Consider the following 538,018-nt stretch of genomic DNA (forward strand, 5'->3'; position numbering starts at 1 on the left):
CACTTCAAAGACCTACAGAATATGGCATTTAAGATGTTTTAATAACATATGGCTTTTAATGACAATGAGACACATCTGTTCCTGGCAGCATCAATTTACTTCAAAAAAGGTTGATGGGCATTGAGGAACCTTCAAATGGAGTTTGCTTTTGTTTTGGCAAAGTAAGCCAATGGGCAAGAAATTACCCTTGCCTTGACTGCTGACAGTATGCTGTCCAAACTGGACAAGGAGGGCAAAAAAGAAAATGACTGCCAAACTTTACTAAGACAAGTTAGGGCAGTCCTTGAAAATTCCTGCTTCACAGAAGTCTGTCAGATATGCTGAAGATGGATGCCTCAGTGTTGCAGAGGAAACTTGGGTGACTGTCCAGACAGCCAGCTATCTCTGTCATTTCTGTAGTTTTGTAAGTTGTTTGCTCTGCACTTCCTGTTTACTCAGGTAATATTATATCCTTCTCAGGTCTCTGACTGGGTTGAATACAAGATATAGTTACAGTTTTCCATGTTACCAAATTAAAAAAATACTTATAAAAAAGTATAAAGTGTATAAAGTTGAGAGACATAAAAGCTTAAATTGTTTATCTAAGAAAATGTTTTGAGGTCTAAAAAGATAGTTTTAGGATGGTAATACAAATTATGATAGAAAATAGTTTAAACTTTAAACTCACCAAGATAAGACAGAAAATAGAGTATTTTCTCCAAATATGCCAAATACAAATGGACTTGATATTGTGAATGTAATTCTTACCTCATAATTGTTCTTATTGTATATAGTTTTACTGTGTTAGAGTTAAAAACTTTCTTTTTTAGTTAGACAAAATGGGGGAAATGTTGTAAGACATTTGATTACACTGTGTAAAGATGTGTCACTGTGATTGTTTAATAAAAACCTAAATAGCCAATAGTTAGGCAGGGAGAATAGGTGGGACTTCTAGGCAAAGAGAGGAACTGGGGATGAAACTAGGCACAGAGCTGATATCAGGAGATCCAGAACAAGTTGGAGGTACAGAATGAAAGAAAGGTAAAAAGCCACATGGTAAACTATAGATTAATAAAATCAGGTTAATGTAAGTTGTAAGAGCCACTGGGACAAGCCTAAGCTAAGGCTGAGCTTTTGTAATTAGTAATAAGTCTCCCAGTCATTATTTGTGAGCTGGCAGACCAAAGAAAAATCCATCCATAAGAGGTGGGGGTTTAAGTTCAAAGGGTCTGTTTACCAATGTGTGGATACAGGGGAACTGAAAGAATAGTGCATTAACCCAGAGAGCAGCAGATGGGAAGGAGACTTCAATAGAATGGTTAGCCCAGTGCCATCTTAATAAATGTCCTGGCCTTACTCTCTCTTCCTTCACAATAAATTCTATGTCAGTTCACCTACTCATGGAAGGCAATGCGATGGTATGCTTCATGGACACTGGGAAGGAAGTAGAGAAGAGTGAAAATGTAGAGAGAGAAGCTGGCACAAGGAGACTGATTTTCCGTTCCTTTGCATCTTCCTCCCATCCATGGTCCCTACCCCATGCACCCATAGCAACTAGCACAGCACTCACAGCAGAACACCAATAATATTAGGTAGCTCAGTATTTTTTAGACTCGGTCATTTTAAATGATTATCAGTATTTCTTATAGATTTTGTCTTCCTCATTTTCCTAGAGAACCTTAACTGTACCTTAATCAAATGTTACCTCTGTGACTACTATGTCCCTTTCTCATTTTCTTCTCATCCTTCTTCACAAATAAAAATAGAAGCAGCAGAAACAACAGTAGCAGCAAGAACACAACAAAAACATAACCATCTAAGCCAGTCAACTCCACTATACCAGAAGTCTCAAAAAAAATCATCAAAACTCTACAGTAGCCATCTCAGCTGACTATAGTGGTTACATTTTCTCTATTTCTCCTAATACTGCTTTTTTAGCCTCTACTTCATATTAAGATTGTGGATACTTGCTAGTGTCCTTTCAGCTTCCTTACTGTGCTAGAACTTCTAGCCTACCTTACATGTTTCTTATAGGTAAGCATTATAGCTTCTGAAGTCCACAATAAACTTCTACCATTATATGATTATATTTATTTCCCAAACACGACTGCCAAATATAGAGGTGTGGATTTTTGAAGAGTTGCTAACAAGTTGTAATGTTTTGATTAAATGACTAACTTAAAATATTTCTATAAAATTACTCATACTTCTGTTGGGTGCTCTATGGCTTGCTTTCGGCAGGCAGAACTCCCACTTAACATGAGGCTCCATTTTTGATCCACTTATCAAAGCATCACTGAGTGCTTCACCCTCTGTAGCTGGAGCCGTAGAAACCGATGCAGTTTGGTGTTCTAGAAAAGCAATTCTGTGAGTTTGGGGTCTCTGAGTCAGTGTTGACTTAAAGGAAAAGACACAAGAATTTCATGCGGCTTTATTAGTTTGAACTTAAAACTTACTTAATTTCAAAATATGCATGTTTAACCTGATTAAAAATTCTTTGTCATATATTTTTATATATCTTTTCTGAATGATTCACATCAAAATTTCTTCTTCCACCAATCTTCGGCACAAATTAGTGTTCATTAAGTATTATTTTTTTCTGGGTGAAGAATGATATAACATTTAACAAGAAGTCTGTAATTACCATGTCACACATTTGAAGCTACAAATAGGGCAATCCTATAAAGCATATTCAAACTGTCTGTAGCTTACTTTATAATTTCAGAGTGAGGCAAAGGTTGTAGTGCCAAACAAGAGTACTGAACAAAATGCACTAATCATCTTGGAAAAGAATTTATTTTTCTGATCTTTGTGAAACCAGTACTCAGAGTTCCTCATGATTCCATCTCAGTGAATCTCCAACTTTCTAATTAATCTTCACTCAGAGGAAAGGAGGAAAAACAAAGTAAATACATATCGTATTAAATTTGAATTATTCTTTCAGGGTCATTTATATTTCAAACTCTATAGGATTTACATGTATCTCAGGAATCTTTGAAAATGTTAGACACCTTAAACTATTGACTATGAATAGCTGCAAATGTGATTTAAATATTAGGTGTCTATAAAAACCTATCACAAGGCTGCTTGTAAACAATCTTTAGTTGTATATATTTAATACTGCAGATTACCTATTATATTGGGCCAAAGGTATCCAAATTAGATTATAGTCAGTAAAGCAAGATCCATGAAGCCCTTAAAACATGATTCTAATCTTTTGTGGATGAAAGTATTCAATGAAACTTCAAACAGTCTTTAGAGCATGGGCTATCACTTCACTGCAATTTGTGTGTGTGTGTGTGTGTGTGTGTGTGTGTGTGTGTGTGTGTGTGCTCCTTGCCCCTCCAAACAAAGCTGATAATATACTAAACAAAAGTTTTAGAAAAATACTGTATATTAAAACAAAACAAAATGAAAGGTATCAAAAGAAACAAATACAAAATAAAAAATAAATACATGTACATGTATTTTTTTTCTTCTGTCATGGCAATGGTTCATTGTTCAAAAATACTTGCAAGTATGAAAACCTGAAGTCATAGCCTGTAACAGTCAGCATAATTGTTAAAAAACCATCTAAAGGAAGGCTTAGGTAGTATTTATATAGGCATAGTGGTCTAGCCCAGACCTGGGGGCTGTTTCTTTCAGACTTTATTCCAGGTTGGTGGAGGAAGAGGAAGACAATTTAAGAACTCGTCAGTTAAATAATTTAGTTCAATTAAATAATTTAGCTCAATTAAAATCACTTTTCTGACCACTGATAATTGATAAAATTAAAGTGATTTTCTTTATGAAATACTGACATTGATGGCTATGATTCATTTGATAACAATTCACGTTCATCATCTTGTAAAAATCTAATTAGAGTTCACAAACTGCTTAAATCCCAGTGGAGCTATTTACTATTTTTATTTAGAGTCAACATTTTTGTCCATTTTTCTCTTTTATAAAAGTAGCCGCTAAACATATCTACTGAGTATTTTGAATCTGTTCTTCTTTTAGTCTTTTAAGGTCCATGGAGATTAGAACTTCAGAACTTGAGATTAGAGATCTTTGATCCGTGATGCAAATTTGATTTCCTTCCATTCCAGAAGTCCTTGATTTTTTAATTTTATTTTTTACGTGTGTGGTGTGTGTGTGTATGTGTGTGTGTGTGTGTGTGTGTGTGTGTGTGTGTGTGTGTGTGTGTGTGGCAGTGGAGGGGGCGGGGTACATGAGTACCACAGCCTATGTGTGGAGATCTAAGGACAATTTGGAATGGTTGGTTCTTTTTTTCTACCATTTGAGGGCTGGGGATCAAACTCAAGTCATCAGGATTGGCAACAAGTGCTTTTACCCACTGAGCCATTTTGCTGGCCTCCTTTGAATCTTAAAAGAGATCTAGAGAGCTTGCTTGACTTTTACAGTGTGGTCAGAGTACCTGCTTTCTCAAGTTCTTCTGTGTTACCTCACAAGGTTATGTGGTATTTATCACCTTTCCATATACCAAGGTTCCAAGAGGGCGGTAGGAAACATTTCTTTGAAGTATTCTAGAGTGCACTTTGAGTCCACAAAAGTGTTTCCTTTTTTCTTGAGATACTGAGGGTTTTAAAGTGACAGAATGGATCTCTTTGAGCAGCGAATCAACATCATCTACTTCATAGCATGCCTACATCTTTGAAAAAAAAATTGCCAGGGATAATTTTCTTATTTGTTCTCTGAACTGAACTAAAAACAATGAAAAAGTGGGCTAATCAAATTGGTAATGTATTAAAAATTTGGCTAATGAATGATTTTTGGGGATTTGGGGGTAGGTAAAAATCAACACATAATATTTGTTAATCGCAATATAAACATTTATATACACATTAAGACAAAAGGAACAGCAGCATCCTTCCATAGAAATTTTGAAACACTACAAATGTGTGTATATTGTCCAATTTAGTTGCTATCGCCACATGTGGTTTCTGAGAACTTAAAATATGGCTGTATGAATTTTTCATGAAATTAATTTACAATTAAATTTTAATAGCACATGGCTAGTAGCAAACAACTCGGGAGAGTGTGGGACACTCCTGTCACCTTAGAAGTTCTCACTGGCTCTGTCAGTGAATCCCACTCTGTGGCCACTGCCCATCACAGGAAAATGTCGGGTTTCCTTGAACTTGGACTTCATCTAAGTCAATATGCACATTTGCACTCGGCCTCTTTTGTTGGACATAATGATTCTGAGATGTATTCGTGTTGTTTTGTGTATCAATAGTCTTTTCAACTGTTCAGTTGCATTACAATGTGTGACTCTATCACAATTTGTTTATGCATCCTTTAGCTGATAGACATCTGACATTTGGATTGTTTCCAGATATTTGGGTTTAATGGTGCAAATACTGTACTTGATGTTCTGAATTAATTGAAGAGCTGTATGCATATATAAATTTTACTTGGTCTTGAGCAATGGTAGTCAATTCACGATTCTATTATCATCTTTATGCACTGGAGTGAAAGTCTAATTTCATGATATACTTATATAATAGACAGACTTCAGGCTGGCTGAATAATCAGCTGATTTGTAGAATTTAATGAAAACACAATTAGAAAGATGAATTGACCAAAATAGATAGTTACTGCACTGTTTTCTAAATCAAAGCATGTTTTCTGTGGGGTGCTCCGGGAGATAGTTAGAAATTATGTCCGTATTTATTCGCTTTGGTGCTTGAGGACTGTAAGCCACTGTGTAGTGTTTGAGTATCTTCGACTTATATCACTCTTGTCATTGTTGGTAATTATCACAGATCCACAGAATTCCAGATTCAGAAAAGTCACTCAGTAATCTAGACTCACTAGCAGCTTGAACCCCATATAGCAAAAAGGAAACATTTATGTCACATATGAGATCAAGATTCTGTTGTGTGTCTCAACTGAAGAGAACAGGAAGTCAAATGGAAGATTTTAAAACAGGTGTGATTTCTGCTTTACAAAGGATTTACTACTATTTTAATGGTAAGCTGCTACAGCATATATTTTCAAAACTCTCCTACACAATTTTTTGGAAGAAATGCCATGGCATATCAGTAGTTTATCTTTGCATACACATTTTTCTCTTTCTCTCGAATTAATATTGAAGTTCTCTATTAGTTCTTGAATATGCAGTAGGAGTCCATAGGAGAAAATATCCTAGCAGATGATGCTGAAAGGGAAGTTTACCTTTAAGGATATGCTATAGCACTTGGTAAAGTATAGACAGAGGGAATCAAGTTGCTTTTCCTCAAGTGTTTCAGACACAACTGTGTTTGCCCATGGCTCTCCCAGTCACTACAGTCTTAGAGCAGAAACAAAGTTCAAAGAAAACAACGATTAAAATTCACAAAAAAACTAACTTCGAATTGTACGCACAGGAGGTATGCCTGCCTCATATTTAGAATTCAGAAAAAAAAATGTTGTATTGATAGTTTATTGAAATGTCAAGGAATGTAAGATACCTTTCTTGAGCTCAGATTATATTTTTCATTATAAAAGCAATAGTTGTTAAAGTTCTGCTGGGTCTTTCCTAAGACTCCCTAACAAGTTATTTCTGAAATATATGTATGATACATACGAAGATACAACCACACAGCTTTAAAGATGATCTGAAAAGAGTTCCTGTCAGAACTGACTATTGAGAAGCAAAAGGATTTGCTTAATGTGTGTGTGTATATATTGTGTAACACAATATATACACACACACATATATATACATGTATACAAACATATAATCTATCAGTCTATGTTTTGAATTCTATAGCTTGCATTGTAGCTTGGCTATTTGAGCTAGTATAATGGTAACACTGAAATTAAATTTTAACCTTACTACAATTAGAAGACATACATCTAATTCTTATAAAAGGAAAAATATCCTAACTGTAAGAATTCATGTAAATAAAAGTATGCATTCTGAAAGTAAAATGATGGTACCAGAAGCTAGGAATAAAGAAGTCCCTAAATTGCCTGAAACTGATGTTACAATGTTCTGAGCGCAAAGGTCACACTTTTCCTAAAGGACACTGCCTCAAAGTATCTATTTATACCCTTGAGACAGTTTTGCAGAAGCTTCATTATGTGGTTTCCTTTCGTGAAGATTAAAAGCAGTAAATTAAAAGGGTGGGGAGGATAACAGAACTCTGCTCACAGAGAGCAGTGAGAAGCAACAGCTGAGTGGGGAAACAGGCACACTAGCAGACAATAGGGCTGCAGCAGCAAAGCTGTTCAGAGCCTGGGAGTGTCATCCAGCAGTCCTAACCAGCACCCTAGCAGAGGACTTGAGCTGTAAATGTTGCAAAAGGAGCATTCTAAATGTGAAGAGTTTTAACTGCTGTTAGTCATCATGGCGTCATTTTTGTCCACCACCACAGTGGATCATGGCCTCTTTTAACTTTAGCCCATGATGGTTTTCACTGTTAACTACTGTATCGTAACTTACAATCAAGACTACAAATCATTACGAAACTATCAAAGCCTTCAGTATTACCCTTAAATCTATTGTTCTAATAGTTGGTTCCTAGAATGTCTTTACCTAGTATTTCATGGCACAGAGAGGCAAGATAAAAATGACGGCTCGTTTTCCCTAAAATGAGAATATTATGTATCCAATAAAACAGGTGTCAGGATTAAATGAGATGATGTATGTAAAACACTTAGCACAAGGTCTGGGGCACAGAAAAAGAGCTCAGTCTTATTTTAACAGTGAACTCATGCCGGCCCAAATCCCTTATTTGCAGGTGCAAAAATTAAGCCTCAAGAGAACTGACTTCTTAAGGCTCTACTTCCAATATGTTATTGTCTTGGATAAGCTGCTTAGCTGCAAATGTTGGAGCTTTGGGGTATTGGCGAAACCCGAGGGCACGTGCCTGCTGGACTCCAGTGTGAGGAGAATTGGACGAATAAGCTTGAACCAGGAGGTATTAGAGGCTGTGCCTTATCAACCGTAGTTGGAGGTACCAGGTTGTGTGTTAATAATGTTCTTCATGGACGGGAGCCATTCCTGTCTCAAAAAACGGTCAGACACAGCTCAGGACCCTTAGCCGAGGCTGTAAAGCAACCTGATACCAGCAATAGGGTACGGGGTCTAGCTCCAATCCATCCCGTCAACTCTTGACGGGGGGTTGAGCATCTTAAGGGTTACCCAAGCGTTTCTCCCGGAGGTCGAGCCCACCCCCGTATGGACCCTCAATGCCCGGGAAGCACAAATCCCCTTCTCCTCAGCACTTCCTCCCGGTCCTGCAGGGTGATAACTTGGCCTCTCGGTTCGCAAGGAGGGCTCCGCCGCGTCGAGCCGGACGGGCCAAACGGTTCGCGCACCCAGGCTCTCGCTCCCTAAGATGGCGGCGAAGGCACCGCTCACGCCCCGCCGCCCGCGCTCCCGGAGCTGCGGCCTCAGGAGGCGCGAGAAGGCGAGCGCGAGGCCGGTGGAGGGGAGAGCACGGCCAAGACTCCGGAGGCCCGCGCCGGCCGCAGAGTCTGGCGAGGCAAAAACGACCGGGGAACACCACCGGCGATCTCGGAGAGGAGGGGGGGTGGAGAGGAAAAAAAAAAAAAAAAAAAAAATCTGGAGGTGGGGGGGGGAAGGGGGCGGAGCGTAGCACATCCGGGCCCTTCTCCGGGCCCGCCCCGGAAATGACGTCGGGCAGGGGCGGAGCCCGCGCTTCAAAGTGGGGTCTGCCCCCGCAGTAGCGCGCGTCTCACACCGTGTTGGGGCCGTCGTCACTCCCCCTCCCTGGCTTCGCGGTTTCCCTCGCGGGGCTGCGGGGCTGCTGGGCGCTGGGCTGGCTGCAGAGGCAGGCGGGGCTCGTTTCCCGGAGCGTAGCCTTCGCCCCTAGCGCCTCGGCTTTCCCCGGCTTCCCGGCGTCCGCACTAGCGTTCCTCGAGCCTGACTCGCACTGACCCCGGGCCCGCCAAGTCTAAGCGTACCTCGGGGACCCGACGTCGGAATCCCGACCGCGGCCCCCGCCCGGGCTCCGAGCTGTCAGTCACGGCGCCGAACCCGCTTCTTCCGGCGCTCTCGGGCCCGCCCTCTCCCCTCCTCCCTCCCCCGCCCCTCCCCGCGCGAGTGTCTCCCTCTCCCTCGCTCCCTCTCTCTCTCTCCCTCTCTCTCTCTTTTGTGAGTTATAGCAACCGTTGCCTTGTGAATCAAGCGCCATAGTCACCGTAGTCCTGGCGACTGTTACCCATCAACAACAACTACTCCTCTCCTCCTCCTCCTCCTCCTCCTCCTCTTCCTCCTCCTCCTCCTCCCCACCACCACCATCTCCATCACCCACCAACAACACCACAATAATCCACAGCCAAGGTGAATATTCTTCGGTCTCTACATGTGTGTGGGAGCGTGTGTGTCCGTGCGTGTGTTCGTGGGTGCGAGCGAGCGTGCCTGTGGCGGGGTCTCCCTCCTGACACCGGCTGCGGCCGCTTGAGGGGCTCGGTCCCCGGGGCTTGTTTACAATGGACCCGCGCGCGGCGGGCTCGGGGGTGTGGGCTCCGCGCGCCCGCCCGCCCGCCCGCCCGCCCGGCCGGCCGGCCTCGGCGCTCTGGGATGGAGCGGGAGCCGGGGCTGCGGGGCGAGCGGGCTAGGCTAGGAAGGCGCCGCTGTCCGTCGCGGGTGTTGGAGCGTCCCCCCCCAGGTCTGCGGGCACTCCGGAGGAGGGGCAGGTGGAGAGAAGAAGGGGCTTGCTTTCTCCCTCGCTCTTTCTTTAATTCGCTGCTTTGCAAAGCTGCCTGGTGGCTGCTGCTGTCCAAATCGAAATAGACAGCAGTGAGCAGGGCGGGGGGGGGGGACGACCCCAAAAGGTGCTGTGCTGTTGTTGTTGTTGTTCACTTGCGGGGCCTTGTTGGGGGGTTTTGTTATTTTTATCCTCGTAGCTCGGTGAACTTTTCCCGCAGCCCGCTCCTTTCCTTTTGGCCCCTCTTTGCCTGCCGCTAAACGGGCTGCACTTCTTTGACCATCACCGGCCTCACGGGCTTCTTTTCTTCTTTTAAAACTGTATTTTTCTTTGTGCTGCAAACAGTCTTAATATCCATTCAGCAGTCTTCCCTCCCCCCTCCCCCCTTTGCACACACATTGAAACCAGGGGCCTCTGCTGCTCTGAGAGATTTTTTTTTAAGTCTCTCTGTCTCTCTGCCCTCTCCTCTTCCCTCTCTCTGTCTCTCCTCTCTCTTCTCTCTCTCTCTCTCTCTCTCTCTCTCTCTCTCTCTCTCACTCTCTTTCTCCCCCTTCCCCTTTTCGGCGTGTGTGTGTGTGTGTGTGTGTGTGTGTGTGTGCGCGTGTGTGCGTGTGTGCGCGCGCTTGTGATTTAAACCGGATGCAGGGCATCTGTGCTACTTGGGTTAGTGGTTCCTGACAGCGCTTTATCCTTCATGTGGAGATGGGAGGGGTAGTCCTGAGGTTCTGTTTCACTTTGATGCACCTCCCTCCCCACAGGAGAGTGTTAACAATTTTCATTGTGGTTTTGAGACTTTGTCTGTGATGCACAGGGAAGGGACACAAGGAAGCTTTGTGAGAACTCAGTTCACAACGCTGTTTGTGACAGTTATGATACTTTGAGAGTTTTTTTCCCTCCCATCTTCATCTCTGTTCCTTTCCCTTGGAGAGTTGAAATTGAAGTCAAGTTGTTCATAAAGAATGTATGAAGCTTCTCAACTTGAAACGTGTGTATATTTCACTTTCTTTGTGGCTGTTAAGATCTAGGCATGTATGTACTTAACATATTCTTTTTGTTGACTTTCTGGTTTTCTTTGGACAACGATTTAAACCTGCTCAGAAGAAAAAACTTCCTTTTAAAATATTTCTTTGGAGAAAATAGTTGCCCCTGTAGATCTGAATACTTACCAGTTCTTAAGTAGTGTCATCTTGATTGAAGCTAACCGGGTTTTACAGATCCTTTAATTTTGCTCATTTTCAGCCTAACAATCAATAGTTTATCAACAACAAAAAAATTTGATAATGACTATGAGCTAAAACAAATAAAATGTACTATTATAGTTGCACATATGAAATTTCCAATTCAGATTTTTAAAGTGCTAATTTAAATAACCTTTTTAACAGCAAACATTTATTGATTTAACTGACAGAGAAGCCTGTGAATAATGTGACAGTATTAATTATTCTTGAGATTGTCAATGAAGAGTTTGGGTAATTATAATGCCATTAAGGCTAATATTTTGTAAAATAAGAGTTGGGGTGGTTGAAAAAAAACGTACTTTTTAATTCATTTCCGTATGATTGTTATTTTAAATGAAGGTGATATTCGATTATGAAAGAAGTCTGTTTGGATCTCTCAATAGTTACTCATCCCTTCTCCAACCTGTCTTCCATGCACATCTCAAATACTAACTTGTATTTTTTTTCCTTTCCTTTTCTTTCTTCTTTTTCCTTTTCCCCCCACCTCCTGTTCAGATGAGTGTCAAATGTCTGAACACTTTTGGATGGTGAAGCTCCTGGGTCTGAACTTAAAAAGACTTTTGCTGTCTTGGGACAGTTTTAGATCTGATGCCATTTATATAAGTTTCAGCTAAATAGATTGTATATGCTAAAATGTCTTTGCTTAATATTTTTATTTGCAATGTCCAAGAATGTTTCAGAGACATTTCACTCATCAAGTATGTGTCAGTTTTCCCCAGATTTAGTTTTGGATTATATTAAATAGCCTGTCCATTTGAAACAACTCTTTGTGATCTGAGAGTTGATATTAGAGATACTTTGGCTTCTGATAAGATAAAATTAGTTTTATGGATTGGTTAACTTAGAATTTAATAATTGATCTTTAAAATTAGATACAAAGTTAAATAACATTTAGTTCAATTTTTTTTTCCACAGTATTTTCCTAGGAGAGAGTATACTATGCATTGGCATTCTTTGTTTTCAGTTTTTTGGACTAACAAATCTGTGAAAATGATCATACTTTGAAACTAAACATATTAAATAGTAACATTTTGAGTAGCTGAGTGTGATTCAGAGTGTGCCACAATGTCTATCTCAGTCGTTTTTAATTAAACCTTATCTATTATACAGTTCTGTTAAATTGTATAGGGAATAGGCATAGTGCATTTATATATGTCTAATAAATTAATGCATTCCTAGAAACTTTCTGTCATTTCACACTGCTTTCTTGGCATGAGGTATTTACGCCTAATTTCTAAAATACTGTATTTTTAATCCAGTATTCAAATACTCTTGTATTTTATGGAGGTACTCACAAACTTTATAGTTTATAAGTGAGATAGTGAGATATTCTTTAACTTTACTCAAACAATCTTTAAAAAACAAAAAACAAAAAACTCTAAGTTAATTGGGGCACTTCTTTTTTTAACACTGAATAGTAAAAATTTTCATGTCATACATGCGTAAAAGGATGGATCATAGTAACAGATATGTGGGAATAGTTAATTTTTTTTCCTGAATACTCTAGTAGCACTGTGACTTTGTGATCCTCATGATGAGAATATATGACAAGAAATGAGAATAAGAAATAAGTCGTTTTATATTATGAAGTTTGCTAATTTGTTTTTATGCTGAGCATTTGGCTAAATATTCTTTACTCACTTGCAGTTACATTAAAAATAATTTTCCTTACTGAATTATTTGCCTTAGCTCTTTAAATCTTTAGGTATGTATTCCCAGTTGTCATCACAAAATAGGTGTTAAATTCTTTTCTGTTCACAGGTGCATAGTGTTCCCTTAGTTTGGAAACCAGGATGAAGTGGATATGACTAAATGTAACTTGTTAGAGGCAGATGGCTGCTGTAAGCAGGTGGCAGTCTCACTTTTTCCTGCATTGTTGTGGAACTTGCAGTGGGCCACAAAGGGCTGTCCAAAGCAGGTGGCCTCATGTGGAGTTTGTTATATCATGCTTTAGTTAATTATTTTCTCAGGGAGAGGGTTCTTTTTATATGTAAAAATTGAGCACTACTAGTCTTTGAAGTGCTCTAGATTTGTAACCGAACTCATTAGCTTTTATTTGTATTACTGTATTTTCAAACTGTGGAAATCATAGATTTATTTGCTTAACACCTTTCTATCTATCCATCCTTATAAATAATGATAAACTGACTTTGAATTCAGAAAAATATATAGCAACAGTTTATATTTTCAAGTCAAATTTATCTATAGCAAAAAACAGGGGGGTTTGAGTAAAATGAAATTTAGCTTACATAACCATTAAAATTTTGCCATTCCTTCGAGAATCGTATTGATAGCATTATCTTAATTTAAGTTATATAATTGAAAAAATGTATTATTTTGGTTGGTTCAGTATTTTAAAACTAAAACAAATTTTCTGACCACAATTGCTACAAATTTTATAGTGATAATTTAAAAGTGAAAATTTTTTTTATTTAAACATGTTAAATATATGTACCTGAAGAAATTCAGAAAGTATCACCCTATTGATCGCTAAGGTTTATTTTTGACTTATGATTTTATCCTTTTACTTGTGGGAATTTTATATATCTTATAATGGATACACCAGAGGGTGCTGTGCTGTTTGCAATATAAGATTATTTTCACTAAAATGTGAATTGATTAGAACAGTTCTGTAAAGAAAATTTTAGCCACTTATGCATTTAAGCATCTGGCTTACTTCTATGAAGTTTAGCATTTAATATACCGCTTTCTTGGCAGTTTTTTTTTTTTTTTTTGGAAACCTGCCTGTACAGAGAGTATGTGTAACACATTAGAATCAGTAATGAGCTATAGAAATGAACCCTGAGAGCATAGCCTTGGCAGTTTAATGTTAGCATTTAGTCCTATGGTTGTATACATTGGTCATATTATGAGGATACTTCAGTCTTACGCCCTGGAACTTGAGTTACCAATGCTTGTGAACCCTCATGTGGTTGCTGGGAACTGAACCTGTGTTCTTTGCAAGAGCAGCAAGTGCTCTTAATGCTGAGCTATCCCTCCCACCCTGAGATTTTGTTTTTAAGTGTCATTTTCCATCTTTTGAGTGGCATCTTCTCTGACTGAATATACTTTTACACAGTATATACTAAGTGGCAATCTTTAAAACAGTAGTATTTTCTTCAGGAAAGCTTGGAATAGTATAGTTACATTGTACAAACTTCAGTCTGGGTAATGATACACCACTGTCCCAACTCAGCTATAGTATTTAATTGTGATATTTTTAAAAAGTAACTATAAGCTGTAACAATTTGTGTGCAGGAACACCTTGATCCCAGAACTTCAAAAGAGAGTGGCATTCCTCCCCCGCCCCCATATTGGTCTTACTACAGTAGTTTAGTAATTTTCTTTAAACTACAATAATTTAGTCATTTTTCTTTAAATGATAAAGTCCTATGTAGTTTGTCATTTTATGCCACTGAGGTTTGAAATGTATTTGTGGATGTATTACAACTCTTTGTATTTGAAGTCGTACATTTCATATCAAAGTATATGTAATGAAAGTTGAGGGAATAACTTGTATTAGAGCATTAATAAGTGGATGGAACATCATGTTATAGACTAAGTGCACAGGCTTTAGAGTCAGAGTTCAGTTAATCTCATTAACTGTGTGACTTTGGACAAGTTAGTTGCTTTCACTTAGATTATTGCCTGACATCTGTGCAGTGTCAAAGATATAAATTCATGTATGTTGGTCAGTTTGAGAATCCATGCTTAGTGTTTATTGGGTGTTTCAGTTAAGAGATATTGAGAAGATATTTCTTCCAATCTTTTTGCTACCTAAGAATCATTTTGATCTAACCTTCCCTTGCCATAGGACTTGAGTTTTGAAATATTTTTCTACTAATCTACTGTCATTAAATACTTACTCTCCTTTCCTCATTTGAAAAATTAAAACAAAGATATGAAGCCATCATTCAGAGACTCAGATTACCATTTAATAATCAGTTTTTTTTTAACCATACTAAATTAAAAGTATGCTATTCCAAAGCTATGTCTCAGTTTTGTTCCATAGGCCTATAACAGACTCTTTTTACTGTGTTTACATAACTTTTCTGGCCTAAAGATTTTTGTGTAGAACTAATGATATATTTCATTCTCTCTTACTCTTCTATTGTTTATTTCATTGTTCCATTTATATTTTCTCTTCACATGTTACATATTAAAGTATTTGAAAATATCTGGATCTCTCTTCATCAACTTCATGCTGCATTCAATCTTTACTATGTAGTGACAGTGAACAGTCTAGACAGTTCTAAAACATGAATTCATTAGCAGTTATTCTCCAATCTTTTTTTTTTTTTTTTTTTTTTTCTTTTTTTTTTGGTTTTTCGAGACAGGGTTTCTCTGTGTAGCTTTGCGCCTTTCCTGGAACTCGCTTTGGAGACCAGGCTGGCCTCGAACTCACAGAGATCCGCCTGGCTCTGCCTCCCGAGTGCTGGGATTAAAGGCGTGCGCCACCACCGCCCGGCTATTCTCCAATCTTATAATGTGCTGCCTAACACCTCTACTAAGGGGGATGCATGAGTTTACCACTGATACTCTTGTTTAGCATTGATGACTAGTTTACTAACTGCTACTTATGTAGTAAAGTAACTTTGGAACATAACCCAGGATAACTTAAATATGAAATATTACACAAGAAAATGCTATCTTTTCTCTTTAGATGTTAAAAAGTTTCAAGTAACGTTTTTAAGTTGGCTGCCACATGTAACGGTGCTGTCCGATAGTTATATTGAATAACTGTATTTCGTTTTTCTGAGCAATTTGACTAGTAGTAAAGTATTTTTCTCACTTTAGAGTTATTTAAATTGTCCCAAATCTTAAACTGGATATAGGATTTATTTGTTCTCTCTGTGTATTCCAGGCCAGCCTTAAACTCATGATCCTCCTGCCTCAGTCTTGTGGGTGTGGGGATTACCTGTGCCTTGCCACTGTGCCCAGTTCACATGTGATAGATTTTCAAAGGAGCCTTGAAGAAGGCTAGGAAATGTGACTTAAAAATGAATATACTGTACTACTTCCAAATGTCTGTTTTCTTCTTGACGATTTTTACCTTCTTGAACAGAAATGTAACATTATTTTATGAGTGATGTGATCTGAGTGTTGTTTTTATTTAAAAGATTTCTTACCCTGGGTGTGGTGGCACATGCCTTTAATCCCAAGTACTCAGGAAGCAGAGGCAGGTGGATCTCTGTGAGTTCAAGGTCAGCCTGGTCTACAAAGCCTAAATTGAATTCAGGACAGTCAGGGCTGCTATACAGAGAAACACTGTTTTGGTGGTGGGGAAATGTTTTCTTCTGGGTGTGTTTTGGCCTCTGGCAAAGTACTTAAGGGTTAAATGTTCCGGCTAATCCAAAATTAATATGTTTGTATGTTTACCAATACCTGTGATGACTCTTAACGCCAATATTCTTTCTTTTATAGAAAGCAGTTATAGCCAGCCAATACTACTTGTCTTTGTTTTATAGTGCCTGGTCAGGGATTCCCAGGGGTTCTTATATTTCCTGCTTAGGCAAAATGTTAAGTATGGGATAATAGAAGCTTAACCAGGAACATTAAAACAGTGAGACAACAGGCCTGAGTAAAAGTGAGAGGCCACAGATACATTCAGCAATGATAGAGAAGAAAGGAAAGAATGTTACTAGACTCAGAAGCAAAGCACTCCAAGAGTGTGACCAGATGAGCGTGAAGAAGAGGACAAAGGTACCCAGTTTGCTGCTGACTGAAAGTGCAGGCTAGTTACATAAAATATGTGAGTTCAGTTTCTTCAGCTGTAAGATAAACAGTAAGACTATGTGATCTCCAAGTCTTTGTAACCTATGAATCCATGTCAAGATTAGCCTGGGAAGAGGGAGCATGCCAGTGACATGGAACCAGGAATTGGCATGTGATTTATCTATGGCTTCGAAATCTAGCATGCTACTACTACTTACTTGTTTCTGTCTCTCCCTCCCCCTCCCTCCCCCCTCCCTCCCCCCTCCCTCCCCCCTCCCTCCCCCCTCCCTCCCCCCCCTCCCCTCCCTCCCTCCCTTCTCTCTCTCTCTCTCTCTCTTTCTCTCTCTCTCTCTCTCTCTCTCTCTCTCTCTCTCTCTCTTCTCTCTCTCTCTCTCTCTCTCTCTCTCTCTCTCTCGGAGAGCAACAAAGAAAACCCAGAACCCAGTGCCCAGTGATAATGCAATGGCTATGCCTATAGCAAGGTCTCAGAGTTCTACCATTTTGGTAATTTCTTTAGAGTGGTGGCCAAGTACTCTGATTTCCTCACCCACATAGGAGTGAGCTGAGCCTCACAGCTTGAGCTCCTGCTGGAACTAGCTTCTCTAAGTATGTGTGCCAGACAAGTGTCTGACAGTTGGGGCTCCTGTTGCTCACCAGTGAGATATTTAAAACAGGACATAATTTCCCCAGTGTGTGGATAGACAGAGGACAGGGTGGGAGGGTGTGGGGAGAGGCAGGCGCTAAGGCAGGAAACATTTTTGTACTTAGGAAAGAGCATATATTCTGCTGTATCACAACTCTAACCAGCTTATATAGGGAAGTGTCTGGAAGATAAATTGTAATTTTTATTATTTAAAAGTTGTTTTGATATTTCAGTTGGTTAATATAAGCAGATTAAAGTTTCTAGATCTCATTTGGATTTGTATGCTTAATAACATTTGTTTATATTTCATATAAGTATTATTCCTAAAATGGATGTGACATTCTGTCCTCTGAGTTTGTACAGTGTATTTTACTGTGCCAATCAGTTTAGAGACTCCGTGCTTGTAGGGTTTCTTCAATCTGTGTACAGTGGCCCATGCCTGCAATCCAAACCCCTAGGAAGTTGAGGCAGGAGGATTGCAAGTTGGAGGATAGGGCTGCAAAGGGAGCCTGTCTTGAAAAATTTCTTTGCTTTCATGCTGTAACTGTGGAAGAATGGGAATGGATGCTAAACGGGAAGAAGAAACATGCACATTTAGAGATCATATCTCATTTCTCTTGTTAAATACCGGTAACTTGTATATTTCCCATATTTTACTGCATTACGAAGCCCTGGTTGGGGTAGATGTTGTAGGGGGTCAGAGTCTGGGGAGGTGGAGGTCAGAAGTGGCTACAGCAGTATGGTTTCTCTAGGATCTTGTTCCTCTTCTGCTGCAGCATTGTGCAGAGTACATATACTTCTTAAGGATAAATATTTTATTACTTTACTAAAATGTTTATTGCATTTCATTAAATTATTTCATTTATCTTCAAGATAAAGTATCTGAATTTTTTTTTCATTAGTACATTATTAGATTAAAAAAATTCTTTTTCAAGAGCCAGCATTGTGCTTTAGGAATGTTCATGTGTGATTCTTTTTTTTTTTTTTTTAAAGCATAAACTGGCATTGAACTCTTGAACATTCTGCCTCAGCCTCCCAAGTGCTGGGATTAAAGGTGTGATGTGCCATCACACCTGTTTGTAAGTTATTTTTAATCTATGTCTTTATACTTTCCTTTGTTTAGATGTATTTGTGGATATATCTTTGACAATGAAATGTAACCTTTTCCTCTGCTTCTACTGTACTGACATTTTTAAGGAGCCAAAGAGTCTATAACATCAGACTTCTACTTATTAGCTTCTGATTATGTCTGATGAAAATTTTGATGAGTTTTGATAAAGTGTCATCCTTAGGGTTATTAATAAAGACAAACTATTATACTAGCAATCTGGACATCTCCTTTACAACTTTAAATGTATAAATAAAAAATTTTGATTTTTGTGATTATGTGTCATATGTCTAAATGTCCTGTCTTACAAAATTACATTTTTAAGATGTTTGTAAAGATGGAATTTAGCTCAGATAATCTTTTATGTGTGTCTATAGCATGTCGGCGCACATTTTGTTGAGGGCTGTAGAAGGTTGTCAGTGTTGTTCTCTCCTTCTGTCGTCTGCTTTGTTATCATGGTGGAGTCACACTCGGAACTGCCCATCACCATGCTGTTCTCTCGAGGCAGAGGATTTAGGGGATATGTTAGGTTCTCCAGGTGACCTCTGTGTGAGGTTCACAAGTTTTTATTAATGCTTCCCATTGTGTGGTGATTTTGTTAGAGGTTACTTTGGCTGATGGCTACATGTGCCAGAGTAGATAAAGACAAAAAGTACAGTTCATTTCAGTTAAACTAGGGCTTGACATTATGTTGCTGGATTAACATTCCACCATTCTGTGCTTCAGAAGTTTGCTGAGTGTTAGAAGTTTTGAAACTTTTAGATAATATTGAATGAGTGACTGATAATGTGGCTTTATCTCTGAGCAGAGGCCTGGGCCATCCACCTTCCAAGTGAGGAGTGATTCTTTTATCTTTGAATTTAGAAAGAGAATATTTTGATTAATTTTAGCTTTGCATGAATATTTTATTTTGTTTGGAGATTAAAGAAATGCAAGTGATCATGGACTGGAGATGATGATCAGAGTAACAGGTGAGAGGAGGCTAGTGTTTTGATCCTGATACCCAGCTCACCTTTTTTTCCTGTAACCCTACTATTAGCAGTAAAGTAAGATTTCTTTTGTACACAGTCTAAGTCTTTTCATAAAGTTGTGCTTAGGTCAATTTCCATTGCTGTCTAGAATTTCCCTTGGATACATAATATAAAAACTTTGGAAGTTATAGTTTACCCTATGGTTTAAAAACATTTGAAATGATGCCCATAGGTGGCACCCCATGCCCAGAACACCACTTTGTTCTGTAGAAATGGAGTAAAAATGAGAGTAAGTGGGAGTGGGATTGTGTAATTGGAAACACTAAAATATAGACGGAGAGGAAAAGAGGTGTCATTTCAGGGGCTGTATGTGATTCCCAGTTTGCCATATATAGCAAATCTAATAATGCCACTAGTATTTGATTGTAAAACATTCTCTCAGAATGTAAGACATACTTAGATATTTCAGTATGTAAGTTTTTAATCTTTATCAGTTGTTTAATAAAGGATTTATATAAGTTGAGTATTTGGTGCCATTACTATTTCAGTTAATTTAGGAATTGTGAACTACTTTAGATTTCTATTAAGATGTATTTTGAAAAGAAAATAAAGAAATGGAATGTTAGATACAAAATTGCATTTCTCCAGTTACACAAATATAGTTTTAATGTTTCAAATTATAGAAGGCTACAAAATGATGAATAATGCTTGGGCATATGACAGGATAAAAAATGGTAGGAGGTAATGAAAAAATGAATGAAATTAGTAGGAAAATTATAATTAAAGATTAAACAAAGGTAGGTGAATAAATCACTGTGAATAGTGAAATAATCAGTTGAATGAGGTTTCTACAGATAGATATGTCTATAGTTATAGACTGAATTTTTTAACTAGTAGGGGAACGTGAGGAAGGGACTGGACCCTTAGGTGTTTTTTTTTTTTTTTTTTTGTGTGTGTGTGTGTGTGTGTGTGTGTGTGTGTGTGTGTGTGTGTTACCTACCACATTTAAATTTTTTTCACAAATATTTACAATAAGGCTTTGATACCTTGATTTTTTTGTTGTATAAAATTTAACTATTTCTAGAAGTCATGTATAGAAAAGGAGCAGCTTACGATGTTGTATCAACACCTTGTTTTTATTATTATAAAAGAAATACAATATTAGTATACAAAATAATCAAAATTCACATCTTCAATTGGAATCTCTGGTTATCTTATATTTAAAATTGTACATTTGGGAAGCTAGTATATTGTATATGTACTATAAATATTCTTAAGATGTTTATGTTTTGGAATATGTCAAAGATATCAAAGTAGAAGTATGTAATGAACCTTGTGTACTTATCATATAGACTTCACAATTACAATCGTCTGTGTTATTAAAGCTGTGTAATAATAGTGTACCTTGGTGCATGCCTGTAGTCCCAGCTACACTGGAGGTTGAAGTGGGAGGCTCACTTGAGCTCAGTAAATTAAAAGTACATAATTGAAAGACTTTATACTAAAAGTAACTCCAGCCCCTTCTTATCCTGTGGTGCTTTGAAGAAGGTTACAATTTAAGAAAAGTTTCAGTGGAGATTTGAAACAATGACATAATATGGAGATAAGTATTTTAACACGATTGACCTTCATATTGCTTCTTCCAAGAACATTAAATTAGGAAATTTATTTTTGCTTGCTGTTAAGTTAAGCTGTTAGATTAAGTCATTTGTTTAGTAATTCCAGGCTTTTCTACTTGAAATTTGATTTAGTTAAAAGGGAGTGAGTCCTGCCGGGCGTTGGTGGCACACGCCTTTAATCCCAGCACTCGGGAGGCAGAGCCAGGCGGATCTCTGTGAGTTCGAGGCCAGCCTGGACTACCAAGTGAGTTCCAGGAAAGGCGCAAAGCTACACAGAGAAACCCTGTCTCGAAAAAACCAAAACAAAACAAAAACAACAACAACAAAAAAAAAAAAAAAAAAAAAAAAGGGAGTGAGTCCAAGGAAAGAAGCCCTTGTTTTAAGGGTAGAGCAAAGTCTTGAGATAAACCTTTCAGATATGATGGAGTTCCTATCTGATCTGTCATTATTCCAACTTGTTTTGGAAAGGTTTGAATAAAATAGTTAAGAGCCATTTGTAAGTTGTCAAGGAAAGAGAAACAACTGCCTTCTGGAATTTTCAGTTCAATGGGACTAGATGTGTCACTCAATTGTGATGTCAATTAGTAGGTCGTTTGCCCAGCATGCGCAAAAACCTGGGATCCATCCCCAGCACTGTGTAATTGATGGGTGCTGGCAAATGCTTGTAATCCTACACTGGGGAGGTAGAGGCAGGGGATCGGAAGTTTGATGTCATTCTCAACTACATAGTGAATCCAAGCCCATCTGAGATATATGCTAGTCTGTTTGGAAATCTGAAGTTAGCTACTCAGTGCCAGGTTTTAAGTTATTTTTGATACATCATGAAGGAAGTGACATCTAGAAGATGATGTACTAACCAGTGATATCATTCAAAACAGTTTAATGTTTTCTGAATGCAGTATCTTCATATACAGCATGGGCTTATTTTTTCATTTATTTATATATTTTTTTATTTGACTGAGGTAATATAGTCATGAAAGAAACGTTTTTCCTTGTTAAAGTCTAGAGCAAAAGCAAACAAAAAGCTGCTTCCCATTCCTAATCACTTTTCTTTTGGAATATATTCTGTGATGGAATAACATGTATTACAGATTGTAATTATTGACATTTGAATGAACAACACAAAATGTAGACATGAATCTTTTTATTTAAAAGCTGATTTTTTTAGTATCAAATGATCAAATCAAGAGGCAAATACATTTATTGAATAAGGTTTGATATTTGATATTTGATACATAATAACTTTAATTGCTAAACCTTTGTGATCTAAAGATTTTAGTGGAAACATCTATGTCTTAAAGTATTTTGTAGCATCTTTTAAAATATATTTATTACATAATAAGTAGCCAGGCTGCATAATACAGTGATACAAAATAACTAAAGCTATGTTGTGGTTACATGATCTTGTTTTATAACTAAATTTCCATAAAGAAAAGTTTAAATAGCTAGGACTAGAGATAGAATTCATGGGTAGAATATCTGCCTTGTGTGCTCAAAGACCTGAGTTTGAATCCCCCAAATCAGACACACAGAAAGAAATGAAATGGTGCATAAGCTGGCTTTTTGGAATCTAGGGCCTATGCTGAGACACTTTGCTCAGCCTTGGTGTAGGGAGGAGGGGACTGGACCTGCCTCAACTGAATGTACCAGGCTGGGCTGACTCCCCAGGGGAGACCTTGCCTTGGAGGAGGTGGGAATGGGGGGTGGATTGGGGGGAAAGGCTGGGGGTGGGAGGAGGGAGGACAAGGGAATCCTTGGCTGATATGTAAAATTAAATTAATTATAAAATAAAAATATTTAAACAATAAAAAAAAAATTGAATGAGCCAAATACTTTCAACAAAATGAAAAATGTAACTCAGCAAACAACTGATCATGTATTACAATCTTAATTATTTCATTATGAAACTAATGCAATACCAACTTAAGCATTAGTTTTAGTAACTTTCTGTGCATTTAGAAACCGTGTACAGAAAGCATAATTTTATTTGGTTTTCATTATTTTACATTGAAGAAATGCAATAAAGCATAGGAAGGAAATTTTATTCTGATTAACCTTTACAAGTCTCTCTCTCTTAAATATGATTGTCCCTGGGATATAATATAATTTAAAATGCAGGTGTTTCTAACATGAGAATAATACTGATAGACATTTATCCTATTTTGGAGTAACCACCTAACAGCAAACAGGTGTAATTTGGAGGAATTTCTGTGTCTTCATATATAAAGAGGAACATTAGCCACAAAATTTTTTTAAGTGTTTTATAACTTGACAAAATTTTGTCTTGAACCTCAAATGCCGTATGATGAATGCCTTATTTCTTTTATGCTCAACTTGAGTCCCTGTCTTAGCTCAGCTATTGTACTGTCATTTTCCTCAGGTGAAGAAGCAAGGGGGGCTATAGTGAAGACAAGAGATGAATGGGTCTCAATACAGTTGCACGTGTTTTCAAATGACATACATATGCCAGTTCCACTAGAGACATAATTAGGATATCTTCATCTTAACATCAGAGGGCTTACATTTCATGTGCACTTTGGAGGTTATCTAGATGAACCCCTTCCCTGTCTCCCACTTGCTTTAGCGATAAGAAAGCTGAGGGTAAATGATTTGTATGATGAACCTCATACACTTCACTCTGATGCATTTCATATAACAAGTCCAAAACTTTCCTTACAGGCAAACACCACAAGTGTGATGCTTTTAAAATTCTGTTCTTCTTTTAGTTTATAATTTCCCTATTTTTCATTTTATAATTCTACATTCTAAATTCAAGTACTTTTTAAAAAAATTACCAACTGTAAGCTTGGGTATAAGAATCATTTCATTGTTCGTTTTGTAGTTATTTAGAAGTAAAGTTAATAACCTTTAAAACACTTTTAAGGTTGTGCAATAAATGAAAATACAGTATTGAAAACTACACTTTTGTCCCTGTCATTTGTCAAGTTTTTAGTATGAAATTCTCAGGCTTGGTGTGTTGTTTTCACTTTTGCCAATGAAGATGGAGCCTAGGATCTCATCCACTTAGCATCCGCTCTGCCACAAGTTAACCCCCTGCTCTTCTCCTGACTCAACTCTTTCTGAGGACTAGTATGAAAATCAGTTTGTTAATTTAAAAAATGGAAATGCTTATTCTTATGGGTTACTCAGTAGTGAAGCCAAAGTGAACTAATTGACACTTGATAGAGTTGACGCAAGCTGAGACTTGCCAAGCTGGGCTTTAAAGGTGTTGCAGTACTCTTAAATATGAATGAGCACACCAAAAGAATGAATATGTGAATAGACTGCCCTTAACTCCTTAGCAACGGGAAGCAACACATTCAGCCATGCTATTATATCATGTTTAATTTTGTAACTTGAGTTTTTGGAAGAATATTTTGTTTACCAATTAATAATATGAGACTAGTATGGCTGGAATAAGTAATTACCAAGACCTTTGAATTACTGCCCATTCCTCCCTGATGTAGAATTAGTAGTAAATCTTTGACCTCAAGCTTGAACTGAGTTTGCTCTCCTTTTGGTGATAAAGGTGCATAATTTGCCTGTTAGTTCTATGAAGCAGTCCATGTAAGATTTACCAAGAAGGTTGACAAGTGAACTCCCCAGCACAACCTGATTTCTCTGCAGTCTAATTTGTGGCACCAAATCTGAAAGATACATTTATATAAAGCAAGAGCAGGCTTCCTATGGGGGAAAACCATTTGTCATTTGCTCTTAACAAGGTAAATCCCCATAGACAGACCTTCTTGTAAAACTGTTCCCTTTGGATTTATTCTCAACTTCAATATAAAAGGAGATATGGTAAACAAAGGTATGATGAAATATTAGTTAGCTCTTGCATTTTTGTTGGAAAGTTCCCAATTCTTACTCTCTGAGGTTTAAAACTACAATTTCATATGAATTAAGTGGGACTCAGAATAGAGTGCACAGTATTGCTTTGTGCTTAGCTGATGACCTTGTTTGGTGGAAAGTGGTCAGAACAATTTATGTTTACATTTAAATGTGTCTTTGGTGATAGTATATTTACTGGGCCATATAATGGAAAATAGAAGTGTTAAAAGTATAATTCAGATGAAGAGAGTGTCAAATCCTTTCAGGCAGTGAATTCAAATCTGAATATAGAGAATAAGTTAATAGAGTACGTACTAGACTGTTGAATCTATTGTGCATACAGAGGGAGAGTCTAAACAGGAAATGTGCTCTTATACCATGAATTTATGCCCTGAATTATATTTGTTTGCTTCAACTGATATATATTCACACTAGTGTATATTTATATTAATGTGTCTTTTAACAGTTTTTCTTTATTTTTAAAAATAAAGGTTTATATTTCTCTGGGTCAGAATCTTTTAGAGCAGTGGTTCTCAACCTTCCTAGTGCTGTGAGCCTTTAAAACTGTTCCTCGCCGGGCGGTGGTGGCGCACGCCTTTAATCCCAGCACTCGGGAGGCAGAGCCAGGCGGATCTCTGTGAGTTCGAGGCCAGCCTGGTCTACAGAGCGAGATCCAGGAAAGGCGCAAAGCTACACAGAGAAACCCTGTCTCGAAAAACCAAAAAAAAAAAAAAAAAAAAAAAAACAAACAAACAAAAAAAACTGTTCCTCATGTTGTGACCCCCAACCATAACATTATTTCATAACTGTAATTTTGCTACTATATGAATTGTAATGTAAATATCTGATATGCAGGGTATCTGATATGTGACCAGGTCACGACACACAGATTGAGAACCACAGTTTTAAGATTCCTCCCTGCCTATTTACCAGAATAATTAAAAAGTATTTATTCCATTCTACATTTTGCCACAAAACTGCTTTGCCTGGAGGTTGTAGTCTCAGATGCATTTCATACACTTTACTATTCTGCTCTGCAGTTCCATATCTCCAGCCAGCCTGGCTTAACTGCACTAGGAACTGATTAAGAACATGAATCTTGAAATGAGCACACCTGGGTTAGAATTCCAGCGTCCACTACTGACCAGGAGTTTAACCCTTGGGCAGACTTCTTCAGGTCTGAAATAGAACTGACAGTTTAGCCTTGGAAGATTGTTTGGAAGGCCCCATTGTATGATGCATATAAAATCACTGTGCTTGACATAGCAGTGAGCAAGTAAGGGTGAGTTGCTAGCACTGCTCAGCATGGTCTCCTAAATTGTGCCTTGCTGGTTCTGTTCTCTTAACATTTTGTTCTCGGTCTTTATTTTCCTAGAGTGCATTTCCCAAATTAAATTTCTCTTATGTAAGGTTAAGAGTGATCTCCAACTTAATGGACTCACTTATAACAAACTTGTTTTCCAGGGTACCAATTAGGAATTGTGTTTTATAGTTTTGTTTATAAATGTTTGACATTTTCAAATTGTAAGCTTCTTGAGGGCAAAGATTATGTATTTGATTATGTATATAAATTCAGTATCAGAACTAGTGTTCTTTGCAAAAAGAAATCAATCATTAATTTGTTGATTAAGCCTCAGATTGCATTCTGTAATCAACTATTTTATCTCTTATTATATCCAAAAAGTTTAATTACCATTAGAACAGTACATTTTTACAAGTATTGTTGCATATATTTACTTCCTTTTATGCAAAATACATTAATGGCATAAATGAACTAATTTTGGCGTTTTATTAAATGCAGTACTACTTAGTTAACAGTAGATTTGGGTTGACTTTAAGTCTCTTTTATCTTTTCAAATGGCATTTTATTCTCTTACTCTATATGCACATATGAATTCCATCTGCCTATAGGTTTTCTGTAGCATCTTGGCAACGTAGTATTAGCAGTTGTTGAATGCTTCATCAAATCTGGTTGTAGTAGGTGCATGTATTTCTAATTCTGCTTACCATATGAGAGATTGGGGAAATTTGGGGATTTTGCCTTTTGGGAAGCTACATTGAATACTCTACACTTCTTGTGTTTCTCTCTTTGCTGCCCATCTTGACTGTGTCCACTGGGATGTTAAACTGTAGAAGCAACAGGGCTTGAGTGCAATTGTCATGAATGGGATAACTGCTGAACTCAGAATGGAGTTCTTAGAGTAGTCACACCTGGGACACAGCTGTGGCATTTAAAGTAAGATTGTATTATGGAAAGTTATCTGCCATGAAACCTACACAGAGTATAAATTGAGAGCAATCTTTGTTTTATTTGAAGCTGGAATTTAAAAGCTCCCCCCGCTTTTTGGTCAGTATATTTTCATCATGTACCGTCACTTTAGGTGATAATTTTGGTGAGTTACTATTCTCTGTGAAGTGATTCGAACTCCTAATTTGAGGAGGAACTCAAAGTTATATAACAGATTTTAAAGTATAATTCATTTTCATTATTACTTATTTGTGAATGTGAATGGTGTTTGTGAGGTGCCATGTGTGCTTGTGTGCATGTGTGTGTGCGCGCACATGTGGAGACCCAAAGTTGAGTATGGGTGTTGGGTGTCTTTTTCAATTGCTTTTCCACTTCTTTGTAGAAGCAGTGTCTCTCACTTTACCTAGCGCTCTAATGATGGCAACCGGCCAGCCCAAGTTAGCCAGTTCTCCCCTGGGATCCCCGCCTCTGCCTCTCCACTGGAATTGCAGGCAGAGCATGTCTGCCTGTAGTTTACATGAATTTTGAGATTCTAACTCTAGCCAGGCACTTGTAAAGCAAGTGCTTTACCCTCTGAACTGTCGCTCTAGCCTCTTTACTTTTATTTTTTAAAAATTAAAAATGTGTGTGTAAAATGTGCATTTGTGTGCGGGTGTGGGTGCATGTGTTGTAGTGCGTTTGAAGGTAAGAGAACAACCTCTGGGGTTATTCCTGAGACACCTTCTACCTTTTGTTTGAGACAGGGTCTCATTGGCCTGGCCTTTGCCAGGGTAGGTGAGCATCTAGGATTTTGCCATCACTGGGATTGTCAGTGTGCACTACTGTGTCCTATGGTTTACATGGGTTCTGCAGATCCAGACTCTGGTCCTCCAGCTCACTCACTGACTCATTTCTCGACCCTCATTTCCACTCTTTACATCCACGCATTTATTGAGCAATTGACACAGAATGAACCAAGAAGTGAACTGCTGTAGATACAGTCGTGAGCAAAATGGATTAGGCCTCTACCCTGGAAGAGCTATCCAACAACTGAAGGAAAAGGAGAAAGACAATCAAGGGAAATGGATTATAGTAGTAGGTTCTGAATGCTATGGAGAGGAATCAGCTAAGGAGGGCGAGTAGAGACAGATGAGGGGGTGGAGAACCGTCTGTGTTAAACAGGGCAGAGCAGACTTTGCAGACCTTTGAACAAAGACGCTACAGAGGCGAGTCTTCGGGTGTTTCTTCAAATGTGACTGACTGTGTGTTAGACTATTCATGAATGATTGACTGATGTTAGCCTTTTTGCTATATTAGCAGTTCTATTTTTTTCTCCCATTTCTGCTCATGGCATATTCTGCTTTTTGGATTGGACCTTTGTTTTAAATTTTTATATGTCTTTCTCTGAAAAAAAAATTTGTCTGTGGTTATTGACTAGAAATACAGATTTTTAAAGAAGCACTTGAGAGAATTGGAAAATAAACCCTCCAGGCATCCAAGTTCAAGATTGATTCTTCTGAAAAACCTGTAACTATTGCTAAAATGTATTCTAAATACTTGAACAGAACTCATGTGCAAAGAAGAAAATATAAAAATTGTAATTAATAGACTTGGCCAGACTGCAGCTTGATTGGTTGTTCTCTCAATTTGCTTATGTGTAGCTTTAACTTGGAAAAAAAAATCTTTATGATGGATTCTATGTTAAAAGTACCACTCCTGTCCTAAAATTTTAATATCATTGTTTGTATGGTATAGGCACCGTAGCTCATCTTTAATTACATTCATGAGTTAAATTTATTTATAGAACTTTGGATATGCCAATAAAGGAAGGATTATTTAGATAAATAAAAGTTACTGATGAAGGCATATTGTCTTGAATTTTGTTATTTTGACTAATGATTGTCATTTTGATATTTTAAGTGTAGAATTTTCAGTGTGCTCATGTCAAAATCATATTTTCCTTTTCAACTCGCTGCAAAATATTCAGCATTATTTGCCATTGTGAAATACACAGCTTCATGTTTGAGGCAATTTTTGTTGCACATGGTACATATTTTTAATATGAGGTAGATATGTATTTTATAGCATTTAAATAAAAATTAGTGAAATTTTTGTGCAACATTAAATCACAATTTTTCTCTGAACTGTAATTATATATGAAATATTAAATTTTTGTTACATTTTTATTTGTGGTGTGTATGTGCCTACTAATGTACATGCCACTGCATGCTGTGGAGGTCAAAGGACAACTTGAGAGAATAGGTCATTTTCTTCTACCATGTGTGTCCTGGTGAAATAATTTGAAGAAGCAAACTGAGGAAACATTGTTTTATGTGAAAGGAAACCTTGGGTTCAGTTCTCACCACTGTCAGAAGAAAGGAGAAACCTTGTATGTATGTCCCTCAGAATGTCTTTTTTCTTTTATAGTTGCAAAGGTATAATTAGTACTGAGAGGAATTGTCTGTCACCTTCAAGTCGTTGGTCACCCATCTTGATTATGTGATGTGTCAAAGGCAGATAGTTCTCTATTTAAAAACAGTTATGAAAATAAAATCTATTTAGAACTTAGTTCTATTTAACATTTACTGATGATATTTATAGGAAGTAAAATTAGAAAGGTAGGTATTTGAGTATGAAATATGATAGGGTGAAAAATCCAGGATTTATAAGAGAAGGCAGAATTGCATAGCTCAGCATGTTTCCTAAACCTTCATGGCTTAGTTTCTTTTAAGGCACTTCACACAGCAGCTGGATAGCCTCAAGGAGGCAAAGACCAGGGAGTACCAGAAAACACTCTCCAGAAAGACTTAAAATGTTGCATATATACCTTCACTTAATTTTTTAATCCCATTGTCTTTTAATTAATTTTACTTAACAAGAGCCTAAATTTCAAAATATCGTGCACCTAATTTAGAATTTTACTTTTATTAGATCATTTTTTTTTCCTGAGCAGATTGGAACAGTGTAATATATTTGTCAAATAATTGACCAAGTGTTAAATAACTACTTTGGAACTTAATACATTTACCAATACATGCTCTGTGAATAATATGTTCCTAAGTCAAATGTGGCTTTAATAACTATTGGTTACTATGTATGTATGTCTGTAATGTATGTATTTTATTGTTTTGATCTTAACTATGGAACCAGCATTGAAATTGCTTCAGAAATATTTTCAAATTGACAGTGTCTTCAGCTTTAGAATTAAATTAAAAATTTGTTAGGCATGAGCATTAGAAAGTATTACAGTTTTTTTTTTTTGGAAATTAACTGGAATCTGTACTTAGTTTTTATATCATGTGTCTACTGACATCCCTGAATCCTGAAAATGAGGATTTCTGAGTTGTTGCACCTTTATTAGGAAGTAAGAATGACACAAGAAATATAAAATTATTGAATGTAGGCTTTTCTATTTGTTTCCTTTCGCTTCACCTCTGTAAAGTGAATGTCCATGTATCTTTCCACCAGTCCTCTCCTCAGTATTCTTTCTAGTGTGTGTTGTCTCTGTCACACTTTCCTGGCTGACTTTGCTTATTTGTTCTGCTTTCAGGTTGGCTTTATTTACAAATGTCAGTTCTAAATCTTAGCCCATCCTCTCCTTGGTTCAGGCAGAGTTCTTTGGTCAGACTTTCCATTTCAGTCTCCTTGAGCTCTCCTTTTGGAATCACTGTCTTTGTTTTGGGATGGTTGTTCCACAGTCTCCTGTTTGTTGCTTCTGGATACTCTGACTTCGTTTCCTTTCCTCTGCTCCTGTGGTGTGTAATGAGAAGAAATGAAAGTAATTCTGGGAGCTACCCGTGCTCTTTGAAAGTGAGTAAGGTAGGTGTTGACAGATGGCAGTGTTGCCAGCTCTAATGTCAGGAGAAGGGCTAAAGTTTGTGATGAATATGGAGAAAGTGCCCCTCGCAAGTTTTCCAAATTTATTTTTAAGCTTCAAAAATTGCAGGAAATATTAATTTAACCAGAGTGTCATTGGGAAATTCTGGATACATTTTTAAAAGTTGGGTTGTTGTTACTTATCTTTTCCTGTACAGTCTTTGGTATTTTATGATACTACACCTTTATCTTTTTCTCCCACTACTTTATGAAAAAGGGCCTAATGTGTGTAAATATGTAAGTCAGTGCAGTTTCTTCTTTTAAAGGTGGCATTAGGGCTTCCCTACTCTATACTACTTCTCAGTGTGCTTCACACAATGGTTTAGCAGAATTTTATTGACAGAATCCATGAGTCCCTTGACTAACATAAATTTATTTATAAATTTAAATAAAATAATGTTGTCTAATACTGTGAAATTTGTGTGTATAACTTATTCAGCATTAATCTTAAAAGTATAGAAATGTTGTGATAGGATACCATAGATTCTTGAATTATGTAAAGACATTACGGATCAACTGAGACGAATAGAGAAATAAAAATGTTTTTCCAGTAAAGTGAAATATAAAATTTTTTTTTTATAATTTCATTGTTACTACTTTTGTAACTATTGACTTGCTAAGTTTACTTTTCTATTGTTGGCCTTATAATAGATTTTGAAAAATCAAACTTGGCACTGTTCTACAGCCCCACCCCCATCAAAACTTGCTGAGTTCATTTATATATATTATACCCTTTTAGGGGACTGTACAGAAAGAAAAACCTGGGGTGGTAGATGGTATAATTGAAATGTAGATCATAATCTCTGTTTGTTTTACCAAATTAGTTAGGGGTTCTGAAGATACATTTTGAATATTTGTGTATATTTAGCATTTCATCTCTTTGTTAGAAATCTCTCAGTGTGACTTGTTTTTAATAGGATGTGTCTTGAATTGTGGGCCAATCACTCTTGAAAAGTATTAAGCCCTTTAAACACACTGGTCAGCCCCGCAGAGAGAAGCCTACAGGTTTATTAGCACTGCTTGGCCTGAAAGCACAGCATACCCTTTTAGGTTGCACAGCAACAGACTCCTAGCAACCATAATAGATTGAATTTCTAAGAGTGACTGGGCCGGATGTAATAATAAAGCAAGAGGTACAAACAGTTGTCATGGTTTTCTTTTCACAGCAAGCTAGTTTGATTTAGGGAAGCTTAGCTTTTCAAAAATGAGCAAACTTCTAATAAAACTATTACTGTTTGTGCATAGGACTTTTGATATTACTATAGCAATAGTGATACCAAAATTTAAGAGTCATAGATTAATAATATGCTCATAATAAAACAAAAGTTACAAGAATTACTATCTAAAGTTTTCAGGAGAAAGTTTTTAAAAGGACATTATCATAAACTTAAATTAGAATCAGAGTCAGATAATCCTAATAATCCTTTTAAAAATAAAAATATCACGATATTCATGCTTTCTCTCTTTTTGACATTCTATTTTTATTTTTGCTGCAGTTCCCTGTCCTTTTATGTTGTGATGTAATTGAACATTCATATGAAACTGATCATTTTACAAATTTCAAAATATTAAAAAAAAAAACCCAGCTTATTTGAACTGCTTTGAGGTTATAAACCAATTGAAGCAGAATTTACAAATGAAACAATAAAGAAGTTTTTAATCTTTCACAGTGATAGGAAAAGCACTGTGGTTTGTCTACAGATGTAATGCTCTAACTTCTCAGCATTCTTTCTTTTTAGTCATTAGTGTGTGTTTACTAATGGTGCTGTGAAAAGGAACTTAATTCGAATACATTCACAGTCTGAAGAAGGATACTTCCATCAAGAAAGAGTCTCATATAGCTGTTGGCGTTGAGAGTAGAACTCCAGCCTTTGACAGCAGTAAGCTGTAAATATACACACATGCTAATACCCGTGATTTGTTCATCTTTTGTGTCAGCATTTGGAAAAGATTGTTAAAGTGGCAGTTGTAGTAAAGACTAGCAATTACAGTAAAGAGCAGAAATTAGGTATTTGTGACCTATTATATTTCATTAAAAGACTTCCTTATTAAAATGGCACTGCTTACTCTGATTACTTGACAGCTGCCCAAAGCAGATTAGAAAATACACAGTTTCAGCTAAAGGTAAAATCAACCTCTTAAGCAAGCTTACAGCTTAGAATAAATGGTATAGGATAAGCCATTTTTAAACAATAAATTTGCTTTTGGGAGAAATGTTTATCAGTGGCTAAATAGTATGCTCCCTTAGCATCCCACTGAGATGTCTTACAATGAGCATCTGAGATCACATTAGTTTTCTACTAGACAATTTGCTTTGAGGGATATAGATCTAGGGAGCAGTATGGCTTCAAGTAAGCATTCTCCCCCTCCACGCCCCCAAGCACAACTCAAACTTTAGAAGCCCCATCACTAGGTTATTTATGTAATATTCTAAGTGTTCTTTATTTCAAGCCAGTTAGCCATTTTAATAAGGAAGTTTTTTTAATGAAATATAATAGGTGACACATACCTAATTTCTATTCTTTATTGTTATTGCTAGTCTTTACTACAACTGCCACTTTAACAATCTTCCAAATGCTGACACATAAAAAAATGAACAAATCAGGGGTATTATCATGTGTGTATATTTACAGGTTATTGCTGTCGAAGGCTGGAGTTCTCTCAAGTGAGAGTAGTGAGTTCAATACTTGAACTTTAAGCATCCCATTCACAATAATGAATTGTTTGCTTTTTCTAGACAAAATTTTCATCTTCTGTGGCTCTTGTTAGCTTCAGTAATATTTCTGTTTGGAAAACACACAGTATACCTACCAATTCCTGTTTCTTTATCTGTATCTTCTACACCATCAAGTATGGGACAATCACTGTGTAGAAAATTCTGTGAATACCAAATTACACTTCATTGTTGAAGACACAAACACTGGCTTAGTATGAAATTGATGTATGCAAAATTGGCTTGTCAGAATTCACAATATTAATAGAAAGCTGTTGTATGTGTATGGAACTGTGTAATTTCCACAAAGATCCAAACTAAGTTATGTGAAACACCCAGGATTAATTCTGTTATGTACAAGTTGAGTTTTCAGCTTAATAAATATGTGGCCCAAGTTGGAAGAGTTTTGCTACCTTATAGAATTCAAAGAGTGTTGCTAGAGTTTTCCTGCCTGGCCCACAGTCAGGACAAATCTCTCTCACCCGCCAGTCCCAAGCCGCTTAAACCCGATCAAATAAACACAGAGACTTATATTGGTTTCAAACTGTATGGCCGTGGCAGGCTTCTTGCTAACTGTTCTTACAGCTTAAATTAATCCATTTCCATTAATCTATACCTTGCCACATGGCTCATGGCTTACCGGCATCTTCACATGTGACTTGTCATGGTGGCGGCTGGCAGTGTCTCTCTGACTCAGCCTTCCACTTCCCAGATCTATTCTCCTCCTTGTCCCGCCTATACTTCCTGCCTGACCACGGGCCAATCAGTGATTTATTTATTGACCAATCAGCAACACATTTGACATACAGACCATCCCACAGCAAAAGAGAAGAACGTGAGGCCTAGTTTCTTTTTAATAAAAAACTTGAATTTAAGCCCCAGTTTGTTGTTTGGTAGCTAATTACATAAATACATATTCCTTTGATTCCAAGTTTTTAAAAATGTAAAAATGGGGATGCCATGTACTGTAGAGAGCTATAAAATGAAAGATAAGTAAAAGATAAATGAACTAAGAATAGAAAGAACTTATGTCTATCTAAATTTGAAAAGTGATAATATTCTTTTTTTAAATACAAATTTTGTACTATTTATTTTATGTGTATGGGTGTTTCACCTGCGTCTATGTCTGTGCACCATGTATATGCAGTGCCTGTGGAAGCCAGAAGAAGGTGTTGAATCCCTGGGACAGGAATTATAGACATTTGTGAGCCACTCACTATGTGTTTTTTCAGAGATTAATATGGACCCTCTGGAAGAGCAGTCAGTGCTCTTAACCACTGATCCATCTTCCAGTACTGATATTGTCATTTGTATTGTGTCTCATCACTGTCATGTAAGATGTAAGGAAAGTATTTCAGGAAAGAGCAATTGCTGAAAATAATACCACAGACCTAGAGTTCATAAAAAAAAAAAACAACATTGTTTTCAAAAAGATGTGTGATATATTAATTCATTTCAGTACTGGTTAGTAGTGAAAAATTAATGTATAAAGTGACCTCTCTTGTCTACATCTTGGGTCCACATTTTTAAAAATTATAAGAACTGGAAAGTGAATGCTAACATGTTAAATGTTAACCTATCCACAATTTTGATAGAATTTCAAAGGACAGAGCATACTTCTGTTATTTTGGTAAATAGGTACAATGAAGCCTCTCTGTACATATGTAAATATGTATAGTGAGCCTCTCTGCAACATTGTTTTTCCATATGAAAACTAAGTGAAGATGGGCCTACACTGGCTAGGTTTAGCATCTTATGTTGAGGTAAGAGAATTGACAGTGATCAGAATTGCTGTTAAGAATTAAAGTGGCATTGGAGGCATAGTAAATGGATTGGTTACCTTTGGTACTGTTTGGTCTAGTTTAAAGAATGTTCAACTTTTTCTTTTTTTTTTTTTTTTTTTTTTTTTTTTTGGTTTTTCGAGACAGGGTTTCTCTGTGTAGCTTTGCGCCTTTTCCTGGGACTCACTTGGTAGCCCAGGCTGGCCTCGAACTCACAGAGATCCGCCTGGCTCTGCCTCCCGAGTGCTGGGATTAAAGGCGTGCGCCACCACCGCCCGGCCAACTTTTTCTTATAGTTAATTTAATAAAAATCATTTATGTTTTTCTATATTCTATTGTTAATACCATATTTTGTTGTAAATGTGATGAAGGTATTTGATTAAATGAGAAGGTAGTATATTCAAAAGAATACAAATGGCTTGAAATATAATAGAAGTAGTTAATGGGAATTAAACTAGTTATAAGCAGTGACTATCTGACTTCATATTTTTGAGGGATATAATTCCTGCCTGTGTTTAAGGAACAGCAAAGGTCTTGGATTTGCCCATCAAGTGAGAAGAATACATGGATAAGGCAAACTTACCCTGGAGCCAGGGCAAACAACACTTAATTTAGGAAGTACTGTCTGCAGTAGAACCACTAGCCATTACTTGTGGTTTCTGTAGACCACAAGTAATTTTTTTTCTCAAGAACAATTTGTATGCTTATATTGTTGAACTCTTTAATTACATTTTAAAGAATGAAGCACTGTTAAAAATACTAAATTCAGAATGTTTTATAATTGGAAACTTTAAAAATTAATGTTTTATTTAAAACTTTTCATGTAACATATTTTGATAATATTCTTTTCACTTCCCCAACTCCTCCCATATCTATCCTACCTCCTTACCCATCTAACTTATGTTTGTGTGTACATGCTCTCTCTCTCAAAAATACCAAAAGAAAAAGCATTACCCTACACAAAAACAAAACAAAACAAAAACCATGGAATCTGTCTTGTGTTGGCCTTCCATGGAGTATGGGATATATTTGGTGTCACTGCATTGGAGAAAACTGATTTTCCTTTCCTAGCAGGTAACAGTTGCAAATAAGCTCTTGGTTAGGGGTGGGAATTTGTGTCCACTTTCCTTTCTCCGTGCTAGAATTTTGCCTAGTTTGAACCTGTATAGGACTTGTGCATGCTATCACAGTCTCTGTGAGTTCATATGTTTTTCAGTCCTGTTGTATCGTGAAGATACTGTTTCCTTGGAGTTATCCACCAACTCTGGCTCTTATGCATAGATAAAATGTAGTTATATGCCTGTATAATTAGTAATTATGTTGTTTAAAGTCATTGTGAAACATATACTCACTTCATTTATAATATATACAATAAAGTTCATTTCAGAAAACAGTCACAGTGTAACAGGCAAATCTGATAATAGAGTTTAAATTGTCTAGTTCTTCTTGAGAAAGTGGAATTATTAATTAGTATAGATTATTTCATTTTGCTGAATCTGACTTGTAATCCTCTAGATACACACAGACACCTGTGATTATTTTGTGAGCCTTGTCTTTAGTTAGTCCTAAATATGTGTATTTAGATTTGCTGCCTGTTCATATAGACTCAGCTGTGCCTGTTTGCTTTGTTATTTTTCCAAGTTTAGTGGACCAATATAAAAATTTATGGCAACTGTCACTTAATGTCACTTCTACCTTTAAGGAAAATGAAAACAAAACTAAATCATGCTAGAAAACTCTGTTGTTGTTTATAGTTGATTATAAGATTTACATTATGCTAAACTGGCCTGTGATATCATGGAACAAATATAGGTCCGCAAAAATAGTCTGAAGAGGTGTAAACAGATACATAAGTGTGTGTTGTACTGTCCCTGTCACTGTAAGTTGATTCTATTAGAAGTAAAGATCAGTGGTTTCAAAATAACCTTTTCTGTTTTTCTACCATGAACCAGAAAATCCTTTTAAAAACAAAACTGAAAGAGTACATTACACACACCTTTAATCCCAGCTCTCAGAAGGTAGGAGCAGGGTGATCTTTGTGAGTCTGAGGCCATCCTAGTCTACATAGTAAGACCCTAGCTCAAAAGTTTTTTGTTTTGTTTTTTCATAAAATTGCATATTATGTATATTTTACTAATGTTTTCAGCTTTATGGCCTGTTCATGTCTGCTTTGCTTCCTTATTTCCAAGAAATAATATTTATTTTATGATTTGAACTAATAATGTATTATCTGTTAATGTAGCTGGAGCTATCTTCAGTCCCGCTTGGGCTGGCAGCCACTCAGACTCAAATAAACACACAGACGCTTATATTATTTAAACTGTTTGGCCTAATGGCTCAGGCTTCTTGCTATCTAGTTCTTATATCTTAAATTAAACCATTTCTATTAATCTATATGTTGCCATGTGGCTCGTGGCTTACTGGTACTTTACATCTTGCTTTTCATGGCTGCGGCTGGTAGCGTCTCCTCACTCAGCCTTCCTGTTCCCAGAATTCTCCTCTCTCTTTGTCCCACCTATACTTTCTGCCTGGCTATTGTCCAGTCAGCACTTTATTTAACTAATCAGAGCAACACATTCACAGCACAGAGAACATCCCACAGCATGTTAATCTTTTATCATTTTTCTTTTTTTTCCCCTGGAGATGAGGACCAAACCCAGGGCCTTGTGCTTGCTAGACAAGTGCTCTACCACTGAGCTAAATCCCCAACCCCTCATTTTTATTTCTTTAAATACAGAAAGTTAGCAGAATGATTTTCAGAATTGTTCTTTCCTCTTCACATTGTAAAGTACACATTAAAGAAATCTCCTTTTCTTATTTTTTCTCGTTTATATATTTTTCTGATAATTAAAACATTTTTACTCTTTGAATTCCAATTCATTAAAACATATTCCCATTTGTTCTCTGTAAAATCAAGACCAGTATCCTTTTTGACTTAATTAGATATTTTAAAAAATAGAAATTTTAGTTATACAAAGAGTACTTTTAAATAATTGAGACATATAGTGGTATTTATCAAGTGCAGTAATTTAAAATAACAGTTTCAAGATATTTGAAAGAATTTTTAGGTTAATCTAATTGTTCTTTGAATATGTTTGAGCTCTTGGTATTTCTGGAGTTTTATAAAAAGAATATGTTGAGTTTGGTTGAAAGACTAGGTGCAACTTGGTCACATGTCCTCTATGTTCCTGTGTAACATAGAGAAACACAGAGTAGACTACTTCAATCTGTCACATATAGGATATCATGTGTGAAAATTTTCAAAAGTGTATATTTAAAATTTTGGAATATGCTTTTCTTGGTGGTTGGCAGTGAATATGGTGATGGGCTTTATTTCACAACTATATGTACTAGCGACATCATTAGATTGTGTTATGTAATTCTTTTAAATGCTTCAGGAAACCTGTTTGTCCGTGGTGCTATGGAAACTATAAGAGAACTTCTCTCTGCTGTCTATCACCTAGCCCCTCTGTCACCTCCAGCTGTCTCAGGTAGGAATAAAGGCATGCTGTATTGAAAAGTCATATAGCTATCACTCAGAGTTTGTAGGAAAACAATGAGAAAGCAGCCACACCCTTATATGTGAGATAATCAAGTACTTTTCAAGCTTAGAGCAGTTTGGGACCAAAAATAGAAGGTATAGTCTTTTCTCATTGCTTTGGTACCCATGTGTCACCCTCCATGATGTCTGGATTGGGTATCCTAAAATGGTAGCCAAATAATTGTACATACCCTCTGCATTTCTATACTAGTTAAGTTACCAGATGTTGTGCACATATCAGAATCTACTTAAAGGTAGACAAATAGCAGTCACTTTCTGAAATTTCAGACAATGACATGATGGCACTTGGACCAATGGATACTGACTAGTTGGTGAGTAATTGGCTAACATGTTTCTGATGATGTCATAATTCCTCCACTCAATAATGGGTTTGTTACTACAGCTTGCTTATGTGAACCTTTGCTTTCATTGCAAACAGTTCTTTAAAGAGAGCCTTTCCTTTGGCATTCAGAAACATGAAACGAGCTGGGAGGGATGTGTGGTGGTTGGGGTATAGGCTCAGTGTCTGAGCACTTAGAAGCTGTTCATCATTGGTCTCTGAGATGGTATTTGCATTCAGCTGTTTTCTTACCTTTCCAAATGGTTGAAATTCAATTGCCAGTCCTTTGAAGTGGATAAAACATTTTTCCATTTCTTTTTTTAAATGAAACATAAACAATTAAAGTTGGTATTTTCAAGTAATTATATGGTTTACCTTTTAGTAGGTGATCTAATGATCTAATAATTAAATGTGTCTTAATGATTTTAATGTAGTTTACATTTCCCCTATGGTGCTGGCTATTGAAGCATGCATGCTAGGCAAATGCTTTGAGCTATACTCTGAGCAAATTCTCTGACCTAATATGCTTGCTTTTGCTGTGATGTGGATCAGACCTAGTGTCTCTCATGGGCTAAGCAAGTGGCCCATCTCTGAGCTGTACTACCAGTTCAATTAGTCTTTAAAATCTACCCTTTCAGGTTTATTTCATAGTCTTATGAACATATATATCCAGTGGAAGATGTGTTGATAAGGTAGAATCTATCAAAGTTCTGGGTTAAGTAGCTTTTCTTACAGGGTGGGGGGTGGGGTGGGGAAATCTTCAGTTTCTGTAGGAAAATAAATGTACAGACTGCTAATTGGGGAACAAGACCAAAGAGAAATAAGAACTATCTCCTCATCTCAGAGTTAAAGAGACACCAACACTATACCCCACTCCCGTGTGTGTGTGTGTACCTGTATGTGTGAGAAGGAGAAAGAGGAGAGAGAAACTGTGTGTGTGTGAGAAGGAGAGAGGGAGAGGGAGAGGGGGAGAGAGAAAGAATGTCTCCATGTCTTTGTATGTGTGTGTGTGAGAGAGAGAGAGAGAGAGAGGGAGGGAAGGAGGAGAAAGAGAATGTTAGACAGAATCAGAGACAGACATACAGACAGCGAGACAAGAAGAGCTTTGTCTCTGCCTCCCAAATACTGGTATTGCTGGGATTACAGTTGTATATTCTGATGCTATAGCCTCCATTTCAAACTTTGTTTCTGTAAATGTCCTTCAGAGGTTGCATCAAAATTTCCCTGGTGCATTTCTCAAAATTTTATCATGGATATAAGGTTACAATGAGGTTTTCAGAATGGTGATTAATTTTGTGTCTAAGCCCTCACAACATGATTTGAAACATAACTATGCATTTATGTGTAGGAGTTATAATTTAAAAGCTATAATTTTATCAAAGTATATTTGAAGTACCAGCTCTTTCTTTCAGATAGTTTCCTAGGAAATATTGCAATTTTCTTGTATTTTTCAAACCATTAAGGTTGTTAATCCAATCAATCTGATACTCATTTTACTTCCTGATTTTCATAATTGAGAGTATCTGACTATAGACATTGCATGTTTAATAATTATACAAACTTAGGTGAATTTGTAAAAAGGGTCTTCACAGTATACTGTTAAAAGTGATTGCAGAATATTTTTAGAGATAACATAAAGGAAATAGACCAGTGAGTGTGCTGGCAGAACTTTTCCTCTGGAAAGTAGTGGAGGAAGCATCTTTAAGTCATCCCAGGGGAAGCAGCAGAGAACCATCTCACGTGTCTTTCTCCTTACACCATTTTTCCTTTTACTCTGATATTTAGAGCTTCTTTAGTTGTGGTAGCATTAATCTCCTCTGTTGTATGTGAGACAAATAAAGTTATTGGAAAGGGGGGATGGAGGAAAGGAAGCAAGTTTGTATATAGGTCAGCAATTATAATGTAGCTCATTTACATAGTAGGCCATAATTTACAAGAGTTTTTTGTCTGTCTGTTTGTGTGTGTGTGTGTGTGTGTGTGTGTGTGTGTGTGTGTGTGTGTGTGTATGCTATTTGTAAGAACTTGCCATGGTTGGTCAGTTTATGGTGTAGCCATTGTCTCCTTGACCTAAATGGGGAAGCATTGACAGGTGAAGAAACACAATTCAAGTAATGCAGTTCTTAAGTCGATGATATAGCTATGGATTGTGATATGACTCTGCTTCCTTCTTCAATCAAAGATTTGTAGAGTCTTTCATATGTAAGTTTCAAGTTGGATTTTCATGGTATACAAACATTTAATTCTTACTGCATTGTAATCTATGAAGTTTCTTATCTACAAAGGAAGAAATCTTAAAATCAATGATTTTTCAAAACTGTCATGAAATTTAATGAGTTAATTGTGAACACAAATTCAAGTTAAACATAGCTATTTAGACTCAAATTTAATTCAATTGCTTAGACTCCATTCATTCATTGTACAAATTGAATATGTGTCTGGAGTTTATGTTCTAAGAAGGCAGTGACATCTGTTTTTCTGAAAGTAGTTAATGAGCTTTTAGTTTAGTATGCTAAGCTAAACATCCCTAGGTGGTACTATTCTGTGATTTTTTTTTCCTCCAGTCTGTTCTGGACATGGAGTGTTTGGGAGGGCTCCCAAAATGACAGCAAAATGCTCTTGATAGGAGGGAGCAAATATTTGCACCACAGGCATGGCTTCTTAATGTGGGTGACTCAAATTTGTACTCCAAGTTATTTGCATTTCTCTTTTTATTGTTATGATCTGTTTTCTAAAATCAATATAGTGCCGTAATGCTATGGAGAAAAAAGAATTAATTTCCTTGAAAACCAGACCTATGTAGAACAACCTTAAGTTATAGAAAAGGCAGTTTTATTTTGTCAGAAAGACGACCCTCCTTAAAAAGTCTCTAAGCTCTGGAGTAGGCAGACAGATGTTTCAGATATTCCCACTATGTCTTCAAGACTAAAAAGATTAGTTATTCAGCTAAATAATGTGTTTTCTTTAAGTCTCTGCCAGCTTACAGTTCTTGTTTAATCATACTGCTAATTACTTGGAAAAAATGATGCTGGATTCTTTTTGTGCTCATGCTTGAGAATGATATGTGCAATTTATGGGGATGTGTGAATTATTTTCTTAGGTATTAGTTAGGGTTTTCTATTGCTGTGAAGAGACACCATGACCATGGCAACTCTTAAAAAGAAAACATTTAATTGAGGTGGTGGCTTAAAGTTTCAGAGGTTCAGTCCATTATCATCATGACAGGGAGCATGACAGTGTGCAGGCAGACATGGAGCTGGCTACATCTTGACAAGAGTCAGTGGAATTTGGCTGACTGTCACACTGAGAAAAGCTTGAGAAAAAGAGACCCCCAAAGCCTATCCCCACAGTGACACATTTCTCCAATAAGGGCACACCTTCTAATAGTGCCACTCCCTTTGGGGACCATTGTCTTTCAAACCACTATAAGTACATTAACATTAAAAACTGTGAGTACATTTGAGATTTGGTACTAAAATTCCTTTATTAGGTAAAAGAAACTTCATGTTGGGGCTGGAGAGATGCTACTCTTACAGAGGACCCAAGTTCAGTTCCAGCACCCATATGGCAGCTCTCAACTGTCTATAACTCCTGTTCCGGGAGATCCAACTCCCAGTGTTGTCCTCCTTGGCGCCAGGCATGCATGTGGTGCACATATATGCAGACAAACATTTTTAAAGTCTTAAAAAACAAAATCCATGATATGACATTTTTTTTTTTATTAAATACTTGATAAAGAATACAGGAGGGAGCTGGGCGGTGGTGGCGCAGGCCTTTAATTCCAGCACTCGGGAGGCAGAGGCAGGCGGATCTCTGTGAGTTCGAGGCCAGCCTGGGCTACCAAGTGAGTTCCAGGATAGCCAGGACTACACAGAGAAACCCTGTCTCGAAAAACCAAAAAAAAAAAGAAGAAGACAGGAGGGACCAAAACTGAGTCAAGAATGAGCCTGAAGCAATGCTCCCGTCAACTATTGTGGACAGTCTTTCATCTTATGTGCTAACTAGTTAACATTTCAGAACATTGATCTTTACTAGATACTAGGTGTCAGGCACTGAAGTAAGTATCTCATCAAACTCCTATAATCTTCACATTAACTCTCCAAATGAGATGGGTCCTGAGATTTTAGATTCCTTACTGTTCACTTTTCATATTCAAATGACCTGAAAATCTCCATGTTCCACTCAGTTCCAGGTACACTAATCTGTTTGTCAAACCTGAAGTAAATAAGATGACACTACTTAATGGTCTTTACCTATAATTGAAACATTGATTTATTCCTCCTCAGAAACACCAATATGCATTATTATGGGTTGTCCCAGGAGTACAGATATGTTGAATATTGCTTTCTAAAATTCATCAAATTCAGTCATGAGACATCTGGGTAAAGCTTTAGAACAAGTTACAAATCTATTCATCATGTCATTTTGAGCAGATTGGTCCTAGAAAATATTAGGTAAGTGGTTAAATATATAAATAGCATGTTAAGATGTTAAGTAATTTACTGAGTTAAGTACATGGCAAAGTAAAACTCAAAAAAAATGTAACATTTCTACTTTAAGCCTATCTTATGTTAACTGGTGATTTTGCCACCCAATTGCCGGGGAAGGAAGGGTACCAGTATGTATGTCTTGAATTGATTGGCACAGTTGGTGATCTCTAGTAGAGAAGGCATATACTTGGATATTTCTAAAGGAAGATTCCCTTCTAATTTGTGTTTATATGTGGAGCTTTGTGCTTTTCTTCTGTGTTTGGTAAACATGTTTCTGATCATAAATTCTCCCTAAGAAAGTAGAGCCCAGATACAAGAGTTTAACTCTACTAGCGATGGAAAGCTATGATTTGTCTGCTATTGCTCTTTTACCTGCATCTGAATCTTCACCATAAATTACTTATTTTACTTTATTCCCTGAAAAATTATTTAGTGCCGCTGTGTAGTGGACTAGAAACATAACATTGAATCACGGTCCCTACCTCAGTAGGCATACTTTACCTTTATAAGCATGACAGTTCTTGAAAAGTACCATATGTTGCAGCATCTTTGGTCCAAAATGACCTAAAAACCACTCACCTTTCCCCACTGTTGTGGCAACCAAAATGACTGATTATTTGCAAAAGATCCCTATTAGGCGTGGCATAGTGGTATGTCAGTTCAGTACTGATTTAGTCTTGGTGTTGTCTATTCCCTATCCAACTTAACTGATTTTAAGGGATTATTTTATTAGAATCCTGGCTTAATGTAAAACATGGAGAAAGTATAAAAGTTACAAAGGAGAAATGAGAAACAATAAAGTCAAGCCTTCTGCGCAGAGATTAGTGCATGTCTTCAAGATCTCTGAGTGTGTATGCTCACATTCCTGCTCCTGGATGTACCTCTGCTCACAAGTGAAATGTGTGCTTCATGAAAATTGGCCCATACGGTTTGGTTTTCATTAAGAGTATTGAATCATCTATCACATGAAAACCAGAATGCTTACCTAATATGGCTTAGTAACTGTGCATTTAAATGATCAATTCTTTAGTTTTAGAACTGAGCTGATAACATTACTATCAACATTTGTATATATATATCTAAACTCATAATGAGTTCTGGGGTATAACAGGATTATTTTTTACACCTGTCTGTGTCTTTTGTTCATTAGTTCAACAAAAATACATATTTTTTAAGTCTGACACTCCTCTTGAATAATTTTTCTATGACAGTGAATTAATTTTTCTATCCTTTTTGGCATTGTATGACTATATCAGTTTACTGAAGCAATTCTCTACATATATAGATGGTATCCTATGTAATTTTGGTACTAATTATTAATTGTATGCCAAGTTTACGCACCTAATTATTTCTTTAATAAGAATTCTTAATAATAGAATTACTTCATAAAAGGTAAGTACTTGGGAATATTTTTATCAATTGAAAAATAACTCTCTAGCAAACTTATGTCACTTTTTATTTCCAATAATCATACTTTAATGTTATACTTCTTTGCTAGTTCTCTGATACTAGGTGTGATCAATCTTTTTATTTAAAAATTTGCACATCACTTGAAAAATATCATGGGCTTGTATTTCTTTGACTAATGACAAATAACTTTATAAGGCATACCATATCTGCTGTGATTTGATGGTCTCCCAAAGTCAAAACGTGATTGACAATAGACCTAATATTTATGTCCTGTCAGAAATGGGATAGTTATGAGAATGTGTTATAATAAAAGTGATCTGGACCCTGACTGTGTTGCTTGCTTCTTACAGTCCTTCCTTTCTGCTTTCTGCCTTGGGGGTGACTTGGGAAGAGGTCTAGAGCCTGTGAGGGACATCCGTGTTCATCCCTCTCCACCTTGGACTCCTTGTCCACAGAACCATCATTAGTAATGATATTTTTTTTTTTTTTTTTTTTTTTTTTGGTTTTTTCGAGACAGGGTTTCTCTGTGTAGCTTTGCGCCTTTCCTGGAACTCGCTTTGGAGACCAGGCTGGCCTCGAACTCACAGAGATCCGCCTGGCTCTGCCTCCCGAGTGCTGGGATTAAAGGCGTGCGCCACCACCGCCCGGATATTTTTAAATTACAATAATTAGTCAATTTAGTGAGTGTGTTTGAGTGTGTGAACACACATGCATGGACCATACTGCGGATATACAGGTGAGAGGACAACCTGCAGGAGTGGAAGTCAGCTCTGTCCTCTTTGAGCCATCCCACAGGCCAGAAATACTTCTTTTTATAAATCACCCAGTTTTTAATAGTCTGTGATATTACCAAATATAGTAAGACAGTATTTCTTTCATTGGTTTTACTTTTCCATTTATACCTTTAGTACATTGTCCTTTGGGCAGTTTTTTTTTCCTTCTCCTCTTAAATTTCAAGATTTCTTAATTATATAGATTCATTCATTTTGCACTTCTTTGTCACTGATTACTTTCAAGCTAGAATGTCATTAAAACTCGTTTTTTAAACACTTAAAAAATGTTGTACCTAGAGATGTGACTCAGTACTAGAACATGCGCTTACTGTGCAGAGAAGGCCCTTGGTTTGATCTCAAGGACACACATATACAGGAACACAAATTTGCTATGCTCTTTTGTGGTTTTTGTTCTGATGACTTCTTTGCATGTAAATGTGTAAGTTTATTGTTGTTCCCAGCTGGTGTTCCTATATTATAACATGACTGTTAGGACTTATGAAAACCATGGGATAAAGGTTAGTTGTAAGTATGTTTATTGACATTATTATTATTTATCATTTTATTTTATTTTATTTTTTTGAGACAGGGTCACACTCTGTATCCCTGGCTGGCATGGACCCCTCACTGTGTAGCTTAAGCTGCTCTAAAATTTTCAGTTTTTCTGCCTTGGCCTCTCAAGTGCTGAGTTGACAGGCATTTGCCACCACACCCAGCAAAGTTAGATGTTTAAAAGAGGGAAGAATGCTTTGAAATGGGAATCCATTTTATAGATGTATAAGGTGACACACTGCAGTGATGTAGATCTGTCGCTCTGTGCCTCAGTTTCTCTTTCTGTTGCTTTTCAGGACCAGGGGGCCCCGTGGCACTCTCAGCTCAGGTGTGTTCCTTTGAAGCTGAGCCTTTCGTGGGTGCAGTCTGCCTTCAGGGTTTCCTTCTTATTGTCCCACTGCTGAGCAGGGTTTCTTTAATGATGCTGATGTCTGTAAAGAGCTACAGATGCTTTGCCATTAATTTGTTTTTGTTCTGTTTGGTGCTCTCTTTGACTGCACATTTGAATGAGGGCAGTGAGCAATAACCGTGCCACAGTCTCAGTGTTGTTGCTCAATTTTCTCCATCAAACAAATTAGGTCGTCAGTTTTGAATTCAGCTTCACTTAGGTTCTGGGGACACTGGCAGACTGCCACCAGGATTTTTCAACAAAATATAACCCAATTGGCCACTATCCCAGATCCTAGTAGTGTCCTTGTTCGCCTCTGAAACTTTATGTGCCAGGCCTCACAGTCAACATGTTTGTTTGCATTCTTGTCTTCAAAACTCCCACTACAGTGGCCCACTTAAGCTCTGCTTATGGCATTCTAGGGCTTTTTCCCCCCCAAAGTCCCAAACTCTTCTACATTTCCCCCATAAACCATGTCTGGAGGCTTCAGACTCACCCTGGTGAAGTTTATCAGGGCAACAGCCCCACTTGTCATAATTTCTGTCTGAGTTACTCTTCTGTTGCTGTGATGAAATACCTTGAAAGAGTCATTTAAGGGAAAAAGAGTTTATTTTAGCTTACAGTCCAGAGGGATATGGTCCATCATGGACTCGGGATTGGAACTCATGCTGGCAGGAGCAATGGGCTGGTTAGTCATATTGTATCCGTGCCCAGGAAGCTGAGGGTGAACCTCGAGTGTGTTTTATAAAACATTAAGTCCCTTCCAGTGACCAGCTTCAACAATGAGGCTCCACCTCCTGGCCACACTTTCCGGAAAAGCACTTCCAGCTGGGGATCAAAAGTTTAAACAAGAGCCTATGGGGAACATTACACATTCAAACCACAACACTGTGATTACAGTTATAGTAGATGCATGTAAGAATATGGTTATAAAAAAATAACAACTGGGTGAAATTTAGTTTGAAGTTATCTTGCATTTGAGACATATAATCTTACCTTTGCTTTTTAGTGTAGTGGACAAATATTTATAAGGTCTAGTATATTTTAAAGATTATTGATGGCTTTCCCACTTACTAGTTGATATATAATTGGACAAGAAATTATAGTATTCTTGATTATCTGTAGTAAAATTTGGTGTAATTTTAGCCGATAATGTATAATATTTGCATGAGATAATTATGATTATAACTTATTGTTACAATGGAGCATATCTAGACTTATTGAACTTAGTATGATCTCAGGTAAATAATACTGTAATATATTTTAAAACAGTTTGTGGCTTTTAAAACATTTCCTTATTTGTTTATACCACATTCCTGTAAAATAGAGCACATATAATTTTGCCTACTGAATAAATGAAGAGCTGATATATGTATGGATAGATTAATTGACTTGTTCAAGGTTGTTCAGCTTATGAGTGATTTATTGAGTTTCACTTGACCCTCACTGTGAGAAGGAACAGAGCATAGACTCTGACTATAATTTTTGGTCTTCATTCAACTTTGCCAATTCAAGAGTTTCTTATATTTGATTCCATTCAGATCACATGAACATTTGCCTTAATATTGCAGTAATTGGTTGCATTGGTGGTATTCAGAGCTCTTGCACAGTCCTTTTCTTTTTCCATTTAAGCTTTAATAAATATGAAAATGAATATCTCACAAACACAATGTAGAATTAAAAGCTGCTTTAGTCTAATTTCTTTAGGGTGGGCTGGCAGCTTCAGTGTTTGTGTTTTTAGGAGACTGAGTTTTGTAACAGATCTCATTAGCCTTCTAGAAAGCCCATGTAGAAAACTGGCCAAATGGACAGGGAGAGGCTTGAGAAGTATCTGGAGAGTGAAACCTAGCTATTTACCTAGTCTCTTCGTTTTGCCTGTGTCTCACCTGCAAGCAAGAAGCAGTCATAAGGTCACTTGTAAGATAGAAGGCCTCTCTGAGCTATGTCCAATAGTGGAACTATGGAATATAAAATGAGAATTATCCTAAGCCAGTTAGTCTTGATTTAGTTTGTTGTACAACAGAAAAAAATACCCAACAACATTCTTGAACAGGTGTTGAATTTTTTTGGCCTCCTTGATAGTTTTGGTCTTAATGTGACTTATATAAGCATAATGTTAAATAGAAATATTATTTTCCACAAGTTCTTTATTTGATTTCAACTCCACATGATTGACTAAACTTGTGTAAATCTGAAGTAAACCCTATTCTGTATTGAGTCTCTCCAGAGGAATCTTGGGAGGGATAGCTGCTGTGAAGAGACTTAGGGATGTCTTCCCTCTGGGTTCTCTGTTGTCTCTTGTAGGGCTGTCTACTATGTTTAGGTCTATTTTCTTTTCTTTGACTTCCTCACTCTAATTTCTGTGGGGTTTTGTTGTTGTTGTTGTTGTTGTTTTATAAATTCCTTTCTGTCACAGTTGAATTGGATTTGCCACGTAAGGTAAGATGAACAGCTTTTCTTTGTCATGGAGTCTTTTCTTTATAGAAAGGAATTGGAATGCTGTCAGTGAGCAAAGACCCCAAACCACATTGATTTTAATAAAAAAAAAAGGTTCATTGTGCTAAGTCTTTGCATATAGGCTTATTTTTACTCCCTTGGAGAACAATGTTCTCTCTCTCTCTTTCTCTCTCTCTCTTTCTCTCTCTCTCTCTCTCTCTCTCTCTCTCTCTCTCTCTCTCTCTCTCTCTCTCTCGGTTTGGATTCTGATAATTGACAAATCTGGAGAATACACTAAAAAATATGACTGCTCAAGAGAAAATGATGGAACCTTTGAAAGACAGTGAGGTCTGTGTAACTTAATGATATTCCTATCTCCCCCCTGCTCTATCCTAGTGGTATAGCTAAAATTTGGCAACTGAGCAAGTTTGAATAAGGGGGAAGGAGAGAATGAGAATATGAATGAATGTGAATCTTTCTGCCTTTGGAACTCCATTAAATATAACCTCTGTCCCAAGAGCATAGTCAGTGTCTTGTCTGAACTTGCAGCTCCCTGGGAAAACTGTTCAGAGAGCACTTGGCTAGTTGGTTGACTTGAACTGTGCTTGGAGAAAGAGAAAGCTCATTTTCCAGGGCATTACAGAGACAATAGCCAACCCTTGGCAAGATCTCTACTGCATAAGGCTGTAACTTCATTTGGTACAAACCAGAGCCTGGTTAGGAATTTTAAAGGAAGTCCTGGAGAACTAGCCAGTCATAGCATGTTAGAAAGCTCTGACATGTTCCTTGATATCGAAAAGTCTGCTTAATACATATGGTTGTGATACTGGACTAGGAAAGATCTGAACATGTCACCTCTGACTGATCTTGAGGCTCTGTGTCATTAGGAAGTGAAAGCAAGGGTTTATAAGCCCTTGAAAGCTGGAGTTGGCACTTCATAAAGATACTGTTGACAAAGGATGGAACATGCATAACTGAGGCACTTGAAATGATCTGAGCAGTCAATGAACACTATTATATTTACACAAGTGTGACCACTAGTAAGCCTTGCTTAGAAATTGAAATCAGGAATTTAAAAAGAAAAGTTAACAGAAAAGTTGGTGGCCATTCATAGGTAATAGAATCTATAAAAGTGCTAAGTTAGCACAATTTGAAAAATTGCAGATACATTGGGAGGAAAATGGAAGATTCATACATCCGTGCACTAAAATATGCTATACAAAATGTCCAGTTTCCAACCAAATATTTAAACTTCAAAGAAATAGAAAATATGTCAGGGAATTTATCAAGTTGGTGAAAGAATTCACCCTTTAGATCAGAAGAAGTAAAGAGTTTAATACACTGCTAGAGCAGTAGCGTGGCAATAATTAAAGAACTGTTTGCATATGCTAGTTAGATTCAGGGGATGAGTCCTGTGTGGGTGGGTGAGCCATTTTGCTGCAGTTTCTATCCATGTACTTTCCATCATTCAAATGAAGGTGGCTTTGTGGTATCCAGTTAATTTTGGTTTGTCACACCATTCTGCTTTGGTTGGATTGGAGTTTTCTGGACTTTCAGGTACGGGTTTTTTGTCACAGAAAATAATACATACACAGGAAAAAATGAAACAGCTAAACAAAAACTGCCAACAGAAAACTTTGCTAGTCAATATTTATTTTAATTAATTGATTTTGATTTCTTGAAACAGGGTCTCCCTATGTATCCTTAGCTGGCTTGGACCTCACTGGGTAGACCAGGCTGGACTGGAACTTAGGACGATCTCCCTATTTCTGCCTCTGGAGTGCTGGAATTGTAGGTGTGCTTTACTATGCCCAGATCTGGCATCTAGATACTATATTTAAAAGGTTTGTAAAGTTAGCTGTTATGTGAACCACAAAGAACTTAGTGAAGCATGTCTAAAGGACTTAAATGAAAGAAAATGGTGTTTCATCAAGAGAGAAAACAATGATATAAATTTTAAAAATAGTCACCCAAGTATTCTGGAGTTTAAAAGCAAAGGTGTTCTCAAAGGGGCACAACGGCATAGATAAGCTGACAGGGCAAGCAGCCAACTGGGAGCTGTGCTGACAGGGACCATCTAGTGTGAGGAGAAACTTACCCCCAAACAGAAAACAGCGAGAAAAAACTCGAGACACCATCTCGTGTACTACCATAGGCATAAACAGAGCTCTAGAAGAAGAGAAAGGCAAGAATATTTAAAGGAATAATTACAGAAAATTTCCCAAGCAAGTTGAAATGTATTAATTTACATATTCAGGAAGTTCAATATAATCTGAATGGAATAAATACCAAGCTACACATGTCTAGATACACATTTACTTTTATGAAAGTGAGTGGCAGGAAAGCCTTGAAAGCAGCAGGGAAAAGTGACTTCCCTCACATGGGGTCCTCAGTAAGACTAACAGCTGACTTACAGTAAAGTTAGAAGACATTTACAGCATTGAATGGAAATGACTGTCAGCTAGGAGCTTTGTGTCCAGCTAAACTCTAAAAAAAAATGGAAGACATATTGGGCGGTGGTGGCATACACCTTTAATCTAAGCACTGGGGAGGCAGAAACGGGATCTCTATAAGTTCGAGGCCAGCCTGGTCTACAGAGTGAGTTCTAGGACAGTTAGGGCTGTAACAGAGAAACTGTGTCTCAAAAAAATAAAATAAATAAAAAAACAAAACAAAACCAAAAACAAAAAAAGAACAAAAAAAAAAGACACTTCCAAATAAGCAAAAACTAGAAGAGTTTGTCACTAAGAGACCTCTCTAAGTAATTGTAAAGAGACCCAATGGTTCAAATAACAGACCACAAGATGTCACATGAAATAAAGGGCAATTGTAAAGGTGACAATAGATTTATCAAAGACAGGTAAAAAATACATGAAATGTAATTTTCTTTCTAATTTTCTCCAAACTACAGCTAGCTAATGCAAAAATTATAAAATTGTGTTCATAATTTAAAAAATTTTCTTTAACACACAAACAGTTTAGGAAAAATACTAATTGTAATCCTCAGGGAGACCACTAGGAAAATGAATAAAAGAAAATATAGTAAAAGAAACAACATAGGTATGTGAAAATATACCCGAAAGTATTTAACACAGTAAAGGAGGATTTGTAATTGAAGATACTATATAGCTCAGTCATATTCTCATAAATGAAGATAGTAGTCATACAGGACATTTAGATTTATAGACATGATGTGTAATTTCCCTGTAATTTTAAAAATCTTTATTTTAAATTATGCTTGGTGTGTGTGGGATACAGGATATGTGCAGATGAGTGCAGGTTCCCATGAATACCAGAAGAGAGCGCTAGGTCCCCTGGAACTGTAGTGAACAGGTCATTGTGACACATGTAAGTGCTTGGACTCAAATTCAGATCCTGGGAAAGAGCAGTATGTGCTTTTAAGTGCTGAGCCATATTTCCAGTGCTCTCCACCCTAATTAAGATAAATTAGGAAGCAGAAATTTGTAGGGAAATGGAATTATTTACAGTTTTGTCAATCCTAGAAAGTTTTTATTTCTCTGTTTTCCCTGAAACAATGTCATGGTTTTTTGGAAAAGATGAGACCACATCCAGGAAGCGTGCGTGTTAGTTACTCTGTCAGAACTGTGAATCTCTTCCTTTGTGTGGATCTTCTGTGGCTGGCAGTAGGGCTTTAGATTCCCCCTTCTGCAGCAGGGGCGCAGGGAGAAATTTTAATTCTTTGGATTTGTTGTGTCGGTACACTCTATAGTGGAGGCGGGGAAAACATGCATCTTTCTTTGGGCTGTCTCCACTCCTTTCAAGGCTTCAGCATATGGTTATGGTAATGTTAATATATGAATTCATATTAAATAATATGCTCAGATAATTGTTGAAGAGAAATGCTACTTATGGAACATATTGGTTCATAGAGCAGTAGTTTGTCAGATACTTCTCAATAGATTTTAAAAATATGACACAAAATGTATAGTGACTGCATATGTTTGTACCCACAAGTCCTGGAAAACTTCATTTTCTCCGAATCTTCATTACAGTTGTTCTTTTCTGGTGCTCCGATAGCACCCACCTTAGCCATTATTCAGATGATTAGTGTAATGCTACAAATTAGCAGTCCTTTCCTTCTTTCCCCCCTAAGGAACATAGTTATTTTAAGTGGCTTCCTACAGTTTTTGCAAATATTTTGTTTCCTGATCCAAAAGTAGAATATTGGAGCTGGGCTGGTGTTCTAAACATGCTAGAATGAATGTGTAAGACTGAACATGTAGATTTCTTCATAGTTTAACAGCTATGGCCCTCATATGGAATTTATGAGGTAGTACCTGAAGACATCACTAGGCAAAGAGTTGCTGTTTTGTCTATGCCTTTAGCTTCATTAATGGTGATTTGCATCACTGAAATCTCTTTTCTGCTTCCTTTTCAAGCATTCCACAAATGCCCCATCTGTGAGGCTTCACTCAGTACATAACTGATGTACTGCTTCTGTGCTCTCTGAACCTGGTAATCTCCATTTCATGCTCTATGTCTTCCTTTGAATGTTTTCTTAATGGGTTTCATGCTCCAAGTATGATTGTGTTCTCAAAAATTTGCTGTAGAATTTTGGTAGACTTGCTATGATCCAGTGTTCTATAGGTTAGGAACCTCTCTAACCATTTAATTAGTTCAGCTTATAGGTGGTATTTATGATGTTTGCATTGAAGGTCATGATTGTAACTGTGTAGTTTTTGGGAGTATTTAAGTTTGGTCATTTAAAAATTTGTCAAACCTTTACATTCATTGGCCCTCTAGTATGATGAGGTTTCCAGCTTGTTCTGTACTATCTCAAGGATTGTACTATAATGTTATGTAGTTGGAGGAGAGTTAAGAAGGGAAAAGTGCATTTGGAGTAATGACTGTGCCACTTGTTGGCTGATCTGCTTTGAGATGCGTTTCTTATTCTGAGTGAAACCTGACCTATAAGCTGGAGATGGTAATACTTATCATTTTGACTTTTATTTCAAAGACTTCATTAATATTATGAATCTGTGTTTGGGGAGAGCCTTTTATTTGATTGATCCTGAGAACTGTATTGTCTTTTGCATGCTAAAGTGTTCTACCACAGAGCTCTGTCCTTTGTTTAGTGTGGGACATCTTGTGAAATCAGTGTTCTTCAGGAATGTTCAAGGGAAAGGGACTTTCAAACTGTGGCTGCACTCTCATGGTTTGTACTTGACAAGGGATTGGCTCTGATATTCCCTCTCCTAATTTGAACATTAAGTAGAAAAATCAGATACTATATTACAAAAATGAAACATACATTCCCACTAGCATTTCAAAGTATAAATGAACTATTTTGATTGGGACCAAGGACCTTTTCTTGAACTATAGTTCCAGAAAGATGTGCTTATAAGAAATTTTGTTTCTTGAATCTATACAGAGAAGGTAAGAATAAAGCAAGATTCCCAAGGCTTAGGAGCAAATACTACTATATTGACTGAACATACATGTGAGCATTTGCGATCAGAAATGAGATGCAAACTTAAAAGAGACTATGGGCTTTGAATTTCCCTGCTGCAGGTCAGTGTGGTTAGAGAGGAAGTGGTGGGTGTGAATTCACACAGCATGCTGGGTAGATGAAGGATAATCAGCCACTCTTCTTCTTTCTGTTTAGGTGTGTGCATTTCTTTGATTCATTTATCCAGTTCAATGTATGTATTTTAGAGATTTGTTAGTAGCCATTAGGTTCCAGAGTTTGAAATTTGTTTTTAATCTCAGGTCTCCCTGGACAGTATCATTGAGGAATTAGAGAACGCAGCAGTTCCTGGGAGAAGTGTTACATCAGCAACCAGGGGGCTTTGTAGCAGCTAACAGTTTACAGAAGGAAAAGATGAAAAATCCTTTCCTAGCCCAAGAGTCCAGGCTTCTCACAACTGCTTTGGTATTGGGGAAACAGTTGTGTATGGGTATCCTGTCTGTTAAAGTTTAAGAAAAGTATTGGCCACCCCTGGGATCTATAAATTGGCCTGGACTCTGTCTGGCCTATTGAATTGAAAACATTGCTTTTTTTGCCAACAAGAAGATTGTTGGATGGAATTTTCATAGACCTGATTTTCTCTCTTCCTAAAAGTTTTGTTGTTTGTTGTTTTTATCAGGTATAGACTCCAAACCCATATAATTGGTATGTAAGCACAAACCATAATTCTGTATTTGAATTCTATTTTGCTCTTTGAAGAAGTGTCCATAACAGTAATAAAAATTTTTAATGTCCAGCATGTCAGATTGGCAAGTTGGCTCAGCAGGTAAAGGTGCTTTCTACCAAGCCTGACACCCTAAGTTTGGTGTTTGGAACCCATGTCATAGAAGGAGAGCGCAGACTCCTGCAGGTTGTCCTCTGACCTCCCTACACATTCATTGTGTTCTAGTTTCGTCTTGTTTCTCTGATAAAGCACTCTGACTTAAAGCAGTTTAGGGGAGGAAAGGATTTGGCTTACACTCCTAGGACACACTCCATCAACCAGGGAAGTCGGCAGGGACTCAAGCTAGTAACGTGAAGTAGAAACCATGGAGGAGTGCTGCTTGCTGCCTGGCTCTTTGGCTCTCTGGCTCATGTTTAGCTATCTAGCTTACACTGTTCAGGACCACCTGTCTGGGGATGGTACCACCCACAGTGGGCTGGGCTTCCTGTATCAGTTAAAATTTAGTTCACTGGAGACATGCCTAAGGCCAGTCTGACTGAGTCAATTCCTCAATCAAGGCTTTCTTAGATGACTCGGGTGTGTCAGATTGACAATACAAAATAACAAGGACATGGACATACACACATACATGCACAATAAGTAGACAAATGTAAACATTTAATGGCATACAAAACTAAGGAAAATTATAATGGAATTATATTGAAATTTATAATTATATTTTAAATGGTAACAATGAGGTAATTACATACATGTATCTATATGCTCTGTGTGTCTGTGTGTGTCTGTACCTGTCCATCAGGGTACTGTTATTTAAATTTTATAGATGGGAACATTGAATTAAGAAATCTGATGACATGCCTCAGGTCATTTAAAGATGGTGAAGCTTGGATTTGAACTGTGGTCTGTTTATCACTGAAGACCAACCTTTTAAATACTATTTTACAATTTTACACATTAATATCCGGTGCTTTAGTGTTCCTGGCTTGCTTTCAAAACCTTCCCTCTTCCTGTCAATTCCAGAGATAACATTCAATAACTTGACAACAGTGACCTTTCTAAACAAATATAGTGTGTTACAGAACCAGATGGCCCAAGATTATATTTTATTTTTCTGGCTCAAAATAAATTGCCTGTTCTCTGCTTGATAAAGTCCAAAGGAAAAAAAAGATGCTTCTGTGTCCCAGGACCTCATCAGGCCTCATGGCCAGCCAGTGCCCTTTATCATGAGCCAGTCAGAACCGCAGAGCCCATGGCCTTATACCACAGTTTAGAGTCTAATGAAAGGACAAGAAGCAGGGTTTACTACATTTATTCTGGCCTTTAGTAATCATTATGGATTTGGTAGGAAGGTTTGAGGAATTGACAGATAATCCTGTGGTTTTGTTAAGTTGATGTGAGCAAGGGGATGGCAGATTTATAATTTAATAAACCTGTGTGTTATACATCTATTTGGTGTCTTTCTTTTGGGATCTTGGGAGGATTTTTCTAATGATCACCAATTTCATTCTTATTTTAAAAATTATTTTTTATTGTGTGTGCACAGAATGTTTATTTGCATGCATAAGAGAGTATGTGTATAGAGGTCAGAGGATAACTTCATGGGCTCTGTTCTTTCCTTTTACCTTTACATGGGTTCAGGGGCTTGAACTTAGGTCAGTAGGCTTGCATGAGAAGGGCCTTTACCAGCTCGACCATTTTACCATCACAGAAACTTCATTCTTTACCATTTAAAATGTAAATGGGAATTTTCTTAGCAATGTTACACAAACATACTTAGACCACCTTATGTGTCCACTGTAAAAATTATTTTCTATCATACATAATCATAAACACAGCATCTCTCCAAGCTCAGTTGCTCTTAGAGAATTTCTGACTGAGAGAGATCAGGTTATGTAGGGTAAGTGTAGAAATGATGAAAAGAGTTGAAGAAGCCACACTTACCATCACCCAGAATGCATGATGAAAAAACATGCTGGCCTTGGAATTAGGAGACCTGTGTTTAAGACTTGGCCTTGCCATCTGTAAGGACCATTGAACATGTAATGCGACTGTTCAAGATCTTAGTTTTGTCATTTGAAAATAAGACTTGAATAATAATTACCTTGTTACATTGCCAGGTTATTCCGAGGCAAAGTTAAGGACGTGATAAATTTAGCATGATATTACTGTTGTGTGCTGTTTATATAGTAGTGTTTAATGTATGATAAGTGTCCCAAATGTCTGTTGTACTAATGGTCAATGAAACTAAATAGTATGCCCAACTTTCATAACTGCTGCCTCAAAGGACTATCACATCTGTTCTTTTGGAATGCAAACATAGTTGTTGCTACTTCAGTACACAGAAAGTTGAATACACATATCCACAAAAAAATTTGATGAATTGAAACTAGAAATTAGCTTTATATCCTCTTTTGAGACTCATTCTTTTGCCTGCATTATTCTTCCTCAGCACCCTACCTTCCCCTCGCTTGGTCTCCTTTCTAAATGTTATGCTGTGTCCTCACATCTGTTACACGTACATGTTATAGACTAATTCCGCAAATGAGGGAGAGCATGTGGTTTTCTTCTTTCTGAGTTTGGATCACTTATAAGTTCCAGGTCCATCTATTTTTCTGAAAATTTCTTTCTTTTTTTTTTTTTTTTTTGGTTTTTGTTTTTTTTTTGGTTTTTCGAGACAGGGTTTCTCTGTGTAGCTTTGTGCCTTTCCTGGAACTCACTTGGTAGTCCAGGCTGGCCTTGAACTCACAGAGATCCGCCTGGCTCTGCCTCCCGAGTGCTGGGATTAAAGGCGTGCGCCACCACCGCCCGGCTGAAAATTTCTTTTTTATAGCTGAACAATATTCTATAGTATATATGTATAATTTCATTATGTGTCTTTTGGTGGATGTCTAGGCTGTTACAATTTCATTGCTATTGTGCATAGAGCAGCAATTCATAAATCTCTATGGTAGGATATGGAGTTATTTGGGTATATGTTTTCTGTTTTTTAAAGATTCGTTTATTTTTATTTATATATATGTGCTTTGCCTGAATGTATGTAAGTGTCCTACATGTATGCCTGGTGCTTGTTGAGGCCAGAAGAGGGTGTTGGACCCCCAAGACCTGGACTTACATGCAGTTGTAAGCACCAATGTTTGCACTGGGAACCAAATCTGAGTGACCTCTCCAAGAGCAGAAAGTGCTCTTATCTCCAGGTGATGCTTTTTAAAGTAAGCTACTTTTTTTGTTTGTGCACACCCATGTGCATGTGTGTGCATGCTTATGCATATCCACAGAGTGTGAGCTTGCTTGCACTAGATACTTTTAGAGCCCAGGAATTGTTTTTCTTCCAAAATTTTAGTACTGGGAATTAAACTCAGATGGTCAAGCTTGGAAGAAACCATTTTTACACATTGAGCCCTCTTGCTAGCCCTGCCAAGTGTTTTTCTTAATAAGAGGAAAGTTAGATTTGATGCTACATGGCTGTAGTATGATTATGCACAAGGCTGAGGCAGGAGTGTGAGGTCAAGGCCAGTCTAGCCTACTTAGTAAGTCCCAGGCTGGCTTGAGCAACGTAATGAGAATTTATCAAAACCCAACTAGAAAAGAAGAATTAGTAAACTGATTTATCTCCTTCTTCATATTGCCATTAAGGGAACTTGAAATCAAAACTTATTTCAAGCATTCATGTGGGTCCTTATTCTTCACATATTTCTATTTAACTTCCCAACTTTGATTGTCTATTCTAATTTATGTTTCTTTAACCCTACTTTGTGTATATTTCTATTTTTACAACTTTTCTCATTGTTTTTCATAATTTGTTACCTTCAAACCTATATAGAATGAGGGCAGGCTTATACACATTATATAAACAAATGACTTTAAAGGATTGTATAGCCCATGCTACAAGCTTTGTCCTGTATTTCAGAGAGTTCTTGGTTAAAGCATTAAGCTGAACTATAATTTTAATCTCTAATTCTCAAATAAAAAAAGTCCCCCAAACTGCAGTATCTCCCTGTCATAATAGAATAGTAATATTGTAATCTTAAAAGTCCCAGAAGTCTCATAATAAAAGGTAAGTTTTATGAAGTGATTAATTCCCAAAGTTATATTTGTATGTTTTTAATTATTAAAAATATCATCACTGTCCTGCCTTCTCTTTACATAGGTATTGCTGAAGCAGCATTATGTTTAATAAACTCTACCATACATGGAATGTTGTGAGGACAGGGTGACTCCTAAAAGACATGATGTGCTGGGGTCATGACCTATACTTACAGAGTACTTTTAGCTAACTGGTCTTGGGGGAAATATGGAAACAGTTCATGTGCATACACTAAAACAAAAACCAGAAAGGTGTTTGGGATGTAGCTCAATGGTAGAGTACTTGCTTACCATGGACAAAGTTGGCTTAACCTAAGCACCACAAAGTGGGGTAAGGGACGGACACTTTGACCAAAGATTTTTGTGTTTTGTACCAATTTATAATCTGTTGTTAGGGGTTTTTACTCTTTTGGGGGGCCTGCCACCCATCTCCCAAATAAATTCACATACAGAGGCTTATTATTACTTATGAATACCCAGCCTTTTTTCGCTTGTTTTTTGCCAGCTTTCCTTAACTTATCCCATTTATCTTTTGTCTTTGGGCTTTTCCTTTTCTATTCCTGCATACCTTTCTTTGTGGCTTTCTGGGTGGCTGGCCCCTGGAGTTGTCCTCCTTCTCTGGATCCTAGATTTCAGATCTTTCCTCCCAGTTCCCTCCTGCTATCCTCTCTGCCTGCCAGCCCTGCCTATCCTTTCCCCTGCCTTGCTATTGGCCAGTTCTTTATTAAACCATCAGGTGTTTTAGACAGGTACACTAACACAGCTTCACAGAGTTAAACAAATGCAACATAAACAAAACTAACACACCTTAAAATAATATTCTACTACGTTTCCCTCCTTTTATCTAAATAAAAATGAAAAGGCTTTAATTTAAACATAGTAAGATTATATATAATAACAATTATCAAGGTAAGGATTATAGTCATAATAGTGTGCCCATTTGTAATTAGCATATTCAGAGAAAATAATGCACTATTTGCCCTATCTTAGTGAATTCATAATTTTATACTTAATTTACTTTCTATCATAACTAAGGAAAATGGCAACTATAACTATTTAGTCTTCAACTCTGTCAAATCCAGAAGAGTGCATTATTATCTAACAACAAAGACATTTGGCTGCCTGGACAGTCACCCAAAGTTCCTCTCCTATGTTGGGGCATCCATCTTCTGCCTAGAGGCCCAGAGAATCTGGCAAACAGTTTCTTTGCCTAGTGACTAATCTTGCACAATGAAAGCAAACTCCATAAGGAGTTTCTTTAATGTCCATCATGTTCTCTGAAGTAAATTAGTGCTGCCAGGTTCAGATGTGTCTCATTGTCATGAGAAACTTTAATAAAACATTTTAAATGCCATATTCTATAGGTTTTTGAAAGATTTGAAGACCATCTATGTAAAATATTTCTCTATATGATCTGGAAGGCATACCTAACATATCTACAATTTTGATTGTTATTAATGAGTAGCCACTAACCTGTTTCCTGATTGCCTTTTATAGTTTATAATAACAGCTTTCAAAACTAGAGCTTCACTCTGCATTTCCAAATGAACTGCATAGGTACAATACCTTAAACAAAAATAGAAACATATATACAACATGTAACAAAAATACCTTAAATTGTTATCAATATACAAAAATCCTTTAAGAGTAGAAACACATATACAGTGTAACAAAAACTTTAAATTTGTATCAATATATTATACTCCCCTAAATGATAACAAACATCCATAACCCACCAATTAACCAACCACCCACATCCCCTAATTGTTGGGAATGTAGGCATAGTTTTCTTCATATTACTGCTGTCTGAGGACAAAGTATCTTTAGAGTCCCAGAGAGAAAATTTTAGATAATGACCAAGTCCTGGGAAGACCAACAGTAACCTTTGCTGATAGATATCACCTGTCAAGATTCAGGAGGTCTAGCCTGATCAAACCTGATCCATATTTACCCTAAAGGAATCCACAGCCTCTCATCTCCTGTGGGAACAAAACTCCAAAGCATTTTTGATTTCCATTTGACAAGTATATTTTTTGACTTTTCTAAAGTTAAGGCATTTCTACAATATCCAGATTGGTTTAATTTAGCAGACCAGTTCCCAATCCCATGTATCCTAGCAGCTGTCTTTTGTTTCTCAACAATCAAATTCAAAATCGACACATACAGGATCCAGACTACCTGTGTATTTTCCATCTTATGTGGCTTTTTTTTCTTTTATATTACTTTTACTCTCTCTTTAAAGACTATTTTTGAACAACTTACTTCTTTCTACCACTGTCCATACCCCTTTTCTTGCTTTCTTAAGCGTACACAGATTGTAAAACACACTGGAACCTGTTTTGAGGTTTGTTTTCCCCACCTGGACTCCATTACTGCATATCTCTAGTCTTTTTTGACCGTGTGAGCAAACCTTTAAACTGCTAACCTACACCTGGATTCTTCATGTGCAGCTGTCAACTGACCCTGCCCACTTTTCGGCTTGTGAAAGCCAAGCATGAAACGCACGGCCAGACGGAGGTTTGTCTGACCAGGAACTGTATTCAACCTTCCTAGAGCTCAGAATGCCAATGCTTGCACTGCAGCAGGCATTTTTACTTCGTTTTTGTTCCTACTTAACATACTAGCTGCTCAGGGGCTCAGTGACCAGCAGAAACTGTCCGGCTGAAACTCTTAAAGGAGCCACATACTCTTTTTTGTTTGTTCGGCTTTCTCAGTCTCTAGATGGATATTCGAGAGCCCCAAGTTGGTACACCATTATGTTGTTGGCTGGTCTTTGGTCTATTTTTTTTTGAGGGGGGGCGCCACCCAGCTCCCAAGTAAATCACACATGGAGGCTTATTAATTATGAATGCCTGGCCTTAGCTTGGCTTAGTTTTTTGCCAGCTTTCCTTAACTTATTCCAACTATCTTTTGCCTCTGGACCTTTCCCGTTCTCTAACTTCTGTAAATCTTACTCTTACTCTGTGGCTTGCTGGATGGCTGACCCCTGAAGTCCTCCTCCTTCTCTGGCTGCTTGATCCTTTTCCCACAGATTTCTCCCTCTATATATCCTCTCTGCCTGCCAGCCCCGCCTATCCTTTCTCCTTCCTTGCTATTGGCCAGTTCCTTATTAAACTATCAGGTGTTTTACACAGGCATGGTAACACAGCTTCACAGAATTAAACAAATGCAGCATAAACAGAAGTAACATACCTTAAAATAATATTCTACTACAATAATCTTCAGAGTACTCACAAATTCCGAGAGCCATTTTAAAACTGCTAAAAGGTGAGGGGGGGAAGGGCAGATGGGTCATATCAGGCCTCCTTCTCTTACGTCAGGCTCTCCTCTTAGGAATTGTTAGGAAGTTCACACAGCTTCACTGTAGACTCAAGTTTTCCTTCGTCCCTCAGCTTCTCTATCCCAACTAAGCTCACAGACTTGTATTAAGTATAAAACTGCTTGGTCTATGGCTCAGGCTTCTTGCTAGCTAGCTCTTTTATTTAAATTTACCCTTTTCTATTCATCTATGTATTGCCGTGTGGCTGTGTGTTATCAGTATGCTGGCATGTTGCTCCTTAGGTGGCAGGCTGGCATCTTCCCGACCCCACCCTTCTTCTCCCTGTCCCTCTGCTTGGTTTTCCTGCCTGCCTCTTATCCTGCCTTACCATAGGCCACAGCACCTTTATTAACCAATGGGAGCAACACATATTCACAGTATACAGAAAGACCATCCCACAGGAGCTTCACAGTTCCAGCTTCCTGCCTGCTGTCATATTTGCCACCCATGTCATCATCGGCAGAGACCTTTAGGAATGCTAAATTACGTGAAGGACTGGAACTCATACTTTACCTTTCAGTTCCTGTCTGTACTTGAGCTGTGTTAATGTGATCCTCTGATGCCAGTGCCAGCATTTTCACATTGTGAGACTGGAAGAACACTTTCCACACAGCAACTCATCCATACCCCTGAAGTTGACCAAGTCACCTGCACTTCCTTAAAGGATTTCTCGCCGGGCGGTGGTGGCACACGCCTTCAATCCCAGCACTTGGGAGGCAGAGCCAGGTGGATCTCTGTGAGTTCGAGGCTAGCCTGGTCTACAGAGCGAGATCCAGGACAGGCACCAAAACTACCCAGAGAAACCCTGTCTCGAAAAACAAAAACAAAACAAACAAACAAACAAACAAACAACCCAAAGGATTTCTCCATGGGGTTAAAATTGATACAGATGAAGTTAGAAGGATGGACAGCGATAGACTGACTGTACATGCGTAAGTTCTATATAACTGAGAATGGTGATAGAGCTCTTGCTGTTTGCCAGGGGGAACATGTCATTATGATTGTCTCAGGAGTTTTATTGACTCCGAACTTTGTTGACCTTGAACTCGAACATTGTCTCTGGTTTGGAGTGGTGTATCTTGGTATCAGTAAAGGTCATATCATCATCCTTGCTGCCCACAGCTATGGTCTGCCCATTTTAGACTCCGGCAGATATTAATGCTCTCTCCTTTGAAGTTCTCTGTCTGTGCATTTTGTAGTCCTCATATCCCAGATGGGAATGCCTTTATCTCCAGATGAAGTGACAAAGGGGTCAGGGTTACTTGGAAACCAACAAAACTGATTCACACTCTCTTCACATCCTCTGTAGCTGTTATCTTTGACCAAAAGTCTTTCCCCAGCAAGAAGACCCAGCAAGTAGTCTTGTCAAAGAATCCCTAGGCTGAGTGAAACCCACCCTAGCTCCAGGCCACATCCACTTTGGCACTGTGGGCCAGGAACTTGTCCATCTCTGTGGCTTCAGAAGAACTCCATTGTCCACAGTGAACCGATTCTCCTTGAGCACCAGGGCCCATAAAGCTGGGGCTTTTTTGGCTTATTGCTAAAGACTGCAGCATTTCTGTGGACACTGCCATGCTGAACTCCTGAACCTATGTACCTGAACCTGAACTCCTGAACCTGTACCCTATGAAGCTTGTCACCGAATATCTTAACAAACTATGTGAGTTGTAGAATTCTAAAGTGTTAGTTATCTTCTCTCATTTTAAGACTCAGATTGCTTTTTAGTGTTTTGTTTGTTTTTTCTATTGTGCTTGTAGAAATGGAGAATAACACTCATGAGAACTGTGAAGATGTTAGAGCTCTGGTGGTAGTACATGGCTGTGGTCGTATTCTTGGAAGTTGAGATGAGATTTTGATGCTGTCAGTTCCCAGTTTGTACCAATGGAAACTGGCTTAGTGTTTGGTGTGTTGTGACCATTTAGCTCCATCTTTCCTTATCTGCTCATGTCTAGTCCTTAACAGGATTGACGTTCTATTTTCACATATGATACTTTGGATCTAGGTTTTATTATGTTTTTATGATATACTGATGAATTCTTGACATGTACCCCTCTTTTCTAGCAGATATATCTGAGATAGGAGAATACAATGGTGCTTTGTCAAGACTGCAGAGGGGGCCTGTGAGAAAAGTCACAGTATTAACATTCTAGGTCAGCTGTAGCTCCCAGTGTATCCTCTGGAGCTGGGTTAGGGTTCTGAATAGAGAGCTGTAATTTTAAAACTATAATCTTGATGAATGTCAACTTTTTGCCTACATTGTTGATTTTGTACATTAGATTATATCTTTGTTAATTCCCTTGTAATTAAGAGTTTTATGTGTTTTAATATTTACTAGAAAATAAAAGGACTTTTAATGTGGAATTATAAATTCTATCAAATGTGTTCCTATGAGAAGAGTTCTTGTGAAAAAATAACCAAAAGTAGTATTCAATCAATGAACATTCTCAGCAAAATCAAAATCAAAGAACGTTTATATTCATAATTATGAACAATCACCTTGTGTACAGTGTAGAATACAGTGTTGGAGAGTCCATGGACTTTTTAATATTATTATTTAGTTTGTGTGTGTGTGATGGGGCGTGGGAGGAGGATATATGTGGCTCTCACAAGACTGCTTTTCTGAGTTGGTTCTCACCTTCCTTGCTGAGGTGAGACCTTTCCTGATGTTTCTGTTGCTCTCCTGCATGCTCCAGGCTAGCTATCCATGAGCTTGAGGTGACTGTCCTGTCTCTGCCTCCCCTCTCGCTGTAGGAGTGTTGGGTTACAGATACAGGCCAGCACATGCAGCTTTTCCATTGGTTGCATTTGGGTAGCAAGCTTGAAGAGTTGCACCTCTACCTATTGAGCCATCTTTCTAGTCCCAGTGATATCGTTTTTCTGTTGACTCTCTCTTGACTTGTTAAAAAACATCTTTTCTTCATTTGATGTCCTGGAATCCAATTTGCTCTTTAAGTTTGAAAAAAAAAAAAAAACCCTCAAAACTAATTAGTTATTTGCTTGCATTCTAATGGGACTAGACTAGGAATGGAAGATTGGTGGGTAGACTGAAGTATGAACACAGGAGTCCATAAGTCTGGGATTTTCTGCAGCAGTTCAATGTTGGAATCTATTTTCCTTTTTTTCTCTTTTTGCTAAATAAAGGAACAGAATTTCTCTCTTGGCGGTCAATAGTCTGGGCTTTCATTTGGATGCTTTTTATATGAATTATATGGAGATACCTTACATCTGTCTAAATTTTTACATCTACTAATTACAAAATGAATAGCACAAAAATGGCAGGCAGTTTTTCTAAAATATTAAATGAATTAGTTATAATACAAGTGTGTAGTTCTGATTTTCTACCGTGTTTTTACTTTGTCCTTCAAAATGGTTGATGTTTTCTAATGAAATTATGTGGTTTTTTTTTTTTTTGCAAAAGAGAAAACAATCAGGCAAAAATATGAGAAATGTTTTCAATTGTCCAAGGCTAATACTGACTTAAATAGGTCTAGGTTTTCATGGTTGACAGCTGCAGATAATTAGCTTTTTCTTCTTTAACAAAGAAAGCAAAGGGAGCTGCAGGTAGTCATTGCCGGCTCTGTCGTCATCCCACTAATGTCTGTATTTACCTTCTGCAGCTCCCTGAGTTGAGTCAGTGCTGAGCTGCCTGCAATCCACACAACAGGGGTGACAAGCGAAAGCTGAAGCACACGTTTGTGTGGCAGGAGGATGCAGTGATTGACAGCACAGTTTCTCTCTAAGAAACAGCAGTGCCGCGGAGCTCAAGAGCCAGACACTTAATTCTTAAAACCACAGAGCACATTCATGAAGTGGATTTGGGAAAGGAATCGTTACTTGGTGTATTTGGGTGTCACTGTTCCCTTAGTTCTAGATAAAGGGCTCAGGTGGACACTATCACCTGATTGATGCATATGAAGAATTTCAGATATATTAGAGTTGTAGCTTTAGACTGTTCCAAATTCTAGATCTAGTTTTGATTTTATACTCAATAACTGAAAGTTTTCTTCACCTGCAGGAACAGAAGAAAATCTATTCAATGAAGGATTTTAGTGCTATAAATTGAGCTATTCTCCAGTGAAAATACCCATTTTCCAATGTCTTAAAGATTTTTGGAAAGATAGTCACATGTGGTTGGTGGTTTCTTTGCGTAACAGTAGCTGAGTAGTCGTATTTGAAAATCCTCAGAACTGTCTGCGGTTTTTAGTTGCTGTGACATATGCCTAGGAGATGCAGGTAAAAGGATTGCTGATGAATAAATTTCTATGATGAGGCCTGGATGTTGGCCTTCATAGTTTATCATGGCAGTGCTTTTTATCTTCTTGGGCACTCTGTGTGTCTGTGGTAGGAAGGGAAACTGATGTCCCTGTGCACTGGCAGCCTCTACTGGCCCGTCTGGAACCATAGCATTGATCCTGGTCTTTCTGTTCTTATTGTCAGGATTGTATTCTGTATCAGCTTTTTTGTTTGTTTGTTTTGTGGGTTTTCTTTTCTTTTTCTTTCTTTTTTCTTCTTCTCTTTCTTTTTTTTTGAGACAGGGGTTTCTCTGTGTAACAGGTGTGGCTGTCCTGCACCTCACTTTGTAGCTAGGCTGGGCTTGAACTCACAGAGGTCCGCCCGCTTCTGACTCCTGAGTGCTAGGATTAATGAATGGCCTGTGCCACCACCTGCCTGCCAGTACTGTTTTTCTTAAATCTCATGTTTGTCTTTAGAAGATTGCTTCATCTGTTGAGTATTTCATTTATAGCTATTAAAAAAGGCTACTTTTCTAACATTTTCTTTAAAAAAAAACATCATAAATGGGTGGATATTTTATAACCTTGGTAAGAAGTCATGATTATAACTCTGCTTGTGAAATATTTCTAATAAGTAAGGCAGATTCATATTCATAAAGTTTAAAATACTTTCTCCATTGAAAGTCTGTCTGTGCAATCCAGAGATTAGTCATTGACTTGTGATTGACAACTAGCTCTGATCCCCTGAAGGAAAGCTTTGATTCAGTGATAAATTTGATTAAACAAACATTTAATATGTTGGATTTACAGGAACCAGTTACTTTCGGTGTTTTCAGGAAGTGAGATAAATGCTTACTGTGTTTTAGGAATGTGGATAACTGAGAGATAGAGGGAAGTGGTTTTAGAGTTCCAGTCTGGATAGCTACAGGAAACTGTAAATAAAAATCTAAGATGGCAGCAAGTTTTAGATTCTTTAATTTTTTTAAAACCAGAGACTCCTATGCTATTTAACCTAATAACTTTTCATTTATAGAGTAATTCGATTATAATAAATAATTCCCCTAAGAAATTGGGTTTACCTTTTGTTATTTAATTTTGTCAGGTACCTTGTTAGTCTCTATTTAATTCTGAATGTCTTTGCATTTCCATTAAAGATCCTGATAAAGTCTTTTTATATAAGACTCTTATTTCTTTGAACTACCACCCATTTCTTTTATATTAGAGTAGCATGCTGGTTTTCCATTCTTCATGTTTTCTGACTTCTAATTCAGAGCACATAACTTGGCTATATACATTTCATAAAGCATTGCTTTTATTACATCACGCATTGAGAAAAACAAAACAAACACCCAATAACTTAACTTGTTTGCTTCAGAAAAAGAAAAAAAAGTTGAGTGGTATGTCAATGGAGGTGGGGAATACTGGGCCAGGATTAAGAAAATGTAGAATTCATTCCTGTTTCTGCTTATATAGCCATAATAATCATACTCCCGCTGCTCTTGTTCCCCACTATGTAAAGAGTATTTATTGTAAAAATTATTTGTTGTTTTGCAGAATTGCTATTAGCTATGTAGAACTCTCTTAGTTTTTCTGCTACAGACTAAAACACCAAAGCTTTAAATTTAGGATGTCTTTTAAAACAGCACCATGCCTTACTGCTCTTGGTATATAATAAAAGCTACTTCATGTGTCTTATATTTAAAACCTTTCCTTCTTTTCCATAGTCTTCCAGTTGAAGTTTGCCATTTTCATCTTTCCACTGAAAACTGTTGTTCCCATTTTTCTCTTCTATGTAGTCCTCTTGCTTTTTGCTCTGCTAAGCATGTGCTTGTGCTGGTTTTTTTTTTTTTTTTTTTTTTTTTTTTTTTTTGTCACCTTGACACAAGTGAAGGTCAACTGGGACTGAAGAACCTCAGCTGAGAAAGTGACCCTATCAGATTGCCCACTAGGCAAGTCAATTTTAACAACTAAAATATTCTACTCAAAATTGCGCTGGGGGTGTGCGCAGCATTCTCGATTGATGCTTGCTATGGGAGAGCCTAGCTTACTGAGGTCAGTGCCACACCTGGGCAGGTGATCTTGGGTTGTATAAGAAAGTAGACTGAGCAGTAAACAAGAGCAAGCCAGTAAGCAGCATCCCTCCAGCTCTCTGCTTCAGTCTGTCATGTCTTCCCTCAGTGGTGGACTGTGATGTGGAAGTGGAAGCCAACTAACCCAGTTCCTCTCTACATTGCTGTTGGTCAGGATGTTTTATTACAGTGACAGAAACCAAACTAAGGTGGCGTTTATCTTTCTCAAATTGAGTTGTTCAAAAGTAGTCAAGTAGTTTTTCCTTCTAATTTAATTTTGCTCCCTTCTGTAGCTAGAGTTTTCCTGCCTTGCCCACAGTCAGGACAAATCTCTGTCACCTGCCAGTCCCACAGTCGCTCAGACCCAACCAAGTAAACACAGAGACTTATATTGCTTACAAACTGTATGGCCATGGCAGGCTTCTTGCTAACTGTTCTTATATCTTAAATTAATCCATTTCTATAAATCTATACCTTGCCACATGGCTCGTGGCTTACCGGCATCTTCACATGCTGTTTGTCATGGCAGTGGCTGGCAGTGTCTCTGACTCAGCCTTCCACTTCCCAGAATTCTTCTCCTCCTTGTCCCGCCTATACTTCCTCCTGCCTGACTACTGGCCAATCAGTGTTTTATTTACTAACCAATCAGAGCAACACATTTGCCATACAGAACATCCCACAGCACCCTTCCCCCCCCCACCCCCACCCCCGCCATGACAGCAATGTCTTGCCACTCATTTGTACTGCACATGATGTCTTTTATTATCAATGAAAGGGTGCTATGCATACCTTCTCTTTGTAATGCAAGCTTTAGTTTCTGGAGAATAAGATAAATACTTTTGCTTTTGTAGTTACTACTTAAGGATGTATTTATTGAGTTTGTTGCATTTGCTGCAACATAAAATTTGAATAATTGTCAGAATCAGGGTATTAACCTGCTAATGAAACACATAAATCAGAACACTGAAGTATTCAAGTTTTAAGGCCTTTGAGGAAAGTCTTTGGAAAAGAATGGCCCAGGGATTTTTTTCATTGAAGCTATTATTTTATTGAAGTACTCTTTTAAAATGTACATACTTTGATTAGCAACCAGGCTCTTACCCTTGCCCGCATGGCTCATCATAAAGAAATACAAACGTAGTGTAGGAAGGTATTTCAGATTGTAGAGGTAAGAGAGAGACTTGTTTCACTGGTACAGACTTGAATTAGTTTTCCATTGGTGTTTTTACTTACTCAAATTGCAATTGTTTCTTCAATAGGTGAGTTGTCAGCCATTCCCACTAATGTATATGTCTTCACCATGTATTTGATTGCTTTTAACTAGTTAGTTGAGAGAAGTTCTCATATGTAGCTCAGACTGACTTTAAACTCATAATTCTCCTGCCTCAACCTCCCAAGTGCTGGAATTTTCAAGTGTAATCCACTACAACCTTGTGTCTTTATTTTACTTGTTGATTTTATTGGTTATAATTATAGTGTAATTTACCAATGTTATATGTATATGAATTTTGACAAGTTTGTCATATCACATTGCCCCAATCAACATTGTCCCAGTCAACATGTGTTCTTATCTGAACATGGTTATATGTGTTTGCAGTCCCAGCTACTCAGGAGGCTGAGTGGAAGGACTGATTATTTGAACACATATAGTGAGTTTCTGTGTGGGGTGGGGAGAAGAGGAGATAGGACAAGGCATGTCATTTTCATTGCTTTCCAGAAGATCAATCCTAAGCCCCATCTCCTTGACCCTGATTACAGTTGTGCCCATTCTAGAAATTTCATACAGATGTAGGATTATTTACTTTTCTTTTGTAGTGCCAGGAATCCAGCCAAGGGCCTCATACATGCTTGGCATGAGCATTCTCCCACTGAGCCTAAGTATAGAAGCATGCAGTATGTAGTCTTTATACTTGTTTTCTTTAGCTCTTACCTGTACACAAATCAGTAGTTTGTTCCTTTTTATTTCTGGGTAGTAGTTCACTGTATGGAAATACCACAATTTGTTTATTCCTTGTAATGGTGATGGGAATTAGATTGTTTCCTGTTAATAATGTTATGAATAAAGGTGTGATGTAAATTCAATATAAATATTTATAGGGCCATATTTTTTTTTTACTTTCACCCAGATTAATTCATACAATGAAATATCTAAGTATTATGATAAGGGAACACTTAACTCTACAAGTAACTTCCAAAATGTTTCCCACAGTACCTGTACTATTTTGCATTGTCATGGGTACTATGTAGGTTGTAATCGATGTACATTCTTGCCAATTAAACACAATGGTGATTTACTACAGTGTTAATTTGTTATTTCCCTGAAATGACTGATGTCTTAATGGGATTTCATTTCTTTATTGTCTGTGCTTATTTCTACATATTTTGGACACATGTTCTTTTCTAGAATCATATTTTGAAAACTTCTCCCAGCCTCATATCCAAATCTTCGGACATGTTTTTATTTTTTTAAGTTGTATTTTGAAAGTATAAGAGTGTTTAATTTTGGTGAAATTCAACTTATTTATTTTTCCTTTGGGTTTTTATATTAAAATTTTTTAGTGTGTCATCCAATGTCATTTATATGGTGTCATTTTTTTCTAGAAGTTTATAATATTGTTTTTAGAAGTATTTTTTTGAGTTAACTATTATATATGATGTAAAGTAACATTATTGTATATAATATTATATGATATGGGCAGGTATTCAGTTGTTCCAGGACCATTTGTTGAAAAGTTTATGATTTCACCATTTAATTACATTGATATTGTCATTGAAAATTAAGTGACTGTATAAATACATGTGGGTCTATTTCTCTCCATTTTTGTCACTATCTCTGTATTTTTTAATTTATTTTAATTAATTTTTTCTTAATTCCTATGACTTTTGTACACCTAACATTAGGTAGTGTGTAAATGCCTCCATTTTATCTTGCATTTCAAGACTGTTTTTCTTACCTTGACCCTTTGCATTTTCATATATAAATTTGAAAGTTAATTAGGTAAGTTTCTTGTGGTAATAGGAATTCACCCAAGGGTCTCATATATGCCAGGCAATGCTCTACAGCTGAGTCATACCCATAGCCTCTTTTTATGCTTTATTTTTAGACAGAGTTACTAAGTTGTCCAGGCTGACCTTGAACTCATTTGGTAGCCCAAGCAGGCCTTCAAATGCTAATCCTCCTGCCTCACCTTCATGAGTAATTGATATTATATGTCTAATGCCACCAAGGCTAATTTATTATAAAAATTTGTAAGTCTACTAGTATTTCATTTATTATAGCTATGTTTCATTTTTCACAGGACTGCATATAATGACCCAGGAAAAGGATGTATTTATTGTTTACTTAGATATCTTTAGCTCTCTTGCTGTTGTTTTAAAGTCTTTAGTGTATAGTTACTACATTTCAATAAAGTCTATCCCTGTTGTGTTTGATGCACTGAATGATACATACTAATGGAACTATGGATGTAATTATGTGTACTCATGTTTTGTTTTCTCTTTTGTTTTGTATTCTGTATGTCAGCTTTTATGCCTGTACCATGCTATTTTTATTGCTGTAACTCTGTAATATAGCTTGAAATCTAGAATAATAGGCCTGTGTCATTGTTCTTTTTGTGCAGGATTTTTTTGGCTATCTATATTATTTTGTGATTCTCTGTGAATTTTAATATTTTTTTCTGTCTCTGAAGAATGTCATGTAGATTTTCATTGAGATTAGATTGAATCTGTAATTGCTTTTGATAGGATGGTCATTTTCACAATATTAACTCTACCAACCCATGAGAATGTGAGTTATTTCCGTCTTCTAATGTAATCCTCAATTTCTTTTTCAGAGATTTAAAGTTTTCATTGTAGAGATCATTCATTTCATTGATTAAGTTATCTCCTAGATATTTTTTCTTTGAGGCTGTTGTGAATGTGAATGTATCCATGATGTCTTTCTCAGTGTGGTTATTAATAGATAGAAACTACTGATTTTTGTAAGTGATATGTATATTTTGCTACTTTGCTGAAATGTTGATCATTCCTAGACATTTCTGGTGGAATTTTAAGGATCTCTTATATGTAACATCATACTATGTACAAATAGTGATAATTTGATTTTTTTCTCTATTTGTATCCCTTTAATTTCATTCTCTTGTCATTGTTCTAACTAGTGCATCAGGCACTATGTTGAAAATGAGTGGGGATAGTTCGACAGCTCTGCTTTGTCCTGACTGCATTAGGAGTGTTTCAATGTTTTGTTTTGTTTTCATTTAAGATGATGTTGACTGTGAGCTTGTCATTTATAGCCTTTATTATATTGAGGTGTGTTCCCTCCAGTCCTACTTTCTCTAGGAATTTTATCATGAAGACATGTTGAATCTTGTCAGGCCTTTTCTGCATCTGCTGTGATAATAATGTTTTTTCTTTTTTTATTTCTTTAAGCCCATTTACCTGGTTTATTACATTAATTAACTTACATATATTGAACCATCACATCTCTGGGATAAAGCCAACTTGATTATGGTGGATGATCTTTTTTTATATATGTTTGTATTTGTCATACAAGTATTTTAGTGAAGATTTTTTTCATCTGTATTCATTAGGAATATTGGCCTGTAATTTTTTTTTTTTGTTTTGTCTTTACCTGTCTTGTGTCTTAGAGTAATATTGGCTTTATAGAAGGAGTTTGGAAGTGCTGCTTCTGTTTCTATTTTTTTTTTTTTTTTTTTTTTGGTTTTTCGAGACAGGGTTTCTCTGTGTAGCTTTGCGCCTTTCCTGGAACTCGCTTTGGAGACCAGGCTGGCCTCGAACTCACAGAGATCCGCCTGGCTCTGCCTCCCGAGTGCTGGGATTAAAGGTGTGCGCCACCACCGCCCGGCTCTGTTTCTATTTTTAATTTTTAATAATTTAAGAAATATTGCTGGTAGATCTTTAAAAATCTTGTAGAATTTTTCTGTGAGTCTATCTAGATCTGGTCTACTTTTAGTCAGATGGATTTTCATGACTGTTTTGATCTCCTTATTTGTTTTCGGTCTGTATGTTTACGATGTTGATCTCCTTTGGCTACTTTTGGTGGTTTGCATTGATCTAAAAAACTTGTCTGGTTCTTTTAGATTTTCTAATTTAATGGAATTCAGGCTTATAAATATTCCCTTGTAATATTTGGAATGATTTTTTGTGTCTAATGTTTTCCTGTTCATCACTGATTCTGTTAATTTGGGTTGTCCCTTTTTTTTTGATCAACTTGTCCAAGGGTCTGTCCATCTTGTCTGTCTTCTCAAATAATCAGTTCTTAGTTTTCTGTTTCTCTTTCATTCCTTTCTGCTAGGGTTATTATTATTTCTTCTTATCTACTTAACATTTGTGTTTGGTTTGTTCTTGTTCATACATTTAGAAAATATATTCTTTTAGAGCTGGAAGAGCTTTGCTTCAGGGTTTTCTGGCTTTAAAAATTTCCATTGAGAAATTAGCAGTTATTCTGATTGATTTTCATCTATATATGACTTGTGGTTTTTCCCTTACAGCTTTCAGTTCTCTCTTTGTACTGTGTATGTAGTGTTTTAACTTTAGTATGCTGTAGAGAGTTTCTTTTCTAGCCTTGTCTCTTTGGAGTACTTCTGATATGATATGGATGTATCTTTTCTTAATTTGGGAAAGTTTTCTTCTGTGATCCTGTTGAAAGCCTAATCTATGCCATTGACTTGTGATTCTTCTCGTTCTTATATGCTTATGATTTGATAACTTGACATTTTCTTAGTTTCCCATAATACTTGCTTGTTCTTTCATCCACTTTAATTTTTTTTTCATATTCTTGCTTGTATGGTTCAATGCTTCTATTTTATCTCCAGATCTTGATATTCTATCTTCTACTTAATCCAATCTATCTGTGAGGCTTCCTCTGTATTTTCTAATTGAATTATTGAAGTTTTCAGTTTCATCTTCATTTCACTTTGACTTTTTTCTGTATTTCTATTATTTATTTATTTATTTTATTGAGTTGATTTCAAATCCTGAATTGTCTTCATCACTTCAGTCAGCTTAATCTGTGTGTTTTCTTGGACATCACCTAAGTGTTCATTATTATTCTCTTCATTGAGTTGTTTTTTATATCCTTTAAACTCTGAATTCTTTATTGAAGTTTATGATTGTTCTTTTAAATTCTTTGTCCTTGGGTTCATCTAGGTAATTCTCATTGAAGAACGTTTTTATAGGATCAGTGGATTTGGGGGGGGCATATTCTGTCTTGACTTCTCATATTGTTTGTTGTTTTGCATTGAGATTTGGACATCTTTTGTTTGTGTGTCTGATGTGAGATTATAGGTTACCTTTGTTGAGTGGCAGTTTGATTTGTTCTTGTTGTTGCCCAATCTTGGTTTATATTAGATCAGTTATGAAAAGTTAGTTGATCAGTCCTTCAGATACTCACTGTTAATTTTCAAGTATTGGCATGTGAGTAATTCCAGTTCACTGGCAAGTAAGAAGCATGGTGATGGGATAAAAGGTTGCACCTGCTTGGCCTGGTGTGCAATTGTGCTACCCAAGCTATACCTGGAAGTGTGAGGATCATAGGGTGGGCTGGGATTTGGGGCTCTCACCAGGATAGGTCTGCAGATAGGATATGTAACTAAGGCTAGGTCTAAGAGTCGGAGATAATATGGGCAGGTGAGGTTTTATGGACTCTACAGGTTGGGCTGGTGCATAGGATGTGTAACTCTAGCCAAGCATAGAGATTGGTAAAGGGGCAGGTGGAATAGAATCCACAGGAATCACTAGACTAGTCCAGTGTGAAAGATGTACAATCTGGGCTGCTTTGTGGTTTGGGAAGATGCAGGCAGATTAGGGCCTAGGGAATCCATTGAAGCACTGGATATAAGACCTGTGATAGGCTTGGAGGGTATGTATTGCACAGATGGGCTAGGCTCTGGCAGATTTTTCAGACTGGGCCAGTGCACACACAGGATGTGTGGCCCTGGTCAAGCCTGGAAGCTGGGAAAGGTGCAGGCAAGGTAGTGTCCATAGGACTCACCCAACTGGTCAGGAAGCACAGGATGAGCTCCAATGGTAAGTTTGGAGTTTGGGAAGGGGTTGATTGTTTATGTTATGGCATAACAAATTTAAAAGATTCCCCCTTGCCAGGCATGGTGGCTCACGCCTTTAAGCTCAATACTTGGGATACAGAGCTAGGTAGATCGCTGTGAGTAGGAGGCCAGTCTGGTCTACACAGTGAGTTCCAGGACAACCAGAGCTATGTAGATAGAACCTGTCTCAAAAACCAAAAGCTCTCAAACAACGCCCCAATTCTATTCACATTTTTATATAGCAACAAACAAACAAACAAACAAACAAAACAATCAAGCAACAAACATTTATTGGCTAGGATTTGCCTCGGTTAGTTGAGTGCTTGCCTACCATGCATAAGGCCGAGGTTTGACCCCTGACATCAGATAAACTGAGTATAGTGGTACATACCTGTAACTGCAGTACTTGGGAGGTAGAGGCAGAGGAGGACCAGAAGTTCAGGGTCTCTCTCAGCTACATAGCAAGTTTGAGGTCAGGGTGATACACTTCAGAAGAAACAGACAGCAACCAAAGTCTGTCACATTATAAACAAAACCGTTACATTTAAAACTAGTTTTAAATGATAATATTATTGAGAAGACTTGTAGATGTATTCCACTGTTTAGTCACAATTTGCCTTGACCTCTTGGGATGCCTTTTACATGTTGATATTAAGACTATTATATACACACCCAAAGTACATTTTGTAAAATTTTGGATAATGCTATTTATTGATTGAGATATTTGTTAATGGTCTTATGGAGAGTTGTAAATTTGGATTAAATGAAGAAATGATTAACTGTATTAGATAATAAACAAAGCATGCTGATGGGATGCAAATAATCTGTTGCTCTGTTGACATACTTAAATATTAGAAGTTCAGCTTTCCCAAGAGCCTTTAAACATTTGTTACTTACATTTTGTTTATTTCTTGTTGGGACTCTGATTCTTCTTAAGGAGAAGCTTAGCACCCCATAAAACTTACAGTATATTCTTGCTTTGATAAATATTGAATATCATTTATTAAAATAACAAACATCTAAAACTATGTGAAAATTTTAGATTACACAAAATGGGGTTTTATAAGGTGCTTAAATAGATCCTTTTTTCATTTTCCTTCTTATAATAGTCATGAACTTGAATTTTCTCTCCTGTATAAATTTGCTAATGTTCTCTTTGAAGTGGATACCACCTACATAATGATATAACGTGAATCAGTACCTGTAACTAAATCATAAAATGCATTGTTGATACTTTGCATGGCTACGTTTTGTGAAGTATCTCACGGCATGAGCTGCATTTGCATTTCTTTACTATATGGAATGACTTAAAAAGCCTGGGAACAAATTACCCTCCTAATGGCAGCCATGGGGCTACTACTATAATGTGTGTTTTAAATAAATAATAAAGGGGAAGAAATAAGAAAGAAATTGTAAATCTCAGCTGGGTGTTATAACTAAAAAGTATTGAATTTGATAAATTTTGATAACCTGTCATCTTATAACCTGTTGTCTTAAGGAAAAGTCATCTGTGAAAGCATTAAGTGCATTAAAGTCAGTCTGTGATGGGATTTGGAAAGACATGCATAGCTCCCTGTTGTATATACAGTACATGTAGACTCTTTGTTACAAAAGTGAATGATCACAAGCCTCCTTCCTTTCTCACTGTTGAAACAAACGTATATCCTTGGGAATTGTGAGCAGTTAGCTGTGCTTTGGAGCTTGTTTTGGTATGTGTGACTTGTAATTAAAATATCCTAATGGAGTTGGTGATGCAAAGTATTGCTTGAGAATTTTACCACGTTCCCTAATATTCTTCCTAAGTGTACCTTTGGGTAGGGAGCTCAGCGTAAGGTATACATGGAATGACTAAATGTTACATAAAACATTTTATCATGATTTTGGTTTATCAATTTCAAGTTTAATTGATGAGGAAAATAAAATTGAGCATTGAAAGTTATAGGTTGGGGTTTTCAAAAATGTTCTACCATGTTTATCTGATGAATCCATCAGATTTAGAGAAACTGGACAAGTATCAAGATGATGATTGAACAAAAGTATTTTTTTTATGTGACACTGACAGTAGATAGGTTAGTTTCGCCCAGTCATCTACTAAGGCATCAACAGTTTTCATCTGTAGTGAAATCATTGAATCCTCTGTTTAATTTGATTTGCATCTCATTATAAGAAAACTTTGAGTTTTGACATGTAGAATTGATATAATAAGATTTAGTTTTATAGTCCTCTCCTTTCTTGGTACGGTTTGGTTTGCTTTGCCTGTATTTTCCATCCTCTGGTTTATGGCACCCCTGGAACAAAGCTGGTAAACTTGTGCTTTCACACCAGGATACTAGAAGGCAAGAATGAGATCCCATTTGGTCTCTTACCATGTTTTAAAACTGACATGTTTTAATAAATTTTTCCTTCAATATTGTCAATATGTGGTCATTAAATAGTGATAAATGATGATGATGATGAGTAGATAACTGAATGGTGATGTTAACATCTCATGACAAGACTGGGAAAACAAAGGCCCCCCATCTGATTGCTGAAGTACAGACCCAAACCAGAAAAACAGAACCGAACACCTCATGTGTGTCAATGGCAAAGGAAGGTTAGAGAAATAAACAGCGATAGCTATGTTATATATTGCATTCTTACTTCTCTTGGTTATATTTTATTCTTGCATTTCTTCATCTGATGAAAAATATGTCTTCCCAATGGCGAGGGCCTAGTAATTGTACCAGTCTTGTTTTTTTTAGCCCTCTTTTCTGGTACTTTAATCAGTAGTGCCATGTGTGTCTTCCAGTTTCACAGATGTGATAGGGATAAAATCATGCCTGTTTATCTAAATGAAGACCCTTTAGTGAAATTCCTATGATTCTAAGACGAGACCCTCTTTCATAGGGTAACAGAGGCCTCCCAGCACACTTGTCCTACACTATCGATGAGGAAATTGTTTTTGAAGTTGTATGTGTGGGTGCAGTGAGAGTAAAACTCATATTAAGTACTCTGGCTCTCCATCCTACTGCAGTGCGAGTGACCTCTGATTTAGACTTTTATAAAGCTGTTTAGAATTGACTAAACTTCTGCAGTCATGCTAGGGAGACAACTTGAAAGAACTAAAGCAGTAGCCAGTCCACCCCTCTCTTCCTCCTCCCTCCCTTCCCCTTTCGGCACTTTTTTTTTTTTTTTTTTTTCAGAAAGCTATGTAGATAGTGTGCTGCTCTCATATGCCACGTCCCCTGTTCCTCCTGGTATTACAGGCTTCTTCAGCTATTACTTGGGGTGAACAAGCTGTATATTACCATACACCCATATTGTTCTCCAGAAGGATGTCACTGAACAGCCCACGCTCAAGGAATAGACAGAGACGTTGCACCTTCATACAGTAAAATGTATAAGTAAGTTATTTTAAAAACTTCCACAGAAGTGGTTTATGTCCTCTCTATTTGTTTATTAAATTATGTAAGTATACTTTTGTAGATTATTGAGTCATCACCCATTAATTCTTTAATGCTCAGTATTCCCATTTGCTCATTACGAGTTCTTTTGTCTTCTGTTTCTCACTCATATACCCTCATTATTTTGGTTTTTATTGAGGACTTTCTTTTTTTCTGATACTAGAGAATATTTCAAATGTCATGTGATCATTTCCTAACCCACTTCTAGAATCAGCCATCTTTCCAAGGAGCCCTGGTTCCTTTTACTGAAAACAAATACTGGAAGCCAAAAACCCAGTGCCAAATGTAATTGCAGCTCTCTAAATCCAAATGTTGAGCCATTGTTGCAGGTAATACTAAATTAGGTCATGGTAATAATTAAATTCTTCTGAAATGTAAAATTTGCCTTACTTAATTAAATGAAATAATAGTAAGATTTTTTTAATGAAAAAGTCCCAGAAATTTTATTACATCTTTCTTTTAATTTTGTTAATGTTAGTTTTATTATATATATCTTTTTGTGTATGTGTTCTTGAACAGAAAATCTGAGGCAAAAACTTAAAACATGGTGATTTGAAACATATTGAGATTAACTCTATGCTATTGGATAGACTTTATACTCTATTAGGAAAATTAACAGGCATGGACTTTGAAAAAAATATATATCTGTGGGATAATATTTTATTTTATATCACTAATCATTTTAAGTTTTATATTCAACAGAGGTTAGAGAACATTTTACTGAGCAAAGGGGGAAGTGATTAAAAAGAGAGAATGAATAACCTTTCAACATTTTAAAAGTACCTGGACAGTATACTTTTCTGAACATTATAATTGTTCTGAACATTATCTATATAGATTCTGCCTTCCAATGTTAGAATCGAGAGTTTGTTAACCTGGGTGGTTTTACACAGAGCAGATAACTTTTTAGAGGCTAGATAGAAACCTATGTGTTTGTATTTGTAATCTTGTAATAGCACTGAACAACTGTTAACATCATTCTTTGTTTTGAGATACTTTGTGAGCATGTTTTCTCTCTTACTCTTTGGCATACACCATTTCATCAAACTAACTGAATTTGTAAAGCTTATGAACACAGACAGTAAAGTTATAGAGTCCAGTGAATAAACATGAGTGAGAGAAACAAATCATTTTTTAAGAATCTGGTATTTTAATTGTCTTGATCTGTATTTTAAATTTATGTTACTTTAACTTTAAAGAGTATTTTTAAGTCAAGTATAAGTAGAAAGGTATTAATTAAACTGAGAGATTGCCACTATAATTGAAACACCACCAGCGAGGAAAAGAAGCAGTAGGTAAAAATGAAGTGGCAAGGAAACTGTGATGAATACATGGGAACATGTGAGCAGAGATGCCCAGAGAGCCCTGTAATGAGAACAGCTGGATGATGCAGAGTATCAGGGTGTGGAGAGAAGAAGAGAGGTATGGGTGTATTGAGACTGGTCAAGGTTATCAGAGAAAACATGGGGACCTGAGTGTGTCATTTGTGATTGTACAGAAATCTTGAAGCCAGTGCACCTAAAGTCTGAAACAGTGGCTTTCAGCAAAGCTTAAATTTTGTGTGCCCAGGGTATGTTAGCAGTGTGCACTGTCTCCTTCTTTCCAGTGTATTATGGCATTTAATTCTAACATCAACTCTTTGAGGAGTGGCTCTTAATTACTACAGATGTGCATCTAGGAATGGCACAGAGGCGTGGAGAACATGGTGCCAACATCTGAACAAATTAGAGATAAAACCAGGGTACCATGTTTAGTTTCAGAGTTGTTTGGCAGTCATGGCAGAGGAAATCAACTGGCTAAGCATAGGTGCAGACCTAATATTGTTAGGGGTTTCTGTATTTAGTTGTTTAGGGGAGGTTTACTATGGTGCTGTTAGGTTTACATAACTTATATTTAGTTGCAAATTTGGATTTTGAACATCAGCTGTGTCTCCCAGGCTGATGGAGAAGCATGCAGATGAGGCTGTTGAGTCATGTTCGCTATTAAACACTCATTTGAAACAGGATCCTTTGTCCAGATCCTGTAAGTGGTTTTTGGACTCTCCTTAGACCCTGACAAACTGGTTGTTAGAACATTAGTCCATTTGCAAAGGAAAAACAGGAATAACTAAAATCACTAAATTTTAAGATAATTAAAAAAAACAGCATGTTTACATTTGCAGAGTAAATCTCAAGAGCAAATTAATTATATGTCTGTAGTTCTTGAAGTTAAGTAGGTTAAGTGAGGGAAAAGCATGATTTAATCTTGCTTTATGGCTGGCCAAATCTCTAGGCTAGCCATTTTTTCCTTTTAATAAAAATCCTTATGGTTCCTGTCTTCCCATTAGCTCATAGTTGAGAGCTCTGTTAAGTTGTCTGTGAGATGGAGTGTATTAAGCTGGCCTGATTAAAATTGTTCACAAGAGATCAAGCAGACAAGGGACTTTTAGCATAATTAAAAAAGAACTGCCAGCCTTTAAAGATAAGATTTCAGAGATTTTTGAAATTTATATCTACCTGTAGGGAGTGTGTTTATGTAATTAGAATCTGGTTCTCTCAAGAAGCCTTCTTAATTCATGCATAGTATCTGTTTATGGAATATATTCTGCTTGTGCAGTACGTGGGAAAGCTGCTTAAAGGAGCCAGATCTTGAAAGATTGAAATGTCTCCCTTGAAAGATCACAATGTGATACATTAAAAAAATCATTTGCCTTCTATGTTAACCTGTTTATTTATGAAAGGAAACTCAGTAGTCAATTTCAAGATAGAGATAGAAGAATTAAAGCAAATTGCATGCCCTGTGTTCTGAGGCAAATGTGAGAACGGTATATCAGCTTTTGCGTGTTAGTCTCCTTTGGTTAGTGGGTTTTTGAGCCCAAGTTTTTATTTTTTGTCCATCAGTTCCCTAAGTTTGCATTACTGAGCTCTGAAGTTATTCAGTTATTCCCACTTTACTATCATGTTTCAGAAAATGTAATTATGTTTAACATGGTTTAAAGCTGTTCCTTCTCTTGTCCCTTGGAAGTCATGTCCCCTGCTGCTCACAGTGTGTGTGTCTTACTCCACAGGCTTTCCCCCACTTCCTTTGTGTTTTAAAAGGTGTTTTAGGTTTTCTTCAGAATGGAGCCCTTGTAGCATAAATCAAAATGTTGTTGCTATAACGAGACAGTATTTCAGAGTAAAATTATTAGAGTGTGAACATTTTTGGTCTGTTTCCACGTGTAAGGCATTGGCTTCACAGTGTGCGTCCATCATGAGGACAACTCCTTGGGGAAGGCCTCTCCTGCAGTGGAGAAGGTGCTCTGATGGATGCAGGTCACTTCCAAACACTTCTGGTGCATTGAAGTAATGGTTCTTTCGGCAGAGGATAGATTAATTTCGTACTTTCACCTACTCCTGTTTTACATGTCATTATACCTATTTTATAAACTATATTATAAAGCATCAGTGTGCAAAAAGAACCAAAGCTCTTTGCATGCCAGGCGTGGGCAAGAGAACAAGGTGATCATTGAAGGCCCTCAAACCAAAGTGCACTATTGATTACCCCAGCTATATTTGGGATGATCTCAGGAAACTATTGACATATACTTTGGCCAGGTGTAAGAATATTTTAATTTAAAATCACAAAGACCTGAAGAGGAAGGAGCCTAAAATTTCCAATGATGGGAGTTTTTTTTTTCTTCTTCTTCATTTTCTGATGTTTCATTATTCATCAGAGCAAAGTACTAAACAAGGTTGTGTCTTGAAAAAGGATGATCCACAGTTTTATTTGTAGGAGGAGGTCATGAAAAGGTTTCTCTCTGGTTTCTTCTTGACAAGCAATCAGAGGAGTTCACAGATCTGGTTTCTAACCATTTTAAAGACTTGAAAATTTTTGCATCAAATTACATATTGCTTTTACTTTTGATTAAATAAACTGCTTTAACAGATTGTACAATCACGTAGGCTAGGTAAAAATAGTTGCTTCAATTAAGACATACTGAGATGAAATCCTACAGAATTGATATGATATAGCTATGTTATAATTTTGCTAACTAGTTTATCTCTTCTATGTACTACATATTCACCTCTCCTTTAATTTTTTATAGGGGTTGGTATAGCTCTCATTTATCATGTACTGTAAAGAGTTAGCAGGCACTAAAAGAATTGAACATGAAACAGTAACAGTGTTTTTGAAGTAACAAATCATATGAGAGTCTGGAAATATTTCAGGGGAATAGTCATCAATTGGCCTTCATTTCTTCAGTGAACCAGGAAACATTGAAATAGCATAGGATTGTGAGACAGAAGGACTGACTGAGCAGTCTCTGTATGGTGATCTCCTTAATGTTCCTCAACCTGGTATCCATCTGTAAAATGGAGATAATAGTTATCTAGAAGTGTTATCAAGTTCATGTGTAAAATAGATTGCCTGCTTAAAGATCTAGACCTGCTATTCAATGTAATAATTGGTAGCTATCATTATTTTATTAAATTCTTATGTGCTTAACTTTGTGTGATAAATAACTGTTTTGTGTAAAAAATAAACTTTTCCATGTATTTTGATAATGTCATTGATGCAGTGTCCTTTGATGTCTGTTCTGTGGATATTAATTAACGTATGATGCTACATAAGACACATCGAGTCAGTATTTCTTCTGCTGTGTCCAAAGCTATCATGGCATTTCTGAGGCTTCTGGTTTACAAGTTCAAAGTAGTTTTACATTTTTCAGATTTTCTGAGTGAGTGGGTTTTTAGGCTTTTTAAAAAATATACTATAAAGTGCACCTGTTTAACGTGTAATTTGTTGGAGTTGATGCAGTATCTATTGGTGAAATCATGACTATAATCGAAATAGTGAATATACTGTTGCTCCCAAGTTTTCTTGGTCCCTTTGTAGTCCATTTCTTCTGTTTGTCCTTGTCGCAGACAGCCTGATTCTGCTCCCACTCCTGTAGTCCCTTATCTGTTTTTTTTTAATCACTAGATTTCTTTAAATTTCCTAGAGCTTTATAGAAATTAAATCACACATTATGTATTCATTATGCCTGGCGTCTTTCACACAACATAAGATTCATCCATGTTTTTGCTTGTAACATTATTTGTTTAAATGAAGAGTCATATTATATGACTATATTGAAGTTGTTTTATTCATTATCTGTTAGTAGCAACATGAGTATAAAATGATCAGTTATCCAATTATTAACTAATTGTTGAAAACTGCTATGACCATTAATATTTTTTGTTTGACTTTGAATAAGTGCCTAGAAGTAGTATGGTTAGATTGAATGTCAGGTCTCTATTTAAATTTGTAAGAAGCTCCTAAACTGCCTTTTAAATATATTAATTTTATATTTCAACCATCATCAGGAGAGAATTTCACTTCCTGTACATCCTTGCCAACACTTCCCAAGTCTTTTAAATTTTAGCCACGTGGGTAATGACTTCAGTTGGTGGTATTATGTTGAGTTCTTCCTTGTAGTTGATAATTTGGGGCATGTTTTCTTGTGCATTTTCTCCATCCCATCTGTGTATTTTCTCTGTGGGCTGTTCAAATATTTTACCAAATTTTAATCAGATTGTTACTTTTTAGTTTTGAGAGTTCTATATACATTATAAATATAATTCGTTTATTAGATATTATGCTTTCTAGATTCTGGTTTGCTTATTTATTTATTTTTGTTTAGGTTTTTCATTCCTATAAAGTACCTTTCAGAGAACCTAAGTTTTCCATTTGATACAACCAGATTTACCGATTTTTATCTCTTATGGGTTGTACTCTTGTAGCATTTTGCCAAACTAAACATCAAATGTAATTTCTTATATTCAGAAGGATTTGTAGCTTTGCTTTTTACGCATAAGTTTGTAACACATTATTATAATAAACTTTTTACTTTAGAATAATTTTAGACTTGAAAAGTTGCTAAGGTAGTACAAAGAGTTCCTGCATACCCCTCACCTACTTTCTCCTATTATTAACACCTTACATAATCATGGTGAATTTATCATAACTAAGCACTGGAATTGTACATTGCAATTAACTTCAGTCTTTATTTGGATTTCACCAGTGTTTCTTCTAAAGCTAGTCGTCTCATTTTGGATTCCACTTTGTCTTTAGTTCTAATGTTTTCATCATCTGCTCTGAATCATGGCAGTTTCTTTATCATTCATTCTGTGTTTTTCATGACTAGAGGTTTTGAGCTGTATTGACTATGCATTGGGTAGAATGTCCTTTAAGATGGCTTTGTGTGATGTTTTCTTCATAATCCAAATGAATTTTGAGATATGTTCTTTCACCTGGTGTAATGTTGTATGTCTGGAATGCCAATACTTGGGAGGTAGAAGCAACAGGATTTTGAGCCTAGCATGTATGATATAGTAAAAGTATAGTCCCCCACCTACCTGACAAAGTGCCCTTCTCATCATATTGTATTTGGGGCTGGCTGTGTTTGTACATGTGTGCATGCATTGCGTGTTTATGGGGGTGGAGCTTGAGAGAGTTGAGAGTTGTGGGGCAGGGAAATCAATATGCCTTGTCACTCTTGTTGTTTATACTTGATTACCTGAGTATAAAGTTAAATTATTTTTACCCTTTCTACATTATGTTCTTTGGAAGTAAGTCATTGAGCATAGCCTAGAAGTAAGGGGCATGAAGAGGAGGTAATTATGGCCTATATAGAGAAGTAACTACATAAATTTTTTGAAATTCTGTAAGAAAGATTAATCTCTTCTTCCTTAGTTATTTATTCATTATTTTACTGTGAAACCATATATATTTATTTTACACCATAGGTCATATTCATGTTCTATGGTAATCATTTGTTTTATTACTCAACTTGCCAGTGAGAGCCCTTTTAAATGGCTGCAGGGTTCTCTTGAATTACTAGCCTCTTTTAATTATTGATTTGAGGATTTCTTTTTATTTTGACATTATATGATAACTAAGGATTATTTTTCTTTTCCGTATTTTACTCTTTTAATCATTTTTTAAAGGATACTGGTCCTTGCTTCTTGAGCACATTCTTTACAAACCAGGGTCCACACACACTGTGGTTAACTGGTTTGCTGCTGCTGGTGCCGCATGTCTAGGTTCACTTGACAGAGTCAGAAAATACATGTAGCTCTTCTATACCAATATCTGTGCTTATTTCTGCAGCCATGCATTTGTGGTTTTGTTATTTAAATGTGAATGCATGCGTAAGTTTCCAATTCTAATTTGCTACAAGGGAATTTGTTTTATCATGATTGATTATCTGTGATGTCAATTTCTAATAGTGATAGAAATAGCCCCTATAATCCATTTTCTTTGGCTTTGAACCTCAGCATCATATATATCAGCTTCAGAATTGTTAATATATAGCATGAAGTCCTTTTTTGGTGATTAATTTTTGTATACCATGTAAGATACTATCAAAGTTTATTTTTGTACTACAGTATTTTCTTTTGAGAATTTCATGCATGTATATACTCAAATTTCATTTTTAAAAAATTGGATATCTAGTTCTCACATTATTTATTTAAAAGACTATCTTTACTCCACTGCCTTGTCTTTGTATCTTTTTTGAAAATTGGTTGCCCATTTTTGTGTGGGTCAGTTTTGGAGTTCTTTATTGTGTATTGTCTATCTTTGTAACATTGTTTTGATTATTGCTGACTTATAAAAAATCTTCAAATCAGGTTGTGGTAATCTTATTTTCTTTTTTGCTTTGAAGTTGTTTTGCTAGTCTAAGTTTTCAGTATTTCCAAGTGGAATTTGAAATTAGCATACCAATACCTATTCAACAAAGCTTGGCAATAGCCAGCTTGATGGCTCATGTCTGTAATCCCAGATGAGGTAAGAGGATCAGGAGTTGAAAATCATCTTTGGTTACACAGTGAATTGAGGCCTGCCTGAGCTACTTGAGATCTTGTCTCAGGAAACAGAATGAAAATCACAAATAAAAAAGCAAAAGATTTTGATTCAGTGAATTTTAAAAATTTCTTTTAATTTTGGTTATTTGTTGCTAGAGTTTTCCTGCCTGGCCCACAGTCAGGACAAATCTCTCTCACCCGCCAGTCCCAAGCTGCTCAAACCCGATCAAGTAAACACAGAGACTTATATTGGTTACAAACTGTATGGCCGTGGCAGGCTTCTTGCTAACTGTTCTTACAGCTTAAATTAATCCATTTCTATTAATCTATACCTTGCCACGTGGCTTGTGGCTTACCGGTACTTTACATCTTCCTTATCCTGATGGCGGCTGGCAGAGTCTCCCTTTTCCAGCTTCCTGTTCTCTCTCTCTCTCTCTCTCTCTCTCTCTCTCGTCTCCTCTCTGTTAGTCCCGCCTATACTTCCTGCCTGGCCACTGCCAATCAGTGATTTATTCATTGACCAATCAGCAACACATTTGACATACAGACCATCCCACAGCAGTTATTATATGAAATTACATCATTTTCCCCTTCCCTTTCCCCCCTCCAAACACCCCCATAAACCCTCCTTGATCTCTTTCAAATTCATGTCCTCTTTTTTCCTTAATTGTTATTCATTCATATAATATACTTGCTCATTTTTATAGCCTCAGTTGCCCTTTGTTTTACCTTCTTCCATATCTCTAATGGAACCCCTTTTACTTGCATGACCCCCATTCCACATATGCAAAAAATACCAGGGAATGTTTATCTGTCTGCTGTTGGCTTATTTCACTTAACATAATGATTTCTAGTTCTATTCATTTTCTGCAAACAGCATTTCACTTCATAAAGAACTGAAAGTCTTTTATGTATATACATCACATCATCTTTGTTTGATAATTTGTTGATGGGGAACCTAGATGGTTGTCATCACTTTGCTATTGTGAATAGGGCCCTGATAAACATGGGTACATAAGAATCTCTGTAAGTTCACCAGTTTTGAATCTTTTGGGTATATAAGCAGAAGCAGAATAGCTGGATTATCTAGTACCTATGGTTTTTTTTTTTTTTTTAAAGAACCTCCATACTGGTTTCCATAATTTCTGAACTTATTTGCATCCCTATCAACAATTGATAAATGTTTTTTACTAGGACATACCCAGCAGCATCTCCTTCTGTCCCCTTCTTGATAATAGCAATTCTGACAGAGGTGAGTATAGACAAATTTCTAAATGGTTTTATTAAATAAAAAACACGGAGCCAGAAATTTGGGTTAAAGCCTTAGAGAGATCAGGGAAATATGAAAACCACAAGCTAACCTCACCTCACCAACTCCACAGCTTCCAAGGAGTGGCGCCTTACCATCTACCCAGGCTTATATGCCTTGCTTTTTCTGCCCTCTCATTGGCTCTTAGCCCAGCTAACTTGCTTCCTCTTCGTACACAGCTCTGTCACTGTCTGTCTGTCTGTACAGACCTCCAGGTCTCTGTGGTTGGTACTGGGATTTAAGGGGTGTGTTACCATACTTGGCTCTGTTCCCTAGTGGCCTTGAACAGACAGAGATCCTGCCTGTTACAGGATTAAGAGCATGTGCTGCCTGACTTCTTTGTTTACTTAAAATGGCTGGCCCTTTCCCCCTGATCTCCAGGCAAGCTTTATTTATTAACGCACAAATAAAATATCACCACATGTGAGTTGGAATCTCAATAAAGTTTTCATGGGTATTCCCTGATTGCTAAGAATTTTGAGCATTTAAAGAATGAATTTATTGGTCATTTGTAGTTCACTTGAAAGGTGTCTGTTTAGTTCATTTGCCCAGTTGTTGATTGGATTAGATTATTTGCTTAAGGTATTTAATGTTTTGACTTTGTATTATTGATACTAGTCTATCTTTCCTATAGGCTGTATCTTTGCTTGGTTTTTTATTTCTTTTGTTGTTTTCAGAAGCTATTTTAAGTAGATGAAATCCCATTTGTCAAGTCATGCATTTATTTATATTACAAAGTCACTTCCTATGCCTGATCATGATGCATTTTTTGTTGTTGTACCCTTATCTCTTTGAGCATCAGCATAATACTGGCTTTCATAGAATGAATTATTTTATGGGATGGTCTGAGGAGTATAGACAGTTCTTTTTAAGCATATGGTAGAATGTAGAGTAAACATATCTATTCTGGGGTTTTAATTTTTTATTCATAAATAAATGTAATCTGAGGTTTTCAAGAAATTATTTTACATTGTCAAGCTTACTGGCATAGAGTTTTTCTAAAATAACTACATTATATATAGATTCTGTAGTCATACCGCCTTTCAGTTCTGAAATTGCTTATGTATATCTTTAATTTCTGATCTGTTTGTTTTAGAGGTTTAGGGATTTTACTGAAATTTTAAAAGAATCAATTGCACTTTCAGGTTTTTTTTCCTTCTATTCTATTTTTCTCATCCCTTAAATGCTATGATCCATTTTCTTTTTGGTTTATCTTAATTTGATTTGGTTTATTTTTTAGGGTACAGACTGAGGCCAATCAGACTTCCATTCCTAGTATAGGTATTTAATGCCACAAATTTCCCTATAAATACTGTTTCAGGGACATTTATTATGATAGGACATGTTTTCCTTTTTATTCATTTTAAAATACCTCTAATTCCACTTTTGACTTTTCTTTAACCTTTGGTAATTTAGAAATATATTTTTAGCTTGTGTATTTTGTGGTTTCCCAAAGACCTTTCTGTTACTGTATTTAACTTAGATAATTGTTAGTAGAGAACATGTTCTATATTGTTTAGTGTTCTAGACCTTTTTAAACTTGAGTCCTACTTTATGGTGACAGTAGTGTATATCTTAACCTTTCATTTTTCTTCCTGTATTCATGTTTTGAAGCTCAATATTTAGGTGCAAAATGATTTAGGATTATTTGATCTTGATAAATTAACAACTTCGTCATCATGAAATTATTCTCCTTATCTCTGGTAACAGCTCGTTCTATAGTGGCCTTTCTCTGATCCTGCTGTGGTGACTCAAAGTTTCTTTGACTGGGTTAGTGTGCTGTGTCTTTTTTTCATACTTTGGCTTTTAATGTTTGTGGGTTTATATGTAATACACATTTTAAAGCAGTGTGGTATGGCTTTTATTTCTAGGAGTCTGTTAATCTATGTCTTTAATTTAAATATTTTGATCATTCACATTTATTATAGTCATTTATTTGGGTATTCTGTTTTTGTCCTGTCCTGTCCTGTTTTTTTTTTTTTTTTTTTTTTTTTTACCAGTTTGCTTTTTTCCCCTTTAATCTTATTTTTGCTTATTTTTATTCTGTTTTTCTTCATAGTTGCTAGCCCTTTGAAACCTCCTGTGCTTTTTACCCTGAACTAGCTGCTGTTTCTCTCAACGTACATATGATATTTTGTGTCATTTGTCACTGCCTTAATGTCTGAGGAATGTTTTAAAATATTTTTGGCTAGGATATTTTAGGAATTATTTTTTTAATCTCCCTGCTAATTTTTTACTGGTCATAATATTTAGACATGAAAGATACGAATGTGGAAGTTGGTATCTAGTGATTGTTTTTTAGGGATTTCCTTCCATCTATTGCTTTGTGCCTGGAGGATTTGCTTAAGTAGCGTTGCCACAGAGGATTTTTCTTAAAGTAACTGTAGTTTCTATGAGATTTAGAAATCATGGTATTCTTGGTCGTTGTATGTTCTAAAGCTAGTTCTTAAACTTTCATAGCAGCAAATGTGCTGCATTCCTGTCATGCAGGTGCTTCCTTTTTGCCCAGGGGATCCAGACATTTGAATGCAGAGTGTTTAGGGCTGATTAGTAAGCTGGTGAATGACAGTGGAGTCTATAGTCTAGTCTCCATGAATATTAGGGAAGTGTGCCAACTAAAGCTGGCTTAATTCTGCAAACAGGAGCCTTTTGCAGAAGGATTCATGGTAATTAACCAACTCAAAGTGCAATATTTTCCTTTCATTAATTTGGCAGAAAACAGCTAAATATCTACAGCAAAACTGTTTTTGACATTTTCATTTTCTGCTTGGAAAATAATGGATATTTTGAATTGCACTATGAAAGAAACGGCTAGTATTTTTTTCATTTCCATTATAACTTCCTAAAAAAAGTAGATCACTCAATTAATAGGGTTTATTATTTTTTTTTAATTAAGTAGGATTAATTGGCAGCACAAGTGACCAGAATTGATTCACATTTTGAAGTGATAGGCTTGTAGGAGACTCTTAGAGAGTTTATTGACTCTGATCTATTTTGCTGTCTTCTTCCATGTATGTGTAAGTAGTAGGATGGCAGGAAGTATTTTCATATTCTGTTTTAAAATTCATATCTACTCTACACACTATACACCTTTTTCACTCTCTTCTATTTGTTTTGGGCTAAATAAATTATACATATTTATTTATATTAATCACTTCAGTCCAGTTGTTAATTTTTTTAACTTAAAAAATGTGCTTACTGCTAATCACTTAAGAATTATCTTGAATATTGTTGGAAGGGTCCATTCTTGGTAAAGTTTTCCTTACAGTAATTGTAGAAGTATTTGTTTCATGATATGTTAGTATTCATATAAATACTTTCATTTCAATATTTTTATTAATAATCTTTCATAATAGTCATACATTTACTGTGGTGGACCAGCCCCCACACTAATTTACCCCAAGAACTCTTAAGGATTGAGGAATAAGAGACTTAGTTAGAAGTAAAGAGGAAGAGAGACAGAGAGAAAACACAGGATAGACTCGGGTGTGCCTGGATCCTTATCCAAACTTTATTCCAAAGGTCATTTATAACAATGCCAAGGGGTGGAGCAAAAGACCTCCCCCTTGCTAGTTATAGTCACCTGGTACCCAGGCCTGTGGTCCAATCAACCTTTTATGCAGTGCTGCTGGGTACAGCCATTAGGAAACCTAGTGGGCTCCAACAATTTACTAAACTCTTTATTACATAATTCTTTCCCTTCTGCAATTTTGACACCTCTTGTGGTTGTAATTTTGCTTCTGTGTATAGTGAATATGTTTACTCAGAAAAGTATTCTTATTTTAACTTTTCTTTTGTTGTTTTTAACTGTCAGAAACCAATTTCAGTCTATCTCAAAATCTAAATGCAAAAGGCTCTAGAGATAACTACTGAAATCCCACAGAATAACATGTCTCCTGAAGGGCTTGGGATGTGCTCCCAATCACTTCAGTAGGAGCTTAGGAAATCCTTGTCTCATCAGTCATGCTTCCTTCTTCTTCACTCTTTGTAAATTTAATACTTAGTGCTTGCAGATACACCAGGCCATCACCCCACCAGTGGCAAGCATAGATAGAGAGAGCAGCATGGATGGGCAGAGCAGCATGGATGGAGAGAGCAGCATAGATGGAGGGAGCAGCATAGATGGAGAGAGCAGCATAGATGGAGAGAGCAGCATGGATGGAGAGAACAGCATAGATAGAGCAACATGGATGGAGGGAGCAGCATGGATGGAGAGAGCAGCGTGGATGGAGGGAGCAGCATGGATGGAGAGAGCAGCATGGATGGAGGGAGCAGCATGGATGGAGAGAGCAGCATGGATGGAGGGAACAGCATAGATGGAGGGAGCAGCATGGATGGAGAGAGCAGCATGGATGGAGAGAGCAGCATGGATGGAGGGAGCAGCATGGATGGAGAGAGCAGCATGGATGGAGAGAACAGCATAGATAGAGCAACATGTATGGAGGGAGCAGCATGGATGGAGAGAGCAGCATGGATGGAGAGAACAGCATAGATAGAGCAACATGTATGGAGGGAGCAGCATGGATGGAGGGAGCAACATGGATGGAGGGAGAAGCATGGATGGAGGGAGCAGCATGGATGGAGAGAGCAGCATGGATGGAGAGAACAGCATGGATAGAGCAACATGGATGAAGGGCGCAGCATGGGTGGAGAGAGCAGCATGGATGGAGAGAGCAGCATGGATGGAGAGAACAGCATAGATAGAGCAACATGGATGGAGGGCGCAGCATGGATGGAGAGAGCAGCATGGATGGAGAGAACAGCATAGATAGAGCAACATGGATGGAGGGAGCATCATGGATGGAGGGAGCAGCATGGATGGAGAGAGCAGCATGGATGGAGAGAACAGCATAGATAGAGCAACATGTATGGAGGGAGCAGCATGGATGGAGAGAGCAGCATGGATGGAGAGAGCAGCATGGATGGAGAGAACAACATAGATAGAGCAACATGTATGGAGGGAGCAGCATGGATGGAGAGAGCAGCATGGATGGAGAGAACAGCATAGATAGAGCAACATGTATGGAGGGAGCAGCATGGATGGAGGGAGCAACATGGATGGAGGGAGCAGCATGGATGGAGGGAGCAGCATGGATGGAGAGAGCAGCATGGATGGAGAGAACAGCATGGATAGAGCAACATGAATGAAGGGCGCAGCATGGGTGGAGAGAGCAGCATGGATGGAGAGAACAGCATGGATAGAGCAACATGGATGGAGGGCGCAGCATGGATGGAGAGAGCAGCATGGATGGAGAGAGCAGCATGGATGGAGAGAACAGCATAGATAGAGCAACATGGATGGAGGGAGCAGCATGGATGGAGGGAGCAGCATGGATGGAGAGAACAGCATAGATAGAGAGAGCAACATGGATGGACGGAGCAGCATAGATGGAGGGAGCAGCATAGATGGAGAGAGCAGCATAGATGGAGGGAGCAGCATGGAGGGAGGGAGCAGCATGGATGGAGGGAGCAGCATGGATGGAGAGAACAGCGTGGATGGAGGGAGCAACGTGGATGGAGGGAGCAGCATGGATGGAGGGAGCAGCATGGATGGAGGGAGCAGCATGGATGGAGGGCGCAGCATGGATAGGGAGCAGCATGGATGGAGAGAGCAGCATAGATGGAGGGAGCAGCATGGATGGAGAGAGCAGCATAGATAGAGCAGCATGGATGGAGGGAGCAACATGGATGGAGAGAACAGCATCGATGGAGAAAGCAACATGAACTGAGTGACCAGAGTTTAGTTCCAGTTGCAAGAATCCTTGAGAAGAGAATGTGGAGCATCTTGCATAACATTGTAACTGATTGTAAAAACATGCAGTAGTCAAAGGGCAGTGCCACAAAGTATAAGGTTGGCCGCTGCCCACTCAGTTAAGGGCAGTGTAAGTTGTTGGGAATGTGGTTCATTGGTAGAGTGTTTGTCTAGAATACAGGAAGCCCTGAGTTTGAAATCCAGTACTAGAGAAAAACAAGTATGGTGGCACAGTCCTGTAATTTTAGCACTCAGGAGGTTGAAGCAGGAGATTGAGAAACTGAAGGCCATCCTGTGTCAGATCAGCAATTTGGGGGGACAGGATGGTGGACTACTTGTTAAACTGGGTATATAAACATAAATAAGTTTATTCAGTCAACAAATGTGTTTAGAAACTATGCTATTGGCAGAGATTTAATGGTCAATATGGAAGTACAGTTTTAAACCTTGAGGAGCTTACACACTAGTAGGTCAGTGGAATTTTATTTTATTTATTTTTTATTTATTATTCTCCCATACAAAACATTCCAACCACAGCTTCTCCTCCCTTTACTTTTCGCAGTTCCCAGTTCCCAGCTGATTTCCCTACTTCCCCAGATCCACTCCTGCTTCCCCTGCGCCCCCCTCCCCACCCCACCACAGAAAAGATCAGGTCTCCCAGTGACAAGAATTTAACAGAGCACAACAAGATACAAGAAGACCAGGCACAAACCCTCAAATCAAGGCTATACAAGGGAACCCAGTAGGAAGAGAGGGGTCCCAAGAGCAGGCAAAAAGAGTCAGAGACACCCTCACCCCCGGTATCAGGAGTCTCCCAAAACATTAAGCCAACAACCATAACATGTATGCAGAGGACCTAGCACAGATCCATGCTGCTTCAGTCTCTGTGAGCCTTCATGAGTCCTGCTTTGGTGATTTCATGGGCCATGCTCTCTTTGGTGTTCTCTACTTCTCTGTCTCCCACAATTACTCTTCCCCCTCTTCCGCGGGGTTCCCTGAGCTCCAAGGGAAGGGAACCTGATGGAGACCTCCAACCTGGGCTCTCTCTCTGCCTAAGGTTTTGATGTGGGTCTCTTCATCTGCTCCCATCAGCTGAAGTCTCTCTGATGACCACTGGTTTAGGCACTGATCTTTGAGTATAGCATAACATCATTAGGAATCATTTCACTGTTTTGTTTTTTATTTTTATTTTTGCTAGTCCTGTTTGGTTCTAATGTAGGTTTCTGGGCTATCCAGCCCCTAGTTCCTGGCAATCCAGAAAGTGTCTGGAGCATGGGCTCCCTCTTGTGTCATGGACCTCAAATTAGACCAGTCATTGGTTGGCCACTCCCACAAGTTCTGGGCCACCATTACCCCAGCACATCTTGCAGGCAGGACAGATTGTAGGTCCCATCACTGACAGCCTTGCCTGGTTACAGAAGATGGAAGGTTAGACTCAGTATCTCCCATTACTAGGAGTCCTCGATGGCATCACCCTATCTTCATAGGTTCCAGGGAGTTTTGACTGCATTAGGTTTCCTCAGTGCCCCCTGCCATGACCTCCAATTCCATTCGTCTCTCCCCATACTCTCTCTCTCTTCATCCCCCACACCTGTTCCCTTCTATTCTCATCCCCACCCACCCCAAAGATAATCAATGTGGATGAACATAGAAGAGTAATTTGAATGATTTTTTTAATTCCTAAAAGTTATATATATATATATATATATATATATATATATATATATATATATATATATATATAGTGTGTGTGTGTGTCTTTTGAGTAATAGAAGAAAATGTGTAATGAATGTTAAAGGCACTCTTATTTTCAGTAAGCTTAATGTTAAGATGAGCCTTTGAATGATAAGCCCATACAGGATAACATCATAATGTTACAAGAAAGAACTTAGCACTTTATTCAAAGCTTTTCCCTTGTTTATTTATGTGTTCACTTACAGAAAAATTTATTTAGCACTTTATTATGTATTAGACAATTTTAACCATGGCTATCAAATAGATAGGAGACCTCTTCACATAGACTTTATCAAATTTCTGCTATCCAAAACATCCTGTGCTGAGGTTCAACTAAATAAAAAAAAAAGAGTTTGTTAAACCATGTGTATGCATATATGTCTCTGTGGGGAATGTGCACGTGAGAGCTGTTAGAAGAGGGTAGCAGGCATCCTGAAGCTCATGGTATAGGTGGTTGTGTGCTATCGTATGTGGGTTCTAGGAACTGAAGACAGGGCCTCTGCAAGAGAAGCATTTCCTTGTAACTGCTGAGTCATTTCCTCAGTTCTTTGAATTTTAGTCATGTGGGAGACTAGTGGAATTTCAAATTCTTAGACCTCACCTGATCCTATTGAATCAGAATCTCCATTAAGAGCACCATGTAATTAATGTGCATTTTGTAGATTGAGAAGCAGTGTTTTAGAGCAGAAGTGGTTTATGGTTTTGGGTTGGGAATTCAGCTGTTAGCTCATTATTTTAGACAAATGTTTGAAGAGTTATTCCTATGGACATGAGTGCCTGTATGTATATATGTGTACCATGTGCATGCCTGGTTCCCTTGGAACCAGAGAGGGCATCGGAGATCCTTGATCTGAACTTAGAGGTCGTTATAAGCCAGTATGTAGGTTTTGGGAAATGAACCCAGGTCCTCTGAGCAACTGCTCCTAACTGCTGAGACATCTTCTCAGCCCTCTTTGAAATTGTATTTTAAAAAATACTATTTGAAAATAGTATTTGAAAAAAAATAATTTTTGTTTACTGGGGATGGGGCTCAATGGAAGCATACATGCCTAGCAATCATGAGACCCTGGGTTTGATCCCTAGCACCTAAAAATATTTACTACTTAAAAACAAAAATTATATGTATGTATTAATGTGGATATGTTTAAGTAGTTATATGTGTGTATATAAATATGAATGTATATATATATATTCACACACATTGTTTAATGACCAACTTATAGCAAACGTGTATTTTCTCATCCATGTGTTACTCATCCCCATTTGTTTACAACTTATATGTGACTGCTTTCACAGCAGATAGGAATTATTTGCCTAGAGACATTTGTGTCCACAGAGCCTCAGGTACTTACTGTTTGGGCCTTTACTGCACTGTCGTGCTGCCCCCTGTAGAGCATAAACAGATGTCCCGGCATGCATGAAGAAATGGACTTGACCTTATTGATTATGAGCAGCTTTAAGGTCCAGTCAGTGTTTGAACTTCCCTGAAAAGTAGTGATGTAACACATTTTTACCTTCCCATATGTAATCCAAGTGAAATACTTGGAAGACTGGCATATAAAACATTGAAACATTGAAAAGAATGAGTCAAAGATGATATAGGTATGGTAGTGGAGATCAAGCTTATGAAATTTAAGAATATTATGACTATCATAATGAAATAAAAAATGGAAATAATATATACTTATCTTGCTTATTTTTAAAGAAAAAAATTTTTATAGACAGTTTCTCACTATATTTCCTAGTCTGGTAGCATCAAACTCATGTAGTCAAACAATTTTCCTGTCCCACCCAATCAATTAACTGGCACTGTAAGTGTCTGCTCCCACATTGAAATAATTTATTTTATTTTTTAAAATATCCCAGTTCTTCTCAGGCTACTTTGTCATTTAATATGGTAATTGTCTTTTGTGAATTGCAGTGGCTTATCTATTTACTTATATGTGTCCCTAGGAGACTAAACTTAGGCAAAGTCATTGGCCAATGAGAGTGTAGCAGGAGTGGAGCTGGAATGAAGACATAGTACTTCTGATTAAACTGACTACATTGTACATAAGCAAGGGCGTAGATTTATAGGTGGTTCATGGTTAGAGGCGTACAATCCTTGCAACATTTCAAGCTTACATCAGATCACTTTTTTCTTTGATGTGGTTGTAAACATTGTTGTCTCAATGTTCCTTTGTAAAAAAAAATTATTGGTCATTTAAAACACTGAGTATTTTTCTTTTTAAGAAGCTGTGGTGATTTGAAGCTAAGAAATCCCTCTTTGAGCAACATAGAATGATAAATAATTAAGAGAACCCGAAAAGATCTAAAAATCTAATTCAGCTAAGGTTGGGAACTTTGTGGGTTTTCAGAGTGATTATATCTTCTCTCTGCATGTGGCTGTGGTTGGAAGCTGTCACCTAGACAGGAACTTGTGGCTTTCTAGACTGCTTCAAACAGATTGAGGACTCCGAGATAACAAGTTCAGTGAAAGCATCTGGAGATGTATGGTTACCCAGAGTACTGCTTGCCCAATATTTTCCAAATGTTGGCTCACATGAGTACTTCAAAAGTGAATGAAGTTTCTGTGAGTACAAAAAGTGTGTGTGTGTGTGTGTGTGTGTGTGTGTGTGTGTGTGCACATGCGCATGCATGCACACACATGTGAAGCATTAAGGGTAGATTGTTTTCTTGGATAGTACCTATAGGAAAGAATGCCTACCTCTCCTAGTGGGAAATTCCTGGGGTCTCATATTCTAGAATCAGCCAGGTATAGTGAAAGCGTGAGGTTCCTAGTAACTCTGAGAACACTTACCAATTGTATCTACCTATGCAGACTACAAACACATAATTAGGTTTTATGGCTTTGATGGTGTATTATTAACATCAGATGTAATACTTAATTTTCAATTATTCTTCACACTTTAAGATAATTTAGAAGGTGTTATGGACCCGTAAAACAACTATGGTCCTAGGCCCTATGCCCTAGGCCTTAGGTATGTCTAAGCATTTGTTTGAATTAGTATATCTAATATCTGTCAGTTGAGAAATCTATGCTCAGCAAATATGTTTTTATTTGCGAGATTATCAATTTTATGAAAATGTTTTTAAAATATAAAGGTGCTTATCTTTATACTAATTTCTCATTTAAATCTCTCATGATTCCCTGGAGAGAGAGAGGTTTCTATAAATTTTAAATATAAATATAAAGACATTTATACTTAACAAGAGAACAAATCGATGCTAGAATTGGCAAGAGGAGAATTCTGAAAAATTGAATTATCTATTTTCGTTTGACTTGAATGAAAAATAGGAAGGTAGAGTTCAAGAAGGAAGGATGTGAAGGCAGATGGGCAGAAGCCTCTGATGGTATTTTACGTATGTCTTCTGGGTTATGAAAAGTTCTGTCAGCACTGACATGCTGAAAGTTCTATTGAAGACAGTTCTATTCATGTTAGAAACTACACGACTTACAATAAAAATTTTCATCATCATGATGATGATATTTAAAGTTTTAAGATTTTGGGTTTATTTTTGTTTTTGTTTTATAACCTTGGATCTGAACATATAGCAAGGCTGGCCCTGGAACCAGAAATGCTCTCTCCTCTGGCTTCTGAATGTTAGGATAAGGCTTGCAATGCCATGCCCAGCTAATATACAGTTTTAAAAAAGCATTTTATATGTATTTAACCCAGATTCAAAATATCCAAACTGGGTACTAGGAGAGAAGAGAGCTATGAATTGAAATAACAAGAAAAAGGACAGTTTAAAGCAGTGTGGAGAATAATTTCTGTTACTGGTATTGGAATCCCCTTGCCACAGAATTTCAAATTGTCCTAATTTTGAGGTACCTTCTTCAAGAGTTGGACAGGAAGTTGTATAGGAAGACATTTGTAAGAAAACCTCACATTTACTCTGGTTTTCTGTTTAACATCAATGTCCTGACTGTGTGACAAGGACTGAGCATGGTAGCAGAAACTGTGGAGTCTTCTAGCTGAGAAGGCAGAGATCAGATATTAGAGCTCTGAAGAGGGCTGAAGTCTGGAGTAAGAATGTGGAAAAAAAGAGATACACAAAACCAGGTTCTGAATTCTCACAGGTGTTTGCTTGAATTCTTTGACTGAGTGTTGGTCTGCATGTGTGCCATTGAGATTGGATGATCTTACTGGAGAATCTTCTAGGGCTCTGAGAATGGTTACATCTGTGTTGAAAGTTCCTAATGGACTTTGAAGCTCTGTACCAAGCACCATAGAGAGGATATTTGTAACATTCTAGCAATCCAGTTGAGAGTCATGTTTTTCATAATTTTATTGCAAGGACCCCTGCCTTAGTCTGTTTTTGCTACTATAAGAAAATACCCAAGGCTAAAATTCATAAGGAACTGAATTTTATTTAAATAAAGTTGTGTTTTCTGAAAAGTCTGAGATGTAGGTACCATCTGATTCAGTTGTCTGGTTAAGTCTATTCTTACCCACAAGATGGTACCTTGAATGCTCCTACTTCTGGAGGAGAAGGATTCTGTATCTTCACATGGCAGAAGATAGCAGGGACCTTCCTTATTTATGAATCCATTCTCATAAAGTCCATAATCAGAATCATGAGAGTCCTCATCAGTTGGTTGCCTATTAATCCCATCATATTGCCTTTTACCATTTTCAGCTCTGAAATTTGTAGGCCATCCATTCAAACCACAGCAGCATCCTGGTGTACAGCTCACTTTCTCTTTACCCTAAGAAAATTTAAACTAGGTATCAACAAAATTTGGAGGAGAGATAGATTTTAACCTGCCAAACTGGAAGAGTTTGATAAATACACTGGACCTTTCTCAAACCCATCCCAGCAACATACAAATCAGTTCTAATTGTTTAGCTGATGATTTTACTGGTTGAGAGCAAAGACTGTTACTCTCTAAAGGAACATAAATCGAATTTAAGTTACCTACATTTTATTACTACAATGTTCAATCTATGATTTAAAAAAAAAAACTATTCTAGAGATGTCAAAGGAAAGTGTAGCCTTTGGTAAGAGAAAAAGTAAATAGAAGTGAAGATCGACATGGCATTGATGTTGATCTTAGTGGACAAAAGTTCATGTGCAGACACCTATGCAAAGACTTAAAGCCAAAAACATTCAAGCACACAATAGGGTAATTGTGATATTAATAAAGGAGCAGGTAGAAAATCATAGGTGTAAAAATGAAATAATTAAAATAAGTGAAAAAATTCTAACTAGAATGAGCAATAATCAAAATGTTTTTGTTTTACCACCTCCAATAAGATATTAAGGAAAAGCTGATTTCATATACATCCTTCTGAAGAATGTAGGGATAAAAGCTTGCAGGAAATGAGCAGTGACTGATTCAGGGAACTGAATAGATACATCTGAAGTTTTGCAGTTATGTATAATAATTGAAGTTATAGCAAGAGAGGAACATACGGGGAATATAAAATAGTTAGGTTGAAAATGTACCATTTTAAGTAAGTAAGAAAATGTCAAGCCTAGCAAGCCCTGAGTATAACTTGACTATATATATATATATATAAAATATTAAACTTCCAAAAATAGCTAATAACCATTACAATGATAATGAAGAAAACAATATTTTGAGACAAGGTCTCACTATATAGCCTTGGCTGGCCTGGAACTATGTATGTAGAGTAGGGTGGCCTCAAATTTATATTAAGTACTGGGATTAAAGATATGTGCCACCTTGCCCAGCTTGAAGAAAATAGTAAGGGACTTTAAAGTATCAATGAAGAAGCTACCAACTCTCTCTAATTTATGTATTTAAAAATACTGCATGTGTTGGTTCATTTAAGAATAATTTTATAGTTCAGATTATAGGAAGCACCCATCAGATAAACCATACAGAACCATGTAGATATAAAATGGAAGTTGCTTTGGATCTCATGGCTCTTTACTGTTTGATCTCACTATGTTTTTATTTTATTTGTTTTTGATAGGCAATAGAGTATCATTTTAAAAAGTTTTCTTATGGGAGCATATTGCTAGTTTATATAACCATATTATAAATTATAATTTATTATTGTTGTTGAAGCAAGTTCTTGCTCTGTAGCCCAGTGAATTAAAATTTTTGGTGATTTTCTTATCTCTTATCACCCAGATGTTGTGATAACAGGCGTGGACCACTGTTTGTGACTAAGGCTATCACTCCATAAAATAAGCCTTTAAAGTCTGATCATTACATGTAATTTTTATGTTAAGTTTATCCTAAAATCTCTTTTATGGTATAAGTTCATGGTAAATTCAGCCTAAATTCAATATATAAATGTGTGTGTCTATATGTATATATTTGAAGCTATGCCAGTTATAGATGAGAAATGAATTGCAGAGTATAAAAATTGCTTCTACCTTCTGCTTCTGTATTATGAAACCTGAATATAGAATTTCTTTCTCAATTGATAAGACATTCAGTTATGTATTAGAATTTCTGATTTGTTGATGTTTATTATTCTTTCCAATATTTGAGGCAATTGTTGTGCTAAAGATTTTCAGGGATATACCTTGTATATTTAATTTTTTTCATTTAAATGGTATTTTAGAAAATGAATTTGAAGTAATTTTGCACCTAAAGTTCACCAAAAGACAGCCTCCTGTTTCTTTTTTATTCAGAGATTTTTATCAGAGGAATGTAGACTGGAATCTGCAATGGTTTTCAAAATCCCAAAGTGGTAAGTGAGACCAATTAAGTCTTTTCTTACCAATATTTAGTTGTAATTTTTCTCTCTAATTCTTTACTGAAATATTTAAAATGATGAGCGACATCAATCCCAGTGCTTACACATCTGATAACTTTAGAGTCTGGTATTAAAAGTTCTGTGTTCGTGTTCCTAATGGCTTTGATTGATTCAGTACCTGGAATTCGGTTCAAGAGTGAAAGGAAGTGGGTGGGCAGTAGGCTATCCTCATGACATTGTCCACATTGCCCCATCTTTTTTGAGATAAACAAACCACATCCCAAAATTAATGTGTGGCCTTAGTTGATCTCTTTAGATTGAGAAAAAGATGGCATTTCCTGTTTTTACCCTACCAGTTCAAGAATTAGAACCCACATTTATTTTGTAATCTGTAATCCAAGTGAAATGTTTTGATGACTGGCATATAAAATATTAAAAAGTTTAAAAGAGTGGGTCAAAATTTGAGACTAATATAGTTATGAGACAAGGAAGATTAGACCTATGAAAGTTAAGGATGTGACAATGTAATGAAATAAGAGAACTGGACTAATACATTTATTTATTTCCTTACATTATTGATTTGATTGAATTTGGGACTGATATTATCAAAATCGTTGATAGGAAGCAAAAACATTACAAGTTTGAAAAATCCTCATAAAAACTATCTAGGGCTGTGGATCTAGATCCCTGATAGAGGAGTTGCTTAGTGTGTCTTGGGTCAGCACACAGCACATGCATATATCCACAGACGAACAAACATAAGAAAAACAAAGATTTCATAAAGTTCAAATCAGTTTTCAAGCTGACACTTTAGGTTTATAGTAAATTTTTCTATGTGTGAAGTTTTGTTGCAAATAATAAAAAATAATAATTACAAAAATTTTGTATGCTTTCTGAGGCAAGAGTCTTGCTAAGTAGCCCTAGGTGGGTTAGTATTTATGATTTAGATCAAGCTATCCTTGAACAAAGTACAATTCTCTTGTCTCAAGTGCCTGAGTTTTGGGACTGTAGGCATGTACCACCATGCCCTGTTTAAAAGCAATAATTTTAGGCAACTGGAATTGATAAGTTGTATATCTGGTCTTCCAATGTGTATTGAGTTTATTCTAATGTAAATTTACAAAAAGCCTTTGGGGTTGAAAATGATTTTGTGATGTCTATATGAATGATCTTGAAGGAGATGACTTAAGCAAGATAACTCATAAATTTAACCCATTAACAAAACTTTATTTTAGTGCAAAACACTTGACTCAGAAGTTGAAAGATAGTGTGCCTTTGGGAATGGTCCAGCAATTTTGACTTTGTTTTAACATGCTCATATTAGACTTATTCTAGTCCTGATATATTTTTGACAACATTAAAGTAAATTATTTCCATATTTACTTGTACTAGGAGAGAGGGTATTTGACTCTGTATATTCAACAAATGGCTTAATATATATTTTGTTTCGATTAGTGTAGATAATATTTCAACTTCAGATCTGTTGTGTCTGGATTGTGTGTTCCCAGGAGACAAAGGTGAAGTTAATTTCTTTGTAGCTCTTTAAGCCTCAATGAGAAGAAGTAAAAAATAAATGTTAAGGCCGATTATTTGTGTGTATTGCATGTGCCATCACCTTTACCATCCCTCTGTAGCTTTTCATCTCTCCCAGAAGTCCTTACTTCCTCTCATTCCACCTCTAGTTATGTGACTTGTCCCTCCTGGCCTGTACAACAATGGCAAGGCCCAGTTGTCTAACGTGATCTTCATTGGAAGCAGAGCTTGCTGTACTCTTCTTTATCGACAGTTTGCTTTTGTTGTTAGGTAATATTGAAATTGCATCAGACAATAAAGCAGTTGACAGGTATCATGGTACACATCTGTAAATCCCAGGAATTTGAAATAGAGGCAGGAGGATCAGGAGTTTAGGTCTAGCTTGGGCTTCATAATTGGTTTGAGATCAGCTTAGGCTATAAGAGACCCTGTTTCAAAAACAACAAAAAAAAAAAAGAAAAGAAAAGAAAAGCAGAACAAAGAAAGAAAAATAATCATTATAAATTATATTTTATTTTCCAGTAAGGTAGAATTTTATAATTAGGTAGTTTATACCAAACAAGAACTTTGCCTTGGATATGTTATTTATAACAGCAATATGTTTTAATTAATAAATATTTATGAAATACTGATATGCAGTAAGCATGCAACTATAAAGTTAGTGGTTTGAGATGGTACATTTTACTTCGTGTTTTTTGCAGGAACATAATATAATGTAAGGGAATTTTAGAGGACATCTATCCCATCATCCTAACGTCCTCTCTAGCTAGCTTGGCAGGATGAATTAAGCCTGACATTGTAGTGACTGCTAAGAAGCTTTTGCTCTGTGTGTGAGAAACAGTAAATGTTCAAGACATGTGATTCAGTATTTGGTGCATGCTCTGATTAGAATAATTTTTGTCTTTGGTATATTTAGACAGAACAGTTATGCATTTATAGCTTCTACCCAGTAGAAACTTGTTTCTTTCCTCAGAAGGGAGCTTTTAGATACGCAGGGTCAGTGACACATGTCTCTATTTGATTATTTTGTCACCAGTACAAAGAGCAAGTGTTTCTCATGTATGATTGCATTGCCAGATATACTCACAGTTCACTTGGCCATCTTAGTTTGCACACAAGCTTAAAAGGTTCATAGATGTAGCTGCTGTAGCCTTGCTATGATCTGAATGGTACAGTAAATGCTGTAGATATACTGCCCTTTGTTGCAAATATGATACGTCTAAAGTTTTGTTTTAAAAGCCATTTGATGTGTGTGTGTGTGTGTGTGTGTGTGTGTGTGTGTGTGTGTTACAGAATACAGAAAAGATGCTATTTTAAACTATTTTATTCAGGTTTTAGAAGTTTATGTCCTTGTAGTCTCTATCACAACCAACATGCTGATTTTTTTATATTTTTAAGATAATATGTAAAGTAATGGATTTAATTACAGCATGTTCATATATACTTCATTCTTACTTGTTCCCCTCCCTCACTACTGTCCTGCATCCATCTTTCTAGCCAATAGTTTTTCCTTCTGCTTTCATATCACACATATTCTATTACTTTTTAATGAAAATGTGTTATATTTTGAAGATTTAAGCCATGAGTACTGTACATACATCATTTCTGTCTCACTCTCAAATTCATGACTTCTCTCTTCTTTGATTATTATTGTTACATGTATATATACATATGTATGTGTGCATATACACAATCGTTTTGTTCATTTAGTGTTGCTCATATGTCCATGTGTTTAAGGCCAAGTAGTTGGGGTTAGATGACCTATCAGGGGCTCATTCCTGGAGAAACTGATTTTCTCTCTCAGCAACAATAAATTACCTCTAGCTACTCATCTACAGGTGGGACTTTGTGAAACTTCCCTTATCCATGTTGACATGTCAAGTGGTGTTTTGTTATTAGGTCTTGTTTATGCAACCGTATTGCTATGGTCTCCTTTCTAGTTTAATTTCGTGATTGTCTCTCTCTCTCTCTCTCTCTCTCTATATATATATATATATATATGTGTGTGTGTGTGTGTGTGTGTGTGTGTGTGTGTGTGTGTGTATGTATATATGTATGTATGTATATGTACATGTATGTGTGTTACAGAATACAGAAAAGATGCCATTTTTAAACTATTTTATTCAGGTTTTTAAAGTTTATGTCCTTGTATACACACACACACACACACACACACACACACACACACATATATATATATATATATATATATATATATATATATATATCTCCTTCTTTTGTTCTGGGTTTAAATGTTCACCTACTGTCTTATCAGTAGGCTGTGTGAAAGCATCAAATATCCCATTCATATTTAACCAATGCTTCCACCGTGTTTTTCTGGCCTTCTCTTTTAAGTGCTAATTGCTGTGTTTGGTGTAGTTCTAGGGAAATGTATATGGCAGCATGTGATGAGCTCAGGACCCCTTGTGCTTCTGGTCATATGCATTTGCTTTCTCTGATGGTTTGTCTCCTTGCTGTCCTGTTTCACAGTGACGAACTTCCTCATATCTTATGAAGGGTTGTGGGTGAACTTTCAGTTATTAAATGTGCAGTTAACAAGACCTTCTACTTAGTACTCAAAACAGTTTATTAGAATAACCTAGCGTATTTAATATTCTATTCACAAATTCATTTATATGCATACTGATAAACCCTACTAAATAAATATGTTCCACATTTATTTTTATTTTTTAATACCAAATAAAAATGTTCAGGTGCTATATTGCTGGGTGCTGTTGTTTAGCCATTTAAAAACCAATTTAGAAATAAATTTTCTGTTTTGTAAGATGTACTATTTGAATGCGGCACATAGGAAGGAGTAGTTAAAGGCAGCAGGACAGAGCTAGCAGGAACTTCCATATTGCTTGAAATGCTGGATTGCTACATTTTTTGGTTGATCCAAAAACAGCCCATTAAATACAGATGTCTTCATTGACTCATTGTCCTCTCTTTGGAAAGAAAGTGTAACTCTTTGTTTTGACACTGACTTTCAAACTAGTTAAATAGCTTCCATTTTTCTGTGATTATACCCTATTTTTTTTTTTTTTTTTTTTTTGGTTTTTCAAGACAGGGTTTCTCTGTGTAGCTTTGCGCCTTTCCTGGAACTCACTTGGTAGCCCAGGCTGGCCTTGAACTCACAGAGATCCGCCTGGCTCTGCCTCCCGAGTGCTGGGATTAAAGGTGTGCGCCACCACCGCCCGGCTATACCCTATTTTGACTTAAACAATTCAAGCTACCTTTTGATCACAAGCTTCAAGTAATTATAGACTGATACTAATAGTGGTTGGTATTTCATTAGTTCTTACTTAGCATCAGACATATTTGTAAGCCAAAGGCAATGTCATGATTCTCAACTTGGTAGTTGAGAAAACTAAGGCTGTGATTGTTAAATATCTTCCTCATTCTCATGGCTACCAGCAGTGACCAGCCAGGGCATTGTTAAATATCTTCCTCATTCTCATGACTCCCAGCGGTGACCAGCCAGGGTATTGTTCAATACCTTCCTCATTCTCATGGCTGCCAGCGGTGACCAGCCAGGGTATTGTTCAATACCTTCCTCATTCTCATGGCTGCCAGCGGTGACCAGCCAGGGTATTGTTCAATACCTTCCTCATTCTCATGGCTGCCAGCGGTGACCAGCCAGGGTATTGTTCAATACCTTCCTCATTCTCATGGCTGCCAGCGGTGACCAGCCAGGGTATTGTTCAATACCTTCCTCATTCTCATGGCTGCCAGCGGTGACCAGCCAGGGTATTGTTCAATACCTTCCTCATTCTCATGGCTGCCAGCGGTGACCAGCCAGGGTATTGTTCAATACCTTCCTCATTCTCATGGCTACCAGCGGTGACTAGCCAGGGTATGAATCAAGACAATGGACAGAGAATTGGGCGCTTCTAACCTTGTGCTACTTGTGTGAATACAGACAACTGATGATGCACAGGTTTCTCCCATTAATTAGATTAAGGCTAACATGTGTACATCTGTATCTTCTTTTATTAGATGGAAATAAGAACATTCAGATATTAATATATAGCTCTTATAGCAGAGATGACTGATTTAAAAATATTTGCTGTTTTAAATCCTATTAAGCAAATTATACTCCTTCTAGAACTGATTTTTATATTTTGGTAAATATTTTGGTCTTACCTTTTAGAAATATCCCTAGAATTTTTCAAAATTTAATATTTTATTGATCATAAACCTTTTTTTATTTAAATTCATTCTTGAGTTTCCCACTAAACATTGAGTTAGTGAGTCATTTATTTGTGCTTTCTTTACTCATGTTTGTGGAAGGGGTTCTGCCTTTCACAAGTTATAGTACGTTATATATTCATTTTTATTCATTTTAAAGGAATTTTCAATTTCCCTTCTGATTTCTTCTTTGACTACCTGTTGATTAATTAGGGGTGTATATTTATTTTCCAAACAATCTAATTTTTGTTGTTGTTGGTACTGGGGGTAAAACTCAGGGCTTCACTCATGCTTGATTGGCATACTGTTGCTAGTTATAGTAGCAGCCATGCTACTCTCTTTTAACTTAATTTTGATATGATTAATTTTTTATGTTTTTTTTGACATTATGATCTGTATTGATAAATGTTCTGCCTGTTCTTAAAAAGGGAGTATATTTGGGTATTGTTGGATGGGGTGCCCTATCAAGGCAATTAGGTCAAGTTGGTTAATAGTGTTCAGTCTATCTATCTTTGCTTTTTTTCTTATTGATCAATTTTGGAGGAAAGTGTTAAAATCTCCACTTATGATAGAATGCATTACTATTTTCAAATCTCATGTTTTGCTGATAGTTACTACCTTGAGAACTACATTCTTATTTAAATGCAGCAATTTCTATGATCTGTTTTGTATCCTTTGCTTATTATCTCAGTGGTTAGTATAGACTGAATATATGCTTCTTTAACTTACCACAGTATTCCTTTATATGCTACACTACGTTGCATGTATAGTCTAGGAAAAGTGGTTCTCAATAGCACTTGGCAGTGGGGAACATTCATGTTTGCATACCTTTTAGGAATTTTGAAAAACACTACTCTCAGAAATTTTCCTACTGGCTTATTCCTTTTATAGGTATAAGGGTATCTCCTCTTTTGTTTTGTTTTCCCCGAATGAGATGCAGATTAAAATAACTTTAAATGGCAGAAATAGGCTAAACATAGCATACTGTAACAAATACTGGTATTGAAATCTGTTAGGTTTGTATTCAAATTCTAGCACTATCACCTGCAAGATTTGTAATGGATTCCCATTTTTCATACCTCCAACATGGATATGAATCACCCAAAACAATTCTTGTCTGTAGCTTGAGTTTTCCTGCCTGGCCCACAGTCAGGACAAATCTCTCTCACCTGCCAGCCCCACAGCCGCTCAAACTCGACCAAGTAAACACAGAGACTTATATTGATTACAAACTGTAAGGCCGTGGCAGGCTTCTTGCTAACTGTTCTTACAGCTTAAATTAATCCATTTCTATAAATCTATATTTTGCCACGTGGCTCGTAGCTTACGGGCATCTTCATATGCTGTTTCTCATCATGGCGGCTGACAGTGTCTCTCTGACTCAGTCTTCCACTTCTCAGCTTTATTCTCCTCCTTGTCCCGCCTATACTTCCTGCCTAGCCAATGGCCAAACAGTGTTTTATTTATTGACCAATCAGCAACACATTTGCCATACAGAACATCCCACAGCACTTGTCCTGCGTGTTTAAGCATTTGACTTCTATCTTGGTTATCATGATTCATTGAGCTAGCATTTATTTTTAAATACCTGATTAAAATGTTTGGCAGATTGTAGGATTTAATAGTGATTTGCCATGTAAAGAATCTAGAATTTACTGGCTGACTCTCAAGTTTGTGCTTTTTTTTCTTTTATTTCTTCAAACTTTGACCATTCCTTTCAACCTTGAGATAAGATCATTAATGTAGATGAGATTACTATGAGTGAACTTTATAATCCAAATATGTTCAACAGTTGGGAAGATATAGGTAGCAAGTAAGTTACAATAAGGCTAGTGACAGACACATTCAGGAATGTCACTGCTTTTATTATCTACAGAAGGAGAATTTGAGGATTAGCAGCAATGTACGATACTATGAGAAGGAAGGTATGATACAATGAGAAGGAAGGTCATCTTGTGTCTCTTTGTGTTGCATTCATAAAGAAGCAGTTCACATTATAAAACTGGAGTTTGGGTAAATGAAAATGACCTTGGACAATGGATCTAAAAGTCTTCACAATTTACAAGTGAACGTTAAGCTTCAAAATATTATTTCAGGGACACTGTGTGCATAGGACACAGAAGAGAAAGGGACAGTCCTGTAGTGGAGAAGACAAAAGAGGTAGCCAAGGGAGGCAATGCTTTTTAGATCTTGGCAACATTACTTGAATCTCATAGCAGTGTCTTGGATTAAGTGAGTTTGTATTTATTTGGAGTTGATGTAAATTTTATAAGTTTATCCTAAACAGATTAGAAACAGTTATGCCTATAAAATATTGGTGATAGCTAATGCAACTTTCACTTTTGTTAAGATAGTAAATATTGTCATTGGACCTTTCAAGTTAATGTAACTAATGAAAAATACACATCTGTGTTATTTTTAACAATTTCTTGCTGGCTCTGCAAGAACATGATTTTACTCTTAAGAATGCCTGTTTTATTCATGTTGCCAATTTCAAATATGAAACAAATTTTTTCTCATTAACTTTGAAATAAAGAAGCAAGAATATATATATCAGACAAGTATGCTAAGAGCATAGTTTTATAGTTTTATTTCTTTCCAAGTATGCCTTGGGAATGGAGGTTTTGGGAAAATACTTGATCTTGGAGAACTCAGTGTGCCCCATACAGAATAAGAGAATAGCACAGATTGTACAAGACTGTGCTAAAAATTAATGTGTAATTTTTGTGGCAGTTACATGGTGCTCAATAAATGGTAGTTTTTTGTTTAGATACAGATTTTAAGACAGGGTCACATTAGCCCAGTTTGGCCTGGAACTCCCTATGTAGCTGAGCATGACCTTGAACTTCAGATCCTCTTTCCTCCACCCTGAAGGCCCAGGAGATAGACTGGGTCTGTTTTGTTTGGGTGTAACTGGAAAGGTGAAGGGAAAAGACAGAGCTAATTGATGGCAAAAATTCTCTCCTGCACCTTTACTGTTTTCCAGGTCATCTAGGTGGAGGGAGTGATTGCTGTTTTTCTTTTCCTGATTTATTATCCTCCCTGGTCAAGATAGCATGCAAAAAAAAGGCATGTGGGTTTTCACTTACAGCCTTACTCCCAGTTGCTAAGGGGGCTGTGGCTCCAAGAACTTGACTTCATCCCTTCTGATTGTCCTGACTGGATGTGTCAAAGCAGTGAGATGCTGGCTGAGAGTCATGTTCAACAAGCATCTGTTCTTCCTCTTCAAAGCAAGAAGAAAGGGAAATGGGGGTAACTTCTAAAAAGAAATTATGCCAGGCTCTGCAGTAATTTTAGATATGTTTCTCCATGGAGATTCTAATTTGTTTTTTTTTTTTTGTAAGTTAATTCAAAACAAAGCATAATCTTAATACTGAGGGTAGGGTATTTAAAAGTAAATTTAAAGCATTCACTTTTGAGCTACATAGACAAATTATTAGCTATAATATGTTTCAAATTTTAAACATATTTATAAAACAAGTTTATTGAACATTCTTGGAGGAGAACATAAGCCACATCAATTATAATTGTTGAGTTTTAATAAAATTTTACAATATGACTCTTTAGATGACTTGGGTGTGCTATTAAAGAATTTTGTTTGATATGTGTAATACTGTGCCTTAACAAGTATTTTCATGTTTTCTTGGAAAGAAACTTAACATTTTGACAGTTTAGATGTAAAGAAAAAGTAATGTAACTGAAAAAATTGATGTTCCAATAAATATACACATTTTACAGACGTGTCTGTGTATTTCCTAAGTAAAGGTTTTTTTTTTTCCTTTGTTTTGGTTTGTAGATTTTGCTTTCTTACTGTCAAACTGGGAAAATTTTTATGCATTTAAAGTGAGATTTTTAGACTCATCAGTATAAAACACTTTAGAATCTTATTTCTAAATTATTCTTTATTTACATTGGTCTTTATTCCACTTATGTTAAATAACAAACAGATTTTCAACATTTGTATTAATGATTCATACCCAATTTGGGAGAAAAAATGAATTTATCTGTAGAATTTTCAGTACCAATGATGAAAAATTCAGAGATTTGCATTTTTCCTGGATATTCAGATGACTGTAAAATTCTTTCTCTATACAGATGTGCTTTTGTGAAGGTTGGTGCAGTTCAAGTTTACATGGCTCTTGGGTTTGGTTTGGTTTGGTTATTGACCAGGTTGTGTAGTTTCTGCAGATACTCTTGTGTTTACTGAGGCTGCCCCAGAGCGCTATAGGCTTCCCCAGTTGGCTCAGTTTGGAGCAGCAGCTTCAGAAATGCCAGTCTCCCCCAAATTATTTTTCGTTAACTTTTTACAAAAAAATGTTTACTTTCTAAAACTACTTTAGAGCACTCTCAAGAAGAAAAACAGTCAAGTGAATAAATAATTTTTTTCTTATTGATTTGTTAGAAGCTTTTGCTCCTTTGCCTTTCTACTGTTAATTACTGTTTATGGACTCGAAAACAAAAATAGAATCATCTTGGGGTCATGGTAAGAGCGAATTCTGCAACTCATAACATTACTCGTAACGTGATACAGTAGAACTTTCATTGTGGAGGTCCAAATAAATCCTAGTATAAGCCGTGACTCAGGGCCATTGCCTGAAGTACACGTTAAGCCCTGCTCTCTGAGCCTGTGTTTCTCTGAACATTGTTGAGTCCAGTAATATAAGACTAATTTTGACCTTTAGTGGTGTTGCTGTAGTGCAGTTCTGCTCCAGTGCTACCTGTACAAGCCAAGAATATACAATAAAGTGGATTTGAATTCATGATGATGGTGTTATTTTCAGACACTAAACATTTTTGTTCACGTGGCATGTGCGTATACATGACATTATAGTTTGCCTTTTTAAAATTAATAATTAAATTTAGCTTTGTGCTTTTGAGACAGATTCTCATATAGCCCAGGCTGGCCTTGAACTTATTATATAGTTAAAGATGAGCTTGCATTCCTGCTCCTCTTCATTCTCTTCCCAAGTAGAGAGGGCCATTTTACATGTTACCACCACTTAGGGCTTTTCCTGGATCTTTAATAGTGTTCAGATTGTGACTGAGGTCCTATAGTCAATGTGAAAATTAGTTGTCAGGATATGCCAAAAAAGCTTGAAGAATAAAATAAATGGTATAATTAAGCTGCATTAGTGATAGTTTATTTACACAGAGCAATTTAGAGGTGCAATCTTGTCACTACTGTTTATTTATATGGAGTCCTTTTATTTGGCTTGGACAGCAGAGAAAGTGATGGAATAAAGGGGGAAAGAGGAGGGATGACTAGTTATTCTCACAACTAAGAAAACTCTTGTTCTTTTAAGTGTAAGAATTTATTATTCAGTGATAAATAATTTTTATAATGAAAGGAAATGTGTTTTTCACAATTAACTATTTAGTTGTATTTAGGAAATATTTTTGTAAATCTAGATGTAAGAAAAATGACCACATGTAACTATGGCATAACCATTATATCTTACATGTTATTTTAGATATATAAATATTAGATTACTGTTGGGGTACAACAAGAGAATAGTTGATAATATCTTCATAATAAATATTACATGTACATCAAAATTTTTGTAAGGTGTTTGTTTCTATGTTGCTTAAAAATTTGTCAATATTGCTATGTATTTTAGGTCTGACAGCTCTTAAGCTAATAAAATCCAATAGAACATATCTGAATGATTAAAGAATTTAAGCAGTATGGATTGTTTCAGATTTACTCTCACACAATATAAATTTTAAATCTTTTAAAAATGAAAATTAAACATAATAAAAACATAGAAGCAACTTCAAAATAAAGATAGTTACTGCATGCTGTGGAGAGCCTGTAAATTGCCACACAAAACTGATTATCCTTCTGAGCATTTCATGCAGTTGACAGTGAAAAGTGCACCTTGTAAAAGCTGTTACACAAACCATTTCATTTAAAAGGTTTCCTTCTCACACCCTGAAATTACACTTACTTGCTTCAAGTGAAAATTCAGAATGTGTTTCCTGTTTATTTTGATTACAATTACTGATGTGTTGATTTTTGCTTCCTGGTGAACTAGAAATTAGTCTTTTGGGTTTTTTTTATTGCAATAAAAACACAATCTGTACTGTAAGTTACATTCAGAAATAGTGAACATAGATTACCGAGGACCTGGATAACACACAATAGAGAAAAGGGGCTGAGAAGCCCTCGGTATATACAATGTACAAACATTTAGTTGGCATTATCACACACATTTGCCTTGTTTGCTTTACTTAAATTTTTGTTAAATGCCCTGAACCAGTGAGAAAGACACTGGGAAACTTCTAGGTGTGCCTCTGATCGTGGGATTCTATTTTCCATGTGATATGAGTGTTTCTTTCACTGTGCAATAAGTGCTTGGGGCTCCTGGCAGCGTTCCCTGTTCTTTGTGACAGCCTTCTTCTTGTCGTTTCTAAGCCATGCTCTGTTAAAGCTGTTTTTTCACTGGGAACTGAAGTCCTGAGTTTTAATGCCAACTCTAATACCAACCAATGGGACCATTTTGAATATTGGTCTCAGACTCTTGAATTGGGAGCCTGAGCACTTCTTAACTCTAAGTGTTGCTATTGGGAAAGAGGTCAGTTATCTGATAATTGATTACCCTCCTAAACCAAAGAACATTTACTGAGTGATTCATTTACGAATGAATGTTCTTCCTGAAATAAATTTACTGAAACATAAATTCACTCACTATCCATTTTGTTTAATACCAACTAGTGTTATGCATCAATTTGCCTAATGACAAATTATTTAGTTCTTGAGGTGTGCTTATATTAAATCTGTTTAAAATTTATCACAAATCACTGTGTATAAAATCGTTGCAAAAGACTGGGCTTTTTAGTGGCAAGTATTAAGTTTCAATTTGGTGTTAATAGTTCTTTACATAGCCATTTCACCTTAGATATTTTATAATAGATTTATTTGTCAGTTCTTCTCAGTCATATGCTAAATTTATCATGTGTATTTGATAACTAAATGTAGTAACTTTAATACTTGCTAATCACTTAAAACAGAAGTTATGTTCAACTGAACTAAGTAAGAAAGGAATAAATTGAGGGTTGTAAAGAATTGAGTTGATAAAAGATGTTTTTAAAGGAATAAATCATTCACACTGTCACTTATGAACTTATAAGTATTCAAGAAGTTCATATATAATTTGATCAAAAACAAACATTCTCATTCCCAGAAGTTACTCTACTAAAAAATAATGTAATTCTCAGATACAGTCTGTATAGACATAGAGCAAGCTTGCAGTACATTTCATGATAAACCTTGGATTTATCAATTTAAAGCATCAAATAGCTCTTCCAAAGCTCATTAATGCTGGTTATTTAGTACAGATAACTGTTAATATCACACATAGTTTAAAGAAACATTGAGTGAATTGGTAAATTGTCATTTGACAAAATGAGTTCACATTTGACATTGTAAACCTAGCCTTCTCATTTCTTCATATCTCTGCCTGGCATGGGAAGAGACTGGGTGTGTGGCACAGTACCAGGCCCTTATGGTAGACCATCCCTGTCTTTGGAATAAGAGTTTTTTTTGTTCTGTTTTTGTATGTTTGTTTTGTTTGACTTTTTACCTCAGCCATATCCTGTAACTAGAATTTGAACCATGTCGAAGTTCTATGTCTGTGTATGTGTATTTGTGTGTTGATCGATGTATGAAACATAGCTACATGAAACAGATGGACTGTTGGCTAACCTAAAGAAGTTAAAAAGGCCTGGATGAGAACCAAAAGTTTCTTTGTACACTCCCATGTCTTACCACTACAATGAGTATGTTCTACATGAACATTTGAACAACTGAATGAATATAGCAAGTTGTGCAACAAGTTATTGGTATATGACAAGAAAAGATGGCCTTGTGCTTAAGTAGGAGCAGAGATGAAGTTGGATTAGAGGACCTCATTGTGGCATTGCAGTGCAGCTAGATATTCTAAACACTACTTTATTTACTTATTATTTATTGCTCTCTGTCCTTAAGACTTCTCAATTATTACCTTTAATTGCAATGCCATTTGATTTTGTATATTTAAGTATATTTCTCTGGCACTTGTGGGGAGGCAGTTTGTTACTAAGTAGAAAGGGAGCTACAGACTATGGTGCCAATGTTGAAGACTAACTGAGACTCTTCTTTCTTTTGGCACCTAAGAAACTGCAGTATCCTTCCTTTAGAAGAATTGAAGTGGGCACCTGAGAGCTCAGTGCTGAGATTTCAGCAAGAAATATAGTCCCCAAGCCCTGATTCAGATTCCAACTTTGTTTGGATTAGGACCCCAGCAGAAGATTATAGTAGCCACACAATTAAGCGTGTGTGTGTGTGTGTGTGTGTGTGTGTGTGTGTGTGTGTGTGTGTGTGTGTGTGTTTTGGGGGGCGGGCAGTCCTGGTGATCAAGGCTATGTCCTTGTCCAGCTAGACAGGTGCCTTACTACTGGACTCCTTTCTCCAACCCCGGATTTAGTTATTTTTATTAGTCTTAGCTGAGACATACAGAAAGAAAAGAATAGATAACCACCATGTTAAGTACTGTGAGCTGCTGGAATAGAAATGAAGACTTCAAGAGGGTAATAGATCATGGAAGATTATTAACTAGGTTAAGAACTCACAGCAGATGCAATTACTATAATGCAGGACTACATAACAGTTGATCTGTCAAACATTTACAGTGTCATATACTGAGCCTAGTACTACATATGGCTGGGCGATTAAAAAGGAAAGCAAGACAACACCTCTCTCAGACCTTAGGGATCATATATCACATTACATTCTAACTCTCTTCTTTCCTAGTCATACAACCTTGATGCTGATAGGATTATTTAAACACTGTGTGCTTTTTTCATCCATAGAAAAGGGGGAATAGTAACTGTATATTCCTCACAGGATTTCCAGAAAGATGAAAATAATTTACTTAAATTCTTTTTCTGTGATGTATTTATTTTAAGATTACTTGTACTTAAATTCTTTAGATAAAGTGTTAACTGACTAGTAACTCGAGTCTTCCTGGAATACCTTCTTCAGTAGAAAGTTTCAGTACTTACTAAGAAAACTTGGGAGAATAACAGTTGACTATTGCTAAACTCAAATAAATTTCAAGTCATCAATTAGTGCTGAAGTCAGACAATTGCTGTTAGGCTAATTACTTATTCTTAGCATTTCCTCTGTGAAAATCAAGGATCTGTGTCTGTCTAACAAAGGAAGTATAACAGGGCCACCTAAGATGATATCGGTAGAGCACTAGTTATGAAACTGCAATTCAGTGAACCATTTGTACTTTTTAAAACAGTAAGTGATATGTTAGAAGGTTTAGAGCAGTAGCAAAAAAGTTGATTTGCTCATTTAAATTTAGTTAATCCTGTTTCTTTATTTTAAAAATTAGATACAAAGTTTTTTGAAGCTTAAAATGGAGTTATAATAATTTATACAATTGAATAATAATTTAGCAATTGAAATTGAAGTCACATTAAAAATAAAAATACATTCTTAATGAATGCCACTATTGCAGATGGCTAGAGCAGACAATTATACTTTTACAGAATTTTAACTATTAAATACTTCTGAAAAGCATAGAACTGTTTCAGTGGGATCTTAAACTCACAGTCTTTGGAGAGTCATATTATATTTGTAGTCAATACATTTAATATCCTGGGTGTATTAGGCATTGTGGCATATTTGTAGGTGATGAGGTAATCATAGTCCATGTGCTCATGCAAAAGTTTATTCTTTCTGTGTCAAGATGAATGATGTACACTGTAGTACAATATGGTGACTGCTATATGTAGAATAATGCCACATTGCTACAGCAACTCCTGGGAGGACAACAGGCCCAGACTTGTTAAGAAGGGGAAAGAGTGATAGTTCTTTGGGAAGCATTAAGGAAGAAGAATTTATTCTAGCCCTAAAAGTTGAAGATGAGAGAAGTGAGGCGGAAAACAATATTTGAAGTGGAATCAACTGTTGTGGCACTGAGGGAACACCATGTAGCTAGAGTGGACGTGTAAACTGAAGCTGCGTTCTAAGGAGTCTCTGAATTCTTGGTAGGAAGTTTGCACTTTATCCTGAGAGTAGAACTCCAAGGATCTGTGTGGTGGGATGGAGATCTAAAAGCAGATTTCAGGGCTAATTAGAGCTAAATCACTATTGGAGTAGGTAGGTGATTTAAGTCAGGGAATATGAGAAAAGAAGTCTGTCTCTTATTTGTAAGGTACATATAGAGATACCAAAGGAACTAGGTGTCAAGGTAGTCAGTCTTGTCTGAAGGAATCAGTTGATCTTGAACTCGTTGAGAACAGACTATAACTTCCACATCCTGTAAGAGCAGTTATTGGCAGGAATTTAATTAGCATGATGAAAATTTAAGTTTCTCTTTGATGATTAAATGTTAAGATTTAGATGTGTAATGACATTATGCTTTTAAAAACAATTCAACAGGTAGTTGAAAATCTGGAACAACAATTCAGTAGGAGAATTCTTGACTATGCTTATTTTTAGGGGAGTTAATTACATACAGTTGATATAAATGGCTGAATCCTTTACAACCAAGTATTGGGAATATAGAACTTATATCCCAAACCCAAGGGGGGTGTGTGTGTGTGTGTGTGTGTGTGTGTGTGTGTGTGTGTGTGTGTGTGTGAGAGAGAGAGAGAGAGAGAGAGAGAGAGAGGGGTTCAGTGGGGAAGAAGTTAAACCTTTGAGGGAGAAAAGACTGGGCAGGCAGATTGGGATAACAGCAGAAATATAGAATGTCATGAAAGAACTTTTTGAGAGATAAGAGGTTGTGATTAATTCAGACTGAAAGGTAAGAAAAGCAATATAATTTGTAGAATGAGATGTTTCTCTTAACATCTTTAGAAACAAGGGTTCTCTGAGAGTGGCTAGAAACCAAATACCCAGGTATCCAGTAGAATCTACGTAAATGTAGATGATGACTTTAGGGCACTCTTGTGGACAAATTTGGTTAGGAAAAGAATTATGGGGTTAAGAATAGCTAATTATTAATGTATTTATAAAAGATGAAGAATTCTATCCCCTTAACTGTACTCCCCACAAAAGACCAGCAAAGTTTAGTGAGGAGAAGAGGGAGAGAGATGAAACTCCTTTGTGTGGATTTTCATTCTTACTTAAAGTGTTGTCTAACATGAAATTCTGTCCATCATGAAGAATTGAGTTGATTTTAAATGTCCACTTATTCCTGTTAGAGGTATTAAACATTTATAAAATGACATAAGAAATCACTTCTTGTTGTAGTACTATTTAAAAGGGAGTTTTAAAAGAAATTACTGTTTTGAAGCAAAGAAAATGCTTTAGACTAAGTTGTAAGCTCAGCCATATAGAGAGTGTATTGCCAGTCCTCCAAATGTTAGCCTCATGAGAACAGAATAACTGCAATTATTATAAATTTTACTTATTTAAATGTTTTCTATCTATATTTAAATATCTATTTAGACATTAAATATCTAAATGATATTTTGAAGTTGGCTAAATACTTCAATGTATTCCAAGTGCATTTCTGTAATGAAATGTTTTGTTTGATTACTAGCATTATGTTTTGCAGCAAATGTTTTAGTGTGTGCATGTGTGTGTGTGTGTGTGTGTGTGTGTGTATGTGTGTGTGTGTGTGTGTGTGTGTGTGTGTGAGAGAGAAAGAGAGAGAGAGAGAGAGAGAGAGAGAGAGAGAGAGAGAGAGAGAGAAATAGAGAGGTATTTTTTGGGGGGGTCCACCTACTCCACCCACTCATACTCGCTTTTTTTGCCAAAAATGTCAGTGATGAGAATCAGTTCTTTAAGATACTGTACATTTAAAATGGGAGATATTGTTCCCATGATTAGCACTGTTATTATACAGTATTCCTTTCCTTTTTTAGATGGTGTTGATTCCTTTGAGCCTGTCATTAGAATAGTTAGGAATTGTAAAAAGTCTGTTCTCTTCTTTATAAAAAGAAAAAGAGATGGGGAAAATTCTTGTGTGGGCAAGAACATTTAAGAGGAAAATTATCATTGGGGTGTGAAGAAAAGTAAGAATTCCTGTTCTTGCTTTATAGTCCCTATAAAAGGCAACCACAGTCTTCCTGTTTGGGGAGAGTACTATAGGCTTAATTCTCCAGTGGTTCTTTAAGTTTCTGTGCCTTTTAAGACAATGTTTGCCTTTCCTTTGTTGCCATCCTAAGATAGGGATGCCCTACTTGGCAAGCATGTTCTTGGTCATCAACCCAAAATATGAGATAGGATGGATCCTTGTCGTACATGGGAATAAACCACATACAGTGTGTGGAGTTTGTAGGAAGAATGCACACCCAATACCAGTGCCTGTTTTGAAATGAGATACTTGAGGACTGGGGATTTTTGCCTTGCATACATGAAGTCCTGGGTGTGATCCCCAGCACTACAAAAGCAGACAAGAAACCACTTTCTTGGTGAACTACAAACTTTGATGTGTATCTTCCAGGATTGCAATCCAGAACTTTGTTAGAGACATCTTTGCTCTTATCAGTTGTTATCAATGGGATCAGACATGAATTGCAGGTTTTAATTCTTGATTGGACATTAGGTTTGGGCAATAACATAAAAGGGGTTAATTCATCTTTGAAAGTGTATATGAATGTAGATTTCCTTCCTTCAGCACAAAATGGTAATTGTAGCTAGAGTTTTCCTGCCTGGCCCACAGTCAGGACAAATCTCTGACACCCGCCAGTCCCACAGCCATTTAGACCCATCCAAATAAACACAGAGACTTATATTGGTTACAAACTGTATGGCCGTGGCAGGCTTCTTGCTAACTGTTCTTACAGCTTAAATTAATCCATTTCTATTAATCTATACCTTGCCACGTGGCTTGTGGCTTACCGGTACTTTACATCTTCCTTGTCCTGATGGCGGCTGGCAGTGTCTCCCCCACCCAGCTTCCTGTTCTCTCAATTCTCCTCTCTGTTAGTCCCGCCTATACTTCCTGCCTGGCCACTGACCAATCAGTGATTTATTCATTGACCAATCAGCAACACATTTGACATACAGACCATCCCACAGCAGGTAATGATTATGCAACTAGCAAGATTGAATCTAGAGAGTCTCTTTAGAGATTATGTTTTGAAATACGGTCTCAGGCTGGTGTGTTATATACTATGTAGCTCTAACTGGCCTTAAATTTGAGGTTCTCCTGTCTTGGCCAGGTCCTCAGATTGCAGGCATACACCACTATGCCTGGCATCTGGCAATATTTTAAAAAAATAACATAGTCTATTAAAAGCATCTAGAGTGCTTCTTAAGAAGTGTTGGAGAGATTTGAGTTACTTAGCAGTAAAAAAGACAGAGGCAGAACTCTTGACGAGAAACTGAACAGATCAGAATCACTAAATTAATAGGTATTTTCCTGATGTGAAAAGCTATGTTGTATTACAGAATTTATGAGAGACTATTTTACATTGTTCCATGTTGAGATGGGTTCATTGTTCATTCTAAGGTGAGTTCATTGTTCCATAGTGAGGTAGGTTCATTGGTCCATGTTGAGGTAGGTTTCTAGGGTCTATGTTCCTTTTTGTTTGGATACATGTCTCTCCTATAGTCTAGGTGACCTAGAACTCACTCTGTAGAGCCAAGGATGACCTTGAACACCTGATTTTCTTGCCTCAACCTCTCAAACATTGGGTTTAGACATGTGCTACCATCCCATGCTCAACTCATATTGCTTTCACCAGCAATTCTAGGTCTAGCTTAAAACTACTCCAAGTATATTCATTGGTCTCTTGGAAGTTCCAATAACATTGTCCTCTACCATGAACATTTATAGTATATGCCTCAAGAACTTTTCCTTAAGCATGTCATTGTATATCTGAAAAAAATGCATTATGGGATTATCTACTAATTGAGAAGCTGATATTTATGCTTATGGTGCTGTGTCTATCTGTGTTATCTTTTATATATCTTTGTCATAATCTGTTGCAGGCACTGTGGCTGGGTTCTCGCTGGCCCTGATACCCAGGGGCAGTGGGTGGGAGGACGCTGAGGTACTGACATGGACTCCAGAAGGTTGCGAGCAAGCTTGTTTGTTAATCAGAAGGCTGGGGTATATATGTGGGGCTGTTGGTGGACTTTTGCTTCTAGCTGCCGTGGTGTTTCTTGGTTGGCCTTGGGTTACACGTCATCATTTTTCGGTTTGGGGCTTATGGGTCAGGTTTCCTGTGGCTAGAGTACTGCTTGTTGTGTGTGTCACAGCTCATTGTTTGCTTAAGGCGTGGCCCAGTGCTTCATTCGGCCTTCCCTGCCTCAATAATCTATTACTGGAATGTTAGAACTTTTGTTTTTGACAGTTGAGCTACTCACTTTCTTTCCTTCCTGTCATTGATTAATGCAAGTGTAAGGGATCAACAGTTATGCAGTATAGAACCCAAGATGCACCCCCAAAAATTCAGACTAGTATTTTTTAAACAAATTTCTGAAGATTATATATTTTAAAAAATATTTTTAGTTTTTGCACTGTATTTAGGTCATATTTGCTGTTCCCCAAACTCTAATTTCTCCAAGATCTGCTGTCCACCCCTCCTAATGTCAGTCCTTTTTTTTTCTTTCTTTTTAAAAATTAACCATTCAGTGTATTTGTGTAGCCCATATACTCGTGGGTGTGGGGCCCTCGACTGGAATGTTGTCAACCTACTGGGAGCCATACATGCACATAAAGCTGATGTTCTTTCCCTCAGCAGCCTTCAACTGTCAGTAGCTCTTTGGCTACACAGGAAGAAATATAAACCCCACCACCATATTGGAATGTTGACTGGCTTGATTGTATGTATACATGTTCTCTGCAGGTGTTCATACAACTGTGAGTTCATGAGTGCAACATTCCTGTCATGTCAAGAAGACACTGTTTTGTAGCTAGAGTTTTCCTGCCTGGCCCACAGTCAGGACAAATCTCTGTCACCCGCCAGTCCCAAAGCCCCTCAGACCCAACCAAGTAAACACAGAGACTTATATTGCTTACAAACTGTATGGCCGTACCAGGCTTCTTGCTAACTGTTCTTATAGCTTAAATTAATCCTTTTCCATTAATCTATACCTTGCCACATGGCTCGTGGCTTACCGGCATCTTCACATGCTGTTTGTCATCGTGGCGGCTGGCAGTGTCTCTCTGACTCAGCCTTCCACTTCCCAGCTTTATTCTCCTCCTTGTCCCGCCTATACTTCCTGCCTAGCCAATGGCCAATCAGTGTTTTATTTATTGACTAATCAGCAACACATTTGCCATACAGACCATCCCACAGCACTTCCCCCCCCCTTTTTTTTTTTCAAAAAGGAAGGTTTTAACCTTAACAAAGTAAAATTACATATAATTTGGGAATTTGGGCGTAGCTTCTCTTACTACTTCCTGCTGGAGGGGGGCGCTGTATCTTATGGGGACACAAAGAAAATTTTAGGATTATGGAGTAGTCCGTGAGGGTGTATCGTCTGAGCCAGTCGCCTTCAAACCATTCTGGATGTTGGATCATCTGGGCCATGGCGTCATCGGAGACCTTTCAGGGGGTCTTGGCTGGTCAAACCTGATGTATCTTAATCTGGAACAAATCCATAGCCTTTGGCTTTCTGTGGGAACAAAAGCAGAGTCTCCTTTCCAAAGCAACATATCCTTATATCCAAATTTTGAAGTCAAGGTATCTTTAAAATATACATATTGGCATAACTCAACAGTTTTTACAATCAAATGTTTTTCTGCAGTTAAAAATCCCAAAGATAACACAATCCAGATTCTCTGTGTAATATTCATCTTCACGTGGCTTATTTTTTATATTAATTTTACTGTCTCTTTAAAGACTATTTTTTAAAACTATGTATTTGTTTATATAACTATATATCACCTTTTTTGTCTCTTTCAAGCCTACGTATATTTTACACACATTGTGAATTATTACATCTGAATCTGTCTTATTGTGAATCTGTTGCTTTAAACTGCAGCAGCTGTGGCTGCTGGCTCCGCCCACCTCAGCTTCCCAACATGGCAGTGGTACGTTTTCCACCAGTTCTGGGAGCTATCATGGGTCTATGCTTTTATCCAAGCAGCGTGTAGCCCAGAAACCTCTTTTTTTTTTCTGTTGTTTTTTTTTGTTTGTTTTGTACTAGCAAAGGCTAAATCCACCATGCAGCTTAATGTGCCACTTGCAGAGGCCTCATTCCCACCATACTGCAGATGAAGCGCGCACGCTAGGAACCCACAAGTAGCTCAAACCAGTCGCTGCCGCTCATTTGAGAGAGACAATTAGGAAGCTGTTTTTAGCTCCGTTTTAGAATCTTTTTTCTTAGTTTTTAGGTGGAAACTCTTGCCACCACGTTGGACGCCATTTGTAGCTAGAATTTTCCTGCCTGGTCCACAGTCAGGACAAATCTCTGTCACCCGCCAGTCCCACAGCCCCTCAGACCCAACCAAGTAAACACAGAGACTTATATTGCTTACAAACTGTATGGCCGTACCAGGCTTCTTGTTAATTGTTCTTATAGCTTAAATTAATCCTTTTCCATTAATCTATACCTTGCCACATGGCTCGTGGCTTACCGGCATCTTCACATGCTGTTTGTCATCGTGGCAGCTGGCAGTGTCTCTCTGACTCAGCCTTCCACTTCCCAGCTTTATTCTCCTCCTTGTCCCGCCTATACTTCCTGCCTAGCCAATGGCCAATCAGTGTTTTATTTATTGACTAATCAGCAACACATTTGCCATACAGACCATCCCACAGCACTGTTTTGCTCTGGTTATCCCTAACCCATGGATCACCTCCTTCTACCATGGCCCCTCATCCTTTGGGGAAGTAATGTGATAGTCACAGTTATAGCTGAGTATTCCAAAGAGACTTAGTGTTTGCGCTCTGACCAGTGGTGTGTTTTTGTGTTGACTGTCATCCATTGCACAAAGAAGCATCTCTGGTGAGGTCTGATACCTACTAAATCTATGGGTATAGAGATAGGAATTTAAATGGCAGTTTGACACTATGTCCATTTAACAGAATTTTAGTAGATCACCCTTTTACATCACAGACAAGTGGGCCAAATTTACAGTACCAGGCATGCATGTTTTTCCTGTAGAGTGGGCCTCTGCAGGAAAGTGTTGGTCAACCCTATAACCTTCCCCTTTTGCCCCTTGGGCCTATCTTTCCACACTGTTCATGACTGGGGTTCACAGATAGGTGGAGTGCTAATGATTTTTCTCTTAGAATAGCCAGCATAGTACCTTCCAGTACTATGAAATCTGGCCAACAGAGTGGAAGCTTCCAGTTCAGTAGCACCTTGGTTTTGCCAAATCCTGTGACCAAAATGTGTAGTCTTCAGCAATCGAGACATATTTTCAAATTCTGGGTAGGGGGACAACTTAGAGCAGTGGCAACAGCCTATATTGTTCTAGGGTCCCTGGACAGCCCTGATGTGCTTTCCTAAATACAAACATTAAAGCCTTAGAGAAATTATAAAACACTGTTTTGATTGTGTCCATGAAACATGATACATGTTCAATTTTGTGCTATGTTTATGTGCTCAAATCTGTGGTTCTTTCTTTTAGGGCCCCAAATTTTGACTGGCCATTATTATCAAATTGAGATAGCCTTTTACTTGAATCCTATTTGTTAATAGTTCTGTGCTATTAATAATCATTAAATAATTAAACGTATTTAATCTCTTTAGACTTAATTTCCCTGTTCTGTAATTAGGAATATGTATTTCATGGATGGAATTGGAATTAAACATATACAAATCACTTGTGCCATTAGTGACGAACATAGGAACTTGTCCTAATATCTGAATTAATAGTGACAGTGAATTTGTGGTAAAATAATCAGTGTTCATTTTCTTTTGAATTGTAAGAGTTATTATCAATTTGATGGATTCAGGTTATTCTGAAGATTGGGCTGATTAATAGGGAAAATATATTACTTGGTCTCATAAATTTTTGTAGGAATCTCTGTATATTATGATATTTTGTTTCCAGAGACAAGAATAGAGTTGTCTTCCTTGGGGAGTTTGTTTATTGGTTTCCAGCTTTCCTCTCCCTGCCCCCACGCTGTTAGCTGGACACTGTATTTTTGTGTTGTTATTTGGCCTGTCGTCTAGACAAGACTGATCTGACTATTAATTCGTGAATACAAGTGAGAGGAAAAGCTGGAATGACACCTCTGCCTGATGACTGCTTCTCTTGATAACCACGAGCAAAACAAATGGCAAAATGATTTTCATATCATTTCATCACTTCGGTTTAGTGTTAATGGATGGTTTCATTTTACTTCTTAATTAGTCCTTTAAGATTAAAACTGTTAACAGATTTTTTTTTTGTATTTCAGTTTGAAAGAAGAAACAATCTTTTATAATCTTTTCTGAGTCATAGGAAGAATTAGGTAAATGAAAGCCTTTGTTGAAAAGTGAAAAAAGTTACCCAGGCAACCTGTGTATGCTACATGTGTGCTGATTAATCATCTCCAGCATTAATCACTGTCATTGATTATCACAGAAATCTGACTACAGATCAGTCTACACTATTATCATTCCTTCATCTTTTCTGAGGATGAAATTAGCAGAAAAGATTTACTATACACACTCCTAAGAATCACACCATGAAACTTAAATGAAGAAACAGGGCTCTCATCATATAGAAAGTCAATGAATTTTCTTCTTATATCCCTCAATTACATTATCTGTTGATGTGATAAGATTGCATTTTGCAATGCATAAACTTTCCCTAGAAATCTGTTTTTTTGGTTTTTTTTTTTTTTTTAAAGAGAAGGTTTTGGCTATGGCTGCAGTAAATAGTTTCTCCAATTACTTTTTTCTTGTGTACAGAAGTGAAAAATTAAGTCTTTTGTTTTGTCTGTGTAGATAAAATAATATGCTCAGTATATTTTGTTAAGGTTTAAAAAATTATGTGATTATTTAATGCATATTAAATGTGTATAATTAGACCAGTTCAAATATTCCTATTATTTTGTACTAAACCTTTTTTAAAATTAAAAGTTGAAATAATCTTTTAGTAGCCAACTCCAGAGTAATCAATGTAGATATTCACACTCATTTTCTGTTCAGGAATGTAAATGTTAACAATATTTTTCTGTAAAAGCAATGCTCACTTTAATTCCCTAATTTTATGTTTTTAAATTTTTAATTTTTATTCAGATGTATCTCTTCCCCCCACCCCTGTCTGTGTGTGTATGTCTCTCTCTCTCCCTCCCTCCCCTCTCTCTCTCTCTGCCTGTGCATCTCTCCATCCCTCCCTCTCTGTGTGCAGTGGGGGTGGGGCAGAAAAAGGTGTTGATGGATACCTTGGAGCTGGAGTTAAAGGGAATTGTGAACTGAACAATGTGGGTGCTGGGAACCAAAGTCTGGTCCTCTGAAAGAGCACTAAATATCTTAACCATTGAGCAATTTCTCCAGTCCCATTATACCCATAATTTTAGTTAATGGAGGAGTTAATGGAGGTTTAACTGAAGTTGAGTATTAGTAATGAAATTTTTATGTTTCAGAACCTTTATAATAGTTTCGGTTCTTTCTTCATGTAAAAATATACTAATGTCAAATTACTTGTTCTCTAGTTTAAAAATAATAATTTAAAATTATGAAATAGCATTTCTATGATCTTATGTTGAATCAGGCTTCTAAAATTCTTATCATTTATATTGAGTATAGCATATTTAGATATAGTTTATTTTGATCATAAAGTAACTATCATAATAATTTTGGTTAATTTGGTTTAAGCAGGAAGTGGAATTAGCATCTTGGTCTTTCTATGATAAGGTAAAAGAAGAAGCAATTTGAGAAACTGTAGATTTTTATCACATTCTTCACTCAGAAAACAAAAACTCGGTTTAATGGAATGAGAATGAGACATCTCAGGCTTCTTTGTGGGAAAGGAAGTATTTCGGGATGGAAGACCCCAGCAAGCATCAGGTGGACCCAGCCAGTTATAAACTTATAAAGTTCTGTTTCATAAGTGATTGACTAGGTCAGATTAGTAAACCAATTAATTTGGCATGTACATTGTATGTGATAAAAGGAATCCAACTGAGAATTTGAGTGTGTTAAATAGTTTTCAGGAAGTCCCCTATAGAACATTTAAATGCTTTGCAACTTGCAAGAAGGCATGTTTGTTCCAAACACACTTGATTTGCCTAGGTTTGCCCATCAGGTTGAAGAAATGCTAATTTGTTGCATTCAGCAGCTGGGTTTTGCAATATTCTTCTCCTCCTCCTAGGGCCTAATTAGCCTTCTTTCAAAATGTGGCCTATTTAGCCTTGGATTCTCATGACTCATCCAGAGCTGGCTGTACAAAGCAGAACCCTTAGCAGGCGGGTGTGTCCAACTGCTTAATTAGCCAGAATAAAAAGGTCCTTTGTCAAACAAGCATCTGTTGCTCATGACACACCTGACAGCCACATTAGGCAAGGATGACTAGACGGAAATTGTGCAGTCTCTCCTTGTAAGAATATACAATTCATTTACATGTGGGCCACATCGGAGGCAAACTGCAGGGGGTTATTTAGCTTATCAAAATAGATTAATGTGACTACACTTGTGATTGATAAACAAATATCACTTAACAGGCACTGAAGGGACAAAACTAACCAAATTACCCCTAGACATAAACAAAGCCTCAGAAACTTCTGCTGGTCAATGAGAATACATTATAAGCACCCAACTTTTATTCAGCTCCCTAAGGTGGCAGGCTCTGGACACTGCCCTCCTGGGACGAACTTCAATTTGCACAAATGTTGGGCATTCCCCAGAATACTTTTAGTATGTCAGTAGGTTAAAATAATCTATTTAACAAACTTTGATTAGAGGATTATACTCTCTCAATATGCTTTATGTTGTCGTTGTTCTGCGTTAAGATTAGGTCTTCAGAATTAGTGAACATAAAGTGGTTCTGGAAAAATATTTATTAGTTGGGAATTATTGCTTCAGTGGAGAAAATACTTCCATATCTTTAGGAACAGTGGTGGAATGGATCTGTCTCCATGATTGCTGGAAATGTACATTAAGAAAACATTATGAACCTCAAATTACTGTTCTGACTCCCAGTGTTCAGCTTTTTGTTTGGAAACTATACTGTCATGAGTCTGCATCACAGTACACCCAGTGGCTATAAGCATGGATTTTCAAGCCAGACAGACGTAGAATGAATTCAGATTCTTCTTCTTTCTGGCTGCATGCTTTTAACAATTTTTAAACTTCATCTATGTTTCAGTTTCCACACTTGTTAGATAAGGATAACATCTGCATCATGGACTTCCTCTGAGAATTAAATTAGCAATTAATTGTTAGTGCAGTTAGACTGGTTTCTAGCGTCAGGAAAAAACTTAGTAAATGATAGACCAAATTGTAGTTAGAGCCGTTCAAGCCTGGTTGTGGAAGTCATGAGTCTGTTAGAGAGAGAGTCTTCTCCAGGACTAATGGAGGTAGTGAAATTAGAGAAGAATGAAGCCGTTTCGTCAGAAGCTTAGAGAGAATGCTCAGGGTTTGAGAGCGCTGGCTGTTCTTGTAGAGGATGTTCCCAGCACCCACAACCATCCATAACTTCAGTTCCAGGGGATCCGAAATCCTCTTTGGACCTCTTTGAGAACCAGGTATATATTTGGTGCATATATAGATATACATACAAAGCATTCATACACATAAATCTCATAAATTTTTTAAAAAGCTAGTCAAATGAACAGAGATTAGAATTAGCAGAAAGTACTCTAGGGTTTGATTGATACTTGGGTACACTAGATTGGGCTCCTTATGCCAGTTTTGATGTAGTATAGACAGAGCTGGAGGCCAATTAGAAACTTCTCTCCTACTCTCTAGCTTTGAATTTTAAAACAATCATTTCTCCACACTTGTTTAGTTTACTCTTATTGAATAGTTGACATATTTTGCTTCCTTTATGGTTTCCTCATTCTAAAATTTTACCACTTTATGTTATTTTCATTATATTTACCTGTGCACTGTGTATTATTAAACTCAGAGCTTTCAATGTATCCTGCGAAGTTGAGAGCATGAACTTTATTCTGACATCAAACCATTCTTTTCTGTTTCCTATATGTGTGGTAGTGTGTAAGTGGTGAGTGATTTGACATCTCCAAACCTCAAACTACTCACCTATAAAATGAAGAACATTATAGTTTTATTTGTTAATGCAAAATATTGGCACATAGCTAGTCTTGGCAAAGCTTCCAGCTCGCTCTGTGCTAAACAGAGGGAGTGTTAGTGCAGGAGACTGTACTTTGGGAACCCACACTCTATTGGATGGAGTGGAGTAAGGAGGAGCACTCCTTGGCTACACATGACTTCTGTATCTGTACATCTAACAAAGGTCTACTGGTTACCCTGGCGCTGTGAGACTGAAAACCCACACAGTAGATGCTATCCAGTATGGTCCATTCCTTGTTCCTTCCACAAGCCTTCCATACACATTTAGCTCCTTTGTTATAGCACAAAATGTAATCAATACTCTGTGTATACTTAATAAATCAAAGGACCTGAAAGGTTTTTCCTTTCATTTTTGGATTGCTGTTTTTCTCCCTATTTGTCATAGAAGGAAAAAAATAAAAGGAAGAGATGTGGCTCCTAATTTATGTATTCTTCTCTTTTAAGAAAAAAGGTAATTTTGAAGGGGATGGCCAGTGCTGGAATCTAACCTAGGGATAATTAAGCACTCTTTCATTGCACTGTAGCCTAGCTTTGGCTTCCAAAATTTGGAGCATTAGTGTCTTCCATCACCCTAATCAAACAAGAATTTTGTATAGTAAATGATATCATTCTCATTTAGTCTTAGGCATCTCCATGGTTATAATGCTAGTCCCAATTTAACACGATTGTTACATTTAAATGAGCCACAATTTGTAATATTTCACATAAAATCTTGATTTTTCAGCTTCTTTTGAAAAATCACAACAGTTTTCTACAAGTTGGTCTCCCACATATCCAGAAAATCCTATCTATGTTAGCCTATCTATGTAAATGATGCCTTAGCTGAAGTCTACCTTTCACCCCTCTCTTCCTTCTTCAGTATAACCAAGGTCCCACAATTAAAAGTGAAAGCCAGGTTGTTTCATGGATTAATCTATTCATGAATAAATATATTTATGAAAAACACTCAGAAGAGCCCTTTACATCTCTTGAACAACCGGTGGCAGTTGTTACTTCTAGACTTTTGTATCTGATGAGATTTGTGTAGCTTTAGGACTTTGACCAAGAAAGCAATAAGAAAATTCACAGATCACCTACAGAAATGCCACTATAAAACTGTAGAGAAAATCACGCTGGTCAAAATGAAAAGCACAGCCCAGCTTTTCTCTTGCCAAGTTGTTAGACTCTCTGGGCTATAGATTTTGCTTTCTAAAATAAGAACATATTTGTTGTTTTTCAAGGTCCATTTCTAAACCTGAACAAGATGATAGTTGTGGAAAAGAATTAGATTGGTCACACTGTGACAAAGATGTTGAGTAGAATTAATTTTCTCCTCCAAAGAACTGAATGCTTGAGAATTTAATTTTCTTAAGGAACGTGAATGCCAGCTGTGCTATCTACTAGTTTAAACTGCAGTGTATTACTTTTCATAGGCTATCAAATGGTGTCTCCTACCTTTAGCCACATACCAGAAAATTCACATTTATTTTTTATTGAATTTGTAAGTAGCAAAAGAAGATATCACTGCAGAAGCCTAAGAAAATTAGAAAACATGATCCTGTGTCTGAATTTAGAGTATATCAGTATATATAATGTTTGAATAATAACTTTTAAATTTAGAAATGGTTTATTCTATATTCTGCTGCTTTATCGTCATCCTAATAGCCTTGAAAAGTGTCTAGAAAGTATGGTACATTACATTGTCATCTATTTTAGATTGTGTTCTGAGATTTATATCTTGACTATTTTAGATCATAGTTCATTAAAGGATTGAAATACTTTATAACAGTTGGGTCCAAGGACAATAACTTTCAGTGAAGTTCTGCCTCTTTCATTGAAGATCAGGAAGTACTAATAAGGATTTTTACAAAAGTAAACATTATTAATTTTATTAATATATTATTATTCTTTATTTAGTTAAACACTGATCAGAATGACTAATAGCATGTGTGAGTTACTGTGACAGTGCATTGGAGTCCGTGGTGTGATGTTCGGAAGTCTCGGTTTTTGATATGAGGAACACAAGCAATGAAGCTTATGCTGCAAGGCCAGCAGTGTAAACTGTTTTCCTCTGTTCCAGAGACCATCATGCAGACTTCAGAGACGGGTTCAGACACGGGGTCGACAGTGACTCTACAGACGTCTGTGGCTAGCCAAGCAGCAGTGCCTACACAGGTGGTACAGCAAGTGCCAGTCCAGCAGCAGGTAAGGACCTGTTGCTTCCAGAGCGCTGGTGCTCATTATGTTGTCTAACAGAGCTTACTTCAAAGAGGACTAGCAATTTACTTTCTTGCCTCCTGGAGGATGGAGATAGGCATAGTTCCCTTCTAGGTTAGCTCAGCAAGTGTTTCTTAAATATTTCCCAGGTGTGCCAGGTCCCTTCCTTGCTGGACTGTAGACCATGTTCCTCTTCTAAGAGCTTCTCCTAGCTCATAAAGGGAGGTGACTTTCCTGACCTGTCTACCTGTTTTCTCCCCTTTTCTTCCCACTGCTTACTAGAACTTCTAATATCTTTTATATGGAAATGTCACCAATGGTATTTTTTTTTACATAGGTTGAGAGTTGTATTTAATATTGAGAAGCATAATATACTTTATAGGCAAGGATTTTGCCTTTGTGGTGTTTCAGGAATTGCTGTGGCACTGGTTGGCTGTTAAATACTATTTAATGAAAATGAAATTATCTTAAAGGTCTGGAGATCTGACTCATCCCATTTAAAGAACTGCAAAAGAATTAATCACCAGATGCTTAGTACAGGTCTTATTCATGCTCAGGGAATTTGGCTTGTTTTGGAAAGATACTGACAAAAGTATTGCTGTTCATGCCAGTTAACAGTTCTGTATGTGGATTGTGAGCTCACTGGCATGTCACTTTTTCCAAATAATGGCAAGAACTTGCATATTTCAATATACTAGTTATGTTTACGTTTCTTTGTAATTTATTCATTCCTCCATCCATCCATCTATCCCTCCCTCCCTCTGTCTCTCCCTTCCTCCCTTCCCCTCTCTTTCTTTTTTTCACTACTACTAAAAAGGAACTTGTAGAACGAATATTAAAAGGTCTTACTAATAAAATCAAACCTGGGAGCCAGGTATTGGGGTGAATACTGGAAAATCAGAGAGACAGAACACAAACCACAACTGACCTCACCTGGCCAACTTCTCAGCTGATCCTGTATCCTTGAACTGGAAGCCTCTGTGTCCTCATCCAAATTGCTCTCAGCTGAACTGCTGCTCAAAAGCCTAAAAGCTTAACCAGCTCTAGTTCCTGGTTTTCACACCTTATATACCTTTCTGCTTTCTGCCTGGGATTAAAGGCGTGAGTCACCATGCCTGGCTGTTTCCAGTGTGGCTTTGAACTCACAGAGATCCAGGTGGATCTCTGCCTCCCAAGTGATAGGATTAAAGGCATGTGCGCCACCATTTTCTGGCCTCTATGTCTATCTAGTGGCTGTTCTGTTCTCTGACCCCAGATAAGTTTATTAGGATGCACAGTATATTGGAGGACACAGTATATCACCACAGGAACTTCTACCAATAGTGCCATAAAAGCCACTGGGATTACTGACACCATTACCAACTTCACAATTTAACACTCTTCAGAGAAATAGGGCTTGCTCCAAAGAGTAAGTAAAGACCAATTGAGGCACTGTTCTGCATTTCTATCTTTAAAGATTTAACACCAATCTGTTAATATTAAGCACTTGCTGAACAGGTGAGCTCTCTGGTTCAGTTTTGATCCTACCCATGGAAAAATGGCACTTCGAATGAGTATAGAATGTGCCAGAGGTTCCTAGTCCCAGAACATACCTACCCTCTTGAGATGGTGGCAGGTCTGCAGTCTGTTTCTGACCCTCTGCCCTTGTTCTTCCTCTCTTCCTGTCATCTTTCTTTTGTTTTACGTTTTCAGAGAAAGCTTTTCCTTTCATTAAACTTGTCTATTGTTCAAAGCTTACTACAGTTTATAAAGAATGTATGTAATGGGGGAAAAGAGCCAGATAATTCAGTGAGTTTGTTACTGAAATAAATGGAACAGAACTTAGCCTCCCTCTTTTTGCATGGACCATCCCTCAAAGGGAGATTTGTCTCTTACGATTTATTATTTTTATATACTTTCATGGATTTAAAAATAGCTTATTCTTACTACTTTGCTATGTCTTGAATTTTTTGTGTGTAGCATTATTATAACATGCTTCATTTGGGTACACGATATATGATTTCTCTCTCTCTCTCTCCCCACACACACACTTCCTATTCTTCATGCTACTAATATTTTGGTATGTATTTTCTTTGTTTTTACAGTACTGATGGTAGAACCCAGGCCTTAGTACTTTACCAACAATGTATGTCTGCAGCCTTCTTCTGGTATATTAGCATAACTCCTGTCTCTGGTCTACAAAACTTTTATTTAAAATACACGGCCTACTATATGCATTTTAATGTGGTAGAGCAATATCCATTGTTTATACTGTCTTGTAGAAATGCTGCTAACAGCAATGTAAACAAAGACTACCTTCCTTTCCTGTGAAACTCATACACTTTGTATAAACTTAATGATGTATTTGTAGCTAGAGTTTTCCTGCCTGGTCCACAGTCAGGACAAATCTCTGTTACCTGCCAGTCCCACAGCCACTCAGACCCAACCAAGTAAACACAGAGACTTATATGGCTTACAAACTGTATGGCCGTGGCAGGCTTCTTGCTAACTGTTCTTATATCTTAAATTAATCCATTTCTATAAATCTATACCTTGCCACGTGGCTTGTGGCTTACCAGCATCTTCACATGCTGCTTGTCATGGTGGCGGCTGGCAGTGTTTCCCTCAGCCTTCCACTTCCCAGAATTCTTCTCTCTCCTTGTCCCGCCTATACTTTCTGCCTGTCCACTGGCCAGTCAGTGTTTTATTTATACAGAACGATATCCACAGCATGTATTTTTTCTAGTTTGTGAGACTGATATACTCTAAAAAAAAAAAAAAAAAAAAAGATTAAAGCAGTCTGGAAAGATGGCTCAGTAGTTAAGAGCTCATATTTCTTTTGTAAGACCCAAGTTCAAGTCTCAACAACTACATTAAGTGCTGTTAACTAACCTTAAGCCTGTCACCAAAGGGATCAAGTACCTCTGCCTCCATGGGCACCAAGACTGTAGAGTATATCTCTTCCCTCACATACACATAATTAAAAGTTAAAGAAATCTTTAAAATATAGCTTGATATGTACAAGAAAAACACTTTTCTGACATCTGAGCCTCTGTATGGGGCCTAGGAGATGTTTTTATCTCTGAAAACTTGCAGAATGAATAAAATCCAATTTCCTGAAGCCTTATAGTGAAGTAGGTAGATTTTGACACATTGTGCTGGAACCTGGGTGGTCCTTTCTCCTCTCAACATCTGGGTCCTTGGTTTTTGGAAATCTTCTGGGTTTTTATTAATGACTGTCTTTCCTTTGTTTTCTTGTTTTGTTCTGACACACTTTCTTGACTGACTTTCATCTGTTTCATTTTAACTTGTTATTAATTTCTAATATACCACATTTTATTGAAAATTATTTATATTTACTCTTGTAACATTACATTTTATTTTGTGGTTCTTGTTTCCTCTCTCTCTGAAGGTATTAATCTTTTCATACAATTTATTTCAAGATAATCTGTTTTAAAGTAGTGTGTGATAATATATGCCTATAATCAGAACTGGGTTGGCTGAGGCATGAGAACCAGTTTGAGGCCAACCTAAGCTATGAAGTATAGGCTATTTCTAAAAGCCAAATTAATAATTAAAATTTAAAAGGTACTATAGAGTTTCTGCTTTTTAAAAAAAATTCTTTTGTTTTTGAGATTATAATATATTTATATTATTTTCCCCTTCCCTTTCTTTCCTCCAAACCCTCCTATGTATTCCTTCTTGATTTCTTTCAAATCCATGCCCTCTTTTTTGACTAATTATTGTTACATGTAGGTATTTATATTTATGTACATATATAATCTGAAATACATAAATACAACTCAGTCTATATAATGCTATTTGTATGTATGTTTTCATTGCTGACCATTTTTTATTGGATAACTAGTTGATATATTCTTCCCTGGGGAAGACTGTTTTTCCCACTCTCACCATTTCATAGTTGCTTGTAATTCTTTGTGTAGAGTTGAGGCCTTTTAATTTTTGATCTCTCCACTTTGGCATATCTATTGTCCTTAAGATTGGGCGGTCTTGCTTGTGAGACTTTATTGGGTATACCTTCTGACATTACTAGGAGACTGTGGGAGCCCGTTCTTGGGTTCCTTGTGGCTTTACCCAGCGGGTCCGCATAGAGGATGATTAGGACCATGAGCCTGAGTGCAGGTGTCTGGGATGGTCTGCACTTGGCTGTGCTGGGGGAGGAGGTCTTTTGCTCCACCCCTTGGCGTCTCTATAAAAACCCTGGGGCAGAGACAGTCAGGGCCTGTTGGAATAGGTTCCAGACCCTCTCGAGGCTATCCTTTATTTTCTATCTGTTTATCTCCGCGATATTCTCCACAATAAATCCTTCTATCTAATATTTCCTGCTGCTCGCACTCAAGAAAACTCTGGGGAACTGTGGGGGTGGTTGGGTAAACGCCCCACAGGAGACACAGCCTCACAGCAGACTCCTAGATCCTCTGGCTCTAACAATTTTTTCCACCCCCTCTTCTGCAATGTTCCCTGATCTTTAGGTTCGATGGATTGTTTTGTAGATGTATCCATTGGTACTGGGCTCTGCAATTCTGCATTTTGATTAGTTGTGGTTTTCTATAATGGTCTCTAACTGTTGTTTTCTATAATGATCTCTAACTGTTGCAAAGAGAAGTTTCCTTTATGAAGGGTAACTACTTATTTGTGTGTACAAAGACAAATATTTGGAATGTAGTTAGGGATTATGCTGCTTAATAAAGTGGTGGTTGTAGCTTCTCCTCCAAGATCCATGACTTCACTGTCCTTGGGTAGTTGGCTAATCATGATTTCCCTCCTTTTGATTGGGCGTTAAGTTCAATTAGAGAGATTTTGGTTATTGCTCAAGTATCTGTACCTTTACAAGGCACTCTTGCACCTTTTGTGCTATCAGACCATGCTGGTAATTATTGTGGTCTATTGGCATCATAACTAGGTAGGCGTATTAGTTGCTTTCTTCCTTTGGAAGCTGCTTGATGACATCTGGTAACGTGAAAGCTAGTTTTCAGAGATGGAGCTTTCAGATCAGTTCCAGCTCAGGGCCTCTGGGACTTATGTTTGAAGTGTGTGATATCTTCAGCAATAGAGGTTACCTCTACCTCTAGGGATGCGACCAAGGTCAAAAGCAATAAAAACAATAGCCTGTAGTGTTTGTGGAGTCTCTTGAACAACTCTACCAACAACTCAAAATAGGGTTGGTCAAAAATGCTTGATGTTTGGGTTTTTGTTAGATGGTCTTTGGCTCTTGGAGTGAACATTGCCAGTCCAGATAAGAAAATTTCATTTATAGTATTTATGTATATTTATATACAGAAATATAGGGTTGTAGTTGTCTTTGTTGTTGTTGTTGTTGTAAATTGTAGTATGTTTCCTTATAACTATTGAGACATCCTTACTGTTATTTTACCCTTACTGTTATTTAACCTTTTTCTTCTGTATTTTCTTCCCCTTCATAATTAGATACCCATTTTTCCCCGTTTCCCTGTTTGAATCACTTGTATCTTGTTATTCCTTTCTCCATCATTTCCTCACTCCCTTACTCTGGTAATGGTCCCTCTTTACTTTCCTGGTTTTGGCAGTTACTCCAGTATATGTCCCCACAGCTGAGGATCTGTAACTAGGAGCTTGTGATGAAAAAGAGCACGCCACATTTGTCTTTCTGGGTCTGGATTACCTCACTCCATATGACCTTTTCTAGTTCCATCCATTTATCTGCAAAATTCATGATTTTAGTTTTCTGTATGTCTGAATGGTATTACATAGTGTATATGTGCCATTTTTCATTATCCATTTGTTAGTTAAAGGACATGTGCATTGTTTCCATTTCCTAACCATTGTCATTAGCGTAGCAATGAACGTGGCTTAACAAGTATCCCTGGAGTAGACTGTTGAGTTCATTGGGTGTTTGCCAAGGAGTGTTAGAAGTGGGTCGTATGGTAGTTTTATTTTTAGCTTTTTGTGAATTCTCCACACGATTTCCATAGTGACTGCACCAGTTTGCAGGCCTGTCCACAGTGAATGAGGGAACAGTGAAGGAGGTCCCTTTTCCCAGTGTCCCCTCCAGCATTGTTGTCACTTGTTTTGTCGATCTTTGCTATTCTGATTGGGGTAAGACGAAATCTCAAAGTTGTTTTGATTTGTATAGCATTCATGTTAAAGTATTTGTTCAAATGTAGATAACCTTTGGGTGTTTTTCCATACTTAAAATGTGTGGAGCCAGGTGTGATCCCACCTCAAGGAATTGATGTGGGAAGATTATTTGTCTGAGGCACGTCTGGGTTGCACAGTGAGTTCCAGGCTAGCTTAGGCTTTCTTATCAGATCCTGTCTCAAAAAAAAAAAACAAAAACTTACACATAAGACCAAACAAAGAAAATGAGGACACAGGAAGCATTTGAATGCATTAGTGGTTCTTGTTGTCTTCAATTTGAGATCATCCCGCTGAAAGATACTTTAGAGTCTTCCCATGTTTACTAACTTTGTTTTTCCCTTTTGGCTAGCTGTGTGTTAACCAAAACCTCATCCAGCCTTCTGCATAGGGCTTAAATGAATACTTGGTTGAGTGTTGGCACTTGAGTAGCAGAAGACAAATTGGTTTTATTGCACTTAATCTTTAGCTTTCTTTTTCTAATCCTCAAGCCCAATATGGGATCGCAGATGATTAGTCTTCCTCAGTGTAGGTATTAGGCCAAAAACAAACAAACAAACAAATAAACCTTTAAACATTTCACCCAAGTTAGGGAACATCTTTGACTTGACTGCATGGAGTTGATAGGATTTTACTGCTTCTTAAATAGAATTGCTTTGTGTGTGTGTATACATTTAACAAAACAAGAGATGGTGGTACATGACTATACTCTCAGCACTTGGAAGTCTGAGTAGGTAAAAGGCCAGCCTATAGTACATAGCAAATTCAAGGCCAAGCAGTAGGACAGAACAAAATTTTGTCACATCTATCCCACTCAAAAGGAGACTGCTACCAGAAGTAGAAAGTCAACATTACCAGACATAACAGTTAAAACACACACACACACACACACACACACACACACACACACACACACACACATACACACACACACACACTTCATTCTTGTCCACAGAAAAAAATAGTCTCTTGTACACTTGGACCATTTTTTAGAAACCCTTGAGCTCTTCTGTGTGGCTCCTTCCGGCAGGCATATTTTTCTGTTCCTCAAGTGCTTTTCTCTGGGGTGTTCAAGGCAGGTGATGCCTTCCTTTTGCTTGTGCTAAGCAGAGAAGGTGAGAATTCTCATTTTCTTTTTGTCAACACTGTTTTATTTCACATAGTTGGCTAGTGTTAGATTTGCTTGGAAACACTTGTTATATCTTCCTACTGAGCTATTTGGAAGGATTTTATTTCTCCTTTGTAGTTTTTTTCCTTCCCTTCCTTTTTCTTAGTTCCTGTTCTCATTCTCTCCTGGCCTACTAGAAGAATTTCTTGTTTGAAGTTCCCTGAGGTTGTCCCTGTGGGATAGGGACATAACCATCCATAACTGATAATAATAGTACTGTAAAAAAAATTCCTGTTGTTCTAACATGCTGTAAAGTTTGAAAATTTCATGTTTTCTGAGTTTGCAAACTATATTAGAATGCTGTTGAATGCTTTTAGCTTTTGTAGCTTTTGTGTGTGTGTGTGTGTGTGTGTGTGTGTGTGTGTGTGTGTGTGTGTGTGTGTGACCCTGGTGGATATTGATGGATACTGAAATCAAAGTATTTAAGTTAAAGATAGTTAATTCTATTATACAACTTTTTAGTATAACTTGATTAGAATGATAACTTTTATAATACCAAACTTGTCTTTATAAAAATACTGCTTGGACTACTAGGTATTTGTAGAATTATGAAGAGATATGGACTCTTTGCCCTTAAATTATTTTTGTGCTACTTGTCATCTAATTGGAAGATTTGTTTAAGAGTATTTTTCATAGCTTGTTCTTCGCAGCGGTTGTTTTATGTCTGCCTCTAGGAGATCTTCTAATCCTCCTAGGCCTGACAGCATTAGACTTCTAGGAGAGGGAATGTGTCTTAACCACATCAGGTTCTTTTTTTTTTTCTTGTTTTCTGTGACAGGGTTTCTCTGTGTAGTTTTGGTGCCTGTTCTGGAACTCATTCTGTAGACCAGGCTAGCCTCAAACTAACAGAGATCTGCCTGGCTCTGCCTCCAGAGTGCTGGGGTTAAAGGTGTGCACCACCAGCCACATCAGGTTCTTTTCATGCTAGAACCATGACAAAAGACATAATTTCAGACCTTATTCTACTCCTGGATCCTAGATTTCCACAAATATTGCAGACATTGATGATGATCTTAAACCATCAGAAGTAAGAGTCACAAAGGGTTTTTTTTTTCCTCTCCCTTTCAAATTTCCCAGGTATCTTTGCAGCTGTAGTCCTCTAACTCTGTCTTACATTTTCTTTGGAGAAAGGCACATAAATACCTTTTTCTCCCCAAATCAGCCAGAATGTCATCTCTTTATTGTACCTTCTAGAGGGGTCCTGGGGTTGAGATGCTTAAAGTGAGTTCAAGAAATACATATATACATACATATGTATGTGTACAGGCTAGTCTGGATCACCTGTGCTAATATGCCTGTTAATGAGGTGTGTGATGGTAAAAAGAAATAGAGAAGAGTGAGTCAGCACATTGGGAAAATGAACAAATAATGGGATCCAGTGACCCTACGATCATACTTAGTGTATTGAAATTAGCTTTAGTTTTAAATAAAGAAATAATTAGGGCAAGGGCACAAGAATTGTGCGTAACTGACCAGCCCTGGTTAAGGTGTAGTTGACTTTATTCTATGAGGTAATCTGAGGAAGTCCCTATTACTTTAGGGGACTAATCTGGTTCCTATAATGGGATCATCTATAAGGGGTAGCCACACCTTCATAGGTGCTTGAGCTGATTAGGGGGTCCAGGCTTTGCTGTTTCTTAAATGCAAGGTGAAGCAGGTTTAGGACAGAGCCAAAGCCCTGTACTTACAGCCTTGAAGAATGATATGGGAGGTGTGGTGACACACACAAACCTTGAATAGTTAACTTTTTATGCAGAATTAAGACTCAAGCAGGGATCTTATTCAAGGTGACAGACAGGAAGACAGGAAATTAGGGCAGACATACCAGGCTTTCATCCTGCTTTTTGTTATCTTGTGGGTTCAAGTGAAGAGTCAATGCCTTTTAAGCAAAAATAGTTTCTAAGTACCTGTCGTATTAGAGCTTATCAAGGACATTTGCCCAAAGGGAATGATTTTTAAGCTAGGATTTGCAAAGATTTTAGGTGGACTAGAAAAAGGGGTTTCTGTTGTTATTTATTTTTATTTTTAAAAAGAAACTATAGGTGAGAAGCTTATAAAACAGGGTGCAATTAATAGTATTAGGATAAGGAGAAGAAAATGAGTTAAGAAAGGCAGAATCCCATTCCATATTGTACCATCAACGATCCAGCAGCCAGAGACATCAAGCTGCTCCTTGCGTTTTTAAAGATCTGTCTGGAGTTCTCAGACCTTGTTTTTTACTATATGCAATTGGTTGACATAGAAACAACATTCCTCTTGAGGAAAGGCAGAGGCCATGCTTCTCTGCTGTTAGTAGATCTAATCCTTGCAGATTTTGTAGCATTGCAATGGCCAGCAAGTCTATTTGGCCCTGGAGGGTGGGGATGGTCTGAGCCACTCTTTGGAGGTTCTGGATGAGCTGAGAGGCAAACTGATAGTATATTTGGGGAAGTAGTTAGTCCTGCTGTTCCAGGAGCTATACCACCGATTATACCCAGGACTGCAAGAAGGGGTAGGACCTGAACCACCATTTATCATGGTGTGCCACTACAAACTCTGTAGTGATGGGAACTGGCAAGCATTCTTCTCCAGGTACCACCCCTAATTTTTAGAAAATGAATACTAGGGCACAAGTTCTGGACCACCCAGTGGGTAGGCAGAGGTGAACTTGAGTGCTACAGAGGATTGAGGTGTTGTGAACATTTGGACATAGTGGCTGGGTGGTAGTGCTCAGGGTCAAGGTATTATTGCAGCCTGAGGAATCCAGTGTGCCCATGAAGTGTATCCCTAAGGAGTTAAAGCAGCCTGCGATACCAGAGAGAAATAAGGAGAGATAAGGGGTGGTAGTGATATTTGGCTCAGAGCAGTTAATGAGCAGTGAAAGAGTCTAATTAATGGTCCAATGAGTGAGGCCATGAATGGTGGTCATGAGGTTGACCCAGGAGGACACACAACTTGCATTTTCCAAAGCAGACAAGCAGAGTTTTATTCAGTAGCTAATATGCAGAAGTTAAGGTCTGAAAAAGAGATGGAGTGAACATGAGGACAGAGGTTGGGATCAGTGTTGTCCAAGAGGGGAGACATTAGGGAGGTAACAGCCTTTGATGGGTGTTGGATCACATCTTCTATTTTTCCTATACCAGATGTTGGGAGAGTGGGGCATATACTCACTGTTTTTTGATAATGCCTAATGGATGATGGTGATAAGTACCGTAGTAAAGCTTACTGGTGACACCCATTTTCTATTTGGGGTGCTAGGGGTCCTTAATTCAGAGATAAAAACACCCCCCATTCCACATAAAAGTCATATTACCCTCTTGAATATGCCTCATATGTCCTACAAGACTAATAAAGGCAGCCTTCATAAGTCTCTGGCCAATGTTGACAATAATCTGTAATTTGGTCACAGAGAAAGCAAGCAAAGGGGTCAGGTAGACGAGACTGATGTAGGTGTTAGAGGGGTAAGTATCTGCTGGCAACCCACTGTTTTCAAACTACAACTTCTGCTTGTGGAGTCAGCAATTCCCTCTCTAAGTGTTTAAGTTTGACCCTACAGTCAGGGAAACCCTGGGAGAAGTGAGAATTAAGTCCTAAGGAGTTGTTTCCCATCTGGGGGTCTCAGGATCCAGATTGGTATCTTGTAAGAGAGCCTTTATAAGGGTCTAGGAATTGAGATGGGTTTTCATGGTTGTTCTGGATGACCTCTTGGAATTTTACATAATTTACTGCTTTAAAGGTACCCTAAGGAGACTGGCCAGGAGGCAAGTTATAGAACATGCCTAACTAGAATGCTCTCAGGGGTATTTTAGTACCATTTATGATCCCAGTTAGGGACCACCTCAGCCTGAGTAGTGTTAGTTTGGTGGATTTCCTCTGCATGCACCCTAACCTGTTCCTAGACTTGCCTGCATTTCTCAGGGAGAAGGTTGCTGGTGAGAATCATGTGAATGTCATGAAAGGTGAGGTTGCAAAATTGGGTAATATATTGAAATTCTTTAATAAAACTGGAGGAATTAGCTTTATAAGACCCCAATATCTTTTCTATTTGAGAAAGTTTGTTTGGCTAGGAGGGGATATGTACCCTGATCAAGCCATCCACCCCAGCAACTTCCTGCAAAGGGAGAACCATGGCTGGGTTAGGCCAGGTAGGGGGAGGTAGAGGGGTCCCATGGCTGAGCAGGAGTGAGTAGTGGGAAGACTAAGGGCTGCCAATGAACTGAAAGTGGGCACCTGGAGAGTTAATTCGGGCAGCCTGTCACTGAGGAGGGAGAAGGGGAAACCGAAGGGTCAGAGGAAGAGAGGGAGCTGTGGGTTGAGGCCCATAGGTGGGGGGATAGTTAGCTGGATTGAAAGTAGTGGTTTGGGTTTCATAGTTAGGAACTGCTGGATGGGGCATCAGGAAGAACAGAGAGAGAGCTTAGAGTAAAGGTAAGAGAAAGCTTGGACATACAGAATCTTTTTCCGTTTCCCTGATCACCCACAGGAGTTGTAAAGATCCCGAGTAATATTGGGATCTACGGTGCCATTAGGTGACCATTTGGATTAGTTTAGATAAGGAATATTGAGGCTAAATTTGATTGCAAAAGCAAATCAGTTTGGAGCCCTTCAGGTTGGATGCAGGTAGAAAGGCTGGAGGTTTTCTAAGAGGCATCCCAAGGGGAAATGATAGGGTATAGATGACACTGTTCCCATGGATGAAAGTGGGGAGGAGGAAGGTCACAGCTGCCTGTAGTTAAGGAAGTCTCTAGGACTCAGAGAGGAGAGGACCCAACAATACCAAGCTATTTAGGGGTCTTCACCATACTCAAAAAGGATTAGGGATAACGGCCTGAGGAGACTTGGCACCTGGTACTAGAGCTTTCAACAAGGCTCCATGGCTTGCCAGAGTTGATGAAAAACTGAGCTCAGGAATGAGGTCTCATCTAAGGGAAAGGGACAGGAAACAGGACCACACAGTATCGTAAGAGTTACAAGGGAATAGAGATGCTATGGGATTACTGGCATGTCCAAGGAGGAGGTGGAAAGGGGAAGTGGGAGGAAAGGGTCTCAATAGCCCAGGCAGACCACAGGAAGCTGCAGGATTGCAGCTCTGAGGGTGGGGGATGGGTATGGCGAAGGCCAGCCATAAAGACCATGGCTGAGGCTACCTTCCACCTCCAAGAGTAGCAGAAGGGTGTTGTACACTCAATGGTCACTTCTTTGGACTTAGAGAAACATTTATACCCACTGAGGGGAAAACTTACTGAATTACCATTGGTGGATGGGATGCGGAGTGATAGGTGAGCTGGAAGGTAAGTCTGTTGTAGGTAGACTGGAGATGAGGGATAGGGTCCTGGTGTGGCTCATACCCCAAAGGGGAGCACAGGCACCAGGAGAGCCTACCTGAGTCGTGATATCAATGTAAAGGTTTTTCTTGCACAAGGGTATCTTGGCAATCAGGAACGAAGCAGTACCACAAAATCACACCATTCAACAAACCCCACACAAGAAATTTATTGGGAAAAAGAACAGAATGATGGCTGCCTCTGAATGGGAGGAGAGACAGCAGAGACTGGATAAAGGGAAAGGCTTTTATAGGGTTTTTGGAGCATGTTCCATGAGCTTAGTGGGAAAGAATCATGAGATAGGAAACGATGTTTGACTGTTACTGCAGAGTCATGGGGTTGGGGATTTCCAAGTCTCAGAGTTCCAGGTCATGTCAGGGATAGTGTGTTCTTCCCTTGGCACAGGTGCTTGGAGTCAAGTCAGGGTTAGGATGATCTTCTCTTGGCATGATTCCTCACAACTACCACAACAAAAGCTGCCATCTACTGAACATCCAGAAGGTGCTCCTTCCTTCTACTGAATACATGCTCCATTTCTAAACTTGAAACCACTGTGCAGAGTCGATGGCTTTAACCCCCTTTTACTAGCCAAACTGGGGCTCTAGAAACTGAAATCACTTACTTTGGGTAATAGTCATTTGGCCATGATAGCTTTTTTTGTGTTTGAGAAGTGTGCTCTGAAGATATTATTATAAAGTAAATCTGTGGAGTTGACAGTCAGTTCTTTGAAGATTGGGACACATCTGTATTGTCCATTTAGCAAATACTTGTTTTATGGAACCAGTAAATTCTTGTCAGGTAGTAGTAAGTTCCTCAATATGTAGTTATGTAGTAAATGATTAAAACATTGGGATGGTTCTGATGAAATCTTTTGTTGGAGGAGTGGAGGGACATGACAGGCTCCATCTGGTAGATTCCTCTTTCTCTGGATAGCAGCTCCTAGTGAGACTACGTAAGGATTTAGGACACATAGTTTGGGAACCATCTTCTTTCCTGAATCGTTTCTTTTTTGGTAGTCAGATGAATTGTTCAGCAAAATTATTCAAGCAAAATTATATATATATATATATATATATATATATATAAAATAAAAAATACAAGAAGGTTGGTTTCTTAGAACATTTGCATTATCTTTTTATCCATGAAAAATAATTATTTTGCCGTCCCTTTTACCCAAGAATAATTTTAGAAATGTGTATACCTTTTCATTTTATTCAAAACATACATTTAGGGCTAATCAGTATCACCTTGTCATTTCTGCCTAGTAGCTCAGTGCTGAATCCTGAGTTTGATAGTTAATAAGCCTCATAATAATAATAAGTTAATAAGCTGAAGAGCCTTGGATTTTTAAAGCCAACAGTTAAATTCAAGTCATCTGGCTTCAGAACTGGAGCTCTTAAGCTATACTCCAAACGATAAAGTAATCAGATGAATAACAAGATAAACTGTTAAGCAGGATAAACCCAATGATAGAGAAGGGCTAAACATGGCAGCCCTGTGGCAAAGAGCATGATATATTTTATATCAAGGATTAATTCTAGCTCTATCAATCTCAATGCATTTTGAACAATCCCCTCAGCCAAACTAATATAGTAAATGAGAACACCTGCAATATAAAGGATTATTTGATCAAGATAAGTGTCAAATAAAAAATAGGAACCTTGAATTTTCTGCACCCAATCCAAATACAGACCCTAGGAATGAGCATCAGTATATACAGAACATTTTAAAAACATCCATAATAAAATGTTAAGCCAAGGTAACTGGAGGAAGATACCTAAGATACTTTATTGAATTTATTTGAGGTGAGAAGACTCCTGGGACATTCATATTATAACTGCTATCAGTCATTGCCAGAGGGATATTCACAGATGTGTATAGTATTCTGACTTTGTGGGCTGTAATGCAGGCAGTGAATTGGAGTGCTAGGGAGCCAAGTGGGTGCTGCATGTGAACTGGACATCGGGATGGCCCAGGTGAGGGTATAAACAGCACACACAACGTTTACTCCGTACGGTTATTAAAAGAGTGGCTGCCGTTAGTCTCTCTACTGTGGCTTAACGACCCCAGTGATGCCAACTGAAAATCATCTCTGACAGCAGTGTCGGAAGTGTTGAAACTGCAAACTGAATATTATTTTGGTGCTGAAATATAGTTTTTTATTTTCTAGTCAAGTTTATCTTAGACGCTTTCATCAAGGCAGAGAGTTTTGACAGTCTCGCTCTCCTGCTGACACTAACTCCCCATCCCCTGTCCTCTGCTAACCAGTTACTTCAGGCTTCTTTAGCTCAACTATTTCCCATCACTTACTAATTCATGCTACTTCTTCTTAAGTTGGTGGTCTATTTTCTTTAACTACATTCTCAAGATTATACATTTATTAAAGAGATGTGGTACATAATTTAAATTACTGGCCATAAGTAAAACATCATACTTGGTTAATAATTTATCATTACTTCACTGAATTGAAATTTAAATGATTTGGGAATCTATAAATCACTGAAATTATTCTAAAAGTCATAGCATATCTGTATCAATTACTCAAGTAATAATGTATTTTAGAGCTATGTAAATGGAAACACTGATTTAATCCTCAGTACTTTGCTCTAATATAAATAAAGTATTAAAATTATAAAGTAGGAATTGAATATGCTGTTAATGAAATTGAATTATTTTATGTCTCTAAATTCATTTGCTTTATCTTATTAACTCCATTGGCAGTGGGAGGGTTCCTTTTGCTACTGTGAAAAACAGAACTATCTGACTTTTTAAAAAATCGAATCTGTGAAAGCTGTTACAAAGTATTGTCCTGATAGCAACTACTAAAATCACATTTCAGTCACATGCATACACAGTTGCAAATAAGCTGAGTGATTAATTCTGATAAGATTATCTCTTAAGTAGAGCAAAATAATTCAACTATTTTTGTCTAATTAAAAAATATTTATTCTATATTAAAATAGTCCTTCTTTGAATTCTGTCATTGTGTCTCAGAGTATTTATCTCATAATTATTAATAAATGACATTTTTTGAAACTTAAATTTTCATTTCACTTTTCTTAGGGGAGACATGCTATTTTTCACATGCATACACATACACACACATACACCAGAAATACACATAAAAACACTCACCAGAATGAGTTACTTATCTGGACATGAAAAATAAAACATTGCATCTCAGCTTTGCAATTGATTCAATACATGTATTTTATAGATAGTGGAGAAGTATCAGTTTACAGTTTACTTTTTTGGTTTTTATTAGCATATGCTAAACTGAAAAAAACAATAGGTTTATCACTATGACACTTCATATATGTATTGTCTTAGGGTTTCGATTGCTGTAAAAGACACCATGACCATGGCAACTCTTATAAAGAAAAATATAATTTGGGTAGCTCGCTTACAGTTCAGAGGTTCAGTCCATTATCATCATGGCTGGGAGCATGGCTGTGTGCAGACGTGGTGCTGTAGCTGAGAGTACTACATCTTGCAGGCAATAGGAAGTCGACTGAGACACTGGGTGGTATCTTGAGCATAGCAAACTGCAAATCATGCCCCCACAGTGACACACTTCCCTCTAACAAGGCCATACTCACTCCAACAAAGCCGCACCTCCTAATAGTGCCACTCCCTGTGATATTCTGGGAACCAGTTACCTTCCATCTACCACATGTGCATAGTATAATCTCATTGTGTTTAACCCACCTCATTGCCCCCATCAATCCTCTGTTGATCTGACTGTTTCCCTTCTTATTTTTAACATGTGTCTGGGATTTCTTCTCAGGCACTCATGGTTGTCAGCAGACACTTTGTACCGAGCTATCTCATCAGGTCCCAGTATATGAGCCATTTAATTCAAGAGTTAAGATCATTATCATTAACTGTTATGGCTGAAAGATATGTACTAAATTCTGTCATTTTGTTGTTTTTATGTTTCTTTCTTAATCCTCATTTGCTTCTGCATTCCTTTAGTAAGAGTTATTCTCTCCCATTTTCATATGGTGTTTATCTTGCCTTCTGTTTGTAAGAGTCTGTACTATACTGCTTACTTACATGCTGATTGGACAAAAGGATCATAAGGAAAGAAGGCTTATTCTGGCTGCTCTCCAAAGGTGTAGCCTACATTGGTGGGGAGATCATGAGCATCGGTGCTTGGTGTGGCTGTCACATTGCATTCATAGTCAAGAAGCAGAGCAAGATGAATGGTGCTGCTCAGGTCTCTTTCTTCTTTTTATTCTGTCAGTTCAAGACCTGAGACCGTGGAATAGTGCCACACACATTTATAGTGAGTCTTCATACCTCAGTTAACCTAATATAGAGAATTTCCCACAGACATGCTCAGCAGTTTGTTTTCACAGAAAGTCTAAATAGCATCAGGTTGACAGTCAAAATTAACCACTGCAGATTCCTTTATAATCTTTGGCTGGCCTGGCATAATGGTCATATGTTCCTTTGGTTTGTACTTATCATGGAAGGCACTTATTTATCCTTTGACTCCCCAAGCATAGTGTTGGTGGATAAAGTAAAGTGGCTTGGCAGTTACTTCAGTCCAGGGCTCCAAGGCTATTATCCCATGTCCTCTTAGTTTTCACGTATTGACTTCCTTCTTTTGAGAAATCTGCTGGTATTCTATTCTGTTTGTCTGCGTATTTGTCATGATGCCTCACTCAGACCTTCATTTTCTGTCTTGTCTGTATACTTTAGCTTTTTTAGCTCTAAAATAACAAGTAGAAATTATTTTTTTGGTCCTGTATGATTAGGGTCCCAAGAGTCTTCTCTGTGTCTCTATCTCCCAAGATTTGAGGACTTTTGTACTTTGTGAATATGATTTTCATGCCTTTAGCTCAGTGGTTCTCAACTTTCCTAATGCTGCGACCTTTAGAACAGCTCCTTATGTTGAGGTGACCCCCAAGCATAAAATTATGTCATTCCTATTTTATAACTGTGATTTTGCTGCTGCTACAAATTTTAATGTAAATATCTTATATGTGATCCCCTAAGGGGTCTCAACCCACAGGTTAAGAAACACTGCTTTAGTTTTTACCTCTCCTCTTTCTCCTATGCCCATGATTTGTAAGCTTAGTTTTTAAACATGTGTTCAAGCCCTGAATATCTGTCTTCCAGTAATACAGTTCGTTGGTTACGTCTTTTAACTGGACATTTTTGTATGACTTACTGAGCTTTTGTTGTGCCGACTTTTCCATTGTTTTCCCAGCACTTCATTTCCTTGTATTCTTTTCCAACTGACTTGTCTTTCTTGTTTCATCCCAACATTTATTTGTTTCCTTGTTGGTTTTGTTCATGTGTTTCAGTCTTGTTTAAAATCATTGATCATTCTTATAATAATTCTTTGGAGTCCTTTGCTATCATTAGGATCAGTTCCTTTGGAATTGTTCATTTTGAGGGGAATCATCTTACTTAGTTTTCTAATTTCTTGTGTGTCTGCACTGGAACTTAGGCATGTGGGCCCAAGTAGTTGGCTAGAAGGTTTAATTTCCTGTATTCATCAGGATATGGCTGGATTAGATCATGGCAAGAAGGAAGTGTATTTTCTCGAACTTAGAGTTAAGTTTGAACCCTGTAGCCACACCCACCCAGTTATTGCAAAGCACCAAGACTGATGATACCCATCACCACTTAGAAGGAAGAAAACTAACTATAGTAACAATCACAGCTTATAGAAAAACCAGTGATGGAATTATAGCAGTAAACAATTGGAAACAATTACCATCATATAATTCAATAACATTAGAAGACAAAGGAGTAAAGATACTGAGTAAAGTAAGAAAGCATTGATTCATAAGAATAGTCATAGGAAAAATCATATTACAGAAAATGCTGGAATTAAAGAGGAATTAAATAGAGAAAATGGAAAATAAATAAAAGAAAAAATGAAAAGAAGAAACAGAAAAAAACCCAGCTAAGGATGAAATAAACAGGAAAATAAAACAATGACAGAGATTTTAAGAGGCTTATTTATTTGTTCGTTTATTTATTGTGTATGCATATTTTGCCTGCACCTATGTTTGTGTACCTCAAACATGCCCTGTGCCCTCAGTCCTGAATAGGGTGCTACATTACAAGAACTAGAATTACAGACAGTTGGGAGCCACCATGTGGGTGCTGGGGACTGAACCCATGTGTTCTGCAGGGACAGCAAATGTTCTTAACCTCTAAGTTATGCCAGCACCAAAAGAAAAAATTGTTTGTTTTTGTAAAGAGGAGAAAAATAAAGAGAAGTAACAAGATAAACAGAACTGATTTAATTTAAGAAAAAAGAAAATTTCTAAAATGTTGAGAGTGGAAAAGGACAGAGGATTATTCTAACCTAGTGTGGTAGTACCCATCTCTAATTCCAGCAGAGACAGAAAGACCTCTCTAAGTTCAAGGCTAGCCTCCTCTACACAATGAGTCCTGAGCCAGCCAGGTCTAAATAGCAAGACTGTACAGGAAGCCAAACTCCTTAAAAACAAAAAAAGCAACCAAAAACAAAAAAATCCCCTTTAAATATTAAGATCCAGCTTATTATGATCCTGGTAATATAAATATGAAAGAAAAAGAAATAAGAAAATATATTTAAGAGTGTTAAAAATCATACGCAGATATTTAAACTGATCAGGTCTGGTAAGCCTAATACTCATAGAAGAACAAAAACTACAACACCAAGAACATTAGTGAGGGAAAAATAAATAAATAAATAAAGGAGGAGGTATACAAGATTACTGTCCTGAGGTTATCCGTGGTGCAGCAGCTGTGAAAGGCCGATACGCCACCACCTTGATCTTCTCTCTTGGGCACTTTGCCCTGAACTGCCTGGGTCCGTGTGCTGTTTGGCCTCCTCATCTTTACCCTGTTGTACACACCAGCAGGCAGTGGGCAGAGCTGCCTGTAATTGGTCTCTGACATCCTGCTCATCAGCAAGGCATGCAAAGGAAGGCAAGCTGTCCACGGGCTGCTCCCAGGGTCTTGTGCTTGCACACATCTAGTCTTGAGGCAGAGGAGCACAAGGAAAATGCTCCAGTCCAGATGCTGAGAACACCTGGCTTTCTACATGGGCGCTGACGGTTTGAACTCAGGTCCTAATGATTTGGAGACAAGCAATATTTAACTGTGGAGCCATGCCCCAACCCCTCTGTTAGTTTCTTAAATATTGCCTTGAGCCACCAGGTAGGCAAAGGGCTGAACTGGTAGAATTCCATAATGTGACCAGGAAAGTGTACTGTAATTTGTATCATTATTTACTTGTTGGCCTTAGAAAGGCTTTTGAAATTTGAGTAATTTGACATTGAAACCAGAACTCCATGTGCTCACTGGACAACTACTTGGGAATCTTTCTGGAATGAGCACTTCAACAGCAATGAGAGTGGAAGACGGAGGAGATGTCACCAGTCAACCAAAGCTAGGAAAGCTCCTGAAAGGTCTCAGTGGCCGGTCCATTCTGTCTTATCATTTTATGATCTAACCACGGGATGGGGTGAACAAGCAAGAGAGATTTTACAGAAGCATAAGTGGCAGTCAGCAGGTTGTTAAGGGCAATGACCCATTGTTTCAGCTATTTCACCGGGTCATTCTGTTTCAGGTATCAAGTGAAGTCATGCTTGGCAGATAGGCAGTACAAACAGTGCTTTCAGTAAATCACTAATCAAATCAGTAAATCGGTATCTAATAATTGATCTTTTCTAACTTACTCTACTTCATAATGTACTATAGATGTCACTTAAAACATCTGATCATTTGTAGTGTCTTAACAGGTTTCTTAGATGAATCTTGTATAAATATAATTGGTCAGTAGTCCAGCCTGAAATTAGTCATCAACAATTTGTGACTTCTATTTGGTCATTTGTTCTTTGCTCCAGAACAGAAAGGCTTGCTTCTGTTCGTGTAGAAGTTACTTCATCTAAATAAGTATTTGTCTGCCCAGCTTGCCGGTTTATGGCGATTCATCTTTGTATAACAATTGCTTGGAAGCAGTCCTAGTAGAATTTTAATTTCTACTATGTATTTTTATAGATGAGTAGAGCTATTAAATGGCTATAAAGAGAAATAAAATTCTTTATTGCTGTGATCCATATGTTTTTCTGGTTTAGAAGCAAATCTCCTCCAATCCTGGGATCAGGAAGTGAGACTTCCCAAGTATTGAGGAATGATTAGTCCACAAAGGGAGAACCCTCATGGAGATCATCATTTTCTTTTAAAAGGATGCCAAGGGATAACTCCCTAGCCTTTCCATCATGTGGAGACACAGCATGAAGTTACCATCTATGAACCAGAAATTGAGTTCCTATCAGTTACCAATTTTTGCATTATCTTGGACTTCCCATCTTTAGACCTCTTAAGAAATAAATTTCAGTTAATTTTAAGACACCCAATTTATATTTTAGCCCAAATGGACTAAGACCAGAATACCACAAGAACTAAATTTTTCCTTCTGTCGTCACTATTGTCTTTCCTGTATCTTTTTGCTTTGATATGCCATCTGCTTGAGTTATCTCTTTTCCAGGAAATCTTAAAGCTGTTTGTTGTGTTTCAAGTGTGTGCCTGCTTTCTCTTTTTTCAAGTCTGTACTCAGGCTTTAACTATATACCGGTTTGGGGGGTTGGTAGTAATAAAGAAGTCCATGTTATTCCTTCACTCCTGGAGCTTATTCACACATACAAAACTTATCTTTTCCTTCATTTAAATCTACCATTGTTTTTGAAGGAAAGCTACTTATATTGGAATGCAAGTGAAGGACAAGATATGAAGTTGGCTCTCCATGCAATCCTCATCTATAAAGCAGTGTTTATGAATGGGGAAAACATTAGTAAAAGAATTCTCTACTGCGAGCTTCCAGGCACTTTGACAGGCAAGTGGGAAACAGATGTTAGGTGATTAGGCTTTCTTAGTGAATGCCATTTAATTGAAACGTACTCTTGACACACCTCGGGGTACCATGACAACTAGGTAAATCATACCTTTTGCTTAATAAATCAATACTGTGACCAAAAGCAGCTTAGGGGGAGAAAAGCTTTATTTGATTTACATTTCCAGATCACAGTCCATTATTGAAGGAAGTCAGGACAGCAACTCAAGAACTTGAAGAGGAAACATGGAAGAACACTGCTTGTTGGATTGCAAGGACATTCTGGCTGGCACATTCTCTGGCTCATGAACAGCTGGTTTCCTTGTATAGCCCAAGCCCACCTTCCCAGGAGATGGTACTGCCATCCATCCTACATCAATTAACAATCAAAATAGTCCCTCACAGTCATACTCACAGACCAACCTGATAAAGACAATCACTCATTTGAGACTTCTCTTTCATATGATCTAGGCTACATGGAGTTGGCAGTTAATGCTAATGAGGACAAGTATGAAAAAAATCAAGAAAGTCAGTTAAGGAACAGAGATCCTATTCCATCTAATCAATCAGCATCTGGAGTAAATGTGTTGACTTGATATTTTAACAATCTTAATAAGTATTTAATCATTGTACATTGTTTTTTTCAACTTTATTCTTTTCATAGTTCAGCTATGTATCAGAAAATAATTCGGTGTTGCTTAAAGTAAGAAAAAAATCTAGAAATTTAACATATTATGGAATAAATTATTTTTCCCTTAAGATAGAAGGTCAATAGTGGGGAAGTTTATGCTAATGAGATTGAGATTGCTGGTTAATTCCTACCTTACCAAAGTATTGAGTTCTCCTATGAAAATTATAGTCACTGCATATATATGGATAAAATATTGAAATAGTGCTTCTTTATCATATATCCTGATCTCTTGTGAAATTGATTTTGAGTTTGATGGCTTGATCATATTATCATTTGTGATAAGTTTTTATCAGGTTTTTAATTAGTGAAGCTGAGATTTTTTTTTTGTCTTATGTACATGACATGTGGTGTCTGAATATCTGTGTCAGTTTGCTCTGAACCTGTAATAGTCAGATGTTTTGAGAAGAAGCCATCCCTCCATTTTAGCAAAGCCTTAAAACTTCACAGGCACTTCAGGGATTGGGTTTTCATGTGTTAGTCCTGATTAGGGAGCAGCAGGGAGAACACAAATGAAGGGGAGAATGTGTCCTGTCATGTCCCATGCCACATCCCCCGATCCCTCTTCCAGGAGTGATCCAAAAAGCCATGGACATGCCTAATTCTGGCAATAACTAATTGTTCTGCATCTTGTCTGGATGACTTTTCTCTTGAGGTGCTGGCTAATCTTTTGCCAACTTGACACCAGCTAGAGTTACCTGGGAAGAGGAACCTGAATACAGACAATATCTTCTTCCAAATTGCCCATAGACAATTTGGAATGTATGTAGGGCATTTTCTTCATTAATACTTGATGTGTGCTGGCCCAGCTATGGGGGTGGGAGTAGGTGAGGGGGTGCCACCCCTGGATAGGTGAACCTGAGTTTTATAAGAAAGCAGGCAAAGCCATGAGGAACAAGCCAGTGAGTAGCTTTCCACCATGGTTTCTGCCTCAGTTCCTGCCTCCAGGTTCCTGCTTTGAGCTTCTGCTCTGACTTCCCTTGGTGGTGGAGTGAGACCTAAGACTTGTCAGCTGAGACAAATCCTTTCCTCTCCAAGTTGCTTTTGGTCATGGTGTTTTATCACAGCAATAGCAGCCCTAAGATACTTTCTTCCTAAGAAATCTCAGCAAATTCTGTAGCTTCTGGCAACACTGTTATCTCCATTTCTATAGGTTATAGGTAAGTCTGGCTAGGCTGGACTGGTTTCTCTGTTGCATGTCTCTCACAATGAATTTCATCTGCCCCAATGGGCATTTGTTTTTTCAGAGTTCCCAGAGAACAAATCAGTCCAAAATCATTTAGGTTGCTGTCATATTTCTGCCTTTGTTTCAATTGTATGGCTGACTGTTTCTTTGCTGTCCATCTGCTGGGCTTCGCTTTGTGCTTCTGGAGCTCCCCACATTCCCTTCTTCTCATTCCATCTTCAGAGTAGAAATGAAGTCTTGTGGTGTACTGACCTACTTCCTCTTGAGCTACCAGTTAGACCAGCACTCATCTTCTTGAGGACTCCTGGAGACAGATCAGCCTGCTCCTTCATTTGTGTCAAATTGGCAGGTTGGAAGAATTAGGGTTTGTCATCTTTTGGAAAGAGAATTTTGACAACTCTGCCTTGTATAGCACTTTGAAATCTTCATAATAGCTCGTTCGTTACAGTGACCTAGGTGAAATGTCCAACTCACATATGCAAAGTTACATTAAGGAGTTATCAATTCTAATACTAAAAAGAAAGCTTTGTTGCAGAGAATATATAAGAAGAATTGTAGCTAGAGTTTTCCTGCCTGGCCCACAGTCAGGACAAATCTCTCTTACCTGCTAGTCCCACAGCTGCTCAGACGCAACCAAGTAAACACAGAGACTTGTATTGGTTACAAACTGTATGGCCGTGGCAGGCTTCTTGCTAACTGTTCTTACAGCTTAAATTAATCCATTTCCATTAATCTATACCTTGCCACGTGGCTCGTGGCTTACCGGCATCTTCATATGCTGTTTGTCGTCGTGGCGGCTGGCAGTGTCTCTCTGACTCAGCCTTCCACTTCCTAGCTTTATTCTCCTCTGTCCCGCCTATACTTCCTGCCTAGCCAATGGCCAATCAGTGTTTTATTTATTGACTAATTAGCAACACATTTGCCATACAGACCATCCCACAGCAAAGAATACTTTATTCCTAGATGGGAAGTTTATTTCTGTCCCAGATCAGTGTATTGTTTCAGTCTTATCAAACTGAAACTCTTCACAGTGTTTCCCTGAAAGAAGAACCTGCTGATTCTGAAGTTCTGGAAATGAATGTATATAAGAATATTTGACCAAAATGGAATAGTGGTGGAGGAAAGATGTGTTCTACCAAATCTATCGTAATAAGAATTGAGTGGTGGCCTAGAGAGGTAGTCTGACTTTAAAGTCATGCCTTGAAGTATAACAATCTGAGTTCCATGCCCAAAGTCCACAAACCCATGTAAAAATGCATGGAGGAGTGGGGGTGGTCCTCGCTTGCAATCTAGCACCAGGGAAGCAGATCTCTGGGCTTATTGGCCACTTAGTTAAACCTACTAGGAAAGTTCCAGACCAGTGAGAGAGGCTGGAGAGAGAACAGAGAGAGAGAGAGAGAGAGAGAGAGAGAGAGAGAGAGAGAGAGAGAGAGAGAGAGAGAGAGAGAGAGAGAGAGAATACGGATGAAAATAGTACTTGAGGAATGACACCCTGAATTGTACTCTGACTTCCACACAGATATGCACATATACCCATCAAACCTGAATAATACTATGCGCACACACACACACACACACACACACACACACACACACACACGAGTAATATCAGACAAGCAGTAAGTACATCCTTGTATAAATGTGAATTTTGTTTACTATGATCATTTTAAGATAAAAAGGATTAAATACCTGCTTAGAAAAAGCTGGAATGTTACTTTCTTTTGATAGCAACAAAAGGACTATAGAATTAATTAAGGTTAAAAAGAATAAAAGTAATAATGGCAAACTTGTAAGTCTGATCTTAGAAAAGGAAGATCAGCTTACATAGAATATAAACACCACTAGGCATCTAAGAACTAGTTTGCTATATTTTACCTAGTAACCATTGACATGCTGAGCATAATAATGTAATCTTATAATCCCATTATTAAGAAAGCTGATTAAGGGGGACTCAAGTTCAAGGCCAGCCTCAACATTATAAATAACAAAATGTGCTAGTAAACAACATAAATAAACCTAAAGGTAGAATGACATTGAATATATGGGAAGAAAATCTTTGTTTACAAGACCCTTCAAAATCAGTAATGGATGACAACTCAATGCTGTGTATTAGTGGACAAAGGATATGAATAGCTATTCACAAAACATGAAAACAAATGGCCAGTAAACATATTGAGAGACTGTATCAAGACACTGTTAAGCTAGCCTAGCCTGCTTTGTTTCCCAGGGTCTTCCTTTTTTGTTCCTTAGCCCTGGAATTGCAGTTATTACACCAAACACAACTTAAAATAAATGTATATTTTCACTTTAAAACAAGTAGGCTTTGTTTTGTTTTGCAGTGCTGGGGTGGAATTCATGGTCTCATATATGCTAGGCAAGTGCATTACCACTGAGCCATATCAACAATCCCTAGATTATTTCTCTATAGCACTTTATATAATAAAAAAGTAATTCAAATGCTCCCTAAAACTGAAATATTTAAATAATCTTTATATTATAGAATACTCTAAAGTCAATTATCAGTAGCTTTAGGTGGATGTATATCCAGTCACACATCTACACGCGCGCGCACGCGCACACACACACACACACACAAATGGCTCTAAGATGTATTATTGAGAAAAGAAAACCAAGTAGTAAAAACCCATCATATCTTTAGTTACTTAGATTTCCCCAAAATTTGGAAAAACACTGGAGGAAGACTAGGATACAAACACTTAAGCTTAATAACACATGTTCTTAACTCAGAATCCTCAGGAACCTACAGGAACCATCTCTTTTTCCCTGCACATAGACATCATTCCAAGAGATCCTGGATCCAGTGTGGAATTTGTATATAGGCATTCTCACCAGGAAATATATTATATATTCTAATTTTTAAAAAAATTGTACTTAGTGTGGATCTTTGTGGTGGTATTGTGTTCCCCAAAATATTGTGCACCCTAATAAACTTATCTGGGGTCAAAGAACAGAACAGCCACTAGATACAGAGACTAGAAAATGGTGGCACACACGCCTTTAATCCTAGCATTCCAGAGGCAGAAATCCCTCTGGATCTCTGTGAGTTCAAGGCCACTTTGGAAAAAGCCAGGCATGGTGACACACGCCTTTAATTCCAAGAAGTGAGCCTTTAATCCCAGGGAGTGATGGCAGAAAGCAGAAAGATATATAAGGCATGAAGAACAGAAACTAGAAGCTTTTAGCTGGTTAAGCTTTCAGGCTTTGGAGCAGCAGTTCAGCTGAGATTCATTCTGGATGAGGACTCAGAGGCTTCCAGTCTGAGGAAACAGGATCAGCTGAGGAACTGGCGAGGTGAGGTAGCTGTGGCTTGTTCTGCTTCTCTGATCTTCCAGCAGTCACCCCATACCTGGCCTCAGGTTTGATTTTATTAATAAGAACTTCTAAGATTCGTGATACAGATCTTACTAGTAATGTGCTCCTATGGTAAAATGTTATTCTTTGTGGAAAGCAATTACTGTATTTATATTTAATGAGAAAAAGTAAGCTTGTTTATGTACCATCCATTGTATTTTGTGATTCAGAATTGTGTAAACTAACTTCCCTGAGTTTCGTCTCTGCTCCCTGGACTTTCCTATTCCTTTAAACACTTCCCCTCTTTCTAGTGGCTTCTATGTTTTGCTGTTAGTACGTTTGAGGATATGATGGGTAGTAAGCATTTAGGAATATTTTGTGGAGTTGATTCTCCACCATTTGAATTCCCAGTTTCTTCTGTGGTCAGAAGGAGACTGAGTCCATTGGGAGTGTACTGCTTTATGGTTAGATCTGAAGCCCAAATGTAACGTCTTCAGGTTGCCCATAGCAACCACATAGTTTTAGCATGTAATCCTGTGCTTCAGTTTGTCTGCAGTCCTGCTGCAGAAGTGAGCTTTGTGGTGATTTTACTGGGTTGAATTGAAGAAGACTCACTTAAAGTCTACTTGAAGAAACTATCTAAAGACCTGAGATTTACTTCCAAACAGAAACTACACAATGTGTAAGTGGACAAGCCAGCCAATCTCAGGGCCACGGAGTGAATTTAAGTGTAAGGAAACAAATTCAAATTTCTATTACAATGAATTCTGTCATTTAAATAAGAGTCATGTCCCACTGTCCAATCATCCATCTTCTTTGTGAAGGGGCCACCACACTCAGGAGACTGAAGGTCTTATATTAGTTAACATTGACTGTCCTAAGATGAAGCCCATAGATGTTAACATTGTAGAGACATTTCTTTTCCTCAAAAAGTGCAGCAGGAGGTAATTAAAGTACCCCCCACCCCCGCGCCGAGTGTCCCGTGACTTCACCAAGCCTTGGTCACTGTCATCCTGTGCTCATGAATCAATACTCTTTACCTATAGTTAGTATGGTAGTCAATGATGGTAGGAGTATTCTTGGTAAGACATATGACAAAGCTTACAACAGAGTTTATATTACTTTTAACCAGGTGACAGAGAGAGAGAGAGAGAGAGAGAGAGAGAGAGAGAGAGAGAGAGAGAGAGAGAGAGAGAGAGAGTATTATTTCTATTTTTCTAACTCCCTACCTGTTAGACAAACCAGCTTTCCCTTTGTGCCTTTTCTTTTCTGGCATCTTGATCTGGCTTGCTCACACTGCCCTCTTGACATCTACACTTTTCTTTCCTCAGTTGCTTCATATCCCTCCGGGTTGCTAGTTTAGAAATCTTGGCTGAGGCCTTCTCTCTGGTCACAGGTGGCCTTTGGAGTAGCTGCTGCTGCACTGCTGGCTTTCTTCCCTGCTGTTACACCTGCTATGACCCCGATTCTTTCCCTCCCATTTCATGTTTGGTCAGTCGCATAGCAACCTCTCACCTTTTTAATCTGGCAGAGCTCTCTCATGTCTCTTGTAGACCTAGTAGAGTAATGTTAATACAGCTTTTTGTGTTTCTTAGGTTGAGCACTGAGAGCACTTGGTGCCAACTAAATGTATAAGGAATGCTCTTATGAGCAAGATAATTATCTTGACATAAAGAATTTTTTTACAAAGATACTAGAAAGCTTCTTAGCTGACTAATAAACGTAACAATTATACTGGTTTCATTTACCATTGAGAAGGATTTCTGCTTTGAAGTATGATTCATGTTCTTTTTCTTGAAACACATCCAAAATAACATATTGTGTAAATTTGTCCTCAAAATATACTAATTGATTCTGTTGAACTAACACATGTTCCTGTGGTGTGTAATTTGCTTTGATATTCATTTCTATTGTAAATAAGGCAAATCATGAAACATGTACATTAAATAAGCAAATAAGCTCAGAGTGCTACACTTTGAACGGTGATATGAGTGCTTCTGTTTATTTCAATATATATTCATGTGAGACAGGTGAGTTTCTCCACCACCTAGTCACTGTGAATATAAGTGCATTATTTCATATATTTACATTTTGGCAGTGTATTTTTGGTTAATGGACAGAATAACTCTCTAGTGTAGAATGTTGTTATAATGAGACCCTCATTACTGCCAACTTTCTAAGCTCTTAAAAGTTGATTCAAGGCCATTTTGAGTTTCATATGTTAGAACCACTTTTATTCAATGGATAGTCAATTATAATTGATTATGATTAACTATGTTAAATCCACCTTTATCCATCTCTTTTCTAATTCATATTTTGACCACTTAACTCTTTACAAAAATGAAAAAAATGGTGGCAAATGTTTATTTTTTGGGGGGAAGAATTTTTGGGAATTTATTTTGTGAAGCAAATAAAATGTAGATAATAAATAATAAATAAATAAAATTTCATATAGACTTTATTTAATCATTTCCTTTTCTAAAGACATGTGTGGGGGCAAGTAGCAACTGATGGGATGGGTTAGAGATTTCACAAGAGATGTGGGAAATAAAGCTGTTGGAAGTGGTGATGAACTATCCATAGGAAGTTATTTCCCCATCTCAATACTTACTTGAGTCTTCCTGCATTAAACTAATGAAAATTAAAATAGGAAATCAGTCTCTAATGTATAACCTCTTAACACAGATCCAAACATCACTTAGTGTTTAATAGAATATCAAGTAATATTTGAACAATTTTGAATCATAGTTGTCTTTGAAAGTGAAAATAGCATGCAATGTAAAAATTTCACCTCTCATCTTTAGTGCTACATTAAACAGCATTAAAATATATTCTTATCAGGAGAATGGAGAGATGGCTCATCAGTTAAAAACACTTGCAGTTTTTCCAGTAGATTTGAGTCTACTTCCTGACACTTACCACAAACAGCTCACAACTGCTTTTAACTCCAGCTCCAGCACTCTCTGTGGACACTTGCATGCAAATGGCATACACCCACACAGATATGTCTACATATATAAAAATATGTATTTTATAAGTAGTCTTACTTGTTTACTTTCGAATAATAAGTGTTTCTTAGTAACTTCTTTATTCTTCAATAAAAATTGATGCCCAAATGTAGAAGATAATATAAATTTTATAAATATTCATTGGCAATTTGTTTGCTAGGTACAGTGCATTATTTAACTATGAGTAATTATTAGATATTTACAGTGGGTTTAAGCTTTGGGGGGCTTTGGGCAAATATAATAATAATTTGCAAATAAAATGGAATGGGCTGAGTTCTCAATTTGCATTGTATTACTAGGTTTATTGGTCAGAATAAACAATCTTTGTGGCCTTAGCTTTTCCCTAGATTTCACTAACTGTGATGTTGGGTGGAGGGGAGCATATCAGTGGCTTTGTAATCTACCACCATTAAGAAAGAGCCCATGTTGGTTGGCACACTATAGTACCTGAAATTACAGCTTTAGGGAATCCTAGACAAGTTAGTAGGCACCACAGTCATATGTTAATGGAAGGGCTGCAAGTACCTCTTACCAGAGACAAGGAGAATGCCCTTTGTAGCAAGCAAGAACTTTCTTCTGGCCTCTGAGGATATGAGGACTTTTGTTTACATGTTTGACCTTGGGAAAAGGACTTTCTGGAGGGTGGGGGATGACACACAACTAGTCACTCCATTATAGAATATTGCAGTTTTTTTTGTATGTCTTAGTTCATCCAAATAGCTAAAGCTTAAAGTGAACAAAGAGGAAGCTAAACAGATATTACTATGAAACTGAGCAAACCTTAAGAATTTATAAAATCTTGATTATCAAATATACTTTATTTATCAAACAAATCTTATTTATTATTATTTAGCAAATATACCTTATCTATCAGGCATATGTTAGTTATCTAAATTTTCCAGCAGCTTGGTGTTAACTTGTGTGGGAGTAGGCAGTTACCATGCTGGTGGGGATATTTTCCAAAGACTTATTTTGTTTAAAGAGGCAGCCACTGTATACATCCTCATCCTCCACTGAAGACCACATAAAATTTCCCAAAGGAAAAGGCATAAGGGAACTCCCATAACACATAGCAAGAATCATTAAAAATGAAAGTAAAAGGGTGCTGGAGAATTGTGATCCACAATGTCAGAATGCTGGAACTTTGTCAAGTGATGCTGTTCAATAAATCTATAATGCTAGAGAGCCTTTGAAGTAAACAACAGCCCCTTTTTTTTTCTAGAGGTAAAAGGCTAAGTAGAAAAAGAATGAAAAAACTGTTACCAATTAAGGTGTGGGGACCTGAATGCACTCTGGGGAACACATTAGCATCTTTATTTGAACAGACACACACTACAAAGTCATTGGAACGATGAATTCCAGATGATATGATGGAACTGTTAATGCTTTGATACTTTTGATCTCTTGGGACTTGAGGATAAATATCAGTGGTTAGCATGGTTTGTGTCTTGTGAAGGATCCAAGTTTGGTCTCTATCACCCATGTAAGGAGACTTGCAACTACAACTACCACTCAGGGTTCAAAGTATTCTTCTGGCCTCAGTGAGCACCTGCACACAGACACGCATACACATAATTACTAGAAATAAATCTTAGTAATAATTTTCACCCCTTAGAAATGACAAATTGGGTCCAGTGAGACGGCTCAGTGAGTAAAGGTGCTTGACACTAAGCCTGACTATCTGAGTTTGAGTCCTAGAACCCACATAGTTGAAGTAAAATGACTCATGAAAATTGTTTTCCAAGCTCGATATGCCCCTCCCCCATAAATGAGTAAGTAAATAAGTAAATATATAAAAAAATAATCCTAGAATTGCTTTTCATAATTTGTGAGAGGATAAGAGGAAAGGGTAGATGATAGTTACTTTAAAAATGAGTGCATGAAATTTGTTAAGATACTTGGCAATATTTAAGTGTATAAATTTTTCTGTTATGGGGTTTTTATTGTAATATTTCACTTTTTTAGATTATAATATAATTACATTATTTCCTTACTTCCCTTTTTCCCCTACAACCCCTTCCATGTAACTCCCCCTTGCTGTCTTTCAAATTCATGACCTCTTTTTCTTTAATTGATATTAATTATGTATATGTGTGTATGTATTTCTAAATATATGAAATACAACCTGCTTAGCCCATAAAATGTTATTTGTATGTATATATGTTTTCAGGGATAAAGAGCTCATCCATCCTATACCAAATGGTCAGCCCAGAAAAATATACATATATACAAGTAACATTATACAGATGGAGACTGTTGATTTTAATTAAAAATAAATTTAGCTTTTGTTTAAAAATTAGAGTAGAATTTTATAAATCATCAAAATCAGTTGAAAAGCTTTCAGAATGTTAAGCATAAAACTGCGTGTCTATGTACACTGACAAGAAAATTGTAGAATTATTTGGGTAAGTGCTGTAGTTGATCTAAACACACAAGTTTCTTAACTTTAAAGTAGCATGAACCTAAGAGATTTTATCCCTGGCCATCTCCTGCTGATCAATGTTCTGGAGAAATCTGAGCTAAATCTAATGTAGTGTACTCTTTCTATGTCTGCCACTTACCATGGATCTAATACAATGGACCCTTTCTATGGTTATTGTTTACCATGGATCTAGTGTGGTGTACCCTTTTGATGTCTACCACTTAACATGTTCCTAATATTCATTTTTCAGGTGCAGCAGGTACAGACAGTTCAGCAGGTCCAACATGTCTACCCAGCTCAGGTGCAGTATGTGGAAGGAAGTGATACTGTCTATACCAATGGAGCAATGTAAGTTGGATGCTGAAGTTGGATTAATTCCTTCAATTCAGGGAACTACTGTTCTTTCTAGTACAGCCCTCTCTACTACTGGAATTGTTTGTGTGACTTTCGACATTTTTTTTTTGCTACAACAGAGTTATTTAAATTAAACTGATACTTAGAGCTCTGTCTGTATTTATTAGTAAATGCACCCATATTTTCTTCTCACTTAGCATTCTCAGAATGTTTAAAATTTTTGAAATTACATGTGCTTTAACAATTATCCCTAAATTGAGAAAAACTTGTATTTCTTGTTAGTGATGCATATGTTTTAATAATGCCTTACTATTTGTGATTTTTAAATGTTAAGTTGAGTATGTATGAGGTTTTTATTCATCTGTAAATTTGTAAAAAAAAAAATAGCAAAACATATATTTGGAATTTTGTAGACCTCTTCACAGTTAAATCTGTATGAGTAATGATCTTCCATGAATCTTATTTTCCTGCCTAAGTCTGCCCGCCCCCAACTATCTTGTCTCCTTTGCATCAACAGTAGTAGCAATTTGTAAATTTGTTGTCTTTTGCAGCCACTTTGGATTGCAAGTCAGTGTAATATTATAAATGAAGAAACTAAGAATTACTCCAAGTTGTCAGCAGTGATTTCAAGCTGGGCTTTTGTTAGTGAACAGTTTCTGAATGTGAACTGAAGGTGAACTTAGGTTCTTTCAGTGTCCTTGCTTCCGGTCCAGTAGTGTCTGTGGTTCTTTCATCCCTGGAGTGTGTGTGTTCCTGCGTGTGCTCCTTGAATCCCTACAGGGTGGGCACTTCTCACATCCCTGCAGAATGGATGCTTCTTGCATCTCTGCCGTGTGGCTGCTCCTCAAGATAACTCTGCTGTCTTGGCTTCTTTCTATGGTTGCTTCCACTGATCCCAATGATAGCACCTTGTGAGCTCTCAGAAGGCCTGGGTTTTACCCACTGTGGTAACTGTAAAAAGACAAGTATGCATGACAGAGTCCAGTTGAAGTTGTGTATCATGCTGTTTATGACCTGGATCATGATAGATAGTTGGAAGTGGAAAGAAAGCTCCTCTTTTGTCCATTTTTCTTTTTTTAGTTAGAAGACAAAGTCATGGTTTCGTTGTGGCATTTCAAACCTAGTTTGTTTTTGTTGGTACTCTTCCCTTACTTCCCTTATTCCTTTCCCTGTGTGACGACCTCCCCCACCCATACCTTTCCATATGTGATAGTCCCCTTGCTGTTTTAGTATCACGTGTGTCTTCCCTGCTTCAGAAATCTTTCTCTTTCTGTCCCCTTTCTAGTTTGATTATCTGTATACACTCTCACCTTCATAATTATACTCCTTCCCCCCCCCCTCTCCCACGCACGCAGAATCAGGGGCTGAAGAGAGGCTTTAGCAGTTAAGAGCCCTGGCTGCTCTCCCAGAGAATCAGGTTTGATTCCCAGCACCCATGTGGCAGCTCACAAACTTCTGTAACTTGCATTCCAGTGGATGACCTTTTCTGGCCTCTGTGATCACTAAGTATGCACAAGATACATGCAGTCAAAACATTCACATGCAGAGAATTTTTTAATTAAAAAAAAATGAAACTAGGATCTGCATAGGAGAGAGGGCATGCAATATTTTTCTAAGTGTAGGTTACCTTATTTGATATATTTCCAGATTCATCTGTTTTTCTGTAGGCTATGTAACTTTGTAACATAACATTCTTTATGGCTGCATAAAATACCATTGTGTATATTTACCACATTTTAATGAAATATATAAATTAATTCCACTTTCTTGCTTTTGCAAAAAAAAAAAAAGTGGTAAGATTGGTGTGTGTGTATCACTGGGGTCTTATATAGTGTTCTTTCTTTGGGTGTATGCCATGTAGTGGAATAGCTGGATCACATGGTATTTTTAGAATTTTTAGAAAATTCATTATTAATTTCTATAGTATCTCTTTCAGGTTACTCTGGCACTAGCAGTGATTTAAGGTTCTTCTTCTCTCATACTCTTTGCCATTTTTGATATATTTTGCTTTTTCAGTGTTAACCATATAGACTGATAGGAGAGGGAATCTCAGAGTAGCTTTGATTTGCATTTCTCTGGTGGTTGATAATATTGAAACACATAAAAAAATGTTTGTTGTCCATTTTTGTTTCTTCTTGGAAACGCTTATTTGGTTCATTAGATTATACATTGATTGGTAGTGTGCATTTGTACATGTGTGTGTGTTTAATTTTTGTAGTTCTTTATATGTTCTAGGTATTAGTCCCCTATCTGAAGTATAACTGGCAGAATTTTCTACCAATCTATAGGCTGTCTATTCACTCTCCTGACAGTTTCTTATGGCTTCCTAAATCCTTTTTAATTTCATGTAGTTGATTTTTATCAGTTCTTAGAGTTGTTTCCTTTGTTATTGGAGTCCTATTCAGATCCCATTTATTAATTCTTAGGGTTATGCCGAATACTGTTAGAGCCTTGCTCAGAAATATTTTGCCTATAACTGTCATTTGAAATATTACAGTTCCTTAGTAGTTTCAGGAAATTATCTGCTATTATTTCATTGAATTAATTGTCTATACCTTTTGACTTCCCCCCAGTTCCTTCTATCATGGATCACTAGGTCTCTTTAATGTAGTTAGGTTTTTCATATGTTTTGATCATCCTATTAATATTTAAAAATATATGTCTTAATGTGTAGCATGAGTCTTAAAAGTTATTATTAATAAAATCAAACCTGAGGCCAGTTATTGGGGTCAGTGCTGGTAGATCAGAGAGACAGAACAAGCCACAGCTATCTCACCTTGCCAATTCCTCAGCTGGTCCTGTTTCCTCAGACTGGAAGCTTCTGTGTCCTCATTCCAATGGCTCTCAGCTGAACTGCCGCTAGAAGCCTGAATGCTTAACCAGCCAAAATGCTTAACCAGCCAAATGCTTCTAGTTTCTGGTCCTCACGCCTTATAAACCTTTCTGCTTTCTACCACCACTCCTGGGATTAAAGGCTGCTTTCTGGGATTAAAGGCGTGAGTCACCATGCCTGGCTGTTTCCAATGCGGCCTTGAACTCACAGAGATCCAGAGGGATTTCTGTCTCTGGAATGCTAGGATTAAAGGTGTGTGCTAACATTTTCTAGCCTAAATATCTTGTGGCTTTTCTGTTCTCTGACCCCAGATAAGTTTATTAAGGTACACAATATTTTGGGGAACACAATACCACCACATTAATGTAGTGTTATCTTGACTTTGTCTTTTTCTTTGAAACTCATTTTTATGCTTAGTCTGTTCATAAAGCATTCTTTTGTAATTTTCCAATTTGATTTATTGGCTTATATTTCCACTGCTTCTGCTTGGTTCCTCCTCGGTACCTCAATTTCTTGGTTGAATATTTTTCTCCATATTTTGAAATTTTTACTCCAAGTTCCCAACTGTTTCATTCCCTGGTTACTTTCTTGTCTAGGTCCTGAATGGGTTTCCATATTTTGATCATCTGCTTACCTGAGTGACCTTTATGGCCACTGATCCTTTAAAAAAATATCTAAATTTTTCTCTGAAATTTTAACTGTCTTGGTGTCTTTGTTTTCTATTTTTGTGGAGCTGAGAGGTTGTGGGTGTGTTATGGAGACTGTCTCATTCTTAGTGTGTATTTCTTTGTATTTTGTGCATCTGTTGGGATGGTTGTGTATTCCCACCACTTTCCCCCTTTCCCTAATGTTTTGTTTTGTTTTATAAGAATCCTTCAGAAGGGTGGAAGGGTGGTGTTTACTGCAAACTATGGTCCCCACTTTTATTTGGTTGTGGGGAGTTATGGCTAGCTACCCCTAATGCCTTACTAGCAGTCTTGACATGACTTGCAATAGGGGACACTAGTGTCCCTGATCAGATCCAGAAATAGCAACACTGGGAACTCTTTAAGAAACAAATGAAATTTATAGATTTTTTTTCTAAAAGGTGAGGCTATCAATATTGTTAAGTAGAAAAATGTGAAAGAAATTGGGAAAGTAGTGTAAAGGGGGTGGAATATGAATGAGTAGAAATGCATGTGGGTTGAGCTGTGAGAGACAGACTAGAGCAGATGTGGAAATAGGAGAAGATTTTTGTAGTTAAAGAAAAGGAAGGGACAGTCTCTGTGGTCTTCTTTGTAAGATAGAAGTTCAAGTATACAGTTCAATAATTAAAGGAAAAATGCAAATAAAAAAGTAAAATTATGGAAGAAATTGAATAACCAACAATCAAAAAATAAACAGTAATGTAAAATAGCAGCTATTATGTATTTGGTTATTATGTTTCCTCATTATGAGGATGTAGCTTCTCCCCCGGGTTGTTATTGGGTTTTTTGGTTTTGGTTTTTTTTTCTTAGGTTTTTGGCAACAGGGTTTCTGTATGTGACAGCTCTGGATGTCCTGGAACCTGTTCTGTAGACCAGAATGGCCTGGAACTCAGCAATCTACCTGCCTCTGCCTCCCAAGTGCTGGGATTAAAGGTGTGCACCACCACCAAATAGCTGTGGGTTGTCGTTTGTATCAGTTTCTACAGTTTGGGAAGGGCAGAATCTCAGTAATTCAAGCAATTCAATGTGCCCCTGCAGATGAGAAGACTTTTCTGAGCTCAGATTGCTTTCTTTAAGAATCCTCAGGTCTGAAGGATTGGCAGCAGTAGTCAGTGCTGAGGCAGTTGGAGAACTATGTTTGTGGGGAGTTTAATGGTGTACACAGTGTGAGCTGGGCACTTGGTGCACCCTTAGTCCTTCTTCTAACTTTATTCATCCATTCACCCAGACTCAGTTTCTAATCCAGCATCTTACCCAGAATTCCACATGCTCTGTTGTTTATTACTTTAGTTACTGAGTCTGTCCATAATGCCCCTGCTTTAAGAACACCTTCATTACCTTAAAATAAACAGGTCTCCCCATGGCTTTCTTCCCTTCCCTCCCTCTCTCTGTACTTCCCACCTGCTCCAGGCATAGCAACTTTGACTACTTCCGGGAGGTACCTTTATGTCCCTGTGAGCTGTCTGCAGTTTTCCTACTGAAAGGCATCCTGCCACTTTCTTCCATCTTTCCAGCCCCTCCCTACCTCAGCCAGTCTAGAGTGAGCCTCCTCCTAGACCGTGTTTCACTCTCTCTTTTCTGCCACGAACGTTGCTTCTCCTCCTCCACAATCGGCTTACCTTCCTCCATAAAGGACAAGTGCACACTGTAATTTCATCTCTAGTGTTGTATAATGAATGTTCTATAGTGTTTCTGATGCTAAGAAGAAATCTCCTGGAATATGTACTTGCCACTTGGTTGTTATATTTGCATTTATTTAGATCATTTGTACTTAAAAAGTCAATAAATTTCTGTTATTCTAGTGGATATTCAACTCTGAATGGTTAATAGTGTATATAATTTCTCCTGTTTGTTATATAGGTTTAGGGCCTCCTAGAGCTTGATTTTAGAATTTTTATTATGAATTTAACTACTGTTGGCATTTATACCGATTGAAAAAAGATCCCTCTTACTTGGATTTTATTCTCACAGAGAAAATAAATGCCTTTGTAGATGCTGCTAGAGGCAGCTTACTTGTAGCCGTTGCTCCTGAAAGCCATTGATAGCTAGCTCCAGAAGCTGAGAATGGGGTTTGTATATTTCAGGTCTGTATGATAGAAGCTAGGTAGTCAAGGAAAAGGGCACTTGAGATAGCTGTTAAGAGAGTCTGCCATAGCAATTCCTCATTTGTCCTGGTTTAAAGTAGTGCAGACAAGTCAGCTTTACTACTTAGGAGGATGTGAATTTGTGTTTGAAATGGAGATAACTTCTCAGAAGTGCCTTTATGATTCAAACAAGAAATTGTTATAAACATTAACCTCTGCTGTTAAATGTTGTGCTTTGTTTACATTTTTCTGTCCTAAATTCTTCACATTGTCTTCTACATTTTAACTGGACTTCTAGATTTGTTTGTTTGTTTATGTGTGTGAGTATGCCACAGTATGTAGTAATTAAAATTAAAAAAAAAAAAAACAACTTGTGGGAGTAGAGTTTTCCTTCTAACATGTTGGTTTTTGGGAATTGAACTCAGGTTATCAAGCATGGTGCCATAAGCCTGGGCCTGCTAAGCCATCTTGTTGGCCCTCTTGTCCTTTCTTGTATATATTTAACTATCCCATGTAACAAATATTAGTTGAATGAATTTATGCATTTGTAAAACCTTAGAAAAATAGTATCTCTAAAGTTGATTCTTTAAAATTGTGGGACTATTTAAGTGCAGAAATGATTCCACAGAAACTGTCTAGTGCCAACACGTATTTTCTGTGGCCACTAGCTCAGTTGATTAGATCATGACTAATGAGGTCTAGGTCATGAGTTCACTTGCTACAAAGTCCAATTAGCTTAGATCTGGGCTGTGTGGTCCTAGATTGCATCTTCAATTCCACGTATCATGTCACAATGAACACTCTTGGTCAAGATAGAGAAGACATGCTTTTAAAACTCCTTGTTACCGGTGAGTTTACATTTTGAATAGGAGTTCTAACGTATTACTTCCATACTCAATAAGGAAATGTCATTATGTTCCTGTGAATTAGATTCAGGGTTTTAGTGAGTAGATAACTATGAATATTTTATTCTTGGGCATCAAAATAATTACTTTTTCAGCATAAGCTGTTTGAATCTTTTTTCTAATTTTTTACCTCCCATTAGACTGCATACAGTTGTGTATCAAATGCCCATCTTAGGACTCTTGTATTCTCTCTTTTTATTCAGAAAACTTCCATATATGTTAGGAAAGTGTGATCTCTATTCTTCTGTTGTATCACGCTGAATTAATAGGCAGCTAGTATTTGATCTCTGACTTAGACCTCAGAGTCCCACTTTCTGTGTGATAATAACCACTTTGCTAATGATCCTCCTAGGGGAGAGGGATTCTGGTCATTGTCATGAACTTTCAAGCACCCAGTACATGACCCTACAACCTGCACACGCTCAGTAAGTCTGGTTCTCTATGCCCATGTTACCAGCATTCTCATGTCATGTAGACATAATGCACAGGGTCTCACTCAAGAGGGGATGACAGCACTCACAGATGCGTGTAATCACTTATGAGAATGTGTAATCATCATAATTTGCTGAAACTAAAGTGTTTACCTGGTTCTTGCTGCGAATATTGACAATTACTGCTAGCAAAGCAGGCTTAACAGTGTGGGTTAGTAAGTAGGCATGTATTTCAATTGAACAATTGAGACTACTTTACAGTGCTGGGTGTTGGCACAGAATCGCTTTTTACTCAGGGGAAAAGGTAGCTCAATTCATTCTCTCCTGCTTATTTTATCCTTGTTCTTCAGGAACCTCAGTTGCATAATTTGTTTATTTCCTTGCAATGGTTGTCCCAAAGATATTTCCACAAAATTTAGGTCCTAGTTATCCCTATTTGTACAAATTCTTAAAGCTTGCATTTTCTAGTCATTTGTGTTCCGATGGTTAAACTGGCTGAGGACTATCATATACCACAAGGAGAGAATCTCCTGGTTAGTAAGAAAGCAGATTGTTAAAAATCAAATTATTTTTCTTCGTTATCACATCTTCTTTTGACTTTTACCCTCCCCTTCATTCCTACATCATGCTTGTCAGAGCAGAAAGAATGATGTAATCTATATGATGACAAAATTGAGATGTCTGTTTTCTAAGGATTTTTCTGTGTAAACCTTTAAGGGAAACGTGTCTATTGTTTAGAGGTGATCTAAACAATATGGAATGACGCCTTCTCCACTCTTCTTCTTTGAGAGTACATTTATCATCAACTTAAGTGTAAAATTTCTCAAGCCATGTTCCACAAAATATGAGTCCCTTAAAAGCATACTGTGGTTACATAGATGGAGAAAAACTTGGACCAGTCTTTGAGAGGATCCCAGTTCCTAATAGAGCTTTTGAGGTTTTTAAAAGTTTTGTTTTTTTTTTAAGTCCTATATTTAGGAAGAAAGAAAGTCAGGATTTAGGAAATAAACTCAGTATTTCCAAAACTTTTACACACTATATTTTGGGAGATAACACATTTGACATTTGTAATTTTTTCAAATTCCATAAGCATGTGAACAGAATGGAACTCAATTTTCTAAGAGTCGCCTCTTGAAAATCCTGTGGTTAGTACATTTTCTGAAGGCCTCCACTTCCTTCTCCCATATACTTCAAAAGATTAATAAGGATCCACTTCAGGCTATTCTTTCCTCAAGTGATACAGCTAAGTTTCAGAATTTGCAGGTGAAATTATGTTTTCTTATTATCTTTAAAATCCTCTTTCCTTAGAAGAAATGATTACATGGAGTTGCTGTAACTAAGGGTGAAGATGTTTCCTTCATTTGCCCTTCTACTGATGCATGGTCTAAGACATCTAGGAGCTGGTGTGGAAATCCACTTCCCATTTAGAGCTCACCAAGCATTGGTTCCATAGGAAACCTTGGAGAAAGAAATGACCACGTGTGAAAAGAGCTTGAATAGCTTCTAGCATTAGCTACATAAAACCTTCCCATCTCTTCAAAGATGAAAGACATTCAAATGTAGCTTCCTAGAATATCAAAGTTGGTAGGATTGAGGTAATTTATTTCCATCCCAATTACAGACAAATAAATGAAGCTCAGATAGGTAGAATTCACATTTTCTTACCTCCAACATGTGGTGCTCTTTTACTTACTCTTAACCTTTGGCAGTTTGTAGAAAACAAACAAAATGAACACAGAACACCCTTTTAAATGTGCATAAAACTGCCTCGAAAGTTGGCTATTTCCAGAATTTTCACTCAAGATGGATACCTGATAGGCCAGGAGCTTAAGTATTACTTGTGTGTGACTTTGGTTTGGCTGGGGCTCCAGGGACACCATCAAACAAGGTAATGCTTGCTTCTCAAAGATTAAAAGCCATGCAAGGATATCATGGACTACTTCTCGTATCAACCCAGTATTTGAAAGTCTCCTCCATTTTCCATTTAAATGTATGGTTTTTTGTCAAAATCAAATTCAGACAGTCCATACCCCTCTTTTTCTAATTGTATCCCTTTTTATAGTCACTTAGAAATGGCCTGTCTTAACCACTGTGTGCCTATGAAACAGCTAAGCCAATTGTACAGTTCCATGTGTGATACTCTGCAGCTTTCTCATGATCTCCAGTGCCTGCCTCCTTCTCTTGTTCTGTGGTCATGTTCTAGCTCCTGAATCATTTCCAGCTAGAAGAAAATGTGAAAACTAAAGTAACTTGCTTTCCACTGCCATATTTTCATAGCGAACTGAGGGTTATATAGATTTCATATATTTATTTGTGGAGGGTATATATATTTTTTTAGTTTGGATTACTTTCTGAAAACTATTATCTCTTTTTTGTGCTGTTTTTATTGAAAAAAATGTTTTCAAACATTATATTCTGATCACACTTTTCCCCTCCCCCCTATTTCTCCCAGATCCTCCCCACCTCCCTACCAACCCAACACCATACATTTTCTCTTTCTCTCTCCAGAAAAATCAAACAAAAAACAAGAAACACACACACACACACACACAAAACACACAAAAGCACAAAATCAGATACCAAAATATACAAGCAAAAGACTAATAAGACAGAAAATACCCAAGAAAGCACTATGAGACAGAAAGTCTAGAGAAATACCACTGAGTACTTTTTGTGTTGGCCATCTGCTCAAGGGCATGGGGCCTACACTGATGTTTGGTTAATATGCCCAGTGAAACTCCACTGGAGAGGACTCATTTTTCCTTTGCAAGTATATACTGATTGTAGATAGCTTCTTGGTTAGGGGTAGAAGCCTGTGTCCACTTCCCCTTCTCATTGCTGGGACCCCATCTAGCTTGAACTTGTAAAGGCCCATGAGTGTTGCCACAGTCTCTGTGAGCTCATACATGCATCAGTCCCGTTGTGTCTGGAAGACACTGTTTCTTTGGAGTCATCCGTCCCCTCTGGCTCTTACAATCTTCCTAAGTCCTCCTCCACATATGTGCCTGGCCCCTGAGGGGAGGGTTTGATGAAGACATCCCATTTAGTCCTGAGTGCTGCAAAGTCTTGCATTCTCTGAATATTGTCCAGTCTCTGTATTAGTTCCCATCTACTGCAAGAAGAAGCTTCTCTGAAGATGGTTGAGTGAGACACTGATCTATGGGTGTGGCAGAATGTCATTGGAGCCATGAAAACTCTTATCTTAACTATAATTGGTATTGTGAATTGCAAGTATTGTGATGGGTTAAACTTCCCCATTTAAATTTTAAAAGTCTTAGAAAGTTTCACACAGTTTCTCATGATTTAACTAAATATAAAAATGGTTATTGAAATTTACAAAGCTGGATGCTATGGCCAATAGAAATTGTCTTTAAAGTTATTGGCTATTCATGGTGCTCACAATGAATATGTAACTGGATTATGTTGAGATTATAGATAGAAGTGAAGCACAATTTCATGGGAATAGAGATATATGAGGGAATTGACAGTAAGTGTATTGGAAGCTGTATTTTAGCCATGCAAAAGAATGTTAGGGAAATATAGAGAATGTAATGTAATGGTTTTGAGGAATGACTGTGGTAAGCAAGGACACATAAAATCAATCTGAGATGAGGAACTTAAGCTGAACTTTTAAGGGTGATTAGGACAAAGGAAGAGGGTCAGGGGAAATAAGAAAGCTTTCCAAGCAAAGCAAGAAGGGTGGAGAAAATGATCTGTCCTAGAGGAAATTGATCAGCAAAATGGCCAATGTGATGTTACTGAAGAAAACATTTAAGAAAATGGCCATAACCAAGTCCTGAGATTGTGTGCAAACCAGCCCTGGTGCTTCCTATAAAGATTTGAGCATTTTTTGAAGGCAAGGGGAATTTTGAAGGCAAGAATCATGGCAAGATTTTTTAGCAAAATTTGGTTTCCACATTTATATTTTAGAAAAATTCCCATAGCACCAAAATTGGAGGCAATTGGAAGAGAGCCAGGTTTGAAGAAAGAAAACCAATCCGAATGTAACTATAATGAATAACATTGTGAATTAAGGATTATGAAAATGGAAAAGAGAGTTGTAGAATTGCATGGTTTATTTAGAAGAGAATTCTTAGGATTAACTGGCTCGTATCAGTGTAAGAGAAGCATTAGCATTAATTTCAAACCCTGGAGGTGGAAGAGCAGTTCTCTGCCCAGATGAACGGTGTAGAATAACAAGGACCTGTGAGGCTGTCCGCATAGCAGAGAACCCCATCCCCATTTTTTCCTTTTATTGAAAATAGATTGTTTTCTGATAGAATATATGCTGACTACAGGTTCCCTTCCCTCTACTTCTCTCGGTTCCTCTCTACTTCCTCTCCCCTTTCTGTCTCTCATTAGAAAAGAACAGACTTCTAAGAGATAACAGCCAAACATGGCAAAATAAAATATATTAAGATAAAACAAGAGCCATCATATTGAGACTGGACAAGGCAACTCAACAGGAGAAAAAGATCCCCAAAGAGCAGGCACAAGAATCAGAGACCCACTTGTTCATACACTCAGGAGTCCTGTAAAAAGTACTAAGCTGAAAGCTGTGATATATACAAGAAGACCTGGTGCAGGCCTACATAGGCCCTACACTTGCTGCTTCAGTCTCTCTGAGTTCATATGAGCCTTGCTCAGTTGATTCCGAGGGCCTTGTTCTCCTGGTATCCTCCATCCGTTCTGGCTTACACTCTTTCTGCCTCCTCTTCCACCAGGTTCCCTGAGCTCTGAGGGGAGAGATTTGATGGAGACATCCTATTTAGAGCTGTGTGTTCCAAGAAAACTCTCCCCCTACACTCTCTTTGCATAATGTCTGGCTGTGTGTCTCTTCATCTCTTCCCATCTGCTGCATGAGGAAGCTTCTCTGATGGTGACTGGATAAAGCACTGATCTATGAGTATAACAGAATATCATTAGGAGTCATTTTATTGATACTTTTGTTTAAGACCTGCAGTGTTTGCTTTTACTCTAAATCTCTGGGCTGTCTAGCCTCTGGTTCTTGTTCACCCAAGCAGTGTCAGATATGGGTTCAGTCTTATAAAGTGGATCTTAAGTCAAATAAGACATTGATTGGCTATTCCGACAAGTTCTATGCCTCCCTTGCCCTAGCAAATATTGCAGGCAGGAACAATTGTAGGACAAAGGTTTTGTGGCTGGATTTTTGTTTACATTTCTTTTTTTAGTAGTTTGCAGAATACTTTATTTACCACACCAAAGGCAGAACATAGAGATCAAGACCCTATGTTGGCACCAGCTCGACATCTCCATGTTCAATGAATTGTGTGGGTATTTAGAAATAAGTGTTGGCCATTGAAAATTCAGATATTAAAATTCTTATATTAGAACTAGAAAATAAAAAGTTTCCCAACTCTATGATAGCTTATCGTGAGCACACATATATCATGTAGTACATGGTAAAGGCCTGTGGTCTAAGTTAAAGTAACAAGAAAAGTAGAATCCACAAAACCTAGCCTATCAAACATGCAGGAAATATGGAGATTAGAAAAGGGGGTTGAGGGAAAACAACAAATATAGAGTGGAAATGAAATGCCACAGAAGGTAAAGTACCAGGCTAGTTGATACCCAACTGCCAGGCTTGGCCACATGTGGGAATCAACTTAGAGAATAGCAAGCTCTGGAAATGTTAGTTTATCATTTGAAATTTTAAAGATATAAGCAATTGAAGTGTTTGTGACTGTGCATTTTTATATTTCTGTAGTGTTGTAACTTCTTGTGAGCTTTTACACGTTAAAAAAAATTAAAGGCATCCCATAATGTAAGATGTCATCAACTGAAAATGAAAAATCAGATAAACTTAATCAGAACAGACAAAGAAGAAAAGGGCAACATGGGTGGTCAGCAGTGTCATCCTAGAAATAGGTCAAAAAGAGACAAGGGCTGAAGGAGCCTTTTAGCCTGGTATTTACATTTGGTCACAAGTGACCTTATTAAAAGTCACTTCACTGAAAGGCTAAGGGCAGAAGCTTGACCAGACTTTTGGGGAGATGGCAAGTGAGTATGTGAAGAACTGGCATGGTCTTTAACAAAGGGGAGCGCTACTACACAGGCATGGATAGTGTTTTAGCTCAAAACCTTTTTGGTGTTAAGCAAGGAATCCACAGAAGCCTGTTCAGATATGAAGAATGATCACCAGTTATCCATGGATGGGAAGTGGTACGAGAGGTTGGCTTGTCAGGTCCCTGGTCATGTTAGATTTTCATGTCAGTCTTTCTAACAGTAGGACATACATGAGCATTTAGATGCAAGGAAAGAATTTGTGAGCAGATTTCTTGCAGTGAACTGACCTGTTGATAAGCTGGAGATGAGCTCCTATGGAGGGTAAATACACTACAATACAGAATCAAGTTAAGGTTCTCCTTAAGAGAAAATGACATTTAATTTGGAGAAGAATCAGTCCATCTACTGGTGGGAATAATATTTAATAGAAAAATACAAAATTCACAAGTTTCAAAGGCTGGACATTAATGATATATTTTTAAAAATATTTGTCTTAAAGAGAACAATCATGGTATAAACAAGCTAGTAAATTTCTTCTTCTTTTTTTCCTTCTAAAGCCGAACAACAACTTATCCTTATACAGAAACACAGATGTACAGCCAAAACACTGGAGGAAATTACTTTGACACTCAAGGAAGTTCAGCACAGGTGACAACCGTGGTGTCCTCCCACAGTATGGTGGGTACTGGTGGTATTCAGATGGGCGTCACAGGAGGACAGCTCATCAGCAGCTCCGGAGGAACCTATCTGATTGGCAATTCAATGGAGAATTCTGGTCACTCAGTGACACACACAACTCGAGCCTCCCCAGCGACAGTAAGTGTTTGAGCTTTTATTTACATTGGCTTCGGTGGCTTGTAGTGTGCTGTTTTCCTCTATGCAGGGAAACAAATCACATAGACTGGAGTAGGGCAAACTGTGTTACGCAGTTTTCATATCCTGCCACTTTACAGGATGTAAGAGTTAGCATTATGAAGAACATTATTGACATGTATGTCCTAATTCAGTAAGTAGAAAGCTTTTTATCAGTAATAGAAAGTTAGATTTAGAGAAATGAATTTTCCCAATGTAACTACTGACTTTGCTGTATTTGGGGGCTCATGCTAGAATCTTAGCACATAGAGATTGAGGCAGAAGGATTGTTGTGAATTCAAGGCCAGGTGTATTATATACCACCTATATTATATTTTATTTAATACATTTAAAAAACTGGTCTGCTTTTACAATAGAAAACCACATGTACTTGTTTTATCAAATTTATATTAATGCTAGTATTTAATTTTTTTAAATAATTCTGTGGACTCCATTCCTCTCATCCTAGCTCATGAGAGGCAGGGGCAGAAGGATTTTGAGTTTGAGGCCAATCTGGGCTGTGTTGTGTGGCCCTGTCAGAAGATGTGTTGCTATGTACTATATTGCATTTGCCAGAGTCACATTGTATATATGAAAGAAAGATTCTGGGAAGCACTGGTAACAGGTGATTCATTCACAAGGAGAGACACTTGTGTTGGTGCTGTGAGCAAATGATACAGTGAAGACACATCTTCATATAGCACTTTTCAAGCTTTTAAATTTAAACATGCATTTTGACACAGAAGAATGACACATGTCAGTATGAGAGTATTAATTTGTTGAAATGACTTCAGAAATATAGGAAGTTATATACCATTTGATATCATCAAGGTGTAAATTCAACTATGTATAAAAGGGAGATTGATCACCTGATACAAAAGAGCAATGGAATTGACTTCTTACTTAATTCATATGAAGTAGTGGTGGTGAGGCCAGGGTTGTACTTCAGTAGCATCGTGACAGTGCTTAGTGTGTTCCAGGTCCCGAGTTCCACCTCTAACCCTGCAAAGAGGCGGGGAGTGTAGTGCTGGGCCTTCGAATTCAGTGTGTCCACACTTTTCTCATTGTGTCACCACGGCCTTTGTTCTTGAAACGGAATGAGGGAGTGGTGGATTGGGGAGAAAAGAACATCAGTAAGAGGCTTCTAGTCCTCACTTTATGGGTCTTCTCCAGGATGTTATGTGTACTTTGTATTACTCTTGTGTCTGTGTGGGACTGATTTGTCCAGGCTCTCATCATTATTAGTGACCTTTCCCTAATCAAAGTTTAGAACCCTCTATTTTTATTTAATTCAGTGTTTTTCTAACATCAGAACAGATGTTCTGAGTAGAATATTTTCTTGCATTTTTGTACATATTTTTGAAGTGCTTTTTATACGTTTTGGCTCTTATATGTATATGCTTTTAATAATCTTACACTTCTAAATTTTTCAGTCATACAAGTGTTTATACAGATTACAAAATAAAGAAAATTACCACTAATCAGCCATATCCTCTCATGCCATGTTACTCTATCAATAAAACAAAGTGCTGTTCTCAATAAGTTTTGATTTCATTCTAGCTTTTAAAATCATGACAATTGCCGGGCGGTGGTGGCGCACGCCTTTAATCCCAGCACTCGGGAGGCAGAGGCAGGCGGATCTCTGTGAGTTCGAGGCCAGCCTGGGCTACCAAGTGAGTTCCAGGAAAGGCGCAAAGCTACACAGAGAAACCCTGTCTTGAAAAACCAAAAAAAAAAAAAAAAACAAACAAACAAACAAAAAAAATCATGACAATTGCAAAAGAATTATGAAATATCATAGACAAAATAGTAAGTTTATATTCATCACCAAAGGAAAATGGTACTAATAGTTTATAACATACCTATTCTGATGCCATTCCCAGTGGTAGGGAAAGTATCCTGTATTTCTCAAGGCCTTGTGTGCTGTCTCCTTTTCACCTCACCGTGGACTCTCTCATGCTGACGCGCCTCCCTTATGACCTCATTCTTCCTACGTCACCTCTTGTAGCCATTCCCATTTGCCTTCACGACAGTTCTAGCTACCAAGTCTTCCCAGGAACAACTTGATGAATGTTTACTTAATTTGAAAGCTCTGTTGCTAAATTAACTAAACGTTGTACTTCAGGTCATTTATATATAGTTATAGATATTAAAAGGATTAATTTTATAGTTTTTTTTAAACTGTGGATGCCTTTGTTTTTCTTTATTTTTCATTTTTCAAGACAGGGTTTCTCCATGTAGTTTTGGTGCCTGTCCTGGATCGCTCTGTAGACCAGGCTGGCCTCGAACTCACAGAGATCCACCTGGCTCTGCCTCCCGAGTGCTGGGATTAAAGGCGCCACCACTGCCCAGCTATTTTTCTATACAGAGTATGCAAGATGATATTACTCCTAGAGCTTCCGCTATACAACTTTGGAATAATTTATTATTATATCATTTTGTCAAATAAATCCATAAATAACTGAGTTATAACAAGCAAGAATAGTTGGAACTATATTTGAAATACCAGTTTATTATAGATATAAATTTGCACTTAAAATATCCGTTTCTGTGGAGTTATGAGTCTGATGTGTTTTGGGTTGGGGTTGTTTTCTTTTTACATTAATACTTTTAACCAAAAACATATAAAAGTTGACTAAGGAGAAATTTTGGGTGTCTAGGCCCTCACTGAAACCATGTGATAGTTATGAGTTATCTAAACCTATCTATATACATCTGCTAGTGTTTACTATGTTTCTTTAATTTATTACCAAGCTATATATTTGATTTACATCCCACCTCAATAATGCTGAACATATTAGCTCAAATTACAGTATGATTTCTCTTATCACTTTACAGTTTGATTTTATTATAGCAAATTAGCAAAATTTAAGTGTTATTTACCTCTGAAACGTTCCCCTACTATTCTCCTCTTGCCAAATGCTGAAAATCAATACATTTCTTCATTGTTTTGATCACTAGAAATCAGCATGCTTTTAGTAGGTGCTTCTTGCTGTCATGCGTCTTTTTCTGTCCCCATAGAACCTTTAGGCATATCTGTGAATCCAGTGTCTGGCAGCCCGTCTTTCCACATCAGGCCATATGCTGTGTGCCATTTAAGTTAGTTTCTCCAACTGGTCTTGTTGTGCCTTTAACATGTAGCATAGCTAGTATAACCGAATATAGGAATCCCTGGTGTTTTAGCCAAAATGCCTGCGTGCAGAAAACAGAGTCACCTCTCTATAGCCACAGATTTCTCCTCCATAGATTCAACCAACTCACCGAAAATACTTGGGAAGAAATTGTGGTACATGTACATACTTTTTGCTTGTCATTCTCCCCCAAATGGTGTTGTATTTTAACTATTTTCATAGCATATTTATGTTGTGTTAGGTCTTATAAACAGTCTGGAGAAGATAGAGACAGTCTGGCATGCAAGATAGCTCAGCGGGTAAAGGTACATCTCACCAAGCCTGATGACCTGTATGCGTTCAGTCCTCAGGACTCACATAGAGAAAAGAGAAAATTGACTCTCAAAAGTTGCCCTCTTACCTCCACATGTGGACGAGCATGTGCATGCACACACACACACACACCTCATTTTTTTTTAAAAGAAAGTACACAAAAGTGTTCTGATAGGTTGTATACAACTAATACCATATCATAAATAAGGGATATCTGGTATGTGATGAACAGTCCTGGATTACAAGGGCCAACCATAGTCACATGGGCCATTTCTGAAGAGCAGAGGAGTGAGTGCAGCAGCATCATTAGTTCCCTTCATTCAGTTGACAGGAAACTAGTTCAGACAGCTCACCACCCCAACTCACTTCTGACAAGCAGTCTCCTGCCTTGGTCCTCAGAATAGCTTCATTGATGATGCTCTCATACAATCCACTTGTGTCTGTACAGAAATATTCAACATGTCTTAAGAAAAGCTTAATGTGCAAATAGCTTCTATGGCATGCCATTGAAGAAGGTTGATGATTTTACATAGATACCAAAGTGGAGAAAAATCAGATATCATCTCCTGGAATACTTTCCTCCTAGCGTAAAATATGTTTATCAGAAACAACTTTGCTCTACTTCAGTCATCTGGATTATTAGTAGAATAATCCAGATTTTTATTTCAAGTATAACTTACTTTAGCTTTATAACTTTAAATGAACAAAGCTTTATTAGAGTGATTTAATATTTCATATTTGGCTTGTTATAATGGCAATGAAATTTATATTATGATTATATTATGGTACAAATTATTAGTATTTGTATTTGATGACAATACTACTGTTCCTTTTACTTACTACATCATGTGGTCATTAAGAACCCATACTTTATAAACTATGTATGTATACATCTATATGAATATATATATATATTATAAAAATACATACATAAAAGACATTTTCTGCTGATACTAAGAATTTTAAGAAATAGTAATAGTTTTTTTTTGGATCACCACCAGATATGACTTCAGCTGAGTTGTAATGGGAATAAGTGTTTTAGATTCCATTCAGTTGAAATTAGGGATCTATTGTTGTTATTTCATAGACCTTAAGGTATGGGAGTTGGTTCTTGTCATGAGTCTGAACCTATCACACTCCTCCCTCTGACTGTGTCACTAGCTTTCCTTCATTTTATTTGAAATTCTTGGGGATTTTGGTAGCATCTACATTTATAGCATTTTAGAACTTTGAAAATTAAACAGTCTTCATTTGCAGAGCAAAACTTGTGAATGCAATGATATTTTTGTGCTCATAACAGCATGTTATATCTTATACTTTTCTAAACAGTAAATGGCAATATGATTTAAGAACCTTTTCTCACTCCTCTATTAAGTAATATTTGTATTTTGTATTCAGTTATTGTTTTGTTCTTCATAACTAAATAGTATTGCACTAGGTATTTTAAGACTGTGATATAAAGTTAATTTTAGGATCTATTTGTAATAATTATTATATACATTTAAAAGCTTTTGGTAAAATTAGATTCTGCCAAAAAGCACCCAGAGAATATGTTGAATGTAATATTTTATATCTCTTCTAATTAATGTAAAATGTAATATACCTTAATTATTTGGAGAAACTTCAGTGGCTATCTACTACTATATGTATAAAACTTAGCTTAATTTATATAATGTAGTGGAAATCTGATTCATTTTAGAATTGTAGGTGTTCTTATTTATTTTTCCTGTGCTTTAATTGTTCATGAATAAGTATTTTTTTTTTTTTTTTTTTTTTTTTTTTTTTTTTTTTTTTTTTTGGTTTTTCGAGACAGGGTTTCTCTGTGTAGCTTTGCGCCTTTCCTGGAACTCGCTTTGGAGACCAGGCTGGCCTCGAACTCACAGAGATCCGCCTGGCTCTGCCTCCCCAGTGCTGGGATTAAAGGCGTGCGCCACCACCGCCCGGCATGAATAAGTATTTTTAATTGCCCAGAAAACCATTTGCCTTCTCATTCCCTTGTGGATGTTGACGCAGTGGCCATTTGTTTTATTTCAAAATTTCTGTTAATTTTTATACGAATTATTCAACTGTTCTTAAATTGTACATTGAAAAGGTCAACTGCCATGCATGCTATGTCTGCCTCTCAGCCCTGATGACTTTTGTCTTCTCAGGAGCAGTCAGTGCTACCAACTCTTTAATTTTCAGTCAGAAATATCCCAATAAATACCTAAGTAGAATAGTTAATCAATTTTCACACAAATGAAAACAAAAATATTTTTCTTTTTTTGCCTCTAACGGTGACTTAGAGGACTTTTTATATCAATGTATAGATGGCTATTTATATTTATGAAAAATAGTTACGTTAAACATAGCTGATTTATCTATTTACTTTACCCAAGGAGAAATATTTGATATTCATCTTTGGGCTATAGCTTTACAACTATATAAAAAACAAAGTAGTCACATAACATTAAAATTTATTTGTCTTCTGTAAGGGTAAGCTGGGGAGAAGATAATTTTAAAGTTGGAAATATGTATAATTATAAGTTAAATTTCCTACTGTATAAAAATGATTTAGTGTTCCAGCTGGCTTAAGTGTTTAAGAAAACAGTACTCACATGAGCAGAAGCACACATGATCTCAGCATTTCTCTTTTGCTAAGACTAAACGGAGCCTTCAAGGGAAATGTTCAGATGGAATATCAGGAGTCTTCTGCTTCCAGCGCAGAATCATAATTGACTGACATAATTGACTCTGGGACCTCGTCTTAAAGTCTTAATTAAATAGGACTTTGACTGGCCTGTAGTCCCCATCACTTTCTCTGTGTTCCATCCAGCAGCTCCAGCCTTAAGCAGACAAGAACTAGAGACAGTAATTCTACATTTAAGGTTTAGGACAGTCCACTCCTAGAGATCTTGACAAACCAGAAGGTTAAGACAAATGGAATGATGGATCTCTAGTCTTCTGCCCAAACAGTATTTCCCTGAATTTTTAAAGAAGTTACAGTAATGACTAATTTATTTGAGAAGGGAGGTACTTCATATTGTAGCTGTATTTCAGAAAAATAAGTATATTGTAATATTTCAGAAATAGCTGCATTTTATTTCATATAAACTCTGAATTAAGATTATTAGTGCTGGTAGATAGGAAAGTAAGTTGTATCCCTCTTGGCTGGTTGTGTTTTTTTCTCTTGATATTCCTTCCATTTACAAATCAAACTTCAAATTTACTCGTTGAAATTACTATAAATTTTCAAATGAAAAACACTAACTTAATATTTCATTCATAGAAATTTGGTATATAGCTAAAGTGTGAAATATATTGGTGATATTTAAAACAAAGTTTTATATAACATCAAAGTCAATGTTAGACCCATAAAGTTTAATACTTCTCCCTGATTTAGTGGGGAAATGCAACACATGCATATGGATAATTGACCATTCTCTAGAAAGTGGGATTTTCTCATGTGCTCATGTTTATAAGTTCAGCTTCCACAACATGCAGTGTGACTGCATTTGGTGTGTGCATAGCTACAGTTGTGTTTACCAACCACAGAAGCGGCTCCTTCATTGTGTTGTATTTTGCTTCTGTAGCTAGGGTTCAACTCTAACTGAAGTAAATTTCGTAGGCTATAAGGTTTGTAATGCAGTCACAGATTGTAAAAAATAATTTTACACATTCATTTTCAGACTTTTGGGTGTAAGTTTTGTGAGTTTTCCATTTGACTTATAAGAAAGAAAGATATTTTCACTCTTCTCTTAATACACTTATTTTATAGTCAAGGTGGCCTCAGGCTATTGTTCCTCTGGCTTCAGAGCCCTGGATGCTAGGTTTACACACATACTACCACACACAGTTAATGTGATTTCTTTAATATGCTTTAAAATGTACAGGAAAGATTCAGTAAGCAAGAGATGGCAACAAAATATAAAAATGAAAGGGAAATTAAAAAACATCAGAATTTGAGCTGATGTGATGGTATCTGATAAATTATGGAGAATCAGATGAAACCATTTAAGAGATTCAGTGAGGTAGCTTCAAACTCTAGAGTCAATAGTACTAGATGTAAGCAATGTTAGCAAATATAATGGGAACAAAGTTATAATTTACAGTTAAAAAGCGACTGTCTCTGAGGTATTAAGGTTGACATTAACCCTTGATCCCATGTTTCAGATATTCTTCCATGATTAGACTGTTGGAAGTTTTAAGAATGAAATAAGGTCTAAATTTAATTAAAAACTTAAAACTATTTGTATCCAGAATTTTGTGTTGACAGTGAATGTTACATCTTTGTATTCATGTATTTGAATTTGAATTATCCTCTTATTCCATATTTGTAACATTTCACATGTGTGTTTATGTGTGTTCCGGAATTGAACTAAGGGCCACATGCATGATAAATTGTGCTCTACCACTGAACAATCCTACAGCTTCTCTCCGTGAACCACTGAATTATTTGTTTTAGCTGCTCTCTTCCGCAGTAATTGTAATGCCCTGGTGCTGTGTTTCCATAGAATATGTCAATGGCACTAGCTCCATCACTAAAAGCTTGTCCTTTAAAACAAGAGTTGAAATCCATAACCAACACATCAGACTACGGTTTTTGAAAGTATTTTTGGTTAGTTTTATCCTCTCATGTCATTTTTAAATTTGAAGGTTAATTTTTAAAAATTTTTATTTGATTAATTTTTGACTCACCAAAATCATGGTTGTCTTCTAGTAATTTTGCTAATGAAAGTTCAAAGTTGCCTTAAAAAAAGCACAAACCCATATAGTACTTAGACTTCAAAGTCTCTCTTTAAATAGAGCACTTGCCTGATTGTGCTGCTTCAGTAACAGTGACACTCTGACTCTGGCAAATGGGAAAAACTAACTTTGATTGCATTGTAGTGCAGTGTTCCTCCAATGTGAGTAGGTACTCCAGGGAGCATCATTGGACCCTATTCCCAGAGCTCTGACTTAGTGACTGTTGGCAAGGGGCCCAGAATTTGCCGTCCTAACAAATTAGAGTAATCACTGCTATTGCAGTGATTATATAGACTACATACAATAGTGAAGATCAGAACAAACTGGAAAGGGCTATGTCCATTTGCAAATATAAGCTTGATCTTAAACCCTGTCACTTAATGCTAACTCAGCAGAGTCCTAAAGGGTAATTCTAGCCCCTGGCTTCTCTAGTGGTTATATCATCATAAACTGATTATATCAGCCTCATAGATGGTGAAGCTGTAAGTTAACAGAGTAGTCACACCCAACAAAGACAATGCTTTCACCACCTAAATTTAAACACCAACTGTTATCAGAACACATCTGGTGTATATACATTTCTGATCCAAATGTTTTCTTCTTTTTCTCCTAAATACTTTCAGAAGAACTTCAGGTAATAATAATAAAATAGTATCACATTTCAGGTTGAACATGTGTCTTAGATAGAATTTCTATTGCTATGAAGACACACCATGATATGGTGACTCTTATAAAAGAAAACATTTAATTAGGGCTGGCCTACAGTTCAGAGTATTTAGTCCATTATCATCACGGTGGGTAGAATGCAATCAGACATAGTTCTAGAGAAAGAGCTGAGAGTTTTACATCTTGATCTTCAGGGAGCAGAAGTGAACTGACACACTGGGCATGGCTTGAGCATATATGAGACCTCAAGGCCTGCCTCCACAGTGACACACTTCCTCCAGCATGGTCATGCCTACTCAAACAAGGCCACAGCTCCAAATAATGCCACTCCCTATGGGTCAGGCATTCAAACACATTAGTCTATGGGGGCCATTCCTATTCAAACCACCACAACATGTGTTCATAAATTTTACAAATTCTCTGAAGTCACGAAACGATCAATGAATTAAAATTGGAAAGATTTCATTTATTACAGTGTTTGCAAGCCCTAAAATGTGTGTTTTCTAAATGCTTAGTTGTAATGGCCAGCAATGTTGTCACCCTTAATTATTTTCTGAACCAAGATGTAAAGTAGAACTGACTAGATGTGTTCTTGGCATTTTCAGGTTTTTTAAAGAGTTAAATCAACAGCCTATTTTGAATCCCTCTCAGTTAGGCTTCTTTTTCATATTATATCAACATTGCATATTGATTAACATTTTCCCTAAAGTTACAATTTTAAAAGCAATACTGTAGCCAGCGCCTTAGTTTCCTGGGTTGAAGATAGATAGTCCTTTGTGTATTTCTCAGGCCTCTTGAGGGGGGAAAAAAAGACTCCACATAGATCTTTAGAAAATACTCAGTCACTTGGCCTGAACTGATGATGATTTAACTACTTTGTTCAAGGCATTTGAAACTTTTCAGATTCCATGAGACATTGATATCCAGGACTGGGTTCACGAGTGCACGTCAGTGTGCCCTCATACTTGACTATCTTTGTGCCAATATGGATACACATATGACTGAAATCAAAGCTCCTTGAAGTGATACCTATATCATGTGCAGTGAGCTATGCTTGTTTTCTACTCTGTTTACTTTCTTTAAACACACTGCCACCCTGTGGGGCGTCCTCCACTCTGTGCCTGCAGCTTCTCTTAGCAGACATTCCTTGGTTCTGGCACCGCCACTCTTCTGATTGTCCATTGCAAGTTAAGCTTCATTTTTACATCTTTACCTCATGCTCTCTTGGGGCCTCTCTAAAGGGAGTCTGGCCCTGCCTTACATTTCCTAATTAATAGATAACTGTAACAGTGGTACAAGACTTGATGACTCCCTCAGTCTTACATCTTTCATGCCAGAAAAGCCACTCCCCTGTAGAAGATGCTACCATGTTCTGCTGCTGACTTTGGATGGAACTTTGCTACCTTGGACTACAGTTGTATCAACCTGTGTGCTGTCCCTAAGGAAACACTTCCCTAGGCAGATGACTTCTGTGGCTAGGGAGCCCCTTCAGTGGCGTTCTGAGTTTAGTCTTGCTCTTATCAAGTAAATTTACATTTTCATAAGTTCTAGCCTTTGATTGGTGGAGCCTTATCCTCAGGTCCCCTCTGCTATTGCCCCGCTGCTCAGTGGCTAATTCCTTTTTAACATTACAGCCTCTGTTTTAGCACATGCCTTGGCTGCAATTTTAAACTAGTTTGAGCTCTTGACAAACTGCACATTTAAAAAATATCTTTCTGCCCCTCCTTGTTGCTTTTTTGTGAGATTTATTTTTTTCTACTTTTGATTATGTGTATGTAGGTGGTCTATGTGTAGGTGTGTATGCACATGAGTTCAGGTTTCCATAGAGGCCAGAGAAAGTCAGCCCCTCCTGGAGCTAGACTTATTCATAATTTTGAGCTGCCTGATGTGGGCTCTGGGAACTGAACTCAGATCCTCTGCAAGAGCAGGATACACTCTTGAATTCTAAGCCATCTTTCCAGCCCCATCCAGCTCTTTCTCACTGTCAACATAGATGAGTATGGTGAATAATTACCAAGCTTCAAACTGAATTCTATCCTGCCTTAAAATTTCTTACTCAAATGCTGGGCGGTGGTGGCGCACGCCTTTAATCCCAGCACTCGGGAGGCAGAGCCAGGCGGATCTCTGTGAGTTCGAGGCCAGCCTGGACTACCAAGTGAGTTCCAGGAAAGGCGCAAAGCTACACAGAGAAACCCTGTCTCGAAAAACCAAAAAAAAAAAAAAAAAAAAAAAAAATTTCTTACTCAAAAAAGCCATTAGCTTTCAATTTAGCTCTGTTTAAGTTTTCTGTACTAAAGCAGAATAAAGTCAGATTCTTTCTCAGCATATAACCTGAATGGCCTCTAGTATAGTTCCCTATACAGTCCTTCCTCCCCTCTGAAATCTCAAGATCCAGGGCTCACCAATTCCCGTTTCTCTCAAGCATTCTTTTTTTCATTTGACTTAATTGTATTTTATGTGCATTGGTGTTTTGCCTGCATGTATGTCTGTGTGAGGGAGTCAGATTCCCTGAAACTGGAGTTTCAGACAGTTGTGAGCTGCCATGTGGGTGCTGGGAATTGATCCCGGGTCCTCTGGAAGAGCAGCCAGTACTCTTAACTGCTGAGCATCTCTCAGGCCCATCTTTCTCTCTCAAGCCCTCTTATCCTCCAGTTGCTGTTGAATAGCGCATTAAGCCTTACTTGCAGCATTTGAGAGCTTGAAAGGTAGCTCAAGGAAGGAGAGCTTTATTTTGACTCACAGTTCCTCTTGTCAGGACAGTTACAGGAACTTGAGGTAGCTGATCACATTGCATCCATAGTCAAGAAGCAAAGGGAGATGAACACCTACTCTCAACCCACTTTCTCCTTTTGATTCAGTCCATTACTTCAACCCATGAGGTGCTCCTGAGGTTAGAGTCTTCCAACCTCCATTATCTGATCTAGACGATCCCTCAAAGACATGCCCAGAGGCTAGCCTGATCTAGATAATTCCCTATAGACATGCCTAAGTGCTAACCTGATCTAGATCATCCCCTATAGACATGTCCAGAGGCTTGTCTTCTAGTTGGCTTTTAGATACTGTCAAGTTGACAATCAACATAAATTCACAAGTATAAAGAAAATTAGTTTGGATTTAGAGTGATAAGTCTTGGATTCCAAGCAAACTCAGTGCCCATGCAGTCTCAAGACTGTCCCTCAGTTCCAGAGAGCCTCAGTTTTCTTATATGAAAATAGATGTATTCTATGGAAATATGCCTATCTAATATGAAAATATGCCTATTGTATTTTATGAGGTGGTTGTGAAAATCAAATGAGAAAAAAAGGCTGAAAATACATCTAAGAGTCAAGAGAATATGCCTTGACTGATAAAGAAAATAATCATAAATAAGATATAATTGTTCAGTTGTTTATGTTATCACATTTACATAGATGTACATGAATGTGTATGTAAATACATGTCAGAGGGATCCTGTTTTTTGTCCTGTGTGAATTATAAAACACTTACCACCTCTTTGTTTTTGTTGTCTTGGCATTAACAATTGCTCCAAAATAAGTACTGTGTTCTATCCTCTCAGTTACTTACACCAGAAGCATTTGAGTATATTTTCCTGAATTTTTTTAGAGTTATTTGTTTGATTTTGTGTATATGAGTATTTTGCTTGAATATAGTCTATGCACCATGTGTGTGCATGGTGTACATCAATGTTAGAAGAGGGCATTAGATCCCTGGAAAATAGAATTATGGATGATCATGAGCTGTCTGGTGTGAATGCTGGGAACTGAACTCAAGTCTCCTGCAAGAGCAGGTTATGCTCTTAACTACTGGGCCAGCTCTCCAGCCCCATTTTACTGAAGATTTATAGGAACTGAAGACTTTTTATATTCTCTAGAACATAGTTGTGGGTCTTTTCATCGGGGCTGGTTGGCTACCAGCCCACGGGGGAGAAGCAGTGAGCAGGATTCTGAAGGCCTTGAGTCTGATGGAAAGAACTTCTGGGGGTCAGCTTCAGAAAGACAGCTCATGTTATTGTTTCAGGAGTAAGGTATATAATGGTCCTTAGGGTTGCAGGCGGGAAGGGCTCATTGGTCATGACACAGCACCTAATTATTTTATAGGCAGGAAGAAAAGGGGGGCACTTATATGCTGAGTCATACAGCATTTACAGGGAGCTCTGTGCACTTAGGTATGGTAGCAGCTCAGCAAAGTAAGAAGCCACCCCATTAGAGGCATTCTTCTGTTGAAGGCAGTGAGAGTGATAATTATAACACAGAATATAATTGTACTAGTGACACGTTACTTCTGTTTCGTTGACACAGTACTATTTTAGAAAATACATTATTGGCCTCTTTTTTGAGTATGAACAAAGAATAAAAATGTAGTTTTTTCTTAACATCCAAGCATCATTGGCCCCTCTTCTCTCTACTCTGGTCTTCTTTAACTCAGGACCTAGGTGGGACTTTCTCTGAAGTCCCTTTGGAGATATTGATTTGTTGTTGTTGTTGGAAGTAACGTAGTGTGGCTCTGCATGCTTGGAAACTGCCACCTTATTCACAACTCCAGGAAGGCAGTGTATTTTTGGTGATGAAAATGTTTTCAACCTGACTTTTGAGCTACATGTTTGTTATGCTCTCTCTCTTTCTTATTAGATGATAAATACTGTGTCCTCCACTTCCTTGAGGTGTTGTTGAATCTTTGTAGGAGCAATGCTGAATTTATTATATCTCCTGGATGGAAAGCACTTTATCTCCCTTACTTCTGATTGTCAAATCCCAATTCCTGAGAAATCAGAATATTTACTTACTGTTCTAGTCTCCTATAACATTTGCACATTTGATATATTTTTAAATGTGTTGTCCACCTTACAAAGTTCATGCATTTTTTTTCTTGAATTAAAAGAACCACATATAAGTATCCTTTTTGCCACATGGTCATTTCTACTACATTTGTGACTGTATAAAGCAAATTCTTGTTGCTATGACACACATTTGAGAGGAGAAAGAGAATGAAGGGAAATTTATTATAACTCACAGTTTGTGCCTGTGGTCACCTGGTCCCATGATGCCAGGAGCTTATGAATGAGTAAATTACCTCATGATGGCCAGGAAGCAGAAAGAATAGGCAATCAAAAACCATTTAGCACCTTCAAGAATGAACACTCAATTTCCTTCTTTACATTCTATCCCTTTACATTCCCACCACTTTTCAAAATACTTCTAGTAGCTAACAACCAAGAATTCAACACATGAGCCTCTGCAGACATTTCATATTCAAATTATTACATTCTGCCCCTGTTATCCAAAAGCTTATGACTACCTCATAATGTGAAATGCATTTACTCTATCCACAAAAGTCTCCAAAGTTAATAGTTCTAAGATTGCTCAAAAGTCCAAGTTTCAAGTCACTGAGGCTGAAGGCAAATTTGGAAATTAAAAAAAGTACTGCTGACTGCATGCAGTTGCATAAATAAGAGCGCAGACAAGAGGGACAGGACCCAAACACATCTGAAACCCAGCATGGCAGCGTAAGGCCCGTAGCTCCCATGTCCGTCAGCTTTGGCCTTTGTATGGTGATGTAAACTCCAAAGCACTTGGGTCGCCTTGACCCTGCAGCCTTACTGCTACTTGCCCTCATTACCTTTTTTTCTTTGTTAAAGGTATCTGTACTCATTGATGGAAGCTTTCTTCCAAAGACATTCCGTGTTCCTAGAGTATCATACTCTCAGGGGTCTCCGTTTCATCTTCTTCACCATCATTGCTTCACCAAGTCTGCCCCTTCAAGAGCTACCTGTAGAGATTCTGACCCTGCTACAGGTTTGTCTGGCTTCCCAGACCCCATTGAAATTTGGATAGAATCCTCCATGGCCTTGGAGCTCTTGTATTCTGTATGCCTGCAAAACTAGCATCATGTGGGCCTATCAGGGTCGGATGCCAGCCTGGGTCCCTTATCATCTGGCTACAGTAGCTTCAGAATGCCCAGTGGGCTGAATAAAAACCCAAGTTCCTTCCTAGGAAGTCCTGTGCAGCAAGGGCCACAGCAGTTGTTGCCTCAAGCCTTTCAAATGAGTTGAAACTGTCCTACTCTTGAGCCTTAGAATGGGTGGGGTCTAGCCAATTCCTTAGATGCCAACAAGTATCCTATTTTCCAGATGCAAAATACATAGCTTCTTTTGGTTTTTGTGTTTCAATTTTGTTGTTGCTGTTATTATTGTTGTTGTTGTTGGTGGTGGTGGTGGTGGTGGTGGTGGTGTGTTTGTGTGTGTGTGTGTGTGAGTATTGGTTTATATGTATGGTATATGCACACATGTGTTTTGAAATATGGGTGCCTTTTGTTCCCCCAGAGGCCAGAGAACGCCACTGGGTGTCCTGATCTATCACTCTCTTGCCTTATTCCTTGGAAACAGTTTCTCATTGAACCTGCAGCTAGCCTGGCAGCCAGCAAACCCAGCAATCCTCTGGTTTCCACTCATGATAGCAGTGGAGTTACAGGCAGCCGTGCAGCCATGCCTGGCTTTCTTTGTGAGTGTAGGTATTTGATCATGTATGGGAGAGTGTGTTTGAGCAGTCTACCTAACAGTGAATAGGAAAAAGAAAGAGATTGACTGTGTCAGTGGGAACTTTATCTGTCTCCCTCTTTTATTTCTCTGGACTCTCAACCTAGAGAAGGCCTGTTACATTTTGAGTCTGTTTTCCTCTTAGTTGTTCCTCCATAACAGCCTCACAGACACACGAGGTGCACTGTGCTATCATGGGTGCGTCTTAGTACAGTCTGTTAACAGTCAAGGTTTTCCATCATAGTGGCCGTTCAGTTTTCTACCCTGGAAGCCAATAAACCAGTGTAGCTTTTAACAGGTGCTCCAGGTTTCCTATGGTTCCTTTTCCCAATTGAGGAAAACCCACTTAAGTATTCAATGGTGTCATGTCTTTTGAGAATCTCATGTTTGATGAAGGAGGTAAGTGACACCTGTATTGCTTTAACGCCCCCCTTTCCCATTCCTCCAGGTACCCCAATGCCAAATACAATTTTTTGTAGAACTTCTCTTTTCTCACAAGTTGAGTCAATCACAATAAAACTAACAGTGAGGGGCTATGCCTGTGTTTTCTGCTGGGATCTAGGTTTCTCTGATTGTGGTCATTGTAAACTGCTCTCAGCTGCTTGCTCAGATAAGTTTGGTTCTCTAACTATGCCCTGCCTCTTTGTGTGTGTGTGTGTCATGCTACAAAGAAAATGTTCAGTTTTCCTGTAATGATGTGTCTAGAAATCTGGAATATGAATGTAGATAGTTTTCCATGTTACTCGAGCTTAAAGTTTCTATTCAATTCATAAACATTTGAAAGGTACATTTAGCCCCATGACTAACAAAACCCACTGTTCTAATCAAAACCCACTTCCTGCCTTTATTTGAAATTATCTTTCAAACATTCATACACTTTCCCTCAAAATATTAATGACTTTGTTTTTCTTGGTTTAACTCATAGGAGTGTATGTGTGTATGTGTGTGTGTGTGTATGTGTGTGTGTGTGTGTGTGTCTGTGTGTCTCTGTGTCTCTGTGTGTGTACACCACATGCTGCATTCATTTTCCTTTCTTTAATATGAGCACACCCTGTGCCATTTTGCTTCCTAACTTGCTTCATCTCTTGCTTCCTAGAATACACTTTCCTCATGTTTTTCACTAGGGAATATGTCTCTTTTAATATAAATTTTAAACTCAGAGAAAATTTAAACAGTGGAAAAAACGTGTACAGCTCTATAACTTTTTAAGTACAGTTTGTCTGAATGGAGGGTTCACAGCTTTGGTCATATTCTCAGAAGTTGTATTCTGAAGGATCAACACCCCCAAGACAGGCAGTGTATCTGTCCTGGTAGATGCAGTTGGATCTGTTTCCCCCCTGCCATTTTGCCACCTTCCTGGAGTGCCTTGTTAAATGGCTCGAGGAGACCATATATAGCTAGAAGGACTGGGAGTAGTCTTCAGCATACACGAAAAAATAAGACAAAACCAGAAAACAGGCTGAGTGGGGTGGCTCATTCCCTGAGCACCTGGCCTCGTAGGGCATCAGCTGGAAATCAGGCGCCGCCATTGTAGCCATGTCAGTAACACAAATAGTTCCCGCAGGAAACCAATTGCTGACAGATCTGACTGAAGCTGCTGCCTCAGAAGGATTGGTTCCTAAGTGGGATTCAGCTGTTAGAATTCTGGTAATTTTTACCTTTCATTTAAACCTATAAAGTCAAGAATTAGGGATTGTTTTATATTTGTTTATTAAACTGCAGTCTCACCTCAAAATTCCTACCCTCAGAAACTGTAGGCATTTTTGCAAAGTACAATTTTGAGCAAATTTTTCTTAGAAATGATTTATAATCACATGAATGTTTCAGCTATCATATGCTCTGTCTTTCCCTTTGAAAATAAGAGCACTTATTGATCCTTTTACGAGATAGAATACCAAGTTTTTTTAGTTTAGCATTTTGGCAAAAAATATTTGCTCCTTACATTCACATTGTGTATTCTAAAATGTGATAATTTTTAACATACACAATATCACTTTTTTCTGTTTACTTTTGAGTTTAATATTAACTTTGTTACCATCTCAGCTGCTGCAGGGAATAATTTAAAAGCCACTTTGCCTGGTTTCAGGATCTCAAAAATAGCTAACTATAGAATAAATTATTGTACATCTTTGTGAATTGATAAATGCTTACACTGAATTGTTGATGGATTCATAGTGTGAAAAATTAATGAAATTTGTCTTCTCAGATTGTATAATGATATTTTTAATTAGCTAGTTTTACTATAACTCAGTTTCCAAATGCATGCTCTTTAGTCCCTGGCTCAGTAGAATGTGCAGTAGTTCCCTGAACTGAAGGACAGCTGTCTTACATGTGAGGTCATCAAGAGTGCCTCGGGTTTGTCCCTGGAAGCTGTTGCTTAAGGAGACTTTTGTGATTGCCCATGGTGTGCTGGGGTTACACTGAATGTAACTGATTCTGTTCTTGTCCATTTTTTGTTGGCTCTGAGTTATTTTCTCTTCTCTTTTTTCTGCTGTTAATTCTAATATTTCTGCTTCATCATCATGTCCTAAAATATAATGTAGAGACCATAGTCACATCTGAATGCTCACCTGATCTTTCCCTTCCAAATTTTAATGCAAGAGTAAAAGAGCAATGAGTAGATTTACTAGCTTTTAGGCATAATTAAGGGTTTTTGTAACTTGCATTAAAATACTAATGCGTTTTAAACTCACATTTTGTTTTATGATTTTCATTTTGTGGCAGAACAGAACAAATGCTAAATATGCTTTAGAAGTGAGGCTATATAGAGAGGGGTCAATATCCCACATCTTGAGCTATGCAAGTAAAAAATATTTTCTTATAACTAGAACAATCTACCAGGGTTCTTGATCCTTGGATCTTCATACTGATTATAATTACAAAGTGTTCAGAAAGGTTTACTATTATAATTGAGCTTATTATTAATGTGCATATTATATTTCATTCTCTAGGGATGGGAAAGCTGGGGGAAACACATTTAGTGATAGCTCTTCATTAGCCATCATTGAAGAATGAATTAGACTTTAAGAATCGATCAAAAATTTCTGGTCAGCCTTTTATTACTATCTTGTCTTGAGCCCTTTTTTTAATGACATCTATTATCAGATTGAAATGGCGATTGAGACGCTGCAAAAGTCTGACGGTCTGTCCACTCACAGAAGCTCTCTTCTCAACAGCCATGTAAGTTGCCTCTTCATGTACACTAATCTCTTGCTTGTTCTGCATGTGTTGCTTGCCTCTAAGTGCTTGTTTTATTTATTTCCTTATTTATTTTGCTTCTTAACCTTCCTTTCTCAAGCTTCTTCAGACTCTAACCATTTAATGCCCATTTTACACAGTGGGATGTCTCAGAACAGAACCACAGTGTGCTGCTTACTGGGTGTTTGTGCTTTTTGTCTATACATACAAATTTGAAAATTAACGACAAGCCACCATGTATTTCTAAAATGTAATTAATAGTGTTTTTAAACATTTTAAAGATTTTTTTACCCACATATTTATTTCCTCTGAAGCAAAACTTTGTAATACACATCTTTACATCTGAGACATAGAAGCAACCTTGTCCACTGTGTGGCTGGTATCAGTCTTTAAGTGGATAAGTAGTCACTAAATGCCAAAAGCAGTGATAAACTATTTAAAATGTGTTCACTGGTAAGACTGTAAGGTAGGCAGGTCACAGTCACAGATGAACTCAGGTCCTAAACAATGAAGAGAAATGACAATGGGCCAAAAGTGAAGTTGTACGTAAGCCGTGAGTTGCTAATATCTGAGTCAAGCAGAGTGGCCTTACTGGTTTTGAAGCTTTTACGGTTACCAGGTACTCCATCACTGTAACACTGGTAAGTTGTGTGAAGTCAACATTTTCGTCATCTGTTCAAATTTGAGGAAACCAGTGAAAATGCTTGTTACGGTTATTTTTAGAAGGTCATTTCTGAATGTATGGGGATGTCAGTGGATCGATGACTTAAGTCTGTTATAGGTATGTGTGCTAGATTAAGATTAGTGACATTTGAGTAAGAATTAGATATTTCCTTCCAAAGTGATTGTTTTTTTTTTAATTTAGGGATAATTTATTGTGGTTTCTTAATTTGTCTTAATATTTTATGACTAAAAGTTTTAACATTAAGATCACTAAAACATAATAATTTTCAAAAAGGCTATAGTATTTTTAACAATCATATAATTTATGGAAAATATTTCACTGTGTTTTTTAAAAAATATTTGAACTTTGAACTATTTAAGATTTCTATTCTGGAATCCCAGTTCTTTTTGATGTTCTAATGTTTGTTTTTGGAGGAGGTGTTTTGACTCATTCCTTTTTCAAGAGAGGTTTCTTGGCAAACACAAACATGTTAGCCAATTTGCAGAAGGCCTATAATTTTGGTGAAAATTATAGATAGAAACTTTAAAATAAGAATATATATTTTGTCACCTCTATTTAAAAACAATTTGAACACAATTTTCCACTCTTTGTCCTTAAATATATCCTGCTTATTGGAATGAGTCTGTGGTTGTGTTAAAGGCTAGTTTACCATATGCTATTAGGATGCATTTGCCAGTTTGTATATTGGAAATAGCAAGTGAAAATGCTTATCACTTCCAGCCAGACGTGTGCAGGCATATAAGTATTTTTAAAAATAAATAGAAATTTGTAGTTGCTCTTTTGAAATTTTCAGATTTCTGAATTGTCTCTGAAAGCCAATTCTTATTTCACTCTTGAGATATGAAATATAGCATAATATGTTGTTTAAATTTAACTTCAATAACCCAACTTTATTGATATTTTCATGAACAATAATGTAGGTATAAGAACTTTTTAAAATATTTCTATTTGTTTGAAACTTTTGAAATATTTTGGGATATTTAAAAATCATTTTCTTTATTAGAACTTGTGAACTAAAATTCATTATCCTTGACGGTGTGAATGAAGCTGCTCAAACAACACAATTATGTAGTCTTCCCTGGTTTTGTGTTTCCACTGCATAGTGTAGCAAATCTTCCATCTGCTTAGCTATGTTTCATATGGAGGAAGGGTGGACACAAATGTTGCTCGTGTGCTGATAATCTTTGTTTCCTGGCTTCACTCATTTTTATTGCTTCTCTGAAGTGGTCAGGTTTGTTCAGAACTGTATGGGGAGTTCAGTCTTTAGAAACAAGAATGGTTCTGGAGATGGTTTATGAACAGGATCAGATGGTTTAGCAACAGGATCAGTGTTCTCCTGATGCCCATCTGGTTAGCTTCTCCTTGAATGCAGAAAACATTTACATTGTCCCTTAGGAAGTTCATAATGCTCCTGACTTTCATTGGATTTTCCCAAATAGCTGGAATAAACAAACAAATATGTAATAATACTTATAAAGTAAAATATAGAAATAAAAACAATTAAGAATAAATAAAATTCTGCTTAATACATGTCTTCTGGCTGGTGACTTCTTTCTTAAGGTGTTCCAAATTCTTCAGACTTCATTGGTGATTTTCTGTCACATAGACATTTGACAGTGGAACAATATTTTAAAAGATATTGCCCATATTTTAAATGTTAATGAACTATGTTACCGTTACCCATCACGAGAGTATAATATAGACTTATTTGATACTCATAGGGTTCTTTGAGGTAGTTGAGTTCACCTTTATGATGATTAGTTCTCTGAATTAACAGTTTCTACAAAAGGTCTATCTCTTTAGGAAGAAAATTAGGGATCATTATCTATGAGTCTATATTCAAACTTCTAAAAATGGATGTTAATAGTAACTTTTGAGCATAAAGGTGTTTTATTTTGTGATATGGTACAGAAATTATTTCCATATGCATTTAATTAACAGTAATTCAGAAAAATTATTACATGCAAATTAAGTAAATAATCCCTTTCTAATAGAATCCAACTTGACTCTTTCCTTTTCCCCTTCTTTCCACACATTTGATGATGAAGCAGTATTTTATTTTATACCCATTCTCTGAGTATATTCTTTTTTTAAAAGAGTACTTATTTTTACTGTTGACCTGAATGTTTTTATGTGTACCACATGCATTTCTGGTGCCCAGAGAGGCAATAGGAGGACAGTGGATCCCCTGGAACTGAAGACGGTTGTAAGCTGCCATGTGGGTGCTGGTAACTTAAACCTAGGTGCTCTGGAAGAGCAGCCAGCACTCTTAACCGCACTGTATTCCCAGCCCCTTCCAGTGTTTTTTAAAGAATATTTATGCTACCAATCCATATTCATTATTTTCAATATGCTGTTATCATCCACATTAAAATGCAAGTGAAATTTCTATGTTTGGTACACAATACTGTGTTCCAGATATGGCTGAGGAGAGTTATGCTGCATACAGTGCTTTAGTCTGTTTTTGTTAACCTGGTGGCATCATGTCAACATTAACACCATAGACAACCAATAAATATTAAAAGAATTAGGATTTTTATGGCTTGTATTCTAACACAACCCTAGTCCCTAGAGCAGTGCTGTTATGTAATAGTAAATGCATACTAAATATTACCTAGTGGATGAATATCAGAAACAATAGAATGGGACAGACCCTTTCTTTAATCTTCTAGGGTTCCTTCCCCAATCACGTGATTGCCTGTTAGGAACTCATACATAGACTTTTTGATTTCTCTTTTTGTCCCCAAACATTCAATCAATGTATATGTATTAGTAGAGGGTTCTCTCTTAATGGCATTCTAACTGAAGGAAGAATATGTGGTTCAGTTTATAATTTCCCACATACATCTTTAAGATTAAGAGTAACTTTTTCCTTCTAGTCCAATTCTTTAAAAGTTGTACTCCAAAGTGATATGATTCATCTCTTTGCATTTTAGAATGTGCTTTGATTTTAGTTTTATAAAATTATTTTCATATACTACTTTTATGTGTGTATTTTATTTTTAATTTATATTTATGTGAAGATGCTGTTAATAATTTTATACAACTGCCTAAGTCCAGAGATTATCTAATTCTTTTAGTTACAGACTTTAGCTTATTTTGTACTCTGAGCTGTAATTAATATATATTTTCATTTAGTATTTGTATTATATCCAATTTAGGATTTTTTATTGTAAATTTCAACATAAAATTATTGTGAAATTAATTACTACTAGCATTTGCATAGTGCACTTAAGCATGAGTTTCTTTTTATTTCCACTTAAAGTGTATGAAAACCTCTAGGCATTTATGTTTTCAGAATTTCCACAATCTAGCAGACAATTGATTCATAATTCTTACAAGCTTAAGCTACTGAAATGTATTCAGCTTAAAAAAAAATCTTGGATTTTAGTCATTCACCAACCACTGACTTGGCTGTGTTGTAAATAAAAATTAATATAGGCCTGTCAAATGTATAACATAGGTGCACTGAACTTAAGTGAATCCTAATTGATAATAATCCATCTGTAATATGCCAAATGTTACATTTAGATGTTAATTGGACAGAACATTATCTATTTTTATTTGTCAATTAATGTTTCCCCTTAGGAAAAATAGGAACCATTCATCCTCTGTAATCTGTTCTGATTAATACAGATTAAATTCAAAGTTGAAAGATGCAGTTATCTTGCTTTCTGCCCTTAGATTAGTATATTTTGGTTCATTATTAGAAAAATTAGGTTTCAAATATAAAGGTCAAAAGTTTCTATGTTATTTCACAAGCTTTAAATTTTGTAAATATAACCACTTCATAAAATAGTTTATTAAAAGAATAAAATAAGAGAAACAGATAGTTGCTTTCTAAACTTCTAAATGTTAAGGGTATTGAATTCTAATGTCCAACTGCATTCTGTTAAAGGGAAAACAGCAAGAAACAATGTACCTTATAAGAGTCACTGGCAGCATGTGGGACATAACATCTTTTACATTATAGTACAGAAATGTAACTGCTAAGTTTCTGTAATAATAAAAAATAATGCTACCTAGTCCTATACTTTAGACTTAATACTGATTTATAATTTCATCATGTGTCAAAATCAGAAAATTAAATAGTAGTATGTAGAATGTAGATTAAATATTCCAGCTGTGTCTCCAAGTCTGTTCTGGCATATTCTAGATGATGTATTGCTTCTCGAGTAAGTCTCTTGGATAATAACCGTAGATGGTATGGACTTCATGGCAGCAGACCAGCCCCTCTATCTTCAGGGTTTGTTTCTGTTGACCCTCTTCTTTCCTCCCACATAGTCTCCATGCTTCTGCGAGGAATAAAGTGCCTCCTTTTGATGAGATGGAGGTAGAAACAAATGTAGTTTGCTATTGTCAAGTCCTAAGTCACCAAGACACCTGTCCTGGAACTTATAAACCAAACACAGTTGTATGTTGTGCAGTATGCATGTGTATAATTATTTGTGTGCTCACATTGGTAAATTCGTATTTTTTTTAAAAAAAACTAATTTAAAAGTAAAACATTTGGAGAGATATAAACAATATAGGAAGAATATAAGTTTTCAAAACAGGCCAAAATTTTTACTTGTATGTAAAAGGATTAAATAGCTATTCTGAAACAAAGCTCAATTTTCTCTGAATTCTCCAACTGTGGTGTGGGTAACAGCATTTAGGATTCTAAGTAGTTTATACCACCTTTTGCTATAAGTAAAGAAGACATTTTGCCACAAGGAAAGATTTATTTTTTACATATATAAAAATTGTTACTAAAATTGGCTTGATTTAACTCTCACACCCAACCACTGTTGGAGTTGAAGCATTTTATGGTGACCTTTGATTCTTATGCTAGCTTCCACTTTTATTAAATACACTGTTTAAATTTATCAAATATTTATATTTGCTTTTTCAAAATCTTTTATAAAATGTTTTATCTCTAAGATATCATCCTTGGCTGTGAGAAATGAGTAAGCTCATGTACCCAGTTATTTTTTACTTCTAAGTAGTTAAGTGTTATAATGATACTAGTATACAACTATTGTAGTATTGTTTCATTTGTATTGATTTATATATTTGTATTGATCTACTTTTATTTTTATACTATAATTATAAAGTTCACATTTTAAAATCGACTACTCCATTTCTGGGGGGAAATGTCCTTTAAGATTTTCTATATAAGTATCTGTCACCTGCTCATTATAAAAGGAAAGAACATTGGATCATTTCACTCCTCTTTCTTAATCATGTTATTAAGCCTTTTATGGACACACACATACACATGTGCCCACACACACACACACACCACTTTACTACTTTTAACTTTAATGTGTTTTATGATGTATACTTGTGTATATGAGAAATTTATTATATCATTTGCAACTGCTTAAAATATTTTCACTTTATACAAAATCCTTCCAAGAGCTTTTTTTTTTATTTTTAGTATTTCCTTGTTAACCCTTGATATCAAGGGTCTGTGTTTCTATTTTTAACATGTTAAAAATACCCAGAGAAGGCCGTTGTGTCTTGCTCAAACTAGCTCTAACTAGGCTGTAGCTCAGCCATATGCAATATGGTTCACATGGCTACTTGAATTCCACTTGAAGTCTTTCAAATCCTGATCATTTTACTGAGGCGCATGGATGAAATATGAGCCAGGTTTGTATTGCTGTATTTTGTCTTTCTTTCTTGTGTTTTATATTTTTAAATTCTTGAAATTTAAAAAAGGAAAACCTCTAAAGAAGCATGCCAGTCCACTGCTCTAAGTAGAGTACTGACTTTGACCTCAGTGACTTAATGCATGTGTGAGTTCACCTCTGATGTTTTATATTAAACAGATGCCTATATAGAACATATGCTGTGTGTTATTTTCAATACACAACACTCATTTTTGAAAACTTTTCTCTGGAAAACTTTTTATTGATATGGAGGTTAAAAATAAACACTATGAAAAAAATTACTTTATGACCTGTAATACTTTTCTGTCACTATAAAAAGGAGAGCTAATTTGTGTAATCTTTTTAGTGTTTTATAGTGTTGAATTATTAATGACACAATACATATTTAAAGTTTGTATATTCCTATAGATATGTGTTCCATAGGGAACTAGAATTCTTCCTGAACAGGACATAATTTTATTTTTACAAGTATCTTACATACTTTGTGGTATATTTCAAAGCCATTAGTTATTGCAAGTTTGATGATATGTTTGCTATTTAATGATTATTTAGGGATGTTTGAAATTGAAATGCTATGGAAAATTCAGTTGTTATAGTTTAAAAATAATTGAAACATTTTGATAATTTTTATAAGAAATCTGAAAGTTCTGGTTCCAAGTTTCATCAAAAGTCTTAGATGACATACATAAACTTAATAGATAAAATAGAATAATTCTTTGATTTACATGAATGTCCAGATCCTCATCACTTTTAGCCTTTAAGTAAATACCTAGAAGACAGGTAGATCCACATTCATCTTTGAATTATTTTACTTCGATAATTCACACTTAATTACAATCTGGGTTCAATGTTTGCTCTTTACTATTCCATTAATACATTCCATGAAGATGGTTGAGACAAATAATATAAAACATTTGCTTGTTTAATGGCCTGTTGGTCTAGAGTAATTAGGAAATAAGAATTAGAAACCACACTCAGGCATAGAGACAATATGTAAACTTGGGGAAATCATCTCCATTTATGTCACTTTTTCTGTAAGGAAGTAAATGAAAAAGTTGAAATTTAGTAACATATATATGATATATATAGAGAGATATATATAGATATATATATGCAGAGATCTTTCTTGTACATTCCAAATTTAAACATTTTTCAAAAAATAAAGTACAATATAAAACTTTAAAATGTAAGCCTTAGGTAGAAAAAACATTATTTACTACTTAGCATGGTAATGTGCCTTCTAAAATTTTGAGGAAAAAAGACACCTCAACTTTGAGGTAGAAAATTGAGATGATTGTAAAAATTATTGCCTTTTGTTATATAGAAGTTATTTGTAACGTCTAGTGGGTGTACTTCTTTGGAAGGAAGAATGACTAAATTTTGCCTATTTGCAACATTTGTCCCAGTAGATAATAATGTTATTGTATTATCTAGTGGTATTTGGAGATAAGTAAATTGAAACTCTGTAAAAAAGAATAAAATCTTAATCTAAAACCTCATATAATTAAGCCTGCTGTTTACATATTGTAACAAACCAACACCAAAGATAAATTAGATACCATATTACCAGGCTGAGGATATATTAGCTGCTATGTTGCCAGGCTTAGTAGAATGTTTTGTTTTATAACAATTATAAATAATTTGTTTATATTATTCATTTTGACCAGTGAATGCTGTTATTTGAATTCTTTAAAGAAGTATATGTCTCCACAATTATAGTCAATATAGGGAAAATTATTATCTCTACTTATGCTTGAAAATTTGAAGATAAGATACTGTCTAAACTGGTAACTGCTGTGACATTTCCCAGAGCTTAGAAAGTCAGATTTAGCAGCTTCTGGATAATCCCCGTTTATCCTAAGAGTTAATGAAGTACTTCCAAGTATTTGTACATACTGTATCTTGCCGAAGTTTTGGCAAATTACGTGAATTCTCTGCTTATTCTCTCTTATCTTAACAGCTCCAGTGGCTGTTGGACAATTATGAGACAGCAGAAGGAGTGAGCCTTCCAAGAAGCACGCTGTACAATCACTACCTTCGACACTGTCAGGAACACAAACTGGACCCAGTCAACGCTGCCTCTTTTGGAAAACTAATAAGGTCCATTTTTATGGGGCTACGGACTAGGAGATTAGGAACTAGGTTAGTACTGACAGTCAACATAATAGTTCGTCTTTCTTTATCAAATTACAGCCATGTTGTACAGTGAACAGAAATGTACTTGATTTCAGAAAACATGAAAGAGATAAATATAGAATGAAGTCACTTTATAAAGTCCATAGGAAAAGGAACATTTTTATTCAGTGAATATCACCAGACTGGTTTTCAAACTGCATAGAAATGAGAAGGGCAGCCTGTTCGTACAAGATTTGCACATGATACTTTTGAACGTTGTTATATACCACTGTCATTGCTTTTTGAAAATAAACCTATTAAACATGAATAAAGTGACATAGTAAATGGGAAACTAAGCACTTCCTTATTGTTTTAAAATACATTTAATTATTTTTATGAAAACTATTTTACTAGAAGAATAAGTTCAGGTGGAGGTTTCCAGTTTATTCTGTAATTCTGTAAATTACAAATTAAAGGAATTTATCTGATAAACTTGTGAAATGTGCATATTTGAAGTCCTTGCTAAAGGCCCTGTTTTGCCTTTTACTAGCCTTCTAATCCTTCTCGTCATTTCTCTTGCACTTGATTGTGAAAATTTCCACCTTAGAGACCAGTGATGTGACGGAGGGACTTTCAGTCTCATGGGTTTCTTTCCTTCAGAAACAATGGATGTTGTTTTCTAAGCTAGTATGGTGAAAAGAAAATTTAGAATCTTGGAGCTTCGTTTTCTCTATGGTTTCTACAAATTGAAAACTAATACTTTAAGCAGTTAGGGAAAATATATGAATTGGTTGGCTTTCTAAATCATACAGGAATTATATATAAAACATTAAACTAGAGATGCTGCACTGTACATTGGGTGATAGATCTTTAGTGATAAGTCACTGCCTCAAAGGCTTACGGTACAAAGGTTTTTTTTTTTTTTCCTCTCTGTAATACCCTAGTAATTAACATCATTACGAGTTTATGCTGAAAGGATAAGTGAATGTTTTCAGAGAGAAAAGACTAATCTGCCCCTAACCATCTCCAGAAACGTGGCTCAGATTCCCCATAGCAAACACAGTTTAACATGGGAAATGCATACCCATGTGCTCTAGCCTCCTTTCTGTTACTGTGATAAACAGTGTGACCAAAAACAACTTAGGGAGGAAAGAGTTTAACTGGTTTACACTAACAAGTCTCAGTCCATCATTGAGAGAAGTCGGGACCAGGAACTAAAGGCAGAAACCTGGAGGCCGGAACCATGGAAAAATGCTTCTTGCTGGCTAACTCACAGGCTCTTGACTACCTGCCTTTGCATAGTACCACTTCACACTGATCTGGACATGCCTGTATCAATTAAAAGTTATCCGCCCAGAGACATGCCTACAGGGCCATCTGATCTAGTCAGTTTCTCACTGAGGGCTTTCTTCTCAGGTGACCCAAGTAGAAAATAAAAGCTAAGTAGGAAACCATTTCTGTAGTATAATTTTTATAGAATGTGATGCCTTTATATATAAAGAATCAAAGAAATGAAAAATTGTGATTTTTATACTAACTCTGAAGAAGTGGACATTCCTGGAGAAGCATGATTGGGCAAAGTGATGTGATCTAAAATTATAAATAGGATGAAGGGTGGCCCAGGAAGGCCCTTCATTCAGATTCCATGCTGTGTCCTCAGACAAAAAGATACTCCTTTCCTCTAGATGGAGGAAGGCCCCTCTGTCATGAGGGTCCTAAGACCTACTTACAAAGGAATATCAGCTACATTTTATCACCCACTTCACGGGATAAGAAGTGAGAGCATTTTTTCTACTCCAGCACCTGTTTCTGCTGTTTTCGCTAATATTGAGTACCATATTTTGGGATAGTATGCCCAGTACCTCATTACTGTGTTAGTTTTAGGAGAGTTTGGATGTATTTGAACTGTGAATTTTTTCTTTTGCTTGCTTTGAAGCAAATGTGCAACTTTCAAATTGCCAGAGGTTCAGTTCTTTCATAAATATATTCTTTTGGTACTTCAAAAGGTAGTATATTTTAAATTGCAGAATGTGATTGTCTATTCAGACTGAAGAAACTAGCTTTCATTCCTTTGAAAAGAAGAACTTTTGTTTCTCTTGTATTTCCTCTCCCCCAAACCAGGAAAATCATTATTTGGAGACCTAACCTAGTATTTCCTAGCTGATGGCTCAGTAGTTACACATATGGTGCCAATATTTTGAAACTCTAGGCTTTAGTCAACATTCTAATAGCTGTATTGTTGTACTGCTTTTGTTACTGAAAAGGATTTCAATGGATCCTATTTTGAGGCTCTATTCAAACCTTGAAACACATCTTTAAAATAGAAAGGGACAAAATTGGGGTTGTTTGGGTTTGTCAATGAGTAGAATCCATATTCCACAAGTACATTCTGCAGTATTGCTGTTTTTTACTTTCGATTCCCTACCCCCAAGAAGTCTGTCTCCTAATTCTTTTAACATTATGTGTGGTGTTCGCAATTGAGTTGTAAGGAAAACCTAAATGAATGAGGAGGGAATAAATGCTGTGGGTTGAGTTTAAACAAATAGCATGTTAGGAAGCTGGGGGAATGCTAATAGAGAATGCTGATGGTATTAGGGATGAAATCTCAGAGATCCTTCTGCTGTGGGAACTGACGGCAGCTTTTCACTCTTCCTCCAAGGAATGAAAGGAAAATCAGTGTAGATCAAGAGGCAGATTCAATCTCAAGGTTTTTTGTTTGTTTTTAAGTGAACAGTCTGTAGAAACATTATGTGCCAACAAGATTGTCTAGTGAAATTATCCAAACCTGACCAAACCCACTTTTGGCACTTACATAAACAAAAAACAAATAAAACCATTGCATTTCTACCAAAGGCAATGCAAAGGGTATGTTTTGATAGAACCCATCTCCAAATTACATCTGACTGAGGATGACTCTGGGTATACTTCTCTTCCCTGTCCATTCCCAGTGGGATAAAAAGACCTACCTCTCATTCCACCCCATCCTAGTTTGTAAGAAACCGCATCTCAGAAGAAAACTATCAATTTATTTTGTCCATTTTCCCATGATTAATGCCTCCTGCTTCCTACCCTCCCTTTTCTCCCTACAGCCTCTAGTTTGTATAGAACACCACCAGGTGTGTTGGGGGTAGGTTTTATTGTAGGTTTTTGCTCTAATCTCAGTGGGTTTTATAAATAAGATCTAATCTCTCAAGTGGAAGGTCTTTCTCTGCAGGCAATTAGGTTTTTACTTCTATTTCATTTTCTTGAAAGTGCAGGGATTTGATGGTTTTAATGTCTCTTCAAATGTATGGCTCATCTAATGTATGTTTGTTAGTCTTGGAAGTCAAATTCTCTATTTTCATTAAAAATATTTAATCCACACACCACTTAAATTTCTCTTTGTAAATGAAAGAAAAAATTGGAAAAGCACTCACTGACATATTGCTATATATAGACTTGTGAAAAACTAGTCTCTCTGCAAGAATTTACATATTTAAAATGTTAATTTTGCAAGAATTTGCAAGTTCCATTCAGGATAAAAATTGTCATTTCTAATATCAAGCATGGTATTTTTCATGAACACTAAGAAGTTCCAAAATTTTTATTCCAGAAGGACTTGACCATTTTTAGAGGGGAATGTCCCAATCTTTTATGGTATATCTTATTAGTAAATTACAGATATGAATCAATAAAATCAATGATAAAATGTATTTTAAAAGATACATGTTAAGTACCTTCCTTTTTCGGTTTCAAAACATTAAATAATAAACCATCATAGCATCTAACAATGATATTATACCATCATTTCTAAATTAAACACACAATTAATACAAGACTATAGAATAAAGATTTTTCTTTTCTCTGTGTGTTTATGGCAAGTTGCTGTCTAGTGTACCATGATTTGTGCTGTGGTTGGATTGTGATTGGCTCTTTTCCAACCATTACCCCTTCTAAATTAAAGTTCAAATATATATTAGAAAATAAATTAATATGAGTGGGACAAATATCAGATAAATATTGAAGTGAACACTTATAGGAAATGTTACCCTTGAGGTGATTGTTTTGGGATCTTACTTTGATTTTTGGAATGTCACTATAGAAATAATAGATATCCAGAAAAGAGAAATCATAAATGTGAAATGTTCGTATAATGTTTTAACCAAATTTTCCTTTGTGAAGTTAATGGTTAATATTAGTCTTACTGACTTTTCGTGTTTCTATATTTATTGTTCTTTTACGAAGAGGAAACTCCAAGTACCATTACTATGGGATTCGTGTGAAGCCAGATTCTCCTCTTAACCGTCTACAAGAAGACATGCAGTATATGGCTATGAGACAGCAACCCATGCAGCAGAAGCAAAGGTAGATCTGTGTTATCTCGTGTCAAAGCTACACATATCTTAACTCCATAGGTTTTCTTGTTTCGAACAAACAAGTGTACAGGACTGCTGCTACCATTGACATGCTTTCACTGGGAATAGTGTTGAAGTATCATTTGGAATTTCAGTGCTCCTTTTTTCAGTGTTTAAAAAATAACTTATCCTCCAAATTGTCGGGCCCCTTTAAAGTTAAATGTGATGTCCCAAACTACTGTCCATACAGGGAAGTGACATACAAAGAGTAAGGAGTACACCCAGGCAAATGGCACCTTTGGAGAAACTTAACTTTAGTGTTCATGAGACATGCTATTCTTAAATTTTTCAGATCATTTTTCAAGTATTATTTATTATATATTGCAAGCATGAGTGTGTATGAGCAAGAGACAATGCGTCTAGGCATGTCTGTGTGATGTATTTGTGAGGGTGGGTAGGTGGAGGTCAGAGAATAATTTTCAGCATTTGGTTCTCTTCTTCCACCATGAGTTCTGTCTGATAAGGTCATCAGGCATGCACAGCATGCAGCTTTACCTTGTGAGCCATTCTGCCCATCCCATCTAATTCTTTTTGATCAAGTCTAAGTTCTTGTAGGATCTTTGGGACTTCTTACATTTTCTTGGAATCTAATCTTCATGAACATAGAATTGTAGACATTAGAGATTTAATAGCTCATACATTCATGGATGGATGGCTGCATGGGTAGATGAATACATGGGTGGATGAATGAATGGGTGGATGCAGAGGTGGATGGATGATAGAATTATATTTCTTGGAATTAAAAAAAAAACAACTCTGTCTGGTCTATGCTCATAATCCTTGACAATCAAAGTATTAGCAGCCATGTTTTCAAATATCTCACAAAGGTTAAATGGAATATATATACCATTAGTTTTTAAACCAAGAGCCTTCCTGTCACTTATGACTCTGTCACAATTTATAGTAAATAAAAATTCAAGAAGTCTCTCTCTTTACTAGTGGAGCTTACCTATGCTCTGTAGTTGCAACTGTTCTTTCCAACTGAAGTGGTAGAAGTAACTAGGAGAAAGGTATGATTTTACTAGGTTCTTCATCAATCTAGTAGTTATTTGTGTAGGAAGATCTCATCCATACTGGTGTAGTACACAGTATGACTTCTAAGTCATAGAAAGACAATGTCACATAATAGATTTTCCTCTGGTCAGTAAACATGGATTGAAGTTCTACTGTGTGCTGGGCTCTAAATTCAAAGACAAGACAGTATCTACCTTTGAAAAGACAAAGAGTGTGAGGAATGAGGGGGGTAAAGTAGGGCAATATGTTGTGCAAAACTTCAGGTTTAATCAAAGAACTATAGAATACAGATTAATTGAACAAACTCTGGGAGAAGGAGGACTAGGAAACTTCATAGAGAATGTGCTATTTGAGTAGGGGCTAGGAGTGAGAAAAATAAGGACTACCTAGGCAGAAGAGAAGTGTTCACATAAGCACATGAGGTGGAGGTTGATGTTGTTGGCAGTGGTCCATGATTTGATTAAGTTACTATTGCAGAAGGAGAATTGAAAAGATGCTAAGGTGCTTAATAAGAGATAAAATTTACCTAGTAGGTTGAGGCATATAATAAAGGATTTAGGTTTACATGAAAGCAATGTTTGGTTTTGTGTGTGTGTAAAAAATAGCTTTAAAGCTATTTAAAGCTTTGAAGCAAAACAATGAAATTCTGGTTTTTTCTAGAGAGATGTCTTTTTTATTTGGTGCAAGACATATTTAATAGGAAGAGACTGGTGGTAAGGACTCTTGCTAAGTCATTTCAGCAAAGTCATAATTTTCAGTGTGTCCTAGCCTGGAGATGCAATTCAAGGCTGTCCATCATAGAAGAATTTTTAACCCACAGATTCTCAGTTTTGCTTTTAGTTGCCAGTTATTTTTAGCTGTAGATAGAAAAATGAATTTAAAAGGACTGAAAAAAATAACAAAATAAAAGATAGATTAGTACCATATGTGGTAGTGATAGTTTATATGTTATAATAAACTGTTACAATCTTAAGCCTTTTTTTGTTTTTCCACTTATTAAGAACATAATTTATAAAATTTGCTTTCTGATGTGATCTCTGTCCCAAAGTACAGCAGCAATACAGAGTGAGATAATGATGAAATCAAGAAATAACATACTCAAACATAAATATTAACAAAAGCCTGATAAATTGTACCTAGGGAAAGCCAGTTTTCCTGTCTTTTACCTATGATTTACCTTCCTGTGATTTACCTATGAGGAAATCTAGTAAATTCACATAAAATGCAAGCTTTCTAAAGACAGTCTTTATAAAAAGCAAAAACTATCTCTATTTTTCTTTTTTCCTTTTTTTTAAAAATTATGTTCCTATTGAACAGACTCCAGAGCTGTAAAGGTTAAGGAGCCATGAAAACCTTTGATATATGTCTCTAGGTGGTGATAATTGTTATAAGAAAAAGATACAATGTGAACATGTTTATGGAGATGTAAAATTCTTATTATATGAATAAAATCTGCCAATACCAATGTCTTGTGCTTTCTTATGAATGAAGAGCATTAGAATACCAAAGAAGTACTCAATTTATAGCTTTTTTTTTTTTTTTTTGAAACTGGGTCTCCCTATATAGTCTCAGCTGGTCTGAAACTTAACATGCAGCCCAGGCTGGTGTAACTAGAGTTTTCCTGCCTTGCCCAGAGTCAGGACAAATCTTTGTCACCCGCCAGTCCCACAGCTGCTCAGACCCAACCAAGTAAACACGGAGACTTCTATTGCTTACAAACTGTATGGCCATGGCAGACTTCTTGCTAACTGTTCTTATATCTTAAATTAATCCATTTCCATAAATCTATACCTTGCCACATGGCTCGTGGCTTACCGGCATCTTCACATGCTGCTTGTCATGGCGGCGGCTGGCAGTGACTCCTTCTGCCTTCCTGTTCTTTCTTTTCTCCTCTCTGTTAGTCCCGCCTATACTTCCTGCCTAGCCACTGGCCAATCAGTGTTTTATTTATTGACCAATCAGAGCAATTTGACATACAGATCATCCCACAGCAGGCTGGCTTAAAACTCACAGAGATCTTCTTGCCTCTGCTTCCTAAGTACTGGGATTAAAGGTGTGCACAACTCCTGGCTTCGCTCTTACTCTTCAAATGGCATCCTGATGAATGATGGCAGTGTTGTTGTTAAGTACGCAGACTTTGTACAGGGATACTCAAGGGGCTTCAGCTTGCTGAAGGAGCATATCCACTGTACACAATTTCTTTCCTTTTGTCTGGATGTAAGGGTCACATTAAGAGTATTTTTGAAAATGATGAAAAATAATTATTTTCATCATTTATTTGATAAGTTTTTCATGTCTGGATGATTCCAAGATTCGAATGAGTTTAATGAAATTAAAATTTATGTAAGAAAATGTACACTCATAAAACTACAAATGGTATGTGAAAGGTTTAAAATATAACAGGTAGTGGTATTTAATATTTCAACATATTCAGATTAAATACCTCATGATTCATTGATTGCATATGTAGTTCCATATCTTCTATGGTTTAAACTGCAGGTTGCACATGATTTTTGTAATTAGAAGTCAAGTATATGTGTTGAATGTTTTGATAATTTAAGTTTGGGCATTCAATTTTATACATCTGGTTTGAAAACTGGAGAGGGCAATAGAGATGATTTCCACTTCTGTGTAAATCAGATGCCTTTCAAGGCTACCATGTGGGACATAACCATGCATCAAGCAATAAAGTAAGAGTTCTGGTTGAGAAGCAGATATGACAGATATATTTTCCCATATTTGAAAGATGAATCTATCTTCAAACCATATATCTATAGTAAAGGGACAGACTAGATAGCCTCTTTGATGCAAAAGCAAGCATGGGGTGTAGCCACTGACATAAAAAGCATTGTAAGTAGTCAGAGTGTTCTGTTTCCTGGAGGCTTTCTCGGTACCATGATCTGTGGAATACAGTGAACGGACAGATGAACTAGACACTCCCATCAGCACATCTTTGCTATCACGCTAATGATCAGAGTTACAGTAACAAAGTACCATAAACTGCCTTTGAAAATAGTGTTAACTATGGTTAATCAAAAGCAGAAAAATGTGTAATGTGTAAAATACCTTCTGTTGAAAATAAACTTTACACTTAAATGAGGAAATCTCCAGTTTTTAAGGAAATTTACTCATATCCTAATTGCTTACCCTAATTTAGACAACACATAGGTCATCAAGCAGCAAAAGAAAGAGAGTAACAGTTTTAAGGTCTACAAACTATGTAAAAAATGTTTGTTGCTGTGTATCTTTAGCATTTAAAGAAATATATAGGAAACCTTGACATTTATATTTTAGCTGCTCTTCCATATCCTTGTTTCAGAACTGGTGGAAAGAAGCCACGTGCTTTTGACAGTGTGTCTGACCATGTCTGATTGCAGTAGCCACTCTCAAAATACAAAAATACATTTATGATTTATCAACAATCTCATGCAATTGTCAGTTGCTTACAAAATAAGCACATCACATGTAGAAGAGAGCATAGGATGACAGGAAGGTAGGAAGAAAAGATCACTCAGTTGCTAAGTAAATGATATCTGTGTAAGATAGACAACTCATCATATATCAACCTGATCAAGAACAGACCCTCTCATCTTCATTCTTGTATGAAATCTATCCTTGAAGACACAAGTAACCCAAACAAACAAAAAAATCCATACATTTACAAGAAAAGTTGAGAGCCAAGTATGGTGGTTCATGCCCCCCCCCCACTGTCTTCCTTCCACTCCCCAATGTCCCTTCCTTTCCCTCTCCCTTACACATGGAAACTTAAGCAAAAGAATTGCTCTAAACTCAAGCACAACCTCAGCTACATAGTGAGAGCTCTTCAGAAAGTACACACAGGGCAAAATCACAGTACAGTGAGTATGTTTTAACTAAGGGCGAAATGTGTCACATACCCTTTTGAATGGTCTCTTGCTAGCAAGAGGCGTCTAAAAGGAAGAGCCTTTATGATGGTGGAGGAAGATGAGAAAGGTCTGGTAGAAAGGGGACAGACAGCAAGACTCCTTTTACTTCTGATGTGAGGGAGGACATCCAAAGATGTTTGTCATTGGAGCTTTCTTAATGTCAGGAGCTTGGGACAGGTGAAACAAAAACTTTCTATTTAAACTAGAGGATAAAGTGACCACAGGCTGTCTTGGTACTCAGGCTGTTTTGGTACTTCTATTGATGTATGACATCATAACCACTAGCTTCAGTTTCTTCATTTTAAAATGGAAACGAACTTCAGAGATCATTTTATAGTTTTAGTGGAGAAATAAAAGATTTTATAGTTGGAAACACTCCAGTGTTACTCTTCTTCATGATATCGCTCTGTTATAAGCACTACAGAAAACTCTTTAAAAAATAGTCCTTTGCAGTTTTGGAGGAGTAGGCACACGCAAAATGTAGTGAGTGTGTCTTCTTTATGCTTCAAGGATAAACAAGGATAGTTTCCAGCTTTGATTCATGTTACTAGTTCATCATACTTTTCCTGGACCACAGATTCTCTGGGTTTATTACAGAGCTAAGCTTGGAGGACTGTGTCATTCCTCTGAGGTGGGTAACAGTGAAGTTATCATCAGTATGCCAATGGACGAGTTCATGATGTCATGATCACGTGTTCCACTGAAGTCAAGAGGATCATAAAGAACCACTCCTCAGGAATTCTTGAACTCAAGGAATGTACACAAAGTCTAATAAGTAGTCATAGTCACCACCTAGTACTGCTCTCAATGTTTGTTAAACTTTAAAATGAACCTCATTTTATATGATAAATCATCTGGCAATTATATTGTAATTTACTTACGAGAAACTAACCCTATTAATTGCGCTTTATACAAGAATCTCCCCAATTCATTTTTTTCCTAGACAGGGCCTCAGGTGCTTTTAGTTTTTGTTGACATCAGGTGGAGCAGGATTGTAATTCTCTAAATAAAGAAGAGATGGTGGGTATATTTTTAGTATCTGTGTAACAGAAAGGGCTAGCTGTAAATGAAAGAAGTGCCACACTCACATGTATGCAGCCATGGACACACATGCACAAAAACACACATACACAAATTGATACTAATGTTTGTACAAATCCCACTGTTCTAGGCTTCTAACTATAAGTTACTGATGCTAAGAGGGCTCAGTAAAAACTCCAAGAAATTAGGCTTGCTTTTTTCAACGTTACATCCTCAACACCTAGAAAACCACATTCTTCTAAAATATGAATGACCCACTTCATTCGTTCTCATTTGAGACAACTACCCCATTTGAACTTAATTTGTATTATTTCTTGCATTATTGCAAATGTAAAAGTAGTAGGTAGCCAAGTATTCTGAGTTACCAAGAAGAATAGAAATGAAATCCTATCTTTAGTCAGCAAGGTTGGTGTTATAAGTCATTTAAATATTTAGTGTGACTTCTAAGTCTCATTTACTCTTCTAAAAGTATGGATCTCTTCACATTCACTATTTTCTTCTGATTCATTCATGTTTATGTCACCTAGCTCATTTCCAATATCAATCTAAAAGCCCTCAGGCAATTTTTCCAAAGAGAATTATAAGAAACCAGTAGAAAAATCTAACCTCTTGCTATTATTGCTAGCTAGGCATTTTTTAATTTGTTCTTGCAAATTACTTTCATACTTTCAGAAATTATAAATACAAATAATTATTGCCTATTATAGTTCTTATGTTGACTTTTGCTTGGGAATTTTTCAGCAGCTTTGAAAGGACTTTTCCAAATGTTTCATTTGGTGTGTTGAAAACTCTTTCCAGTAATGATGACAATGTAATGCTCTCTGCCTTCCACTGGACTGCAAGGATGTCTGTGCTTGTGAGATTATTGACAGACTATTGCTTCTACAGTAGAGCACAGCTGTCCAAGCCCTAAATAACAGCTACAGCTAACCCCATGGGGGCAGATTCCTAACAATTTTCCAAGTTTTCTGTGTTAGTGACAGGTTTCAAGCATACACTCAGCTATTAAGACATCAGAGTGTCTTTCATTTCTTAATCATTAGCAATGTTCGCTCTGATTGCCCATGGAGTTGCAAGCTGTTAAAATGATCATTTGCTCCTTACTAATTTTGAAACCAAGAGCTGTTGCCTCCTTTAATAAAATGTCCGTCTCGCCTATGAACATGCATAACTCAATGCCCCTGAGTCTACTATGAGAAAAGTTAACCTAGAAGTAATTTGCAAAGTAAATGGGGTTACATGAGGGTATAGTTCTAAGTACTGAAGAGCTCATTATTTCAACAGGATTCAATATACAAGTTTGTTAGTGGTATGTTTTCAATCAATTTTCTCTACCTTTTACAATGTAGTATTTTTGGTGATTATTTAATGAAGAGAAAAGTGAGGTAAAAGATTCAAAATTCATCTTTTAATAATAAAAGGATAGTTGAATTTTCAACAGAATTAAGATAATGTAGAATTATTATGTTAGATCAATAAAATATTTAAAAAAATTTAGAATATTATGTTTATTATGTTTCACCTGGCTAAAACTGAGCCTGCACAGGACCATATCACATGTAGTACTCAATTAATGCTTGATAAATTGATCTAATATGTGTTACGATCAATTTATAGTATGATCTTGACCAATCATTTAAAGTTAGTGCATATTACAGGAAAAATTAAAATTTATGGATTTTTTGGGAAATATGTGCTGTCTAATGTTGGATATATTTCTACAACATGGGACTAAAGGTGTCTGTTTTGAGATAAGATGTTCCTGTGGACTAGGTCTGTACAAGCTACTTAGAAAATCTCTTAGAAGTAAAACTAGCTCCAAGCCCCATTCTCAAAGACTATTGAGTAGCTGATGCATAAGGCTAGGTTTTTGTGGGAACTTCCTAGATGTTGATGACAAAGCTTCAGAATGACCAATATATGTCATCCTTAGCCATCTCTTCTAGGAAGAATCAGCAATCACAAGTATTTGTCTAGTCTCTATTGAGTGTGACTGTCTTGGTCCTCCTGCTTTGGAAAAACCCAGGCAGCTGAGGTAATTGATGGGTATTTCCCTTAGAATCAAGAGAATGAACATCTGGTCTTCCTGAATCCCAAATTTCTGACTTTGAGGATTTCCTCTAAGCACTGACCCAACGCTAGACAGCAATACACTGTGAATATGCCGCTGTGAAGTCATTGCTTTAGACACAACAAGGGAAGCAAAAGTTAGTTCTATAGAGAGGCTCTTTCACACATCCATGCTCACACTAACCCTCTTGGCCATGAGCCATCCCATCCATTACTGGTGTCATTCTTCATGGCACAAACCTCTCCTGGAATTTGTCCCCAGACCTTTCAGCCTGGGGCACAGAGTTTCTGGCTTGCCTGGTCTCCATTACTATGAAAGAGAAGTATGTAAAGGACATCTTGTCTGTATTTCAACCCACTGTTTATTCTCCTATTGTTACTCTTATGATTATAATGAGAACACTCATTTCCCAATTCTAACTGTATTTTCTGGTTTTCTTCTTTTTTTTTCTATGTATTGACTCAAAGTATTTTTAGAATGTATATGTATATTACTTCTTTCCTCCCATAAGCTGTTTTCATGCATTTTCTGTCTTCTACATATATTGTATACCCCAAATTAGTACCTCCAACTCAATAACATTATTAGTATACAGTCAAGTGTTAATTGTAATTCATTGTGGTTTGACTGCATATTTTAAGAAGTGATATCCTTTTATTTTAGAGACCTCCACTGCTTATGGTACTGGTCAACTCTGTCTTCCTAAGGAAGCAAATAACTTTGCTTTTAGGTGGGAGGTTTGCTAAGCACTTTGTAAAGGTAGACTGTGATGTAGCGTGTGTCCTTGGAAAATGTGCAAGGGAAATAGCTATCATTTCCTTTCAGGTTGAATTCACTTGCCCTTCAAATTCATGTCTTTCGGACTGAATGCTGTGTAGAACAAAAGAGCATGATTAAGAATAGTTAGACAAAATCACAGTCCCTGCATAATCCACCATTAAAACTTAATAACTTTGAATCTCTAGGAAATATTGCCAGTTTAAATCATTCAAATTTATTTTCATCTAAGATAATGTACTTAACCATGAGCAACCATGTTTAAACAAATAGAGGATTTTATTTTTCACATGAATTTTTGTGTCTGAAAAAGTTCAGCTAAAATCATATTAAACCCTGAATGAGTGAATGAATGAGGAAACAAACAAAACTTTCCTGAGCATGAAACCATTCAAGTCTTATAGCACAAAATGGCAAGCCCACTCCTGCCCCGCACAGGTCCCAGGCCACCCGCTGAGAGACATTCCTAAACTCCTCTAACATGATCCATATGGAGGAGAGGCATCAGGAGTGACACTCTTGGAGCAGAAGGCTTTCCCACTAACTGAAAAACCAGGTCGTATTCCTTTTGATCACTGGAGAACAGCAACCAGTATTTTATGCTTGAGAAGGCTATCACTAAAGCTATAATGAGGATGATGTTTCCTGTTCCCTCTCTCATCCTCTGTCCTCTGACTTTCTTTTTCAGTGACTGAATCAGAGCATTACTTGGATGGTGTTGACTAGGTCCAATCACTATCTTTAGACAAAATTGAGACATCTTTAAGTTGTCCTTTTCAGGTGTTAGGGACATTGACATTAATAATGACCATATATCAGGGTGGTGAAAATGCTAAGTTCTTTTTTTTTTTTAAGTGCAGTTAGAAATAGGAGGATTGAAAGACAAACACTGTAATGTGAATGAAGATATTCTAGATAATTAACTTCATGATATTTAGTTTTTGCATTTTTTTTAATGTCTGAAATGAAGAAAAGTACATTTTGAAGAAAAGAAAAATATACTTACTGCATACTAGCCTGTGCTTGCTTGTCTGGGGAGATTTGCAGAGGCTGTTGGTGGTGGTCCTGGGCTGTACTGGTGCTGATGCCTGTGGTGGTGTAGTGGTGCTGCTGTTGATGATGGTGGTGTCAGTAATGGTGGTACTGCTGGTGGTGCTGGTGGTAAGGATGGGGTGGTGGTATGGTGATGTTTGTGCTGGTGGTACGGATACTGGTGGTGGTGGTGATGCTGGTGGTGATGGTGCTGGTGGTGATGTGGGTGCTGGTGGTGATGGTGATAGTGGTGAGGCAGTCGTGCTGATGCTTGTGGGATGTTGGTGGTTTGATGGTGGTGCCAATGTTTGTGGTCATGACGATGGTAGTGTTGCTGCTGGTGGTAAGGATGGTGTGGTGGTGTGGTGATGGTTGTGCTGGTGGTATGGTTCTGGTAAAGTAGTGATGTGATGATGGTTGTGACATTTGGCCTCTAAGAAGTCTGGTTTTTTTTTCCACTATAGTACATTTTCTCTATCTTAGTAGCAAAGAATGTATATAAAGTTTAGAACTAGGGCCTAAAAGCATATTGTTCTCTGACTTTGATTTCTTTTTGTGTGTATAATTTCTTTCCTGTTCTTGTGGGGAGCCAGGGCCTTGTGCTTGCTAGTCAAGTGCCCTAACACTGAGTTAAATCCCACTGAGTCCTCTTATCTCTAATTAGATAAACTAGGTTTGTAGATGAATTCTTATTTTGTTGCAAACTGAAGCTTCTGGCATTTATATTTGCAGCTGTTGATAAGAATCAAAGGAGATGAATGTGTTGAGATGCATAAGTGACTTTAGGAAATATGAAGAGCAGTATGATAAGATTTATAAATTGATCTTATTTTAAATATATTAACTGAAAGGCCCTCATTTCTTTGCAAACTCTTTGATCTTGGTTCAGAGTCAAGTTCCAGTGTATTTACATTTTTTACCATAAGCCAATGGCCACTGCAAGTTACTTTTACAATATGTACTGTGACGATAGGCATGAGCATCTTTGCCTCTGTTGTCCAAAGAAATGCCTCATAATTCTTTCGTTCTTACATCAATTTCTGGATATTTGCAAATGAATTTCTTTCTGATTGCTCTTCCCCTTTTTCTTTTTACAATTGGAAAAAAGTGTCTGTACATGATTTCATGAGAGTATCAAGAAGAAACATTTGGCAACTTTCTTGAGACATTGACAGAACTAGATTAAAACTGAACGCCATAAAAGTTTGGGTAGTACAATAAAGCAAGGAATAATTTGGTTTGTTTGTTTTTTCCCGTCTAATATTTTTAGGTACAAGCCTATGCAGAAAGTGGATGGGGTTGCAGATGGTTTCACAGGAAGTGGCCAACAGACAGGCACATCTGTTGAGCAAACTGTAATTGCCCAAAGTCAACATCATCAACAGTTTTTAGGTATGTTAAGGTGTAATGCATAGTTGCATAGTAGTTGCTATTAGGATTTTGCAGAGAACAATAGTAGTCTCTTCTCCAAGTAGAATGTCTTCAGATGTTAACTCCATATAAAGGGGGAGGTGATTTTGTGCTGAAACTATAACATTAAATGATAGTTCTAGTTCATCTTTATTCAAATATTAAGCTATATAGAATCTTGAATGCATCTGCCTTAAAAGGTCAGGGCTATGAAAGTGTTCTCAAGAGTTTATATTACAGTTGGCTTTTGTGATCAAAATCATGTTGTGTTTACTTGAGAAATAATGTCCAGTACCAAAGAATTCTCATTTCCTGTGTACAAAGTTACATATCCATAGTCTTAGATTAGAAAAATTATAAACATTTTAAATAATTTATTCTTTTAAATTGATTACAATGCTTCCTGTTTGAATATTTATGCTATAGCCAGAGAAGCAAAAGTGGTAGTTCAGTTGCTAGCTGTTCCATAGATGAATATGCATCGTCTCCAAACAGTGGGCCAATATGAAAAGATGCTATTGGGGTGTATGTGTACACACACAGGTGTGTGTTTATGTATCTGTGTGCATGTGTGTGTCTCTGTGTGTGTGTGCTTATGCGTATGTACATGTATGTGTCTGCGTGTATGTGCTTATGTGTGTGTGCATGGGTGTCTGCGTGTGTGTGCGTGTGTGTGTGTGTTTTTGTGTACTTGCCAATAGAAACAGCTGGAATAGACTTTCAAGTTAGAACACTCCTGAGCTTGACACTGCTATGGCAGCATTTCCTAAACCAAAGTGCCCATATGTAATCTTATGGACCATCGAGCTTGAAAACACTATAACTTTTTATTTTGTAGCTGTAGTTGAGTTGTAATATGCAAAAAATTTAAAAACAGGGATACACAGAGAAACCCTGTCTCAAAAAAAAATTAGGTTTCCTAGAACTTAGAAATTAATATTATTCTTCGTTTAATTTTGACTTTATGGTAAGGAACTCACCAAAGTACATTACTAATTGTCCAGGACTAATGAGAAAAAGAGAGAAAGAGAAAAAATGAGAGAGAGTGTGTGTGATGTATGAATTATAGTGTCATCAAGAGAGGGCAATAGCAAGTGTCATAGTCATTTGAATGCAGAAGTATATTTGGGCAGGTGGCCACCAAGAAGAGCAGATTGGTGTAGGTGTTATACTCAGAAGACTTATCTACAGCAATTGACACCATGTTCATGTGTGAGAGATGATTGGATTATAGGGTAGCATCATCCATCACATCAAATTAATGTTGTTAATTTAATGTTATTTTTTAACTTTTTGGCTTTTAGTTTTATAGCCTTCATTTTATGATTATGTAAAAGGTATGAACATAATGGATTTAAGGCTATGTTTATTTTTATGAGGTTGGATAGCACAATAATAAAAATAACTAAAATCACTACTGGCAAGCTCAGGTTGTTTTTCTTTTACTAAGAACCTATCCAGTGCCCAGTTTAATTAGAGTAAAGCTTAGTTTATTTGAAATTCACAAATACACTCCATTCATTCCTATGATACATGCTGATAATGTTACTAAGTCTGGCTAGAAAATATTAATTTGAAAGTTAGTGATCTTTGGCACTCTGATCTCCAAATTTTCTTTCCTTTTTAGTCTTCTGAAAATTTCCCTCATTAATCTGTAATTGACACCATCCACAATAGCTTTTTTCTGTTGTGTTGTCATGGTAACAGATGCATCTCGAGCACTTCCAGAGTTTGGAGAAGTTGAAATCTCTTCTCTGCCAGATGGTACTACCTTTGAGGATATCAAGTCACTGCAGAGTCTTTATCGAGAGCACTGTGAGGTAAGACCTTCAAACATAGTCTGAGCACATGCTACATTTTGCCACATAACTTGTTAAAAACAAAATAATAAAGATTTTTTCCCTAGAGAACAGAGAAGTTCTAGTTATTTTGAGCATTTCTTTGAACACTAATAAAAGCCTTCTTCTTGTCTCAGTGGAAAGTGAGGGAATGTGTGAAAGTGAGAATATATTTTATTCTCCATTTCTTAAACTGATCTTTGTATATTTTAGTATAGCAATTCTACTCTGGGTCTGTCTGTAGAACAAACTTACATATGAATAACAGATCAAATGTACAAGGGAGCTTATTGCATTATTCTTTTGATTTATGAGACTGCCTATAGTTTCAATATCTAATTGGGAGAGGGATTAAGTCTGCTATAATTTATAGGTTGGACTACTATACACTTATAGGACAGAAAACTCTAAATGTACTAAAAGGAAATGCACTCCAGGGTTTAATGTTAAAACAAAACAAAAAAAGATACAGAAAATTCGTGCAGCATGTTGACCTTTGAACTTGCATAAATGTCTTTCCACACGGAAAAGTAAAATGTTAGTAATATTTGTGTTGGTTTGAATCACTCATACTCTTGGGCATTTGAACATATGGCCCCAATTGTTGGTGCTGTTTAGGGAGGCCTAGGAAATCTGTCCTTATTAGAGGTAGTTTGTCACTGAGGTGGGCTTTGAGTATTTAAAGATTTGTACCATTTCAAGTTTGTTCGTTCTGCTTGGTGCCGGTGGTTCAAGATGTGAACCCCCCACTTTCTGCTCCTGCTTTCATACCTTTGGATAGCCATTATGGACTCTAATCATCTGAAACCACAATCCGAAATAAACTCTTCTATATGTTGCCTTGGTTATGGTGCATATCACATCAATAGAAAAATAGCTAATACAGAAATTGGTTCCAGAGAGTGGGGTATTACTGTGAAGAATCTGACAATTTTTTTCTGGAGGAATATGAAAGGCTTTGGAACTTTGCACTAGAAAAAATGGTTGAAAGCTGTAAATAGGGCTTAATGGGGCCTAATAGGATCTTGGAAGACAGTAGTGTTGAGAGATATGTGGACTCTTGAGGTCCAGCTAAAGGGGTTTCAGAGTAGAACAATATTAGTAATTGGACTATAGACTGTACCTGTGAAATTTGGGCAAAGAATTGGCTCCTTTCTGCCCATGCCCTGTGAACTTGCCTAAGAATAAATTTAAAAGTAATGAACTCATTTTTTTTTAGTAGAAGAGATTCAAGACAGCTTAATATCAACTCAATCTCTTATTTACTAGAAATCACTCTTAAGTAGGTCTATAATAAAAAAAATGGTTCAGAAAGAAATGCAAAATGTACAAAAATTAAAAGGACACTGATAAGTATAATGTTATTGCCAAGGCTTATACTATAAGAGAGACTGCAATTGTTAAGGAGATTAGGGCCATTAAGGATAGGTCAGATCTAGAGTCCAATAAAGGGAAGGTGCCCTCGAGTCAAGACCTTATCCAGCTAAGCTTCCAGCTTGTAAAGAAAGTATGTGTTTTCTTAGGCCTCGGGAAAGCAACTTCAATAAAAAGCTGCTGCTAATGTGGATCAAGGGGGCCAGGGTACATCCCGTGCAGACAGTTAAACTTCTCAGTGTTGTTCCTGTGGTGATGGCTTCAGAGCCCTGAAAGATATGGAGGTTGTAGAATCTTCCCTGTGGTTTCACAGGGCTACTGAGGCCAGGCAACATGTTACAGGGGAGTCCATGCCTAGAGGTTATGAGAGAGGAAGGAGCCCTGAAAGTTCACTGTATGAAGCTGTGTAAATGAACCCTGGGTTGTATTAGAGTCCCTAAGATGTTGGAGATGCCAGAGGCATGAGACACCTGAAGGAAAGCTTCACATGAGGCATGGAACCAGCCCAGAAGAGAGAGATGTATGTTACAGGCAGCAGAGTTTGAGAAACAGAGCCATCTAAGCCCTTTGACATCAGATATGACATTAGAAAATTTGATGTTTGCCCTGCTGTTTTTCAGTCTTGTTTTGGTTCAGTATTTCCTTGTTATTACCCTATTTTTTCCTTTTGGAACAGTAATATATATTCTGTGCCATTATTTGTTTAGATGTGTGTAATTTTTATTTTATAAGGGGTTACAGTTAAGAGATTGCCTTGATTCTCAGAAGAGACTCTGGACTTTTAAATAGTATTGTGACTGAAAATCTATGAGAAATTCCAAAGTTGAACTAAATGTATTTTGCTTTATGATGTAGCTCTGTTATTGTGAGGGCCAGAGAGTGGGATGTGTGGTTTCAGTGGGATGTCCCCTGTTGTCTTGGGCATTTGAATACTTGGTCCATAGTTGGTGGTGTTCTTTGTGGAAGCTTAGGAGGTGTGGTCTTCTTGAAGAATGTACATCACTGGAGGTGGGCCCTGAAAGTTTAAAGGCCCCCACCATTTTGAGTTTGTTCTCTCTGTTTTGTTCTTACAGTTCAAGGAGCCCTTCCATTCTTGCTCCTGTCACCGTGACTTTGCTCTGCTGTTATTGTCTCTAACCCTCCGGACCATAAACCCCAAATAAACTTTTCTTCTGTAAATTTCCTTGGTCATGGTGTTTTATCACAGAAGTGGAAGAGTAACTAGTGCAGTACCCTTGTAAAAACAAACAAACAAACAAACATGCAAACAAAATAAAAACAAAAACTGGAGGCCAAGTTCAGGAGAGAGAGTCAGTTTTTCAATGGACCCTTTTGAATACCACAAATGTATGTTTCTGCTTAAATATACTTAGTAAGAACTTTTGGTCTTCTTTTTAGGGATCCTTTATACTGATTTTAGAATTTAAGTAGCTTTATCTTGGGAGTATTCATGATTTGCATACAATTTAATGATTACCCAGTGATTTCTAGAGAATTCCTTTTGACTATTGACAGTGAAAAATGAAATAAGTTTCAGCTTAAAACATGTCAAGATTGTTTGAAGGTTTGGTTACTGAAGGTTTCTCTTGATGTTTAGACTCCTCCTCCTGCTCTTCTTCTTGTGTCAGAGTTGGTGTCATTCCCTAGGAGGGAGCATTCTCCATTCCAGTACATTAGTGCATCTTACATTCACCTGGTAGAAAGGAGAGAATACATTGCAGAGTTTTCTTAAGTAGTTTTAGAATTTAAGTAACTTTATCTCAGGAGTATTTGTGGTGTGCCTGCAAATTAAGGAGTAGCCTGTGATTTCTAGAGAAGTCCTCTTGCCTGTTGACAGCAAAGGATGAAATAAGAAATTTCATTTAAAGTATATATAGATTTTCCCATTGCTCCAGAAATAAGATGACTTGAGTGAACCCAAGTGCTTGTCAGAGATGCCAGGTTATTGACAGCCAAGGACAAGTCCTCTCTTTATCAACATCTTGCATGACAGAGTGTTCTTCAACCTATCTTACTCGTTTCCAGCACTTCTGCATTATATGACCCACTTAGCACTCACTTCCCTTTGACTCATTTGTTTTCCTGAGTATTGCAATACTTCTAAATTGTCATTGTACATGTGGAAAATTTTCTTTTAACACCTATCACATTTAGTGAAAATTCTTTAAACAATTCTTCATTTATCTGTATCCAGATAAAGCCTTCTGTAAGCAGCTTAGCTTGTACAAATATAATTCACATTTTTTGAGTGACTCATATTTATTCAGAGTATAAATTGGAGTATAATTATTTACATTGCTAAAGAGTGTACAGTGAGATCATTCTAAGCAACAGATGCCTCCAATAAGATTAAAATGGTCTTCACATTATAAAATTTTATGAAAATTCCAATTGTAATGAATAAATATACTTTATGTGAAGAGATGGAGAACTCATAATAGAATTAATCTGTGTAGTAAATGGCAGTCCACAAAATGAACCCCACTTGTTTCTAAGTTATCAATTCTCATGCCATCTCTCATGGAACAGAGTGGTATATTTAGAAATTTAAAATTCTGATTTTTTTGTTACATGTCAAAACATTTTAAATAAAGCTGCCTTGCTCTCAGATTCAATCTTGTAGTCATTTGCCATAAGCCAGTAGATTATAGATTATTTTAATTTCTATTTGCCTATATATTTGAAAATAAGTTGAAAAATAATAGTATTTTAGTCACTTACCAAGCTGCCTTAAATGAGGCTGGTGTGGGTGTCATTTTCAAAGTATTATTTGAGATTCATTTGAAGATACTGGATTTATGATGTGCTGAAGTTCTTGCCATATTTTACTTCATATTTTCTATAGTTTATACTTTTAAGGTAGGATTAGTCTCCTATTTGGAATTCTTTTCATGTATTTGTTAAGATATTTTTAAGTATCACTAGTTTTAGTCTTAGAGGTATGTTATGGCTCACACTGTAGAGACATCACTTAGAATGTGCCTAAGCTGCAGTTAAAGAAGCAGGTATCAGAACTTCTTCCCGAGAGGGTTTTGACTTCATATGAGATGAGGGACAACTATATTTGCTTTATTTTCAGAGCTTGCCTTCAGTATTTTTTAGTCTTACTGAAAAGTTTCACTAGCTGCCAACTTGCAGCATTCCCTGCTAGTTCTCAGAACACATCCTCCATCCACATGCTTAATGTCTGAATTAGCCATCAAGGTGTTCTCTGTCTCACGCTTCAGGCCTTGTCTATACATGTGGCACATACGCTAAAATTACAAAGTTACAGTTTACTTTTTCTAAAATACTCAGATGGACTCTAGGTTGTCTCCATTTTCTTGCCTTCTTTTATAGGTCTGTATGGGAATCTTCTCTCTTAGTTCTCAGTTATTGATGGAATCAAACCCATTATACTGACTTATACTACCTACACATCAACCTTTTGGCATTCAGCATAATCACAGTATTAAATTTTCTTTGGCTTCATGTTTGCTGTTATCAGAAGGCTCTACTATAAAGTGATTAGAGTGGCAGACTGAAATTAAATATGGTCATCAAAAGTTAGATATGGAAGTGACAGTTACTGACATCATCACAAAAGGAAAAAGAAACTTGTTACACCTGGAAAACGGTTCTAGAAACTAAATTTAAACTAAAAGGCAAGGCAAGGCAGGCCCCACAGTTAGAAAACAGTAATCTTAAACTAATCTATAAAAGGAATATACAAAAGTAAGATTGTCTGCCGGGCGGTGGTGGCGCACGCCTTTAATCCCAGCACTCGGGAGGCAGAGCCAGGCGGATCTCTGTGAGTTCGAGGCCAGCCTGGACTACCAAGTGAGTTCCAGGAAAGGCGCAAAGCTACACAGAGAAACCCTGTCTCGAAAAACCAAAAAAAAAAAAAAAAAAAAAAAAAAAAGTAAGATTGTATGCTGTAGTGGGGAATGCAAGTTATTATATGGCTATATGTGTATTTCTTTTCTTCCCAGAAAGGTATCAGTGTCTGGAGGCCTCTTGACTTCAGTTCATATGTTAACTCTGCCTGACTGAGACCCATAATCAGTACCCTTAGAAGATTAGATCAACCTTAACCCCATCTGCCACACTTGAACAACTTATCATTCGTTTTCAAGACAGGGTTTCTCTGTGTAGCTTTGGAGCCTGTCCTGGAACTCACTCTGTAGCCCAGGCTGGCCTCGAACTCACAGAGATCTGCCTGCCTCTGCCTCCCGAGTGCTGGGATTAAAGGCGTGTGCCACCACTGCCTGGCGCAACTTATCATTCTTAACCTCTCCCTTCTTGGATGGCCAGTGGTCATTCATCCAAGAACACAGATGTTGGAATGCTTTGTCCTTCCTGGTCAGGAGTATGTAGAATGCTGTGATGGTTGGTTTGAACTGTCAGCTTGCCAAGTTGTCTAGATTTACCCAGGAAGAGAGTCCCAATGAGGGATTGTTTAGATCAGGTTGGACTGTGGGAGTGTCTGTGTGGGAATGACCTTATTACATTAGATTTTAATAGCATCTTATTTAAACACAGAATGTGAAAAAGCACAACCTAACATGGAAGCAATATAAACAAACAAATAAATAAATAAATTACTCATGTTATGTCTTGACATTTAAAAACTAGAATATAAGCAGATTATTAATTTCCATTTCTTTTCCCATCTTTGAATGTTACATGTCAATAAAGGAAATATAATACATTAACTGTACCAGTTATTGTATCATCTCTTCTAAGTTTGAAATGAGCTTGTATTACCAAAAATGGAAAGAATAAGAAAATATTAACTTTTACTAATTATTTTTTCTATTTTCTAAGCTCAAAGTATAGTTGACATATTATGTAAGCAATAAACATAAAATTCAGTTGGTTACCTAATTAGTCTATATTAGTTTCTGTTCTATTGCTGTGATAAAACACCATGACCAGAAACACTTAGAGAAGAAAGAGTTTATTTGGGCTCATGGTCCCCAAGGGCTAAGAGTTTGTCATGGCAGGGAAACAATTTAGCAAGCAGGAGCAGGGCAGCAGAAACAAGAAGCTGAGGACTCACGTCTTGAATCATAAGCACAGAACACAGACAAAGAACTTGAAACAGCACACATCTTTAAAGTGTCAAAGCCCGCCTCCAGTGACATATATCCTCCAACAAGGCTACATCTCCTAAACATCCCCAAGTAGTGCCATCAATTGAGGAGCAAGTATCCAAATGCCCAAGACTATGAGGAACACAATATAAACCACCAAGCAGTCAGATATTTCAACATGGAAACAGTATAAACATTAGTGGCTAATGTTTGCACTTTTCTTTTGGAGTTGTTCAAATTCCATCTGTTTTTATTTCAACAAGAACACACTACATAGACAAATCATTACTACTTATTTTCATTTCTTTTGTTACTGAGCCACTGAAATATAGTGGTGTTAGTATTTCAGAATGTAAATGATTGAAGAAATTATTATTTGATTTTACATTGTTTTACTGTATTTTTGAAAGGCAATATATTATCACTTCAATATGTAATTAATATAATAGCTAGCTATTTAATTATTGTCTGTCCTTTGTGTTTTAACATGTCTTGAATATGCAGTGTACCTTTAGTACTTATAAGCTTTAGATGCTGTTTTGGAGTCACCAGATTTCCAAGGCAGGGTAGATACATGTGGCTGGTGTGAATCACTGCAAACAAGATAGCATTTGTGCAAAGGGTCAAATACATATGGGATGGTTTAGACCATGAAGGAATTGTAGCTGCCTTAGCAGAAACATCTGGTTGGTGGTAAAGTAAAAGAACAAGGGAAAGTAAAGGAAGTATTATGGTTTGGTCATTTTGTTTTTAGGCAATTTTGGACGTTGTTGTGAATCTTCAGTTTAGCCTGATAGAAAAATTATGGCAAACATTCTGGCGCTATTCTCCCTCTACTCCAACCGACGGCACTACCATTACTGAATCAAGGTCAGATTCAACGTGCTTTTCCGATTCATTTTCATGACTAAGTAGATGTCACAGATAATAAGTTAGAGATATGTATACCAGTTGTGAACCTTACCTGATAACATTGAGTAGATTGACCATCCTAGGAATAAACCACAGACTGCTCTTCTGAGATTTTAGTGTGTGTAGCTCCCATTTTATTGATTTGGGGGACTAGGGTAGATCTATGCCATGCTAGTGGATTACAATCCTATCTTATCTGTCTTTCAGACCATAAGAAAATATTAATGTACATAGGTAGTATCTCTGGGGGTGTGTTTGTATATATACATACATATATATCCAGCCATATGACACCAGTGCAATTATGGTATAGTTCTAACCTCAGTGATATTTGATAAACTATTTTTAAAGTCCATTTTCTGTTTTATCCTCATTTGCCATCTATTCATTTGCGACATTTATTCACACCAGCAATCTGAGTGAAATAGAAAGTCGACTTCCGAAAGCAAAGCTGATAACTCTGTGCAAACATGAGTCTATCCTGAAATGGATGTGTAACTGTGACCATGGGATGTACCAGGCTTTGGTGGAGATTCTCATCCCCGACGTCCTTAGACCCATTCCTAGTAAGTTAAATGGAGACAACTACGGATGCTTTTGTTCTCATACATACCACCCAAGAAATTCTGGGGATTGATGTTACAATCAGCAATGATCCTAGTTTCATTTAAATTTGTCAAATAAAAAACATGCAGCATATAGAATCTTGCATGAAAAGAGCCTGTGTGACACTATATGAAGGGGAAATGAACTGTTTTCTAGTCTTTTCATTATTATTATTTTTAAAAGTCAACCTACAGCTATGACACCCTCAATAAACTAATTGCAAGAACATTATTACTTCAGTCAACCGTACAAAATTATTCTACTCAAAGTCAAAGCCCTCTGCATATAGCCAAAAAATATCACAATCTCTACCTGCCAGCCATTCTCTTTCATGGTTGCTTAGGATTTGAAATGGATTGATTGTGGTTTCCAGTAGAGTGGAATTCCTTTATAAAAGCATTTACTCTGTCACATGTACCATCTTCAGAGCTCCTAATTCAGTTTCCAATAACACTGATGGTTAACTAGTGTTTTGAGAGAAGACTCTAATAACTGCACAAGCATTGTGCCCCACTATGAAGTGAATGGGAACTGTGTAAATCATTGTTTACTTTTTTCAGTAACCTTGTTGTAGCAAACAAAGCTTTCTCTGTAGTTGGTGGTGTAAATGCCACTACATATTGTTAGAGGCTGTTGGAACTACTTTGTACCTATACCTGGATGAGCCATACTAGTGACCTTAACTTTTAAAAGAAATGGGACTGTTTCCATCTGACATTTAAAGCAATCTTTTAGCTAGTGACATTGGAAGTATGTACTTTAAATATACTATTCACATTTATTTGTTACATTATTGTGGAAAACATAGAGTTTAGTAGAAGGAAAAATGAAGATATTAACATTTGTATGTTTATACTTATAAATACAAAAACACAAGGGAAGATATAAATTCTTTTATGTATTCATTACCCTAAAATAGATGCTTATACACATTTACATATTATGCCAATCAATGTACATTAATATATGGAGGAGAAAGTAAAAACAAAAGAAATCCCACTGGCATTATCTTAACACTTTATAAATTGCTAATGCGTTCCACTCTATCTACACCGGGTTACCTGACTAAAAAGATGATAAAAATTGATATTGTCACAGAAAATTTCACCATGTCAATTTCCACTGGTATTTGTTCCAGAATTTGTTCTTTTTTTTTTTTTTCTACTCTCCTGCTCCTTGTGCTGCGAGTGTTAATCTCTAGAGATATTTAAAAAGAAGTTGCATGGGCTAACTCATTAGCCTATGACATCTGGCTACCAACATGCAGTTTTTTCTCCTGAGACACAAGGAGGGTGTCAGGGAGCGCTCGCTTTTTCGAGGCAAGTCAGCAGCATCAATATTCATTCAACAATTCAGAAACCATGTGCTTTGGTCTTAGCATCATACAAATTTAGCAGTTCCCTCACTTAAATCATGCATCAGTGTTGGTTTACTTTAAGCCTTAGAATTTTAAGTATAGAATACACTTGCCCTTTGTCTTTTGAAAAATGTCATTAGAAAAAACAGTTAATACTGTCAAGTAGTTTGTCGCTACATTCACCAGAAAATGGAATCATTTTATTTCTCTAAAATTACAAGATACATTAATGTACTACTCTACAAAAGAAATTTGGGGAATTTAATTTCTATTTTACAATGAGGCTCAACAATGTAATGCTTAAAATATGGTGTGGATAGCTATTGCTGGGTTATGTGCTTTTTAATACTGATCTGGAGCAGGCTGAGGGAGCTCAGCTTTAGAATAGGTTTTTAAATATCAAACCATCCATTTATGAGTCTTTAGAAGCTGTCAGAGTCAGTCTGCACAATTTCGATTTTATATGAATCCCTACAGAGAGAACAAACTTAATTTTATTTTTAAAAATTGTATTTCTTGGCTACTAGTACTTCACTCTACCATTTTCTGTCCAGATGGGATTTCTTTTTTTAGCTAAAAAGTCTGCACATCGTACTAATTTAAAGTCAGCCTGAAACGCCTATATTCTAAAATACATTCCCCCGAAACATGGAAAAAGGAAATTAAGTGTGAATTACTGAATAAGATTTCAACTGGTACCACTTTAAATGGGCAACTGGGAATATAATAAAAGGTGGTCCAGAATATTATTTAGCATAAAAAGTAAATGCCTAAGCTTTTTAATATACACAGTGTACCTTTTCATATTATAATTTTCTTTCCATCAAGTTTGTCCAGATAAAATAGGGCATATATGAAATGCTTTAAAAATAACGTAAGAAGTTATTGGGGTCTTTTCAAATTAAATCATTATTATACTAAAGATAGAACAAAATGAGAAATATAGATTGCCAACTTGAACCTTGAACAAGATTTTACTGAGTTTCAAAACAAGGCTGTTAATTTTTTTCACTCCTTTCATTTCCATTCATGCCTGTACTCCATGATTCTAGTACATAACACAACAGAAAGATGTGTTTCTTTTTTTTTTTCTCTTTTGACTAAGATGGTATGCTTTGGAGATTTTGAAAGATTTCCTCTCAAGAAATTTCTAGTTAAGCCTCATTAAGAGTCTGCATTCTTTCCCAATCAATATTTAGGCAATTTTAGCCTCTACTATCCAGTTAAATAAGTTTTAAAAAAACTCAGTTGTTTTATTATTGGGGTGTTAAATTTTGTATCTTTTTGTAAGTAACTTGACTACACTAAATTTCCCTCTAAAACCTGTTTTGGCAAAAGTAGCAAGTAAAGACGGTCGGACCCACTTGAGCATAGAAAGGATAGCCCAAGACTTTGGTCCTGCTGTATGTTCTTGGGGGCAGCTGGCCAAAATAGAACTTCTTTCTCACAGTATATCACAGATCTGGGTATCTACCAGATGTATGGAACCTGTAGAGAGTAGTTTTGTGTTATGGGTGCTTTAAATATTCATTACACACCTAAATCTACTCCCCACAGTGTGTAGTCCTGGGCACAAAGGAATTAAAAGACCACTGACTGGAGGACACACAAGCCGACTTAGTGAGCAGCTCCCTTTTAACAAAGCTAACAATGATGACTGAAGATGTTTCTGGTCATTTCGTGACCACTATAAAGTTCTGTTATGAGACCTGTCCCCATTTCAGGCTTTAACAAATTAAGATTGGCTATTTTGATAATGTCTTAGTAACATTGCTCTCTGTGACAGCAATTTTATCACACTGATCTTTTAGCTCCTACATGTGAAATTGGAATAGGCATCTGAAAAGTTTACTCCGACAATTATTTTTCCTCTATTTTCAGCAAAGATAAATACTCCAATTCATAGGTTCTATGGTAAAACATTGAATAGAGAAAAACAAAACTTTGCACTGTGTTTCATTTTAACTAACAATGTAAAATGAGATTGTTTGAAACCAAAATGGAAATTCTTAGCCCTTGATCACAAAACTCTTCATGATGTTTTGTCCAAGGTACAAATCCCCATAACGTATATTCACAACTGGTATATGTTGCCATGAACAGAAAGATTTGAATGTTTGCATTTTCCAACAGGTGTCATCAGTGTCTGAGAACCAAATAGTTTTAAAAGCCAAAAAGATTACTTTTAGATGCTTTAAGAAATTAGAAATAATGTTACTTTTTAATCAATGAAGATAATATAAATTCTGCTCTGTGATATAAAAGTAGTATAAACATATATTTCCCTTGTTCCAGCATAAAAATTAATGGTCTTGGGTATCTTTATTGTTCTGCCTTTTTTTTTATTATTTAGGTGCCTTGACCCAAGCCATTCGAAATTTTGCAAAAAGCCTTGAAGGTTGGCTTTCAAATGCCATGAACAATATTCCACAGAGAATGATACAAACCAAGGTATGGTTATGTCCTTTGGTGGTGGTAGTGGGGCACACGTGTGCTTGCTTAAGAAACTCTCTCTTCAAGTAATTTTTTTCTCATAACAGATCTTCATATATAAGTAACCCAATATTGTGCAGAGCTAGCATATGGATGTTATAGTTCCGCTGTTCTTTATCCTCGAGGATCCTAGATTACACATTACCCCTTTCTAGCATGATACTTTAGGTTTATCTGTGAGCATATGCCCATGGCAAGATTGGATAGAGACTTTACTTTCGTTTTGTTGCTTAAATTCACACTTGTGGCTTTTGGATGTATCCACCATTAGACTCCAACAGTGTATCTTTTCCTTTGTTTGGGGTGCAATGTTACTCTGTTGAGGTTCCTGTAGCCAGAAAGTCTCTTTGGAGCCACAAGGAGCTCCAGTTCTTTCTACCTTGGTTTAAGCTTTGCACACTGGAGGCTGAGACAGGAGGACCATGAGTTCAGTCTAGCCTGGGCTATGTAAGGAGCTCAAGGAGAGCCCAAGTTACTTAGTAAGACCCAGAGGCTAGGAAAGTAGCACAGTGGTAACATGAATAAAGCCCTGGGTTCTAGTATGAAAATCACAAAAATAAAAGATTTTATTTGATTGTGACTGAAGAATCATTCCAATTTATAAAATCAGTTCTATTCCTAATAATACCTCAAATAGCTGAAATCACTCCCCTTCTCGGTGTCATCAAAGTGAGTGCCATAGCAGATTGCCTGCAACATTGGCCATTTTGCTGGTTTTCAGAAATAGTCTGCATATTTACCATTGCAGAATATAACTTGTGCTCTTCTGCTGTTGCTGATATGTAGTTGTGTTTCTGCTGAGTTCTCAGTCACTGAGACAGTTTACCCAGCTTAGGGAAGAGCTTCCTAGTCTGTGGTAATAGTACTAAAATGGATGTGTTCAAATCTTACCACCTAAACAACTTTCTGTGCAACCTGGCTCAAGGTATTTAACCTCTCTGATTCCTAACATGTTGACAGTTGAACAGTGTGAAATATATGAGACACTTAACCTGGTGCCTGGTATATAATATGTACTCAATGTATATAAACCACAAAAATGGAAAAACATTTTCTCTTCTAGGGTATGTGAGCTTGCTCAAATATTTCATATAGTCCTAATACATCTCACTTTTAAACGAGTCAACACATTATTCTACACAACCAGCTGATTCTTCAAATATATGCTTCCTATGTACCCATAAAAACTCAATATAATATGGTGTATTCCTATAAATATGCTAAGGCTTTTGGCATATTTTTAAAGACTGTGGTCATATCTACTGTGTATCTAACATTTCTATGAAAATTAGATATTTATTTAGAGGGTTTTTTTTCCATTATCTTTGATATCTTCCAACATAAGCTAACTCATTCAGTATCTCATTAAAAAAAAAAGTGTTCACCTGCCAGGGTGATAGAGCTCAGTGGTAGAGCACTTGACCAGCATGCCTGAAGTCCTAAGTCCAATCCATTAGTGTAGTGGAGGAGAAGAAAGAAAAGAAACAAGAAGTTTAAGTGAAGGGTACGTGAAATAACTGAATTTATTTCTAAACATGCAAACAGAGTTGAGAAAAACCAATGCTTAAGCATCCTGCAGCTAGCAATGAGAACTTCTCAGCAAATCTAGGTCTGAAATAGGTAAGGGATGAATGTGGTCGCTTTACTGAACCTCCTTCTGAGTTTCCCAGTGGTAGCCTTAGAAAAGAGAAGAGCATAGCTTGTGAGGAGTACACACTCTGACCGCCGCTGTCCAGTGCTTCTCTCGCCTAGCAATGCCCGTTCCTGATTGGTTCATCCAGCTAGAAGCTTGAGGGCAAAGGGGGCACTCATGTCACCCCTGCAGCCTTTCTGACCACCGAGGATGATGGAGATAGGGGATTTTCCAAGAGTAAATGGAAATTTCCCACATAGCCCACTTAAAGAAATGTAAATCCTAAAGAAAGAGTTCTGCTGCTTGTGCTCTGACAAATGTACTTGGGCAGACAAACTTTGAAGTCCCATGTTTCACCATCACATCTGCCCACTTGTAAACTCAAAGTCGTAATGGTGAGACTGAACAGCACGGCTCTGAAAGTATTTTTTGTTCAATTAACAACAATAAATCTGTACAGTTTGCTTTTCTAGATAAAAAGGAATGTTCTTACTTGCCTAGTTTCTAGTTGTCCTAAAAAGAGTAGGGGGTCATGAAAGCAAACATTTCCCTACTTTTTTAGACAATGTAATTTCTTGTTGTGGTTGTGTAATTAACTTCCAAGACTACCTTCATGATTGCTGCACTCAGAAAAGTGTGGGAGCTTGTTTTAGTGTTGCTTGCCCTCAATATATTCAAAACCAAATAATTCTTTAAGAATTTTAAATTTTAAATTCTATATAATTTATGAGTAAACTATTACCGAATGAATTTGAATGTATCTAAGAAAAGCTGTTAACTTTGAAGTATTTGAAGGTTGCAATAGTTTCTTCTATGAGAAAGCAGGCGGGGGCAGAAAAATGAAAAGACACTCCACCCCAGCCTGCTTGGGTTTCTGTAGGTTGCCGCTGTAAGTGCCTTTGCCCAGACTCTGCGAAGATACACATCGCTCAATCACCTGGCCCAGGCAGCCCGCGCCGTACTTCAGAACACTTCCCAGATTAACCAGATGCTCAGCGACCTCAACCGCGTTGACTTTGCCAATGTCCAGGTACTTTGCCTCCTTGCAAATCCTGTCTTTTAAAGAATGGTGTCAGTTATTCTAAACTAGGACCTGATGCATGCAGTGGCCTCCTCATGGTTCATAGTCTCCTCAAAGATGGGGTTTTACCCTGATCAGACTAAACTGAACCCCTTTGTTTTAGGGATAAAGTCAGCTAAGTTTTATGAACTAGTAGGCAACAGAATACATCCATGTTTGCTGAAAACTTAAAAGGATAATAAATATCAGAGTCACTGAAGTTAGGCAAAAAATTAGACTATTCTATATCTGTGAGAATTTGAACAACGACTTAAGTGCTCTCTATTTCATTTTCCCAGCTATAACTACTACCATAGGTTGTTTAAATAGTGGTCTGTACCCTGTCAAGCAGATACTTCTTTTATAACAGTAACCCACCTTGAAGAGCTAAGCACCTCTATTGCAAAGTACATTGCAGATACCTGAGAAAATTCTTTCACTTAAAGAATTAATTTGAAGTAAGTCTGGACAGTTTGGTTCAAATAAAAAAAATATTTTTTTTCTAACTCTAGTTGCTCTGTACTTTACACTTGGAAATGACTAATGTAGGTTCCTTATGGAAGTCTAACAAATACTTTATTTATGATTCTAAAATAACAAAGTTAGTTGTTACTATATAAAAATTATAACACCCCTGACATAAAATATAAGCTACAAAGTAAAAAAATGCATAATTCAACACAATCCAAATTTAAAACTTTTGGAGTTAACAAGAGACTACATGACAAAAAGTAAAAAGGCAATGCAAAGAATGTCAGAAGCTCATCTTGTAAATACTCCATACATAAAATAAAGAGCTACCCTGGAACCCATTAATAAAAAGCCACCTGATTTTAAAATGGCAAATAGACAAGTGCCCAATAAACACATGAAAGGATTCTCAGCATTGGCCACCAGGGAAACAGGAGTTAAAACCACAAGGAAATAGCACTAGATGCACACTAAAATGGATGTGATTGAAGACAGAAAATATCAGATTTGGTCCCTGGAGAACTGGAGAAATTAGCACTTCATGAACTGTTGAGGGGAATGCAAACTGCCATAACCACTAAGGCAGTCTGGCATCTCTTCAAAAAGACAAATATAGACTCATCATGTGACTGAGCAGCCCACTACTTGGCACATAGCCAAGAGAAAGGAACATGGCCATACAAGTTGACCAATTGTGTAAAGTGCTTGGACTGGAATGTTTGTGTGTTCTTGAGATTTTTTTAATATTTACTAGACTTTACCACATGATTATTCCTAAAGTCTGTACTCTAAAATGTTTCAAAACACAAAAGTTTTGAGCATACAACACTCTGTGTATACTTCAGATTTTGGATTTTCAGAGTAGAGATCCTCAATCTGTACTTCAATGTTCATAGCATTATTGTTCAAATTAGACAACCCAGGGGTCCTTACCTGATAACCGAACATGTGCTTTATCTGTACAGTGGACCGTTGCTGGGCAGTTGAAGGAACTTCTGAAGCCTTGATTGAGCCTCGGAAACATGTTAAATGAAGGGAAGTTGTTACATGCTTCCATTTATAGGAGATGCCTAGCTAGACGTTAGAGGCAGAATAGATTTCTGACTGGGTAGGACTAGGTAGGATATTGCAGAGAATGAGAGATAACAAATACAATGGGTACAGGACTTCCTTTTGAGAAGAAGTATACTTTAAGTAGGTAAATTGTACAGTGTGTCTTTTAAAATCATTACTCTATTTATAAGAAATTTATTCTCCACAACATGCTTTATTATTTATATTACATAATAATATTTGAGCTTCACTCATTTATAGTAGAATAAATCAGCTGTTTTCATTGTGGTTTTAGGAAATAAGCTCATGTTTCTGATTCTTAATTTTTCAGTCTCTTTTTCATATATCCAACCATCTACCTACCAGCGGTCTGTATACAAATAAACATACTCGTGTGCAATCGTATAACCTTTGCAAGAATGAACAGTCTTGGATTTATAAAATGGTCTGAGTATGTCAATAAGGTTACAAGGTTACAATAACTAATTTACCAAAATTATTAAGCAATCATATCACCTTAAAATCTATACTCTAATATTTACTTCAGATCTTCATTTTGAAAAGATGTTTAAAAGTACCTTAAGGAAAGTTGAGGTAAAACAATCTTGAAGTCAGAATAATAAGACAACTTCAGTTTCCAGTTGTTAATTCCAACTTGGTAACAGAAATTTTTGTAAAGAATTATTTATTTCAATATCTGAGAAAGTGTAAATTGTTCTTGTTTTAACGTTGATTTATCTGTCCTCAACCCTGGCTTCATGATTTTTGTACTGAATTGAATTTGTATACAAACGAACCCACTCACTGGTTAGAAACATCTCTCTTAAGGACATCATTGTATAAAAATAGTCAACTACACATCCACTTGCACAGCAACTTTGACTACTCTTGGTCTTCCTTTGTTGTCAACTGTCAAGTTTTTCTGTGCCCATCGTGACAGTCATTAGTACTGGAACCTGTATAATTCAGGATCAGTCCTCCAAATCATCTTTCCTTTCCTCAGAGGATCACAAATATAATGGTGAGCCATTCAGTTCAGCCTACACTTTCCTTCTGTACCTTCTAATGACTACCCAAACGGCACAGTTCCTTTTTACCTTACTTTCATCTTTATCTCTTCCAAGCTTTGACAGGCTTCTCTAGTGTGCCCAGCTTCCCATTCCTTCTTCATGACCTTTTCCTATCATTTGTAACTTGTCCCTGCCTCTTCTAAGATGAATCTCAGTAAGACTGACAAATAAAAGGATAAAACTCTTGCAATAAAGAAACTTTGGTTTGAAACAACTTCCAAGTGTTATTATTAGAGCATGCCAAGACCTTGGATGTTCTGTTTTTGTGTTAAATTGAATATGTCTACAAATGAGCCCACTTGCTGGTTAGTAACATCTCTCTTGAGGACATCTTTGTATATAGTCAACTACACATCTACTACTTATCTTACACAGCAACTTTAGCTACTCTTTGTCTTCCTTTGTATTGACATACTCAGACCATTTTATAAATCTAAGACTTCCTTCCATAAATCTCTTTGCACTGTTTCATCCTCTTCTCAACAAATGGTTTTGCATTTCAAGACTTTTTTTTCTATTGCAGTTTAGTTGGCTTTCTTTCTCATTTAACTGATAGTCTTAGGATGGTATTGTTTCTAAGTGTTCTGTGTAAATGGATGAGTTTTCATCTACATTATGAATTAGTAGGTTCGGATGGTCTTACCTATCATTGACTACTTGAGTTCTTTCCTGCCTGCCTGCCTGCCTTCCTGCTTTCCTACCTTCTTTCCTTTCCTTCCTTTTTTGTTTTTTGAGACACAGTTTCTCTGTGTAGCTCTTGCTGTCCTGGAACTCACTCTGTAACCCAGGCTGGCCTTGAACTCAGAGATCCGCCTGTCTCTGCCTCCTGAGTACTGGGATTAAAGGTGTGCACCACCACACCCGGATACTTGGGCTTCTTTATTGAAGATACAGTCTGATTTTGAACTTCCTTACTATGTACCGTGTTGGATATTATTTTTGTATAAGTTAAGAACACCTTCAGATGTTTGTTTTATGAAGTAAGCCATTGTTAGTGTGAACTCTGTAAGCTGTAGGGTGTGAAGAGTGGTTTATGGAGCTGTGCTCTTATTTCTCAAATTAGGTTTTAGATTATCATCTCATCTTGCCTAAAGTAATTTTCATGTAAATAGTGAGTTCGAATTGTTGATAAGAAGTGAAATTCAGTTTTGGTGCACGCCTTTAATCCCAGCACTCGGGAGGCAGAGCCAGGCGGATCTCTGTGAGTTCGAGGCCAGCCTGGGCTACAGAGTGAGTTCCAAGAAAGGTGCAAAGCTACACAGAGAAACCCTATCTTGAAAAACAAACAAACAAACAAACAAACAAACAAAAAAGTGAAATTCTTCTGTGTGTATCAGTACAATCCTTTTTCTAGAGCCAGCATAAACAAGAACAAGCTCCTTCACATGGAGCACAGAATCTTTCATTTGCACAAGACTCTAGAGCTCTAATGCTCCGAACAGTCCATCTATTTAACATCGCTCTACCATATACAGAGGAAGGGTCAAAAGAAAATTAAAACAAAACAAAAAAAAAGCTTAGATGTTGGGGCAGTGGGGGACCAAAACCCTCTCCTGGTTACTATTGTAATACTTAACTTACCTGGGTACTCAGGGATTCTTTAAGTTGATACAAAATTTCTGGGAACCATTTGCTACTATTAAAAGATCTTAACTGTTCTTATAAAAATCTATTATACAGAAATAAGTGAAAATATGAGCAAAATGTAGTTAACAACATAGCTAATTCAAACTTTATACTAGTAAGAATTTAGAACAAATGTTCAGCTGTATGAAATTGGTTATACAAATAATAACATATTCATGCAATGAAACAAGTTTATTAGTGAGCAATAAATATAGCTCCATATTCATCTATCTGGGAAAGTAGACAAATTATCATTGTTAAGCAGAATATTGAGTAGAATACATGATATTTATTATATTTATATTAAAACTATATATGTATATGCATGAATGACAAAATGTAAATTAGCATGAATAAAGGAGTAATGTAAATGTAAACAGAATACAAATAATATAGCACATATACTATGTTATATATGTTTAAAAAACTTAAAGTATCCTTCAATGTATACATGCATAGCCATGTATTGTAGCTATCTTGGACTTCTGCCCTCATATTCTTTTATTGTCTTTTTTATTGATATTTTTCTATAATTGTATTTAGTCTATTTAAACTATTTACAAGTAGTGTTTAAGAGGTAGCATCTAAAAACAAAGATAGAAGATGCTATCATCAGCTGAGATGTGGAAGAAAGTAGGTTTCCCTAGAAAAATAGAGTGATTGATGTGGATGCAGTTTGCCTTTGAAATGTCTCTAAGAATAAACGACCCTGATTGTGTAAAGTGTGTAGGGTCAGCAGAGATCCTAGAACTGGAAGGATGGGATTAGAGATATATTGATTTGAAATTGTCAATTTGAATCAACTTGACCTCTAAGATAACATAGAATTAAGGCTACAGACAGTGTTTTCATGAAAATATCAACATATTCTATGTTTTTGTATTGGAACTTTACAGACTTCAAAGAAAGTTCTCTTAAAAATTATCATAATGAATCCCACTTAAAAACTCTCAATTCTCATTTGTTCGATTTTGTGCATAGGAAACTGAAGCCCACACTGATCTAATTAATTGTTTTAACTTAGTTGGGCAAATTGGGACCTGAGCATGCCTTTTAATTGTCTGTCATAATATGTTGCCGAATAATTAAATTTTGATACTGAGAGAAGAGATTTCTATTCTTTTAACCTTAAAATACGGCACATCACTAGAAACATCATAGAACTTACACAATCACTGAAAAGTAACTTTCAAAGTTTCTATTTTCATTGTTGTTACAAAACTTGAAACTTCCCAACCAGAAGCAGAAGGGAAATTACAGTAATCAGGTTTCTTGGCAGGTAGCACGTCTACATTTTCTCAAAAGAGGTTTTGTTGTTGTTGTTGTTTTCAGTTCTGTGAATTAATTTGCATTTGTTGGTTTGCCTTGATAGCCCTTGAGATTTCTGTTCCCAATCTATAAACTCACACAGCATATGCTTCTACCTAGTACCATTCAGCGTTTGTTTTTGTTTTAATCTTTAGGGACCACTTTTGGCCAATTGAATCCATTTATTCCTCTGACTTACTCTAAGTCTTGTAAAATGGTTTTACAGTTTCATGTGATGGGTGGGGAAACTTAGAAGCAGTGTGGAAACAGGACAGGGCAGGCTACTGGTTCACACCTCTGGCTTCCTTACCATGCTAGTATCTCACAAGACCTCGCCACAGTAGAAAACCAAGTCACAGTTAAATACTGCTTCAGCAATGATCAAGGAGAAGTCCTAAGCCCTGAAGATGACAAAGGCATGGGTGCCTATTGTTCATGTCCGGTCCATGATTCATTCATGTCCCCCACTGAAGCTTTCTGTGCGACACCCTGCATGTGCCTTGTGCTGATTCTCAGTGAGAAACTGCCAAGTTGAATTTTTGTTTCTATCTGTGACCTGTCCCAGGAGCAGGCTTCCTGGGTGTGCCAGTGTGATGACAACATGGTTCAGAGACTAGAAACAGACTTCAAGATGACGCTTCAGCAGCAGAGCACACTGGAGCAGTGGGCAGCATGGCTGGACAATGTGATGATGCAGGCGCTGAAGCCCTATGAAGGAAGACCCAGCTTCCCTAAAGCCGCCAGGCAGTTTCTGCTCAAATGGTCTTTCTACAGGTAGCACCCCAAGATCACTAAGTTGTCTTCATGTTCTGCAAATGTGTGTGTGTGTGTGTGTGTGTGTGTGTGTGTGTGTGTGTGTGTGTGTGTGTATGCTACTCACATAAAAAAAGAAACAAGCTTAGATTTGGTGGAATATCCAACTCTATGACTATGATGCATAGAGACTAAGCAGGAAATTGATGAAAATGAACTATTTTGCTGGGAAAGGAGACCCTCTTGCTCAAAGCCAAGAAGTTTTCAGATAGTAATCTCTGAGAGTCCATCTAGAATAGCAGTTCTCAACCTGTGGGTTACTACCCCTTTGGGGTCTAAAGACTCTTTCACAGGTAGCCCTTAATACCATCAGAAAACACAGATATTTACATCTGATTCATAACTGTAGCAAAATTACAGTTATGAAGTTGCAACGGAAATAATTTTATGGTCAGGGGTCACCACAACATGAAGAACTGTATTAAAGAGTTGTGGCATTAGGAGGGTTGAGAACCACTGCTCTGGATGATGTTTTCAGCAATAGTCAGAAAGCGTGGCTGATCCTCCCTCTACTCCTACCTTATTGAGGTACCTTCTGGTGGGGTTATGACTATTATTCCTTTGTTCTCTTTTCAATGGCCCTCAAACTGTAGTCACTAGTCCATGACCTCACATCCACTTAGACTCATTATAAATGTGCATCAGTAGGCTACTTCCCAAGTCTACTTGTGTCAGAATCCATAGAGGAAAGGCCTATCAATCTGAGCTTTGAAATGCCCTGGGTAATTCCAGTTCACTCAGAACTACTTAGTTAATTTCTTAATTCTGTCAATTGTCAGAGAGCAGAATATATCAGAGAGCTATCAGAGAGCAGAATTTATATGTTCTTTTTAACTTTTGATTACTTCTGAGACCCAGTGACTCATTTTCTTCATGGTTAGGAGGTAGTAGTTAGGGGTCAGACACTTTGTGGTGATTATATTGCATGGTTAGTATCTAATAGGTAATAACATACATGTCTTATTGATAATGAATCTTTAGACTAAAATACTTCATATGGAAAAAATACATATTTTTGTAGACATAGAAGCACCCCTAAATAGAAAGGGCTTACTAATTATATGATACATAATGGCAAATTTGGAATGAGTTGTTGGCACCAAATCTACAACAGGATTTGAAAAGCACATTTATGAGCTATATTGATTAAGATTTGTGCCATATTTGTGTAGGATGGAATGGTCAGATGGATTCCAGCATGGAATCTATGTCAGGGACAAATTATACCTCTCAGGAGATACAGGTTTTAGGCCCAAGTCAGTGAGATCACCCTGAATAAAGAAACAAACAAACACTTGTATTTTTACTACAGGATCAAATGCCAATGTCAAAAATTTAAATTATCTAACTTGTCTTATGAAATAGGAGTCCATCTGTCATATAATTCAAAATTCTAATTTGGAAATATATGTTCTTCTTTTTGTTGTTGTTTTCGGTTTTTGGCTTTTTTGAGACAGAGTCTGTCTACATAGCCCTGAATTTCCTAGGACTCACTCTCGAGTAGACCAAGTTGACCTTGAGCTTGAGCTCACAGAAATCAACCTGGCTCTGCCTCCTGAGTGCTGGGATTAAAGGCAGAATATAGTTTCTTGATTGCTTGAGAGTCAATATTTCATTCATCTGAATTTTCACAGAAAATAATATAAGTGATATGTGTGCCCGTGACCAGTGGCTGGAACATCACTTACATTGCCTGACTCTTTCCAAATCTCACATGACCAAAGGCAGAGTGCCCAACCTCACACAGCAGTGAAAGACAGATGCCCAACCCCTTCCTATTGTGTTCTGTGGTAGTGGCTGCCTTGCCCTTACTTCTCTCTGTGGGTTCCCCCCCCCCCCCCCCCCGCATTTAGTTGACATCGTTTTAGAAATACACCCCTGGAGCCTTTGTCACCACAGAGATCTATTGCAGGAATTCTGAAAAGAAAGAAAATTACTTGCTTGTATTTCGTGTTCTCTGCAGATACACAAGCCCAGTAGATCATCACTCGCCCGCCCTCTGTCCTCCCTGAGTTGGGGATAATTGGCTTGATATTATTAGACACTATTATGGTTACTATTTTCATTTCAAAAAGATTTGAAGGCTTACAGTTGAGGGCCACAGAGGAAAGAGACATTTAAGCAGATGCATACTGCCTGCTGGTAGGCAGAGTAATATCTGAACCGTTTTTTACTGAGGCATGAGAACATGTTGAGTAATGAAAACTGATGCGTAAATCCTCAGAGAAGCAGAAGAAGAATTCTTACGTTTTTAGCATTGTAAATGTAAATTGTAAATTTGCAAGGGATATCATAAATTTGACAACCACATATACAGTTCCTTCTTGTTTAAAAGCCAGATATTTAATCCAGTGATTTCTAAACTTGTGTTTGCATTTACCTACCCAGACACATAGAAACAAACTGGCAGTCTCACAGCAGTTGACACATAGCTTCGGACACACTCCGCTCCATCTAGAGGTGTCTACTTAAACTAGCTTTCAATGGCTGGTGTCAATTTTGGAAAACCCAGAAATGAAAATTTTATATGGACTATTTCTTCTTCTCTGTGCTGTATGAATAAGACAAGACCACATTCTTGGTAACTGCAGTGAAGGTCATCAATCATTCCTGGTATATGTGGTGGGGAAGGAGTTGCTACAATTAAAACTAACTTTGCTCATTGTCTAAATTTCTAGAATTAGAACTATATTGTTCAGTGAGCTGACATTTTGATAAATACTGCCCCATTCCTTCTATAGAATCCTTAGGAACACTTGTAGAAACAGTAAAGTTTGTTCTCCCCCCCCCCCCCCCCCCCCCCCCCCCCCCCCGCCCTCCAGACTATAATACGGTCTCATAGTGCAATAGGTAACAGGTGTTCTCTTTAATTTGAATGTGTTTACTTTTGAATTAGGTTAATTTTATATTTGTGTCTTTGTTAGCTACCTGTCATTCCTGGAATGTATTTTAAATAGCTACCGTCTTTGTTCAGCAAGATGGATGGAGTTATAAGTGACTACTCTACCCTTGGATTACTTTTAAAGATTACTCACTTTGAGTTGAATGTTATTAGACATTTAATCATTATTTTACATTGGTTTGGGGGTTTTGTTTGTGTGTGTGTGTGTGTGTGTGTGTGTGTGTGTGTGTGTGTGCTTTAAATTTTTCCCATGGAAAAAGAAATATTTACTTTTAAAAAATTACTATTTTACATGCTTGTAAATTATTTTACAAGTGGATGATGATGTACCATTGAATTTTAGAGATTTGGCACATAAGTGAAGCTATTCTTCCATTTGTAATAATTCATTTATGCATTAGAGTTATAAACATTTGAGGAGTGTTTTAAGATATTTCATTGACACAAAGAAACCATTACCTGGAACTGTTTATTGTAATGAATATACTTTTAACTGTAGTATATTCAGTACTGTGGTAATGACCCAATTTGTTAAGATCCCACATATGTTAGGTACCCCAACCTTTATGGCTGGATCCTGGAAACCTTACTGGGAGTCATGGGAGCTTAAGAAAGACAGACCCAAGTAACTGAGAGGTGTGTTTGGGTGGACTGTACACTCAGATGCAGACATACCAGTAGCCCAGATACTCAGCATATTCTTTATATACATCCTGAAGGAGGAAGGGGTCTCTGTATGGGAGCAGTCTCAGGGAACATGAAGTTATCTGGGATGAGGAAGCTGTGCTTAGTATTCTTTGCACATACTATTTTTAGCTAAAGGTCAATAGTTAGCTAACATCTGTACTCAGACTACAGGAAGGCCTTGCCATTCCCTGAGCCTGACCCAGGAGGGTCTTGCTGTTTCCCCTGAATCAGAGACAAGGAAGGCCTTGCCATTCTCCTGAGCCTGAGGTAGCATTCTTGACGTGGCCATTCTCATGTCATGACTGCTCATTCTTACTGGAGTACACTTATCTACCTTATCCATGAGGGCTATATTCCAGCATCTCAGTAGATGCCTGAACCACCAATATTACTCAACCTAAGGTATAACGCCTTGACACCTTGATGTCAGCACTTATCACAAGTTATGACTGTACCTTTTGCAGTTTGAAGTGTGACAACAAACCTAGAATGGATTTATTTCCCTTTGTCTCAGTTGCACAGATAGAAGATACATTCTTACTATCAGTCACATCTCAGAATTCAATATTTTTTTCCCTAAAGGCAACAACCTTCACCTTCTTGCTTAAGGGGCCATTTTCTAGTAATTTGGTATACTCACTCCCCAACATCACTGTTCTTGCACTCTGGGACATTTATACAGCTTGGACTTGCTAGGCAGAAAGATGAGCTGCATCCCAGGTGGCAGGAGCCAGAAAGTAAATTTCATCACTCTGTGCAGAAGAACATGTGGTCTGAAACTTGTTGATTATTTCTGGAATTTTCATTTCATATTACTAGACCGCAATGCCTGAAACCAAGAAAACCAAAACCATAGATACAGGGAACGACTATGTGTTGTTTCATTTGACTCTTAGACTAACTTTTAAGCCTTAAAAATGGTTCTGTGGTTGTAGACAAGATTACAAAGGCCACCTGTAACTACACACATAGGAAGCTGAGGCAGGTAGATTGCTAGGATTTCAGTCTAAGCTACATAATGAGATGTGGGCCAGCCTGGATAAACAGTGAGGCCCTGGTTTGGTTTTTTGTGTGTATTTGTTTTAAGGCATATGATAAATAGGTCTAGTTAGACATCCAAGCTTTACTTTTTCTTCTGTTTGTACAATGATTTAAAAAAGTAAATGAGAAGTCTGCTGTCCATATAATGATCTTCATTCTTCTATAGACAAATTACAAATAGCATGGTTTGTTGTGTTATAAATAAACATAATAAATTATATTTGTTGCATTCTATTTATTTATAAGTTGTTTTTATATTCTTTTATATTTATTTATATTCATTTTTCCCTTAAAATAACTGTGTAAGTTAGCTAAGACTAAAAACACTGCTTTCATTTTCTCTAGAGAAAACAACCTCAGGGAAATTGCCTATTTGTGGTTAAGCGTCAAGTAGCACACAGCCAGCATCAGAACCCAGAGCTTCTGTCTTCAGCTGTCACACCTCGTGATCTGTCACTTGCCAAAGTGAATGTATAGAACCTGATGTGTTTAAATCTGTCTTTACAAGGTTGAAAAAATGAAGTGGAAAACAAAAGGAAAGCCCACTTACTATTCTTTTATTTGCCTGGAATTTTATAATTGGTCATTACAAAAATAAAGCTTTCATTTGTGACATTTTGCCTCTTCCTCCTGGGAATATAGTGACAGTTTTAGTATTTATCAGCCAAAAAGCTTTAGGAAAAGGCAAGTGAATAAAAACTGGTATAAAACATGCAAGCATAAATACATACATTGTTCTCAGTGTGAATCACAGATTCACAGCTATATTTGAAGTATAAAAGAAGCTTATTAGTTGATACATCTTTGGTAAAGCCACAGTTTTATTTGGACTTATTTATATTTTTAATATAAAAGTTTATTATTACTATTCTGTCAATATGGCTCATATTTGTATAATATATACATTAAATATTCGTGGTTTTTAAATTTAATCATTTCTTAATTCATCTATAATTCCCATCTCTAGTGGAGGGAAAATCACCTTAATTGAAATGAAAATCACCAAGAAACTGGAATCAATAAATTTACCTTTCAACAAAACGTGCTGGAATCCCACATATTCGCCTCCATTTAGACTGACGGTTCAGGGAACTTTGCTTCATATTTTTGTGTGAAATCGGGCAGAGAGTACACTCTAAAGATCATTGTCATTTAGAGATGACAAACTGTCACTCATCATCAAGAAGATGTTCAGTTTGAATTGATTTTCCTTATACCAGGGATGAGTCTCCAGCCTTTCTACAGCTGTTTCTGTTCAGTTGTGATCCTCTTGTGAGCACGATGGGAAAGGCAGACATACCTATAATAGTGCAGGGTCTTTTCTAATGAAGACCCACCTGGCTCTGGTGATGATCAGGCTCAAGCCTTAGTGAGAACAACCTCTTTCCCACCACTGAAATGAGTTGGGCCAACTGCTTTCAACAATGGAATTGTTCTATCGCAAGTTTTGTACTCTAAAGCCGTGTTTTCATGTAGTCTCCCGACTTAACTGCTTTTAGGAGTACTAATTATAACCTTGGTCACTAATTCCGGCTCATCTCTGCCCTTTCTCTTGAGCAGCTCCATGGTCATTCGGGACTTAACCCTGCGCAGTGCTGCTAGCTTCGGCTCCTTCCACCTGATCCGGCTACTCTATGATGAGTACATGTTCTACTTGGTAGAGCATCGTGTTGCTCAAGCAACAGGAGAGACACCCATAGCAGTGATGGGCGAGGTAAGAGGGGCTTCAAGAACTGAGTGGTACTGTTCAGTTTTTAATTACACTTCAAATTATGAATAAATGATCGACTAAAGCAGCGTCAGTCCCACAAGGAACTGGTTGTGTTTTTTAATCACAGAATTCTAAAGTTGAAGATTCTGTCATGTCAGTGGAATGTTTTGCTGCATTATATGTACCCACATTAAAAAAAAAGTTTTGAGAAACACAAGACTTTAAAAAAGAAGACCTATTGAGTAGGAGATAAGAAAGACCAATGCCTGTGATAAAGCTAAGGACCAAGGAAAACAAAACGAGTTAAATATGTAGTTTATGGGCCCTTCCCTAGTCTTCAGGAAGGAAATGGATGGTTTGGCTTCAGAAGGGCTGTGATGATGGCAATGATGACTGTGCTTTTTACCGTGCTGCAGGCATGGCTCTGCATCCTTTGCATATATGATAACACACTTAACTTATTACAGTCCTTTGAGATGAAGATCTCCTTTTCCCTGCTTTATCAGTGTGCATCGGAGGTTAATGCAGAGAACATGGGTACAGGAGAGTCAATGGTTCTGTAGCTAGTAAACACTGGAGACATTTTGCTAAACACGTAGTTTGATTTTCAAGCCCATGCCCGTGTCACTAACAGTGTGGGGGTGAGTTCTGTTTCTGGAATTTCTAGATAATAATAAAAATGGCTTATCCATACCCAGTGTCAGAAAGTGGTAATTCTTACAACAATATGAATGAGAATTAGTTAATATAATGAGCAATGGGTACAAATGTTGAAATAATTCAGTTCTGACTCATTTTATTATATTGAATTGAGGTACTTTTTTATACCTTAGTAAATTACACCAGGTCAGACATAAAATCACAAAATACCCAAAGCAGTGAAGATATTCATTTTTGACCTATGTGTATATGGTTAGGTTTTGGTTTTATTTGTTTGTTTGTTTTGAAACAAGAAAATAAGGGGAAATCACTCCGTGGGTAATACATTTGTTGTGCGAGGCTGAGGACCTGAGTTCAGATCTTCAGCACCCGTGTGAAAAGCTAGGCATAGTCATGTGCATGTGTTGTCACAGCACTGGGGTATTGGGGAACAGAGTCTTTGGGGGCTCACTAGCCAGCCAGTCTAGCTAATCAGTGAGCTCTAGGCCAGTGAGAAATCATGCCTCAAAAAATTAAGATAGACAGGTTAGTGGAAAACATCAGATGTTGACCTGGCCTACATAAACCCACAGACACACACACAGAGGAGGTGGGGGAGTTGTCAAAGATTAATACTGCTATTGCTGTTTAATAAACATAACAGTAAAAGAAATAAAATCATGAAAATACTTTAAGCACCTCTGTCAGTTCTACTGTAAACTGCAAGTATTCTAATATAAGTAAAATGTACATCAAATAGTCCATTTTAAAGTTTTTGTAAGTGTATGAGTGCTTTGCCTGTGTGTATGTCTGTGTACCACATGCATGCCTGGTGCCCATGGAAGCCAAAAGACAGTGTCAGATCCCCTGAGACTGGAGTTGTAGACAGCTGTGAGCTGTCATGTGAGTGCTGGAATGGAACCCAGGTCCTCTAGAAAAGCAACCATGCCCTTAATGGTCAAGTCATCTCTCCAGCCCTGAATGTCAGTTATTTTTAACATCATTTGTAATATTAATCTTTTTAGTTTTTTTTTTAAAAATGACTCCTTTGCAGTTTGCTGATGTGTACATTGTTGTATGATTGTGTTTAAATGATCCTGAAAAGATATGTGTAAGATGGAGCAAGAGCTGCTGTAGCTTTTAAATAATAGGCCATACAATCAGGGTTTGTCCTTTGCTGTAGCTGTATAGATGTCTTCTTATAAGACGCCCAGTTGGAATGGAAGATTTCTTGCCTTAGGGCTCAAGATTCTGAAATGGATGTGCTCTTTAGTGCATCGAACACTTTGCCATACATCTCTTGTCCTCTAGATCTTTACCAGAATGAACAGAATAATGTGAACATTAATTCTTATTGTCACCATGTGGCTTACCTTGCGTGGTCTTTGCTTCCCTTGCATGTCTAAAGAACAAAGGCATGAACCCATCGCACTTTAAAGGCTTAGCCACCTCCACGCATGAGCCTGCAGCCGATGGTAACTCAGCAAAATTCAAGTGAGATACACTCTCAACACTGCCACATAATCATTGTAATAGAAACTCTTAACTACATGAATAGGTTGCAAATGAATATGATAAATTATAGCATAATGCAAAGATATATTACTAAAATATAGGTATAACAATAAAACATAAATTAGCTTCTATAAAATCAGATCTCTAAATGTACATCTTAATCTGTTTGCTTACTGTACCCTTACCCAGCTTGTAAGAAAATCCTTTATACTATCTATATTAATACACCATTCAGTCCATAAAGAAAACCAAGGCTGATTTTCTCTATTCAGTCTCCCATAATACTATACTTCAGAAGCCTTTTAGCTAGCACACATTTTTGGTCTTAATCCTACTATCTTATCTAAAATTATTTTTATCTATGGAAAGGAGATGGGTAGTCAAGAAACAGAAAGCCTCCCTCTCCTCCACACTACTGCCACCACCTCCTGGGCTCCTCAGATATCCTAAATTTACCCTCTCTTTGCCCTTTGGAATTACCCTTCCCAATACCTTCTGGGCATGGTAGAGTATGCATGCCTGTCATCCCAGCACTAGGGAAGTAGAGGCAGGAAAAACAGAGGATCAAGGCCAGCCTAGTTTATATAACAAATTCAAGGCTAGCCTCTGCTGCATGAGACACTGTCTCAATAAATAATTAAGTCTCTGAGTGGGTATGTGCATGGATGTGCAGTGCATGAGGAGAGAGGCGCGTGTGTGTATGCGTGTGCGTGCGTGTGCGCGTGCGCATGTGTGTGTGTGTGTGTGTGTATGTGTGTGTGTGTGTGTGTGTGTGTGTGTAAAGAGAGGATTGGGTGAGGGGAACTGCCTTTGTTAGACACCAAATTTGCAAGTATCTTCACACAGAGTAGGAACACCATTTCCTGAAACTACAAACAACTGCTGTTTAATGATCATTAATAACATCATCATAAAAATCAACAATTGTTGATATTGAGAACTTATTTTATACTTAGCTGAATTATGATCTTGAGCTTCCTGCTTATATTTCTGTTTTGGTAGAGGTCACACTGATCCTGTCTGAGCATCATCTTTGCATGTCTGTCCTGACCCATCTCCAACCACTCAGTAAGCCTTCCCAATCTCAAATCACTCATTATGTAGTCAGTATTGTCTTATGTCTTATTCCCTACCTAAAGCTCCTCACTAGTTTACTCTTCTGTTAATTAAGGAAGAAATTTCACCCCTTGTACAAGAGGCATCCAAAACCCAGCCCTGGCTTCTCATCAGCCTCAGCCTCTCACTTCCCCTGCCCCTCTTAAAAGTATGCTAGCCTTCGTGCCTTTCCATCACTAGACTACTGCGTAAGTGCTTCTTTTTTCCTGAAGCCCTCAGAGCACCTTCCGCTGCCTATTCTAATTCCTACTTTATGGTTTAAATATCAGCTCCTCAGGGAGACCTAGTCCTCAGACTGTGTCATTCAAGCCTATTATCTTTAGTTTGGACTTTCACTTCTCATTCTAAAGCTTACCCAATAGTAATTGCATGGTTCTTCATATGATTTGTATAAATGAAAATTTGATGCCTGAAGATAACACAGAACTTTCAAGTCAAAGGAACTGAATTTGGGATGAGCCACATTTCTCTGTGTTGAAAACCAGACTTCTTCCTTCTAAAATTAGTTGACTCATTTTCTTAACAACTCTGTTACTATTTGACTATGACAGTAAACAAAATGGATTTTGACTCTCTCTTCAAGGAACTTGTATTGCAATAGGAGATACATATTTATTGAGCATTCTCTAACCACATAGCTACAAATTCTCAGTACTATAAAGAAAGGGTTTAGGGGATTAGGAGATGCTTGACGTGGGGAGCAGTTACTCTTGCCTGGGAAGGCCATAGAAGGCTTCCCCAAGGAAATAATATTAAGAGGAGAAATAAAATACTCTTAGAAGTTAGAGAATTTGGAGGCATGGTGTGAATCATCAGAGGCCCAATGAAAAGTGACATGGAACTACTGAGATGGAGACTGTGGTGGTTTGAAAGAAAACGATCCCCAACGGGAGTGGCACTACTAGGAGGTGTGGCTTTGTTGGAGTAGGTGTGGCCTTGGAGGAAGTGTGTCACTGGGGGGGTGGGCTTTGAGGTCTTCTATGCTCAAGCTATGCTCAGTGTGGCACACAATTCACTTCCTGTTTCCTGCGGATCAGGATGTAGAACTCTCAGCTCCTCTAGCACTACATCTGCTTGCATGCCACCATGTCCCTCCATGATGATAATGGACTAAACCTCTGAAACTGTAAGCCCTCACCCCCAATTAAATATTTTCCTTTATAAGAGCTGCTGTGGTCATGGTGTCCCTTCAGAGCAATAGAAACCCTAACTAAGACAGACATCATGGCCAGTGAGAAATTTTCATGGGAAATCTGAGGTTCAAGTAGCAGAAAGATGAGGTAAACACTGTCATGTTCCACAGTTGGGAGGACTGGGGCCACGAAGAAGCCAAAGATTTCAAGTGAGCCCACCCCACACCCCTGTAGTCATTGTGCTGGTACTGAAATTGTACACAGAATGGTTGAGTAGTTTTCCCAAAGTCACAAAGAAGGTACAGAATGTGCTTTGGATCACTCTTTGCTGCTGATGCGCTGCATTCATTACCTGCTCTAGGCTGGGTAGAATTGGAATGCAGGCACTTTAGAAGTCACAAGGGCAGCTATGTGAAGTACTAGTGATTTTGGTGGACATTTATTTTGTCTTTATTACTGCTTTTCTTGGGACAGGGAGGGAGATTCAGATCTCTAACTAGGTCGGAAAAAGGGAAAGCCTTTAAACTTAAAACAGTTAGTGTATCTTTTCACTCATAGTAGCTCAGTAAATAAATCTTAAAACTAATGTTGCCTTATTTGAGCAGGTGAGAGATCAACATGTTTTCAGTGAAACACAGTAAACAGACAAAATCTATTTTGAATGCACTAATATTCACCAGTAATGCAGCCATTTCAGTTGCTTCAGTGAGGACATATTAGTCTGCCAGAGAGAAGCTACCTCACAGTCCCTCTAAGTCTCTTCCACAATGGCAGCCATCTGCTACATTAACAATCCCTACTATGTCGTTTGAAGCATTTGTGATTGTAGACTTCCTTTTTTTCCCTGTCTGTTTTGTTGTTTGTTTGGTTGCTTTTTATTTTTGTTTTTGACTACATGACAGAAAACAGAATTTATTTACAGTCAGAATTCATGTAATTTTCAGATGTTTATATTAGTATTTTAAGTGTGCACATAGATTTTCTGACAGTGATGAGATTTTAAGAGTAGGTATAAGATAGACAAGTTACACCTGTCGCACACCTGTTAAACCTGGTAAATGAAAATTTCAAAAACCATAAAACATTCTATGCAATTCTTGACAAGCCAAATTGAGCAGAAAAATATCATTTTAAAAAAATTGTGGCCATTTAGAATCTGTTTGGAAGGCTGTGGTGTGTGTATCTTACATCTTAAATACATAGTTTACTAACATGAATATATACAATTCAGGTTATTTCATAAAATGATTCTTCATAGCAAGCATTTTATATTATATATTTGAATTATATTATATATTTTATTTGATAAAATAAATTTGACTTCTTTTTAATTATAACTATACCCAGATATTATTAGTTCTAAACCGTCTCTGTAGCCAACATTTCAAAAGAAAAAAATAGAAAATATGACCTAAGCATGGTGCCACATACCTGTAATGTGGGCATTTCAAGCCCGAGGCAAAGAATTTTGAGTTTGAGGCTAACCTGGGTTATAGTAATGAAATCTTGACTTGAAATCTAAAAATAGAAACAAAATGATTCTTTAATTGTCCAGTTCTGAACATAAATATGGAAAACAACCTATAATAATACTATCTGGAGAAAATATTTCCTGGATTCATCAAAGTTAATATATTCAGAATGAAAGGGAGAGAAAAAACTAAAAACCAAAGAGGAATAGTCAAAATTCAGCAGACAAACTTTGGGGTAATCGTGAAGTTAAAGGCTACCCTTTGGAGGAAGTACAGCCGTGCACATAAACATGGAAGCTTAACCTAAAATCAACCAAAGGCTAATGGTGCCAGTGAGTAGGAGTCTAGGGCAGTTAGAGTATACTGAATGTGGTATACTAGGCCTGTAGAACAGCAGACTTGTGTAAAGCGTATTTTAAAAACAGGAACTGTATTACAAGTTGAGGTTTTTGAAGGAAAAAGCAACTATCTGAATAGCCGTAACAGAAGATGTATGGAATCTTGTCAAAAGCTATGTTGTTATTTGTAATAAAGCTTACTATCCCTAGCTAACATTTTAATTAAAGTCAGATCCTGTCACTTTGCTAGGTGTTTTAGATTCACGTTTATTAGTACTCCAAAAAGATATATTAGTGTCACCTTTCACCATGAAGGCCAATGGGAGTGGAAAGTCACCAGCCAGAAATGGCAGTTGCTAAAACTAAATGGACAGAATGCTTCAGTCACACACCAATAACCAATGCTCATAACACCCACTTAAATTTGTCATCATATAAATTGCTTGCATGTATGGTGATATTTTATTTGTACTGAAATGTGGCTTTATTTGTATGTTAATAAATAAAGTTGCCTGGGGGTCAGAGCTAATAGCAAGCCATAGCAGAGCTGGGCATTCGTGGTGCACACCTTTAATCCCAGCACTTGGTAGGCAGAGCTAGGTAGATCTCTGTGTGGTCAAGGATACAGCCAGCATTGGAGACACATGCCTTTAATCTCAATACCAACCATAAAAAATCTGGGGGTCTGTACAAACAGGCAGTGACAAGGAGGTCATGTGGTTGGGTTTACAACCAATGAGAAGGCAGAACAGAAAGTCTATATATAAAGACAAACACACAGGAAGTAGGTCTCTCTTGGCTGAAGAGGCTAGCTGCAGCAGGCAGGTAAGGCTCTTAGCTCTGATCTCTTGGCTTTCTTCTTTGCATTGGTTCTGTGTTTCTTATTTAATAAGATGGTTGGTTACATCTACATGCATGGGCTTTCATCTCTGCATTGGCTCTGTGTTTCTTATTTAACAAGACAGTTACATCTACACTTGCATATTTTTTCCAGATAGGAACTATGTTATTAACCTTATATCCATAGCATACAATGCCCAAACATAAATGTGTGTGCATGCTTATTCTCTCTCATAACATGTAAACCAAATGCCTAGTATGTAATATCTTATCATTTTGTTCCAAGCCTTCTTTCTTGGGTTTTTATAGATGTCTCTTGGTCATCCTGCTACCCTATCCTTCACTTTTTCTTAGATATTTAGAATATGCAAACTAAATGGCAGTATTGGTTTAAGAAATATGCAATTGGAAGGTCAGATGTATTAGAAAACAACAAATTATACCTTTTAGCTCCTTCACACACACCAGATCTAAATGAAATTTATTTCAAAATTTGTAGTTTGGTTTCAGCTCCAAGTCTGCTTTCCTATATTAGCATAAGTTCAGACAGCCTGAAAGTAAATAATGAATGCGACACCCTGGATTAGCCATGGAAGAAGCCCTTCCTGTGTACCACCATCTACCAGAGTCCTGGGATTGGCTCTTTAAAAACTCTTCCATTGCCTCCTGCCTTTCTCCAAGCTGGCCATTCTGTTAGTCTTCTCTTGGCATATGATAATATTGCCTATTTATTACAGCACAGAGAAGGGTTTAAGTTTGATCACACCACGAGTCCAGGTGTAATCACCAACCTCCCTCAGGATCTTCTCCATCAACCCACTTCCTCTGTTGAGTTCCCTTCCCTGCTGGCTAGTAGCTACAACCACTCCATCCCCTCTGTGAGCATAAAGAGAATCCCACAATAAGTATTGGAAACTAATCACTGAGGGAAATACAAAGGAATAACAGAAGGACAGACTGCCAAATCACAGGACTTCTTGTTGGCTCTCATGGTTCATATATGAGATTTCCTTACTCAAGGAAGTAGAGTCCCCAGGCCAAGTATACCTTCTAGAATATTTCAGAGATCCTCTCCAAGGTGTTAGGTGTTTGTTTAGGTGCTTACATCTGGATATCCTGAAGTGGGGGGAAAGAACAAAAACAGAAATTCAAGATTACTTAAAACACCTCAACAACTGAAATAGTCACTGTAGACCCGAGAGACATCTGCAGCAGTCAGTATCTGTCACTGGGTTGTTTAGAGAACTTTTTGGCCTGTGGCTGCTTGGAGAAAGCAAGCTAAGGTTCCTGAACATAGATTAAGCATGACAGTGCCACCTACTGGCTTGTTTGCCATACTTCATGATCCTGGGCCTACCCCAAGTGACCCTGAAAAGTTGACTTCATTGTACTGTGGCTCTCTGTTGTAGAGAAGGTGGTAGTTGCTGATCCCACTAATAAAGACGAACTGCCCTTGTTCAGTGTGGGAAAGGTCTTGGTGTTATTTATTTCTTCCGTTTTGTGACAGGAACTTGCTTTATGGCCTCCAATTCATGGCAATCCTCCTGCCTCCGCCTTCTGAGCATGATGATTATAGATGTATACCTGATTTAGAATGGGAAAGTTCCTTTCTTAAGGAAACTACTCTTTTCTCCTTTTCTTCATGCCATTGTTTTACTAAAATACAGCACGCAAAATGTCAGGAAAGATGGTCTCCACAAGAATATGAACCAAGAACAAAGCTGCTGGAAGCTCTACAAATCTAACTCAAATTTATCTTGAAGAGACCATGTTTCCAATCCTGTTCAATCTCATTGTATCCATGTGTAACTATTGCCTGTGGGGTGGTTTGAATGAAAATGGCCCCATGGGCTCCTAGTGAGAGGCATTATTTGAAAGGATTGGGATGTGTGGCCTCATTGGAGTAGGTGTAGCCTTATTGGAGAAAGTGTGTCATTTGAGTGGGCTTTGAGGTTTCAAATGCTCAAGCCAGGCCCAGTGGCTCTCTTTCTTCCTGCTGCCTGTGGATCCAGATGTAGAACTCTCAGGGGCCTCTCTAGCACCATGTCTGCCCGCATGCCGCCATGCTTCTCGCCATGATGATAAGGGACTAAGGCTCTAAATTGTAAGCCAGCCCCAATTAAAGTTTTCCTTTGTAAGAGTTGCCGTAGTTATAGTGTCTCTTCACAGCAATAAAACCCTAAGACAGATAGTTATAATCAAGCTCCAGTTCTTCTCTCCTGTAATAAATTAAAGCCGTTCTTTGCTATTAGATATTGCATATGGCTTCAGTGGGAACCAATCAGGTCAGGAGCAGGGAGGGTTCTTTCTCTTCTATACATGGTCTTTTTTTAAATTTGCATAAAGTGTGTTCTTCCACCCTCAACCTAACATGTGCAGGACCAGGGGTTTCATATGTCTAAATATTTGAGATGTTGTGAACCAACTATAAAAAAAAATCTGTTCCATTCATCTACCTTTAACAGATATATCTTGATAACTAAGGACATGTGGCATACATTTAACTTTCTGTCTATTCCAATGTCTGTGCCAGAAAACAGAGACAAAGCTGCAGCCGGCCTCTACCCTTGCACACCTCTCCTCTAGTCCACTCACTTGTGAACACCTCAGGCTAGCATTCAGGATTTTTCTGCACCTTGCAAATGAATTGGCTGCCCCCGCCCCAAACATGCACACACATACACTCACACTTATCTCTGAAGAGATTCACAGGCCTGGGAAGGAACTCAGGACCATTGGGTGGGGAATTCTGAGATTCCAGAAAACAGCAGTGTGACAGAAAGGTAGGCTGGAGAGGGAAACAGGCTCCAAAAGGAAGCCTGGAATTCGGCAGGGGGAGGGGACAACCCAGGGAAAGGCAAACCAGGATGCTCACTCCACTGGGCTCAGAACAGCAGACTGTCCCCTGCTCTGGCCTTGGCTTGATGATGGTGGTGAACATTCCTGTGTTTCAAACTACTCTTCCAAAGCAGCTGTGGCCTGCATTGCCTTACACTTCACTACCTGCATGCTCTCTAGTGACAGTTTTTTAGAGATTTTGAAACAGTGTGAAGATAAGTATGCTGATATATCTGCAGGGAACAAAGAGCCTGAACAGTCAGAGCTGCATCTTAAATATGCTGCAGTTTGTGGGGCCATATATGCACATTGCCAGGGCATCGGGCCAACCCTAAAGAGCAGGGCCATGAGCAGTGACAGAGTGAAAGCTGCCATTGTACGGAGCAAACTGACAGAAAGCGTGATCTTTTTTTCCAGTTTCAGTGAACACTATTAGAAAATATATGGAAAAGTATACACATAGGAGAAAGCAACCAAGGAACTCAGTACTTTTCCAAGTAAACACCAGTATTCCCTGCAGAATAAAGTTAGAAATTACTTGTCAGCAACCTCCCACTTCCCAGTTGTGAAACCTTGTACCAATGCTAATTGCAAAATGGTTTGATGACCCCTGTTCTCATTTGGGAGATACTTAAGGAAAATAATGCTCATAACACCTTAAAAATTCTAATTTTAAACTATACCTTTCCTCCATAGAAAGCATCGGAAATAGTTGCCACTACCTAACCTTAGCCTTGGTTAACAAAGCACAAACCATTGACCATTGTTGAGCATTATGTGACTTGTAAAATCCAGAATGTTAACAGAATGCTGGAAAGATTATGATTGACTCAGGAAGTTCTAAATCTGCATGTGAACAGTCTCACTACCTCCATGTGGGAATTCCTTTACTTACTTCTCAGAGTGGAAGTAAAAAAAATTAGCCAACACTCATCTGAGCCGCTCATCATTTCTGGTTGTATGATCTCTACTTTCCCTGCAAACACTCAGTATATGTGTGTCCAGTCCCTGTACAAGCCACCCTTTCTCATGATGTTTGTTTACATAAAAATCTTAATCAACGTTAAAAAAAAAATCACTTCCAGCCCCAACCCTACATGGAATGTATCATTTCAGAACCTCAAGCCAAAGCCTAACAGACTAGAATTTCTACAGCCCTCTTCAGTTGAGAGATATCCGCTTTGAAATCATCTTCTAATGGTTATAGAATGAAAGTTTAGGGTTCTATCCATGGTAACAGGAAACTGGGCATGAAGGCAGTCTGGCTTTGTCTCTGTACTAGACCTTTGGGTAAATGTATATGTTTAATCTTGGTGACAAAGCTGTTTAACTCATGGATAAGGAGGTCAGTAGCTTAAACGGTGTAAGTGGCCTCGAGTCCCATAGTTGTAGTGGCGGAGTTGCGGTGTAAAGCCAGTCAAGCTGGTCTGTACCCTGCGTGTTCTTGTTCTGCTGTGCTCGTCACTTTAAACTGGAGAGTTCAAAGGTTATATTTATTCTTGCTTGAGTCTTAGTTTTATCATCAGTAAAACAAGCCCAGTATTTATGGGAATATTGTGAGGGTTAAATTAGGTAAGGTGAAGATGGAGTCATGTTGTGAGGAGTAGGGTACAGCCTTGTCCTCCAGACAGGCTCATGAGTACCACCCCCACATGACCAGCTGCAGCAGCAACGACCTTAAAAAGCTTGCTTGTGTAGCACTACTCTGGGATGCTGTGAGGTCTACACTGTCAGAGCCCAGCAGCCAGATGCCCAGTGCTGGCATTGTGAGGTAGATAGGATAGAGAGAGAGGCAGACAGACACATAGTAAACACTTACTTCCATTCCCATCCCTTTTTGCATACGTTTATAAATATTGAAATTCTATGCATTGCCCAAGATTGTATTTGATTGTCTTTCATTAAGATTTAATTGATTATGTACTTATAATCTCAAGCAATAATTTGTATAATTAGACCATCACTTTTTGGACCAACAAAGGTGAACTCAGGCCCTAAAATAAACAGAAAAGATAACAAAGCATAATGCAGGCTTTAATAATACTGTATTGTAACAGAAAAATAGCCCACAGACTTTGAATACTGAATCAAATAATCCATAGAATTACAAAGAATCCAGCAGCATTCTTTGGTATGTAGCCAAAGTGATAATCAGAGGCAAATTAATTCAGAGATTTGAAAAACACAACTAACTAAGTAGACTGGGAAAATAAGTCAATTAGAAAGAAAACACCAGAGTTAGGGAGGAGCATCGATACAATGAGGTCTAGACAGTCATAGCTAAGCTTGAGTTCAATGTTGACTAATAGGAATGATTGAAAGGTTTCCCACATGATTGTAAAATGGCAGGAGTAAGGAGAGGAGTCAGTACAGATTCTGCAAACTAAATGACAGAGTGGCATGGGAGCATATACCTATAATCTCAGCACTTGGAAGGTAGAGGCAGGAGGCAGAAAGTTCAAGGCCAACTTCAGATAAATAGTGAGTTCAAGACTAACCTGGGCTGCATGAGATTCTTTCTCACAATGAACAAGAAAAGACAAAGGTATCTTGTTCCAATGAGCAAGTAGAAACCATGTTTAGAGAATTTCATAGTTAATCCCAGTACCCAGGAGGGAGAGGCAGGTGGATTCTGAGTTCGAGGTCAGCCTGATTTAAGTAGTGAGTTCCAGGACAGCCAGGGCTACATAGAGAGACCCTGTCTCAAAAAACAAAAACAAACAACAACAAAACAAATGGGGGTGGCAGAGACTTTTATAATGAATGTGCTTTTGGTGCCTATTAGATTTTGATCCCCAATAGCTAGCCAGATATGCATATATATGTATACATCCACATTATCTTCCCATATGTGTGTATGTGAAGTTGCAGCTACTTGGAGCACTAGCCTGCACCATAGGCCAACATGCCCTCATCCTGAGTCTATGTAGACATCCCCTACCACAGCTGACACTCATGGAGGAAGAAGCTTCTAGCTGGAGCTTTCCTCACCCCATGGCCTGTCAGCTGCTGACGTTCAAGGTCAGTTAGTGGGAATGCTTACCAGGCCTGTGCTAACACCAGGTTTGGATTCTGCTGTATATATGGCCTGGGTATCTGACAGTATCCTCTGTACAGGGTAGACCTCATGGAACCATGCAATGGTGCTCACAAACCAGGCTATCCTATCCCTTACTGTGTGGCTGCAATGTTAGAGTTGCTCTCTAGGCCTTCATTGGATGAGGAACTTAAAGGTGCTCTCGTCTTCGAACCCATAAATTTTAACATTCTCAATTTCAGTTTCTACTTCACTCTCTGGACTGACTACCTTGAGTAACTGACAGTTCTCACCTCTGTGATCCTAGTAAACTTCTTAGTTACATGAAGCCTCTGCATCCTGCAAAGAACTACTCTTCAACTACTTGGTTGCTATCAGGCTCCTACTCTAGGCTTCTCAGAGACCCACTGAGGAGTGCCCTGGGCATGCTGTCCTGCTTCCCACTTGTGCTTTGTAGCCATTGTTGCTCCCACTGTGAGCTGCCAGGCTGCCAGGCTGCCAGCTGCACTGCTTAGATATTCTCTTGGGCTTCTGTGCCTCTCAGGGGGATTCAGTATTGGGATCTCTGGTTAGGATCTACAGGAAATGGTTTCTCAGACAAGAAGTCTTTCTCTTCAAACACAACAGAGCTAGTAGAGGCGGCTTCTGCCTGTCATCCATGCAATGCCTGTCTGTAATCCATGCTGGTTCTGACTTTACAGAACTTCCTGTTCATCTGGTTGACATGATTTTAATTCCTGTGTGTAATGAATGCCATGCACTTTCTACAAGAGCTCTTTTTAAATCCCTTCATTTATACATTTATATTCCTTAGTGAAATGTGAGATCTCTTTATCCCCTTTCACTGACCCTCCCCCCAAATCTGTTTCTCCCTCATGGCTTTAAGATGAAAATACCTGACCTCAAATGTAACATCACATATGTTCTATGTGGTGGTAGTCAAATCAACTCCCTGTTTTCCATAGTTATGGGACGAATCCAGTTCCTCTGCCTTGACAAATTCCTAAGTTTTGTCTGGGAGGCTGAAATGAAGGAATAAGTGCATGTGTTTGGTAAGCATTTATGTACTCTTCACTGTGTGTATCGGGCACCACACTAAGGTTTGGAATGAATTGGTGACAGGACACAGTCCTCATGCTGTGGCACCAGTGTTACAGTTAGAACACAAACTAGATGAGCAGACACATTCAGCACTGCAGGTTCCTGCAGAAGACCCTGTGAAGCAAGTGACTGGTCCAGTGACTGGGAGCAGTGGGGAATGAGGAACTTCAGATAGAGCTGGGAAAGACTTCTTCAAGAAAGTGCATTGAGAAAGTGACCCCGAGGCCACACTAAGAAATGCACTCTGTACGTGCTCTCACGTCAATATATAGTAGCTCCTCTCTGCTCCGGTCCTTCCTACAGCAGGAAAACTCTACAAAAGGAGCTTCACCAGTTTCTGGAACTAGAGCTTTACAAAACCTGGGCTTTTTCAGGAGGCCCCCCGCCCTGTTAATTTCTATCCATGCCTTGTATGGCTCCCTTCTCTTCTGGTCTGATGCAGGTCCATGTCATCTGCCCGCTCTCCATGCTTCTCTTCTCGGTGCCTCTCATGCCTTTCTACTGCTTATTTGATCAGCTGCTCGAACCTTAAGCCCATGCAGTTGATTTCCAGTTCTCGTTTTGACCCCTGAGGTTTCTTGGGCTGCCTCATTTTCCTGCTAGCCTTCATACCAGAAGCAACTTCTTGCAGGTACTTCCATAAGAGCAGTTTCCAAATTGATCTGACTGATACTGGTTTGGGGCAGTGTTCAATTGTAGTAAGTGCTCATTAAATGTTGAATAAATGAACAGATAGACTGACTCTGAATCTTACCCCAGCCTAACTATAGGTTTGAAATTAATTCCCCCTATTATTTATCGTGTGTGTGTGTGTGTGTGTGTGTGTGTGTGTGTGTGTGTGTGTGTGCACGCATACATGTATATTCTTCTCACATGTGAAATCCATATTAAAAAAAGCTCTCCTTAGGCTAGTAAAATACCTTCACTTCTTCATTGGATTCTGTGATTTCTCATTTATTGTCTTCATTTGCTGTGTGTGTAGAATTTTGTCATTAATCCCAGAGATATGTAAGGGCATGGGTAGTGTCTTTGCTGCTCTTTGTACATCATCTAGCACAGGGCCTTTTGAAAAGCACTTGGTGTGTGTGAATGCTATTTTGCTAATGATTGTAACAAGAGGTGGTTTCAGGTTTTGGGGGTTTTATTTTCAGTGTTATGAATAGTCAAACACATCCAAGTTAAGCAGAAACATTCTAAAGAAAACCTTTGCATATAGTATCAAATGACTTTAAGGTTATTTTAATTAACAAATACAATATCATTTGAACCACCATAATCCAAAAATTAAAAATATTTCAAAATATGACATTTTTGAGTGCCACTATAAAACTACAAGTGTCAACCACCCCTAACTTCATGTGATGGGTTACACTCAAAAATCATGTACATTAAAATACTGTCTAAGATTGCCATCAGACTAGGTATATAAATTATATATGAAACAAATGAATTTTACGTTTACATTTAGGTCCCATCCATAATCATCATATGTTTGCAAATATTCTAACAGTTGAAAAAATTCAGAAATTTGAAACCCTTTTGCTCCCAAGCATTTAGATCAGGGATACACAACCTGTCCTCACCTTTGTATAAGCAGATTGTGCTTAGAGTCATGACTGCCAGTTTATTTCAAGAACTGGATCCCATGAGTTATTAAATGAAAATCCAAATGTGCTTTCAATCAGAAATAATATAACGATCCTCAGTTTTGAACATTCTCTGTCTACCGTCCCAAATGTTTAACTAAGACCCAAGGTGGATAAAAAAAAATTCCTGGAATATTTGTTGCTTATTTTAAATTCTGTGATTCAAAATCATATATAATTTATGGTTTGAATTTTATTTAAGTGTACACAGGGTTTGGACCCATGTACTTGGGATTCTCTTCAAATAACAATTTAGCAGCTAGGATTTTGTTGCCCAGTCAGATTCAGCTGTGAAGTAGTAGGATGGCATCTCCAGCAAATGGAGGAGGAGTTACAAGTTGAGGAGGCCCCTTCCCTTAGAAGCAGACACCTGGAAAAGCTACGCATTTATTCCAATAAAGTCGCTTACAGTGGCTTAGCCATGAGGTAGAATGCCTCTCCTTAATCTTCTGTTGTAACGCTAAGAACCATAAGGAGTAAAAGGATGTATTATTATAATATCCTGAACTGTGGCAAAGATGAATTTGATTAGAATATGGAACTCTTTATAAGAAAATAAGAATGTCCAAGACCAAGTGTAGTGAACAAAAATATGGAGTCATAATTGGAAGTGAGATGGCAGTATGAACTTTCTGGAATTATGCATAAACTTACTCTGAAAGTGACTGTCAAAGAGGAATATTCCAGAACCCTTACCTTGGAATAAATGTATAAGCTCCTGAGGTAGCTACTGTGGAAGGTAATGTTTGTTTAGGTGGAAAAAGAAACAACATGTACATGTTTGCAAAATAAGATCAGTTTTATTACTTTATAGACATACCTTGTAGATGAAAAATATACTCCTATCATGGAACTCTTTATAAGCAAACTTCCGAATGTAAGTAGAATTTCTGTCTCATCCTTTTTAAGTCTGTTGAGAAATCTGAATTTCTAATAACTACTTTGAAAAAAAATACTGTGGAATCCTTTCTAAAAGCAGATGCTTTGCGTTTCACTTCACTTCTTTTGGATTAGCTTTGTACCTCTGCTAGTCAGTTTTTTATTTAGTGTATCTATCTTTGTTCCCCCTGAGAGACTCAAAATGTACTTTCTTGCTGTTAAATTATCATCAAGCTATTGAGCCAAAGTAGAAAGGAACATCTATGCCCATGGCTATTAATTGTTCCACAGTGCTGAGAACTCTTGTTCACGTTGCCTGTAGCAAATGCCTTTCCTTTTTTAAAAAATGGGGCCTTCGTACCTTGGTAAATAAGAGCATTAATTAATTTAGAGAAGGTTCAAATTTTAAAATGTGAGATAAAGAATATTTCATCTCTGGAGCTCGCATTATATTCATCCCTCTCACTGCTGAGGTGTCCCCACGACCAATACACCATGCTCCAGCCTTAAGGAAGGCCCCAGCCGGACTCACTGGCCGAGCAGGGGGAGAGGAGCTGGTGTATACTGCTTGATGGGGGCTTTTCCAAATCCATTTCATCACACCCATCACCATCCAGGTCAACCAGGCCCGTTTCTTCATTGCTGAATTGAAATAAAAGTAAAACGGAGCATGGAAGCCAAAGAAAATTGTTATCCTCTCTCAGAGAGGTGAAGGCAGCTCGAGCACGACATATTTTAAACTTCAAATTTGACACATTGGATTGGAAAATTGTGTGGCCTTTCTAGTTAGAGATCAAAATGGTCAGCAGTTCACACTTTTAAAAAGTCATGGAGTGGTGTTTTTACCACAGACTGATAGAGTGTTCTTTTATTCTGTCAAGTAGTAACTATTGCACAACTGTCTGTTATTCTGCAGTTCGGTGATTTAAATGCTGTGTCTCCTGGAAATCTGGATAAAGGTAAGAACTGAAAACTTTGAAGGACTTTTTGACTGAGATCCTGTGAGAGGAAGCAGCGTGACTGTACAGCACTCTGATCCTCTGGATGTAGCAAGCAGACCCGGGTGACAGCAGGAGCCAGCTGTCCTTGGCATCCCTCATGATGTTGCTGTTTGTTTCTTCCATCCATGTGTCTTCTTCATGTGATGTGTATTGGATGCAGAAAAGTGAATTTCAATGCAGTCCCAAACGTCTTTAAACTTTCTCACAGAAGTTCAATATAAATAACAATTATTGACCTTGACCAAAATCCTGGAAGAAAATTCTAATATTGGACCAGAGGTTTTTATTCAAGGCCAGGCAAGGAAAAGATCCCTTAGCTTACCCATCTACTAGTCAGTTAACTTTTCAATGGAAAAGAACAGTGATGTTTACTGTAAAGCCACAGTAGTGGTTCAGTTGAGAAGGATAAAGAGATCAACGCTGGCATTGTCAATCGAGTGTGTGCTGCTGCGTATGCACGATGTGCACTCCTGAAGAGCCTAATGGTCAATAAGACAATGCAATAAAAGAATAGGAGGGTCAAAGGTGGGTTGAGTGAGACTAGAACACACAATTCCTACCCGACTTTATAAGAACAAATTATGAAAATGATGATGCAGTTTTAAATCGTAACATGTCTTTCAGTAAAACAACACCACAGTAAATATAGCCATCTTCTTGCTTGGAACTTGAGGAACTGTTATAGTTATTGGATTTTCTAGGGAGAACTACAGCCATACCTTCTAACCAGAGCCTCTAGAGAAACTAAGGCCAAAGGAAGGGCTTGGGAGTCTACAAAGAGATAAAGAGATGCAGCACTCTTTTCCCAAGTGTGCTGCCCGTGGTTTCCAGTGTGCCCCTCTGTGTCTGTTGAGCAGAAAGCATTATGCTAGAGCCATGTTTCTATCATCACCATGTTTGGATATCCCTCTCTGACAAGTTGCTATTACTACTGTTCTTGGCTTAATTTCCATTTTAGTACCAGAGCAGGTAAATTAGAAAGTTAGACTCTCCCAGCATGTTATTGCTTCGGAGGTACAACCTGTGGAATTGCAGTAGTAACTAACCTTCAGGAAAATAGGTGGGTGGTTACTTCCCTCCAGTCTTCATGAAGTGGAGAAGGAAAGAATTTGGTCAACCCCAAGAGCACCTCACTGTAGCTTTTGTGTAACTGAACTCAAGTGGGTTCACAGAAAGGAGCACAGATGTCTATAGAGTTCAGTGTTGTCCTGAGGAGCTGGAGAAAGGAAGGGCTTGCTTCTTTCCAGATTGCGCTGTTGCCAAGCCTAAGGAGCCCTGTCACTCAGAGAAGACAGACCCAATCAGACGGATCGAGAACTGTTGAGTGTGCTCAGACTGTTCTCTCAGGGGTATTTCTATCTACAAGATGGATAACAGGACCCTCCACTCTTCCCATCCCTGGCCTGCTCACATGGAGTTTGCCCTCTTGCTACTGCTTGCTATATGGTTTTGATTGTTTTTCACTTTGGAGAGTGGAGGCATGAAATTGTGATCTGCCATCACCTTTTTGAAGGGGTACAGCTGGTTCTATTTACCCCTAACCCTGGGACTTCCCCAGGCTACAAATGGAACATGAAGTTTTGTGGGGTTTTTTCCACAAAATGAGTTATATCAATGTAATAAAATTTGGGAGCAAAAGTGAATGTTTTATATATTTAATTTCCAGAAATGAATTGCAAGTATTTACAGTATTCATGCTGCCAGCAAAGAAGTCCTTTGTGCATTTTTTTAAATCTCACATTACCACTTCATTATTTAGCTTTTTCTTAGCATATGAATTAAGAATTTATTCAATTGGTGTTAGCTGTCTGTAGAGCAATAGTTACACAGTGGTAATATCATGAGTCATAGTGCAGTAAGGTTTTCTGTGGAACAGCACAGGCCTCATCTACATTAAGTCAGCATAGACAAAACATAGTCTAAATTTTTGTGTGCCCTCCCCCAAGACCAGTTTAATATGCCAAAGTAACTACTTTATGATGTCACAAATTATGCCATTATTCAATACAGAAATTTTATATAAAATTCCAAACATCCGAAAGAATTGTGGCTGTCTCACTGTAGCACTGAGGGGAAGAAAATCCCAGGAGAGGAAAGCCTCTAAGCTTCCTCCCCTAGGGAAAGCTGAGGTTTCTGAGGGAGCCGGTATGCTCAGATGACTCTGACGTGTGTGTTGATGTTTTCCGGTGGTATGTGTTTGTGCAGATGAAGGCAGTGAAGTAGAAAGTGAGATGGATGAAGACCTGGATGATTCTTCTGAGCCTCAGGCCAAAAGAGAGAAAACAGAGCTGAACCAGGCCTTCCCTGTCGGCTGCATGCCGCCAGTCCTGGAGAGTGGTGTGCAGCCCAGCCTCCTGAGCCCCATCCACAGTGAGCACATCGTCACGAGCACTCAGACCATCAGGCAGTGCAGCGCCACGGGCAACACCTACACCGCAGTCTAACGGCAGCAGGAAAACCGTTTTTCCAGCGCCTTTAACCCACTGATACTGGGCTTAAGCTGAAAGTCTAACAAGCCTGAAGGTTGACTGTTGTCAAAAGTCTATCTGTGCTGAACATTACCTTTTTGGAGTTGTGGAATGGAATGGGTGTATGTATTTTTCCAGGTCTTTTTTTTTTTAACACAAATTATTTGCCTTTTAATAATGAGTTTCTCCCCCGCTCCCCTTAGTTTCAGGTGTCAAGAAGGATTTTTACAACATATAATGTCATTGTTTTTGTTTTCTCATAATTAAAAAGTAATTTACATTTTGTAGCTTAAAATATTTTATTGTTGATTGTTAGTCTTGGTGTATGATTTTATGTGTAAGTTTTTTAATTAGATGCACTTCTGTGAAATATCAAAAGAAATGAATTTCTTTGATTTACACTGGAGGCATGCCCATTTGGCAGCAGATGCATCAAATTTGCTTCTGAAAGGTGCTTTTCATTGGACAGAACCATAAGACACTATTTTGATAACATTTTGGAGTACAGAGAGAATACAGAGCGTTTTTATTATAGTGCTAGAGGGTTGGGAAGGTCATCTATTTTTCTCTGAAGAATATTGAGCTGTGCATTTATCAGTTCAGGGTAAATGACAGAATGGCAAGAGATTATGCTAATATGTACATAATTTGTGCACATAACTATTACACCATGTTAACAATGCGAGCTTCCGTTAGGCATCGACTTTTAACTATGACTCGCATACCAGTTCCTCTGTTTAAAGACTACTGATTCTGTATTGGGACCACTGCACAGATGCATTCTGCTCTTAAGTGGGGCTGTTATAGTTAGATACTGAAGCTGAAAAATGACTTGACTTTTTTTTTTAAGTGTACATGCTACTTATACTGAGCTGGACATACAGGAAACCATTCCATTTGGATGACTTTCTTTTATTCCAGGTCTTTTTTCTAATAGTAGTTCAATATGCTGCTATTATAAAAGAAAATGTATAGAATGCAAGGAATGTAGCGCCCTGCATATTGTTATTTCCTGGTTTCTAAAGTACATGGATTTCAATTTTACACAGAACCTGAAGGCAGGGTGACTGGCACACCTCACTGTTGCTGACCCCGATTCTATAGGATTTGGCTAGGTGGCTGGATGGACCATTGCCATTGAAGAATGTACATCAGGGATCATCGTACCTCGGCTATTACATGGTGCCTTAAAACAGAACTGAGCTAAGGTTTAGTAAGGTTTATTTTGTTCGTGTGAATAACTCTTCAATCCATTTGGTAAAGTGTGCCTGTCATGCTCAGATTCCTGAAGTAAGGACAGGTCACATGTTCTTCAAGGGGAATTTAGGGGGAAATGAAGCAAAACAAAGAGACAAAAACTTCAGTTTCTCTCTGAGTGACTGTGAGTGGACTTGTCTATGTTTTATCCTTGGAGCTGAATATCACTTGATTATAAATCAGATTGCTAAGGGTGTGGACTAACAGGCTAGTTTTCATACAAACATTTTACATAAAGATCGTATGTTGTAGACCATTCTTATCTAGTTACAATTCTGGAAAGCTAACAAAAAAAGCAGGTACTTATTGAAGTGCATCTTTTCAGTCTAAATGTCTGTCTGTGTGTCAGGTGTCTCTGTATAAACACACACACACACACACACACACACACACACACACACACACACACACACACACACACGGGAATTCACCCATGCATGCATGCACACACATGGAGCAGGAGTCTGCTACAGTCAGAAGTGAGATCCTAAAGAGCACAGGCTCATCACATTTTATTTTGCATGAAAAGCCAAGGTTCTTTTAAGAACTCAACCATCAACAACAACAAAACAGGACACATCCTTTCGTTTAACTAACTATAAAAGTAAATCAGTGAAAGTCAGTAAATAACAAAATCAATAAAGCCAAAAAAGGAAAGGAAAGCACAAGATGATGTATAGATCACTACTGAGGCCTATATCAAACTGAAGACTTCATCTTTCCAGTTATGTTGGGTGAGGGGTATGGTTGAGGAGATGAGGCTGCACCACTCTGGAAAGTTAAAGATACCAAATGGCTTATCAGGAAACACAGTGTATTGAAACTGTTATTGCCTGATTGATTGTCTCAAACTTCTGAAGATCAATAGCATTTCTGAAGTAAAATTAAAATGTCATAAATATAATTTTTAGTGGATTCTGATTTTATATCGAACAATTTACTTGAGTCTTCACTGGCATCCAAGCATCACTTCATTTACTGCAGATCCCCAAAGGCAATGAATTTGCAACCCCCTCCCCTGCATAATCCATCATACGCTACAAAAGACCATGGATCTACTTCATTGTGAGTTAGAAAATGTTTACACATAAAATTTAAATCATAACATAACTCTCTTCATTTTAACTATCCCTCCTGAGGTCTTTCAGTCTCCTGTCTCTACTGGTCATCCTTGGATGACATCATGTCTGTATTGGACCAAATGTATTTACTGGTTTCACTGTGTTTATTGGTTGATTTTGAATGTATTTGTATCACTGTTTTATTTAACCTAATGTCGGGGATACTCGTATCATGAAAGGAATCTGCTGACAATGGACAGATGTAGATTCGTGAGAGTGAGGGACTGAGTGGCCCTCCAGAATTCAACATTTCTACCAGTTGTTCATGGTTTGTTCTAAATTAGGACAGAGTAGAACGTAATGAGCATTATTACGGTTGGAACTGACTCTAAAATATTCTGGAATCTTATATAAATATTTAGGAAGATTAATCCTTTTACACCAGTGTAGATAGGTCTAACCAATACATACAACAGAATACCTATGGCTTATGACACTTCTAATTATTTGTAGTACACACTTACACACACATCAATTTTGGATTTGAATTGTGAAATATATTAGAAAACAAAAATAGTAATTAAATGCAGGCATAAATTAGAATAATCTAATTTGTTGTAGTCATTTAACATTTTGTTTCCATTTTCCATTCACTGAAACTGGCTTTTCTAAGTATCAGCCACTACAATGAGACTTCATTGTAGACTGATTGACACAAATACTCATTTTAAGGACTTCTGGTATTTCTTGGCATTGTAATCAAATGCTAGTCTTGAAATACACGAGTATGAACCAAGTGCTACACTTCCAGTGAGGAGAAGGGGAGAGAGGTGCATGAGCTATTGGTATATTTCAGAAAAGATATTTCCATGTAATACAAGTGAGTATCATAGGTATAGTTTAATATCAGTAAATACTTTGAGAATTATAGCCAAGAGATTTGCGCTTCCAAAACCAGTGAACAATGGGTAGAATGGGTGAACTTTCTCCTGGGAACACAGGGCCCAGTTTTTGATTTTTTTTCCTTTGGATATCAAGTTACTAATAACTTCAGGATTTGTATCCAAATCATGTTTGGATTGACTGTATGAGTCTTACTGCCTTTTCAGAAATCTGCGTTCCTTTTTGTGATTTTCCTTGTACTGTATAGCACGGTTCATGCACCTCTCTTTAGATGGTGTACTTTAAAAACAGAAGTAAAATACACAAATGGTTTTCTCGCTGCATACCTAAAGTTAGTAGTGTGCAACATTAACTGCCTTTGATTTGTAGTAGATGTTCAAAAATGAACATGTTCTTGCAGAATGCTGTAGTTGTCAGTCAGAGGTGAGCACAGCTTCCATGCTGTCATCGTGGGCCTTTTTACATGGACACACTCTCTAGAAGTGTTTAATGCATTTTCAGTTTTTAAAAGATTATTATTATTATTATTATTTGAAATGTCTAAAATAATGCTGTGCTTGAAACATCTGTTTTAAAAAAGTGTGTCACTGTGATGGACACAGTAGGAAGTGAAAAACTTGACTAGTCACATTTGTACACGAGGTAAGGCAGTGGTTATATATAACAGATTGACTTTGTCATAACCTCCCCCTCCCCAAATTCTTTTGAGCAAACCAAACTATCCAGAAACGAAAATCAGAAGTCTTCTGATCTCTGTGGATCACATCAGAGTATGGGGGAGGAGGGCTGGCATGCAGTGTTGTTGAACATCGGGCTGTGACTGGATCAGAGCAACCTCCATGTACATGGTAGACAAACCCATTAACAGAACCCTAGTATTTCTGCGAGTCTGGTGATTTTAAAAGACTGGAATTGAAGCATTAATTCAGTGCTTAGTTCTGGTCCTAGAAAAGCCCTTTGCTGTAATGCCTTGTATTAACCCTTTGAGCATTGTAAGATATACAATGGGGGATGAAAGCCTTTCAGATCATTTATTTAGACTTAAAAAAGTAAAATAGCCTCTATATCCAAATGTCTAACTAATTACACTGTTTTTTAAAGGGGGGTCAGAAAAGAAAGTGTCTCCATGCCGAACACTTGCATTTTATATACAACTCTTAATTTTACTTCAAGAGGGCTTAATATATTTATTCCCAAATATTCACTGCCATCTAAGTAAGTGTACTGTTTACAGAAGAGAAAATCAACTTTTCTAGCATCACATGACTCTCTAGAAAAGGAGGACACATACGTGGGCCTGTGCAGGCCTATGTTGTAACTGATTTCTGCACACTGGAGGTACCTGATTGCCTTTAAAAGGTATGATAAAATAAGGGTTACATTTCTTCTTTTCTCCCAAAACAAAAGATCTCATTTATTTAGCTTTAGAAAATACAAGTGTAAGTGAAGCCTTAGGAAGAAATGAGTTCCACTGAACACAGCTGAACTCGGGACATTTAGGCTCTTTGGAGTTGCATCTATCATAAAATATTGTTTGGAAATTCATACGGGGCATAATTTTACCTATGCTCCAAAATGGTAATACTAACAAGACAGAGAGAGACAGAGTGTCGAGCAAGGCACTCACTTGCTCTAAGCTCTTCTGTCAGGAGCTGCTGTGACTGCTGCTTCAGATATCTCTGAATGTCATTCTGCTTACAACATTGCTGATTTCTTGGAGGGAATTTCTGGACAGTTGATCTGGTCCTCCCCTGTGTGACAGAACACAGAGCGGTGTTGTCTACAGATGTGCCTGCGCCGCCCTCGCTGGGCACACACAGGAGCGTAACCTATTCCGATGTCTGCTGGGCATCCGTAGCATAGTGCAAGTGTCCGCACGTTGCTTTTTAGGCAGTTGAGGAAGTCAGACCATGCAAATGACTCATGTGTTAACATGCAATACTCAAAGGGTTTTACTTTAGCTCTCCTCTTTTGAATCTTCATGATGATTTACTGTAAATGCTTCTCAGTTTGCATGCCTTGCCCATTGCTGCTAGTGATTTTATGTGCCAGTAGACCTGAGTTTAGTTTACCAATTTTACTTAAATAGTAAAAGCCGCTTACAAAGTGACTGCCTAGGATTGATTCTCCTTTTGTTTAAAGGGATTGGTGATACGTCTTTTTAAAAGAAATGTTTTGTCTCTTCTATTTGGTTCTGATATTTGAATCTTTTCCCCCTCTTTCCTTTGTTTTCTTTCCTTCTTTTTTTTTTCTTTTACATAAAGTATGACGTTGGGATTGGAAGCCCTGAGTAATGAAATATTTGGTAAGAATCATTTATGTAGCTCAATAATGATGATAACAAATCTCTGTGAGAAGTTTGATTCTGGGGAGGAAAGCAAAAATAAAACTCTGATTGACTTTTGATGACCAAGTAAATTTTCCTGGAATAAATTATCATTTCTGAACAAATGATTGCCTTGTTTTAGCCTACCATACTCAATTTTATATGATCTGATAAGGAAGGTATTAAATTTTATTCGTTTAAAAACATCTTTTGTACCGAAGCAGACTCTTTTCTCTGCTCATCTCCATCATCAATTTGGACCTGTGGTGGTGACCAATGAGTTGTTTCCAGAAACTTACGTGAGTGCCTTGAGAACACTTGGGAATTTGTGCCTGAGGTGGTAAACTTTTAATTAGGTTAATTGTAGCGCTTACCAATCAGTAACTCCACTATCACTCAGGGCTTTCGTACCTTCTAGGTAAAACTTCTTTCATTGTGTTTTTTTTAAATACCGTATTTTTTTTAAGTGCCATCATTTAAATTTCACTTAGTAAGTGGCAGATTACATTCTTCAGTCCCACAAGCACACAACATAGGAACACTAGGAGATATTTGAGCATTTATTTTACAATCGACTGAATATATTATGTAAATGAGGTAAGCAACTTTTGTAGAGATTGTATGTGTGAGATAATGTAATGTTCTTTTCCAGTTTTTGGACTACAGTTGAATAAACTTTTTAATTATTTAAAAACATCTTTACCGAATAACATGTGATGGTTTTTTGTATAATGTATTTGATTTTGTAAATACGTATTTCCTGATGTGATTTTTGTGAGAAACGCTAAATCTTTTAGTATACCATGTCCTCTCAAGATTGGCGGGAGCTAAATACTAGTTTGTGGGCGATTTGTATTGTGTACTGTACAATAACTGGGGAACTTTTATAATTATAAAAATATATATTAACTTTTAGTGTGTTGTTTAAACAAATGACTGGAACATACTAAAGATATTAGTAGGATTTTTTCTGAATATTTCAGACTTGAACTCAGGCTAGCTTTCTTGTGTTTTTCAAAACAAAATGGTGTCTTGTCTTTTAAAAATCAATAAATTTGTTTCCTTGTTACAAACATTTGAAATGGCTTGTTTTTCCCCCTCAAATCCTTGTCAGGGAACTTGTATCACACCCCTCCTCTAGAGGGGACTCTCTGTGCCATTCATTAGCTTAGAAACAAAATGAAGTTGTTTTCCTTCTTTGTGTCAAATGAAATTGGCAATATTTACACATGAACAGCACAAAAAGAGAAAACAAAATTATAGGCCCAGCAGGGTACAAATCTTACCCTCAAAGAAAATTAGTGATTGAGTGCTGTTTGATTTAGAAGCTGTCAACATTCCCATTGTAAATCCAGATTTCTGGATGTTCGTAATGTGTTTGTTTTATGTCATTTCACATTGATATCTGGCATTCAAGTTCCTTGCTTAAATTGAAATAGCTTATTAAAATTCATTTTAATGCACTTAAGAAGATACCCCTGCCCATTTTTTTCTTTGAATATGTACAGAAAAAAATTCTTGGATGCATATTTGTGGGAGTGATGAATGAAAATCCTGTAGTCACTATCATAAGAAAGGTTAAAAATTAGTATTTTTTTTTACCTTTCTAGCACTGAATTGTTTTCAGATCATAGTATCTATAGTCTTCTAAAGTGGGGAATAGCCAACTTTGAGGATTTCCTTAAAAAAGAAATAAAAAGGAGATACTTGTTATCAACTGTAGTCGATAGTAAAGTTTTGACATTTTAGTTCATTGCAAGTCCAGACTACTACACTCTGTGTGTGTGTGTGTGTGCGTGTGTGTGTGTGTGTGTGTGTGTGTGTGTGTGTGTGCGCGCGCGTGCGCGTGCACACTCAAGTGCCTATACATGTGTATGTATATACATGGCTGTGTGGGTCCCTGTACATACCAGAACATATTTTACTGCCAGACCCTCTTGTCACCAATCTTTCAACCTTGTTTTGCTCAGACCCCTGACTGTTAGCCACTTATTCACAATTTTGCCTGACAATCAGGTCACCATTCCATGCAAGGACTACAAAGAGACAACTAACTCATAAACCTGTGACCTCTTGGGGGAACCTCCAGCAGCACTCTCTTCCCAGACCACTTCCTGAGTCAGAGCTGTAAAGGAACATGAACCAAAAGCTAGCCTCAACTGCTTGCCCATAGACTAGTGAATGACAAACAAGTCATTCCTCCCTAGTTTCTCAATTCGTGGGGGCAGATGTGGGTATGAGCCCCAGCTCCAAATCCACATTACCTGCATGAGAGTGCAGTATTTGCGAGGTGTGTGGCTGGCGCCTCTCACGTGGATACTGTGCTTGGACCTGTTTTTATTACTAACTGTGCAACAACAGTCCTGAAAAGTGGGCTTGTCTTGTCATTTCCAGGTAGAAATATCACTATATTAGAGCTCGGTCAACTTACCTGGGGTCATATTTATCCATGATCAAGTAAGTTGTGCCAACAGAATCTATCCTTGATCTTAATTTCTTTTTAATATCCTCAAAAGAACTCTTGATGGCAGCGCAGAATTTATTTTCTCATCCGCTCATTTTTAAATTTCCAGGAGGTAAAATTATTTCCTCTAGCTGCACAGATGCTCCTGAGATTTTTTTTCTTTATGCATTCAAAAAATAGCCATTGACTCGCCAAGAGTTTCTTTAAAACTTCCAGCTACTCCAACAACATTTGGGGATAGAGTGTCTCCGTTTCTTTCTGCAGACTATTTTTAGAATCAGCTCATGTGTCTTTGCAATTGTCTTGCCTCTAAACTCAGATTGTCTGCACCTCACAAAACACACAGCTTTGTTAGCAGTTCTGCATTATAAGGCTCTGGGCGGTGGGACAGTGTGATAAGCTTATGCAGTACTGCAGAGCATAGAGTGCTTGTGTAGGGGAAGGGGACAGTTATTTATGTTAGTTTTTTTTTTTAATTTGTTAACAGAAATTTTTAAATACCCATACCAGAAGATCTCACAGTATATCCACCTCTGTAAAATGTGGATTTCTGATATTTATAGAAAAATCAGATAACCTGCCAATAGTGATCTCGAGCAACTAGGTTTGTGTCCTCACTGCCTCGATACACTTGCTGATTGTAATTGCTACGTTTTCTTCACTCTGGCACCTGCCTCACCCTTCAGGCATGGAGGTTTGGGCTCATTCCTCACCTTCTGTGGGGGTTGGCACTTCTTTGCTAGATGTGATTTGTTGTTTGTTCAGCTGAGGACGGAAGAGTGGTCCTCACTATGGGAGAGCAGGAGTGTGATCTCAGTGCCTGTCATGGTCTCAGGTAATGTCAGGGCATCCACAGTGGCTGATGTGGGATGAGAAAGAGCCCTGTGCTGTGTGCTTTGAGCTGCACAGTTAAGGGAAGCCCCAGCCCTCCCCCAGGGTGCTCAGGCAGTGGCTTTTCTGTCTATAAGCATCTGTTGAGTGGGAGAAGACCATCCTTCCCCCGACACCTGTTTCAGTCTGTAGCAATTAAAATCAATGCCTTTTAATGTTTCATTTCAGGTCTAACCAGGATTTCCTGTCTAAAGGCAGGAATATAGGAAGTTTTGAAAGAATTGGTCTCCCATACCTAATAATTCTACCCCTAGAGAAAGACAACCTCTGAGGGTAGCAGCCTGATGAGATTGCCTTGGACAAGTCTATTATTACTCCAGTTGTTCAAATCCCGTGTACCTCAGCTAGCTACACTGGAGCGATTCACAGAGAGGCACTGGTTATTTAACTTAGGGTTTTTCACAAGTCTGGCAATCGCTTCCGACAGCTGGTTCTTCACTTACACATGTGATGAAGAGGAAGAAGACCAGTGCCTTGTTAATGCCTTCCTGTTGCTTCATTCAAGGAGGAAAGCAGGTGTCAGTATTGTATGTGACAGAGTTAAAAACGGTCCCATGAAAACAAAGATCTCAAAGAGAAGACTACTGGCTTGGAAGTGGACAACTTTTTTTTCTTTTCCTTTTTTTCTTTTCTTTTTTTTTTTTTAATTGAGTCTTTTCATGCAAGGTCCAAAGAGTCTAAAAGAAAATATTTCAGAAACGCTACCAAAGAGGTAGTGCCTGTCCTTATGGAAGACCTATAGAGATGTCAACAGGCTTGACTTCTTAGAAATGGGATTACCATTCAAAAGTCTCCTTTTATATCTGATCTAGTGACAGAGGATGTTGACGTTGATGAAAAACAACATGGACAAAGTTGAGGGACAAGATTCAGACTGAAGTCTATGGAATCCTGAGCAGATTTCCAAGGAGACTTTCAGAAAAGAGTTCATCACGAGAATTATGTCTAAGCGATCGAGGCAAAAGAATATTATATGTCCCTACCATGTGTTCATTCTGATGTTCCAGAGAGGAAAGGATTACCAGCTGGTCCGAGCATCTCTCCTCCAGCTAATGTGTTGGCCCTTGGTTAACTGCCAGTGTTACCATCCACATAGTGCTATCATGTACCAAATACTGATTGAAGAATGTTCCAGAGAATGTTGTATTTAGCTACAAAATTGTTTTGTGTATAACTTACAGCCCGTAAGATTTATCCACACTCCAGAGGGGACTTAGATGATAAACAGTATTTAGGTTGAAGGACTCCCAGCACAGTAGACCTCTATGCTGACTAAACCAGGTTTGCATCAGCTTATTGCCAGCTCTAAGAGAGAGCATCCCAGGCTTGATGGGCAAATGAGGAGCTGTGTCTGTGTTGTCTCCTCAGAGATGAAGATGTATTATGTTCCCCAGATAAAAGGAAAAGCTTGATAATGGAAAAACTTAAAAGAAAATGCTGCATTCAAGTAAAATAAGTTCAGAAAAGCAAAAGGAGAAAATATAGGGGAAAATTTAAAATACAGGGTATGAAAAATTAATGATAAATCTTGTAAGCAATGCATGAGGTGTGACAACACTGACTGAGAAAAATATAGTTAGATAAACCTCAAATATAATGTGTGAAAAATTAAACTGATAGGTTCTACTTCAGAAATAAGTTCTTGGATGCTGAAGAGATGGCTCAGGGGTTAAGAGCAACAGATGCTCTTCCAGAGGACCTGGGTTCAATTCCTAGCACCCACTTGGCAGTTCACAACCATTCAGAACTCTAGTCAGTCCTAGGGGATCCAATGCCACCTCCTGGCCTCTGAAAGTGCTATGCACAGACAACCATTGCAAGCAAGATGTCCATACACATGAAATAAATAAACTTAATTTTTTTTCTCTTGAAAGACATTGCTAAGAGACAAATACCAACTAGAAGTCAGTTTTCCTTCAGCTTTGGCTTGTATTCTGAGATGACAGAATTCAAGAATGTCCCATAAACTGTTGTATTTGCCAAAAGATTGTTCATCATGCAACTTGTAAAGTGTGAAATTTAGCTATACTGTAAAGAGCACTTCTCAAACTGTGGGTCACAACCCCTTTGACAAACCTCTCTCTCCAAAAATATTTACATTATGATTCATAACAGTAGCACAATTACAGTTATGAAGTAGCAACAAAAAATAATTTTATGGTTGGGCATCACCACAACATGAGGAACTGCATTAAAAGGGTTGCAGCATTAGAAAGGTGGAGAAGCATTGCTATAGAATGAGATTGCATTGAATGGTAAACACAGTATTTAAGTTGAAGTGGCCTACACACCCTAGCTTTCCTATGCAGATGAACCTGGTTTTGTATCAGCTTATTGCTACATTTATTCTGGAAAAAATCTTTTCTAATATATTTATTCAGCAGAAAGCTAGAAGATAGAGATAATGGTTCTCTCTAGGGAAGAAGGCACTTGATCCTTAATAATGCCCCTAAGGGGAGATTTTAAGTGGGAATAGGGGAGTGGAAAGTGTATGTTAGCCAAAACTAAGGATATATAAAGAGGTCTTATGGAAATGCACTAGTTGGTAAGCTAATTTTAAAACATGCTATACAAAAAAGACAGTTGAATGTAAGTACCCTGCATGTGTGGGCAATTCTCCCAGAAGATACTAGTTATTAAATGAAAATCTCAGTACTGGATGCAGGAATACCTCACTATCAGTTACTGGTCAGGGAGGCACCAGAAAACACAGGCTATTGCCACTCCATTTTCACAGGATTGAGGTTTCCTAATCTTGACATTTCTCATCTGTGACATTTAACACAGCCAGCATAGGCAGCTCCTGCTTGGGTTCCATACTTCCTTGGTCTTTGGCATGGGAGATGGGAGACACAACATTGTGGAGACAGATATGAACGTAAATCTTCTGCCATTTCTGTGTATTACAGTCCCTTTCTGTGACCTCAGAACCCCTATTCACCCACCCATGGCAGGCTCACTAGTATCAGATATTCCACAGTTATTAACACCACAAGAAATTATTGACAAATACACACATGCACCATGTCATACTTTGGCCAATGACAAACCACAAATATAATGATTGTCCTGCATATTATATTGTTTGATGGTATAGTAGACATTGTCTTTGTGTAGGTGACTCCATGATATTGTCACAAGGATGAGATAATCTATAGACATATTTCACAGAAATCTAATTTTTTTAGGTTAGAATTAAAGGTAATGAGTTTCATTATGACATTCACATGAATGTAAGTATAAGTCACTGTAATTTATTTCATTCATCCCTCTATCTAGTGCCCTCTCTCACATTCTCCCTTCTGGCTGCCTTTCACAGTACTTCCTAATGATTGTCTGAATTTCATTAAAACCTGTAATAAACACCCACACACACACTTTCACCTCTCATTTTATTAATTTGTGTCTTCTCTTTCTTTTGGTTTATTTGGCTAGGGGGTTGCCATCTTTTTTTCCTTTTTTAAGGAAACAACTCTTGGATGTATATTTTTTTATTTTTCATTTCATTAATTTCTACTCTCATCTTTGTTATTTCTTGCACTCCGCAGTTTCTGAGCTAGGATTGTGATTGTTTCCTAGGACCTTGAAATATATCATTCCATTACTCATTTGAGATTTTGCTACCTTTTTAAATGTAAGCATTCAGTTATAAACTTTCTTCTGAGAGTTGCCCCAGCTATATGTCAAGAGTTCTAGTAAGCTCTGCTTTTTTCTTTTAAAAAGTAATTTTTGTTTAATCTAATATTTCATACATTTATACAATGTACTTTGATCACATTCATCCACCACTTCATCCTCTAACTCCTCCTATTTCCCCCATCCTCCCTCCCTCCCAACTTCATGTCCCCTTACTTATTGTTGTTATTACTAACCCCCTGAATCCAATTAGTGCTGCAAGTTATATATCTGAATCCAGGGAGGCTGTGTACGACTTGTGGGCTCTTGTCTCCCCTGTGGCTCGTTCTGTTGCTGAGTCTAGCCTGGACAAGTATCTGAGGTCTCTGGAACTCTTCACTGAATAGTTGTCCTTCTTCATGTAGCAAGAGCCTCTGCTGGTGACACTTACCATCAGCAGTATACTTACCCTGAGAGTCCCCAGATTGTACCTCCCAGGGTGGCTAATGTTTAGCTGGGATATGTGCATTGGGGGTGTCAGACTTAACCACAGTACTGAGATCAATGTAGGCAGAAGACCCATCTTCCTTCTTCCAAGACCTCCTGAGTATTAATCACTCATACAGCTGTGAGTGTCATATTCTTCCCTAGAACTTCAAAGTTCCTAAGTTCAACAACAATGAATACCAGAATTTGATCCCCCACAATGATCTCCAGGTTCCTGCTGTCAAATCCAAGGGTTATTCTCAGTTGATCAAATCTGATTCCAGCCACTGAGGCAGAGCTCTCTCTTCTTGTGTTCCAGCCTGAGCTCAGCCTCCTGCTGCATGAGCCTTCTGCCCCGTGCAGGCCCATCACTCCCGCTTTCCATAGCGTTGTCTCTGGACCTTCCCTTGCCCTGAGACTGCAGACTGAACAGAAGCCCCTAGGCCAGGTGTCCCCTAACCTTCAGGCTTCCAAGTTAGCTGTATTGTAAACAATGGGTTCAGATTTGCACCCGCACTGGCCCTCTGCGCTCTGAGTCACATAGCACAGCCATTGGGATTTCTGCCCCCTGTTGACCCATGCACCAGAGGAAACACTGTCTCACCCAAACTCCTAACCAGTTTTGAGGCTTGTAAGGGCCATGGGCTTGCCTGGAGATTAGAACCATGCATCTTTGATATGGCTTACTTTTCAAAAGTGGCTTCTGTTTCATCTCCCCCTAGGCAGGGAGCTTTGTGGCTGTGACTGTGTTCATCTCACATCTACATTTTCCTTTTTTTAAAAATCTGGTCTTTTTGTAGGCTTCCTTCTCTTTCTTTTGTGTATTGCTAAAGCTTTTCTCTCTTAGTTAGCTTTGCCTGTCAACCAGACAGAGCCTAGGGTGAGCTGACAGAGGGACTGCCTGAATTACATTGGCCTGGTCATGTCTATGGGAGGTTGTTCTGATTGTTGATTGATGTAGGAAGACCCAGCCCACTATGGGAAGCACCATCCCTAGGCAGGTGGTCTTGGGCTATATAAGGAAGCTAGCTAAGCATGGGGCTGTAATCAGCATTCCATCATGGATTCTGCTTCAAGTTCCTGCTTAAGTTCTTGCCCTCTGACCTGGAAGCATAATCCAAGTAAAATCTTCCCTCCTCTAATTTGCTTTTCATCAAACTATTTTGTCATAGTCACAAAAAAGAAACTTGAACATCTTCTTTTCTACCTCTCTCTCTTTGGAATAGAGTGTTTTTTTTTTTTCTTATTCCGACTGTCTCCCTCGCAGACTCACCCAGGCTCACATAGAGCCCCTTTAGTATGCATCTTATTGGGAAATCTGGAAGCCTAGAGTTATTTTATTTATTTGTTTGTTTGTTTGTTTGTTTTTAGTTTGATACAGGGCCTCACTATATATCCCCAACTGGCCTTAAACTCACTCTGTAGACCAAGCTGGCCTCAAATTCTGCATGCCTCTGCCTCCTAAGTGCTGGAATTAAAGTCATGTGTCTCCATACCCCAGCCTTGGGATATTTATTTATTTATTTATTTTTTAGGTTGGCAAGGCAATTTTTTTTCTTTTTTTTAATTAAGAAAATTTTTTCATTCATTTTACACACCAATCAAAGATCCCCCTCTTCCCTCCTCCCACCCTTCCAGCCTCCGCCTTGCAACCTCCCACTCCCCCCCACAAGAAGGCAAGGCCTCCCATGGGGAGGCACATCCAGTAGAGGCAAGTCCAAGCCCTTCCCCCTGCCTCAAGGCTGCACGAGTAGTTGTCCCATCACAGGTAGTGGGCTCCAATAAGCCCCATCATGCACCAGGAATGGATTCTGATCCTACCACCAGGGGGCCCCCCAAGCAGATCAAGCTGCACAACTGTCTCGCCATGCAGAGGGCCTAATCCAGTCCCATGCAGGCTCCACAGCCATTGACCCAACTTTCATGAGTTCCCACTAGTTTGGTTTGGTTATGTGTCTCCATACCCCAGCCTTGGGATATTTATTCCTAAAAGAAGATAAACTCATGATGAAGCCAAGTAAACTGTAGTGAGGTGTGTATTTGACTTGGTTACCCACCACCTCCAGAATCAGGAGAGTTTTTCTCTGAGAGGATCAAAAACCATGACAATTCTTTTTGCCAGCACTAGGCTGATGTTACACATATGCGTCGAGCAAGGGTGTGGACAACCTCGAAGGATGAGGAAAAGTGTTTTATGGAGATGATTTCTGAGTGCTGACTTCCTAGTAGCTGTTGTAAAAGCCCCACATATTAACTTACTTAACTATCTAATGACCCTATGGAATTATTTTTTATGTGAATTCCTGTTTGGAACGAGGCTGAACATCTAACATCTGTCAAGTGCTGTTTTAACTGTTATGGGCACTGCTGAGTGCCTGAGATAGATAGAATGATGGCAAAAACTTGAGAATGTTGGCATTCTGGAAATAGTTATCTAAAGGTCGTTCTTGGTGCCAGATGCTTCTGTGAGGTTGTCATTGCTGGTTTATCTGTGCCAAGGACAAAGAACATTGCCGTGGGAAGCAAGTGTTTCTGAATGATCTTGTGGGGACACTCACTGGTACAACTGGTGGTATTGTTTTGGAAAACAGGTCTGTTTTTTCAGTCCACTTACATGTCTTTCATTTCTGTTATCCCAGTGGGGCTGTGGTTTTTAAAATATGGTGTGTGTGTGTGTGTGTGTGTGTGTGTGTGTGTGTGTGTGTGTGTGTGTGATGACTGGTACGTACGTACGTATGAGTCAGGGTGCATGGATGCCAAGGTGGAGGTCAGAAGATAGCTTTTAGGAGTCAGTTCTTTCCTTCTGCCATGGGTTCTGGGGATTAAAGGGGTTTTCTGGCTCTCACAGCAAGTGCTGAGCCACCACACCACCTCAAAGTACTTTCTAAGTTCAGTCTCGTCATTTCTAAAAACAGGACACTAGGAAGACCCGCAATATAAGGGTGGTTCGGAAATCAAATGAGATGATTCCTGTGCTTAGCAAAACACACATCCACACAACAACAACAGAAAGCTTGGGCGGACACTGCGGGGGCTGTACTCACATGATCTGTCTTCTCTTCAACGCACACACATAAAGTCTTTGCCCTACCCTAACTCCGCTCCCACCCTCCCACTCTTACAATGAAGAAGAAAGGGATTACCTCTTCTGGCAGCCACCTTCTTGCTAGGGATCCTACGGAAGACCTGTCTTCCCTCCTCTATAGCAAGGGCTTGGACTGATTGGTCCTTTGGCACATCCTCTGTTTCTGGGAGTCTATACTTCTCTGACTTCTATTAAATATAATGGTTCCTCACGAACAGGATCCTTTGGAGCAGGATTCGTCTTTATTTAGAACTTTCAAGCATGACCACATCTTATCAGAGCCTTTAAAAAGCTCTTTCCTGCAATCAGCCTGCTCCCTACTTCTGCCTCACCTTTTCACAGGCTTTCCTCATACTACACAAAGTGGTAATCGGCTCCTGGACAGAGAAGCGACACTGATTTAGAAAGTCAGATGGACACTTAGGGATGATCACTTCTGAGCCTGGGATGTGAGGCTGCAGGCCAACTGCACAGGTGCATGAGTGAACAGAAGCCACGCACAGTGCCCAGGGCAGCTCCCTGATGAGCCTGGTGGCTACAGCCAGGAGCACTTGATCTCAAGGAAGAACAAGGGGTCTGAAGGCTGGGCAGAACCTAGGCTAGTCCTTATTTGGGAGGTCAACTTGAAAACCAGTCCTACACAGAGTCCCTGTGCCAGTATTTGGGACTAACTGACACAGTGGAGAAAGCAATCCCCCTCCCCCAAAACAAAACAAACAAAAAACAAGAAAAAGTATAGGCAGGGAAATTGTATAATTTTGCATAATCATTTGCGTATAACTTCATTCCCTCATAAACATTAAATACAAAGAGCCATTCAAGGATGCTTTTGGGGTCCACAGAACACATATCTTGTCTTATCCAAGTACACGCTCCTCTCCTTCCATGTCCATATATCTATAAACCGAAGATGAATTAAGAGGACTGACAATTATTCTTAGCTTAATTCACTGCAACTTAACTGTCAGAAAATGATGGAGAATGGAAACAAAATGGACAGACTCTTCTCTGAGTCATATCCAGGGTAAAAATTAAAAAAAAACCCATGAAATTAGAAACATGCACTTCCCATAAGAATGACTCCGCATTGTGTTCTACAGATACTGTGAAACAATTCCACACAACTTTTATGTGCTGCCCATTCAACCTATAAGATAATTTGCTTTTGTTTGGAGGATTGACAAGTACCTTGGGAGCTATAGAAGACTTATTCACTAGGTTTGTTACGATGGATGAATGATGAAAAGAGCTGATTGCTAAACACCTCATTTGTTAGACACCATTCTTGGGTTTCGTGACCCTGAGTCCTGGAGAGATACCATTCTCAAGTGGACTGTCTTCTTTGTCTCTTCAACCATAAATTCTGGCTTTGTGTTTAGTGGTAGTATCTCTGTAAATGTGGTCAGCTGCAGCCTAGTTCTCTTCTTTATCTCCGTGGCTTGAGAGGAGCATTTATCCTAAAACTATGAGTCTGTTTCCCCTTCCTCTCCCTCTCTACCTTGAGAACAGTGCTGTAGAAGCTGTGTGTACAGCTGCCCTGATCTCTCCTCCCAGATAAATGCAGCTGCTGGCCAGAATTTAGTCCCAATGTTAACACACCACACACACACACACACCCCACATTACACACACATACACACATACCACACACCATACACACACACACAAACCCCACATTACACACACATACACACATACCACACACCATACACACACACACACTACACACACACACACACCAAATCACACACATACACACAACACCACACACCATACACACACACATACACACACCATATCACACACACTCACCACACCACACACATACACACACACACACACACACACACACACACACACACACACACACAGTGCCACTGCTTTCTTACACACCTATTTTTTTTAGAATTTGCGCAGAATCCCTTCTGCCTGTTGTGTATGATGGTTCCTACAGGGATCATTGCCCAGCCTAAAGGAATTTTTGCTAATGAAAAAACATTATGTTCTAAATCACTTTTAAATTGCAGCTTATGCAAAATGCTGTGTGTTTACTGTGAAGGTCCAAGAAATATGGGCAACTAGAAGAGCGAAACAATTGTGGGGGATGCTCCTATTGAGAGAGAGCAATTAAAGACTCCTCTGTGCCTCTCCCTGTGCACACAGACATGCAAACCCACCGGTGCTGGACTCTATTAGCTCCTGGCTACTTTGCATGTGATCGTAGGTCTCTATTATCTCTATATTAATGAGGACGTATTTTAGAGGGCTTCTTGCCTGCATTTTTCACTTAATACTTCTACTAGATTATTTTCTCCTACTTTTAGTCTTCTTCCACAAACATCACTGTTAAAATTCAGCATTGGCATAGGAAGTCTGAGTTAGTAGGTAATAAGTGAGCCAATATTTGTTCTGTGATTAGTAGTTAAACTCCACGCATGTGTCATGAATATTTTATGTGAATTAAAAAAAATTTTTTTGTTGATTTTTTGTTTTGAGACAAGGTTTTTCTGTGTAGCCCTGACTGTCCTGGAACTTCGTCTGTAGACCAGGCTGGCATCAAACTCAGAGATCCATCTGCCCCTGCTTTCTGAGTGCTGGGATTAAAGGCATGTGCCATCACCACTCAGCAAAAATATTTTTAGTTGAAATAGAATCACATCACTCTCCCTTATCCTTTTCCTCCCTCCAGCCCCTCCCAGCTACACTGCCACAAACCCCTCCCATGTCATCACAACAACTCTCAGGTTCATAGCCTTTACTTTTATTATTATTGTTAGATATGTATGCATGTATATGCACAAGAACATAGTACACATACATCGTATATATACACATACATACATACATACACACATATATAAAACCTGCTGAGTACATTTTTTCGTTGGATATGGTTTCAGGGTTGATCATGTTACACTGGCTAACCAATAAGATATCTCATCCCCAGGAGAGACTAATTTTCTTTCTCCCAGCAGTCATTAGTTCCCTCTAGTTCTTTGTCTGGGTGTGGTACGCCATGACATTTCCCCCCTTCCATGTTAACACATTCATTGAATCTTTTAAAATCTAAGAACTAGCCTGGTGACATACCTGTAATCCCACTGCCTGAGGCTGAGGGTTCAAACCTTGAGTTTGAAGCCAGGCTTGGCTATGTAGCGAGTTACAGAGTAGCCTGGTCTACAGAGTGAGGCTTATGTCGAGAAAAAACAAAACAAACAAAACCTAAAAATGTATATTAAAAGAAAAAAAATATAAGAACCAAACTTAGAGACACTGAGACACTGTTCCCAATAGCTTGGACATATTTTCTTCCCTGCCCACATGTACATAGCTCTTACCTCATACCTCTCCTCCTGCTCATTTATCCCACAGTCCTTTTTATGCCCTAATGTGTCAAGCATTTATTTGTTTATTCTGCCTGTTTCCTCCTCTCCCCAAGAAGCTTCAGTGGGACAGGGCTTTAGGGAACGGAGACCAATGCAGGACACACAGTAGGACCTCAACTTGTAAATTAACAAGTGAGTCTGTGCACATATCTCTCAGGAGGCTGAGGCAAAAGGATCTATCTCTTGGTCCCAGAGTTAAAAGCCAGCCTGGGCAATGTAATACGGCCCTTCTCAGAGAGTGGAAGAAACTCACTTTCTCTATGCACAAGAACTCAGAAATGCCAAATGGGGTCACAGCAAGGGAATACCATTGGCAAGCTATGAAGAGAAATAGAATTGTATCTAGAAACAGAATTAGTGGCAATACATGTCTGTGCCTCTTGTCTATCGATCACAATATCATAAACTTATGGTATACTCTCCGGAGTGCATGGGAGAAAATAATCCTAGTATCAGTCTTCTCTGACAGCCAGAATAAAAGTGTCTTGGACTTCAATACAACACCAACTTTGTTTCCGAATCTTCAGCACTGATGGTTGTGGTGGAATCTAATTGCGAAGCTGGGAAAGGGCCCTGAATGCAGTTTGGTTTAATGCCTTGATTTCCTCTCATGTAGAAACTGAGGGTCAGATATGATCAACATTTACCCAGGAAGATGCAGAAAATAAGTGAGCAAGTCGGGGCCACCCTGTACCTCATTTTACAGAAAAGGAAACTGAGGCTTAATTGGTGCTTCTGCGTCTTTTTAAGTGATGGCATACACAGGTAATTATTATGTGGTGTCAGATAGGGCTGCTCTCAGCCTGGTCACAGCATGCATGGTACCCCAGCACCCTGGCATATGCCCTCTGAAACTCTGGGTCAAAGTAGACAGCATCCCTGAGCCACCTAACAGGAGGCACAGCTTTGGTTTGCATTGAGCTGGGTCTGAGCCACTGCTGTATTCATGGGCTTCTGTGCCAGCGGACCCTACTCAGCATCTGGCAACTTCCAAGCAGGGACCAGACTCTGCTCCACTTTGTGGCTAAGCCTGGTTGGAATAGTCATCTATCAGGAAAAGCTCCCTGAGTTCAGAGAAAGGCTTCAGAACATTGATGCTTCTCTGAGAAGTCAGTACAAATAAGGCTATGGAAAAGACATATACTGTTGTGGCTGATGCTGTTCCCTCCAATTCCTACCTCCTGCCATGTTCCTTAAGTGATGTCATAAATATGGGTCCTGGTTCAAATGACTAATGTCATTATTAGAAGAGGGACACTTAAGCTGGGCACAGGTACAAACCTCTCAGGAAGCTGAGGCAGGAGGATCGCTTGAGTCCAGGAGTTCAAAGCCAGTCTGGGCAATTTAACACTTCCCTGTCTCAGAGAACGCAAGAGATCTCATATTCTCTATGTACAGGAACCTAGGAAACGTCAAAGATGGTCACAGCAACAGGATACCATGACAGACCACTAAGAGAGCCCTTACCAGAAACCAAATGGGTTAGGATATTTACCATGGACTTCTAGTCTCGGGAGCTGTGAGAAAATAACCCTCCTGTTTGAGTGATCTGTTCTCTGGCTGTTGGTTATAATAATCTATCATTCAGGTTAAAACTGTATTTGTTAGGAGTAAACTTTGTCTAACTAGAGCAATTGAGATAAAGCTACTACAGAATGCCTCCTGAGTCTGCAGCATCTCCATCCAGATATGCAGCTAACTTTTGTGATTAAGACAAAAGCATGAATGACTATGGATGTTTCATTTTTTGTCAACAAAGGACCAGACCTGATAATATTTACAAACCAGAAAGACTCTCTTCCCAAAGTATCCAGAATCTCTTTCAAAAGCAGAGGCAAGCCAGCACACACTTAAATGGTAGGCTCCTCCTCCCTGACGTGAGAAACAGTGACAATAAAAGTCTTCAGTAACTGGGCACATGCACAGAGCATTCGTTCTGAGGTACCGCTGCCATTACGGTGAAATGGTAAGTGTGAACAACCAACTTCCCAACACTGGCTAGGCAAGGGCTGCGCAATAATGGAGCATCTATGCAATCAGTAGGAAGCTACTGAGGAAATGATTAATGTTCATAATAATCAAATGTCAGTGGTGATTTTTGAAATGAATTTTAGTACCGTATCTGCAGATGTGCAGAAACTGGGTGTGAAGTATATATTCAAAATGTTAACAAGGACTGAACGTGGTTGCAGTCTGTGACGTTCCTTCGCCTTGTTTCGTTTTATGTAGCATCCTCTTCTCCACAGTGCCTGTGCAGTACAATCATTAAAAGGTAAACAAAACTGAATAAATCCACCTACTTAATCCAGCCCACTTACACTCAACAGAAAAACCAAGCTACTCCTGTAAAGCTTTGTTCTTCCAGTACCTTTGGCAATCTGACCAGGGGGCTTACACCTTGTCAATATTGTGTTTCTCCAATGTTTGTATCTATTTCTTCCTCTACCAGCTTCCTAGTTGAGCAGCCCCAGAAATTTCAGTCATTCTGACAATTCTTTGTTCCTGCTCCACTGTATTTTGAGTTAATGAGTTTTCTCAATGTGGTTATAATTGCTCCGCAGTTCTCTGGAGACCCTACCTTGCTGGCTGTTTAGTTCAGAGTTTCTCAGTTGCATGCACAAGGCTGTGAAGAGTTGAGAGGAGGTAGCTGGAAGCCTGAGGCATTGATTCAGGAGGTGGTGACAGACACACTTGTGACTATGTCAACTGTACTAATAGGCTGTTGGGGGAAAACAGACTGGAGTTTGTGAAGACTGTATACACCTAGAGCATTCAGAAGAGTGAGAGCCCCTGCAGGTGTGGACCGGATGGAAAACCATGGATACAGAGACTTTTGAATGGGACAGTTCTGCCCACAATTAGCAGGGGCAACCAGAGAAAATGAGAGGAGAGGGATTTGATATGATGTAAAGTGATAAAGACTCTTTTCAGTGTGTGCACAGTAGCCTTCTAGTTTTCTTTTTATTGCTGTGAGAAAGACTGTGATCTAATGCCCCTTGAGGAGGAAAAGGATTATTTGGCTTCTGCATCCTGGGTCATAGTCCATTCTTGAGAGATGTCAGGCCAGGAACTCAGGCAGGAACTTCCAAGCAGGAACTGAAGCAGAGATCTTGGATGAATGCTGCTTAGTGGCTTGTTCAGCCTACTCTTTTATATAACCTAGGACCACCTGCCCAGGGGTAGCACTGCCCACAGTGGGCTGCCCCCCCCATCAATCATAAATCAAGACAATGCCCCTCACCCACAGACTTGCCTACAGGCCGATCTGATGGAGGCATTGCCTCAAGTGAAGTTTCTTCTTCCCTGTTACCAGTTTTTGTCAAATTGACAAAAAAATTAACCAACACAAGCTGAAAATCATATCAAAGAGCAGGTTTAATGAGGAATGGGTGGGATGGGATTTGGAGTCCAAGGTATATGTTTTTGTTGTTGTTGTCTTGTGTGTGTGGTTTATGGGCATGGGCATATTTGTGTGTGTGTGTGTGTGTGTGTGTGTGTGTGTGTGTGTGTACATGTGTCAGGAGGGTCAGGAATCCATGTGGGTGTCTTCTTCTGTAGTGCCCCACCTTTTTTTTTTTTCTGAAATGGGATTTGGCACTGAATCTAGAGCTTACTGGTTTGGCAAGACTCACTGGCCAGCAGAGCCCAAAGATCTACCTGTCTCTGTTCCTTCCCAAAGCTGGTGTAGCAGCATGGGCTTCCATACCCAGCTTTTTAACATGGATGCTGGGGGTTGGAGCTCAGTCTTCATGCTTGCCTGGTAAGCACATTATCAACTGAGCCATATCCCAAGCCAGATTTCTCTCTTTATGCATATTGACCTTCTGGTGCCTTCTGGCTTATTGCTGCCCATGGATGAGTCTTAGTTTCCTTCTCTAGAAAGACAGGAGACAACCCTCTGACAGGTGTGAGCATCAGATTAGGTAACCCGTATTCATATCCAGAACCTGTGGCTGCTAAAGGGTACCATTCAAATTCCTGGGAGTTCATGCCTTTCAGTGTGAGTGCCGTCCACCTTTACCCCAAATGAGTGTCATACCTGCTTCCACTTAGGCTGAGGCTCCCCACGCTGATTTGTCACTGACCCAGCATGACAGACAACTGTGGTGAATGCTGCCCTTTGGACTCCCTCCAAGGTGCCCCAAGTACATGTTGACTTTTGGGTTTTAAAGCTTCCTGTGGAATTCAGGTATTGAGAGCTGCTGCTAGTGAAAGTCCATGAGAGTATACAGCAGTGATAGCTAGAGTTCAGAAGGTCAACCTATCAGAACAAAGGGTTCTGTTAGAGGAAACCATCACACAAGGTGTTATGGAATTACTGCCTTTTGAATGGACTGGCTGTCTCTTGTAAACTTCTTGTGCATAAACAACTATAATTCTCCCCAATTTACCATGCATCTCCATATTAGGGTACATGTAATCTCACGATTCCATCTCAATCTTGGGCACAACTTTCCCTATACATTTGGGGTAATTGGATAACTGTCCCCAGCTGTGTTTATTTTTCATTAACATATATCTGGCTAGGTCCATTCTCCAGACAAAAGTATTTCAGCAAAGATACCTTTTTCCAAGGACAAAACTGCACATAGATAAACATTAGCTCATCTCACTCACAGATAAAGAAAAGAACCACTAACAATTAAATCCTCAACCCCCCTACATTCACCCCAGGTTATTTACACAAGACCCTAACTTAAGAGATTTACAGCTCACATTCCTGGGATGAAGATTTAGCCATTTGCTAGATACTGAGTTAAAGCAGTTACTTCCCACTGACCCAAGGAGATTGCCTCCAGGCCAGGCAGGCAATAGGTGCCAAGCTTCTTTCTTGTGCAAATTAGGTTTGTATTCCTCCTCAGCCAGGTGCTATTCCTAGATTTTCTCCTCAGCAATTACTCTGAGTGAAAGTGCTTTTACTAACCAAATACTACAAGCTCTGACATAGGTTGCTTTGCCTCCTAGCATATGTCCCCCTCCCTATCAGAAAGCAGCTGCAGCCAGGATGAGCAGGAAAAGTGGCGCCAAAGACAGTTTACCTTCTTGTGACTTACTGACCCCTAAAATTGTACCTCGCCATTTCTAGATTATAGTTTGAGCACATAAATTCCCTAATGATCATAGCCTTTAGTTGACCCTACCAGAGAACTCCCCTTTAGTCACTCCCCTTTTGGGTTGTAATTGGAAGCTGACAATTATTGCTTTATGTGTGTGGGTCCTTATCACCTCTCTCTCTGCGACCCTGAAAACTTCAAGCCTTCCATTGCTTTACCAAAGAATTACTGTGTGGGTATATGTACCGGTTCTCTGAGAGCACTGGGAGAACAGGATTGATGGAGAAGAACAAAGATGAGGACGGAGATGGAAAGAAGTAGGTTGAATGATGAGAGAACAGCAGGAGGGACTGAGGGCAGGAGGGACCGAGAGCAGGAGGGACTGAGAGCAGGAGGGACCGAGAGCAGGAGGGACCGAGAGCAGGAGGGACTGACAGCAGGAGGGACTGAGAGCAGGAGAGACGGAGAGCAGGAGGGACTGAGAGCAGGAGGGACCGAGAGCAGGAGGGACCCAGAGGAGCTAAGTAAGAGAGCAGAAAAGAAACTGTGCGGATAGAATCGCCATAGAAGAATAAAGTGAATGGACTAAAGAACTCAATGCGCTTAAATTCATTGAATATCCCTCAGATTAGAATCCTCAGTTGGTTGGTAGACTCTTCTGCGGACCCTGGGAGCAAACAATATAGGCTGGACCTATTATTGTTTGAATTATTCAGGCATGGTCTGTCTAAGACAGCAGTGGGGATACATTCAGGTTAGACATGCACCAGAAGTTTCTGTGTGCTACTGAAGCATAGGATGATTTTGTGACTAAATGGGCAGTCGAGGAGATATTTCAAATCAGACGACTGTATTAAAATGATCCCCCAGGAATTCCATGCTGGGAGAAAAGAAAGGCTGGGCACCACACAGCTCACATGACTACAGTGAACACATACCTAACTCCTGGTTTTTGTTTCATCTTTTCTTTGGAATTATAACACTGCTGCTGAGGGAATGGAGGAGAAACTAGGAACCTTTCCATTCCTGTTTTGTTAAACTGCAAATAAATTCATTTTCCGTTATCAGTCTGTCTAACTGAAGAGGCTATGGGCTTGTAAACCTACATCATCCCTGTTAACAGCCACTGATTAGGAGAATACACAGCCCATTTCAACATCCCAGAAGAAAAGATTTGGAATGTTTTCACTGTAAAGATAATAAATGTTTGAGGAGACAGACAAGTTGAACACAGATACGCCATGTGTTAAATGCAACACAATGTATGCATTTATTAAAACATCCCATCACCCACAAATACTTATAATTTTTAAAGTTTTATGTATCGGTTATTGTAGATGAATGTCTAAACGGTCTTTAAAGAATAAAAAACACAGGGCCAAATATAGGGGTGAAAGCCTTAGAGATCAGGGAAATATTGATAGCCACCAACCAACCTTACCTCTTCAGCTCTGCAGCTCCTAAAAGTGCTGTTTCCTGTCTACCTATGTCTTTATTACCTTGCTGTTCTGCCCTCTCATTGGCTCTTAGCCCAGCTACCTCACTTCCTTGTTACTGCCTGTCTGTACAGACCTCCAGGTCTCTATGGTTGGTACTGGGATGAAAGGAGTGTGTCACCACACTTGGCTCTGTTCCCTAGTGTGTCCTTGAACACACAGAGACTCTGCCTGCCAAGTGATTGGATTAAGGGTGTTTGCTACCACTGCCTGACTTTTGTGTTAATGGCTTGCTATTTCCTCTGATCTCCAGGCAAACTTTATTAACACACAAATAAAATACCACCACATTTCAGCAAAAATACAATATCACCACAGGTTATTTTTAAAATGGGGAGGGCTCCTCTACACTCTATATTCAAAGCCTCCTAGGGCCTCTTGAGCCACTAACCTCTCATCAGCTAAATAAAGAGTTCCAGCATAGTTAACCAAATTTGCTGTGAAGATTGTGTACATAAAAAATCCCTCTTTTTTTTTTTTTTTTTTTTTTTGAGACAGGGTGCTGTGGGATGGTCTGTATGTCAAATGTGTTGCTCTGATTGGTCAGTAAATAAAACACTAATTGGCCAGTAGCCAGACAGGAAGTATAGGTGGGACTCACAGAGAGGAGAATTGAGAGAACAGGAAGGCAGAGAGAAACACTGCCAGCCGTGCCATGACAAGCAGCATGTGAAGATGCCAGTAAGCCACGAGCCACGTGGCAAGGTATAGATTTATAGAAATGGATTCATTTAAGATGTAAGAACTAGATAGCTAGAAGCCTGAGCCATTAGGCCAAACAGTTTAAATAATATAAGCGTCTGTGTGTTTATTTTGTAAGTGGGCTGTTGGACTGCCGGGGCTTGGCGGAACTGGAGAGAAGACTCTCCAGCTACAACAGGGTTTCCCTGTGTAGCTTGGAGCCTGTCCTGGAACTTGCACAGTAGACAAGGCTGTCTTAGAACTCACAGAGATCCACCTGCCTCTGCCATTTAAGTGCTGGAATTAAAGGTGTGTGCCACCACCCACTGCCCGCCGTCAAATCCCTCTTGTATAGAGATAGGTCAATAAGAATAACAGTGGTTATTCCATGCCTAAGGCCCGGGTGTATGTGGTCTTTCAGCATGGCTCTCTCCTTTCCCAAACATAAACCTGTCATTGTGAGGTTCTGAGAACCTCACAGACAAGACTGACTATACATTCCTTTTTAGCAAATTGAGTCTGACTCCCTTGTTCAACCCTTGTGGCCTATGGCTTCAACTTGCCAGATGTAATCCTACATAGCCTCCACACTGCCTCTGAGGAGCCACTCTATTATTTCATTTCTGAAAGAGGAAAGAAAGAAAGAAAGAAAGAAAGAAAAAGAAAGAAAGAAAGAAAGAAAGAAAGAAAGAAAGAAGAAGAGAGGGAGGAAGGGATGGAGGGAGGGAGGGAGGGAGGGAGAGAGGGAGGGAGGGAGGAAGGAAGGAAGGAAGGAAGGGAAAAAGTTCCTAGAATTGTTTTCAGAAGCCACCAAAATTGAATATATGTGGCTGTTGCAAAGGCTCTTGAGGATGATTTTCTCTCGAGAAGCCCTCGGTCAAGCTTAGGTGTGTTTCCTAATCTCCTTTTATTAATTCCTGTACTGAGATCTCTGCTGAAACCTTTTCTTAATAAACTCCAACTCGCTTCCCACCCGTTCATTCTGAAATTCTTTCCTGCTGTGAAGTCAAGAATCCCAGCTTCACCTGAGTGAAGGGCCCTGAAGAAAAGTCCTCAGGCTGCTGTGCACACAGCATGGAGCAGGATCTCCAGCCTCTCCTCCCACTGCTTCTTCAGAGATAGTGACATATTCTCTCCCTGCCCCCACCTGGTCCTTCTAGAGAGTTCTAGCCAAAGACAGGAGCTGGGTTGGGTTTTGGTGTGTGTGTGTGTGTGTGTGTGTGTGTGTGTGTGTGTGTGTGTGTGAGTGAGAGAGAGAGAAAGAGAGAGAGAGAGAAAGAGAGAGAATGTGTGTGTGTGTGTGTGTGTGTGTGTGTGTGTGTGTGTGTGTGTGTGTGTGTGTTCTTTTTAGACATGGCTCTCTTACCTTTGATGACTGGAATTAGAGCATGCACCACCACACTACTATGCCCAGTGCTAGGGCTCAAACCCAGTGCTTCCTGCATGCCAGGCAAGACACTCTCTCCAGCACTATTCTTTACATTCCTTTACTCACCATATCATGAGTATTGTTCTTGTTAACCAGGGCCATGCCATGTTTTAGAGCTCCTCTGCTTTGGTTGAACTATGGAAATTCCTTTAACTACAGTCATTCAGTTTCCAGAATGAAAGTTTCTTCTCTAGATTCTTGACTGCCCTGGTCCAGCAAAGATGGATGTTTATGAATCCCCCTGACAGTCTTTAACTGGATACTGCTTACCCCAGCAATGGTCAACTGCTAGTCAAAAAAGGAAACCCTTTGGCCCCTTGTCCCTTTCTGCCCCGTAACTACCCCAGCTTGTAGGAGAGTGGTGGGTTCTGATTCTTATAGAGTCCCACCCCTTGCACGTTTCCTTCCCAAATGAAGAAGGCCAGCCTCCGTGGCAAGTCAGATGCCCCTCATCTGTCTTTCCTTCTCATTTACTGATTTTCTCACTGATGTTTTTAGTACTGTAGAGCACATTTCTTCCCCCTCTTGGTGTGTGTGTGTGTGTGTGTGTGTGTGTGTGTGTGTGTGTGTGTGTGTGTGTGTGTTGCGGTTATAGGCATGTGTGTGTCCACATTCAACTTTTATCTGGGCCCTTAATTCTCAACTCAGGCCCTTATGCTTGCACAGCAAGCTCTTGCTCACTAATCCATCTCTTCAGGCCATTCTCTCCTTTTCCACAGTTATATTATACTCCACAGTACAGATGTATCGAATGCAATCAACTTGCTTAAGTTGTTTGCAATCTCTTTAGGAGTGAATACCTTATCTACACATGCCTTCATTTGTGTTTATTGAGCTGTCTCAAAAGACATCTGCGTTAGCACTGATGGCTCATGGGTTACCATGAGTTTGAGACCAGCCTGATGGTGGCAGTGACTTGAACGTGGAGACAAGGTGGCATTTGCCTATAATCCTAAACCTCAGAAAACTTAGGAGAATATCAAGTTTGAAGGCAGCTTCAAGACCCTGTCACAAACAAGCAAGCAAATAAACAAACATGAGTTGAACTCAAGAAATAAGAATAAAATTCTTTTCGAAATTTGGGAAAAGATAGGTTGATCATGAAATCAAGGAGCCACCAGAACTGTTTACAAGCATCACCATATCTGAATAATAATTAAAGAACTCCATATATTAGTAAATCAACACAGAACATGATTTCCTGAGCAGACTGGTAGATGACAGCCTTTCTCTGCTGAAGTCAGTCACTGAGGTACCCTCACTCGATTAAACTTGTCTTTAGGTCTGTGGAGGGGCCCCAAAAATAGCTTGACCACACAGCAGCCATGACAGGCTTAGGGGCCTAGACATGGCTTCTGAGACAGGCTTACTGGCAGGCAACACCCATACCCAGGAAAAGCCTTAAGCTGAAACCACCCAGGGTTCCACCCAGGGGTAAGGAAATACCTAACATTCCAACCATAAGGTGGCCAGATGTCCTTGAGTCTAGCACACAACTATTTTTGTTTTACAGATACCCCTAGACAATTGTCAGCCAATCAGGGCCCTGAACCCTGGAAATCCCCTCACCCCAACCTCTGCTATGATAAAGATCCCACCCTGCCTGAGCTCAGGGCTCTCTGCTCTCACCGCTGCCTGGGACAGAAAGAGGGATGGAGCCCCGGAGCTTGAAATAAAGGCTCTTTGCTTTTACATACGGGATTCAGTCTCCGTGGTGGTCTTTGGGTGATCCCTGCGATCTGGGCATAACAGGTCCCTACATCTCGGTGCAGGCGCGGTGAGGGAACTGGCCTTCACTGACGGTCACAGCACTTCTGATCATCTGCCAGCTGAACTAAAGGCTTTCAGAACAGCCAAAGAGATCAGCAGCCTGTTCCAGAAGAGTAGGCTCTGTAAGCACAGAAGCCCCTTTCACTGGAACGGACCCACTTTGTCTTTATTCTAGTCTCATTCTTTGATATCAGAAGTGCTGTAAAACTAACCAAATTCCGAGCTCCGCTTGTGCACGTTCATCTGTTTCTTACCTATAGGCTACAGGCTCACTTGCTGGGGCATGTTGGTCTCTGGGGTGGATTGAAGGGGCTTGATGATAATGCTTTGCTTTCACTTAGTTTGCACCTGATCTTGTGGCCTTCTCACGGAGGTCCATCTGCAGTCTGCTGAGTAAAAGGATGTGAAGGTTCTGAAATTTGGTTGCTGCTCTCCTCTGAAGTGGTTTGTTTTCCTTCCACAGATGGTGATTGTGGTGGTTGCTCTTCAGTCCTTAACCAATGCAGTGCAGAAAATGGGGTTATAAAATGAAAAACAAACTCTTTGCTTTTGTTTCATATTTTGCAAACTGAATAAACTTGAGCGTATAATATTTTTAACCACATGTGTGCATATGTGCATGCATGCGTACTTGCGTGTGTGTGTGTGTGTGTGTGTGCGTGTGTGTGTGTGTGTGTGTGTGTGTGTGTGTGTGTGTGTGTGTGTGTGTATAGGTATATGCCCTGTGGGCCAGAGGCATAGGAGCCCCAGGAGCTAGAATAACAAGCAGTTCTAAGCCATGTGGATGATAGGAACCAAACTCGGGTCCTCTGCAAGAGCAGTGTGCTCTCTTAGCCACTGCGCCGCCTCTCTAGCCCGAACATCTGATCTTATATTTCTTTCTAGTGTGTGAATGGATGACATTTATTCTGAGGAAAATGACCTTCCAGGATGCTTCTTTCTTTTAATTATGGTAATGAGAACTAAAAAAATTTTCAAATTTTACATTGTAATTGATCTACCAATAAATGTGCTATTTGGCATTGACTGATTGTCATTTATAAATGTGCTAATTGCCATTTCAATTTTTCAGAAAACAAGTTCAATGTTACTTGAGAAAAGCTCTAGATTGTTTTACTGCAGAGGAGGCCTGCTTAGATGGTACTATGGGGGAGGAGCCTCCCTGCCCTGACTCCTGTTAAGCCCATGTAAGACAAAGTGCTTTTCTATTTTTAAAGGGCAGAGGCTGTTGCTGCTCTGGAGAGAGCCCCTCTTAGCAGGTACCTCAGGAAGATAATTGGCAGGTGCTCCTGAAGGCTGATGCTAAGCACAGAGCATCACTCACTCTAAAAGACCTCAGGAGGCCCAGACTCAGCACACCTGCAGGGATCTTACTGTACAAGTGACAGTTTGGGCCATTTCTACTGAGGGCCCATGGTTATGTTTGTTCCTTGTTACAGAAGGAATGAAAATATCATCAATAAAACTATTTGTGTGGTTTTTATTACTACTAGATACTTTTAAAATGTGCTAACTATTACGATGTCTTCCTTAATTTTACCTAATTATGCTTGTTTGGGAAATAGAAACGGGCTTTAAATTAGCCCAAATAAATAAAGTGAAGACAATAGTCTAGGTCATTTTCTCTATTATCATTTCTCTATTTGTTTTATTGTTGTTGTTTGTTACTGTTCCCCCTTTGTAACATGGGGATACTTAAGGCATACAAAGGTGGGAAGGTATTGTGAAAGAAGAAAAAGATAAGGGTCTGTAGCATGACTCTTAAATGGTCTTATTAATAAGAATAAACCTGGAGCCAGATATTGGGGTCAATGCTGGAAGATCAGAGAAGCAGAACAAGCCACAGCTTCCTCACCTCGACAGTTCCTCAGCTGATCCTGTTTCTTGAGACTGGAAGCTTCTGAGTCCTCATCCAGAATGGATCTCAGCTAAACTGTTGCTCAAAAGCCTAAAAACTTAACCAGCCTAGTTCCTGGTCCTCATGCCTTATATACCTTTCTGCTTTCTGCCATCACTTCCTGGGATTAAAGGTGTGAGTTACCATGCCTGGCTGTTTCCAGTGTGGCTTTAAACTCACAGAGATCCGGATGCATCTCTGTCTCCCAAGTGATAGGATTAAAGGTGTGAGTGCCACCATTTTCTGGCCTCTGTATCTAGCGGCTGTTCTGTTCTCTGACCCCAGATAAGTTTCTTAGGGTGCACAATATTTTGGGGAACATAATACCACCACAAGGGTCTACCCTTGTAGTAGTCTCTTTGCATTATAATAACTGAAATTTATGTGGATTTAGCCTGTCCTAGGAATCCTCTTCTTAATAGTGATGAATTGAACAGAGTTATACAGCATGAGCAGAAAATGCTGCTCTCAGAAAACATGGGTTAATGAATGAGAACCTCAATGACAAACACAGGCTTCTGTCCTAGGAGTTATTGTTCAGGGAGGCCCCCAGAGACACCCCAAAACAAGACAGTCTTTTGCCATAACTCTCACTTGCCCATCATAACAAGAGGCTCAAGACCCGACTACTGAAGACAGAGCACACTTCGGGTGCAGCATAGAGAAGTGTCTTGAACTGACCGGGAAACTATCCCCCTGCTGTCTGGCTTCCATAGCAGGCTGTTGAGGGTGGGGTGACGACATCAACGGTCTGAACCAGTGCTGGATCCTGCAGAGCACAGCGAAGACCTGCCAAACAAGCTGTGGCCACGGCTACAGTGGTAACAAAAGTGTTCATGCAAATAACCAAGTACTCTTGTGGTTGGATTTGAGGCCTGCACCTCAGGAGGGAACTCGTGTCTGGTACTGAAAACGGTCAAACCCACAGCTAGGGATGTCATGGGCCTTAGGAGAGAACCTATAGATGATGTCTTACTGAATAGTCTTGTTGTCAAACTCCTCCTAACTATTTCTGCTTATATTCATAGAGTGTTGCTCTCAACCTTGATCACAGAAGCTTCTTATCGCAGAGGGTGGTGGTTAATGTTGACTCATATATGTTCAAACTGTTGAGAGTTCATGGCTGTGAGTGGACAGTCACAGATGGAACATCTATATCAATTCCCTCCCTGCTGCCCAGGGTTCAAGGAACATTTCTGAAGAGGGGACTGAAAGAATGGAAGAGCTGGAGGATGAGGAGGATACTGTGAAAGGCTGGCTTCTAGATATGGTGTGGCTATCACACACAGGAGCTCACAGCTCACACAATTGCCTACAAGACTCCCTCAACATCATGAGCGTTAAAAATTCCAGGACTCAGGGGAAAGGCTCCAGACACCTCCCCCTAGCTGAAGAGCTAATGACAGTGGATGGATGGCTGCTGAGGGACAGTCACTTTTCTTTGAGGGGGTGTGGACATTGGTAGGTTGCCAGTGCCCTACTGGATGACCCAACATGTGCATATGGACAGGACTAATTAGACTTTGTGGACTCAAAAAAAAAAAGACAAAAAATTGGGCAGGTGGTGAGAGGTATGTTGTGGGTGCAGGGAGCTAGATGGAGGAAACGGGGGATGAATATTACCAAGACAAATTGTATACATATATGAAGTTTAAAAAATGAAAAAGTAATGGTAGAAGCACATGAAACTGCAGATGTAGCTTTATTCTGGAAGCTTCTGATGTGAGTGCAGCATGTGCCAAATGGCACAGGCTCAGCAGCTTTAGCTCTGATCACAAAACTTAGGAACACTATCTACACTGGACTCCTTTGCATTGAGGTGAATGTAAAAACTGCGTTAAGATTACATTTTACTTCTGTAATTAGCATGTGCATATATGTTCCTTATGTAACTTCTATCCCAGAAACTGAAATGGTTACTTCTTTCAAGGAAATACATATTGCCTGTACCTCGAACCAAGAGTATGGTGCCTATTTATGTGATTCTTATTTTTAACTTGGACAGTCACATTTACATACTAATAATGTCCTCATACCAAAACGCATTGTATTCCTTGAAAGGTAAGTCGTGATGTTCTGTGCACATGACAGTGTTCTTGGCAACCTAAAGGAGCCATCCCCTACTTTCTTCTGTCAAGGTCAAAGTTAACAAATCTGGTGGGCTTGATAGAAGTCATGGAACTGCAAGCCTGTGTTTGTGACTACTAACATTGTCCTTTACTTATATTTCTCATCAAGCCACAGAAGTTAAAAAAAAAAAATCTGTGGCAAAAAATTATAAAATAAATATCAGATTCTTAACACTAAGTGCTGCCCTGAGCGCAGCAGTGCTGAAGCATTTCTCTTTGTCTAGTAGGATCTGGCTGTGAAACACAAGACACGTCCGTCTCAGCAGCTGTGTAAGGCTAGAGGCCCCCACAGCCCTTCATCAAGGCTCTGTGGCCACTGGGCCAGGTTCTGGTGCGGGCGCCTGGTGCTCAGTGATTATAAATGCTGCAGGAAGGAGGATGCCGCACAACCGGCTACATCTCTGGGGAATGCACAGAGGAAAGCTGGGTAGGAACTGTTAGAACAAGTGGGTGGTGCTCACATATCTCTAGCTTTCATGCCAAAGTAAAACAGGGAGTTGTAAAATAGGAGAGAAGGTTCAGAGTCTGTCGGGAGGGACTGGCTTGCTTTAGGGGTGAGGATTTCGGCACGTAAATGGAGAAAACACTCAGACTATAGTGGTTATGATCCACTCACATGTGGTTCACTTGGATCTGCTGCTGTTTGGACGAATGCAGGCTGACCTTACATGCAGTCCCTTCCTTGTTCAGAAAGGAGTTGCTTTGTGTGCCGCCCCCCGCCCCGCCCCACATCCGAACAGCAGCAGCAGAAGGAGCACCAAAGACGATGACAGAAGTTAGAAATGACAGTTCTTGGGGCTAAAGAGATGGCTTACTTGTTAACAGTATTTGCTGCTCTTCTAGACGACGTGAGTTTGTCTCCCAGCACCCAAGTCAGGCCTTTCACAACTGCCTATAACTCCAGCTCCAGGGGATCTGATGCCGTATTGTGGCCACCGTGGGCACCTGTACATGGAGCACCTACGTGTGTGAGCAAGCACACACATCCACACCCCAAAGAAAAGGGAAAAGTCTTGGACCCTGTATCAGGCATGTTGAGTCAGAATTGCTATGGATGATTCAGCACCTTCCATTTTAACACTCTCTTCAGATGGTTCATTAGTGTGATTAATCTTAACTGGCCTTGGACTAGTGTTGAACTGGCTTATGGGTAAATCTGCAGTATGTGATACTTTCAAAGGGGCTGATGCAGAACATGAATGAATATTAACTACTTTCTACACATATAGGGTATTTATACAAGGAAGTATAAAGATTGAGTAATACAACAACATTCGTTTCATAGGATACATTGACAGGATATAGATAGTGACTATATGCTGAAGTGGTCTCCCTTTTTGGTACCTGTAATAGTTAGTCTTGCCAACTTGATGGGATTTCAGATGCTTGGAAACCAACCTCTAGGCATATCTGTGAGGGAGTTTCTAGATCAGGTTGATTGCAATGGAAAAACCCACCCTCACTGTGGGCAGCATCATTCTGTTGGGTGAGGATGCTGGACAGAATGAAAAGGAGATGTGAGCTGAGCACCGGTGTCCATCATTCTGCTTTTTTGACTGAGGATGCAATCAATGTGACCAGAGGCCTCAGGCTCCTGCTGCCATGACGAACTGTACCATCAAACTGTGAGCCAAAAGAAACATCTCTCCCTGACGTTGCTACTGTCAGGCATCATGTTTCACCGATGAGAAAAGAACTAAGTCAGAACCTGTATTTTCTTTTTTCTATGATCTCTAATAAATCAAGCAATCAAAGCTGTAAGGATTTACATCATCAGCCTGCGATGGCCTAAAAAGCGGGTGGGCCCTCTGTGTGTCCCTCTCTTTCCTTTCCACTCCTTCCTTTCGTCTGTCCTCTCTCTCCCTCTCTCTCCCTCTCTCTCTCTCTCTCTCTCTCTCTCTCTCTCTCTCTCTCTCTCTCTCTCTCTCCCTCCCTCTCCCTCTCTCTCTCTCTCTCTCTCTCTCTCTCTCTCTCTCTCTCTCTCTCTCTCCCTCTCCCTCCCCCCAATAAAGCTCTAAAAAGGTAAGCATGGCTTATGATTTTTCCGATCAGCACTCTCCTCTGCTGGCATGGCCGCCGTGGGCAGTGGCCAGCCACGAGCAGCGGGCCGTTTAACCAACAAAAGCCCCTCTAGATTATGGCCTGTTGAAGATCAAATAAATTAGTCACCAAGCTTACTATGACTCTCTTACAATTTCTGCGCAGAGGGGAAGAAATGAGCCTCGTGAAACCTCTTGCATAGATTACGTATAAACTTATTACCTCTCTCAAGAACTCAAGTCCGATACTCAGGGACATAGATCTTTGCTGGAGGCAGTCTCACTCTGGGTTCAAATGTAGATTGACAGGTTAATAAAAATCACATTCATTTTCCAAAATGCCCCTCTGAAACTCCATCCTTTTTTTCTTCTTCTTCTTCTTCTTCTTCTTCTTCTTCTTCTTCTTCTTCTTCTTCTTCTTCTTCTTCTTCTTCAATTTTCCAGCTTGTTTTCCTCATCCTTAAAAAAAAAATTGTTTCTACCTCCATGCAAATAAACCTGGAAATCGATCTGCCGTTCATTTATTTGGTAGATTTACAAAGCACGTCAATGTGCCTGTGGGCATGAATATAGTATAAGTCACAAGGCGTACACATGGCAGTACAGCAGAAGCACAAATAAGTAGAAGCTCAGAATCACATGCTTCACATGGAATGAGTCTTCTTTCTGTTATTAGGAGAAACTGAGTAAGGTTCCATATTCATTTCTTATACATTTGACATTCACACTGGTTTTTTCTTTCACTGAATAAAAGGGACTTTATGCAAAGATTAACTGGCTGATGTAAAACAGAAGTCACGATTGTGCAGTGGCCGCAGGGACGGCCTTCAGGTGAAGGAGGTGCCTCTTTCAAGCTCATCTTCTTATTTCACCACATTCGCTTCTGTGACTAAGGATGCCAAGGACAGCTGCTATGCAATGAGCCATTATGCAGCGAGTGTCATTCAATTTACATCATAATCTTCTGGAGTTTTCAAGAGTTCCCTGTGAAAACTTCCATACATGCAAACTATTAATGGCCCCAGTACCCACACAGGGATCTGTCCTCTCTAGGGCCCTAGCATATTCCTCAATGTGGTTTTGGTCCATGCCTTGCGCTCCAACCCAGTGGGAATTTCCTGCTGCTTCTCCCTTGGAACCTTCCTTCACATCTATAATCCTGGACACAGTCTTTGAGGAAAAAAGTCTTCTGCTCTGAAAGTCAGGCCTCATCTCTCTCTCTCTCTCTCTCTCTCTCTCTCTCTCTCTCTCTCTCTCTCTCTCTCTCTCTTATTTTTGGCAGAGCAGGGGCAGAGTGTGGTGGTGCACACTGTTAATCCCAGCACTTGGAAAGCAGAGGCAGGCAGATTTCTGTGAGTTTGAGGCCATCTTGGTCTATATTAAGAGTTCCAGGCCAGCCAGGGTTGTATAGTAAGACCCTGTCTCAAACCAAGCAGCAAACAAATGGAACCCAGTTGTATCACATTTAAATGGGCCCAGTGATTCTAAATAGTATGATTTGTATGATATTTACCAGTAGTAATTAAAATGTGTGAATGAGGTTTTCTTTGTGTGTGTGTGTGTGTGTGTGTGTGTGTGTGTGTGTGTGTGTGTATGCGTGTGTGCAGATACATGCATGTGCAGAGAGATATGGTATGTGCATACATATAGATCCTAAAGTACAACCTTGGGTATCATTCCTTCAGGCTCCATCTACCTTTCTTCCTTCCTTTCTTCCTCCCTTTTTCCCTCCCTTCCTCCCTCCCTCCCTCCTCTCTCTCTCTCTCTCTCTCTCTCTCTCTCTCTCTCTCTCTCTCTCTCTCTCCCTTGGCAGGGTTTCTCAATTCCTGGAGCTCACTAAACAAGCTAAGCTGGCTGACCAGTGAGCTGCAGAGATCCTCCTGTCTGCCTGCCAAATGCTAGGAATAGAGCACGTACTACCATGTGCCACCATGTACTACCATGTACCACCCTGTACCACCATGTGCCATCATGTACCACCATGTACCAGCATGTACCAGCATGTACCACCATGTACCACCATGTACCAGCATGCCTGGCTTTGTCTGTGTAGTCTGAGAACTGAACTCAAGTCCTCACGCTTGCCTGGCAGATGCAGACTGAGGTGTCTCTCTAGACCAGAAACTCCCCCCCTGCCCACATATATAGTTTATTAGTCTAATTCTTTTTTCCCTTTTTTTAAATTAAGAGACTTTCTATTCATTTTACATATCAACCACAGATTCCCCTGCCCTCCCTCCTCCCACCCGAAGCTTTTGTTTTTAATACTCATAAATCATATGTATTCTTCATCTTCAACCTAGACTGATTTTAGATTTTGAACCACTAGAACTGTGGGACGACAAAACTCTTTTTAAAAAACAAAGTTAATCAGCTTCAGGTATTTCATTATAGCAAACAAAACCACCACCACCGCCAACAACAACAACCACCAAAAGATTAATGTATCCCCAAACCTGTGGATGTGACCATATTTGGAAAAAGCATCTTGGCATATGGAATTATGTCAAGGATCTTAGGATAAGATCCTCCTTTGTGCTTAGGTGGGCTCTAGACAGATGTCCCAATGAGATCCAGAAGAGCAGAAGATTATAGCTGGAAGAGGAGGACGCAGGGAGGCAGAGAGCAAAGACATGCAGCAGAGAAGTCCAGCAGCGTGGAAAGCCATGGAAATGCTGGAGAGGACTGAAGACTCTCCCAGAACATCTGGAGAGAGCCAGATCCTGCTAGCAGCTGCTGGCTGTCCATGAGTGGGTATGCTTTGGTTTAAAGCCACCACGTTTGTGGTGTTTTTGTGATGAAAGTTCTTGGAAGCCAAAGCACCCATTTCAAGAAACAATAAGTGGAATACAATAAGCCAGTTTTCTCATCAACGAATAACAGCAACATTACCTTAACGAATTGTAAAGAATGTTCTTTGAGAGACCTCAAAAGACCTTCCTTCCAGATGAGTCTGTCCTGATTGAGCTCTAAGCCTCCCTGGTAGGAGTGGAGGGACAGGGACATTTGGGGGAAGCCAGCACAGGTTCCAGTCACCTGTGTTGTTCTGGGTCTTGAGAGGTCACAGTAACCACACACTGGAGGTGCCAGTGGAGGCCTGGAACTGTATTAGTGAGGAGCCCACAGCCATATAAGCAGATCTGACTATGTTGAGTCACATTTGGTGAATTGATCTGGGAGACTGGGAGGCCCAGGGACTGGAAGACACCACCTATGGAGGCTGTGTAAGCTGGCTAGTCATGGGGGAGCCACCCTTTGGGGTTAAGGCTGAAACTCTGAACTTATTTTGAGAGATTCTTTAGTAGTTGCAGACTGCAGTTGCTCCAAAATAGAGTTGAATCCTGTAGTAGCTCCGGTGCAGCTCTGCCCGTGGAATCCTGTAGTAGCTCCGGTGCAGCTCTGCCCGTGGAATCCTCTAGTAGCTCCGGTGCAGCCCCGCCTGTGAAGCTGCCAATAGCATCTCTCGTGTGGGAAATATGGAACTGCGTTTGCATTAACAGATCAATGCGGAAGCTCATTTAATGTGGTTTCCTATTTAGACACTTCATTTATTCTATTGCTGGTTCGTGCATCGCACTAACATGCTGTAACTCGTGCCTGAGCAACCTTCTCTAGCACAGGGGTTCCCCACCCGGGTACCACAGTCCCGCATGTAGGAATGTCAGTGAGCTCTTATGTACTATATAGAGACACTTTCAACAACAGATCCACCAATGAACAGCACCAACATGTAGTGACCTGCACAAAAGAGGCTTTGGAAAGAACATTCCCTTACCCTTCGGAGAACCATAAACGAAAGGCAGAAAGCACTTTCATTCATCTCTGGAGACACAAGCCTCAGGCAACTCAAAAAATTTTCACCTTCCTTATTTCTACAAATGACCAAGATAGTGCCACTAATCTTGATTTGGGGACCTAGAAACACATTTTAACTAGTAGACAACTTTGCAAATGTGGAATCTGCCAATAATGAAAATTTGATTAGCTTGTTAGGCTGCATGAGATGCAGAAAGGATCGATCACATTCTCTTAGTTTGGGAGTGGTCTCCCTAGCTGTGTGAGGTCACAAGCCTAAGCACCTGAGGCCTAAACGTCAGCAGTCTGTCTAGACTGTGGATGCGAACCTTCAAATCCATGACCCCGTTTTTTCTTTTTTTTTGGGGGGGGGGGTACCGAAATTCTTAAAAATATGGAACGATTCACAAATTTGCGTGTCATCCTTGCGCAGGGGCCTTGCTAATCTTCTTATTAACTTGTTCACTTTAGCTATTTGTTACAGCATCAGAAAGCTAACGGAAACATTAAAATGATGGGCTTATGGGTTTTTTTTCCTTTTATTGAAAATAGATTGATTATAGTTTCTCCTCCCTCTACTCGTCCAAGTTCCCCCCTCCCCTCCAGATCGACTCCCTTTCTGTCTCTCATTAGAAAAGAACAGGCTTCTAAGAGGTAACAACCAAATATAACACAAATAAAATATAATGAGATAAAGCAAAAACTATAATATCACAGTTGGACCCAGAGGACAACAAGAGGAAATGAGTCCCAAGAGCAGGCACCAGAGTCAGAGGAGGCCCGCTTGTTCTCACACTTGGGAGGGATGAGCTTATGTTTGGATGTACTTTTTCCATTTTTCATTGTTTGTTTTTCTTTTTTATCCATTCCTTTTTGTTCTTTTGAGACATAATATGCCTATGTAGCTCAGGCTAGCCCAGAACTCAAAATCTTCCTAGCTTGACCTTCCAAGTGATGAGATAATAATGTGTACCAACATGCCTGGCACATTTTTTTTCTAACTAAAAAAGACATTACTTTACTTTTAAAAAATCTACACAAGTTGAGGAAATAATTGTTTGATTGAGGTATAGACTTTTTTGGTGCTACCATAAGGCATATGATTGATACGTTGCTGAATAAAATTTATGTGCCTTATGGGCAATACAAATGGGACTTTATGGTTTAAAAAATAGGACATGGGTAGGTTGGGAAGTGGGGATGAATCTGGGAGGAGTAGAGGGGGGTAAATAATCAAAAGACACTATGAAATTCTCAAAGAACTAATAAAAATGAGGGGAAAGGTAGGAGGATGGAGTAGGAAGGCTCTCGTCTGAGTTTCTGCAGCCACATCTTTGCTGGAAGGCAGGGCCTGTGACAGAGGAAGGAGGTGTCATGCACTGGAGGTTCTAGCCGATCTTCCAGCTGTTGAACTGCAGTTTGGCAACTCACTGGGCTGTCCCCAAGGAAAACAGGAGATACAGAGGAACCCAAGCTTATCCCACTCCACACCCAGTTCACCTCCCTCCCCATCCTCCTGCCTTGTCTGCTGATATCGTCTTCGAAGCTGGGGCTAATCTGGGTGGGTATGTTGCCAGTAGCTCCTGGAAATGACATCAGCCCAAGGTCCCTCTCTAGATTATCTGGAGAAAAGAAGGGTGAGAAATCTCTCAAGGCTTGGGACATGGGCAGCTTCATGGAGAAGGTCAGTGCTTTTGATATTAGTCAGGTTGAGAATCCCTTATCCAAAATCCTTGGGAATAGAAGGGATTCAAGTTGCAATTTTGTGGATATGGACAAAATAAGATAATTTGGGAATGAAACCTGTGTAGAAATGCAAATAACTTATGCTTCCTATGTAAATGCCTATGTAAACATATCTTGAAATTAATTCTATACAATATTTATACAATATTTTTAGCATACCTATGTTTTAGCTAACAGTCTTCCTATGAGGTCAGGTATGGGATTTTGCACTAGTGGTGCTATGTAGATGCTCAAAATTTTTCTGGCAGGAGCACTTTGTATCTATGGATCTGGAATGCTCAGCCCATCCTAGGAATCACATCAGGAGGCAGGGGGGATATCTTGAGGCTTATTCTTTCTAGAGGAATAGTGTGAGGAGCAGATGAAGTCCAGAATGTGTCTTGTTGACATAAGCACTCCCACATCAAGGACCCCAAGCCTCAGACCCATGGGAATGGCAAGGCCTACAGATGTTGACAGTGTGTGCAGGAAGTATTGACCATAGCTTCCTCCTCCCAGATGGCTGTAGCCTGCTTTGCTACAGAACCCACACACACACACACACACACACACACACACACACACACACATACACATACATACAGATATTAGCTAACTGGCCTCTCATTCAACTGTATAAAATAACCCACCTCCTTGTGCAGCTGTATAGTATAAATGTGCTTTTCCAGGCTGCTGGTGTATCTCCATCCCCATGGCCCAGCCAATCTCAGCTTTTCTTCAGTCACATGCTCTACCACTGAGATACACCACCCCACCCAACCTCAGCTTTTCGGTACGTATGTCTGTCATTTCTTCATTCCCCTCACTCAATCAAGGCAATCCCAAAGCTGTGAAGGTCTTGGCAGAATAGGATCCAGAGTATGACTTTGCTTTCCAAGATTTGACCTGGTGACCCTATTGGTCTCTATAGATGGATGGCAAAGCACAGCCTGGCCTGCCATGCTGAAATTGGCAAATGGAGGCTGCTCATCTGTTTTTCAGTAAGTCCTGGGTTGATTTAGAAAAGTGCATTCATGTATTCATGTGTGCGCATGCACATTCACACACACACACACACACACACACACACACACACACACACACACACACACACAGTTTGATGGCCCTGAAAGTGCTGGTGGTAGAAATGACTAGGTAGGAAAGAGTGACTGCTGTTTGTGGGAGTCCAACTCCCACCTTTTGAAGGGTTCTTAGGAGGAGGAGAGAGGGATAAGAAAATGTTAGATAGAAAGAGAGACCTAGCTGATGAGAAGAAAGATAGAAACACAGGATAGCTTCAGGAGGGCCTGGATCAATACCCAGCGGCCTCATCCTTTATTGAAAATGGCTTTTTATAACATGCCAAGGGGAGAGGCAAAAGAGTGAGTTCTCCCACAGTTGCTCCAGTAAACAAATGTTTAGGATCAACCAAGGCTGGAGTTGAATTCAGTGGCAATGCAGACAGATAGTGTGAGTGTCTGCCCCTCACAGTACAGAAGCAGGAAGCCCTGCTCCATTCCCGCCAGTGCTGGGGCCAAAGCAAAAGCTGCTCATTCAATAACGTAATAGGGAGGGAACCCCGGAACTAGGCTGTCTCAGGAATTCCTAACTCCCTGTGTGAAGTGGGTGAGGTGAGAAGCAAGGCAACAATGGGCCTTGGCATTCAGAAGCTCCTGAGCTGTTGCCATTGGGATGCCACCAAGGCATGACTTTTGACTTTGTACCATAGTAGTGCACACCTTTTCTGGGCTAGCGACTGTGTGTGAACTGTTGTAGGGGATCAAGGCTGACTCTGACCTGTCACCTCAGCAGAAGTCATCAGCCTGGGTTCCAGTCTCCTCCCCGGACATACCACTCTGAGGAAGATATTTTCTTCAAGTTAGCCTGAGTTGGTGTTCTCGTTAGGTTTCTGTTGCTGTGAGAAAACACTCTGATCAAAAGCAACTTGAGGAGGAAAAAGTTTATTTGGTTTACGTGTTCAGGTTAAAATTAATCGTTGAGGGAAGTCAGGGCAGGAACTAAAGCAGAAACCATGGATAAACTCTGCTTGATGTGGGCTATCCCACATCAATCATCAGTCAAAATAACATCTCACAAACATGGCAACAGGTAGATCTGATTGATCTAGGCCAGTGGTTCTCAGCCTTCCTAATGCTGCGACCCTTTAATACAGGTCCTCATGTTGTGATGACCGCCCACCATAAAATTATTTCATGCCACTTCATAACTGTAATTTTGCTACTGTTGTGAGTTGTAATATAAATATCTGATATGCAGGTTATCTGATATGTGACCCCAGCCAAAGGGTCATGACCCACATAGGTTAAGAGCTGCTGATCTATGCAGTTCCTCAGTTGAGACTCTCACATGACTCCAGATGTTGAGTTGATAGCTGAAGCTAACTAAGACGGCTGAGTTTTTATTCCCTGCAATAAAGTGAGGGGAAAAAAAAAGAAAGAAAACTGCATCACTATAATCATTATTAAACAACAGAGCTTTAATCATTTATGGAGAATACCACTAAGACCAACATATGGCCCTATGAAAGATGCTTAGGATTCGTATTCTAGCCACCAAATTTTCATATGACACCACATGAATACTGAACAGGACTTACGATGGGAAGATAAATACATACAAGTGCTACTTGGGGTAGCATGAGGGTACTTAGTGCCATCAAGATGGGGCTTGGGAAGAGAGAAGGCAGGAAACGGCTTTGAGGAGCTCAACAAAGGCGACGGTGATAGGTCAACATGAGGAGGAAGAGGGTGTAGAGTCCTATGGCCACAGCAAGAGACCAGAACCTCAGCCCCAACTCCAAAGACTATCAGAATCCAGTCCCTTTAGCCAAAGCCAGGAGGCAACAGACAGTAAGCAAGAGGTCAAAGGAAGGCAGGGCAGGGTTCTACTATAGGATGGCCAGGAAAGAGAGGAGAGGGAGTGGAGAATGTGCATCAAAGCATGGAGGAAGGGGGAGGGGCAGGAATGAGGAGAGAATGGAAACCGGGGATTTTTAAAGCTTGACATTGTTCTTTGTGAATTCTGAAGTTAGGGACCCCAGGGAATCTAAGGAAGTGGGTGTTCCCAGCCAGCATGTTTAAAAACAGAACTTCTTTATAATGCCTCCTACTATGAGGGCACAGAGGAGAACTATGATGGCTTGAATGTGAATGGCCCCATAGGCTCTTAGGTTGGAATATTTGGTCCCCAGTTGGTGAAACTGTTTGGGAAGGATTAGGACAGTGTGGCCTTGTTGGAGGAGGTGTGCCACTGGGGTTTGGGGGAAGGCTCTGAGGTTTCTTCTTTCTTTCTTTCTTTCTTTCTTTCTTTCTTTCTTTCTTTCTTTCTTTCTTTCTTTCTTTCTTTCTTTCTTCCTTCCTTCCTTTCTTTCTTTCTTTCTTTTTTCTTCAAGACAGGGTTTCTCTGTAGCTTTGTGCCTTTCCTGGAACTCACTCTGTAGCCCAGGCTGGCCTCAAACTCACAGAGATCTGCCTGGCTCTGCCTCCTGAATGCTGTGATTAAAAGCATGCGCCACTACCGCCCAATGGCTCTGAGGTTTCAAAAGACTCACACCAATTCCAGTGTTCTCTATCTCCTACTCAAGGTGGGAGCTCTCAGCTACTGCTCTTATGCCATGCTTGTCGGCCTGCTGCCAGGCTCACCTCCATGATGACCATGGACTCTAACCCTCTGGAAACAGCCCCAAGAAAACACTTTCTTGGTCTCGGTGTCTTATCACAGCAATAGAAAAGACTAGAGTATGCAACTGAGTATGAGAGACTCTGGAAAAGAGCTAAAAGTTCTCTGCAGCAGAGGAGCAATTTCTTTACAGAAATTGACAGTGTATGAACAGGTTAATCTGTTTGTGGAGACTACCACCTTTGGGAGCTGAGCCGTAGTTACTGTTAGCATCATCCACTTTGGGACAGTCCTTGGATCTCATAGTACACTTCCAAGTAAACAGTTCATAATCTCATGGTAAAGTTTCACTCTGAGTTAAGGCATGAGAGACACACAGACATAGTCTTTCCTGCACATGGGCCAGGTACATCCACTTTATCAATGCAGGTTTGGGGAGCCAGATAGAGGAAAGGACAGAACATAGCACCTGTTAAAATTGCTCACGCTCATGTGCCAATAGGCCCCAAATCACACAACCAAGTGCACTCCACCCATAGGGGCAGAGAGGTCTCAGAACAGCAGGGGTCACCCTTTTGCTTCCATACCTAAACTGTCCTCAGGTGCCTGGTGCTCTTTCAAACTTGTGTGTTCAGGGCTGCTGCCCTGCAGGGTAGCAGGGCGATCTGCAGGTCCCTGAGAGCTCGAGGGAGGTGAGAGCCACAGATTTGCAGCGCTTGCAGAGCAAACGTGTACGCCTGGCTTGCTAGGGCAAGAGCAAGGGTTGTGTGCCCTGCATGTGGCTGCAGCATTGGGGGGGTGTGCTCCTTGCACATGTGCATCTCAGGTGTGTGGGCGTGGCATGCTCCTGTGGTCTCCTGGAGCAGGGGTGTGCCCCCAAACCGATTGTTGAAAATAAACGCAGCTCCGCTTTCTGGCTCGGAAAACTCACATCCACCCAGTTGTCTTCGTTACTCCGAGAAGTTTGTGACTGCAGAACCACCGGTGGCTTGAGTTTTGGCCTCAACTTAGAGGTTCCCCAACTGAGATCCCATCTTGACGACAGACAAGGGATTTCCCTGCCATGAGTCTACTCTACAATCCGACATTCCTTGGGACTGCTACTCCAACCTGAGTATTTCTAGTTCTCTTGGCTAGGCGGTGAGCCTTTCTGGCATTCATATCTAACATGTTCTGTGTGTGAAGCTGTGGCATTTAGGAGGACATGGCATGGCCAGTGTTTGGTTCAAGAACATAGGTTTCACCAAGGAAGTGCACACATATGTGTTCTGAGCTGTAATAGACACATTGGGTCTGTGAGTTGGAGTATGGCCTAGGCATAGCAAAAAAACTATGGTCACTGTCCTGGAAAAAACAAAAACAAAAACATGTTTTTCCAGTATTAAGTTTAATATTATATATATCCTTCTACTAAATGTAGAAAGTAGAGCTTCCTAAATGGTCACAGGGCCAAAAATCTCTGGGTTTCCTTGCACCCCTAACCTCCAGATTGAGTAGAGTATTGTATGCTGTCAAATGGTCCTAAAGAGGATTTCAAATAACTATGTCAGGCATGGTGCCCTTGGTCCCCAGTGAAGATAGGATACAAGTTAACTACTTAATCTCCAAACCACACAGCAGGCATTCATTAAATTCCTGTGGGCTGACAAAGCATCCTGGCATGTGTTTTCTCCCTCTTTCATAGACAGTATGGAAAGGTTGGACTTTAAAACAAACAAACAAACAAACAAACAAACAAATAAATAAATAAAAGTATCGCACATCATTAGACTACTGTTTTAGGAAGCTTGAGGTTTGGCAGGGAATTCAGAACTTTACTCAGTGGCTCAAAGATTACTCCTGAGTACAGAAAGGGAAGGAGTGATTTTTCAAAGATATTTCTGTGGGAAATCCTGAAACGAAAGGTTCCAGAGATGAACTGGGTGTGTCTGGTGCAGTAAGCCGGTGTCTCTGCCGCTATATTCTACATAGGAACACAGAAGACGAGTTAATATTTAAACATTACCCAATGCCTTTCTTGTAAACATGTGTTAAGAGAAAAAGTATGTAAGGCACAAGGTGACTGGAGTTGTAGACTCTTCTATATGGTATCCAATGCTTTGTCTATGACAGTGGTTCTCAACCTGTGAGTCCCAACCTCCTTGAGGGCCAAACAACACTTTCACAGGGGTCGAATATCAGATATCCTACATACCAGATATTCACATTACGATTCATAACAGTAGCAAAATTACCTTTATGAAGTAGCAATGAAAATAATTTTATGGTTGGAGTCACCACACCACGAGGAACTGTTTTAAAGGGTCAGAACATTAGGAAGGTTGAGAACCTTTGTTCTATGAGGACATGATCTACAGAGAGGGACGGGCTTACATGTGGTACAATAAATGAAACTCAAACCAGACTGTGGGAATAGGAAAGACAATTCAAGCTAAGGTAGGGTGTCATAGCCATAGATTTTGAGTGATTGTCTTGGAAAATATAGACCAATAAGCAGAGGATACACCCTCAGTCTTAATGCAATTCAACAAATGAATGCAGTTATTCAAATTTAGTGCCATTGTGTGGAAAGTTTCAGAAAGAAATTGTTATGGAGTTTTCCTTTAGAGCAATTTGTCATATTGTATTGGCAACTGTCTCCCTATGGGTGGTGCCTAGGCAGAGCAAATTAAAGAAGAACCATTTATTAGACGAGCGGTCCAGGTATACTCATGTGTTACTGACGGAGCAGCAGAATTTTGAACCGCTAGGATTCCTTTTAGGCTGAAGATTTCTCCAAATTGTTCAGTGGACTTCAGGAGGGGGGTCTAAGCAATACATTTTGAGAAATTACAATTTATTAACTCAAGAATTTGCTAATTCTACAATTAGTTATCGTGTAAGTAGATGCTGACGACTACCTGCACTCTGAAGCTGGCTCTGTCTCTTACGAGCTATGCAGAGTTCTTCATCTAATCTAATTTAATCGCCAGGGTTTTTTATCTGTAAAAACAAGGATGATGATACATACTGTGATGATTAAATAAGTGATACAAACATTGTTTGAGACCATGTCTGGCATATATTAAGAGTTGAATCAATGCTAGCTATTGTTATTCATATTATATTTTCTTTCTGCCCCTGAAACAACAATTTCCTTAGGCTGTTTTCAAGGGCTAGCAAGGCTGGGTTTTGTGAAGATATTCTAAAAGAGATAATTAAATCTGGTAAATAACAACTTGGAAAATTTGAATATTTTAGGTTCCCAAATTCACTAGCTTGTCATATAAAAAGCAAAATAGAAAAAGGTGATTTATTTTTTTTCTAATTTGAAGCCCTATAAAATTGGTAACAATTTCATAATGAGAGCACATCATAGGATATTCATCAAGCGACACTCTAGCTTGTGCATTCTGGGAAGGCATTCACTCTGTCATTTCTTCACTTCTCAAATACTTTTTGAGTCCCTATCCTGCCTGGAGCCTGCTTGAGAGAGTGTTTAATTCATCCTTCCATTCCTGGCTCTCTCCAGAATAACGAATACACAGACAGAGCCAGTGACTGTTTCTTCAGTGAGCCGGGGCTTTAAGTCAGGGTTTTAAAAATCTTGCTAAAATAAAACCTAAAGCTCTGAGGAGAGTACAGAACAGAATTTCTCAAAGAGGTTTAAGACATTGGTTTTACTTACAGTCTAGAGGGATGTTTTAAAATGTAGTGTATTAATAGAAAATTTGAGATATGGCAAAAGTCAATTGATTAGGGGATATTTGCTGCCGAATACATAGTTCACCCTGCCCCCAGTTCCAAGAGGAAGGTGCTCTCTGCTGGAAATTGACTGTGAAGAGGCACCAGGTCACTTGGGAGTTGGAATGGCAGGTAAGTTAAGGCGTGCCGGAGAAACAGGGCAAGTAAGCTTAGCATGATTAGTTTAGATGCTTCGGGAGGCTCTGGAGTGCACGGCCTGTCTCTGCTTGGTAGAGATCTGGTCCTGGAGTGATTAGAACAGGTGGAGAGTGGCCCAGAGCATGGGGAGGCCCCAAAGGAGGAGGATGGCCTTTGATTTGTTTTTTGAAGCATCTTCCAAGGGGAGATGTTCCTTATCTCCAGGAATTGGAGGATTCTGGGAGGAACAGCGTCTCCAAGGTCAACCAGGTACCAGTGTCAAAGCATCATATTACAGAATGTTGGGCATCATGGTGAGGGATGGTCAGAACACAAACAGACAGTAACACACAGGGCAGGGTGAGTGTGTGCGGGCAAGCAGGCAGAACTTGTGGATAAGGGCTTTCGATAATAATATTTCTCACTTAAGAAAAATACTGTTTCCTTTTCTAAGTGTAAACAAACCAATCCTGGAAAAAGAGGGGAGACCAAACTGGGGGAGCAGGTGGACTTGCCTTTCTACTTGCCCAGAAAGCTCTCTGTAAACCCTATGCTGCCGAGCTCCAGAAGAAACAAAGTAAAGGCTGAAGCCTTTTAACATAATGCCTAAGGATAGGCCAGTGTTTCTAAGAGAGAGAGGAGAAAACGTCTTCTCCCCTTTGTCTGTTTGGCACTGTCTTTTAATTAATGTGGAAGAGTTAGAAACATGTATACATAAGCCTCACACACACGGTAAAGTATAAAAATGCAGCGTGTTTTATCTCTGAGATATTTTCCAGGATGCTAGGGTCCTCATTCCCTAGTCAACACTCATCTCATTAGAGGAGAAAAAAACAGCAAAAGAAAAGTCAAAGCAAAAACATCCTTTGTGTGGCAGGAACACTGTGATCTTCCCTCATGGCATTGCATGGGGTGGGGGTGGGGGCTGAGGCCTGTAGACAGGAGTCTGAAGTCCATCGCCCACGTAGGATGCAGGCCTATGTTTCTTCTCTCCGGCAAATCTCCACTGGACACATTTTGTGCAAATCACTATGTGGATAGTAAATGAGCTAGATGAGGCTCTCTCCTGTAAGCAGGACAAGATCTAAAGACACAGCAAGTTCATTTCAAAATAAGAAAATATTTGGAAGAAAATGGGCAGGAGAGAGAAAGCAAGCTGGGGTAGGGAGGGAGAAAGAGATGAGCAAGGCCAGCGGTTGGAATGGATTTCTAAGGCATTAGTATTGGACCTGAGGCAGGCAGGAAGGATGAAAGGATCTAGCTAAGCTAAAAGCTGGAGGGAAAATATTACAGGCAGATAAAAACTAATGGTAGGAAGATAGTCCCCAAGCAAAGGAGAGAGCTGGTAAACCGAGATAGTCAAAGTAGCTGAAATAATGCCACAAGAGTTGCGATGGGAGTTAGTGTCCTCATTACTGGGCAGCACAACAAGTCATATAACAATCTTGTAGTTTAAGCAACCATCTTGGCCTGTTCTTGGACCCTGTGAGTCAGGAACTAGGCACGGTTTGGCTGGCAGTTCCTTTTGGTCTTGGCTGGGCCATTCATTGGGTTCAGTCGGTGACTGCTCTGGTGGGAGGTGTACAATGCCTTATTCACTTGGGTTTGTCTTGCCTTGGTGTGATATTTGTTGTGTCAACTTAGCTGGGTCATGGCCCCTGGTATGTAGTCAAACATTCTTGGTGTTCCTGTGATTGTGTGTTTGGGATTAAATTGACACTGAATTTGGTGGTGTCAGATCAAAGCACGATGCCCTTCATAGTGGATGTGGGACTCATCCATTCTGTTGAAGGCCTCAACGGAACAACTAGGCTTTCCCTGCAAAGAAAGGATGCTGTTGGCCTTAGGACTTGAACTACAGCAGTGTTCTTTCTTGGGGCTTAGACAGGCCAACCTTTAGGACCATGGGAACTTATTTTTTAGGTAAATCTCTTTGTACAGATACTCGCATCCTGTTGGCCCTGTTACCCTGAAGAACCTTAATGGAGTGGAGGTGAATGGGAGCCTCAGCTATTCATAGGACACGTCCATGTGGCCCTTCACATACCTTTCTTTCTTCTTCATGGCTTCTTCCCTCCGTAGCTCCTTCCCACAGAGACACGTACTTCCCAGGTGGCATTTTCCAGAGACAAGGCAGAAACCGCATTGCTTATTTGTGACCTAACTAGAAATCAACTAGTGTCATCTCCATCGTATTCCATAGGCCAAAGTAGACTGTATTTAGTTACATAGGTCAAGTTTAGCTCAGTAGTTAAATCAAAGAGTGTGGGGGCCGTGTTTTATAAGTACTATAGACCAACCAGTTCATATATGATGTAATAGACAGCATACATACATACATACCCCACAATATATCATATGAAGATAACAGAAATAGCTGATAGGAGAACATGGGTTTTACTGTGCATCACAGTAGGCTTCCTAATTACAGGGCCCAGGTCAGTGGCTTCTGCCTCCTGGAGGTACATTAATTAACTCACTCTGTTGAGTGAGTGGAGGTGTGAGTAAAGAGTAGAAGGATTCTCTGAGCAGTTTCTCAATGGGAAACACCCCTTCTCCATCTACAGTCACAAGCTCAGTCCCAACTGTCACTTCTTCTTATGAACTGTATGCAAAACACTGTCATTATGTGCATAGACTTTCCTGCTCAAACAGGGTGGCTCCTTATGTTTCTAGTCCCTTGCTACTGTTTAATCCCAGGGATTATTCAGATGGCATTGTGACATAGCTGAGTTCTTAACGATGTGAAATGCAGCCAGAATCCTGCCAGGCAACTTCCTTCTTTTATCCTTATCTTACAAAAAGCAATGCTTTGGGGGCTTTATTACAGCTTTCCAAGAAGGATATCTTGTGTGCTGACATTATGGGATGTCTTTCAGAGAGGAGAAAGCCTTTCTTTCTCCATCAGGCAGCAGTGGTACCTTGAATGGGTGACAAAGGAAAACCTGTTCAAAGCCCTGTGTGGCTAACTCTAATGACATTGACATGAAAATAGGTTTTTAAAAAGCTTGTTTTTCTGCCAAATAATGACTCTTGAAGATTCTTTTCTTTCCCCATTTTCCATAGATGCACAGAGATGTGGTCTGTTTTCAGTACTAATGAGTAAACCAGGTACTAAGTAAATGCCCTTTGGTAGAAAAAGCAGCCTGAGACCTCACAAGGAAATGTTAGCTGCCATCATCACGTTTTCCCTCAATTTAACAGTCACTGCTCGAAATGAAGTTATTTGAGCAAAATGGTCAAATACCACTGGAGGAAGCATTTATGCTTTGGGTGGCAAGAGACCTGGGATATTAGTTTGATTAGTTTTTATTGTGTGGACTTAAAGTATGTAACGTGATGCTTGATATATGCACATCCAGCGAAATGATTACTTTTCTCAAGCAAATGAACATCTCTACCACAGTTTCCTCTTGTTGTGTGGGAACTGCCCCTAAAATCTATTCTCTCTGTGAATGTTAGCCATACTCCTTGTCATTTGGTTTCTGTTACTGATAAAACACCATGACCAAAAGCAACTTGGGAAGGAAAAGATTCATTTTAGCTTCTATCATGAATGGAAGTCAGGGCAGAAACACAAGGAAGGAGCCTGGAGGCAGGAATTGGAGCAAAAGCTACGGAGGAGTGCTGCTTACTAGTTTGTTCCTCATTCCTTGCTCAGCCTACTTTTTACCCCTAACTGAGGAGTGTCTGCTCAAGGTTAGCACCACCCACAGTGGGCTGGGCCCTCCCACATCAATCATTAATTAAGAAGATGCCTCACAGACTTGCCTACAGATGAATCTGCTACAGGATCTTCTCAACTAAGGTTCTCTTTTTCCAAATGACTCTTCTTTGTTTCAAGCTGACAAAAGCTAACCAGCACACTCCTCATGCTGTGTTTGGGCTTACTTGGGGTATCTGAACTAATTAATTAATTAATTAAAAATTCAACCTCAGGATTTATTAGGTACAGTTAAACTTTTACAATCTCATACTTTTATTAGTTCTTTGGTCATTCCAAACATGTTTTGATCATTTTTACCCTCTACTTCTTTCCTTGACTTCTCCCATCACACCTCCACCTGCTCAACCCCTCCCAACCTTGTATAACTTTTCAATAACCCACTGAGTCTGTTCTGTGCTGTCCATATACTCCTGGAGCATTGTCAACCTACTAGGCGCCACTTAAAGAAAACTCAGAAGGTATCATCCGCCAAGCTTCTCGGTTAGGGGTGCGAGCTTCTAAGCTCTCAGCCCCAGGCTAGAATGTTGAGTAGTTGATCTTGGGCAGCCCCAGCTCAGATCCTGTCATGTCCAGAAGACATTGTTTTGTTTTGGTCCTCTCTAATCTTTGACTTGTACATTCTTTCTGTCCCCTCCTTTGAAATGGTCCCTGAGCTTTGGTGTGTGTGTGTGTGTGTGTGTGTGTGTGTGTGTGTGTGTGTGTGTGTGTGCCCCTTCAGTTGAGGGGCATCTAGGTTGTTTCCAGGTTCTGGCTATTACAAATAATGCTGCTATGAACATAGTTGAGCATGTGTCCTCGTGGTATGATTGAGCATTCCTTGAGTATATGCCCAAGAGTGGTATAGCTGGGTCTTGAGTACGATTGATTCCCAATTTTCTGAGAAACCGCCATACTGATTTCCAAAGTGGCTATACAAGTTTGCACCAACAGTGTAGGAGTGTTCCCCTTGCTCCACATCCTCCCCCGCATAAGCTGTCTTCAATGTTTTTGATCTTAGTCATTCTGACAGGTGTAAGATGGTATCTCAGAGTCATTTTGATTTGCATTTCCCTAATGACTAAGAATATTGAGCAATTCCTTAAATTCCTAGTGCTAACCCATTCCTAGTTCCATTCTCCTTCCATTGCAGCTGAGGCCTTATTCTCTAAATCTGCTGCTCAGGCTGAAGGGGTTTGTATCCCAGTGCAGCAGCTTTTAGTGGGGGACAAACTCTTCACTCTGAAGTAAGATCTTGGGTTCTTGAAGAAGTTCTGTTTCTCAAATGTGAGGTATTTCTAGGATTCCCAAGTCACTACTGTTTTTCTTTTTCTTTGTCTTTTTACTTCCTTCCTTTCTTTCTTTCTTTCTTTCTTTCTTTCTTTCTTTCTTTCTTTCTTTCTTTCTTTCTTTCTTCCTTCCTTCCTTCCTTCCTTCCTTCCTTCCTTCCTTCCTTCCTTCCTTCCTTCCTTCCTTCCTTCCTTCCTTTCTTTCTTCCTTTTTTTTTTTGAGGCAGGATTTGTTTGTGTAGCCCTGACTGTCCTAGAACTCACTGTGTAGACCAGGCTGGCCTCAAACTCATAGAGATCCTCCCACCTCTGCCTCCCAAGTGCTGGGATTAAGAGTGTGCACTGCCACACCTGGCTTCAAATCACTCTTACATCATCATATTTGTGTTCATTCAGCAAAGATACTCCTTTGTGTTAGGTGGTGGACACACTGTCTCTGACTTCCATGTGTTTTAGAAGGTAGATAATAATGATAACCATTTTATTGGTTCATTGCTCCCATGGATATTATCCTCAAAATCTGACTACTTTTCCCTTTCCAAAATACCTTCTTGTGTTTATCTAATCTTTAGCCTGAGATAGAGGTTCGGCTTTTAGCAACAACCCCTCCCCACAGAAAAGTTGGTTTGCCCACAGATTGAGGGAATGTTGGCTAGCTATGTTTGGGTAGTTTGGAACTCCTAATGAACTTAGAGATGTAATGAGGGGGTACAGTGACTGACAGTATCACTCTTGACATTTTGGGACAGAATTAATGTTTTCTAATCTTCAGATCATACAATTTAAAAATGTGCACAGCCTTTGTAATGGTTAACAGGTCAACCCAACAGAATCTAGAATCAACAAGGAAAAAAAAAATCTTTGGGGTGTCTATGAGGGGATTTCTAGGTTGGGTTAGCAGAGGTGGGAAAACCCACTCTAAACACAGGTGGACCATCCCATGGACTGATTGTCAGGCAGAACAAAAAGGAGAAAGTGAGTTGAGCTGAGCATTCATCTCTCTCCATGTCCTGAGTTACACATGCAATGTCACCAGCTTCCTTACACCTCTGCCACCATGCTGTCCCTGCCATCATAGATCGTGTCCTCATCCTGAGCCAAATTAAACCCTCCCTTTCTTAAGCTGCTTTTGACAAGTATTTTATCATAGCAAAGGGGAAAGCAGTCAATCCACTTTCTTCCAGCATTAATGGCTTATGTCCAGTTTCTCTGCTGTTTTGTGAGGGACAGGGCTGGTGGGCAGCTCAGGGAGGTTGGATTCGCCCATTTACTATCTTTGTGAACTTGAATGACATAGCAAGCCAATCAGAAATTCATTCCCTCTTGGAAGCTGGTGAAATTTTTACCTCATAAGATTACATAAAAATTAGAATAATGACAAATGAATATGCAAATTACTTCTATCAATTTTGAAAGTGATGGAGTAAAAATTATCCAATAAAAATAATGTAAAGATAATTTTATGCGCAGTTATGGTGTAATCTTGACCTTTTTATGGACCTTACATTCTAGGGCCACTCAGAAAGTACCCAAGTACTTGATTCTAGAGTGGAAATAGGTCCACTGTATATGTATTTGTGGCTCTAATGGAGCTGCTGTGTTCATTTCTTCCACACTCACCATATGGTCAATGCTGCCATTTCAGCTCTGAGGAAGATATTCTCTTCTGGTCCTTTTGCTATACCATGCCTTCTGTCTGCAGTACTGTCCTAGGTGCACGCTCGCACTCTGAACCTTCACATATTTGGGTCTTTCTTATAATGAAGAGATTCCTCATGATAAAAACCATGGCTCCTGCTATGCTTATCACTGTGCACCACAGACATTTTTCTTCCATAACAATTTTCTCAACTTGCAATGAGACATAAAAGTAGTTTCTAAAAATGCATGCCTGGTTAAAAACTTGTAGTATCACAAGCCACAAATCACAAGTGCATGTAATGAGAAACCTTGAGAGAAAGAGAAGAAGTTGACCCAAAGGCTTCCAACAAGGTTGGAGCACATTTCCAATTAGAAATCAGAAAGGCAGAAAGAATAAGAGCAAGAGCAGGTGAGGTGGAAGGACCATGAAGGCTGCGGTGATGCAGATTCGGAATGTAGTCTCGATGAAATTGAGTTCCTGGTCAGTCTCTTTGGTACAAAGAGCAAAAATGGTCTCCAACTGTGTTTTGAATATAACTATAGAAAGTTTATTGTTGTCTCCAAGGAAGCAGGCATTGACCTTGAGGCTATTCTGATGACTAAAAAGCTTGCTCAACATGTTTGTTATGGGAAACTGTATTTACCGACTATATGTTTATCTTAGAAAATTGCCTGTGTTAGAGTGTTTGTGGTGGAAAATTGGATTTAATCACCTTGTTGTGTTGTGCGCTGCAGTGCTGTGATGAACAGCTTACTAATGTTCTTCAGTATGTACCCCCAAGCCAGTGACAGCCGAGTTCATTTACCGATTCATGGAACTTGCACTTACTATGCATCTACTATGAGCCAGGCTCTGTTTAAGGCACTGAGTTCGAAGAGAGTGCTGTGTTACTATCCATTGCTGTGTAACAAATACCTATGAACCTAGAAGCTTAAAACAGAACACAATGACTTCAGTTTCTAGGTGGGGACTCCTGAGTGCTTTGCGGCAGGGTCTCTCATAAGCTCAAGGTAGTGGTGAGGTCTGTGTAAACATTAGGGAAAGAGTGGATGGGGCTATTGATTTAAATTATTATTTCGGGGATTATTTCCTTGAGGGTCTCAATTCTTTTCCTGATTGGTTGCTAATACATATAGTTCTTAACATATAGTATTCCAGTTAGATTTATGTCAACTTGACATAAGCTAGCATCCAGGGAACCTCAGTAGAAAAAAAAGGGCCCATCCCAGATTGGCCCATGGGCAAGCCTGTGGGAATATTTTCTTGATGAGTGGTTGATGTGGAGGGACCTAGCCCACTCTAGGTGGTACCACTCCTGGTCAGGTGGCCCTGAGCTGTACTAGAAAACAGGCTGAGGAGGTCGTAAGAGCAAACTCATAATGTTCCTACATTGCTTCTGCTTCAGGCCCTGCCCCCAGGTTTCTGCCTTGAGTTCTTGCCCCGCTATCCCTCAGTGATGGAGTATGACATGAAAGCTGTAAGCTGACATCACTGCTTTCCACCTCACACTGCACTGCAAAGCAAGCAATGGAAACCTTACCTAAGACACGTAGGTTTGCTCAACAGGATGGCTTCTTTCATCAAAGCCAGGAAAAAGGCAGGAAAACAAGGGGAGGGGTACACAGAGATTGAGAGAACAAGCACAAACTCTTAGCCTGTGTGTAGTTTTTATTTATTTTAACTCTTTGACTATTTGGGGGCCTGCCACCTAGCTCTCCCAAATAAATACACAGAGGTTTATTCTTTCTTATGAATTCCTGACCTTAGCTTGGCTTGTTTCTAGCCAGCTTTTCTTAAATTATCCCATCTACCTTTTGCCTCTGGGCTTTTATTTTTCTCTATTCTATTTACCTTTCTTTACTTCTTACACCATAGCTGACTGGGTGGCTGGGTGACTGGCCCTTCCTTGGTGTCCTCCTTTCCTTCTCCTTTTCTCACTCCTGTGGTGATATTTTATTTGTGCTGAAATGTGATGTTTTATTTGTATGTTAATAAATAAAGTTTGCCTGGACATCAGAGGTCATAGCCAGCCATAAACAAAAGTCAGGCGGTGGTAGCACACGCCCTTAATCCAGATCACATGGCAGGCAGAGTCTCTGTGTGTTCAAGGACACAGCCAAGCATGGTGACACACACCTTTAATCCCAGTACCAACCATAGAGACCTGGAGGTCTATATAGACAGGCAGTGACAAGGAAGTGAGGTGGCTGGGCTAAGAGCCAATGAGAAGGCAGAACAGCAAGGCAATAAAGGTGCAGGTTAGACAGGAAGAAACTGGTTCGGTCCTCTTGGATGAGCTAAGGTTAGTTTGGTGGTTATCACTATCACTCTGATCTCTACGACTTTCACCCCTGTATTTGGCTCTGTGTTTCTTATTTAATAAGACTGTTTAGAAATTCGTCTACATACTCCCCCCTCCTTCTTCTTTTTTCTCTTCGTATTTATTCTCTCTGCATGCCAGTCCCACCTATTTCTCTCTCCTGCCTAGCTATTGGTCATTCAGCTCTTTATTAGTCCAATCAGGTGTTTTAGACAGGCAAAGTAGTATAGATTCACAGAGCTAAACAAATGTAGCATAAAAGAATGCAACACATCTTTATATCATTAAACAAACATTCTACAGCATGAATGAATGTAACACATCTTCAACTACTATTCCACAACATTAGCCCAATCATGAAAGTGTCACCCCATAACCTTTTTTTATTCTCCACACATCAGGAAGGGCATGTGAGTAGGAGCTAGAGGTCTTTGAGCACTACCCCAGAGTCCACCTGCCATGAGTGTTGGACAGAATAAAGCACCTACTTTATAGGGTTTATGTCCTAGAGCCATGCAGACAGCATCAGAATCATTTATTGGGAATAGCTTCCTACAGGCCCATTGGAGAAAAATATGTTTCCTACTTCCAGCAGAATTGTTGCTGAGTGCCACAGGAAGAATCATTCTTTTTGAAGTTGGTAATCAGATTCAGTCTGCCCTGAGACCCTCAGGTGTCTGCAGCTGAACTTCAGAACTGAAAAATGCATATTGAACTCTCAGAGCGTCTCTCAACAGAACTGCAGGGATCAGTGGAACAGAAAACGAGCCCGGGTGTCCTCCGGTTCCCCTGTCTTTACTCTAGTTGGAGAACTGTGTAGGAGGCCTGTGCTTACCCAGAGAGTGACCGTGTGGAGGCAGCTTCAGTCTAATTTGTTGTCAGCTTTATGTCGCCTCAGCCTCATGCCTTCATGTGGCCCCTTAGCTAGCTTTTCCTCTTTGTGAAGTTTTTGTTTTGTGTTTATGTTCAAACACTGTTTGCAATGCTTTTATTAAGTGACTCGCGGGGGACACAGACTAAGCTGTGGTTTCAAAACCTGGAAATTGAAGTGAAACTTTAGAGGCTGCAATGGGAGTCAGTGTGGGATGGAAAAAGAGAAAGAGAGAGGAAGGGAGGGCAGGAGGGAGAAAAGAGAGTGGGCCTCTTACTAGATGTTTTCCTCCGAGGAAACAAAAACAAGCCACCCAAGGAAACAAACCCAAAAATATTTCAACAAATCTTGACGTTTACACCAGCATGGATTTAGATTTTTATTTTAAAAGGAATAGTGGTGGACTGTGTTGAGGTTTGAAGAGTATGCATGTCTTGGATCTTTGGTGGCAGAAAAATTAAACCCATAAGCAAGACTATGAGTATGAATTGTGGAGACATTGCTCACAGCCTAAACCTATCCAGCTGATGCCCCACCCCAGATGCCAGGGTATTTGCAAATAATGTAAACTAATGTGAACTCCTGCCACAGCTGGAAAAAGGCTGAGGTACAGGCGAGCAAGCTGGCCTGAGACACCAGGAGGAAAAAAAGCTAAAATAGACTATACACCAGCTGTCAAGATACAGATTTACCCCCGATAATGCTGCCCTAGGCTGAGAACACAAAAGGTTTATGTAATTCCTTTATGAACTTTCTGTTGATAAAGCTGGCTCTTCCTTACAATGACATTCTTCTTTGAGTGGGAATTTTGATCGTCTTGTTTCCACTGGATCTGAGTTCTGTTTCCTTAAGGCTGTAAGAATAGCACGTCAGAAGAGCAGAGAGCCAAAAGCAAGACAACTATGGATGTGAATATTAAGGTTTTAAGTCATTGGATAATAGCTTTAGGAGATTCAGCTCAAGGAGGTGGAAGATAGTTCCAGAATCACATAGTTCATACACACTGCAAACTAGAGCTCAAGCCAGTAAACATCCAGTTTGTGGCTCGACAAGAGACTACTCAGGAAATAGATTTAGGATACATCCATTTCTAAAATTTTTTGAATCTATTTTATTTTTGATTGTGTGTACACATAGGGGTTTGTGCACAAGAGTGAAGGTGCCAGCAGAGGGTGGAAGAGGGTGTTGGACCCCTGGAGTTGCAGTTACAGGCTGCCCCATGTGGGTGCTGGGGATTGAAGGAACGTGGATCCTCTGCCAAACCCCCATGCACTCTTAACCACTGGCCATCTCTTCAGCCCAGAATGCGTTCTTTTTTGACAGGTTATATGGATTTTGTCTCTTTAGCCTCAAGAACAGTGCTCAATTTTTCCTTTTACCTTAAAGAGAGCTTCCTGCCCATCCCCACCTCCACCACAACCAAAGATTTGGATCTTTCCAGTTGGGTGGATCTTAGGTTGTCTGGTGTTGAACACTGCAATGGTATTGCCTGCTTTCTTCACGTTCTCCTGAATTCTGATGCAGCCTTCTCATTGAGATCTTCAGGTCTGAGATTGTGCCCCTGCCATTTCCTTCATCTTAGGAAGATGCACATGAGGGCCCTATGCCCTTATCTAGTGAGTAACTGTGTAACTTTTAGAACAGGAAGGAGGTTCTTGTTCCTCAGAAAATATAGTCCTAGGAGTTTTATTTAGCACTATTGTAATGAACTAATTGGTCTATAGCCCTTCTCATAAATTAATCAAGTTCTTCTTGCTTTTATTAGCTAATTTTGTTCCTCTGGGAATAAATCCTTCCTAATTAGAACATGTGTCTGAACTTTCAGACAATAATATGACAAACGAGGAGATGCAGTTATGCTAATTTGCAGTGTCTCCTTAACTAAGCATCATTTGGTGTTGTCAAAAGGACCTGTGGATCCCCCCCCCATTCTTTCCAAATGTGTTAATGTGCTCTTGGTTACCTCAGTTCTCGTGGGATAAAACATTTTTGCAGTTGTACATAGCACCCATTTCCACAAAGTTTCCTGTGATGTCTGGGCTGGTCATGGTGGCACACACTGACAACCCCAGCACCTGGGAAGCTGCTGCAGGAGAAGTGCAAGCTGCAGGGTAGCATGGGATACATGGCAAGACTCTGTCTTAAAAGTAAGGGAAACATGTCCTATAACTTCTAACATGGGGAGTTGCTTGGGAACATAGAAGGGACACTTCTTCCCATGAAGACCAAGGAACAGAAACCTAGTGTTGCTTCAGTTGGACAGCTGCCTTTCTTTTCTTTTCTTTTTTTTTATTTGTATTCTAGTTTCAGCTTCTTTCTTTCTTTCTTTCTTTCTTTCTTTCTTTCTTTCTTTCTTTCTTTCTTTCTTTCTTTCTTTCTTTCTTTCTTTCTTTCTTTCTTTTTATTTTGCAATACAGTTCAGTTCTACATATCGGCTACGGATTCCCTTGTTCTCCCCGCTCCCACCCCCCTCACCTTCCCCCCAGCCCACCCCCTATTCCCACCTCCTCCAGGGCAAAGCCTCCCCCGCGGACTGAGATCAACCTGGTAGACTCAGTCCAGGCAGGTCCAGTCCCCTCCTCCCACGCCGAGCCAAGCGATCCTGCATAGTCCCCAGGTTTCAAACAGCCAACTCATGCAATGAGCACAGGACCCGGTCCCACTGCCTGGATGCCTCCCAAACAGATCAAGCCAATCAACTGTCTCACCCATTCAGAGGGCCTGATCCATTGGTTCATAGTTCATGTGTTTCCATTCATTTGGCTATTTGTCCCTGCGCTTTATCCAACCTTGGTCTCAACAATTCTTGCTCATATAAACCCTCCTCTTTCTCGCTAATTGGACTCCCAGAGCTCCACCCGGGGCCTAGCCCGTGGATCTCTGCATCCAGATCCCTCAGTCGTTGGATGGGGTTTCTAGCCCGACAATTAGGGTGTTTGGCCATCCCATCACCAGAGTAGGTCAGTTCGGGCTGTCTCTTGACCATTGTCAGCAGTCTGCTGTGGGGGTATCTTTGTGGATTTCTGTGGGTCTCTCTAGCACTTTGCTTCTTCCTATTCTCATGTCTTTATTTTCCTTTTATTGAAAAAAGATTCCCTCCACACACATAACATAATCTGATTATAGGTTCCCCTCCCTCTATTCCTCCCAGTTCCTCCCCACCTCCCCTCCCATCTGGATCCACTCCTTTTCTGTCTCTGATCAGAAAACCAACAGACTTCTAAGGGATTATAATAAAATAAAATAGATAAAAGAAAAACTGACCCACCAGACAAAACAAACAGAAGGAAAAGAGCCCAAGAGCAGGCACAAGAATCAGAGACCTTGTCCACAGGTTCTCATAGTCCTGATGGGAGGAATGTGATGGGAACATCCTCCTTAGGGCTGAGTGTTGCAGGGTCTCTCACTCTCGGCATCATGTCTAGCTGTGGGTCTCTGTATTTGTTCCCTCTGTGCAGCCACGTTTAAACACAGCTTATCGGAACAGCAATGCCACTGGCAAGAACACCCTGAGATGCAATTATCTGCACGATTCTGGTGGTTACTTAGTCATTTGTAATAACTCCTTAAGCACTCTTCTGTCCTGGTACCATCGTACCTCCTAACAGGAATCCAAAGTAACCCATTATTGTATATGATTCTCTAAAAGACAGTGAGACACTTTTGTCGGGAGTGGGTGGACTCCCGTATCTGAACTTACAACAAGCTGCATTCTTTCCCTATATGTCTTGACATGGTCCTTCTGGTTGTCTCCATGGAGACTTCTGTGACATGAGCAGAATGAGATGAGACATGTAGCACCTAGGAAGGGAGGCATGAGAAGTGATGAAAGTGAGAAAGAACCAGGAGCTCTGTGTTCTGATAAAGCCTTTCAAAGGGAAGTGACCAGTTGTCTCCTTTTCTATTCAACAAAAGTCACTCATTGGACACTGGACCATACAACCCAATTTCATAAATTTTACTTTTATCTGGTTAGCTACTGGTGGTGGAGGCTCACATTATTTTTTCTTTTTGAAAACCCCTTAATTACGTAAGTATTCTATCATCTTAGGTATAACAGTGTATGGGAACCATTTACCAGCACATTATTAAACACATATTATGAAGGGAAAGATAACTAGGGCTGTCACAACGGATAGTCATAAAAATGTTTTATTTGGTGGCACAATATTTTTAATTTTTTTTATTGTTTGAAAATTTCATATGTTCATATGATATGTTCTGATCAAATTTAACTCCCCAATTATTCTCTTTTAATTCCTCCTCCATATCCTCTAATACTTTTTCTTCCAAACTTCATATGCTTATTAAGCCCCCTGAGTCCACTTAGTTATAAAATTATATTTATAACTCATATATAAGAAGAACTCCACATGGATCAAAAATCTAACATAAAACTAAGGTCTTTGGACTGGAGCGTAGCTCAGTGGGGAGAGAGCTTGTCTGGCACATGTGAGCCCTAGGTTTTATCTCCAATATAGTGAAATGCCAGGCCTGGTGGTCCTCCCCTGTAATCCTAGCATTTGGGAGGCAGAGGTAGAAGTATCAGAAATTCAATACCATTGTTGGGCAACTTAAGGCAGGAAGGATTTATTTCGACTCTGGGTTGAAGAGCACATTTCAAGGTGTTGGGGAAGGTATGGTGCTGCCACTGTGGTGAAAGGAGCCTGGGAATGCTCACACTCATGTGGGGCAAGAAGCACAGAGAGAAATGGCCAAAAGCAGGCTACCATCCCCAAGACTCACACCACAAGACGAATTTCCTCCAGTGAGGCCCTGCCTCCTAAAGTCCCGCAGCCTCCCAAACAGCTTTGTATTGTTTTATTATATTTTTGAAAAATTGAATACATTTCTAAATTTTTATTTTCAGAGAAAACAAAAAGAAGCTATTAGTTAATCTAGAAAAAAAATAGAGTGTAAATCTACCAAACTGTACTGACAAGGAGAAATAAATCCTAAGCAGAAAGTTTAAAGAATTGATGAAACTACTGTGCACTGCTTAATGTAAATAAAAATTTGAGTATAAATAATAAATAACTGTTAATGCAGCTTATTTATGATCCTATAAAAATTCAAAACAGAATGATTATCATGAAAGGAAATAGAAAACAGAGGAAATAGTTAAGGATGCCACAGTAAAAGCACCGAACTCACCCAGACAGTATTGCAGTGAGAAGCCTTTATTTTATTTCCTGAGACAATGTCTTGCTATGTAGCCTATACTGGCCTCCAACACTGAGTCCTTCTGCTTCTGCTTCCTGAGTACTAGAGGTCCATGTGCTCAACACTCACTTTCTATCAAACTCTTTAAAGACTACAAAATATCAAAACTACTAAAACTCTCCCAAAGTAGAGAAGAGGACGGTGGTGGTAGTTTGAGTGAGAAATGTCCCCGAGGCTCATGAATTTGAACACTTGGCCCCCAGGTGGTGGTACTGTTGGGGGAGGTTATGGAGCATTAGGAGTTGGAGCTTTGCTGGAGGAAGCACGCCACTGAGGTGTATGTGATGGTTTATAGTTAGTCCCCCCCCCCCCCCCCGCCTCTTTCTCTCTCCCTCTCTCTCTCTTTGCTTCCTCTGTAGGGTTGACAGCTGACTTGCCTTCCCGATCTTGATGGATTCTCTGTCCCTCTCCTTCCTCTGTGGGGTTGACAGCTGACTTGCCTTCCCGATCTTGATGGATTCTCTGTCCCTCTGCAACAGTAAGCCAAACACTTTTGCTTAAGTTGCTCTTGGTTATGGTATTTTATCACAGCAACAAAAAAAAATTAACTGATACAAATTAACTTTATAAAACAAATTATCATCAATCCCCATAGGATAAAGAGTTTTAAAAAATTGTCAGCCAGTCTTAGTTATAGCTATTGATATAAAAAGCTTTACAGAAATTTAATAAATAGGCTCCAGTGGAACATTTCTTGTTTTTTGTTGTTTATTTGGTTTTGTTTTGGTTTTTGTTTTGAGTCAGGGTCTCATTATGTAGCCTTGGCTGGCCTGGTCTAGCCTAGAACTCACAATGTAGACCAGGCTAGCCTTCAACTCATAGAAATCCACCTACCTCTGTCACCACCTTCCCTCAGTGCTAAAGGTTTTTGCCAACATGCCAGCTTGTCTCCAATGGAACATTTTTAATTGTTCAAAAAGTTTCATTCAAGCCAGGCGATGGTGGCACACGCCTTTAATCCCAGCACTCGGGAGGCAGAGCCAGGTGGATCTCTGTGAGTTCGAGGCCAGCCTGGGCTATCAAGTGAGTTCCAGGAAAGGCGCAAAAAGCTACACGGAGAAACCCTGTCTCCAAAACAAAAACAAACAAACAAACAAAAAGTTTCATTCTAAGAGTATTTGAAAATCAAATAACTTAATTTGTTAATTTGATAGAGGGGCAATTATATGATTGACACAGAAGTAATAAATAGATTAGACAGTATTCAACACCAAACCTCCTAGACGTAATAGATTAGAAACTGTGTTATATTATCTGTATTGTTATAGCTCAAAAACCAGTGAAAGTGGACAAGCAAGAGGCTGTTCTGTAACAGCCAGGAAAGAGACAAAAATGGCTATCATCTCCATGGCTTTTCATGACATGTTTAATGTGTTTGCCAATGTGATTAGTTGTGAAAGCTGTTAAAATATAGTAAACTGAAATAAGGAGGTAAATCCATGTACTTCCTTATCTCTAACCCAAGGCAGAATGAACAGAAGAATAGCTACAATCCAGGGAATTTCATTAGCTGGCAAGTCAGACAATACCCAAAGACTGATTACCAACACATGTGCAAACAAAAGCAAGCTAGACGATAAATAGAGGAGAAGACTCGGCTGTGGCTTGGATGAGAAATATCCCCCGCAGCCTTGGGCATTTGAGTGCTTCTTTTGGGAGCTTTAAGGCCTCCCCTACTTGCATTTTACTCTTTCTACTTGGTGCTTTCTGTTCAAGATGTGATCTCCCAGCATCCTGCTGCCTCTGCACTGCCGTTATGGACTCTACCCCTCCAGAACCATACACCAAAATCAAGTCTTCCTTCTGAAAGTTGCTTTGGTCATGGTGTTTTATCACAGCAACAAAAAGGTAACTAATACAGACTCCTTATGTGATGTTAAGGGTATAGAAGAAAATATCAACACACCAATGAACAGTGATGCCCACCACCTGTCTGGGACACTAGAATATGATGGATACACCCTTGAAAAAAGGAAAGCAGCTGCAGCATGCAGCAAGGATGACTGTCTCAGAAAATGGTCGTGTGTATCTAATTTAGTACACAGATTTAACACAGAATTCCCAAAATACATTTCTGGTTTTACTGCCTCTGCCCAAGGAAGAAAACTTATATATACTGATCATGTGGAAGAATATGTAATCCATATGAACTGGGAAAACCCTGAAGAAGAAGAGAAACAGCTGAGTGCAGACTAGACCTACCTGACAGCCCTGTGTTCTCAAAGGTGTTACTAGTCAAAGACTTAGAAAACAGGCACATAGGAGAGAATAGAAAACCCACAATAGACTTAGCTGCATGGGAATTCAGTGACAGTAAAAATAGCCACTTAAACAGTTGAGAACAGGGAAATGGTCCTGGGATTTTTAGACAAACACACGGAAGATGACATTAATTGGACCAGTTTATTCGCATACCCCTGGTTAAGTTTAGAAATTAATAGTGAATTTATTTTCTCATACCTATGACCAAATACCCGACAAGAAGCAACTTAAGGCAGGGATGACTTACTTTGGCACTGGGTCTGAGAGTGCCATCCACCCTGGCAGGAGGCCTGGTGTTCCCACCGTGCTAACAGGAGCCTGAGGTTGCAGGGAGGGAAAACTCCAGAAGCAGGACACCCATTTCCTCCATCATGGCTCCATTTTGGAAAGGTTCAACAGACCTCCAAATAGCATCACCATCCAGGGACCAAGTATTCAAACATATTAGCCTATGGGGACATTGCATATTCAAACCATGACAAATAATAATTGAAACCATATGAGTACTAGAAGAAAAATTGAATAGTCTCTGTACCACAAGGTTAAGGAGAGCTTTTCAAAAGCTCAAAATTCAGATGCCACAAGGAATAATATGAATTCATATGACTATCTTAAAAAGCATATGGTAAAAGAGCTGCTATAGAGTATATATGAGGGAAAGTGACAATTTGGGGGAGTAAAGTTCTTGCAACTTATAATTGAGATGACGATTTGATTTTCCTAGTGTGTAAGGAGATGCTGAAGTAGAGAAGGGACTCAGGAGCATGGGGCTGGAGGTGAGTCATGGAAGGACAGATGGACATGGTGTCTGTCTGAAAAGAGGCTCACATCTAAACAGAGAAATTCAAATTCACATCAAACTGAGTTACTGTTTTTCACCACTCACATTTGGAAAAAAACCCAAATGTTAGCAGCGTCCTCTCTTGGCAAGACTGAGGGAGCAGCCCACTGCACTGTGGTGGTGTGAAGTGGTGTCATGAAGGTAGCATTGCTTGTGGAGATCTGTCTGTAAGGTCCAGTGGCTAATATTAAAAAGACATATTCCTAACCTACTTTTCACACCGCTATTTTTAAGAGTAAGTGGCTAAAAAAAGTTAATGTCATCAATACAGGCATTCTTGGAAAAAAAAAAACAAAACTCCGTTATTAAAGAGAAATACCAAGCAGCTACTGAGAAGTATGGTGGATATGCAGAATACACACACACACACACACACACACACACACACACACACACACACACACATACACACAGATATATGCATACATATACACATATACATACATACATGCTGTGGGATGGTCTGTATGTCAAATTGCTCTGATTGGTCAATAAAAAAAACACTGATTGGCCAGTGGGCAGGCAGGAAGTATAGGCGGGACTAACAGAGAGGAGAATTGAGAGAATTCTGGGAAGTGGAAGGCTGAGGAGGGAGACACTGCCAGCCGCCGCCATGACAAGCAGCATGTGAAGATGCCGGTAAGCCACGAGCCACGTGGCAAGGTATAGATTTATAGAAATGGGTTAATTTAAGATGTAAGAACTAGATAGCTAGAATTCTGAGCCATTAGGCCAAACAGTTTAAATAATATAAGCGTCTGTGTGTTTATTTTATAAGTGGGCTGTTGGACTGCTGGGGCTTGGTGGGACCCAGAGAGAAAATTCTCCAGCTACACATACATATACACATACAGTGCATACATACATATACATACATGCATGCATACACACATACACATATGCACACACTTTTGTGGCCTGATAACCAGTGTAGTATATTATTTAGCTAAAAAATAAAGTGAGGAGAAAGTTTGTATTGTTAAATATGCTATCATCCAACTAGACAAGTCAGAAGAGCTATCATTTGTCTACATGGTAGTTGCTTTTATTTTGAAAGTAATATAGGGATAAATCGTTAAAGAAAAATGTCGGGTTATGATAGTATATGACTGTTTTTCCAGTTATAATTATTTCAGGACACCAGGTATAGGTATATGGGTTCTATTTCTATTATTTCTTATAGTATATATAAATCTATATTTATCTCAAGAGTAAAAAAAAATCAAATGAGAAAGATCATGTATGAGAGTGTTCATGTGAAACCAATTTAAAAGTCATGCAGAGATCTGACAACTACAATTGGCTGCCTGCCTCTTGGAGATGAGTCTTGTTTGACCCACTGAATGCTTTAAAAAGTCACGTTCATGGAAAGCAGTTGAGAAATTTCACACAAAAATCCAGCTTCATGGATTCTCTTGGGAGCTTCAGCATCTGGCTTTGGGCTTGTGTACTGTCGTGTCAAGGAGATGGTTTGCTTTCCCTCATCCATGTTTCCCTCTACTGTGTCTGTTTCCTGGTCTTCATTCCTTGCCTGGTCCCTGCTGGCATTTCCTTTTGTGGCCATCATATATGCATTTCAAAGAAATACACGGTATTGAGGTAGCCCGTAAATAATTCCAAGAACCAGAGCACTGAGGGGCAGCAGCTGACAGGCAAAAGCAGACAGGAAGAATTCTGAGATGTCAAAAATGAGGCACACTTCTAACAAGGCACAGCACATGTAGGTGTTTAGGAAACATTTAACCTAATTAGTGAGTTAAATTCATTTAGCTGGCAGTTGTATATAGGTGAATTTCTAAACAGTCTTTTAAATAAAAACCCAGAGCCAGATACAGGGGTGAAAATCTGAGCAATCAGAGGAATAGGAAAACCACAAGCTAACCTCACCTCACCGACACCTCAGTCCTCAAAGAGAACTACTTCCTGTATACCCACGCCTATATGCCTTTCTGTTTTCCTGTATCATTTGCTTTCTCCGTCTAGCTACATCACTTCCTCTTCCTGCCCAGCTCTGTTACTTCCTGTCTGTCTGTACAGACCTCCAGACCTCCATGGTTAACTAGTGTTGGAATTTAAGGTGTGTGCCACCACACCTGGCTCTGTTCCCAGTGTGGCCTTGAACCCACAGAGATCCAGACAGATCCCTGCCTCCTGAATGATAGGATTAAAGGCATGTGCTACCATTGCCTGACTTCTATGTTTACTATAGGGCTGGCTTTTTCCTCTGCTCCTCAGATAAATTTTATTGGGGGGACACAGTATATTGGGGGACACAATACATCACCACAGTTGTATTTTCTTCCTTATTTTGCTATTTTCAAAACTTTTCATAGCTAGCAAGGTGAAGTGAACTTCACTTGTGCTTTCTTAGCACTTTCTTGAGAAGAGGGCAATGATTAGAACTGGTCAAAGGTCAAGAGGCAATGGGCCTGTGTGGTGACTCAGTAAAGGGACTTTCTACCAACCCCAAGGACCCAAGTGTGATCCTCAGAACTCACATGATAGGAGAGAACTTACTCCTTCAAGTTGTCCATACATACCTACACTGTGGCACATGTATGTGGGCACACAGATACAAACAACTAATCAAATTTAAAATAATGACACAAAAGTTTAGCAAGGATTCTGGGGAAGGTGGGGATAAGAACTGACCGCCATGAGCTGCATAAAAAGAGTGTCATGATAAAAAAAAAATGGATCTATTCCCAAACAAGGAAAAATACCTGATGCAATAATAGTGGAGGATTGAAATGTTCCATTTTCATCTCTAGATATGTTGTCTAAACTAAAAATCAACAATGGAACCTCAGAATTAACACCTTAGATGAAGTAGAGTCAGGGAACACATACTGAACATTCTTTCTAGTGGATAAAGAATTCACACCCTCCTTAGCAACCAATTGAACTTTCCCTAGAAAAGACCACAGTCCAGCCCATAATCAAGTCTTACCAAATACAACATAATTAGAATAGTTTTTTAAATATATATCTTATCAGATTATAGTGCAATAAGACTAGAAATCAACAGGAAGACAAGTTGTGGAAACTACATGAACTTATGGAGTTGACAATACACCCTTGGATGATCAGTGAGTCATTAAACCATTGTAGAAATTGGTGAGGAAATTTAAAATGTTCTAGATTCAAACAAAAATAAAAGCATACCTTTCTAGAACCTTTCAACTGTAAACTATAAACTAGTGCAGTTTTAGGAGGAAAATTTGAAGCTATGAGTGCACACATCAAAAATTAGAAAGGTTTCAAGTAATGTAATAGTGGATCTCAAGATACAAGAACAATCTAAACCTAAAAAGCAATGGCAATAAATAATAAGATCAGGACAGAGGCTGATAAAATAGAATTCAAAATAATTCATAGAACACGTTAATTAATTGTTTCTTTTTAAAGAAAGCACCAGATAAACTAACCATGAGAAGACCCACAGTGATAGAATTAGAGAAGGGGAAGCTGCCCATGGGTTTTAGTGAAATCCTGAAAACATATTCCAGAAAAATCTAGAAATTGTTAAATTTCAAGATAAACATGACCTACCAAAATTGAATCAAGAGAATGTACAGCTTAATAAAACATAGTAATCACTAAGATTAAAACAGTAAGTAAAAGCCTCCCACAAACTATAAAAGCCCAGAACTGGACAGAGTTGTGACTGGATTCTACCAGACCCTTAAAGAAGAGCAGAGACCACCACTCCTCAGGGTCTTCCATAGGACAGAAAGGGAAGGAATAGTACCAAACATTCTGTACAGCCAGCAGAACCCTTATGCTAAGATGAATATAGGTGTAAAATTCCTCAGGAAAATGTTGGCAAAGCAAGTTAGAGAAGATGTTAAAAAGTTCACACAGTATCAATCAAATTGATTTCATCCCAGGCATGCAATGATGGTCCAAGGTATATAACTCAGTAAGTGTAATACAATGTATAAGTAGACATAAGAACAGAAATTACACAATCATCCCAATCTATGTATAAAAGGATTTTGTCAAAGACTAATAATCATGTCTGATAAAAAAAAAAACAGGGCCGGGCGGTGGTGGTGCACGCCTTTAATCCCAGCACTCGGGAGGCAGAGCCAGGCGGATCGCTGTGAGTTCGAGGCCAGCCTGGGCTACCAAGTGAGTTCCAGGAAAGGCGCAAAGCTACACAGAGAAACCCTGTCTCGAAAACCCCCCCAAAAAAAAAAAAAAAAAAAAAAAACAGAAAAAAAACTAAGAAAGAACACATGCATACACACTGAAGCTTTTATTAAAAAAAAAAAACTATAGCCAATATTATACTAAAAATGGAAAAACTGAGAGCACTTCTGAAATCTGGGATGAAACAAAGGCACCCACTCTCTCCCCTCAAAACAGTATAGCTAAAGCTGTAAAACAAGAGAAAAATGAAGAAGATAAAGCAGCAAAATAAGTCAAATCTGTAGACAACATAATCCTGTTCATAAGAAAGCCTTAGGACTCCACCAGAAAACTCTTGGACCCCATACACACTTATAGCAAACTATCAAGCTACAAAAATCCACACAATGAACAACAAAACTCAGAAATTTTTAAATATACAAATAAGAAATTTGCTGGCTTAGTGAGTCAGAAAAATCCCACAGTTTTTTTTTTAAATACCTAAGAAAAAACTAGCCCAGGAGATGAAAGATCGCTACAGTAAAAATTATTTGTCACTGAAGAAAGAAAGTGAAGACACTAGACAATGGTTCGACCCCTCGAGATCACTGACTGGCAGATTTAACATGGTGAAAACAGCTGTGTTATCAAAAGTGATCTACAGACACAGGATGATTGCATTCAAAATCTTAATGATATCTCTTAGAAAACTAGAAACAAAATACTAATATTCATTCACAAGTGCAACCATTAACAGATAGAGCAATACTGGAAATACACAATTTCTGATCTTCGGTTACATCACAGAGCCATAGTGGTAAACACACACACATAGACAAATGGAACAGGCTAGGAGACCTGGTACTAAACCCACCCGGATACAGATACCTAGCTTCTGACAGAGATGTCAAAAATACAGCAGAGGAAAAGACAGCTTATTACAAATGCTGGATCTCTCCATATAGGTGAATGAAATCAGATCTGTATCTCATGTTCTACAAAGAATTCAATTCAGAACGGATCAAGGATCATAATATAAAACCAAATACTGAAACTGCTTGAGGGAACCATAGTGAAAACATTTCACGATGTAAGCATAAGCAAGGACTTTCTGGAAGAACCCCCAAACCAACAGAAACAACCCTGTAACTGGATTTTTCCTTGGGCCACCAATTCACAAATAACAACACAGAGACTTATTATTAATTATGTAAGCTCAGCTTTAGCTTAGGCTTGTCCTTATTCATCTACGGTCTATCAAGTACTGCCCATCCTGCTCTGGCTGGCAATTCCTCCTTCTTCCCTGGGACCTATCTGTCCCCAGAAGTCCCGCCTAACTTCTTCCTGCCTAGTTATTGGCCATTCAGCTTTTTAATACACCAATCACAGCAGTACATTTTCACACCGTGTAAAAATATCCCACAACACAACCCCAAATCAACAAGTGTGATTACATGAAGTTAAAAAGCTTCAGCACAGCCAGGGAAACAGTCACCTGAGTGAGTAGACAGACAACAGAATGGGAAGTAGCCTTTGCCAACTAGATCAGGCGGGGATTTACATATACATACATACATACATACATATATATATATATATATATATATATATATATATATATATGCAAATCCAAACGCCAAAATCAGCTCCTCTAGTCATTATATGGGTCAATAAAATGAACAGACTGTTCTCAAAGAAGATATACAAATAGCCAGTAAATGCTTGAGGAAGTATTCAGTGTCTTTCGTGTTCAGGGAAATGCCTGTGACTGGTGTTGAGAGAGAAGGTTGGGATTGGTTCAAACACCCATTCCCAGGCTAGGTAAGTAGGCTATTCCCGTTGAGTTGGACAGTCAGCTGGGAGACCCTCCTGTGTGGCCTCCCCTAGTGCTGCGGCCACAGACCCGACAAAAGACTTCTCTAGAATGATGTTTTCTTATATGAGTAAGGCAGGCTGTGTTGTCACAACACAGACACAGAAGTGGCAGCAGAGCGCCGGCAGAGGTGGCAGAGGAGCCGGCAGAGGTGGCAGAGGAGTCGCAGTGGCTGGTTTGGCAGGCTGAGAAGGAGTGTGGGCAGCAGGAGGAGGGCCGATGTACAGAGAGAACAGGAAGAGCAGAGAGCTGAAATCAAGACTTCATCTGTGATGAGCCAGAAAAGAGAAACTGCAGGTCCTGGCTGCTGGAAGAGTTCTAGAGAGCTGTCAAGTCATTGAGGCCAAGCATTTCAGACACCTGGCCCAGAGCTGTAACACCGGGTGGCTTTAAGGGGTAAGGAATCCCGACCCTGGGGACCTACACAAGATCACTAACACTGTTGGCCATCAAGGAATTCCACTAACAAGCAAGATCAGCCCGGAAGCTGCAATGCTAGCTGCTACCAAGGACCCAGGAATCCCTGGAGAGTTTAGCATATATAGGGAGGGCTGCGGCTCCTGACACCACTAACCTGCACCAGAGGGCACCAGAGGGCACCAGAGGGCACCGCTTTGCTGCTGCCTCTACCTGCCCAACACCTCTGCTTGCTGCTACAAACATGGGGGTGGGGTGGGGTGGGAACAAAAGCTGCCAGAGCTCAGTGACTGTCTAACAAGGTAGAGCTCTGAGCACTCTCCTCGCTGTTCCACAAACTGTGAGTTTTCCTCATGTGGCCTGTGAGAATAGAACTTATTCTCAGCTCTCAGCCACGTGCAATCTCTATTCAATTTCCCCGAAGACTTTCGGCATGTTCTTGTCGAAGCACAAAGCGTTTTCCTCCAATGTGTGTAGAAATGACTACCCTGCAAATACTCAAGGGGGTGGAGGTGGGGCTTACAAGGCTCTATGGCTCCTCTCCCCACTCTTTGCAGCTGTCTGCTTTCTGGATATCTAGACTGTGAGCTCTAGATGCTTTGGTGGTCTTGGACTCGGTACCCACTCCCTTCATTTGGGAGTGGGCTATGCCTAGTCTGTGTTTCGTGTCAGCCTGGAGATGCTCAAAGCAGTCGGCCAGGCCAGTCACAGGACCTACTTGTTTATTTAACCTCACTATTTTGGGTCTCAAGAATAATTTTAAGTTTGTTTTTCTTCTGAATAGGAGCATTATTCAATCTCTATAACTTCAGTACCTTGCTGGGAATAAGGATTAACAATTATCTCCTCAGTAAGATTTATTTTTATTACTTTGTATGTTTGTGAGTCTATCAAATGAATGTCATAGGTGTGTAGGTGCCCACTGGGGCCTGAGGCATTGAGTCTCTTGGAGCTGGAGTTACAGGTGGTTGTGAGCCACCTGACTTGGGTGCTGGGAACAAAACTTGGGTCCTCTACAAGAACAGGAAATGCTCCTGACCACTGAGCCTTTTCTCCAGACCCACAGTGGCCTTTCTTTAAATGAAAAGATAAATCGTGATATTAATGGGAACACAAAGGCTAGGGTTGAGCTACTCCCTTTGTTTCTTAGATTATTCTTCGCTCGGCTTTTTCCAATGACTAGCCATGAAAACTGCTATTATCTTTTAAAAAGACATCTTAAGTATTTTTATTCAAGATGTCCTTCATATGTGAAAGAAATTTCTAATGCTCTCCCTTGTGTCAATCAAAATTTGCCCATGCTATTTTCTTTCTGCCTGAAGAACTTTAAGGCTGCAGTTATACTGGCAATGAGTTATTTCTGCTTTTGTGGGTCAGAAAAAAAAATGCCATGCACTTTTATTTTTTAAATGTATTTTATTGGTCCTATGAACATATAAATATGTGAGGACAAATTTGTTGTGTCTTCGTGTAGAGACGATGATATCTCTCCAGCATCCTCTGGATTTCATCATTTCCTGCTGAGCAATCTGCTGCGGTCAGTTCTCTGCTTCATCCTGTAATCACTTTTCTCCACCAACCTTATCTTTAATTTAAAAAATGTTATTTATAAGTATGTGTGTGCTTCTGTGAGTATATGCCGTGTGCACAGTGCTTATGGAGGTCGGAAGAGGGCATTAGACCCCCCTGAGCTAGAGTTACAGGCAGTTGTGATCTGTCTGAGTTGGCTGCTGGAGTCTCAGGTCCTCTGCAAGACCTGAAAGCTCTCTTCACTGTGGAGCCATCTCTCTAGCTCCATAGATATAGCCTTACCAGTTTGATCATAATATGCCGAAGTATGTTACTTAAATTTATGTTGATTTTTCTGGGAATTTTTGAACTTACTCGGTCAGTGGGGAAATTAGAGCTTTCTTGAATATTCCTTCTGGACCTTGTTTGCTCCCTTGCTTTCTTCCTTTGAACTCTGTGATTGACTTAAATGGTTCCATACAGTCTCTGCTCTGGGATGCTCTGTTGTGTTTCTCCCCCTCTGTAGTTTTTGAGTTTGTATTTGAATTTAGATCACTTATATTGACAGACACACTTGGGGGGTTCTTTCCAGGACGTTGTTTGCCCGACTCCCATCTGGCACCTCACAATACCTTGGACTCGATGTCTACCTTTTTCAATGGAAGCTGTAGTGTCTCCATCATGGTCATCTGGAAGTGTGTGGCTGCAGTTCCCGAGTCTGGGTCTGTTCTTACTGGTGCTCTTGTGCCTTGAAGTAGGTCATTTGTCTGTCTCTGCATATGGTGGTGTGTGTGCACGGGTGTATGTGTGTGTGACTAAGAATGGCTGTGTTTGCCTGCATGTGGGGGCTAAATTTTTATTTTCCATGATTGCTTTTCCACTTTATTTTTTAAGACCGAATCTCTCACTATACCTGGAACTTCCCAACTGGCTAGCCTGGTTGGTCAGCAAGCCCTGGGAACCCTCCTGTCTCTGCCTCTCCAGTGCTGGGATTACAGTCATGTGCCATTAAGCCATTTTACATGGGTTCTGAAGATCTGAACTCAGGACCTCCAGCTTGTGCTGCATGTAATTTACTAAATGAAACTCCTCTGCAGCCCTTGAAATGGGTCGTTTCCTTTTATCTTCTGCTTCTGTGTCTCACGACTGTGTCACAGAAGGTATCTCTTCGCTTGGTTGTTGCTTACTGCTCTTTGCAGTGGGTGTAGTGTGGGGGGAGAAGGGGGAATTTCCAGTACTACCACTTCAGTCTCAGACTTTGAAAGGTGCCATAGGTCTGAGTGAGGTTCAGGGGCAGGACTTACAGAGCCTTCTTTCTCTCGTACAGCTTTTCTTTCTGCTTAGTTCTTATCTCACCAATGACAATTCTTCTTTGTCTTCCTTCACCACAGTCTAACCATGGATTATGTTGGCGAATGATCTTCTTTCTGCACCTGGGGTTTTCCACCCAAACCAGCAGTCTTTCACTTTAGCCATTGTATAGACTTCTTCTTCCCTCTCAGTGGCACACAGTTTTAGTTAATATCACTGTAGTGGCAGATAACCTGCCTAAGACACTTCTTATCCCTTCCCTCCAGGTCTTTATATCCCTTCCATCAAAGGAATTTCTTCCTTGCTTCCCCCAGGGCAGGTGGCTTTTCCTCCACATCTGGGGGTGCATATGGAGTTGTTTTTGTTTTAGTCACGTGCTGTGCTCATGCAAAGCCCAAGTACAAACAGTCTCTCTCACTTCTTTCATGGCTTGTCAGGCTCTGGCCCTCACCCACTTGAGCAGTGAATGGCACTCCTGGGTCACAGGACCTTTCCCACCTTTCTCAGATACATCCAACTGGGGCTGCTGAAGGGGTGAGGATGCTGTCTGTGTCTGGTGCTCTGAGGGGGTCTCAACTGTCAATCAGCATTGTTCACCTTCAGTCTTTAAAACTTACTCTCTTTTCATGCTTTTAAGGTTGCCACTCAGTCCTGTCATGAAAAGACAAGAGTGAAACAGTTTGTGTCTTCCATTTCTCCTCAGAAGAAGTTGCCATTTTAAATTCAGTTTGCCTGGTTGCCTTGCAATGTCAACTGTCCAAATATATTGAATGGGTCAGGTTTGTCTAGAGGAATAAAACCAATGGGATGAATGTATATAAGAACTTACTAAGTCAGTTTTAAAACAGTAGCAACAACTAAATCAGACCCCCAAACCGAGAATCCAGTAGTTCTTGGTTCTTGAGGCCCAGATGCTCAAGGATATTATATATTATATACATGATTTCTATATACATAACTGCAATGGAGTTACAGGGGTGCTCTCAGGTGCTTTTCATGGTAAATTCAGAAATTGTGGCTTATTCAATATCTGCCTGTAACTAAGCACACATACCTTACTTATTAACAGCACCTTCATTGGGAAAATAAAGTAGTCACTTTAACCTGAGAAGATACTGTTCCCATCTATATTCAGAGATTTCTTCAATATTTACTCTTGGTGACTCCCTAGTGATGGCATTTTTAAACAGCTGACAGTCTTTATTAGCAAATTATCTGGTAGTCCTTTAAGGAATAAAAGGAGAGCTTCACCAGCGACCTGCTGATAAGCCAGCACACAGAACAGAAGTAAATCCTCCTAGAGACAAACAAATATTGCTATATTAAAGAAAGTTAAAGGTGGGGGGAATCACCAAGCCTTCTCTAAACAAGCAGCGCTTCTGAGAAAAGTTAGTCAGCTCCAGTTCCCTCCCGGCAGCCTTCCTGAAGACAAACCTTTTGTATTGCCCACTTCCGCTGTTGAGGGAGAGGAACACCAAAGGTGTGCCTGAAGCCGGCACCACCAAAGAATAAACCTGGAGCTGTGGGGAATGGAAGCATATAGACCTTTAAAACTGTTCACATGCAGCAGCAACATTGCTAAAGTTGAGAGAGAGAGAGAGAGAGAGAGAGAGAGAGAGAGAGAGAGAGAGAGAGAGAGAGAGAGAGAGAGAGAGAGAGTTTCCTTTTCTGCGGCTGTGTTAGGAATGTGTTGTGTCCTCATATTGGCTCTTTAAGAGACACCAGGGATCCCAAGGCATCTGCCCTCATAACTGGGTTAATGTTTTTCTCCAGGGAGTGGATTAGGCCTCCAGCAAACGAGAATAGTTGCCACAAACCTGGATTGTTATCAAAGTGAGCCTGGCCCCTCCTGAGTCCCCTGCTGTCTCTTTCCACATAGGATCTCTGTACACACTCCTGCTATGTGATGCTGTCTTCTCTGTGGAGATGTAACAGAGACCCTCACCAGATGAAGTTACCTATGGTAACCTCCAGAAATAGGAGCCAACTTTATAAAGTCCCCAGGTCCCTGTCTCTCCTAGCTTCCATCCTGTAATGTTTCTTTTGGTTTCTGCGTTAGCCCTTTATTTCTGTTACTATTTTACAAAAAGCTTTTATTTTCATTTTGATTTTTGTCAGCCATTTTTTTCATGCCTGGGACTTGCTCCAGGATTCAGGAGTCCTGTCATTTCTTGCCACTCTGATTAACAGCCTTGTTAAGGTAACTACCTCTGGTGTGGTCAACCTCATTCTATGGCCAGAACTCCACAGCCAAACAAGACATCTGCATTTCTACCTTGTCTTCTTTCTAGTATCTCACTTGTGTTTTTCAGTGTCTAATGGTACAGTTCTTATGGCCTGGTTAACCTTAATCCAAATCAGCTCCAGCTCATAACTCTTCACTCACTCAGGCCTCTCTGGGTGTCAGGAAGCTATGTGTCATTTCCTGTGTGGATGGAATCTGCGTCTATACTTTGGTGAATCACTAGTGGGTATTTGTGGCACATCATTTTGACATCTATTCTTGCTGTGTAAATTGTTAATTCATCATTAGTGAGAAAGAACCTTAGTCCACCTCTAGACTTTGATGCAAACTTCAGTTTTGTGCCTCTCTGTTGCTGTGATAAAAATCATGACCAGCAGCAACTTGAGGGAGGGAAGGGCTTATTTGGCTTATTTAAAGGTTATGGTTCATTGTCCGGAAAAGCCAAGGCAGGCACTGAAGCAGAAGCTATGGAAGAATGCTCCTTCCTGAGTTCTTCCCCATGGCTTGCTCAGCCTGCTTTCTTATACCCCAGGACACCTGTCCAGGGATGCACTGTCCCCAACAGTAAAGCTGGTCCCGTTCACATCAATTATTAGTCAAGAAAATGTTCTACAGCCTTGTCTGCAGCCAATCTGATGGAGACACTTTCGCAACAGATGTTCCTCATCCCAGATAACTCCAGCTTGTGTCAAACTGACAAAAATCTAACCAATACACTACCTTATTATTCATATCCCGTTTTTCTTCGGGAGCTTAAAGACAGTATAGCCTTAATTGTTTAGCCACAGAGAACGCATCATAATCATACTGTTCACTGATAAGATATAGGACTTGATTCTTTAACTAGAAAAAGTCAATCATCAGAAGTTGACAAAACTCCTACTGTGTCCCCCCACCCTCTTTCCTTAGGCCTATTAGCCAAGACAGATAACTTTTTGATTAAACTTCATTGAAACATATATAATGCCCTTGCTTGTTGCTTCTGCCTTTTCTTCCCAACAGGGGGTTTGGCATATCCCTATCATTCCCTCATTTCCTAACCGATGGCCTTCATTGACATGCAATGACCTTTATAGACCATGGCAAACACCATGGTTCTCATCAACTAGTTCTGGGGTCATGTATAATCTTTGGATCCTGGTAAACAACTAAGCTTCAAATACCTGAAAAATTGCTCAAAAAATCACTTAAGGTCATTAGCACACACCTATTTTTTGTTGTATAATTTAATTTTCAAGAGCCTGGTGTTTTGTTTCTCTCGATCACATCATATCAATTTATACTTTTAAAAGTTTGCTGTGAGAATTAAGTACAGTGTTATTTAGCACAGGCAATTATTTGATTACCTCCCTGGTGCTCGTCACAGCCTGGCATTTAATCTGGCTGAGGCCTACAGACCGCAATTTGAACAATCAGGGTAGTTTTCTGTAATTGCAATAAATCATATCATTAACCATGACAGACTGTTCCTCCCACAGACTTTTTATTTTGCGGTAACAGTTAACTCCTGAACTCACAAAGGCCAGATTTCACTGCAGTCAGGTGGATTTCATAGTCAGCTGGCAGCCTACAAAAGCAGTCCAATGTTGGAAAAACACTGATGTCCCGAGAGCCAGACCGAAAGAGGTCGATTTGACTTGAAGATGTGGAGGGTTCTCAGGAATATGCCACACACAGAGGCCATCTGAAGGAATAATTCATGCAAGGATTATTTGCCACTAGAGTGTTTAATGTTTCTAATAGGGAAGCAGATGGAGATCAAGATGTGAGATGTACTTGTATTGTTATATTTTGGTCATTTATATAAAATACACCTGCTAGTGTATTGAGACTTCCTGGGATGAAAAATGTAAAAAGAGAAAATATTTTTAAAGGAACACTTTGTGCTCCCTTTTCTGAGTTCACTTTACAATATGTCCATTTCATATACAATCTGAAAAAGTGAACTGTCTTCTAAGCTCTATGATTATAAACCCTCTACACTCACTTTCTCTAGTGCCTGATCTGCAGCCATCTTCGCTTTCTGTGATTTCAAATCACATACTTTGTTACTGAATTTAAACATTTTTATTTTATTTTTTCCCAAGGAAATCTACTTTTGTATTTTACAGGAAAACAGTACGACATTTAATGTTCAGTATGGCATATTTTTAGCATGCCTAAGTCATGAATGGAGTGGCAACACAAGTGGGCACAGCAACTAGTATTACCAAATAGATTTCTCTATCTCTTCTCCTGTTTTCCCTCTCCCCGGCCATCAGAAACAAATCCAAAGCAAAATCCCATGTTTCAATAATGAAACCAGACCAAAAATAAATGATAGTCCACATCTCGCTGCTACAGCAAAAATTCATTATTTTAGTGTCACTAAATCTATAGAGTTTGTGTTCAAGCTTCAGTTTTTAAATTTCTTGAACAGATTTTGCTTTTTACTTGTTCATGAATATATTTTTAATATTTCCATGAATTGTTTCAAATAGTGGAATAAAGCCCATTTTTAATCATATTATATTAAAGTATACCATAATACAAAGATAAAAGGTAATTATGCCAAATACAAAAATTACTCATCAAAACAATAATATGCTTTATACCCTTAATTAAACAAAATTAAATTTAAAAATATTATCAGAGGCCAAATCATTTTTATTTTTATTTTATTATTTTTAGAATTTCATTCATGATAATTTTTTTACATCATTTCCCCCAACTCCTTCCATGCTCCCCCTTTCAAAGTCATGATGTCTTCTTGTTTATTATTATTGTTACATATATGTATATATAAATGCAACTGCAACCTGCTGGGATCATTCAGTGTTACTAATGTGTATATATATGTACTTAGAACTGACCACTTTGGGACTGGATAATCTATCATAGGTTTCCTCCCTGGAATAGACTAATTTTCTCTCTCTCTTAGCAACCATTAATTGCCTGTAGCTCTGTGGTGGTATTGTGTTCCCCAAAATACTGTGCACCCTAATAAACTTATCTCGGGTCAGAGACAGAACAGCCACTAGATACAAAGGCTAGAAAATGGTGGCACTCATACCTTTAATCCTAGCATTTCAGAGGCAGAAATCCATCTGTTCAAGGATACAGCCAAGCATGGCAACTCACACCTTTAATCCCAGAAAGCAAGCCTTTAATCCCAGGGAGTGATGATAGAAAGCAGAAAGGTATATAAGGCGTGAGGGCCAGAAACTAGAAGCATTTGGCTGGTTAAGCATTTGACCTGGTTAAGCATTCAGGCTTCTAGCAGCACAGTTCAGCTGAGACCCATTCTGGATGAGGACTCAGAGGCCTCTAGTCAGAGGAAACAAGACCAGCTGAGGATCTGGCGAGGTGAGGTAGCTGTGGCTTGTTCTGGTTCTCTGATCTTCCAGTTCACCCCAATACTTGGCTCGGATTTGATTTTATTAATAAGAACTTTTAAGATTCATGCTACATCTGGCGCCCAACGTTCATGGTACGAATTCTCAAAAAAGCTACTTGCCTGTGGGCCTTGTGGGCCCCAACTCAGGCCTGAGCTACACTCGGCCAGTTGTGGTGGTGCATGCCGGTTGGATTTGCTGAAGGAGGCAGAGGCAGGAGGATCCCGAGTTTGAGGCTGGCCTAGGAGGCTTGCTAAGGAAAAGCTTCGGCCAGGGCCGAGTCACAAATAGCAGTGGGACCATGGAGGCAGTGGCTGCTGCTCCAAGTTGCTGGCTGCTTCTCATCTTGTTGGTCACTGTGGTGATGCTGCTACCTGGGAGGAAGGGTTTGCTGCTGCTTGTTCAGAGCAGAATTGCCAGGACCATTGTGTTACAAGGAAGCATCAACAAAGGTCAGTTTGGAAAAGTTTGGCAAGACAAATGGTGGGGAGAAATTGCTGTGAAGATTTTCTCTTCTAGGGAAGAATGTTCATGGTTTCGAGAGACAGATGTTTATCAGACTGTGATTGCCCCAAACTACAGAGGAGGTGCAAAAAAAAAAAAAAGTCTGCAGGGACTCATGACCACACCTAATAGCAACTTTGAAATCTTCAAAAGGATGATGGGACCCCACAACGATGATTCTACATAGACTATGGTAAAGCCATTGAGCCGATTAACACCACGGAAAGATTGACTTTGGATTACAAACTGCTCAGGACAATTTTGAGATGGCTAGCTGAGATGATCGAACCTGACAGACTACTTGAACAAAGACTTGAAACAAGCCCTGCACTTTCTCATTTTGCAGTGACTGGACAAATGATACAGGACTTGACAATTAACCCAAAAATTTTCTTTTCAAGATTCCCTGAAAATATCTTCACCCCTAGAAAGCAAAAAGAAAAAGAGAATATAGATATGAGATAGATAATTGAATCTACTTTGAGAAAAAAGATAAATAATAGGATAAATAGGTAGAACACTGAATCTACACTGAAGAAAAAGGGGAAGATATAAAAATGACAAAAGGTACACTACCTAATCTATTATGAAAAGAAAAAAGAGAGAATATGGATATGATAAGATAAAAAGGGAGATTATGGAATCTACTTTTAAAAAGGAACTACTTGTTTTAAATAAGATAAGTAATGAAAATTTTTTTGGTCTGAGTTTATCAGATGTTACTGGACTGGACATTGTTAATATATATAATGGAGTTTTTATCTGAATCTGTCAAATGTTAATGGACTAGACATCATTAATGTAATTTTGGCTGTATATATTGTACATATTTATTGGATAGTTTTTCTTCTATCAGTTATAAGCTTTTTTTATTTTTAGACAAAAAGGGGAAATGTGGTGGTATTGTGTTCCCCAAAATATTGTGCACCCTAATAAACTTATCTGGGGTTAGAGACAGAACAGCCACTAGATACAAAGGCTAGAAAATGGTGGCACTCACACCTTTAATCCTAGCATTCCAAAGCCAGAAATCCATCTGTTCAAGGATACAGACAGGCATGGCAACTCACACCTTTAATCCCAGAAAGCAAGCCTTTAATCCCAGGGAGTGATGGTAGAAAGCAGAAAGGTATATAAGGCGTGAGGGCCAGAAACTAGAAGCTTTTGGCTGGTTAAGCATTTGGCTGGTTAAGCATTTGGCCTGGTTAAGCATTCAGGCTTCTAGCAGCACAGTTCAGCTGAGACCCATTCTGGATGAGGACTCAGAGGCCTCTAGTCAGAGGAAACAAGACCAGCTGAGGATCTGGCGAGGTGAGGTAGCTGTGGCTTGTTCTGGTTCTCTGATCTTCCAGTTCACCCCAATACCTGGCTCGGATTTGATTTTATTAATAAGAACTTTTAAGATTCATACTGCAGTAGCTCTTCATTTAGGGGTGGGGCTTTGTGAGATTTTCTTCCTTTACTTTGAGATGTCAACTGGTATTATCATCGTGCAGGTCTTGTTTGGGAAGCCATATAGTTAAGATTTCAGAAGTGCAACTCCCTGCCATGTTATAGAAGGTGTTCTCTCAGAGAAGACAACTTTGTTCTCTTCTCTTGCAATCTTTCTACCCTCTTTTCTTAGATGTTCTCTGAGCGTTAGGTGTAGGGGTTGCATTATAGATGTATCAACCAGGAATAAGCCCCTGTGGTCAGTTATTCTCTGTATTCTGATCACTTTGTAAATTTCTGTGATATCTCCATATGATACAAAAAAAGAAAAAACCTCTTTGGTGAGGGGGGAGATACATTTACCTGTGAATATTGTAATTAGAATGCATTTGGGAGTTATACTGGTTTAGGAAAGTACAGTAATAGGTTCTCTTCCAGGGTTTATGCCTTCACTAGCCATTGATAGTTGGCTAGGTTCACAGTACCAGGCATGAATTGCATCCTACTGAGTAGACCTTAAGTCCAATTAGACAGCTGTTGGTTACCTCCAATGTGTAAGTTCCACTATTGCACTCCTGGGGATATCTTGCTGGGCTGGTTATTGTTGTGATTTGTATGCTTTGTAGCCTAATATGATGTTTTAAATTCCTTTTCTTCTTTGGCAACTGAATAGTACCTTTATATACAATGAGAGCTACTATTCAGGGAGGAGGCTTTGGGGGAAGTTCTGGCTTGATTCCTCCAAACCCCATGTCTGAAATGTGCGATTTCTTTGGGAATAGAGTCTGGCCTTAAAGTTATGGAGAGCAACCAAAGGCAACAGTACTAGCCTGTATTATTCTGGGAGGCTCTTGGATTCCCCTGGCCAACAACTTGAAGGGTTTTTTTTATGTTGTCACTGGGATTTTGTAAGATAGTCTTAAAGGGAACATTATCAACCTGACGTGGCATTACTTCATTTAAAAGATTACTACATGCATACACATACAAGCATGTACGAATATTATATGCATTTTAAGTAAACATAAAACAATGTCTCCATATAGTGTTTCCAATCATCATTTAGTGTTCTTTATCCTTCCTCCATCCCTCTCCCTCTGTGTTGCCTTCCCTTACTCATTTCCAGATAAACCTTCCCCTCTGATTTTTCCTATTTCCCCATGCACAGGACCTGTGTCCTACAATTGCCTGTTCCAGCAGTTACCAGGTTATATAGGATCCAAAGATTCAGAGTTGGATCCACAAATAGGAGAGAACCTGTGGTGTTTGTCTTTCTGGCCCTGGATTACCTTACTCTGTATAGTATTTTCCAGTTTCATCCATTTACTGCAGATTTAATGGTTTCATTCTTCTTTACAGCAGAATAGTATCCCATTGTGTATATGTATCACATTTTAATTACCTATTCATCAGCTGAGGGCATTTAGTGTTTCTACTTCCTAGATATTGTGAATAAAACAGTAATGAACATGGCTGAGCAAGTGTCTTTAGGGTAGTATGGTGAGTACTTTGAGCCTATGCCAGTGAGTGGTATAGCTGGGTCATATGGTAGATCCACTTTGAACTCTCTGAGAATTCTCCAAACTGATGTCCCCACTGATTGCACCAGTTTGCAGCCCCAGCAACAGTAAATGAGGGTCCCCTACTCCCACACCTTTGCCAGAGTGTGTCATCAGTTGTTTTCTTCATCTTTGTCATTTTGATTGGGGTAATATGAAATCTCAAAGTAGTTTTAATTTGCATTTCCCTGATGGCTAAGGATGTGCAACAGTTTTAAAGCTATTTTCTACAACCAACATCATCATAAATGAGGAAAATCTGGAAGCAATATCATTAAAATCATGAGTGAGACAGGATCGTCCATTATCTCCACTCATTTTTGGCATAATGCTTAAAGCTCTAGCTAGAGCAATAAAACAAGAGAAGGAAATCCCTGTTTGCAGATGATATGATATTACATAAGATCCAAACTTCCACCAGAAAACCTCGAGAAATAATGAACATTTTCACCAGAGTGGCTAAATACAAAGTCAATTTATAGAAATGAGCTGTCTTTTTACGTACCAATAGTAAATATGCCGAGAAAGAAATCATGAAAATGCTCCCATTCATAATAACCTTTTAAAAAATCTAGGAGTAAGCCTAACCAAGGAGGTGAAGATCTCTACAATTAAAATTTTAAATCTCACAAGAAAAAGACTGAATAAGACAATAGGAGATCTAAAGACCTCCCATGCTCATTGCTTGATAGAATCAGTATTGATACTAAAAGCAATACATATTCAAAATCGTAATCAAAATCCCCATATTTTTCACAGATAAAGAAAAAATTTCCTAAAATCCGCATGGAGTCACAAAAGATCTCATATAGTCAATGAGATCCTGAACAGAAAGGACAATGAAGGAAGGATTAACACACCAGATTTCAAGCTTTCAAGCTGTATTATAAAGCTAAAGCTATAGTGATAAGCACATCATAGTACTGTCACAAAACAATCATGTACATCAATGGAAAACAATAATGAGTATATGTGTACTCACAGCCATCTGACACTTGACAAAGATGCCCAAAAATGCACAGTGAGGAAAAAATAGCATATCAGTTGAATTGTGCCAGTAAAATTGGATGTTCATATATAGTAGGATGAAATTAGGCCCGTATTTATCACCCTGCACAAAAATTAACTCCAAATGGATCAAAGACCTGATGTGAAACCTGAAATGCTGAACTGGATAGAAGAAAACGTTGGCAGTACAAGACTGGAAAGGACTTTCTGAATGAGACTCCATTCATTAAGGACAACAAATGGGACAGGAACCTCATAAAACTTAAAGGCCATTGTAGAGTCAAAGAAAAAATTAATTGAGTGAAGAGGAAGCCTACAGAGTGGGAGAGACTCTTGGTAGCAATACATCTGATAGAGGATTAATATTCATAATATACAAAGTACTAAAAAAGCATAAAGTTAAGAAAACAAATGGCCTAATTAAAATGGCTATGGATATGAACAGAGAATTCTCTAAGAAATATTTTTATTAAAATATTATTTATTATGTGTATCTGTGTTGTTTATACACATGAGTGTAGTACCCAAAAATGCCAGAAGAGAGTATTATGATACCCCTTGAGCTAGAGTTACAGGCAGTTGTGAGCTATCCAATGTGATTGCTGGAAACTGAACTCTAGTCCTCTACAAGGGTAGTGCACATCCTTAACTAGCCAGCTCCTTATTTTTGTTCATAGTGCTTGCTATGGAAGATCTTGACATAGACATTTTTTGACTCTTGTCTTCTATGATCCATTTGTTTTCCTAAGCACATATTTTATTCCTATTGTTAATGTTCTGATCATTTATGCCTTTTTCCATATCTCTAACTACACTTTGCTGTGTCTCTAAGTTCAATAAAAGCGTGGTGCTATCAGTACCTGAACTCACTCAAAATAAGACCAAGATGTGAGTTCACATCTGTAAACTCTTGCCGATCAAGGCATGGTGTCTCAATGCTGAGATCTCATTTCTTTTTGAGCTTTCTTTCTTCAGTTCTTGCTGCCTTTGTGTCTTGTGCTGAATACCTGGGGGGCAAATTATCCGAGTCTCAAATGACAAAACAGTCTCATTTTCCCCTCAAATTCATTTCTGTCTTTACTGATTATAGAATTCTTGCTTCCTTTCCTCAGATGTTTGAATACTTTTCCCAACATCCTCTTGGGTTCAGTATTAAGTTGAGAACTGTATTCTCAGCTTAGTAAAGTCTTCTTTCTTTATGGGAAATCTGTTTCCTGCCTTTGTAGATTTTTTTCTCCTATACTTAGCATTTTAAATTTTCACTTTAATGAGACCAACTCCGTTGTTCATATTCTGATAACTTTTCTTCTTCAGCATTTGGTGGCCTTGTTTCCTTGAGTATTTTAGCAGTACTGATTACACTAATCATGTCACTGCATTTCAGAAATATGTTGTTTTCTATTCCTTAGGAATGGTGACTTATCTTTGCCCTTGTTTTATACATGGACTGTCCTTTGGCCTGCTGACTTTTGTTATATTAGGCTATTTTTGCAGCAATTTTAGGTTCATAGCAAACCTGATTGGAAGGAACTGAAGTTTTGCATATATTCCCTGTCATTGCACATGTACAGATGCTCCAGTTACCAACATCCCTGCAAGATTGGTGCATTTATTACAGTTGATGGACCTATACTGACACATCATCATCCAAAAGCTGAGAGCTGACACTAGGGCTCATTCTTTGTGGGGAATGCTCTGTAAATTTGCACAAATGTGTAACAACCTGGACCTGCCAATATAGGATCATGCAGAGAGACTTTTCTGTCCAAAAGATTTCCTTTGTTCTACTAACTCATCTTTTTCTCCCCCGTAGTTCAACAACATATATGTGTGTGTGTATGCATATTAATATGGATGCACACATGCATGTGTGCACACATATATACATGTAGACATCAAACGTTTGCCTTTTTCAAAATGCTGTATAGTTGAAATCATACATATGAGCCCTATCTTTCAGGGTTGAGCTATTTCCTTTAATACTATGCATTTGAATTTAATGCATGTCTTTTCATAGCTTGGGAGTTAATTTCTTTTTATATTTATTTATTTTATGTGGCTAAGTGTTTTCCCTGCAAATGTATATGTGAACCATGTGTATGTTGGGTGTTCACAGAGGTCAGACGAGGGCACTGGATACACTGGAACTGTAGTTATGGATGGTTGAGAGCTACTGTGTGGGTGCTAGGAATTAAACCCAGGTCTTATGGAATAGCATCAAATGCTCTTAGTCACTGAGAAATTTCTCCAGCTGCCATTAGTTTATTTCTTAAACCCATCCTATTGATTATTTTTATTTATGTGGGGGCAGCTACACAGCAAATGTATGGAGATAAAACACAACTTTGGGGAGTCAGCTCTCTCCTCCCACTGTGGGTTTCACAGTAATTGATCTCAGGTCATGAGACCTGCATGGCAAGTACTTGTACCCGCTGAGCCGTTTTACTGATCAGGGCTCATTTTTTTTTTTTTTTTAGTGCTGAGTAATTTTCACTGCCATTGTCTTAGAAACCACAGATTGTCTACATACTGAAGGAATCTTGGTGGCTTCCACATTAGAGCAATGATAATTAAAGTAACTGTGAACATCTGGTGCAGATATGTGGATACAGATAAGTTTTCAAAACTTTGTTGGTAAAGTCTTGGGGACACTTTTACTGGATAGCACTGTGAAAGAGACTTCAAACTGCCTTCCAAAATGACTGGACCATTTTCCCCTTTTTGTACCAGTGAGTGTGAGTTCTCCTGAGCCCTTGTCCTCACCACATTTGGTTGTGTCAGGGTTTTGACTCTTCTAGTAAGTATAGAGTAACTTATCTGGTGCATTTGGATTTTCTGATGACATGGATTAAATAGCCTTCCTTAATTTCTTCCTTCCTTCTTTCTTTTTATTATATGTGTATAAGTGTTTGTCTATATGTATATGTGCACCATATATGTGCCTGGTAACTGAGGAGGCCATGGAGGGTGTCAGATCCCCTTGAATTGAAGTTACAGATGGTTGTGAGCCACCATAAGGATCTGGAAACCAAACCTAGGTCCCCTGCAAGAATAGCATGTACCTTATCCTTAACCACCGAGCAATCTCCTCAGCCCATTAAACAGTTTTACATATGCTTGCCCTCATTACTCATGCATTGTCTGCTAAAGGCTTTTGCTTAACTTTAAATTTGATTTCTTATTTTGAAATTTTCTGATTTTTTGGGTGTGTATTTTGAGTAACAGTCCCTTTGCAGACTTATGCTTCGATGTTATTATCTCCCTTACTGTGGCTTACATCTTGCTCTCTTAAAGGAGAAATATTTAATTTCAATAGAGTCCATGTTATCAGTTCTTTCATGTACTTGTGGTGCTTCAACTAACAGGTCATCCTCAAGCCTCAAAGTGATCTGGATTTCATACTCTGTGGAGTTTTGCATTCTACATTAAGTCTATGATCTATTTTAAGTAGGCTTTGAAAAGGGTTTAAGTCCTTTCCAGATTTTTCTCTTTGCATGGAAATGCTCTGTGGTTCTAGCAGCATTTGTATTGCCTTTGCTCCTTTGCAAAGGTCCCCTGGGTCTACCAAGGTGGGTGTGTTTCTGGGTGTTCTGTTCTCTTCTAGATCTACTAGCCTATTCTTCTGCCAGTCACCTAGCTGGTAATTATTGTAGCTGTGTGAGTAGCTTTGAAAGGTTTTTAAATACAGAGAAGTGTTAAGAGGTGAATGAATATAATAACCAAAACACACCAACTAGATTCAACCATGGTTAACTTTTGATATAACACTCTTTTCAATCACTCTATGGATACTAAAACCTCCAAAAATAACCCTTTCTGTTTATAGAATGATTAACATCTCTCTGGTTGCAATCTCCTGATGATTTCTCTTGGTTATTTTCTTTCACATTGTAGGTTTTTCGTAAGGAAACGATCCTATACCACTGAATAGTATTCCATAGTGTATAAGTGCCACATTTTCATTATCTATTCATCAGTTGATGGACATCTAGGCTGTTTCCACTTCTTGGCTATTGTGACTAGAACAGTGATGAGCATGGATAAGCAAATATCTCTGTAGTAGGAAATAGAGTCCTTTGGGGATATGCCCAGAAGTGATATAGCTGGTTCATATGATACATCTATTTCTACCTTTTTGAAGAAACTTCACACTGATTTCCATAGTGACTACACAAATTTACACTTCCACTAACAGTGAATAAGTGTTCTACTTTTACCAAATCCATGCCAGCATCTATTGTCATATGTAATCTCAAAGTAGTTTTGATTTACATTTCTCTGCTGCCTAAAGATTTTGAACATTTGAAAAACCATCTCTCAGCCATTTTATTTCCTACTTTGAGAACTTTAAGAACTTTTTGTTTAGTTCCATGCTCCAATGTTTGCTTGTATTATTTTCTTGGTGTTTAGATTTGAGTCATTTGTATGTTTTAGCAACTAACCTTTCAGGTGTATAGATGGTGAAGATATTCTCCCATGATGTATGCAGCCTCTTCATTTGAATGATAGCACCCTTTACTTTACAGAATCTTTTTAGTATCACATGACCCTATTGGTAAGTTGTAGATTTGTTTATGATTTTTTTCCATCCTGGGTCTTTTGTGTTTTCATATCAGTTTTGAGATTATTTTTCTATTTCTGTGAAGAATTATGTTGGACTTTTTTTACAGCATTGATCATATAGATTGCTTTTGGTAGGATGGCCATTTTCATATTAATACTACCAATTCATTGGGAGGTCTATTGAGCTTCTGATATCCTCTTCAACTTTTTTCTTATAGTTTTGATTGCACATGTCTTTTACATCCTTGGTTATTCTTACACACACACACACACACACACACACACACACATATACATGTGTGTAGGAGGAGCACAGCTAGTTAGCTTGATAAAATCAGAGCTGCCCTCTTCCAGATAGTGGCCATAGACATGTGTGCTAGATACTTCCTACTGAGCCAACTTGGAGTCTGCTGCTGCCCCGGTGATTGGTGACACATGACCATCAGAATGCTGGGGGCCAATGAGAAAGAGACAACACAGCAAAGAGAGTCTCTGCTGCCAATGGGAAATTAAGAGGGGCTATATAGATTTGCCCCATATCCTCAATAAAGGAGTCCACTGCTTGGTCTCACCTGACTCCCAGTGTCTGTGTCATTGATGCTACACCTTCTCACTCCCCCCAAGGGGTGTCCAGATAGAGTGACCCAAAATATCATATGTGTGCATCTATATATTGTGAATAGTGTTGTTTCCCCAATTTTTTTCTTGGTATGTCTCTTATTGGTATATAGGAAGGTTACTGGTCTTTGTGTGTTAATTTTGTATCCTGCTACTTTATGCATTTATTAGATGTAGACATTTTTCTGGTGGAGTCTTTGGGGTCTTTTATGTACAGAATCATATCATTTGCAAATAAGGATACTTTGACTTCTTCCTTTACCTTTTTAATCTCTTTTTATCTCCATCTCTTGGCTTATTGCTCTAGCTAAGACTTCAAGTGATATAATTAATAATAATGGAGAGAGTCTTGTCTTGTTCTTGTTCTTTATTTTAGTAGAAATGATTCTGGTTTTTTTTCTCCACTTAGGATAATGGTGGCTGTGGACTTTATATTGCCTTTGCTGTGTTGGTAAATAATCCTCAGTAACCCTAGATTCTCTAGGACTTTTATCACAAAACAATATTGGATTTTGTCAAAGACCTTTTCTGAATCTAATGAGATGATCATATGATTTCTGTCCTTTAGTTCATTATGCTGTGGATTATATTTGCTGATTTATGTATGATGAACCATTGCTGTATCTCTGGAATGAAGCTGAACTTGATCCAGGTGGATGATCCCTTTAATATGTACTTGAATTTAGGTTGCAAAAGTACTTTATGGAGAATTTTTGCATGTATGTTCATCAAAGAAATCAGTCTGTAAATTTCATTTTTTGTTGTGTCTCTATCTGATTTAGGTATTAACACAATGCTAGCTTCTTATAAAGCGTTTGGAAGCAGGAAAGCTTCCTTTCCTATTTAATGGAATAATTTGAGAAACATTGCTTTAGTTCTTCTCTAAAGATCTGGAAGTAAATTTATCTCTGGTAAATCTATCTGGAGTGGAATTTATTTTTTATCTCTTTTCAGTTTGGGGGTGTATTATTATTATTATTTTGTGAATGCATGATTGCTTACATGTATGTGTGTATGTATGTATGTCTGTATGTATGTATGTGTATGCACCACATGCTTGTCTTGTGCCCATGGAGCCCAGAAGATATTGTCAGATTCCCTGAACAGTTGTTAGCAGCCATATGGGAACTGAACACGGGTCCTATGATGAACAGTAAATGCTCCTAATAGCTAACACCTCCTAGCCCCTGCTTGGGTTTCTTTTTTAATTGTTGTTCCAATCTTGTTTGTGGTGGTATTGTGTTCCCCAAAATATTGTGCATGCTAATAAACTTATCTGGGGTCAGAGACAGAACAACCACAATATTAAACATAGAAGTTAGGCAGTGGTAGCACACGCCTTTAATCCTAGCATTCTAGAGGCAGAACTCCATCTGTTCAAGGATACAGTCAAGCATGGTGACTCACACCTTTAATCCCAGAAAGCCAGCCTTTAATCCCAGGGAGTGATGGCAAAAACAGAAAGATGTATAAGGCGTGGAGACCAGAAACTAGAAGCTTTTAGCTGGTTAAGCTTCAGGCTTTCGAGCAGCAGTTCAGCTGAGAGTTATTGGGATGAAGACACAGAAGCTTCCAGTCTGAGGAAACAGGACCAGCTGAGCAATTGGCAAGGTGAGATAGCTGTGGCTTGTTCTGTCTCTCTGATCTACCAGCATTGACCCCCCCCCAAAAAAAAAACGGATCCTCTTCAGCCAAGAGAGCTCTCTGAAGCAGGAAGGGTAAGGCTCATAGCTCTGACCTCTTCGCTTTCTTCTCTGAATCGGCTCTGTGTTTCTTATTTAATAAGACGGTTGGTTACATCTACACTTGTTGCTTTTGAGGGATCTGTTTAACTTCATTTTTTATAGCTTCTTGGTTTAACTTTGGTAGGTCATATGAACTAAAACACTGATCTATTTCTTCTTAGGTTTTCCAATTTGGTGGAATATAGGTTTGGTTTTTTTTTGTTTTTTTGTTTTTGGTTTTTTAAGACAGGGTTTCTCTGTGTAGTTTTGCGCCTTTCCTGGAACTCGCTTTGTAGACCAGGATGGCCTCGAACTCACAGAGATCCGCCTGGCTCTGCCTCCCGAGTGCTGGGATTAAAGGCGTGCGCCACCACCGCCCGGCTAGTTTTTTTTTAAGTATGTCCTCATGTTCATCTGATTTCATTGGTATCTGTTGCAATGTCTCCTTTATAACCTCTAATTTTATTCTTTTGGGTCTTATCTTTCTTTTGGTATATTTGGGTAGAGATTTGTCAATCTTGTTAATCTTTTCAAAGAATCAACTCTTGGCTTCATTGATTCTTTGTGTGCTATTTTCATTTCTATTTCATTAATTTCTTTTCTGATTTCATTTGTCATTTGTGTTTCTATTGCTTTAAGATAGAAATCATGCATGGTACTGTTAACTGGGCCAAAACTCTATAGCTGGCTAGATTAAAGGCCTTAGGGAAAAAAACTAATACTGTGATTCTTTTAAATGAACACAGTGTTAAACTACTCCCTAGGTTTTTATCTATATACCCATTAATTAATGCATTTCTCAGTCCTCTTCAGAGGAACTTCTTTTTGCAGTAGATGTAATTAATACAGAGATCTACAACTGATTTACATACAGAGAATAAGAGACTGTAAAATGTTCAGCTGTAAATGGTTCATCTATATTCACACCCCCTTCCTCTAAGGCTCAGGGATAATCACAGAAGAAGGAACAAAAGTATTGTTAGAGTCACAGGAAGTAGATGTCTATACAACTATATATAGTCATGCAGTATTTGCTAGACTCAACAAGGCCGTTGCACACCTGAACTCACAGTGACTGTGACAGTATACATAAGACATGCACAAGATCAAACCAGGCAGAATACCAGCATGATGAAGAGGGTCTCATGACTTTCCACCCCTGCCATGAGAATAATGGACTGAACCTCTGAAGCTGTAATCCAGCCCCCCATTAAATGCTTTCTTAGAAATAGAACATTGACTAAGACAACCTACTACTCAGAGCAAGAGATGTCTTTGCCATTGGAAGCAATCCTAACTGAAGCCCACAGAATTGATTCATCTCTGTGTCCGCTCCCTTTGCACATCGGCCATGAATTGTATTGCATTTGTTTAGTGACTTCTAACCAAATTATTTTCTTCCAGAACAGCCTTTGTCTCGAGTTTGCATTGCTTAATAATTAATTTACCCTGGGGTGCCGCATGATTGTCAGCTGGATAGATCAGTAAGGTCCAGTTCCTGCTTTCTGTGATCTTCCTTATTTGATGGCTTCCTTCTCTGCAGCCCTGTATTATGTATCAACAATGTCCATTCTTCAAAGGTGGAGATGACCATCTTAAAATATGATCTACTCAGAGATGATTACAGCAATCTCTTCATCCCTCCCTGTGTTCATCCAGGACCTGCCATGTGCCAGGCACTGACAAAACCTCCAGGCAATCGAAGCAGCACCAGTACTCGCCATCATGAGAGTTTACCTAGGAACTTGACTTTCATTAGCAGTTCCATAGGCAGGTGTAACCTGAAGGAGGGTGTGGCCAGCAGTCAGAGAGAGATGAGTGGGTGGAAACACACACTCGGCATCCTCTGTGCTGTGTTAAGGAGTTCTTGCCTTTAGAACACAGACCCTGGGACCACACTGCCTGTGCCTGTGTTCTGACTAGCACTTATGTACGGAGCAATTTGGAAAAGTCTCTGCACCTAGCTTTTTGCATGTATGGCAGTTGTTAGTTACTAAATTAATAATTTCTAGAGAAATAAATATATAATGAATCCTATAACTTGTAATCCCTTGCATCTAATCTTGTTCACATTTATTTTGTTGAGATTCCTAGAAAGACACACTGCATTGAAACGTATAGAGAGAAGAAAAATTTAGAAGTTATTTCTCTGATTTTTTTTTCTTTGGAAACTCACTTTTAGACTCATGAAGTTTGGCTGATATCATTCATTTTTCCACTCTCTAAGTTTTAAAAAATTCTCTAAGACTTTGTCTCCAATCCTTACCCCTCTTTACTGGCCCAAGGACCCAGATAGTAAGTAGTGTTTGTTTGTAGGCTAAGTGCTTCAAGCAAATCAATATATTTGTGCAGCATGTCTTAACCCCTTAGCTTGAGATGCATGCACAATAGCAGAAATCTCACTGATAAAAACCTGCTTCTGAAGTCACTAACTGCTACCTCAACATACTCGCATAAAGAATATATATGGGGATTTTGCTTCAAACATCATTGAGCTGTGATGTTAAAAATGTGCATAACCTATTTCTCTGGAACTGCTCTTTAAGAAGCATATTGATTTTGTCAGAGACCACGTGCAACTGATAACATTTCCTTCAATGATCATTTTGGTGGCAATTGTGTTAAAATAGCACCCGATGGACAAAGAGAGGAAAAAGAGCAATTTTGTGTAGCTCTTTTATCAAGTGCCTGCTTTATACATACTATTTGGTGAAAGTAGAGCCGTGTGTGTGTGTGTGTGTGTGTGTGTGTGTGTGTGTGTGTGTGTGTGTTTTCATGAGTATTACCCATGGAAGTAGATCTTTGAAGACATTACTCTCTGAATGTATTTGGACCATGAAACAATATTTCCCTTTATCTCTCTTTGTCATTGTTAATTGGGATAAATTGCCAGATTTCCCAGTGGCAGTGTGTCTAATTTAATAATCTGAGAGGCTAGTGCTTGAAAATATAATGAAATGTACTAATACAGTGGCAGTTTCATAATTACTGATACAAACATTGTAATGAATCTACTGCTCAGAACAGTTTACAAAGTGCAAAATTCGGCATGAAGAGAACTTCAGCTATATTTGCATAAGTCATTGTAGAGATCAATCATAAAAATTACAAGTATTGGCTGGTGGGCAGTACTTTGATTTGAAATATATTTATTTGGAAAAATGAATGATATCAGCCAACCACTTGATGAGGTTTATTCCTGACTTCTGCAGAGAATGCACAGAAACAAATGTAGTGGAAGTCTCTCTTTCGTTCTTTTTATTGTGGACATGTTCCTATCATCCAGGTTTCCTTAGCAGCCTGAGACCACCCTAACAGGGTTGGTGATTATGATGTACTGTTATTTTGTAAATATGGCTGGAGCCAATATTTCTACAATGTTTGAAAGATTCAAGCTCTTCTAATATTTTCTCCCTTTTCATTACATTGTTTATTTTGTGTGTGAGTGTCAGTCTGTGTGCATGTGGGAGGGCTGCCTAGGCCATGGTGTTTGTGTGGAGGTCAGAGGACAGCTATAGAAGTTGACTCTCTCCTTCCACCATGTGGGTCTTGGGGAGCAAACTCAGGTCATCAGGCTTAGTGACAAATGTCTTTATGCACATTTATGCTGAGACATCTCACTAGCCCCAGTATTTTATTCATTTAAAAAAAATAATGTAGATCCAATAAGATGGCTCAGAGGGTAAAGCTGCTTGCCACAAAATGTTATGATTTGAGTTAAGTCCCTATTGACCTCTGACCTCCACATGCCTGCCCAAGGCGTGTGCACATGCATGCACATGTACACATTTACACACATACACACACAGACACACACACAGAGAAAGAGAGAGATACAGAGACAGAGAGAGAGACAGAGAGAGAGAGATGCACACACAATATAAATAAATAAATTTAGAATGAATGTAGGTAACAGTATGGAGAAGTGGTTTTCCTTGTGTGAAATTCCAGTTTTATCTAGTTGTCTGACCTCAGAGAAATATGAAATTCAGCAGGTGATTTAATCTTGGAATCTCAATTTCTTTATCTGAGAACTCAACTTTGTTTACTATGAGACTTACGTAAGAAACCACTAAAAGGGAATCACCTGCCCATTATAAGCATCGAATGCATGCCTTTCTTCCTAACGTTTCCTCTTTGCATAGGATTTGCAACACATGAACACCATGTGCAGGTGGCTCTAAGGTGACCAGGCCATAGATTATGTTTAAGTGTCTTTGATTTTGGAGGAAGAACAAGTAGGCCATGTGCATGGTGACTCGGAACTTGACTACCTCTCAGGTGGGTCTGAGCTTGAATGTAGGCTTCTCTACAAATGAGTCTGTGACTCTGGGGAGATTTCTTAATCTCTTGGATCCTTTCTTTTCTGCTCTGTGAAATGGAGATGCTAGTTTAGCTACTTGGGCATAGATGGCAAAGTTTAATTAGTCGAAGAGTAGGCTAGCTTCCTGCAATGAGGTACTTATGTTTTTCCTGTGTCCTTGTATGCTTTACGTATATTCTCTTAGAATTTACATTCTACAATAGGGCCCTTTATTTCATTATTTGTGTAGTCAGATTTCCATTACTTTCACAAAATTCTTGAGAAAAATCAATGTAAAAGAAGGAAATTTTCATTTTGGCTCCTGAGATCTTATTCAGTCTGATTAGATGGTCCTGCTGTCTTGGGCCTCTGGGGAGGTGGAACTGCCCGGCATGAAGCTGGTGATGAAGCAGAGGAATCCGTTTCACCGTGGGGGTTGAGGAACAACAGGGGAGAAGAGGTGCACAGGGTCCAAATCCAAGGGTCCAGTGACCCATTTCCTTCCATTAAGGCTCCACTTTAGATGTACCACCATTTCTCAGTAGTGCTCCAGGCTGGTGACTGGCCCTTCAACAGACTGGGAATTTGACAAGCATCAATTCCAAACTACAACACCCACTGTCCTATCCTTATTTCACGGTTAGTGCCTGAACTTAAGACAAAATATGATTTTTTTTTTTAAAAAAAAAAGCATCAGGTATTTTTACAAAGTTAACAAATGGCTTAATGGAGAGGTTTTGATTCTAGTCTATGTCCCTTCTAGATTTGGGATCTAAAAATTACAGGTGGTGTCAAATTAAAATGAGATTACTTATGGAAATTCCGTCTTCAACTCCTATAGCTCAGCAAAGAGCAAGGATCTTATACCATCGATCCACTCAGGGTCCTATGCTCTGTCTTTCCCTGGGACAGTGAGTGGGTCAGTCTTTCACTGGTTTTGTGAAGTAAGCAAAACTCTTAAATGGGATCGACAGAAGAGAGCCCTTTTCAGTTCCTTTGATATGTGTCCTGAATTAGCTGGACGTAGCTGCATGGGGTGTGGTTTTGATTTTTAGAGGATCATTTGAGTAAGTGATAGCTTTGATGCAGCTGTGCTTCCAATGCAAGGACTTGGGAACATTATGCAACTTGTCGGTTCTCATGGTTTCATATACCCGCTTCCCATTTTCCTATTAGCATTTAAAAATTAAAAGGTTACTCATTTGACCTCCAGTCATTTAAAGCATATTATTCTGGCTGACCCTTCAAGCTGCTTGTTAGGGAGTAGCGCCCCTGGGTTCTGCTGTCATCTCCTCTAGTTGCCTGGGTGGTTCCCTTGGCAATTTGCTAGTAACAAAATGTTTTTGTAGGATTGCTGGATTTAAGCTAGATCTCTGCTTGTTTTGAAAAAAAAAAAAAAAAAACTGGCTGGCATTGAAATAGTTTGTTTAGAATGTTCTCCATGTTAAAAAGAGAAATGAAGTACCTGGTTGGATGGCATAGCCTGGATCTTTTTGCCCACACTGCTGTGCTGTGATTACGAAACCACACGTTGGTAATGTGCTAAACTCTACACACACTTTAAAAAAAAACATAGCAACTTCACGAAGAGGGTATCATCATCATAATCATCATCATCACCATTGAAAAGTAAAATGAATCACTATCTTACAAGCTAATTTCTATGGATTAGTAATCTTTAGCTAACTCCCACTTGACAGGTTTGAAAACAAGTTACACGGTGGTATACTTTCAGATAAAAGCACACTTACAATCTAATGTACTGTATTGATACAATACGATTGTATGACTTTTATTAAATTACTTCACACTGCAGTGGAAAGTCCTGCCTGTCTTGTGATGTTTGGCTGTCGTTTTGTGATTCTTTGGGTTTGAGGCTGGCTTACTTTTATTACTGATGTATCTACCTGTGCGCTGTGGCCGTATGCCTGCCTCAGAGCCCTTTGTGATGAAATGTGTGGCCACTGCTAGCTATTAAGTATGTTTTGTGATTCTGTGCTAGAGAATAGTCTCTTTCTTCCCTTTGTTCTACCTGAAAGCCTCTGAGAAGCATAAAGTCTTTATTTCTTCCCAGGAGTCCTTGCAGACCAACACTGAGAAAAAAGGATTCATTAGACATTGTTTTCCAGCCTTCCAACCAGGAGGTAAAGAGAAAAGGCGAGTTCAAGTGATGTCAAGTATCAATGCTGGTTTGATTTTCATCCCAGCACAATTACTACTTTCATAATACTGCCAGTATTTAACATCCCCTTGACTCTCAACTCCGTGCAGTAGTTAAGAGAGGCAGGTATTCATAGGGACATAGGGAAATAGCCCATCATGAGAGCATTGTAGTCAATGATGCCAAGTTCACCTATGCTCTCCAAGGACATCTTCCTGTTGATTCTCTTCTGACCTCATTGCATCTTACAAACAATATCAAATCTTTATCATACAGAAAAAAGGGTGTAAATCACAAATAAATACTGACATCACTCCTTATCCATGGGTTCTGCATACTTGGATCTACTACCCATGGACCAAAAATAATCAGGAAAAAAATGCACCTATATCAAACATACATTTATGGTACTATCACTAGATAATACAATATAACAATTACATTGTAGTAGGTATTGAAATCATCCAAGATGATTTCAGTACATAGGATGTGTGGGGCCATTTCGATAGGAAATGCCAGCATCTGTGGAGATTGGTGTGCACAGGGGCTCTCAGAGTCTCTGACCTGTGCTGAATGAAGACTGTGGCTTTCACTGTCTTCCTACTTAATGAAGAGAAAATTTGTTTTTTGTTTTTGTTTTCTGTGCTTTTTCATTTGTATGTATGCAAATAGCCTCAACATTTTTGACAATACTGAATTAGATTCATTTTCAACATAAAGCTATTTCATCTTTATAAACTCACTGTGTAAACATAAAAAGAAACACTAAAGGTGGAAGGTAGACACAATACCAGTCAGCTGGGCAGTTGGTACATATGTGACGTATTCCTCAATTTCCTTGTTTTAATCATTTATTTTAGTATATTTGTTTCTAGAATGTTCATCTTTTGCTTAAAAAAATTCCAGCCCTGAGAGCTGCCCTTGTCCACCACCACCTGCAACACTCTGGAGAGCAGGCCCTGCACCTCACATGGGCAGCACAACAGAGCAAACCCTGTTAGCAGAGGTGTGGGTGAGCCAGCTCAGATATTGTGAGCATGGAAGAACTATCCCCATTACTTATCTGTCATGTAGTGGCATGGGTGGGAGAGAGATGTCTCTCCACCCCCTGCCTATCAATGACTGAGGCAGGTGGGAGAGCTAGCCCTGTCCATCATCTGCTGCAGCACTCAGGAGTGTGGCCCCTACACCATGCCTGGACAACACAATAGAGCTGGCCCTGAAGGTGTAGATGAGGGAGATCTGACCCTGAGGACATGAAAACAGGAGAACTGGCCCTGCCCCTTGCTCATCGCTGCAAAGGGTGAACTTACCAAGACAATGCAGGAGAAGTCACCCTGGTGGTGAGGTCAAGGGAGAGCTGACAGGCTAACCAACCCTGCAGCTACCCAGGCCCAGAACTAGGATTATATGTTGGCCCACCCCAATATCCACACTATCTATGATCTGCTGGAGCACATGAAGGGATGGGTCCTGCAGACCCAGAGCTGCAGGATTTCCACAACACAGGGCAACAGCAGAATAACCAAGAGGAGTGCCAGTGAGGGCCCAACATTGATAGGATAGCAGAAATGAGGGGCCTCGAACCAGACCAAGGACTCTTTGCAATGAATACTTACAACTAAAGATATATGGGCAAAAGGGTTTATTGCATCACTCACTATGTTACATCACAGCTTCCACGACTAGAGTTTTTTCCTCTTAAATTTTATCTGGGGGATGGTGCTACAAGGGCAGAGGGAGGATATGCAGGGACAAGAAATAAATGGGACTGAGATGCATGATGTGAAAGACACAAAGAATAAGTAGAAAGAAAGTTAAAAAGTAAAAAAAAAAATCCCAGCCCCATTTCAATGCAATTTTAAGGGTCCAGATTCAAACTAATACATAAAAGTGAATAATGGTGCAAAAAAATGAACAAAGACATATTGGAGCTTATAGTGGAATACTTCTGGCTAAGTTCTCAGTGAAATCTTTGGGAATAGCTTGACAGATGTCTAGACATCTACAAAAAGGCATTTGAAAACTTTACTGAAAGCCTAAAGCCCTTGATAAACAACATGCCCAGTGTTCTACTGGGAAAATCCATCACTGTTGATGCTGATATTAAAATGTAATTCAAACCATAACTGATAGACTCATCAATGGTAGTGAATTGACACCTTAGCAACAAGCCTTTGTGTCTGGTTTTACATAGCATGTACGTTATTGTGGTTTGTTCTGTGGAAGTTTTGTGTATAGGAGTAGGTGGGGTCAAGGAATCACATGAATATGCATGAAAACTTCAAATATGCATTGTTTTACAGCTTGCTCTTTTCCCTTCACAGTTTTAGTGTGGGTCTAATGATTCTTATCTCATTGAATAGCTCTCTATGTTTAATATAGACACAGAATGTAGGCAATACAAGGAAGGTTTCATATTATTTCATCTTCAAAGATTTGGGAAATTAGAAATCTCGAGTATTTAACGATACACTTAAGATTTTAAAATATAGTAAGTGTTGTTTAATTGCCAGACCTAAAGACAATGTTATGTAACTCTTAAAAATATAAGAAAATTAATCTAACAGTTGTCCTGTGTCCACAGTCTACCCTACGTTGGTTGTTATGAATTCTTCCACCCTTTCCTGGATTTGGACTCATCTTAGCAATAAGACCAGTGTGTCCATAATTCAGTTAAATGCAGAATGACATCAGTTATTTATTTTATTGTTAAATGTGTAATCCCAGACAGGTTAGTTATAACAGCAAAATGTATCTGGTACAAAGTTAGAAGAAGGAGGAGGAGGAAGAGGAGAAGAACAAAAGAAGAAGAAAAGAAGAGAAGAAGGAGAAGGAGAAGAATGAAGAAGAATGAAGAAGAAGAAGAAGAAGAAGAAGAAGAAGAAGAAGAAGAAGAAGAAGAAGAAGAAGAAGAAGAAGAAACAGAAAGAACAAAAAGTCCCAGGATATTTGGAATGAAGATAATCATCAATGATATTCTATTGTCCTTCTACACTCTCACTGTCATTTAGCTATACATTTGAGTTTCAAAATTGCTAAGTAGTAGTAGTAAAATTTCAACAAAGAAATTAGCCAAATTTAATAGAAATTCTATTTAATAAAGTGATTTCAAAGATGTATATGCAAGAACAGATAATGGGGACAGCTTTTCAAAGTTTTGAAAATAAATTTAAATATTTCCCCTGCTGTATATTAAATCTATATCTATATATTTATATATATAGAGAGAGGGAAGGAGGAAGGAAGAGAGAGAAGGAAGCAGAGGAAGGAGAGAGGGGGGAAGCAAGCAGGAATCTGTGCCAGGCTGTAAACCCCAAAGCCTAGCACCCCTCTTCCCTTCTCCCAGTGACACACTTCCACCAAGGCTGTACCACCTAAAGTTTCCAGAACCTTCCCTAATAATACCACTAACTAGGGTCAAAATCTTTCAATACATGAAACTGTGGAGATATTTCTTATTCAAATCACACTAGATGCTTTACTATATTTTGAAGGGTCACTACTAGCTTTTAATCTTATTGATAACTTGCAAGCATAAAGCTAAAAGATTTTTTCTTGCAGTAAATTCATTTTAGAAAGGTGACTTTTATTTCATTATTACTAGTTTTCTCATATTGAAATTTCATATGCTTGGGACAGTTTCCTTCTCTTATCCATACAGAACATATAAAAATTATTTGTAGAGTTTGTAGAACCTTTTTCAAGGCTCCTTGGATTTCCAAACTGGCTTGCTACATTTCCTGTGCTTCATTTCTCTTTTATATGCTGTAGAAGCTCATAGGTATCTTCTTTGTACTTCGATTTAATGTAGAAAGGAGTCTATTCATTTACATGTTTGTGACTTTCCAATTCCGGGCAACAGGTTTTGTGTAGCTCCTTAACTCTTACCAAATAACTAGAGAGGCATGCAAAGTTACTGACACTCAAGGATACAGGGATCATCCTGAGATCATTCAAGAATCCTTTGGAAGAAGAGCTGGTCCTCTGGAAAGCTCTGACAATCTTGTTTGATTGCACCATGTAACCCGTACGTGATGGAAGATCTGTTATGAACAGTGACATTTGTCTCATCACTCCACAATTGCAATTCTTGGTGTGTGATATGCAGATGATATTCAGTGATTCCAGCAATGCCAGAAAATTCTAGAAATAATTCTCAAGGTAAAAATTAACTGTGACTTACAGTGAATAAGAATGTCAGATTGCTTCTAGGAAAATGATGGAGGAGGTTGATGCAATTAGTGTTAAAGAATAATCAGTGATCAGATAATCATCGCTAATGAATCTAACACAGAGACATCCCAGGCGTCTGTTGCGTGGAAATGTACCTTCTCTGTGAACGTAAGGCATACATGAGACTGTCTCTTCTCTAGCTATCGATGAGAGGGTTCGATTGCTAATTATGCCTTTGTCTATTTTTAAACTATAAGAATGCTCTGTGCAGAGAGGAATATTTTTCTTCTTCTTCACACTCTTGCAATAAGCTTTATTGATGCACCAATCTTGCCTTTCTCTCAATTTTCATCATGTTGTAAGAATAGTTACATTGTTAGGATTCTGCCATAAGCAGTCAGTTCATGCTGCATCTCTTACTGTTTTTCTAATTAGATATTGATACATATTGAGGAAATTTGGTAGTTATATCTGACTTAAAAACTGGCTGTGTTTATCTGAAAAAAATAGGTTTTAAAAGGAAATGAGTAGATATGATTTTAATTTTTAAATTTTATTTTACTTTTAATTAAAATATAATTACATCATCCCCCTTTCCTTCTACTCCCTCTAACCCCTTTCATGTCTCTTTTTTAAAATTCATGGCCCCTTTATCTTTAAATATATATATATTAAATTATATATAAAATATATATTATATATACACACACACACACACACACACAACTATATATATAAAACTCTCCTTTCAGGTGTTGGTATTGTCATTATTTAGAATTTTGTTAGGAAGTCATATTATTGAGATTTCATGGGTGTAGATCCAGTCATTTTTAGAAGACAAGATTGTACAGATGCCTCTGGCTTTTACACTCTTTCCAATCCCTCTTCCATGATGTTCTCTGAGTTGTAGGTGTAGGGTTGGGTTGTAGATGATGAGTGAAGGCTACATATATCTGTGAGTAAAAGCACTTAGAATAAAGTTAGAAATTAATAGTAGTTTAGGCAAGTGGCGATGGTAGGTTCTCCTCTGAGATCTGTGACCTCACTGACTACAGGGAGTTGACTGGGTTTGCTGTGCCAAGCATGTTTTCCTCCTATTGGATACTGTTGCCAGGCTTTCTCTGTCCTGCCAGTCAGCTCCCAGATCATGACACTGGGACTTCTTATTAATTATGAAAGCTTGGCTGACAGCTTAGGCTTGTTTCTAACTAGCTCTTATAACTTAAATTAACCCATTTTTATTAAATTGCTTTCTGCCTCGTAGCTTTATTACCTCACCTCCATAGTGCCCATCCTGCCTTCTTTTTTCCAGTATCCTTTCTGCCTCCCAAATCCTGCCTAGCTATTGGCTGTTGAGCTTTTTATTAAACCAATCAGAGTGACACCTCTTCACAGTATACAAAAAGATTATTCTACTACAGGATATATTAGGAGTCCTCTGACCAACAAGTCAGGAGATTTCTCCTGTCTGGTACTAGGGGTTTTATTAGGTTGTCTATGGCTTTGTGGGGGAGTATTATCACCCAGGTGATGTAATTTTATTTAAATGTGTGTGTGCGTGTGTGTGTGTGTGTGTGTGTGTGTGTGTGTGTGTGTGTGTGTGTGTGTGTACATGCATATGTGTGCGTGCATGTGGGCGGAGTGGGTATACTATTTTATATTTAGGGAAGTATAAAACAATAAAGTTCCCATGGCTTTTTTAAGTAAATAGATTTTTCAGAAGAATAAATGCAGTCCTGGTATTTCTTCACTTGTGTATGCAATTTATTTTGTAATTCACTTATTAACAAGGATCTGATTCTAAGCTTTCACAATAGTAAAGATTTATTTTGCTTACAAAAATCTATAGAAACCCATTCACGGATTCTGAAAATGAAAACAGGTCAAGGGGCGTTTAGGACATGCTGTCTAGTGAGGAGAAATCAACTAAGGATGGCAAAGGTTTGTTAACCCATGACCACGTGTGAGTTTCCACCTCTGTTGTTTCTGAGTCCCAGTGGGTGGGACTGGAATAATAATAGTAAATGTCCTCTTACATTGAGTGGGACTTTTAAAAGAGTTTCCAACGTCAAAAAACTTGTTCCGGTTGCATGGTGTAAAGTGACCCATGCACTCATATTTGAAAGCCTACATCTGCTTCCATCAGTCACTGGATGAGGGCTCTATGATGGCAGTCAGGGTATTCAGTCATCCGATCACCAGAGTAGGTCAGCTCAGGCACCCTCTCGACCATTGTCAGTAGTCTATGGTGGAGTCATCTTTGTGGATTCCTGGGAACCTCCCTAACACTCTGCTTCTCCCTGTTCCCATGGTGCCTTCATTTACTATGTTATCTCTTTCCTTGTTCTCCCACTCCGTTTTCCATGGCTGGGTCCCAGGCAGAGCTCCAGGAGGCCAATTGACGGAGAGAGAGGAGGGATTCTATGAGCAAGAGATATCGAGACCATGATTGGAAAAAGTACAGAGACAACTAGCCAAACTAGTGAAAACACATGAACTATGGACCAATAGCTGAAGGAGCCCCCATGGTACTGGACTAGGCCGTCTGGTAAGTGAGACAGTTGTTTAGCTTGAACTGTTCAGGGGGCCCCCAGGCAGTGGGATTGGGACCTGTCCCTAGTGCATGAACCGGCCTTTTGGAACCCAGTGCCTATGGTGAGACACTTTGCACAGCCTCGGTGCAGGGAGGAGGGTCTTGGACCTGCCTCAACTGAATGTACCAGGCTCTGCTGACTCCCCATGGGAGACCTTGCCTTGGAGGAGGTGGGAATGGGGGATGGGTTTGGGGAGAAGGCTGGAGGGTGGGAGGAGGGAGGACAGGGGAACCTGTGGTTGATATGTAAAATCAATAGAAAATCTCTTAATAAAAAAAAAAGAAAGAAAGAAAGCCTGCCACAAGGCAAATCCTCTTCCCTGGACCCCAGTCTGATTTTTTTTTTTCTGTGAACAGCATTGCACGAATAGCTGTGTGATTTTATCTTGTACTTTCCAGGTTTGGTCAAGTCTCATAAGAGTACCAGTTTGTAGCTTAAGTTTTCCTGCCTGGCCCACAGTCAGGACAAATCTTTATCACCTGCCAGTCCCACAGTCCCTCAGACCCAACCAAGTAAACACAGAGACATATTGGTTACAAACTGTATGGCCGTGGCAGGCTTCTTGCTAACTGTTCTTACAGCTTAAATTAATCCATTTCCATTAATCTATACCTTGCCACATGGCTCGTGGCTTACCGGCATCTTCACATGCTGTTTGTCATTGTGGCGGCTGGCAGTGTCTCTCTGACTCAGCCTTCCACTTCCCAGCTTTATTCTCCTCCTTGTCCCGCCTACACTTCCTGCCTAGCCAATGGCCAATCAGTGTTTTATTTATTGACTAATTAGCAACACATTTGCCATACAGAACATCCCACAGCACCAGTTATAGTCTTGTTTTATAAAAAGATAATTAACTTAATTGGGAACAGCCTTGGCCAGAGAGGTTACTCTGCCAAGCAATATAGCCAAGAGTGAAGTGTATAAGGATTAAATGATGAAATCATGCTTTCATTTCCCTCACTTGGTAGTTTCTATTGCAATGATTCAGCTTATTTTTGTTTCCTTTTTTATTACTGAAAAAATTTCATACAACGTATTTTGATCGTTCCCCACACAGCTCCTCCCAGATCCTCCCTATCTTCCCACCAACCCAACTCCACACCATTCCTTTTTCTTTACAAAGCAAACAGGCAACAAAACAAAACAAAGAAGACTCAAGAAATGTAGAGACACACACACACACACACACACACACACACACACACACACACACATTATAACTACTTAGCCCATTGATACAGTCGGTTTGAAGATGAAATGGCTAGAATCCAAGGTGAAATCTTGGTGTTCAGGGCTCTTTTGGCCACTGAGCAAGACCTTAAGAACATCAGGCAGCAGGGCCGGGTGGTGGTGGCGCACACCTTTAATCTCAGCACTCGGGAGGCAGAGCCAGGCAGATCTCTGTGAGTTCGAGGCCAGCCTGGTCTACAGAGCGAGATCCAGGACAAGCACCAAAACTACACAGAGAAACCCTGTCTCGAAAAAACCAAAAAAAAAAAAAAAAAAAAAAAAAAAATTAGGCCGCAGAAGTGCCTGTTGGAGTTAAAGCTTCACACAGTCACCAGCAACTATTCCACACACAACCTTAGGAATTCCTGAATTATGGATTTTCCATGAAAATCAGAGTGAGTGAAGGGAACTGGGGCAGCCTTAGCTATTCTGCAGTGGGGCTGCCTCAGTGAACTGGGAATTCTGGCACTCAGCCAAGTCCACTGTGGCTTTACCTTCTTTCAAAGTCTTTTCTAGAAAAGCTCCATTCTCCATCAAATGTGTTTCTTTACATCCAAGACTGATGTTTCTCCCATCTGATGATGCTCATCCTCATCGGTGCAACTAATTATCTACAATGGTTTGTTGAAAATGTTACCGGATTGAGTTCTGTTGTTGGTTTGTTTTTTTATTTTTATTTTTATTTATTTATTTTTTTACTCTTTGGTGGCCCACCACCCAGCTCCCAAATAAATACATGGAGACTTATTCTTACTGACAAATGCCTGGCCTTAGCTTGGCTTGTTTTTAGCTAGCTTTTCTAACTTAAGTTAACCTGTTTCTCTTCTTCTTCTACATTTTGCCTCTGGGCTTTTTAACTTTCTTTACTCTATATATCTTTCTTCCCTTCTTACTCTTGGCTTGTTGTGTGGGCGGATGGCTGGCCCCTGGCATCCTCTTCTCTTTCTTCTTTTCTTGCTCCTTCTTCTGCTCTTCCTCTTCTCCTTCTATTTTTTCTCTCTGCCTGGCGGTCCCACCTATTTCTCTCTCTTACCTTGCTATTGGCCATTCAGCTCTTTATTAGACCAATCAGGTGTTTTAGACAGGCAAAGTAACACAGCTTTACAGAGTTAAACAAATGCGACATAAAAGAACGCAGCACATTTTTGCATCATTAAACAAATATTCTACAGCATATAAATGAATGTAACACATTTTAAACTAATATTCCACAGCAAGTATCCATGGCAGTTGCTTATGTATACCAAATACCTACCTCCTATAGAAAACACATGCAGACAGACAGACACAAACAGGGAGACAGGAAGAGACAGTTCAACAGAAACAAACAGAAAAATGCCAACAGTAAACACTTCTCCATTAATAAGTAGTTTGCATTGTCATTAATTAAATTGTCCACTCTAAAGGCATTTGGTGGTAGAATGGACACAAGCAATACATAAAACAAAGCATGATCCCAATAATACGTAGTTAAGAAATTGACCGTAGAGGACAATGGGCCAGGAAGAGGATGGAAACAAACAGAATGACATTTATGTGTGACAATGACATTAAAAATCAAAAGACTCTAACTTTGATGTAAGGACACATACAAACATAAAGTGAAAGGAAGGGGGAAATATTCTGTGTGAATGGGGACAGAAGCCTAGCAGAGATATGCTATCCGAGATGGAAAGCAGAAACTTCCCCCAGACAACAAAGAAGGTTTTATGGTGAAACGATATCATCCCACCAGGAAAACAGAACAACTATAAATACATAAGCCTCTAACACTAAATGACCTAAAATGTAGGAAGAAAACCTGGACAGAACTGAAGGTAGTGGAAGACAGTAATAAAACCAGTGTTGACTTCAGGAGCACTGTATTCCTGGGTGTTCAAAACATTACAGTCAAAATCTGCAAAACGCATGTTCTTTTGAGGAGCACATCAATGTTTCTTAGACAACCCCAAACATTAGAACAAACAAAGAACATCCTCCTGACACAGAAATTTTAATTTCCGTATGCTGTAAAATTGGGAAAATGTTGATCAATTCTCCTATTTTTAACTTGAATCTCCCCCAACACTTGAACCCAGGGCCTCGTGCCTGCTAGGAAGCTCTCCAGCACTGAGCTACACTCCAACCCCCTTAACTTGATTTTAAAAATACAATTTTTTAGATCATATCTTCTTAAGCAGCAAAGAAAAAGATAAGATAAATGCTTTTATTACCATCACGAAGGACTAGAGTTAATTGACAGCTGGACCTCTAGGTATCTAATTACCATTAGACTCTACTATGGCTGCAATCAATTACTCCTTAGCCAAGGCAATTATTTTTAGCAGAGACTCTATACTGTTTAATTGGCTCCTACTTCATAAGTTTATAAAGGTCAAGCCAAGGACTTGCAGAAGAGTTAATTTTACAACTAAAGCGTATTAGAGTGTTCGACAGGAAGTTACATTCCTCACAGTGGATAACATCTGTTTTGAAAAGTAGCCAATGTAAACAATCTTAGCCAAACTCTCTGGAAGAAATATGGGGGTCTTGTCTCTTGCTATGTGAAAACAAATACCAGACTGGTTCCTCTGTATATATCTGTTCTGCCCCTGCTCCATCATCCACTTCAACTTTGTTGGTCTGCTATTGAATGCACATTTTCCCCCTCTTCTCACCAGGAAAAAAAAATATGCATTCTAATCTCTTTAAGGGAAAAAATCTAAAACAATGTACTTCCCAGGGTTTCCAGCACTTAACAATGTAAAACAATACTCACAGAGACAGGGATCTAAAATAGTCCACCCTCCGGTCTAGACAGACTAAACTACGTCTGGGATAAAACTGGGGTATTTGCAATTGTAAGGCATTATTCTGAGCTCTGGGGTAACAGATTCATTTTTTGTTTAATTAGTTTGTCTTGAAATCCCAAATTTCAGCTGAAAGATGCTAAGTAACAAGCTGTATAAGTTTTCTTTGGTGATTTCTGTGTCAATTCGAGAAGTCTTGTTCACTACATTGTTCTCTGTTCTCTTTGTGAAAATTCAAAGGATATTCTATGTATTTCTGCTTTCCATGAGTAACTGATACATATTTATCTTCCAGCTACTGTGTGGCAGTATCTGATTATGTTTGTCTGTTTTGTATATCCAGCCTATCTACCAGATCTGATACAAATTGACTGCCCACTTCTAGGAGATACACAAAGGCATAATACTATGTAAGATGCAATTTTGTGTACTTGTCCTGGCTTGAAGCAGAGCCATAGAGCCCAATGACGAAAAGAGTGGGAAGCCTGGGTTCACTGGCTACATTTCCATTTGCTAACTGTATGACTTTGGATGAATTAATAGTTTAGTTACTTGATCTTTCTAGGGGATCTTTCATATGATTTTTGTGTGTGTGTGTGTGTGTGAGCACTACATGTATAATAGAGTATGCTGTTGCACGCGCAGTTCTTTATACAGTAGATTCTCTCTCTCTCTCTCTCTCTCTCTCTCTCCCTCCCTCCCTCCCTCCCTCCCTCCCTCCCTCCCTCCCTCCTCCTCTCCTTTTCTCCCTTTCTTCCTTCCCCCCCATCTTTCTACTTCTTTCTCCCTTCCTCCTCTTCTCTCTCCCTCTTGTCTCCTTTCTCTCCTCCCTTCTCCTTTTCCCCCTCCCCATCTCCCTTCTCTTTACGTTTTTCTGATTCTATAAAATACTTTTCAAAAACTATATATTTTTATCTTTTATGATGCTTTCCCAGAGCATGTCCCAGTGTCTGATTTGTGTTCTGCCTACAATAAATTTCTACCCTTAAGTTTTCCTTTTATTGAAGTATCTGAACCACTTTAAAATGCTGTAATATCTAATACTTGCATGATAATTTTACAAATAAAAATATTTAAAATACAAATATATGAGGAAGTAATAAAATCTATCCAAAGTTTTTTTTTTTTTAAAAAATGAAGTCCTCAAGATATAAGAGGAAACAAAGGAGAATCCCCTGCCCCTGTTTTTCTTGTTCTTTGACATGAGAGTTCAGAGTAAGAAAAGAGAGTAATGACGGCAAACCAGAGAACAGGCCCTCAGCTCACCCTGAGAGGCAGGCACCCTGAAAGGCAGACGCCCTGAGAGGCAGGTGCCCTGAGAGGCAGGTGCCCTGAGAGGCAGGCAGGTGGGTTTTGAGTTTTCTTAGCCACAGAACTGTGAGAAAGACGGCATCACATCTTACTATATATCTGTGAGTACTATTTTTTCCTGTTATGCCAAGAGTACAGTTGTTAAGAAGACATGTTTACACACAGAAATTGTTCCCCTGTGTGTATTAGCACCTTAAAATAAAACTGACACAAGCATTTAAAAAGTTTGAATCAAGGGAAATAATTATCTAGTTTGAAGATGATTTTTCAAAACCAATTCATAACTCGGTTTCAAACTACTCCTTTTAACCTTGCTTTTGATCAGTAGATACAGACTGGGTATTCTGATGGGCTTGGGAAGCTGTCAGATAATACTAGCATGGCTATGTTAAAAAATATATTTTAGGCTTATTCTAGATTAATGTGCCTTGACTGTGAAATAATTGTGAAAACTCCAAATCCTCACAGAAAAATAATACCATTTTCACTTAAATTCCCATCAGTCCAATAAATTCTCCTCCTCCTACATTTAAATATGAACATGTCATGAGTGTCATGAGTTTTATGTCATGAGTGAGCATTCATATAACCAATGCCTGTATTAATCAATTTTGATCATTAATATTTTGCAATACTTTTTAAAAAATTACATCCCTCCCCCTAGCCTTTCAATAATCTATCTTTTTATTCCTCTTATACATTTCAAAGTAAGTTGTAGAGTTCAACCATTGCAAAAACAGACTTATTTTCGGATCTGCTGTTTTATACCAAGCTAGTTTAGATTCTGGGGATACAGATATGAAAAAGAAGATGATTCACAAACAAATGCCTGTCTACTGACCCACTACATTGCGTGTTAGACTCTCTTTAATTGTGCATCTCATCTTAAACCCTGCTAGTGTGGCGGATGCCGGTAGGATGCTGGCTACATGTGCCTCCACACTGAATGCTGGTGATCTCTGCGGTGTTTGTTGATGAGATCTTATAGAAGAGGAGCAAAGACACAACGTTTGTTTGTTATGAGCCATCTTATTCCAAATAGACTCTCGATGTTTCCGATGGCAGTGTAAGTTATTTTCTGTGAGAACACTGGTAATTTATGAATAAAGAACCAAAGTGTCAGTGTGGAAGCATTTGGGGGTGGGGATGATTTTTTTTTTATAAAACTAGAAAGTGAAGCAAATTAGGAAAGTTAGAAAACTAGTAACGATACTTGCCACTAATATTTTCACCGAGTTAAACTACATACAAATGTATACTAAAAAAACTTACTAGAAGAATCCACCAAGGGACTGAAGAGGCAAGATGTCCTAGTGTGAGTTTTTCTGAATGTCGGGTATAGAATAAAGACTAAGCAAAAGTAGTTTACTAGAGAACTGAGCTTCTGGGAAAACAGAACAAAGCAAAATGAATGCACAGGCAACCCAAACAGTGCAATAGGAAATGACACAGAGAATACAGACAACCTCTGGGAGTTTCTGGGGTGGCCATGGTAGAGCACCAGCCTAGGGTGTGTGAGGCCCTGGATGTGACTCGTCCAGTACTAGAGGGGAAAGATAAACATTCATGATGCAAGTCTGGCTCAGTTCCCAGGATGCTGTGAAAAATTCTAGTGAATGTGTTTCAGCATTTTATTACTGAGGACTGAGAAGTGATGCACCTGCCATCTTGGCCCCACATCTATGCATATCTACACTGGGCAGTAGCCTACCCTTGGCATGGGCTGAGCACATTTGAATCAAAAGCTACCCTGTAAAGATACACAAAATGTGGGCTAAAAAGCCGTGGGAAGCATCCAACAAGCTACAGGTGCTGGCTAGGCATATTAGTCAGGAATGAATATCATGTGTTTGCAGTACATGTATCCAGTGGACATCTTTTGTTTGAAGTTTGTGAAGAAGTACAAATTGATTTGAAAAGGCAGATCCCTTGATAGGAAAGTAATCATGGGTTCATCAACAGGTTGTTCACATAGGAGAGTTATCCATGAGGCTAACAAAAGGGTGAAATATTTCAACCTCACTAATGATCAAGGAAATACAAAATTACCAACAGTAATATATCATTGTGCATGTAGAAGATCTGATGAATGTCCAACAGGTGATGTAGACTGGTAGGCATCTGAAACGACTTAGCCACTCATATGCTCCTGATTAGGAAAACTGTTTGGCAGTTTAAACAATCACATACTTCATGGATGTATGCATACTTTATGGAAATTGAGTTGTGTACTTGGGATTTTTTTCTTGTTATATTTTGAATTGACTTAGAAAATGAGATGTATTTTCAGAATTTTCACTTCATAATGAAATTCTTAGCTCTTAAAACTCTGTGGAAAAGTATTTTATCATTCCTCCGGAAATGTGCATGGCCTGAGCCAGAAAATGGAAGAAATAAATAAGTATAACATGAATTTTGATAGAGATTTGTTTCCCATAGAGACGATCAATTTTGAGTGCTTACATTTCCTGTTTATTTTAATAATTGATTTCTTTGACTCTCATGATCCAGATTAAGCAGTTTGATTCTGCCAATAAAGTGAAGATAGACTTCTGATCCAATCTTGCCTTCCTTTTTCTTTGATCTTTATTTATCTCTTTTTCAATATTTTTGTTCTCTCAGGAACTTTCTGGTTTTTTTATTGATAGCCAAGGTTTTATTGTTACATTTGGATGGTCGAGGGGGGTGTTCTATGAGAAGAGACAAATTAGGCTGTAGTTTGAAGGACTTTGTGTTTTTTCTTGGGTAGAACAACGATCTTAATTAGTTCTGGCTATAGGTCATCTTTATATCTCCCTTGAAAATGGTGACTTTCCAGGAGCAGCAAATGTCTATGCCTCAGGGTAAAGCCAGGGTGACTATCATACTGAGAACTGTAGCTGTATAAGAAGAGTTCTATAAAGATGAGCTCATTTCATACAATCAATTGTACGATTTCCCATAAAAACACTTCCTGACATTTCCAAGCATGTATTTTTTGAGGTGTTTTTTAAGGGTCTAACATTTTTAATATAGGCAGAGCTCATATAATGTATACTATATAGCAAGATACAAATTCAAATTACTTGGGAGTAGGCACTTAGCCAATGTACACATTTTAGACTGTTGCTGCCTTTGAAATGAAATGTCCGTTGCTACCCATTTGATCTTCCTAAACCTCAGTGTACGTTTGAACTGCTTGTTAAAGAGAAATCTGCTCTGTGGCCTCTCACACCATTCATTACCCTTCTCAATACCCTTTCTCTAGAATTCCCTCTTTTGTTTATTCCTAACAGAGTACTAGATGAATGAGCACCCGGACCATTCATCTATTAATTTATTTATTCATAGCTTATCAAATATTTATTGATAGCTTACTCTGTGCCAGTAATTGTGCAAGCTGCTGCAGATAATTGGAATTCGGTCATAGTCTTGGGCTTCTGAAAGTCTCAAGTCCAGTAATAGAGGCCAATAGATGAATACTGAAATGAAGTGAGCTAAGGTCTTTAATACAAGAACCTATCGAGGAAGTAAATTGGTGAGAAAGAATTCACCTTGGCTCCCTAAGCCAGGAAGGTTTAGGGGCAGGTGGTATCAGGAGGGGGGAGTCAAGAAGAGAGTATCAGGAGGGGGGTGTGAGGAGGGGGGAGTCAGGAGGAGGGTGTCAGGAGGGGGGAGTCAGGTGGACAGGGCAGTCAGGATTGCGGGGTGGTCAGTGTTTGCTTATTTGCAGAGGTGATTGCCTTCTGCTGGATTTGGCAAAGGAGACACTTACTTGTTATGGTAGGTGGGCAAGGCCAGGGTGATAGCATGGCATCCTGTAGGAATTAGCATAATGAGGACTTGAGTAGCTTGTTATAGACAGATTGGAAAGAATGGGAAAGGGCATTAAGCCCAGCAACAACAGCCGATACCACGTGTATAAAGGGCTCAGAAACTGTCACTGTTTTCCCCCCTCCCCCATAACTCTTCATCCTCCCATCAGTCTATTATTGTAGCTACTGTTATTGCCTTTTCAAAGACAGAGAAACCTAAGAACTGTAACTTTTACAGTTGCCAGGATATGGTAATTGGTGATACCAGTATTTGAATTCCTATTCCTATTAACATTTTGGAGAAAAAGCTCTTAGAGACTCTGTGCCCATGAACTTGAGCTCAGCTCTCTATATGAGAGAACTTTCTGAGACCTTTAAGAAGGGCATTGTAACAATAAATAGCTTGTGTTGGCAAATGCACTAGGCATCCACAGGGAAGGGACCTATTAAGAGGCCAGTTTAAACCAGGGAGATAAGCTCTTTATTTACCTGTCCCTTGTCTGGTTCCAAAACTAACTTAATGAGACTTCCAATGCATATATATATATATATATATATATATATATATATATATATATATGTGATATACACATAAAAACAAACAACAAAACAAAAACATGGAGGGAATAGAGAGCAGAAAGAAAGGTGTGTAGGGAATAAGGTGGATATTTGATATATTTCTGCTGAATTTGCACGGTATAGAGGTAGACAGAATGGCAAAGCTTGAAGTTAGTATTCTATAAACATTTTTATCCTGGGTTTAGGCTAACTATGGGGCGGAAGAGAGTTGAAATTAGGCTCCTAGATAATTTCTGTTTTGCATCCAGTTAAGTGAAGAGTCAATGGTTTAACTGTCAACTGATCTGGGAATATATAAAAGTGGTGATGAGAAAGAATCTTGATTTTCTGAACAGTTAGTCCTGTGTGTTTCTTTATTCTATGAGATCAAGCATGCGTATTTTACTTGAGAGTGATTTATGAAATGGGGTCAAGGATTAGACACCTTAGGTAGGTCAATATTACTGTAAGGATTAGCTTTTCCAACTGTACTAAAGTTAATATGGTTAGATAAATACCGAGTTCTATATTCCCTACAGCATGACCAAATAAATTCTAGTCTAGAAAAATAGTAAAGCAGGTGTAACCAAATGGCTACATCAGCCATAACTCATGAAAACACACAGAAGGCTAAGTCTGAGTAGTGTCAACTTCTGATGTGAAATATAAATTCAGACACCAAACCGTCTGAAGTAGGTAATGTGCTATATGGAAATGTTGGATATACATTCTTTGAAGTTCTCTGTGATGGCATTTTTTGCACAACCGTTTTATTAAAGTCTACCTTGATTATAATTAGGAAAAAAGAAATATAGCTACTTCAAAGCTGGCATGATTTTAAAAATTGAAGAAGAATTAGATTAAAAATATTTTTATTTATGGAAATATATTAGTAGAATCTAGTTTAGCACTCTTCTTTCTTCCTGGTAGCTTGAACAAAATGGCTGGAAACCAGCTGTCTGCAAGAAAAGTAAGTAGCTGTTAACCTGAAATGATTCTGGGCATCCAGACTGAAAGGCAGTTCCAGGAAGGCAGCAGGAGTCAGAGTTACCCACATTTGCCCATTTACACTCTCTGGAAATGATAAACATATGCTGTAGTTTTATGTGGACTGGCCATGCTCTTCTTCCTTCCTTTTTCTCCTCCTCCTCCCTACTTGTGGGGTGAAGTGCTGATCGGAGAATCTCTCAGCTTTACTATTTCATCAAAGCAAAAAATCATCATATAGATCAGACTGTATTTCCCAACACATAACAAAAGATTGTAATTCTAGAGAAACTTCTACATGCTATTATTCATTCGACCCAGAGGGTCTACTGGGAGAATATTTCATTGAATCATTAAGGAACAAATAATACCAGTGTTGTTATAATTATTCTATACTTGGGGCATTTGGTCAACTTCCTAGGACACACACACATTCATCCTCAAGAGGGAAACAACCACTCCTAGATGAATTGGATATGAGAATAAAACAACCTCATGCCAGTCTTCTGCAGAAGCAAAGATGTGAAAATACATAGAATTATCTTCATAGGAAGATAGTTCATATGAAGAACTTCATAGTTCCTATGAAGATATGAAGGAATGCTTCCCTTTATCCATACATGTTGGCTCTCAGCTAACACAGAACACTCTGGCTTAACAAAGCAATAACCAAGAAAACCCAAGTCCATTATTAAAAAAAAGACAAGAATAGTTTAATAGGATACTTGAGAGAAAAATCTAGGATTTAGTGTATTAGATATAAAGGAAGAATTTTTGATTAGCTGTTGAGTATTTACTTAATGAATTTAACATTCATTTATGATAAAATATTAAATATTTTTAAATTATATAACAGATCACTATATAATTTAAATAAATACATAATATAGTACAATTATGTTTATAAACCTTCAGGAAATAAGAAACCAAACAAACTAGATATCAATCTAATATTAAAAATACCATGCAAATGAATTGTAACTACATGATGTCATCGAAGTGTGTTTTGTTTTTGCTATTTTCCTGTTGTTTTTTCAGGCCTCAGAACTGTGGTTCAGAACAGAGGGCAGTATTCAGTAGCCTCCTCTGCTAGTTCTGCTCCTCATTAGTGTAAGGCTTTTGTTTTCAATTTGAAGGCAATCTTTTAGAACAGTTTTAGGTTTACGAAGAATTGGATCTAAGCTACCGAAACTTCCTGTATGCCACCTGCCCACGCTTGTAGCTAGAGGTTTCCTGCCTGGCCCACAGTCAGGACAAATCTCTCTCACCTGCCAGTCCCACAGCCGCTCAGACCCAACCAAGTAAACACAGAGAATTATATTGCTTACAAACTGTATGGCCGTGGCAGGCTTCTTGCTAACTGTTCTTACAGCTTAAATTAATCCATTTCTATAAATCTATACCTTGCCACGTGCGGCATCTTCATATGCTGTTTGTCATCCTGGCGGCTGGCAGTGTCTCTGACTCAGCCTTCCACTTCCCAGCTTTATTCTCCTCCTTGTCCCGCCTATACTTCCTGCCTAGCCAATGGCCAATCAGTGTTTTATTTATTGACCAATCAGCAACACATTTGCCATACAGACCATCCCACAGCACACGCTTGCCACCAATGTCTTACCATCAACTTCTCCAGAATGTTTTTGACTCTGGAGTGAACCTGCATTGATGCATCATCGCCCAGAATCTATAGTGCATGGGAGGGTGTGCTCTTGCTGGTGTGATTCTGAATTGGGACAAATGTGTAATGATGGTGAGAATTGTGAGAATATTATGCAGTGTGTTTGTTGCCATAAAAATCCTCTGTGCTCACTATTCATGCTCCCATCTCACTAGTCTCTAGAAGCTGCAGCAGCTGCTGGTTAGTGCTATTATTTTGCCTTTTTAGAGCACTGTCTAGTTGGAGCTATAAGTAACCCTTTCAGACTGGTGCCTTTCACTTAGTAATAAGTATTTCATTTTCTCCTACATCTTTCAATCCTATAACTCATTTTTTTTGTTTTAACCTCTGTGTAAATAGTCTCTACCATAGTCCACTTGTCCAATCACCTAAAAAGTTTCTTCATTACCTCCAAGTAGGAACATCTGTGTGTACATTATGTGTGGATGTAAGTTTTCAAGTCCTCTGTAAATACTAAGAAATGCAATTACTAAAGGACATGGTAACAGCATTTCATTTCATGTGACATCATTAAACTTGCTTCTAAAAATAACTGTAGCATCTTGCACATACCAGTACCGACTAAGGGTTCGTGTTGCTCCACAGCCTCACCATCTCCTGTCAATGTCAGTACTCTGGAGTTTGATCATTCTAATGGAGGAGTGGAGAAATCTTCCTCCTTCTCAATTTAGCTTTATTTTCTTTCTAAACTATGGCATGGAGTCCCTTTTCATCAGTTATTTTCGTAGGGAAATATTGAATGACATCATTGGTATATACTTCGCTTGTTGCTATTCAGCTTTATGATAACTTAGTGTCCTTAGATAACAGTCCTTTTCCAAATATGCCATTCGCAATAATTTTCTCCAGTCTGCATCTTGCCTCTTCATTCTCTTGACAGCCTTTTGATTATTTTATATGAATGAACAAAGGGAGCTTACCAAGCATATGACTGTGACCTAACTCTGAAGAAAGGGGGTGCATCCTGTCTACGGAAAAGAGGATGGACTGTGACTAAGGGGGATGTATTGTGACCAAGGAGGTACATTGTGACTAAGGGGGATGTATGTGACTAAGGGGATGCATTGTGACTAAGGGGATGCACTGTGACCAAGGGGGTGTATTGTGACCAAAGGAGGGGTGTATTGTGACCAAAGGGGATGTGTTGTGACCAAGGGGGTGGTGCATTGTGACCAAGGGGTAATTCATTGTGACTAAAGGGGTGGGTGCTTTATGACTTTTAGCTTATAAAAGTCAAGAAAGCTGTTCAAAATTTATGTAAACAATACACATTTAAATATAATTCAGTATGTTTAGATGCTATTATTTTGTGGGAATTTTTCTTCCTGCCAGGAACATTGCTATTTTCAAAAGATTTGTTCTACCTTTGTGTGTGTGTGTGTGTGTGTGTGTGTGTCTGTCTGTCTGTCTGTCTGTCTGTCTACAGGGGTGTATGTGCATGTGAGTACAGATGCCTGTAGAGGTCAGAAGAGAGTATTGGATCTATGAAGCTGGAGTTACAGGCAGTTGTCAGCTGCTGATGTATATATCATCTGGAAGTACTGAGCTCTTAAGTACTGAGCCCTCTCTCCAGCCCCAATACTGTTACTTTGAATTTTTCATTTTCTCATTAAATTGACTTACAATTGTTTGTGAGTATGAATTTTTATTTTTACATATTTTATCAATGCAGTCTAAATAATTTAAATACTATTAAATTATTATATCAATTCTGTGCTAAGAGGAAAGGTTAGAGTTAGATGCATCAGTGATAAATAAGCAGATGTGGCAATAAGTTAACAGTCTGACATTGTCACAGTCGTTGACAGTTTAGGTAATACAGCAAACTTTAAAATATAGAAAAGAAATCATGATTGCTTTTAAGTGTTAGATTGTTTTAAATTTAGAAAACATGAGCTTCAACTGAAAACAATGCTATGTATGATAATAAAGGAATCACATAGAAACAAATTATGATGACTGAGATGTTATAGTATGCTATGATATAAAGATATTGGATGGCGAAAAATGCACCTGGAGACATCTAACAATCACATACTATGGGATTTTTGAAGGGAGAGACGACTGCAGACGAAATGGCAGGGAGGGCCTTCTTCAGGGTTGGTGGATAAGGTTGTAGCTGAATGGGAAAGAAGAATCAGTCATGTGTGATGGAAAAGGACATCTCACCTACAAAACTGTGAGCTAATAAACTCATACTGGTATATGGACTGCCAGGTTCCCAATAATTTGTTTGTGTAGCAATAAGGGGGTCATATACCAAAGACTCCAGGAAAAAATAGCGTTCAATTAAAAGGGTTCATGTTGATTTAAAATGATGAGTTTGTGGCCCTTTGCTTCAAAGAAATGGAAAAGTAATATACTAGGAGTGTCAGAAAAAATACCATTCAATTGAGGGCTCATAGGAGATGCTAACTTGTTCAAGTCAGCTGGATTTCTGGTACAAACAATAGGAAAAGAACTTTAGATAAGAGATGGTAATGGAAGAAAAGGTCACTGCTATACCAGAGGGTAGTGGATTCCTGGGAATTGTGGGATGGTGGGTCAGACTGATGAATAGCCAAAGAGACTTGAAATTCCAGTACTATAAGAAGGGACAGGAATGAGATGTACAATGAGATATATCTTGAGCATGAGGCAAATGGACTGGTAAATGAAAGTTGTGTTCTCCTACCACTTCTGATAGTGGAGTGGCAAAAATTATACAGAAAGTTCTGTAAGACCACTATCATTTTCTTAGTATTCAGTAATTTGTTAGTTTTTTAGAAAGGCAGTGAGTAGGGTAGGAAGCAGAAAACTGGGAATTGTCCTTTTCTTATAGATTCTCCACAGACATGTTCAACCTGTGACACCCCCCAGGCTTCATATGTATCCCATGATAGTTATGAATGTAGCCAACAAAAAAATCATGAAGTGACTTAAAAAGATAGGAGTTTGTGTGCGTTTGTGGGTTTTTGCTTTTTTGATAGCTCAATTGTATGGTTATTAAGTGTCAGCTTTATAGATGATGTTGTAATGCCATAATGTCAAAAGGGTATATACATAGGATGAGGAGAGATACAGCACACTAGAAAGCCTGTAGACACCAAACCCAGGGATGTTTATGAAGCAGAAAAAGTAAGTTCCCAGGTAATAACCTGACTCCACATGCTTCTGATCCTCCAACCTGTCAATCTCCTGCTGAAAATCGTTGGTGACTGCTGTTGACATCATGCTTAATGGAGAAAAACTGAAAGTATTTCCCCAAAGGCCAAGACAGAGAGGTGGAATGTCTGCGTTTGCCTGTTCCACTCAGTATTATATTGGAGATAGCATCCAGGACAGCTAGATAAAAAGTTGAAATTGATCAAGCATTGTGTTGACAAGAAATAAATTTATAGATAAATAAATTCTGTGGAGTCCCTGGCCCAAACCCCAAACTATTGGAGCTGCTCAAGAAGTTCAGCACATTAGGGTAACCCTGTATACCAGCTACAAGGACTCCAGAAGTGATCTTCAAAACAAGTTTAAAATTGTTTGAGTAAAGCAATGAGATACTACTTTTCTGTTGCTGTGATATGACACTATGAACAAAGCCACTTAGAAAAGAAAGTGTTTAATTTGGACTTTGGTTGCAGAAGATTAGTGTCTATCAAGGCAGAGCAAAGGCATGCCAGCAGGAACAGCTGATGGCCTACATCTTGGTAAAAAGACAAAGAGGCAAAGAAAGAGATCCACTGGGAATGGCCTGGCCTTTTGTAACCTCAAAGCCCACCCCTAGTGACACATCTCTTCCAACAAGGGCACACCTCCCAATCCTTCCCAAACAGTTCCACCAAGTGGGGACTAAGTATTCAAATATATGAGCTTTTTGGGGGGCATTCTCCTTCAAACTACTACATTAAACTATAGATTAATGAGGTAGTGATACATGTTATGACATAGTTGAGCCTTGACAACATGCTAAGTAACAATAAGGCAGGCATAAAACATTATATAGTGTGAACTTGTCGCTCTGCTTACATGAAATGTTCAGAGAAAGCAACCACACTGAGACAGACAAGAGCAGAGGCCTGTAGAAGCTAAAGGAACAGGGCAGGAGGAGTCTGGTAATGGGCTAGACGGTAGATAGCCTATGAACAAAAGGTCCACTAAGCTGTATGCTCAGAATTGGTGACTTTTACAGCATGTGACTTGCATCAGAAACAGAAATCCTTATTGAAATCCAGGTGTTTCATGATGCAGTGAAAACCATGGCTTGGATTACAGTGAGCTTTTGCATCTAAGAGGCTGGAGTTTCCACAATCAAGGGGACCTGAGAAAGTTTGGGGAACTCAGATATGATGCAGGGCTGTCTCTTCTGATTTTGCCATCAGAAGAGCTTTGGAGTTATAAATTCAGAATGTGTTTTGGTGACAGCGACAATCACATTCCCAGATTCTTGCCCTCAGTTTCTGTGTTAAGAGGTAGGACTAAAACACCCACTTTGCAGGCATTAATACAGCTAAGGATATAGCTCTGGAGCCATCAACTGCAGATGTTCCTGAATTGTCCAGTTCATCTTTATGGGAGCTCTGCCAGGGGCAGTGGGTATTTGGGAGTGAGAGAGAGGGAGATGTGGGGTCACTGCTTGAATACAGCCTTGGAGACACTTGTATAACCCTTCCACAAAGCACCCCCTCTCTATTGTATGTCTATTTAATCTAAGTAGAAGTTTCCAGTCCTTCAACTACAGTCAGACAAATGAACACAGTGCAAGAGGTTCCTACCAACCCATCCCCTCCCTGCCCCAGCTGCAGGCATCCTTCCTGCATCCCCACTGTGCTGGTATTGCCCCCGACAGCCTGCTCCTGCATGCCTCTGCCTTTGTACCCACGATCACTGTGACTAAATTCTTTGTCATTTCTCTGCCTACTCATTTTTTAAGCCCATATGTAGTCATTTTTCTACAGACCTCTTGGGGTGCCTGCCATCCTTTCCACACTTGGGCATGGCTCCCTCTGAGCATACTGTCATTGAAGCACTGTGTAGCAACACTAGATACATAGATCGAGTTGAAGAACACCTTGGAGACAGAACTTCTCCCCGCTGTTTCTGGTCCTTTTCGGCAAAACCTGATTTGATGCACTACGACCCTTCAGTGCTTGCTTTCTGCTCTGTTCTTAGGAACAGTGAGCATTCCTATGAGAATGTGAATTGTCATAGACAGACTAAAGACCACCTCAAGAAAGTAAATTAAAATCCCGGAACATATATTAAAGAAAGGTCAACAAGTAGGGGATCTATTTGTAGGTCTAGCATAAAGAATATTCTTTTTTTTTTGTTACTTCTAGAGTAACTTAAAATCTGACTACAATGAGGAATATTTCCCACCAATCAATGGATATGGTGAAATTAGGTCAAATATTTCATGTAGCTATTCAAATGATAGTGTCTAATATATTAAGGAGACCTAGCATTGAAAGTTTGTGTGAGCCAGGCATAGTGGCACACTTTTAATCCCACTACTCAGACGTGAATCTCTGTGAGTTAGGCCAGCCTGATCGAAGTAGTGAGTTACAGGCTAAGCAGGGATATATAGTGAGAACCTATCTCCAAACAACTCGGTGACTCAATAATGGTAAACATACCTAACATTTCCATTAGTCATTTCTTATTTGTTGAATAGTGCCTTAGACCTAAATAAAAAGCATATTTTATTCATATAAATGTATATAAATGCATACATATCCTGGGGGTCTAACGTTAGGATTCAGTTGTCACAATATGTCACCATACTAAAAAAAAAATCTTTACCAGAATCAAGGCATAGGGGAGAAAATAGGGTGGAGGAATATTTCTGAAGGTGGCTGCTGGAGTTTGGATCTTGAAAATGCCCAAAGACCAAAAGATAAATCCTTTGTCCCCTGGTAGCCACAGTTGGGAGGAGGTAGAACCTCTAGGAAGTGGGTCCTTGTCAGAGGCCTTCCAGTTATTGAAGACATTCTCTTCAAGGGCACTGGAAGACACCGGACCCTCACTGATCTCTTTTGCTTCCTGGCCATGCATTGAACCAGCTTTCTCAGCCCCATGCTCCTGCCAAGATTGGGTTGCTTAGTCAAGAGCTCAAAGCAACAGAGCCAATGGATTATGGGCTGGAACCTCTGAAATCTGAGCCAAAATAATCCTTTTTTTTTTCTTTCAAAATTGATGATGGCAGCATTTCACTATAATGTCAGCAAGCTGACTAACACAGTCTCTTTGGTTTGTTGTTGGCTGAACACTCAGGATTTTCCATTTGCACAAGTGGTAAAGTCCGGTTTTATCAGGAAGATCTATCTGATAAGAATGAAAGAAAACAAACTCATAAAATCAAGGTAGAATGGCAGTTACCAGAGGTTGGAGACTGGGGACTTTGGGAAGAAGTTGGTCAATTTTTTTGCAATTAATATATTGACTGGGCATGATGGCTCACACCTGTAATCCCTACACTTGGGATGCTGTTAGCTTGAGTTCATCCTGGTCTACAGAATGAGACACTGTCTCAACCCTCCCTTCCAGAAATAAGAGACTTGTTGGATATAAAGGTGACTGTGGTTAACAGTGTTGGTGTATATATGAAACTTTCTGAGAGTAATATATATGTATATATGTATAAATATTTATAAATATGTATATATGTATATGTAGTATATATATGTATACATGTAAAATATATGTATATGTGGTATATGTGTGAAAATTGCTGAGAGTAAAGAATATTCAAAAGAATGTTCTTTCCACATTCAAAAAAATAATTATGATGACATGATGCTTACATTAACTAGCTTGCTGTAGCCATTCCACAATGTAAACATACCTTAGAACATCATGACATATGCCATAAATCTATACAATTCTTATCATCAGTTAAATAAAGATATTATTGATTAAAGATGCTATCATCAGATCTAGTTAATCTAATATGACCTTAAGGTCAACAAGCATAAAATGTATACTAAAGGTGTTTTTCCTATTGATAGATACTTATTTGACTGGTGAAGTAAGTTCGTGATAAATGTTCATTAAAAAAGATCTATAGAGAGAAAATGGTCAGATCAAATATAGCATTTCATTGCAATTTTTAATAGTTGGAGCTTGGAAGAAATATAACATAGTATTTTAGAATGTGCACTCACTTAATTTCTTTGGGAATCTATGCAAATTCTGGGGGAATGTAGGAAGTCAGGCATACCCAGCTTTGGTGCCCTCATTTTTTATGATGCACTTAACAAATTCAGTGACAATGCATTCTACTAATTCTTGAGAATCAGGATCCATGGGGCTGGATGAATGCATGTGGTTCATTTCTGGTGGCTTCCAGCTTAAGACAGTACTAAGCCATTAGCAAGCTGAAGCAGCTGATGTATATGCTGTGTTCATGTTTCATGTAAAAATAACCATTATGGTCATTTCTTACCACCAAACAATGCATATTAATTACTTGGGGAAAATAGAAATATGGGAATAAGCAGAACATAGCGTGTAACTCTCCAACTAGAAGAAGTCCATAATGTTATTAAAATTACAGTGTCTATATTTCCAGATAATTTTCTAAATATATATATTTTTTTCTAAGTGTATGTATTTTTAATAAAATTTAGGTTTCATACAACACTTTATACTTTAAGATGCATGAGAAACAAGTATCCATGTGAATATTTTTATAATTTCATAGTGTTCCTTTACGCACATGAACTATAATCTATTTAATTAATCCCCTATTGCTTGACATTTAATTTTTTTCCAATTTTTCAAAAGTGCAAGCAACATGGTAATGAATAGAACTGCAATTAAATCTTTCCACACATCTTTTTATATTCCAAGGATACACTCACCAAATTGAAATTATGAAGTCAAATGGCATGGTTATTTTAAAAAACCTTCAATGTATATTAGCAAATTGCCCTTCTAAAAGTTTCTGTCTTTTATGCTCTTCTTCCAGAATGCTGTCTCTCTATATCTTAACGCATACTCACTGGAACATTGAAAGTATCTTTACATATTTGGCAGACAAAACTTGTTTCTTGTGAGTCGCTCAGGCTCTCTCTGACTACATATTCAGGGTCTTCTTTGGATTGAATTTACCATGTGTGTACTGTCAAGAGTATGTTTGCCAATGCATTTGGTTTGTTTCTCATGGCTGTTTCCTTTATTATCATGCCCCAAAATTGTATATAAATATTGCAGACTTTACAGCTCCTTGCATATATTTGGGGAAATACTTTTAATTCCTTGACTAAGTCTTTACTGGTATTTATTCGTGGGGGACAGTGACAGGTAGAGATGTGACCATTTCTAGTGCTCAGATATTATCCAATTGTCACATAAGAATAATTAAATAAGCAATCTTATTTGTACTTTCTAAAGTTAAAAGGTAATTCCACTGGTTGAAGACCTTGTGATGTGTTCTGTGGGAAAATACTGGTCTAAGTGATGAAGCAACTTTTTGTGGATGTGGGGAAATGCAAATGCTGGATTAGATCAAATCATTTACAAAAGGACTCGATTCTCTTATAAAGTGAAAAGTGGCACAAACTTTTCATTTGGCTGCCAGTGTGACTTTCTGAGAGAGCCATCTGGTCACTATCACCTTTTCTTCAACCCTAGAATTTCTTGGAAAGTTCTGAGAAAAGACCTGGAGTGTGAGGGACAAGAAGAAAGCCCTTCCTAGCTTCCTCCTCAGTGGGAAAGAATATTGAAAATGTTCTACATTTTATATTCTAGGTGACTCAGTAAAATGGTCTCCTAAAGAAGCCAGTGCAAATCCCAGCATGGATGAGAAAGTGGCTCATGAAGTTCCAGCCCTAGCCAGGGAGCTACTGGTGATTGGAGGCTCTGGGAGAGGTCAATTTGTTTTCAGAGATGTAGTCTGAGAGTCTGCCCATTCTCCAAGAGGTTCTGTACCCATGCATGTTCAGGCATCCCTCAATAGACTCAGTGGGTTTCTCCAAAGGAGCACATGGAGTTCAGAGAGAAAAGTGGGGGGTAGGTGGAGGTAAAGGAAGCATTGGAGAGAAGGTAATGGGGTGAATTTGATCAAAACACATTATATTGCATGTGCAAAATTCTCAACCCAAATCATAAAGATCAGATTGTATCTGCGTGGACTTACTTCTAGGACCTCTATTCTATCGCTTTGGTCTGTCTGTACCTTCACTTTTATGACACTGCAATGTTACTTTTGGTACTATGCTTGGTAGTATAATCTGAAATCAGGCATTGATACCTCCATCATTGCTCTATATGCATTTTAGTGCTGCTTTTTTCTAAACCTGTGAAGAATATCACTGGGTTTTGATGGAGATTGTGTAGAACTTGAGACTACTGTTGGTAATACAGCCGTTCTCACAGCATTAACTTGGTCACTTCTATTTTCTCCATTTTTCCCCTCTAGCGTTTTACAAGTTTTATTTTAAGGGTCTTTCACTTCCTGAATTAATTCTTCCCAGGTACTTTCCTGAAAAGATTCTGAACGTGTTTATCTTCCAGGTTTCTGTCTTAGCATCCTTGTTATTAGTACATAGGGAAGCTGCAGCTTGTGTGTGCTGCTACTTTGCTGAAAATGTGTATCAGTTCTAAGCGTGTTCTGTGGAGTCTTTAAAGACTCGAGTATAGTGTATCATCTACAAAACGGAATCATTTGACTTCTCTCATTCCTATTTCTAGCCTATTTCTTTATCCTGTATTACTGTTCTAGTTGACACTCCAAGCAGTGCATTGAATATGATTAGAGAGAGCTGACATCCTTGTCTCACCCCAAATGTTAGAGGAAATGCTTCTTAGTTTTTCCTATTGTAGTGAAATACTGGCTACATATTTCTCACAGATAGCATTTATTACCTTGAGTTGTGTTCTTTCTGTCCCTGATTTTTTTTTCAGGGATTCTATTAAGAAGGGATGTTGAAGTTTGTTGATGGCCTTTTATAAACCTGTTGCGATGGTCATATGATTTCTGACCTAGTGGTACATCATATTGAAATTATCAATTTACATGTGTTGGGCCATCCCTGTATCCCTAGAAAGGAGAAAGATGAACACTTTTTCCTGTGCTCTTGGACTTCAGTTCCCTAGTATTTTATTGAGGATGTTTACATCTATGTTCATTAGGGAAATTGGTCTGTAGTTTTCTTTTTTGTTGTGTCTCTATCCACTTTTGGTACTGGGGTAACATTAACTTCATAAAATGAGTTTTGTAGCATTCTTTCTTTGTCTGTTTCATGGGATAATTTGAAAGAAATTGATGACAATTATTATTTAAGTGTCTGGTAGAATCCAGACACTTTGTGTTCTCAAATATGATCTATTTCGGGAGAAAATTCCATATACTAGTAAAAGACATATATATTGTGGCTGTTGATGAAATATTATGTAACTATCTATTAAGTCCATTTGATCTTAGTAAGTTTGATGTTTCCTTGTCATTTTTTTTGGTATGGATTACCTGTCTATTGGTGAGAGTTGGACATGGAAGTTACCCACTATTATAGTGTTAAGGTCAGTGTGTACTTTTATACCCATTAATGTTTGTTTCTGTGAAAATTCATGCACTGATATTTGCTGTGCATACTTAGAATTGTTATATTCTCTGATCTTTCTTTTATGACTAATTTTGATTTAATGTCTGCTTTCTCAAATATTAGTATCGCTATACCTATTTGCTTTTGAGCTTTACTTCTTTAGAAACTCTTTTTCCATCCTTTAACTCTACTGCTGTATTTGTCTATGTCAACTTAGTGTGGGTCAAGGCTTTTAATCCAATATGCTAGTTTATATAATTTGGCTGAAAAATTAAGAACATGTACTCAGAGTTATCATTGAAAAATATGTATTAATTCCTGTCATTTGGTTGTTCTGTAGTCTTTGTTTGGTATCTTTATTTTGGAAGATTTTTGTCATTTTATCATTCTGCTGTATTAGCTTTGTAAATGATTTAGGGCATGTTCCATCTTTTTGTCTATTCCAAAAGAGCTTAAACAACATATAAATTGCCTGTTTCTCAAACATTGAATAAAATATTTCTTGTAAAATTATTTGGGCTCCAACATTCTCCTGGGTGAAATTTTACTGAATCTTATTTTTCCTCTCAGAACCAAGGCAGAGTCTTGATTTACATATTTATCATTTCCCATATGTATGGCATTGAGATGGGAGGGGTTAGGGAAGGGGGTTGGAGAAAAGGACATTAATAAGTCACCAGCAGGATCACCAGCGGATAAGGCTTGCTGTTGAAGGAGGGCAGGGAGAGTTCAAGGGTGTATGGAATGAATAAAACTACCAAGAAAACTGTCTTTGATTCACTCCTGACAAGGTAGTTCTTGTGGGCCAGTGATCCCAGCCCCTTTAAACAAGGCTTTAAAATGGGCCTTTAAGAGTAGCTGAAATTGAGTTGAGGAGGGAGCCTTTGTGCTTGATCCAAACAAAACACATTGAAAACAGATTCCTAGAACTCAGGTCTGGGAGATTTGGAAGTCCTTTGTTTTTCCATCCCATCTTTCTGTTTCATTTACTGGAGGGAGAGCTCTTATGCAAAGTAATGAGAACAGCCTTTCCCAGCAATGAAGACAAGGGGAGACTTCAGCAGTCCTTGAACAACCAAGCCTCAGTACCCATCCATTCAAAGAGCAAGGGAACCACATAGCCGTGAGGAGAAGATGAGATAAAGTCTTTAAAAATGTTTAGCACAGGTCACAAACTATGCACTTTCCCTGTCTCTCATTATCATAAGTAGCTGTTGTCAGCCAAAATGGAAGCATTAACAACAGCAAATTGAAGTCTTTTAAAATTCCTGCTCCGATCTGCCCGTGCGTACTGATGTCTTACATACATACCCACTCCCACACCTCAGCAGCCTCATTCCTGGGTTGGCCATGTTCAATCATGACTTTTTCCTTCATTGCCCTTTGCATGAGCAGCTTCCCCTGCTTGGAATGACCCCTCCCTGTTCTTTGCAAGCATGTAGTTTTCTTCTAATTCTTGGATACAATGCTATAATGCCTACGAAAGGTTTCCCAGGCCAAAATTGCTTTCATGCTTTGCTGGGGGCTCATAGCATTCCGAACCATTCTTTTCTGCAGAGTGAGCTCTCTCCAAGCTGTGGCTACAACTTATTTATTTATTCTTACATCCTCCCTTAGTGGCAATAAACAGTGAACAGCACATAGCAGATGTTTGCAAGTGCTAGTTGCGAGTGCATGTAAGAAATAATCCCCCACTAAAGGTGGCAGTTACACACATCTGCTGCAGGGTGGGAACCAAAGGGTGATTCCAGAGCAGCTCTTGACAGCAGACTGTATCTCATACTCTGTTGAGGGAAGCTCCCACTGTGTGTGTGTGTGTGTGTGTGTGTGTGTGTGTGTGTGTGTGTGTGTGTGTGTGTGTGTTTCCCTCTGAGATGGGGTTTCTCTGTGCAACAGTTCTGGCTGTTCTGGAACTTGATTTGTAGACCAGGCTGGTCTCGAATGGCTGGTGGCTTTGCATCAGAGCCGTTCTCCTCCACTGGGTGACTATAAGATGGTAGTTAATATCATCTGGAAACTGCAGCAAGACCTTAGTGATTGGAAAGTCCACCCAGACAAGACAGACACTATGATACTTGGCTCCCTTACAGAAACCATTGGGGTGAAATCCAGAAATCTGAGAAAAGCAACTACTTAGGGAAAGTAGAGAGTTTTATCTTCCTATAAAGAAATGAAGGGAGCTGGGAATGGAGTACACACCTACAATCCCAGACTAAGGGAGGCAAGGCCTTGAGTTTGAGACCATCCTAGCCTATGTAGCAAGACCTGTCTGGAAAAGGGAAGAAAGAAAAAAGGAAAAAGGAAAGTAAAGGAAGAAAAGAAGAGGTGGGTGGGGGCATTGGCTCATCAGGGAAAGGTGTTTACCACAGACACCTGGTGACCTGGATGAGGAGGTGGGTGGGGGCATTGGCTCATCAGGGAAAGGTGTTACCACAGACACCTGGTGACCTAGACTTGATCACACTGCAGAAGGAGAAAACTAACTCCCCAACGTTGTCTCCTTCTACACTCTACACAAATGCCACAGCATGCATGCATGTGTATGTATGTGTACATGCACACACACTTCCATAATAATAAGTAAAATGAAAACTTCTAAAAAGAAGTGAGAAGGCCAGCCTTTCTTGATCAGTTATAATCAACAAGAAGATCCAAGCCATTTGCCAAAGTTGAAGAAAACAAACATCAACTAAGAAAATAATCAAGACTTTGAATAACATTGTGTTATCTGTAATGGTCTGAGATTTTGTGTCTTTGAAATATGGTTTAGGAAGCTAACAAGACTTTTATGACTGTGTTGATCTAGATGTTTAATGTAGTCAGCATGCATAAAGTACATTCCATGTGCTGTAAACAATCGGCATGTATTTTATAGAAAATATTTGGCATTAAAAAAAAAAGAGCCACTCCTTTTCCGAGGAGTGCCAGCAACTAGACTCTCTGTCCCTTTCCAATTTCAGAGAAAGCTGGAGAATTGCTATCATAGCATGTTAAATATATTTGAGGGGACAGGAGTCTTCTCAAAAAGCTGTTGGGGATGTGGCATGCTGGTTCATTATGGGAAGAATGGATGTAAATACTGGTCACAGAAGAGTTTAACTATCCAGGATGGAATTAGTTTTAGTGTTTCCATGGTTTCCTTCTGTCTGCTGTGTTCGGGTGTTCAGAGTAGATACCTGAGAAAAGAAGGGATTCTGCAAAGTCAATTCTTAAAGATGACCTAGAGATCACAGAGACACCTCTGCTTGCATCTGCTTTGACTAGACAGCAGGCATGGCAAAGAAGGGATGCATGTTTGCAGTGATACCACATCAGTTCTTGTTAACTCAATGATTCTTGTGTAGCTGAAAGTTTTCCTTTGTCCCACCTGGCCCACCTTCAGGACAAATCTCTCTCACTCACCAATTCCGCAGTCACTCGGACCCAAATAAACACACACACAGGTTTATATTAATTAAAACTCCTTGGCCATTAGCTCAGGCTTACTACTGACTAGCTCTAACACTTAAACTCAGCCCATTTCTGTTAATCCATATGTTGCCATGTGGCTCGTGGCTTACCAGTATCTTTACATCTTGCTTCTCATGGTGGCAGCTGGCAGCATCTCCTCTGCTCTGTCTTCTTCCTTCCTCTCTCTCTCTTTAGAATGTCCTACCTAACCTTATTCTGCCCCATCATTGGCCAAACAGCTTTATTTATCAACCAATCAGAGCAACACATTTTCTCAACATACAGAATGATATCACCCATCATTCTTGGTCTTTGCTGTGTGCCAGTTCTTTCAGGGATACCAAAGAGGAAGAGAATGCAATGTTTGCCCTTGGGAAGCCAGGCATTTTGGAACATGGATAAGACCAGGCAAGAGCAAACCAATTGATGCAAGAAGGGCCCACGGTGTTATTGAATTAATGAGGTGAGGAAGCAAATGCATGGTACTTAGGAACAACCATGGGAGGCTCTGTGGAGGTGGTGGTATATAGAGTGGAGATGGCTGAATTGGGTGATACTTTCTGTGGCAGAAAAAAATGTCTCAGTTGGGAAAATCCTTGCCACTCAAGAGTGAAGACCCAAGTTCAAACCCCTGCTATCTTCACTGAAAAGCCATGGACATCAGCATGTTCTTATACTCCTGGCACTGGGGAGGTGCAGACAAAAGATTCCCTGAAGCCTGGTGCATGACTAGTCTTGCCAAATTAGTGACCTCCAGGCTCAGTGGCAGACCATCTCAAGAAAGTAAGATTATGAATGATAGACGATACCTGCCCTCTGGCCTTCTTATGCACACATGTGTGCATACCCACGTGTTCTGTATACAGTCACACTTTTCAACCATCATTCTTGTCACTACTGTAATTATGAGCTGTTTGGCATGTGTGGACAGTTTCTTTGGCAGACTAGGGTAGTGGCTGCTTCAGCAGAAGTAGTAGAAGTGGCCAGGTAGCTTGCCTTCCAGCGGGAGACACTGTTCCTTTCTGTGTGATGGGAACATTGGAGGGCTTCCCCTAATTTTAGCCAAAATGCCAAGGAGTGACTCTTGAGGGGAGGAGCAGAGTGTTTGAACAATGCACCCCTGCTGCATTGTTTGTAACCTACAGATTTGTAGGGTTTAAGCTCACGTTCAGTGGCATAAGCAGTTAGCAGGGAGTGAGGGAGATGCTGTCACAGCTGTCCAGGTAAAGTGCAGTGAGACTTCAGAGTGGGCAAAGTCTGGAGACTCTGGCAGTTTCCCAGACCTGACACGAAAAGCATGATCCATCAAAGTAGAACACTGGGAAGTTGGACTTCATCCAAACTAAACCTCTGATCTCTGACAGTTCCCATCCTGAGGATGAAAAACCAAACTACAAAGTGGAGGACATCTGAGTAAGGTGCGTATTTGACAGTGGACCACAGTCTAGAACCAATGCAAGCCCAGAGAGGATAAAAGATGTGAGTGGACAGACATTAGCTGAAGAAGATCTGTAGATGGCAAATAAGCACAGGATGTCTGTCATCATTATACCTCATGACAGGATGTCTGTCATCGTTATCCCTTGTGGAAATGCAAGTTCATCCCATGATGACATTCTACCACACAGCTATCAGAATGTCTACCATGAGAAATAGTAGCAGCACCAAATGTTGATAAAGATACACGAACCATACATCCATTTCAGCAGGGAGCTAAACAATATGGTCACTTGAGAAGCCAAGTGGGTAGATTTTATAAATAGACAGATGGTAGATTGATTGATAGACAGACAGACAGACTGAGACAGACAGACAGACACATAGATAGATAGATAGATAGATAGATAGATAGATAGATAGATAGATAGATGGATGGATAGATGGATAGATAAAACTATATGTAATCACCATAGCAATTGAACCCCTGGGTAATTATCTAATGAAATTTATATTTATGTAAACTTATATGTGAATGTCCATAACAATTTTATTAGTAGTAACACCCCAAGCCAGAAGTGGCTTAAAGAAATGAATTTGTATTTGAATGGTTCTGCAAACTGTAGTACTTCTATATCATAGCATAAGACTTAACAGAAGAAAAGAGCTAATGATTGATACCTGCACCATCTTAGATGAATCTCTGGGGAGATTAGCAAGGTTGAAAGGCCAGTACTGGATGACTCCATCTACATACAGTGTGAAATGACAATGTTTTAGAAGTGGAAAGAAGACTCTTGGTGGTGCTTAGGGAAGAAAGTGGGTGGGGAAGGGAGTGATGATACCAGAGGGAAACGTGAAGGATACTTGTGGTAATAAAAACTGTTCAGTCTCTTGACAGTGAGGGTGAACATTAAACTTATATGTGTGCTAAAATACAGAAACCCAAGAGTACAAGCCAAACTCCACAATCCAAATAGGACAGGTGGATGCCAGTATCCAGTTGTGACACTATACTGTCATTTTTACCAAATGTTACTAGGGGGACCTTGGTTAAAGGGTTTACAGAATTTCTTCATATTATTTTATACTTGTGCATAAACCTGTAAAGATATTAATAGCATTAAAAATATAAAAGTAAGTGTACTAAAGCTTCTTGGAAAGCAGATTTTTTTCACAGTCTAGATCTTTGTAAAGACCAGATGTTATTTCTCATTCTAAATGGATTGCATTGGCCATGGGATGAAGGTAGAGTAATGAAGGCTCACCTTCCTTGTGGTTTGTCTAGTGTCCATCGATTGTGTGATCCAAGAAAAGGCTCTTTGCCTTCTTGAGACTGCTTCCCAGTCTGTAAAAATTGAGCTAGGCTATCTTTAAGGATACAACTTTCACACTGCCGGGTGGTAAATGTGTTAGTTAGCTGAACAAACCAACCAAAGGGAAGAAAGATTAATTTTGGTGCACAGTTTCAGAGGTGTCAGTCCATGCTATGGAGGGTAAGACAGAGCTTTATAGCAGTTGTGAAGCAGTAGAGAGGAGAGAAAAACTATGACTGAGCGAGTCCCTATCCTTTTCCATATGTGCACACACTATGTAGCTCAAGGAGGCTTTGCACTCATGATCCTTCTGTCTCAGTGTTATATGTTGAAATCACAGGACTATGCCACAATGCCAGGTTCTTCTTCACCTTCTATTTCCTATGCTTGTTGAGTGGTGCTACCTACAATTAGTGTGGGCCTTCCCCTTTAGTTAATTCCTGAGAGGCCCTTGAAGATGCACTTCTAATATGCTTTGTAAGGACCCTAAGTGCTTCTCAATCCAATCCAATTGACAGCAAGGATGAACCATCACAAGGCCACCCTTTGTTGAGTTGATCTATAAACACATCTCACCAAGGTAAAGCAGCCATCTCATAATGCAAAAAGCATTCAGTCCATCTCAAGGAATCCCCAGTTCTAATGTTTCCAAAGAGTGTCACGTGTCCTCTGAGACTGAAGGCAAACTCTTAGCTGTGAGATACAATAACAGAGTAACCACTCCCATTCTAAAAGGCAGGGATGGGAACATTGAAAGGAGAGATGAGAGCAAAGTGAGACTGAAATCCAGCATGGCAAGTGCTGTGTATTTAAGATCTATGTCAGGCATCTGGGGCTTTGTCCTTAGCTTCACGCCACTAGAAGATAGCAGAATCTTTAAGAGATGCGGCCTAATGAGAATTTATCTAATCAACAGGGCTGCTTCCCAAAAGCTGACAGTGTAGACTGACATTTCTCTGCTGTCCTCAAATGTTTTCTTGTCATCTTTGTTTAAAAACACGTGTAGGTTAATTTCTGGACACTCAATTCTGTTGCATTGGTCAATATTTCTGCTTTGGTGCCACCAGACACTGTATTTATAACTTGAGTCTCTTGGTGTCTTTGGACATCAGTTAGTGAGATGTTTCTAGTATTTTTTTTTTGGTTCAAAATCATATTAAGGTTTAAGAACCAACATCATCCCATATATTTCAACCTGTGGATCATTTGCTGTGATTCAAAAAATTTGGTAGTGGTTCTTATTTTCCTATGACAACTAATTCATATACTTTGAAATGTATAAATGTTAATATTCACATCATTCCTGGCAATTATCATATGTGTATCTTCCCCTCACCTTTCCAGAAGTTATCACCACTCTGCCTTTTTCCAGCATAGATTAGCATTGTCTTTGTGAGGTCTTTCTACACATTCAGCATATGCTTTACTGAGATCACTGAACATGATGTATACAGGGTCATTTGTCTTCTTGCATGTTAGCAGTTTATTTTTATTGCCAAGACCTGGTCACAATTTGTTTGGTCTTATTTTGATCACTTTGAAGCTATTTCAAGGTTTCTGCTATTATGAGTAAATTGATATGAATATTCTCATACTGCTATTTTTGTGTATCTCCATTTCTTTTCCTGTTGCTGTGATAAAATATCCAGATTAAAGCAATGCAAGGAAGGATGAAACTCAAGGAAGGAGGGCTGTGATGGTTAAAGGGACAGCACATCATGGTGTGGAAGGCGAGGGAGCAGGAACTTGAAGCAGCTGGTCCCTCCACATTCATGGTCAGGAAGAAGAGAAAATTGAATGCGTCTGTTCCAGCCTTTTCCCAAGCAGGCAATAGTGTCACCTCTAGTGGATGGTTCTTCCCACTTCATTAATGTAATACCCCTCGGACAGACCCAGAGGCCAGTTTCACAGGCAATTTTCGTTTCTGTCAAGTTGAAAATGAACTCTGTTACAATATGCATGTTTATTTTTTTTCATTTATCTTAGAACAATATAACAGTGTAAGCTGGGGGTAGTGATGCACACCTTTAATTGCAGTATAGTGAGTTCTAGAACAACCAGAGCTATATAGTAAGAGCTTGTTTCAAAACCCCCAACGCAAAAAAAAAAAAAAAAACCTACAGTCAATACCTGGTTTGATAAGAAATAGACAAAAATTTTCTATAGTTTTGAAAATCTCTGGTCTTTCAACTTCCCTTTTCTTCTTAAATTAACTTTTCTTTTCATCCTTTATATATTTTCATTTCTTATGTTTTATGTTTTACAGTTCTTACCACCAGTATAAAATTTTCCCAATGGGGGAATACCTAGTATGCCACAACGATGTTTAATACTGTGGGTTGTGTTTTTGAAACCCTTTATGAGACTGAGAGGTTCTCTTTTATCCTCAGTTTGCTTGAAATTCTCGTTATTCTTGACTTATATATTGTTAAATTTTTTTTTTAAATCCTGATACTGCTAGATTCCATATATTTGGAAAGTTATTTTGAATGAAAACATTTGTATAGAATTAACATTTCTCCGTTAAATGTTTGATAAATGTGAACTGTGAAGCCACTGGGACTTGAAGTTTTAGTCATGACACTACAATTTCTTTTATAGACAGGGTCTCAAATCCCACTCTGTGTCACTTTGGCATTTTTGTCCTTTCTTGAGATTTTAAAAATTTCATTTAAGTTCACATTTTTGCTGGTAAAAGTGTTCATAATTCATGTTATTCTTTTAATTGTATAAAGTCTTTAATGGATTTTCTTATTTCTTTCTTGATAATAGTTACTCATGGTTTTTTTTTTATCACTCTAGCTAAGACAATCAACTTTATTAGTATTTTTTTAACAAATAAAGTTTTGTTTGTATGATTTTTTTCTGTTGTTTATTTATTTTCTGTTTTATTGACCTCTCCTGTTTATGGTTTATTTCTTCTGATTCTTTGAGTTTATTTTGTTTTTTTTTGTTCTGTCTTCTTAAAGTAAAAATGTAAAATCACTACTCTTACATTGTTTCATAAATAATTTTTAAAGCTATTATTTTTCCATTAGATATGATTTAGTTTATATAACCAGACTTGGATATGTTGCATATTTTAATTAGCATGCAGTTGAAAATATATTTTACTTCTCTCTTTATTGAGTATTGACATACTCAGAAATATTTTAATGAGTGCACATTTGATGTTGTTCCATTATTTTTCTGTTGTAGAAGCCATCCATTCCTGCTGCTGTTTCATCTGAATTTTGTTTTCTTTCTTTAAGGAGTTTATTTTGAGTTTTGTTCACATAGGTAAGCTAGCCCATTGTAGGCCAGCTTTATTCTTCTGAGGCTTGTTTAGCTCCATGGTGGCTGAGAAGTCTTGTTTTCTGGGTCTGGTTTAGACCTGCTCTTCAGGTATGCCCACTTTGTGGCTTCTGCCAAGTGCTTTGAGTATTCTTCAAGTGTATCCACTTTGGTTGGTTGGCACCAGAGTTCTTCTCACCTCTTATTATGTTAAGAACTCTTCAGCTTATAGTTCATTAATGTTTATCCTTTTCCTGTAGAGAGTTTTGTCTGTCTTGTAGGACCAAAAATGATATATGATTTATTCAGCTAGAAACTCAGGGGAAGCCCTATGCTTCCTTCCTTCCTTCCTTCCTTCCTTCCTTCCTTCCTTCCTTCCTTCCTTCCTTCCTTCCTTCCTTCCCTTCCCTTCCTCCTTCTTCTCTTCTTCCCTTTTTCCCTTCCCCTTCCCATTCTTCTCCTCGCCCCTTCTCTATGTGGAATATCTGTGTGTGTGCATGTGCACTCACTTATGTGTGAGTGTGTGAAGGCCAGAGGTAGACATCGGGAACCTTTCTCTATTGCTCTCTACCTTATTTATTGAGGTAGACTGTCCCTGAGCCTATTTCAGCTAGGCCCCTTAAGATCCCCTTGTCTCCATTTTCCCCAGCACTGGGGTTAAAGCATATGCTGTCGCACTGGGTTTTAGGTGGGCTTTGGATGCAAATGCAGATCCTCAGGCTTGGGCAGCAGCACTTTACCTCTTGCACCCAGCCCCACACACATGAAGATTTTCTTTTCACTCTTTCTTCTTCTAGATCCTTTCCCACTAGTCATCTGCCTTAGAAATCCCAGCAGCATCTTTACCTTCCATGAATGACAGTCTCGGTGTCTTTAACTCCGCAGGACTAGTTTGTTGTGCTACCTGCATCCCATGCTGCAGTCTGGTTAGTGCTTCAAGGCAGAAAACCAGGTGGTTGCAACACCACCCTCACTGGTTTGCTTTCTTTCTAATCTCACAGCATAGGCGTGGCGGCTCCTCCACTGTCTAGGAACCACCGATTGATTTTTATCTGGGTTTCTTATGTCAGCTGGAGGGAAAGTGGTTAGTTATTTTTCTTAGAGATGTGACAAAGTGCCCCACAGAAGTAACTTTAGGGAGGAAGGATATAGCTGGTTTATGGTTTCAAGGGCTTTCCATATGTCATAGTGGAGCAGACAGAGCAGCTCCTTACACCATGGCAGCCAGCCCGAAAACTGAACACAGTGCTAGAAGCAGGGCTGGGCCCTACACCTGCCAGCTAGATCCTATGTCCCTGAGATTCTCAGATCCCCCTCAGCTGGGGACAAGTCATTCAAACACATGAGCCTCTAGGGGACATGTCACACCCAAGCCATGAGAGAAGCATAGTAAGAACTAACCTTCAGCTGTAAGCAGAAAGCCTCCATGTGTGTTAAAGAGAAAGAAATTTTGTGTACTCAACACTTCAGATTTCTTTTTGTATTTTTCAAGACTATATTTTGCTTTACATCATGTGTATATGCCTATCTGAGTATGGATGTGTGCACATGTGTACAGATGCCCAAGTAGGCCAGAAAAGGGTGTTGGATCTCATAGAACTAGTTAAAGGTGGTAGCGAGCTGTGAGCCATCCAGTATGGGTGCTGGAACTCAAACTCAGGTCCTCTGTAAGAGCAATGCTCACTCTTAACTTCTTAGTCAGATGTCCAGTCCCCATCCAACCCCCTCCCCCCCATTTCTTGGGTTCCAGGGCAGTCACATAAAGCAATCCATGTTTCCATTCCTTCTGAATTCTCATGCTGGCATACATTTCAGCTCATTTGTATAATTGTTGCATAATCTAAAACCCAGAAGTGTCTTTTCTCCAAGCTGGGCAAAATAGAGTCACATTTAGAAAGTATTTACCAACTCTTCCTTTCAAAAATGCGCATCTACCATTTTGACTTTAATATTCCTATGATGCATGTAAAAAGATATTTCTCCTATCTTACCATGATCTTAGAGTATTTCCCACAGACACACAGGACTGTAATTTCAAATCATATTAAAATTCAATTTTTAGGGAATGAAGAAAATGAGTAGGTACCTAAGAGTGAGTGCTGCAGAGGTTGTGAGTTCAGTTCCCAGCACCCACTTTAGGTGACTCACAGCCACATGTAACTCCAGCTCCAAGGGATCTAATCGAATGCCCTCTTCTGGCCTTGGCAGTCATGTGTACTCACATGCATGGTATACCACTCCATACATATTTCAATAAAATAATTTTTAATTTCATTTTCATAGTTGCTAAGAGCTATGATAAATGTACTGCAAGTTAATGAACTAGATCACTGCTGTGTTGGGAGTACTGACAAAAGACAGACTCCTGGGTCAGAAGTAAAAGTGCTTATGACTCAGGAGAGACCAGTAGTCAGAGTGCAGGGTGATGTCAGTTTTCTAAGCCTCGGGTCCCACAGGCAGCTGTGGAGAGGATGGTGCCATCCTTTGCCTTATAGGGACACAATCTACCATGTTGCAGCAATCAGTAGTCTTTGTTCAGACGAAGATATTACTTTATCCTTCAAGGTTGCTCATCACACACACACAAACCTGGGAAACAGCTCAGGCAAAAAACAGTCAAAGCCTTGTATTTCAGCTTACCTAGCAAGACATTTCTGAGGTTGTCCAAGAGGTAAATGGGTGGAACTCAAAAAGATCGTATTGAGTGAGGCAACCCAGACCCAGAAAGACAAACATCACACCCTAGTTTCAAATCTGTAGAGTTGAGTATATAACCTGGAGTAACCACAGAAACCAGGGAAGTAAAGTGGTACTGTGGTAGTTTGAATGTAATTGGCCTCCATAGTCTCACAGGGAGTGGCACTATTAGGAGATGTGGCCTTGTTGGGGTAGGTATGGCCTTATTGGAGGAAGTGTGTCACTGTGGGGGTGGGTTTTGAGGTTTCTCATGCTCAGGATACCATCTAGTGTCTCAGTTGACTTCCTGTTGCTGCAAGATGTAGGACTCTCAGCTACTTCTCCAGTACCACATCTGCCTGCACATCGCCATGCTCCCCACCATGATGATAATGGACTGAACCTCTGAAACTGTAAGCAAGACACCTCAATTAAATGTATTCCTTTATAAGAGTTTCCATGGTCATGGTGTCTCTCCATAGCAATAGAAACCCCAAGACAGGTACCATTGTAGGGGAGAGATAGGATGAGCAATGGAGAGGGGAATGACTGAGTCTAAGTGATCTGAAGGGGGAAATGGGAAAATGCGGGGGCGGGGGTCAAATTAGGGAGGAGGAAGGGACATAAACACAGAAGAAGGAGAGTAAAATAACAGTAAAGATGTCTGAAAATATCATAAAGAATCATACTATTAACCATCTATCTAAAAATACCTATAGTACATGTCAGTCAGTATAAAAATGTACATGAACAGTTTGGGTTGACAGTGCTTCCCCCAAGAGCCATAGACCATCTATCAAAACCCCCAACATCAGGTATGAGAAGACCACTTTTGAATTGTTGGTCAGGGTTATCCAAGAAACTCCCAAAACATTGGGCTTTGCTATTGCCCTGGGATACCCTCCAGAGTGGCAGATAAGTACCCATTTCAGAAGACATTATGCACTTTGGACACAGGGCTCAGAGGCCCTGAGTTAGACTGACCAGACTGCCTCCTCCTTGAGTACTTGTGGTGGTATTGTGTTCCCCAAAATATTGTGCACCCTAATAAATTTATCTGGGGTCAGAGAACAGACAGCCACTAGATACAGAGGCTAGAAAATGGTGGCACTCACACCTTTAATCCTAGCACTCCAGAGGTAGAAATCCTTCTGGATCTCTGAGTTCAAGGCCACATTGGAAACAGCCAGGCATGGTGACACACACCTTTAATCCTAGAAAGGGAGCCTTTAATCCCAGGGAGTGGTGGTAGAAGGCAGAAAGGTACATAAGGCATGAGGACCAGAAACTAGAAGCATTTGGCTGGTTAAGCATTTGGCTGGTTAAGCGTTCAGGCTTTCGAGCAGCAGTTCAGCTGAGAGCCATTGGGATGAGGACACAGAAGCTTCCAGTCTGAGGAAACAAGACCAGCTGAGAAGTTGGCCAGGTGAGGTTAGTTGTGGCTTGTTCTGGTTCTCTGATCTTCCAGTGTTCAACCCAATACCTGCCTCAGGTTTAACTTTATTAATAAGAACTTTTAAGATTCCTGCTACATCTGGCACCCAACGTTCGTGGTACGAATTCATGAAAAAGGTGCTTGTGGGCCCCAGCTCAGGTCCGAGCTACACTCGGCTGGTTGTGGTGGTGCACGCCGGTTGGATTTGCTGAAGGAGGCAGAGGCAAGAAGATCCCAAGTTTGAGGCCAGCCTAGGAGACTTGGGAGAAGCTTTGGCCTGGGCGGAACCACAAACGGTGGTGGGACCATGGAGGCAGTGGCAGATGCTCCAAGTTGCTGGCTTCTTCTCATTGTGTTGGTGACTGCAATGATGCTGCTACCTGGGACAAAGGGTTTACCGCTGCTTGTTCAGAGAAGAATTGCCAGGACCATCGTGTTACAAGAAAGCATCAGCAAAGGTCAATTTAGACAAGTTTGGCAGAACAAATGGTGGGGAGAAATTGCTGTGATGATTTTTCTCTTCTAGGGAAGAATGTTCATGGTTCTGAGAGACAGACATTTATCAGAATGTGATTACTCCAAACCACAGAGGAGGCACAAAAAAAAAAAAGTCTGCAGTGAACCAGTGACTTTGAAATCTTCAAAAAGACAACAGGATCCCACAATGATGATTCCACAAGGATTATGGTAAAGCCATTAAGCTGATTAACACCACCAAAAGATCGACTTTGGACTACAAACTGCTTAGGATAATTTTGAGATGGCTAGCTGAGATGATCCAGCCTGACAGACTACTTGAACAAGGACTTGAAACGAGCCCTGCACTTTCTCATTATGCAGTGGCTGGACAAATGATACAGGACTTGAAAATTAACCCAAAAATTTTCTTTTCAGGATCCCCTAAAGATGGAAGTAATTTTAAGAAAACGACGCCCACATTCCCAAGATGGGAGGTTTTTGGTCGTTTAATGGTTTTGGATATTGTCATTGTTTATGATGGTTGGTTACAAGTTGTTAATTGCTAATGGTCAGGAAAAAAGCTGAACATGGAGATTAGATTCAGAGGTTTTTAAAAAAGAAAGAAAAAAGAGAAAAGAATATAGATATGAGATAGATCACTGAGTCTATTCTGAGAAAAAAGAAAGAATAATAGGATAAATGGGTAAATCACTGAATCTACACTAAAAAGAAAAAGAGGAAGACATAAAAATGACAAAAGGTAGATTACTGAATCTATTATGAAAAGAAAAAATACTTTTAAAAAGGAATTACTTGTTTTAAATAAGACAAGTAATGAAAATTTTTTGTCTGAATTTGTCAAATGTTACTGGACTGGACATTGTTATATATTAATGGAGTTTTTTGTCTGAATCTGTCAAATGTTAATGGACTAGACATCATTAATGTAATCTTGACTGTATATATTGTATATACTTATTGGATATACTTTTTCTTGTATTAGTTATAAGCTTTTTTAATTTTATACAAAAAAAGGGGAAATGTGGTGGTATTGTGTTCCCCAAAATATTGTGCACCCTAATAAATTTATCTGGGGTCAGAGAACAGACAGCCACTAGATACAGAGGCTAGAAAATGGTGGCACTCACACCTTTAATCCTAGCACTCCAGAGGTAGAAATCCCTCTGGATCTCTGAGTTCAAGGCCACAGTGGAAATGGCCAGGCATGGTGACACACACCTTTAATCCCAGAAAGGGAGCCTTTAATCCCAGGGAGTGGTGGTAGAAGGCAGAAAGGTATATAAAGTGTGAGGACCAGAAACTAGAAGCATTTGGCTGGTTAAGCATTTGGCTGGTTAAGCATTCAGGCTTTCGAGCAGCAGTTCAGCTGAGAGCCATTGGGATGAGGACTCAGAAGCTTCCAGTCTGAGGAAACAAGACCAGCTGAGAAGTTGGCCAGGTGAGGTTAGTTGTGGCTTGTTCTGTCTCTTTGATCTTCCGGTGTTCACCCCAATAACTGGCTCAGGTTTGATTTTATTAATAAGACCTTCTAAGATTCCTGTTACAAGTACTAGCTTTTGTGGTACTAGAAGGCACCATGCAAGCTTCCAAAGGAGGGAATCAACCAAATATCCTACCCAGATATGATGCCTATGGAGCACAACAGCCACCAGCATGGCCCAATGATGCTAAGGGTGCCGTAACTGTGACAAAACCTTGGCAGGAACCAAGAGCTCTTTAATTGGATTTAAGATCCACTCAACAAGAGGGAAGTCATGTCTGGTACTGGAAACTTAGCCCACTACCCAGAGCTAGTGAAGTCAAGGATCTTGTAGCAGACCTCACAACCACCACTTTATTAGGACAACACAGTTCGTAACTACATTCTAAATATTGATCCTGATACCCACAGAAGAGTATAATTCTCACCTCTCATCAAGGAAACATCTCTTTGCAATAGACGGAGGCCATTACAGAAAACCACAGCCAAGCAAAATGCAGAGTCATGGAGCGCAATCCCTACTGATTCCTCTACAACACATCTCCTGCACCTAAGGCTCATGGGCCATTTTGAAAGAGGGGGAAGAAAGATTGTAAGAGCCAGGAGAACAGGGAGTTTACTGTGTAATTATGTCTCCTACAAAGTATAGAAGCTACATCCATGAACTCTCAACAGTATGTCTCCCTAAACATGACCTGAACAAGGTCAACACCAATAAGACATACTGAAGGGGATGGGAGGAAGTTTATGAGGCCTCAACCCTAGACAAAGAACTACAGGAAACTAAGGAATGCAGAGAGCCAGAGAAATAGTCTTCCCCAGGGAAGAGCACACCAACTGGATATCCAATACCAATGGGAGGGGTTGGAGGGAAGAAAAGGAAGGAAAGAAATGATGTTATACTTTAAAAAAATTATGATGATAAAAAGGACATAAGAAACCTGTGAAGGAGTATCTCTGAATACTTTTGCTTTGTAAGAAAAAGGAAGAACATGTTGTCATTTATAAACATATTAGAGAGTTCTGGTACCTGTCAATTACCTCTCATCAGGAAAGCTTGAGGCCAAAAATGTTTAAGATTTTATGATTTTTTTAAAAAAAATGGACTTTATTAGTTTAAAAATCCATGCTCCATAAATTGGAAATGGCAGACATATTTATCATTCTTTCGTCAAATAAAATGAAACACAAGCACACATGTTAACAGTCTTTTTAATAAAAACATACAGAACAATCCAGAGTTTCTTTTCAAGTGGACACTCCCCTGTTTCAGTGGTGTGGGTATCACACAGAGCACACTTCACAGCAGAACAGTTAGGTCAGGCCTTATGTTTAGGTAGACTCAAACCTCCCTGGTGTTAGCCCTTCAAAATATCCTGAAAATTGTTGCCAGACAACAGTGAATTAGAATAAATCACAAATTCTTGGTAGCTTTCATTTATTGGAGGGAACCAGATGCCCATTATACAAAAATAATTCAATTATGTTTGAGGCACAAATGAAATGAGAAACCCAGATTTCAATAAGCTATAAATAACTTAGAAGGAGATTCAATAAGTACAAAATCCCTTTTACCCCAGAGATTCAATGCCAGAAGCCAAAGATGGATGTCTAAGGTATGGATCTCCTGGCAGCATCACTGTTGGCCCTGAGTGAAAAGATCTATGTAGGCGTTCTGGTGGGGCCTCCATGTTAAAAGCCAAAGAAAACTTAATAACTACATTTTTAGTACTGAGTGGAGTCTTCGCTACAATCATAAAATCCGTGAGAGAGTCCCAATTTCACAAGTGACTCCCAGACAGAAAGCCGTATTTGTGCATCAGATATGACAGCCCGCAGTTCTGATGGGGGTTATGTTAGGGTCACTGTTAATAAAGACAAGAAACTCCTTCTTCCATAATGAAAACTAGGATGAGTCTTATCTCGAGATATGACTTGGAAGGTCCCAAATGGCCCAGGTCCCAGGCAGCAGGGAGATCTTGATTGTCGTCTGTCAGCAGGGGTGTTGACAGAGGCTGGCTGCTTGTGTCACTACCTATCAGATATAATTGCTGACTTTTCAGGATATGTTCCCCCTTCCTGGAACCAGAGGAAGCCAAGCCTGAAGTGTGAGACTCTGATTTTATTTACAAGTGAAGGAACAGCTGCCATGCATCTGAAACTTAGGTTGGGGGTGGGGAGCAATATTACGAGGTACAGAGGTGACCTGTATTAAGAATTATGTAGGATAACTAAGAGAAAAACGATCAAATATCCCAATAGGGCTTCGTCTCTGTCTCTGTAATGTGTGCCTCTTCCTAGTCTCCCTCCTCCAGAATCATGATTAAGTGAGATCTACCCTGGCTGGGTCATGTGTTAAATAACTAACATATGGCAATCTCAATGACTGTTGTGATAACCTAAAACTAAGACATATTTTACGTTTTTTTTTTTTTTTTTTTTTTTTTTTACATTTTACTTTATTTTGTTCATGTGGCAGAGCAGGGGTGCACACTGCCATGTTTCACACGTGGAGGAGACAGGACAGCTGATGGGAGTAACTTCTTCCCCTTCACGACATGACAATGTGGGTCCTGGGAGTCATACTCAGGTCCATCGAGTACCTTCACCCACCAGGCACCTTGCTGGCCCTGAGACACAATTGGATTCAGTGTACTTTCAGGAGAAGTGGGGATATTTAATAGTGATGTCAAGTGTTTTTTTTAGAAAACATTTAGTACATAACCATTGCTGGGGATTACGTGAGCTATTGGTATGTGGCCTTTTAGGAAAAGCCTTGGTGATTACGTTTATATATAAAACCACAGTGGAGGTGGGCAGAAGCCTTGTGTGTGAGAACTAAGAGTGACCTGGACTGTGAAGATGGAGCTATGTAGACCTGAGGCCAATGTGTCTAAGAAATGGGAGACAAAAGCAGGAGAGACCACACAGACACAGACCATTTCTGATGGGGCAACAAAACCACAGTGAGGACTTTGTGGCTTCTCTTGAGGGTAGGAGTGGGGCTAGAAGGCTTGGAGCAGAGGACTGGCATGATCTGAGAATGACATCATTTCTATAACTTCCTAAACTCATATAAAAATGGGTCATAGTGTGACTCTCATAGCAGCCCTGGGAGAGTTGTACATTTCGATTGTTCATTCCCATTTTCAGACAGACTCACACACATGTTAAGGAATTGCTCAAAAGACAAAGCTAAAACCAAGCCACCCACTCTTACAGCTCCAAACTGCCTCTTCACCGTTCACTGAATGAGTTGTTGGCAGTGAACACAGAAGACACCTGTCATTAACAGGAATGACATCACAAAGACAGGAACGCCGACTTCCATGGACATCGGACATCACACTAAGGGATAAGAATATATATATATATATATATATATATATATATATATATATATATATATATTCTCCATTCATTTTCAAAACTTCATTTTGAAAAAATTTCAAACAGGGAACAGTTTCATAGACATGTCAGAATTCCTGAATACCCTTTAAAGGTTGATGGGTTGTTTTACCTCTCTCTCTTTAGGAGAGTGCACGCATGATTTCAGTCTGAACCACTGGAGAGTCGTGTGCCTGTGCCTCCCTCACTCTTCATGTCAGTTTTTACTTCGTCTTTCACTGAGTCTCACCTGCGAACAGGAATGCTCTCTGACATAACCACAATGGAGTTAGGAAGCCCAGTAACTTAAGTCTGTAGTGCTCAATATTGATCTACAGCCCAGCGTCCAATTTTATATTGTTGTGATGATGTCCTTTGTGGTGTTTCCTTAGAAGCACTACACCAGGAGCTGATGCATCTCCTCCCTCTCCTTTATTCTAAATCTTCTGCAGCCTTTCATAACAACAACATTTGAAGTAAGAAGTAAAGCATTCCCCCGACTGGGTTTTTCTGTCTTTTCCCCGTGAGGAGAACTCATTGCTATTACGTCGTTCTGAGGGTATCACATCAGGGAATACTGATGCCCCCTCCCCCACTTCTCAGTGATAATGGTAACTCTGATCACAGCTGACGTCACTGTGAAGATTCTGTTCTTTCTCTGTTATCTATAACTAGTAAACATCAGTGCAGAGGGACTTGGGGATTGTGTAAATGGCCTGTGCCACACCCAACAGTCTCCCCCTCCAGTGATCCATTGTTATTGTTATAATATTAAAACAAACTTGAATTTTTGAGTTGAACCCCACTGTATTAAAATATGACCCTTATTAAGCTGGATTAGGTTTGCTAGAATTTTATAAATCATTTTTCTGTCCATGCACTTTAGGATTCCTTTGTATCTTTTTCAATGGATTTCTCTGGTCTGGGCATCAGAATAATACTGACAACATGAAGCAAGTTGGTGTATTCCCAAACAAAGACTTCTTTGGAGAGAACATTTTTATAGAATTTCAATCAAAATTTTTCCTCAAATGACCTGTACAGTCAATGCTAAAGCAAACCAGCCTAGAATTCTCTCTCCCTCTCCCCTCCCCCTCTCTCCTTTCTCTTCTTCTTCCTGTCTTTCCTGGAGTTTTAAGATAGAGGCTCACTTTGTCACCCAGGCTGGTCTTGAACTCATGACCTTAACTCCCACCCTCCAGAATGTGAGTACTGCAAGTGCACACCACCACACTCAATTCTCCTTCATTTCATTGTTGATATGTTCTCTTTTTCCTTGGTTCTTTTAACTGGCTAGACCGTGTTCAATGTTATCAGTTTTTTCAATGAAATAGCTTTTGGTTTTGTTCCTTTATCTCTGCTTCGATTCCCATCTTCCTGCTTCTTGCAATTGTATCTGTGCCTTTCTTCCTCTGGTCACTGTTTATGCACTTACTCTTGTCTACCTTTTTAATGTTGATGCTTAAGTCATCAACCAGCTCTTTCATTTTCCTTATACACATTGATGCTCTCCATTCCTTTTTACACATTGTTCTAGCAATATCTTTTTTTCCCTTGCCTATTTTTTCAGTTGTTATTTGTTCTTTGACCTATGAATTCTTTCTTGAACTATATATTTTTTTAAGTCTATTTCTTAATTTCCAAGTACATGTGGGTTTTCCTAGATACTGGTCTTTCAAGATTTCTAGTTTTCTAAGAACATGGTTCATATGATACCAGTGGGTTTGAAATGGTTGCCCTTCTTGTAGCCATCAAGTCAGTCCATCTTGGTTGCTCTTCTGTGATGCTTGAATAGAGTGCTTTGTACTAGTCTCTAATATTTGGAATATTCTCTAAAAGTCAAGCAGGTCATACCTTAAAGGATCTTATTCTATTATTCTGTAAGTTATTGAGAGAGAAGAGTTGAAATTGCAACTCTGGCTTTATTTGCGTACCCTTTATGCCCTTTGATATGTAGAAGGTGGATGTCATTGAGTATTGTCAGGTTATACTTCAGACAATGACTCAAGAAAACAAAAGTAAGCATTCCAGTTTCTAAAAACTGCTTTTCAACTTTTTCCTCTTGTGGGATGCACATACTTTGCTTAATCCCAACTGGAGCATGGCTACCCTCTGTTCTCCTGATTTGGGTATTTATTGCAGTAACCATGATCTGTAATCCCTGTTTCCTGCTTTGACATGTGCATGAAGCATCTACATTCTACTGGAATATTTTTGGATGAAATGATATGATGTCTGGAATTGGTTTTGAAATATACAACCAATACACACACACACACACACACACACACACACACACACACACACAATCACAGTTGTAATGGCAGTAGAGATAACATGTTTTTACAAAATCTTAACAAAATTTAAATCTTGTTGATGGAAGTCACTATATTAATCTATTTTATGTGTGTTTTAAATATTTTATAATGAAAGAAAAATCATATATGTTGGGAAAGGTCATGAAAGTACAAGTTTATCATGAGCTGTGAAGAAATAAATCACATTGATAGACAGGTTGACCCTCTGCTAGCCATCTAGCATGCACAATGCAGTGTTTTGGAGCACAGAAAGGCCCCGTTACAACTGCAGCAGCTACAGGAGAAGGCTGGGGTGGCTGAGTGACAGAACCTTGAGATTCTTATAAATAGGATTGTCTATGTTCAACCAATAAGTCTTAGACTACCGTGAGCACAATTGTCTGCTCTTGAACACACCAGGACTAGTAAGCACATTTCTTTCCACTTATTAAAAAGTTCTCTAAGTAAAAAGGGACTTACATCACATGATAAGGTAGCACTAAAGAAAATGTGTCAATAAAATATTGTTTAAACTTATTTAACAATATGAAAGGAGTTGATATAATTCCTTAGTGATGATATATGGAGTGGAAGTTGTCACAGCCTCTGTGGAGGGCAACCTGGTGAGATTCTTCAAAAGAGAAATGTGTGTGTCCTTAGATGTCATTCTATGAAATTAACCTTTGCATGTGTTCCTAAATTATTAAAATAATGAATCTCTAAAATATTGCCATTCATCGCTGTTTGAACTTAGTAGATAGAACATATTAAGTATTAGATTCAGGTTCTTTAGGATAGGACAACTTTTGGAATGATCTTTGTAACATGCCATTTACCTATACTCTATAGTTCTCTGGATTTTAGTATGTGTTTCTTGCTTGATATTGTTTGCATTGGTTGTAGTTCCATCTTATCTAGGTCATTATCCCTCATTATTCCTGGACAATATTTGATAACCATTCCTTTGTATATAGTCTTGTATTAGGTTAGAACTTTCTTATTTAGACAAAAAGGGGGAGATGTAGTGGGTAGCCATTCCAGCTTTGATCTGGAAGTTCCAACCCCCATTGAGACTTCAGCAACTGTCACACCTACAAGGCGGGGCGAAGTGAGGCGCCTGGAGACTGGAGAGACTGGCTTGCGCTCGGTTCCGGGACCCTGGACTGGAGAGGTGGACCAAGCAGAGCTCCAGAGAACACCACTGGACTGCGATACACCTTCCCCAGACCCTGTGACCTACCTATCCCTTAATTTGTAAGTTACGCCATTAAATAAATCTCCTTTTAACTACGTGGAGTGGCCTTAATAATTTCACCAATAGCAACCTGGTGAGATTCTTCAAAAGAGAAATGTGTGTGTCCTTAGATGTCATTCTATGAAATTAACCTTTGCATGCGTTCCTAAATTATTAAAATAATGAATCTCTAAAATATTGCCATTCATCACTGTTTGTAGTACGAAATCGCTGAAAACCAAAATATCTGTTTTTAGTCTATGGGCAATTGAGAATATCACACAGTTGACAAAAATAGCTTTCATTGAAGAGAATTTTTTTTTTTTTTTTCGTTTTTTGAGACAGGGTTTCTCTGTGTAGCTTTGTGCCTTTCCTGGGACTCGCTTGGTAGCCCAGGCTGGCCTCGAACTCACAGAGATCCACCTGGCTCTGCCTCCCAAGTGCTGGGATTAAAGGCGTGCGCCACCACCGCCCGGCGAAGAGAATTTTTAATGGGGCATACCTAGGACCAGGTATCATTTAGTTTAAAAAATATTACAGTTGGGTTTCTACAGCCATAAATAATAATGAATTATTTCCGAGCAGGAAAATGGATAGGACTAGAGACCATTGTGTGGGGCAGCATAAACCAGATCCTGAAAAAAAATCATATTTATCTCATGGGCAGCACTTCGATTTAGTAAGAATATCATGTATGAGACATAAGGGTAGGAGGGAGACAGCCATGTGGTGGGGGAAGGGATCTAAAGAAAGGAGGAGCACGTGCCAGCAATGAAGATTTTTAAGATAAATGCTGCATGCTTTCTCTTACATGCAGAACCTCAATTTTAATACAAATGACAATAGTATATTCAGTGTTTGAGAAACCTGTAGCCCTTCAGTCCTGTATTGGGAGGTAGCAATAAACCCTTTTAATTCACTGTTCTTATAGCTTAATGGTGCTGGTGGTGGTGGCAGTTTTAGAAGAGGGGTCTGCTTTGCAGACCAGATTGACCTTGAACTTGTGGTAACCCCTTTGCCTCAGCCTCCTAAGTATGGAGATTATAGGCATCCACCACCACCACGGGCTACCTCTCTATTTTTTTTTAAACCAAACCAGCATGTCCGGCAACAATTTAATTTTCTCTTTGTGGGAGATGCTGCCCTGTGGTTCCCACATATAGTGGGAAACCATACAACTCAGTTTATTGATTGCATAACACTTTATTATGGTTTGTGTGGACCACTAATCATATATGAACAGAGAGTGTGCTTAAATGAACCCTTCAGAGAATCTCTCCATGAAGAATTTATTGATGCAGCAATCTGGTGTGTGTCCACTTATAGTCCCCAGCCTTGCCTGGGATGTGTGGTCACTGCCAATCTTGAGAGAGTGTGTAGTTAAAATCTATTCCTGGTAGTTTGAAATTGATCAATTATTTCTCCCCTGAAGTAACTTACTGAAGACATGTATTCAGGCCAATCTGTAAATAGCACAGTAGACCTGAAGCAAACTATACAACCTCTTTCTAAACAAGTAGTTTTATAATGTCCTTATTTAGCAGTAAAAATATGACAGGTAAAGATTCCTATGAGGCAAAGACTTAAGAAGACAAAACTCTTTATCCAGTGGTTCATGGGCTAAGAAAACCTTCCCCCATGACTCACAGATGTAGTAAGGGGGTCAGTCCATAGCCTGCACGTGATGCTGCAAGTCTGTGGACACAAAGTCAGGATGTGGAAAGGATAAAATTCTGCCTCCAGGGACTCAAAGAAAGTGGAGTTGCAAGGACAATTTGCTCAGTGATACTTCATTACCATAATCCTGGCTACTGCCTTTCAATGTGTTAGGTCAAGAAACTGGCAACCTTTCTCATCTCTCCTGTCCTTACCTCCAGCTGTGGATGGGTTTAGGCATTCTGTTCCCACTAAGCTATACATTTCAACAGTTTTCCTTCTTTTGATTTCCACACTGCTACTTACACCAGGGTTTCTCAGGCTAGGCATCACCGGCATTTCGGGGTATATTCCTTATAGTGGGGGCTCTTCTGTGTCCTAGTGGCTACTGAGCCTCATCCTTAACTTAAACTTACTAGATGCTAGAGGCGTCCCACCTCTGGTGTGACAGCTCAGTGCCATCAGATATGATCAAATATGGAGAGCAAAGCTGCCCCTGGCTGAGAACCACTCTTTTAGAGAGGCTTGGAGATTTCTGTAGATTTTATCTTCTGAACATAAAGATAAAATGGAAAGCATGGCAGGTGAATTATAGCCTGCCCACTTCCCACTATCGTTTATTGGACCAAGCGCTAGAGCTTGCAAACTGACAGACCAAAGGACACATTTATCAGAAGGACTCAGACTTTGACCTACAGGGTAATTTTGCTTCAAATTAAGCTTGAAGGCATGTAGGGGAGGCCTGTCTTCTTCAGTCTGGATTTTTATAGAGCGTGGAAGTCAAGAGAGGAAGGAATGCTTTTTTCCTCTGGACTCTTAACTGCTAGGACTTTCTTGACCAGTTAGAACTAACCTTGGTTAACTGCTTATAGGCATGAAACCATTTCTCTTAGAAGTAACTATTATCACCAAGTTAGAGAGCTTATAAAAAATGATCCCCTGGGATCTGTGATAGATTTCCCAATCCTAAATTGTCATCCTTAAACACATGCACATATGGGCGACACTAATTGGACTCAGTATATCACACACACACACACACACACACACACACACACACACACGTTGTGGAATAGAATATTTGTTTAACTAAGTAAAGATGTGTTACATTTGGTTGTTTGTGTTGCAGAATAATTGTTTAACTATGGAAAGGTGTGTTGCTTTTGTTTATGCTGCGTTTGTTTAATTATGTAAAGATATGTTGCTGTTTTACCTTGCCTGCATAAAACACCTCATTGGTCTAATAAAAGTTGAACAGCCAATGGCTAGGCAGTAGAGGGATAGTCAGGACTGGTGGGCAGAGAGAATAAGTAGGAGGAGGACTCTAGACTGGAGAGAGAAAGAGGGAGGAAGAGAGGGAGACACCAGGGACCACCCAGCCAGCCAGCCACTGAGGAAGCAGCAAAGTAGGGCATGCAGAATGAAAGAAAGGCAAAAATCAAAACGTAGATAAAAAGAAACAGGTGGAATTAAGTTATAAGAGCTAGTGGGACAAGCATAAGGTAAGGCCGAGCATTCATAATTAATAATAAGTCTCCATGTTATGATTAGGGGGCTGGTGGTCCAAGAAAACCTGGTACACACACACACACACACACACACACACACACACACACACACCTTTGCACAATTACATTTAAGATGAAAAATAATTTAAATACAACTACTATTAGCACTTTGGTTTGATGATGGGTTTCTTGTTTTGCAGGCATTTTGGAATTCTTTTGATCATTATTTACATGTTTCTGCTTTTATTCATCATCAGCTTATTTCCCCCATTGGAGTTGATAAGCACTCCTGAAGATGCATTTGAGAATGTCTGTCATTTAAATGTGGAACATTTCAATAGTTTTCATTTTAGTCTATTATAGAGCATTTCTTTGCTAGCACAATTAGTAGCACTTGTCTATTGTAGATGAACGTCCTTGGGCTGTAGCTTTTGGGTGGTTTCATTCACATCAGCCCCTGAGAGCTGAGCTAGTGTCAGAGGGTGTGGCCTTGTGCTTCTTGCTCGGCTGCACACAGCCCAGCTGCTGTCTAAAGCACACGTTCTGCTCTGTGAGCTGTGATGACTCCAGCCAGCCATGATTAGGTGTGGTATTTCATGGAAAAAAAATGTGGAAAAAAAATGGATGTCAAAGGTTTTTAAATGCTGTCTACTATCTCAAGTTCCCCCCACCCCCCCGAAAGCCAGAATCCCATTTAAGTTTGAGTTCCATTTTTCTCTACTGATGTGAAAACAAAGGAGGATTTTGTTAGTGTATCAGAGTCTAATCGTGGGACATCGTCGGTTGGACATCATCTCTTTACCATCAGGAGGACATCTCCTGTGGCAGGGACCGTCAGAGCAGTCCATAGCTGGCCATTCCAGCCTCTTTTGATGGGCTTATTCATTCTGGTTGCCTTGGGTTAGGTGTGAAACAGTTGACTTTGGCCATGACCACAAGTGAAAAGTGTCGCTTTCTGTAGAAGAGTCCATAAAGCAATTGCAGGAGTCAGCACGTTCCTCTTGTCTGCGTCCACAGACCCAGGCCCCTTCTAGTCTGGGTCCCTGAAAAGCCCTGTGACGATATCATGAAAATCCCACAGTGGCCCATGGTGGGCGAGAAGTAGATGCTCTAAGCCACCAAACCAGAGATGTCGTGTGACCAGGCCTGACTGCCAGCACCAGGCCAGCCACCTTCCTGAGAGGCTATTGCCCAGTACCAGAGTCCATGGCCATTTTAACATGCAGAGCCTTGCAGTGCCTCTCCAAGTGGGCACTTTTCCAAACAAGGGAAGAGTGGCGTGGTATTTATGGAGAATCCACTTGATTCTGAGCAACAGAGTGGGTGACAACACTCTGCCATCTGCCAGCTCAAATTATTTTTGTCATCATAGATTAACAATTCTGTTTTAATATTCAGCAGGGAAATGACTTAATGCTGGTTGGCTTCGGGCAACTTGAAAAAAATGGCTTCTCCTTTGCATCAGACCCATAAAAACTAATGAAAAAAAAAAAGAGAGAGCTAGCATTTATTGATCATTCATTGTATGTCAGGGACGGTGCCAGGCATCTTACTGGTATAGTCTCTAGTATTTCTCCTCAAAAGATAATGGGGTCAGTAGCAAACCATCCCCAGTTTGAGATGAAGAAACCAAGGCTCAAGACGAATCCCCTTTCTAGAGGTCATTTACTAATTAATAGCAGCATCCGTATTTGAATCGCATCGTGTGGGATTCCGGAATGGGAGTGCACCAGGCTCTGAATGACAAGGGGCACTAGGTTGCTTCATTCTGTTGCTGTGAAAAATACCGTGCAACTGAGAGGATGGAAGAGTTTATCTGGCTCACACCAGCAGCTCACAATCACTGAGGGAGTTGAGGGCGGGAGCTCCAGCGGGAACCTGAAGCAGATACCAGAGAGAAATGGCATTTCTGGCTCGCCCTCCAGCTCAGATTGAAGGTGGTTGTTTGAATGAGATGTCCACCATAGTCTCGGGAATTTGAATACTTGATCACACTTCCTCCCGCCATGCTATGAGGTCTCCAAGCTTGTTGCTAGCCCCACTTTGCCCTCTCTGTTTCCTGCTTGTGGGTTGAGACGTGGGCTCTCAGCTGTCATTCTAATCACCACGCCTGCCTGCTGTCATGTTTCCCACCATGGTGGTGATGGACTCTTATCCCTCTGGAACCGTAAGCACCAAATAAACTCATCCTTCTACAAGTTGCCAGGGTCATGATGTTTTATCACAGCAACAGAAAAGTAACTAAGACACACTTAGGTAGCCTTCTTATATAGCCCAGGACCATCTGCCCGGGGAATTAATGCTAGCCACAGTACTCTGGTCCTTTCTACATAAAGTAACAACCAAGACAACATTTCACAGACATTTCCACAGGCCAATCAGACCGAGACAATCCTTCAATTGAGACACATTTCTTGGTAACTCTAGCCCTGGGTCAAGTTGACAAAGATATCTAAGATAGATATCTGTCTATAGATCGGCAGCCTGGCTCTCCTCAGATTTTCTTCCTCTAGGATTCTGTTAGCCTATTTCGTTTCTGATGGGCTGGTATCCTCTATGGATGCCATCTTTCTCTCTTGCCTGCCTTTGCTGTAAGTGGCACCAAGATTTTCATCTGGTGCAGGATTTTGTCAAACCAACTACTTCCTAATAAACACGGTTCAGATACCAGAGACAAAGCATCAGTGAAATTTACCTCTACCCCTGAGAAACCACCTCTAGACCAGTGCTGGTCTGCAAATACAATGTGAGCCACAAATACGGGCCACACATGGACACTCACATACACATGTATATTAGGTGACAAAGATGATGAGGGAATTAATTAATACCATCGTAGACGAAATTCTAAATGGTCTTATTAAATAAGAAACACAGAGCCAAATACAGAGTTAAAAGCCCAAGAGATCAGAGCACTAGCGAATAGCCTTTAGCTTACCACCCGCTGCTGTCCTTCCCCTGAGAGAGAGACCTTCTCCTGTGTGACCTGTCTTTTTATTGCCTTTCTGTTCTACCTTCTCATTGGCTCTAAACCCAACCACATGATTTCCTCATCACTGCCTGTCTATACAGACCTCCAGGTCTCTATGGTTGGTACTGGGATTAAAGGTTCATGTCACCACTTGGCTGTGTTCTTGACCATACAGAGACTCTGCCTGCTATGTGATTGGATTAAGGGCGTGTGCCACCACCCCCAGACTTCTGCTAAATGGCTTGCTTTTACCTCTGATCCCCAGGCAACTTTATTTATTAACATACAAATAAAATCACATTTCAGCACAAATAAAATATCACCTTATACCATACTTCATTAATGCAGTGCGTCTAAAATATTATCACTTAAACATGACCCCAGCATAGGAAATGAAAGTATTTTACATTTGTACTGTGTTGCTGAGATCTGAGCCGTTTCATTTTTACACTTAACAGCATATGAGCATCTAGACCAGCCATCGGCTGGTGGAACCATTGTCATAGGTGGCAGATGGCTATTTCACTACCCAGCCCATGTCTAATGGGAAAGAGTGAGGTATAAACTGGTTTCTTCAAGATTAGAGAGGAATGGTGAGATGGAGTATGTCTAGAGCACTCTGGGAGTCCAGTAAAGGGACACTAAACCCAACCTGGAGCTCCAAACTGGCTTCCAGAGGAAGATGGCTGGGCTGGGCAGAAACAGAATGGGAACTGGCTATGAAGGACATTGTAGGAAAAACCATAGGAGGTGAGTTTTCCTTGCATGATCATCTGCAGGTTCATGATGTCCTCTTGTGTACCCTAGTCAATGAGAACAGCATCTGCTTTTCAAGTAGGCACATTTGTAGCCAAATCTGCTCTTGCTTTTCTTCTCACCTTCCCTTCTAGGAGAAGGCCTAGGGTTGTTAAGTCTGTGTTTTCTATCCAAGCACACACACACACACACACACACACACACACACACACACACAGGGTAACGGAAGTTAGTGGGTGGGGTTTCTGGGAAGTGTCCATAACAGGGATTAACTTGGATAGGAAGTCGCGCTTATCCATGGCCCCTTCCAGCTTCCTGTTGCCTGGAAGATGGACAAGGTGATGAGAACAGCAGATCTCCGGTGACTGATTGATTACACTATACACCGTGGATGGAAACTGCACTAAGGCCATCTGAGGAGAAGGGTTCACAGCACCTGTGTCTACAGAACTCTTAGTCTAGCCCTGAGCCACTTAATACTAGACCTGTACATATGAAAGAAAACTATTAACCCACTTCAGCCACTGTTACTGGTTTTATGTTACATATACAAATGTAATCCTGGCTGGTGGCAGAGGTAACTGCCATCTTTTCCAGAAACTTTTACTAAGACTCTGGAAAAATTAGGTAAGATTCCAGAGGGAAGGGCAGTGTCAGAAACAAAGCTGAGAACTCACGGCTTTGGTCTCAATGCAGCGGCTGATCCATGTGCTGAATAGCTTCATCTAAGGCCGTGATTTCTGCTGCCTCCTCTCTCCAATGGTTACATATTTTTGAGGGAGCTGTCATAGCTAACAGTGGCTGTGATTGTTGACTTTCTATATGGGACATCTCATGAGACGTGGTGTGATGAGCGTTCTATCCCACCTTCTTCTTGGACAGAGTCCTTGGCCTCTGTAATTTGTCAAGAGACCCAGAAACAATAGGTGAAAGAGAGGGAGTGTCTCTTTTTCTCTCCTCAGCCCCATCCCAGGGCTGCTGTTTCATCTTGAGGGATCTCTGGGCTGTCACACCTGGGCACAGAGAAGGCTCAGCCAGGTGCCTACACAGCCCGGCTTGCCTCCCTTCTCCTTCCTGCTGTTTGCCTCCTGGCTATAGCCCCCCTCATTTAGCATCTATCTCTAGCAGAGGTGCTGATCCTCAAATCTGTCAACTGTGCATCTTGTCAGCTGCTCTGCGGAGGGACCACTGGGAAGGGAGGTAGCTGACTCAAGGCTACGTTTGATTTTCATACCAGCTGCAGAGCCTCCTCAGCTGCAAGATCTGTCCTGCTTGCAAGTTGGCCAAATCAATCAGTGGCTTATTGAGCATCCACACTAACCTTCAGAAGTACGATTAGTTCCACCCCTGTTGCCAATTGTGGCCCGAGCCAAGTCAAATGCCCAGGCTGCCTGCATCACTGCTTCCAGGTGCAGGCAGCCTGCAGCCCTGGCACAGACTGGGCACGCCTCTGACTAACCTGAATTCAGCCCTCCGGGGTCTCTCTGTGAGTCCTCACTGCTGAACAGAGAGGCAAATCTGCCTCTGAGTGTGTCTGTCTCTAAGGCAGGGCTGGGCAAATCTTAGGACTAAGGATTGTATAATAAATACTGTGGGCTCCGTGGTCCTTGCTCTCTGTTACATTTTCTCAGCTCCACTACTGCAGGGTGATGGGAGCATAATAAGCATTCGTAAGTAGGAGGGTCGACTGTGTTTCCATGAAGCATTACTTAGAGACATGGACATCTGAATTTCATATGGTTTTAATCTGTCACAAAGTATTTTTGTTTCAATTTTTCTAACCATGTCAAATGTAGAAACTATTCTTAGCTCATAGGCTATGCAGACACAGGCCCAGGAGCTGGATTTGGTCCAAAGGCCATTGTTCACCAACCCCTTGCCTAGAAGAAAGATAATGTGGTGACTAAGAGAATAGTATTTGTTTTGCATTCTATGTGTGTAAATCTTGGGGCTGTTGCTAATTGGCTGTGTAACTTACCATCAGCCCCTCCATCTTGCTAAACCCCGGTCTCCTCGTTTCCTTGCACAACACAGGACGGCTCCTCAATTAACAAGATAATGGATGTGAAAGTAGATGGCCCAGCGTACTCTGAGGGGCCACTGTAGACCCAGTATTGGACTTGACACTCTGAGAGATTCTTAAGTGAACCCAACACAGCAGATTGTTCAGGAGTTGGGAGACTAGCAGGGGCAGTGGCCTTATGCCTCAGTCACTGTCGCACTCAGGAGAGTGATGTGGTCTGAAAGGGAGGCACAGCGGGAACAGTTTGTCATCTCCCTGTCACAGTGGTGCTTCCTGGGGTTTGGGAATGCTGTGAGATTTAACGCTCTGTCTCTACAGAGAGCCTAGCTGCTGAGGTCTGCCACTGAGAGGCCCTGCTAGCTCTTTGGTTGATTTCCACAGCCCGCAGCTGCACACTGGCATTTGAAGTTCAGCTTTCTGGTTACCTTTGCCAGCACCTCGGGCTCCTCCCTCAGCTCCCAGGCCATGAGATGTCACAACAGTACAGCTTTCCTCTTCTCTGGAAGAGGGCCCAGCCCAGCTGAGTTTCTGTCAAAGAATGTCTCGCCATTGATGTTTCTGTTAGATGGGAAGGCCTTCTAGCGAAGTTCATACATTCTGTTGATAAGCTGTTTATAGACAGGGTGGCGGACATGGTGATTAATGATTTCATTTGCTAATGTTCCCTATGTAGCCATTGCTGGTCTGGAACTCACTTTGTAGACCAGGCTGGCCTAGAACTCAGAGAGACCCCTGCCTCTGCCTCCTGAGGGCTGGGGATAAAGGCCTGTGTCACCAGCAAGTTACAATTTTTTTTTTTTTTTGCTTAGCCCTTAAAGATCAAAGTCAGCAGTGTGGCATGGTGTAAAATTACTGTAACATAAAGAACAAGTATTTTAATGGCATATAAATTTCTAAATCATTTCTTTTACATAATGTATAAACTACAGAAAATACATTTGAAACCATCGCATGAAAGTGATGTGGAAATATTAAGAGTCCTTGCCTTCTCCAGGAAGAACTCACAGATCTCTTTCACATTCCCACTGTCTGCCTTTGTTTCCCGAGTTCCTCTTGAATCTGCGGCACCCCGACTCCTTCTGCGCTCCACGCTGCTCAGATCCTGCACTGTTCTGGGCCCACTTGACCCCTCAAGCTCTGAAATCAGGTGTTTTATGCCAATCACAGAGCCGTCTCTGCCTTTGACAGCGTCACTCGGGTTCAGCTTTGAAAGCAGTGATCTTTCTGTTCTTGCTCTTCGCAAACTCTTTAGGAAAGTCCTTTATTCTAACACTAAAATTCCCAGCGCTGCCAGTTACCTTGGGGATCACTTCATTTTTGAACTGTTACAGTTCCTTTCTGCGGTAGTGACACTTTGATCTGCCTTCTGCTGTGATGGCAGGATGAGTTTTTGAGCTTATTCTAGAATTCTGAAGTATGAAAGGAACTTCCAGGTTGGGTACGGCATGAAAAACTTGGCTGTGCTGGGCTGCTATGTGACACAATTCCAAGGAACGCTATTCTCTTCATTACCTACGTGAGTGTGGCAGCCTGGAGTTAGGTACTGTACGACTTGCCTGATAAGATGCAGCCAACTCCACCCAATGGTCAGGGCTCTTTTGAGTCCTGGGGTGGTTTTGGTGATGCCGTTCAGAGATGGTGGGACACGTTGGAGGCAGGATTTAGTGTAGAGTAGTTAGATTATTGGTATCCATGCCCTTTGAAAGCATTAATTAGTTCTTGTGGGATTCCAGTTGGTTCTCATGAACATGCATTGCAAGAGAGAGTAACAGTGCCCCTACCTTCTCTCCGTCTTCCCGTTTATCATGTGATCTCTCTGTGTGTGTTCCTTTCACACAGTGTCTACCATAAGAGCTGACTAAAAGTTGAACAATAGAGCCCTCCAGTCCTAAGTTTTCAGCCTCCAAGCTCATGAGTTAAATAAGTCATTTTTTTTGCACACGATCCAGCCTCAGGCATTTTGTTTCAGCATTGGCAAGCATGCTAACACTCTCATGAAAAAGAATAAGGAAGAAAGGAAGAAGAAAGAGAGGCTATAAAGGGACAGTTGTACTAGTCCTCTTCTAAAAAATTTAAATACACTAACTCTTTTAATTATGAAATTATGGAAGAATTTGGCTTATTCATTGAGGAGTGATTGCTTCCTACAATGTGCCCATCGCTGTCCTTATACAAGGGTGGAACAAGCCAGAAGCAGGTGTCCTTCCCTCATATAAGGTGTAGCCTAATGAATTTTGATGAATGCAGTCAAAAGGCCAACAGCAGTATATGTGGCAGGACCAAAGCATAATGAACGCAAGACTGAAATTGCTGTCAGGCCTTCTGAAAACCCATCCAAACTTCCAACTGCAGGAGGTTGAACATGCAACCTCACAGTTAACATGTCACCAAGGGGCTTTCCTGCTAACCTTAGTTTTCATCAGAAACTCCAGATCTCAGCTGCCTGACATTGGAAGAGAAGGCCACATTTCCACCATTGAGATTTTCAAATCTCCCTGCTGAAGGCTTCTCTTCAGGCCACTCTCCTCTTCCTTTCTGCCTGCCCGTCTGCCTTTGACTCAGGCTTCTGCCTTCTAAGCAGGCTGTGCTGAGGTGCAAGGCCTCCATCTCTGTGAGTACAGTGCATCCTATATCTCCGTGTGCTTGTACAAAATAAGTCTCCCCTCCTCCTTCTCTCTTCCTTCCTCCCATCTCCTGGAGGGAGGAGGTAGCTTCATGTCTAATTTTGTTTGTAGCCCCCTCCACAGCCTCCTCTCCTGTGCCTAGCACACACAGCAGGTGATCAATAAATGCTTTTGAGTAAGGAGCTGACTCACCGCCAGCACTCTGGCCCTTGGCTCAGTTGTACTGTGGCATGCAGCCTTCCAAGGAAAGCTGTCTTGGCTTTCTTCCACAGAGCTGGTATGAATTTCAATGCTAGACCTTCAAAGAAAAAACTCAGAAAACAAAAAACCTACTTTGGATAATTGTGGGGAAAAAAGAAAGAAAGAAAACAAAGAGGCCCAGTAGATGGGACCCCTAAGGGCCCTTGGAAAATTTAGCAAAATATAAGCTAATACCTGGTACTTACTATAGGACGCACATGCATGTCTTGTGTGTGTAAATATGTGTGTGTTGTGTGTACATGCCTATGTGTAAATATATTTTCATAACTATCTTATGACATAGGTATTATCACACTCATTTTAAAAAAGACCAAAGTGGAGGCAAGTAATGTATTCCAAACCACACAGCTAGGTTGGAGCATGAGCTGTGTGCCTTGCACTGTGTACCACTCCCGTGTGTGTGTGTGTGTGTGTGTGTGTGTGTGTGTGTGTGTGTGTGTGTGTCAGAGAGAGAGAGAGAGAGAGAGAGAGAGAGAGAGAGAGAGATGGTGTGTAGACCACCCATTTTAGAATATAGCATTATATGTAAGTGCAATGTTCCTGTGGCTTTTCTGTGATCAATCATGGTATGTGATTGATAGGCACCTGGCTTCTAAAGACAATGAGTTTAGCTCAAGAATATTTTTAAATAAGTTCCTGGCAAAACAGCCTAGACTAACAGATAACTAGTGTCCAACTGCAGCTCCACGTGGGGAGCCTTTTGCTATCTTTAGTTCTTTACCTTTTTGATTAGAAGCTCTTCCCTGGCGGACTGATTTCTCTGGTGGGAGCTGAAGACATGTCCCTGTTAGTTATCCTACATTTTAATTTTGTCCTTGAGGCTTTTCTTCTCTCCCATCTTTTGGTACTCAGACAACTTATCAGTAAGTTAGAACAGTCCCTTCAGGGACATCTAAGTTTCAGAATTTCCCACTTTCTGAAATCTGGTACTGGAAAGAACACTGGCCTGCTTTCACTCTGAACAGCCTGTATCTGTTCCCCACAGTGTCGTTCCACTCTGCAGAGGGGATCCAGTTATGTTGTTCCATAAATGTGCAAACATTGCTTTAAGGAGCATTGACTGGCCTGTGCCTGTCTGCTTCTGACCCTGGTTGAGACTGGCAGCAGGAACCCTCCCTCGCTCTTCCTTCTTGTTGTTCTTTTGTGTTTCTCTCAGTCCTCCTTTCCCTAGCCTGCTCCTCATCGCTTTGGTTTCTGGGCAGCTGCTACTGTGAAGACAGTGCAGCTCCCATCTGCTTCCAGCATATGGGATCAAGGCTGTTGCTTCCAAAGTCCTCCTGTTTGCTGTTCAGAGCAGGGTGGGTTACTGTGTGGAAGGAAGGCAAAAACTTGCTGCATAGCCTATATAGTCTTTAATGTAGATGGAAGCAGATGATCAACCTTTCTCTCTATCCATCCATCCATCCATCCATCCATCCATCCATCCATCCATCCATCCATCCTCTACTCATCAACCTAACTCAGTAACCATGTCCTAACTTGTACCACAGAAATTTTGAGTTTTTTTCATACACCTATATAATAAAATATAAAGTTCACAGTCCAATAAAAATAGAGCAGCCACAGAAGGCTGGGATCTACAGGAAACTAAAGCACAAACCTGCATATTAAAGGACCCATAAGTATTATTATTAATTCATGGCCCATGCATATACACAGCTCCCCCAATGGCAACACAACAAAACAAAACAACATAGCAAAAATCCATAAATAAATGTAATTTTTAATTAAAATATTGAATGGTAAGCCATATCTTTGGGTTTAGTTTTCCTGACTTTGGATTCATGGAGGAGAACATAGGTGGATGCCAACCAGAAGGAATCACTGAGCTATTGTTGAGTCCATTGGTTGTTGAATCTGTGGATTGCTTGCCATAGGAGATTAGATCAGTTTGTTAGGGAGGCTGATGATACAGTAGATTCTGTGGGCATCTTCTCTAATCAGGTTGATGATACAGTGGATTCTGTGGGCATCTTCTCTAATCAGGCTGATGATACAGTGGATTCTGTGGGCATCTTCTCTAATCAAGCTGATGATACAGTGGATTCTGTGGGCATCTTCTCTAATCAGGCTGATGACACAGTGAATGCTATGGGCATCTTCTCTAATCAGTCTATAGTGGTAGATGCCATACTCCAAGTCTCCATAGTTCTTTGCTGGTTATAGGGGTTACTTGGGGAGGTGGATAGTCACCTTCATAGCTGAAATCTCACTAAGGACTGGTCAACCTAGTCACATTATAAGTTGTTTGGGAATGATTGTGGCTAATTGGCTAGGAGTTATCACACAGCTTTAGAGATGAAGTTCTCTTAATGAGTACACAAAGTGAGTAAATAAAGTCTTTGGCAAGAAACCCTACAACTTCTACAAACTACCCATTCAATCGAAAAGAAAACAGGTAGCAAAGTGTGCTTAGCTATAATTCTTCCTGGCTTTTGTGAGTTTGTGCTGCTTCAAGGTGGACAGAAGCCCCTGAGAGCTTCAGACTTACTGAGTTTTGTAATGGGGACTTCAGTATATTCGAGTGCAGGCTCAGATGCCTCCAAGGTGAGGTAGGAGGATTGTGGAAATGTACCAAAAGGGTTGATTGCAAATACCAGTGAATGTGGACAACTGGCGCTGCAGGAGATGTCAGACCTTTCCAAAGATGGCACTCGCTGCTTCCTCCAGAGGGACTGAGCTGACAGAGAAGCTCGAGCTCTTGTTCCGTGTCATGTGATCTCAGGCAGAACTCACAATTCCTATGAGAGCCTTCTGAGGTTTGAGACACAAATAGTCAGGTTAAGGCATGCCTAGAGACAGAATGCAACCTCTGCTCAGCTTCACCCAGGCAATGACCTATGGGAATACGAAAGAGAAAGCTAAAAGGGAAAGGGAAGGAGCTAAGACCCGTGAGTATCCATGCCCTTCTCCAATTATCATAGGTACATTTCAGTGAGAATATAGAGGTACATTTGGGGCTCTGAGGAATGAAGATAAGATTCATTTCTTGAGCAGGATGGCAGTACTCCTAATCAGTGTTAAATCCACACTTGGGAACAGAACTAGTTCCTAAATATCAAATGACAAAACTAACAAAGCAGGCACTTGTCATTCCAAACTTGTATTTTATGTGACTTGAAGTACCTCAACTTCTGAGTTCAAAATACCTTCTTCTTCTTCTTCTTCTTCTTCTTCTTCTTCTTCTTCTTCTTCTTCTTCTTCTTCTTCTTCTTCTTCACAGCAACAGGTGCAGGATTTCTTACCTGAGTTTAAGGGTGTTTCTGTTTCATTTGTTTACAGATGACGTATAAAGAGGAACTGCAGGGAGTAATTTAAAGCTACCTATTATGCAAAGTGTTCGCTCAGCCAAATTAAGTGCCCCGAGCACTTGATTCAGGCTAAGTTACCCTTTGGTCAACAGTTGACTTTTTTTTTTTTTTTTTTTTGGTTTTTCGAGACAGGGTTTCTCTGTGTAGCTTTGCGCCTTTCCTGGAACTCACTTGGTAGTCCAGGCTGGCCTCGAACTCACAGAGATCCGCCTGGCTCTGCCTCCCGAGTGCTGGGATTAAAGGCGTGCGCCACCACAGCCCGGCAACAGTTGACTCTTAACTAATCTTACTGGTTGGCTTGTGTCCAGCAGTGTTAACAGCTTAAGGAGCCATGAGTCTGCTGGTGTGGTTGGGCAACCAGAGCTGAAAACTATGGCAGAGTCAAAGATTCAGCATGTCATAGAAGCAGACACGTTACATCAATTGCTTTGTAGTGGCATCTTCCCACGCCCCCCTGCTGCTGGGAGCATGATGTGGGCTTAAGCTACTCTAAGATTCAAGAAGCCAAGAAGCCAAACTTCTTGTGCATGGTTCAGTATCCTCTAGTTTGCTCCCTGTACACTCGGGTTTTTTTCATTCCTACCTTCTGTTTTTATTTTCTCTATAATGCTTCTACCTCTTTTTGGTAGTAGGCAGCTATGACTTTGCATACTGTTTCCTTTTGTCTTTAGTCCCTCTTTTCTTCTGACCAAAGACCCAAATTTCCTCTTGGGTTCATACAGGGAGGGTACAAGTCTAATCAACTGGCATTGATCCCTGTCCATAAAAATAGCGACAGAGAGGGATCTCTAACTTTGTCTGGATCAACAAGACAGTCTGGAGATATTCTTGGGACATCTCGAAAGACCTGAGTTGAGGAACTAGTTGATGGAATCCTGAAGCTATTGGTGGTTGTTGTGCCCTCTGAAGAGGAAGCCTGTCTAAGACTGAGGATAAAAGAGGAATAGAGAGGAGGAAGGGGACCGAGGGCAAACAAGGAAGGCAGAGCAAGTTATACCAACAGCCAACTGGAGAGCTCCTGGACACAGTCACTCTTAAAAGTGGAATTTGATCCTGTGTTTCACAGTTTTGTACCATGAGTTTCTCCTTTGATGGGACTTCAGTTTTCTACCACTGACCAACAAAACAATTTTTACTGATGTAGCTTCTCTCTCTCTCTCTCTCTCTCTCTCTCTCTCTCTCTCTCTCTCTTTCTCTGCACTGTTAACCCCTAATGATTTTATTAGCATATATATGTTTTTCGAGACAAGAGTTTCCCTGTGTAGCCCTGGCTGTCCTAGAACTCACTCTATAGACCTGGCTGGCCTTGAACTCAGAGATCCACCTGCCCCTGCCTCCCAAGTGCTGGCCAGAGTCATGCCTGGCCTGATTCAGACATTCTTAAGCTTTAGGTCTTCCTCTGGATGGGCAGGGCATCAGAACCAGTGTACTAGGTAGGAACTCCCAGGGATTAGAGACCTGGACTTGACTCAATATTCAAACAAACGAAAATCACTTCTCTTGTCTTCCTAAACTTATAGGATTACTATTTTACCAACTCTTGGGTTGCTGTTTGCCTTCCTGGTAACTGCTTAACTCATTTTGGAGATATTCATGGAACACGTCTCTACTCCACAGGACATGAGTCCAGTTATTTTCACGACGCTTTCTTGGAGAGGTGACAGATGTGTAGACACTCCCTCATGGCCTTTCTGAGTATTTTACACGAATATTTTGGTTGGATAAACAGTGATAGGTAAATGTTATGTAAATCACAGAGTCTGGGTTTGGTTGTCAATTGCAGGGAAGGCTTTGCTGAGACGGACGGAAATAACACTTTCCATTCCTTAGAGCTCCTATGTTCCAGGGTTTTAAGAGAATCTGGTATGACACTTGAGTTTAAGAAATGCTAATAAGTCCTTTCCAAGAGGAGACAAAAACACTAAGAGGGAAAATTACCTTGAAATTAGGTGACACTGTCCCTTTCCCTAGTTTTCTCCTGTATACCATAGGACTGCTCAGTATCTTACAAAGGCGGCGCTATGTTTCCTCTGTGTTTAGGGACTCTGCTTTGAATCTAAGTCATTGATTACTTCACTCAGTACCCCCACTTGTGTTAAGATTAAGAAGGGCCTCCTGAGGAATTCCATACGGCAGCACAAAGCCCTCATGGGTACAGGTTTGGATGTGTTCATTTCACTATCCAGCTTTGAGTCTACGTCTCCATGACTTTCACTGGAAAACCATATACACAGCTTGGGAAATACCTTAAAGTTTACCTTGTACTCTTACTTACCTGTGAGAGTCAGGGTGGAAAAAGTATACGGACTGTCTTATATCAATATTATATTTCTGTTCATTAAAAACAAAGACTATCAGAAATATGTTACACTATTAAAAGGTTCAAATGATGACTAGATACTGAATAGATTTAAAACACATGATGAAATTAGGGATAACTTGGTTTGGTTAGTGATTTTCATCAATGTGCTGGATAGTTTAAGTCAGCTTGTCAGAAGTTAAAGTCATCTGTGAGGAGCGAACCTCATTAAGAAAATGCAGTCATAAGATCTGGCTATAGGCAGCCTGTATGGCATTTTCTTAAATGGTAGTTGATGGAGGAGAGCCCAGTCCTTTGTGGGTGGTGCTATACCTGGGCTGGTGGTCCTGAGTTCTATAAGAAAACAGAGTGAGCAAGCTAGTAAGCAGCACCCCTCCATGGCTTCTGCATCAGCTCCTGCCTCCAGGTTTCTGCCGTTTGAGGTCCTGTCCTGGCTTCCTTTGTTGACAAACAATGATATTAGAGTGTAAGGTAAATAAACCCTTTCCTCCTCATGTTGCTTTGGTCATGGTGTTCATCACAGCAATAGTAACCCCAACTAAGACAATCAACTGTAATCAATTAACCCTTTCTTTTTCATTTAAAGGAATGACTGAACTCAAATAGCTAAAATTTTCCACCTCCAATTAAAGAAGAAATAAGCCCCCAATTCTAAATTACTGTTTGGAGAAAAGCTGGACTAGCCACGGATTACGAATGGAAATGTAACCAGAAAGAGGAAAAAGGGTGAGGGTAGAAAGAGAAAGAGAAGAAAGAAGAGACAGGGATAAGAAGAAGAGGAGGAGGAGGAAGAGGAAGGAGGAGAAAACAGAGAGGAGAAGGGAAGAGAAATGTCCCATGAATTCATTTTCTCAAGCACACAGTGGCATTTATTGGGTGCTTACTAAATGCCACATATTACCTGAAGCATTAGGAATGAATGAATGAATGAATGGAGAACAATTGTTTTATCTCCACTGAAATCTTTTTTTCTTGTATCATATTGGGCAAAACAGAATAAAATAAGTAACATCATATTGTCAGTTGTGTATGTCATGCTGTGATTTGGGGACATGTGGCCAGGACAGCTGAATCTGTGAGACAGGTATTACCCTTTTCTGGCACAGAGAGATGCTAGGATCTTGGTAAACAAACTCTCCATATTGAAAGCCACACAGACCGTATCGCTTGTAAATAGAAGCTATTTAAGAGAAGCAAGCAAACAAAACCATACCCCTTCAATCTGGTCTTGCAGAGGAACAAAAAGGAATGTGTCTGGGAAGTCTGCATTGATCCACACATATAGCTGTGTGCTAAAACTGAAAACTAGTGCCTTGTCGGGAAGAAACTTACACTTGAGAATCAGAGGGAAATAACTGGATGTGGCTATGGCATGGTGCCACCATGCCCTTGGTTAAGTTCTACGTGACGGAAGAAATCATACCTATGTATCACTGGTGGAGAGAGCATACAGGCTGCTTCACATGCCAGTTCTAGTGGGTCACCCCCTTTGAATAGAGTGTGGGTGGGTGTGTCCTTTGAACATTCTTGTTTTTCCCTTGACACCTGCACCTAGAGGGTCGTCCCCATCCTTCTCTACTCTGTGAACTGCCCTCAGACTCCTGGGAAATACCGACCAGGGATCTCTTTACTGCAGAGGAGCAGGTCCCAGCCATGCCCTCCCAAAGCTTTTCCACCCTGCGCTGCAGAGGCAGCCAGTGTGCAAAGGTCAGCATCCCTACAGCTGCTCATTCTTCTCTCTCAGGAAGAGTTCTGACTCTGGAAATACCTGCGGATGATCACACCCTCTCAACACAAGGTACCTGCAGATCTAAGTCTCTTTCATCTAAAACAATGGCCTACCTTCCAGAACGTTCTTCCATTGTGCTAGACTTAGAGATCCTCTCACTTCTTTTAACCCCAAGTCCCCTCATTCAGCTTGGAGGACAGGAAAAGCATGGATAATGGATTAAGGTCTCTTTTTTAAGATTCCCTGAAGTCCTTCCTTGTGAAGCTGAGGGGGGAAATCAATAATTAAAGTGGTTTTCCACTAAACAGAGGTTTCGTGTGTTAATTTTTTGCATTGTTGTATACCTTGTGGAAACACTGCCTGTGTTTTACATATTTATTTAACCCCTAATATAAATGTGTGGGTGAGCTGCTAAGGCCTTGTCCTGCTGAAGGTAATTCCTGCTTCCCAAGTCCAGTCAATCCAGTCCATAGCTCAAGGTTGTCCAAGAAAAGGCTCTGATTCCTGCTTTATCAAATATGAACCCCTTGACAGGACCATAAAACGTTGTGACTACTGTGTATGTCATGGACTGAATTCTGTCTGTTCAAATTCATATAGTAAAACCGTAACCCCCAGTGTGACTGTTCAGCCACATGCATCTTAGAGTAAGAAAGTACTGGAAGGTAAATGAGGTGGCTAGGTGGAGTCTTCCTACTGGAAGATTAGCATCTGTATAGCAAGAAACACAAGAGAGCCCCCTAGCTTGCTCTGTGCTCTGTGAGTACACAGCAGGTCAAGGTCCTTTCAACAAATCCAAACTAACTGTGTCCTTGATCTTGGACTTCCCAGACTCTAAACCTATGAAAAAAAAATTCTATTGTTTTATCCTTCCAATATGCGACATTTTGTTATGGAAGCTGTCCTGGTTGAGTTTTGTGTTAACTTGACGAAAGCTAGAGTCATTTGGGAAGAGGGAAGCTCGGTGAAGAAAATGCCCGCACTAGTTTGCCTTTTGGGCAAGCCTGTATGAGATTTTCTTAATTAGTGATTGATATGGGAGGGCCTAGCACATTGTGGATGCTGCTGCCCATGGGCAGGTGGTCCTTAGTTGTATAAGAAAACAGGCTGAACAATCATGGGGAGTAAGCCAATAAGCAGCACTCCTCCATGAGCTCTCCTTCAGTTCCTGCCTCCAGGTTAATTTCATTTTACAGTCTGTAGTCACCTTTGGTCATGGAGGTTTTCACAGCAATAGAAATCTAACTAAAACAGAAGCTTAAGCAAACTATGACAACACTAGTAATAGAATGAGATGGACTTTTAAGACAGGCATGGTGGCTCACATCCAGCACTCAGGAAACCGAGGTATGAGGATTTCCATGCATTCAAGGCCAGCCTGGTCTATAAAGTGAGTTTCAGGCTGGCCAGGGCTACATAGTGAGAACTTGTCTCAGAGAGAGAGAGAGAGAGAGAGAGAGAGAGAGAGAGAGAGAGAGAGAGAGAGAGAGAGAGAGAGAGGGAGAGGGAGAGGGAGAGGGAGAGGGAGAGGGACAGGGACAGGGAGAGGGAGAGGGACAGGGACAGGGACAGGGACAGGGAGAGGGACAGGGACAGGGAGAGGGAGAGGGAGAGGGAGAGGGAGACATTGACTTTTAAAAAGAATACCAAACAATGGTGCCCGTGCACTCAGATTGGTCCTTATTGTGTGAGTATACAGGCATTGTGTGGCTGCTGGCACACAGCTCTCTTGGAGGCTCTTATCTACATTCTCCTTTGGAGACAATTGGTGAGCATCACAGATTAGCTCTGAAACTTTAATAACTATAAAAACTAATGTCACTGGACAAAAAAAATAGTACTTTTCAATTGGCCACATCCCCTATTCACCAAATTAAGCAACCAGTATTTGTGACTGAACTAAAAACTCAACTTTCCTTCAAAGGGTGGAGATCTGTAACAGTACAGAATTTTCTAAAGACTGTTTGTTGAACAAATTAATTTGCCACAGGCTTTGAAAGCCCAAACAATAGAAATGCCCGGGACTCAAAGACCTCACAGATGGGTGACAAGAGCTGCTGCTGGCAATCTCTGAGATCCACAGAGAGCTGGAGAGGTGCCAGAAGGAGCTGGGTAAATATTGTCTGATATCTTTTTGAGGGAGAAAAATGCAAATACAAGAAATTATAATTTACAGACTAGTAATTTTGATCCCCCATAGAATTTGATCAGCAAATAATTAGGTCTAGAATTTGAGGGAAAATAGTCAAATATATTAAGATCTAGGAAGAATCTCTGAAAACAAATTGGAGAAACAGAGCAAAATGGCAGTACAGTTGAGGGCCATGCAGTGTTTTATAAAGGTGAATGAGTCCACGTAAAAAGAGGTAACAAAGGGAAAAGCTAACAATAAAATGTTCAATTAAAAAAAAAACAGGCTGTAAAGCAGTAGGGCACAATTCTATTGCTGTAATATAGAGGTAGAAATAAATATGCAAAATTCCTAGGAGGTTCACAGAATATTATTAGTGAATGTATTTGTGAATTTCTTGTCTTTTTTTACTTTCTTTTCAATATTTCTAAATTTGTATGGTTAAGTTATAGACAAGTTATTTTTAATAGTGAAAGAAGGTGTCAAAAGATAAACACACAAGAGATCAGAAGTATTGATTGATGTGTTGACTCTATGTGGAGAAGGATACTAGGAACAAATCTCTTACTATAATGTAGAATTCTTACAAATGTTGCTACATTCTATTAACTGAGTTCTCAGAAGTGTCTTGTCATCAGAATCACCAAGGACACACTTAACAGTATGGATGATGGACTCTGTCGTTCTGATACAGTAGCCCTGTGATAAGGCTCGGGGATCCAATCATGGGGAATTGATTATATTATAGTATAACCATAAAAGCTGAAACCATTCTTCCATTAACAGTGAGGCAGAGGATATTATCCCATGAGGGTCATTCATAGCACCAAAAATGAAGATAAATGGTTGTAAGACTTTGTATGCTTTTATAAATAATATATTTTTACATATACATGCACATAAAAACGTTAGTAGTAATTACTTGGTCATCTAATAGAATTGTTGCCTTATTTCCTTTTTACTAGTTTCATTTTCTCAATATTTTAGACACTTCATTTTTTGGGTTGGTGACTATTTTAAAATCATTATTTGCAAAAGATAAAGTGTTAGCATAAAGTTTCATAATGGAGATCAATTTTAAGCAAAGAATTATTCTGATTTCATAAAAAAGAGCTCTACAAGGGAAGCACCAGTAGGGCATGGGTTTATCCAAGGGGATGGACCCTTCCAATTAGGGAAATAATCACTGCTCAGGGTACAAGGCATGATGGTTAATATTGTCAACTTTACAGGATCAAAACTCACCTAAGAGACGAGCTTATAAAGTTATCTGTGAGGGACTTTTTAGATTTTAGAGTTTTAGTTCTGGGTTATTTGAGGTGGGGAGATAAACCCTAAATGTGTGTGGCCCTGTTCCCAGACAGACTAAAAGGAGGCCCAGCTGAAGAGCAGCACTTTTCTAACTCCTAACGACATACGCGATGCAGCCAGCCATCTTCAGCTCCTTCCACTTAGGATACCCTCAAAGCCCAAGCCAAAATAAAAACCCTTTCTTCCTTCCTTCAAGTGGCCTGTGTCTATCATTTTGTCATAGTGATGAGAAAAGAAACCGATACACATGGGAAATTGAATCCACCAGGCATTCTTCACTGTATGCCTGTAGACTGCATTTCTTCAGAGTAGGCAGCCGTTATGTGTGTTTCCGTGTTGTCCAGGAGGATCTTTTTCACACCTGCCCCAATAGGCTAACACCAGGGCCTCAAAAGACTGTTTTGCTCATCAAAGATAGCTCCCCAAGCTCATTAGTCATTTCAGACTTATTTGTACAATGTTATCACTGTATTTTGGAGACTAGAGATACATAAGATTTCAACACCTAAATAATACCTTCAAAGAGCTGGATTTAGATAGAGAGATATTTTATAAATTGACACAAATTCAGTCAATACCAGTAGTAAGTCATGACATTAGACTGGAGCTCATCATGCCTGGTTGTGATGAGAACTCTGGAGCCTTTTGGGGAAAAAAACCCAAAAAACAAACAACAAACAAACAAAAACCTATTCTCACTGGCACAAAAGCACCTACCAGATAATGGCCCAGGTAGACAAATCTCCCCAGATAGTTCTGAACTTTGAGACAATGTGCTTTGCAGGACTTATTCCTTCCTGGTGTTCCCAACATCATGAAGAAAGGTGAGGGCAGGGTCCCCAGGTCAAGAGCCATAGCCAGGACTAATTGAAGAGGAAATCATGGGAATTATGCATGGCAGGAGAGCTGAGGGCACAGGGCAGGTCTCCTACACAGAGGGAGTGAGTAGGGAGGGCAGAAAAGCAGAGGCATATGGGATTGCAAGAGATGGGTCTGGAACGTGAAGGCTGGTGCTTATCATGACCCGGGAGCACCTGGGCACTAGGGACCTGACCACAGGCTATAGGGGGAGGGGAGACCTAGTGGAAACATTGTTGGTGGAGGGGGCTGAGGTCACAGAGGGTGACGGCTGCTAAGCAGGATTCAGGACACATAGCCTACGTGGGAGCCATAGAGTTCTTTGAGGGCACACATTGGATTATCAGAAATATAGCTAGTGGGTTTTTTTTTCCTGCTTCCACTTCTGTATTTTCTCCTGAAATAATAAAATGCATTCTCTTGTACTCACATAGTCTGTTATTTTGCCTTCCTCTAGACAGCTAAAGAATACAAAATGAGAGAGGAAAGAGCTGTGGCTACAACACAGAGCGAGGGTTTATACATATTGTTCTTTACTATTCTCAGAGGCTTCTTAACATCAATGATTACATTCTCTAGCACACAGGCCATGTGCATGCATGTGCACGTGCATGTGTGCGTGCATGTGTGTGTGTGTGTGTGTGTGTGTGTGTGTGTGTGTGTGTGTGTGTGTGTGTACTGAAGGAGTAGCTCATCTAGAGAATCGGGATAGCCCAGTCTCTGTTTGGGACTCACAATGCTCTTATTTGACATTTCCAAATGCAAATATGTCAAAAATGTGTAATCCAGGGTGTCTCAACTCAGAATGGGACACATTTCACTTTGCCCTTCCTTATCATGTGTATATTCAGAAAATATATGCCATTTTTTTCTCCTAATATTTTCCCAGTTGGGATTTTGTGCACACTACAATAGCGAGTTCTGTGGTTTTTAAGATGAAGACATGGGTCTGCTTACTTTCCTTGCAGATTTTACTGCATTTTCAAACACATTGAAATGATGCAAGAATCAGAAAAATAATGGTTAGTGTTCATCCAGCAGGCAGATGAAGCTTCAGCCATATAGTACTTCTGGAACAGAAAAGATGCTCTACACTTAGGGAATAAATTGATTTGGTTCACCCCTGTGGACACCTTGGGCAAGTTGGGTGGTGAGGAATAGGTGATATTTCCTTGTGTAGATGCTCAAGTGAGAACCCCAGACTGCCACCATCACCAGCAGTGACACCTGATTTATATCCCCAGTTACTAGATTGTCAGGTTGTAGGCCATTTGCTGTATCTGTCTGTGCCTTGTCCTCACGGAGGACCATGGACCCATTCACTTGTGATGATTGAAGCTGGGTGGATGATGTGAAGCATTTGGTACAGTGTTAGGTGATGACAACATTATCAATACCGTTGGTGTTTGTGGATTTATAAGCACTTTTCTTCTCATCAAGAATGCTACCCTCTCTGCCTTCTTCCTCATGTCTTCATGACTGTTTTCTAAGCTCTGTTTTCCTGTTGAGGCTGATGATTCTCAGCAAGACAGTCCATACCTGTATGTTTTCTTCCCTTTCTCTCTTGCTATAATTACTGATCTATGCTCTCGGCTTTCATGTTAATAAGGGACCCTGAGCACCTATCCCATCAAGATCTAGGCTTCAGCCTATTGTGCGTAGTAGGGGTCAGAAGTATGGGTTCTGCTTAGAATTATATAGATGGGCTACAGAGACTCAGCCTCAGTTTCCCCATGTCTTCCAGGCTATGTCTCCTTTGCCTAAGCTGTCTATAAAAGCCGGACGTTGGTATTTTGGTTGTTGCTTTACTGGTTGTTGCTGCTTTTCACCTTTCCCAACTATTTTATTTTTCAGTGTCAGGGCATAATGCAAGATTTCTTACTGCTTACCCCCAGGCAGGCCTCCAGAGCCCCATCGCCTTTAGAGACAAGGTAATGCTTGCATGGGGTGACTAACCACGCACTGTTTAAAGGAACCTTTTCAAGGCCAGAATGGAAACCAAGCTTTGAGAGAATTGCCACTTGGACATAAATGTTCATAGCAACACTGTTCAAAATAGCCCCAAAGTGGAAGCAATTAGCCTTTCATCTAATAAGTGTATACATAAAATGTGGTATTGCCACACAATAGAATATTATTCATACTTATGTGATTCGTAAAGCAGGATAGATTGCTGACATCTGCATTCACTCGGGTGAAGCTCAAAAACGCAGCAAGCGAAAGGAACCCGTCACAAAAGGTCATGTGAGGGATTGTATTTATGTGATACATCTAGAATATGTAAATCAAAGGGACAGAAAATACACAGTGGTGGCCAGAGCTGTGGCCAGGTGGGAGGGGACAGAAGGGGCTGCCTAGGGGGACAGAGGTTCCTTCGGTATAGTGGGAATGTCTTGGAACTAGATAGAAGTAATGGCTTGCCACATAATGGATATACTAATGACACCAAATTGTACTCTTGAAAACGGTTAATTTGATGTTATGTGAATTTTACCTCAATAAAAAAAATTAAGCTTTGAGTGCCAAGGACTCCAGAGACTGAATGTTCCATGCTTTGAGACACAGAATAGGCGAGGCACTTTATTGCCACGTAATGAATAGCTCTTCATGAGGCACTTTCCCCTCATTTTTCTCTCCCATTGGCTCCACAGGTGCTGACATCGTTTTCGTTTGCTAAATAGATCTGAATGGCGAATGATTGCTAGCACATTGTGTGACTGTTGTCCAATATTCTTCTACTTGTTAATTTGCCAGAATGCTCAAAGAATTAAGCCGCTCATCTCACAGGCGGGGATACTGGTCATGGGGATCGGCAATTGTGACATCCAGGCTCACCGTTTCCCTCCGGCCGACTGTGTGATCTTAACTCGAATACAACTTGCCCGGCATCATTCTCTTCACCCATGGTCCTTGAGCCTTACAACATTATTTCCCCGGGTGAGTACAATAGAATTTTGAAATAACAGCCCCAGTGGCTCCTGTCTCTGTCTGTGTCCCCCTTCCCCTGCCACAGAGCTGTCTTTCTCTTTCGGAGGCTTTTTAGCCCTTAGCTCTGAGCTGGCCTTGTCACAGAGGCAATGTTCTCTATGAATTTCAGGGTCCTAGACTTCAGCAAACCTATGGATCCTGTGCTCAAGTTCTCATGCCCAAGACTTGCCTGCTGGAGCTGGGGTACACATGGGAAAAAATGAAGCATACCAGCCAACAGCCAGCACCTATTGCCAGAGTCAGGGCCATCTTGGAGCTCTGTGGCCAACCCACCCTTGGCAACATACAGACGGAGGGACGGTGTTGTTGGTTGGTTTTTACTCTTTTGTCTTAGTTCTTTGGCTCTTTTGGTGGCCACCACTCAGCTTCCAAATAAATCACACACAGAGGCTTATTATTACTTATAAATGCCCAGCCTTAGCTTGGCTTGTTTCTACCCAGCTTTCCTTAACCTAAATTCTCCCATCTACCTTTTGCCTTTGAGCTTTTTCCTTTTCTTACTTATGTATATCTTAATTTCACTCTTACTCCGTGGCTGGCCGTGTGGCTGGCTGGCTGCGTGGCTGGCTGGCTGCGTGGCTGACTGGCTGCGTGGCTGACTGGCTGCGTGGCTGGCCCCTAGCATCCTCCCCTCCTTGTTCTCTTGCTCTTTCTTTTTCTCCTCCCACATTTTTCCTTCTATTTATTCTCTCTGCCTACCAGCCCTGCCTATCCTTTCTCCTGCCTCGCTCTTAGCCATTCAGTTCTTTATTGGACCATCTGGTATTTTAGACAGGCACAGTAACACAGCTTCACAGAGTTAAACAAATGCAACATAAACAAATGCAACACATCTTTGTATCATTAAACAAATGTTCCACAGCATAAACAAATGTAACATATCTTAAAATAATATTCTACTACAGGACAGATCTGGGGAAGGGCAACAGGAACACTGTTATGTTATCAGCCCTGATACATAACTGGGGGAACTAACTCTATTTCTGGTACTCCCCTGCTCTGTCTTGTCATACCTCTCTTTTCACCCAAAGACAGAGGAAGATGTATAAAAGTGACCGATAATCCACCACTTGGAAGAAGTTGATTTGCTCATGGCTTCCCTTTCTACATATTGGTCAAGCAGAAAAGGCACTGTGCGGGAGGAAGGTGCAGTGGGGCAGAGCACCAGCAGAGGGGATGACCCCAGCCTTTGGAACAATAGTGCCCCTAGTGGAGAGGAGGGTTCTCCCTTATAGTTTTGGCTCCCACTGGCTGATGGATGCTACCATATGGCAACACCATTGAAGCAGGGGAAGAAAAAGAAAGAAGGTGGAGAGGATGAGAGAGACGAAAACAGGACTTCTACACTCTCTCAATAGCTGTTCCCTCTCTTGCGCTGCTAGAGCTGGAACTAGGTGTATCTCAGGGGCTTTTGTGGTCTGTGCCCTGGCGCTCATTTCTGGAAAACTGAGACAAGCCTGGAGTTTATAGGAAGAGGAGAAAAGGGACTCGATGCACTTCCAGTTTGGTTGTATTTTGAATTCTGAATGCCCCCCACTTTTGCTTGCTACTATATAATTTTTAGAATCCCAAAGCAGGTATTCCATGCATCACATCAGATTTGACAGGTGGGTTCAGTGAGAACAAGGAGGATGTGGACTTCTGGCTTAACCCAGGTTAGACACTTTCGAAAAACTGTTTCTAGGTACTCTGGTTAGTGAGGATAAGGGAGAGGAGAGAAAGGCAATAGCAGAAACAGCTGCATTGGGCCAACTTGATCTCTTCTGACACAGGCCTTGAGGCACCCAGGGACCTTGCTTTGTAAGTGATGACTGGCTGATAGCTAAGATGTAAACATTGCCACCAAAGAAAAGAATCTGAAGAGGAGAGAAGCTGGGAGGGTGGGAGAGAAAAGCATGTTTCTTTTATCATCTCACCTGGTATTCGATTGTAGGTGAGTGGTCGTGCTTGACTTATGATAGGTTTTGTTTTTACCAGTTAAAAAAGAAATCATCTTTGAGCTGTTGATTTCTTCTTCATGATCTGAGGTTGTTTCTCAGACGTGATGGGAATGTTCTCTCTGGGAAAGTGCTCTTCCTACGTGGGAACTTAGCTGTCAGAGTTAACTCATTCCTAGGTATCTATGAGCCATGTTGACACTGTTATCTACTCTTAATTCTGGTTTCAGCTTCTGAAGATGACTCCCCCAATGCCTCATCTCACTAATAACTGCATTGTGAAAGTCTCAGGAATCCTGTGGCACAGTCATTGTCTTTCTTCATCTCGTTGACAACAATGAAGATATTGGACCACAAAATGCAACCCTCCTTCCTGCTTGCCCTGAAATAGGTTTATCTGCCAGTGAAATAAAATAAGCATCCATCTGTTGGGGTTTATGAAGGTGATAATTAATCACATGGATGATAATTAATTACATCCCTTTCCCCCTTTGAATCCAAACCAATTTGGAAGTAGACAAAAATGTCAGCTAGAAAGCACAGTATCTGTTGTATTGTGTTTCTATTTGGAGAATGGTGCTCAGACCCACAGCCAAAGAAAATTTCCTAGTCCTTCCTCCCCCAAACTAAAACTTAACACCCAGTTGCATCCCAAACAATTGTTCTCCAGGAGGATATTAAGGAAATACCCCTTCTATAGGAGATCAAGGGTGCACCTTTAAATCCATGAGGGCAGGCTAGCCCATCAATGGGCTGTGTTCAGCCCCATTTCCCAGTGTCCCGAGTATGATTCACTCCTCCAATGGGGGGGAAAAAGAAGAAAGGCAAATGGCCACTCTTATACCCCCCTATGAAAATGAAAGTAGCACGCCGTCCTCAATCCCTTTTGTGACAGATAAAACAGAGAAGTCACTCTGACTCCAAACCCATCACAATTCAAAATTGTTTTTAGGCCCGTCTCCTTGTATCAAACTGAAGACCATTCTACAATAACTCCAGTGAGTCTGTAGAGTGTGGCACCTCTCCACTACCCTCTCCTATTTTCACCTAAAAGGGCAGCAACACTGGTCCCTCAAAGGGCATAGGTTTAGAGTGACCAATGGTTTTTATTTCTACAGAAACTTAATGCAGGCAAGTCCCAAGCTGAGGGCTTTCCACACAGTTTCCTTTAACCTTCTTGACAGTTTTCTTTATGAAATAAATGCTAATATTATTGCCCTTTCAGAGATGAGAGAATTATGGCCTCGAAAGGCTAATAGTTTCCTGATTTTATGCAAATAGCAATGAAAAGGCCAAATTAAGACCTAGTTAGTCTGTCTGCCGAGCACACGAGCAATCCCAAAAGCCATTGCCATGGGAAGGGTGGCTGAAAGTACTAAAGGAGACTGTATCCCTAGGAATAGTAATAAGATGAAAGCCTGCTGGTCACTCAAATGGTCCCCCAAATACATTAGGTAGCTCTACACAATGGTTGTGTTTTTGAGTGCCAGAGCCTGAGTGCTCCTGAAACTCCGGCTGGACCACTTGTCATTCACCTGCCTTGAGAGTGTCTTGTGTTTGTCCTGTGAGGTCTTGGGCAGATTGTCTGTGTCTCTGGCTTTCGTCTCCCGGTCTGTGAGAGCAGCATGGTGATAAGAACCATCCTTCCTTCCTAGAGTCCTTACCAGTTTGAGATAATTCCGTGAGTTTGAGGTGCCCAGTGGATGGCCCCAAATGTGAACTCAGTATGCATTAGCAAACACTGTTGCCTTTCTTCTCTTGGGCAACACGGTGCTGTCATTTCTATCTCTGCTCCAATTTCAGATCTTTCTAATCTTAATTTTTTTCCATTCTGCCTCCTTCATGCAGTTTTAATGAAAACCCCTTCTTGGCCAGAGCACTGCTGGCTGAGAGCTCTATTTGGAAGGCATCCAGGAAACTGACCCTGCTGGGGCCTACCCCATCTCCCTTCCTTGGAGCTTCTGTTAATTGCCATCTGGCTATTTTTAGTTTCTTCAAGTGTGTGCTGGGTGCAAGCAGGAGGGTCCATCCTGCTGTGGGAGTGGGCTTGTGTGAGCTGTGGGGCTTTCATTTGGAAATGTTTTGACACTGCATTTGTCAGGGCACCCACCGGTTGCTGGAAACTTGTGAGAGTAAGCAGGAGCTGGGGGCTTATTTTTTTTTTTTTTTAACCGGCATTCTCACGGAGGAGAGAATCCCCCCGTTGCTGCACAGCTTAGCGCATCCAAATGTGAGGTTGGCACAGGCGGAAGGAATTTAGGGATGTGAGGCTTACCAGAAAGCATACATAACAAACACGCAAAGCAACCTACTTAGGCTGTCGGCTGATGTGCAGATTGGCAGAGACTGCTCTTTGGCTCCTCTCATGGGAATTTTATTTGGTGTAGGATTAGCATCTCAGCTGGGTCAAAAATCCTCACTTAGGTCTATTCCCAGTCCTACCCTGAAACTCTCTTCTCCTTTTAAAACACCACACACCAGGCACTAACCTGGTGGTATGCCAATGAGGCTGACCTTACTCGTGTCCAGGACCGGAGGATGCCGCCTAGGTCTGCCCCACGGTTCTGTCTGTCAGTTCTTGTTTCTGTCTGGCGCTTCTAACCCTCCCTTCTCACCCTTGAGTGTTGCTAACCCAGTGACAGCAGACTCCTTGTTCAGGGCCACATCAGGAAAGGGCTCACAGGTCCTGCTAGCAGTTTTCTATTTCCCATCGCATCCCATCCTCGGATGGTATCATGATGCTGGGCTGCCAGCATCAAAAACCAACTCTGTTAATTGAAGGAAAACAAAATAGTCCGATAACTTGAAGGCTGCATAATCAAAATTCTTTGGAAACCCCTGCTGCAGGGTCTATCTCAGGAAGACGCAGTGCAACCAGAGACTCTAGCCCTACAGGCCAGTCACTCTACTTTTGATTTCTGTCCTTAGAACCTCCACTGTGCAGCTCTGGAATTTGGAGGCGGCTATAACCTCATGAGTAAACTTGACACAGTCCCTTCACACTCTGAGCTCTGGCCCTTGCTCCATTCCTCTCCCATGCAAGGTGTCTCTTAACTGCAGAGCCTCCATCAGGCCTGTGCTTTAGCTACAGGCATGTAGGAAGGGAACCTCTGACGGGCTGATGCTGTCCTGTGGCATGGGGTGGGGATTCCCTATACAGAAAAAGGGGTTCAGGTTCTCCGAAACACAAAAGGACAGCAGATACTCTCTCCTGTGTGACAAACAAAAGCATCCAGGTCGTTAGGTGCCTAGTATAAATGAAGGAACCAGGGCTGCAGAAATGAGGCTCACTTGCTTCAGAGTAACCCCAAGTGACATGGCAGACTTGGTTCTGTCTGTAGGTAAGCCTCCCTGCAGGATGATTTGGAAACCACAGAAAACCATTCTTTATGTCTAGGATAATAAGGACTGATAAGCCGGTGTTCTGATTGTTTAGTATGTGATTTTTTGAACTGTATTGTGGGTAAAGTATTATTGCCTGAAGTTTTCCAGGGAGATGTGAACAAATGTTGACTGAGCCTAGAGGGTACCAATAAGAAAATAAGACAATAATTACACCAAGGTGCAAATTGGAGGACCAATAATTTTATTGGGCTTATGGATGAGGTGTTACCTACAGAACTGTGGGTGACTCCAAAGCAGTGATCCACCAAAGCATCTCTCTCCAGCATAAGTGGGGACTTCCCCATAGCTGCATAGTTGGAGTCCCTATCCACGTTAAGCTTCCCTTCTCTAGATACTCAAGAACCTCCCAGAACACATGCACCTGGGGCAGAATTACATATAGATGGCAGGGCCGCATAAGAGACAGTAGCTGAGGTCTAGACTAATGACCATCCAAGATTAACAGTCCTTTTAGAACACCTGTGTGGGAGAGGATGGCTGTTACGCTCAGAGAACATTGTTCTGTAAAGGGTGTGAAGATGAAAACCAGTCTTTCTGAGCAGGCACATGTGTAGGGATGTTTCTTATTTCTATAGCTTGTGCTTTGAAAGCTGGCAGAGTTTCCCAGGGTTGCCATAACAAATTACTACAAACGGGATAGCACAGTACAGAAGAAACATACTGTGCACAATTCTGGAGCTGGGACTCCAGCATCAAGACGCCTGCAAGGCCAAGCTCACTTTGGAGGCTGTAGGGGAGGATTTTCCCTTGCCTCTTCACATCTTCTGTAGAGGATGCTGACAACGGCCGCTCTTAGGCACATCACTCCAACCTGTGCCTGAGCTCGCCTCTGTCCCTAGATGCCTGTGAGCAAGTTTCTCTCTTCCCACAGTGGCACCAGTCACACTGTATTGAAGTCCCAACTGAACCCAACAGGACCACATCTTAATTCGATGCTAGCTGCATGAATTTTATTTACAAGTAAGCTCACAAAATTCAAGGTTCTAGACAGATACAAATCCTTGAGGAATCTTCAGAAAAGTTAAACTGTACATCATCTCTGTAACACCCCTGCATTAAGTCTCTGAAATAGAAATGAAGAGAACGAGGGAGAAAATGGGTGTGGGTTTTTGCTGATCTCTGTGGTCCCTTAAATCCAAAAGAAAACTCCCTATGGATTTTCTGATTATAGGTGTAGAGCAGAGGGTACATCTGCAGGTTCTGCGCTTGGGCAGATTCTGGTGCTGAAACAGAAAGTAGAGAAAGATGCCAGAGTCCATAAAAGGAAAGACTTTAATATGGAAGCAACAGCCTTCAAAGATAACTAGGAAGAATTGTGAATAAGCCTGGGTCTCAGCCTGGGTGTTAGGGTAAGTAGAAAAAAGAAGATGGGGGCTGGCGGGCACACTGCAACAGGGGGACTTTTAGTTAACATATCTACACTCATAGCCCTTCTTTGCTCCCTTTGACATGGTGACAAATTCACCTAATTATTGGTGAAATTATTAAGGCCACTCCATGTAGTTAAAAGGGAGGTTTATTTTGTGGGGTAACTTACAAGTGAAGGGATAGTTTACAGGGTCTGGGAAAGGTGTGGCGCAGTATGACGGTGTTCTCTGGAGAACTCTGCTCGGTCTACCTCCAGCATCCAGGGTCCAGGAACCAAGAGAGCCTGCGCATCCAGATCCCAAGTCTTCAGCATCCTCTCTCAGCCCTGCCTTGTAGGTGTGACCGTTACCAAAGCCTCAATAGGGGTTGGAGCTTCCAGGTCAAAGCTGGAATGGCTACCTACTACACCTAATCTTTCTTCAGTTAATTTTAAATTGAGACAAGAGTATGACTACATAGTGACTCTGAGAACTTAGCAGTGACTGTGTGGAGAGTCTTAGCACATCTCCAGCATGCTGCACACAGAACTGGGGAATTACCATCAGAGATCACCATAACTTCAAAGAGCCTATACAGGCTGTGAGGCAGGATAGACTCGGCTATGCTACTGTAGCAATCTACCCCTAGCTCCCAATAGTGCACACCACCAGGGCCTTCCTTCTCACTCACATAACCTGTCCATTATGCTTTGAATAGGGACCATCTTTGTTCCAGCCTTCATGTGAAGCATCACTAATTCCTATTGACAGTCCTACTTCTCAGTTCTCTTACCTAAAAGTAGCCAGTGTTACTTCTTACCATGTCAATGGGTCATTAGAAGTCATATGATCATTCTGAATTTCAAAAAGGCAGGGGAATGCATGTGTGCACAAGAAAAAACAGGAATGTGTGGCCAACGACACTAATGGTTATCACCTCAGGTGTCACTTTGCAAGCTCATCCAAATGGGACAAGTTTGCTAAGATAGTATTCTTAAGTCCCTACTGTTCATTGGAGGTAAATTATAAAGGGAAGGGGATACTGAATAATTAATATTTCCATTAAATAGTCCTATTGGATTAAATTCTGCCTGGTGACTGAATGAGCAAGGTCTGTTTGAAAGTTGCTGCTGTTGCATTTCTAAACCTTGAACTCTGTCCACGGCATTGCTGTAAATGGCCAATTTGGGCCAACTACTGACTTGCTAAATGTTAATATAGAATACTGCACAACAGCAACTTCCATTGCCCATGCCTTCATGTTAATATCTGCTGTCTAAGATGCAAAAGTAAGCACATTGAGATGTAAGAGCACTAAAAGACAGTCAAACTAAAGTCACCTAACAAGGTCTTCAAAGACCTAAATTAGGACTCCTCTGTCCAGCACTGAACCAGAAGCTGAGCTCTGATGAACTTGGACCATCCACTTGAAGCCTCTTTTCACTTGATTTCCAAAATCTGAACTATGAACACAATTACCTTCAAGCAGTGACTTGCATTTAGAACTGAAAAATTCCAGGAACCTGGAACAGACAGAATCATAGGAAACTATTAACAAACATGATGATGTTCTTATTGCTCAGTGGCAGAGGGAATCTCACTCCATCTGGGGAAGGAAAATGGTGATTTCTCCATTAGTTATCATCACATATTAGTCAGTATGAGCCACCCCTAATACAGCCATTAATGCTCTTTTACTCTGTGAGTGTACTGTGTGAGTGCCAAGTGGGCACTATAGAGCTTGTCCTGCCTCTGAATCAACAACATGAATGAGGTGCACACTGATTCATGATGCCTGCTCAGAACCTGTGTGAGGCACTAGGAGAGGCCTTGGCAGCAGGCTTCTCAGGTAGGCATTGTTAGAGCAGCAGCCTTAGCAATGGAACCCAGATCCAGGTTTCAAAAGTCAATGCAAGTAATTCCTAGGACCCCTCCAGTGAAACTGCAAGGCATGTGCCCTGCTATGTAAAACAAGAGTGAATTAGAATCAGCAGTGATGAGCCAGGTCAAGCTTTCTCTTCTTTCCAGTCTCCAAATTCTTTCTTTCTACTAGCTCAGCACTTCTGAAACAATATCATTTCCCTCATCATGCATATCAGTATTAGTTATTCCTCATATCATTCCTGGAATAATGTAAATGTTTCCCAACTACTTTTTCTCCTTGTACCAATAAAGGTTGCATTCCCAGAAGAGAGTAATCCCCAGTCAAACTGGCTAAAACAGTTCTAAGACAGTGTGACCCCATAGCACTTTTCATTTGTGTCTGGTTCTACCGGGTTGTTGCTGTTGAACAGTCTTACTATAGCCCAGGCCAACCTCAAACTCAGGATCTTCCTGGCTGTATCCACTGCCATACCTGGCTCCATGATGTTTTAATCCAGATGCGTCATGTTCAAATATTAACCATGCCTAGGAAATAAAAGACATATTTTTTTAAGTTTTAGAAAGGAGGGAATCTTTCCCAGCAATCCCTCCTAGAAGGTTCATTAACACACTTCAGGCTCATTAACACATTTCTATCTCCCAAGCTTAAGCCCATCATTAGAAAGAAAAGAGAAGGTACCTGTTTGCCCTAGACCCGTAAGAACCCACTTGCTGGAACCAGCAAGGTTACCCATGTGGAGGAGGATATAGTAAACCAGAAATTCTTACTGAAAGAGGGAAGGTGAGGTGGCTGGTGTTGGTTAGGAATTCATTGTCTGCTACTCATCTCTGGCCCTGATCCATGTCATGCTGAGATGGGATGCTGCTGATAGGCAGCTATGATGTCATTCTGTTGATGACTCAGTGGTAATCCTGCTTTGCATAAGAATCATGACCAAGGCTCTAACATTTTTTTGTGCTTTTGATTGTTCAAGTCTCAGCCATGCTCCCCTAATGCTCTGCCTCTGATATCTCCTGCTCCTGAGGTATCACTGGCTTCCAGCTCTGTTATTCTTAAGTGCCTTGTGCATACTTCCCAAGAGTCCTACCTAGCCCTGCGTTCAGTTTGTACAACCTTGTCTTATTTTATACTGTTCACTCTTGTGGCGGTTTGAATGAGAATAGCCCCCCAATAGGCTCATATATTTGCATGCTCAGTCGCTAGTTAATGAACTGTTTGGAAAAGATTAGGAGGTGTGGCCTTGTTGGAGTAGGTGTGGCCTTGTTGAAGGAGACATGTCCCTGGGGGTGGGCTTTACGGTTTCAAATGCTCACACCAGGCCCAGTGTCTCTTTCTCTCTATTCCTACTGTCTGTGGATCAGGTTGTAAAGCTCTCAGCTACTACTCCAGCACCAAGCCTGCTTACATGCTGCTATGCCATGATGATGAAAGACCAACCCTCAGAAACTGTAAGCAAATCCCTAATTAAATGCCTCCCTTTATAAGTTGCCTTGGCCATGGTGTCTTTTCACAGCAATAGAACAGTAATGAAGACAACTCTCAGGGTCATTTCAGTGGAAGTCTTTCCCCTGACACAGGAGACTTCCCTCCTTCCTGCTCTGTGCCTTTTGTCATTCTGCCATTGCCACTTCAGCACACTGCTGTATTCTTCTCTAACAGGCCTCTTCCTGCATGCGTCTTTCCTTCTGCCAAACAGCCATGCTGGATCCTCTTCACACTCCCAGCACCTCCAAGTGCCTGGAGCAATGGGCAACAAGACACACTTAATAGATGCCTGACAAAGGAATCGGTGCTTGAGGTTTGGGGCCAAGTGATAGTGTCAGAATCTATTCCTGCCTTCTGAAGAGGGGCTAGCCATAAGAAGATAAGGTAAAAGTGGCCAGTAGGCTTTGTAGATTCCCAAGTCATAGAGAGTTGTGAAATAATAGGTAAAAGGGTAGATAACATATGAGAGATACATTTATCCATCCCCTGCCGGAAGACTAGGGGAATGAAATGCAGGTACTCATAAAAATTAATTCTGCATTATTTAAACACGGGCAGCCCTCGGGGTGAAAGGAAGTTTCGCTGCACAGCAGATACAGAATTCTGTCTTATGAGGAGCTGTTGTGGCAGAATTCTGCCATAATGAAAGTGCTAATTATCCGAACAAGACTTAAGTCCGAGCCGCAAAGGCTGCGAAAGGAATCTTCTGCCACCCTTGAGACGCTCAGTTAGAGGTGTGATTGACAGCAGAAGCTGGTGCAGTTTCCTCATTCTGTTACTGCCTAGGAGCTGCTCAACCAACCTGCCAGGTTGTAGTTAGCCTACCAGCAGGGTTGGGTGTGGGCTCTGGAGCTATGCGGCTATCAGTGTTGACGAAGCATATGCAAGAGCCTGGGCCAGGTCTAACTTTGGGCTGCCTGGTAGAGGAGGGAAAGACAGAACAAGCAATGGCTGCAAGGAGTTATGGCTGAAGGAGTTCACGGGTGGGTATGGGACACAGTTTAGGAATATAAAGTATGCAGTCATGGCAATTGGGATATTGCAGTTCTGAGCCTTTTTAAAGGTGTGTAAACAAGGAAAGAGAAAGGAATAATAACAAGCCTCATGTGAGGAATTAGTTATGGGATAATAAGGACCCTGACATGTAAAGGCAATTTATGAGTAGCTGGGGCCAAACATAAGGCCAACAGTGTGGTAAAGAGGTACAAAGGATGACTTAGAATTGAAAGGGAAGAGACTGGCTAAGAGCTTAAGGTTAGAGTTAGTTGATTAAACAATCTCAACCCTGCCATTCATCAAGTCCATGACTGACCTCTTCTGATCATCAGTGTCTGTACCTATAACACAGTGAAAATGACAGCACTGTCCTCAGCAGGTCCTCAGCACCAGTAAAGAAGGCAATGTTTACAAATTGCTAAGCAGACATAGCCTGTGACAACTACACATATTTGATATTTATTTTTACTCTTTTATTCTGCATAGTTTGGTTTCATATGTTCATAATACTTTGGCTATTACCTTTTTAATTTAAACCTAAGAAAAAAATGTATATTTAATATTACATGGAGCTATATTGTTCATGTCCAAACATTTCACAGGATTTTTTTTTTTCTGGATGAAGAAATCGAAAGGATATTCTAAAAATAAATCAATAAAATAAACAAACTTTATTTACCAATAAATTCACAGGACATTTGGCTGATGTTACATGGACCAATTGTTGACTTTTCCTTATTGGCTTTGCAGACATTTCATAACACTTTCTTATGCTATGTGAAAAAAAATTGACCATGTCTACAGTTACTGCCTGGGTATCTAGTAGGCAGATGAGAATGAACTTCCTTTCTAGAAGGACAGGGGACACAAGATCCAACTGGATCATAAAGTCATAATAACATGTCAGTGGCAAAAGAAAGGCATCTTTTAGAGAATTCTTAAAGTCACCAGATTAGGGGCTCAAGAGATATCTCAGTTGTTAAGGGTACATACTGCTCTTGTTGAGGACCGAAGTTCAGTTTCTAGCACCCGAGACCCACAGTTGCCTGCAACTTCAGCTCTAAGGGATTTAATGCCCTATTCTGGACTCCACAGAAGGAACTTGAAGCAGATGGTCACATTCATCCACAGTCAAGAGCAGAGAACAATGAATTAATGCATATACGTTAGTGATTAGATTTGCTACAATAAATAATTTACTACTTAGGGAATGGTGCCACCCATTGTGGATCTTCTCATTCCAGTATAATCAAGAAAATTCCCTACAAGGTAACCAATCTTGATTATCCTTCACTGAAACTCCTTTCCTAGGTATTCTAAATGGTGTCAAGTTGACAGTTAAAACTAACCATAACACTAAGCAATTAACCACTCATCAGTGAAAATGATAACAATTATGAGTGTTACAAAGGAAAAGTATGAGAAGGTGAAAACAAGAAAGCATATAACAGGAGAATTCAGCCCAGGAAGGGGAAAAAGGCCAGGTAGAGATGCCTGTGATCTGAGGAATGAGTTGGTAGATCACCAAGGATCCTCAAAGAAATTATAGCACACCCAACAGGAATATTTCAGATAAGTGGCCATTTCCAAAGATATGAGAGAATTCGGGAAACCAAGTAACTAACAAGAGATGTGAAGCCTTCAGCACTAGCAAGGGTGGCCTTGACATTGATCTAAAGATGATTACCTAGAAACCTGAGGGAATGTTAGTGGCTGTGTAGTCTGGGTCAAGAATTCCTTCATTGTCTTCAAAACCAAAAAACAACAACAACAACAACAAAAAAGGGAAAGAAAGTAGATTCAATAATCAACCCTTTCCTAATATCTTTCCCCCTGCCCCCACCTATTTTTGTTTTGTTTTTGTTTTTTGTTTTTGGAAAAGATCCATGAATCTAACCTTTGCAGCCTTGAAATTGTTCTGAATGCAGAAATCTGAGGAAACTGCAACAGAGGTACTCTAAGAAGTTGGATCACCTGGGGCATCTGTTTTCATTGTTGTCTGGTTCCCTTGTTCTGAAAACACACAAAGTTTCTTTATGTCTATAGCCAGGATTTTCAGGGGTTTCCTCCCACCCCCTCATTAAACCTGATCTTCTTTAACCTTGAATAAATCCACAGCCTTTCGTTTCCTGTGGAAACAAAAGCATAGCCTCTTTCCCAAAGCAAAACATTTTCTGACCTCCATTTTAAAGTTAAGGCATCTCTAAAGTATCTAGGCTGGTTTAATTCAGCAGTCCCTTCCACAGTCCAGTGTTTCTCAGCAGCTGTTGTTCTCTGTTCATTAGCATTCAAAAAATTCAAAATCAACAAGACACCATATAGGATCCAGACTCTCTCTGTATTTTCCCATCTTTACATCGCTTATCTTTTTGTTGTTGTTGCTGCTGTTGTTGTTGTTTTGTTTTGTTTCTCAAGACAGGGTTTCTCTGTGTCATTTTGGAGCCTGTCCTGAATCACACTCTGTAGACCAGGCTGGCCTTGAACTCACAGAGATCTGCCTGGCTCTGCCTCCCAAGTGCTGGGATTAAAGACATGCACCACTGCCGCCCAGCTCATGGCTTATATCTTTTTATATTGTTTTATTCTCTCTTTAAAAATGTTATCTTATTCTTTATAAACTATTTTTATGACCATCTGCACCAATTTTCTTCTCTTTTTTAAACCTACACACAATTTTTAAACACACTGTAACCTGTTTAGAGGTTTTTTCTGTCTAGATCTGTATTTACTGAGCATCTGCAGCATTCTTTGATCACATGAGACAAATCTTAAACTTCTATGTCAGCCACCATGTGGCTTACCTTAGTGCATGGCATTGGTACATGGTGCTGGTAGCTGGTTCCAGTCAAAGGCAATGGCTGGTAGCTGTGTCTCTGTATGCCACTGAGCCTACCGGAGAGACTGTGGTCACCAGGCAGCCATATTTGATTACATGTTCCATACTTTTTTTTCTTCTTTTTTTTTAAGCTGACTCAGGCCTTATGTGGATATACATGGTCCCACATTGAGCACCATATATAGATGGATTTTTCTTTGGGCTGACAACTCACAAAAAATGACATGGACAGTTATTACTAATTATGAAAGCTTGCTTGGCCTTAATTTAAGCTTGTCCCACTAGCTCTTATAACTTAAATTAACTCATTTATTCTAATGTACGTTCTGTTGTATGCCTCATTACCTCATCTCTCCATACTACTCATGCTGCTTTCTCCATGTCTGACTAGTGACTCCACCTTTCTTCCTGTCTGACTCCTTTGTCCCCAGAAGTCCTGCCTAACCTCTCCCTGCCTGGCTATTGGCCATTCAGCTCTTTATTAAGCCAACCACAGTGGCATATCTTCACATAATGTAAAGGAATATTCCACAACACTTTGTTTAGCCAATCCCAAACAAAGTCAGATGGCCAGGAAGCCCCCTGGTACAGTCCATGAAAACCAGACTCCTGGTGGACAGCAGAATAAAGGGGGTGAGGACAAGTCTAAGGACAAAATAGAAAATATCCAGCATAATAAGCAGTGTATAAGTGGAAAAGAAAGGGACTGTGGAACAACACCACAGAGTGGGGGACATGCCAAGGAAGGAAGCAGCACATTCCCTCCTGAGAGGCTTTCTTGTCACTGGGCTCTGATTGGGATCAGTCAGGTAAAATGACAACAGGGGGTCAGGGATGAGGATGTGGAAAATGGCCCCTCGCTGTGACAGAAGAGTGACCATGACCATAGTTAAAGACGAAGAACAGAGGGCTCAGCTGTTAAGAGCACTGACTGCTCCTCCAGAGGACCAGGGTTCAATACCCAGTACTCACATGGCAGCTCACAGCCTTCTGTAATTCCAGGATCCAACACATTCCTACAGTCATACATATAGGCAAAACACCAATAAAATCAATAATAATAATAATAATAATAATAATAATAATAAACACTTTTGCTTTTTTCAGAGGACCTGGGTTTGATTCCCAGCTCTATATGGCACTTCACAACTGTCTGTAATTCCATCCCAGGGTATCTGACACCTGCTCTAGTTTCTGCAGGCCCCAGGCAGGCACGTGGTGCAGAGATATACATGCAGGCAAAACATTCATACACATAAAATAAAACAGTTTAATTTAATTTAAAATAAGAAGGGCAGAGATCATGAAGGAAAAAATGTGTGGAAAGGAGAGAAAAGGTTTGTGAAGTGGCTTAGAAGTCAAGATACAAGAAACAGGTGAGATTCAGAAGACAATGGATGTTAGTGAAACAGCTCATGATAAAGATCTTAGATCAGGAGAAAGTATCCTGAGCTTGTCCTCTTGGGGTGACTTCTGATGTGGGGGTATCTGCAAAGTCATCATGGCTGATGTAAATCATAGGCCTTTTCCAGACATAGCTTGGCTGATGTTGGAATTAGGAGATTACCATTTGGGGGTCTTCCCCCTTCATTTATCTTGTCAATAGATATTTATTAATGGTTTTTAGATTTTCTACTGTGCTGGCCAGAGGCTGAGACATAAATTATATGACCTGCATTGGGGGAGAATGTGGGCTAAGCAGGAGAGATAAGCATGCATGAAATGCTTGCAGTAGCCTATGATGTGTGCATCACATGTGTCCTATGCAGAGAGCTAAGCACCAAGAGCCTGAGAACCTTGTTTAGATTGGGTGAGAAAGTCAAGGAACACATCCCAAAGCTACATCTTGAAGAATGAGTTCCCCAGGTAGAAAATTGAGCAGAGGAATGTCACCAAAGTGAAATAATTGATCATTGTTTTCCAATTACTAAAAAGTAAGCCATCCTTTTGTCTCAATCATTTGTCATATAGTATATTCTTGTCCATCCCATCTCCAGTGCCTTCTGGGTAGTCAACCCAGAAACACATATTCTTTTCATCATGAATAATTGGTTTCAATATTGCTGGATAAGGAGCAGAAAGCAATGATGATCACAACTTGTAGGTTCCCTTTCTAGTTTTCTGGATTCTGCAGGTTAAACACACAAATCTAAGGCTTTGATGGTAGGATCTACATGTGTGTTAATAAATAAAGTTGCCCGGGGGTTAGAGCTATTAGCAAGCCATAGGAAAGCCAGGCGGTGGTGGCACACACTTTTAATCCCAGCACTTGGTAGGCAGAGCTAGGTAAGTCTCTGTGTGTTCAGGGATATAGCCAGCATTGGAGACACATGCCTTTAATCTCAATACCAACCATAGAAGACCTGGAGGTCTGTACAGACAGGCAGTGACGAGGCGGTCATGTGGTTGGGTTTACAACCAATGAGAAGGCAGAACAGAAAGTCTATATAAAGACTTTAACACAGGAAGTAGCTCTCTTTTGGAGAGGTAGGACCACCGCAGGAGGACGGGTAAGGTTTTAGCTCTTAGCTCTGACCTCTTGGCTTTCTTCTTTGCATTGGTTCTGTGTTTCTTATTTAATAAGACGGTTGGTTACATCTACACATGTGAGTGGGAACATGCCTTATTTATCTTTCTACGTCTGGGTTACTTCACTATCATCCAATCTTAATTTGGAACTATCATAAATCAAAGATGTATTTAATACACCTAACCTATCCAAGTCATACTACACTGAGGCAACGTCATGTGACTGGGAGCTGCAGCTCACCTTAAACGCTCAATGGTCCATGGTAGTACACTATTACATATCACTAGTGCAGAGAATGATCAGACTTCAGAATTGATAGTAGGATTTCTGCTGAAAATGTATCCCTTCCATAGCTCTATAAACTCAGAAATTCTTCAACGGACCCATCATAAACTAGAGAGTGCTTGTGTTGGAAGCATATGCTGGACTCTTAGCCTGCAGTGACTCATCACATCCCCTAATATACTCTTGGCAGAAGTGGCCCTGTGCATGTACAGGTACAAGAGCATGAGAATGCCGTCCTGGTGAGGCAGCTGCTTCTGAACAACTCGATGCTGAGAAGACATGAACATTTGGTTTGGCTGTTAGCTGCCACTGACTCGGAGAATTGTACAAGATATAGCAAGAATCAGGAAAGGGATGGAATTCTTGTCGAGTGCAAAGAGAGAATAATACTGGAGGCTAAAGAGATTGCTCGACAGCTTAGCATAGCAGAAACAGCCCAAGGCGACCTTCTCCTCCTTCTCCAGATATGTGAAGCCATCAGAGGTGAAATATGATTGGAAGCACCTCTCCTCTGCCCTTTTCTCTCATCTTTTGCCACACAAGAAGGGAACCACTGGAGCTGGGGAGCTGGTTCAGCAGTTGAGAGGATTTGCTGCTCTTACAGAGACCCTAAGTTTTGTCCCCAGCACCCATATTGGTGGCTCACAGATGCCTGTAACTCCAGCTCTAAGGGATATGATGCCCTCTTCTGGCCTCCACAGGCACCCACATTCACACACACACACACACACACACACACACACACACACATAAAAATAAATCTTAAAATAGAGCCATAGCACTGTGAGGAGCTAGTCACTGAATTCTCACTCAAGTTCTCTGACTCACTTGCCGTATAACACACTGGGAGAGATTCATCTTTGTTTTCTGTAAGATGGATACAACACTGTGTGCTCTCTGTCTTAAGGAGACTCCAAGATCAGAAAGAGCCTACGGGAACATCCTTTGGAGCTCTAAACATCCCTGGAGACATGAAAAGATTTTCTTGCTTTCTGTTGCTTCTGCCAGGGCATCAAAATATAATTTAACATCTGCCAATGTCCTCAAATATAACCAACTCTGTGAAATTCTACCAATGGTAGAATAACAAATGAGCTCAATATAATTTTCTGTGTGAACAAAGAGATATAATTAGAGGACACTGTGGCTTCCTGAGGTGTCTGTGTTCCTGTCCTCTTTGGCACTCTTGCAGATCCCATCTGGAAAGTGCTCAGCCAGAAGGTCTCCAGAGTCTAAGTACTGCCTTTGCCTGTTCCTGTTTCACCATAGATTTTTCTGCCTGGCCCCATGGCCCTGTTTCTAAAGTTGCCGGACTTAGGTACATAAGGCAACATGTTCTGCATTTCCTTACCCACACTTCCTTGTCACATAACTAAAAATCCCCTTGTTTACTTTTACATTTTTTTTTTTTTTTTTTTTTTTTTTTTTTTTTTTGGTTTTTCGAGACAGGGTTTCTCTGTGTAGCTTTGCGCCTTTCCTGGAACTCGCTTTGGAGACCAGGCTGGCCTCGAACTCACAGAGATCCGCCTGGCTCTGCCTCCCGAGTGCTGGGATTAAAGGCGTGCGCCACCACCGCCCGGCCCTTGTTTACTTTTAAAATGCACACACAGGCAGGAAGCTGGAGGAATTACCTGGACCATGCTGGCAAATGATCAGACTAGTTCCCAAAGCCCGGCCCTTGTTTACTTTTAAAATGCACACACAGGCAGGAAGCTGGAGGAATTACCTGGACCATGCTGGCAAATGATCAGACTAGTTCCCAAAGCCTATGCTCCTTTTTGAAACAGCCAGATAACTAAAGATATTTTGACTCAACTTACTGAGAAAGTTGCCTTAGTCTGTGTGGCAGTTTCTATTGATTGACGACTTGACAGGAGTTAGAATCACCTTGGAGACAAATCTCTGGGTGGGTCTGGGAGGAATTTTCTTGATTGGCTTAATTGATAGGCAAAGATTCAACCTAGGTGTGCATAACACCATTTCACCAGCTGGGGCGGGTGACAGCGCACATAAAATGTAAAAGCAAGCTGAGTATCGCTCTCTTTTTCCCGGCTGCAGACACAACATGACCAGCCACCTCATGCCCCTGCTTGATGCCTTCCCCGCCAGAATGAACCATATCCTGTAAGTGAGAGCCGAAATGAACCTTCCTTTCCTCAAGTGGCCTTTGTCAGACATTTTGTCATAGCAACAAGAAAGATAACAAATACAGTTCATAATTTTTGTGATCAGGGGCTGTTAATGGACCATCCTACCAAGTGGACCGATTTGGCAAAAACTTTCCTTTGTAAAGCACTCCCTCCTCCCATTTCTTCCTCTCCATTTTCTCTCCAGGTCTTGTTTCCATGTCTCTTTTGAAAGCTAGACATTTCTTTGCTTTCATCCAGATGATCAAGAAAATTACAAAATGCTGTTCTATGTTGTGCTTTTTGACATCCCAAGAAACTAGAGGAAGAACTGTGTGGATGCGTTTCTAGGGCATCTGGCGGCAGGGCATCCATTATAGCCAGATACAAGTGCCATTCTTTCTTGAGAACTTCAACTCTTAGGTGAGCTGAAGAGGGTTCTACAGAGTCTTGTAATTATGGTGCCTCTCTCTTTGTAGACATGGATTTTTCTCTCCACCTGAGTGGCCTCAGCTTCTGAAATGGCAGCCATGCCTGCTCTCAAAATGGACCATGCCAAGTAGATGATGCTTTGCCCAGGAAGAAGTAGGAGAAGAGAACATTGGTATTTCTGCAAGTATAGACAGCCTGACAGCCAATTTTGGAGTCTGGGTGACATTTCAAATTGGTAATGCTCCTAATTACTCGAGCCCTAGGAAACCATATGGAATGCAGCCACCACTCGAGAATTAATACAAGTGAGCACACTGAACCCATTACTGAGAGCATGTTCTCCTGGAGTCGTGGCACTGTGTCTGTGTCAGCACAGCATGATATTGTGGTTAGTATGAGTGTGGTGCGCATGCGCGTGCGCAAACACACACACACACACACACACACACACACACACACACACACACACACACACACACCAAGTTAAATGTCTGATTCAAAGCTAAATCCTAAAGAGACTAAGAATGAAAGTCACTAAAGGAACAGAAGTTAAAGTAATTTGAAATTTCAGTGAGCAAATCATGAAGCTTAAGCTTCAGTATTTCCGGGGAGGGAAACTCAGCATCCACGGTCCACTCTTTTCCTCTTAATACACAGGCCCAATTGTCGGACCCTTTGTCCAGAGAAGGATGCTTTTTCTTACATGAACTCCAGGTCTAAATGCTGAGACTAGGGGAAAATTTGTAGCAGTTCTCTAACTTACGGCCTGCCCTCCTTCCACAGGAATTTACCCAACCTTGTGGAGTGAGCCTGGTTCAGAAACACATGCCTTGCTTTTGGGATTCTCTAAGATTTTCCCATCACACACTGCTCGACATCTGTAATTCCTCACAGTGTTGGAGAGGATTTGCATTTGCTCATGCTGTTGATGTGGGAACACAAACTCCTCCTCTTCCTGACCCTAGGCATTCCTGAAAGCAACCCTTGTTGCAAAGAGTTTGACATCAGAGCAGTGACAGTTTGAGGAGTACAGGAGAAGCACCAGTGTTTTATACAATTGTTACACTATCTAGCCCACACAGTCAGTCAACCTAGAGTGTGGCTGTGACTGATCTCATTTAATCTTAATCTCATTAAAAACAAATCTATGAGATTCCTAACTCCACCAAGGTAGAATCATAACTAAGAATCAGTACCAGTCAGTACTTTAATAAATCTGAACTCTGTGATTAAAGCTGGCCTTGAGCCAAGAGCCAAGCACCTGTTTGTATTTTACCCCTTGTATGTTTTTCCCCCTTCTAGGTTATTCTAGATGTTGGCAATGAATTGGGAACGCTGCTCTTTCTTTCTTTCTTTCTTTCTTTCTTTCTTTCTTTCTTTCTTTCTTTCTTTCTTTCTTTCTTTCTTCTTTCTCTCTCTCTCTCTCTCTCTCTCTCTCTCTCTCTCTCTCTTTCTTTCTTTCTTTCTTTCTTTCTTCCTGTATTTGCCATGAAGGCTGGAAGGTTTAGGCTTTTTTCTCTCCCTCCCTATTCCTCAGTCACTTCCCAAATTATTGGCTCAGAGGTTTAATATTACTTATAAATGCTTGGCCGATGGCACAGACTTATTACTAGCTAGATCTTACACTTAAATTAATCCATATTTTTTATCTATGCTTTGCCATGTGGTTCATGGCTTGTAACCTCATTTTCTATATGTTTTGCTTCCTTGGCAGCTGGCTGGCATGTCTGTCCCAACTCTACCCTTCTTCATCTCCGTCCTCAAATGATTGTACCACCTAACCTTATCTTGCCTTGCCATTGGCCAAACAGCTATATTATCAACCAATGAGAGAAACGCATATTCACAGCATACAGAAGGACCATCCCACTACAAAGGTTGAAGCAATGGAAGCTAGCTCAGCAGCACAGTATGCTGAGGTGTGTGGTTTGTTTAAAGGCAGATTTTAACTGGTCTTTTTGTATACTTTAGGGTGTGACCTTCTGCTAGGTTATTTAAAATACTACATATTTTTAGGTTATACCTTTTCTCTTTTTTTTTCCCATTGGAATGTTGCTGCACTAGAGCCCAAACTCCTTGTAGTGGTTGATAGAAAACAATTATTCTTTAAATTTTAAAATTTAATTTCATTTGATTTAAAAATCAAAATAGAGCATGGCTTCTCCCTTCCCATCTGCCACAGTGTGGGGCAGGGGATGAGTATGTGCTTATCTTTAATGACCCCCAGGTGAAGAATCAGCTCTCACTGGATCTCGAGTCCTTCTATCCCCTGAAATGCTATCCTGACCATAGCTAAATCATTCGCTCTTAATCTCACTGCTGCATTTTCAGTGGGTGATGGCAACAGGAGTGCAGTTGCAGGAAGAGAAGGCATCTAAGCCTGGAGGAACATAATCTGATTTGAGGCTCTGGCTAGAGAACAGAGTGACACTTGGTTTTAAATAGCTCACTATCGCTAGGGAATGTGTACAAATATCAGGGGAAAAATCAGAGTGGGGAGTCAGGCCATAGAGGCTTTTGATAACATTTGAGCATAATGAGGACCCAGTCGCAGCTTCAAAGATGGGTGCAAAATATATGATTAGGGGGTAGGTCTGTCATTCACTCATGAAGGAGGACTATGTTTTAATGAGGGATAGGATGATGGACAGGGAAGCTTGGCTGCTGCTTCATGTGAGCATAATGAAACTTCCCTCCATTTCTGGACTACTGGGAACTTCGAGAAATCATTAGTTTGGGAATGATTGAATAATCTGACAGGATCAGGAGGGCAGTAGATGAGTAAGCGTGGCCTATTTGGAAGAAATGCTGCTGCGTCACCCAGCTGCAAGGCGGTTGCCCTTGCCTTTCTTCCTGCAATGTGTCCTCAAGAAAATGTCTTCAGTCATGGCTCCATCACCACTTCCTAAAAGGTGCTTTATTAAATACTGGCTATCTGCAAAAGAATATCTATAAACTAGATATAGTGTATGTATAGTAAGTAATACATTACCCACTTTAAGAAATTAGCCATGGCTAGCCATAGTAGTGTGTGCCTTTAAGTCCAGCAGAGACAAGCAGATCTCTGGGTGTTTGAGGCCAGCATGATCTACATAGTGAGCTCCATGCCATCCAAGGGTACTTGGATGAGGCTCCATCTCAAACATAAAATAAAAATCAACCATTAGTATTTCCTTTAAAAGCCTATGTATCTCACCCTGCTTACATCAGCTTCCTGACCTGAACTATCTTGAATTTTTATTTAGAATTCTCTTGTTTGGTGTAATTTTACCACATGTTTCTAGCCCTTAAAGCAAATCATTTATGAATGTTCCATAAATTAAGCCATGGATCAACTAGATTTGCTTTTTTCACCCAATGAACCTTAAGGATCATCTTTATTGATATTATTGTATATTTAATGTTCATTTTAAACCTTGTTTCTTGTTTAAATTTCCAGTTATTGTTTATATATTGCACATGTTGCATAGCATCTCCTTGTCTGGCATGCCTCAAGCTGATGGTTTCCCACACTGTTGGAAGGCTTTGATGGCTTCCACTGTAAAAGTCTTACATGTGAATTCTTACACAGTGTACATTGCATCTTTGCTGGAGTTTCGTGGGCATGTATCTAGGAATACAATTGTTGACTATTAGGGCATGTAGGTCTTTCAACTTTGCTATATGATGTCATTTTCCGCAGTGTATGTATGTCACATTGTACTCTCCAGAAATGTGTGAGCATATCATTACTTTATACCTTTGTTGTGCTTGAGTTCTGTTAAACTTAGTCATTTCTACCAACCTGGCACTTATAACATACTACTTAAGGTTTGAATTTGCATTTCCATTTACTGATGACTAAGCTGCTTGGCCTTTGTGCTCTATCCTCTGCAAAGTGCCTGCTCATAGATTTTGCCAATTTTTCATGTGAATCAATTCTAATTCATCTGTGGGAACGAGTTTCACGGCCTCTGTGTTAACTTCCATGAGCTATAACCTCTTTGGCAAATGTCTTCTCCCAGTTTGTACTTGACCTTCCTGATGGCCTTGTCTTCAAAAACATAAGAGAGGAAACTTGTGTAGAGAGAGTTTTATGCATAAAATACCCTCCGCTTGGCTCTTAAGATGTGTCCCCAAGGATGAGGTGCTGAGGTCTCCCATGTTGTTCTCTTTTTCACATCTTTGTCCTGTTGCATCCTTCGGCGCTGTTGTTGGGTAGTGTAGGAGAAACAAGCAAGATTAATATCTAACTTAATTCAATGTCTGTTCTTCACTCAAAATTTTCATTCCAATAGAGAATTGAGCCTATGCGTTTACTGTCAGCAATAGCCCCCTGCCCCAGAGCACAGTGTAAATAATTTAGGCATTTTCTGTTTTTCATACAGCTTACTTTCTCATTTATATTGAAGTATGGTGAAGACAGTATAGTTATCTTTAAAATCTTAACCTTAAAAACTAAGCATCCTCTTTTGCAGTGATTTAAGAAAAAAGAAAACAGTTAGCTGAAGGTATTCCTGCATTCCCAATCCATAACCTGGTCTCCAGCTGCACACAGGTTCTTAGTAATCACCAGCGCTTCTCAGGGGCCACTCTGGAACCCCCAGTGAGATGGGCTACTGCAGGCAAATTCTCATTTTACTTAAGCACCCTAGTAGGCTGGTTGCCCTCTCTCAGGTGAGCCCAGGTTTAGCTGTTTTTTTCACTCAGTGAGGCTGCCACAGGATCGTAAGAGCCTTAGCCAAGAAGCTAATACCAAAAGGAAGAAAGGAGAAGACAAAATTTTGAAGCATTTCATTTAGAAATAATTTCAACTTCCAGATAAGCTTCAAAACCAAAAGCAATTTAAATACTATTCCAACAACTTTAGCTGGTTCACCCATTGATGTGTATGTACCCTATTGACTTCCTTTGTTCCTTCTTACCATAACTGCACACGTGAATATTTGTATAGACTCATATGAGTATGTGATGATATTTATATTTATGGATAAATTCATATAGACACATGTATGCTTATACACACAGAGACACACTTATACACACACACACACACACACACACACACACACACACATTTAAAAACATATAGACTTGTTTTCTGTGGGTCAGTTACATACATTATAGCCTTCATTTAAATAGTTCAGTGTGACTTTTCCTAGGAGTGAAGTTCTTCTTTCACATAAACAAAAGAAGAGCTGAATTTATAAGCAAAACGGAAGCTGTAAGGTGATGTATATTTGAAATCTTCCAATGCTGGGGCTTATTCATGGAGTTATGGAGACCCCAGCTTGAAGGGAGAGGTTGGCTGTTGCTCTGATTTTTGAGGCGAGAAGGAACTGCTTAACTGCCTCTTCCTTGTATAATGTTGCCAGGGATACTTGATTTTTAAAGCACTGGAACTGATATTCGGGGCAGGTTGCAGGGGGAGGGGAATGGTCAAGACGTACAGCCAGAGGGACAGATAATTTCTACTGTCCTGCAGCTCGTCAGGGTAACTAGGGCTGATGAAAATGCATTGCATATTTCCAAGTAGGTAGGAGGAAAGATGTTGAGTGTTCCTGACATAAAGAAATGACACATTTAACATGATGGATGAACCGGTTTGCCCAGATCTGAACATTGTACAGTATGCACATGCATGGAAACAGGTCACTATACTCCATACATGTGCATGATTGTGTGTCAATTTAGAAATGCAGCTAAATCTAACACACTTATCAAAGAAAATAAACCCCCAAGTCATAGTCTATCAAACCCCAAAGCAACATGGCTTGCAGAGGACCGTGGTGTCGTGATATATTTTTTTCTGTGTACTGTCAGGGTGCGCTGGAGACAGGGACAGCCTTCTGGATGCTGTCAGGACTGTAGGGAGTTTTTGAAACCCTTGATAGTCAGTCAGTCAGTCTGCTCTGTCTCTCTGGCTTTCCCTGCAAGTGGTCTAAACACAGGCTGGTTAAAGATGTATTCTGGATGGGTTTTAAAGCTGCCCAGCCTTCCTGCTGTGTGGGTCAGAGCTGTTCCCAGAGGACTGCGTCCCTTTGCCCTGCGAGGGTGAGTGGCACCAGTTCGTGGTTTCTGCTGCTTCTACCAACTCTTGTCTGCATGGTTGGTGGGTGGCAAAATGTGATTGTGAATAGCACAAAAATGATGTTGCCTCTAAGAATAGGCTGACGCAGGAGCCCAGCACACAGTACGTGGGGCTCCTTTCGACCTTTTCATTACTTGGTAATTGAACCGGCAGACATTTAATTCTTTCCTCAGGAGCCTTCATTAAATTGCTCAGAAAAGATAAAGTTGCAACAAGAAAGAAAAATGTACAAATGTAATGACCACTGCTCATGCCTGGATTCTTCCTCACATACTGGGCTTCCGGGCTTTAAGTAAACAGAATATTTTCAAATTGCATGGAATTCAATATCAGCTGCAGTTACTGGCTCAGCCTGATTCTGTGAGCATTGGTCCTTGGTAGGTGGTGATGTGAATGACTCCTGGCTGGAGGGCACATGTGTTGAACTGAGTCAGTCTCAGAGGTGTCCATGAACTGAGGTTCACCTATACATTCTCACTCTGGATCCCATGTGACATTTCTGGGTCAGAAGAAGAGACCATCGCAATCAAGGGACAAGACAGAACTAAAGGATCCCATGGGTTTGAAAACTATGAACCCACCCAGCTCATGCTGGCAAATAGCTCTTGTTATTTTCTTTATCTCCCCATCTTCCTCCTTCTTTTCCTTTAGTATAAAACATGAAACTAAACCTTCCAGAACATATGGGCCAAATGGAAAAGAAAAGGCATGAATCAAATTTATACACATACACAGTCAATGAAGGGGCTATTGTTTCATTTAAAATTGAACTCAGATATGTATCTTACCTCTGTCTGAAGAACACCTCCTTGAAGGTCTAGCAGGATGATGACAGTGGGAATGGGCACTCCTGACAACACTACACATTGTTATCAACTGGTAGGAAAGCTCTCTGTCACTCACACAACATTCATGACCATTATGGGTTCCCTCAATAATTAGACTAAAAGTGTGTAGTTCCATGCATGCCTCATTTGGACAATTGTTCTTCTGGAGTGGGGGATGTCTCTGACTCTTTTGCCTGTGCTTGGGACCCCTTTTCCCCTATTGGGACTTCATCCAGTCTTAATGTGTATTGGATCTTATTATATATTGTTATGCCATGTTTGGTTGATGTCCCTGGGAGGCCTGCCCTTTTCTGAAGGGAAATGGAGGCGCAGTGGATCTGGGGGAGAGAGGAGGTGGGAAACTGTGGTTGGGGTGTAATATATGAGAGAAGAATAAAAAAAGAAAGAAGACCACAAATAAAAAGAAAGAAAAGAAAAGAAGAAAAAAAACATCAGACCATGTATTCCTGGAGCATGAAGTGGTAGTAGTGAAAGCAGGTAGATGTAGAAGTGTTCTGGTTGTTACCCTGCCTCAACAGATCTTCCCAGTTCATCATCTTGGGAGTTTTTTGTTCAGTATGGTACTGTTGGATACAAGCAGCTATTTAAGTTTAAATATAAGTGAACAATAAATATTTAGTTCCCAAGTCACTTAAGAACTTCTACTTTTCAGCAGCCACACGGAGCTAGTGGTTATCATATTGCACAACACAGGCATGGGGACATCTTTCCAATCTTCACAAAAGTTCTGTTAGGTTGCACTGATAGAGAGGTTGATGCCCAACTGCACCTGCCTGGCATATAATGGCCGAGGGTGGTGGCTCTGCTCACTTGCCAGTCCTGGGTAGAATGCACATGGCTTGGTTTTAGTGAAACAACACTTTCCAATCCCTCTTGCTACGCATATTCTTTATTCTTCCTTTATTTCTGTCATTGTTACTTTTCTGTTGCTATGATAAGACACTGTGACCAGGACAACTTATAAAAGAAATTGTTTAATTAGGGGCTAATGGTTTCCAAGGGTTAGGGTCTATGATGGGCAGAGCAAAGGTATGGCATCAGGAACAGCTGAGAACTTACACCTTAACTTGAAAGTTTTTGGAGGCGGGGGAGACTGGGAATGGTGGGATCTTTTGAAACCTCAAAGTCTTCCCCCAGTCACACACCTTCTTCAACAAGGCCACACATCCTAATCCTTCCCAAACAGTTCCACCCACTGGGGACCAAATATTCAAACTGAGGAGGCCACCACAGTTTGTATGTGGGAATCTGTCATTGAGCAAACCTCCTAGGAAACAAGAGTTTAGTAGGGACAGCTTTCTACTTTCACATGTGGAGAAGTGAAGACAGCCAGGTGGCTTGGAAAAGGGAAGAATTAATCTGCAGTAAGTTCTACTAAAGGGCTCAGCCAGTCGCATTGGGAATCTTTAAGATGGGCTGGCCCTTCAGAGTTGAACTACCTAGAGGCAGGTGACTTTTTACTATACACTTTTATGATAGTGTCCTCAGAAGGAGTGTAAGTAAGTAAATAATGTGGTGCTTTCAGAATGAGGGCAATGCCTACCTAGAACATGGCTCAGCTGACAGCCATCATCTCTCTTTATCCTCAACTGCTGGGCAATAAGTATCTCTATCCTGGTAGAAATACCTGTGTGGTCCACCACAGTATGTTCTATAAGATCAAGACCCAGGATTCCAGCTTTGTGCTAGAGAAAGGAAACAGATGTTAGATACACATGATGTTAAATCAAAGGGTGAGAGTCTCCACGATGGACAAATGGATGATGCTAAAAGCTTAGCAGAAGTTACAGGATGATGCAGATCCTTTTTCATGAGCCAAAGATGTTAGAAACTGGGTTTGGTACCTGACTGGGAGTGTTCTGTGTGTTCTGTGTCTCACAGCACTTAGAAGATGCCCTCCTTCTTTACCCTGGCTTGTGGTACAATTGGTTGGCAAAGAAGTGAAGTTCTTAACACAAGACAGTGAGTGTCAAATGTACATGCATGGTAGAGATGGGATTTCTATGCCCGTAGAGTGGAATTCCTTTGGGCTGGGCTGGTTAAGGGAAAATGTAGAGAAGAAATGTGACAGGAATTGATTGCTGAAGGATCAGAATTAGTAGAGTTTTACTCTGCATCTTCTCAGATCCTACTCCCACCAAAAAGATTTTTAAATTCTCTTAGGTTCCCACAGGATTCCCCACCTTAAATATGTTGATCATCTCTTCATATATACTTTAAAAGCCAATTATTGGAAAGTCGCTTCTAATTTTTCATCCTGAATACTAAAAATGCACACCCTTTGAGATTTTCCTCCATAACTTTATCCTGACTTCACCTCTTTGAGTTCAGGTTTTTCTCCAATAACTTCAGTGTCTCTCTCCAGTTGCTAGCTTCTATTTCTTACCCACTCTCCCACAGACACCAAATGCATGAGTCACAGAATTCTGTCCGGCCTGTCAACACTTCTCATTTTTGCACCGACAACAGAGTTAAAGGGTGGCAATAAGGAACCTGTTAAGGAAACAATAATAATCATTTGCATAACTGAAGTTTCAGAGTTTAGGAAGCTAGATTTAGGACAGTACTAGTGCAGATGACACCATGCCCGCATCACATAACCTCAGTGTTTGATCTGAAAGCTAGAATGTCACTTGAGACCAAGACTGCATGGGGTTATATCCTGCACCTACACTCTCATGACCATACAACATGGAAGGGTATTGATTTCTTTTTTTTTTTTTTTTTTTTTTTGGTTTTTCGAGACAGGGTTTCTCTGTAGTTTTGCGCCTTTCCTGGAACTCACTTTGTAGACCAGGGTGGCCTCGAACTCACAGAGATCCGCCTGCCTCTGCCTCCTGAGTGCTGGGATTAAAGGCGTGCACCACCACCGCCTGGCAGGGTATTGATTTCTTGTTGCTGCTATTATTAAAAAAAAAAATCCACAGAAACTACTTAGGGCTTAGGAAAAATATAGATGCATTACTTTACAGTCTAGGAGTCACAAATCTAAAACAGGTCTTAAAGGGCTAAAATGAAGAGCTAGAATAAATGTATTCTTCCTAAGGGCCTTAGGGGAGGCTCCATCCTTCATCTTTAGAGGTTTGGAGAAGCATTGCCCTGGCTTCTGCTTCAGCTATCACATCTCCTTTCTTGACTCAGATTCTCTGCCTCTGTCTTCTAAGGACTCCTGTGGTCACAATGAGCTCATGATGATTGCATAATCCAGTATATTTCCCCCCTTTTAAGATCTTTAACATGATTACATCTGAAAGCCTTCTCATTATAGAAGCCACCATGCAGAAGTGTTCAGTGGTTAGACTGTGGGCATCTTTGGAAAGCCATTATTCTGCCTCCCACAAAGTTACCTAACATTTACCTTCATCATCATCTTCACCAGCGAAATGATAGACAATCACAGTCCACCGTAAGAATATTTTGAATTGGGTGAGAAAAATCCACATACATAGCAGCACAGTGCCTGGAATTCTCCAGCTACTTATCGCCATGGTGGCCACCATCAGTACCATTGTAGGGGTGTGTGACAATGAAGCTAAGCAACGCTGAATAGGGCTTTACCAAGACGACCTTTGAAGATGCCCCAAGGAAATCATCTGGAGAGTGAGCAAGAGAAGAGAGCTGGAGCAGCAGCAAGCCTGCCTCCCTGAACCCCTAAGTCGGAGCCTTTGACCTGTGTAGGGGTTCTAGATTAATTCACTGGGCTTCTGTATTAACTCATGTTTGATTAAAAAAGCAAAGAGTCTGGAGAACAAGATCAGTTTTGAACTGAGGTCTGGCCTCCCTATTTGATGAGGGGCACCCTAGAGAAGTTAAGGAGTGTGTCCTGATCCACAGTGGTCTTTCCTCTTCTTATGGTCTGAATGTTTTTGAGGTTCACGTGTTGAAACTGAACTGTCACTATGGTGATGTGACGTCAGAGACACCTTTTGGGAAGTGAGTGATCCTGAGGGGTGGAGGCAGGTGTGGATTCCCGTCTAAAGTCAGGGCGGAAAGACTTAAGCCCTTCCCATATGCACTTCCGTTCCTCTGATGTGTGAAGACAGAGACTGTCTCTCTTGCTCTTTCTATACCTTATGCCAAGTAAGGACATCAGCATAGTACCATCCATGAGGAATAGGCTTGTACCTGAAACTCAGTGATGGGTTTCTGTATCGGGAACTTCCTGATAGAGATAAATTTTTATTCTTATAAACATCCCAGACTCAGGCAGTTTGTTTTAGCAACACAGACTAAGATAACTCTGCTGTAATATGTGCCATCTTAATATTAAAATCTTACTTCTTGTGGTTTTTTTCTGGTTACTTTGCAGCCTCTGAAGTCATTCACTGGCTGCAGCGCTCTCTCTCAGCCTCTCTCTTTCACCACCATTTTCTTGCCTTGCTGCATAAAGGCCCTATTTAAGGGCAGTTTGATTCTGAGCATTTAAGGAGAGAAGCATCCTTAATCTGCTCCATTTTCCTAGCACAACAGCCAGCCACACATTTTAAGGGCAGTTGTGATTTAGACCCCACGTGTTCTTGGCAAGAGGAGAGAGACGCGTCATCATTTCAATTCGCTAGATGAAGACCGCACCACGAAGCTCTCGCCAGACCTGCAGCCAAAATGTGTGGGGGTGGTTGATTGCTCGCTGCTCACAGCTTCTTGGAACCCCTCTGCCCTAGCACCGAATGCATGATTTCTCAGATTTACCTCCCCAGAGCTGTGGTGGTGGTGGTGGTGGTGGTGGTGGTGGTGGTGGTGGTGGTGAGGGCACTCTGGGGTCTCACTGGTGGGAGGGACCAGAAAAATAAGATCCATGAGTTTCATCCTGAGGCTCCTCAAGTGAGGACAAACAGCACATTGCAAGAGCAGAGTCAGCTTAGTCGGGGACAGGTTGCTTCTCTGCACAATACAAAGCAAGAAGCAATTGCTCTGAGCCTGACTTTTGGAACTGATGACCCCGCCTTTGCCCTGGGCTGATGGTTTGGCCTTCATGTACCCTCAGATTTGCGGCCAATCTTCCTCTTTCATCTCCTGGAGCCCAGGAAATGATCAGTGGCCTTGCACCTGGGTTACTTTTTAATGATCTGAAAGACCACAAGGAGCCAGTGTTTCTTTTGTGCCGTTTCTCATTCAGCAACCTAATAGCTATCCGACGAGAGAGTTGCTTGAAAAGAAAAAAACGCCTGCTCCTCTTGCGCGCTCTGATTAAACTCTCACACTGCGCATATTACTGGGCATCAGGCCTGCATGAGGCCTGCTGACTGCTGGGGAGTCTTGGTATCTGCGCTCTGGCTTTGCTGCCAACAAGCCAGGAAATGACAGATGAGTGTACTGAATCTTCCATGTGAATAGCAAGGAGAGTGACCAAGACGATGCTGAGGTCCAGGGCTTCCTGTGGCAGTGCTGGAGGGGGAACCGAGTTTTTCTGTAGGTCATCCTGCTTGTACTCCAATCATGGTGAAACCAAAGCCACCTTACACCACACTGGGATGGAGACCCCGCTGCCCATCTCCCCTGCCAAGTCACAGACAACCCCTGCTTACAGCAACTAAAGTTAGAAGAAAGCAGAATAACTGTGCTCTCACTTCCCCAACTCCTAAAAGAAATAAAATGTTAAAAACCTACAAATGACTGTAATGCAGAGTCTGAAAAAGGTAACCGTAATGGCTGCAGGAGAGGCAAGCATTCATGGCAGGACAGCAGTCAGACCTCTGGTAATAATACACAGGCAAGTCTGGGCTGCGTAGCACAAGCAGTGATTTAGGGCTAGCCATTCTGTCAACACATGTACATTATTTATTTGGGGAGTTTCAAGTGTATAGTTACGTTCACACTCTCTCTTTGTTAGAAAGAGTGTCCAAAGTTAAAGCATGAGATTCTACCACATGCCCACAGATAGCTAATATGTATGAGACTGACAGCCAGCAAGCAGGAAGGCACTGAGCCAGCGGGCCCTCCCACTGCTGGTAGAAATGGAAAATGAAATGACAGAACTCTCGAAACACCCAGACAGCTCCTCAAAATTCAACAGAAGCTTCTCCCAAGACCCACCAACTCCACAATGTTCAGTAAGAGAAAAGGAAATATATACCCAGACAAAGATTTGTGCCTGAGATCTGGGAAAAACCCAGATAGCCCTCAGGAAATGGAAGGATATCTAGACACCAGAATGTTGGTAAGCCATAATAGTGAATGAACTACTTATATCCACAACAGTGCTAAGAAGTCTTAGACTCACTATGCTGACAGACGAGGCCCGATGCTAAAGAACACCTACTATATGTGCTTTAGTTACTTTTCTGTTGCTGTGATATAATGCAATGAGAGGACAGCTTCTAGAAGGAAGGGATTATTTTGGCTTATGGGTTCCAGAGGGTTAGAGTCCATGATGGAGGGATGGAGGCATGGCATCAGGAACAGGAAACTGAGAGCTCATATCTTGAACTACAAGCACATAGTAGAGAGAACAAACTGAACGTAGACAAGACTCGAAGCTCCCAAATCCTGCACTCAATGACATAGTTCCTCCAGAAAGTTTGCACCTCCTAACCTTCACAAATAGTGGCACCAATTTGGGACCAAGTGTTCAAATGTCTGAGACTATGGGGGACATTTCTCATTCAAACCACCGAAGTATGCTTTGATGTAAAATTCTAAAACAAGCAAAACTATTCTAGTGTGAACAAAAGAAGATAGATCAGTGGTTTCCTGAGGCTGGGAGATGGATGGAGTCAACTCCAAAATCACGAAGGAAAGTTAAGGGTGATGGATAGTTTCTATATCATGGCTGTGGTGTGTGACATGGGTGTATGTGTTAAGACACATCAAACTATATGCTTAGACTTGGTTCTCTTTCCTGTGTGAATGGCATGCCTTGCTAATATGGTTTAAAAAGAAAAAGTGAACTTCTGGCTAGCATTGTCTGAAAGATATATATATATATATATATATATATATATATATATATATATATATATATATATATATATATATATATATATATATATATATATATATATATATATATATATATATATATATATATATATATATATATATATATATATATATATATATATATATATATATATGAAAGAACCGAAAAGGCGGAAAAGATAACGATGAAAAAAGCAATTTTAAATCCATCTTTTGAAACTAATGACACACAAAAATGTATGTTAGTGTGCTGTGTAAAACACTCCTCGATGCTTACCGATGACCTGCTTTAAAGATCGAGTATGGTAAGGTTCATTGGATGCTTGGCAATGACAGCTGCTATGGCTAGAAGCAAACCTTATGATATATACATTCAAATGGAAGAAACCCAAAATGTGTTGAGCCAAATAGATCATGATACTCAGTTTGAAACGCAGCCATCATTAGCAACGTCCTTAAAATCGACTGATGTGTTGCTTCTGCTAGAACAAGTCGGCAGATCTTACAGACTAAGTGGTTGCATTCTTTTTTTTTTTTTTCAGAAGCAGGTTTAAATTTTTTTTAAATTCCTCTTTTGGAAGACTTTGGAACAAGCTAAAAAATTATGTTATCAAGTTTAAAATTTCTTGCAGATATGAGATTTTTTTTAATATCATCTTCAGCAACAAAATCACATAATGAAATACCCCAAAGAACCACTTTGAAAATGTTCTTTCCACGGCAAGACTCCCTTTTAAAAGATAGCTCTTCTCCCGTTCATTACTAAAAGTCATCATTATCTTAGAAGAGAAAAATTAAGTTTATTCTTTCTAAAATACCTCCCGAGTAGAATAGCTCTGACAGCTACTTGTCATCACAGGAAATTTTAGCAAATTGTGACTCTGCCTTGAACAAGAAAGTCCCATGATTGATCTGTAAGTGAAGAAGCTCTTCTAAGCTCTCCATGATGAAGAAGCCAGGATAGGCCTGCAGCTGAACAGATTTTTCAAGGACAAATCCGTGCTATTACCAAGTACTATAAACAGTGAACTAATACTTAAAGGCATTAACATTTTTTATTGCAAAATACACATAACAAAAAGTTTCCCGTCTTCACCCTCCATAAGCACACAGTTCAGTGCTAAGTACATTCATATTATTGTACAACCATTGTCACCATCCATCTCTAGAACTCTTCTCTTCTTGCAAAATGGAAACTCTATACTCATGAAGTAACAATCCCCATCTCTGCCAGCCCTCAGTCCCTAGCAACCACCACTCTACTTTCTGTCTCTATGACTGCCACTTCTCTGGTTGTCTCCCATAAATGACATGCACAATATTTGGCTCCTTGTGATTGGCGGGTTGATTGCACATAGCAGGATAGCCTTAAAGTGCGTTCATTTTGTAGCAAGTGCCACAACTTTCTTCTTTTTAAAGTCTTATGAATGTTCCATGTTTACCACATTTTGCTTATCTAGTCATGTGTTGGTGGACTATGTCTCAGACCGTTTTGTGTTATATTAAGGAAATACGTAAGACCAGGTCATTTTTATATTATTTATTGATGGGTTGATAACTGCATACATGTATCCAATGTATCTTGATCATATTTAATCTCACTTCCTTCTCCCTCTCCTCTGGATGCCACCCCCTGCCCCGACAATCTCCCCATCCACTTTTACATTGTAGTTTCTCTTAGTGGTGCTTACGTGCACATGTGTATGGGGTTATCCACTGGCATCTGGGCACCCTACCAGGGGCCACACCCCCAAAGAAGAAAAAAGACTTTCCTTCTCCAGAAGCCATTAACTCTAATAGCTTCTCAGCTTGGGGTGGGGCTCCCCCAACCATGTTGTCATGTTGCCTGACTTGATCTTTGCACCCCAGTTTCTACGAGCCATGTTGTATCTAGAAGACAGCACTTCATAGCTCTTTTCTCCACCCACTATCTTTTCCATTCTTTCGGCCTCATGTCTATAATGTTCCCTGAGCCCTGTTTGAAAGTTTTGATATAAATATTTCATTTAGGGCTGAGGACCCCACAGTCACTTGTTTTCAGTTCTTTGACTAGATATGAGTTTCTGCATTAACCACTTCCCACTGCAAAAAGAAGCTTCACAGGCCAAGGTTGAGAGTGGCACTAATCTAGGGCTATAAATACAAATTTTTAGAAGGCAGTTCAACAACATGTCCATTCAGTGAAACGACAGAAGTAGTTCCCCTTTGTAGGAACTATCACCTTCTCAGCCCTGGGTTTTGAACAGATTCACAGTATCAGAACTTAAATTCAATTAGATAGTAGTTGGTTATTCCCATAACAGCTGTGCAACTACTGTACCAGTAGGTAAATCTTGCATAGTAGGTCGGTATTGTAATATGAAATGGCCAATCTAAGTAAGGCCATTAATATCTTTTTCTTTCAGTGGTTTGCACATGTCCTGTGACTGTGAAAGCCAACAGGGAGTTTCCTGGTCACTTCCAGATTGATTTCTTTATGTCTCACAACCAAAGTGTGTGATATCTTTGGCAACAGGGTCTTACCATACAGTATAATGGATAAACAAGAGCATTGGAAATGCCCTATTTTGCTTTTGTTTTGTTTTGTTTTTTTTGGGGGGGGTCACTGCCTGATAACTCCCTTTAAATAACTTATTTTAATTATATATTTTATATTAGCTTACAAAGTAGTGAGTTTTCGCAAGGATTCTTCATACACCATTAGTTTTAGTTAACATAGCTCCCTATCTCTTTCTCTGCTTGTGGTGGTTTGAATGAGAATGGCCACAATAGGTTCCTATATTTGAATGCTTAGTCACCAGGGAATGGCACTGTTCAAGAATGGTTAGAAGGATTAGGTGGTGTGGCCTTGTTGGAAGAAGTACATTGCTGGACCCAGTGTCTCCCTGTCTCTGCCTGCTGCCTGTGGATCAGGATGTAAAGCTCTCAGCTACTGCTCCAGCACCATGCCTGTCTGCTTCCTGTCGTGATGATCGGACTAATCCTCTGAAACTGTAAGCAAGCTCTCAGTTAATGCTTTCTCTTATAAGAGTTGCCGTGGTCGTGGTGTCTTTTCACAGAAATAGAACAGTAACTAACACACCACTATCCCTCCAGTTAAACCTTTAATTCCCAGTGTCCTTACAACTTGTCTTAGTCAGGGTTTCTATAGCTATGAAGAAAAATCATAACCACAGCAACTCTTATAAAGGAAAAATCTTAATTGGAGCTGGCTTACAGGTTCAGAAGTTTAGTCCATTGTTGTCATGGCAGGAAGCATGGTGACACACAGACAGACATAGAACTAGAGCATTTATATCCTGAGAGCTTCACATCCTGATCCACAGGCAGCAGGCAGAGAAAGAGCCACTGGGCCTGGCTTGAGTTTCTGAAACCCCAAGGCCCACCCCCAGTGAAACACTTCCTCCATCAAGGCCACACCTACTCTAACAAGGTCACCTCCCAAGAGCATCATGCCCTATGAGTCTATAGGGGTCATCTTCATTCAAACCACACATCCCTCCATTTTATTATCACATGCATTCCATCATCCTCTCCCCTCATTAAGGAAAACTAAGTATTTTTTAAAAACAGAAATTTCTTTTTCACATTTCTGGACACTGAGAACTTCAAGATCAAGTAGCTGACGTGTTTGGTTTCCTGGTAATGGCCGCATCCTTCAGAAGGGAAGACACCATCCTCACATGATAAAAGGTTGCAAGACCAGCTTATCTAACGCCTCTTTAAGCACCTTTTCAGAACCTTTAAGCCCACTCATGGAAAAGGTACCTTCATGATTTAATCACCACTTAATACTACCACACTGGTAACATCTGGTCAGAGCAGTTCCAACAGTGTCAGGCTGTTCCTACATTTAGTTATTGCAGGTTAAATATTCCATATTCAAGATACTTGGAAGCAAAATTGTTTCATATTTCAGAATTTTTTTCCTGATTTACGTAGACTTGATTGGTTGAACATCCCTAACTTGAAACTCTGGAATCAGAAATGCTTCAAAAATCCCAAACATGTAGGACAATAAGAAAGTTTTGGATTTGGGAGATTTATTTTATGTGCATGAATATTCTGCCTGCATGTATATCTGTGTACCGTGTGCATACCTGGTGCCCACATGGGTCAGAACAGGGTATCAGATCCCCCGGAAGTGGAATTATGGACAGCTGTAAGCCACCATGTAGGTGCTGGGAAGTCACATGGGGGTCCTCTGCAAGAACATGTGCTCTTAACTCCTGAGCCCACCTCTGCATCAGCCAGATAGAAATACTCAGCCTACTATAAACGCATGGGCATTATCTGTTTGAGATACTGCTTTCAAAGTCTGGAGTATATTCTCAGAAACAGGTTGCTGTGCCACGGGGCCATTTCACTTTTGCACTCTAAGGACCTGTATAATGCGCTCTACTGCAGCTCTACCACTCACACTTTGTCGATTGTGGACAAGGATTTACATTTTCTACCAGTTTCATCAATAGTTTCCAAGAACCAGTTTCTTACTGTTTACATTGTTTATTTTTTTTCTATTCATTTCATTTATCTTCACTTTTCTCTGTACCATTTCTCTCCTTTGGGTAGATTTGAGTTTAGTTTTTTTTTTTTTTCTGGTTCTTTGTCATTAAGTTGTTGATTTGATATCTTTCTTGTTTCATGCAAGTGTTTACAGCTATAAATGCATCCTTAGAATTCTTGTATTTATTTTGTAACCTTAAGTATGTTCTATTCTTTTTCATTCACTAGTGTTTTGTAATTTTTTTTTTTGGGTTTTGGTTTTTCAAGACAGGGTTTTTCTGTGTAGCTTTGCGTCTTTCCTGGATCTCGCTCTGTAGACCAGGCTGGCCTAGAACTCACAAAGATCCGTCTGCCTCTGCCTCCCAAGTGTTGGGATTAAAGGCGTGTGCCACCACCGCCTGGCTGGTGTTTTGTAATTTTTTCCTCTTATTTCTTAATTTGATCTTATTTTGATCCTTCAGTTATTTAAGAGACTGTTGTATTCTTCTGTATTCCTCTTTTTGATTTCTAATCATCCCATTGTGTTGGGTAAAGGTAATTTGTACTATTTCTCTCTCCTTAATGTGTAGCTTTAATTTATTATCTAATATATGGAATATACTAGAGCATACCTCATGTGTACTGGAGAGTTGTGGATATTTTGTTCTTGGGTAAAGTATCCTGTGCATGTTCATTAAATTTAACTAATGAATTGTATTGCTCAAGTCATCCTGTGCATTTTTCAGAAGTAGGATGGTAAGTTATTCAACTACAATCGTATAAATGTTAATATCTTCCTTCAGATTTGACCATTTTGGAAATATATATATGTTATAATATATATACATATATATTAACATCTGTGATTGGTATGCAAATGTTTAAAATTATTATTTCTTCTTCCTGGTGAATTCTTTATTAAAATGAAGCCTTTTTTCTCTTTTATAACTTTTTTCATTTAACATACATTTTGTCTGATATTAAAAGCAACTTTTGCTCTCTTTTGCTATGATTGGCATGAAGTATCATTCCATCTCTTCATTTTCAACTACTTGCATTTTTGAATCTAGCATGAGTCTCCTGTATACAGCATATAAGGGGATCATATATATCCTTTAACAAAATAACTATGCCTATCTCTTTTGATTGTAGAATGTAACCCATTTACATTTAAAGTAATTATGTGTCAGAAAGGACTAATACTGGGCTATTTGCTTTTCTATGCACCAGATGCTTTTTCTGTACCCCATTTCCTACAATACTGTTGCTTTTGTATTTAATTAAATTTTTGGTCGTAAAATGTTTAAACTTATTTTTTCATTTCCTTTTGTGTATGTTACATGGCTAATTATCTTTGTGGTTACCATGGAGAGCATGTCTAACATCTTGAAGTATGACAATCTAATTTGAATTTATACCATCTGAACTTCAATAATGGACCAGAAGTCTGCTCATTCGCGGTTCGGACTCTACCTCTTTCAGTGATTACTGTCACAATTAGCTTGTCAATTAATTTGACTGTGGTAATAACTCCACTATGTAGAAGTATATAAAATCATCATCATATGGTATACCTTAAATACTAATTCCATTTGCATCCATACAGAGGAGTTACATCCTTGGATGTATATGTTCATAAACATCAACAATTTTAATACATTATTCTTTTAAATTATGTAGGTAATCAAAGCAAAGCTATAAACCACAATTTTAACAGTACTGGATTTTAGAAATATCCATATATTTACATATACTGAGATATTCTGTCTTCATACAACTTTGAGTTACCATCTGGTGTCTTTTTATTTCAACTTATTGGTCACAGTGAGAATTTCTTGTAGCAGACAGAGGTACAGCAGTAATGCATTTCCTCAGATTTTGTTTATCTGGGGACACCTTAATTTTTCCTTGACTTTGGAGGAACAATTTTTCTGAGCATAGAGCCCTTTGTTAACTGTCCGTTTGTATTTATTTGTTTTGTGTATGTGAGTGTTTTGGCTGTACACATGTGCACCATATGTGTGCCTCATGCCTGCAGAGGTCAGAAGATCCCCTGGAACTGGAGTTACAGATGGAGGTGAATCACCGTGGAGGTGCTGGAAACCAAACTCAGCTCCTCTGCGAGAGCAGGAAGTGCTCCTAACTGCTAAGCCTTCTCTCGGTTCCTGACTTTCCCCCTCCCCCTTCTAACATACTGAATATATCTATCAACTTCTGGCCTCTAAAACTCCTGATGAGGCTTCTGGTTATAATGTCACCAAGGATTCTTTGTAAGTAAGAAATGTCTCTTAGGCCTATTTGAAAAGATTCCAGGGACATTATTTTGATGAGCCTTCTGGTCTGAAGACACTCTTCTCTTTGCTTCCTTGGATTTTTCTCTGCCTTGATTTATTTTTATTAGTGACACTTGTCTACCTAACACATTTCAAATGAACAATTTGCTTATTAGTTACCCACTTCTAGCCCAATGGTTCTGAATTTGTGGTGACGTTAGGAAAAGGGTTGGATTTCATGTTGTCTGCTTTCCAGTCACTGTTGTCACAGGAGTGGGAGTGCCACGGTTGGCTGGACCTGCGTCCCCGTCCACTGCTATGGCCAGGGTCAGGGAAGGCAACTTCACCTGGCAGCATCACCAGCATCACAATAGATCAGAATAGAAGAGAAAGAGCTTACCAGAACTTTCCAGAGAAAGAACAGGTGAACTTGACAGAAAGAACACATGCCTACCTACTCCACTCTTAATAAGATAAAGTGCGGGGAAGCCTTTTGTACACTGCAAAGCATTGTCCAAATGCTAATTGATGCTATTATTCCTTCCCGTTAAATAAAGAGCCAGATTATCTTACTAGAGTCAGTTAATGCTGGGAGCAAACCACTATTGTTCCACTCGTCAGCACATGAAAGTAAAGATGCAGTAAACAGGCAAGAGGTCACCAGAAAAAAAACAACTGTTTAGCACTGAACCCAGAAGTTCGGCTTGCTACTTAAAAATGAGACTGTATCTACATGAAAACAACGAGCTAGCCACAATGGGGGAAAATGTGCAATATGGATTTTCTGAGTGCTGTTATTCCCCTGACTTTATGCTAGGGGATATTCTAGAAGAATAAGATACAAGGTCACCTTTGGAGGACTATTCCATTCCAGCAAGGCCCCAGTAGTTCCAAATATGCAAATTAAGTTAAGGAGGGTTCAGGACAAATGGACTGAATTTTTTGCTTTTTCTCCCAATGCTTTGACTATTTCTCACGCTTACTGAATGATGTTTAATTTAATTCCCATGCTTAAGGTGGTGTGCCCTGCACTGCAGCTGTGCACAGTTTGTTTGAAAGGACTTATGAGGCAAGGCCAAAGGCAGGAAAGCACTCCACCATGATATCTTAATGAACAGACCCCTGGGGAAAGAAGTATTCATATAATGAAGTCAGAAAAGAAATCATAAATCCCTCAAGAGGCCTGCAGCTTGCAGGTCCAAGTGCAACCAAAATACTTGCAAAAAGATCTGGGTGAAGGAGAGGAGACCAGTACTGGACAGATTTTCAGATATGACTACTGACTACTGTGTCCAATAGCTGTCTCCTCGATTGAGAGCCACACATATGTGCACAGACATGTGTGAACAAAAGTTCCCAGAATCGAGAGGCACCTCCAACTACCTTCTGCAAGGTTGATTAACTAGTTAGAACTCCAGTGAATGTGGAGGATTTAGAATGTTGCAAGTCCTGAGCCAAATTTCCTTGGGCCATTTTTAGCCTTCTTAATAGTCATTTGTTGCCCTCCTCTGTACCTGATCTAGCAGCTTCATGGCCACTGGGAAAGTCATTTGGGATGTACTCACAGGGCACTGGTTTTCCTTTGGCAAACTTAACAGGCCACTGGCTTCCACCAACCCAAAAGCCAAGAGTGTCATCAGACAGCATCTGAAGCCTAAGTCCTACCTAGGGTTACTCTTGCCATGAGGAAACACCACGACCAAAACAAGTTGAGGAAAGGGTCTATTTGGTTTAGACTTGGACATCACAGTCTATCACTGAAGAAGTCAGGGCAGGAACTCAAACAGGGCAGGAACCAACCGGGAGGCAGCAGCTGATGTAGAGACCAAGTGTGCTGATTACTGACTTGCCTCCCCTGGCTTGCTCAGCCTGCTTTCTTATAGAACTCAGGACCACCTGCCCAGGGGTGGCCCCACCCACCATGGGCTGGGCCTTTCCCTATCAATCACTAATTAAGAAAATGCTCTATGGGCTGGCCCACAGGCTGGTCTTATGGAGGCATTGTTTCAGTCAAGGTTTCCTCCTCTCAGGACACCTACAGCTTGTGTCAAGCTTACACAGAACTAGTCAACACAGCCTGCAATAGAAGTTTGCTATTCACTTCTTTGGTGTGTCCATCAATGTATTTGAAAACATTTTGATTTATGGCTATCTCCGTTCTATTACTTTGAAAATTTCATAAAACTGCTTCTACATTAGAACATGGAATCTGGAGTAGCCTATGTCTGTTTTCCTGGACCACGGTCACTCATATTTGGCTTCAGAATCAACTATCTCTGTGAAAGTGAGAATTGCATTTCTGTGTCAACATGTGCACAAATACATGCCTCATCTATCACTCTTGTAAACCCTGCTTCTGGTTCCAGCTTCCGCTGTTCCAAGAGAAACAGGGAAGAGAAATGAGTGTCACTCTCCATGCTGGATAGTTTTATGTCAACTTGACATAGGCTAAAGTTATCTAAGAAGAGGGAATCTCAATTAAGAAAATGTTCCATGAGATGAGGCTGGAGGCAAGCCTGTAGGACGTTTTCTTAATTAGTGATTGATGAGCTCAGAACATTGTTGGCAGTGCTACCCCTGGGCTAGTGGTTCTGGGTTCCACGAGAAAACAGGCTGAGCAAGTCATGGGGAGCAAGTCAGGAAGCAGCCCCCTCTATGGCTACTGCATCAGCTCCTGCCTCCTGGTTCCTGCCCTTTTGGAGTTCCTGTCCTAGCTTCCTTCAACCATGAACCTCGATGAAGAAGTGTAAGCCAAATAAACCCTTTCCTCCCCAACTTGCTTTTTGGTCATGGTGTTTCATCGAAGCAATAGAAACCCTAACTAAGACATTCTCCGTGGTCTACTGATCAGTTAAGTTACTCTTCTGTTAATTAATTTGAGTTCTCAATCCTTGCAATTTTAGGTCTTGAGTCTTTAACACAAAGCAACTGACAACTTCTCAGAAAAGAATACATACATACATACATACATACATACATACATACATACATACATATGTATGGGGGAGGGGGTTGTCTGCAATTGTAATTAGCCCTATTGTGACACAGGGCTACAATGGAAACTTAATCATCCTGTTTAGCAGAAGTGAAAGGACAGTCACATGAGCTCTGTGTCACACGCACACACCCTGGGGGTGCATGTGAAGATCAGATGACAACGTGCAAGAGTCCTTCCTTCTACCATGTAGAACCAGGGCATAGAACTCAGACTGTCAAATCTGGCCCCAGGTGCCTTTTATTGGCTGAACCATCCTGCTTGCCCTGAGTGATGTATTGGAATTAGATAGACAAGAGCTGTTTTTTTTGAACTCCTTCCTTATAATGTCCCTTCCCACACTGGCCCTTTCCTGCCTGTGTGCAGGGAAGTGCAATGAGTGCCTCAGAGCCTCACTTATAACCAGTAATTTAGTACAAGGACCCAAAGTACGGAATCTGGCTCAGGGTTGCCTGGATTTGTATTCAAACTTCACTGTTTATTGGCTCGCCAGCTGCTTCCACTTCCAAGAGTTACTTAAGAAAGTACCATAAACTGAGTGGCTGCAGGGGAACTTTTGTGACATGGTTCAAGCCTGCGATCTGGGAACTGGCAGGGACAGTTTCTTCTGAGGGGCAGCAAAAGAGAATTGTGCCACCACCGCCTTCTGCTCTGGGCACTGCTCTGGAGTCTCTGCTGTTCCCTGGCTTAGGCTGCACTACTCAATGCTGCCTTGATCTTTACCTGATACGCCCCTTGAGTACATACCTGCCTTTCAAGATGTCCTTTTTTTATTAGTCATATTAGACTAGAGGACCACTGACCCAGTAGAATCTAATGATAGCATCTGCAACTGCTCTATTTGCAGGTAAGGTGACGTTTGTAGGTCCTACAGGTATGGATAGCAACATGCAAATTTTGAGAGGCCACAAGCCGACCTCTAACAGCAGTGGTGTCTTAGTTAGGGTTTTACTGCTATGAAGAGACACCATGACCATGGCAACTCCTATAAAGGAAAACATTTAATTGGGGCTGGCTTAGTTTCAGAGGTTTAGTCCATTGTCATCATGGCAGGGAGAATGGTGGCATGCAGGCAGACATGTACTGAAGAGGGGCTGAGAGGTCTGCATCTTGATCCACAGGCAAGCCGGAAGAGAATGAGACACACTTCCTCCAACAAAGTCAAGCCTCCTCTAACAAGGCTACACCCCCTAATAGTGTCACACCCCATGGGCCTATTTTTATTCAAATTACCACAAATGGTAAATTACCTAGTTCCAATTTCCACATTAATAAAACTGAACAACAGTGCAGCCCGCTGTATGAGGTTGTGATACACTGAAATGAATTAACAGAGTCTAGGCACAGAGTCCAGGACCCAGCACAGGTCAGTCAGCACTGCCAGGAGCTGGTATTTTGGGTTGTGTCTGTGTCTGTCTCCTTCATTAACTTATTGTGGGTGGGGATTGTGCACGGTCTAACAGTGTCCTTTCTGAGCTATCGTCTTTGAACTGGTTGATTAAACTAAAGCAGAGTGATACTGGGGCTGGGATTGAAAGTCTGCCTGCATTTGTGTGATAGTGGATTTGGGCAGATTATGCCTCTCAGCTCATTCATGAAGTTAGATCCCAAAGGCTCTCTCTGCACGGAATCTGAAACCTTCCTTTTTTTCTTGTCTCTCCCCAAGGTTTCCTGCTTTTTGAGAAAGCCTGGGGATTTGGTATTCTGCATGCAAATGCCATTGTCTTGAGATATTCTGCAGCATCTAGCCTGAGCAGTTTACCTTGAGTTACTAACATCATTATCATTGAATGCTGCGGTCCTCTAGTTCTTACTCAGTTGTGATACTATCTGTGCAAGGCATGAAAACAGATGGATGTGCATTGTGATATTGCCCCTCAGAGGCCTGAGTGGGCCAATGGCAATTTTTAAATCGGGCTGCCAGATTAATAACATGCTTTGGATGACTTCTAATATGTATTATTCAGGAGAGATGTTGTTTTAACCTCTGCAACTTTACATGACTTCTGAGTTAATAGAAACTTTTTCTTTGCTTTGCTTGAAAATTATGTGGAACAGAGCCCAGCAGAGACTAATACATCAGCATGAGAACTCCTCAGATGGTCCAAATAGCAGCTAATGATGGGAAAAGTGGCTTATTCTACAGAAAGCATGGATTAGGAAACCCTGTTCAATCACTCATTTGGTACAAAGGAGGCACAGTCTGGTTCTTGACCTAGTGCTGCCTGGCTCCACCTCTTGTTCCAGCCATAAGTGAGGTCATCTCTGAGAGGACGTCAAGTGGCTAGATTTGAAAGTACTTGCACAGAGGACAGTGGGTTCAGCGTCTAGCTTTGGCAGTGTTACTTTGGTTTCTTGACATCAACAAGTCTTATCATTTCCCCACATCTTCCCTTCTTCTTTTCAACACAATTGTTGATATATGATTGTGATCTCTGAGGTCCATTCTCTGCATCCTCTTCTTCCATAACAGAATAGTTTCTACACCTCTTGGCCCTGAGTCTTCCCTCTCTAGATGAGTTTTTCGCTCTCAGTTTCTGACACCCACCAGTTAATGACTTGCTTGGAGCTCAGTGTCAAGTTCTCTGTGTTCTTCATAGAACTGTCTCAAATGGGACTCGAAACTTGAAAGACCCTCTTCCTACTACAGGGAAGTCTTTTGAAACACAGAGTAGGTGGGGTTGCCTCTGTTCTGAGTTCTGAGAGACATCTTAGTAGCTCAGGAAAGAAGTCTTTCCATGTGTAAGATCAAAGGCTATTCACCATCATTGTGCATGTAAGTCTTTGTTAAGTTTGAAATAAAATAAACTGAGAGAAGTGTTACCCTGGAGCCCGCCAGGAGGACCAGGGTCTTTAGTAGTAGACATGTGTGGGCTGAAGTATGTCAGCCAGCCTCTCACTCTTGTATAGATGCTATGAAGTGGGATCCAGCATGTCAGTTAAGCTACTAACTGGCTGGTGATGCAAACATGTAAGTTAGTATGTGGTTTTGGTTCATTTCAGAAGAAAGCTCTGTAAGGATGGAGTGCTCTAGGTCACTTGGCCCAACACATGTCTGAATATTCTCTGAAACAGGAGAGAAAATAGACAGTGAAGTTCTGAGACCACAGTCTAGTCAATTCATCACTATATTGTAGAAAGACATCAGAGAGAAGGTGGAGGGACATACACCAAGACCCCGATCCTAGGGACCTGCGATTTGGAAGGCTTGTAGCAAAGGTGTTTCCTTCAGACCTAGTTTCTTATCAGAGCTCTGTTGTTTGATGTGTTTGTTGTTGTTTTTTTGAGCCCCAGTTCCATGCCCATCAAGAAGGAGCTCCGTGTGAGAGCTGCCTTCTCTTCAGATCTGTTGGCCATCATGAATATTTCATGCTTCTGTAGCACTGCATGCCTGACCACTTGAAACAGGATGTTTGGGTTGCTGCCCAAGAGTTGTTTTCTTAATTAACATATAAAACAAAATCCTCAGTATTTTGAAAGATGTAAGGGATTAAACAAATCTGAAGTTTGTGCATGCATGCATGTATGTGTGTGTATTTTACTGAACATCTTCAGCAGATGGTGTATCCTTGACAAGAAGAACCCACAGAAAAGAAACTTCAGATGGCCGTGATGGCACTTGTGTGTTGTGTATGTCAGCCCTGAGAATTCCATGGTGGCACTTCTGTGATGTGTGTGTCAGCCCTAAGAATGCCATGGTGTGCCTCTGTGATGTGTGTGTCAGCCCTAAGAATGCCATGGTGTGCCTCTGTGATGTGTGTGTCAGCCCTAAGAATACTATGGTGTGCCTCTGTGATGTGTATGTGTCGGCCCTAAGAATGCCATGGTGGCACTTCTGTGATGTGTGAGTCAGCCCTAAGAATGCCATGGTGTGCCTCTGTGATGTTTATGTGTCGCCCCTAAGAATACCATGGTGGCACTTGTGTGTTGTGTATGTCAGCCCTGAGAATGCCATGGTGGCACTTCTGTGATGTATGTGCCAGCCCTAAGAATGCCATGGTGTGCCTCTGTGATGTATGCATTCAGTTAGCCCTCGATATGGAGGAAACATTCCATTTATTGGTCTAATGTCTTAGTAGAGCTGGCTACAGATTGAGGTTCTGGATATTTCCAGGTTACAGGTTGGTCACAAAGCCAGCGGGCTCATATGCTGAGCTTCATGTTGGAAGATAAACTCTTTGCAAAAGTAAATATTTGAGATTGGTTAAATCTGAGAGGTTTTTTTTTTTTCTCATACAGTGTCTGGTGGAAATAAAACCCAAAGCAATCCAATTCCTTCTTAAATGGCCACAATCTAGCATTGCCAGAATTACTTCATAGATTAATTCCTTTAAAACAAAGTTCTTCATTTCAACCCATCCCATAACCAATTTTCTTATACTTCCTCTATAACTTTTAAACAGGCAAAGTCAAGTATATAATTTGATAATCACATAAGAGCTCTAATTCCAACTAAATCTTTGGTAAAATTTTACAAATTACTTTTGCTATTGAAAAATCCCAATTGGTAGCAAGCATCTTTACCAGCCCACTACTAGGAAGAAATGAAAGTGATGTAATTCATTAATATGAAGTTCAGTTTTCCAGTCTATATGGTAGAGATAATGATAACACCTCTCTCGGTGTTGTGGGGTAGACAGGAGGTAGCAAACAGAGTTTGCAGAAGGTAGAGGTCTAATGCTATCACTTACTTTATTAAAAACCAAAGCCCCCAAAATATAATCATGAAGCCCAACTATATACACTCCTTTCATTACACAGTTATATGTTATTGATGTATCTTCTCAGAAGAGGCAAATCAGAAATAAATTCTTGATTTAGACATTAATATTTAGCTTTTCTCTAAAACTCATAATTGTGCTGGGGACTAATAGCCTTGAACACCCTGAAGGTGTTCTAGGGTGAAAAAAAAATCCCTCGTAAGGAAACTGGCATGTTGGTATGAAAGGGGATATGTTCCCCAGAAAGCTGGTTGGATTTACTGAAGAAGGCAGAGGCAGAAGGATCCCGAGTTTGAGGCCGGCCTAGGAGGCTTACTAAGGAGAAGCTTTGACCGGGTCCAAGCCAAATGGTGGTGGGACCATGGAGGCAGAGACTGCTGCTCTGAGTTGCTGGCTTCTTCTCTTCATGTTGATGACTGCAGTGATGTTGCTACCTGGGAAGAAAGGTTTACTGCCACTTGTTCAGAGAAGAATTGCCAGGACCATCGTGTTACAAGAAAGCATTGACAAAGGTCAGTTTGGAAAAGTTTGGCAAGACAAATGGTGGGGAGAAATTGCTGTGAAGATTTTCTCTTCTAGGGAAGAACATTCATGGTTTCGAGAGACAGACATTTATCAGACTGTGATTGCTCCAAACCACAGAGGAGGCACACACACACAAAAAATCTGCAGGGAACCATGACCACGCCTAACAGCAACTTTGGAATCTTCAAAAGGATGACAGGATCCCACAATGATGATTCCACATGGACTATTGTAAAGCCATTAAGCTGATTAACACCACAGAAAGATTGACTTTGGACTACAAACTGTTCAGGACCATTTTGAGATGACTAGCTGAGATGATTCAGCCTGACAGACTACTTGAACAAGGACTTGAAACAAGCCCTGCACTTTCTCATTATGCAGCGACTGGACAAATGATACAGGACTTGACAATTAACCCAAAAATTTTCTTTTCAAGATTCCCTAAAGATATCTTCACCCCTAGAAAGCAAAAAGAAAAAGAAAATATAGATATGAGATAGATCATTGAATCTACTCTGCGAAAAAAGATAAAGAAATAATAGGATAAATGGGTAGAACACTGAATCTACACTGAAAAGAAAAAGGGGAAGATATAAAAATGACGAAAGGTAGATTATTGAAACTTTTATGAAAATATGAATATGGTAAGATAAAAAGGTCAATTTTTGAATCTACTTTTAAAAAGGAACTACTTGTTTTAAATAGGATAAGTAATGAAAATTTTTTGTCTGAATTTATCAAATATTACTGGAATGGACATTGTTAATATATATAATGGAGTTTTTTGTCTGAATTGGTCAAATATTAATGGACTCGACATCGTTAATGTAATTCTTGATTGTATATACTTATTGGACATAATTTTTCTTGTATCAGTTATAAGCTTTTTTAAATTTTAGACAAAAAAGGGGAAATGTGGTGGTATTGTGTTCCCCAAAATATTATGCACCCTAATAAACTTATCTGGGGTCAGAGACAGAACAGTCACTAGATACAAAGGCTAGAAAATGGTGGTACTCACACCTTTAATCCTAGCACTCCAGAGGTAGAAATCCCTCTGGATCTCTGTGAGTTCAAGGCCACATTGGAAACGGCCAAGCATGGTGACACACGCCTTTAATCCCAGAAAGCGAGCCTTTAATCCCAGGGAGTAGTGGTGGAAAGCAGAAAGGTATATAAGGCGTGAGGACCAGAAACTAGAAGCATTTGACTGGTTAAGCATTCAGGTTTTCGAGCAGCAGTTTAGCTGAGAGCCATTGGGATGAGGACACAGAAGCTTCCAGTCTGAGGAAACAAGACAAGCTGAGAAGTTGGCCAGGTGAGGTTAGCTGTGGCTTGTTCTGTCTCTCTGATCTTCCATTGTTCACCCCAATAACTGGCCACAGGTTTGATTTTATTAATAAGAACTGTTAAGACTCCTGCTACACACAAGTAACCAACTATGAAGAGCAAAAGAATATAAATGGATCTTCACACAAGGTTCTGTTAAGACCATCATGGCTGCAAAACCCCCTTGAGCTGGAAGGACACCAAGATACAACTCTTAGTTCAGTCAATGTAATGGAAAACTTAAATCAGTGCCACACTGCAGTGATATATTGTGTCCCCCAATATATTGTGTACCCTAGTAAAACTTAACTGGGGTCAAAGAATAGAACAGCAACTAGATTAGACATAGAGGCCAGACAGTGGTGGCACATGCCCTTAATCCTAGCATTCCGGAGGCAGAGATCCATCCAGATCTCTGTGAGTTTGAGGCCACACTGGAAACAGCCAGGCATGGTGACACACACCTTTAATCCTAGGACTTGAGATCTCATGTCTTGCTTGGGAAAGACACATGCCTTTAATCCCAGGAATTGATGGCAGGAGGAAAAAGGAGAGAATCATGAAAAGGGGTGAGGATAAATAGTGAATTCCTGAAACAAGGTTTCAAAATTAGACATTAAAATGTAATAAATACCCTGGCAAGATGGCTCAATAGGTCAGGGCACTTGCCACCAAGCCTGACACCCTGGGTACAGTCCCTGGGACCCTCACAGTGGAAGGAGAGAACCAACCCCATTCAGTGGAAGGAGAGAACCAATCCCATTGTGCTGTTCTCTAACATCCACACATATTATGGTATATGTGCACCCATGAACACATCACAAACCACATATACATACACATACAAACACATTTAATAACAAAAAGCTAATAAAATAATTTTAAAGGCCATAAATATAAATTTTAAAAATGCAATACCCAATTTTTAAAGATGTAAAATCATGATATACTCTATAAATTTGAAATAGATATGTATCAAATAGTGTACTCATTAGTAGGTGAACCTGTAAGTTAAACAGTTCGAAGGAAAACTTCAGAAAGTATGTATTGATAGACAATGAGGAGTGCTGAAGGAAATTCCTAGTAGATGGGAGAGTGGTGCAGCCATGAAGTCACCTACAATGGCATCCCACTGCAACGGTTCTTTCCCATTTCTTGCAAGATTACTTGTATCATTGCCATCTCATTTTACAGACTACAGAGGGGCTAAGATTACTGATGATAGGTTAGGGAAGACCCTCAGGAACCTTTAGACTGTAAAGTCTAAAGTCCTTCATAATAAAAACAGTTTGTGGCCATACTTAGACCAATCTCTTCCTGGCACCAGATGGAACCACATTCAGGAAAACATATGACAAAACTCAGAAATCCCTTTCATACACTTAGATTCCACTAACCCACTACCAGACGTGCACAGAGTGAAGGACCAAGAGTGGCTTTTTTACTTTGAATGTATTGAAAGTAACTTTGCAAACTAAGATGGAAAACTGAATTTGCTGTGGGATGGTCTGTATGTCAAATGTGTTGCTGATTGGTCAATAAATAAATCACTGATTGGCCCGTGGCCAGGCAGGAAGTGTAGGCAGGACAAGGAGGAGAAAAAACTGGGAAGTGGAAGGCTGAGTCAGGGAGACACTGCCAGCCGCCACGATGAGAAACAGCATGTGAAGATGCCGGTAAGCCACGAGTCATGTGGCAAGGTATAGATTAATAGAAATGGATTAATTTAAGCTGTAAGAACAGTTAGCAAGAAGCCTGCCACGGCCATACAGTTTGTAACCAATATAAGTCTCTGTGTTTACTTGGTCGGGTTTGAGCGACTGTGGGACTGGCAGGTGAGAGAGATTTGTCCTGACTGTGGGCCAGGCAGGAAAACTCTAGCAACAAATGGCGCCCAACGTGGGGCAAGAGTTTCCACCTAAAACCTGAGGAAAAAAAAGATTCTAAAACGGAGCTAAAAACAGCTTCCTAATTGTCTCTCTCAAATGAGCGGCAGCTGCCGGTTTGAGCTACTGGCGGGTTGCTGGCGTGCGCGCTCGACCTGCAGTATAGCGGGAATGAGGCCTCTCCAAATGGCACATTAAGCTACATTGTGGATTTAGCCTTTGCTAGTACAAAACAAAAAAAGAGGTTTCTGGGCTACACGCTGCTTGGATAAAAGCATAGACCCATGATAGCTCCCAGAGCTGGTGGTAAAGTACCATGCCATGTTGGGAAGGTGAGGTGGGCGGAGCCAGCAGCCACAGCTGCTGCAGTTTAAGTCAATAGATTCACAATAAGACAGATTCAGATGTAATAGTTTAAAATGTATGTAAAATATACGTAGGCTTGAAAGAGACAAAAAAAGGTGATATATACAGTATAGAAACAAATACATGGTTTTAAAAAATAAAGTCTTTAAAGAGACAGTAAAATTAATATAAAAAATAAGCCACATGAAGATGAATATTACACAGAGAATCTGGATTGTGTTGTCTTTGGGATTTTTAACTGCAGAAAAACATTTGATCGTAAAAGATGTTGAGTTAAACCAATATGTATATTTTAAAGGTACCTTGACTTCAAAATTTGGATATAAGGATACGTTGCTTTGGAAAAGAGTCTCTGCTTTTGTTCCCACAGAAAGCCAGAGGCTATGGATTTGTTTCAGATTAAGATACATCAGGTTTGACCAGCCAAGACCCCCTGAAAGGTCTCTGATGACACCATGACCCAGATGATCCAACATCCAGAACCGTTTCAAGGCAACTGGCTCAGACGATACACCCTCATGGACTACTCCATAATCCTAAAATATTCTTTGTGTCCCCATAAGATACAGCGCCCCCCTCCAGCAGGAGGTAGTAAGAGAAGCTACGCCCAAATTCCCAAATATACCAAGCTGACTTTGGAGATGTGTAAAGGCTAAAACCTTGCTTTTTAAGAAAAGAAAAGGGGAAGTGCTGTGGGATGGTCTGTATGTCAAATGTGTTGCTGATTGGTCAATAAATAAATCACTGATTGGCCCGTGGCCAGGCAGGAAGTGTAGGCAGGACAAGGAGGAGAAAAAACTGGGAAGTGGAAGGCTGAGTCAGGGAGACACTGCCAGCCGCCACGATGAGAAACAGCATGTGAAGATGCCGGTAAGCCACGAGTCATGTGGCAAGGTATAGATTAATAGAAATGGATTAATTTAAGCTGTAAGAACAGTTAGCAAGAAGCCTGCCACGGCCATACAGTTTGTAACCAATATAAGTCTCTGTGTTTACTTGGTCGGATTTGAGCGACTGTGGGACTGGCAGGTGAGAGAGATTTGTCCTGACTGTGGGCCAGGCAGGAAAACTCAAGCTACATGAATTCATTTTCCTTTTTCCATTTTCCATTGTGTGTGTGTGTGTGTGTGTGTGTGTGTGTGTGGTACTTGTGTGTATGCATGTCTTACATGTGTGGGTATACCTCTATGGAGGCATACTTACATGTATGTGAGAGTAGGTTTGGAGGCCTGAGACTGTTGAGAATCAACCTCGTTGACTCTTGTACCTTATTCTTTGAGACGGGAGCTCTCAATAACACCCAGAGCTCACCAGTATAGCTAGTCCTGCTAGCCTGCCTCTTCTGGGAATCCCTGTTTCTGTTTTCTGAGGCTAGCCTTACAGGCAGGCAACCACATTCATTGAGTTTCTGGTAATCCCAACTCCAGTTCTCAACACAGGTTAAAACAAGCACTTTAACTGATGAGCCATCTCCGCATCCCCTAGAAAACTAAATTCTAATGGCTGCCGTGGCTCCTTTAGTGAGATAATTAGCAGATAAGTAGTAGGTGTCTTCAAGATGCCAGATACACTGCTAGATGGGCAAAGTAGACATAGCATCTACTGCCAGATACTTCACCAGGAAAAACTTACTTCCCAATAAAGGGCAAATATACTGGCCAAAATTGTATATTAAAAGAATTTGTCCACATGCATGCACACACACATCACTTCTGTAGACAATGCATATTTATTAGGACTGCTTTCTCAGCTGGTCACTCCCCCACCCCTCTCCAAGCCTTCAAAGCTCGTCTGCCTCTTTGATGTTGTCCCCTAGTTGTGGAGCAGTTTGGAATATCAACACAGCAAAACCACTATGTGTATTAACATTGACATTTTTTTTTATTTGCTGGTAGCCCAACTGTTGTCTTGGCAGCCTTTCCTTCATAAAAGCTTCATGTGACTTCCTCCTGCCACCTGGGAGTGTCTGTGGTGATCAAGGGACCAGTGCTTGCTTGATACAGAGAAGCTTCCTGAGCTCCTCAGATTCTGTCCTTAAACCAGGACAAAGGCAAACAGGAAGAAAGCAGTTACCTTGGTCTCTCCTTCCCTGCCTCTGGCTCCACGCCTACGCTTCTGTCTCGGCACCTGTTGGCCTCAGTGCTCTGCTGGCTAGCTGTTTTTGCCAGTTGTTTTTTGTTTTTGTTTTTGCTTTTGTTTTGCAGGCACATCTCGGGCTGGCTGCAGGGGCCATTTTCTCTTTCTTGGCAATAGATTTCTGATGGCCCTTTCTCTGAACAGGAGAAGCATCCCAGAAGTCAAGAAGTCATTCTATGCAGTGCTGAGAATTCACTTTGGTGACAGACAGGGGACAGATTTGTCCTTGGGGAGGAACAAAAGGAGGAGCAGCACTGACCCCTCCATTGGTTTCACTGCATTAAGATAAACTCGCTCACCAATAACACATCTCTGTCACGTTAAGAAAAATAACAAAGAACTTCCCCTTGGTATTGTTTGACTAAGAGTGAGAACAGATTTGAATTCTCTACTTCCCTCTTCCTGCGTCCTCCATTATCCTGTCTGTATAGTTGTATTAGTCTGAATCTGTGCCTACCGAACTGCCATATTGTGAATCTGACCCTGTGTTTGTCTCTGTGTGTAACAAGTCTTTGCTCTCTCTTGTATTGAACAGCACAGAAAGTATTAGCCAGAGAAGGACTGAGAGATACAGAACAGGAATCTTTAACAGGCTTTTACATGGCATAAAGTCACTGACCCCAAGTGAACCAGGTAATAAGCAATATCACAAACATCCTTGCTTACCAAGCAATATCTTTATGTTGCTACCAACATTTGAGGTGCCTATTCATTTTATAGGGCCTTCTTCCTGGGTTCTGTTTTCAGCAAATGATTATCATAACATACATGCCCAACCATAGTTCCAGTCTCTTAGAATGTAAGAGACATTTTTATCATAATGCATACTCATTTGCAATAAAATAATGTTGAGTGTATTAGCAATGTTCATAAATATTTTCAAAGTCATTTGCATAGATATGTCATTGAATGTTCTCATAGAAGTAGGAAGTAAAATGGTGGTTATCAGAGGCTGGGGTAAAATGCTGGTGAAAGTGCACATATTACGATTAAGAGAATGAATAAATTACCACAGGCCTCCAGGACTCTCTCTCTCTGCAGATCTAACTCAGAAAGAATCCAAATCATGATATAATGGTTTCCATAACAACTATGAGCTAAACTTGGTAAAACACCTTGATATGACTACTTTCTTCAAAGCCGGCACTACCTGTGGCTTCTCCTCTAGAACTCGGTCTCCTGGATTATGAAGTGAAGGTACTTGGCAAAGATCTTCAGCTTCAATATCCAGTTTACACTAAAGCCACTGGATATTTCTAACAGGAAAGTGAAAGTTGCTTTTTACAAATATTTAAGCAAATCCTCAGAATCCTCCATTAAAGAATGGGGTTTGAAAGGATGGAAGAAAAAGACTGGTTAGGAGTCTAACTCTTCCCTCTCTCCTTCCATTTAAACACCTATTCATGGGGAAATAAAAAGCAAAACGCAGAAGATCTCAAATTTAAAAGTTATCATCCCCACCCACGCTCTTCATGCCTGCTTATGTTCTGATTTGAATCTGAAATGTTCCCTTCACCCCAGAATCACATTTGACTACCTGGTCCCATCTAGAGGCGGTGTTCTGAGAAGCTGAGGAAACTTTAGCACAAGGGCCTACCGCATCAATAGAGACCACTGAGTGGATGTTTGATGGTCATAGCCTTGCCTTGCTTATGGTCCCATTCTATAGGCTCCTCCCTCTGGAAGTTGAGCTACCCTGGCCACCATGTTTCCCTGTCCTCACGACCTAGACCCTCCAAACTGTGAGCCAAGCTCAGCTCCTCCTCCCCTAAATGTTTCCGTCAGGTGTTGTCACAGCTGTGAGAAAAGTAGCTACCGTACCATGTTCACCAATGTTAGCCATCTGAGCTTATGCCTTTAGTGCTCTGTCTGCTTACCATGAATGTATGTCACAAGCACTGCATTGCTGGCATTGGGAGTTTCACCTCTGCACACGCTGGTGACTCCCCCCACAACAGAGCTGCTTTTCTCTTCTGGAGAGTCCCAGTGTTGCTTGGGTGTATCATTCCTAGATTGTCGAATTATAGGACAACTGGCCAAGTCCTTGATGATTTGACAGTAACCTGCTTCTCAAAACTCTGCCCTATGAAAGCATACTAAATATAATAACCAAGAAATAGCCTCTTACTATGGAACCAGTCAGTTCCACTGGACCCAAAGGAAAAGAAATTCAGTCCTATGTCACTGAGCTCCTGCCATTCCAAGAATGATATGGATGGGTGTGGGGGGACATACTTTTAATCCCAGCACTTGGAAACAGAGACAAGTTCAAGGCCAGCCAGGGCTACATAGTTGTACCATATCTCAAATAAACAAACAAACAAAACAAAGCAAAACCATATGTAACATGAATCTTAAAAGTTCTTATAATAATAATAAAAAAAACCTGGCCAGATATTGGGGTGAAAGCTGGAAGATCAAAGAAGCAGAACAAGCCACAGCCAACCTCACCTCGCCAATTCCTCAGCTGATCCTGTTTACAGGAATCCTCAGACTGAAAGCCTCGGAGTCCTCACCCCTGAGGGTCTCAGTTGAACTGCTGCTTAGTTCCTGTCTCCTCACGCCTTATATACCATTCTCCACCCAGCCATGTCACTTCCTGGGATTAAAGGTGTGTGTGCTTCTGAAGCAAAGGCATGAGATCTCAAGTGCTGGGATTAAAGGCGTGTGCCACCACTGCCAGACTTTGTTCCCAGTGCAGCTTTGAACTCACAGAGATCCAGATGGATCTCTGCCTCTCAAGTGATAGGATTAAGGGTGTGTGCCACCACTGTCTGGCCTCTATGTTTAATCTAGTGGCTGGCTCTGTCCTCTGATCCCCAGATAAGTTTATTAGGGTACACAATATATTGCGATACACAATATATCACCACAACCATAACACAACAAAGGAAGAATGATAGGAATAATAGAGATGATAGAGAGGTGATAGTTGATAGGTCAGTAGATGGAGATACATAAACTTATTTGTTCTCTTTATAACATTTTCAATTTTATTTGTTTATGATTTGGTATCGGTGTGTGTATATGTGTGCCACAGTGCACATACGGAGGTCAAAGAACAACTTGCTAGAACTTGCTAGATTCTCTCCAACCATACTGATCTTGGAGAAGAAACTCAGATTACCAGCACTGGAGGCAGGTGCCTTTACCCACTGAGCCATTTTTCCAGCCTTAGATATGGCAATGGTTTATTGGTTTCCACATTTCCTCTCTTCTAATTTGCATGCAGGCTACTACCATTTCTTTACATTTTCCTCTCAAAAGTACATTTTCCTTCCTTTTGGTGGTGGTGCTGGGGATGGAGACCAAGGTCTTTGTCCACACGCACACACTAGGCAAGTTCCACCAAGCTGCCGCGCTAACACCTTGCCTCGTGTCTTGTTCCTTGTCACATATAATTAAAATACCTCAAGACCATTCTTGCCTGAGAATGTTTTGTGTCCCTCACGGCTTGTGGATTTTTGTCTGGGTATAGAATTGAAGTCTAGAAATCATCTCCCCTCAGAATTTCCCTCATTTTCTGCTCACATCTGTGTTTCTCATGAGTGTTGGTATAATTCTGGCTCATTTGAGGTTAATTTGTTTTGTTTTGTTTTTTTCTAACTTTGAAAGATTGGGGACTTTTCTCTCTCCTCCTACAACTGTTCAGTTTTCTTATGATGTTTCTAAAAGCAGACTGAGCAGCCCTTAGCCTACTCTTCACCATACTCAGTGAGCCTTTAGGATTGATCTTTGTTGTACTCTGGGAATGATTTTTTTCTATTATTTATTTAACTATTATGTCCAAATCAAACTGACTCTTAGTTTCAAAAGTACCTTACCAATCACTCTCCTGGACTTCAGCTTGGACTGCTCATAGAGTAAATTTTTTTTTTAGCAATCATATTCTTTTTCATTTAAAACTATTTTATTTTTGTGGCCCTTGGTATAAAACTGAAGGCCTCAGTCTTGTTAGGCAAGTATTTGCCACTGAACTATCTATCAATCTCTCCAGTAAAGATATTCTTAATTTTATACCAATCTATTCTTATTTCATAGCTACAAAAATCTATGTTATTCTGTTAGCTATTTTTATAGCTATATTGTTTCCCTTGGAGTCATTTATTCTGCTTATTAATCTTTAAATTTCTCTTTGGTGTGATTTATTTCTCTGTTTTCTTTTTGCATTACCACAGTAAATCATGATTTATTCAGTTTTACTGTATGGAATACCATTCCAAAAGCAATTCAAACACATCTAATTCAACTAAAAGAAAATCCTGACATTAGTTTGGTTGAATGTCACTCTAACTGCGGGCAGAGATACTCATGTGACTTGCTTATTTGAAATCTGGTGATCCTTGGTCGCTGTTTCTTAACTGAAATGTGAGGAATGTAGAGTGTGAGCCTGTGTCCCCAACAGCCCTCTTTCTTAAAAGAGCTGGCCACTGTCTTTGTCTAAATGGAGAAGATACACTGATAGGTGAGTTTCCTGCAAAGTGCATGGACATACGGCCACGTACCAGTCTGGGTGGTGGGGCCACGTACCAGTCTGGGTGGTGCTAGCTCATAGTAACAGCCCCAACTCACAAGGTCAGAAACAGGAAGTGAAGCTATTCCCGTTTGTCTCTGTTCATCCCCCTAGCATCAACATGTCAACATGTACTCTCGGGTCTCCTTTCTGGAGTCTCACCAAAAACAGCACTAAAAACTCCAGCCAGGGGACAAAACCCAGTGATGAAAGACTCATACAGTCTATATATGCAAAAGAGAAGACAGGCGGGGAGGTGGCAGCACACACCTTTAATCCCAGCACTCGGGAGGCAGAGCCAGGTGGATCTCTGTGAGTTCAAGACCAGCCTGGTCTACAGAGCGAGATAGAGGAAAAGCGCAAAGCTATACAGAGAAACCTTGTCTCGAAAAACCAAAAAAAAAAAAAAAAGGAGAAGAAGAAGAAGAAGAAGAAGAAGAAGAAGAAGAAGAAGAAGAAGAAGAAGAAGAAGAAGAAGAAGACAGAGCTCCACCATTCCAAGATGGAGGTCTTTTGAGTTGCTTCTGATTTTGGCTTCTGCTGATCCCACATTTTTATTTCTTCTGGCAATTTCACTTCATTTGGAGAATATTTATTAGCCCCATTAATATATTCTGAATACCTTGTTGCATTTTTCCACCAATTCAATCTATTTTGTTCTTTTTCTTCTCCCATTCAAGACAATGTTTTCTCTTGCTGGCTCTTTTCAATGTACATGCATGTTATAGCTTCTTTCTCATTAATATAATTTCATGTATTTCTGTGGGATCTCACAAAAGAGAGGAGGCATATCTATTCACTTGGATTCTGAAAAAAAAAAGAGGATCAAAGAAAACGAGTGCATGGTTATAAAAATGGACTTCCTAAAGAATGTTTGTGATCAAAGTATTACTTGTTTCCTAAATCAGTAGACCAAGAGATAATTTAGTGAGGATAAGGATCATTAATTTGTGAAAGATTGCTATATGGAGTTGCTTGTCATTTGTTACAATTAATTAAGTATAATAAGCTGAAGCCATTAATACAGAAGCCAAACCCTTAAATGAATATGGGCTTATATACACACATATACCACACAGATATATGCAAACACATAAATATTTGAAGAGTACATATAACATGTTTAGTAGGATTCTAGATGGTGTTTTAATTTGCTATCTGCGTCTTCTAATTGTCATAAAATTGTACTACTTATACAGCAAGAAAACTAAGGTGATTTTCTTCAGAAGTTTTCTAGAAATGTGTTGCTTATTTTTTTTTTTGCTATAATCTTCTCAACTCAGCATTTATACAATTTAGTCTTCCTGAGGTCCTGAATAACAACAGCATCTATGCCCTAGGCTATCTTTTTCAGACGTTAGCAAAAAAAAATAAAAATAAAAAATAACCTCTTTTCAGACAACATCACTGTTTCATGGGGGAAAATTGAAGAAACATCCCTTCCTGAGGCCATAGATTGTGAATAGTGTCTTAGTCACTGTTCTATTGCTGTGAAGAGACACCATGACCATGGCAACTCATACAAAAGAAAGCATTTAATTGGGGCTTGAGTACAGCTTCAGAGGTTCAGTTCTGTTATCATCAAGGTGAGGAGCACGGCAGCCCGCAGGCAGCCATGACACTGGAGAAGTAGCTGAGATTTCTACATCCAGATCTGCAGACAGCAGAAGGAGAGAGACTCTGGGCTTGGAATGGGCTATTTTAAACCTTGAAGCCCACCTCCAGTGACATACTTCCTCCTAATTCTTTAAAATAGTGTCACTCCCTGGCCTGGTGACCAAGTATTCAAATCTATGAGCCTATATTCTCATTTACACCACTACAAATGGGAAACATGCTTTTCCATGAAAGGATGCTGCTGTGGGATGGTCTGTATGTCAAATGTGTTGCTGATTGGTCAATAAATAAATCACTGATTGGCCAGTGGCCAGGCAGGAAGTATAGGCGGGACTAACAGAGAGGAGAATTGAGAGAACAGGAAGCTGGGTGAGAGAGACACTGCCAGCCGCCACCACGACAAGCCGCATGTGAAGATGCTGGTAAGCCACGAGCCACGTGGCAAGGTATAGATTAATAGAAATGGATTAATTTAAGCTGTAAGAACAGTTAGCAAGAAGCCTGCCACGGCCATACAGTTTGTAAGCAATGTAAGTCTCTGTGTTTACTTGGTTGGGTCTGAGCGGCTGTGGGACTGGCAGGTGAGAGAGATTTGTCCTGACTGTGGGCCAGGCAGGAAAACTCTAGCTACAAATGGCGCCCAACGTGTTGGCAAGAGTTTCCACCTAAAACCTGAGTAAAAAGATTCTAAAACAGAGCTAAAAACAGCTCCTAGTTGTCTCTTTTAAGCTAGCGGCAGCCTGTGTGTTTGAGCTACTATGGCGGGTTCCTGGCGTGCATACTCAACCTGCAGTATGGCAGGAATGAGGCCTCTGCAAGTGGCACATTAAGCTGTGTGGTGGATTTAGCCTTTGCTAGTACAAAAAAAAAAAGTGGTTTCTGGGCTACACGCTGCTTGGATAGAAGCACAGACCCACTATTTCTGAGAGTTGATGGCTCCCAGAGCTGGCAGAAAACATATCACCGCCATGTTGGGAAGCTGAAGTGGGCAGAGCCAGCAGCCATAGCACCAACGCCGTTTCAGGCTTAGAAGGCTGCAGTTTAAAGCAATAGGCTCAAACTAATATAAAAAATAAGCCACGTAAAGATGGCTACCACACAGAGAATCTGGATTATGTTCTCTTTGATATTCGTAACTGAATAAAAACATTTGATTACAAAAGCTGTTGAGTTATGCCAAAATGTATATTTTAAAGGTACCTTGACTTCAAAATTTGGATGTAAAGATATGTTGCTTTGGAAAGGAGGCTCTGCTTTTGTTTCCACAGAAAGCCAGAGGCTATGGATTTGTTCCAGATTAAGATACATCAGGTTTGACTAGCCAAGACCTACTGAAAGGTCTCCGATGATACCATGGCCCAGATGATCCAACATCCAGAATGGTTTGAAGGCAACTGGCTCAGACAATACAGCCTCATGGACTGTTTCATAATCCTAAAATTTTCTTTGTGTCCCCATAAGATACAGCGTCCCCCTCCAGCAGGAAGTAGTAAGAGAAGCTACACCCAAATTTTCAAATATACCAAGCTGACTTGGGAGATGTGTAAAGGTTAAAACATTCCTTTTTAAGAAAAGAAAAGGGGAAGTGCTGTGGGATGGTCTGTATGTCAAATGTGTTGCTGATTGGTCAATAAATAAATCACTGATTGGCCAGTGGCCAGGCAGGAAGTATAGGCGGGACTAACAGAGAGGAGAATTGAGAGAACAGGAAGCTGGGTGAGAGAGACACTGCCAGCCGCCACCACGACAAGGCGCATGTGAAGATGCTGGTAAGCCACGAGCCATGTGGCAAGGTATAGATTAATAGAAATGGATTAATTTAAGCTGTAAGAACAGTTAGCAAGAAGCCTGCCACAGCCATACAGTTTGTAACCAATATAAGTCTCTGTGTTTACTTGGTCGGGTTTGAGCGGCTGTGGGACTGGCGGGTGAGAGAGATTTGCCCTGACTGTGGGCCAGGCAGGAAAACTCTAGCTACAGGATGCTGGAAAGTTGCCTTAAAAAAAAAATCTAAAATAAAATGGTGCGTTGGTCAATGCACAGCTTAGAAAAGAGGCTAACTTCTCAGTGACCATTAGCCAGTCTCTGTCCTCCATGTTTGCTTCTGTCCAGAAAGAGGGACAGAACTCTTTTCCATTACATTCAACAGCTTGTTTTCTGTTATTTATTTATTTTTTTGTTATTGTTGTTTTTCATCTCAGGGTTCTAAAATGAAATAGCCTGTCTCCAGCCATAAGGACCAGGTCTACTGCAGACAGCGTGGTATAAGGGCTGCCCAGGTCAAAGCCATGCCTCTGCCCTGATTCTGTCACTTTCTTTCTTAATGAACTTGGCCTTTAGACCCCATTCCCTTGTTCACACAACAATGTATCATTACATACAGTCTTGGAAGTCTTTCCCAGTGCCAACCTTCTAGAAGGTGTGAAACCCCTTAGGGTCTGCTTGCTCATTTTGATAATTTTCCCTTACAGAACTCTCCTTCTTTATAATCACTGCACACAATCAAGGCAGTGTTAGAGCCATTGCCCCTTGTTCATGGCTTTGCATTCCAAGGTTTTGGTTACTCATTGTCACCAGAGGTCCAAAAATATTAAATGGGAAATTTCAGAAAATAATAATCCATAAGTTTTAGATTATGGTTCATTCTGCAAAGCATGGTGAAATCTAGGGCTATCTGGCTCCACCCTGCCCAGGATGGGTATCATCCCTTTGCTTAGGCTACCCCACAATGCAGATCCTGTCCATCTGCTGTCACTAAGCAGTCATCTCAGTTGTCAGGCCAACTGTGTGAATGCTATGGTGCTTAGGGTCCAGTGATCCCGCCATAGTATCCTGACAGTGCAACACAATGCCTACAGCTCATCACATGGGTATTGCTTTATTTTACACCACCACAAGAAAGAGAAGGGTGAATACCACAGACGTATTTTATAACAGGCCTCTTATTTTTATTTAATTAGTAGCTAGTGATCTTAGCTTGGGTCATAATTATTTGTGTGCTGTATGTATATGTGGGCACAGATGCATGCCACGGTGTACATATGGAGGGGAAAGGACAGCTTGTAGGAGTAGGTTCCTGTATATGGGTTTTGGCAATCAAACTCAGGTCATCAGACTTGGCAATGCCTACAGAGCCATCTCGCCAGTTTGCTGTGACTAGGTTCTGTGCCTTATTTATAATGAAATCTTTTCCTGTGTGTATGGATGAATAGAAAGCACACATGCAGTCAATGTTATCCTTGGTCTCAGGCACTGACCCCACTGGGGGTCTTGGATCCACTGAGGGATGAATGTAAATCTAATACCCTTCTTGTACTTGCCAAGTGACTTATTTGTATTAAGCAGTTTTAATAACAAAATCCTTGCAAAGTATAAATAATGGCAATTTTTATTTCTTTAAGTACCATTATTTAAGACTATCATTGAGTTTCTCCATAATATGGTGCCCTTCCTCAAGGAACATCTTAATGTCCAGAAATGTTTTGAGTTGTCACAATGGCATCAGGAGTTGAATAGTAGCATCTAGTGGGTCATAGGCAGGGATACTCTAAACAGCCTTCAATTACAAAATGACCCTATATCAAATGATTATGCAGTGCCAAATACTGACAGTGTGAGACTGAGACCTGGGTTGCCAGGGCACACTGTTAGGATCCTGATATTGTTGTAAAAAGAAAACTGTGACTCAGTGAAACAAAGCACGTTGAAAAGAGCCTATGTAACAACAGGAATCTGAACCCAGGTCTGATGCTGAAGTCCACACTCATGACTCCTGCACACACATTCTCTTTACCAACTTTATCACCATATTGACATGATCCAACAGTCCTTTTTAAAAAATGATTTGTGGGGCTGGAGAGATGGCTCTGCAGTTAATAGCACTGGCTGTACTTCCAAAGGATACAGACTAAAATCCCAACACCACAGCTGTCTGTAACTCCAGTTCCAGGACATCTGATGCCCTCTTCTGACCTATGCACACACCAGGAATGTACGTGGTGCACAGGCATGCACATGGTACACAGGCATGAATGCAGGCAAGACACCTATACACACAGAAATAAAGGTTTTTTAAATCATACATTTATAGAATGTATTTGGACCATGTCCATGCCCCTTCCCTAATGATCCATCGCTTTCCCTACTTTATCTGCTATAAGCTTGCCTTTCTTTCTTTTTTATTTATTTTATTTTATTATTTATAGGTCTCACTGAGTAGCCCTAGCTTGTCTGGAATTCACCATGTAGATCTAGGTGGCCTTGAACTCACAGAGATCCACATGCTTCTGCCTCCCCAGTGCTATAATTAAAGGTGTGTGACTGTGTTCTTCTAATGAAACTATATCCCGCCTAATGCCCTCCTTTTATTGGTGTTATTGATGACTCCTTGAGTATAATTAATGCTGCCCATATGTGCATGAGTGTGCAACCATCAACTAGGACATGAGTAACCTATCAGTGGCCGTGCCCCCAAAACACAGTGATTCTTCCTCTCAGTAGTCAACTGTCAATAGCTCCTTTGCCAAGGATGGGACTCCAGGGGACCCAGCCAACCATGCTGTGACTTTGACTGGCTTGAGTTTGTGTAAGTCTTGCATAGCTGCTATGTGTTTATGTGTGCAACAGCTTCTGTCGTGTCCAGAAATCGCCATGCCACAGCCCTCTCCTCCCCATGCTTTCTGCTCCACTTCTACAGTGTTCCTGGGATGGGGAATATTGATCAAGATGACCTGTCCACAGCTCATCACTCAGAGTTACTTATTGTTGGTGCTCTGACCAGCTATGAGTCTGTGAAATAGCCACTAATTACCTCCTGCAAAAAGAAACTTTAGTGATCAAAGTCGGGAGTACCACAAACCTATGTATATAAACATATTTAGAAGGCAGTTTGACTGCATGGCCATTTAGCAAAGTTACAGTAGGTAACCAGAAGATTTTAAAAGTTGCACAAGAATGTCAGCTTCTTGGCCTAATTTATTTGTTTTAAACTAGCAATACTGTTGCTCCTTCCCCTGGTAGCCAATAAAGGCAGTGTGGCGACTGTCAATGCCACTCCGCCAGCTACATTGTCCATGCCTCCAGGGGACATGAGTGAGGTGTGAAGCTTCTCTGTAATTTTGTACATTTCAGAGTTTGGGGTTTCAGACAGAGACACTGAGCATCATGGGTAAAGATAAATACACTCAAACAGAACATTCCTGATGTCAAGGACTACCACGAAGCAGCGCAGGATGACATTGGGAGCCTTGTTCACATGTTCTGAAGCTGAACCACGGAGACGAAAGGGAAGGAACAAAGCAGGGTGGCTTTCTTCCACGAGCCCTCTGGAAAAACATTTCTGCTTTTATTTTCCTGGATTTTGTTTAGGTTATTAGCTACTTCTCTATGATGATATTTTTAAACACCAATGATTACCATGCTCCCATTGAGCTCATCTTAAGCGGAATATTTAGATCTTCTATCTAGGAACCCTGTTTTCCCCTGGATGATTGAAATGGATGTGTAATTTCCTTCTAGGCTATGTATTTAATGAGACAAATAGAAATGCATACTGACTCTTTTACTCGCCTTCTATCCTGTATGTTCTCAAGGGAAGGATGATTGATTTTTTAAAATTATTTTTATTTCCCATCAAAAGAATATATAGTTTAAACATCAAATAATAATAAAAGTGAATAAATGAAAATAGTAGCCTCGGCCATACCTCCTCCTCCCTTCCAACATTCCCTAAGGGCAACCTCTTTGAACTCCATTTACTGCTTCATCTGTATTCTGCATACATATTCCTGCATAAATGATTATATTGACATTCTGTGTTTGACAGTCTAGCTATCACACCTAGAAGTTCCTTCTCTTGGTGGTGTGCCCTCCCTGTGTCCCACCTCTCAATAGGCTTACACTGGTTCCCAATCCTTTGTCCAGACACTGAGGGACAGATGCTTCTTAAAATTTGTATCTAAAGGACTTCAGGAAGGTAATGTGATCATAGACCATGTATTACTTAAAACTCCCAGTGGGATCTGTGGCAACACCCTATAATGAAACACTTTACATTTCTGCAACAAAACATGAATATTTATATCAAGTGGGATAAATAAAGACTATAAATAGACATGTAAGCTCTGATCAGGGTTTGCCATCAATAGTGTTACTATAGAATTACAAAGATATGTTGATTTCCATAGCTTTTCTAATTCTAATATTTAGGATGAGGGACTATTGACCTAGATCATTATTTGTTTAAATCAGTGATAGATATTGACATTATTATGATGTAATATATAATGTTAAGTACATCTTATTCAGTGCTGGGGTGCTTGGTTTAGCAGATAATCTATGATCTTGTTTAGTTTGAAATCTTGGGAGTTATTGACCTTGCTTTTTTCATTAGCTTGGTTTTGATATCCTTTGATAAATGGCTCCATGCTCCATCAGATCTGACAGATGTTGTGATGGCTAGTCTTGGTTATCAACTTGACACACCTGGGAAGAAGCAACTTCCATTGATTCCATTGGACTGGCCTGTGGTCATGTCTGTAAGCGATTGTCTTAATTGCTGATTGATGCAGGAGGACTCATCCCATTGTAGGCTATGCATACCATCCCTGGACAGGTGGGCCTGGGCTATATAAGAAAGGTGGCTGAAAGGGAGCGTTGGGAACAAGCTGGGAAGCAGTGCTCCATAGTCAATGCTTCAGTTCCTGCCTTTAGGTTCCTGCCTTGAGTTCCTGCCTTGGCTTCCCTCATTGATAGATGTTAACCTGTAAGCCAAATAAACTCTTTCCTCCTCAAGTTGCTTTAGGTCATGGTACTTATCACAGCAACATAAAATACACTAGAAGACCTGGCTATCAGTATTTGCTCTGCAGGTGCCTCCCTCTTGTTCCCAAGGCAGGGTTACCACAGGTTGACCTTGCAGCTGATTTTATTTGTCTACCTCTGTCTTGTTTTACACCATTGAGTCAACAGAGGATGTTCTTAGTAGCTTCTAGACAAAGGGTGCTCAAGAAAGTGGGAGTTCACAATATCCTCTGAAATGTCTCATAAATAATACACTGACACATATGACTTTCCAGGTTGCTTGATATGTTTAATGGCTTCTGGCCTCACCTAGTCTTCCTCCTCTACTCTTTTTTTGTTTTGTTTTGTTTTTGAGATAGGATCTTACATAGCACAGCACAGCCTCAAACTCTCACGTAACCAAGGATGGCTTTGAACTCCTTCTCCTCCTCAACTTCCCAAGTGTTGGGTTTATAGCACTGTGCTACAATGCCCAGCTAGAATCCTTCTAACTCAGAACTGAAAAATCCATTCAACAAGTGTCATTATTTTGACACCAACTCAGGCAGTTTAAGTAAAGACCTGTGAATAATATTAGAATCACACTTTGTCATTACCTACCTCTGAAAATGCCTTCAATAAGATGATCACTTATGCTTTGAAAGGCCCAAAGGCCAACACAAAGCATGGAACACTGACCATCAGGTGAGCTTCGACTCCCTGCATTTTAATTTTCTGTTTCTTAGCTCTGTGACCTTGGCTGCCTTACTTGAATTATTTCTCTTCTATTTTGCTTCCTCATGTGTAAGATGGATACAGTAGTAGAACCTACTTTATATTGATAAAGACTAAATGAGCAAAAGGATGGAAGTTCATAGAGAGTGCACGACAGTTGACACTATCGAGAAAAATTAGCAATTATTGTTATTTTTGTATCATCTCTGCTCGCTTAGGTTATTCTCAACTCTGAAATAGACTTAATTAAAACACATCTCTTTTATAAGTACAATTTAATAAATGACACAATAAGATTATCTCTAAAATAATAAGATAAACAATGCCAAGCAACATGTCTACCTTCTCGGAAAGACCATCCTTCTCTCATATAGTCTAGAATCTCCCTTTCCCGTAGTGACTGGAGATGCTAGGAGCAGAGCATAGGGAAGAACATTCCATTGGAGGACAGTGAGCATCCATAGAAGCACAGGTTCCCGCCGCACCAAGAATAGAAGAAAGGGTCATGATGTGAGGGTAAAAACAGCAGTATAATGGGATGACAGGAACTTGATTATTTTCAAGGCTAAGTTGTTTTCACACTAGATAAAAGAATTAAATAAGCACTAAAAGACAGTGCCCAGAATTCCAAGCAGAGGATGTACTGAAGGAAAAACAACTGAAAGGCATCTGCACCAGGTCCAATGACTTACCTAAGACTGCAGGCTTTTGTCATCATGGAGCTGTGGGATTTGCTTCACAGGCATTTTTCATATTGAATATTCTGCCTCACTTCTAGCCTTGGTTGGAGGAAAAATTCTATTTTATCCATTTATGTAACAACTGAAATATAATTAAAGAATGGGATTGGTCTCAGGAAGCAGATACATGTACTTTTCAACCAAAAGGAGACACAAGTCAGTTTCTGGGTCCACTGTCCCTTGCTCACTAGGAATGATGTTGCCAACATTCAGCAACATTCACTTGGCCCCCTTTCTGATGGCAGCTCTACACAGAACATTACTCTAGAGCCACTTTCTGCTAAGGTTCTCTTTTCTCTTCCTTTCTTTTGCCTTCAGAGTCAACCAGAGTTGATTTACTGATACTTGGGGTTGGATGAAATAGGGAAAGGGCTGTTCCACACACTGAGGGATTTTTAGCAATCTCCCTAGTAGATTGGTAGCAACACTGCATCTCCCGGGCATGGCAACCAAAATGCCTCCAAGACACTGCCAAAGGTCCCCTCTAGAAGTCAGACCTTAAATTTTAGTATCGACTCCTGGTTGGGAAGCACTAATCATTAACTGGACAGACAAATCAGTAGCTGCCAATAGAACATCGAACATGAAAACCACAGCTGCTAAAATAATGGTGTATTTCTCAGACCTCATCGCTTTCATCATCTACTATTTTTACTCTATTTATAGCTTCTATCAGATATGCCTTGTGCAGAGAACACATCAATCAATACATGTCAGTGTAAATGAGCTGATCAAATCTTCCTGGGAGTTTTCCCAAATCCCAAATCAATTTAACTGGCTGTTGGCTTTGGGCCATTCATTTCACCCCTGGGAGACTCAGTTTCTTGGTTTGCCTAATAGAAACTGATACAAAACCCCTGCTAGTTCTAAACCACCACAACTTACTAGGTTTCTGTTTTTACAGGAAGCAGAATGACAGTATTGCACCCTTGTGAGGGAGGAGAGAGGCGTCATTCTCTGGGGAAAGGCACACACGTGGGAGGAAGCAGAGGCAGGTGCTATAGGGAGGGGTACCGAAATTTGATGCTGCAGTGTCGCTGAGGCAAACGCCATCTTCCAACACAGAGACGTCCGAAGTTGGCGGCTGCATCCCCCCTCTTTTCAATCTTAGTAAAAAGACATCGAACAGGTGGAGATTTGCTTTCCTGGATTAAAAAGTTCTTGGAGTATTTGGGTCAAAAGACTAAGATTACTTTTCTTTCCTTTTTTTCCTTGCAAAATTGGCTTTCCTAAAAACGGATTCATGGTTTTGCTCAATCTTTATTTCTAAGATTCCAAAGCTCAATCTTTCCAAAGAAGATAAATAGCTTCCTGAAGTGTGTGTGTGTGTGTGTGTGTGTGTGTGTGTTAGGTGGATAGAAAAGACTGGGGAGGATGCTTGCCTTAAGTATGATCATTACTCTGTGAACTTACACTGGCCTTAAATGTTTGTATTTTACATGTGATCTGAGTCAGGATAGAGGCTAAAGAGTTTTAGGCAGCAGAATAGACCAGATCAATACACTGTATACTTGCCATCCAGACCATCCAGATAGTTCTTATGTGACTTCTAGCTATACTATCTTTGGCATCTTATTATCTTGATAAAATTAATGATCACAGTGGATTGGATAGACCCTAGTGAGTTAAAGCACTTACCACAGCCTCATGATCTAAGTTCAATGCCTGGGACACATGGTAGGAGGAGAGAATTGATTCATGAAAGTTGAGTCCTCCCAATCTGACAGATTATATATATATATATATATAGATAGATAGATAGATAGATAGATAGATAGATAGATAGAGATAGATAGATAGATAGAGATAGATAGATAGATAGATATAGATATAGAGAGATAGAGAGATAGAGAGATGGATGGATAGATAGAGATAGAGAGGTAGATAGAGATAAATAGATAAAAAAATACTTCATAATAAAAGATAAAAACAAAGATCCAACCTTGTCAATGCCTCCCTTCCCTAGCCACCCCTACCCACCTCTTAAGCCTCTTTGAAGCAAAATTCCTCAAAAGAGCAGTCTATATTCTCTATTTTCAAATCCACTTTCAGTTTCTTCTATCTTTTTCTCTAAAATCATGGTTTCCAGTGCCCTGACATCCACACTGGTAAATTCAGTCATCACTTTTCACTTAGCTCAACCAAATGGCAGCATTTGAAGCAATTGTTTGCCCCACGCCCTTTGCCTTTTCTTCTGCCTCCATAGTTGCTTTCTCAATCACCCCTCCCCTGGTTGTGACTTGTCTCCAAGCTCCTGCTGTTGAAGTGACCTAAGACACTTTGGAGTTCTTCCCTATCTACAGGTACTCATTCAGTGAGTTCTTCCCTACGGTAGCTTCCAAAACTCCCTATATGATGATGAGCCTCCAACCCAGACGTGTCCTCTAGTTGCATACTTCCTCCTGGACACTGTCCTTTATAGAGACTTATCACATCCTGAATTCAGCGGCACATCACTCCAATCCTACACAAAACCCAGCTCTGCTCATAGTCTTTCTATGGCAGTTGATAAGTTTACCCTTTCAACCATCCAGGTCAAAAGATTGGAAAGCCTTCTATGCCCTTCATCGGAACATCGGGAAGTTCTGCTCATTCTACTTCCAAGACAAACCTAGAGTCTGACCTGTTCTCACCTGATTACTGCTCTCCTTGACCTCAGCAGCAGCAGCAGCTCTCATCTAGATGACTGTGACACTCCTAAACCCATGTGTCTTAACATAACCAAAGCCCCTCACTGGGCTCCTGGTTTCATTCTGATCTCATTTCCTGCTTCCATGCTCATTCCACTCTTCAGACACATCAGTATGCTGCTCCCATATATTGGCAGAGTCTCTTACCTGGAAGGTTTCTTCCTCAACATTCAGGTGGTAATCCCTCATGTCTGTAATGTTTTCCTTAAATGCCTCCTCTTCGGTGAGATCCGCCATGACTGCTGGATTGAAAGCTGCGGTCCATGCTCCTTATTTTTCTCATTGCTTTGACAAGAGAGGTGACAAAAGCCACTTCAGGAAAGAAGGGTTTATTTTGGCTCACAGTTTAATGCTACAGGGATGGCAGGGATGATGGAGCTGTAGGAGCATGTGGTAGCTGGTCACATGGCAACCACAGTCAGGAAGCCTAGAGAGATGAACACTGGTGCTCAGCTGGCTTTCTCCTCAATCAGTCTGGAACTCTAGCTCAGGGACAGTGCTGCCCACATTTAGGGTGAGTCTTCCTTTTTCAGTTAAACATTTCTGGAAATGCCCACACTGTCATGCCAAGAGGTGTTCTCTCATGGTGACTCCTAATCAAGCCAAGCTGATGATGAAGGTTAACCATCACACAGCCATACACTTGCAGCCCCTTGTTTGCACTTACTGTTTTCCTCCAGCACTCATCACCTCTTATAAGAGGTTATATAATTTCTTCTTCATTACAGTCTATCAGCTGTGTCTCTTCAATAGGTTGTAAACACTCAAGGGTGGGAATTATTTGTTCTCATTAATGAATCCCAAATATCTGCATGGCGGGCCCTCAGCAAAATTCTAGAATGAGTAAAAAGTCCAACAAGGTCAAGCAGGTTAAAGAATAATTATTATTGAGAATCTTGAAATGATTACTAGTGAGACTTTTATTGATAGATTTTTAAATATTTTTTCTATTCTCTTTCTTTTAAACAGTAGAATCATAGCATCATTTTATAGTTAGTTTCATTTCTTTTTTTTTTTCTTTGACTACATTTTGTAGGCAGGTTCCCTTATTGTTAAAATTCTTTTTCTGCAGGAGTTTTGTTCTGAATCTGTGTCAGAATTTGCTGACTTACGCTCTAAAGTGGAATATTAAATGATTTTGATTTTCTTTGCTGTTTTATGCCTGTAAGTCTTGTCAGAAACAATACTCAGGAGTTTCAGTGTTCTACAGAAATAGAAAGTTTTACTTAATTCCATATCCTAAGTTGTATAAGAAACAGCACTGATGTGAGCATCGTTTTATAGAAGTCTAGATGGTGCTTTCCTTACAATAAACTGTTAAAGGAAAAATTATTGGACCCAAAAGTGTCAAGAAAACAAAAACCTACAAAAATTATTCTTCTGTGTTACCAAGCTGCCCTTGGAAAAGTTTTAGCAATTAACACTTCCACCAGCAAGGCAAGGCATGCCTGCTATGTCTTGTCCATAGCAGAGTATGCCTTTTAAAATGCCAATTTGGTTTAGGGGAGTGGGGTAGCCAGCTTATTTTAATCAGTATTTCTATGGTAGCTAGTGCATTAGAATGGTTATATTTTAAACTCCTTAGAATACATATATATCAATATCAAACTTCACAGGCTTCCTTTGTCTGATCACCTTCCCTTTATAAAAAGGCTTCTGCATAAGACTTCTGGCACTGCAGCCATTTACTGCTGTGATCTGGAGAACAGGTGGTGAAGGCTTGAAGGATTTCTGCAAGAAGAGACAAAAGGATGTGGAAATGCTGGCTGATGCAGAGAGGTACCAAAAAAAAAAATGCGCTTGGATGAGATTTGAAGGAGTAAGCTGAGACTGAAGAACGGAGAGGCTAAATTAGCGCATCAGACATAATCAGTAACCAGTCCTCACTCAACTTTCTATCAACAGCACTTGGCATAATTGATTCTCTCTTCATCTCCCTTCTGGAAATCACACCTGCGTTTCTGCCTGCCTCACTAACTCCTTCCCAGCATCCTTTGCTGAAGATCCTTCCTCAAGGTCCACATCTTTAATGCTGGTGCGGCTCCATAATTCTCTCATCCATGACTCCCCTTTTCTGTTTTCCTCTAGTTTCTGACTTCATCTGACTTGTCGCTTGGCTGTACACACTGTATGCTAACAACTCAGACAGAACTCCAGCCCAGGCCTTTGCCCAGAACTACAGACTTGGATCCCCAGCAAGCTGTTGACATGTCTACTTGGATGTCTGCTCTGCATTTCAAACTTAATATGTCCAAATGCAAGCTGCTGGCCCCCCTCGCCCACTCTCATTTATCGTGGAAAACAAAACAAACAAAAATAAAACAAGCACTATTTCTGCTTCAGGATTGCAACAGCCCCTTTACTTATTTTCTCTTCTTCAGCAATAGGAAAAATGATCTTGATTGCACAAGCCAGATCACAATTCAGTTCTGTAGAAGCGTCTGGTGCCTTTAAAAGTTCTTACAAGGGGTGGTAAGAGCCTGAGTGTTCCAGAGTCTACTCTGCCACCCTCCTAGCCTCATTTCTTCCTACTTGCTTTCATGTTCTCTTCACACTGGACACACTGGCTTGCCTGCTACGTTCCTCTGGAGATATAACAGGGAAACACCACCTCACTAACGTTCCTACTGCTTCACACAGACATCCCTGGGGTTTCTTCTCACTCCTTTGGGTCTTTACTCATATACCACCTTCCTAGATAATCTTCTACTGGTAAAAGTAAATTAATTAATTATAAAAAAAACCCCTATGTTCTTCCCTCTTGGGAGCCCTTATCACACTGTTCTCCACTTTCTCAATAGTACTTATTACTACCTGCAACACAATGTTTTTAACCACTTATTTATTGTTTCCCTCCCCTGGTAAGACTCCATGTGCCATAAAAATGGCTGTTTTAGCTCAGGGGTTCAAAGTGCCTGTGACAAGTTTGACCCCAAAGATGTACATGGTAGAAAAAAGAACCAGCTCCCACAAGTTTTCCTCTGACCTCCACATGCATGCATGTACACACATACAATAAATGTATAAATTTTATAAGAAGAGCTATTTTGATTACTGCTGATTATTTTCTTATCCCCATCATTCAGTCTAGCCAACAAAAATTAGTTCATTATTGTTGACAAAGATAAATGGGTGGATTTGTAAAAAGTCCTATATAGTGAGAATATTAGGACTTTATCATATTCTTTTCAGAATTTCCAGTTAGCTTTGTAACTTTCCTCCTGAATGCTCTTTATCATAGAAGAGCTTCACTATTGCTATGAAACTAGACCCACCAGTATTTTGCTTATTTTCACTCTTATAAAGAAAACATTTCTTTGAGGTGGCTTGATTACAGCTTCAGAGGTTCAGCCCATGATCATGCTGGTAGAGAACATAGCAGCTTGCAGACAGACATGGTGCTGATCAGAAGGCAACAGGAAGTGGACTGTGACACTGGGAGTACTTTGAGACCTCAAAGCCCACCCCCACAGTGACATACTTCTTCCAACAAGGTCACACCTACCCCAACAAAGCCATACCTAGTAATGCCACGCCTTTTGGGGGCCATTTTCTTTCAGACATCCTCAGCATAATGGAAGGAATTGGCTTTGGGTTTACTACAAAGCCTGCAAATATAATTTTTGAATAGATTATCATATTGAAAATAGGTGTAGGATCAGTTAAGGAGAACTAAGCACTCACAGAAAGTTGGAGACTGTGTCTATTTGTCCAAGCTGTAGAACATAAAAAACATAAGTAGAATGGCAAAGCCAGACCAACTGGGCCCCATGACAAGGCTGAATTTTATTTGATTCTTGATTCTGTCAGTTACCAACTGTGAAAGCTTAGCCATGCGAATTAGCTCTCTCTGAAATACAATTTTGTTATTCATAAATTGAATCTGCCAATGAGGAAGCTCCAGTTTTAGGGAGGGGTCATCTACATATGCTTTCCGGCAGTGACAATCCTGTCTTCACAAGCCATGCAACTGAAGTGGGGGTTCTTCCAGATGCTCTTTATATCAACCCCAACTGCGTACTTAGGGGATGAGAAAATGACCATAGGATAATATGAAGCAATTGGCTGTACTGTGACACGGATTTGATCTAAAACTCCATTTACCACTCACTCTCCAAAAGTCATCACTGGATCATTCTAGATCTCTTGGTATCACTATCACCTCAGGCTCCTTGTCTAACTTTCCTAAAAGCATCTAGATATTCTCCTCTCCCAATCACTGTTACTCTGCCATGGAAACCAGGTCTTTCTGGAGATATGTTCTGAAGAAAGCATATCATGTGTGCTATCAGAGGCACAGCAAAAGTCCTTCCTCCAGAGACTGGATCTTCAATTTGATCGTAGTCCAGAGAACTCTAGACCCACAAGTCACTTGGCTCTGAGAACACAATTAGGGTCCTCATATTTCCATGGTGACAGCAGGCACCATACTTCTGCTCACCAATCAGTGATTTTTGTTGTTGTTGTTATACAAACTGAGCATTATTTGACTTGACTGTCCATCTAATGCACTGCCCTTGGTAACACTAGGCTGTATTAACAACCATGCCAGATGAGTATGAGTCAAGGGAGTTGACTGCCTCACTATACTTGATATGTATCACAGTAATTACATCATTATGGAGTATAACCATTAATTCCTGCTTTGTTACTTTTGACATTGGGAAATTTCATTCGAAGTATGCCCTTTAGGAGCATAATCCAATGATAGCATCACATACCACCATTTGGGTATTATCAAGCACAACTACCCTAAGCTTCTCAAAGATGTCACTGTTGTCTCCATTTCATCTTTGTGAAAGGAAGGAATCCTGGGCTTTCTCTGTGAGAACAGCCAGGTCAAAAATTCTCAAGTCCCCCATAATATATTCACATAGCACCTCTACCTTCCTGATCTGAATATGAATTTCTATCTCACTTACTGTAAACCCACATGGTGACCAAGCTTTAAAGCAACACCCTGCAAGATATTCAGTCCTATGAGAGGCCATGTCAATGATTCATACCCTGTCCAGATTTACAGTTTACTCTTTCCAGTACAATCCCCTCTCCTATTGTCTTTCCTGGTTCTCAGCAGAAAATATTACCTAGTATCTGCAATTTCATAAACTCTCATCCTGGAATCCATTTATTACAGAGGTTATGCTTGAGTTATCAGCCCACCAATAGTGAGAACCTTTAGCCTAGAGGCAAATCTTGAAGCTATTAATACCTATCTTTCCACCACATGAAAGTTACTGTCCAGTCCTTAGGTAAAGGGAAGCTGTTCTTCAGTAAGATGGGGTAGAATTCTGTCTCCACTGGCCTCCAGAATTCAGGAGCATTGGAGATGTATTTCCAAGGTTCTTTGCTTCATCCAACCCAACTGTCAGACTGCCAGGTCTCAGCACCCTGCTCTTCCTCTGGAAGATCCCATATCTTATTGTCCCATTCTACTGTTCCATTTTACTGTCTTGCATGGAATCAGGGTAATTTTTGTTCCAAGGATGTGACCTCTGGTTACGAAATCTCATTTTCCACAGAGTGGTCCTTGGAGCACCAAGGATTAGAAGTTCCTCTAACTCCACTAGAGAAGCCTTTGGGACTTATGTCTTGAATTGAGAGTTGGCTACTCTAAGATTATAATTTTGCATTTGCAAAGCTTCCAGTACTGCTAGCAGGGGCCTGCCTATTCCTCATTCCACATAATTTTCATCCCCTACCCAAACTTCAAGCATAGTTACCATATAACCCAATGTTTCATCTTTTAACTCTTGCTACATCCTAGTTAACCACCATGAAGATCTTAGAACTAAGGATGGGTCTGTTCAAGGGTTAGCACTCTCCACCTACCACATGTAATGAGAAATCTATTGTTATCAAACCAGTGATCAAGTCCATCTTGAGGGTCCACATTCCAGGGCCATATACACTATCAATTGTCTACGCTGGAGTTTTCCAAGAAGCAGGGTGTTGGGCAAAATTTATGGCCTGCCACTTTAAGGAATGCAATCCCAGTGAAACATTAATAGACAGGAGAGAGACAAGAAAGGATAGAGAGCTGATGTAAGAGTCCCTTCCAAGATGACCACCTTGTGGTATCAATCAATTAACAGGAGACAACCTGTATCTCAGGATCATTTTAAAGCACTTAAATGAGTTGCATTTCAGGATAGTTTATACAGAGGATGTGAGACAAAAGACTTTATATAGTGACTCTCATCTCTCATTGGTCAAAAACTTAAACCTCAGGTGTTAACTAGTCCTCACTTCTGACTTGTACCGGAGGTCTCATGCTATCTCATACTCAGAGACAACAGGGATATACCAGCACGGGGGGACAGTGGCATTGTTTAGCTGTGCCCAGGAAAGGTTAAATGAGCCAGTACTTAGGTAAAATTGAAATAAAACACATGTCCTGGGAATCCAGAGTCAACTAAGACTTGGAGGATCTGGGGTAACACTGAAAGGTAATATATCAAAGCAGGAGCCAAAATGCATTTCCCAGCTTCCTCTTCAGTGTGTATGAGTGATTGACAGGCATCCATCATGCTTGACAATGGCAGAGCCAACTGAGTGATGCAGGGGACATCTATGTAGTAACCTGGGGCCAACTGTCCTTCAAAGAAGGCAGAAGCTTGTGCTTATGAAGGACAGGGAATATGAATATGGGTACATTTTTGCCAGAAGAAATGACAGCTCGCTTCTTACTCACCTCTACTCTTAAATACCTTGGTAGTTATGATCCTGCTGTGAAGCTTTATATAGTCTAAAGAAATTCACTCAACAGAGTGAGCATGCTGCTGGACATGATTGTGAAAATAATGACTAGTTTGTGCCTAGGCTAATTTAGACCCAGTGTTGAAATCCTTTCTAAAACTTCTTTTGCACAACTCAAGGCTTTTTGATATTTTTCCAAAATATAGTTGACTGTGATAGTCACTGTTTCATAAAAATACCATGTGGATAAAAGAAGAGTTCAAATTAGATTGTGATAGAATGATGTTTTTTTTAGAAGTCAAGGATACAACACAAAGCATCACAGAAAGATGTCTGTAATACTCCTGAGACCAATGTAATCAAGTCTGCATCTTCATGATGCCCTTGTCTCATTTATAAAATTTCAGTAACCCCTCAGCCTAGACTAGTGGTTCTCAACAAACTTGTGGGTCTTGACCCTTTTGGGGGGGGGTCAAATATCAGATATCCTGCATATCAGATATTTATATTACAATTCATAACAGTAGCAAAATTAGTTATAAAGTAGCAACTTTTATAGAATTTCTATAGTAGAAATAATTTTATGGTTGGGGTCACCACAACATGAGGAACTGTATTGAAGGATCAGACTAGGAAGGTTGAGAACCTATGGCCTAGATTCTCAGCTGTTGACTATTTGCTGTTGCTGTTTCCACTGCATCACAGGTTACATTTGACACTCTTGAATTCATCTTGCTTTTGCTCTTAAAATAAGACTGATTTCTGTATCCATCTTTTTATTTTTTTGAAACCTGTGTCACACTTTATGATTGTCCTGCAATGTCCCACCTCTGGATGCATTTATACTCAGGTCTGTGGGGTCAGTTTCTGGGACCTCAGACAGAATTGCCAAGTCCAGTAGATCTCTACCATGCCATCTCCTGGCCTGATGCTACACTCTGGGCTAGAAGCCCGTGGCTTGGTCTTCACAGAACTAGGACGTTACAGCATGGTTCTTAGAGATGTGTTGATAGCACAGATGCATTCAGTCTTGTTCTTTAGTTCTTAAGAAAGGCATTCTGGGCTTTAAAGGATGGAAATCCAATGAGAAATGGCTTAAGAAAAGACATTTCTGATCCAGGTGTCTGAAGAACTCAGGATAAATTCAGATACCAACTGAACCCAAGGCACAGACCTTCATGTTGGCTTCTGGGCTTTAACTCTTGCTCAGATTTATTCAATAGGCTCTACCAGAAAAATATACACTGTAGACTCATAGCTCCATGTCCACTTCTCCTTTGCCACAGTTTGAATCAAAGTTGTAAACTTGGTTCTCATTGGGTCAGATGCTTGACCCTGAGTCCTTTGCCAAGGCCAATATGATTAGATGTACCACGTGATGAGCCAGAATCAAGACCATCCAAATCACAAGCATTCCAAATAGGGAAGTGATAACCCACCCCCCCCCCAAAAAAAATCTGCTAACATTGTAAGAACAAGTCTTCAGAGGTAGAGCCAGTGAGAAAGTCCCACCATAATTATCCTGACTGACCCACTCTTCCCTCTGTTATGGCCTCCATAGGGCAACCACTCATGCCTAGATACATCTGGAACATCTCTAAATCCATGGATTGCTTTACAGAATTAGTCTCCCATGCTTCTTGCAAAAAGAGGCACTATCTGATGTTAGTTTTCTTTTGAAGGCACATGCATCCATTTCTCCTCCTCTTCTTTGTTAAAAAGAAACTGTACATTTACATTTACAAAAATAAATAACCATAACAAATGGAAAGTATAATCCGTAGCCTTGAGCTAATGCTTAAACAGATAAAACCAGACATGTAATAAATAAACACAGTGGTATACCTTCATGATGATACAGAAAATTCTATCAAAATCAAAATCACAGTAAGATGTCACCTCAACCTTTCAGGAGGGCTATTACTGAAAAAAAAAAAGACAGTGCCATTGGAGGATGTGGGGCAATTGGAACTCTTATGCAGTGTTGGCAGGAAGGGAAAAAAATAGTGCATCTGCTTTAGAAAGAGAATGGGAAGATGGCTCAGTTGGAAAAGGTGCTTGTGGCTAAGCCTAACAAACTGAGTTTGATTCCTGGAACCCACATAGTGGATTTAGCCATCGAAACAATTCCTAACAATCCTCTATAGCAGTGGTTCTCAACCTTCCTAAATGCTGTGGCCCTTTAATACAGTTCCTCATGTTGTTGTTCACGCCAGCCATAAAAATATTTTTGTTGTTACTTCATAACTGTAATTTTGCTATTGTTATGAATTGTAATGTAAACATCTGTATTTTCTGATGGTCTTAGGTGACCCCTGTGAAAGAGTCGTTCAACTCCCCAAGGGGGCCCAACCCACAGGTTGAGAGCTGCTGCTCTATACAGTACTGTACCTATAGGCAGAAACAATTTATCATACACTTAAATGTCAAGAGGATTGCTCTTATGTAAGGTGTTTTTGATGTGTTTCTCTGTTTTGTTTTGTCTTTGAGACAGTCTCACTGTGAAACCATTCCAGGTTTCATGTTGAGTGTTTTAACGATGCTATTTAGATAAATGGAATAACCCATATAGAGTTTATGTTAATTTTCAAAAGAAAACTGTCAAAAGTAAGCAAGCCTCCAGTCCTGCTCTCTATGGAATCTGTGGAATGTATGAACAAGTAAATGAAGCTGCAGCTTGTTCCTAGAGCTGCTTTCTACCATGGATGTCTCGGGTGACATTCTTGGACCTTGTCCTTTTAGCCTGTGTTTTCTAGTTCTTGGAGTGACATATGCCTCTTGTCACCTAAGCATGCCTTGGTTGATTCTGGTAAAGCTTAGGCATGTGGCTTGTTTACCACTCAAACAGCTTCTCCCCTCACCCATACCTCTTCTGTTTCTGCTTTTCTACCCTTCATCTGCGTGCCTTCATTCCCTTTCTGATCCCCCCCACCCCCATCTGTGTGTGTGTGTGTGTGTGTGTGTGTGTGTGTGTGTGTGTGTGTGTGTTTGACTGTCTGTCCGCCTCTCTCTCTCTCTCTCTCTCTCTCTCTCTCTCCCCTCTCTTCCTCTCTTTCTCCTTCTCCCTCCCTCTCTCTGACTCCTTCTCTACAACGGAAAGTTTCCTAAGGGGAAAAAAGTTGTGGTTTTGTTAGAGTACAGTAAACTTACAAAGACTTTTAGCTAAATAAAACATCTAAGTTTGGCCTTAAAAGACCTAGTTCCTGTTAGCAAGAGAACAGGGTGCTAATGTGGACATAGACAAGAAGCTCAGGCTGCACCACTACGCATGGGTGGGAGGAGTTGGGGAGGATAATGGAAGGCAAGAGAGACATCAAGAACATGTCAGAGACCAAGGAGGGAGGGCTCTAAACTAGGCTGTGTGCACAGAGGGAAGAGAATCTGAGCGGATGTGGGCTGATTCCTTCTCTGCATGGTAGACGCATGTGGGACTAGCTAATCCAGGTGGAGCATCCCCAAACTGGAGTCCAAAATATCTCAAAACTCAACAGTTTGAGTTCAGATGTGATGCTACAAATATGAAGAGTTAAAATTAAAATGAAGGTACACTAAAAATACTACAAAAATTTCCCTTCAATCCTCTGTATAAAGTATTCATAAAACTTATTTACATTTGAGTCCCATCTCCATGGAATCTCATTATGAAGATGCAAATGCACTAAAGAAAAAAAAAAAAAAAACCTGAAACCCTTTTGACCTCAAACATTCTTGATTAATGCAACTAAACCCAAAGTGAAATCATTTCTCTTCCGGACCACGTTGACAAGCCTTTCCAGATGCCATGTGCACAGGGATGGTGATGGGATCTGAGAAGAACCTCTCAGAATCAAAGTGGAGAGCTGCAAATGTGAACTCAGAAAAAGAACACACACACACACACACGCACACACACACACACACACACACACACACACACACACACACACACATACACACTCACACACACACAGACTCTTTCCTTATGTGCTGGTAAAGGGGCCATAAGTCAACTTGAAAAACAAAACCCACATATGAAGAAAACAATGGAAAGTATCCCTCCCTCCCAAGTCAACAGATGAGCTCTCTGGTCCATCCCCCACCCACAGTGACTCTTAAGAGACCCAGCCAGGAGCCAGCTCCCATCTGCTTTCATTATTTTATGATGTAGTACAGGAAGATACTTGAAATTTCTAAGAACTAGAAATATGAAATGTAGTCCAGCCAGGATTTTTTTTAAACCCAGGCAGCAGGCTTTCTGCCCACAGCTCTCCCATCTGCCCCAGGAATGGTGCCCATTTGTACCACACCGATTGTGGCTGCGGGGTTTTAATTGGTACTGAACACACAAAGCAAATGACACAGATGCATCCCCTCTGAGAGCTGAGGTTGAATCCAGCCATAGAGAGGAGCTTCTAGCTCAGCCACTGTGGGTGGAAGGATGTCTCTGTCCTGTGTGTTTTCTTTTTTACCCACTTGGCCAGGATTCTGGAACAGCTGACTTAGGTGGTACCCAACTTAAGCTGAGCCTTAGAAACACCTGGTGAGCTTTGGATGCCATCAGGCCCTGGGTGCATCCTCAGGTCAAAACAGTCACAGGCCAGGACTGGGGATACCAGGAGTATCAGCGCTTTTAAAACAGCTTCCTGGTGATAAAGGACAGATGAAGGTAAGGCCTTCTAAGCTCCGTGGAAAATTCGCTTTGTCTCTCAGTCCCTCCCTCTCCCCCTCTCAGCCTTTCTTTACTTGTTTTTTCTCCCTCTCTCCCCCCTTTCTTCTCCTTTTCCCTCTACTCTCTCCCTTTCTTGCTCCTTATAATACTAGATTTGTGACAGTGACTGTTTTCCCTCAAGCACCCCCTTTCTACTTTTTTTAAGTTACAAATTCCTTAATTTTTATGCCTGGCACCACTACCACAATTACCACAGGGTAATATACCTGATGTAATGAAAAGAAAAAGAAAAGGCTACAACAGATGAAAGACCTCAGGAATGTGCATCGAATTGACACTCTGCTGCACTGATCAACAGCTGTACTTTTTGCCAACTGTGGCTGTGACAGCCCTGAACATGGAGGCTTCCCTATTTGAGCTGCAGTAACTTTTCTGACTGCGGATCAGCGTTCCTTCTGGGGCAGATTTTTACAGTTCCTTGACTGCAGTGGTTCTCACCCTTCCTAATGTGTGAGTCTTTAATACAGTTCCTCATGTTGTGGTGACCTCAACCATAAAATTATTTTCATTGCTACTTCATAACTGTAATTTGGCTACTGTTATGGATCATGATATAAATATCTGTGTTTTCCAATAGTCTTAGGTGATCCCTGTGAAAAGGTTGTTCGACCCCCAGGTTGAGAAGCACTGCTCTAATGCCTTTGGGGTGGCTATCTTAAAGTAACTTGCAGCTTTCCTGACAACTCCTGTTCTCTCCTGCTAAGAACTGTAGCCCTTTTCTGCTATTTTTAAAACATTCTGCTACCACATCTATCACCTCTGCCACCAGATCCATAGCCACCACCATGAGGACTGCCTGAGCCTCTTCCACCAAAACTGTCCCCTTTCGTGGTCCAGAGTTTGATTGCTGTTATCCACTATAATTTCCAAAGTCATTATGTTCCCACCACCACCATAGTTACCTCTGCCAAAATTTCTTTCTTCATTGTAACCATCATCTCCTCCTCCACCACCACCATATCCACCATCTTGGCTTGGTTTCCATATCCTAGTCCACCACCACCATAGTCTCCTCTACTACTATAACCAGGATCACTACCATAGGTGCCACCATCACCTCCAAATCCATTATATCCACCATCACCCCCTTCATGACTACCTCTGCTGCCACCACCTCCACTGCTATTGCTACCTCCTCCACTAAAAGTTTCCACCACGACCAAAATTACCAACCCCACCTCCAGAGTTTCCTCCATGACTCATGAAGTTGCCAGATCCACCTCCATGACCTGTCTCTCCATCATCCCGCAGACTGCATCTCTTGTTTAGAGTCTTTTCAACAATTATGCCTGTTAACAGTGTGGCATTTCTGAATAACAGTTTCATCAACTGTGTCATGATCACCCAGAGTTACAAAAGCAAATCCTCTCTTTTATTCACTCTGCCTGTCTTCTGTAATTTCTATGGTTTCAATCTTGCCATACTTTTCAGTAGTCTCTCAGATTATATTCTTCTCTATCTTCTTTTAGACCACCAACAAATACTTTTTTCACTATTAAACAGGAGCCAGGATTTATAGAATCCTCTCTAGAAATGGCTCCCTTTGATTCCATCACACACCCATCAACCTCTGCGGCATTCACCTTTTCAACACAAGAGTAGATCATAAAACCAAAGACCCTGGAACATTTTGTTTGGGGACCTCTCATTACCACACAGTCTGTAAGTGTGCCCCATTTCTACAAATGTTCCCTTAAGGTGTCATCTATGGTTTCAAAGCTCATACTACCAATACACAGCTTCCTCAGCTGCTCTAGTTCCTTTGGATCATGCCATCCATTTGAGCCTGGACCTGCCTCTTCCAACTCTAGTTCAATATCCCATTCTACTTTCACATACTAAAATATTGTCTAAGCCCATGTTTTCGGTTTTGAAGCATTTTTTTTCCTGGGGTAATGGGGACCTTGTTTTTGATCCACAAATTTAGAGAGTGATGTGTAGCACTGTTCATATGTAGATGTCATCTAGCTTCTCTCTGGTTCCTGGCAAAACAGAAAGGTTAGGGGATGACTAAGGAAGCTGGAGAAACCCAGACAGATGACTTCCAATTCCCCCATTATTGTAATGAGTATGTGCACCCATGTTTAGGGCCACATAAGATTCCAGGTCCTCCAACTCACTCACTGGTAAAGCATTCATCAAATAAGTGATCATAGACCAAATGAAAACAGCAGAAACTATCCCTTGCTTCCAAGTCAACAGATGAGCTTTCTGATCCATCCCTAATCCACAGTGTATCTTAGTAGACGCAGCAAGATGCCTACTCTCCTCTGATTTCATCAGTTTGTGATACTATTCCATGGCCCATGTTAAGTGCCAACTATACTAATGAATAGGAAAATATTTCTTTTAAGGAGGCAAAATGTAAATGTTCAATCATTATACAGTTTTTTGAATTTCAAATGAAAATGTTTGAGCTGAATCTTCAAGATTAAGTGGAAATTAACAGAACAAAGAGAACTCTAGATGGAGTAAGGAACACCCAAAGGTTCAGGGGTGAGGAATGGCACACACCATGCTAGAATCTGTCAGTCATTCAGGGGCTCACTCACTGCCAGTTGAGTGTGGACTCTGGGCCTGTGAGGAGGAGGGGGCAATTCTGCTGCCTGAGGGGCACTTGAGGCTGGGACTCCTTGTCCAAACTTGCTTTGACTGACCCATTCACCAAAATCTGATAGCACTGCAATCCTCTTATGTTTATGCTGTTTCTCTGTTTTGTTTTCTGTCTTCCCTGTAGACTGGTGGGGTGGATCCTGGGGGAGGATGGGAATTGATTCATTGAATGGACTTCTGGTCCATAGAAGCACAGTTCAGACACATACACACCCATGAGGGACCAGATAAAGGATAAAGAGTTTTAATTTCTACAGGCAAAGTCCCAAGTCTTTGTGAAGTTGGCCCTAGAAATTTGAACTTGCAATAAATTCCCCCTAAGAATAACATGTCACTTCCTAGTTACTTCCTAGTTCCCAGGGCTGATTTGAGAGGATGCCATTCTGAGGACAATAGCCAATGTTATATAGTAATGAAAAAGGCCAAGTATCCAAGTGCTTTCCCCTGTTAAACTATTTAACCCCCAAAAGAACCTCTATGGTAAGTTTATAACTATTTCCACTGTAGAAAGAAGGAATTGACCTCAGGTGACTTTTTTTAGTCATACTGTGCCAGTGGCAGGGCTGGAATCACAGCTACTTTTCATCTATCCCCTATACCACCTTTAAATATTCAGGACTGTTAACCAGGCTGACACTGAACTCCTGCCATGTTTTGAGTATGGTCTTTGGGGCAACAGGTCCTCAGTGGTATGGGAGGGCCATCAGCATACTGGTACATGCTTGACATCTGGATTTCTGGGTTGGAAGGTAGGAGGTTAGGCAGTGTATAAAGCCATGGTTCACAGTATTTGTCACTTGCTGTGAATCAGATGTCACTGGCAGAAGGAGCAGGAAAAAGAGTGTAAGTGGGCTCTTGTGAGCTAATAGGAACCACTTTCAGTTCTCCATCAGATACAGCTTCCACTCACTTGTGATTCACAGCCTGCTCTTGGACACCAACAGCCAAGGTCATTGTGTAGACATGGACCAGTACTCAATAAATGTCAACTCTTATCGATGTTATCATCACTAAGTTCACACCTTCTGCATCCAAGCTTGTAGACCGGAAATTACAGAAGGAATGCTGGACTGTATACTTGCTTAAGTCCAGTTTGTCATGGCAGAAATGTAAAAACTCCTTTGACTTCTTTCCCTCAAGACACCGTTGACATTAGGATCTTGGTAGCTCAGACAATCACCTCCAAGGTGAACTTTATGGATGAAGAGGGGTAATAGCTGTACGGGTTCACACAAATCAGTGCCACTCTTGTTTCCTAAGATCTACTCTCCACATCTCTCATACCCCACAACTTCAGACTTTGGGGAGAAATACTTCCATATGAGCTGAACCATTGAGGAATGATGCCATCCCATCAGCGTCATTCATTGCAAAAATGAAGATAATGATGTCTCTTCAGTAGGATTGTTTGAAAAGTTGAGTGACAAGAAATAGGTGATGACAGTATGCTTCTATCAGTAGATCATGTTTCTAAGCCCTTAGAGTATAAATAACTCATTTAATCATCATCACAGCTATATGTAAATTGTACTTCTGGTATCTCCATTTGACAGATGACAATAATGAGGCAGAGGGGAATGGAAATTTGCATAAGTGCATAGAAATGATACATGTGTTAAAGTTAAGATTGAATGTTTCAGGAGGCTCCAGAATCTGGACTTTTAGCCATTCAGTTCCAACCTCTGAAGTATGAGTGTGTCTGTGAACACACCCAGGTCCATGCAGCCATAGCAAGAATAAAAAGCAGAAGGTTTTGCATGCCTGACATATATCAGCACCAGGTACTAAGTGTATTGTAGACACTAGCTTACTTCTAAGAGAAAATTCAGTAATAATCCCCCTTTCTCTCCACTTGAAGACACTGAGATGAAACCACATGCCTTGTCTTAGTTCCACCAAAGGCTATGTGGGTGTATGTGGTCTGTGCTGCCACTGGAAACCATGATGATGTCCACGGCCTATGCTGCTTCCAAGAGCCATGATGGTATGCTGTGGCCAGAGGCTGTGTAGATGTTCATGGTCTGGGCTCCTGCTGGAACCATGTTGATGTCTGTAGTCCATGTTACCACCAAAGGCCATGCGGATATCCATGGTCTGTGCTGCCAGCAAGGGCCATGATGGTGTCAGTGGTCTATGCAGCAGCCCAGGCTTGTTGATGTCTGTAGTCTGTACTGCCACCAGAAACCATATGGAAGTCCATGATCCATGCTGCCACTGATTTTAAAGAGCAAGGAAGCCTCTTTTGCAGTGGTATTGATGACTGTAGACCCAAAGTTGAGAATGAGAGACCTAGAAGGCTTCTTTCTCCAACTCCCCCACCCCAAAAAAGAAACAGTCTAGACAGGAAGCAATTGAAGAGAGCTCTTAAAAATTATAATATCCTAAGAGTAGCTCTGCACAGTTGATGGTTTCTGGCAGGGGTGGGGGTGGAGAAGGACACAGTTTTCTTTAAGGGTGGTCACTGAGAGTTTGACCATGCTCCAGTATACGGACAGCACAATTTTTTTCTTTTCTACTTTTTTTCTTTGGGGGAGTCACAAGAGTGGGGAGTGGACCTGAGAGGACTGGGAAGTTAGTGAGATCGGGGTGCATTATGTGAAACTCCCAAATACTCAATAAAAGTACTATGTTGGAAAAAAAAAGAAAGAATTTCAGTGTAGGACCAATAAATGTAATGTGTCAAATACAATAGAAAATTCTAGAAATATTCTGGTTTCTGAATGGGAGAGGAGCTAAGCCTTTGGGAGCAAGACAAATGGTCCACAAGTTCCTAAGGATGCCTCTAGACCACTGGATGATGAGGCTCTGGGATGGGCTACCAATATCACTTTTTAGCTGTGCATTGATTGAAAGTTTACAAAGCCTCATCTCATACATTTTTCTCTGTTTGGCACACACGTGCGCGCGCGTGCGCGCGCACACACGCGTAAGAAGAATGGTTTTTTATCACTTTTCAACACTCGACAATTCTGAGGCTCAGATAAGGCCCCAGAGCTAAACAAATCCAGCGTCTCCACTGTGTTCTGCTGTTCCCAACATCTCTTCTCTTTGTGCTTATTCTGCATGTGACATAAACGATGGCCATTTATGCATGACTCCTGCTGTGGCCTGGTGGGAAGTTAAATTGCTTCCTTTTAAAAAAGTAAGTCAACTCTGCCCATGACCTTTTTATCACAATGATACCCTTGTAATCTGCTGCAGGTTTTTGTTGTCTGTTGGTTGCTGTATTAATAGCCCTTCTACGAACAGCTGTGTGTGAAAATTGCAGCCACCCATGTTTTGACTTCTTGAAGGATGATTGTGGGGTGGGACCTTCTTCAATAGTCAGACTAGATCAGGACATTATATTCCACCCTATGTAGTTCTGGGTTCCTGAACTGAGGTGGTATGATCTTGCAAGGATTTGTCAAGAAACTGGCTTCTCAATCTCACAGCATCCCTCAACAGTAATTAAATACTTAAAGAGCTTCACTCTTGAGGCAAAGGTGTGCAAAGCAAAGGACATGTCCTATGTATGCTTTCTTATCGTATCTGCCAATAAAATAATAATTTTAAGTGTTTTCTTCTGCCTGCCTGCCTGTTTTTATTTCCTTGCAGAGTAGAAATTACTTTTGTGTTCCAGATGGCACAGCCTGGCATTCTGTTTTGGTGTGGCCTTTGTTGGATCTCTCATATATCCCCCAGCTTCTAGCCCAGTGTACTCAGTATTTGCATTTGTAACCACAAGTTTATAATTCTTAA

The 538,018-nt window shown here is 39.4% G+C and overlaps 1 protein-coding gene, 2 long non-coding RNA genes, 1 other non-coding gene and 1 pseudogene across 17 annotated transcripts; 1 reads left to right on the forward strand and 4 right to left on the reverse strand.

Moving 5' to 3' along the window:
* The first annotated feature begins 9,015 nt into the window (after window positions 1-9,015).
* Window positions 9,016-277,566, forward strand: Rfx3 (regulatory factor X3). Of its 14 annotated transcripts, XM_052713331.1 has the most exons (20): window positions 9,016-9,277; window positions 53,694-53,769; window positions 102,877-102,935; window positions 132,872-132,996; window positions 165,305-165,402; window positions 178,932-179,190; window positions 197,698-197,772; window positions 206,093-206,274; window positions 210,472-210,591; window positions 221,752-221,873; window positions 223,599-223,711; window positions 230,933-231,048; window positions 231,502-231,656; window positions 235,407-235,504; window positions 238,060-238,209; window positions 244,333-244,541; window positions 250,771-250,924; window positions 267,411-267,473; window positions 268,392-268,434; window positions 270,682-277,566. In XM_052713331.1, the coding sequence occupies exons 4-20, from the start codon at window positions 132,880-132,882 to the stop codon at window positions 270,918-270,920; spliced, it is 2,313 nt and encodes a 770-aa protein (XP_052569291.1). In that variant the 5' UTR covers window positions 9,016-9,277; window positions 53,694-53,769; window positions 102,877-102,935; window positions 132,872-132,879; the 3' UTR covers window positions 270,921-277,566. The 14 variants fall into 14 exon arrangements, with proteins under 14 accessions (XP_052569291.1, XP_052569286.1, XP_052569297.1 ...); XM_052713326.1 differs by lacking the exons at window positions 53,694-53,769; window positions 102,877-102,935 and adding an exon at window positions 38,765-38,857; XM_052713337.1 differs by lacking the exon at window positions 102,877-102,935.
* Window positions 61,260-65,925, reverse strand: LOC128094791 (THO complex subunit 3-like; annotated as a pseudogene).
* Window positions 277,567-311,096: 33,530 nt separating the features above from the next.
* Window positions 311,097-311,207, reverse strand: LOC128095759 (U6 spliceosomal RNA). Its single transcript, XR_008213368.1, has one exon. It is a non-coding gene; the product is annotated as a U6 spliceosomal RNA (small nuclear RNA).
* A 144,997-nt stretch (window positions 311,208-456,204) lies between these two features.
* Window positions 456,205-462,424, reverse strand: LOC128093902 (uncharacterized). Its single transcript, XR_008212799.1, has 3 exons — window positions 462,316-462,424; window positions 458,409-458,461; window positions 456,205-457,575 (listed from the first exon to the last, which is right to left on the reverse strand). It is a non-coding gene; the product is annotated as an uncharacterized LOC128093902 (long non-coding RNA).
* Window positions 462,425-508,105: 45,681 nt separating this feature from the next.
* On the reverse strand, window positions 508,106-523,335 carry LOC128095230 (uncharacterized). The gene is made up of 3 exons (XR_008213193.1): window positions 520,405-523,335; window positions 517,520-517,649; window positions 508,106-508,502 (listed from the first exon to the last, which is right to left on the reverse strand). It is a non-coding gene; the product is annotated as an uncharacterized LOC128095230 (long non-coding RNA).
* Window positions 523,336-538,018: the final 14,683 nt, after the last annotated feature.

This window comes from Peromyscus californicus, unplaced genomic scaffold, assembly GCF_007827085.1.
Source record: "Peromyscus californicus insignis strain IS unplaced genomic scaffold, ASM782708v3 Scaffold_4__1_contigs__length_199733344, whole genome shotgun sequence".
Taxonomy (NCBI): Eukaryota; Metazoa; Chordata; class Mammalia; order Rodentia; family Cricetidae; genus Peromyscus; species Peromyscus californicus.

Excerpts from the sequence above, each read along its gene's own strand:
- Rfx3 (XM_052713324.1), top strand. The coding sequence starts at position 9,518 with ATGGAGCGGGAGCCGGGGCTGCGGGGCGAGCGGGCTAGGCTAGGAAGG. Across the intron at positions 197,773-206,092 it reads GCTCTCTTCTCAACAGCCAT|CTCCAGTGGCTGTTGGACAA; the intron begins GTAAGTTGCCTC and ends TTATCTTAACAG. Across the intron at positions 210,592-221,751 it reads CCCATGCAGCAGAAGCAAAG|GTACAAGCCTATGCAGAAAG; the intron begins GTAGATCTGTGT and ends TAATATTTTTAG.